Genomic DNA, 411,669 nt, shown 5'->3' on the forward strand with positions numbered 1-411,669 from the left:
TAGGAATATCATGAGCCATAGACATGGAGCAGGAGGAATTTGTGGAGGACTAGCCCCCTCAAGGATATTAGAGGCCCTTTTCTTTAATTTCCAACTTCATTAAATTAAAAAATTGTACACAAGGACAGAGGCTGGAAACATACAAGAAGAAATACTGTTCACTAAAAACTGGTGCTTCCTCCATTTGAAAGGCCAACCACTACTAATCCAGTTCAAAGATCATAGAATTGTTGGAAGGGATCCCAAGGGTCCTCAAGTCCAACCCCCTGCAATGCAGGAATCTCTTTTTTAAAAAAGCAATTTATTAGATTTTCCAATTAAAACACATTTAAAAACATTAAACAAACAAACATTACAAAAACAATCACACCCATACATCCATCTTTTTAACAATTCTCTCCCAAACTCTCGTAAACAATGCTTCACCGAGCTTGACTTCCCTCCCTCCCCTCATTTGGTTTTCTATTCAATTCTTATCTCGCAGTTCCTTTATACTTCCCATTTAATGTCAGTTCGTAGGATTTATTTCAGTCCTGCAAGTGTCTTTAAACTTCTACAGTTCTTTTCCATATAGTCCACAAATTTACTCCAGTCTCTTTGGAACCTTGCTTCCCCCTGGTTCCGAATCCTGCTTGTTAGTCTCGCTAATTCTGCATAGTCTATCATTTTTGTCTGCCACTCTTCAATTGTCCTGCAATGCAGGAATCTCGACTAAATAGAATCATAAGTAGGAAGAGTAGAAGCTGTCTCTAAGTCACCCATCAACAGTTAGCACCTGAGCAGCGGTTTACACAGTCGATCACTTGGTCTGAGTCTTCCTCACTACAGTACAATGAATTGTACCATTTTAAATTATAGTAATATCTAAATTCGCATCTGTCTGTATACATAAATGAGCATATGCAAATCTCTGTCATCTTCTTTAGCAACATGGAAAGTGCTCCCCCACACCTGTATTTTGGTTTTGGCTATTGTATGTTGATCTGTGATGCCTCATGACCCCTTCCAACTCAACAGTTCTATGATTCCATTATTCCAGCCTTGCTACCACACTTTCCATGTTAGGGTAGGGCTTCCCCTCACATTTCTGGGAGCAACGCGATAACGACAGCTAGTGGTTTCCAATTCTGAAACATCTCACTCCACAGACCTGATCTCTGCTACACAGCTTACCCAACCTGACAACTCATCTTACTTGATATCTAATGTAGGAGAGTATGGGTTCAGCACAATGCCAAGAAACAAAACCACCTGGTTGCCTGAAGACCCTATGTATCTGCTACAAGCATCTAGGTGGGTGACTATCAACAAGCCTGCTTTGCGGATTTAAGAGAAAAGTATGCAAGGTTTTTGTGTTTTGTTTTGTTTTAATGATATCCGAAATGCCAATAATGGCTGCTGCAGGCTATGAAAATGCAAACACGGCTGTAATTGACGAAGTTACCCACTGCTGTCAGTACTTATGCTGTTAAGTACTGAAGCATGTTGCACTGATAAAGTCAGACATGGGCTTTCCTGGACTCAAAAGAACATAATTGTTTGTTGATGTCAAACTGTCAAACTGCCTAGAACTCTCGCAATGAGCTGCATACACATCATTTTCAAACTTATAAAAGTGCAATGAATTACCCTAAGGGTAGTGCCGGTTTCTCACTGCACAGCAAGTCAAGCAGCTATGGTTACCAGAAAGGACAAGTAAGTAAACTGTTGTATGCATTTGGCTTGGAGGAAGGAAATGGGCGTTGGGTAGGTTCTAAGAAGCCTTTTTTTTTTTACTTTTACAGTATAAAAATGTACTTACTGTACTATAAAACAAAGCTTACATATCTTATCTAGTGCTTTTTCATTCCATGAATAAATATTGAAATTACAGTTTTCTAAAAAAATACCATCAGCAGGATCTTCATAATATAAGTTTTTCTTAAAGAGCAGAACACAAAGTGTCAAGCAGTGGCAGACCTACGTTTGGGGGGCCCTTGGCAACCACCAACGAGGTCTGGGTAACCATACAAAAAATGCTAAGAACACTTAATGTTCAGGCTCTCCCACTGGTCCCAGGGGCAATTTGCCACTACTACTGTCAGCAATACTACCAAGAAAGAGGGTGTGGAGCTAGCAGACCACTTGGGGCCAGTTCTGATGTATGAGCTTCTGTTCACCACTCTGTTTTAATTGTTCATTGCTCACCAAAACAACAACAATCCCCTCCCCCATCCCCTCACAGCTCATCCCCATTCCCACGCTCTCCTTGCCATTGCTGCTTCCTTCTCCCAGCGTCCTGAACCCCTGGCCTACCTGGTGGCAAAAGTCAGCATGTCAAGTCCCCAGTCCAGGGTCAAGCCACATGTCCAACATCCAAACCGTAGCACAGTCCCACAGAGATCTAGGGTCCATTAGCGTGGGCAGAGAGAGCACCTCAGCTCTACTGCCCTGTTGGACTTTGCATGCAGCAACTGGGCTTGATAAGGCATGTGACCCTCACCTGTTCCAAGCCTATTCCAGCTGAGGAATCACACACCTCCTCCCAGAGCTAGCGAGCCCCACCTGGCCAGCTAGGGAGCTGGAATACAGGCCCTTGCCTGCCTCAGCCCTGCCTGCTGCTCCCTATGCCCCAGAGCCCTCCATGTTAATGGAGACAGGGGCCCCTCTGGCTCTGGTGATGGGTCCTGCTGCTGTGGTTCCTGTGCACTGACCCACCCACCATCATCCTGTGAGTACTTCCTATACCAACCTCTCCTTCCCCATCCTCAGCTTGCCCCAGGGTGTCCCGGTCCCGCTGGGATCCTCTTTCTCCTCCCCATTGTTCTGCCAGGTGGGGCTAGCAGGGAGAAAATACCTGAGCCACTTCCCTCGCTGCTTTCTTCCTCTATCCACCTGCCTCCTTGCTTGCTCACTCCACCAACCTGCTTGCCCAGGGCTTCCCATGCTTCTCTCGCTACTTTAACTAGGCTGCACATGCACCCTTGGTTGCTGGTACGATGACAGAGAAGTGAAAACATAGTACAGAGCAGTGTTTCCCAACATTTGGTCTCCAGCTGTTTTCAGACTACAATTCCCATCATCCATGACCACTGGTCTTGCTAGCTAGGGATGATGGGAGTTGCAGTCCAAAAACAGCTGGAGACCCAAGGTTGGGAAACACTGGTATAGAGAGAGCGTCTATGCTACAATCCAGATAAATTAAGTAGCACTTAAAGCACATTTAATCAACGTGTGAAGGTAGTCACGATTAACTTGTCTGTGAGACTTAAGTGTACAGTGGAACCTCGGTTTATGAACACCTCGGTTTATGAATTTTCGGTTTACGAACGCCACAGACCCATCTGGAACGGATTAATTCATTTTCCGTTACTTTCAATGGGAAAGTTCGCTTCAGTTTATGAACGCTTCAGTTTATGAACAGACTTCCGGAACCAATTACACCCATGCTTCAGTTTATGAACGCTTCAGTTTAAGTACTCTGCGGACCCGTCTGGAACGGATTAATCCACTTTCCATTACTTTCAATGGGAAAGTTCGCTTCAGTTTATGAACGCTTCAGTTTATGAACAGACTTCCGGAACCAATTACACCCATGCTTCAGTTTATGAACGCTTCAGTTTAAGTACTCTGCGGACCCGTCTGGAACGGATTAATCCACTTTCCATTACTTTCAATGGGAAAGTTCGCTTCAGTTTATGAACGCTTCAGTTTATGAACAGACTTCCGGAACCAATTGTGTTCATAAACCGAGGTACCACTGTACTTGACTTTGCCCGAAAGTGGTTAAATGAGTAATATTGGAGCATGGCCGGATTTAGGTTTGACGATGCTCTAAGCTACTGAAGGTAATGGGGCCCTTTATATGTCCAGCTGTCCTTTGTCAACAACAAATTGTAGCTGTTTTTTTGTGTTAAATATATGCTAGATGGTAATTTATGGACCTAATAGGTATCTAAAGCCATTTGCACATAACAAATAGGAGCCTACACAACAAAAACACTGTTGCTGTATGTAAGTTTTATTTTATTTGTTTTTTATCTTAAATTTTGGAAATGTACATCCAGTTTTTTCCCCTTTAAATTTTCTAAGCTATAGTTTGTTTAGCTTATATGTAAATCCGGCAGTTTTGGATTATTCCCATCCTATACCTGGTTGCTTGGAAGTAAATTTCACTGAGTTTACGGAGGCGCACTTCCAAGTAAGTGCGCACAGGATGGCTATCTAAGGTGGGTAAATTTGCTTTATGGCTGAAGGATGGCAAAAATGCAGTACTCTCGCTGTGGCCGGCATCTGTTCTGGTACACATCTGTTTGCAATCCAGACAGAAACACTTTTATTTTTGGGCAATGAAGGAAGTTGTCCAGAAGTTTGAGAGGAAGTGAGGAAACAATAATTCTTTCAATGTGATGTTTCCAGTATTTTTACTGTGGCTCTAAGCTCTGCAAATAGCATGTTAGGGGAAGGCAAAATTATAAATGCTTATGAATTGTAGTATAAAAGGCGCATAACGAGGTGAAAATAGAGTTGTGGCCCCGTATTCTTGAAAAGTAATAACAAAATAAATGGAATACTAAGGTTCGCTGCGGTCCAGAGCCTAGTTCACCCAATATCACACGTTTAGTCCATGAGAGTTAGGCCACAATGAATCTGTCAGTCTCAAAGTGGTAACTGCTATTCTGAAAATGCAGATGTTATTCACTGCTGCTGTCAGAGTATAGTTTTCAATACATGAAAACGATTTGGAGACGAAAGATATTATAAGCTGTACTATTTCAGGCTCTCTTTCATAATGTGGTAAAACATAATAATGTGTGAAAACATCATGTAGGAATCTGGGAGAGATAAGACAAGACGCATCCAATATATGCTGGGAAAGGTAGCCATATTTGTTGTTGTTGTTTAGTCGTTTAGTTGTGTCTGACTCTTCGTGACCCCATGGACCATAGCACGCTAGGCACTCCTGTCTTCCACTGCCTCCCGCAGTTTGGTCAAACTCATGTTCGTAGCTTCGAGAACACTGTCTAACCATCTTGTCCTCTGTCGTCCCTTTTCCTAGTGCCCTCCATCTTTCCCAACATCAGGGTCTTTTCCAGGGAGTCTTCTCTTCTCATGAGGTGGCCAAAGTACTGGAGCCTCAGCTTCATGATCTGTCCTTCCAGTGAGCACTCAGGGCTGATTTCCTTCAGAATGGATAGGTTTGATCTTCTTGCAGTCCATGGGACTCTCAAGAGTCTCCTCCAGCACCAGAATTCAAAAGCATCAATTCTTCGGCGATCAGCCTTCTTGATGGTCCAGCTCTCGCTTCCATACATCACTACTGGGAAAACCATAGCTTTAACTATACGGACCTTTGTAGGCAAGGTGATGTCTCTGCTTTTTAAGATGCTGTCTAGGTTTGTCATTGCTTTTCTCCCAAGAAGCAGGCGTCTTTTAATTTCGTGACTGCTGTCACCATACTTTAATTTAAACCAGATTTGCACCGGGGGGGTGGGGCTTAGATAGACAACACCTTCAAAGTGAGGACTGCCTTCTGACTGCCCTTCAAAACAGGTTGGTGCTAAGGCTGAGCCTCATTGAATTATAGGGATGAAATGGCAGCAACTCATCTACCAAATTCCACTTCACGGTGTTGTGCCCTAGCAAACCAAGGCGGGCTGTGAATCAACATGCCAAAGGAAATGCCAAGAGGGATTTGTGTTCCTGAGAATGCTGAATGATGATCAAAAGACATCTCATTTTAATTCCATAGAAGAGTAACATTGAGTGATGTTATGAACCTTGTTTTTGGTTTTATTAGGCAAGGTTTGTAATACTAGATAAGGCTCAGGATCATCAGGAGTCGAACAGGGCATCTTATATAAAATAAAGAAAAATGCTTTTCCAAATGCAGAATTATCTAACGACAAGGAGCTAAACTACACTATTAAAATGCTTTATAATGCCTGGCTTCCCTCCACTGGAATTCTGGGGGGGTTTTGTTCTGTGAAATTGCAAAGTATTTGGCGTGATTGACTACTACAGAAGAACACACGGTGTGGCGGCCACTTCAAATAATCTACGACACACATACCATCCACCACCTTGGGGGCCTGCAGTGTAAGTAAGGCTGTCAACATGAGCATGAAAGTTTGGTGCATGTGAGTCTTCTGCTATTTTGTGAGGGAGGAGAGCATATTGCAAATGAATACTCCATGGGATTGGGCATTATTTTGTACAGAGGACCCGCTTACTCTGCATGCTATGTCTCCTGGAAGGAAGAGACTCCTATTCAGGGCATTTGAGGCGCAGGCTCTTGACACAAATTTGCTAAAGATAAGAAATGCAAATTTAAATCCATAGAAGCCTGCCTCTTGGAAATTAGGGTAGTGGGTGACTTGGATTTCACCAGCATTGAATTTTGCAGTTTGCCCAGCTGCCCTATCAGCAAAGGGATTTTGTAATAATACCTTTAATGTCATTGTACAACCTGTGTACAATGAAATTAAATGAGCCTCCCCCCCAAAAAAAACCCACTCAATCTCTTATCGAACAACACACCACTTCGCAAGTCAATTTTGCTATGTTGTTTTCCGTTCAACAGCCTAATAGCCCACGGATAGAAGCTATTTTTTAGCCTGTTGGTACGGCTGATTATACTTCTATATCTCCTGCCTGAGGGTAGAAGATTAAAGAGGTGATGGCCTTGAGTCATCCCTGAGAATTTTTCTCGCTCTCCTAAGGCAACGATCCCTTGCAATAGAGGATTCAAGGGACAGCCCATGACATCATGTGCTGTATTCACCACCCTCTGTAGAGACTTTCTGTCTGTGGCTGTCAGGCCAGCATAGCACATTGTGATACAATATGAAAGGAGTTCATCAGTTGTTGTTTAACATTATTCTTTCGCAAGACCCTGAGGAAATGGAGTCTCTGTTGGGCCTTTCTGACCACCTGAGTTATGTTGATTTTCCAAGTGAGGTCCTCACTAAGATAAACTTCCAGGAATTTAAAGGAGGGGACTCTCTCTCCACACACACACACACACACACACACACACACACAATGGGGCAGGTTCCAGTCTCTTCCTCCGGAAGTCCAACACCATCTCCTTTGTCTTACTAATATTTAGGTGCAAGTTATTCTCTAAGCACCATGTAGATACTTTTTGAACCTCCCCCCGTACAATGTTTTGGTTTGGTGTTTTTTTTTTTTAAAAAAATAACAAGGAGGAAGGAGCAAAAGACCCGAGGCTTGGGGCACCCCATGCCCAGCAGTGTACAGAGCCGCTCGGTCACCCGGGGCGGCAACCCGGTCCGTAGTGCAGCGTTGCTACGGAGCGTGCACATGCAACATCGCTACGTAATGACGCATGCATCACTCCGTAACAACGCTGCACATGCACACTACAGAACGAGTTGCTGGTGGCAGCACGATCCTTGAGGATCCTGACGCTAGAGTGGTGCCGCCAGCAAACCTCGAGCAAAGCCTTGCTCTGCAGCTTGCTAGGCGCACTCAAGTGGAGGCCCGCCCCTCACCTCCGCCTGAGCAGGAAGAAGCAAAGCGCGCTACGGAGCGGGTTGCCAGTGGCGTTGCTCCAGCGCCGGGATCCTCAAGGATCTCGACGCTAGAGCAGCACCGCCGGCAAACAGCGAGCAAGTTGCGGAACAAGGTTTTTTTTAAAAAAGCCTCACTCTGCAGCTTGATCGCTCAGCTGCTCGGCGCGAGCTTTGCTTCTTCCTGCTGGGGCGGAGGCCAGGGAGGGGTGTTGCGGGTGGCCGCTTATGCCCCTCTCTGGTCTACTCCTCGCCTCTGTCCCAGCAGGAAGAAGCAAAGCACGTCAGCGGAGCAAGTGAGCGAGCAGCCAGCCGCCGAGCGAGGCTTTTTACCGGGCGGCGGCTGGCTGCTCGCTCACGGGGGGGCATCAAGTGTCACCCCCCTCCAGGGTGGCACCCAGGGTGGCCCGCCTGCTACACCCCCCGCTACACCCCCCTTTGCTACGCCCCTGCCCATACCAATCCTTCACCCCACAACTTATCTGCTCACACTGCTCTTTCCCACTGCTGTTGTAGCCCTCGGTTCTAGTGGAGTGGAGCAGCGCATGTTTTTCCTGACCACCGTTTTCACCTTCTTGGCTCAGCTATCTCACACGTTGGGGTTTTTTTTCAGAACTATCCCTGCAAAAGAAAGTAAAGTAACAGATTTCTCACTCTGTTTGGAAATGGAGAGGAGCCCAGCCCATGGTAACATAAAGCAGGACAAAATGAATTGAGGCAAGACACACGCACACACAGTATCCTAGAAAGCCCTCTGCGAGCGCAAACCACAAGGAGGAAGCAGTCTGGCTTTCTGATATTTTTATCCTGAATTGTGGCTGCTCAACTCAACTAATCTGACCAGGACCAAATGTCAAATTCTAACGAATTGTCATGATTAAACTGTGGCGGAAGAACAGCAGGACAGCAAGGCCACTAAATTGCAACCATCTGCTTTCCCTTCATCCCTGTTTTTGCTTGACCTTGGCAGATCCTTCCTACGTGAAATGGTAAATTCAGCCCATGAAGCCGAATAAAAAATATTTTTAATATGTACCATACATAAGTTTCACTGCTGATTCTGATAAACTTACTTTATAGCTGTTGTTGTTGTTGGTAGTCCTTGTTAAACCTGCAATGTCTGTTTAACCACAGCAGGGCAGAAGAATGAGAGAGGATTTTATGATCAATGATGCCTAGCTATAAGAAGAGGTTCTGGAACATTCCTGCACATGGTTGTCATTCCCTGCAAATTACCTGTGGCTGTTATTTACCAGTTGAGGTTTACGTCCAGAGCACAGCTGGGTGTATGTGGGTGAGTGTGTAGCAGAGCAGGATTATAAACTGGTGTGCAAGTGTTAAGCACCCTCCCCAACTTGCTGATTTTCCCCATCAAATTATATTTCATCCACATCATGAGGGAACCTCAGTAATAGGAAGCACACTCTAAAATTCTAATCCAGTATTATTATTATTATTATTATTTCTTCTTCTTCTTCTTCTTCTTCTTCTTCTTCTTCTTCTTCTTCTTCTTCTTCTTCTTCTTCTTCTTCTTCTTCTTCTTTGACAAGGAATAAAAAATAATTGAGAATAAGAAATAGTTTGTCGTGGCAATTTATTCTTTGTATCTAATGTCAGCTGCTGAAATGAAAGTATGAAACCGTATTAGGTAAATCCAGGGCCAGATTTAGGTTTGGTGAGGCCCTAAGATACTGAAGGTAATGGGGGCCCTTTAAATGTCCAGCTGTCCTTTGTCAACAACAAATTGTTGCTGTTTTTTGTGTTGAATATATGCTAGGTGGTAATTTATGGACCTAATAGGTATCTAAAGCCATTTGCCACTGTTGCTGTATGTAGGTTTTATTTTATTTGTTTTTCAAACTTATATTTTGGAAATGTACATCCAGGTTTTTGGTTTTCTTTAAAAAAAATAATGGGGCCCCCAAGAGAGTGGGGCCCAAAGCTATAGCTTGTTTAGCTTATACGTAAATCGGGCACTGGGTAAATCCAAAGGACAGATTCTCGTGGAAGAATGCCATCTGCTGAGCTGCTCTGTGATGCTCTGTTTTTTGGTTTTTTGCTCAGTATTTCAGTCTCCAGTGACCTGTTCCTTATTGATTTCTTTGACAGAGTACATTCCTGCAGAACAGCCATTTCTTTATTTCTTTGTTTTCAGAGTTCGTCACCCTTCACAACTACTTTGGGGAATTAAGAAAGATAGTTTAGCAAACAAGATTTATCTGAAGCAAACGGAGCGCTTGGGTGGCGGTGTTGTGGAATTCATTGAGAGGCAGCTTACATTGTTACATACAACCAAGACAACCCTGTCTCACTAAAGCTTCTGCAGAAGGTCTGCGTTCGCCTCCGTTGCATCCTTATCTTGGACAAACTGTTTGCTTTAAGTTGATCCCAAGTCATCCGACTCAGAGCAATGCCAAATAGGGATCTTGTTTTTGACAACTGACAATTTTGGCAACGTGAATAGGCAGTTCATTTGGTCAGCTGGTGAACTGTGAGGGTGACTTGAGCAGATATGTGCAGAATTTATTGTGTGGCGCTATGTTGAGGTGCCACAATCCTGCTTTCAGTGGTAGCGCCTCCTTTTCGCAACTGTCTCTACTGTGCCTTTTGAGAGACCATCTTGCCCTGAGGGGAGAAGAGAGGAAAGAAACCGCTTGGACTTGGTGACCTGCTGCCACACAGCTCCCAGCAGTGGATAAATATTTCTATCCAAGCTTGAAATTGACCTGCATTTACTCTACCCCTGCAAAACGACAAAGACTTCATCAGTTGTTACCTTCTGGGTTCGATCATGAACCAAATTGTTCCATTGCTGTCCAACTCACAGAGAGCATCTGTGTGAACAGGAGAGCCTTCCATTTCTGTGTGTGCCTCCTGCATGTTTTAGAACTTTGTTTTCCAGGCTTTCAAATATAGATTGAGAGCCCCCACAGATGCAGCAGGCTGGTTGCTCCACACAGCTGGCCTTCAAATGGAGGGCAGCAGAAACAATTATGGAGTCTGGCAGAGCTGGTATAGAAATATAACATGCAGGGTTGCTACTCTGAAAATCAGAGTTGCTGTGTAGTGCAGTGTTTCCCAACCAGTATGCCTCCAGATGTTTTGGGACTACACCTCCCATCATTCCTGACCACTGGTCTTGCTAGCTAGGGATGATGGGAGTTGTAGTCCCAAAACATCTGGAGGCACACTGGTTGAGAAACACTGGTGTAGTGTAATAACAAAAATACATTAGCAATCTGTTTTTCCAAAAACAGGAATACATATCTGTAAGGGGGAGGGCTTACAGAGAACAGCCCCCCCTCATCCGAAGCAGCCCGTCTCCCAGCAGTCACGAGAGCGAAGGGTCTGATGGAGGGAGTCAGGAAATGGAAAGGGGGTGTCAGGCCTCTGGCAACATCCAAGAGCCCCTGCTCCATAGGCAGGGAGAGAGGGAGGGGGAAAGAGAGGACAGGAATCAGTCAGAACGGGGACCCTCCCCCCCCCTACGCCGGAATTGAGGAGGAGGAGGAAAGGGAGGCGCCTCACAGTTCCGAGGCTTTTATGTTGGTCTAAAACACGGAGGGGGCAGTGCAGGAATCTGACTCAAGCGAGTAGACATGGACTCACCAGTTCGTTACACTGTAAATAATGTGCACTAATAAAAGCTTCTGAAAGACAAGCATATGGAGGGTCGTTACTCAAGAGTAGTCACAACAACCCTGACAATATCTAAGATTAGTTCCCATAAGACCCTTGGTGTCCTAATTACTTTGCCTCACCCATGTGCTGAATGGCTGATCTGTCCATAATCTGCCAGGTCAAAAGGTTGGTAGGTGGTGTGTATGTGTGTTGCATATTTGAAATATACTTTAGAGAACCGTTTTGTTTTTGCTTAATTCCTTATGTTAGACTGAGGGCTGTGGAAAAACAGCTCGCTTGTGGTCATGAGAGGGAACTAGCTACGAGCAATTTCCTTAGCTGTGCTCCTTTAAAAGGTCAATAATAGATGACACATTTTCCAAGAAGGAAGTTGCAGACTCACTTGTTGGCAGTCTGGGCAAAGTGCAGGGGCTATTTGGAAGTGAGTCAGCACCCCAGGTATACACAGGGAGCCCACAATCAGGATACATTCCAGTCTTTTAAAAATTATTTAAATGTTCCCAGAATTAGCAGTAGCTGGTTGTGCTATGACACCTCTTGAAATAATCAGATCATTGCGATATTACAAATTGACCTGAAGCCCTTGTTCACGGTCGGAGTCGGACACTACGATTGTGACTGAAAAGGTGGCTTTGGGATTGTATGTTTAAAATGTTTATATCCTGCCTTTTGCCTTCAGTTGTCACTGATGGCTCCTAACAATAAAATCCACAATAGCAATTACATAGAATCTAAACCAGGCATCCCCAAACTGCGGCCTCCAGATGTTATATAGAATTGGAAGGGATCCCAATGGTCATCTAGTCCAACCCCCTGCGATACAAGGATCTCAACTAAATTAGCATGACTTGCTATCCAACAGCATACAGAGGGCACCATGTTGGGTAGGCCCAGAATATTATTACAGAAAAAGCACCTCATTAGAGTTTGCAGGAAAAGGGGTTACTCTAGAACCTTTGGTTAGAGCAGGCACCCCCAACCTGTGGCCCTCCAGATGTTTTGGCCTACAACTCCCATGATCCCTAGCTAACAGGACCAGTGGTCGGGGAAGATGGGAATTGTAGTCCAAAACATCTGGAGGGCTGAGGTTTGGGGATGCCTTATCTAAACAGCAGCACAAGAGGATATAACCCGATTCTAGCCATTGACTTTTATTTTTTTGTCTTGTTCAAGCCATGAATTTAGTCTTAATTTCATGCTGGAGGCAGTAGCTCAGATATTTTACAGTTGGTGCCACAGGAAAGTTGACTTAGTACTTAATTGGAAATGTTTTCAGGTAAAGCTTTATATACATGAAACGATAAACACTGCATGTGGCAGGAAGAAAACAGTTGTATTTCACACCATTTTCACAGTCCAAGATGATTCAGCGAGGAGCTTGACGTTATGGATAGATGACCTTTCTGCAAAATAAATTGCGCACCTTTATTTCCCCCAGCATTCTTACTCAGCAGTGCAGAAGTAAACCCCCTTGAAATGCAGGAGAGCAAACAAGCCAAAGAAATGCACTCAGGTGATTTAAGGCAGGGTTCTTCCTCTCCATATTAAAAAACTAATTGAAATTTCCCCCTAAAAGTTATTTTGCTACAAAACTGATTGATTATAAGAGAAAAGGTAAATTTGGAGCACTGTTAATATTTAAGGTAGGGTCTCATTTCCTATACAGGGGACCCAGGTGGCGCTGTGGTTAAACCACAGAGCCAAGGGCTTGCTGATCAGAAGGTCGGCGGTTCGAATCCCTGTGACGGGGTGAGCTCCCGTTGCTTGGTCCCAGCTCCTGCCAACCTAGCAGTTCGAAAGCACGTCAAAATGCGAGTAGATAAATAGGAACCGCTACAGCGGGAAGGTAAACGGCGTTTCCGTGCGCTGCTCTGGTTCTCCAGAAGCGGCTTTGTCATGCCGGCCACATGACCTGGAAGCTGTACGCCGGCTCCCTCGGCCAATAATGCGAGATGAGCGCGCAACCCCAGAGTCGGTCACGACTGGACCTATTGGTCAGGGGTCCCTTTACCTTTACCTCATTTCCTATAGTAGAAACTCGGTTTCCAAGCAGTATTTATTTTTAGCAGAGGAATGTTGCAGGCATTTGACAGACACAATTATTGGACTATATGTACAAGACTAGAGTTGTCTTTTAAAATGTCTGCACCGTGATCCCAGTCTTTCTCAGCCCTTGCTTTGCTCCCATTTCAACTGCATTTACACTATCACCCCAACCCTACTACAGACCTATGTAAGAACAAATGTTATTATGCGTTGACATCCCCAAGCCATCCTCAAATAAAACACAATGCACACAGATTTTTTTTTTGTTTAAGGTTTTTGGCATAATTTTTTGGCCACAACTTTATTGATTACAGAATGTGCGTGGTTGCTTAGCATTGCTTCCCGACTACCTGTTCCCACCTAGAGGTAGGAACAGGAACTGACACCCGCAAGCCTGCGAAAGTCAATAAGGGAAAACATTTTGGGGAGAGAATAGAGCTGGGTGCCAGGCCCTCACCTCTCCCCAAATGCTCCCAGGGGCTCTTGCGTGGCCCTAGCCCCTTGACAGGGGTTCGGACGGAATACCCTTGCAGCAGCAGCATTGGAGGGGCAGGCCCAGCTAACCATACCCCCCTCCACCAACCAAATTTAAGCAATGCCTAACCGCAACCTTACAAGTTATGATGATTTTGCTGCGCAGTAGGCAAAAAACCAAATGGCACCGGCCAATCAGCCGAATGGAAAAATTCCAACCAGGCCCCTGCCCCAAAGCAGACGACCCCATGATAGGCATAGCAAAGTCAACACGAACAGCCCTAAATATAGGGGGGCGGGTTGGGCAGGCGATCTGATGCGTGCAGCGAAAAGAGGCAGCTCAACACTGCGCTCAGGGAATAAGTAGCCCCTTGGCCGTCAATCATAAATTGCAACATCAAATTCTCCCCAATGACCAAGAGGTGCCCAGTAAGATTCGTGGCCATCCAAACCCACCCGCCCAGCAACAGAGGGATGTCTTGTTTGCCCCCACCGCAACACGTGCTCTCCATGAAGGAGAACACGCTTTGCTTAAAGCATAGCTTTCTGGAAAGTTTGGCAGTTAGGAAAGCAGCGAGGTAATGTACTGAAAAGTATGGGTTAGGCAAATGACTAACAGGAAGATGCAGTACTATTTTCCTAGAAAAAGAGGTGCCAGAACTCTCCATGGACACTTCCCTTGTTCTCTTATAATGGCGATGGTGCCCACCTGAGAGGTGCCAGAACTGAGTTCCGGAGAGTTCTGGCTGAAAAAAAGGCCTGGGAAGATGCATAAACACCTTGCAAGCAAATCAGGATAAATTCAAGGTGATTGCACATCGTTTTATAACCTTCCCATAAACCAAGCATGTCTAATGCTCAATACAGAACAGACATGGTCTAACCTCCATGTTTTAGGTCTGTGCAAGCAAATCAGGATAAATGATTACAAAGCAGGTCACATGGAGAAGCCCATAAGTGAATCTGGCTTGACCAGCCCATATTCTTTTTCCCTCCCACTTTGAAACCACCCTGCTTCCTTCAAAACCACCCACTTCTCTCCCCCCCGCCCCACCTCCCATTACAATAACACTGAGTAACAGCTTTATTTTGACATCATTACCAAAACATCCAACGTTTTGATGGGCTTCTTAGCCCATCAGGATTCCAGGGGATGCAGTGCACGACCCCTAAGGAGGCTGGACCACACATCACAACAGAGCTGAAGTACCTCACCAGAATACGGCCTTCCACCCTCCACGCACCATTTTGCCTTTCCCTATAAGAGAGAGCACTAAGCTAGATGTGACATACACAAATGCATTTCATGTATCTACCCTACGTTGCCCCCACCCAATAACAGCTGCTGGGGGGTGAGCTAATCGGGACTGGGGCTCTGGTGTGTGGAGTGGGGGTAAACCCCTTCCCCACCACTGTACAGTAATACTAATCAAAATTGCAGTTTCCCTGAAGCTGTCTTTTAGACCTGGGAGGGAAGAACAGTGTACTTCCATGGGATAATAGCTACTTCTCCAAACTCTCCAAGTGTCCCTATTTTCCAAGGACAGTCCCAGATTTACAGAAGCCATCCCGGTTTCTGATTTGATCCTGGAATGTCCCACTTTTCCTTAGGACGTCCATATTTGCTTCCCCATTAGCTATTCGGCTCCTTTGGCTCACGGCTCAGCTGTGTGAAGCTGGTTGCGCTAAGAGTCAGGAGCCTGGTTTGTCAGGATCAGCAAAGAATGTATCACCATTGTGCATTATGACATCGTAATTTCCACCTTATGGAAATGCAGGTGATTGGTCACTTGACCTCTGAGTACAATGAAGCAGTCATAAGAGTCATCCCTAGTCAATTCCACCACCCCTCCAATCTTTAACACTATTATATATGTGCCCTTGAAGAGTAGCAGACTTCAGCAAGCGCTCCCTTGATTATTATCTGTTTGTGCCTAACTTTGTCAATATCTATTATACTCCATCTTCTTTAGCATGAGATTTTAGCTGCCATTGCCGGCAGAAATGGTTAAGAATTCCAGCTGCCAATAAGAAATTTGTTTTCTTAAAAAGCTGCTGCTGTCCCTCCCTCCTGCTGTATTGGTGATGTGACTTCCTTGGCTAACCAAGGTGAAAGGAGCAGCCGACTCGTGTTTTCATAATGAATCTCGTTGTTTTCACAAAACCTACTCAAGGAAGTCGCCCACTTCAGCTAGTTGACTTAAAACGTCAAGTTTCTAAACCTCTGAGCTGTAGGAGGCAAAATTCTTACAGAAAATGCACTGTAATGGTTCTGAAGGGTGGGGGATGAATGGAAGAAATTTATATATTTTAAAATACAGCTTATAGACAGCTCTGTGCTACTGGAAATCATAGTAAGTTAAACATTGTGGTTTGTCAAAGGTAAGTCAGGATCAGAAGAGCATCTTGGTTTGTTTGTTTGTTTGTTTGTTTGTTTGTTTGTTTGTTTGTTTGTTACAGGTGACAAACAGTGTGAGTGTGTGTGTGGAGAGAGAGAGACAGAGAGACAGACAGAGAGACAGACAGACAGACAGACACAGAGAGAGAGTATTCACATGAGGCAATTTGTGGCAAGGTGAACAAAGGCTATATTTTGCCTTCCATAATCTGTAGCGTTAATAATCTCTTCTGAGTGCTTACATCTGAATTGACTTCTGTGGTATCTTTCTAGTTTATTTCTGTTTTGTCCGCATGCTATATTTTCTTCCAGTGCTATTTCTCCCAGATTGCACTGGTTTTCCTTTCTGAAATTAAACCATCAGATCTACACTGGAATCTGCTGCCCCTGTGGATCCTGCCGCTGGAGGCAGTTGCCTCAGCTTGTCTCATAGGTGGGCCGGCCCTGATTGCCAATTTCCCTCATACTATTTTCTGATCAATTTTAGCAGGGAAATTGAGGCTCTCATCCAACAAGTGACTGTCTACGTGTGTGTGTATCTTAAGAACTGAGGTTCTAATGAGACCAAAGCTGAGAAAGTAGTTTCCTTTTGCAAACTACTGGAACTTCTTGGTGCAAGTTTTAGTCCTGAGTGTTTGCCCCGAACCATCTTTCTCTTGTGTTAGACTAGAGGAAGTTCGGTGTAATCCAGTGAGTATGTTTCAGCATATCATAAAGAAATCACTGTAAACTCCATAAATAAAGGCACTCGTTATTTCATTCTCCATATACCAAATAGGACAAGCTGAATGTTTTCTTTTCCATACAGGAGATTCCAGTCCTACATCTTTTACCACTGCTACTTAAAAGGAAGTTCTGGTTGCACACAACATGAACTGCTATTCTCCTTGCCTGTTTCCTCTGACTTCCTTGCAGACTTTTGATCCGGTGAGGTTACTTTTACGTCAGCATCTGGATCCTTTTTATACCCCTTAAATAAAATCAGAACACTGTTTCTGATTCATTCGATAGTTGTTTTTCTCTACCAAAGATTTACTGAGCAGCCGTTTCCTTGGGGAAAGTTTCTCTGCCTACCTACATTTAATTTGTTGAATCCACTTTAAGGCATGGGGGTGGGGAAGGAGATGTCCTCAAAGAGGCAGCAGACCTTCTCAAGTTAAAACAAATGTGTACATAGCTAACAGAAGTGGAGAAGTGAAAAGCACATTCTGAATAGCTGGCTTCCTGAGATGTTGAAGAGTAAAGAAATGCCTGCCCTTCCGCCGGGTGCCACATGATTCCATCCCTGGGGGTTCTTTATAGCACCTAATTGGGAAGCTATGAAGTTTCTGCAGATGCTCTTCAAGTGAGATTCCATGTTTAAAAGTATGGCTTTCCCAACCTGTGTTTTCCTTCCTCACATAACAAATGTGGGTGGAGGTGGGCACTTGAAGAGAAGGCTCCCTGATTACTTCTTTCCCCACAAGCAGATTTTTCCTGCAAATGCTCGCCTAGCTAATTTTAATCATTTTTGTGGGGTTTGCAGCCCAATCACAGATGCATGCTTTGCTAGACAAGCACAGGGTTAGAAACTTCCTAGAAAGGACCCTCTGTGTGGTCACTACCCCTCCCCCCTCTGGGCAGGAATCCTGTAACAAAGGAGATGATCCCTTATACCAGTGGTTCCCAACAGGTGGTCCGGGGACCCCCAGGGGTCCGCGAGCTATGCCAGAGGGGTCCGCAAGATGCCATTAGAATAAAAAATATATTAAATATATTTCGTATGATAACAGATTTTTGTTTTGGCCGCTTCCTGCATGAGCAGAGTCTAGCGCAAAACTAGAATTAGATAGAGGCAGTAGTTCTGCTGTATGCCGTTAGGTGGTGCTTTACAAACACTACTGTTTTGCAAAGAGGCAGCGCATGCATTCTACTAACGCTCACCTCCCCAAGATGCTTTGCACGCGTCGGCTTCATTTGTGCGCTACTGCGCAGGTACCCCGTCTTCTCCATTCCCCTCCCTCCTCCCTGGCGCGCGCTGCCTCTTTGCAAAACAGTAGTGTTTGTAAACAAAGCAAGCATTTTCTTCCATGTGTTTCATGAAAAACAAATATAGGAATCGGCTCGACATGCGGTCGGATTTCAGAGTGAAAGTTTCAAGTTTGGAACCTAATATTTCAGAAATAATGGACTCAAAGGACAGATTTAACTCATCTCATTAAGAACTGAAAATTAAAACTAACTGTATACTGATGGAGTACTCTGTTGTAACTGTAAAAAACGTATAAATATAAAATATAAAAAGACTCTTACGGTAATTTGGTTCTCACTTTTTAATTTTAGGATTAGGAATTAATGGGGGTCCTTGTCACAATAGCGGCTCGATGAGGGGTCCTCAAGAAAATTTTGTTGGGAACCCCTGCCTTATACTTCCTTCGGCGTCTGAGGAGACTCTCTCTCAACCATGCTTTCAAACTGATCAGATGTGTGTCGTAGGGCTAAATGCTCAGTCTCCATTGATTCTAGAATAACACGTTTGTTTGCACACAGACTCTATGCATTGAGGTAAGGTTCGCCAGAGTTTTGCAGATTGGAAGGCATTGGACAGCCGTGTATCTATTGCCTGACAACTTTTATTATTAGATTTATATTCCACTTAATGCCCAGATGGCTTCTAAAGGTGATTTACAATGGGTTATTTAAATAAACGGCCCATTGTACAAATTTGCTCAAATGCACGATAATTTTAAAAATATGCAATAAAAATTCCCAGGCCAAAGATCAAGCTGAAGCGGCGCTGTGGGCTAAACCACTGAGCCTAGGGCTTGCCAATCGGAAGGTCGGTAGTTTGAATCCCCACAACAGGGTGAGCTCCTGTTCCTCAGCCCCAGCTCCTGCCAACCTAGCAGTTCGAAAGCACATTAAAGTGCAAGTAGATAAATAGGTACTGCTCTGGCGGGAAGGTAAATTGCGTTTCCGTGCACTGCTCTGACTTCGCCAGAAGTGGCTTAGTCATGCTGGCCACATGACCCAGAAAAACTGTCTGCGGACAAACGTCGGCTCCCTCGGCCAGTAAAGCGAGATGAGCTCTGCAACCCCAGAGTCGTTTGCGGCTGGATTTAATTGTCAGGGGTACTTTACCTGGGTCAGTGCTACCTGCAATGGTGCAGGGAGCTAGTCAAACCAGAGCCTATGCAACCACTCACCTGATGTAATCAATAAAGTTGTGGCCTAAACCTTATGTCTTCAAAAGCCAGTGGAATACCATTACAGTCAGGGCCTCTCATATTTCACTGCATTCCACAACACTGGTGCCACCAGTGAAAATGAAAATTGCTCCAATAGATTGTACCCTCCCTTAAAGAGGGCACGTGCTGCGGTGTGACCTGGCAACCAAACCCTGTGTTGTGGGTGAGTACGATTGGATAGCCACAATATTATATTCGTAGGTCCCTTGATGCTTGTTTTAATCAGGCCAATGGGACGCTAGCCAAACCGATCAATGGACCTATCTATGCCCATCCATGTGACCCAGAGCTTCCTCTTTTGGTCAGTGCATCGGAACACCCGCCCACTTCTCCCTATTTTTAGGGCTTGCACACATGACCTAACAACCGCCTAGCAACCGCCCATCACCTAGCAACCGACCTGTTGCCTAGCAACCGCCCCTTTGCCTAGCAACCGCCCTGTTGGCTAGCAACTGCCAGTCGCCAACAACCAACCTGTTGCCTAGCAACCGCCTGTTGCCCAGCAGCCGCCCGTTGCCTAGCGACCATCTGTTGCCTAGCAACCGCCTGTTTCCTAGCAACCATCCGTCGCCTAGCAACCAACCGTCGCCTAGCAACCGTCCTGTTGCATTCTGCTCAGTCCTACTAGAGACATGTTTTTGAGAGATTGAGAGGGAACTTCTTTAGATTTTGGAAGAATAACATTTCTCTGTATAAATAGTTACAGCTCTGATGAGTTGGCATAAAATATGTCATAGAATTGTAGAGTTGGAAAGGATCCCCTAAGGGTTATTCAGTCCAACCCCCTGCAATGCAGGGATCTCAACTACAGCATCAATGATAGATGGCCATCCAACCTCTATTTAAAAACCTCCTTTCTTGTAACTTGAAGCCATTGGATCAAGTCCTACCCTGCAGAGCAGGAGAAAACAAGCTTGTTCCCTCTTCCATGGGACGGTTATGGTTATCATATCTCCTCTCCAGGCCAACATACCCAACTCCCTCAAGTGTTCCACATAAGGCTTGGTTTCCAGACCATTGATCATATTGGTTGCCCTCCTCTGCACACTTTCCAGCTTGTCAACATGCTTCTTAAATTGTGGCATCCAGCACTGGAATGTAAATGGTCAAATAGTCTCATAAACCAAGATAGTCATGTTGAAGAGAACAACAAGGTTTGGTTTTTGACCTCCAGCTCGTTCTGTACCATCTAATTGACAGTGTCCAGGTTTTCAAGTTCATAACTAAGGTTTTCAAGTTCATAACTAAGGTTTTCAAGGGGTGTGTGTGAAATAACATACTGGGTTTCTGAAACATGACCAAGCCAAAGTGACTGAAAATAAGTATTTCCTGGGGACTGTAAAACACAAATTGAACACTGGTTCACTACTTGTCCTCAGGATGTGGTTGCACTTCTGGCAATACCGTCTCATTTTGGCAATGAGCCTGTGACAGAAGGGGAATAAAATCAGTAATTAAACAAAAGTCCTTTAAACCTTATTTTCCCTCCTCCCTTCTAGGGCTCAGATACCCTCGTTCACCTTGGGTTTCTTCCTCCCGTACTCTGTTATATACAAACACTTGTTTTTATCATGGAATTGAACCTGTGGCTAATTTATTTCACTTAAAGTGAGTTGGATCCAGACTTATTTTCAGCAGGGATGTTTGCATACTGGAGGAAGGGAGCAGCAGGGGCAGACTTTGGTAATATGGCGCCCTGAGCGAGGACAAAATTTGGTGCGCCCCCTCTTAAATATTTCTTATTTTGACAATAATCCCTTTTGGTACAGTTGCTTTTTAATGGCTCTTCTCAGCAGATAGCCATATAAATGTATGATGATGAAGATGCAACCCCCTCAGCTCAGCACCCTGTGTTGGGGAACCACCTGCACGGCCCTAAATCTGATGCTGGGAGCAGGGCAGTGATTTTTACCAATTACACGGTCCCCCTTCATTGCTGGTATGGAAGCCTCTGTGGATCCTGATTCCCTCAAGGGAACAGAAGGGGCATGCCTCTAGGTCCAACACATTAGATACACTTCTGAACTGCAGTATCCCAGCCCAACAACTAAAGCAAACTAATCTTGGAATATAACATATGAGATCAAACAAATTATTATTTTTAAAAATTACTAGGTTAGATTATAATTTAAAACTGGCAGTATTCCCCCCCCCAAACAACACAACTTTAGCAAGATTTAGCACATATACAAATGGAGGTGTTGCCCTTGTGACTATCCCACCGCTGCCACCAAAAATGTGAGGGATCCCCCCCTCACTGCTTTAACATCAGAGGCTCTCCCTGTGCTTCTCTACAAACAGGAGAAGAAAACCTCGAGTGTCCAAATTGGACTTGTCTCCAGAGTACCTCAGGCGCTGCGTTCGAAACCTATGGCCACCAGTGGGAAGTTCCTCCCATGGACCCCTACTGCTACAGTGTGCCTGTCCCTTAGGAACTATGTGGCTCCTTCAGCTTCGCTAACCAGCCCTTTGTATGACAGGAGAAAAAGCAAACAGTTTCCTCTTCCCCAGGAAAGCTTTGTTCTCCCCTCTTTGTCACACCTCTGAAGGTACTGAGACACTGCCGAGTCAGTGAACGTTTAAGCACATTTAACTTTATTATTTAACTTATAAACATGAATTTCTTTGGTTCTTAAAAGCACATATCTTCCTTTTATTTAACACAGACTTGTTACTACAGCTCCTGCATCCCTCTCTGACACTCTACTCTCCACAACTCCCAACTCCCAACTGCCAACTGCCCTTTAAACTGGGAACAGTCCCGCCCCCATCAGAATGTTATGTCAGTCAGGCTGGAGGTGGATTAACTCTTTTTCAGCCAGGTAGGAATAAATATTTCAAAACTGTGTCAATCCGTTACAGCCCTCATATGGAGAAAGGTTTAATTCTGTTCCTTAAAAATTGCCTGTCTCCCAGCCTCCATCATCATGCTGACGTTTTCCATAGTCTGGTTATTTTCAAAATCCTGGCACATCAGTGAAGAGTATCAGTAAATACAAACATACCTGAAAGTTCATTTGTCCATCCTTACACCATTAACTACATCCCTATCACAAGGCGCACCTGTAGATAAGTGTTGTCTACATTATAGACAATGGCCTCAGGAGATAAAAGAGTGGGCTGATATATCATAACATTATAGACTTGTAGAGTTGGAAGGAACCGTGAGGGTCCTCTAGTCCAGCCCCCTGCAATGCAGGAATCTTTTGCCCAGCGTGGGGCTCAAACCCACGTAGGTGGGTTCCCATGAGGCAGGACACAGTGATAACAGCAAGAACCTTTATTGAACCACAGAACTGGACAACAGGAGCAAAGCAACTGTTTATATACATATCTGAAGGCCTGGGCCACTCCCACTCCAAACGTGATTGGCTATCTAAACTTCCAAGCTGCGAATCATGACTCAGAGTTTAAGAGCCAATGGCAGACACCCAAATCCTGAAATGTTTTGTGATTGGATATCATGTATTGAATCAGAACACTGGGGCTCAGAATCCTTAGTCCAGACTCAAGCTCAGACCATGGAATACATAACACCCACAACTGAGATTAAGAGTCTGATGCTCTACCGACTGAGCTATCCCAGCAACATCTTGTTGGTGGCACAAATCTGCTTCGTTTTTATTTTGTTTTTTGTGTACCATCCAACTAACCACATCCTCTAGGCAGTTCACAAATTAAAATTCATAAAATACAAATGCCATAAACTTAAAACGGTTAAGTTCTGGGACTGGCGTTCCTACTGCAGGAACATGAAACCAGTGTGAATCAACATAAAGTCAATCTAAGCAGCATCAAAACCCGGCGAGGAGAGAAATCAAGTAGTTGTGTCCTTGTGCATGTGCCACAAAAACCCTGTGCTACAAAATCCAGAGGCTACGTAGCAGACATACAGGGATTCCTTTGCAAGTAAGTACAATGGTGCCTCACAAGACGAATTTAATTCGTTCTGCAAGTCAATTTGTTTTGCGAAAAATTTGTCTTGCGAATCGTGGTGAGTCGCCATTCATCTTGCAGGGCATTCGTCTTGCAAGGTACCACTGTATGGAAAAGGTTTTCTTTGTGCAGGAAGTTGGAAAACCACTGCCAGAGGTGACTTAGAGATGGTTCATATATTACCAGCAGGATACAGGGGGAGGTTTATAACAGGGCTGCTCCCACACTGCTCCCTGCTTGAAGGAAATAGATCACAGGGTGGGTAATGTGGTTTCTTCCCTTGCCAGTATTGCTATGTACAGTATTAGCTGTCCTTTAATGGAGTAACCTGAGAATAGGAGGCAAATTACTTTTCCCCGTCTTGAAAATAAAAGCTTAAAATGCATAGGTTTGGACTGTCTAGAGCATTTAATGCCATAGCCCTACATTCGCAAAAAGTTTAAGTTTCCACTGCCCCCAGTACAAAAATTAATTCTCTAATCATGGAATGATAGGTAGCAGCTAGAGTAAAATATATATGTGTGTGTGCGTGTGTTTCCAAATTCGAGGTTGGCAGAAAGAGAAGGTCAACACAGGTCTCTCTTTCTCTCTTGGTTTCTTTTTCATTCTAAAATCCTATTACGTCAGAACCAAACGGAAGAAAACAGTTAGCCAGAAACCACATGGAAATGGAAATGAAAACGTTTTCGAGTTTTGTCGCAGAGTGAGGTATACTTTGTCATTTGACGGTGATAGGGGAAAATGTAATGGGATTGTGGGTCTTCAGTACTATGTGCTTTTACTCTACCCACAAGCCCACACGCTTCCTCTCAGTTGTTGTTGTTGTTGCCGTTGTCGTACTTTTGGACTTTATTCTTCCTGACCTGGTCGGTGAGACAAAAGGATTCCAGGAAGTATAGGATTGTGGGACAGAAAGAGGCAAACGTATGTATCCACATTGGGTTTGACTCAGTTCACTGCGGCACTAATAATATATCTGGAATGGCGTACAGCCCACCCTACCATTTGCAAAGGTTTCTGAGTATTCACTGTCTAGAAGTACAATCACATTCTGATATGTGTGTGTGCCAGGTTCTCTGGTTCACTGTGAAAGAACCTCTGCTTTGCAGGGATCAAAAAACTGTGAACTAAATTTTGTGCACACATCTTCCTGCCTATAATTTAAATTAGGGAGCCAACATACATCCAGATAAAAAGGAAGCTGTTTTTCTACTCTTGCCCTGATTTCAAAGTACAAAACAACAGGAAGCAATGTGAGAAAGAACTCGGTGTAAAAACGCAAAGTAATAAAATGGTACGATAATTGCTATTGATCATGCCAGCGTTGTCCGCTCTAGAGAGCCACCAGCAATGGATCAAACATAATGTTAATAATTGATGTCCTGAATCTGAAAAATAACTGGAAAACAGGGGTGATTTATTAATCCTTAGATGTGCCAGTAACTTTGTGATAATGACATGTCTGATTTGAAGGACGGTCATCTGCCATTACGAAGATTTTGCAGGGTAAAAAATAAATAAAAATGTCCCCATGTCATTACACATGGCAGGAAAATAGGAATATGTAAGTATTTTTATTCGCAATATATAGTTAAGTTGAGGCAATAGGTTTATTAGAGTGGAAAACAAATTGGGAAAGGATGGGAAGTCAAGTATATGTATCAAATGTATAGTAGGAAAACCTATATTCTTTTGTTGGAGTGTGTTTTGGGGGGGAATTGTTTATGTAAAATAAGGAAGACATGTCTTTGATGTATGGATGCAAGTATGGAAAATAAAGCATATTTTTTAAAAAATCACACACGGCTGGAAGTACATCACACAGAAAACTGCTAATCACTTTAGGGGTGTTATAATGGATTTTGTTTTAATGGTTGCATAGTTTAATTTATTTGGCTAAATCGAGGTGCATGAAGAGGTATGCCAAATGTTTTTTGTGTGCTTGCCCTTAGATCCAATATCGTGTTAGGTCAAGCAATACTACGGTATGTCCCCTAGAATTCAATATGTGGCAAAGAGAACCAAGCCAGCCCCTATCCACATAGCTCAGACTCTCCAAGTGCCCCTATTTTCCAGGGATGTCCCTGATTTAGAGAAGGTTTCTGATTTGATCCGGGAATGTCCCTCATAGGATGTCCCTATTTTCATTGAAAAAATGTTGGAGAGTATGGAGTTGTCTGACCCCCAAGCCATCTGAAGGCAATCTTGTATAGGGAACGTTGGGGGTTTATATAATAAAATGTTTTATTAAATGTTTATTTCATTATGTTTTTTATATATGTTGGACAGATCGTGAAGCTGAGGCTCCAATACTTTGGCCACCTCATGAGAAGAGAAGAATCCCTGGAAAAGACCCTGATGTTAGGAAAGATTGAGGGCACTGGGAGAAGGGGACGACAGAGGATGAGATGGTTGGACAGTGTTCTCGAAGCTACGAACATGAGTTTGACCAAACTGCGGGAGGCAGTGCAAGACAGGAGTGCCTGGCGTGCTATGGTCCATGGGGTCACGAAGAGTCGGACACGACTAAATGACTAAACAACAACATATATGTTGGAAGCTGCCCAGAGTGGCTGGGGCAACCCTGTAAGATGGGTGGGGTATAAATAGTAAAATTATCATTGTGGAATTGGACATCCCTATTTTCATTGGAGAAATGTTGGAGGGTATGATCGCTCCTCCTTCAGTTCTAAATCTTGGTCGTTCACAAGCACTTTAAAGGGTTCTGCCTCCTCTGTTGCAGGTAGTGTGCTTCTGAATATCAGTTATTCAGTTGCCAAAAAACCAGAGGAGTATAGACAGTACTCTTGTGTTCAGTTTGCCATTGGCATACGCTCCAACATTTCTCTGATGAAAATAGGGAGGTGCCATTCAATAATAATAATAATACCCCACCCATCTGACTGGGTTGCCCCAGCCACTCTGGACACTCCCAACATATATAAAATATATAATAAAACATTAAACTTTTTAAAATAACTTCCCTATCAGGGCTGCCTTCAGATGTTCTCTAAAGGTTGTATAGTTACTTATCTCCTTGGCTCATGGGTTGCATAACACCCTTCACTGTTTGTCTGATGAAAATAGGGACGTCCTAAGGAAAAGCAGGACATTCTGGAATCAAGTCAGAAACCATGATGGCTTCTGTAAATCCTGGGAAACAAGGGCATTTGGAGGCTCTGCCTCTGTTTGGTCATTGTGAGAACAGGATGCTGGACTAGATGGGTCACTGGCCTGATCCAGCAGGCTCTTCTTATGCCCTTATGAGTGACAGTTGGGAATACAATCTTTCTCTTCCTCACTCTTCAGGCATGCATTTTTCTTTACATTCTGATACATGGTTTTAAATGCGGACCGGATAAGACCATGGAGGAAAAGTCTACCAATGGTTGTTTCTCATGGTGGTTATCTATTGCCTGCAGGATCAGAGGTGGGCAGTTTGTTCTCTATAATCAGGTCCATGCAGTGCTGGCCATTACTGGAGAACAACAGCAGGGATAGACCTTTGGCCTCCTTGTGGGATTCCTGGAGGAATTGTGTTGGCCACTGTAGGAAACAGGATTCTGGGCCTTTGGTGATGTCAGAGGTTCTTGCGACTACTCTAGAGTAACGACACTCCGCATGTTTGTCTTTAAACAGTTTTTATTAGTGCAGGCTATTTACAGTGAGCTGGATATGTACAACATGTCTGCTCAGTCCGATGCAGAATCCGGCACTGCCCCCCCCCCACGTGATCTTCTCCAACATAGTAGCCTCGGGACAGTGAATCTCCTCCCTCTCTTTCTCCTGCGTAATTCCGGAACCGGAGGAAGGGGTCTACGCTCCAGGCTTTCCTTTTCTCCCTTCTCCCCCTCCCTTTCCTCACTCCTGTGTGGCCGAGGCTCTCTCATGTTGCTGGAGCCCTGGCCCTCTCTCTCCATTCCCTCACTAGCCTCTTCAGAGCCCACGCTTCCATCGCTGCTTGGGGAGGAGCTACTTCTGGTGCAAGGGGGCGGTTCTCTGTACTCCCCCCCCCCTTACAGGTGAGATCCAGCAGGGTTCCTATTATGTTCATGTGTGTGCAAATCTGAGGAGGGAAGGGGTGGTCAGGAGTACACTCATACTGTAAGAAATTCAAGATGCGTCTGTGTGAAGGAGACTGATTTGAATGTCCGCTAGAGCGGCAACATGTGCTTAATTATAATGGTTGCAATGTGTTAAACAACAGATTGGTTCTGGGGGAACATGTTCCTCCTCCTCCTCAGCTCCTATCAGTATGTAGGTGCCTGTATGATTATTCACCCTCAGCGCAGCGGCCCTGGGAATATAGGGGTACTGTTCTGGTCAGGCAAGAAGACTGGAGACTATTCTCTTTCCTTGTGGAACAAAATGCAACTGATTCTGCTAAGTTTGGCAGTAGAGATCCTAGGCTGCAAATCCTATTGCCCAAAATTGCACATAACCAGCGCTTATCCTTCCCGGCTGAAATTGTTGCTAGAGTGGGAGGTCTGTGAGTTACACTCGCATCTGGGATCTTGCTTTGCACTTCCTGTCAAAAGGAACTACGATAGGCTTTTTACTGCCACCTGCTGCTTGGAGTACAAATTTGTGGTTCTCACCACCTGCCAAAACAGTTAATATTGCAACACCATCAAATGTTTGCAGCTTTGTGGAAAGATGCAAAGGACCCCAACTCACTGACCGTGCCCATGAATTAACCACGAGAAATGCCAAAGGGCATAGATAGACTTTCACTGGCATATCAAGACCGTGGAAGGAGGGAGCAGTTCTGAATCTGGAGATTTCATGTGGCTTTGTCCATTAATAATCTCTTGTTGATATTGTTGTATATATACACTGTTGCCTAGCAATATCTTAGGGTATGGGGTTGCTACGTAGATACCCACATTGGAGACCCACAGTTTCCTGAGAGTAAACTTGAAGTTACATATGTCTCTCTGCGTGTGTCTTGTGTGTGTGCAACACACACACTCACACACACAGCTTTTCCACATGGGTGTTCATGCAGACCTTTCAAAGAACTGCAAAACAAAGAAAGAATAATACAAGCAAGGATGTTTCTTCCTTTTTAGTGAGGTCTTTCTGTTTACGAAACCTCACCCCACCCAAAATATTGCTGCTTTTTATTAGGGGTAGGGTTGCCAGACTCAATAGTGGACAGGACTTCTGTGCCTTTAATTGCCCTGCTCTCTTTTGAGTCTGGAAACCTTAAAGAGAAACCAGCAGACCCTGTCCACTATTGAGTCTGGCAACCCTAATTAGGGGGCAGGGGCAGTGAATGATGTGAGAGCAATAGATGTGGTTGCAGCTGAGCAGACCTGATGTTTGCTTGGATGCAACCACATAAGCCTCTCTGAGCTATTAAAAGGTCTAACAAACACAATCACTTAATAGTAGTTTCTTTGAAATATTATTATTATTATCCAGACATGCGTAGAAGCGACTTCCGGTGCCATGCCGCTGCTGATCCCGCATTTTTCAGCGGGAGACTTGGCAGCTATGTACCAAGCATATCTGCTGCCAATCCTGCCAATGGTGGTTTATGGCAGCTGGCGGCTGTGGAAGCTCAAGCTCAGTGACCTGAGTCTTCACAAAGAGACAGCCAAAATGGCCTCTAGCCTCTTCAGCAGACTCAGCTTTTGTAGCTGGAGTCAGCCAGAGCCCCACCCCTCCAGGCCAGGTGGGGAAAGGCCTGCAAGGCAGGGAGCAGGTCTTCCAGGACTGACAAATATGTGTGCTTCTACCTCCTCAATAGTGGGATGCGGGTGGCGCTGTGGGTTAAACCACAGAGCCTAGGGCTTGCCGATCAGAAGGTCGGCGATTTGAATCCCCACGACGGGGTGAGCTCCTGTTGCTTAGTCCCTGCTCCTGCCAACCTAGCAGTTTGAAAGCACGTCAAAGTGCAAGTAGATAAATAGGTAAGGTAAAGGCAGCGGGAAGGTAAACGGCGTTTCCGTGTGCTGCTCTGGTTCGCCAGAAGCGGCTCTGCAGGCTCCCTTGCCCAATAACGCAAGATGAGCGCCACAACCCCAGAGTCGGTCGCGACTGGACCTAATGGTCAGGGGTCCCTTTACCTTTACCTCCTCAATACTGAAACTTTTGCAAAAAGTCATGGCAGATGTGCCTTCTCACCTGTATTGCAAGCTGGCTGTGAAGACACACCTTATCCACACTTTGAAACTCTGACAAGCATTCAACACACATCTCAAAGCCCTGCTTGTTGGGCAGTTGTGAAATTTGAACTGCTGCTAAGAAAACATTTGAAATATTTCATATATCTAGGTCAATAATTCCATCCAAGTTTGTTTTGCACTTGACCTTGGTTAATCCCACTGCAGTTAAAAAAACACCACACTGGGTGTAAACAAAGGCCAAGTTCCGTCCTCTTTTTTTTTTTCCTTAACCAACTGCGAGGAAGTTTGCATCCCTGAGAGGAAGGGAAGCAAGCTGAGGGTGGGTTTTAAAAATAGAACTGGACTCATTCAACTGGACTGAGAAAATGCACTGCATGACCCAGAGCAATCTGTGAGGATTATGGGTGAATAAATGAAGGCATATTTGAGCAACCTATAGTTTGAATGGTTAGTTTATACAGACCTACATAACCCACCAAACTAGAACCTAGTCAATAAAGCTCTGGGACTGGGTTGGGAGAGGGTCTAGAACCAGGGCTTCCAGTAGTCACACTCTTGATCTACACCACCAGCACTCAGTTACTACTGCAAACCTGCTGGGCTTCAAGGGCACCATCTAACAAATGGCCTCTAGCCAGTTGACTGCCATCATGATGGTCAACCCCAATGCATCAGGCCTCCACTAGTTCATTTCTGGCCTGTCCTTCAGATCTAGCTTGTCAGACTGAGCAACTCACCAGGAGTCTCTAGACCACCAGCTGGTCTAAAGACTCCAATGCCTTGCTTCCCTTGCCCCAAAATTTGCCTACAGTCGTGACCCTTGTCAGACATATTGGAAATAATATATATATGATAAGAATAATATAGGAGAAAACTGGGTATTGAAACTTGCTTAATCTAAATCATATATCCCAGTTTACAGCAGCCCTTTAAAGTACGCTTCACACAGAGTATACACAGTCAGAAGTTGACCTGGCTAAGAAAACACCACCAAGAGCGCAGGGAATTATCTCCCTTATATGAAACCCCTTACTAGCTGCACACTTGTAAAAGTATGCAGATGAAAATACAAACGGTTGGGTTTCTTTAACTGAAAAACAAACTGACTCTAAAGAGACTTTAAACTAAAGATAAATGCTTTCTCTCTTAGCAATGTTATCTACCCACTTTCCAAACCTCCCACAAAACTACCCAAGAATTAACAGCAAACTAGCATTATAACTAAGCAACTCTCATACTAAGATTCAACTAAGGAATCTCTTAAACTGAGAGTCTCTCTTACTAAGATTCAACTTGGAATCTCTTAAACTGAGAACAACTGAGAGAGTGATCTACTTAGATCTTTCAGTTTGATTCATCTCTAACTAAGAGATACAGAAGGCTTTCTGGCAGAGCCTTATATACAAAAAGCAGAGCCCACGCCTGTGAGCAATTAACAGAAACACCAGCACCTGTTTCTCTTAAACAGACAGTATTTACATTAGACCAGCTCTAAAGTAACTTGACTATTCAAAAAATCCAACATTCCTCTCATATCTGTTTTTGGCTCTCCTGGCCTTCAGGTTCCAGCCTTAGATTCCACACACAGCTTCTCAAGGCTTGATTTTGATGACATTTCTGTTTCTAAATACTTTTCTATCGCCCTTGAGTCCCTGATCTGAATTCTCTGGGACTTGACCTCTGATAAGTAATTTTCATTTTTGTTGCCTGTAGAACTTGGGAAGAGGGGGAAGAATCACAGAGGTTTGGCAGCACCTGTTAAATCACATTATATTTCTTATTTCTTCCAAATTACTGGGTTGAATCTGGAACTTCACAATTCTGGGAAGGTTCTATGGAAGATTTGAGGGCTTCACATCCTGGATCTGCCTCACGTGAGGCAGCTGAGAAAATGGAAGAGGAAGAAGTTTTAAATAGCCATCTTTTCTTTCTCTCTTCTCCAACAGTAGCAGGTGTTTGAGTAAAGTGTGAGTGGAGAGACACTGAGATGAAAACTGTGGTTTTCAACAATGTATGTATAAAAATGCTGTTGTTTAACATAGTCAATGTTTCAGAAGCTTTTAATATTTGATGTTGATGTTTCCTGGTATTTTTGTTGGAAGCTGCCAAGAGTGGCTGGGGCAAACCAGTCAGATGGGTTGTTGTTGTTGTTGTTGTTGTTGTTGTTGTTGTTGTTGTTGTTGTTGTTGCTAGTGCCAGATCCTCCTTCCTCTCCTCATATCCCCTCACTCCAGTTCCAGTTCTTTCTTGGTACAATAGATTGCTTTTGAATTAGCTTTATTTGCTGGAGTTAGGGGAACACATATGAATTTCTTAAACTGGAGTAAATTAAACCATATTTACAGAAAACGCTGTGGGAGTGAGTAGACTTACTAAGCCATCATCCTTCTGGGAAAATCAGTTACCTCAGAGTCTAGTAGGAACTAAAAAGAAGCCACATCTCCTGTCTGCCTATTTCCTGGAAAGAATGTTGTTTGCCTGCCATCTCACGTCTAGACAGCCACAATATCTTACCCTCCAGCCATATTGTGACTTAGAACCAGACTGGAAGGTGACTGCCAAGGAACAGTGGCCTGCTGAGCCATTTCCACCACTGACTCTTAAGTCAGACTTTATATTTCCCATCCACCCCTGTCTGTGCTAATTTGTAAGATCTGCATTGGCATTCAAGAAATGTTGCACTTCACACCTACAGATGATCTTGTGGCCGGACAACACATGTTACTAGAGATCCAAGATCAGATCTGCTGGTGCCAGTGCTGTTCTTCTAGAACAGGCATGTCCAACCAGTAGATCGTGATCTACCAGTAGATCCCCAGATGGTAGATTGTGGGACCCTTATCGATCGTGGGATTAAATAAAGTTTACCAAAAGTTAACAAATAAAAGCTGAAGAACTCTGGACAATCCTACCCCCAAAAAAGCTCAACAACTCTGGGCTCAACAACTCTGGGCAATCCACCCACCCCATGCACGCTCTTCCTCCCTCCAGTGACAATGGGTAGATCACTGCCAGTTTTTTTTATACTGGGAGTAGATCACAGTCTCTTGGGAGTTGGACGTGCCTGTTCTAGAAAAAGAGGTGCCAGAATTCACCATGAATGCCTCCCTTGTTCTCTTACAATGGCAATGGTGCCCACCTGGGGGGGGGGGGAAAGTCCTGCGTGATGCATAGGTTAAAACCCCTCCCCTCTGTGCACATTGCCCTTTTGCAGAGCTGCTACAGACACTCATTGTTGTGCCTGCATGCCTTGTCCCCTGCAGCTCCAATTCTCATCCAATTAAATTAAAAACAAAACAGGCTTCCAGCTGCATTCATATCAGGTTCTCTCCCACCCGCAGACAAGTCAACACCCAAGCCCAAAGGCATCAACTGTAGAAATTCAAAAGACTCCTGCATGTTCAATCAAGGATCGAATTCTTACAGATTCTAGACAATCTGAGGAAGCTCACCCATTTAGACCAGGACTAGCAAACTTGAGGTCCCTTCAGATGTTGAACTCCCAGTTCCCACCAGCTCTAGCCAACATGGCTATCGGTCAGGGATGATGGAAGTTATAATCCAAGCAACATTTGAAAGGAAACATGTTTGGAACTCCTGATTTACTTGGCAAGCGCAGTAAATGGATGAGAGAAATAGCCATTATTGATGATATAGTACCTTATTTATACCATTTTACTAACTGTAATTGGCGACATGGCCAAATACGTTTAGGCCCATAGGGGATTCCGACTAAACATATGGGAAAACTTTCTGGCAGTAAGAGCTGTTTGGCAGTGGAACAGACTCCCACAAGAGGTGGTGGACTCTCCTTCCTTGGAGTTTTTTAAGCAGAGGTTGGATGGCCATCTGTCGTGGATGCTTTAACTGAGATTCCTGCATTGCAGGGGGTTGGTCTAGTTGACCCTTGGGTCACTTCCAACTCTACGATTCTATTATTATAGGTCCTCCTGTTCAGTATTCCAGCCACTCATATACTCCTTCCTTAGGGGTACAAGCAGGCCAGTTCACTCCTTCCCCTCCTCCTTCCCCAGTTTTCCATTTTTATTTTCCAAATAAAAGTCACTGAGCATGCTCAGTCATCATTGGGCTGTGTTTTTTTAGTTTTTACGGTACCACCTTTTCAGGTTGATGATGATGGTGGTGGTGATTGAAATGATGGTGATGGTGATGACATACCTTGGGTTTTACCCAAACATACCGGTACACCTCCCTCTTTTTTTAAATCTCAGTGGTCCCATTTTATATCTAACTCTGTCAGCGCTCTAGGTCCTGTGTTTTCTCTTTGAAAAAAATGTTTAGAAGTTCTTGTTTTAAGTGGCTGGGGAGCAAATTCAACCTGCAACCTAATTGCTTCCTGAAGTAAACTGCTCTGTTATCTCTCATTAGGGAAACGGGAGGAATTTAATTCAATTCACATTTAAAGGCAAATGTACCACGCTCATACCTTCCAAAAGAATGTGAGAAACAAAATACTGGCATCTTTTGAAAGGAATCTGAATTTTGTGGTGTAGTTCTCCAACCAAACGTTTTCAAAAATGCATTATATTTGAGGAAAATTCTTTTTTTATAATAATAATATTTATTCATTTTACAAGCAAAAACAAACAAACACAAATATCACTTATAAATTCATAATTTTTCTTAAATAGTGGTGTGTGACTCCCCATGTGGGGGAAATTCTTGGCAAAAATAGGTGCATTTGTCAAAACGGCATCAAAAAATGTGCTTATTAGGAGATATTTGCACTAAGTTTTTTTTATGAATTTTCATGAGGATTCTTCCCCCCACCCCAAATTGCTGCAGAATTGTGGAGAACTGAATGTACAATGGGGGGAAATGGAGAAACTGACAGATCTGGTGTATTTGCTTACATTCCTACTTTTCTCGGGAGGTGAAGTTTCTGTTTTTATTGGGAATAATAGATTCCTCCTTGACCCAGTTTCTGCAACTGAACACATCTTGAAAAACCTGGCCACATCTTGAAAAACCTATGCTCACAGAAGATTTTGAGATACTCTTGTCTTGATTCTCAAATATTTTCAGAACAGAAATCGACATCGTTTAATAGAATATGAGGATTGCCAGTTTCACTGGGAACGTTTCCTGAAAAGGAGTGTGTTTGTTCTAATTAGTAATACAGTGGACGCTTGGGTTGCGAACGTGATCCGTGCTGGAGGCCTGTTCACAACCCACAGCATTCGCAGCCTGCAGCGGTGCATCTGCGCACACGCGGGTCGCGATTCGGTGCTTCTGCGCATGTGCAAAGCATAATTTAGTGTTTCTGTGCATGCGCGAGCGCCGAAACCCAGAAGCAACCCGTTCTGGGACTTCCGGGTTTGGCGTGGTGCGCACCCGAAAACTCACAACCTAAAGCGGCCGTAACCCGAAGTATGACTGTATAGGTCAACCTATATGAAAATAATGTTAGAAGACGGTATTGTGAAGCAATTAACAGTTCTCTCAAAATTAATCTGCATTTTTATCACTGGCTTTTACCAATAAAACCCAATCACATACCATGTTGGAAGTTGGGGTGGTTTGTTTGTTTTTTTAAAATGCAGTTTTACTCCATAGTTTTTCTCAGGTATGAATTAAGATTCCAGTATGCTTTGAGTTTTGTTTTTGTTTTGTTTTCTGCATATACATCATTTCCATTGCAGTCAAGGCTGGCCCAATAATTTTGGTGCCTGAGGCGAACCACAAAATGGCCCTCGCCTCCCCACCAAGGAAGAAGGGGTGAGTGAATATCTAAATCGGGAACAAGGGAGGTGGGATTATGGATCTATGTTGGGATCTGCTGCCTCTATGGATCTTGCCGCCAGAGGCAATTGCCACATGTTGCCTTATGCCTGAGCCGGCCCTGATTATAGCACTGGAGGAAGAAAATAGTCAACTGGCGAACCAGACAACCTATCTCTACTGATGATGTTAGAAGGGGAATTTTTGGACATTTACAAAATTTTGTCAATGTTCACTTGCTGATGTCAAGGTCTAGCAAAAGTACAAAGCAGGTGGATGAAAACAGTTGAGCCTAGCTCCCATTTGGGTACTGTGGTTCTCAAAACACCAATATGGGAAATAGGATTATGGTGGCAGCAAGGAAGCAACCTTTGCTGTGTGTTGATGGCTTATAGAGATTAGGATGCAAAATGAAGTCATCTTTCAGAACCGGGCATACCGGATTGCTTTGTGGTCTATGGAAATAGATGTTAAAGTACACTCTGACAAATTGCCCTGCTTATGAGTTAAAGTGCAATGCTTGCTGTTTACTTCAGGCAGCAGAGGGAAGTCCCTGATTTTGTTTTCCGCAACGTCCACCCAGCTCTCCAGCCTCGTACTGCTGACTGACAAGTGATTCCTCCTTGACCCAGTTTCTGCAATCTCAGGTAGACACCATTGAGTCATTGGGGGGGGGTGCCCTCCACTTTCCTATATTCTATGGTAAAGCTGTTTTCGTAGCTACAGTAGGACAGAATTTTCAGAGGACGTGGGACATTGTACTCCTTTTCAGTCCTCTTAGGAATCCACCCATTTTTATTTTATAAGTAGTTACTTTTTTTAGATGTTGTCCCTCTGCCACAAATGCTTTCTGCGTTTTTGGGAGGCTGTTCCCAAAGTTCCCATGATTAAAGAAGGATTGGCAGGAAATATGGTGGCCGGCCGTATTTCAGAAGGTGAGACGTACACAGAGGTTTCCGGACAACTTGTTGGAAATCCTCTATAGCTCACAAAGCTGGCCACCCAAACAGGTTTGGAGGATAGCTTGGCTGTAGAATAGAAGCATTTTAATTTAGCACCGAATTCCACCCTTGTTAATCTGAGGCTTTAAAAGAGCATAACAATATGAACATCCTTGTTTACAGGCCTGAGTTTCTGTGGTTGTTCGTAAACTGCAAAATTATCTTGAAGGAAAGCCTTGACTCAGACAACACAGTTCCATATACGTACAAGTACACATCCTTGTGGCACCAAGGACAGAACATGTTGTTTCTTCTTTTGACCTAGCAAGTCACTTATTTGGCAGCAGTGATTTCTCAAAGCCAGGGAAGATTGAAATATAGTTTATTCGCCATTTTGAAGTGCATCGTTTTTAAACGTAAGCCGACACAGCAATTATTTCTGCATATCAAGGGCTCTGCAAAACACACAATAAATTTTGTGAGCCCATTGAGACTTCCCAATTTCAACCAGGTATGTGTCCTCTCTGAGAGTTATTGATAAGGGGCTCGCGAGGGTTATTTGTCTTGTGACAAACAAGTTGAAGATATTTAACTGTACATAAGTATCCTTAATATTAATGAGCTCTCCAGTGCATTCCTATCCATGTTTATTAAAATGCAAGTCCCAAAGTGTTTGGTGAGATTTACTCAAATGTAAGTGTGCATACGATTGCACCTTTAAGCTATCTGCAACTAATGCGGTCCATTTATGTAAATGGGACTCATTCTCAATATATTTGTTACATTTGTAATTCACATTGACACAATTTTACCATTTAGAGTCAAACCAGATGGATATATAAAAAAAGCAAAAGATCTCTTTCATTAGGAAATCTCTATTTCAGTCTAGAAGGTTCCTGAGGTCTTTTTTTTTTAAAGTACTCCAAGATGTTCATTCCTTGGATAAGACTTTTCAGCTTCCAGTGTAGAGGGGGTTTACAATAGGACAACCTTATCTACATTATAACAAACAAGGTCTGGAACACTGACTAATGACAACACGCAAATGCAAATACCAGCTGTATTTGGTTTTGCAACTGTCCTTGTCTTTGAGCTCCATACAAATAAATTAAACATGTTATCCTCTTTTTACTGCGGAAAAAGAGGATCCTAATCTCCATGTACCATTAGCCATGCTGGCCATACCACAGCTACAGAATTCTGCCTGGTTTGTATTTTTAAAAAAGTAAAAGGACCCCTGGATGGTTAAATCCAGTCAAAGGTGACTCTGGGATGTGGCACTCATCTCGGTTTCAGGCTGAGGGAGCTGGCGTTTGTCCACAGACAGCTTTCCAGGTCATGTGGCCAGCACGACTTAGCCGCTTCTGGTGCAACAGAACACTGTGACGGAAACCAGAGAGCACGGAAACGCCATTTACCTTCCTGCCACAGTGGTACCTATTTATCTACCTGCACTGGCATGCTTTCGAACTGCTAGGTTGCCAGGAGCTGGGACAGAGCAATGGGAGCTCACTCCGTCGCGGGGATTTGAACCACCGATCTTCCGATTGGCAAGCCCCAAAGGCTCTGTTGTTTAGACCAAGTGCCACCAGGCCTTCTTGTAGTGCCACTGACCTTCCAAAATACCTTCCCTCATGTCACTCAGGAGGCATCCCTTGTGGCAGGTTTCAAACACCAGGCTTCCCCCGACTGGTGAAAAGATTTTCAGATTGTGCCACTGCATTGTGATTTATGGATGCACGCTACCCCATTCTCACGAGCAGTACAAGATTCTAGGGCAGGCACGTCCAACAGGTAGATTGTGATCTACCAGTAGATCACTGGACGTCTGCGGTAGATCACTGGTAGATCATTGGCTCCCCCCAAAGAAGATGAACAACTGTGGCTCCCCTTTAAAAAGCTCAACATTTTATCTCCTCCCTGAAAAAAACTCAACAACTTTGACCCCAACCCCCCCAAAATGGGCCTTCCTACTTTCTAAAAAAAGGGGGGTAGATCACTGACAGTTTTTAACTCTGTGAGTAGATCGCAGTCTCTTGGGAGTTGGCCACCTCTGTGAATCTAGGGGTTCTAGGAGCTTGAACCCAGGGTTCAATTTCCTTGGAATGAGGGACAGTGGAGACTGTGGTGTTTATGACATATAGTTTATTTACACATATATACAACCTGAGCCTATGATGGAGGGGTTCACAGCATCAACACCCCGGAAGGTATTACTTCTCCCGTAGTCCCAGCATGGTGCTTTCTGGCCCAGACACACAACTCTACTTTGGCTCCTGTGCTTCTCCCTACCAGACCGGTGTGGGAGGCAGGCACAGGGAATCTTCCTTTGGTATAGGACTGACTGTACTTAGCTGGTAATTTAGGTGGTAGCCCTTGCCTGGCTAATTCAATGACGGAATCCTCCTTTAGATTCTAATCCTTGCTGACGAACCAGCTCAAAACTCACAATATTATTTTGATACTATTTATTTCTTAGATTTAGCTGTGATTTTAGGATCATGCTCCCCCCCCCAAGAAACCACAGGTTTAGAATATTTAGTGTAAGCAAAAATTAATTGCCCAATTAGATGAATCAGGATGGGATTTTGACCCCCTTCATTCAGGGTCACAACATATTACATAAAGGTACACTGTTAATCAATTAGCTAATTAAATCTATATCAATCTGCAATGGAATAAAACCTGAAATGCCCCGCTTTTCCTTAGGACGTCCCTATTTTCATTGGAGAAATGTTGGAGGGTATGGAATGTGACCCCTGAGCTAAGGAGAGAAGTAACTACGCAACCTTTAGAAGGCAGCCCTGTATAGGGAGGTTTTTAAATGTTTCATGTTTTACTGTGTTTTTATATATGTTGGAAGCTGCCCAGAGTGGCTGGGACAACCCAGTCAGATCAGCGAGTTACTGTATTATTATCATTATTGCTATTTTTCTAGTGAAAGAAGTGCCAGAACTCCCCATGAACACCTCCCTCATTCTTTTATAATGGCAATGGCACCTACTTGAGAGGTGCCAGAACAGAATTCTGGCAAGTTCTGGCTGGAAAAAAGTGATGATGATGATTATAATATAGGACTTCCCTGTTTTCCTCTGAGAAATGTTGAAGGATATGTACTTGCTGCAGCTTTTGCCAGCTCGGCTAGTTTCCTCTGCCCACCCTCTTTCTCGTCTCTCTACAGAGGCCACTGGAACCAACGGCCCTGTGACAAAAAGAAGGCCATGATGCAATGTTACTTACTGGAGGCCATCCACAGCTTCTTTTTGAACTGCAAGCAGCCCATGATAGCGAGTATATTTGCCTTTGAGGCCAGAGGTGTCATCTTGTAACGAAGAACCAGTGCTACGTACTATTTACTTTCTCCCCTCCTGATTCCTTTTCCTTTTGTGTCGTATCTTTTAGATTGCAAGTCAAATTATTGCTCTTTGAAAGATGTCCTGGGGACCCTTTTCAGCTGAAGGGTGAGGTAAAAAATGCTTTAAATAAATAAATGGTGCATGCACGTACACACAGTCATGCATATAGCAAACTGCAGAGAAGGCATGCCTTTTCAACAAGGACAGTACATGTCCACATCGTGTGTTTTTTTAAAACAGGGATTCCTTTCCAAATGACGAAAAAGTTTTTTGGACTAGAAATCGCAATTCCAATATTTACCTACTTCTGCAACGAAAATTGCCCATTTAAAGATTTGTTCAGAGCTTAGGCTGCATACAGATGTACCTTCAAATCGTTTGTTCAGAGGTTAGATTACTTATTCCAACATACCTTTAAACAGAAGTCTAGCTTGTTCTCCCCCCCCCCGCCTTGAAGTGAGATCCACTTAGGCCTCTTGCTCAAAAACATCTTGCTGTGCGAGGTGAAGGACATTGTGATTCCCCACCCAGTACATTAAAAAAGGGTCATGGGCGTAGACAGGGTGGCAGGGGGGGCAGCTGCCCCCCCAGAAGCAAAAAATTAATGTATTTTACAGACCATAACCAGCACTTTCCCCCTCCAAAAACTGGAAAGGGCTTTGCTTTAGCGAGAGCAGCTCGGTCTCCGCTTGCTGGGGGGTGGGCGGGAACACAGCTGCAACAAAAACACTTCAAATAAATAAAGCAAAGTGGCTACCGGTAGTTAAGACAATGGAGCAGAATACCCTTTCAGGCAAGATTTATAGCTCACCACTTCACCCTATTGTTCTTCAGTGGGAGTTGTTAATGAGCATTCAGGGATTGCATTAAGAGTTCTATTGGCGATTTAATGAGGGTGCAGAGGATTCAATTTGAATAAGGTGGCTCTGCAAGGCTAAAAGGAAATGAATAAGAAAAAGGGGGGCTGTAGCTTTGATAGACACAGTGATGTTTATAAAAAGCAGTGGTGTTCCACTCTGCCCCTCCTCCTGCATCTGTATACTGTAAATCAGGGGTGGCCACCTCCCAAGAGACTCTGATCTACTCACAGAGTTAAAATCTGGGAGTGATTTTGGGGGGGGGGTTCAGGTCAAAGCTGTTGAGTTTTTTAAAGGAAGGGAAGCCCTGTTTTTTGGGTTTAGTTCAAACTTGTTGAGCTTCTTTTAGGAGGGAGGGAGGCCCATTTTTGTTTAGGGATTCAGGTCATAGTTCAGCTTTTTTTAGGGAGGAGGAAAATTTCGGATGAGCTTTTTTTAGGGGTGCCAGTGATCTAGCAGTGATCTACCACAGACATCCAGTGATCTACTGGTAGATCACAATCTACCTGTTGGACATGCCTGCTGTAAATCAAGCAGAGAGAAAGCTGCTTACAAGGCTCCTTCCTCTTGCTGCAGAGTTCCAGCATCACAGCGTCACACAGAGGCACCCACAAATATGAGTTATCCCTCTATTTCTTCCTTCCTTCCCTCCCTCTTCCATCCTTAATAAAATACGGGGGGGGGGAGCAGATAAGCCCCACATAGAAAGCCCATCAACATGGGGGGATGACTCTTTCAAATACGGTATTTACCAGTAATTGCGGGGGGGGGGAGGGGAGGCACCTAGGCCTCTAGGAGTTGGCTGCTATGCCTAGGAGTAGGACAATTCAAGAAAGCAGAATGATGCATATGCTATGGTAATATATCAATAGAATCATAGAATTGTAGTCGGAAGGGACCACAAGGGTCATCTAGTCCAATCCCCTGCAATGCAGGAATTTTTTTCCCTAAGGTGGGGCTTGAACCCACGACATGGTTGAAATATTATGCTGATATGCAGCAATGCCTCGGAGCCTTGCCTCGCCCGCCTTGCCACCCCCTCTCGCCTGCCCGACCCTCCCGTCCTCTCCAGCCAAGTAGGGTAGCTGCCGACGCTGCCAGCCCCAGAAGCACAAGGTGGCCGTCCCCTCCCGTGCCTTGGCCCCGCCCCTGAACGACCATGGGTTCCCCCCCCCCAGTTTTGATCCTGGCTACGCCCCTGAAAAGGGTAAAGGACCCCTGGGCGGTTAAGTCCAGTAAAGGCAACTATAGGGTTACGGCGCTCATCTCATTTTCAGGCTGAGGGAGCCGCCGTTTGTCCACAGACAGCTTTCTAGGTCATGTGGCCAGATTCTGATGCAACAGGACACTGTGACGAGTGCCACAGCGCACGGAAATGACGTTTACCTTCCCGCCGCAGGGGTACCTATTTATCTACTTGCACTGGTGTGCTTTCGAACTGCTGGGTTCGCAGGAGCTGGGACAGAGCAACGGGAGCTCACTCTGTCACGGGGATTTGAACCGCCAACCATGTTGGCATCTGGATCCCACTTCAAACACTGGGATTGATACAACCGCCAATCCTTTCAGTCTGCAGTAAAACCCACTGCATTCAATGGAACTTACTAAGTATGCACAGGATCGCACCCCTAGGCTGCAATATACGCTTACTTGGAGTGTCATAGAACTCAATGCAGTATTAGACAGATGTATAAGAATATACACTGCTAGATGCAGTTACTCACTGTATACATGCATCCCTGTTTAGGGAAGTTTTTAATGTGCGACATTTTAGTGTATTTTTAATCTTTGTTGGAAGCCGCTCAGAGTGGCTAGGGAAACCCAGCCAGATGGGCGGTACAAATAATAAATTACTATTATTATTACCCCCTACTTTAAGTACTTTTGAGCTGAGTTCTGGACCTGATGATACCTAGCTCAAATGTAGTTTTGCAGTACAGTATCCCCAGCATCTTAGACTAAGAAATATATTTTGGTGTGGTGGTGATTAAAAGGTTACAATATAGTAGATTAAAATGCATCCTTTATGGCTCAGCTCTGCCCACCAAATGCTCCCTGTGTGCATAGAATGTGTGTAATTCCGCTCCAGAAAATAGCCACAATGTTTTTCCAATGATTCCATTTTAAAACCTCTCTTACTCACTTTCTTTCCTCATTTAACAAAACTGAAGAGAAACTCCATGATAAATATATATATATATGGGAGAGATGGGTTATTGGTTTGTTTTGTTCTTATTCATGCTTTTATTATGAATTTTGTGCTTTTTTATCTTGTATTTTTATGTTGTGAACTAACTGCCCAGAGATCTATGGATGAAAGACGGTATACAAATTTAATAAATAATGATAATGAATATATTTAAACAAACCCTTAAGACTGGTCCTTTGGAAACACTGTGTACAGCTGGTATTACAAGTGTTTTTGGTTCGACATGGTGATTTTTCACAATAATTATAACAACACAATCCTGAGACATTATGTTCCTAAGGGAGTGGAGTCTTTCTCTACTGTAAGACATTGTGATGGCCACTAACTGTTATTTAAACAATAAACAAGATTAAACGAATTCCTGGTCCACCTAAGGACAGCTGGCTGAGATACCTCCATGGACAGAGGGACGGGACTGTAACTCTGAAGGCCAGGTCTTGGGAATAAAACCCAGAAGGAAGGGTTGGCTGCCTTCGGGCCCTCCTTATGACCTTCTATAAGATGCATTTGGCTTGCCTGCTTTTGGTGGCAATACAAACGCTGGTCCCGATCCTGCGAAGGCGCGGATCTCTTTAACCCTCTTTCGCGCTCCTGGAGCATTGTTGGGCCTACGCTCATCTCTGCAGCGCAGCGCACAAGGCTGCCTGCAGGCTGGAGGCTGCTGCTGTGCCCGGGCTCCGGCGATAGGAGGAGCAGCAGCTGCTAAATAAAGCCTCTCTTTCTCTTTACCTTTCCTCTTTAGGGGAAAAGAGGAGGGAGGGGAGAGAAAGAGAGAAAAGATAAGCAACGAGCCTGTGCCAAAGAAGGCCACGTGCTTATGGAGCACTGGCAAAGCAGCAACCCAAATAACGTTTTTTTAAATTTTATTTTAAAAGAGCAGGGCCTGCTTGTGTGCGTGTGTTGAACGGCCTCTCCTCTAGCCTGCTTTACGGTTCTCCCTCAGCCGCCGCCAGCAGCAGCAGCAAGCAAACTCTGCCGCTCCCCTCCCCACCGCTGACCCGGGGGAAAGAAGAGGCGGAGGAAGGAGACGAGGTCGTGGTGGTAGTGGAGGAGGAGGAGGACGACGACAGGCAGCCGGGCAGATCCTGTCTGATCTCTGCGCCGGTGATGGGTGGTGGTGGTGGTTTGTTTTCCTTGCCGCCCTCCCCGCGGCTCCCATCCTCTTCCTGCAGCCGGCTAGCCTAAACCAAGGCGAGGCGCAAAAGCGAAGCGCAATTACGCGCGCTTGTTTGTTTTTTTTTGCCCTCCGGGTTCTTGATAATGGAAAAAGTGCCCAGAGAAATTTCTGGCGGCGATGGTGCTGGTGCCGGCGGCGGCGTCCCTCCTCTTTTTTTTTCCACCAGCAGCGGATCACCATTGTGTGGGAGGAGGGCAGCGGCGGCAGCAGCGGCGGCGACAGGGATGGACTTGGTCTTTGGGATTTCTTGCTAAAGGGAGCAGCACAGACGCCCGGAGCACCAGACCAGCAGGGAGGCGGACGCGAGAGGAGCTGCTGCGCTCACTTGCTGCAGTTGCCTCCGCCTGGGCGCACCATCGCCTTCTCTGCCGGCAAAGCCACAAGGCTCTTTCGTAAAGAAGCGCCTCGCTTCTCCCTTCCTGCCTTCGTCTTCACCGCCTTCCCACCTTGCAGCCTCCCCGCTGCGGCAGATGTGTTTGGGGTCACCGCGCAGCTGGGACTATGGTGAAATTTCCGGCGCTCACTAACTACTGGCCCCTGATCCGCTTCTTGGTCCCTTTGGGCATCACCAACATAGCCATCGACTTCGGGGAGCAGGTAAGAGGCCACCCGCGGCCAGATAGCCGCCCATTCTTTTTTAGTTTATGGGTTTATTTATATTTTTATTTGCAACTCTTTCATGCGTACTCCCGGGGAAAGGAAGCCGTCGCTGGGCGATGCAAATCGCCTGCAAGGTTGCTACGGTGCTTTTGCCCGGTCTATTTTTAGGCTCCCTAATGCTGAGTGATGACAAAACGCGCAGCGCACTCCTTTTCCTCGGGAGCCCAGAAGCTCTGGCGGAGAGCAACAAAGCGCTGGCTGGATGTTTGAATGTCAGAAGCCAGCCGGCTTTCCTTTTCCAGAACATGCAAGGAACAGAGGACAGGCAGAGACCAGGTGGGGGGTGGGGATAGGGATGGATTGTAGGGATGGGCTGGAGGGGGTGTGCAATGCAAAAAAGCAACCAGAGGGAGGGGGAAATATAACACTGAGGAAGGCACAGCAGACCTGCTTTGGGGGCTGAGTCAGGCCACGATTGGAAATGCAAAACAGCCATTCATCTTTCTGCGTCTTGCAGGAAGGGGCTTTTGCTGTTATCCAATTTATGTGCTTTTCATTCTCCAGGCTCTTAGGCATCAATGTTACTGGGGATGCTCCAGGCATCAGTGTTACTTGGGATGCAGCAAAGGCCTGAAAAGCTGCTCACAGAAGAATTATGTAATTTGGAATGCCACTAAGTAATGGCTACAGTACATTTAATAGGACACCTCGGCTGAGTTTCTGCAGTCTGGGCGGATGTCAGGTCCATTGTTTATTAGTGCTAAATAATGCTCAGGCTGGAGGTGGTGATTATGGGTGTAGCACACACCTTGTTTTGCAGAAACATTTAGAAATTCATTTGCTCACAGCTCAAGCTTGGATCTGGTGACTTCTGTTTCAGTGTATCTGAAGAAGTGTGCATGCACACGAAAGCTCATACCAATGACAAACTTAGCTGGTCTCTAAGGTGCTACTGGAAGGAATTTTTTTAAAATTTTGTTTTGACTGCTCGGCTACCTACCGGTAACTAGCTCAAGCTTGTGTATGTTTACTCAGAAAAAAGACTCACAGTAATCCCAAATGAGCCTGCTCTTAATTGCTGATTTCCCCCTCCTGGGGAGTTGTGGTTGTGGGCGAGGACTGAAGGTGCTAAACTTTTTTTGCAGGGATCCATATTATTTTTCCCTACTCATGGTCCCTCCCTCCCTCCCTCCCTCCCTTCACAGAAAAGCAGGTGATGCTAACCCCTTCAGCCACCAATGAGCCAATTAAGCTGCCCTTGGATGACTGAAGATGCTGTGTAATAGCATTAGGAGAGAGTGAGTGCATTTGGGGGTGGGGAGGAGAGCTGGAAAGGGATCATGCTGGCAAACACTTCTGCTTAGAAGTGAGGCCTTGCTTGTTAGGACTTGTGTAAACGTTGTTTTCTACAGAGTAGACGTTGAAAGCCTATTGTTTTAATCCTGTAGTATTATCATTAGCTGGGCCTGTTATTCTTTAGTTGCAGGATAAGTTAGAGAAATGGTTTTCTGGTAGTTTTCTGCAGTAAACAGCTGTGTGCATTTCAGCTGTATATGTCTGCTTGCTTGGTTCCTGCGCTGGGTACCAACATGAACACACTCTTAGGTCAATGAAGTAATCCCAGTGGGAGAGCAGGGAGGCGCCTGTAATTTTCAGGTGTTTGCATCCACCAGAGATGGTTGACATACTATAGTGGGGTTTTTATTTTTTTAAAAAGTATACTACTATATATTTTTTAATGTACACCAAAAAATGTAAAGCATGAATGTGGTGAATAGGTGTTTAAAGAAATTCATATCCAGCATCTTCATTGGAGTGCTAGGACTGTCTGTGGCTTTTTGCTGCATGTATACGCTTTTGCAAACCCAGGTTGTTTGTTGTGCCATGTGTAAAATAGCCCTTTTTCCTTTGAGTGGCAGAGTGCTAACTTTGATCTCCTTGATAGTTGCATTATTTGATACTGCTGTGTTGATGAACGGCAGAGTGTTTTTCCTTTTGTGTTACTGCTCAGTTGACCAGGGCAGCATCACTCATTAGGCAGTGTTAAGTACTCTTTGGGCGGCACTAAACTCTGTGGAAGTGATTAGCACATGCTAGAGAACAAAGGTTGATGTACCTCCTAGGTAGCTCATGTTTTCAACTGCTGGTTCATTCAAAAAAGCGAATGGAAGAAGAATCCCCCAGAATGCATGTGTGTTAAAGGTGTGACTTGTACTTCCCCGCCCTTTCCTCCCTCTGAGCCACTGAGAAGGAGGGAGCCCTGCATCACATACTTAAGAGCACAATAAGTCTCAGAGTCACTGTTGCTCCTTATTAGTTCATCCAGGCCAGCTGCTGCCCTTCTGAGTTCATCATCTCACAGTGCAATCTTATATAGATATACAAGAAGCAAGCTCAATGGGGCTTACTCTCAGGAAAGCATTGTACTCAACAGTACGCAGTATGAATGAGAAACTGCTTCCCTTCCTTTTAAAGGATGCACTGAAAATGGAAAGCGTGGTTGCAAAATGGTAGTTACAGGGTGCTGCTGTGTAACTAATTTGTGCTAACTGATCTGGAGTTTTCTTGGAGGAGGGAGAAGATGCATCTTTGACTACAGGACACTCTTCATAGCATCATAGTGGGAGTTAACTGGAATTATGGGCTGGGATGGAAATAGCAATGTGATATGTATATGGTTTTTACATGTGGCTTCTTACACTGAAGACTTTCAGCCAGCTGTTTTTATACAGAACACACACAAACCTGTTTTTACTGTTTGTATACTTGAATAATTCTTTATCTCATTCTCCCCACCCCCCTTGAACATAATAAAGATGCTTGAAAGGGAAGCAAGGCATGCAAAGTTAGAGAAGTACATTTTTCTTCTCTAAATCTATTAGGTAGATAATGGCCTCATATAACAATTCCACTTCAACCATAGCATCTTACTGGGATACCTGGGAGACTGTTAAAGTGACTCAAGAATCCAAGATATACAATCCAAGCTTGTTTCTCCCCAAAGTACCATTGCCAGATCCAAGTGAGCAATTGGTTGCATTTTGTTAAGTGAATCTTGAGAGAAGGGTGGGGAAGCATTTGGCTTCTGTGCCTACGCTGTTCTTAATCCCTTTTTCCCATTCTGCTTGGCGAAATACAACATGCAATGCTTTACAACATACATACATACATACATACATACATACCGTGTTTCTCATATTATAAGACATGTCTTATATTTATTTTTTCCTCAAAAAAACACACTATGGCTTATTTTCAAGGGATGTCTTATTTTTTTCCTCCTCCTCCTGCTGCGGCCGGCATTGCTGCTGCGCCTATCACTATGTCTTATTTTCGGGGTATGGCTTATATTCCTTGAATGCTTAAAAATCCTGCTATGGCTTATTTTATGGGTATGTCTTAAAATATGAGAAACAGGGTACAGTACATTCTGCATACTCCCAACAGCAACATATGGGGATCCAGTAAAAATACCAGTATATTCCAACTGGGTTTATTCTATTAGAACAACAACAAAAACAACAAAAATCAAAATCTCCCAATCAAGAGAGAAAATGTCAGTGGGTTTTTAAACAAATTCACAACCTTTTAGTGCCTCTTGGTTTCTTGCAAATTTACTGACTGGGAAGCCTTAGCCAACCCCTTCTGCACTTCTGAAAGCATTGCAAATGAATTAGGCATAATTGGCTCAGAGTGTGACCACCCCACACTCCTGGGTTATCAGTCACTTCTTACAAGAATTGCTTTGCAAAGCAAGGTCCACCTAATTCAGTTTTATGTTGCCAGTGGTGGCAGCCAGATACTTGTAAGTGCTGAGTACTGGGTCATTGTTCTTTGTCCTCAGTACTGTATCTAGTATTTAAAGGTATACTCTGTTCTGTGTAGCTATGAGGGCGGGGCGGGGGGGGGGGCTGGTAGCCCTTTGTTTAAAAGCCACCTGAACTGGCAGCAATCACCAATAAATTTCATAGTTATGTGTTGAACTACAGTTCTTTTTTGGCTACAGGTAGCATATAAAAAACAAGTGTTAGAAACTCTGCTATATATTATAACCCCCAAATGGCACCTTAAACCTAGGTTACGGTCGCCACAATGGAATGTCTAGGTGCTGTTTTGTGTTTGCAATGGGGTTGATTATTATTATTATTATTATACTATTACTCACATCATTTATATACCGCTTTATATTTTAAAGAACAAATTTCAAAATGGTTTACAACCCATTAAACAGTTGTTGTAAGAATTTTAAGGTCATATATATATATATAATTACTGTTCATAATAGAAAAGGTCCTGAACAAATTGACCTCAAATATTTCTCTGCAAGGTCCAAGTGGGAAACCTCCCCATTGTCTCTTTCCTCACAAATCCTGTCTTAAGGGCACATTCAAGATATGAACAGGGGGTGAGCCTGTGACCTCTGACCTAGATTCAGGAATTAAGTAGTTATAAGAACAAAAGAGTGGCCAAAACCCAGATAATGCAATCGGGTAACTTGGCAGACAGGAGATAAACAACACACTCAGGATTCTTAGACCACCCCTTCTTTGATGTATGTACCGTGTTTCCCCCTTTTTAAGGCGTAGTCATAAAATAAGCCATAGCAGCATTTCTAAGCATTTGAGAAATATAAACCGTACCCCGAAAATAAGCCATAGTAATAGGCGCTGTGCGGAAGAGATCACTGAGCTCCCCGAGTCAGCAGCAGCAACGCCGGCCGCAGCAGTGTTTGCTGAGTCCTTTCTTGCTTTTGGGACTTGGTTACTGTGCTGGCTTGGGATGGTGTGTGTGCAATTGCTGTTGCTGCTTCGTGTTTTTCAGCTGGATTCTCTGGGTTCTAAGCACTTTTCCCCGTTTGTTTGTGAAGCAGCACTCGGCTGCAGCCCCTGCCTCTCCCGACGGCTGCATGAATGCGAGGCTGGAGTTGATCGCTATCTCCTTTTCCATTTCTTTTGTCTTTGAGCACCCGGCCCCGCCCCCTCTCCCCTTCGTGGAATGAAGAACGGAGTTTTAGCAGCATTTCCTCATTATAAAAAAAAGGTCAGGAACTTTTACTTTAACCTCAAAAATGGGATATTTCCTCTCTCTAAAAACAACTCTGACCTGAACACCAATAAAATGGGGGTAGATCACCTCCAGTTTATAAATCCGCAAGTAGATCGCAGTCTCCTGGAAGTTGGGCTCTATACTTTGGCTGATTGCAAGCCTTTGCATCTTTAAAAAAACAAAAACCATGCGCTTCTCAGTCTTAATTTTCCTTTAATTCATCCCCCTATACCCTCCTCCAACCATTGCCTCCTTCCATTCCTTACCCCCCTCCCTCTCTCCCCCTTCCCTCACTCCTGTGCGATCTCATTTAGTCATATACTTGCTTTTTCTGTTGTGTTGTCTATTTTATATTTAATATTATTACCCTTTATGATGTTATTTTTCCCCTTGCGATAATTATTTATTTTTTATCTTTAACTAACTTTCCTTTCCATATTTTTCCATATATAACTCAACACTTTCCCATTCCTTCTTAACTCTTTGGATAGAGTGCCCCCCCCATTATTGTTGTTAATTTTACAATTCCTGGATTTTTTATGGAACCGAACAGCTCGGGTGCTTCAGAATGTGCCTTCTGTTGCTACAGGGCTATGGGGCTTCACTATTTGACCCCCCCCCCAGGTTGGGATTTTTAAAGTAGTTCTGTGGGTCCCAGGGCACAGAATCACCCCCGATCCTTTCCTTTGTCTAAACAGACCTCTTCCCCCCTGACTTTGGAAGGCTGTGCTTCAAGGGTGATACCAGGGGTTTTTTAAGACCTGTGCCTCTTAAGGATTGTTACGGTCCATAACTTCCATTGCTTTCTACAGGGTTGGGGGTTTAAAGCACTGCCACCCCCACCCCACCCTGCAGGCGCTCGGAACTGGCAGCGCCAACAACGCGCCCAGCAATGTGCAGAAGAGAGCACCGAGCATCCTGAGCCAGTGGGTCCCAGTTGTACCAGCACTTTTTTTAAAAAAAAAAGACACCCCCTGAAAATAAGCCACTGTGTGTTTTTTTGAGGGAAAAAAGTTATAAGACGGTGTCTTAAAAAAGGGGAAACACGGTATGATGTATTGGGGTGTTGGTGGTCCTGGGCTACACCCCTGCTGTGATGTATGTATGATATTTCTGGGGGTGGTCTGGAGTTTGAAGGTGGACAATTTAAAAAAGTCTATATAAGGGCTTGCCTGCCCTGTGCTCGAGGTCTCCCCCCCTCCTGTGGGAGGAGCACCCTGTTGCTTTAATAAAGATCAGCCTTACTTTGCTTCTCAATATTCTCTGGTTGGCCTCTTGTTATTTTCTCCTACCGATAGAGAACCTAAAAAGAGGACTCTATATGGGCTCTTGGGTACCCCATAAGGGGAAAAGAGCAGGGGTTTTTTTTTCTTGAAACAGTAGTATTCTTACTAATGTTACCTTAGGCAGAATTACTCGTATGTTAGGAATTCCTTTGGTAGAATTTAAGTCTACTACACCATTGTAATGTGCCTCATTTAACAGAGTAAAATAAACAAGGCCATTGTATGATAGCTGGACAGCTGTATGAGCTAGCTGCTTTTCATAGAATCATAGAATTGTAGTAGTAGTTGTTGTTGTTATTAATAGAATTTATATACTACCCTATACCTGGGGGTTTCAGTTGGAAGGGACCCTGAGAATCCTTTAGTGCAACCTTGTACAGTGCAGGAATAGGCAGCTTCCCCATACAGGGATCAAACCTGCAACCTTGGCATTATCGGCACCACGCTCTAACCAACTGAGCTATCTTGTGCGCCCTTGTGGGGAATGCTCTTCTAAACAACCCCTGAAATAAAAACAAACTTGCGTATTCCCCACCCACCCCAGATTCTCAAGGCATATTTTTTCCCTCATCTGGGTGTCCGATATTGTAAATGCTCATTGTCACATAGCATTTCACTACCTACCATCACAGAAAGCACATACACACATTTTTATTTTTATTTTTTACTGTCATGAGCCAGGGACAACAACAACAAGAAGCCTGGTGATGCTGAGTTGTGAATCTAGTCTCACTGGTGGTTGCATGTTTAGAAATCTGAGGTCCGGTTATTCAGTTGACTTAAGAGTTTTAGCACTGACCAGTAAGGCCCCATCAGAATTACGAGGCCTAAGCAGCTGCCCCCAAATGCAAGGTACAGTGTTACCTCGACTCACGAACGACCCGACAACCGAATTTCCGACTTACGAATGGGGCAAATAGCTTACGAATTTCTCGACATCCGAACGGAAACCGCGGCGGTTTTAGCTAGGTTTTTTTTCCGACTTACGGATTTTTAGATGGGGTTGCTTCGACTTACGGATTTTTCCGTTTCCAATGCATTCCTATGGGAAATCGCGTTTCCAATGGCGCTTTTCGACTTACGAATTTTTCGACCTACGAAGGTGCCTTCGGAAGGAATTAAATTCGTAAGTCGAGGCACCACTGTATAGACCAGGTATGTCCAAAGTCTGTTTCGGGGGCCTAATCCGACCCGCCGGTCGGGTTTTTTTAAAAAAAGTTTTTATTAAACAAATTTAACAAAAGATACCATCAATCAATATAGCCAATTACACCCCCCTCTTTTATACCCTCCCCTCCCACCCTCCTGAGACTTCCCTCAGCCCCCCCCCTGGTTTGTGTACACATGTTATTCTCTGCATGTTATAAAATTGTACATATCCTTGCCTTATCTTTACTATGTTCTAATAAATTGTGGGTGTTTATTTAAAACCTGCCAAGGAGTCCAAGTCCCTTTGTTGTCTTTTAAATAGTTTATAAAAAATTCCCATTCTTCTTTGAAATCACGATTGTCTTTCTCTCGTAGTTTATATGTTAACTTTGCCAGTTCCGCATAGCTCATCAGTTTTTCTTGCCATTGTTCTTTCCTTGGGGTTTCCTCATTCTTCCATCCTTGTGCTAACAAGGCTCTTGCCGCTGTTGCAGCATACATGGATAAGTTCTTTGTTTTCCTTGGCAGGTCTTGTCCTAAAATCCCTAACAAAAATGCTTCTGGTTGTTTTTTTTTACAAATGTTCTTTTAAACATTTTTTTCCCCAATTCGTTATATATCGTATCCTAGAATTTTTTGTCTTCTCTACATTCCCACCACATATGATAAAAGGTACCTTCTTTTTCCTTACATTTCCAATCCGGCCCCTCACAAAACATCAACAACTGGGGCAAAACCTCAACAACTTCAATCCTAAAAGGAACTCAACAACTCCAACCCTAAAAGAAGCTCAACAACATCAATCCTAAAAAAAGAGAAAAGCTCAGCAACCTTTTTGGGGGTAAAATATTAAAAAAGCTCAAAAACTTTAATCCTAAAAAAAGGTCAATCACTTTGGTCGTCCCCCACAGCCCTTCACTTCATCATATCTGGCCCTCTTTGAAAAATGTTTGGACACTACTGCTATAGGTAGGCAAACTAAGGCCCAGGGGCCGGATCCGGCCCAATCGCCTTCTAAATCCGGCCCACGGATGGTCCAGGAATCAGCATGTTTTTACATGTGTAGAAGGTGTGCTTTTATTTAAATGCATCTCTGGGTTATTTGTGGGGCCTGCCTGGTGTTTTTACCTGAGTAGAATGTGTGTTTTTATTTAAAATGCACCTCTGGGTTATTTGTGGGGCATAGGAATTTGTTCATTTTTTCCCTTCAATATATATATATTTGTTCATTTTTTTCTTCAGAATTTTCTGAGGGACAGTGGACCAGGCCCCTGCTGAAGAAGTTTGCTGACCCCTGCTATAGACCTTGTAAATAAATGACACATTTGAGGAGGGATAGTGGGGTGCTGGTGGTAAATGTTTGGCGATAATAAGAGTACTGTATACAAAATGGCAAAAGGCCCAAGGAAGAAGTAGGTGAAGAGGCTCAAAATAATCCTCTGCTATTAGTTTTGGACATGACAGTGTGTGAATTATAGAACTGCAGCGTTAGAAGGGGCCACGGGGTTAATCTGTAATAATAATAATTTAATAATTATTATTTATACCCCGTCCATCTGGCTGGAATTTCCCAGCCACTCTGGGCGGCACCCAACAGAATATTAAAAACACGATAAAACATCAAACATTCAAAACGTCCATAGTCCAACCCCCTGCAATGCAAGCATCTTTTGACCAATGTGGGGCCCAAACCCATGACCCCCCCGAAGTCTCATGCTCTTCTACTGACTGAGCTATTTCAGATATTTTTTTTTATTAAAAAAAATAGCACATATAGTATTACATTTTGGTATGCCTACTTTAAAATGCTGGCTGATAACTTTTCAACTTCAACCGATTAAGGGCAGAGACTTAAGAATGGTTACTTTGGAAGCGAGGCCTGTTAACAGTTATTTGAGGCTAAATAAATGTGGTTAGAATTGGGCTACAAAAGTTTCTTACCTTAGCGTGGAACTGAATTCGGCTTTTTCATTTTGGGTGGTGGTGAAGGATTATCTGTTAACTTGAAAACTTCTGTATCCTTCCCCCCGCCAGATGTTTGGCAGATGTTTACCGTATTTAACAAAGAGAGCATTTCAACTGTACAGAAAGCACGCTTGGTGTTGTGTGTGTTTGTGAGAGGAGAGTGTGTCGCAAATTTCTATTGTGATGACATCAGCATATTGTGATGACACGGGTATATTGCAATGATGTAACAGTCAACATCCCAGAAGAAAAAAGTTGAAGCCTACAAACCCTTCAGTGTAGAAGGAAACATGGAAATAAATTTTTAAATAACTGTAAAATGGCCTTCTTCCACTTGCGTTGTGCCGGTTTGGAATAATTCTCAAGAAGGTGCCCTGGAATGAATCCAGCCCTAGCTGAAATATTAGTATTTGGCTCATACATAACTGAACGCCGAGAAATGTGAGCTTTTCGGAGAAATATTGCTGGTTTAGCTGCAGTGGAAGATAGTTGACTGTTTCATTAGGTCAGATTGCTTAGTTTTCCAGTTTTTCTGAATAAGGGGAGTGGAGAATGTGACAGAATGAGCAGATATTTTGAAAGGGACTTGAGAGATGGAGCAGCCACCAAGAAAATCTAACTGACTAGCTGACAGGGCAAAAGTAAGTGAAAATGTATCAAAGGATTGCATCTGGCCTGTTTGTTGCTTACGATTCTACATAGGGACGGTCGCTTTCAGATATACTCCAAATAGCCAGCCATGGGTAAAATGGCCACTTGTTTGATATTTTTAATATTTTGATGGAAGCCGCCCAGAGTGGCTGGGGAAATCCAGCCAGATGGGCAGAGTACAAATAATAAATTATTATTATATTATTATAATATTATTATATTATTAGGGACCCAGGTGGCGCTGTGGTTAAACCACTGAGCCTGGGGCTTGCTGATCAGAAGGTCGGCGGTTCGAATCCCTGTGACAGGGTGAGCTCCCGTTGCTTGGTCCCAGCTCCTGCCAACCTAGCAGTTCGAAAGCACGTCAAAATGCAAGTAGATAAATAGGAACCGCTACAGCGGGAAGGTAAACGGCGTTTCCATGTGCTGCTCTGGTTTGCCAGAAGCGGTTTGGTCATGCTGGCCACATGACCTGGAAGATATACGCCGGCTCCCTCGGCCAATAATGCGAGATGAGCACTGCAACCCCAGAGTCGGTCACGACTGGACCTAATGGTCAGGGGTCCCTTTACCTTTACCTATTATATTATTATAGTGAGGTATTCTTTGGCTGATTGAGGTTTCCTTCTGGCTTCTGTCTATATCTCTGTGCAGACCAGTTTTTCAGTTTAGAGCTGGTTTTCCTGTGGCTGTGGGACACATTCGGATCACAAGTGGCTGGTCATTCGTTCGATTCCTTCACAAAACGGATTTATGCCTCAAGGGTGCGGGCGGCAACCATTTTGCGCGGGGGCTTCTGTTCCTGGCCCCCTCATGCATCGGCAGAGAGCACTTCAGCCCTCCCTGTCCTGCTTTCTCCCGGGTCCAAATGGACCCTCACGTTGACGGTCACTCGCCAATTCTGAGGGGCACAAAATGGTCTCCCTCTTGTATAAAGTGTGGCAGGATGCCAAGTCCCACTGGGAGTTGCTCTCAGGCAAGTATATACAGTGGTACCTCTAGTTGCGGACACAATCTGTTCCGGGGTGCCGTTCCCACCCCGAAAAAAACCACAACTAGAGTGGCGCTTCTGCACAAGCGCGGAGTGCAATAGAGCGCTTCTGTGCATGTGCAAAGCGCACAGAATGCTTCTGTGCAAGTGCGCAGAACGCTTCTGCACGCACACACGGGGCGAAACCTGGAATTAATTATACACTTCTGGGTTTGCTGCGTTCGCAAGCCAAAAAGACGCAACATGAACCTAACGCAACACAAGGTATGACTGTACAGGATTGCAGGCTGTCATGGTTGTTATAAGAAAAATGGCTCCCTTTCCCTTATGGAGTATCCAAGAGCCCGTATAGAGTCCTTAAGTGGGTTCCCTATCAGTAGGAGAAAACAGGCCAACCAGAGTATATTGAGAAGCAAAGCGGCTAGTAAGCGTGACCTTTATCAACAGGGTCCCCACCATAGCTGCCAACTTTTCCCTTTTCTCACGAGGAAGCCTATTCAGCATAAGGGAAAATCCCTTAAAATAAGGGATAACTTGGCAGCTATGGTCCCCACTCTCCACACGCAGGAAGGAGGAGAACCCTGAACAATGGTGTGCATGCACTTGTATAGATTTTTTTCAAATTGCCCACCCTGTAGCCCAAGACTCCCCCCCAAAAAAACCCCAGTCATACATCACAGAAGTAAGTGGTCTAAGGCAGAAATCCTGTCTCCCAAGATACCTGATAATGGTCGCTGATTGCATTACCTGGAGAGACTGGTCATTCTTTTGTGATGGGTAATACTTTAGTTCCTGAGTCCAGGTCATAGGCTCACCCTATGCCCATAAGACAGGATTTGCAAGCAAAAAGACAATGGGAAGGCTTTCCCCCCCATTAGCCTCCCTTGCAGCAGAGGGATATTTGAGGTCATTGGGAGAGTCAGAATGGCTTCAGGATTGCTCTCCCATACTATTTCAGACGCATGGTTAATATATTTTGATATGTGTGCATCCATGAATATTTATTCTATATTTGAGACCTTAGAATTCTTATAACAGTCATGCGCACGATGCAGACACAGATTGGGTGTGACGTCAGACCCCCCCCCCATGTCGGGCGCAACTCTGCGTCTTTGTAAATGTGCGTGCTTGTTTGTTGCCGCATGTCCATGTGCGTTGACGGGTGTGTATATCTCAAAAGAAATTATTAGCGGCGTGGAATAGGTGGGATAGAAAACTTTTTATTGGAGTTATAAAGAACAGGGGGAAATCATAACATAAGGATCCCCAAAAAGTGGTGGATTTTTTTTAAAAAAAACTTTGTGTATGTAAAACTGAAAAATTCAAATATATACTGTATATATATATATATATTTTAAGAAAGAAAAACTTTTATTTGATGTGGTTTTCTGGCCAGTTTGATACCACTGATGATTTGGCTCAGAATAAGAGAAATCTCTTCCCTCAGTTATATAGTGAATTTGGTTAAGCGATGCCCCATAGCAGAAACACTCTCACAAACATTTGGACAAAAACAGCTTACAAGGATGTTGTTACTGTATTACAATTTTATTAATGCATAATTTTTTAAATGAACATTTCCTTTGCTGGTTCCTCCCCTCCCCTTCCCACATTTATGGGAGGAAACATTTTAGTGTCCCTTCTTCTCTCTGTAGATTTATAGGATGCAGGTGTAATTGGACGTGTTAATGTGCATTCTGTATAACCCAAAGTAGTAATTAGAATTGTAAAGTGTTCTTGTGGCAGAGCATTAACTTGAATTTTATACCATGACATTAGGAGTTGCTTAATAGTCATAATTTAATATCCCCTGCCAACCCCCCCCCCACCAGAGTTTTGTATGGTGCCTTACACATTCCTCTAATCCAGTAATTTCCAAATTTTGAACTGTTGTAAAAGCACTGTTCTTCCCTTGCAGTAATGTAAGGCTTGTGCACTGATAGTATCCTAACATTATTTGTTGCTCTGGCTCCTTACAAATGGTTGTGGTTGTTGTTATTTAAATTTCTATCCTGCCCTTCCTTCCAGGTGAGCCCAGAGTAGCAAAAACAACAACAACAAAGCAGTGAAAATACAATTAAAATAAAAACACACTTAAAAACAACCACATAATCTTCCGGCTAATTATTTAATGTTTTAAAATTCCTCCTGTATGTTGTTAATAAGGGAAACAAACGCATGCACGCCACCGGGGAGAGCATTCTGCAAACCTGGTATTGCCACTGAGGAGGGGTCCTGTCGGATTTCAGCGCCAGATTTCATCTTTCTATGCACAGACATGGAGGAGACTCTTGTATCTCTGTGTGAGTCAGTGTTCTGGGCTTGCCTCCTATCAATCAAGAGGCATGCCTAGATTAGTTACAGTGGAACCTCGGTTTATGAACACCTCGGTTTACGAATTTTCGGTTTACGAATGCCGCGGACCCATCTGGAATGGATTAATCCACTTTCCATTACTTTCAATGGGAAAGTTCGCTTCAGTTTATGAACGCTTCATATGAACAGACTTCTGGAACCAATTACACCCATGCTTCGGGTTAAGTACGCTTCAGGTTGAGTACTCCGCGGACCCGTCTGGAACCGATTAATCCACTTTCCATTACTTTCAATGGGAAAGTTTGCTTCAGTTTATGAACGCTTCAGTTTAAGTACTCCATGGACCGTCTGGAACAGATTAATCCACTTTCCATTACTTTCAATGGGAAAGTTCGCTTCAGTTTATGAACGCTTCAGTTTATGAACAGACTTCCGGAACCAATTGTGTTCATAAACCGAGGTACCACTGTACTCATTAGCGCCACAGGGGATTGATTCCTCTGAAGGTGGGCAGTTTTTTAACACTCATGTATTTCAGAAATTGAAATGTGTGTCCAGATTTCATGCAGTGTGCCTTACATTTTTGCAAATCGAAGTCAATGCCGGCAGCAATGATGTTTTGTTTTATTATAATTAAGGTCACTTGCGGAGCTTTATTGATATTTTTGTAACATTTCCTGTGGCTTCCTTAGAGCTATTTCTTTGTCTCTCGGAATAAGGTAACAAACTGCAGTTTCTCATTGCAATCCTCCGAGGAGCTACGTGTTCCTTGTCATCTTATCCTTTGAAATAGCGAAATGGGACTTTTTGTTAATGTGCAACTAGGTCACTAGATTGCGTTTCTTTCGGGCTGCTTGTAAAGTTACATTCTGTTGCTACGTCTTCTGATAACATGGATGGGCGGCAATCTAAATTAGGCCATGGATAGGGGGGGGGGGGAAGAGAGATTGTGTCATGTAAACTGAGCTGAACTACTGGGGACACCAGGAGTTCTTGTGGAGTTCATCTTTTCTTTTCTCTCATTTTCTCTAGATTAGGGGCTGCCTCCTCGTGATTTTTTTTTAGTTTAGCTGTGAGAGCACAACCCAACATGAATTTAACTGCATGGTAGTTCTCCCACTGAATGCAGGGTGTTCACCCCAAAAATGGCTGGGGTGTGGTCCTTGATCTGGACTATAGAATGGGCAGCAGTGGTAGGCTGCTGTAAGTTTAACCCTTTGTCCCCACTTCAGTCCTGATTCAGATCAGACCCGCCCCCCAACACCTGCAATTTGAATTGCAGTCTATCTACCTACCTACCTATCTCCCAGTGCATTGGGGTCTTCATCTGGATTACAACCACAGCACGGGGCAAAGGCTTAAAGCCCCCTATCTGCCATGCTTTGGCTCACCTGCGGTAGCTCAATTGGTAGAGCACGAGACTCTTAATCTCAGGGTTGTGGGATTGAGTCCCATGTTGGGCAAAAAATATTCCTGCATTGCAGAGGGTTGGACTAGATAACCCTTGTGGTCCCTCCCAACTCTACAGTTCTGTGATTCTGTGAAGATCACGGTCCCTGTCTGGCAATTTGTTGCGGGTAACCCCCACTGCATTTAAGGGCAGGACTTCACGGTTAAGGTTACGTATGTTAGTTTGGCCTCTAACCCAGGCACCCCCAACCTTCGGCCCTCCAGATGTTTTGAGACTACAACTCCCATCACCCCTGGCCACTGGTCCTGTTAGCTAGGGAATCATGGGAGTTGTAGGCCAAAACATCTGGAGGGCCACAAGTTGGGGGTGCCTGCTCTAACCAAAGGTTTTAGTAACCCCTTTTCCTGCAAACTCTAATGAGGTGATTTTTCTGTAATAATATTCTGGGCCTACCCAACATGGTGCCCTCTGTATGCTGTTGGATAGCAAGTCATGCTAATTTAGTTGAGATCCTTGTATCGCAGGGGGTTGGACTAGATGACCATTGGGATCCCTTCCAATTCTATAATTCAAAGTCCCATAGCCCCACCCAGCTTAGCTGATTGTAATGGGTGATGGGAGTTCTCTCTAAACACACGCCCTGGGCCAGATATCTGGGCCAGATAGCAATAAATTGGTGCCTTACTCATGAATATGGAGGTGGAAACTGTCATTAGGTGTGTGTGCGTGTGCTCACAGTTCATTTAGATGGCATTAAATAAAGGATTAGACCACTTTGGGGAGGGGTGGGTCTATCTATAGCCATTACCCATAATGGCTAAATGGAACTTAAGTGTTCTAGGGCAGTATTCCTTTGAATACCAGACCATGGAGGTGACTAGAAGTGGGTTGTTATATTCTTGTTCAATTTAAAAGCTTCCCAGAAGGATCTGGTTGGGCTAGAACAGGGGTCAGCAAGTTTATTTTGCCTGGGACCGATCGGTCCCGCAGAGATCCCTCCATGGGCTGGATCGCACACGTGCGTGCCCGTGATTTTCAGTGTCTGCACAGATGTAATATTTGGCATCTACACATGTGCAGATGCAATTTTTAGTGCCGCGGAAACAAGTCGCTGCGCCACTTTAGCGCAGCGCGTGACCGGGCAGCTCAGTTCAGGGGCGGCTCGTGGGCCGGTCATACGACCCCTGCAGGCTGCTTCCAGCCCATGGGCCTTAGGTTTCTGACCCCTGGCCTAGAATGACACCCAGTCTCACCCAGCAGCGCCATTTGTGCCTTATGAAACACAGCAAGCTCAGCTATTTATTCTATGGCTTGCCCATATTCATGTCAGCTGGCCCAGAACTGTGACTTCTTAAGTCCATTGGTCTGGCAATAGAAGGCCACTTTTAGTGCAGACCTGATTTAGGACATGGGAAACCGTGCTGGGCAGACCTTTGTATTCTGCACCATAGCTCATATGTAGAAAACCCTAATCCCGATGGCTTATCACCACAACTATTTTTGTTGTCTTGACTCACCAATTTAATTGGTATTTATGAAAACTGCTGACGTTCCATTGATAAAGGTTTGTGTGCGGAGTTGCCCTTCTATTGGTGGAAGTGCTGTTGATTCAACATGGAGGCCTCTGCTAAAAGAAGGGAGGAAGTCATTTTATCTGAACCCCCCCCCCCCAAAAAAAGAGTGTAAGGGGTAATGTTCAGAGGACAAATAGGACTACTTCCATTCTCTGAAGGGGGAACCATTGGGCACAGTCCAAGGTTTCAGGTATCCCAAAGGATTCGGGTGGAACGCCCTCCCATCAGATGTCAAAGAGAAAAACAGCTACCAGATTTTTAGAAGACATCTGAAGGCAGCTCTGTTTAGGGAGGCTTTTAATCTTTAATCGATTATTTTATTCTTCTGTTGGAAGCCACTCAGAGTGGGCGGGGTATAAATAAGAAATTATTATTATTATTATTATTATTATTAACATTATCATCAGCAGGGTGGATAAAAATCAATGATTTTTTTAAAAAAATCAAAAAAATCGGATTTTTTTGATTTAAATCGGATTTTTTTGATTTAAATCGATTTTTTTGATTTAAATTGGATTTTTTTAATAAAATGCTTTTTGAGGAAAACATATTACCATCCAAAGGTTATTCCATCATGAAATAAAGATTAGTTTTTTAATTTTGTAGTATAAGGTTGTATATGTTTAATTTTGGGGGTAAATAAATTCCATTAATCCATTCACAATGTCATGCTCTTCCAGAGGTTTTTGTAAGATTATTGGGCAGTTTCTCTGCCTACAAGATATTATCACAGGTGCTTGGTTTACTTTTGCAGTTCTCAAAACTGAATTTGACTCAACAGCGATCACATGCCTCTTCTTCACAGCAAAAATGTTATAACATGAACAGAGTTGAGAAAAAGACCTTAATCCTATTGTTCTACAAACCTATGAATACAGAAGCAACCCCTTCAGTGCTAAGTTTCAAGAAGTTCAGTGAATAGAATAGAAACAATATTTTTCTGATTGTTTGGAGTGGACAGTATTTAAGTTTTTCATGTGTAGGCTGGGCTGACAGTCTAAGTTTCTTAAAATATATATATTTTGTTTTTGTTTAGCCAAATTAGTTAACAAACATGGATGTTTGTTTAAGCAAATAACATTTGCTGAAATGTTATTGTTTCAGTTGAATAAATCTATTTAAATTGTTATTATTAAGGTAATGATTATTTTTCTCCTTCCTAAGTACAACAGTAAAGTTGTCCAAATATGAATGATTAACCTATTAAACTGGGGATAAAAAAAACTAATATGAAAAGTTGTTATTCTAAAAATCTTCATCTACTTGCATATTAAAGTTATACCAGCAAGAATTAGTCTTTATGATTTAAATCAACTATGATTTAAATCAAGCCTTACTGACTAGTGATTTAAATCGTGATTTAAATCATGATTTAAATCAGTTTGATTTAAATCAAATCCACCCTGATCATCAGCAAATGTATCATCACTTCTCCCCTGCAAGCGATATGCAGCACCTATAACACCCACATTCTGAGGGAAACACAGGGTTTGGGAGCCTTGTTTTCTCCTCTTGACCTCTAGTTCTGCCCTCAAGATGTCTACCAATATACAAGAGTTGCTATAAATAAAAGAAGTGTGTTTGCCAGCAGTTGCTAGTACAGTATGCTACCAGAAAGACAGGAAAACACTCCTAGCTTCCATCTCTCACAATGTCCTACAGAATTACACTACAGTACTGTACTTAATGGTGTACTTTGTAATTAAAGAGTTGTGTTTTCTTGTGGAATGTTTCTGCAGGACATCGGCACCACTGATCTTTGTTTAGCAGTGTTGGTTCACAGGGAGGCTTGCAGCACTAATAATTCCCCTTGCGCTCTGCAGATTTCCATTTGTTAGTGCCATTGTTTAGAGACTTTTGAAAGGGTTACAGCAGCCAGCACTCATGTATGTTCATAAACACACTGCTGAAAAGTTTAGGATCTTCTGCTGACGCTTGTTATGAACGTGTTAACCCGTAACCTTATGCCCACAAGGAGCTCTCTCACAGAGAGGAGCAAAGAAATCTTAGTTTATGGTATGAAATAAGAGTGTCAGAATACTGCATATGCAAATGCTGCTTCAATAATATGTATATAGATGCTGCTTGGGACAGCAAAGTTACAATTTGATGAGGTAGCAAATTCTACAATACATACACATCTTGATTAAATATTAAAAGATTCCCTAACTATTTTTAAAGGCCTGTAGAAATGTGGGCATGGGAATTTTGCTATAAACCGACACTAGAAGTGGGGAGAAAGGAGAAGGAAAGTGTAACTACCAGAAAGTATGGGGTTTACCATAAATAACATTCTTAGCTAATGCTTCCTAGTAGGGACGGGAGGGGTTTTGAGATGAGAAATTCCTCTCTTTATCCCAGAGTTACTGCCCATTTCTCACCTTGCCCACCCTAGTAAGAAAATGACTGAACACTGTGTGCATGCACACGAAAGCTCATACTAATGACAAACTTAGTTGGTCTCTATGGCGCTACTGGAAGGATTTTTTTGTTTGTTTTGAGTGGCCATCCTGTTTGTTTAACAAAAGGGTGAAAGACTTTGATACTAAGTCATTATCTGGCCATCTCTGTCTCCTATCTGCATTCAGATCACCTGGCCATTGTGCTGATGGCTCCCATTGAGAAGTTGAGTACACTGTATGTGTCAACTAAATTTGCATGTGTTAATCCAGCGTTTCTCAACCACTGTTCCAGGGCACACTAGTGTGCCGCGAGACGCTGGCTGGTGTGCCGCGACGTGCGGCGACGAGAAGGGCGATTTGCATTGTCACGTGCCTGGCGTGCCTGGCGGCCGCCAATACTGGTCACTGACCCGCCGGAAAGCAATATTTCTCCTCCTCTTTCCCAAAGCTCAGTGCAAACGAGCCTGGCGGCTGCCAATACACAACCCTGACCCGCCGGAAAGCAATATTTGGCAAGTGTTTCTTACAGTCATAATTATAATATAGGGCGGCACAGAGTTAATTTTTTTAACTTTTTTAATGGTGGAGTGCCTCGTGATTTTTTTCACGGAACAAGTGTGCCGTGGCCCAAAAAAGGTTGAGAAACACTGTGTTAATCTTCAGGTCAGATATGCCTTTTCAGGAGGAGGCTGGAATCAGGCTTGTTCCGGGGTCACCAAAGCTCATCATGGAGGGTCTTGTCTTGTATTGGAGTTATGCCAATCTTAATACTAATGCCATAATCTACATAGATAAACCATATCATAAGTTCAGATTCACACGTGCCACTTTACAGGAATATTAAGCGGTTTATAAATGCTAATGAATGAATGGTGTCACCATGGAAGATTGCGAATTACGTATTTTGATGGCTGTTGGGAGCCCACACCTGAAGGTTTCTTCCTTGAAAACAACTCCATTTTCCTTCTTCTTTTGACTCTTACTTTGATTGGATTAATTCAGGTGCTTGATGTGGACCATGTGTGCTTGCGCGCTTTGTGGTATGAACTCTGCTTCAGGATGAGAACAGAAATCGTGCTCCGGTGGCGGCAGCAGGAGGTCCCATTAGCTAAAGTGGTGCTTCAGGTTAAGCACAGTTTCAGGTTAAGAACGGACCTCCGGAACGAATTAAGTTCTTAACCAGAGGTACCACTGTATGGAGTTCCAGTGGTGTATGAAAGAGGATGGCTTGGATAACTGAAAGGGTTTGCCAAGCATTCCCCAACCAACCCTGGAATAGAGCAACTGGAGGGGCTCTGTAAGCATGTCGTCTAGCTATGGATCTGTTTGCACAGCCAGATTGTTGACTAAGAAGTACTCTGCTGGTCCATCCTGTTGTCCACTGAAGCGTTCCTTGGAAGAGCATACACAGTGGATGACAAAAGCCGTTGTCCTTTCCTGTCCTTTCCTGGTGGTTCTCCAGCAACTGCTATTCAGTACAGTGCTGTCTCTGAACCTGGAAGTTCTTTTTTTGAGCCACCTTCATGCCCAATAGCCATTGGTAGACCCGTTCTCCAAGAATTTGTCTAATCCCTTTCCTAAAGCCACGTGAGCTAGTGTTCATCAGCACATTTTAGGTCAGTAAATTGTATACGAAAATCATGTGTGTAGTGTGAATTACTTTTGCTTGTTTGCCAGTTTAATCTGCTCACATTGCTTGCTTGTTGGTTTTTTTTTAATTATAAAAAAGGCTTGTTCCACAGGTTAGAACTGCGTATTATTAGCTTCCCTAGAGGCTTTCCTTATCAACATGATGCTGGCAACAGCCAAAAGTAGGGAGCCGGCAAACCACTGAAGGGGATTGGTTTGTGGTAAGGAGGAGCCAGGCATAGATATCTAATACGTCTAATTGCAGACGTATGTAATCCTTGGATAGAACTGCATGTTACGCAGCTGGTTTTCCTTTTTAAACTCGCCGCCGCTTCTTCTCTGCAAAGCAGCACCAGGGATAGGAACTACCGGTATGTGGAAAAGGGAGCAAGATTAAGTATAATGGATTCTTTTCTGCCCGCAACTTGTCTCTCCCATTGTTCTCCCATGGCCCACCCAGCAAGGGATTCAGACCCTTGTTTCCCTGCAACCCCACCTAGGAGAAAAGCAGTAGGTCATCCTGCACGACAAGACACCTTCTGTCGCCTGCTTCTCTGTTGCAAATCTTGCCTTGTAATGCCAGCTTGCAGAGGAGAAGGGGCGGGCAAGGTCGAAAGAGCTGAAGCTGCCTGGGAAGCATTTGATTCCCTCCGTATGTGTCTGTGTTTCTGTGTACACATGCACTGCATTCCCTATCTCATTCACCTTGGTTATTTGCTTGTTCCATCATTCCAGCTGCTGCCAACATCTTATTGGTAAGGGAAGCCACTAGGGAAAAAACAACTGCTGTCTGTATAGTCACGGCTGGCTGGGCCTCTTCATACTTCTAACACACTTAGCCTCCTATCTAGATGATTTTTTTTAATCTCTAACATATTTAGCATAACAAGTTGTTTCAACAGTTTTTGGGAGCCTTTGATATTTAGCCTTCCTTTCAGAAGCCGGACGCATGGGGATTGATGCTAACCGACTGCGTTATTTATAGCTCTCTGAATCCCGGCCAACTAAAACGAGCGAAATTTCAGATATTATCTTGGGGTCTTGCAGAGCTGTCGGCCAAGGTTTCCCTATTAAGCTGACCTTTATTCTTTCAGTTATAATCCTGGAAGTCCCTATCTATGGGGCCTGGACAGCTAGTGACCCACTTATCTTAGGAAGAAGAAGAAGAGTTTGGATTTGATATCCTGCTTTATCACTACCCGAAGGAGTCTCAAAGCGGCTAACATTCTCCTTTCCCTTCCTCCCCCACAACAAACACTCTGTGAGGTGAGTGGGGCTGAGAGACTTCAAAGAAGTGTGACTAGCCCAAGGTCACCCAGCAGCTGCATGTGGAGGAGCAGGGACGCGAACCCGGTTCACCAGATTACTAGTCTACTGCTCTTAACCACTACACCATACTGGCTCTCATCCAGTGGAGTGCGTCTCTGGGGGCAAAGTCAAACTGCTGGAGAATCACAGCGCCTGCTGCGGCTGCAGTAACTGGTAAACTATAACTGCTGCCTCCTGCGTTGTTTTTGCTGTGTTAGCAGCACTGAAGTTACCTCTCCAGGGCACAAGCCTGGGCATTGTGTATGAGGTTTTTATCCTGCCCAGATGATAAGACCCCCCCCCTCTCAGCCTTGCTGATGTGGCCCAAGAAAACAAGCAATACATTTGGCACCAGCCTGGCTACAGGAGGTGCCATCCAACTGTCTTGGAGACTCCACTCTGGATTTGTGTAGCATTTACTCCTCAGCCTTTTCTTCACCCGAAGGTGTCCCACAAAGCAGCAGGGACACATTTTTCCTCGGGGTTTACTCCTGAAGCCTTTCTTACGAACGGGTTTAGCCGCAAGGCGCAGTGGAGGTTGGGGGTCAGAGTTTTCCTTCATCTAGATGGACCAGCTTCCCAGGTTGACAAGCCCCATTTGCCCCTAACATCCTTCAACCGCACGGGTAGAAACCGCCTTATTGACCATTGGACCCACTACAGTCATACCTCGGTTTAAGCACACCTCGGTTTGAGTTCTTTCAGTTTAAGTACTCCACGGATCCATCTGGAACGGATTAATCCACTTTCCATTACTTTCAATGGGAAAGTTCGCTTCAGGTTAAGTACGCTTCAGGTTAAGTACGGACTTCCAGAACCAATTACACTCATACTTCAGGTTAAGTACGCTTCAGGTTGAGTACTCCGTGGACCCGTCTGGAACGGATTAATCCACTTTCCATTACTTTCAATGGGAAAGTTCGCTTCAGGTTAAGTACAGACTTCCGGAACCAATTGTGTACTTAAACCGAGGTACCACTGTATTGGTCTTGTCTGCGCAATTTGCCAGAGCCTGTGTTTGCATGCAGGGGAAGTCCCTAATTCCTCGATTGTTTGAGACCTATTGGCTACCCTCACCTGGTTTAGCCGGTCAGTCAAAGCCGTTTCCTGGGGGTGTGGCCGCTTCCACATGCTGACAACTTCAAAGACCCACAGGTGAGAGCTGAGTACAGGGTGCAGATCAAAGGTGGACAAACTACCCCAGAAGCAGCATGAATCATGTCCACTACCAGAGGTACCCCATACCTAGTTGCCAGATTGGGACACATGTATCAGGAGAGTTGTCACATGGTTGGCTGCATTTGGGGCTACAAAATTATATCTTAATCAGTTTGTCAACAATTGGGGAAATTTTAGGGCAGCCGTGTTCACTGAGTTGCAGTTCTTCTCTTCCACTTTCCCAAAGCCTCGGCTGTCTTGTCCTGCATTCTAGTAATAGAGTGCTGCTTTTTAAAAAAAAATCCACAAAGTGAGATTTGCCATATTTAAACCTCTGGATTAGTGCTACTGAACTAGCATTATATAGTACAGGGAGCACCTAGCTTCCAGAGACATTTTAAACAAAAATTGACCAGAAGGAACAGATTCATATGGGGTCAGGGGGCACAGAATAGAGCGCTGTTTTCTACCTGCAGTAACAATAACCAATAGTCTCAACACAGCCCTGACCATTTTACAGAAGTGCCTCTCATTTTCTTATGGTGCAAAACTCATGTGCTTTGAGTGTTTGCAAAATGAATTATCTGCTAAGCCTTGAGAGATGAGAAACAAGTGTGCATTCATTATTTAATATACTGGTTGATCCCTACACTGGAATTTAGAAAATGGGTTGTAGAATATATTTAAGTGCTATCCCAGAATAAAATGTGATGCTTTTAGCAATTGCATACTTTCATTAGCCGGCTTTTAGGTGCTCAGTGAGTGCAATTAGATTACAAACATGGGAATTTCTCTTGCATAACCTGTTGTGTGGATACACTTCAGTTCTTCCCCACCGTGAAAAGGGTGACCTTAAATGAACAGATGATGAGAGTATAGTCTTTATAAGCAATGAGTTTGCAAGGTTTTTCTCCAGGCCTTTTCTTTCTAGCTACTAAAGCATGACGACTTTTCTATTTTTGCAGGGGTTTTTTTCTTTTTTCTCTCTCTCTCTCTAAAGAGGTTTGTGAGATATTGACAACGGTCTGTTGGTTAGGCTCAGTTCCAGCATTGTAACATGCTCTTTAAAAAGATCATTGAGGAAAGGTTGTGCAGACCTATGAAGATGTTTATTTTACAAACCAGCGCTCTCTCTAGACAGCAGTCCTTTGGTAGGACTTCTGCAGGCACTTAGTTGGCACTCACAACCTTATTTGTGCATTTTGAGACAAGGAATACAGTCATACCTTGGTTTAAGTACGCCTTGGTTTGAGTATTTTCAGTTTAAGTACTTCGCGGACCCATCTGGAACAGATTAATCCACTTTCCATTACTTTCAATGGGGAAGTTCGCTTCAGGTTAAGTACGCTTCAGGTTAAGTATGGACTTCTCGAACCAATTACACTCATACCTCGGGTTAAGTACGCTTCAGGTTGAGTACTCCGCGGACCCGTCTGGAACAGATTAATCCACTTTCCATTACTTTCAATGGGAAAGTTCACTTCAGGTTAAGTACGCTTCAGGTTAAGTACAGACTTCCGGAACCAATTGTGCTTGTAAACCGAGGCACCACTGTAAACGTATTTGTACATATGTGTGTATTCTAGAAAATAATCTAGAAAACACTCCCCACTGTTGGTTTTTTTGGGGGAGGGCTATAATGTTTGTGGAGAAGGCATGAGAATAGCATACTGTGTCAACTCAAGTAGGTTCTATGTGGGTTGTCTAAAGGATTTCACTAGATGAATCATGCAAATTGTAGAGTCCCTAGGGTAATCTGGTCCAATCCCCTGCTATGTAGGAATCTCAGCTGAAGCATCCATGACAGATCACCATTTGGCCTCTGCTTAAAAACCTTCAGGGAAGGAAAGTCCACCAGCTCTCATGAGAGTCTCTTCCACTGTCAAACAGCTTTCACTGTAAGAAAGTCCTTCCTGGTGTTTAGTCGGAATCTCCTTTCTTGTAACTCAAAGCCATTGGTTTGGGTCCTATCTTCCAGATAGCCCTTGAGATATCTGAAGGTGGCTATCATATCTCCTCTATATATTTTCTTATCCAGGAGAGACTTGCTGTCTCTCCATACCTGGTCCACTCTCATACCCCACCCCACCCCGCTCCGCTAATCTCTTCCTTTTTAATCAAATCAAGTAAGCAGTGGAAGCCTAAACGGCTTTGGCCCCCATACTTGAAGGAGCGTCTCCACCCCCATCATTCAGCCTGGACACTTGAGATCCAGCTCTGAGGGCCTTCTGGCAGTTCCCTCACTGTGAGAAGTAAGGTTACAGGGAACCAGGCAGAGGGCCTTCTCTGTAGTGGCACCCTCTCTGTGGATCATCCCATCAGATGTCAAGGAAATCAAGAACTATCTGACTCTTAGAAGTCAGCTGAAGTCAGCTCTGTATAGGAAAGTTTTTAATGTTTGATGTCTCACTGTGTTTTAATTTGTTGGAAGCAGCCCAGAGTGGCTGGGGTAACCCAGTCAGATGGACGGCATATTGTTGTTGTTGTTGTTGTTATTATTATTATTATATATTTATATATTTATTATTTCTAAAATCCATACCAAAATTGGAAAGCTGAACCAAGTGCAACTGACAACTTCAGACCCTTAAGAGATTTGGGGCTAAAACCATAGTATTTATATTTCAAAAGATAGCAATTATCATAGCAGAACAGCCTGGTTTAAATCCTATTTCCCATGAGTCCAAGGAGGCCTAGTTTTGATTTTCTTGAGTCCTCCCAACCCAGCCAACTGCTTTGAAACAGCACAGAGTATAGGTGACATTTTATTTATTGTATTTTTAATATTTTGTTGGAAGCCGCCCAGAGTGGCTGGGGTATAAATACTAAATAATAATAATAATAATAATAATAATAATAATAATAATAATAATAATATTGCACTTGGGTGAGATCTTTGCAGAAAATAAAGGTCAAATTCTACCGGGCTAGGACAAGCCCCTTGCATAAACGTAAAAGGCCTTTCGCGCTTGGCTCTAACCTTTTAGCACCTATCTATTAAAAGCCTTTTCTTTATATAGGTTAGCAATTTTGCTTCTAACTCATGACATTTTTGAGCTGGAAACTTTTATAAGAAAGCATGTAGCTGAACCCAGCTTCAGGATGTCTGTTCTAAACAATCCCTTGACAATAGTTTTTAATGACTTCTGAAAGCAACTTTGCCTCTTGACCTCTGTTCAGTATAAATGAAGGAAAATGTGGAATTAAAGACAATGTATATGCTAAATCGATCAAATGGTTGATGCTTTCTCCCAACTCTTGATATATTTGCTGCTTGTAAACAAACCAATAACATTCCAGATATTTGTGAATAGCAAGACAAGAGATCATAGCTAGAAATCTATAGTGCCTTCTCTTTTCTGGATGAGCCAGAGTCTGTTCCCCCCCCCCTGTGATTTATTTCATTTTGACCTTGCTTTACCTTTAAGGACCTCTCAGTGTTCATAATACTTAATGGATTATGTAAGAGAGTGGAAAGGAGGAATTAAAGGACTGGTTCACATGCAAACATGACAAAGCAGTAGGAGGAACTCTTGGACAACTGTGCTACAACATCTTACCACATGTGGGCTCTTTAAAGTACATTGGGGCTTATGTGTTTAAATGCCTGCATAACAAGGTGGGGGAAAGAAATCAATGATTTTAATAATAATAATAATAATAATCAGATTTTTTTTATTTAAATTGGATTTTTAAAATAAAATGCTTTTGGATGAAAAATCTTTCTAAAGATAGTTTTCTGTTTAATTTACATTCTAGTCCAAAGGCTATTCATCAGGAAATAAGGATTTTCATACACTCATATAAACTCCCTCACGTGTGAAACGCCCTCTCTCTCCTGGCTAGCCCAGCCTCTGCTTCTGAGGGTGAATACTCACTGCGCCTCCCTCTACCCATCTGTGAAATGGATTCTACACACATACCAACATACTCTTAAAGCAGGGGTGGCCAACTTCCAAGAGACAGTGATCTACTCAGAGTTAAAAACTGGCAGTGGGGTTCAGGTCAAAGTTGTTGAGCTTTTTTTTTTAAGAAGGAAAGCCCTGTTTTGGGGGGTTCACATAAAAGTTGTTGAGCTTCTTTAGGGAAGAAAGTGACGTTGAGCTGTTTTTTAAGGAAGGAAAGCCCTGTTTTTTGTGGTTCAGGTCATTTTAGGGGTGCAGGACAAAGATGTTGAGCTTTTTTTTAAGGCAGCCAAAGTTTTTTAGCTTCTTTGGGGGGAGCCACTGATCTACCGGTGATCTACCACAGACGTCCAGTGATCTACCGGTAGATCACGCTCTACCTGTTGGACATGCCTGTCTTAAAGAGTTCCTCTGCGCGAAGGGGAATGGGTTGGCTTGTGTAAATATCAGTAAACTGCAGAAAGTGAGCTTGCCCACCTCTGCTATCTCCAGCATTGTGGAGTCATAAGGGGGAGCGTTGGATATTTTGATGGTATGCTCACAGTTTCTGCAAGGCCTAAGAATGAGGCAGGTCACAAGCCTAGATCTATCCCATAATGTTCTGCAGCATACAGGAGTCCTCTGGCAAGGTGGCTTGGGGGGGGGAGAAATCCTTAAATAGCACAAGTTTTAAAGTTAACCATCTGTCTTAGGTTGTGGCTTGCCCTATTCTCTCATTTTACCATGTCATTTTTGCGAGACATCTGGGCTGGACAGCGCCACTAGGCTTCCTTCTAAAGCAAAAGTGTATTCTGTTTGCCAGTGTTGTGACCTCACAGAGCCAACCCCGTCAGTTTTGGCAGGAAAATGATTCTGTTTCCTTCATCCTTTTCAGTTGTTTTTGGAACAAGTTCAACACGTACATAGGGACATGCCTGCCAGGAGGTTGTATGTTTGTGGCGTATACGTCATTCCAAAGGAGGCCATCAGTGTGTGAACCAGAAATATGAGTTTTGGCTTCAATGGACCAGTTTTGCAGGCCCAAAGTACTGTAGTAGGAAATTCTGTACAGTGGTACCTCGGGTTGCGGACCCGATCCGTTCCAGGGTGCCTCGGAAAGTCCGCAACCCGAGCAGCGCTTTCGCGCATGTGCAAAAAGCACGATAGAGCGCTTCTGCGCATGCGCGAAGCACGCAGATCGCTTCTGTGCATGCGCAAAGTGCGCAGGCCGCTTCTGCGCATGCACGCGTGGCGAAACCCGGAAGTAAACACTTCTGGGTCCGCCGCGTTCGTATCGTGAAAAAACGCAACCCGCAGCGGACACAACATGAGGTATGACTGTATTTTGTTTTTGAAATCCCTCACAGTCCTGAAAGGCTTTATTAGTATTTGTTCATGTGGGAACCATATAAAAGCAACATTTATGTTATAGTGGAAAATGCCCCCCTCCCTCCTATAACTGGTCACAGCTGCGTATTGTTCTCTCACCCAGAGCTGGGGAAGGCCAGCTCATTCCTTGAGAAGGGCTGCCCTTGCCGCTGATGCTGCGCCTGATAAACAAATAGACTACTGTTGAGAGTTTATGGAAGGAATGAGTGGGAGCAGAAGGCAAGGGGGCTCCTGGAAGGCTGCAAGGGGGCTGATGAGAGCGGGCCGGAATTGATAGGGAAAGGATTTATTTTCTAAATGTTTGAAGAGCACAGTGCCACAGGGGAAAGACAAAGAACAGCGCCCTTGAATCACTTGTGTCACGTGCAGGCTTATCTATTCAGCTTCACGTGCTAGTTGTGTATCAGAGACAGGCTTCAGTGTTTGTTTTGCCATTGATCCTGGCCTAGAAAAGTCTTCTGCGCAAAGTACCTTTTACATTTTTCTTCACTTGCGCTGCTATCGGGATCACCGCTGGTTATTTTGGTTACCGGGAACGAGCAAACGATACTAGTGCTTTCCTGGAGAGAGCAGTACCCCAAATATTCAGTAGATCTAGTCTTTTTGGGTTTTAGCAGAGCTTTCCATGCAGTGCTGCATTAGAAATCATTCAAAGCATAAAAATAATGGGTATACATGGATACATTATGAGGTGGATGAGAGGCCACATAATGAGAATTAAGGGCTGTCCCAAAGGGGATGCAGGGCCTGGAGCAAATTTCACTGGGCTGGACCTCCACTTGCCTTTATCTCCCTCCTGCCTCTGCCATCCCTCCTCACAATTATGGCATTGGCCTTCTACCTCCTTCCCAGCTTTCTTTATGTATTATTACCACCTAAAAAGTATATATACAGTGGTACCTCGGTTTATGAACACAATTGGTTCTGGAAGTCTGTTTATAAACTGAAGCGTTCATAAACTGAAGCGAACTTTCCCATTGAAAGTAATGGAAAGTGGATTAATCTGTTCCAGACGGTCCGCAGAGTAGTTAAACTGAAGCGTTCATAAACTGAAGCAAACTCCCATTGAAAGTAATGGAAAGTGGGTCCGCGGAGTACTCAACCTGAAGCGTACTTAACCCGAAGCATGGGTGTAATTGGTTCCGGAAGTCTGTTCATAAACTGAAGCAAATTTTCCCATTGAAAGTAATGGAAAGTGAATTAATCCGTTCCAGATGGGTTCGCAGCATTCGTAAACCGAAAATTCGTAAACCGAGGTGTTCATAAACCGAGGTTTCACACACACAAATACACACACACACACACACACACACACACACACACACACACACACATATAATGTGTCAATCCACCTCACTAAACAGATGAGCCACAAATACATGCAATACTCTCCATATTAAGGCTTGAATGAATATAATATTTTCTGTTTGGTGTCTTATGACCTGGAGAATAAGAATGGTATAGAATTTGGTAGCGTAATTCAGAGCAGAAATCAAATTTCTGTCTGATCCAGGCAGCTGAGGACACACAGTGAGCAGTGTTAGAAACTCAAGATACACAGTTTGGGGGTGCCTGGTTTAGACAGAGAGCTTATATAGGCTCCCTCCCTTCTGGCTTCTCAGCCAGGCCCTGTCCGAAGCAGTTGCTTTCATGAGCTTCACCTTCCTCCTGAGGAGATGGCTGTCCAGGCACTTCACCAGCATCTTTGAAGCTCCTGCTTGAGTGCTCCTCTGCCCCCATGGGCGTGTGGGTGTCTGATAACTATCCAGGAACCCAGGCAATAGGCGTAGAGCCTTCACCTCCAAGAAGACTCCTCTTCTAACAACTTTTCAACCCCCAAGTACACTCGTGTTTGCAAACCTCCTTTGTAGAACTTGAATGGAAATATTATGGTGAGCTCGTCAAAGGAACAACAAATAGGTGGGTAGATGTATAGCGCAGAAATAGCAGCTGCACTTCATATAGGAGCTTTTGGTTCAGTTACTGCTGGTGGTCCAAGGCCCTGAATTTTATCGAAGTAACTCCAAAGGAAAAAGAAATAGGTCTGCATTCAGACAATGCATTGCATATCTTTCCAGTGGCAGAAAACCCATTCATTTAAGTCTTCATCTGACAAACGTTTGCTTGCCTTTGCTGAAGTGGCTCCAGATACCCAACAGGAACAGAACATGAGGTACTCCAATTACTCTCCTCAATAGTGTTTTTCCCCCTCCTCTTCAAGAGTTGCCTGGGTGAGATAAGAAGGAAAGGTGCAATGCCCACACCTAAACTGAAGAGGAAAGCTTTTCACTGAAAAAGAGGACGGGGAAATACAAAGAAGAGAAAAGGATATCTTGGAATTGGAAAGGAGTCACAAACTGGAGCGGCTCAAACTCTGCAGAGTTTTTTTCCTTTTTTTATAAAAAAAATCTAACAGTGTAGTCATATTTCCAGTATTTTCAGAACAAAGGGCTTATTATGTTGGGATGCAGAATACAGCAAAAGCACGTAGAATATGCCAGTCCGTGAGGCTGCTGATTGCGCAGAAGAAATATAGGACAGTTCAAGGCAGGAGCAGTTTCCACATAGTGTTTGCCTTCGGCCACCAGCCAGGTTGCCCGTCAGGAAAACATACAATTAAGCAGGCATAATGCTAAACCTCACACCCACAGCAACTCCCTGGCTTAAACGTGTCATTAAATGTTTTATGCATTTGAGAATTGCTTCTTTGAAAGGGTTTCTGAACCTGTGGAAGAAAGGCAGGCTAAGGGCTTGGTTCACACATGACCCCAGTGTGTAATGTTCAGTGGTGGCTGTGGTTCTGTGTAGTACATATTCTCAATGAAGCAATTCAACTCAGCACAGATAGTAATGAAATCGGTGTTTCTGCTTTCGTTTTTCAAAATTCACACCCCAGTGGCAAATAGTATAGGCTCAACCCTTTCCTCGGTCTCGGTCCAGTATACCTGAAGGAGCATCTCCACCTCCATCGCTCTGCCTGGACACTGAGGTCCAGTGCCGAGGGCCTTCTGGCGGTTCCCTCGCTGCAAGAAGTCAAGTTACACGGAACCAGGCAGAAGGCCTTCTCGGTAGTGGCACCCGCCCTGTGGAACGCCCTCCCACCAGATGTCAAAAAGAAAAACAACTACCAGACTTTTAGAGGACATCTGAAGGCAGCCCTGTTTAGGGAAGCTTTTAATCTTTAAGAAATTAGTGTATTTTAATGTTTCTGTTGGTAGCCGCCCAGAGTGGCTGGGGAAACCCAGCCAGATGGGCAGGGTATGAATAATAAATTATTATTATTATTAATTCCAACCATTGTTAAGCAATTAGGAATAGGCCACGGCTTTCAGGGAGCAGATGTGTAATACTGAACCATGGTTATGAGAAGCAAGGTTTTTGTGAACCTATTCTCCTGAAAGGGTTTAACCCACCCTCTTTTCTCAAGAACTGGTAGATTTGGATGGAAGGCTTCTCCACTGAGAGTTACCACAGTAACCCAACCCTGCATGTAAAGTTTGCCATAAATATTTGAAGACACAGTGTGTCTGAGGACTTCATCCCAGGGACACGTCTGCTTGCCTAGTACGTGTGCCAGAGACTGCACTCAGAGCCCTCTCTGTGGGCATGCGCGCAGTCTCCCCACCGTGCTGGAGGTGGGAGGAGGAGGAGGGCTCACGTGCGCGTCCAAAGCCTGCCCCCTGCTGCCGTAGCGTCCGTGCCGGGGGTAGGGGAGGAGTGAGAAGGAGAGGAGGGCTGGGAGAGGAGGGCTGAGTGAGGAGGAGAGGAGGAGCTGGGACCAAGCAACGGGAGCTCACCCCGTCACAGGGATTCGAACCGCCAACCTTCTGATCAGCAAGCCCTAGGCTCAGTGGTTTAACCCACAGCGCCACCTGTCGTTATTTGTTGGCAGGAGGAAGGACAACCCTTTTCGGGTCATGTGGTGTGTGTTTACCCTTTTATCTTGTGAATGTAGATGTTTACATGTGGAATAAGTATTGGAAGGGAGGAGGGTTATTGGTTTGTTCTTGCTTTCATAATGTATTTTGTGCTTTTATCTTGTATTTTTATATAGTGAACTGCCCTGAGACCTGCACATGAAGGGCGGTATGCAAATTCAATAAATGAATAAATAGATAGAAGGGTGTGTGTGTGTGTGTGGCTTAAGAGAGAAAGGAACTGAATGGAGAGAAAATGACACTGAGTTATACCATAAAATTATATATCAATGGAAAGATAATTTATTGAAGAATGTAATGCAATAACTTTCATGAAGGATTTATTACAACAGCAGTCATAAAGAAGAAACTTGAAACACACAGAAAAAAATGAGATATACGGGTGAAATTGCTGTGTTGGCATTTTGGGATAAATACAGTAAGTGGGTTTTGGGTTGCAGTTTCGGCACTCTGCCTCTAAAAGGTCGCCGCCACTGGCCTAGTATGTTCTCTGGCAATCCTGAGGCCAGTTAGCTAACTGGTGAATGAAGACTATCTAGCATGTGGTTGTCCTGTGCTCCAGAAAGAATAATCTGGGAGGACCGGCAAAGGTGTGTGATAGCTAGTATTTATGTAGAGCACTGACCAGCTCTCCAGCCAAAGTTCAACATGCTTTGAAGTCTGATTTCAGCAGAGAAGAGAGTTGAACTTACTGCAAAAAAGTGAGACTTAAGAAGCGCTTGTTTGTTTGAATTGTTTCCCATGTTTGTTTGAATTTATTCGCCATGTTTGATATTGCCAAATGGTATACAGTTAAGGACCACAACACAAAGAAACGAAGTCTAGCCAGAGTTATTAACTGGCAGTGAGCAAACGTAAAGCGGTTTGAAAACAAATCACTTCGTTTCATGAAAGTTTTCATAAGGGAAGGTTATACAACAGTTGGAGAGAATAGAGAAGATTAGGCTAAAATGATGTTTTTAGAGATTCTTGGTCAGGAAGGCGCAACAACAAAGCCCAAAGACTCAACTGACAGCGTAGCATTTCTTGTGAAGTGTGGGGAGGGGAACTTACAAAGTGTTGTGTGCACAAATGTTCACAGTTTGGGAATACCGGTGAACTTGAAGCCTGCGAGTTTGTTCTGCAGCAATTTTGATGCTTTGGTCTACCTAGTACCTGCCTTTTTGTCATGCTTGCATGATAGAAGTTTGACATGAGCAAACTGGGGAACAGAAATGTTTGGAGACCATAGAAGGTATCATTTAATTTATTTTTAAAAAATTGTTTGCACTCTCTTTTTAGAAAGAAAATGTAGTGCCCCGCAAGGCAGCTAACAACCCAGAAATGTGCAAACATTAAAACAACAGCTCATAATCAACTCAATTCAACCCACCATAAAACCAACAGCATGCACAAACATGGCAACATGATAAACACAACCCCAAGCTATAGCAGTATGAAATGTTTATTTTGTACCCCTTACAAGAGCTTTGTAGGATATGTCCACTTTGGATATTTCCAGGAATAGAGGTGAGAGTAGCAGGCAAATTCCACTAAGTTGGATTTCTATCCTAGGGACCACAGTAGAAAATAATATTTACCTGAGTAAAAAGGTATGCCTGTTGTCTTTGTCCATGGAGTTTTCTTGGCAGGGATACTGGAGTGGCTTGCCAGTTCCTTCTCCAGGTGGATCACGTTTAGTCAAAACTCTCCACTATGACCTGTCCATCTTGGGTGGCCCTGCATGGCATAGCTCGTAGCTTCTCTGAGTTATTCAAGCCCCTTCGCCACGACAAGGCATTGATCCATGAAGGGGCAAGATGAAGTGAGAGATGGAAGTGAGAGCTGGACCATAAAGAAGGCTGATCGCCGAAGAATTGATGCTTTTGAATTATGGTGCTGGAGGAGACTCTTGAGAGTCCCATGGACTGCTAGAAGATCAAACCTATCAATTCTTAAGGAAATCAGCCCTGAGTGCTCCCTGGAAGGACAGATCGTGAAGCTGAGGCTCCAATACTTTGGCCACCTTATGAGAAGAGAAGAATCCTTGGAAAAGACTCTGATGTTGGGAAAGATTGAGGGCACTAGGAGAAGGGGACGACAGAGGACAAGATGGTTGGACAGTGTTCTCGAAGCTACGAACATGAGTTTGACCAAACTACGGGAGGCAGTGCAAGACAGGAGTGCCTGGCGTGCTATGGTCCATGGGGTCACGAAGAGTCGGACACGACTAAACGACTAAACAACAACAAAAAAGGTATGCATCATAGAAATATAAAATTTTCAGGCATTGGAAACAGAAGCACTTTGATCACTAATATCCACCAATGCTTTCTGATGGAGTTTTATTGTGTTCACGTTTAGATTTTCTGTAAGATGTGGCCATTTTCTCCCACTGAAGTACAACGTGTTAATTCAGCCAAGTAAATATTCTTTTGTCGCTTCAGGTGGCATGTCACAACACATTTAACACTTGGGTGCACACATTGGCCGGGAGGGAATTGCAAAGTAGTGTTAATAACCTAAGAACTCAAAACCTCAAATCAACTCCATTGTCCTCGGAAAAAGAGAATCCTCAGGGAAAACTTTAAAAGAGTCTTGTACGGGGGAGAGGGGGATGCATTTTAAAATGCATTGGAATCGCCTCTAAAACCAAAGCAGCTTTCCATCCTTTTGCTTAGAATGTGGAAGATTAATATGTTAAAATCTGTGGAAGTTGTGTATTTGGGGAGAAGGCTGGGTTAGGGAGAGGAAGAAGGGAGTGCATATATTGGCTTAGATGCTAATACAAGTGTTATAAGAAAAAATCGTTCCTTTATCGCTTATGGGGTACCCAAGAGCCCATATAGAGTCCTCTTTTTAGGTTCTCTATCGGTAGGAGAAAATAACAGAGGCCAACCAGAGAATACTGAGAAGCAAAGCAGTTAGTAAGCCTGATCTTTATTAAACTGTTGCAACAGAGTGCTCCCTCCCCACCCCATGCAGGAGGGAGGAGGAACCTAGAACAGTGGTGTCCAAGCTCTTATACAGTGGACCCTTGGGTTACTGTACCTTTGGGTAACGTAACGTTCGGGTTGCGAACATGGCAAACCTGGACGTGTATACTTCCGGGTTTCGCCGCATGCACAGAAGTGCTCTATTGCGCCGTGCGCAGAAGCAGTGCCTCTAGATGTGGAGTTTTCGGGGTACGCCCGGACGCCCGGAACGAATTAAGTTCGTATCCTGAGGGTCCACTGTATAGACCAGGGGTAGGCAACCTAAGGCCTGTGGGCCAGACGCGGCCCAATCGCCTTCTCAATCCGCCCCACGGATGGTCTGGGAATCAGTGTGTTTTTACATGTGTCCTTTTATTTAAAATGCACCTCTGGGTTATTTGTGGGACATAGGAATTCGTTCATCCCCCCCCCCCAAATATAGTCTGGCCCACCACATGGTCTGAGGGCCGGTGGGCCGGTCCATGGCTGAAAAAGTTTGCTGACCCCTGGTATAGACATTTGAAATTGCCTCCCCTGTAGCTCAAGACCCCCCCCCCAAAGCAAAACATCATACATGCATCACAGAAAGAGGTGGTCCCCAGCAGAAATTTGAGTGTTTTGCTTCTCTCCTGTCTGCCAGGATACCTGATTACTGTATTCCTTATCTGGTTGTCTTTTCTGGGTAGCCTGGCCATTCCTTTGAGATGGTAAATACTTAGTTCCTGAATCTCTTATGAATATTGATAGTGTGTTCAGCTTAACAGATATTTGCCAGACTATTTTCAGGGAAGTGTAAGCCCCTACAGACCAAAGCATTTCCCATTTCCTTCCACCTTGCAAATAAATATTTAAGGTCAATTTGAGAGAGTCAAAATGGCTTCAGGATTGTTCTCCTGCACTATTTCAGACAGGTGGTTTATATACTTATGTATGCGTTTGCCTTAGGGACGCGGGTGGCGCTATGGTCTAAACCAGGCAGCCCCAAACTGCGGCCCTCCAGATGTTTTGGCCTACAACTCCCATGATCCCTAGCTAACAGGAGCCAGGGGTCAGGGAAGATGGGTATTGTAGTCCAAAACATCTGGAGGGCCGAAGTTTGGGGATGCCTGGTAAACCACTGAGCCCAGGGCTTGCCGATTGGAAGGTCAGCAGTTCAAATCCCCACGACGGGGTGAGCTCCCGTTGCTCAGTCCCAGTTCCTGCCAACCTAGCAGTTCAAAAGCACCTCAAAGTTCAAGTAGATAAATTCAAGTAGATAAATTCCCAGTGGGAAGGTAAATGACGTTTCCGTGCGCTGCTCTGGTTTCGCCAGAAGCGGCTTAGTCATGCTGGCCATATGACCCACAAAAACTGTCTGCGGACAAACGGTGGCTCGGTCAGTAAAAGCTAGATGAGTGCCGCAACTCCAGAGTTGTCCGCGAGTGGACCTAACTGTCAGGGGTCCTTTACCTTTATGTGTTTGCCTTGCACATTTATGAACATAGAAGACGTTGGAATTCATATAACACAAGGATGTTCATGGAAGTAAAGTTTATTTCCTTCCCTTCCCTGTGCAACCTCTTGCACCTCCCTCCCCTCCAAAAAAAAATCTCTGGAGGGTCAAAGGGCTCTCCTGAACAATGTGGGATGAAGTCAGGGAGGCAGCCAGGGGAGGAGAGATGTTTGCTCACGAGCCAAGCCGTTTTGAATTGCTTCAGATGCTGCACTTAGGGTTGCCAATGGTACCGTGTGATTTTGAGTAGCCAATCTCAGTTACAGGATGGCTTTGGAAGCAGCCTCGGTTGATGCGGAAGTGGGAAGTGTGTGTAGTAGGAAGTATTAAAACTGCCTGAAGAAACATGCCGTTTTGACACTGCAGCCTGCAAGGGGTACAGCTGGATTTTCTGATAAAAGCATTTCTTGGTGACGCTAGCGAAGCTGCTTCGTTAAGGTCTTTTCAATCTGAAGATTCCCTTCTTATTTTCCTGCTTACTGACCTCCCGTCTTAATTTCTCTTCGGAAGTTCTTTGCTGTCCAGTCTGAAGCAGGCTGCTGTTGAAAATAGGTGCTGCTGTTTTAAGTAGAAATAACATTAATGTGCCTTGACATTTTCTGTGCTGGCCGAGATAATTTCAAGCCCGGTATTCCAACAGAAGAGACACACCAGTGGGTGGAAAATCTGCTGATATTACTACTACTGTTAATTATTAAATTGCTTATATAACTTTAGTGCTTTATTGCCCATTCTGGGCGATTAAAGATGGGAGCAGATGCCTTTCTATGCTAGTAAACATACTGGAAATGAAGCGCTGACGTCAGAGACTAATGGCAAGAGAAAGCAAGCCTGTCTTAATTTTGCTACTCAAATCCAAGTACTGAACATACCAAACAATGGAAAAAATGTATATAAGGAACATTTCCAGGTAAAAGATGACTTGCCCTTTGTGACAAAGTGCTAATCCTGAGACTCCAAACAAAATAAAGCCATTGTATTACTTCTCAATTAAGTTCCAGTGACACACATTATTCCTAACAGATTTAAGAACTTTTTGGTTCCATCTCCAGAAATTACAACCCATTCAAACATTTGTGTGGTTGGAGTGTTGTGATTCTTGGAAGCGGCACGTGATGAATGTGTTTTGCTGGTGTATTTTGATAATGTGATACATTTATCCAAGATCATAAAAGTGGTGGCCATATATATACTGTAGTTTTGGAAATGTTTAAATAAAAAAGTCCAGATTCTAGATCTTAACAGGCAAAATAAGGCAAGTTTATTATTATTTTTTACTGGGCTGTGCTACCACAAGTTGAGAACTAGAAAGAAAACAGCATGCCTCAAAGTCATTAAAGTGATTTGACTTTTAGTCAGTTTTGAATTTCATTGGAACCACATTGTACTGTTGGTATGTTGATGTTCATGGTGGCTGAGGTGGGTTAGATGATGATATAGCCAAAAGCATTTTAATAAATTTGGTGAATTATGTAGAGTAGACAGTTCTATACCATAAATGTAGTGGTTAAAAGGTAAAGGAACGCCTGACCATTAGGTCCAGTCGTGACCGACTCTGGGCTTGCGGCACTCATCTTGCATTATTGGCCGAGGGAGCCGGCGTATAGCTTCCAGGTCATGTGGCCAGCATGACAAAGCCGCTTCTGGCGAACCAGAGCAGCGCACGGAAACGGCGTTTACCTTCCCACCGGAGCGGTACCTATTTATCTACTTGCACTTTGACGTGCTTTCGAACTGCTAGGTGGGCAGGAGCTGGGACCAAGCAACGGGAGCTCACCCCGTCGCAGGGATTCGAACCGCCGACCCTTCTGATCAGCAAGCCCTAGGCTCAGTGGTTTAACCCACAGCGCCACCTGCTATACTCAAAAGAAGACCGGGCTCCTGTAAAAGTTGTATAGACCTTTACAGCAGAGCTTTCCCAATAGTGTGTCACAACACGTTAGTGTGTCGGCTGCATTGTGTAGGTGTGTTGCACAAGCACTCCCCATGCTCCTCCCTGGGCTGGAAAGGGGTCAATTGAACATCTGGTTTGCTAGTAAAATTGAATCACTGTGTTGCGAAATGTCTAAAAAGTGTGTCACCAAACATGAAAAGTTTGGAAAGTTCTGCTGTACAGGGTGACATAATAAAAAGGGCCCTGATGTAAGGAGCTTAAAGGAAATATGTCAAGAGAGGCTTCATAAAATAAGTGAGTATTTTTTAAAAACTTTAGTTTTCAGTTTCTGAAGATTCCGCTAGGGTTACGTTCTGGGGATAGCTCCGGAAGCCAAAATTGCATATACAGTGGAACCTCTGTTTATGAACACCTCGGTTTATGAATTTTCGGTTTATGAATGCCATGGACCCATCTGGAATGGATTAATTCACTTTCCATTACTTTCAATGGGAAAGTTCGTTTCAGTTTATGAACGCTTCAGTTTATGAACAGACTTCCGGAACCAATTACACCCATGCTTCAGTTTATGAACGCTTCAGTTTAAGTACTCCGTGGACTGTCTGTAACGGATTAATTCATTTTCCATTATTTTCAATGGGAAAGCTCGCTTCAGTTTATGAACACTTCAGTTTAAGTACTCTGCGGACTGTCTGGAACGGATTAATTCATTTTCCATTATTTTCAATGGGAAAGCTCGCTTCAGTTTATGAACGCTTCAGTTTATGAACAGACTTCCGGAACCAATTGTGTTCATAAACCGAGGTACCACTGGAGTAAAAACACATTGGGTTCAATGGTGGGTGGGATGCCAAAGTCCCCGTACCCCCCAGTTGCCTGACAGCTTTCCACATCCTTTTCAATTAAAAAAATTGCCAAGCGCTTAAAGCTGAATGTGCACAAGTTGTGAGTTACCTGTACTGAATTAAAAATGTACCATACAGTTACAAAATTATATTTGGCTTTTGTGTGGCTTATTGCTCTTATTAGACTGTGGAACATAGCTCCTATGGAGAAATTTAACCCACCATGCCTCTAGAGTTAAGTTAGTAGCTGTTTTCCAGTATTGTGTTAATATATTTCTAGCTGCAGACATGAAAAAGATTAGTTGGTCCTTAAGCAGTAAATTATTACGGTCATATAAAAAACAGATTTAATAAAGCCTGCCTTGGATTAGGCCGTATCAGGTTGCAGTAGCTATTTTCCTTGTAAGCGAGCACAGTATTGAGGAAGGATTTTATTGCAGAAAGATAGCACTAGGTATTGGTTCATCAAAAGTCCTTTGCACAAGAGGCAACAAGGGATAATTAATTAATGCTTTATGGCAATAGCAGACTTGCTTGTGGCTGAGTGTGGTAGAATTGGTGGTGTGGTAGAATTGGTGGAGGAGAAGGGAGAGGCTGGAGTGAGGCCCACATGAAAAAAACCCATAGTTTCTAAAGGAATATAATAGAATCGTGAATCTGAAATAGGGAGCCCTAGTGAAAGTGCAGTTGCCCCCCAAATAACTGAGTGTTTCAGACATCTTATTTAGATGTACTGCTGAATCATGAGAATGAGCTGCAGTGAGCCTCAGACTTTCATCCAATCCCCACCCCACTTCTTGCTGCCACAAGGAGGAGTTTGGAAATTTCCCCCTCTTTTGGATAAACCAGTTTAAGCATACTAATCTTAACTGGAGTTTGTTGGAACAAACGTGCTTCAAACCATGGTTTACGAAGCTGATTTGTTACAGCACACCATGGTTAAGAATAGCCACAGTATGCTTCAGATGACTCCCTAAACCGAGGTTAATCTAAAACAGAACTGGAAGCTATAGTTCTCAGCTCCTTCTCATAGCCTCACCAGGGGAGGGGAGGCTAGAATGTGTGAACCTGGGAATCTTACATGTCCGAACGCAGCCACCATATGATTCCAAAGCAGGGCCAAGAGATCAGACGACGTCTTACGAAAAGGTGTTTGGCATCCATTTCAAGCAGATGTTTGCAAATCTTCTCCAATCCTGGAGCCACGGTTGTGATTCTCTAATGTCTTTCAGTCCGAAGTTGAGTATCGGCCCTCAGTATCGTTGATGTGCCATTAATCCTAACCAGATTTGTTGTTTTGCAAGGAAATACGAAGGCAAGTGACTCAGCACTGAAAAATACACTTTGTAGCGTGTCCCGGAAGGAAGATTAATATGAAGAAAGTAAACAGCGCACAAATGACCCTGCAGATACAATTTATGAATGGCAGTGAAGCTGGGAAATCTAATGGGGGCCCTTGCAGCTCTAAAGTAGTGATGCACAGCTAAGAAAAAGGAAGAATTCTGTACAAGGTTTCTGTCTGCATTCTGCAGGAATACACAGGGCTGGATTTAGGTCTGATGAGGCCCTAAGCTACTGAAGGTAATGGGGCCCTTTATATGCCCAGCTGTCCTTTGTTAACAACAAATTGTCGCTGTTTTTTGTGTTGAATATATGGTAATTTATGGACCTAATAGGTATCTAAAGCCATTTGCATATGTTGCCATGCAACCAGTCCATGCAGAATGTAGGCACCCTATATCTAGAAATGAGCAAACCGGTGATATTTTAGGGAGCAGGCTAGCAGATTACTTACATCATAGGAGCCTACACAACACAAAACACCGTTGCTGTATTAAGGTTTTGTTTTATTTGTTTTTTATCTTATATTTTGGAAATGTACATCCAGGTGTTTTTTCCCTTTAATTTTTTGGGGCCCCCAAGAGTGTGGGGCCCTAAGCTATAGCTTGTTTAGCTTATATGTTAAATCCGGCACTGGGAATACATATGCACAAACTGCATATACTGCCATAGGTATCTTAGTTTAACTGCATTGGAACGAGATATGAGAAGGGTGAAAATACAAGCTAGCAGAAATCTGGATCATATACAGTAGTTCCAGCATCCCTTGTTGAATTATTGCACCTCCACTCTGTGCACGTAACGAAATGTTCTCACACGGACTGTTTATTCCATGCACACCTCTCATATCACTGACTCTTGCTCACACAGCACAACAGGGGGACACAGGGTAAGGTTTCATCTCATTACAACCAGGTGTGCAGTGTGTTGTTTTCACACAGGGCCTTTTAATCGCTTAAAGGTTCCCAGTATTGTGTGGTACGTTCTTTAGAGATGACTGCACCCATGCTGATATTCTAAAAATGGAAAACAAACAGAAAAGCACAAACTGTGTGCACCTTACTGTAAGAAATGGAGAATTAATTCCTTCCATTCAAATTCTGTTCAATTACTTGCGGATTAGTCAAATAGGCAAAGTTGCCACACAAAAGCTAAGGGTGGATATAGTAGTTTTCAAGGTTTCTAAATGCTAGGAAAACTGGGTTATAGGTGTACCAGAGTGACTCAGAGGTTCGTTTTGTGCATGGAGCTGGCCTCTAACCTTGTACTGTTGGGAAAATTGTGTGCTCTGTACAAAATTCATGCCACTTAACTATGGACTGGAAACATTGGCTCTATAATGGATTTTCAGGTATATTGCATCTTGTGCCTGGTGTGTTATCTGTTTGTCCATATCTTCTGACAGGTTTGATTTATTTTAAGTGAGGAAGAATGAGCTATGTCAGGTATAATGCAGGGATTTCATCCTGAATTGCCTTTGTTGACAACCTTCCTGGATCTATATGCCTGAGGTAAAGGTTGGTGGAGCAATGCATATGACTTGTACCTTTGTACAGTACAGCTACATGAAAGCCAAAGGTTTGTGGACTCAGACTCTCTCTCTCTCTCTCTCTCTCTCTCTCTCTCTCTCTCTCACACACACACACACACACACACACACACACACACACCCTTCATCCATCCAGGCAAGCAAGAGTCATCATCACAAGGACACATTTCAACAAGGCAAAAATCAGCTGGAGAGAATGGAGCAGGTCCAGCAATGGGTGTGGCTTGGGGAGAGTTCAGAGGTCCGGATAGAGAGGACTGGGGGCCATATTTTGCCCCTCCCATTCTGAAGTTCCCCATTCCTTGGGTTTATTCGCTGTTGCTTTCAATCAAGCCAGTGTGGTGTAGTGGTTAAGAACGGTAGACTCGTAATCTGGGGAACCGGGTTCGCGTCTCCGCTCCTCCACATGCAGCTGCTGGGTGACCTTGGGCTAGTCACACTTCTCTGAAGTCTCTCAGCCTCACTCACCTCACAGAGTGTTTGTTGTGGGGGAGGAAGGGAAAGGAGAATGTTAGCCGCTTTGAGACTCCTTCGGGTAGTGATAAAGCGGGATATCAAATCCAAACTCTTCTTCTTCGTCTTCTTATAAATGGCCACCTATGGTGAGCTGGCAAGGACACCTTCCTAAATTAAGAAAATAGCTACTTCTCTCCCTTTTCCAGAACTTCTGTATGAATTTATTAATGCAAATGAGCTAGTAAAAATAATAATAAACCAATTACAAAATACAGTACTGTACAGTAATTATTCAGTCGAGTTACCAGTACAATTTTACTTCTACCAAGCCTCTCAATGTGCTTTGGATGCATTAATTTATGGCTATATACAGGGCTGTCTTAAGCATATGCAGCGCCGGGGTGCAAAAATCCACCTGGTGCGCCCCCCCCCCGTTGCCCAGCCCCAGGCGCGCAGGAAGGTGGAGCTGGCTAGCCGCCTCAGCGTCTCACTGGCTCGGTCGCCCCCGAACTCGCGGTGCAGAGCCACATGCAGCAGAAGAGCCTGCCACGGCGCTCCAACGACGGGCGGGCTCTTCCCTAGACTCAACGCGGAGGCCCTGGACTCTTGGCCTGGTGCCCCTGAGAGCCCGGCGCCCGGGTGCCCTGCACCCCTAGCGCCTATGGGAAAGATGGCCCTGGCTATATAGTTGTCATTCTAATACACTGAAGTTACTATGGGTAGGGAAAAACTATCACAGGGCTTATGCTTTTTTTAAATAAAAAAATGTAGATCTGTCTGTTTGTACTTCCGATATTAGTTGTTTTCATGAACATCATCTCATTGATGCTTTGCTGTCAACAGTTTGAACCGTTAACCTTTTCACCAGTGCAGCCGCTTTACTGAACAAGCAAAGCTCTTTTGTAACTCTCACGAGTAAAAACAAACAAATTTCTCAGCAAGTGATGCTGCATGTCACATATGCCATAGCTTTGGGGTTTAGTTTAAACACCTATCCCACCACCCCCGGTGTTACTGCTTCCCCAGCCTTTGACGTCAAATGCCTTGGAATAAAATTAAACATGCCTGCCGCAACCCTAAAGTAACATTTCTGCAAAACCACTTCCTTTCTTCCCCAGGAGTTGGTTGTATTTTGCTTGGCTGGTTCCTTCACTGAGGGATTCTATAGGAGAGAGGTCACTTTAGGTTTCTGCTGTGTTACTGATCACAACAGCTATCCTCTCAAGAACGCTTGTCTTCTATGACCTAAGAAATAGGTTTTTGTTATGTGGACAGTGATGAAGCAAGGTAACCACATAAAGGCCACCTTGTTGAATATTAAATATGTCTGCAATCCAGAGAGGGACACAATGAGAAGGGAAAGTGAAACCCTGGTGACAGGATCCTCTGTTCTCAGATGTTCAGTAGAGATGTATCCATTGCCATATTGGCAGGGTTCAAAATTAGCAGGGCGCCAGGCGCATTTTGCACCTAAAGATTCTCCATTTACGAGCACCTCCAAAAGTCTGGGTGCCATTTTTTGCGCTTGGTTGATACTCAAATGGATGTGCTTTGAAGCCTGGAAATATATGTTAAGGTGTTTAACAATAAAGAGTAGAGTGTTTTGAAAACATGCTTTAACAATTTCTGCTAAAAGTGTGATATTAACAATGTGTCACTTATGCGAATTGCGTATTCATAATGAATGAAAAGTGTTGCCGATCCCCCCCCTCCCCCGGTGGCGACTAGACACCCCTGCAACAGGGGTAGGAGGCAGAGCCCAGAAGAAGAAGAAAACATTGTAGGCTATGTACACTCCTGGGATGCCTGTTGAGTGAGTTAAATACCCATGAATTCTTGAAACATCTTCACAGCCCCAGTACTGATCTTTATTCAGAATGAAGAACTGGAAACCAATTAACAACACTCTGCTTACTGGCTCTCAAGATGAGCCATTACTGTGTATTTTCCATATATTGAGAATAAATAGCACCTGTTAAATCTGGAAATGAATTTAGAGAGAAAGCGATTTCACTAAATGGTTACATCATTCTTCTGAATGCTTCTTCCGCATATCTTTTAGTCAATCCCTCGTTTACGAAGAATAGAAAAGTACGTGCAGAATATTTTTCTTCGCCTTTACTAATTTTAAATGCAGATTATTGCAGCCATACCATCCTGCAGTCACAGGATATTTTGCCTTTTGTTTTTACACCCGACCATCGTTAGTCATCATCTGTGCTTCACCATATGGCTCATTTTTCTCTGCGTGGAAAGTGATGCATTTCAAGGGATGACATTAGATAAAGTAGTTACCATGAAATATTTTGTTCATTGGTTTAGACAAATGTTGTCTGTTTTTCTGTTTCAGGAAGAATCATACTCTTTCCCCACACCATAAATCAGGGGTGTCAAACTCAAATTCATTGGGGGCCACATCAGCAGTTTGGTCACCCTCAAAGGGCCGGTTGTGTCTGTAGGACTATGTGTCCACTCTTTACTATCATAAATTATTGTCACTGCATTCAATTATTACTGTTTTTTGTAATAATGTAAGCTCATTCCCGCCCCCACGCGGATCACATTCCTGCGTCGTGGCGCGTGTGTGGGAGGGGATGTAAACGAGGGAAATTTGAACAAAAGGTGGGGATCGACGGCTTCCGGGGGGGGGGCTCAACTAAACCTTCGGCAGGAAGGAGAAAGCCACTGCTGGGATTAAAAACCTGCAGATGGAAAGAGGGCTTCCCTCTCCCGCCCTGCGCACACCCAAACCCCGCTAGGCAGGATGCCACACGCTGCAACCCACCCCATGCTTTGGAGAGGGGCAGGAACATGCGGTGCAGCGCCAACTCCCTGCTTTGCTTTTGCATCCTCCCTCCTTAGCGCCAGAGTCCCTTCTCCTCGCGCTGAGGGAGGGCAGCGGATTTCCCGAGGAGGAAGGCGGCGGCAGCCCCAGCGGACGTGCATCTTCGCCTCAGAGCTGCTCTTCCCCCCACCCGCACTGTTGTCGTATTCACTTGAAAACCTCCCCCCCCAAAAAAAATTCCCCTCCCACCTACTCAAACCGCGAGGCGACTCCATCTGGAGCCCTACATCACGAGGGGCTGAGAGGAGGCGGCAGCAGAGCGGGAAGAGCAGGAACCCGTGCCGTCGCCGCCGCCTCCCTCCCGGCCGCCCCCCCGGGGAGCAGCTCCGCCGGAACTAAGAAGCCAAAGGGCGGCTCGGGGGTGGGGGGCAGAGCAAAAGCCAGGCACCCTCCCGAGTGTCTATGAGGAGAAAACAGGGGAAGAGGGAAGAGAAACCCGGCTCCATCAAGAGAGCGGCTGTTGCGCTTCGCCTACTTCCCCCTCAGGCTCACTCCGCGTCCCTTTCGCCCGCTCGCTCGCCCACCTCCCGGATGCAGCCGAGGAGAGGAAGGGAAGCGGCGGGCGGCGGCTCCCCAGTGCCGCCTCACTCGCTCTCGGAGACTACAGCAAAGCCCGCCAAAAAAAAATCCAGCGCTGCTCTGTCCCGGCACCAACTTTGCCGGCGGCGCCTGTAGGGCTTTCCTACCTCCTCGGCGGGCTTCCTCCTCCTCCTCCTCCTCCTGCATCTCACTTCCCCGTCTGGCTGCTGTGCCACCGCCTCCCTCAGCCTCATTCGAAATTGAAATTCCCTGGCCAAGGCCGTCAGCGCGGCTCCAGTGCCCCGGCCTCTGCCTGCAGCCCCGCCCCCGGTTTTGACCCTCGGCCAATCGCAGGCTCCAGAACTACTGTCAGCGGCTAGTGTCGGCGGCGGCTACGCGGGCCACATGACGAGGTCTGGCGGGCCGGATTAGGCCCCCGGGCCTTGTGTTTGACACCCGTGCCATAAATAAACCCTTTTGATCTGATAAATTGATTTAAATTAAGTACAGGTATGATTTTAGTGAAACTATTGCTCAGCACCTAGGCTGGGATGGGGGGGGGTGTTCTGTTGCATCCAGCAGAGTACTGTCTTGTCCCCCATGCTTTTAAACATTTATCTGAAAGCTCCACAAGTAGATTTGGAGTGAGAGGTCACCAATATGTGGATAACACCCAGCTCCAGCTCTCTGTTTCACCTAAATTAGGCAAGGTAGTCCAGGAATTAAATGGTGTTTGGAAGCAGTGATGGGCTGGATGCGGGCAAGCAAATGTTACATTATATTTTTATTTGTTTGTTTATAAAAGTATCAGTATATCAAAGCAGTTTACAGCAACCATTATTTTATACAATAAGACCACGTATAAAATAAAACCTGAGATCGATGACTTAATTGCCCACATAAGCTTGGCGGCATATAAGAGAGTCCAGGAAACAGTTGAAGGTAAAAACAGAATGCACCTGCTGAATTTCTGTTGGAAGAGCGTTCCATAGAATCACACAGTTGGAAGGGATCCCAATTAAAGCATCCATGACAGATGACCATCCAACCTTTGTCAAGAGTGTGTGGGAACCATGATTCCTTTACAATTCTCCATTGCATGTCCAGAGAAAGTCGCCAAGTGTTTGGTGGTGCAAGTCTCCTTGTGGAGTTTCTGAGCGCAACCAATAGCTGGTCTAGGTGCAGCAGAAATAATTGTTGCGGGACATATGTTCTCTATGAAACTTCTTTGGATGTCAGTTTTGAGCAATTTCCATTCATGTACAGTATTGGGGCATTTAAGTTAATGTCCACTTTTCTGTACATTGGTAGATACGAACATGCATGAATACAGTTTTATCCAGTTATGCCATATCTTTACGAAGACATATTTCAGTTCTTTAGCCTTCTTCAGTCCAGCATTTACTATTGAAAAGCAGCCAAACAAGCATGGGATACACAAGAGGAACATGAAGTTAATAGCCTTCACTTCTTTCTCCTCCTCATCCGGTATTCGGATGCCTCTAAACATGGATGTCGCATTTAGATAATTATTGTTGATGGGCATCCATTAACGTGTCTGATCTTTTTCTAGTTCTGTCTTGTGGCAGCAAATTCCATTAGTGAATTATGTGATGTGCAAAGAGGAAAAGGCTTCTTATTGTATCTTACATTTCATTTCCATAGAGTCCTTTAGAGAGGGAAGAAACCCCGTGGCTTTTTTTTTTTTAAAGTCAATAGACAGATGTCACTGCTAGTGTCCACCTGTGCATTTTAAAAGCACATTTTTTTTATCCGACATGTCCTCAGAGTGGCATTTGTAGCCCACTCTCCCTTTTATCTTCACAACCACCCTGTGAGGTAGGTTTTTGCTGTGACAGGTACTCCTACTTGAAGTAGACTCATTGAAATGAATGGACATGAGTCATGACTAACTTAGGTTCATATATTTCAGTGGGTCTACGGCGCTGTTTTCCTAGAAAAAGAGGGGCTGGAACTCACTATAAACGCCTCCCTTGTTCTCTTATAATGACAATGGCGCCCACCTGAGAGGTGCCGGAACTGAGTTCCAGCAAGTTCCAACTGGAAAAAAAGCCCTGATCTACTCTTGAGTAGAACGTAGCTGAAAACAAACCAGTGATTGACCCAAGGGTCTCCGAAGTCAAACTCTCAGGGTGGGTAGCCTATAGCCCTCTACATATTGCCGAGCTACAACTCCCAGTAGCCTTTGGTCATGATCGCTGAGGTTGATGGGAGCGATAATTCAGCCACCCCTGATCTAACTGCTGCACAACACTGCCTATTATTACTTTGCTTTCCAGTAACATCTTGACACCTTGGCCAGCGACACAGAGATCCGTAGAGTCAGTTCCCATTAGTGTTAGCTCTGTCGCTGGCAGAAAATGCTTAATCCGTTGCGCTGTTGTTAAGTTAATTTAATTTTGCCACCTGACATAATATTGTCAAGTGTAGAAGTAGTTCCCAGGATGCCTGTTAACAGTGTTTGATAAGGGCACCAGCTGCTTTGAGCGGGAGAGGACAACGAAAGGGGCATTACAGGAACATCCTGGAATCAAAATGTCAGTTTTAAAGCCGGTGCAATAATTTCTACCTTCTGATTGCTTCCCTTGGCTTGGTTGCTGATGGACTTTGCTGTATTCCATAGCCTCCCATAAGAATTCTTGAATCCTTCCTGCCATTCAAATCTGGGTTCCACATATTCAGATCACCACCCTCTGATCCCCTTGTAATTGCTCAGTGCCAACATACTCCTGGAAGATTGCCAGGTGGAGTCCTTCTTTGATATAGTACCACTTCAGATGGGCATCTGTTCTTACCACCGACCTGTCCTGTGGATTGCATTGTAAAGCAGAGTTGTGCATCACAAGCCATGAGATCTATTTATTTTTCCACCATGGTGGCCATAGCTGCCAAGTTATCCCTTTTTTAAGGGATTTTCCCTTATGCTGAATAGGCTTCCTCGTGAGAAAAGGGAAAACTTGGCAGCTATGATGGTGGCAAATATGAAAATTACTGTATTGCACAGAAACACACAACAAATGCAGAGCTGGAATGAATTACGATAAAGTGTGTAAGGGGCAGTGAATTAATGAGAAATTAGAGAGGATGGGTACTGCAAAGATCTTGACTCTAGCTTTCCCCATAATAAAAGCCCTTTCCAATTTGCTATTTTCGGGCCGGCTTCATTTGTATATGTCTCTGACGCTTAGTAGGCCAAGTGTGAGTTGCTTTATTCCTCCTTGACCCCCCCCCATTCCTGCTCTGACAACTGATCAGCTGATGCTCAGCTGTTATTGACCCTTTACTTTCTTCAGCCATGAGTGATTTTCAACTCCCACACATAATTCATGGTTCAGTGGATGAGTCTATATTAACCTCTGCACTGATACCAATATCTACCCTGCCTCTTTGCAGGGTAGAGTTCAGCTAGCAACACAGCTGTGCATATAGACCGATCGTTAATTCATGAATTAATTCTGTAATTGGCGCATTTACAGTCGATACATCTTTTGTGTAGATGGTGGGTTTGTTACAGGGGGAATCGGCATGATAATTCTGGCCAGAAGTTGGACGTTGGATGTGCACTAAATGATAAATTTTATACAGTCAGTAAATCTCTGGGAATGTGCTCTGAGGCAGCCCAAATTCAGTGCTCATAGTTTAAATTGCCCATTCTCTCTCTCTCTCTCTCTCTCTCTCTCTCTCTCTCTCTCTCTCTCTCTCTCTTTCTCTTTCTCTTTCTCTTTCTCTTTCTCCCCCTCTCTCAAATTCCCTAGAACAGTAAAGGTGCAAACCATTAAGCAGACGTACGCAACAGACCATCGGATATGTTTTCTTGATCAATGGGACCTCACTTCTGACAAGGAATGGAGACCCCCTTCCTACATGAGCCACCTTTTCTTATACCCTAAATTTGGTCAGCACCAGCTTCTTGGGGCCTACATAAGCCATGATGCTACCCTACATCATTTGGTTGGCTACGGACCCCAAATCCTCTCATTTTTGCAGAGACCCTTGAAACTGGTTGTTCCTCATTTTCTGTCCGCCTGAAAGGTTGACTCATCTCCTGACTTCTTCTGTCCTCTACTTCACCCAAGAAAACCAGCGACCTACTCTGAGTAATGCCCCCATGCGTTCACTTTCCCCCCATAAACTTGGAATTTCAGTTCCCCATTCTTGCGTGAATGTCCATGTTCTCATCACATGTACTCAAACGTGCAATAATATTCTTGCAATCTCCATTAGTAATGCTTTTTCCAGTCTTGCCCTCTCCCCACTCCCATCTCAAGCATAAGCAGTTTTCTAAAAATCAGATCAGCATATCAGTACAGCTTAATACAGGGGTCATTGAGGCTTTCCTCTAAAAGCTCGAGCTGCTGGGAAGGCTTCAAAACACCCACACCTACAAAACTGTTCTTGACTCCCCACCCCACCCCAAGATGCCATAACTATGTCTCAGTCTTTGTGCTTTCTCAGCGAGCAGCTTGTGTGGGAGAGGTGATTATTTTCTGTGATATAAAAAGTTATTTTCGTCACTGTGTAGGCTTGGCGCCATCCATCATGCCTCGTTTTTTTTGTTTTGCTTTGCTGCGTCACTCTGCTCCCCGGCCCTGACTTAACAGTTGCATGAAGTGGGCACTGTGCCCTTAGAATAGCGCATTAACCTTGGCCTGGAGCAACATTGTCGGACCTGAGTGGAGAAAACTGTCACAGGTCCCTGTGTGCGTTGAAGCTTTATGGTAGTAGAAAAGGCTGTTTCTGAATGCCTCCTCTTCGCAGCCACCCCACCTTAAAATAAATTATCTAGGAAAAGAAAATGCATCTAGAACATGTAATTGCTTACACATATGAGATTTGAAGAAAGGGGCAAATAGTTGCTTCTGCTGGGATGGGGTGATGGAGGGACAGTTTTTGCTGGGGGGAAAATGGTGCAATGGTTCAGATCTGAAATGAGGACCCAATTGTGTTAATAGGTTTTTGGGTTTTTTTAATGCAGGACAATCCTACCGGTATTCACGTATTTCTCAAGTCATGCCCTATTGGGCCCTAAAATATACCACAAGACCTCTGCCAGAGATGGGGACAGAGGCAATCATGCTGTTTAGTCCATATACGGAGCTGCCTTCAGATGTCTTCTAAAAGTCAGATAGTTGTTTATTTCGTTGACATCTGGTGGGATGTCACAGCGTCCGAAACTCCCATTGTTCAAGGCGTATTTTGCAACGGGGAATCTCATTAGCGTGAGCAGTTTCTGAGTTCTGGGCGCAGTACTGTGCCTAAGATTTCAGATTAAAGCTGCAGTGGAAGGAAAGGAGGTCCTTTTTCTGCCTCCCCACTTCCAGCTGCTCTCTGAAGACTGGAGAGGAGACCCTCTTAAGAATATTAGGGGGTTGGGCAGGGGAAGGACTGGGCCATGTGAAAAATGAACACAATATTTTAACTGCAGTTCGTTCGTTTTCAGCTTTGTATTCTTGTTATAAAAAAAGTGTGCCTTGACATTCCATTGTTGAGCCCATAACCTAGGGTTAAGGTGCCATTTTGCTTTCAGCTTTCATATCTCAGTTTCTAACACTGGCTCCACAGGGCGGGTGCCACTACCGAGAAGGCCTGCTGCCTAGTTCCCTGTAACCTCACTTGTTGCAGTGAGGGAACCACCGGAAGGCCCTTGGAGTTGGATCTCATTTCTCCATTCTGCTACAATTTAGATTGTCCCCACACACCCAAATGAAATGTGATTGCCTTGTTTTCCTTCTTGCGTTGGCTAAGCTGTTTGTGGACCTTGCTTAGTGTGGGGTTGGGGCATATGAAGGCATCGTTTCTAAGAAGTTAAATTTTCCTAAATTTAAAAATCTAGACTTGGCTGTCTCTTCTGTTTGTCTGTGGGTGCTTTCTTGATACTCAGGGCAGTTGGTGCCAAAAAAATTGTTTTCTAGATGAAGAGCAACATGTTTGGGGGATCAAAAATATCTGCGTGCTCTGAAAAGGAACAGGAGTATGTCATGTTTCAGATTTGGAATATCAGCCTGATAGGTCTTGTGCAGTTCTTCCTGAGCAAATTTCTTTGGAAGAGAAAAAAAGAGGAGTAGATAACTTACACAACAGCAACATATTCCCGTTTTTCTCCTCCAGACTTCCTGTTGCTATAGAGACACTAGAGAAGGGAGAAGTATCAGAGGGCAAATTAAGACTGTGGTTTAACGCAGCAGTATGGTACTTCAGACATGAAGCACAAGGCAGATTATATACTGAAAGCTTCAGGCGAAAAATATTCATTTCCTGACCTGCTAGGGCATTTGTGATAATTTTAAAATGTCTTCGAACACTTAAAACCATCAAGATTATAATGGAGAGTCTGTAAAAGTGGTCCATGGATTGCCTCTTGACTGTGGGTTTTATTTACTGTGTTGGTTGTCAGAAAATTGATATAGGATGGCTTTGTCGCTTTACATCTATGGGGAATGTTGCTGAGAATGTGGCAACGACAGAACAGAAGCTTAATAAGTCGTAAGACAAAAGTTTTTCTTTCTTTTTTTTAAAGAGGATTCAGACAGCCCAGGCCTTAAGCAAGGAGCAGTACCACTCTGTATCCCTCCAGATATTTGAGATTCTTCCCTCACTCCAGCGTCCGTTTCAGCTTCTATAGGAATGCTGTTGAAATGTCTATATTTCAGAATTCATCCATATTTCAAATGAAAAGTTTTATTTAAGAAAAAAAGTTGTTTCGAAAGGCTCCCATATTTTTTGCCCCATATTATATGCACGATTGTCTCATTGCTTCATAAACTACCATCAGTGATGATCTTGTTCTTATGATGGGGTAGGAAGCAAGGGACATTCCTTGCCTCTCCCCTGGGTGCAATAGGAATTCCACTGTGCTCTGTTCTAGCCACTAACTGCCACATAGCAAAGAGTGAGAGAATAGTTCACTCTCTCTCTCAGAGTTGTCCGGTGGTGCAGAGAGAAAGGTCCTGGGTTGCCTTCAGACTTCGCTGTTTTGCAAGTAGGATTCACACCCGTATCAGTAAATGTGCTTAGGCGCAACAAACCCACTTTTTTTTTAAAAAAAAGCAAAACAGACTTTTGCAGTAAGGAAAGTGATGGGGAGATGTGCTAGAAAGTGTGAGATCCCACAGATAAAGCCAGAAGCATTTTCGCTGTAGCTTTAGTAGTCCAGTAGTCTTCATAATATGTACATATAGAAGCAACACCAGAATTGATTGCTTTGATCCACAACTTCCTCCAAGTTTAAGGCCAACGAGAGACTCTTACAAGAAGACATCCTTTTCGTCTGGGTTGAGTTGGCATAAACAACAGAAAAGTACAACTGCCTGTGTCTAGAGGAACTGAAGCATTTTGCCCGGCAAAAAAAAAATGGTTTAAAATTAGAAGACACATTAATGTACCACAAAAGCCTCAGAACAAATTCTTATTTAACTCCACCTTCGTGTCGGTGGCAAAACATCCTGGCCACACAAACCAAGAGAGCATCCTTTGTGGAAAAGCTGGCTTCAGTGGAGATTACTCACAAGTCCAAACAAAATGATTGATTTTGTTTTTCAGTTTGATCCTCCACTCCTTCAGTCTTCAAAAGAGAGTGGCTTATTCAACTTCCATCGCTTGTTAAGTATATTGGATGGCTGGGGTTGCTGGGGTTGCTATCTTGCCAATTTATAACTGTTTGGACCATTTTTAAAGTTTATTTTAAATACCACCCTCCTAATCACCCACTTCTATTTTAATGTTTGGCAATGTGGATTTTGAAGACTGCCTATATTGAACTATGAAAGCAACCAGTGGTTGCCATATGCTATGGAACTGTGCGCACCTAAAACCTATCCAAAATAATGGGACCATTTGCACATAACAACTAATCAAGATTTTTGTTGTTGTTTAGTCGTTTAGTCGTGTCTGACTCTTCGTGACCCCATGGACCATAGCACGCCAGGCACTCCTGTCTTCCACTGCCTCCCGCAGTTTGGTCAAACTCATGTTCGTAGCTTCGAGAACACTGTCCAACCATCTCGTCCTCTGTCGTCCCCTTCTGCTAGTGCCCTCAATAAGCCCTTCATGGATCAATGCCTTGTCGTGGTGAAGGGGCTTGAATAACTTAGAGAAGCTATGAGCTATGCCATGCAGGGCCACCCAAGATGGACAGGTCATAGTGGAGAGTTTTGACTAAACGTGATCCACCTGGAGAAGGAACTGGCAAGCCACTCCAGTATCCCTGCCAAGAAAACTCCATGGACAAAGACAACAGGCATATAAATCAAGATTTTAGCTGGTGGAATTGGCAAGCGTATCTGAAAAACACTCTTCAGTGTGCTGCTTTCAACAGATATTTAAGTATGATGTGACTTTTATGGAAGGAACAGGATACTGTACTGAAAACTTAACGGAATGTGCAGTTTCTGAGTCATTTATTTAAAGGCATTCATGTTTACAGGAAGTTCTCGGGAGCGATAGACTCCAAATTTGACAAATTCTTAACTAACTACCCTGATTTAATTGCTCCAACCCTGGACTCATCAGACAATGCAGTAAGCCGAAAGCAAAGAACCCACAGATAATTGGGAGCTCTTATGCTTATCTTTTCCATTTTCAAATAAGTGACCTTGGATGGAAATTGTACCAAGTTTGCAGAAGGGGATGGAGTCTCAGATTTACTGCAAAGGCTCCTTGTATTAAGACGATCCTTTTCAAAATGCGTGCACCATCCCATGCCAGTCTGATTTCATTCCAACTTGCAACCTCATAAAATAAATGTGTCTCGCTGAAACGAGAGTAAAGCAACAGAATGCAGAAAGAAAACCAAGGCTCTGAGTAATAGCCTTATCCCACTGCCTAATAAAAAGCAAGGAAGTTGCCAGTTAGGTCTCCTTTAGCAGGCATCAAGAGCCAAAAATGCCATATGTTTGTCATGACCCACCTGATTATTTCCACCCATTGTTATGGAAGATCATGTAGCTGAATCACCCAAAGATTCTTGCATGGGGAAGACCTGATCTTTTCAGAAAGCAATCCCGAACAAGCCTTTGAACTGTACAATGACAACAGAAAGTGCAATACTAGACAGCAACTGTGGCTCTGTGGTCAATATCCTGTTTGACGGTGAGATGTATTATAGCTCTTATCCTTGCTGGCTTTGTTGCCATGGATACAAGAGTCTTTAAAAAGGGGTGATAACTGGGGGGCATGATGTTCTAGGAAACACAGATGGATTTAATTGAGTTAGTGTCTCTCAGCATCCAAAAGTAACCCAGGCTGATTTCGCAAACAAGTTTGCACCTGTTCTCTGGCTGCGTTTGATGACAAATAGCAGCCAGGACATCTTCCCACACCCGTATTCCTAGGAATGTATCTTAACTTTGGCTGCAGGATCAGCCACCACAGAAGGGCAGAAGCTACAGTAAGCTATCTCCACCACAGCAAATTTAAGTCAGTTGTGGAAAACAATGCACCTGTATGAAGACTTCAGTATTAATAAGTAATTATTATTATTATTTATCAAGTTGTGTACCACCCTTCATCCAGGGATCTCAGGGCAGTTCACAGCATGAAAATACAAGATAAAAATGTAAAATATATAATGAAAAACAAGAACAAAGCAAACCAATAAACCAGCTGTCCCAACGCTTTTAAAAAGGATATAGGACAGGCATCCCCAAACTTTGGCCCTCCAGATGATTTGGACTACAATTCCCATCATCCCTGACCACTGGTCCTGTTAGCTAGGGGTCATGGGAGTTGTAGGCCAAAACATCTGGAGGGCCGCAGTTTGGGGATGCCTGATATAGGATGTTGATCAGCCAAAGACCTGGTTGAAGAGTAGGGTTGCCAGACTCAATAGAGGACAGGACTCCTGTGCCTTTAATTGCCCTGCTCTCTTTTGAGTCTGGAAACCATGAAGAGAAACCAGCAGACCCTTTGTTTAATTTCCAAGCAAAGGGTCTGCTGGTTTCTTTTTAAGCCTGCAGTGGTGGTGGGGGTAAGATGAGAGTCAGTTTAGTATAGTGGCCAGAAGACCGAACTCTGAACTGGGAAGGCCCTGGAATAACCCCCCCCCCCCTCACCTGTTCCACAAACTTTCTAACTAGCCTTAAGTTAGCGTTTGTGTTCAGTCTCACATTTGCAGTATGGAGATAATAACATTCTCCCGCCTCACAGGGTGGCTGTGAGACCTCCCGACAAGATAACGTTTGCGAAGTGTTTCAAACAGTCAGGAAAGAATGCCATATGCTGTAAACACTTAAGAATTATTATTCTGCAGTGGTGCCAAGGATTTATTCTGTTCCAGCTGTAATTTCCAAACAAGCACTAGGTGATCTTTAAGCAACTCAGGGAAACGTTCCTCCTTCATTGGCAGAACACTGCATTTGTCTGGTTGATCCCAGATAAGGAGGTTTTGCAAACAGAATGTCTGGCAGTGCTTTGGAGTCAGAATTTAATTTCCTCCAAAGATATTGCCTGAAATCCCCTTTGAGAGTACTTCGGGGACCCAATGTTGTTTTCCTGATAGGTATATTGGGGTATCGCTCAGTAATTTTATATAGCCTCATACCTTGACGGCCAACTTAGCGATTTCTTCTATATGTGCCTTCAGTTACATTTAAAGTGGCTGTAAATAAATGCTGAGGAGTAATTGCTCTTATTATTTAGAAGCTTCAGGAGATCTCGGAGTGTATCCCTTTGCCCTGAAACCTTAGGAGTCAGTGCTATAATTGTAACAGGTGACTAACCAGAGGAGTTGAGGCACATGATGGAAAGAGTCGTCATGCGCACTGCAGAAGTGCGATTCCTCACTGTGTTGTTCCCTTCACCCCTGGTGTTTACTATATTTGATCCTGTCCTACTTCTCATCAAGGCAGAAGGTGTCTAATGCCAAAGGAATATGAATGGCACATCTTTTTTCTTTTTTTTTTAAAAAATCTCTTTTAAAGAAGTAATTTGAAGAGAAAAGATAACTTTGTAACTTCACACAAAGAGCAACCAGTGTGACAGTCTTGATACGTTGTAGGACTCTGCAACTCCCACCATTCATGATCACAGGCCATGCTGACTGCACTGACAAGAGTTGGGAGTCCCATCAACACCTGTCGATTACCCCTACTTTGCACCAACCTTCCCGACCTGTTAAAAACCTTTCTGTGGGAAATTCCAGTCAAACATAGAACTATGTGTGAGTTCTAGTTAGTGCATGAAGGGGTTAAGAACACAGAGTTAGATTCCTAGACTCATCTAGGTCACTCCCACTACTTCTTTGATGAGGGAGGTAACCCACCAGGGAGAATGTGTCTTTAACCAAGCTCAAAGCTCAGGACAAGAGTATTCTGCCTATGTCCTCCTTGCTGCTTGGATAAATGCATGAATCTGCCTTTGAATCATATGTGACAGAAGTAAGTAAAGCATTTTTAACTTACCTATCAGTATGTGGTCTATTCATTGCAAGATGGGTAGAAGGGAGGCGAGACCTGCTAAACTTTGATAAACTTACACTCTGCTACTGGGGGCTCTTTCCTGCTGGAGAGTAAGTTCAGCCCTGTGTTTTGAATCTATGCACCCAGTCAATCCTTTTACTATTCACCCCACACACAAGGGTCACAAGGATTCAAATTCTTCCTACACACACTTATATTGCCCACGTTGTTGCTGCTCCTTACTCCAAGGAGCTTACTTGTTATCCTTTATTAAGAGTTTTTTGACAGTGCAGCGGACTCCCTTGGAAGGTAGTGGACTTTCCTTCCTTGTAGGTTTCCAAGCAGCAGTTGGATGGTCATCTGTCACATATGATCTAGTTGAGATTCCTTCATTGCTGTGGGTTGGACTAGACGACCCTCGGGGATCTCTTCCAGCTCTACAATTCTATGATTCTGTTCTTGTTTCCAAGAAGAAGAAGAAAGATCTCATACGCATCTTTTGTAACACAGCCATGGACAGGTGGTACAATTGTGGTGCTTTACAGTAAACAGATTGGGATGCAATATCTTCTTCATGAGGATAAATGTGTCGTTAGGGTAAGCAATGATTACTTGACGTTAAAGTAATAGCATTATTCATACACAGGTTATTGGCACGATAAAGCAGAAAGAACTTTAATTATGCAGTAGAACGAGTTGTAAACAGCCATAGTTAGCATGCATAACAGAAGGGAAAGAGGGGAGGAGAGCACATGACAGTAGCTGGATGGTAGACACATGTCTCCTGTTCTGTCGGAAAGGAAGCCATGTACCATTAAGACCTTTCCCGTTCTGAATGGGCTTCGTCCAAAAGCCTGCCACGGTGCCAGCCAATGTGTGGGCGGTAAGGCCTTGCAAACCAAAAAAGGAAAGGAGGAAGGCCTAACCATAGTGCGGGTAAGGACAACGGATAAACATCTATAAAAAGAGAATTTGCAAAACCATGACTTTAAGGGAGATGGAGCTCTCAGGGCTGAAGCGTGTTGTACTCCTCGACCCTGCTGATTTATAGGAACAGATTAGTTCCCGAAAGAGAGAAACAGTGGGTTTATAGGGCAGTCGGTGGTTACCAGATAGTGCAGGGTGAAAAATCCCTCTGACTGGAACCTTGTACCTAAGAGGGGGCGGTGTGGGGACAGGCCAAAAAGGCAGGTATTAGAACAGTCTTCATTCTCTGTGAAAATTGTGCTTAAGAGAAACAATATGAATAAAATAAAGGAATAGCTAAGCGGTCTTCCTTCCTGGGGAGAAAGAAGCCTGTTTGCTTTAGATTAGAATGAATTTATCCCTCTTTGCTTTTCTGTGATTCTGAAGTTAGAAAATTTCCCAATACAGGCACCTTTGTTGTTGTTTGTTGTTGTTGTTGTTGTTGTTGTTGTTGTTGTTGTTGTTGTTGTTGTTGTTGTACCTTATTCCTCAGTTGCACAAGTTTAATGGCCTGCTCCTTATGTGGGTAAAGTATGTAATGTATCAGAATGCAGTTTTTAGTATTAATTCCAGGAACCCACCCACATGGTGTGGTTCAAAAAGATCCACAGAATACTGGGGCGGCTGTTAGCTGAAAGCAGCAGTCTTGCATCCCACTGACTTGGTGGAGTTCCACGATGCTTGGTAAGATTGACTTCCTTGCCTTGCTTGTTTTCTAGCCAAACAGAATAGAAGACTTGTGATACGCTGCTTAACAGCAATCTACAGGCTATAGAATCATTTCTTAGAGTTTGAAGCCATTGGTTCGAGTCCTGCCTTCTGGAGCGGGAGAAAACAAGCCTTCACTGTCTTCTATGTGAGATATTTGAGGATGGCTATCACATCTCCTCTCAGTCTCCTCTTTTCCAGTCTAAACATACCCAGCTCCTTCAACCGTTCCTCATAAGGCTTGGCCTCTAGACCCTTGATCATCTTAGTTGCCCTCGTCTGCACCAATTCCAGCTTTTCATCTTCCTTCTTAATTTGTGGTGCCCAGAACTGGACCTGGTATTCCAGGTGTGTTCTGACCAGGGCAGATCAGAGCGGTACTATTACTTCCCTTGATCTGAACACTATACTTCTGTTGATGTAGCCTAGAATAACATTTGCTTTTTTATTTTTATTTTGCTGCTGCAGCAGCATCACGCTGTTGACTCATGTTAAGCTTGTGGTCCTAGATTCTTTTCCACATGTACTACTAGGCTGTGGGCTTTTTTGCCCCTTGCTTCTGCTTTTCCTTCTTCAAGAATAGATCATTGGAAGAATAATGCCAGGATTTGAAATAGCAAAGATATGTGCCCAGGACTAAAACCCAAACAACTCTTACCTAGTCTGTGTTTAGGGATGCTTCAAATAACCATGATTTAATGCTTTGGTGAGAGAGGTGCACATTTCCTGTGGCTGAACAGGTGACTGCATGTATAAGATGTATAATGCAGAACAATGAATTGTCTGTATTATAGTGGCATGTCTGTGCTTTCCAAAGGGGAACGTGCTACTCCATGAAGCCGGTTGCAGATAGTATGCACACAGTGGCTAACAATTATGCGCAAGATGTGCAGTGAAGTCTGTGGTGTTCAGATATGATTCAGATCTCCATTGCATTGCCTAGAAAGAGAGGGCTGCTTTTGAATGGGAAGCATGACATGCAGTTAAGTCCAATGTATTCGCCAACATGTTTTGGAGATACATCGCAAAAACTATATCTGCGTTTGCGGGTGTGTCCCCAACATGAAATGCCACTTGTAATGTAGGGATATATGAAAAAAGGGACAGTTTCGCACATTCCTATTGTAGCATTTGCCAGTCAATACCTCTCATGTCTTTCAATGTGCTTTTTCTGCCCGTCACTTTTCTTCTTCTTCATCAACTCTGTGGAGTTGCATGTAAGGATTCTTTACCTGCAGATAGCTTGTCTTCATACTCCCTCTCCTTGAAAGCAGATTTTAGACTGTGTGCGCACAGAGGCGGGCTTTGGCTATCTTTAGTCATATGGTGCCCTGTGCGAAGCCAAAATTTGGCACTCCCAAATGGATCTTCTCAATTTTGCGCCCCCTTGGTTTGGCGCCCTGTGCGGGGGAACTGCCCACACCTCCCTAAATTCAGCATTAGAAACTGAGATATGAAAGCCAGGATCAAAATGACAGCTTAAATCTAGGCTATGGGCACCCCAACGGAATGACAAGGTGCACTTTTTAAATAACCAGAATACAAAGCTGAAAATGAATGAACTGCAGCTAAAATCTTATGTTCATTTTTCACATGGTCTTGTCATCATCTGAAGACTGCAAAAAAAAAAAAAACCAAAACCATGCTTCCCCCTGCCTGCCCCCTTAATATACTTAAGAGGCTCTCTTCTCCAGTCTTCAGAGAGTGGCTGGAAGTGGGGAGGCAGAAAAAGCCCCTCCTTTTCTTCCAAAGTCCAGTACAATACAAGCAGCACGCAGGGGCACAAGATTAAATCACGTTGATTTAATCTTGTGCCCCTGCGTGCTGCTTGTATTGAATTGGACTTTTGAAGAAATTGGCAGCAATAGCCCATCATTTTAGTGTTGGTATTGCCTCCTTTTCTTCAGCAGGGGCAGTTTTAATTCGAAATCTTAGGCTCAGTACTGCGCCCAGAGCTTAGAAACTGCTCGCGCTAATGAAATTCCCTGTTGCAAAACGTGCCTAGAACAATGGGAGTTTCGAACGCTTTCTATATTCCCATTTAACACCCCCATACCCTTAGGAAACAAATTGGTGGACTAACACCACTTCGCTTTCTACGGTCTTGAGTTGAGGACCTGTCTTTTGGTGCTGATGAATTGTGTGGTACAAGAAGACAACTCTGTGGTGACAAAGAAAGGAGTATCCAACACTAAAAGGGGTTTCCAAATCTCTTCATCAGTTCTCCTCACCACCAGAAAAGCCTTTTATCAGGAAAGCTTTGTGAGTACGTTTTTGTCCTTGATGCCAGCCAGTATCATTTTGACCCCCTTTCACTTAGAACACTTGAGTTATTTCCTCATTACATGTTGATGTGGCAGCAATTTCTGCCTTTCAGTTACTTTTTCTTCTTCACCACATAGTAGAGCAATTTTTAAGGGCCTCTATGACTTGTACCCATCCAAAACACGAGACTGGGATTTATCCTTCGTCCTCTCTAAGCTTACATACATACCTCTATGGCCTTCTGTCATCTGATCTGTGCCACCTCTTATTTCTGCACGGAAAGTGCAACAGCTCGGCAGGCCTGTTAACTGGGTGCTCTTCGTAACAACCCACATATTTATATGAATGGAGGCAAGGTCATAGCCTTGATTCTGCTTTTCTCTGGCAGGTGGGGTCTGGCTTTTATCTTTCACTGGGGTGGGTGGGTGGGTGTCCTCATCCCTTTCTTTCCTGATCTACCAAACAATAAAGGAAAAAACCTTGCAAACTCCAGATGTGCACTCAGACTTGCCTGCCCTTCTCTTTCCCAACCCTCTGCTATGGGACAGCTCAGTTGGTAGACTCTTAATCTCAATGTTATGGGTTCCAGCCCCACATTGGGCAAAAGATTCCTGCATTGCAGAGGGTTAGACTAGTTGACCCTTGTGGTCCCTTCTGACTCTACAAATCTACGAAGAAAAATTGTATGAGAACAATTAATTTGCCTGCTTCAAGAAGGATAACGAGGGGTTTTCTTCTCAAAATATTATTTTGGTGTCTTGCTGCTAAGCAGACCCGTTCCATCTGGAGCTGAGAATCATTCTATCGGGGGCTAGCGGTATCACCTGCTTTTTCTAGAGGCATAGCCATTATCTACAGGTGCAGAGTTGTACCTGGACAGGCCATGTATCCCCCTTCATAAATATTACACAAATATCAGCAAATGGGCAAGGGCTGGCATGCATTTGGCAAGGCTGATCTTCGCAATTTGTTTTCCAAGGGATACCTCCTCCTGGTACATACCCTGTTTCTCATATTTTAAGACATACCCATAAAATAAGCCATAGCAGGATTTTTAAGCATTCAAGGAATACAAGCCATACCCCGAAAATAAGACATAGTGATAGGCGTAGCAGCAATGCTGGCCATGGCAGGAGGAGGAGGAGGAAAAAAATAAGACATCCCTTGAAAATAAGCCATAGTGTGTTTTTTTGAGGAAAAAATAAATATAAGACATGTCTTATAATATGAGAAACACGGTATGCCAGCCATGTGTGATTCTGCAGAGAACACACACACACCAGGTGATGTCTCTGCTGTTTAAGATGTTGTCTAGGTTTGTCATTGCTTTTCTCCCAAGAAGCAGGCATCTTCCATAACCCTTGTGAAATAGGAAAGAAAAGAAGAGCAGAACAAATTATTACCTTGTTCCCATACATGCTTAAATTGCATAGTACATCATCCCGGATGACTTATTTTGTTATCCAGTACACTTGTGTTTCCAGGGACTAAAATGCTATCCAAGTTGATGACGTGGAAGTAATATTTAATACAGGTACAAACAGTGTTCCAGCTGACATTCCCCACAGTCTCATTTTAACTGGATTTATCTTCAATGTTCACAGCCCATTTATGTTTCCAGACGTGCCCCAGTGTGATCCTTTCTGTCCCACTGTGGCTGGTACATTGCAAATGACTAACCTGGAATTTATTAATTGTATTTGTAGTTGAGGTTCTTTAAATATTAATTGCTGGGGAGAGCGAGAGATCCTATTTCAAGACATTCTGCTGAGATGATGCCCTAACAACATAATTAAACCGTACCAGCTGCGTTGCCTCCATAAGCTATTATTTTTGGATTTCTGGTTCAGATGCGTCAGACGCTTGGGGAGGATTAAAATGACTTTTTTGCATTATGGTGGCTACCTACCGGTATAAATCTACTAAATTGTGACTGTGAAGTATTGGCCATGGGCAGCATGCAGTTCATGTGGCGATGCAACTTTTGCCATGCTACATTTCAGTCATAAAAGTGGGTTTGCATTTGATGGCACATATAGAACAACCTTATATGAAGGTGGGCCATCAATACACTTAGTGGGGTGTTAGGGGAAGAAGAAGAAGAAGAAGAAGAAGAAGAAGAAGAAGAAGAAGAAGAAGAAGAAGAAGAAGAAGAAGAAGAAGGAGGAGGAGGAGGAGGAGGAGGAGGAGGAGGAGGAGGAGGAGGAGGAGGAGGAGGAGGAGGAGGAGGAGTTTGGATTTGATATCCCTCTTTATCACTACCCGAAGGAGTCTCAAAGCGGCTAACATTCTCCTTTCCCTTCCTCCCCCACAACAAACACTCTGTGAGGTGAGTGGGGCTGAGAGACTTCAAAGAAGTGTGACTAGCCCAAGGTCACCCAGCAGCTGCATGTGGAGGAGTGGAGACGCCACTTTGAGACTCCTTCAGCTCGCAAAGACAGGCTCTGGCAGATTGAGAGGACAAGAGGGTCCAGCATTCAAGAAGACAAGTTTCTGCACGTGCTGTGGAGGGAAGTGAGGGGCAGATGGGGCTCATCAGCCTGGAGAGGAAGCCCGTATAGGAGAAGGAGAACTGTGGTGCTAAACCTCTGCTGCCTTGTGGGATATATTTGGGAGAAGAAAAGGCTAAGGAGCAAACCCTACACAAAACCGGAGTGGGGCCCCTAAGATGTTTGAATGAACCCTTGTACGTCACCTTCCAGCAACTCCTGTCACTCCTGCCAGCCTGGAAAGGTAGCCCGTCTAGGAGAAGGAAAACTTTGATCCTAAAACAGGTAGGTGTTGGTCTGCTGTAGTCAAAACAAAATCCTTCCAGTAGCACCTTAGAGACCAACTACCGGTAAGTTTGTTGTTGTTATGAGCTTTCGTGTGCATGCACCCTTCTTCAGATACTTCTTCATATCTGAAGAAGTGTGCATGCACAGGAAAGCTCATACCAATAACAAACTCAGTTGGTCTCTAAGGTGCTACTGGAAGGAATGTTTTTATTTTGTTTTGATCCTAAAACTCCGCTGCCTTGTGGGACATCTTTGAGAGAAGAAAAGGATGAGGAATGAATCTGGATTGGACACCCAAGTCTTGAAGACATTTGGGTGGTACCTCCTTATAGCAGCTCCTGCAGCCAGGCTGGTGCCAGACGTATTGCTCTGCTTTCCTTTGGACCACAACAGCAAGGCTTGGGAAGGGCGTCTTGTCTGGGCCGCCCAGAACCTCCATACACACTGCCTAGGTTTGACCACCCCTGGAAGTGCACTCCATTGTCTCTCCCTTTGTGTCTTCCAACTGCAATCAAGTTCCGACACGTAGATCAGGCCTGCATAACACTCAGCTGCTAGGTGGCTCTCCTATTTTTGTAGTCCCAGATAAGAAGACAGGTGGTTTATTGAGCCTGCCATACCTTGTCTGGGGGGACTGCATTCAAGGGGGAATGGGGATGGGGTGTCACAACTTTTGCAGGCCTGAAGCAGGCTAAGGTGTCACTTAGTCAATAACACCTCAGGTGCTGGTCTTACTCTAAAAGATAAATACAGTACGTGCAAACCCAACAATTTTGCAGGAAGTTTGAAGCAATGTCATTAAGAAAATCCTAGAGATTAAATAGAATTCACTTTAATAAATGTTTTGTAGAAGTGAACTACAGTGGTACCTTAATTAGTTTCAGAGGTCCGTTCTTAACCTGAAACTGTTCTTAACCTGAAGCACCACTTTAGCTAATGGGGCTTCCTGCTGCTGCCGGAGCACGATTTCTGTTCTCACCCTGAAGCAAAGTTCTTAACCTGAGGTACTATTTCTGGGTTGGCGGAGTCTGTAACCTGAAGCGTTTGTAACCTGAGGTACCACTGTATTATGGTCAGTCTTACCCCCCCACCCCAGCCAACTGATACCAGTGTCTGAAATCTGTATTGCTACTTAGCTGAAGAAACTCCCTTTTCTCTGACATTACGCCTTGCTTCTTTGCATCCTCTGAAGCTTCATGATGCTGGCTTATGCAAAACGTTATTCAGTTGTTCAAAATACATTAACATAGATGGGCACAGATATCAGCAGCTCCTTGTTTCAAAGCAGTCATTCAGAGCTTAGTAAGGAAATTTGATGGATGTTACTGGCCTGGCGCAGAGGCAAAGAGCAGGCCAGAGCTCCCCTAGGAAGGATGCAGAGACTGCAAGCGAAACTTCTAATTCAGGCATCCCCAAACTGCGGCCCTCTAGATGTTTTCGCCTACAACTCCCAAGATCCGTAGCTAATAATAATGATAATAATTTATTATTTATACCCAGCCACTCTGGGCAGCTTCCAACAGAAAAATAAAATACAGTAATCTATTAAACATTAAAAGCCTCCCTAAACAGGGCTGCCTTCAGATGTCTTCTAAAAGTCTGGTAGTTGTTGTTCTCTTTGACATCAGATGGGAGGGCGTTCCACAGGGCGGGTGCCACTACCGAGAAGGCCCTCTGCCTAGTTCCCTGCAACTTGGCTTCTAGCAATGAGGGAACCGCCAGAAGGCCCTCAGAGCTGGACTTCAGTGTCCAGGCTGAACGATGGGGATGGAGACGCTCCTTCAAGTATACTGGACCGAAGCCATTTAGGGCTTTAAAGGCCAGCACGAACACTTTGAATGGTGCTAACAGGACCAGTGGTCAGGGAAGATGGGAATTGTAGTCCAAAACATCTGGAGGGCCGAAGTTTGGGGATGCCTGTTCTAATTCCTTGCAGAATGTTGCAAGTTTGTTCCTGGGTCTCATTGCCAATGCTGCCTCAAATTGGAGTAGCAATATACCCAAAACAGCCTTCACAATGCAGCTGCCCTTGTTTATTTTAATGGAGGTAGTGGGTTGCAGATGCACTTTCAAGTTAAAGCTTAATCACGATGACACAAGGGGACAGGCACTAATGTCAGCACTTTGATAAAAGCACCCCGGCTATGTTTAAACTAGGGTTTTTTTTATATATCAGCCTATTGCAAACCCGCAGTTGGTGATCAAAGGGCCTTAGAGATAATACAATATCCTTTTTATTACACTAACTGTGAACCGTTTTGAATCCTGCTAATATTTAGAAGTCTGTTAGTAAAAGACAAACAAAGCCACGCTTTTTGGGCAACAGAGCTTATGGTGTGCAGTTTATGCAGGATGTTGACTTTAACTGTGTGTCAGCACCCTGAATAAACTGTGCGTGCTTCACATTGATGTATAAAGCACAAATGCAATTATTTTGTTTGGCATGCCATAGTATCAGATCCTGATGGAGGCTATTAAGTGCTTTCTTAAGTACTACAAGGGACGCAGGTGGCGTTGTGGTCTAAACCACAGAGCCTAGGGCTTGCCGATCAGAAGGTCGGCGGTTCGAATCCCTGCAACGGGGTGAGCTCCCGTTGTTTGGTCCCTGCTCTTGCCAGCCTAGCAGTTCAAAAGCACGTCAAAATGCAAGTACAGGTAGATAAATAGGTACCGCCCTGGCGGGAAGGTAAACGGCATTTCCATGCGCTGCTCTGGTTCACCAGAAGCAGCTTAGTCATGCTGGCCACATGACCCGGAAGCTGTCTGCGGACAAGCGCCGGCTCCCTTGGCCAGTAAAGCGGGATAAGCACCGCAACCCCAGAGTCGTCCGTGCCTGGACTTAATGGTCAGGGGTCTCTTTACCTTTAAGTACTACAAAGCCAATACTTCGTATTCCTTGGATTATCATTGAAACTAGGTTCGGCTTCCAACAGGTCCATCAGTGGAAAGTTGAGCACATGGTTAAGAAGGTGGTTATGGCACAAGAAGGAAGAGGTAGGGTTGTTTTTTCCAGCAGGAACTCACTGAAACTCAGTTCCGGCTCCTATCAGCCATTATAAAAGAACACGTTCGACGATTATGGTGAGTTCTGGCACCTCATTTCCCAGAAAAATAGCACTGGGAAGAGGTACTTATGGGACAAATCCATAATTTAAATGTTTTACTTAACCTGTGGCAGGCCTGTCGTTAATTACAGAGTTCCTTTTGAAAGCCTTTTCCGTTGTTGCCAAAGCAATTGCCATCTCTTCCCTTTGCGGGTCCTCTTCCCTTACTTTCTTCAAGTTGTCAAACTTGGGCACTTGCCCTGGGCACAAAATAGCAACTAAAGATGATGTTTAGGGAAGCTTTTAATGTTTAATAGATTATTGTATTTTCATACTCTGTTGGAAGCCGCCCAGAGTGGCTGGGGAAACCCAGCCAGATGGGTGGGGTATAAATAATAAAATTTTATTTATTTATTTATGATTGCTACACGTATTAGAATAATGCTACACCATGGAATATTTTATTTTCTGTATGGAATGGTTAATAAGGGTGTTGATAAAATGGCAGGTGAAAAGCCAAGTGGATGCCAGTTTGTTTTCTCAGAGGGGTAGTGAAGATAGCAAAGTTCCACATCAAATACAAAATTAAAAAATTCCTTCCAGCAGCACCTTAAAGACCAACTAAGTTTTTATTTTGGTATGAGCTTTCGTGTGCATGCACACTTCTTCAGATACCTGAATGCATTTTTCATGCCATAAACCACCACCATCACCACCACCACAACAACAATTTATTACTTATGCCCTGCCCATCTGACTGGGTTGCCCCAGCCACTCTGAGTAGCTTCCAACAGAATAGAACAAGGCAACAGCTGAAAACATGGAGCAGGCTATAGCAGTGCATCTGAACAGCGATAATTTAGTCTTCTTTGGCGATCACTCGTAGCCAAGTAAGGTTGTCTTCCATAAACACGGGTTTAACAATGAGTCCGTCCGTAAGTGACTGTGGAGGCCAATTCTGGATCCACACGTCCTTCCACAGTTTCGGGGCAGGAGTTGATCACGGTGTGGATTTGCCAAGTGTGCCTTCCTCTTAGCATATTTCTCCCTTGCGTCCTGAGTTCGAGTGTCTTCAAAGCCCATGACACCTTTAGTAAAGGCTGTTCTCCAACTGGAGCACTCGCAGGCCAGTGTTTCCCAATTGCCCCAGCCACTCTGGGTAGCTTCCAACAGAATAGAACAAGGCAACAGCTGAAAACATACAGCAGGCTATAGCAGTGTATCTGAACAGCGGGAGTTCAGTAGTAGTTCCAGGAAAGGTCTGAATTTAGTAGTAGTTCGTGGTGGTGTGTATGTGTATAGATTTGGAGGCCTGACCCAGAAAAAGGACATGAGTAATTGTATCCGTGCTCTCTATTAAGAGCACTATTAAGCTCTCTTTGTAGCCTTAGGCAAGTCATTATCTCTTGACCAAGTCTGTTTCACAGGGTTATCATGAGGATAACACATCATTCAGGCAACCCAGTACCATGCCTGTATTACGTAGCGATGGAAGGATCTGTCAATTTCAGTTATCTCAGTCTCTCATTTTTCCAGTGTTAAATTCAGTTTGCTGCCTTTCTGCAGCAATTTGCGATTTATTTATTTTTTAAAAAGATCCTCATGAAAATTCTCCAGCATTTGTTTGATTTTTCTCCTACTAAACACATTTTTTGTGTGCGGTTTTGACTAACGTGCACAATGTTTCATTAATTTTTTGCTGATGTAATGCATTTTGTATGTTACTTTCAGCGCACGTTTTCTCCTAAAATATGCATTTTTATAAACTGTTTGGTTGGAGAACTGGAGTGCAAAATTTGGATACGTGCAAATTTTGAACGATGGCTGTTTTTCAGTTCTCATGGTGTTTCAAAAAGTATTTGATAGATGGCGGCTTTAAATGCAACTTGGATTTAATTTCCCCTTCATCCCTCCTCTGAATTAAGTCCTACTATACTTTGTAGGGCCTTCTTTCAGGTAAATGTGGTGAAGATTGCAATCTGAGTTCATTACTAGAGGGACAGGATTTGAATGAAACTAATATTATTAGTTGTCATTTAATAGTGCTCTCTGCGCATTCTCTTGGCAGAAATAGAAACCATTATTCATAACTACAGTCTGCCTTCCATCAATGTGTTCTTAAAGGTAAAGGTAAAGGTACCCCTGACCATTAGGTCCAGTCGTGACCGACTCTGGGGTTGCGGCGCTCATCTCGCATTATTGGCCGAGGGAGCCGGCCTACAGCTTCCAGGTCATGTGGCCAGCATGACAAAGCCGCTTCTGGCAAACCAGAGCAGCACATGGAAACGCCGTTTACCTTCCCGCTGTAGCGGTTCCTATTTATCTACTTGCATTTTGACGTGCTTTCGAAATGCTAGGTTGGCAGGAGCTGGGACCAAGCGACGGGAGCTCACCCCGTCACAGGGATTCGAACCGCTGACCTTCTGATCAGCAAGCCCTAGGCTCAGTGGTTTAACCCACAGAGCCACCTGGGTCCCTTATCAATGTGTTCTTAATACTCCATAAATGCTTAGTTTAAGGCTTTCCTCTTAGTTTTGATTTACGGTCTAAAAGAAAATCTTGCAGGGCAATATCTCTGGATGTTTGAGAAGATTTGTTACAATACAGTTTTAATCATGCCTTTCTGCTAAAAGTGTGTGAGAGATTGAATGAAGAACTCACAGGGACTGTGTACTAAATTGGTGCGTAGAACATACAATTCAGAAGCTGAAAAGCTGACATTTCAGTGTCAGCTATCATCGGACGCAATTATTGTGCTACTTGCTAGACGTTGCTTTATAAACCAGTCATGCAACATCCTTTAGCAATGTGGAATAGATAGTTCAGGTCAACCTGTACCCCTCATGAATGAATGAAATATTTACACTGAGTGCGGCACAGAGAGGCTTAATTTCCTGTTTGATTTATGGAATTAGATTGCCGAGAGGGATTAGACAGGTAGACTGCAAACTCCGGTTTCATCATCCTAGCAAATATATACTGTCAGGAAAACTGTTTGCCTTGTGCTTAGATTTCCAAATGAGTTTGGCTTGTTTCCCTTTGCTTGTGTGCAGTCTTAGATTGTGCATTATGGTAAATGCAATTTTGGGATAGAAATTTGCAACAGAGAACACGCAAGCACACCTTTGGCTTTATCCAATAGTGTCTTTCCACTAGCAGGAAACACTTCCCGTTGCACAAGGCAAGACACCTATTTTTGTTGATTTGCACTGCCCAGCACAACTTATCTGAAAGCTGCTTCTGGTGTTTCGAGGACCCTCTAGAGCTGGCATATGGGGGGGGGCTGCATTAAATAGGGCATTGGCAAAATCGGGTGCCCCACCTTGTGTGATTGGAAGTAAATTCTTCAGCACAGAACCACATGGAATACAACTAATAATAATAATAATAATAATAATAATAATAATAATAATAATATTTATTTATACCCCGCCCTTCCCAGTCAAGACCGGGCTCAGGGCGGCTAACAACAAATAATAACACAAGTATAAAAGAAACAATTCAGTTAAAACGCAGATTAATACAATGTTAAAATTCAATTAAAAATCTACGAATAAGATAAAACCATTATGAAATAAAACCTTAGGGGAGGGTAACCGTGGGGTCAGGCTGTGTCAGTCCGAAGGCCAAACGGAACAGCTCTGTCTTGCAGGCGCCACGAAAAGATGACAAATCCTGCAGGGCCCTAGTCTCCTGGGACAGAGCGTTCCACCAGGTCGGGGCCAGTACTGAGAAGGCCCTGGCCCTGGTCGAGACGAGCCTAACCACCTTGTGACTCAGGATCTCCAATATGTTATTATTTGTGGACCTTAATGTCCTCTGTGGGTCATACCGGGAGAGGCGGTCCCGTACTGCCTACCCCCCCACCGCCCCGTCCTTCCATATACATATTCAAGACCACAACTTTGCAAGGAAACTACTCCTATGAATTATCTGCTGGGCAACAGTAATCACACCACCTATTGAAGGCTCTTCACACCATGGAGAGCGCACAGCTACGTACATAGAGCTATGCGAAGATAAATATTGTGTCTTAAGGGAAACCAGACGTAGCGCTTGTTACTCCCAGCACCTCTTAATGCTCTCTTCCTTTTCTCTCTCCCCCCTGGCCGTCTGCCTTAGCTCAAGAATGCAAGGCCTTTGCATGGACAGTTCCATAGATAAAATAAACACAGAAATTTATTGCTGTCGTTTTACCCATTCCCCTCACATTTCCTCAAAGAGCAGTTTTACGGCAGTTACCCAGCAATCAAGCAGTGCTTCTTTTTCACGGCACCTCGTTCTTAGTGCATCAACCGATGGAATAAAAACATTGGCATTTCACACGCTTGACGGCTGGAAAAGGGGGTGGTGTGGGGCGTGATGTGCACAATGACCTGGAACGCAACCCCCACAGAAATCGGGAGTTGTTTGTACCACACTGAAATGTTTAGATGTTTCTTTGATTGCCCTTGAATCTTCCTGCCCCACTTGCCGTCCTCTCCTGCAGCGTGGTGTGCTGCACTCTTGGAGGACTCTTGGAGGACCAGGCATGTCCAGCTCCCAATAAATTGTGATCTACTCCCAGTATAAAAAAAATCTGGCAGTGATCTACCCTTTGTCATTGGAGGGAGGAGGAGCGTGCGTGGGGTGGGTGGGTGGATTGCCCAGTTGTTGTTGTTGTTGTTGTTGTTGTTGTTTTTTAGGAGGGAAGTGCCCAGAGTTATTGAGCTTTTTTGGGGGGAGGATTGCACAGAGGTTTTTTTAGCCTTCTCCCCGTAATTTTTTGTACACGGTAAGGATCCCGCAATCTGCCAGGATCAGCCAGGGATCTACTCGTTGGACATCCCTGACCTAGGCCAATGACGCCTATACCAGCTTTTCCCAGCCTGGTGTCTTCTAGATGTTTTGGAGCACAACGCCAAACATTTCAGACTGTTGGCCCTATTGGCTCAGACTGTAAGGAATTGTTCTCCAGAATATTAGGAAGACAGCAGGTTGAAGAAGGCTGGTCTACACAGGCAGGAGACGATCTGGAGATGCCAGGAACTGAACATCAGACTTTTTGCAGGAAAACTCATACTTGGTCGGCAATTTGTGGCCTTTCCTCGATTCGCCTATAAATTGCCCATCCACAGACACATTTTGTGCAACCTCTTGCCCTCTTAAAAATCCCTGTGTTTTTCAACCTGATGTGATGACACACACACACACACACACACACACACACGGTGAAAGCTTAGAAGCAGAGGGGAAAGCACAACAGAAAAACTGAATGGTTAATTTATTATCTCTGTCTGTTTTGACGCAGTTGATGCTTTGAGCACTTGGAAACGATGAGCTGGGGAATATGTGACCTCTAATCCCTTGCTCACAAATATTAAGACATGAACTAATCTTGCGGCTCCACAGTCTCTCACTCTTAACAAAACTTCTTTGTACAACCAGTAGTGGATGAACTGCTGCTTTCCTGCTTTTTCCTACACTATCTAAACTAAAATCAAAGGCCACAGAAGTGTCTCAGGGAAAACACCAGAGCATTGCTGGTGAGTCAGAAGTGGAGGAAACTCAATCTCTAAGAGCATTTTTAATAATATTGTTAGATCAAGATATAGTGCCTAGCCAGTTAAGGAGACAAAAGTGGTAAGGACCTAACAGAAGCAGAAGACATCAAGAAGAGGTGGCAAGAATACACAGAGGAATTATACCAGAAAGATATGGAGGTCTCGTACACCCCAGGTAGTGTGGTTGCTGACCTTGAGCCAGACATCTTGGAGAGTGAAGTCAAATGGGCCTTAGAAAGCACTGCTAATAACAAGGCCAGTGGAAGTGATGATATTCCAGCTGAACTATTTAAAATTTTAAAAGATGATGCTGTTAAGGTGCTACACCCAATATGCCAGCAAGTTTGGAAAACTCAGCAATGGCCAGAGGATTGGAGAAGATCAGTCTACATCCCAATTCCAAAGAAGGGCAGTGCCAAAGAATGCTCCAACTACCGCACAATTGCGCTCATTTCACACGCTAGCAAGGTTATGCTTAAAATACTACAAGGCAGGCTTAAGCAGTATGTGGACCGAGAACTCCCAGAAGTGCAAGCTGGATTTCGAAAGGGAAGAGGAACCAGAGACCAAATAGCAAACATGCGCTGGATTATGGAGAAAGCTAGAGAGTTCCAGAAAAACTACTTCTGCTTCATTGACTATGCAAAAGCCTTTGACTGTGTCGACCACAGCAAACTATGGCAAGTTCTTAAAGAAATGGGAGTGCCTGATCACCTCATCTGTCTCCTGAGAAATCTCTATGTGGGACAAGAAGCTACAGTTAGAACTGGATATGGAACAACTGATTGGTTCAAAATTGGGAAAGGAGTACGACAAGGTTGTATATTGTCTCCCTGCTTATTTAACTTATATGCAGAATTCATCATGCGAAAGGCTGGACTAGATGAATCCCAAGCCGGAATTAAGATTGCCGGAAGAAATATCAACAACCTCAGATATGCAGATGACACAACCTTGATGGCAGAAAGCGAGGAGGAATTAAAGAACCTTTTAATGAGGGTGAAAGAGGAGAGCGCAAAATATGGTCTGAAGCTCAACATCAAAAAAACCAAGATCATGGCCACTGGTCCCATCACATCCTGGCAAATAGAAGGGGAAGAAATGGAGGCAGTGAGAGATTTCACCTTCTTGGGCTCCTTGATCACTGCAGATGGTGACAGCAGTCACGAAATTAAAAGACGCCTGCTTCTTGGGAGAAAAGCAATGACAAACCTAGACAGCATCTTAAAAAGCAGAGACATCACCTTGCCGACAAAGGTCCGTATAGTTAAAGCTATGGTTTTCCCAGTAGTGATGTATGGAAGTGAGAGCTGGACCATAAAGAAGGCTGATCGCCGAAGAATTGATGCTTTTGAATTATGGTGCTGGAGGAGACTCTTGAGAGTCCCATGGACTGCTAGAAGATCAAACCTATCCATTCTTAAGGAAATCAGCCCTGAGTGCTCCCTGGAAGGACAGATCGTGAAGCTGAGGCTCCAATACTTTGGCCACCTCATGAGAAGAGAAGAATCCTTGGAAAAGACCCTGATGTTGGGAAAGATTGAGGGCACTAGGAGAAGGGGACGTCAGAGGACAAGATGGTTGGACAGTGTTCTCGAAGCTACGAACATGAGTTTGACCAAACTGCGGGAGGCAGTGCAAGACAGGAGTGCCTGGCGTGCTATGGTCCATGGGGTCACGAAGAGTCGGACATGACTAAACGACTAAACAACAACAACAACAGTTAAGGAGATTGGCTAATTGCTCTTGCAGCCATGTCAGATGATTGCATCGGTGTATCTAGTTATAAAGATTTCGAACAAGGTTAGTTGAGAGTTGGAAGATAACAGTCTTCTGGTAACTGATTAGTCTGAATACCTTTTGTACATGCAGGCTCTGCCTCCCAATGCATTGCCTTTAATGGATCATTCCTATTTAAGGGACTATACCCACAGTGCTGTCTGTCCATATATTTTGTGAAGATAGAATTGTGTGTCTGAGCCAGCTTTTCACCAGTCCTGCCTTTTAGATTAAAGAAAGAAAAGAAAGTGTTTGCTTTGAAGGAGAGAAAACGGGAAGAGCTTCTTCTCAAGGAAGCAAAGATCAATATCAAGTTTGCTTTTGAAAACAGGAAACAGAACCTAATGAGGGAAATGTTCTGTGGAAAGATATTATGCGCAGTACCTACCAACCCTGTGGCCTGGAGTTTGGTGCTCCTATCGTTTTGGTAGTTCTAGATAGGGTTGCCATATTCTGAAGGGCAAAAAAGAGGACACATTGCCCAGAGTAGCTGAGGAAACCCAGCCAGATGGGCGGGGTATAAATAATGAATTATTATTATTATTATTATTATTATTTATTAACTTCTACTTTTAACTATGGATTGCTATGACAACTCTCATTTAAATACCCACGAAAAGAGGATGCGTCCTGGGAAAAGAGTTCATATGGCAAACCTAAGTAGGCATCAAAACAGTAGGTTTATCTAGTGCAGACATCCCCAAACTTCGGCCCTCCAGCTGTTTTGGACTACAATTCCCATCATCCCTGACCACTGGTCCTGCTAGCTAGGGATCATGGGAGTTGTAGGCCAAAACAGCTGGAGGGCCGCAGTTTGGGGGTGCCTGATCTAGTGGGTGTCATACACCAGTGCTTCTCAAAACTATCTGATGTGATGAACCAGCAATTTTTTTCCCCTCCCATGTGCAAGGGAACAGTACCATATTTGGTCCCTGAAGTGCACCACCCAAGTTATGTTGTGGTGGAGTTGCCACGGTCTGGTAGCCAACGGCTCGTGAACCGGCACCAGTCTGTAGCCCACCACTTTGAAAAACACTGCCGTACATCGCTGGTGGGCTCTGTTTAGCTTGGTGGGAGGTGAGTTGTGCAGGGCTGATCTGTTCCCAAGCACAATGACCCCTTTCCAGCAGCTTGCGCAATAAGAATCTTAGGCACAAGAGACATGCTCTGTATATATTCATTTTATTACTGATTATTCTATAACAGGCATGTCCAACAGGTAGATCGTGATCTACCAGTAGATCACTGGACATCTGCGGTAGATCACTGGCTCCCCCAAAAGTAGCTGAACAACTGTGGCTCCCCTAAAAAAAGCTCAACATTCTACCTCCTCCCTGAAAAAACTCAACAACTTTGACCCAAACCCCCCAAAATGGGGTAGATCACTGCCAGTAGATCGCAATCTCTTGGGAGTTGGCCACCCCAGTTCTATAAGGTGAACTATTGCATCTGATTTCCACAAATCATGGCATCTGTCCTGATCCGTCACTTGATTTCTCCTCTCTCCAGTTGTCCACAGAAGACATCTGGGCAACCTTGGTCTTGGGTGTTGGTGGAAGAGTTTACAATGGAGGAAGGAACATAAGACACCCACACAATGTAGTTTTGTCGTTCTACTCCCTGGGCTTCTGGTTGACTATCCTGGTTGTGTCACTAAGCTTCCAGTTCAGTTGTAAGGCACCTGTTGTCTGCATTTGAGACTTTATTTATAGTATTATTGCTCTTTCATAAAAACCACAGCCTAGTCCGTGGGTGTAGTGTATTCGGCTGGAAAAAGGTTTCTAAAGTTCAGCAATAGTCTGGAGGTTTAATAAACTTGAGACGTCTGCTAGAAAAAGTATACAGAAAAGTGATCGTGGGTGATTAAAAATAGTCTTAAAAAATACGAGGTGGCATCATGATAGACTAGCAAAGAATTTCAGAGCTTGTAAACATGTTCTAGGATTTTTTTAAAGTTAAATAACCATTAACACTGTGCATCCTCTTTTCACAAGGGCAATTCATTCTATGGGAATTGTTTTATTTCCTAATAATTTAGGACATTTGAGGGAGCTTATTTCCCAATAAGTTAGGACATGTGAGGGAGCTTATTTCGCCAGCTGTGGACTAGACGTACCTGGGACCATGAAGGAGGTTCAAGAGACCCTAGGAACAGTGAGAAGATTATCAATGATACCAAAAGAACTAGATGGGACTTTTGCCTGGTCCCACAGAATGATTCTTATATTCTTTCTTGGGAGTTCATTAATCAATTAGTGATGGTTCTGTTAGCTAGAACCATTATTTTTTTCCAATGATAATGAACCATAGTTTAACACCTACTGTACTTTAAGTTGCTATTGTATAAGGTAGCCCGTTAGCATCTTTAACAAAGTTAGTTCATAAACATTTCACATAGGATTGGAGTGTTTTGGTCAGACTGTGTCTCCTGAAAAGGCCACATTTGAGTGAAGTCAGGTAAAGGGTAAAGGATTAAAATTCTGGGCTGCATCAATAGGAGTATAGCATCTAGATCAAGGGAAGTAATAGTACCACTGTATTCTGCTCTGGTCAGACCTCACCTGGAGTACTGTGTCCAGTTCTGGGCACCACAGTTCAAGAAGGATACTGACAAGCTGGAACGTGTCCAGAAGAGGGCAACCAAAATGGTCAAAGGCCTGGAAACGATGCCTTATGAGGAACGGCTTAGGGAGCTGGGTATGTTTAGCCTGGAGAAGAGAAGGTTAAGGGGTGATATGATAGCCATGTTCAAATATATAAAAGGATGTCATATAGAGGAGGGAGAAAGGTTGTTTTCTGCTGCTCCAGAGAAGCGGACACGGAGCAATGGATTCAGACTACAAGAGAGAAGATTCCACCTAAACATTAGGAAGAACTTCCTGACAGTAAGAGCTGTTCGGCTGTGGAATTTGCTACCAAGGAGTGTGGTAGAGTCTCCTTCTTTGGAGGTCTTTAAGCAGAGGCTTGACAGGCATATGTCAAGAATGCTTTGATGGGGTTTCCTGCTTGGCAGGGGGTTGGACTGGATGGCCCTTGTGGTCTCTTCCAACTCTTATGATTCTATGACCCCTGGACGGTTAAGTCCAGTCAGAGGTGACTATGGGGTTGCAGTGCTCATTTCGCTTTCAGGCTGAGGGAGCAGGCGTTTGTCCCCAGACAGCTTTCCGGGTCATGTGGCCGGCAGGACTAAACCGCTTCTGGTGCAACGGGACACCGTGACGGAAACCAGAGTGCACGGAAACACCATTTACTTTCCTGTCGCAGTGGTACCTATTTATCGACTTGCACTGCGAGTTTTCAACCTGCAAGGTTGGCAGGAGCTGGGACAGAGAAACAGGAGCACACCCCGTCGTGGGGATTTGAACTACCGGCCTTCTGATCGGTAAGCCCAAGAGGCTGAGTGGTTTAGGCCAACGCACCACCCGCGTCCCAATAGTGGAGTCAACACACCAGTGCAGCTACCCAATTCCAATGCAGGTGCAGTAGCAGCTGTTAAAAACTTCTGCACCAATATCTGCCTTGTGATCCAGCTGTAACCAACGCTTACATCATGCAGGGATATCTTCTGTAGTGAAAGACCACAATTCAGTGCTTGTGCGTGCAGAAGGTCCCAGATTCAATCTCTGAAATCTCCAGTTAAAAAGGGTCAGGTAGCAGATGACACTGAAGGCCACTGGCTGAGACTATGGTGAGCCATTGCCAATCAGAGTACGCAACACTTGATAAATTATCTGACCTGAAGGTAGCTTCTTATACAAGCACCAGGGCAAGATTATGCCCCCAGAGCACGGAATCTTAAGGAAAATGTAGACAATTTTTCTGCAGCACCCTTCCCCAAACTTGGTACTACAGTGGTGCCTCGCTTAACGAATGCCCTGCTTAACGAAATTTCCACTTAACGAAAGGATTTTTCAAGCGGAGGTTGCCTCGCTAGACGAATTCATTTTATGAAAAATTCGTCGAGCGAATCGCGGTTTCCCATAGGAATGCATTGAAATTCAATTAATGCGTTCCTATGGGCAAAAAAAATTCAATGCATTCCTATGGGATTCGCTAGACGAATTTTTCGTTATAAGAAAAGACCCGTGGAACGAATTAAATTCGTCTAGTGAGGCACCACTGTATCTGGGTGCTGTTGGACTACAACTCCTATCATCTTTGCCCATGTTTTCTGGAGTTGATGGGGTCCAACAACCTCCAGAGGGTACCATATTGGGCATGATTGCTCTATAGCAGGGGTAGGCAACTTAAGGTCTGAGGGACGGTGGACCGGCCCCTTGCTGGAAAAGGTTGCTGACCCCTGCTCTACAGCATCTCCTTGGGTCTTCCTGGAAAGGGTAAACATTTCTAGTTCTCCATCAATGCTGGATTGAGGCTCTTCAACCTTTTTGCTACAGAAAACTTGACTTGTCATAAATAAGCTCTCTTCTGTTTTATTACGCTTTGGATCAAAGGATGTGCTTCAAACTTACTCATTGCATTGGGATAATATTTTATTTTGGGCAATGGCGGAGGAAGATGTTTGCCACATAACTTCTCCCTGGCACTCAAGTATTTTACCGGCTGGCTGCTTGGCTGGCTGGGCACTCTTCCCAGACAATAACTGTTTAGTTTCTTTAACCTGTGTCATTGAATTATTTTGCAAAACTCAATCTGGATACTGAGCCTTGTTTTTTGTGACTGTGTATAGAAAAACTAAGAAGCAAAAAGGAGGGGGGGAACCTAAGCATTGCTTTATTATTATTATTTTAATTTTATTTATTTTAATTAATAGATGAATAGATTTTAATCAGTGAGGTTGTGAATTATGGGCAAATTTGCTCCCAAGAGCTTGTGTGGTGTAGGGGTTGGAGTCTCAAATTAGATGACAATGTGCATGCAGTGTGCTCTCTCGCAGCCTAACCTGCCTCACAGGGCTGTTGGGAGGAGAAGATAGTTAAGAAAAGCAATTTGACCAGATCCTTCCATCATCTTGAGACATTTTGGAGATGGGTATCTGTATGTGTGTGCATGTCCACCCAAACACTTTCTAGGTTTTGCTTCTGCAATTGTCTCTCTGTCATTTCATCAGCCTATTTTCTTTTTTGGTGTATTTTTGGAGAAAACTTATATTTGCCAAAGGTGTTGAGAATGTATTGTTTGCTGTGCAGTCTTGGCGACAGCATAGAAGTCACTTTGACCCACAGTGATTGCTCAGGGCTGAATTTTCTTTTATTGCTGCCCTTCGTTTCATTCCATCCAGCTGCTCTATTACTTGCAGAATTTGGGGCAGGTTTTAACCAGCACCTAACTAGTCCTGCTTGCTCTGATCTGCACCCTGATTAAACCAGGGTCCTACCCTGAAAACTGACTGAATATAGAAAAGAGGAAGGTGGGTAGCCGGAAGCAACATTGAACCATATTCTGGAGCTACAAAGCACATTTTTTGTGTGAGGGTTCTGCTTGTATGTGTATTTTTGAGTGTACATGCGGCTTCTAAGAGTTACTTAGGGTGATACCTACTCAGGTATCAAAAATTTGGGGAGCACTGAATCAGTGTTCAAAATTAGCCAGGTGCCAGGCACATTTAGCACCTGGCTATCAGCCACTTCTGACACAATCAGAATGAATTTCAGGAACCAAAATGCTTTCTCCATGCAGCCCGAGGAGCAGTGAACAGTTGTGAAGGCTATCTCTACGTTATGAATGGTTCGTGTTACCATTAAGTCAATATACTGTATATATGGACTGTCCCAATATATATATGGACTTCTCAAAGCTTGTAACCTAGTTCAAGGTTGTCCTCTGAACTAGCCAGATTTTCAACCGAGAATCAATTAGTCAGTCCATCATTTGAAAAATAAAACTTAGTTTAGAGTCATCTTGCCACAATATAGCAACTAGACATTCGGTTTTGGAGACTGTAACCATGGTTTAAGGAGCCATTTGGCGCCTAGCTTACATATTTGAGTTTCTGATACTGGCACTGATTTTTATAGCCTGAAAGCATACCAGGGAACATTTGAACGCCCTTCTTCTTCTTTCGCTTTTAAAAAAAGGGAAAGGCTGAGCCAATTAGTCAAAACATTTGGTTTGTCTGGAGGGAGTTAATTAAGCTTGACAACCAACCTTCACAGAAGAGTTTTCTACCCCTTCCCTCCCTCCCCCCTTTTTTGCAGTGGTCATCCATGGGGATGCCACCCTTGGCATGATGTCATTGTTTTTACAGTACCAGCTCTCCAGTGATTCAAACCGTCAGCTATTCCTTCTTAGTGGACCAACTGGAGTGAGACGTTCTCTCACTATGAGTTCTTAGCAGACCAGACCAAGGATTCATCTAGAGCAGTGCATTGATTCCCTGCAGTCGCACAGATAATTCTGGGAAGCTTATAAGCAAGGCTTATATCAGGCATCCCCAAACTTCGGCCCTCCAGATGTTTTGGACTACAATTCCCATCATCCCTGACCACTGGTCCTGTTAGCTAGGGATCATGGGAGTTGTAGGCCAAAACATCTGGAGGGCCGCAGTTTGGAGATGCCTGGCTTATATGCTGCCTCTGAACAGGGTGGTTCTGTTTCGCCAACGTGGCTAGCAACCATTTTTAAATCCATTTATGCTAGTGGTCCGTTGACACCTGCTGTAGCAGTGAATTCTGTAAAGTTTGGGTTTTTTTTGCAGAGTGACTAAACTCTTATCACCTGTCCATGGACGCTCAAGGAATGACTTCAGTTGCAAATTGACTTGATACACCTCCCAGACTAAATATGCAAATCAGAACATAATTACCCTTCAGGGTTTGCCTTATCTCCAAATTTGGTAATACAGCTGTCAGCTCCAAAAAGTGTTAAAATGCATGTTTTAGGATGAAATGCTTTTTGAAATGCATACATGGAGATAAAATACGTATTTAAATAAGAATTTAGGTATGAATTCTTTTAGAGGGGGAAAAAATGCACATGGACTAATAACAGACACTTGGATAGAACACATTTATGAATAAAATGGACCCACACTCAAAATGGATAGATCTGTCTATAACTGGGCCAGTCTATTTAAACGTGTACCTCTCGAGGGAAGGGGGAGAGAAAAAATTGTACCCACCACCCGTAATTTTCTGGACCTCAATCATATCTCCCCATCCCTGTACCTTTTCTGTAAGTACTGTATTTTTCTGTGTGTAACACAGGGGGGACTCTAAATTTAGAAAATGGGGGGAGATTGCCAAGACTTGTTATGCTTTTTGGGGGGGCGGGGGGCGATTGCCCAGAGTTGTTGACCTACCGCACACAACCGTTTGTGTCAACAAGACCACCTATTGTCTGCTCGCCGCCAGCAGCTGCCAAACGCCCTCCCAATTGCCGCAGTGGCAGCCAATAGATGGCAGCCCTTGCCGCAGCCGCCAATCACCTGCCCAATCTCCCCTGACAAGCCACACCCGTGTATGAGACGCCCCAAAATTTATAACCTTGTTTTGGGGTCCAAAAACCTCGTCTTACACATGGAAAAATATGGTACTTTTTAATGTTTCCTAGTAGAAAAGATACTCTGACTTCCCCCTGCCTTCTTGGAAGTTGCTGCATGCTACAGCCTTGAGCTTGCAGGCTAATTTTTGGAAAGTCAGGGCAGCCAGAGGTGAAAGAAGCGCTGTCTCTTCTGGAGTGCTCCTTTGTACAGTCACCGCCAAATTGCGCTTGCTTCTTTTTTCCATTACATCATGGGTTTTCTCCTCCTCTGTACACTGCTCCTGTGGCTGTTGGCAAAGACATAATTATTAGATGGTAATTTTCCTGAGATCCTCTCCGCTGTAGACTTCTTAAATCATTCTTCTATTTAGGCATTCAGAGACTGGAAGGACTATCTCGGATGCTGTGTCACGCTGCCATCCTGTTGGTGATAAAATCCCTTTTCTCTGCATGTATGCTTTGACATGGAATCAAATTGCCGACAGGATGGGAATGCATGTCCCGGTAAAGTGAGCGTACAAAAGATACACAGCTCTGTTAGTAAATGTCAAGAGGAATGTTAGGACACAGAGCAGAAAAAAAGTGCTGTCGCGGCGCAACCCTATACATAGCGGCTCAGAAATAAGCCCCCTTGAGTTCAATGGGACTTGCAAGAAAGTGAAAATAGGTTTACAGCCCAAATACTTCTTTCTTGGAAACTATAAGCCACCAGGGATCCTCCTCCTCGACAGAAAATGTAAGGGAAGAAAAACTCATAGTATCCATTCATTAGTGGCCGGATGATTAAATGATCGTTTATTTTATATCCTCGCTTTAAGTTTACAAAATAGAATGAAACACGACTCGGGAGACAATGGAGGAGTGCGCCTTTGGGGGTGAAATCAAAGTTTAATGTATTTGAACAATTAAAGCAATTAGTGAAAATGTGGGGGGAGATTAGCACAAGATAGAAATCGATACACAGCACAGATGCCGTGTGCCTGCCTTATATCAATCCTCATCAATTTTGTTGAGCAGGAAAATGTTCAAAGCAGGGTTAAGGGGGACAAACAAATAAAAGGTTCTGGGCATTTGAGTTTTGCCACAGAGAAAGGTTGACTGCTTGATAAGATAGCATGAATCTGGGTGTTATTTAGTGCGTGCAAATGTTTGGGTCCTAAATTAGCTTTAGTCAAATCTTAGTATTGCCACATTGGAATGTACATCCCATCAAAAGTGCAATCTATATGTCAACAGCTGAAGCCCACTCTGTGTGGGGCTTCCCTTGAGGCTAACCCAGAAGCTGTAGCTAGCTGAAATTTTGGGAATCAAATGCTCACCAGAGCAGAATAGCACCACCAGTTACACCCCCACTGAAAGAATTGCACCGGCTGCCTATCAGTTACAGTGGGACCTCCGTTTGCGAGCGCAATCCGTTCCACGGAGGCGTTCGCTCGCCGAGGTATTCACTCGCCGAAGGCACACTTCTGCACATGCGCGAAGCGCCGATCGCGTCTGCGCATCCGACGCCGCGGAACCCGGATGTAAACACTTCCGGGTCCGCGGTGTTCGTAAACGGAGGTTTTCGTAAACGGAGGTAGTCGTAAACCGAGGTTCCACTGTACTAGGCTAGGTTGAAGGCGATGGAATTGGTGAACGAAGCCTTATACAGCTTGGGACCAGAATACCTTAAAATATCATCTCATCCCCTACATACTCAACCAATCACTGTGTTGCACAGGAGAGGGGATCTCACAGATACCATCCTGTCTGGAGATCTGTTTTGAACCATTTTGAAATCGGGCCTATAGTGTGGTGGCTCCCATCCTTTGGAACACCCTCCCACTTTTTCTGTCATCTTCTCGTTGGCTGCTGAAGACATCCCTCTTTCAGCAAACCCCCTTAACAGAGAGCTCTTTATCCCAGTTACTGTATTGGATCTGATTTGTTGCGGTCTGTTTGTGATTCTCTAGCAAGATAGAGAATAATTGGGCTATCGCTTTCTGTTGTCTGGAGTTGGCTTGGCGCATCTTAAACCTTTGTCTCTCGTTTGCTTTGCTTTCCCTTCAGGCTTTGAACAGAGGTATCGCAGCTGTTAAGGAAGATGCTGTGGAGATGCTGGCCAGCTATGGGTTGGCCTACTCCCTCATGAAGTTCTTCACGGGCCCAATGAGCGACTTCAAGAACGTGGGGCTGGTTTTTGTCAACAGCAAGAGAGACAGAACCAAAGCAGTGTTGTGTATGGTTGTAGCTGGTGCTGTGGCCGCTGTGTTTCACACCTTAATAGGTAAGCCTTCATTCCATTTGCTGAGGGAACAATGCTCTTTTTTTTTGCTTATACGACTGGTTAATCCATTTCTCCTCTACATCCTAAAACCCGGTCTGCTTTTGTGCATATTTCTTGAAGGAACTGGGGAGATGTTTTGTGGCTAGACTTCTCTGCCTCAACTGGGAGTGGGGAACCCCATGTTTCGGGATTGATTCCTGCCCTCCAGGCCCCTCTCTGTGGGTCTTCCTTAGGTCATGCGCTCCCCACCTATACCAGGCCACAGCGCCATAGCTGCCAAGTCTCCCGTTTTCCCCGGGAAATCCCCGTTTTTCCAGCTGTTCCTAGCTGAAAAAATGGATTTTTTTTGTTTTTTTCCCGTTTTTCCCCTGGCGTGGTGGCCATTTTGGAACTGGGCAAAGCAGCATCAAAAGTCACTTCTGAGCATGCTCCGCCCAGTTCCAAAATGGCAGCAGCGCTACTTCCGGTCTGCTATTTCCGTCCGGTCCCTTATTTCTCTGACAGCAACTTGGCAGGTATGCACAGCGCTCACCAAACCACATCCCCCAGAGTAGCCTTGCTATGCTACAGGGTCTTCTTGGTGTGTGTGTGTGTGTCGAAACCTCTGTTTTTTGTGGATCTGCAGTGTAGCCTCCTGTGCAACGCTCTTTCCACTTTTATATCTGCCCTGACCACATTTGCACCTGCTCCCACCCACCGCTGGCACGAAAGATTTCCATGGCACCTGGTTGGATGCTGTAAGAACAAGATGCTAGACTTGGAAGGGCCACTGGCCTGGTGCGGCAGCGCTGTTCTTAAGTGTATGATTCGTACAAATGTGCGGGAGCTCCTTCCCGGCCACTGCATCATTTTTACCCAGGTAAGGGTCCCCCACAAGTCTGAGGGTGAATGGCTTTAAGCAGGGAAAACTCCTCTACTTGTGAAGGCTCCCAGCTCAATTTACAACCCTGATTTTGAAGACCTGGCCTTTTTTTAAAAAAAGGTCTTTGCTTAGTTATGTCGTTTTCACTGGGTATGAAAACTATGCTGTGCTATTTTTGTGCTGCTGGCGTCTGTTGAAACAGGTTGAATATTGTTAGCCTGTTAATTTGAATATATATTGGGGGTTTTAAGGGATTATGTTCTGTTTTTGTTACTTCTCGTTAGCTGTCTTCAGAGAAAATAGGTGGGATGGAAATGTTTAAAACAAAATAAATTCACTGCAGGCTAGATGAAGTTGTGCACAATGGGATTCTCTGTCTTTATCCTCTTTTCAGAATGATGCAGCCACTTAACTTATGATTAAAATGAGTATACTGATACTTTCCCCCTCTCTGTAAGCCTTGCCTTTGCATAATGATAGTGTTCTCAAATGTAAGGCCCTGCATGGCACAGTAGAGTGTATTATTGGTGCTAAGTAACTCAGGGATGCGGGTGGCACTGTGGTCTAAACCACTGAGCCAAGGGCTTGCCGATCAGAAGGTCAGCGATTCGAATCCCGCTGGGGCGAGCTGCCATAGCTTGGTCCCAGCTCCTGCCAACCTAGCAATTCGAAAGCACGTCAAAGTGCAAGTAGATAAATAGGTACCGCTCCGGCGGGAAGGTAAGCGGCGTTTCTGTGCGCTCCTCTGGTTCGCCAGAAGCGATTTTGTCATGCTGGCCACATGACCTGGAAGCTGTACGCCGGCTCCCTCAGCCAATAAAGCGAGATGAGCATATAACCCCAGAGTCATCCGTGACTGGACCTAATGGTCAGGGGTACCTTAACCTTTTTAACTCAGGGAAAAGCAGTAGGTGCTTTTCACATCTCGGTACATTGCACTGTCTTGCATTAATGTACCTTACAGTGCAATCCTATAAAAACATTCCTTCCAGTAGCACCTTAGAGACCATGGAGAGACCTGATCTGAATAGACACATTGGATTCTTATCTCATTATAAATGATAAGGCTATTTTTAGCCATCTCACCCCTTGCTTTTCCCTGTAAGACCAATTGCAGTCATTAACATTCGTCAACAGGTTTACCACTCCTATCAGCCAATCACCCATTCCTACCACCCTTCTGAGTAATACCCCTCCCCACCACCTCACTATATATAAGGGTCTGATGACTTCTGTTTCAGTGTATCTGAAGAAGTGTGCATGCACACAAAAGCTCATACCAATAACATACTTAGTTGGTCTCTAAGGTGCTACTGGAAGGAATTTTTTTATTTTGTTTCGACTATGGCAGACCAACATGGCTACCTATCTGTAACTAGTGCAATCCCAGTACGTTTCCGAGTACAATTCAAAGTGTTGGTGCTCACCTTTAAAGCCCTAAACGGCCTTGGTCCAGTATACCTGAAGGAGCGTCTCCACCCCCAACGTTCTGCCCGGACACTGAGGTCCAGCGCCGAGGGCCTTCTGGCGGTTCCCTTATTGCAAGAAGCAAAGCTACAGGGAACCAGGCAGAGGGCCTTCTCGGTAGTGGCACCCGCCCTGTGGAACACCCTCCCATGAGAGGTCAGAGAGAACAACAACTACCAGACTTTTAGGAGACATCTGAAGGCAGCCTTGTTTAGGGAAGTTTTTAATCTGTGATATTTGATGTATTTTAGTGTTTGTTGGTAGTTGTCCAGAGTGGCAGGGGAAGCCCAGCCAGATGGGCGGGGTATAAATAATAAATTATTATTATATTATTATTATTATTAATCCTATATATGCCTGCTCAGAAGTAAATCCTACTGAGTTCAGTAGGATTTACTCCTAGGCATATTGCAGCCTTAAAGTTACAAGAGTTACAGTGAGTTTAATGAGGCACTAACATGCCTCTGGACACAATATATTTCCTCAAATTAGACGAGTTCAAGAACCATTAGCTATTGAAGCCCTGAGGCTGTGAGCAGCCCTGGTGTGCTAGCTTTCAATTTTTGACGTTTTCATCTGTTTATTTACAGCGTGGCTAGAAAATGCAGGCTGTCTCCAGAATCACTTGAGATCTGGCAGTATATTTGGCCAATGTTCAGTTACCTGATAACATCTTTGAAAGTAAATAATAATAGCCTATTCAAGGAAGACTTTCTTTTGATGATGTAATGGTATTAAATGTAATCCTCCAAGTCTTATTCTTCCAGCTTACGAACAAAATGAATCTTGACAAACTTTCCAAGACTTTTGCTTAGAGTTGATGATCAGCCGTTGAATGGGAAAAGGTTTATCTCTTTCCTATGCACAGCTCACCCCAATACAGTGGTACCTCGGTTTATGAACACAATTGGTTCCGGAAGTCTGTTCATAAACTGAAGCGTTCATAAACTGAAGTGAACTTTCCCATTGAAAGTAATGGAAAGTGAATTAATCCGTTCCAGATGGGTCCGCGGCGTTCGTAAACCGAAAATTCATAAACCGAGGTGTTCATAAACCGAGGTTCCACTGTAGTGTGATAATTAAGCAATGGTGAAAATACCAGCATAAGAATAGCAACACCCATAATGCTGTGGTAATGTGTGAATTGGACCAACCACTGAAACCATCTGAGACAGTTTTAGAATGAAGAATTTTGACCTGGTGTAACAAAGTAAACCCAGGTGTGTTGGTTATTCAGACTATGTAGATTTATTTACACTGTATTTTAACAGACGCATCCAGTCCATATTTTTTGTACTCATCCGATTTTGTCACTCCGAAATTGATCCTTTAGTGAGAGCCTCAGCTTTGCACTGTGGTATGAGATACTAAAAGGTAAAGAGGTTTTCGCAGGCAATCTCACAAACCATTTGTTGTTTGGATACCACATATAAGAACGTTCCTGCTCTCAAATGAAGTCTGCTCTCATAAAGCTGCTATTTTCAAATACTTCAGAGGGAGTATTCACAGCTAATAATTTTATATTGCAACGGTCAGGCATCCATAGATTTTAGTTGACTGTATTAGGCAATGATTATATTTGATTGTTCGCTCCCAAAAGTCTTCTGGCCTATATAGAGGATTTAGAGCAGCTGTCAGCCACTCATGTGCAGCAGGATTTGAAGGATCTCGGAAGCCGGGATAATCGCTTTTGCAACTTTGGAGGTCTTTTTAAAGTTGTGCACAACTTAAGCTATTCCTTCCCTCCCCTGAGTTCCAGAGGATTTGGGGAAGGACTGAGTGAGCTGTTTCTCATTTTTGCCGGGATGTGCAATTCATCTTGTCGCTTCCGTTGCACGAAATGAGTAATTTGCTCACTTTCACGTGCTGTGCTTGCAAATTCTGGCAAAAAAACGAGAGAAAGATCCTGCTACCTAACTTCCCCAAGTCCTCTAGGCGTGCCAGTGCATTCAAGAAGGGACAGCCTCTGTCTCCCTTGTGGCACAAAGTGAAAGAGCTGGCCCCAGGGTAATCCATGGAAAACATCAGAGGAGTAGGAGGGGGTCTGTGATGGAACTTGGCAAGCAGTCACCTAGAAGACATTCATGGGTGCTCGTAGGTAGCAACATAACAACCCCAGGTAATGGTTTCTGACTCACCGAATGAGTCACAATTTATCCTCCTTCATGGTGCTTGTCAGCAGTTGCTAGTGTTTCCTACAAAAAGGTTGTGTGTGTGTGTGTGTGTTTTAAGTTTTAAAAACGTGTACAGTATATTATGGTAACTTTCTACCTACATTATAGTGCAGGGCCATTTTGCTTATGTGAGTTTTGGTATCCATGAAATATGTCTAAAATTTCCCAGTGCATAGCAGCATATTGGAAAATACATTGACCTGCAAACTATTGCTTGTTAGGTATATTTTAATCCCAGTTTGGTGGTTTTAATTACCCTGGCGCTAGATGGGAGGCCAGATTTGGGAGCCAAGGTTGGAGAAAGAGTGATGTTTTTTGTACAGACCGAGGCAAGCAAGGTTTCTAAAGAGAGAGAGAGAGAGAGAGAGAGAGAGAGAGAGAGAGAGAGAGAGAGAGAGAGAGAGGCTGGAAGGGGTTGGGCAGTGTAAAGTACAACAAAAGCATTAATGCAACCTCATTTAATTTTGCTGGGTTATGATACAGAATCATAGAATTGTGGAGTTGGAAGGGACCCTGAGGGTCATCTAGTCCAACCCCCTGCACCGCGGGAATCCTGCTCACAGCTATCCCTGTATGGGCTCAAACCTGGTGAACAGCCAGACACAGGGACCCATTCTGCCACAGGAGGCTATCTTACTTCTGAGTAGATCTTGTAAGGATTGCACTGTAAAACCCTGTTGAATTTAATGGGAGTTACTCTTGGGTAAGTGGGGTTAGGAGTGCAGCCTTAGTCTAGAAGAAGCTGATGTGATTTAAAGCAAATGGATTTAAGTACACCCGCTAGAATCATTTTTTAAAAATAATAATAATAATAATACTTTTTATTGGTTTTTACTCATATTTTGAGATATAACATCCGACTTATATACCGTATAACATAATCCACATCTGGCTACCATAGCCTTAGACTTTCATTTTCCTTGACTAATGGTTTTCCAACTTACTCTCTAATATTGCGTTTGTTATGATAATTATTACTATTAAATCCATGTATTGAATAAACAAATTAAAAATTATTCTTAGCAATAATTTATATTATTGACCTACAAAGCTTCTTGTAACCCTACTGCTAGAATCATTGTTGAATTGGCTTACGACAGCAGCCCATTAAGATCCGTGGCCTCAGTTGCCCCTCCTCTCCCCTCTTTTCCTCCCTCTTTATCCTGAACCACCCAAAACAGACCTGGGTGCGTTAGGTATGTGATTTTTTTTTTAAAAAACCAAACAATTCTATTTATTTTTTGCAGCATACAGTGATTTGGGGTACTACATAATTAACAAGTTGCACCATGTGGATGAATCGGTGGGAAGTAAAACGCGCAAGGCCTTCCTGTATCTGGCAGCCTTCCCATTCATGGATGCCATGGTGAGTCTGCAACTTAGTTTACTATCCTTGGATGGCACAACAAGCCAGACTGTGGCTTGTTTAGTCTGTGGCATGGCAGTGGTAGAAGCAGGGGAAGGAACTTTTGAACAGCATGATCTGCACATTTTAAACTATGGTTTAGTGTGATATCTGAACTGCGCCTCTGACTATACAGTCCTCAATTTCATTTAGAAAAATAAATTTTCTGTCACTTCTTGGGCAAGTGGTTATTAGGTGTGAGCGGCAGCGTTTCTCAACCGCTGTTCCGTGGCACACTAGTGTGCCGCGAGACGCTGGCTGGTGTGCCGCGACGTGCGGCGACGAGAAGGGCGATTTGCATTTTCACGTGCCTGGCGGCCGCCAATAATCAGCCCTAACCCACAAGAAAGCAATATTTCTCCTCCTCTTTTCCAAAGCTCAGTGCAAACGAGCCTGGTGGCCTCCAATACACAACACTGACCCGCCGGAAAGCAATATTTGGCAAGTGTTTCTTACAGTCATAATTATAATATAGGGCGGCACAGAGTTAAATTTTTTAACTTTTTTAATGGTGGTGTGCCTCGTGATTTTTTTCACGGAACAAGTGTGCCGTGGCCCAAAAAGGGTTGAGAAACACTGACTTAATGTATCTCTTAAAAGATACATTCTATTTTTTTTTAAAAAAGAGATAGTTTATTCCTCGGGGGGGGGGGGGAGAGAGCAAATTCAAAACGTCCAAGTGCAAACGTCTGCTGAAATCTCAGCTGCTTCAGGTTTGGGATTAATGCAGTTAGTCAAAATACATCTATTTCTCCCTCCCAGACTTTTCACCTGACCTGATTTTGCTGTTTCCAGCTGCTATTTTTATAATCTTTACCGTAACTGTTTCAGATTTCCTCTTTGCATACACGCACTTTTTCATCTCAACCCCTTGTTTGCAATCCTTTGTCATCCTGTTCCCCCTTTGTGCAACGTCGTATATTTGTGATCTTTTAACTGCACCTGTGAGCATGAAGGGCTTTTGCCCACAAAGGAACACCATCTGGCTGCACATTAAGACATGGAAGTCCGAGCAGGGGAAACGTACGTGCTCCATAGGAGCCCAAACCCTGTGTGATCAGGGTTTCAGCTCCATTGAAGTCTATGCACATAGAGTTCACAACCGGCTTTGCCATGGCATGCCTCACTAAGCTAAGCCAAGGTTTAACTTAAGTCTGCTGTCCAAAATGGGGTTTGTGGTTAAGCGGTCTCCTCGCTCATAGCAAGCAAGCTGTAACCAAGGTTAGTGAGGAGAGATTTTAACCACAAGCCCTGGCCATCTCTCTCTCTCCTTCCTTCCTTCCTTCCTTCCTTCCTTCCTTCCTTCCTTCCTTCCTTCCTTCCTTCCTTCCTTCCTTCCTTCCTTCCTTCCTTCCTTCCTTCCTTCCTTCCTTCCTTCCTTCCTTCCTTCCTGGGTTGCCAGACTCAATAGTGGACAGGACTTCTGTGCCTTTAATTGCCCTGCTCTCTTTTGAGTCTGGAAACCTTAAAGAGAAACCAGCAGACCCTTTGTTTAATTTCCAAGCAAGGGGTCTGCTGGTTTCTCTTTAAGGTTTCCAGACTCAAAAGAGAGCAGGGCAATTAAGGGCACAGAAGTCCTGTCCTCTATTGAGTCTGGCAACCCACCTTCCTTCCTTCCTTCCTTCCTTCCTTCCTTCCTTCCTTCCTTCCTTCCTTCCTTCCTTCCTTCCTTCCTTCCAGTTTATACCACCCTTTAACTAAAGATCCCAGGGCAGTGTGCAACATTAAGAACCTAATTTCCACAGCATAATAGTAAAAACATAATACACAACACAACAACACACAGCATGATAATAAAATAAGCATAATAATAACCTCTGCCCAAATTTATCAAGCCATAGATTATTTAACGGTCAGAGGCTTGGGTAAAGAGGAATGTTTTTGCCTGATCCCTAAAGATATGTAATGATGGTACCAGGCAAGCGTCTCCGGGGACAGCATTTCACAGGAGGGGAGCCACCACGGAAAAGGCCCGTTCTCATGTTGTCACCCTCTGAACCTCTCAGGGAGTTGGGACAAAGAGAAGGGCCTTGGATGACAAGGTCAGTTTGAATGTGGAGAGGCGGTCCTTAAGGTATTGAGGTCCTGTGTAAGGCTTTATAGGTCAGCGCCACTTTGAATTGGGCCCAGAAACTAAGCCATAGTTTAGCTTGTCATGATGTCCAGACCAGGCAGATGTTTGCCTGCCTTGCCCAATGATATTTCCAGTTTCTCTTATTCTCCATACACTCAAAATACTGCTTCAGAGAGCCCCTCAACCTTCTGGAGCAGGTTTGGAGGGTGAGCCAGGAGTTGCAGGGGGAAGGAGAAGCAGGAGAAGACCCATTGGCTGAGCTTGTGCTAAACTGGACCTCACCCATTCTTCTGTCCTCTTTAGGCTTGGACCCACGCAGGTATTCTTCTGAAACACAAATACAGTTTTCTGGTTGGATGTGCCTCCATTTCAGACGTCATCGCTCAGGTAAGGATTTATTCATGTCACTGCTATTTCTACTGCAGAAAGAACCGCGGCAAATCTGTACGATAACCGTGCTTGGAACAGTCTGGGTTTGCAAGATTATCTATATATATATTGATATAGGACCCTTTTGAAATGGAGTGGAAATAGATCTGCTTGCTGACAAGGGGACTGAAGAGTTGACACTAAAGACATGTTGAATCTTATGGATCTCAATGACTGCGAGTTGGGTCGCATTTCTCGATAATATGGTAATAATTATTGTGTGGCTGAATAGCTGGATCTAGCAAAGCTACTTCCTGCTCATGTCATTATAGCCAGTATGAATTAATCTGCTGTGCATTAGGCAGCCGCGGAATAGATGTTATTAAATCCGCTTTTGACTGTCTTTGTGCTTTATGCTATACTTTGGCGTTCTTCCTTCCCCTCTGAGCCAGTTCACACAATTGCTTTTGGATAGAAAAGTCACAACAGATAAATTTTCTCTGTCAACTTTTGTGCGGTAAAGTAGATGTTGATCATAGTAAAGTAGATGTAGATCATAATGGTCCTTTTGTGGTAAAAGCGCAAGTTACTGCACTCGGAAATGGGGATTCCTTAAAAATGTTGGTGTCAGTTCTCTTTCTGAACATTTTAAAACTTCCCTTAAGAAGATGGTCAAGCTTCCTTTTTTGCGGTCCAAATCAAAATACTGCCCTTAGCATAATTCACAATGATACTTCATACCAGTTAATGCCAGCAGGTGCATTAAATATAGACACATGGAAAACTAAGTGACCAGAAAAATACATTTTCAGCGTTGTTGTTCACAAACCCAGGGCTGTCAGGGTTCCTTAAAGACATCTGAAAATTATGAAGGATAGCGTCAGGCCCATAAGTTAAAATTGCCGCAAAAGTGAGCTGTTTCATATTTCCTAGATGGAGTTTCAGAGTTTGTAAACTCGAAGGATAGTAAGTATGAACTGTTATTAATTCAAGGAATTGGAGGGAATGCAAAAGGGAAGAACTCTCTATTGGAAGGAATTCTTTAAATGCAAAAGAAAGGACCATTATGATTATGACTTGATTTCTCCAGCCTTTGAATTCAATTGTTAAAATTAATCTATGCCCCACTTTGACTAATTATCTCTCCATCTCTCTTGGCCTTTTACCTCAAAGAGCAAAAGGCAGAACACATGGTTTTTCCGCACCATGTTAAACCTCACGACAATTGTGTGGCGTTTGAGAGAGCAATTGGCTTCAGCTACCCAGTGAGCTTCATAGCTAAGTGAGGCTGCCTTCTAGCCATACCCATAATAGCCCTTGATGAATAAGCTCCTAACATCTAAAGAAAATGCTATCGTCTTCATTATCCTCTCAAATTAATGAAATCGTTGGCTTCTTCAGACAAGTTTATTGAGGTGGGGGGGAACTGACTCAGAAGTTTCTGCTAAATTTTTATAATAGAAAATCGAAATAAGTAGTTTCTTGAAATTAGAGGACCAGAGAATTCCCAGAATTGAACATGTATTTCCTGCCTGTCCATAACTATTTAACAGCAAAGACCTCTGAATAATAACTAAGAATTGCATTGTGTTCTGAACACTACAATTGTGTCCAAAAATATTTAGTTTTTCACATCAGAATTCAGAATTTTGTTTTCATAACCAGTCTTTCTTTCTTTCCCCCCTTTCTCTTGACAGGTTGTTTTCGTAGCCATTTTGCTCCACAGTCATTTGGAGTGCAGAGAGCCTCTCCTCATCCCTATCTTGTCGTTGTACATGGGAGCCCTTGTCCGATGTACCACATTATGCCTGGGCTACTACAGAAACATACATGATATCATTCCGGATAGTAGCGGGCCAGAGATGGGGGTATGTTTTGATACATTTGTCGATCTTGCTATATGATTACATTCTGTACACCAGGATTGCAAAATTTTGTTGTTGTTTAGTCGTTTTGTCGTGTCTGACTCTTCGTGACCCCATGGACCAGAGCATGCCAGGCACTCCTGTCTTGCACCGCCTCCCGCAGTTTGGTCAAACTCATGTTGGTAGCTTCGAGAACACTGTCCAACCATCTCGTCCTCTGACGTCCCCTTCTCCTAGTGCCCTCCATCTTTCCCAACATCAGGGTCTTTTCCAGGGAATCTTCTCTTCTCATGAGGTGGCCAAAGTATTGAAGCCTCAGCTTCACGAAGGAACTGGCAAGCCACTCCAGTATCCCTGCCAAGAAAACTCCATGGAAAAAGACAAAGATTGCAAAATAGAACCAAAAAAAATCACGGGCCCTATTTACTTTAAACTACTTGCTCATCTGCCCACATATACTTGTATCATGTGAAAGACCAGAACTGAAAAACAACTCTTTCCATTTGCTAGACAACTGGGGGAAGCTTTTGAAAGTGATTGTTACTGCAGGTTAATTGCTGCTTAACAGACTTACAATGCACCCCGCTAAGTGGTTGCTAAGGTTATAAACTTAGTTTATAAATTTTATACCCAAAAAAAACACTGCCTATTATTATTATTATTAGTGCTAAGGGTAGCCTCCACCACAATGCTATACTCATTACTTGGCAGCAATTAATGGTCAGTTTAACTTACTTCTCTTACATCCTTCGATGTATGGAAGCTATGACGATGCCCTGATATTTTATACAAAATTTTATACAAAATTGTTGCTGCCTTGTCTCTGCTGATTGCAATCCTCGTGCCATAGCCTCTCTCTTGCCATTTCTGTAACCACAGTATTTTCTTCAGTGTAGTGCAGCTCAGTACTGGGTTTTTAAAAACCCCACACATTTCGTTCTGTGCTGTTATTTTAAGATGCCAGCATGATTAGCATAGATCCAAGAAAATACACAGATCGTTGCAGGACCATTTGTGAGTTGCTCAATGCCAGGATTACCTTTAAGAAGGCTTTTCCTTGCAGGAGTGTATATCAGAAAGGCTTTGAAAAAATATTATGGCACTTCTTAAATCCATAGTTGCTGATAGTACCGTATTGGCCTGAATATAAGCAGCACCTGAATATAAGCCACACCTTTTAAAATTCAGGGGAAGGGGGAGACAATACCTGGGTATACCCCGCTCCCTTAAAATTCCGCAAGCACTCACACCCATTCCATTTTACCATATGTCTGTTTCAGCAGCGATAGTGTAAAAGCCCATTTTTGTAAGGTTGCAAATTTAAGCCGCACTTGTAACTTTTCACACTCAGAATTTGGAAGAAAAAAAGAGAGGCTTGTATGCAGGTCAATATGGTACTTTTGTTAGGTTTCATGAATTGAAAACCCAGTGCTGCAATAATCTAAATCATGCAATCTATATCTTCCTTTTAACTTACTGGCTGGTGGTCTATCCGTGCTTACGTGTTTCCTTGCTCTTTTTTCTCCTTACCCTACCTAACATTTGGAAAGGAGATTCTTTCGCTATTCCGTTGGCTGCGTTCAGGTGCTGTCATTCACAAGGACTGTATTTTCTCGTTTTACCCGCAGGGAGATGCTACAATAAAAAAGATGCTAAGTTTCTGGTGGCCTTTGGCATTAATTTTGGCTACTCAGAGAATCAGCCGGCCAATCGTCAACCTCTTTGTATCCCGAGACCTGGGTGGCAGCTCAGCAGCAACAGAGGTACGAGTCCTTGGTTTCCCTGTATTTATTCAGAAAAGTAGAGGGCCTGGTTCCCTCTCCAGCTGTCTCTGTTTTCCTGGTTCTTTAGGAATTCATCCTGCTGTTGTCAAATGTCAACTTCCCCAGGGTATTAAAGAAACCTGCAGGCTTTTACATCTTTCCTGAGCATCTTTCCTAACCGCATCTGAAACTCTAGCATTTTCTTTCACCGCTGTCACGACTTAAGGGACAAACTAGATGCTACATCGACTTCTATATTATTTTTCCTTAGCAGTTTTTTCTTTTATAAACATAAGCAGCCTCAGCCAACTGCCGTCCTGAGTGGAGGAAGTGAAAGTGGATCGAAGCTGCTCAACCTTTCCCCCTCCAAACATATTTCACCTAACAAAATACACAGACCCCATATCTCTTTCCCCATGGATAGAAAAAAACCGAAACCTCATTCTTCTGTCCTGCCCACTACTGCCATTTGAGCCTGATTTTGTATTATTATTTAAAAACAGGGACGTCCAATTCTCAATAGATTGTGATCTACTCACAGTATAAAAGGCTGGCAGTGATCTATCTATCCATTGTTGTTGGATGGGCCAAAGTTGTTGATCTTTTTTTAGGAAGCCTAAGTTGTTTGATGTTCTCCCCCTTCTTGGGGGGGGGAGGAGATCACAGAGGGGCTAAGGATCTACCAGGAACACCCCGTGATCTACCTGTAGATCACGATCTACCTGTTGTACATGCCTGTTTTCAAACATGAAGGAAGAGAGAAACAGAATTCTGTCCATATTTTCTTTGGCTATTAGCTGAGCATTACTGTTTTTTTCCGGTTTCTCAGATCTTGAGCAGAGTATTTGGTAACTCAGAAAGCAAAACAAAGACACTCATTTAGAGTCTGATTCTTCGCTGACTCACCTTTTGTGTGAGCAACGTTATTGGGCGAGATTCAAAGAACTGTGAATGGTGTTGCACTTACGGAACTGTCTTCTGCTTCCTGCCACACTGCCCAATGTCCTCTGCAATGTTGGTCCTGAGCAGGCATCCCCAAACTGCAGCCCTTCAGATGTTTTGGCCTACAACTCCCATGATCCCTAGCTAATGGGACCAGTGGTCGGGGAAGATGGGAATTGTAGTCCAAAACATCTGAAGGGCCGAAGTTTGGAGATTCCTGGTCCTGAGGGTCAAGTGACCTTTGGGAACGGCATGTTTCAAAATATGGCGGACTGTCAGTGGAGGGGAAAGGCATACTCTCCTCTAGTGCAAGTGCCTTTCAGCTTGTGCAAGGAACATTTAGATGTAATACCTGGCTAAAATTTTTTAAAAAAACCTCCTCCCCAAATTCTGAGACACCTCTGTATGCATACCCTAAATCACTGGAGCTGCCTCAATATGGCACAATCCCATGGGCATAAATGGAAATAGCACAACTACGTGGGCTGGGTTAATTGCATGGGACTCTTTTATGAAAATCGAAAGTCCCTGAAGGTATTAATTCTGCAGGCAAGTCAATATTATTGGTCCTTCCCATATTGCCAAGCTTTGAGCAAGGCGCCTGTATCGTGTTGACTCTTTTATACAGCATATAGTAATTTTAGGCACTTTACAGACAAACAAACTGAATATAATCGTACCATACTGCAGTGGCTCACAAATTGCAGAGTGTACATGCAGGGGAGGGGTAAGTTTTTACCAAATATTGCCCAGATGTTTGGAAACCTTATCATTGCAGCCCATATGAGTTGGAAAGATTGAAGCTCAGATTCTTAGTATATTTCCCCTCACTGCTAAATTCCACACACTTGCAGAATCACCGAAGATGCACAACCCTTATTATAGGATTATATTCCTGACAACTTAATAAACATATAGGTGACAAGTCTTTTTATGTAGATTTCTGCTTGTGATTTAAAGTAGAATAAGAGGAAGTATATAGAATTGTATCGTGTAGTTGAACTTCAGAGTTCAAGCACTTGGAAATACTTAATTGCACATTTTCCGGTTACTGTCCGAAATGTTTGTGCAATTAATATTTTAAGCATACCACTTTAACGTGGTTTCAGTTGCTAAGTGCAAAGAATGCATTCACTCAAAAGCAAATACCTCTCATATTATCTATCAGCTGATAGCTGACTTCATTAGGGCCTATTGTCCGTTTGTTCTTTTCGCTTCCGTTTCTGAAAGCATCACCACTGAAAGAGAAAGCGCTGGCAGAGCCAACAATCGGATAAGCCTGCCAGCACACAAGCTGAGTGTACTGCAAATTTCTGTACTTGGTGCTGCCAGTAGCCCTTGATTTTGGCAGGAGGAGAAAAGAAGGAACTCTATGAAAAACAACGAGTTTGCATGCTTTACTTTGTTCCTGGATTTTTTGGTCTGGTGGTGTACAGTGGTACCTCTACTTACGAATTTAATGCGTTCCGAACACACATTTGTAAGTCAAAAAAATTTGTAAGACAAATCCCATAGGAATGCATTGGGAGAAAAAAATTCGTAAGTCTAAGCAACCCTATCTAAAAATTCGTAAGTAGAAAAAATCCTATCTAAACTGCATCCAAGATGGCGGACGGAGCTCCATTCGTAAGTAGAAACATTTGTAAGTAGAGGTACCACTGTATTTGGCTTAGATTTGGCCAAGTGCAGATGTAATCTTCTATCCATGGTTAGGAAATTGGAAATGTGCCATGAGCTCATGCTCCCTGAGCATAATTCTGTGCAAATCCCCCTCACTTTTTGAAGCTAGCCATTGTTCAGTGTTCGCTCTGCAACTGTATTCGTGCTATGAACCATAATTCATAATTATGGTTTGTCTCCTAGTGCCAACACTGCTATCTTTTGAGCAGCAGGCAAAACTCTTTTCTATTTTCTCAACCTTTAAGGTTCTGGGCATTTAAAGATAATTCTTTATTTATTGAATTGTAAAACAAACAGGAGCATAACAACACCTACAATTAGGGAGAATTCATCAAAGAATCATTGGTTTCAGTGTCACATTACAAAGCCACTCATCTAGTATTAACAGTGCAACAACATCAATAGAGGAGTGCATTTTTTAAAGAAATCACAGTGATGAGGTCCTAGTTGCACACAACCTTTGCAAATCATTTGCAGTAGCAAATTTTGTTGGTTATCTCTGCTAAGCACAATTCAGGCGCTCTTTTTGCTTGTGTGTAAGCAGGCAGGTATGGGGCAGTGGGGCCATACCGCTAGGCTGTGCCCCTTCATGTTCAAGACCATTATCACTATTAGAGTTTGAGGACAGAGGTTTGAAGCGGAATTGCTTCATATTTGGGAATGCTTCCTATTCGCTTTACAGGCCTAACTGCATAGCACCCCATATTGGATGAGATTGCTTCTTCCTGCTTCAGAACTTCATCCTCAAATTTGTGGAGGACTTTAAACTCAGGGAAAGTGATGTGCCAGAGGGGGAGGCTCTCCCCCCCTTTCTCGCATATTTAACTCACCCGCAGACACACCCAGGGCTCTACTTGCTTTTGTTTTTAATTGCGCATTTTCATTTCTGTGACACAGTTGTGTAAACCACTTGGAACCAGCTTAGGTGAAGGGAAGTATAGAAGTGTTTTAAACAAACAAATAGCTTTAACCTGGGATTTGCAAGTCATTTAATGATGCTGGTTGCAAACTTTTGTTTGAAGCTAATCATGGTTAACCAAGTAATCTCGGTGAAGGCAGAGAGCTGAGCTAAAAATTGTCTTAAATTGTTTCCCTCCTTTTCTGGTTTTAGGATTAATATCTACATATAATACTGAGGAGAGCTCAGCCTATTCCTTTTAAAAAAAACAACCCTCTCTGTTAACATTTTCACATACAAAGGAAATGCTTTATATAAGATGGCATACCAATACCATTATTATTTTATCATGGAAAGGTAACAATAAACAAAGAAGAAATGAGAGAGAGAGATCATAAGCTAGTTTTTTTGTCTCTACTGTGCAAGAACCATTTGCTTGCTTGACCATCTAAAATGTTACTGGTATATCTCATAGGATTATAGTGGTGCCTCGCTAGACGAATTCGTTTTATGAAAAATTCGTCTAGCAAATCACGGTTTCCCATAGGAATACATTGAAATTCAATTAATGCGTTCCTATGGGCAAAAAAATATATCAATGCATTCCTATGGGATTCGCTAGACGAATTTTTCGTTATAAGAAAAGACCCGTGGAACAAATTAAATTCGTCTAGCGAGGCACCACTGTATGTGAATCTTGAGCGAGAGGCAACTCGTACAAGTATTTCCAAGGATTTGACCTGTAATGTGTTCTCTCTCCCCTCCTCTGCCATAGGCGGTGGCAATTCTGACAGCTACATATCCAGTGGGGCACATGCCATATGGCTGGTTGACAGAAATCCGAGCTGTTTATCCTGCTTTTGACAAGGTGAGCCTGTTTTCTTTGACGAGAGCAAACCCTTCGCTTCTCTTTCAGATGCATCCTTGCCAAGTGTCAGTTTTATAAGCGTGTGAAGTGTATAGAAAATGAGTCAGATTCCTAGATTCTAGGAAATTTCAAGGAGGTTTTGTTGTTGCTGCTGTGCTGGCCAACGCTACACTTCTTCGATTCTATAGAATACTGTTGATGAGTTCACTCATCTGTCTGTCTGTAAGTTCGGCATCTCCATCTCTCGGACCTGTTGGATTTCTGTAATGGCCAGGAGATGAGGTGCTCCAGCTGGCTTCTTTCTGCAGGGAGAATTTATCACAGGGAACTGCTTGCCATTGGGAGTTGGAAATCACAATTCAGGGAGCAGCCCCATGCTGGAAGTAGCGTGCAACTCCAAACCAATGCGACTTGCATGTGTCAGCGCAGGATGTAGGGCAGTGCAGGCGGTTCCCCTACACAGGGCACTGAGCCAAGGGGGCAGAAAATCCAGAAGATCCATAATTGAGAAGATCCATTTGGGGGGGGGCACCAAATTGTGGCCTTGTACGAGGCACCAAAAGATTACCTGGATGTGAAAGCCTGTGGATGTGTGCTTTGAAAGTGGGGACGTGGGTGGTGCTGTGGTCTAAACCACTGAGCCTCTTGGGCTTACCGATCAGAAGGTCGGCAGTTTGAATCCCTGCAACGGATTGCTCCCATTGCTCTGTCCCAGCTCCTGCCAACTTAGCAGTTCGAAAGCACACCAGTGCAAGTAGATGAATAGGTACCACTGCGACAGGAAAGTAAACGGTGTTTCCATGCACTCTCGTTTCCGTCCCGGTATTCTGTTGTGCCAGAAGTGGTTTGGTCATGCTGGCCACATGGCCCGGAAAGCTGTCTGTGGACAAACGCCAGCTCCCTCGGCCTGAAAGCGAGATGAGTGCTCAATCCCATAGTTGCCTTTGACTGGACTTAACTGTCCAGGGGTCCTTTACTTTTACCTTTACCTTGCTCTGAAAGTACAACTCGAGAAGCTTCTGATAATTGTGGGGCATTTCAGGACACACACCCAGTTTATGCCAGGAGCCCACCATCCCTCCAGAATCGAATTGTAGCATGGCCAGTTCCCTGTGCTAATTATGAATATGCCCCAGGATCTTCTTTGATGTCATCGGGAGCACCAGTGTCCCATTGTGCATGGGAAGCCCAAAAAACATCGAGCTAGTCTCAACCTGCCAGAAGTTTGGATGAAGAGCAGGTTGGAGGTGGTCCTTCAACTCCTTGCTCTCCATCTCCAAGCTGTTTCCTTTGTCCTTAATGTCCTGATTGGCATGCATCTCTCCCTGCCTCCCTACCCCCAGTATGTCCCTGAATGCTAACACCTCCACTTACATAAGCCAACCACAAGCGATTGAGATTCCCCTGTTGTGTTCCTTGGGCATCGGCAAGGAACATGCCCGTGGTTGCTTAAGGGTCAGAAAGCCAATTTCCAATAAGGAAGTTCCTCACAGGGCCCAGAGCATACATTTAAAGCAAAGGGTTCGCATATCCCTGCAAAGGATCCTGGGAGCTGTAGTTTAAGATTATTTGGGGAAAACAATGTGCTTTTCAACATATGCTGTGTATGCAGCCTTTATATTATTATTATTATTACTATCAAACCTTTATTAGGCATTTTACAAATAGAATCGCAAGAAAAAGAATCACATACAAAAGTATTTGAAATGCATACAAAGAGGCAACAGTAAACTGCAGCCTTTATATACCCACTGGTCCCTCTTTTTTCCTAATCTATGAGACTCATTGTTTGGACGAAAAGAACGAGGAAGTGGTGAGTAAGGAAGATTTCAGTAGCATACAGTACTTGGAAATTTCTTACTCCTCCTATGCCTTTTAGCCGTAGTTCTTCATTGACTGATCCTGTTGAAGATTCCACGACCTCAGCTACATTCTGCTTTCTGCTGTTTACAGAAACTACACCTGCACCTGTAGTTTGAGGGTGGGCTCTGGGGAGGGAGACGGGGGTTTGATGTTTGCATAGCGATACGTGGAATCTCCGGGCAGGACGGAAGAACGTTGAATCCCTTAACTTGTGTACAGATCATTAGAGTGAAAAGGAGCCAGGTGTTCGGGGGCTGTTTCTGTAGGTTGCTTCCTTGGCTAATTGGGGGTGTAATGACTCAGGAGCTGCCACAGTGATTTGGATCAGCTTGTACCAAGCTGTATTCCTGGAGCAATATATTTATTTAAACAGAAAAGAAAAAAACAAGCTTGCAGTGTGCCCAGCATCTGCAGTAGCATCTTCCTGCTTCAGACCACAAGGATTGCTTGTTTAAACTCCCGTTAAGAGCTAGGAAGTTCAAATTTTGGACAAACAGAGCAGGTTAATGAACTCTGAGCCAATCTGCACTGTGGTTGTTGACATGCTGCCGTCCCTTGTAAAAATCCTGTTTAGAAGCTGGGCCCATTTGACTACCACTAACCCAAATCACAAGTCTACTGGGTCTGTGTTATTGTTTATGGCACTGCAAAAACCCAAGCTTGCACTTCAATATCTAAAATGCAAACCTCATTTGCTTGTCGCTTGCCAAATGCCTGTGATGTGGCCCACGGCTAAGATCCAGAGACCTGCATGTGTGTAGGTTCCTTAGTGTGAACTATGGCGAATGCAAGCATATAAGATGCCTTTCATTTCCATTCCCAGTAATTGTAGAGCTCTGAAAGTGCCTACAGAGCAGCATCACTGGATTGTGGCCAGTATCTGCAATATTCAGAATTGCAGCCAGGTTTTTCCTCCACTCCTTCATGCTACAAAGACAGTAGCATTTGGGGGCCATGTTATTCATTCTGTAAGCAAAAGCCAGCTAATGAGATGCTCCTCGTTTATTGCCTAAGAAGGCTGATGCTCCAGGAAACCAGCTGTTTTCTACGATTCACACCACAACCCTCTGCATGCTTATACAGAAGAAAACCCCACTGAAATGAATGTAGCTTAGCCGCATGAAAGTGGGTTTCAGACTGCAGCCTCATTGCTGCTTTTTGCCGCTGGTCTAGAAGGCTAATGCCTGTTTTCCTCTCCCTCGTTACCCTAGAATAACCCCAGCAATAAATTGGTGAATACCAGCAGCACCGTCACAGCAACGCATATCAAGAAGTTCACCTTCGTCTGCATGGCCCTATCTTTAACGGTAAGGCATCAATAATCACATGACTGTCCCTTTTGATTTATGTATTAATGCTTTTTCTTTTCAAATAATTTTTATTCGTTTTCCAATATTGCCAAAAAGACAAAAAAAACCACATAAAAAAGAAAAACATCATTTGTTACATTTTTACTTAACATTGTTGACTTCCTCGATTCCCCTCTCACTGGGTCCATTTTAGAATTCCATTTAAGCAGTTTCCATCTTTTCAGTATTGGCCCCAACTTGGCGGAACACTCTTTTCACAGGAGACCAGGGCCCTGTGGGGTTTGTCATCTTTCCGCAGCGCCTGCAAGACAGAGCTGTTCCGCCTGGCCTTTGGGCTGGACTTAGTCTGAACCCTGTGTTTTCCTCCCTCATGGCTTGGATTTATGGACTACTTAAAATCAGGCTGCATTTTAAATTTAAATTTTAAATTCTAATACTGTATTTTAATCTGTATTTTAATCGATTGCTTTTTATGTTTTATTGTAATTTTATTGGTGTGAGCCGCCCTGAGCCCGGTTTTGACTGGGGGGGGGTATAAATAAAAATTTATTATTATTTATTATTATCTTATATCTTAATTCAATCTGATACCTTTTATCATTATCATTCACTTATTCTATTCTAGAAACGTCAACTATATTCCACCAATAATTAATCAATTAATCCCAACCAAAAATTTATTTCAGCTGGACATAGAAAGGGCCCGATTACCTTCAGTAGCTTAGGGCCTCATCAAACCTAATTCCGTCCCTGCATGCCACTACAAATCTTCACATTTAGCAGTCATGTGAAGAAAATTGCCATAGCACTCCTACTAGTGAATTCTGTTGGAGAGTGCTGACAGGATTGTAGCCAGTAAGAAAGAAGTGGAGGGTGGGGGGGGTGGTGGCAAGCATTGAGATGCTCAGGAGGACTCCCAAGGTTTGCAAAAAGCACATTAAAAACAACAACAACAACACCCCCCAAAGCAGAAACAGTCAAATGAGGCCTGGGCATGCTTAGTCTGTATGGAGAGATCTCTAGAATGCCCTTGTTGCGTTTCATTTAGCTTACAAAATATCCTGTTAGCGGGGGGCATAATTAATTGACTGGCTAATTTTAGAAGTTGCTTGCAAAGAGGAGTCCATCTCAAAACATGGACTTCACTCCCCAAAACAGCACAAGGAGGAAGCAGGAAACTTTCCAAACCCTCAGCTGATGACTCCAAAATACTGAAGAAAATCCTTGCCGATTACTCCCAATTGTGGGAGGGTAGTTTGACTGGGGACCAGGGCTATAGCGTTCAGCCCTGGCTTGGACTGAAACAAACAGTGCTGTGAAAAGCAGAGCTTGGGAAATGTAAGCACTGTGTTCAGTGCCATCAATTCATCAAGCTTCCCAGGAGAGGTATAAATGGGGTTCTTAGCACTTCTGCAGTACTGAAGCCGTAATTAGAGATATTGCTTCGCGCTAAGAAGTCAAGGCATTCACATATGTCTTATGGGAAGGGTTTCTTATGCAAGGAGTTTCATTTAAGGGCTGTAAAGACCTCAAGCAGATAAGGAACAGCTGCCGAGACTTAAGGATGAGTGAAGGGCTCGTCTAATTAATCAGATTAATGAGACTCTTGATTAAGAACAAGCACCAACTTACCCTGAACAAACTATTTTTTTAGAAGCCAAGCTCAGTATACAGCTGGACCATAGTTGTTCGAATCAAGGGAGAAGATTAATGGCGCCGAAAAGGGTTCAGACAATGTCTTTAAATAAGAGATTTGAGTTATACTGCCCACACTCTTAGAACAATTGCATCGTCTAAACAAGCAAGTATTTATAGTGTGGATTCACTACTTAAATCACTCCGAGAGCACTTTTTTTCATATTTATCTACTGTTGCAAGTCCCCCTTGGAAAAAGAAAAATCAGTAGGGATAGATTTAAAGACATGCTAAACTCTCAAAGCTGAAATTGCTGGAACTTAAAACTGCTTAACTCTGACTGGGTCGTATCCTGAGATTTGTTTTTCAGTGTGGTAGAGCACATGCATAAGACCTTGGGTTTATTTTCCAGCATCTTCAGGCAATACAAAGCTCAATGGATAAAATGGGGTGACTCTGCGGCATGCTAAGATGTGAAAACACAGGAATATATTCAGAGCCCTTGGGAAATTGAATGCTGAATGCTTGCAGGGAGGAAGCAGGAAGAGAGAGAATCTTCTGGTCTGTAAATAAGGATTAGCTAACCTTGATTCATTGTTACAAATGTTAGGTATACATGCAGTCTTTGCCACCTAAGTGTCCGCACACTCAAACACACATAAACATCCTGCTTCTGTTGCTTCTAACCACTGGAGGAGCAGATTTCTCTCACACTGACCAGACATTGTTAGTCACATAACTCATATATTTATTAAGAAATCAATATCTTCTAATATTTATGGGATGAAGACAGTGAAATTCTTGTATAATATATCCCCCACCAAACTTTTTAAACATTACAGTTCTTTTTTTAATATGATGATGATTTTTAAATATGATTTTTGATTAAATTTTCTGTTTCACAAATTCAGATAAGAATACTTAAGATACCAATGACTTCCCTTCTTCTCATTCCATGGCTCATTTTACATATCTTATATCCCTGCATATTTTACAAAAAGTATACCAATCGGTTTTCCATTATTACAGCCATCAAAACTTACTTACGCTGTTGAATTTATCTTAATGCTGCCAGCATTTTCAAAAACATTAGAGTTCATATGTCTGTTCTGATATTTTTATTGTAGTGTGGCCCACCCATTTGCAGGGTGTGGTAAGCCAGAGTATGGTTTATTGTGGCTGTGCAAATCTGCTGGCTCCTGGAGAAGAGCTCTCCTCCTCTCTGGGCTTTTTAGTTTAGTTTTTTTTTTTTGTTAGCATGGCAGCTAAGCCAAGGTTTGACTTAGCAGTATCCAAACCCAGGAAATCTGTAACCACAGGACAAACCTTGGCTGTAGAACATGGTTAAGGAGGAGAGACTTTGACCACCATCCCAGGTTCAAATGGTACATCTTGCCTTAGCTTACCATGTTGTGTTAACCTAATAAGCAAAGCAGCTGCACTTTCCTTGGGACCCTTGGCTTAGTGTGACATGGAAACATGTCCAACAGGTGCAATTCAAGCACATTCAACCCCATTTAGGAGATGGGAGGAAAGGCAGCTCACTTGACTGCAAACCAGCATTTTTCTTAAAGAGGGAAGTGGTGGTGCTGTGGTCGAAACCACTGAGCCTCTTGGACTTGCTGGTCAGAAGGTCGGTGGTTTGAATCCCCATGACAGGGTGAGCTCCCATTGCTCTGTTTCCAGCTCCTGCCAACCTAGCAGTTCGAAGGCATGCCAGGTACTTTCGAATAGGTACCGCTGCAGCGGGAAGGTAAACGGCGCTTCCATGTGCTCTGGTTTCCGTCATGGTGTCCTGTTGTGCCATAAGTGGTTTAGTCATGCTGGCCACATGACCCGGAAGGCTGTCTGTAGACAAACGCCGGCTCCCTCGGCCTGAAAGCGAGATGAGCATCGCAACCCCATAGTCGCCTTTGACTGGACTTAACCGTCATGGGGTCCTTTACCTTTTACCTTTTGTTAAAGGTACCCCAGAACAAGGACAGGGAAATAGGGATTGCCCCTGGTATATAGTGGCAGATATGGATGTCTCCTTCACTGTGACATCTCTGCTTTTCTGCTTTCTTCTGCTGCTTGGCTAATAGATAGGTGCACATTGCTTTTTGGTGGCAATGCAACCATCTTGGTGCTTTCTGTGAGCCCAGCTCTCAGTTTAGCACATTGCCACATAAAAGCTTTTTGGATAATTTCCAGACACTTGCTAAATGAAGAAAAGAGGGTTCAGGCGACCTACATTTTCCATCTGCAGTGGCAGATCCCTGCCGCAGGTCCACAGCAGGCATCCCCAAACTGCGGCCCTCCAGATGTTTTGGCCTACAACTCCCATGATCCCTAGCTAACAGGACCAGTGGTCAGGGGTGATGGAAATTGTAGTCCAAAACATCTGGAGGGCCAAAGTTTTGGGGTGCCTGGTCCACAGGAAAGCTTGCAGAGTAGTTAATTGGCATTGCTCTGCTCTTGTTCCGAATGTGTCTTGGAGCCCAGCTGATTTGCATTGCCACACGTTATTGGTTCAGTCCTATTAGTGACATGCTTCTCAACACATATTGCAGAGGTTTAACCAGTATTTACTTCACTGGGTTTGTCTGACTGACCATGTAGTTGTGCACCCTTTACCAGTTTAAACTACTGTACTGTTCTAATAGAATTTGCTTAAAGCTGCAGGGGGAAAGTGGCATTGTTACGCAGGTTAATTCGGTCTTAATTTGCATTTCTTCTGCCCTGCATTTTCTGCAGATGCAGCCTGGAGTGCAAGTTGCCCGTTTTTGTTGCTGAGCAAACTGAATGCAAAGAGTGGCCCATTAAGGGGCAAATGAAGCTCTGCATCATTATTAGAACGCTGGTGTTCTGTAAAAGACACACACACAGACCCATTCCCTCTGGCTTCTCATTCCTACTGACATCTAAACAAAGCGGGGAGGAAAGCAGTTGGGTAGTAAGGGGTTTCTCCCTCCCTCCTGGATGTAGGGTAAAGAGGAAAAGCGCAGATTTGTATTAGGATGTAGGAGGGAGACACTAGAAGGGGGTATGTGCAAATATACAAATAGTTGGATTTTTTCCTGGGAATTTCGACTACAGCAGCTGCCAAAGATGAGGAGTCAAGCTGTGGTTTTGCCTCAGCTCCTTCATCCACATGGATCATGGCTATTGAGAGCCTCACGCTGTGCTCTAGGAAGCTGGTGGGTTTAAAAAAAAGATAACTTAGGGCAGTGATGGTGAACCTATTAGAGACCGAGTGCCCAAACTGCAACTCAAAACCCACTTATTTATCGCAAAGTGCCAACACGGTAATTTCGCCTCCAAATCTCATTTTTTCTGTGAGTTTCATGTTTCTTCTTTATGACTGCTGTTGTAATAAATAATCCTTCATGGAAGTTATTGCATTACATCCTTCATTAAATTATCTTTCCCTTTATATATAATTTTATGGTATAACTCAGTGTTATTTTCTCTCCATTCAGTTCCTTTCTCTCTTAAGCCACACCCCCCCTTCTATTTATTCATTTATTGAATTTGCATACCGCCCTTCATGTGCCGGTCTCAGGGCAGTTCATAGCATAAAAATACAAGATAAAAAACACAAAAATACATAATGAAAACAAGAACAAACCCATAACCCTCCTCCTTTCCAATACTTACTCCGCATGCAAAGGCCTACATTCACAAGATAAAAGGGTAAACACAAACCACATGACCCGAAAAGGGTCACCCTTCCACCTGCCAACAATTAAGCACCTGTTTGTTGCAAAAGGCAACCTGCACAAGCGTGTTTACATGCACCCCTATCAGTCCCAAAGGAAGTCGGCTGGCTGATGTCCTGTTGACCCACCCCTCAGATACTCTTTATAATGGGAAACAACCCTCCAGAGAGGACGCCCATCCCTCATATCCCAGTGTCGCCCACCATGTTGCTCTTAATTCCCTGGCCTACACTTCACCCCCTTTGAGTCCCTGCCCGACTTCCCTCCTTATTCTGCACACTCTTACTCAGGAGTAAACCCCACCAACCTCGCCAATGCTTCCTTCCCAAGAAAGTATGGGAGGTTTCAAAGGCCCCCGCGTGCAAATTCCCACGCGAGATCACCTCCCGGCTTTGGAATTATTATTTTTTTGCCCTCAAGTCACCTCCCTTGTGTCAGGGGAGGCTGCCGCTTCAACAGTGATGACGCCCCCCCCCCCTCTTTACCATAGCTGCCAAGTTTTCCCTTTTCTCGCGAGGAAGCCTATTCAGCATAAGGAAAAATCCCTTAAAAAAAGGGATAACTTCGCAGCTATGCTTTACCCTAACCCTAACTGAGCCCTCCTCTCCTCCTCACTCCTCCCCTACCCCCGGCACGGAAGCTACGGCACCAGGACTGCAGGCTTTGGACGTGCGCGTGAGCCCTCCTTCTCCTGCCACCTTCAGCACGGTGGGACGACTGCACATGTGCCCACAGAGAGGGCTCTGAGTGCCGTCTCTGGCACGCGTGCCATAGGTTCGCCACCACTGACTTAGGGGGAAAGGTCTGTAGGTCAGTGGCAGATGTCTTGATCTGCATGCATATTGGAGCAGGTTCAACCCCCAGCATCTCTAGGTAGGGCTAGGTAGCCATTCTACCTAAAATCCTGAACATAATACTGAGCTCGATGAGCCAGTGGGCTGCCCCTGTAACAGATGGCTTCCTATGTTCCTTCCTCATTCTGATCCTGAAGAGCTATTATTAGAAAGAAACAGGACCGGGCAGTACAATAACTGCTAGAGATCTTTGTGACGCTCCATTTGATCTAGGTCTACACATTGGCACGGCATGTTTGTGTGCTGGACAGCTTGCCCCTGAGGTTCTGCACCTCTTAGCATCTCCAGGTGTTCCCGGTTCTGCATATTCCGTTCTTTGTTCATGAAAGTGCCAGGTGCCTTTTTATATCTGATCAGGTTCACCCTTTGGAGATGGAAGCAAGTTGATCAGCCCTGTCTTGTCCCCTGCCTTTTTGAAGCTGAACGAATTAATGAGTGCTTTATTGAAAAAGGCACGGTGGGAAAAGTTTAATCCCTCTCTTTGTACCGGATTCAATTCGGGGACCTGCGTGGCTATTATATTTCTGAACGTGGCTTTTAAGACAGCACAGATAACATTTTTGGCCCTCAGTCTCTGTGAACCAGAAGGGGAGGACATGTGTGAGGCAAACTACCTTTTAAGTCCTCTTCTGCCAGGCAATTGACCCATCTGGAAGACGTCCACAATCCCATTTGTGTCTGCCAACTCCCAGATATTCCTAAACTCTCTGCTTTACAGTTTTATGGCCAATTCTCCGGAGTTTGCTCACTGTAAAAGGAGCTGCAGTTAAACACTGCGAAATATTTCTTTTTAGGTATTCTAACATTGTTTTTTTTAAAATTATTGCCTGTGCTTAGAATAAACTTGCAAATACAGGAGAGAGTATATATTTTCCTTCATATTGCATGCATAATGCAATGAGGAGAGTTATCCATTGTGCTTATATAAGGAAGGAACGGGGGACCACTTTGGGAGCTGTGTTTGTACAGAAGAGAGTAGCTGACATTTTAATGTTGGCAGCTATTTAAATCTAATTTACCAAATGTTGAAATAATTTTGATATAAATCTTTGCTGGGCGTGTGAGCCCTTGAAACAAGTTTTGTCAGTCCCAAACACATTCAGATGGTAAATGAGAAGAATACAATACATTACAAAAAGAGGGGGAAATGTTCCCTTTAGGGATGCAAATGGATCTCTTTATGCATGCAGGGAATTGCGCCTTCATAAGAAAACCAACTTCTCTTGTCAGGGCAAGCAATCCTTTCTTAATTCTCGCAATAATATGCTAATCTTTAAATCCAAGTGTGACATTGCTTCCCCAGCACCCAAATCCAATCTTGTACGTAAATGTCTTCTCTTCAACCATGAAAGCAGATAAATCACTTCCAAGAATCAAGAGCAGTACAATAGAAAAAGAAAGGAGAGCTTTTTACAAAGCCTTGAACTTCCTTTAATCCTTCATAGCTGTGTACATTTTCACCGTAATAAAATTGTTGCCATTTTAAAAGAAGGTTTTAATTAGAAAACGATGTGCTCGGCTCGCACCATCCGCCTTGGTTCTCTGCAGCCTTGGTCTCCGCTTTCAAAAGCAAGGTCACCTTTAAAGTCTCGAGTTATCTGTCCCAGTAAGAAGGAAAAAAGTACACTAACTTCACTGGAATTGCGAGATAATGATGGCCTTGGCAGAGAAGGGAAACCCAGCCAGATGGGCGGGGTATAAATAAGAAATGATGGTAATGATTTATGGATATTCTTTCAGTGTGTAAAGTGGCTAAGAACAGGCAAATCTACCGTATTGGCCTGAATATAAACTGCACCCGGATATAAGCCTCACCTTTAAATTTGGTAGGGGGGGGGGAAATACCTGCTGCGCTGCTGGAGCTGTTTGCCCCGCGCTCCTGGCTGCATACCATAAGGTCGCGAATATAAGCCGCACTTTAACTTTTCACGGTCGGAATTTGGGGGGGGGGGGAAGTGAGGCTTATATTCAGGCCAATACGGTATATGGGCAGAACTGACTTCAGTGGTTGGGAAGAGCTGTAACCAATGGTAAGATCACCCGTTTTGCATGCAGAAGATCCCAGATCCAGTCCCTGGTGTCTTCAATTGGAGCTGGAATGGCCCTGTGCTTGAAACCATGGAGAGCAGCTTCCAGTCAGTGTAGCAGGCAGTAGTGAACTAGATATACCAATGGTCTGATTCGGCATAAGGCAGCTTCCTGGTGAATAGAATCTTTGATTCAAATCCCCACTTAGTCTTCAGGCTCACCTTGGACTGGCATCTCTCAGACTTAATTTACTTTAGAGGGCTGGTATAGTCTTCCCAAGAGTGGATAAAAATCAATGATTTTTTTTAAAAAAATAAAAAAATCGGGTTTTTTAAAAAATTAAATCGGATTTTTTTTTTTATTTAAATGGAATTTTTAAAATAAAATGCTTTTGGAGGAAAAATCTTTCTAGTTTTCTATTTAGGTTATGTTATAGTCCAAAGGCTATTCATCAGGAAATAAGGATTTAAGCTTTTCATGTGTGCTAAAACTCAAAGTGTTTTTTTTTAAAAAAAATTGTTTATCCCCATCAGTTAACAAACATGGATACATACAGTGGTGCCTCGCTAGACGAATTTAATTCGTTCCATGGGTCTTTTCTTATAACAAAAAATTCGTCTAGCGAATCCCATAGGAATGCATTGAAATTTTTTGCATTTTTTTTTGGCCATAGGAACGCATTAATTGAATTTCAATGCATTCCTATGGGAAACCGCGATTCGCTAGATGAATTTTTCATAAAACGAATTTGTCTAGCGAGGCAACCTCCGCTCGAAAAATCCTTTCGTTAAGCGGAAATTTTGTTAAGTAGGGCTTTCGTTAAGCGAGGCACCACTGTACCTTAAGAAATCTGAAAATGTTTTTTCTTTGAGTGTTTTTTCTTTGAGTGTTTAGTGAGAAGGCACTAAAATCATTCCTAATAGCCCACCCGAAAGTGCAATGAACATACAGTAAAAACCAAGGGGGGAATGAAGAACCATTTCCAACTGCGTTTAGAATTGAGAGTACTGTATGGGACGATGTCAAATGTTTAACCTTTTTTTTTCATTTTCTGATTCTCCTCCCCCAGCTCTGTTTTGTGATGTTCTGGACTCCGAACGTGTCTGAGAAGATTCTGGTTGATATCATTGGAGTGGATTTTGCCTTTGCAGAGCTCTGTGTCATTCCACTTCGTATCTTCTCCTTCTTCCCAGTTCCAGGTACGGGAAACGGGAAGGGAGGGAGAGAACCACCCATCAGATTATACATTAATCTCGTGCATTTCCATTTGCTTCTCCCTGAGCTGTGTGACCATCTAGCCTGGTTCAACTAAAGAGATTCTAGTGATGGCACCATTATTTATATCAGTGGAGGCTGGGTACTTTTAAAAATATACGTAGCGCAATGTCGCCAAGAGACAGCACTTGGGCCTGGTTAATGGAAACAGCAGAGAAAGTGGCAAACCTCTTTGTATTGTTCTGGCCCAGAGGTGTAGGCTGTGGGGTGCTGTGGGGGCCATGGCCCCAGGCGCAATTTTGAGAAGGGGCGCAACCAGGCGCCCTCACAGCTGGCTCCCTCATCAGAGCCTGGCTCCACACCAAAAGGAGTTGTGCCTTGGCTGCGGCGCTTGTGGCTGGTGCCATAGCTGCCGAGTACCCCGTTTTCTCCGGGAAAACCCCGATTTTACTTACCTTTTCCCGGTGGTCCCCCGTATCACTTCGTCTCCCGTTTTTCTCCATTATTTTCTTCTGCCGGTGGCCATTTTTCTTTCTTTCCGATTTGCCCTTCTATGGGCACCAAAAATGGCCGCCGCCGGCTTCAAAAGTCGCATCTACGCACGTCCGGAAGTGCATAGATGCGACTTCCGGTGTCGACGGCGGCCATTTTTGGTGCCCATAGATGGGCGGAGCGACACCGGAAGTTGCGTCGACACACTTCCGGACACGCGTACAAGCGACTTTTGAAGCCGGCGGCGGCCATTTTTGGTGCCCATAGAAGGGCAAAGCGACACCGGAAGTTACGTCGACGCAACTTCCTCCGGTGTCACACGGCTGCCGGTCCCGGATTCTGCAGTCCGGGACTTGGAAGGTAAGGCTGGTGTAGCTTCGGCCCCTGGGCCAGGCCTGACCTGGGGGAGGAGAGCAGGTGAGTGAGCGGCAACGCTGCCTCTTCGGCCGTGGTGAGGTGTCCCCGGCCGCAGCGTCTCCGTCGCCAGGTCAGGTCTGACCCAGTAGCTGAGAGCAGGGAAAGAGTGGGTGGCAGATTTCTCCCCCCTCTCCTACCCTGAACTGTGACGTGTGGGAGGGTGCCTTCTGCACCCCACACCTCCCGAGGGGAGTCCCTCACCCCAAACTGCATGGGCATATGCTCCGCCGTTGCTCTGGCCACAGGTGGGCAATTGCATCGTTGAATGCATTAAAGGGTTTCCCGCACGTCAAAATCTAGCACGTTCAAGAGATTTTCGGCTAGAACCTTTCTCACATTTTTGTTTTCTATGTGCGGATAAAGAAAACGAAGAGAAGTAAAAACAAAATCTTCAGGTTTTTTTATCGGCAAGTGAGAGTATTCTAATTGTTTTGTCCAGCAGGACTTTATACTTCTCACAGGCAGGGCTGTGACTATTAAGTGGCGTCTTTTAATTGCGTACCTGCTGTCCTCCTAGCTGAAACGCTGGTGGTTTAATTGCATGGAATATCTGCAGCTTTTAATAACAGCCCATGGTGAGCTTGAACTTCCGTCAGGCAAACTTACGGATATTGCCGTGAACTTGTAAGCAAACGATCCCTGAGGGCTGCAGGCAGTAGCATTGAGAGCTTGGGCCATACCTGCCAAGTTGCTGTCAGAGAAATAAGGGACCGGGCGGAAATAGCAGACCGGAAGTAGCGCTGCAGCCATTTTGGAACTGGGCGGAGCAGCATCAAAAGTCGCTTCTGAGCATGCTCCGCCCAGTTCCAAAATGGCCACTGTGCCAGAATAAACCGGGAAAAAACAAAAAAAATCCATTTTTTCAGCTTGGAACAGCTGGAAAAACGGGGATTTCCCGGGAAAAACGGGAGACTTGGCACCTATGGCTTGGGCCAGTGCAATGCATTGGATTGGCTTCGCAACCACAGACCACACTGTGCTTCACCCCTCCATATCAGTAAGGGCCAGCGACCTACTGTGTTGGGAAGCCAGGGGAGCAATGGCCACAGGAGACCAAATGGTTTATCCAGAGAGAGTCAGAATGCTCTCTGCTACGGGCAGGATGCGCAGCCAAGCTCTCTCTGCCGGTATCTGATTGTTCTTCCCACGTTCTTTTTACAGTCACAGTAAGAGCACATTTGACAGGATGGCTGATGACATTAAAGAAGACTTTTGTGCTGGCCCCCAGCTCGGTACTGCGGATCATTGTCCTCATCACCAGTCTCATTGTGTTGCCTTATATGGGGTAAGTTGTTTGGTTCATCCCCCCCCCCCAGCCCCTGGATAGCAGATCACCCAGAACATAAGAGGCACACAAAATATCCCATGCGTAAAATAAAACCACAGCATCATCCACCCACATGAAATTGCTGCGCTGGTAGGTAGAAGAATGGCAGGTGAAGTTGATGGATTATGGCAAAAATGACCGGGAGAATCGGAAATCAGGAAGGCCAAAATTTTAATAAGGGATGGGGGGAATTTATAATTTATCTTAAAAGCCATTGCAAACGGCTAAAATCATCAGTAGGATTGGAATAACACTTGTAGTGGAAGGTTGAATTTTGGATACAATGGCGATGGAAAAGATTTGGATTATTATAAAAGATGCAGGAGGAAATTGTTAACAAAAGGGAGGAGGGCAGTCCAGGAGATTCTTAGGAATCTTGTTTTTATGTTGGTTGTTGGGTAATTGACTGTAAAACTTTAAACTGAAAAACTAAATAATTATTTTTTAAAAAGAAATTGCTGCAATTCTGTTGCAATGCACACAGATGCCAATTTGTTCAGAATTTATTCATTAATGAGATATCTAACATGACAGTTGTCCCTTTATCTTTCTACACATCCTCATCAGTGTGGTGCAGCGTGCTATATTATTCTATTATACTATAACTACACCTAAACTTCTGCTCTCCATAAATCATAGCTGCCAAGTTATCCCTTATTTACAGGGATTTTCCCTTATGCTGAATAGGCTTCCTCGCGAGAAAAGGGAAAACTTGGCAGCTATGCCATAAATTTTGCTACACCACCGAAATGAACCACTGTTCAGCCACGTGCTTAAAAACTGGTAGCTGCAACCTTCCACCCAATCCAGTCCTTTGCAGTTGGTAGCATTAAGATAATAAAAGATTTTGTCTGTACACAATAACGCCCGCCAGGATAGTAATTGCAAAATATTGGAAAAGCAACATAATCCCAACAAAAGAAGAATCGCTATTAAAATTAAGCGAATACCTCGAACTGGTGAAGTTAACAGAAATAGTAAGAAACCAACCAAATGAAAAAAATCAGGAGAGAATGGGATGTCTTTACAAATTAGATGAAGAAAGTCGGTTCCCAAAATTATAATTGGCTTAGTCTAGACTAAAAATTCCACAGGTAAACAAATAGTCTATCCATTAATGTAAAATGATTACAGACAATACAGACAACTAAAGATGTGAGATCATATAAACGGTATAGTGGTCAAAGGAAATCAACTTTTTCTCTTTTCCTTTGGACTTTTTTATTTCATTTTTTTATTTCTCCTTTTTCCTTTTCAATATGTTGTATCATTTTCTCTTTTTTGTATTTTTTCTTATTATTAGTATATTTTTGGTATTTGGTAACTTGTATTATTTGTATAACGGTATATATATGCTACACCACCGAAATGCACCACTGTTCAGCCACGGGCCTAAAAACTGGTAGCTGCAGCCTTCCATCCAATCCAGTCCTTTGCAGTTGGCACCATTCCCAGTTGTTTCCACAAAGCTATCGGCTGATCAGTTCACCTGTGTCTGGTTTCCAGGGCCAGCTCTGCCTCGCCTGCCTTGCCCCTTCTTCTTTTAGCCTTTACCTCTCAGCTCTCATTCAAAGGCTCTCAACAGAAAACTGCCTCATACCAGGTCGGGCAGCTCTCTTTGTCCACCTAGCCTGGCATTATCTGTTCTGGCCGATAGTGATTTTTCCAAGGTCTCTCTTGGCGGAGAGTGGGGTTTCTCATCACCTGCAACTGATCCTTTGAACTGGAGATGCGTGGAAAATACGTTCTCTTCTATTGAGCTATATAGCCTGTCCTCGGTTTACCTGGACTTTCTTTTCTTCTTCTTCAAAGACTCTTTCCCTCTCATTCAAATATTTCATTTCATGGCCTGGACTTGGTGTATCATGGTGATTGTATCCATGCACAGAAATAATCAGCCCCAACCATTTTGCTTGTGCTGCATAGAAGGGGCACCATTAGTTGTTTTTGCTTGTACTCTCTTGACAGCAGGGAGAATGAATCTGGCATACAGCCCTGCAAGATTCTTGAGCTGACAACATGACAGTGCCCTGAAGTTTCTTCAGAGAATATGCATATCTTGCCCTGTGTCCATAATTTCCTTCTTCTATTCACCTGCATGCTATTTGTGCGGGCAACGGTATGTGGGTGGCACTGTGGTCTAAACCACTGGGTCTCTTTGCCTTGCCAATCAGAAGGCTGGTGGTTCGAATCCCTGTGACGGGCTGAGCTCCCGTTGTTCTGTCCCAGCTCCTGCCAACCTAGCAGTCCAAAACCATGCCAGTGCAAGTAGATAAATGGGTACCGCTGCAGTGGGAAGGTAAACGGCGTTTCCATGTGCTCTGGTTACCGTCACGGTGTTCTGTTGCGCCAGAAGCAGTTGAGTCATGCTGGCCACATGACCCGGAAAGCTGTCTGTGGACAAACGCCGGCTCCCTCGGTCTGAAAGTGAGATGAGCGCCGCAACCCCATAGTCGCCTTTGACTAGACTTAACTGTCCAGGGGTCCTTTACCTTTTTTTTTTTAAACCTATTTTTGCGGGATGAGGGAATCACCACTACAGAGGATGGCATTGTTAATGAGTTGGTTTTAATACCAGTGCTTTGCTCTGTTGTCTGTGATAAAAGTTTGCTGAAAGGTTCTGCTTTTCATATTCGAGAAAACATAGTTAACATTTGTGTTTTGTATAAGAGAAAACAGTTTCGTTTCCATTTTCTAACAATTTATTATTGTTCTTCTTTAAATTTGTATACCACCCTTCATCCGAAGATCCCAGGGTGATCCGCAAGAGAATTTAGAGTGCGTTCCGTAGAGGTAGTACGGTGGTTTGGGCTTTCTAGGAAACTCTTGACAGGATTACTTGAAACATCAGAAGAAGATTATTAACACCTACCTTGCACTTTAGCTAGAACACTGGCCTGTTTGAAGGCATGCTTTTGCTGCAAAATTGATTCTCTTTTTTGGTTACTAAATAATAAATATCATCATTCACCTAGCTGTAGCTGCCAAGGTATTGTACAATCATTTCAAAGCAATGCAACCGTGAAATTCAGCCTCGTCCCCTCTGCTTCTTTTTTCTTGATGTTCTGTTGCTTTAGCCCAAAGCCTGAGCCCCTTCTCCCCCATCTCTTTTCCTCCAGTAGCATGCAAATCCTCTTTGTGAGATGTGTATTACCCCTGCCTTGGTTCCTCTTCTCCGTGTCCCTCGTTTCTTCAAGTCCCTGCTCCTCTTTTGCTAGTCTGTCCCTTCAGCCACTCAGGTTCCCGAACTTACCCGTGCTGCTTGTCGCAGTTCAAGCTCCCTTCCCAGCTTAACTCTGAAGCCACGCGCACATCATTGGCACATAGTGTCCGTGTAAGTCTATTCTCTCAGCCATGCCCATGTTTCAGCTCTGTGTAGTAACTAGCGATGGTTAAAGTTGCATGTTGACAGCTACCAGTCAACATTCTGTGCCATCGGAGCCAATGACTAAGAGGAAGGAATTGTTACAGGCGACAAGGCAGCAATTGTTAGCCTGTTAGACTGCAAGAGGCAACTGTGTTTAAAACGTCCGTAATACCTATCCTTTTATCATTTTAATTCTACCCTTTCTTATAGTAGCACAGTGACCATGTATATATATATGTGTGAGAGATGGTAATGAAAGTTGGTGTATTTTTCTTCTTCTTGTGCATTAGGGTTCATGGAGCCACCTTGGGAGTAGGGTCACTTCTGGCGGGCTTTGTAGGAGAATCTACCATGGTTGCAATAGCAGCTTGTTACGTCTATCAGAAACAGGTAAGAAATTACTGTCGTAGGGAGACTGCTTCCGCAGAGCAGGAATAGGAAACCTGTGTCCTAGCTCTCACTGAGATGACCGTTTTTGAAATTAGCTTGAGATGGAGGGACCTGAAATGCCCTTGAAACACAGTTTGGGTGTTCTGTTCCCCTATTTGACCACTTAACTTATTTTTACTGCATTAGGTAGCCGTGGAACCTGGTTTTCCTCTTTCAACATTGTATAAACAGAGGAGATTCGAGTTCATCAGAACTTCCTGGAAAGCCCATGTGACTACTTGATTTCGCGTAGCCACGTGGGCATCCCAGGAAGTGCTGCCACGCTGTCAGCCAGTGTTCCTCAAACTTGGGTCTCCAGCTATTGTTGGACTTCAAATCCCATCATCCCTGCCCACTGGCCCTGCTCGCTACGGATGATGGGAGTTGTAGTCCAACAACAACTGGGAACCTAAATTTGAGGAACACTGTGTAAGCTTTGTGCTGCTATGAGTGCACACATATAAGCCAGGCATCCCCAAACTGTGGCCCTCCAGATGTTTTGGCCTACAACTCCCATCATCCCTAGCTAACAGGACCAGTGGTCAGGGATGATGGGAATTGTAGTCCAAAACATCTGGAGGGCTGAAGTTTGGGGATGCCTGATATAAGCCTTTCCAGGTATAGACTGCGGCTCAAACTATATGTGATGTTAATGGCACACTTCCACCACATTTTCTTTGTTACCTGAAGCAACTTCCCAACAGTAAGCTATGATGCCTTAGCGGAGGGAAATCTTGTTTTCAGTCTACATTTCCCTACTGAGCCCAAAGTCAGGCTCTTATTGGCGACTGCAGCCTAGGAGCCTGTTTTGTGGAGGATAGGAAAAGGGCATGACTGGAGGGGGAACTCCCACTTGATTAGCAATCATGAGTGACTTCTGTTTCAGTGTATCTGAAGAAGTGTGCATGCACACGAAAGCTCATACCAATGACAAACTTAGTTGGTCCCCAAGGTGCTACTGGAAGGAATTGTTTTTATTTTTTTGTTTCGACTACGTCAGACCAACACGGCTACCTACCTGTAATCATGAGTGGCTTCCAGTGAGAATTAGGCCTGAGCACTTGGGGATTTATTTGGTTCCCTTGATTTTAAAAGCCAAGCAGGCTTGCAAGGCCGTCTCCCACAACGCTCTTGTCTCTCCCCCCTAGAAAAAGAAGAGGAACGACAATGAAACGGCAACGGAAGGCGAGGACTCTGCAATGACTGACATGCCTCACACAGAGGAAATGACGGACATTGTAGAAATGAGAGAGAACGAATAGCAAATGACAGGTGACCGTTCTCTTCAGGGACAACTGGAAGCATAATTCTCTCTCTCTCTCCTTTCTGGCATACTTCATTGTTTCTTTGTAATAAAGAGGCCTTGATTCCAAAGGTTTCCGATAACGAATTCCCTAGCGTACCAAGTATGCAGGCACGGACGAGGGACTTAAAGGGACAGTCTCTCCCTTCCCTCCCCTCTCCCTTCGACTGAAATTCTTCTCTCGCTACATGCAAACTCAAGAGACGTGGCTGCTACACGGCAGTTGGGATATCCCTCCTTTCGTCAGTCTCCATTTGTCAACCAAAGTCGGCTTATTTGTGGATTCTGCTGCCGTCCTTTCTGCCTCTGCCAGTGCTTCCCACACACTTCCTTTTAAAAATAATAATAATGATAATAATGGAAGGTTTGAAATGCAACCTTTGGGATGGGGGAGACACACACATCATTAGCTTTATTTTATTTGCTTGGAAATGACTTTGATCTGTTGACCTGTACCAAGGTGGGTTCTTCACTGGTTTTCTCATTGTTCAGTGTAATCTGTTGTATACCGCTGCAAAGCAGGATTCTGATGCAGGGGTCAAGAAAATGATAGGTGGAATACATTAAATAGACCATGATAAACACAGGACAAGACTTTTGTTTAGAGTTTACGATAAGATGCAAAATAGTCTTTCTGTTCTCTGGTTTCTCAGTTATCTGTGCTACACTAACTTTATAACTGTTTTTTTTTAATATATAAAAAACCCAACTATGGACATTTAAATCAGATGCTTTATATAGAATATTAGTGTCCAGTCTAAAATCCTTTCTTCACAAGACTTTGGGTTCCATTTGGTGCGCAGGGTACCGTTGTTTAAGGTTTGAAGCAAGCAATTGTTTCCCGAAAGAGAGGTGACTCAAAAAGGCGAAGGGGGAAAACAACAACAGCCAATACTTAGAAACCAAAGTTGTAATCCAGTGTTTTGAAAATACGGCTGTCTGTACTGTCTATTCAAAAATATATACATGCTAACATACACAGAGAATATCATGGCATATCCCTTTAACGGAGGTAACTCCATATAGGGTTGTCGCTTCCAACGTTTTACCAGCACTGCGTGGAAAAAAGCCTACTGCGTTGAAAGGTGGTTGTTCAAAAGCAGGCATTTTGAAATGCTGTGTGTGGTGTCTCTGGCCAAAGGAATTAGTATTTCATCTGTCACCCATTAATCTGGTTGGGCTGGGAATGTCTACATGGGCTGCGCTCTGGTGATAGAATGAGCTTATGCTTCATTCGTCACAAACGCATGTTACAAATGACCAGGATTTCAGCCTTCATGTGGCAGGGCTGACTGTAGAACCAGCAAAGGATATCGGATTCATGCAACCAGCTTCCTGCTGTTGGTACGGAAATGTGGTGGGGAAACGTACCTGTTCTCCTTGGGACCTTCCTGCGTTTCTGTGTGTTGAATCGGAAACGCCAGCACTTTCCAAGCAGAGGTGCGCATGCGCAGAGAGGGGGCAAAGTGGGACTCCCAGTGCCCATCTAGGAACTAACTTTTGACCATGTGACATGATGTAATCATAATCCGAGAGGAAATGTCTTGAAATGTTCCATTTCGAGGTTTCTTTAGCCAAATTATATTTTTCTATAAGGTGTAGAGCAGTAAAATGACTTTATTTAATTGTGCTCAAAGCCATTTTCTAGATTTTGGGTGGTGGGGGGTGGTGGGGGCAGGTAGCTTAGAACAGATGAAATCCTATATCAATATATGTGTATATATACATATGAATGTGTATAAATATATATATTGTACATTATTGTGTAATTTATTTTAGGCTGCAACATGTTTCTTATTTTTCCAAAGCTCAGTAAAAAAAGAAAGAAAAAAAATTCTAATGCAAAACGAAGTTTGATTGTGTGCTGAAACTTAACCATTAAGAAGCGTCCTGTTTTGGTAAATGTTGAATCTCTGCAAAATGGATTTTGCACGTGCACACAAACACACGTGTGCAAATGCAATAAAGATGTCGGGGTCACTTTCACAACCAGCAAGAATTCTACAGACCAGTTTGGGAATGTGGATCAACAACTTGGAGACCCCAGAGATCACCAGCCAGCCTTCAGTTGCTGAACCAATGGCAAGAGAGGTGTGTGCAGGGAACGGTGGCTGCAGGATTAGTGGGTTTTCTCAGCACCCTCCTGTGTGAAATGGAAAGGAATCCTAGCCTGCCACTCTTCAGAGTGTCTCAACTGAAATAGTTTGCTGATGAATGATGACGGTGCTGTTCAACAGGTTCTTTTTGCTTGCCACGAAAATATACTAGATGAAAATCAATACTGCATAGTTTATATTCTGTCTTCACATACATGTGGCTCATGTAGGTATCATATGTCTGTGTGCGTGTCTGTAAGCACTCACACAAATGTTGGCAAATGTTACCGATTTTTCTCAGCCAGGACAATACTGATTTTCTCTAGCATGATCAGACTCTAAATTTGCATCTCTTTGGAAATAAAACGAGAAGAGTATATTTCTTGTGACAGTCCCTCTGATATCGTTAACAAATGTATGCTGTAATATTTATTTATTTGGGTCTAGAGCCGGATAAATATTAAAGATCTAATATTTCAGTGCTGAAATACTTATTTAGCTAGATGTTTGGCTAAATAGCAACTTTTTAATTATCTGTGCGGCTGGAATATTTAAGGTTTTTTTTTTGACCCGAGACTGTAACCTCAAATGCAGTCATCTTTAAGGAAAAGTTCCTTAATTCCAAGAAAGAAAGAAAATACTATTGACTATAACAAATACAGCTCAAAGTACCGGTACACGAGTTTGACAACTTGTTTATGAATATGGTTTTATATTGAGCAACGTGTGGCTTGCAAATCATGTGTTTGCAAATCTATTTTTCAGCAGGTTATTCGTGTTCTGGCCTGGTGTAGGTTCAACTAGGGGATGTGTACCTTTCTCTGAACTCAAAAGTCAAATGTTTGTGAAGTTATGAAATCCCTACAGTTCAACCCTGCAACTTCCACTCTGCAAACCATTATGTCTATGCTGTTGATTGACATGTAGGCATTTTCTAGCTCAAGGCCCTCATTTGTATTTTATTTCTACAAATCTACACATTGTATGATGTGGCCACGTCAAAGACACACATTGCTTTAAAAATTGCCCTTGATCCTTTTTGAAAAGGCCATTGTTTCTACTATTCTAGTTGGGCCTGACATCTTCCGTTCATGGCTGAACTTTATTGGTTCAAAATTTAATTCCAATCAATCTGTAACAGAAGTATCTTTCAAACATTACTAGCAGACATAGGTAGTACTATAAAGTTGTACCTTGGATCCCGAACGCCGCAAACCAGTTTGCAAATGTTATTTGGAACCCGAACGTGCGGAGCTTCTGATTGGCTGCAGCCAATCAGACGCCGCGCTTTGGTTTCCGAACATTTTGGAAGTCGAACAGACTTCCGGAATGGATTCCGTCCGACTTCCGAGGTACGATTGTACACAGATTGTTTCATTTTTGAAAATGTGCTGCAGTTGGATGGGGCAAGAGCCCAACTCAACGAAAGCTTGTTTGCATATCGCTCAGCGACTTAGTATATCTCAGCAGCAGAATACAGAGGAAGGAACTTAAGGATAAATTACTATTTGTGGCTTTGTAAGTTAATGAGCAGGTGAAGCTGGGAAGTCAGATCCCAAACAGATTGGTCATGCTCCCGCCTCCGTTTTCCGGCTGTTGCTCCTTGCACAGGATCTCCTCTTGGCCATCATGAAATGTTTTGGAGAAGCGTAAGAACCTGCTCTCACATGGGGAATCCTGAAAAGTCGCAATGCATTTGTCAAAGTCATCTCTCTGGTTGGTCTCAGTCCCTGCAGAGATGTGCTTGAGAACCTTTGGGTGTTCTGAACTCCCAAGATGGACATCCATCAATGTTCAGGGACATGCTTCTGCCCATCATGTGTGTATGTGAATACAAAGGTAAGGAAGGTATTTTGAGGGGGGGTTGTTTGTGGGCCAAGGCTCCCCTTTTGACACCCCCCCCAACATCTGCTGGTGCTTCCAGTTATGGAGCCCAGATTTGAAGGAAAACCCCACAATAAATTGGTGGCTGAGAATGGCATTTGCAGAGTAGAATGGAAAGGAGTGGGGCAGGATTGTTCCCTCATCTCTGGTCTTCTGAATACCCCTGCAAATGACCCCCATTTTAGTTGAGTACCCCATGTTTGCTTCGTGTTATGTAGCTCTGCCCTTAGACATGCAGTGCGGTTCCCATGAGGCTTATTACGGACAAGCAGAAAAATAATAGAAAATAATGACACACACCCCCGCCCCCGACACATGGCTTACATATTCATTCTCAGAAACTTACCAGCATCCACCATTTTCAGAAGTGAAGAAATAAACGCATAAGATATTGGAGGGAAAAGTCACATGCAGCTACTTCTACAGATATTCTAAACTCTCAAATAAATAGATATAAAAGACTGCTTCAGAACGATTTCTCCACCTTCATCATAGCAGCATATTTAAAGGGTGGTTTGTTTCATGTTACGGATGGGTTTATGTTTTGTCTTCCGTTACTTCACTTCACATACAGATTTTTTTTTTTGCATTTGATGGCTTTCCTCATGACAAAAATAAAAACGTAGTTCTTGACTAAACATCGACTCATGCAGTGATTTAAGAACTTTTAAGGATCTTTTCTCTGGGTAGGTTTTTTTGGTTTTTGAATCCTGATTCTATATTTGCCGCCTCAATGAGTTTTTCCTGCCTGCACTTGAATATCAAAGCTTACTTGCAGCCCTTCAGAAATAGGCCACAAGCAGTGAGGGGGAAAGAAACCCCCAAATTCTTATTGACTCGGGGCAGAAAACACGAAAAGCTTCTAAATAATAAATCTGGCATCTATGTGATCCGAGTATCCCATCAGCACAACCTTTTAGTTCAATAGTTGAGGACAGAAGATGCTTGTTTTTTAAAAGGCGACTGTCCCCCGGAGATCTTGACAATTGGACACATTTTCCCACCCCCCAAGCAAAGCCTTTATTTAGGAATTAGAAATAAGAAGCAATTAAGATTTCTGGAAGGGAAAATTGCAATGGTTGGTAAAAGAATGGTTGAGGTAAAATAACTCAAAAACACATTTGAAGCCGTAAAGCAATGAATTTTTCATTTCGTTGCAAGATGTATGGATGTATCGCCACCCGGTGAGGCAGGCTCTCTTACTCAAATTGGGAGGAAAAGGTTGCTTCAGATCTGATTTATTAAGTTTCAAGTTAATAGTGCCTCGAGTATGCAGTCCATTGTCCAGTGTTTGTATTTTTTATATCTAATTGAAAAAACACAACTTGGGAGATTAAGCAAGATGTTTTTTTAAAGCCCAGTCACTAATAAAGGGTCACAGCCGAGTTACAACTCATTTTATATTAATTCAACTGATGAGACTCAGTTGGAAGACAAGGTCTAATTTGGTTGTGCTCTCGAAGCCCTGTGATGGAGCGAAGGTTATTTGCGGAGTGTCAGTGTGTGACTTTTGTGAATTTTTTTTTTGCTGTCCTTAAAGTAATGAATGCTATTTTAGAATCATAGACTCATAGAGTTGGAAGAGACCACAAGGGTCATCCAGTCCAGCCCCCTGCCAAGCAGGAAACACCATCAAAGCATTCCTGACAGATGGCTGTGAAGCCTCTGCTTAAAGACCTCCAAAGAAGGAGACCCCACCACACTCCTTGGCAGCAAATTCCACTGCCAAACAGCTCTTACTGTCAGGAAATTCTCCCTAATGTTTAGGTGGAATCTTCTTTCTTGTAGTTTGAATCCATTGCTCCGTGTCCGCTTCTCTGGAGCAGCAGAAAACAACCTTTCACCCTCTTCTTTTTATATATATAAAATATATATATAAAAAGAATCTCTTTTCCAGGGCAGAAACGGCTAAAAGCCTCTAAATAATAAATTGGCCTCTACATAGGGGTCAGTATACGTTCAACGTGACATTTTAGTTCAGTGGTGACTGTCGCAATAAATATTTCAGGACCTACGCAGAGAAACGAAGGCGCGATCTGCCGAGATTTCATCGGGTCTTGAGGCAGAGGCTGCTATTCAGATGACTAGATGAAAGCACACACCGCTTTAACATTTGGCCTACCTAGCCAAAAAAGGGGCCCGGATGTCAAATTGTTAGTGGTTCATTGCTTTGAAGACCAGGCCACACACTGCTTGAAAGCTATGCCGATATACCAAGATGTCCTCTTGCATAAATTCAGGCAAAGCGGGGGGTTCTCAGTGGAGTCGCTGTGCCCCAGTTCAAAGGTGCCATTTGCCTGCTGCTTCAACGAAGCTGTGCTAGAAGTTGCAGAGCAATGTGGATTTATAAAGGCCTCTTTTATATTGGCAAATGCAAAGATCATGCCTTTGCCTTCTTTTAACGATTGGACCAGGGGTCAGCAAACTTTTTCAGCAGGGGGCCGGTCCACTGTCCCTCAGACCTCGTGGGGGGGCCGGACTATATTTTGAAAAAAAATATGAACGAATTCCTATGCCCCACAAATAACCTAGAGATGCATTTTAAATAAAAGGACACTTTCTAGTCATGTAAAAACATGCTGATTCCCGGACCATCCATGCGCCGGATTTAGAAGGTGATTGGGCCGCATCTGGCCCCCGGGCCTTAGTTTGGGGTCCCCTGGATTGGACTGTTTAGTTTGGGTCAGTTCAGTCAGTTTTTAAACACTTTGGTGGCTTAGCTCTTTGTCGATAAGCTATCTCAAGCCTTGGAGAGAGTTGGAAGAGAAAGGATGGGAGATAATACGTATTAAGTCATTTTAAATTAAGCTTCAAGTCTCATTCTGCCTAATTGTAAAGTGCTCTGTTTAAAATATTTAAATGTTTTTGGCCTACAACTCCCATCATCCGTAGCTAACAGGACCAGTGGTCAGGGATGATGGGAATTGTAGTCTCAAAACATCTGGAGGGCAGAGTTTGCCTATGCCTGCCCTTGAGGGAATTGTGATTGACGGCCTTCATCCTGCAAACATACAGACAATGGTGGGTTCAGGTAGGTAGCCGTGTTGGTCTGACACAGACGAAATAAATAAAAAAATTGTCCAGTAGCACTAATTGTCCAACTAAGGTAAGTTCTGGGTACCGTATAAGCTTTTGTGTGCATGCACACTTCTTCAGATACACTGAAACAGAAGTCACCAGACCCTTATATATAGTGGGAGGGTAGGGTGGGGTGAAACTAACTTAGTTGATCTCTAAGGTGCTACTGGACAATTTTAATTTTATTTATTTATTTAGACAATGGTGGTATTTGTTTTTAACATGCATGCATGAGGGGAAATATTGGTAGAACTGAGCATCAAATGCTATTGTTCCATCTCATGGTTAACTGGAATTACAATTCTTGTTCCTCTTTCAGCAACACTTTTCTGCGTCTAATTTTCCCCTATAAAGAAGGGGAACGACAGAGTACAATAAATTCCACGCTTCTGTCCTACAGCAATTAAACCAGAAACTCTCATCACTGCCAATCTCTCATGAACAAGCCAGCACTAATGGTAGAACTAAGATTGCTTTGATAATGGCCTTTTCGGGGGGGGGGGAAGAGATCTGCTTTCAATCTCGCCACGCTATTCAACAACTAAGGTCCACGACCAGCCACAGACTTGCGCTCTCTTGGCATGTGATATATGGAAGAAGGAAGCTCTAGCAACGGCTGCAGCATCTTAAATCAGTGGGATATGAATCAGGATTACTACTTTGTCACATTAAATAGCAAGGGTGACATGATGGAAGGCTTTGGCTTTACTTCAACCAGCCCCCCCAAATTCAGTAAAATTTACTGTTATGGAATGAGACACTTTCAGAGAGAAAGTGTTTCCATTAACACCGTCGCGATGACTACACCAAAAACTCCAGTAGCTGATAACTGAGTTACGCACACATCTGTTAGATGAGTCTATTGAATTATAAAGTGACAACTATGCCACCATTTATGAGAGAGAATTGTAGAGTTGGAAGGGACACCGAAGGTCATCTAGTCCAACCCTCTGTGATGCAGGCAACTAAACTAAATCATACATGTCAGATGACCACCCAACTTTTGTTTAAAAACCTTGAAGGAAGGAGAGTCCTCCTCAGATTCTGTGGAGACTCCTTGTAATCTTCTCTCCCTCTACTTCAGCGTAATGAAATGACAAAAGTCTACATCAAAATCCAGACATTTAAATTTTTGGATTATGCTATAGAAAATGGGTGTGTGTGTGTGTTGGCTTTTGCTGCCCAGCTCCCTAAGGGACTGAGTCCTCCAAATCCAGGCAGATTACAAAGCCCTTCTAAATCTCTTGTGTAACTGGTAGATAGGCAAAATATAGGCAAGGCCTTCGAAAAATGAAGAACCGGTTTAGTGATGGTTAGTTCTCCCCATCTGCCTGGGATTTGCACAACAGGCAATAGATAGATCCACCATCTAGTGCCTGCCAGACTTCAGAGGGTGTGAGAGACTGGATGGCAGCCAAATATGGAAAATATGTTTACAAATATTATACCATGCTGAATTCCTACACGGGAAACAGCAATTAGTAGTTGAAACAGGGAGATCAGGAAATGCATCTCCTTGATATTAAGGAAATGGTGGCTTCCACATACAGGAAGGGTCTGAGATTTGCATTTCAAAGGCACAAAGCCTACATTGTTCTTGCAGGGTGAGAACTTAAATTTGATTCCAAGTATTTAAAAACAGGGACTCGGGTGGCGCTGTGGGTTAAACCACAGAGCCTAGGGCTTGCCGATCAGAAGGTCGGTGGTTCGAATCCCTGCGACGGGGTGAGCTCCCGTTGCTCGGTCCTTGCTCCTGCCAACCTAGCAGTTTGAAAGCACGCAGTGCAAGTAGATAAATAGGTACCGCTCCAAGCGGGAAGGTAAAACGGCATTTCCATGCGCTGCTCTGGTTCACCAGAAGCGGCTTAGTCACGCTGGCCACATGACCCAGAAGCTGTCTGCGGACAAACGCCGGCTCCCTCGGCCAGTAAAGCGAGATGAGCGCCACAACCCCAGAGTCGTCCACGACTGGACCTAACAGTCAGGGGTACCTTTACCTTTAGTCTTTAAAAATCCATTCCATTTAATGGATTAGTCACACCAAGCTATTTGAGCCTATGTGAGCCAGAAGGTTGGTGGTTCGAGCCCACCCAGGGACAGCTGTGGGCAGGATACCTGCATTGCAAGGGTTGGACTAGTTGACTCTTGGGGTCCCTTCCAACTCTACAATTATATAATTCTACTTCTGGGAATATGGAGGAGCAATCTCAGACAACAGCAGTTTTGGGCACCCAGTGGTCTATAACTGAGATGCATTGATGTTGCTTTGCTTCTGCTTTTCAATTTATATTTTATTTTGCTGTCTTCAGTAAAAAAACACATGGCAGCTCTGGTCTCTCTCGTAGCCTTTCCGTGCCTGCAAATGTGGGGGTTAAAATAACCCTGAAGAGGATTAAGAGTAATCAGTGCTAAGCTTCCTGTTGCATTTCTCCTAGAAGCTCTTAAGGTCATCGCAGCAGCTGTGTCCTGTGGACGAAAAACATCCCAGTGTCTCAACCAACCTCTTAAGTTGCACATCATGGCTCCACTCCAGATACATGGTTACACGCAGCAACGTGTCTATTGCTTGGGGAAAGCGGCTTGGAGATGTGTATTCTCATCTGCATTGCAAATGCAAACTCGCAAGCCTACAGTGGCTTGGGCAACCCAGCCAGATGGGTGTGGTATAAATAATAAAATCATGATGATTATTATTAGTGCAAATGGGGGTGCTGTCTTGAGACCACGTGTGGGCAGAAACTGCTTCTGCACTTGGGTCTCCTGGGCTTGAACACAAATAAATATGGCAAAAGTGAGTTCAGAGCCGATTCTTTCAGTGCCTTGATTCATTCAGGCAAATCCTGTTTCGGAAATCGACAAGTCTTGCATTTGAAGTGGGCACCATTCCTTACCGTGGAAGAGAATGGCTGCATCTAGCTTAAAAATGAACCTTTTTAAAGAAATTTATCCAAAAGACAGGACAAACTACTTTTGCCTATTGGTGAAACAAAAATACGTGGAACTACATTGTATTAGGCTTTTAATTTCAGACGTTTGCACCAAAATGTTGAAAATTTAACTGCCTTTGCTGTGTGTGGGAAACAAATCGGAAACTAAGAAGATTTGCTTTTAAGTTGTTTATTCCATTTACGCACCTGTTTGTTTGTTTTCGTTTCTTTTACAAACTAGTCTCTTCGCACACTCGAGCAGGTATATTATAATGTCTGTCATCTTCAGTTATAAGGGTTACAATTGGCCAGGCCTCTTCTGGGTCGTTGGGGTAAAGAGTGATGAATTCATCTGTGTTGTACTTATAGAGTCGATAGACCTGGATGGTATGCTGCAGGGCGTAAGCCAGGAGAAACATCTCCACCTAGGTATCGAGGGGAGAAAGTGGAAAAAAAATTGCATGCATTATTTAAAAAGACAAATAACCGATTCGGCCAAATGTATTCTGGAAATAAGCCTAGACACCCACCCCAATCTGGGTGGGATACGATACAAGCAAAGAGGAACACAACTCCCAGCCTGGTCCAGAGGACCATGGTCTACATGGCCAAGTTAAAAGACAAAGAAATGGCCAAAATGACCGAAAGAATCAGAAATCAAGAAACCAAAACTTTAATAAAGAATGGGGCAAATTTATAATTTATATTAACAACCATTGTAAACAGTTAAAATTGTTAGTAGGGTTGAAATAACACTTGTAGTTTAATGGGGTTTTTAAAATTCTATTTATTTAATCATTTCTTCAACACAAACTACAACTGCAAAAAATACGTACAACAAATCCACCACAACAACACACTTTGACATTTCAGATTTAAACATGCTGATACCGGTATATACCTATGACCACACCCCCTTTAACAGTATTTTCCCACCTCTCTCTCCTTGTAGTTTAATGGTGAATTTTGGATCTAATGGAGATGTAAAAGATTTGGATTGTTATGAAAGATGCTGGAGGAAATGATTAACAAGAAGACCCACAAAGGGGAGGAGGGAAGTCCAGGAGATTCTACGGAATCTTGTCTTGATGTTGTATGTCGGATATGTGATTGTTAAGCCGTAATTTGAAAAACCAAATAATTTAAAAAAAAAAAGATGATGAAAAAGCTCGCTTTTAGTCACGGGAGGGCAGCTGCTCCCCCCCAGATCAAGTAAAACAACAGAAATACTTAACTAACTGACCAATCATGTCGGTTCTTCCCCGCCAAAAAAAGTCCTGGCTACGCCCATGCTTTCAGCCAATCAGCTGTGCAGGAGAAAACTGTGTGCAATTATGCATTTATTCAGTTTATGCTCCCCTTTCTTTGCCAAACAACTTATCAGCAGGATTCCAGCTTCTCTTGCACATACAAGGTGTGAGCAGGTTGGCTGCTGCACATATGCTCTGTTGGATCAGGGCCCCTGCTATTTCATGTAGCAGCTTGCTGAGTAGTTATATACGCAGGGGGGAAAGTCAGACGAAGCACTGGATTTGTTTTTTCAGAGATCCATGCAGTTGGAAAGGACCCAGGAGGTCTTCCGGTCTAATTCCCACTTCTCAGTGCAGGATGCAACCTTCAGCATCCCTGACCGATAGCCGGCCAACCTCTGCTCAATGAGAACACCCAAAGGAGAGAGGAAATTGCAAGGCCACAGATTTTGGTTAAGCATTAGGAGAAACATCATTATGGCAACAGTGGAGGAGGCTTCCTGGGGAGATGGGATTCCAAGTCTACAATTCTAAGCTAGGCCAGCAGGCCTTGAAATTCCCTGCTACTTTGCTTGACAGGTCCTGCTTGGGCCTATAAAGTTTCGAGTTCTGGACTGCACCAAATCAACATGTGCTTTCCCTGCTCCTAATGAATGTCAGGGAACGAATGCTAGATCCCGTTTTTGTTGAACGTGGGGAACTTACTTGTTCAAGGCCTCCCATGTGACCGAGTTGATTCAAGTGGTTTTCCATCAGCTGCGAAGGATTGCTGGACGTATCCCGGGCAAAGAGAAGCCAGGCAAACACGGGGACCTCCTTCCCCTTCTCGTTGTCTTCGTACAAATGGATTGCCGTATTGAGCATGAGAAATTTCACAGCTTCGTAGAGTTTGTATTCGTCCTCCTCGCTTCTGAAAAGCTCATCGCAGGCCACTTGCCTCTCGGCGAGGCCCTTCATTTCACTCATACGTTTCCACTGTAGAGGCAAACACATGAACGAATGGGATGCAAGAAAAACAGCAGGAAATAAAAGTCCAGTGTGAACAACGCTTAACAATGCGAACAGCTTCCCTTCTGGACAGCTTGGATTCAGATCTCTAAAACCAAGATATCTAAGTCAGCTAAAGCTTTTCTCCAGAAAGGGCTACATTAAATTGGTGAGGTTGCAGGCCAGGGGGTTTAATTTGGTTGTGGTGTATTAGTGTAGCAGGGAATGAAAGAGAAAATATAAATGATTACTGGGGGGCAGGGGGAGAATTAGAGTGGCTTCTATTCAACTGTAGGTTCTCAAACGTCCTTCAATCTTCTACTCAATATTTTGGAAAGTTGTTTTTTCGCTGCATTTGGACACCTCTTAAGATAGCGTTCCCAAATTTTGCATGGTAGTTCTGAAGATCAAGGAGCAGGTTCTTCTCTATACAGTGGTGCCTCGCTAGACGAAATTAATTCGTTCCACGGGTCTTTTCTTATAGCGAAAAATTCGTCTAGCGAATCCCATAGGAATGCATTGAAATTTTTTTGAATTTTTTTTTGCCCATAGGAACGCATTAATTGAATTTCAATGCATTCCTATGGGAAACCGCGATTTGCTAGACGAATTTTTCGTAAAACGCATTCATCTAGCAAGGCAACCTCCGCTCGAAAAATCCTTTCGTTAAGCGGAAATTTCGTTAAGCAGGGCATTCGTTAAGCGAGGCACCACTGTACTTGGAAGCAACTGAACACCATTTCTAATCAAGAGGGAAGACTGAACCTTTCAAAACTGCCAAGATTTGGGAGCTTCTTAGAATTCACAAGCAATGCCAAGTAGCAAGATGCTGCTAGGATCTCATAAGAGTATCTATACTGTGGTGTTGGTAATCTAAAAAACATTCAAAACTGAGATTATTCGATTGATTGGCGAGTTAAAAGACAAGGACTCAATCAATTTCAAAACCTTGATTTCATAATCGCACGTCACACTTCCACAAACAAGTCCGAGTGCCAAACCACGTACAATAATAGCTACATGAAATTAAATTTCAGCCGAAATAAGCTAAAGCACTAGACTGAGCAGATCAAATTCGTAAAGAAAATGTCACAATTAAATAATAACTAACATTGCACCAACATAGCATTAATGGCTACTGAGCAAAATATCTATTAAACAGCAACCAGTAACAAGAATTACAATAAATATTGTACCATCAACCCCGGAAAGGATCTAGAAGGGTAATTTGCACACAGAAATCTGTTTCAGTGTGTGGATTGATTCTTGCTGAAGTGGTGTGATTAAAACTGCCTGGTTCTAACCCAGGCTTCCTCAACCTCGGCCCTCCGGATGTTTTGAGACTACAATTCCCATCATCCCTGACCACTGGTCCGGTTAGCTAGGGATGATGGGAGTTGTAGTCCCAAAACATCTGGAGGGCCAAGTTTGGCCATGCCTGTCCTAGATGGAGAAGGTTGATGAGCCCCACCTGCCCCTCAACAGCACGTGCAGCAATTGCCACCTTGATCATTGGACTGCCATCTAGTCCCCAGCTAATTCCAATCTCCCAATTGCTTGTTTTAAATAGTTGGAAATGTGGAACTGACAGTAAGGTAAGTTAAGCATAATTTGTCAAACCTTGTTTTTTAGTAGCATTAAACAGTCTTTAATTTCATCCACCAAGTTTTCAACTTTGCTGGTCCATTTTTGCCTGAGCTGCCATTGCGTGATCCAGCCATATTTCTCCATCAGTTTCTCTGGGAGCTACAATTTTCAGAAGATAAAAGTTAATCTTTACCAGAAATTCGACAAGGCAACTCATTATGTAGGTATATGTTCTTTGACCAGAATGGGTACTTAGAATACTGCACAATGAGAAAGAAAACTCGTGCCGTGTGCCGTTTGCTTTTGTGCTTTCTTCTCTGAATGCACAGGTATTTGTTAAAAAATAATCTGTGGCGGTTGAACAAGCCTATACAAATACCTGCTAAGCAAAAGCTACCATCATTTTGTCCTGTTAAGAGATGTGCTGGAAGTTTGCGACCTACCGACGACATGTCCTCTCTCTTGAGCCAGTCAGGAAGCTGAACAGCTTGGCTAAGGGCTTGAAACAGCGTCGCTCTGACGGCGCAATAGTTATCCCCTCGCACTCTCCTTATCGAAATAAATTTCTGTGAAACTGCTTCGTAGCCCTGTGCGAAGAACAAAAAACTACTCTTAGGTGCACACATCCCAACAAACAAAAAAATCAGAAACTTCACGTGCAGGAGCCCAATATGAGGCCTGGTTTATAGAAGCATCACTCAAGAATTTGAAATCTCAATGGGGCTGCCGTCCCTCGGATGACCAAGCACACACTGTGACTCTTATCTGGAGAGGTCAGACCAGGCCGCAATAACCCATGCCCTCGTTGCATTTAGGCTTGATTACTACGATGTGTTCTACATGGGGCTGCCTTTAAAGATGGCCCAGAAACACACAATGGTTCAGAATGAGGTCACTTAAATATGGTGGCTTTCATCTTTCAAGCAGAGAGGGGGAGAGAATGCCAAATTCAAGAAATGCGTTCCCAGTTCTTCCTTTGGAATTTGGCGCCGAAGCTGAGCCTGTCCAACATTTTGAGATCACGGCCCTATGGTTCAAATGGGAAAGCCTGAAACAGTATGGGGTCAGAGTTATTTGAAGGGTCACCTGCACCCGTAAACAACCGGCCTGCTTCTTAATGGAGGCCCTTCTTGTTTGCAAAGCACCAGTATCAGTGGATTTTGTGGGCATGAGGGGGATGGCATTTGTCGCCACCTGACGGTGGAACTCACTTCTAGTTGGCTTCCGTGAAGTTAACACCCTTAAGATTTTCAGAAAAGCCTTGAAGAATGGCAGTTCCGTCACTGCGAGAAGTGAAGCTACGGGGAACCAGACAGAGGGCCTTCTCAGTAGCGGTGCCCACCCTGTGGAACACCCTCACACCAGATGCCAAGGAGATAAATAACTATACAACTTTTAGGAGACATCTGAAGGCAGCCCTGTTTAGGGAAGCTTGATGTTTTTATTATGCTTTTATATATGTTGGAAGCCGCCAGAGCGGTTGGGGCAACCCAGTCAGATGGGCGGGGTATGAATATTTCTATTACTATTATTATTATTATTAATGTTTACAGCGGCTTACTCCAAAGATTATATTTTGTCTCACTACTGTGTTGCTTTTGACCGGTGGTTTCATTTCGAGGCTCAATATGTACTATTATTATTTTTATTAATAACATGATTAAATGGGAAATTCAAGCGGTAGCAGCTATTATTTGAGTAAGCAGCCTTGAGAATTCTGCTCAGAAAGGCAACCTATAAATATTTTAAATAAATACAAATATACAGAATTAAACTATTCTAAACATCAGTGTCTAGGTATTGGATATTTAGGCGAAATACAACACCTAAAGGATAGATCCATTTCTTTACTTATTTTTAAAAGTTATGAGTTGTAGCCAACCAAACCATACTTTGAGTAGGTCGTCAAAATCAATAGGCTTTAGTTATAACTAATTTACATCTGCTGTAGTCAGTGAGTCTACTTCCAGGCAGGGTGGATAAAAAAATCAATGATTTTTAAAAAAACACAGATTTATTTATTTATTTAAATCAGATTTTTAAGATAAAATGCTTTGGGAGGAAAAATCTTTCTAAAGATAGTTTTCTATTTAACTTACATTATAGTCCAACGGCTATTCATCAGGAAATAAGGATTTGTTTTAAGTTTTTCATGTGTGCTAAAACTCAGTCTAAGTTTTTTTAAAAAAAAAATTAACTGCACCAGTTAACAAACATTGATACATATGCTACAATGTTATTGTTTTAGTTAAATAAGTTGTTTAAATTGTTATTTAGGAAATGATTGTTTTTCTCCCTCCAATAAAGTACAGCAGAAAAGTTTTCCAAATATAAACAGTTAACTTATTAAACCTCAGAATAATTTCACAATTATCTGTCTATGTATTTCTAATAGTATAACCAAATCAGTAATTTCTGATAGAACTGTAAAAAACTACTCTGAAAATTTATTATTCAAAAAATGAAACTTTCATCTGGTTGTAAACATTAAGGTTATGCCAGCAAGAACGAGTCTTTCTGTAAAAAAGATGATATAAACCAAGTCTCACTGACTAGTGATTTTAAATCAAATGCACTATCATATGCACTATTGTCAGAAAATGAGATCAGACCTTCCTTATACATTTGGCCTGCGAAGTGTTTCCTCTCCATTCTTTTTGACAGTAATCCATGATGCCAACCTCTGGTTCGACACTTAGCTTGTTTTCTGGAAAATCTGAATTGCATTTAGGAAAAGAGAATCCATTTTAGTGGGGGAAAGTCAAAAGAAGCACAGTTCTCTTCTGCATTACAAAAAAAAAAGCAAATCTGTATATACATTTATGGAAATTGCAGGCCTCTTTGGCTGCGAGACCCCTGAGCCTGGGTGAAGGGCACTCAGTAAGCTTATCAGCTTCGTTACAAACTACTTAAACTTCTTCAGTCTATTCCATTTTGACATTTAATCATGTCTTCCCTAAAGAGCTCACACTTATTTCTGACGAGCAAAAGGAGTGTCTCACATGTGGGTACAGGACTAGTGGGGTGTGGGGCAAGACTTGCAAGGAAATCTTCCTTGAAAATAAATGGAAAATAAAATAATATCCTTTTGGATATTCTGGTCTAATATTTGCTTCCTCCCACGTTGGGATTGCGTGGAAAGGCTAATTGCAGTCTTTCTGCAATACCTGGTTTTCAACATCGTGATGTATCACCAGCTAAACATTATCATAATAAATAACAAGATGAAAGATGAAAAAATCTTTTTTTAATAATTCCAGTGGCACCTTAAAGATCAACTAAATATAAATTTTCAAGGTATGAGCTTTCGTGTGTAATACACACTTCGTCAGATACTCTGAAGCAGAGGAGACAAAATGTGTATTACACACAAAAGCTCATACCTTGAAAGCTTATATTTAGTTGATCATTAAGATGCCACTGGAATTATAAAAAAAGATTTTTTCATCTTTCATCTTGTTATTTATTACGACTATGACAGATCAACATGGCTATCCACCTGAATCAGCAACTAAACATTACAATTTACAGGTGAAACTCGGAAAATTAGAATATCGTTGAAAAGTGCATTAATTTCAGTAACGCAACTTAAAAGGTGAAACAAATGTATGAGATAGATGCATGACACGCAAAGCAAGATATGTCAAGCCTTTATTTGTTGTAATTGTAATTATTTGTCGTTAGGTGGGTAAATTATAAATGGAATGTAATTAATGAAATGTAATAGCAACGTTTATTTTTGTATTATTGTAACTATTTGTTTTATTACTGTGGGATTTCTAAAAGAAAGCATTTCTAAAAATTAAAAGAAAAAGAAAAAAATAGTAAGTTGCATTACTGAAATAAAGGCACTTTTCGACAATATTTTAATTTTCCGAGTTTCACCTGTATATTGATATATCACAATGTTTGAAATAAGGATGGAGCTATGCAGGGGCACTGGCTGGCTTCACAGTTTTCCCCACATTGTGATTTTTGCACAGTGCGTGCGCACACACACATCATGATTTGTAATAGATTGCCAGGTCAAAAATCATGAAACCGTTATCATGATACGGACTTCACACTGGTTTTGGATGAAATATCGCCCAGCTCTAACGCACACCATGATTTGCGATATATTGCCAGGTCAAAAGCTTTGAAACCGATACAGTGGAACCTCCGTGGTCGAATGTAATCCGTTTCGGAAGACCGTTCAACTTCCGAAACGTTCGACAACCGAGGCACAACGGGCGGGCGGCAATTTCAATGGGGAAACGTGCCTCGGAAGCCCTTTGACTTCCGAGGCGTGTTTGAAAATGGAACCATTCACTTCTGGGTTTTCGGCGTTTGGGTTCCGAATCGTTCGGCTTCCGAGACGCTCAAAAACCGAGGTCCCACTGTATCACGATATGGACGTTCAAACCGGTATTGGGTGATCTATTGATAGATCACCCAATCCTACTCTAGAAGGCAGCAATAGATTACCGCTGGGAATGAGGGTGTGTTTGGGGTGAAAGTTTGCAACTGCAAGGTGTTAAGGTGGGGGCAAGTCAAGGCTCCGGTCCCACTGCCCCCCAAGTCCTGATGCTATAGGTTCTGTTGTTTCCTCTGGGGTTGGCAGCCAACGCTCCGAGGGCAACGCTCACTGAGAGGCTGCTAACCTCTACACAGAATTCAACTAATACATCATACTCTATATGTGTAGCGCTGAAATGTACCTGAGGAGCCTGTCCCACACACAAGCAATACTTTTTCTCTCTCTATTTCTTCCGCATCACGGTACATGTCCTCCTCGCTGCAACAACATCAATACACACTTCACATAATGGCAAAGGGCTGATCCGTAGACATTTCTTTTGAGTTAACTTCGGAGTGGGGAACCTTCAGCCCAGGGACGGGATGTGGCCTTTAAGACCTCACTAATTGGCCCTTGGGATCTTCCCCATTCTGGAATGGCGATCACGGCTCTCGGTTGCATAAATGAGGAGAGGCAAGTATAGAAAACCCTGGATTTTGTGTGGGTGGAATGCAGCCTTTTGGGTAAAGTGCGGAGTCGCACCTGTTGCTCCGCCCACTTTTGGTTCTGGCCCCGCCCACCGCTGTCATGCGCCCCCCCCCAGGAGACTCCCTAATAGCCAGCGTCGACCTTGGGCTGAAAAATGTTTCCCATTCCTGGAGCAAATAGCTAATAAGAAACAAGGTAGTTTTAGGCGATTGTGGGCTGTATCCAACAAAGTCGGCGTATGAGCAGGACAATATCTGCAAGCACAACATAACTCTGCCTCCCCTCTCATCCTCCCCTTGAGTGTCTTCCCGCAAAAAAAAAGAAGACAAACTCTGTTCCTTCAAGCCTCTGGAGCAGATTTGGGTGTGGAGGGTCAGGAGCAGAGAAAAAGTTTCCTTAATAATTTTGTTCGCCCCAGCCACCCTGCGCAGCTCCCCTATACAGTCATACCTTGGTTTCGAACTGAATCCGTTCTGGGAGTCTGTTCGGTTCCCGAAACTGTTTGAAAACCAAGGCACAGCTTCCAATTGGCTACAGGAGCTTCCTGCAGTCAAGCGGAAGCCGCGTCGGACACCCAGCTTCTGAAAAATGTTCACAAATTTACTTCCGGGTTTGTGGCGTTCGGGAGCCGATTTGTTCATCAAATAAGCGCCATTCGAGAACCAAGGTATGACTGTATAGGGCTGCCTTCAGATGTCTTCTAAAGTTTGCATAATTAATTATTTCCCTGACAATTGGCGGGAGGGCATTCCACAGGGTGGGAAATGTTCCCCATAACCTCGCTTCTCGCAGTGAGGGAACTGCCAGAAGGCCCTCGGAGCTGGACCTCAGTGCTCAAGGGATTCCACCTGCTCACACAATGACTTGGTTGGAGTCAACCATATGGGCGTCAACTGTACATTCATTTGAGCAACAGTAAAAAAGAAAAAAAACTTTAATAGTTGCAAATACTCAAAAAAAGAGTCAAAAGCAAGTAATAATGAAGACACACCTTTTCCCCCTCTGGACTCTTAAGATCTCTAAGAGTAACAGATTGTTGCCTCCCAGATTTAGAATGCATTTTGTTGGTGATGGAAAAACCTTTGGAATCATACAAGAAGGGAAATAAAAAAATCACATTATATTCAAAAAGCAGTCTAACAAAGCTTCTTCCACATTAAAATAAAAACAAACAAAACCCACACATGTAAAACTGCAATCCTGTGTTCAGATACTTGGGAGTAAAATCCCGCTAAATTCATATGGGACTTAATTTGAAGGCAATCAGCGTAAGGTTACATCACATCAAGGACACATTATGGCCCGCATCCCAAGAGACTCAGGTACCCGCCTAAAGTTGTTGAATGTACCCCAAGTGAGATGCGTCTTGTCTCCACCATTATTAACTTTCAGGAGGAATTCAAAAACACAGTCGTACCTCGGGTTACGAACACCTCGGTTTGCGAACAGTTCGGGTTACGAACTGCGCAACCCCGGAAGTGTTTTCGTTGCGCGTGCGTGCGCAGAAACAGCGCGCACGGTCTGCGCATGCGCAAAGCGTGAAAATCGCGCTTTGCGCTTTGCGCAGCGTTCGGTTTACGAACTATTCGGGTTACGAACTGCGATCTGGAACGGATCGCATTCGTAACCCGAGGTATTACTGCATTCCTGTTTATTCAGGAATATTCGGTGTTATGTTGGAGGGGATGCCAGGAAACCGGGAAATATGTTCACATGTGGTGGCGGTGTAAATATGTACAATTTTTCTGGCAAAGGGTGTTTAAGGAGATAACAGAAATCACATGGGTTAAAGCCAACCGACCGAGGTAGCGTTATTATCAATTTAGGATGGGGTGGAAAGTTCGTAGGCTATGAAGGTCTTGCTCACAAATTTATGGACAGCTGCACGAATCATGATAGATAGGAAGTGGAAGGGGCAAGCAGAATATAAAATGGAAGAATGGTATAATGAGGTGTAGGGTATAGCTATTAATGATAAATTAACATGAGCCATTAAGGTGAGATGGAGAATACGCAGGAGAAATGATTTTGAGGAGATGGGGGGGGGGTGTTTGTAGAATACAGTAAAAAGGTAAAGGTAAAGGGACCCCTGTTTGTTAGGTCTAGTCGCGAACAACTCTGGGGTTGCGGCGCTCATCTCGCTTTACTGGCCGAGGGAGCCAGCGTTTCGTCTGCAGACAGCTTCCGGGTCATGTGGTCAGCATGACTAAGCCGCTTCTGGCGAACCAGAGCAGCACACGGAAACGCCGTTTACCTTCCCGCTTGGAGCGGTACCTATTTATCTACTTGCACTTCGTGCTTTCGAACTGCTAGGTTGGCAGGAGCAGGGACCGAGCAACGGGAGCTCACCCCGTCGTGGGGATTCGAACCGCCGACCTTCTGATCGGCAAGCCCTAGGCTTTGTGGTTTAACCCACAGCACCACCCATGTCAGTGTAGAATACAGTGTACTGTTAAAATGGAAAGGGATCAAACCATCGCAAGATGTGTTGAAAGTCTGGGAGGTTGAAAAGTTGCAATGGAATCGAATAAAATAAATAAAAGTGGGATATAAATTAAGAAGAAATACTCTTGGGTTAATATCAGGCTTCCTCAACCTTGTCCCTCCAGATGTTTTTGGCCTACAAGGCCCATGATCCCTAGCTAGCAGGACCAGTGGTCAGGGATGATGGGAATTGTAGTCTCAAAACATCCGGAGGGCCGAGATTGAGGAAGCCTGGGTTAGAAGCAGAGCGGATCTTCCAGGAGCCCTTTTCTGTCAGCAGAAAGTGTTTTTTCCAACTTAACACAAGAAAAGAGAACTAGCAATGTGCATCCATTAGCTTCCACAATCTCTCGCACCTCAGGTCTATACTTGTGCTAAGCCCATCTGGTGTTTGTAGCTCTTCTCCTGTGGCTTGTGCAACACTCCAGAGAATCATGCCACCATGGGATTTTCTTTTGCTTCTGCGACTCTGGATCCAACCCGATAGTTTGGCTAATTCAGGTGGTGGCTGTTCTGAAGGAGAGTGTCCCAACACCAGAAAGAGGTTGCTACTGAATTAATCTAACCCAAAAATTAATCTCAGCAGTACTTACTGTGGCCGGGCGAACTAGCTGCAAGGAAGCTGGAACAGCAGGTACATCATCGCCATCAAAATGCATGCTAAGTCATCCTACTGGGCAGGAGAAGACAGCAATCCGTGACGGACAGAGACTTGAAAAACAAAGGTAGCTTTTAGGTCCTGGTATTTGGCTTATTTGTCGAACAGCCTCAGCCTCTAAAACGACACCTCTCCTTTCAACGAAAGAAGGCTTTTGCTGCCAGGCGGTTGGAAACACTGTATGCTTTTGTCAGAAGTTTGCTTACCTACTCTGGACACACTGCCAAGTACGGGAGCAATTTCCATGGGAGCTAGATCCGTTGGGATGAGTGGGGTTAGGATCCAGCAGATCTCCCATTTCCCATCCTCGGCTCAGCTATAACTCCACAGCATCTCCCCCATCCTTGCTGAGCCAAGCTCAGTGGATCTTAAGAGAGAAGGATCCCAAACCTGTTCAAACTCAGTCATATGTCCTGGCCACCTAGCATAAATTAAGCCAGCAACGCAGTACAGTGGTATCTTGGTTCTCAAACGCCTTAGTATTCAAACAACTTGGAACCCAAACACTGCAAAGCCAGAAGTAAATGTTCTGGTTTGCGAACTTTTTTCGAAAGCTGAATGTGGTCTGTTTTGAATGTTACGCTTCCAATTTGAGTGCCACACTTCTGTTTTGACTGTTACTCTCAGGTCTGTCTGCTTTTGCTATTTATTTTGTGTTTTTGTGGCTTTTTTGTTTTGTTTTGTGACTATGTGGAACCCAGTTCAGCTACTGATTGATTGTGTGACTGCAGTACACTGTTTATTGCTTTCCTTTTATGGATCAATGGTCTCGTTAGATAGTAAAATACATGTTAAATTGCTGTTTTAGGGTTTATTTTCAAAAGTCTGGAACGGATTAATCCATTTTGCATTACTTTCTATGGGAAAGCGCACCTTGGTTTTGGAACACTTTGGTTTTGGAGCGGACATCTGGAATGGATTAAGTTTGAGAAGCAAGGTACCACTGTATTTTAAAGGCTTGTTTCCCCCTCTGCCAGACGTAGGCAGACAAGCAGAAGCTTCGCTGCTCCACTGCTGAATGGAGCTAAAGTTGTGTAACTTTATGCTGGCTTTAACTTACACAAGCTTGCTTTTCGTCAGCTTCCTGCACATAGGGCTCGACCCCTTGGTCTTTCCACACTCTGGAAGCGAAATGGGTACAACATTGCTCTAAAAAGGTGCCAATTGTTCTGCCTGGCAAGATGGCAAGCCTGGGGTACTAGGTTGTGCCATTTTAGGGGGATGAAGCTTAATTTTTGTACATTTCATCAGTGAGGGGTATTAACAATCCATTTGGAGGTATGAGGAAATTTGCTATTGTTTTTGTGACTGGGCAACATTTAGCTTAGCTTGAACTGCTTTTGCTAAAATGGTTACTCTGCTTGCTATTCACATAAAGGTAGAGGACCCCTGAGAGTTAAGTCCAGTCGTGAACGACTCTGGGGTTGCGGTGCTTATCTCACTTTACTGGCCGAGGGAGCCGACGTTTGTCCGCAGACAGTTTTTCCGGGTCATGTGGCCAGCATGACTAAGCCGCTTCTGGCAAAACCAGAGCAGTACACAGAAACGCCATTTACTTTCCCGCCGGAAATGCCCGACTGGATTCTACATGGGCAGAAGTTTTCGTTACATCAGAATTCTAACCTCTGCAGTAATATTGGCCACCAAACAACTGAAAATACTTAAGCCCCCTTTTAGTTGTTTTACATTTTAATATACTGCTTTATCTTTTACTAGGAACATTTGAGAGGTTTTATACATAGACTTGTAAGATTTGGCCTAGAAAGAGAGGCTGGGTAATGAGAACGTCTTATCTCCCAAACAAAGGATCAAATCAGAATTTCAGGTTGGCGTCTTCATCCTGCAGTTACTTATTTTCTGCAGGCACCAGAACACTTACCATGGTGATTGAAAGGTGAATCAGCATCAACACAACGAACAGGCAGATTTGCTGAAAATAAATGGTTTTACCCATTGGTCCCCCAATACAAAGAAACACTTTGAAAGCCCAAATGAACTGAGGTTTAAATTGTGGTCAGGATTTGAAAGCAAAGCTTGAAATGGCCTAGCAATTCTAGATTAAAGCAGCAACCGGCTTAGCCTTAACCATGGTTAGTGCTGGTGCAGAAGTAAATATCAAAGGGTAGTTAAGGCAGACCATGCAAAAGAGAGGATTTGTGCGAGAGGGAAGGGAAAAGCCCATGTTTTTCCAAGCAAACTTTCTATTCGCAAAACAAAGTTCGCAAGGCCCACATTTTCCATTTGTCTGAAGAACGAACCCATCGCACGTGGAAACTTGCTCATTCTTCCAATAAAATAACTTCTTTTACCTATTTAGCATCTGGAAAAATATGGTAAAGTCAAGTCACAGGTCTGAAAAGGCTTCTTCAGCCAAACTTTAAGGACAAAAACTCACTAGTCTACTGACGATTCCATTGGGGAAGGGATGAGTGAGGCAGGCAGGTTTTCTTTACTTTTGTGAGAATTATCTTGGCGGGGTCGAGATACTTTTGAGACCTCTGCCTGGGTCCTCTTTGTACAATTGCCGCCATCTTCTTTGATGGTCAACGCAGGGCTCCCTTTGTAGCTTATGCTTGAACTCATGGAAGACATTTTGTCATGAGGAGGGCATTTTTCCTTTTTGTTTTTAGAAAGCTGTATACCAAAAATACTTTTTTTCCGCTTCTCTTCTGTGGTAACGGAAGGATCAGTTGCCTTCCTCGCCATTTGCTGTGACATCCCAGGGCTATGAGAAAAATATATGAAAAGCCTCTGTGAGGCAGCTTACTCACTCTTACACAGTTCAAATAGTCCAAATGAGACGTGAAAGCAACATGGGGTGGGGTGTCTGAATAATGGATCATAGCATCATTTCACATGATTTAACTGAACTTGCATGTGGTCTTAATTCCCAGGTTTCCGACTGGATGTAGACACTGCATTTTGTCTGCAATATTCTTATAATGAAATCAATACTCATTTGTATCAGCCCATTAAAGTCAAAAACCAGACAATGTAAACCGTAATTAATGTGGGCTTGTTTTTCGCATATACAGTGGTGCCTCTACTTACGAATTTAATGCGTTCCGAACGCACATTCGTAAGTAGAAAAAAAATTGTAAGTCGAATCCCATAGGAATGCATTGGGAGAAAAAATTCGTAAGTAGAAGCAACCCTATCTAAAAATTCGTAAGTAGAAAAAAATCCTATCTAAACCGCATCCAAGATGGCGGACGGAGCTCCATTCGTAAGTAGAAATATTCGTAAGTAGAGGTACTACTGTATTCCCTTTTCTCTTATCTTTTGGCATATTCAAAATTAACTCACTAACTACAAGTGGAGGAAGTTTGCTTCCTGAAGCAAAGAAAAGGGGCATCTTCAATATTCCAGGAAGAGCTGTTTCCTCACAAGTTACAGAGCAGCAAACCTAAGTTTATCATTGAGCATAAACCCAAAAGGGATCTGCAACCAGTCCTGTCTGCATGAGAATTGTCCTTGCACGATAAGCATGCTGATTACATTTTTACAGAACGCGCCCAACCAATAATCTCAGTATTTGAGAAACCAAACCTCCACTCACCCCGTATTTTTTAATTGATTGATCCTAGAGATTTTACCACCCTCCTCAAATGTTCACATTCTCTCTGGGCCTACAAAACATCTTTACATCACCTCTCCTTGAAAGTTAATCAACAGACTGAAAGCTGTTAGGAGATCCCTATTTACCTAACAGAGCTACAATTAGCACAGCCGTTTAGCAGTCAATCTCTCCTCCTACGAATGCTGACAATTGTAGCTCCTTCCCAATATTTTATATATGGTGAAGTAAGCACTCCTGTGTAGGAATTTGTGCTTCCCCAAACATGCATGTAATTGTATGCAATGAGGCTGACATATGTGCTAATTTAACTACAAAAGACCATCAGAACAATGTCTCACATCTTGCCTACCGTGTTTCTCCTAAAATAAGACACTTCTTATATTTATTTTTTCCTCAAAAAAACACACCATGGCTTATTTTCAAGGGATGTCTTATTCGGGGGCTGGATCATAACAGGGAAATGATTTTTGATATGAATTTTACAGATGCTGTACAATTGGCTGTGTTTATTTCTCTATTTAGAAATCACGTTTCTGTCTCTCAGGACTGATTAGCCAGATGCTGCCTGAGATCACAATTGGCTTTACCAAAAAGCTGTTAAGTACTTTCCTTTGATACCCACATCTCATGGCTACCATAAGGTTTCTACCTTTCAGGACAAAGGCAAGGTGATAATAGGAAGTTGTCTTTTTCCGGCTCTTGCTGTTGCCTCTTGCCGGCTCTTCCGAAGGCGCTTAAATGCCTTCCTTTCCTTGCCAGACCTGCTCCCCCCCGGCTTATTTTCGGGGTATGTCTTATATTTATTCTACTCATGAAAAGCCTGCCATGGCTTATTTTTGAGGCCCGTCTTATTTTAGGAGAAACACGGGTATGCACAGCAAAACAGATGGCATGCGCACAAATGATATTTTTATAGGAAACTACACAAAGCACCATTTACTCTTGCTGGGTGCAACGCAACCAGAAATCAAATTACTGTATCAAGATTATTTGCAGTTTAGCTATTTCTGAAGCGCACGTGTGTTTGTGGGAGCCAGTCAGACAAACAGGACTTTATTCTCTCCGCACCGGCATTTTACAGAGAGGAGGGGAAGGAATTCAACTACGAGGCTTGTATGTGAACTATTCAAAAAGTTCCTCTGTGTGTGTGTGTGTGTGTGTGTGTAGGGGCAGCTGGCAAAGGGAACAGATATCTTACCATCTTTTACTATGACAAATAATGCATAACGCAGCTTAGATGTTACCCAAAGCGTTAACACACGAATCGAATTAATCAAACAGAAACATAAGCAAATCCTCGGCTTTATTTTTAAACTCACATAAGGCACCGTCTGTTAATCTGCGGTTAACGGAAGCGCTTACCTTACTTGGGTGGCCTGGCTGCTACTTAGCTTAAATCGCTTAGTATTGTCTGTAAGAGTTGCAATGCCGGGGCTTGTGCAAACCTGCCTTTCCGGAACTGGTCTTGGCCCAGTCGGTTTGTTCTCATCTCCCTCAGCAGCACCGAGGACAGTCTTTCTCCCATCCGGAGGCCTGCAAAGCTGTCCGTCCTTATCTGTGCTCATCTCTGCAGGGCAGAAAAGCCTCTTTGAAGTTTCAAGCCACCGCTTTAGAGGAAGGGGAATCAGGAAAAGAGAGAGATCCATCACAGGAGGAAGGAATTTTGACAAATCCTAGGCAGTCCCTTTTGCAGTTTGCCTTTTTTAAAATGAGTGTAAACAAGGGCTAGGGAAGATAATAATAATAATAATAATAATAATAATAATAATAATAATAATAATAATAATAATAATAGCAATGCTGGGAGCAAGCAAGGATCAGCTTCCCAGGTAGATCAGTCTGTAGAGCATGATATCTCAGGGTCATGTGTTCGAGCCCCACTTTGGGCAAAAAGATTCCTGCATTGCCGGGGGTTGGACTAGATGACTTGGGGGGGTCCCCTTCCAACTTCCAACTCTAGAATTCTATGATCAAGCCTTGCATTTGCCACTGTCACAGAGGCTAGACTTGAGAGAGGGCAACACAATCCCATACCCTCCAACATTTCTCTGATGAAAATAGGGACGTCCCCTTCCATAAAAATTTGACTACAGTATTTATACCCCACACATCTTACTGGGTTGCCCCAGCCAACATATATGAAAACATAATGAAATATTAAACATTAAAAAAAAAAACTTCCCTATGTGAGATTGGCTTCACATGGCTTGGAGAGGGTCGGATAACTCCATACCCTCCAACATTTCTCCAAAGAAAATAAGGACATTCTAAGCGGGGCTTTTTTTCAGCTGGAACACTCTGGGACTTAGTTCCAGAACCTGTCCTGAAGGTTCCACCACCTCTCCTGAGCGTTCCGGCAGACCTTCTCTGTGCGGGCAGGCGGAGCGTTTTATGGGTGGGGGAATTTGGATGGACCAGGAGTTGGCATATCACACACTTTTTTCAGCACTTCACTTCTCTTCCGAAAGAAGCTCTATAAGGGAGGCGCGACAGACATGTGTTTTCAGCGGCTCCCTAAAAAAATAGCCCAACCACTTTGGTAGCTCCCAAAAAAGAAAAGAAAAGCCCAGTCACTTTAATGGCTCCCTAAAAGAAAGCAAAACCACTTTGATGACTCCCTAAGAAAAGCAAAACCGCTTGGGTGGCTCCCTAAAAAAACGCCCAACCACTTTGGTGGCTCCCTTAAAAAATAGCCCAACCACTTTGATGGCTCAACCACTTTGGCATCCTCTTGAAAGAAGCTCAACGACTTAGGGTTGTCTGTCCCCAAAACAGTGGGAGTTCCTGCACCTCTTTTTCTAGGGGGTGGTGGAAAAAGCACTGCTCTTAAGGAAAACTGGGATCAAATCAGAAACCGGGACGGCTTCTCTATATCAGGGACGTTCCTGGAAAATTAGGGAGTCGGGACACTTGGGAAGGGTCTGCAATCCTAACCGAACCCAGCGGGAGTTGCTTCCAGGAAAGCGAGTTCGGGGCTGGGGCGGGGGTGGTCCGTAATCCTGATCAGGCACGCTTCTCCTTTGTGGTTTTACTCGGGAGTAAGCCTCGGCGGAATCAAGCCGAGCACAGCAGCCGCGCGTCGGGAGAGGGAGCCAAGCGAGCCTGGCCGGGGTTCTATTGGGGCGGCGGCGGCGCTGCGCTTTCCGCCCAGCAGCCCTTTGGAAACCACCGGACAGATGCGCGCGGACAGGATAGGGCGCACGGCACCGGGCGGGGCAATGAATCTCTCGCCTTTGCAGCGGAAATAATAATGAGATTTGAAATTACCTCGGTCGCAGCAGTGGTTTCATCATTCACTGTCCGGCTCTACTTTAAATATATATCTATATCTATACAGTACACTGTTCCCTTTGCTTCCGCGTTTTCTCTATAGACTTACAAATCTTCAGACTCACACGTGCCGAGCTAACTTCCGGGTACACCTACGAAGCCAAGTTCCGGGTTGCATTGCATTGCATTGCATTGCATTAATAAACTATAAATCTCCAACGGGTTGACTTCACCCCCTTCATGGTTTTCTGAGACAGTCGGATGCAGACAACAAAGACATATGTATTATTATATCGTGTAGAATGCATGCATTATTTTATACCATATTGCACATCTATTAAAAAAACCCATATCATTGTATTACTATAGATCAACATGCTGTTTTCTATTATATAGAATTATATATATGATGATATATTTTATATCTTCTTCGGCGATCGCTCGTAGCCGAGTAAGACTGCCTTCCATGAATATGGTCTTAACATTACATTACATTACTGTACAGTCTATATAAATATATATACATAATATTTTATGTATGTATGTATGTGTGTATGTATATATATATATATATATATATATATATATATATATATATATATATATATATATATATATATATATATATATATATATATATTCCGCCAGGGAAAAATGCGGTATGAATAAATGTGTAAAAATAATAATAAAATTAAAACGAACAAAGAAGTTCCATCTCGGGGAGTACCAGTTGCTCTTCTCTGAGTTTCGTACCTCTATGATGCTTCTTCCCCCTACTTCTCCCGGCACCCGCCCCTTGGCCTTAAGTGCAAAAGCCGCAATTAATAACCCTCCCACAATGCTTTGCGAGAGGAAGGGAAGTGGGGTGGTGGCCTCTGCCCTTTCCCAAGATGGCCGCTCCCTGTATCTTTGGGGTCTGCTCTTCTCGTTACATTGGCAGAAGCGATTGAGGTGCTTAGTTAGCAGCATTATTTTATTTTATTATTATCTATTTTTATTTTATTTTATACCTGCATAGGGAGAGAGATGGCTACATCAGGGGCGCCGCGCCTGCTTGCAACGGCGTGTTTTGGCAAATATTTATTTTCTTTCCGAGCGGGCAGGACACCCGCCCTTCCATTGCAGGGATATGGCAGCGAGGCTGCAGTCCTATGCACGCTTCAGTTGGGACAAGGAACAAACAAGCGCAAAGGTGTCCCTTAAAAGAGTTTGACATTTCAGCGTGTTGCAAGTTTCCTTGTGCCTGGAGGGTCCTCTTTGCAAGCGGCAGAACTTGCTTCTGTAGGAAGCGGGTGCACCCTAAGCCGCCACCCGGCTTGCGCAAAAAGCCCAATAAAACCTGTGTCGCAAGGTCGGGCTGGTCGCTCGTGGCAGGGAGATCCCCATAATATCTGGGGCAGGGCACAGACCTTGGGAGGAAGGCTTGCAACTTGCAGGGGAGAAGTGTTCTCTCAGCCCACTCTACCCACAGTGGGGCTGTTAAGAGCCTTGTCTCAATGGATATTGTAGAGTTAGGAAAGGTTTGGAAAAGGGCAGCCAAACACACACCTCAATCTCAACGGGAAACTGTAAAAGCAGATAGATGCGAAGTGCACAACTCCCAGTCTAGTCCAGAAGTAAATGCATGTTGTTGTTGTTGTTGTTGTTGTTGTTGTTGTTGTCGTTAGAATTTACTCGGGGGTCTCAGGGCGGTTCACAGAATAAAATCAAGATATAAAACCACAAGAGACATAATAAAAACAACAACCCAATAACCCCCCCCCCTAATGTGGCCAAATTAAAAGTGGAGGAAGAAAAAGCTTGCATTTCTGCCCATCAGCTGTGCAGGAGAAAACTCCGCAATAAGCATTGATTCAGTCCCGCTCTCTGTGTTCCCCTTCCCCTGCCAAGCATCTGGATCACACAGGACTCCAGCTGCTTCTCTCTATGCACGATATGGAGAAAGTGGCTAGAGACAATTTTTCTCCCTCTCTCGTGACACTGACGCTGAATGTTGGAAGATTCAGGACAGACAGAAGATAGTGTGCAGTTAAACAATAGAATTAACTTCCCCAAGTGAGGGCCGCCAACTTAGATGGCTTTAGAAGAGGATTAGACAAATTGGTGGAGGATAAGGCTAAATTTTACATCCAGTATTGGAGACACTATCCCCTAGCTTGTGATGCCTAAGATATATAATTTTTAGGACCCACCCTCTTCTCTTGACTGTAACTTGTTTTAATTTGCTTTAACGTATTTTCAAATTGCTGTAACCTGGATGGGAAAGCTTATGGTGAAGGGTGGGTAACATAGTGAGATAATAATAATAATAATAATAATAATAATAATAATAATAATAATAATAATTCACCATTAATATTATATATTAATATGTGCAAGGATACCCCCATTGCACCACAGTTTCAGGATGCTGGGGGAGAAGGTGAAGAAAATGAGGTAATTGAATTAAAGGATAAACTGTGGCAAGATCAGCAACACTGTCATTGAGACAACAGATGGTTGTCAATCTTAGCATCAGCCAGACCTGGAGGAGAAGTAGAGCATGAGTCTGCAAGCACCTTTGCCCCAGGCATGTGCCTGGCCAGGGTTAGTGGCTACAACCTGCTTGAGAAAAAACCTACTCATGTGTAGGAAGGTGGCATGGTATAGGAAATGGGTGTGGTTTGAGCTGCCTATAAGAGGCAAGCAAAGATAAGTTTCTGTTGTCTCCCTCTCAGAGCAAGCATAGAGATGGGGAAGGGCAATTGGCTGGGAGTAGACTTCCAAAGCAAAGGAAGCTATGTTGTATAAATCTGTGACTTGCTTTAGTATTTGTGCAGCTGCAAGAGCTCTGTTTTGAACTTGGTGTTGGAATCACAAACAGATTTCTGGCCAGTATATACAATTCAGTACAGGCAACTTCCAATTTATGCTGGGGTTACGTTCCAAGGCACCAGACATTTAAGTGAAATCACGTACGGTGGTACCTTGGTTTACGAACTTAATCCGTTCCGGAAGTTCATTCTTAAACCAAAGCATTCTTAAACCAAGGCGTGCTTTCCCAAAGCAGTGGGGGGCTCAATTTACACTCAACCGGAAGCGGAACATGTTCTGCTTCCAAGGCAAAGTTCACAAAGCAAAACTCCTACTTCCGGGTTTGCAGCGTTCTTAATCCAAGTTGTTCATAAACTAAGATGTTCTTAAACCAAGGTACCACTGTATATTTGAAATGCCATTGAAAAAGCCTGCAAGCATCCCGTTCTGACTTGAGCCCACCCTGTTTTGCCCCTTTTGTGACATTTTAAAGGCCATATTTGTGATGATACTTGGTTTGTTTCTTTTTTGTGGGGGTATTGTTTTTTTATTATTTTCAAAGAAGCTTGTGTTAGTCAATCGCCCCCCTCTTGTGGCTACCCCTCGAGTTACAGTATTTAAACTGGTTAACTTTTGTCAAGAGATGAGACCAGCAAACCTCTCTGAGCCTTACGTTTGGGGGCTGGTACAAGCCCACCCCTAATAAGAGGCAACTTTTTCAAGCCCTTTGGTTATTGTTGTTGTTAACTTGGATTATAATACAAGCCACAGAGGAACTGATGGCTTCCTTTGGTTTACCACCACTCATCCACTCGCCCCCGAGTAATCTCTCTTACCTTTACTTATTGATCTGGTGATGTTGGGAATAGCAGTGGCACATGGGATGAAGAGCAGTCTCCCCCTTCTCTTTCTTCCCTGCCATTGCAGTAGTACTGAGGTTAACAAGAAGTCCACTTTTCAACTTGGGACACTAAGATTGAGGGTGACGGAGGTTTTGAATCAAATGTGCGCACTAGTCAATATGTGCCCTCCTCAGCTGACTTTCTTGAGAGTGCAAGGGGGGAAAGCGCATCTGTTGACAGAGTGGCAAAGATTATATCAAACCACCTCTACATTCCTAAAATTACTCTTGGCTTTATTTAGGAAGTCTATTTATGTTTATCTTGGATGTCAAAAACCCAGTGATTCAGGTATAAAACAGCTGAATGGAAACAAGGCCTTAGGAGGAAAGGTTGAAGGAGCTGGGTATGTTTAGCCTGGAAAAGAGGAAACATAGAGGAGATATGGTAGCCATCTTCAAATATTTCAAGGGCTGTCACATGGAAGATGGAGCAAGCTTGTTTTCTGCTGCTCTGGAGGGTAGGACTTGAACCAATGACTTCAGGTTACAAGAAAGGAGATTCCGACTAAACATCAGGAAGGGCTTTCTGACAGTAAGAGCAGTTCGACAGTGGAAAGGTCTCCCCTGGGAGGTTGTGGACTCTTTTTCCTTGGAGGTTTTTAAGCAGAGGATGGATGGCCATCTGTCATGGATGCTTTAGTGGAGATTCCTGCATTGCCTGGGGTTGGACTAGGTGACCCTTGGGGTCCCTTCCAATTTTACAGTTGTATGATTCTGTGATTCTATGAATGTACTATTGAAATGGAAAGTTGTTGGGATTCAGACCATCAATATGGAAACTCCAGATGCACACCCTAAATTTCATTGTCCTCTGCTATCAAACACAGGAAACAATACGGTTTCAGCCCCCTTTTTCCAATTAAAGTATAAACACTGGAAATGGTAACACAAGAGTTGTATTCTCCAGATGGTCTTTGTCCTCTATTTTTGACTATCAGATTTCAAAAATGGAGATCCTCACACAAAGCCCATGCTCTCCTCCAAGCCACATCTTTAATAAGAACTCAAAGTCAAACAGAGATTTCCTCTTCCAAGAAATTCAATTTAATTAAATTCCAGCTTGAGAGAACCCACCGGTATATGTCTAGACAACCGCTGTGATTCTTTCTAAATTACTTTCACATAATATCATGGGGAAAGCAAGACTGAGCAAACATGATTGTCTTATTATGTGTTTTAAAATAAGCTTTTCCCTGGAGGGAGTTTAATACTGCAGTATCCATTCATAATCCAAACTCATTGAATTGCCTGGTGTCTTCCTTCATAAATATCACCACAAGGTGACCTAGTAAGAACTTTCTGAGTCCACCCTTCTAATTTGCATCTAAGATTTTATTCCATTTCTCACTAGAAAGAATATTCCTGGCCAGCGTTGGGTTTCTATGTCTGCAGGCTTGTGGTGGAGAGGAATACAGTACGGCAAGTGCTTCTCCATCACTTCATGTGTAAGAGTCGTGGTGAGGTAGCTACCTAAAACTCAATCTCACAGCATCTGCAATGCTATTCACAGCTAGCTTAGAGTAAACCACATTGAACTCAAGGCAGAGGGCCTTCTTGGTGGTGGCGTTCACCCTGCGGAACGCCCTCCCTTCAGATGTCAAGGAAATAAACAACTCTCTGACTTTTAGAAGACATCTAAACATAGCTGCCAAGTTATCCCTTTTTTACAGGGATTTTCCCTTATGCTGAATAGGCTTCCTCGCGAGAAAAGGGAAAACTTGGCAGCTATGCATCTAAAGGCAACCCTGTATCAGGAGATTTTTAATGTCTAATGTTTTACAATTTTTAATGTGCTGTAAGCCGCCCAGAGTGACTGGGGAAACCTAGCCAGATGTGTGGGGTTAATAATAATAATAATAATAATAATAATAATAATAATAATAATAATAATAATGGTGTTACTTCTGGGTAGCTATGCATAGAATTGCACTGTAAGCCTTAGGCAAATGACTATCAGTCTAAGCTTCCATATGGGGATTATAATACCTGCTTTAGGTGTTGTATGCAAGGATTAGTGAGAAAATACAGTGGTACCTTGGAAGTAGAACGGAATCCATTCCGGAAGTCCGTTTGACTTCCGAAACGTTCGGAACCCAAGGCACAGCTTCTGATTGGCTGCAGGAAGCCGTGGAAGCCGTGTTGGATGTTTGGGTTCCAAAGAATGTTTGCAAACCGGAACACTCACTTCCGGGTTTGCGGCGTTCAGGAGCCAAAACGTTTTGAGTCACAAGGCGTTCATCAACCAAGGCATGACTGTATGTGCAAAGTGCTTTTATCACTTTAAAGCACTATTTATTGTAAATGTTAAGCATTGTTTTTACTTTGATCTGACACTTGGTTTATTCCCCTCTGTGGTCATTAAATTTGCGCTGCCTCCCCCTTCATTCACGATTGAATCAGGCCCAATAATGTGTGCCCAAGACATAAATTGGTCTGCCACCTGTAGTTCGAGTTTAAGTCTCATTGGAATGTGCTTGCTTCCATACAGTGTACTGTATTTGGAAACACGTAACACTGAAATACCTCTTTGCTGAAACCTTTGTGTAATTTTATCTATCTGCTTCATGAATCAGCATACCACACCTCAATAGGTTTTTCCACAGTGGTGCTGTATCCTTGCACATGGAACATCATATCAGATACATGGAACCAAATGACAGTATTCTGGGACAATTTCTTCTTTGGTGATCACTCGTAGCCACGTAAGATTGTCTTCCATAAACACGGTTTTAACAGTGAATCCATAAGTGACTGTGGAGGCCAATTCTGGATCCACACATCCTTCCAGGCGGGAGTTGATCACGGTGAGGGTTTGTCAAATGTACCTTCCTCTTAGCACGTTTCTCCCTTTCGTCCTGAGTTTGAGTGTCTTTAAAGCCCCTGACACCTTTGGTAAAGGCTGTTCTCCAACTGGAGCACTCACATACCAGTGTTTCCCAGTTGTCAGTGTTTATACTACATTTTTTCACAGAGTTTTATCATGTGTTTGTGTATAACTTTTACCTTAAGCTTTAAAGATGAGCTAAAAACCCACTGTTCCGCTGCTCTAAGAGAGGCGAGTGTGTTTTATTGCGTGGTTTTGCCACAAGATGTCACTGAATACTGGGTTTGTTTGTTTGTTATACGGTTGTAGCTGTCAATGAGTTGGATGGGCTTATAAAATGTAGGTAGGATATTTTGAGACTGAGAGATGGACGAGGAACTGGCAAGACTTTAGGAAGAGCATGCTGAATTATCCAACCATGTCACACCTGATTCACTCTGCATTGTGAGACCTAAGGCAAAATCAAAGCAAATGAGCCATCATTTAAAATTTCCCACCATACCCACAATGGGTATAGTGGGGGAAAGGGAACGGTGTCGCAGCCTCAGGGACTTTTAAAAAGCAAAGCTCACAAGGGGAAGTCTGACTAGCAAGAGTCACAACTGTTGCTGTATTCACTTTTGCTTTTGGCCATGGGGGGGTGTGGAAAGAGCCATCGGGCTGAAATTTTTTTCCCACCCCTTTACATCCACATACTTCTTTCTGTGGCACAGTGGTTAAAAGGTTAAGAGTAGGATCCGAGAGACCAGGGTTCAAATCCCTACTTGGCCATAAAGCTCACTGGGCGACCTTGGGCTAGTCACTGCTTGTCAGCCTAACCCAGTGTTTCTCAACCTTTTTTGGGCCAAGGCACACTTGTTCCATGAAAAAAATCACGAGGCACACCACCATTAATAAAGTTAAAAAATTTAACTCTGTACCACCCTATATTGACTATATAATTATGACTGTAAGAAACACTTGCCAATTGCTGTGTTGGTTGCAATCTCCTGTAATAAGGCTTCACAAGCCGCTGATTTCTCTGCCAGCACAATCCTTTGCTCAGCAAGTTTCAGGTTGAGCTCATCCAGCCAGCTTCTTTAAGTTTGTCTAAAACCACCCTCCCGTGGTGGTGGCTGTTGAGAGCTGTGCTCGCTCCGCGTCGTGACCCGGCCGGCTTCCTTCCCGGCGGGTCAGTGTTGCTTATTGGCGGCCGCCGGGCACGTGACAATGCAAATCGCCCTTCTCGTCGCCGCACGTCGCGGCACAGCAGCCAGCGTCTCGCGGCACACTAGTGTGCCGCGGAACAGCGGTTGAGAAACACTGGCCTAACCTACCTCACAGGGTTGTTGTGGGGAAGAACCATCTACGCCACCTTGGGGGGAAAAGGTGGGATATCAATGAAATAGAGAAATAAATACTCATCGCCACCCCAGATCCTGTGCATTTCGGCACTGGCGTTGCGTTTTAAAGAAGTCCTGTCCTTTTAAGCGTGGTTGCCGTTTGAAGAAGCATGCAAAAAACATTCGAAATTTATTACCTGCTCCCATTATGTTTTTGAAAGAGCTCACTCCAGGATGCTGATTGCTTTAAAGTAAAAAAACAAAACAAAAAAACTTCACTGCAGTGTCATTTTGCCAAAAGCTTGTGCAGGCTCGGTAAATTCCATCAGGGAATATTGGAAATAAAATTTTAGTAGGCTGTGCTGTTTCTTTTGGGAAAGTTCCAAACTAAAGTTCTTTTTTCTCCTTCTTCTTTTTTTGCTCAGTGGAAGCTGTTGCAGATCTGTCTGAAAGCCATTGCATGGATTATTCTGGAGCCTACCCGCAGTATCTGTGGGGAAGGGAGGGAGGGGGGCAAATATTGTCACATAAGACTTTGGGAAGGTTGTCTTGCTGCTGCCTAAATCCTTATTTTGACAAGTTCAGCTTCATGGGATTCTCGCCAGCTCTCTGGGGACCTTTTGAAAGCAGCAGAATCCAAATGTGAAGTCTGCGTATGTATGCATTTCTCCAGAATACTATTTAGGGAAATTGACAACTTCCTGATCTGTTCTCAGGTTCTCTTCACATACTGCACAAAGATTCTAAACGCACTAAGCTGAATGTGCTTAGAACATCCCTTGAGAACTTCTCGCTCAACTTGGGAGGTCCTGAAGTGGAGCAAGTATCCTCAAGGATGTTGGGGCCCTACTGTTAGGCAGAGTGAGGCAGCCACCTCAGGTGAAAGATTCTGAGTGGCAGGAAGTGGACAGAGAAGTGTTGGCCACACACCCTGTTGTACGCTCCCTAAGTTAGTCTACTTGCCCTCAAGGGCAATGGAGGATGCTGTCCAATCACTAGTGTTGAAGTAAGATTCGGCCAGCCTTGTTGACTTGTATACATGGAATGAAGGAGGCGCCATTTTGTCCTTCACTTCAGGCAGCAGAATGCTGTGGAGCCACGTCCCACCCCTTCCCACTTTTTGCCCTGAACACCCCCCAAAAAAGGTTACAGCAAAACACCACGGAGTCAGGAGTGGCGGCAGCTTCTTGTAGTGGAGTTACCTGATTTGTCTTGCGTTGTGCATGAGGCATGTCTCATAGCAAACACATATCATTCCACTAAGTAAGTTTCCATTAAAGAACTCGATTGAAGACTAACCATGAGAAATGCCTTTGTTCCCATATCTATCTTTGAGCCAATCTCTTTCTCTATGAATCCGAGCCAGTATATTATCTCTTATCTACAGAAAGCGTTAATAAGATCCATCTCTTACTTAGCATTTGTACAAAAAATTGATCACATCTATGGCGATGTTAGTTCTCCTACTAACCATAGTGAAATGCTATCACCACCAGTTAGAAAGCATTTTGAGTTGTTAATAACCCAATTCATGTTCATTATCTAGGTAGCTTTCAACTGCTAGCGGTGTGAGATGTTAGTTATTAGTATTTTGCTCAAACAACAGGTTGTGAGTGATAAAACACTGTTGTTTCTTTAAAAAGCAAAAGAAGCTTTTCATTGACTATCTCTGGTATAAGGGACTACAACTCACATCAGCCTCAGTCAGCATGGTGAATGGATGATGAGATTTGTAGTCCAGCATCTGGAGGAAACTCCATTGGCTACCACTAGGTCATCTAAGCCCTTTGGTCACCTGACCATGACCTAATGTGCTCTGCAGTAAGCCAATGCTTATCCTTGTTATTTTAAGATGTATCTAGAGTTAAAACTATTTAACTTTGTCCCTTTTTCATTGTCCAATATTTCCTGGACGCTCAGCAAACTTGCCTCACTTAGGTGGAAAATTGTTTTCCTTTTTACTCCTCTGAAGCCTATTTTTAGACTTGCCAGGAGCCTATTCCGCGTAGTCCTCGAGCTTTCAAAGTGCACATCGATCTTAATTTTTTAGCAATTTCCTCCAGCAAAAGCAAGTTATAATTAAGTCTCCTCAGGTTCATTGCCAAGAAATTCTGGCCACGCTCTTGCGTTTCCTCCTAAGTGCCGCCCTCCCCTCAAATAAATACATACTTCTGCACCTTGTTCACACATTATTTTGTTTCCTTAACATCTCACATTACTGCCTTTGAAGGGATGAATCCCCTAGAGAAGAGAGGGGAAACCCTTTTTCTATGAAGGGACAATTGGGGTCTGCAACCCGTGGTATTGGAGTCGGTCGCATTGTGGGATTGCTACCGCATCGCTCTTTTTGACACTCCATTTTGGGGGGTTACATGAAATTAGACACATGGGTGTAGCAGGCGGACCATAGCCCTGGGCACACAATTTTGAGGGTGCTGTGAATGCAGGGAACCCCGCTGAGGATCATTGGGCTGCAGAGCCCAGCTTGGCTTTGCCGCCTTGTCCCCAGCCCCCTCACTGAAAGGCTGCCTTGCCAACAGGGGGTGGGGGGGTGGGATTCACCACCAAGGGATGTGTCACCTGGCCAGGTTCCATGTGGTGAGCACTGGGGTGGTGAGGCAGTTCTGTTTACCCTCTTGGAAAGAAGATAAGATACCAGAGAAGAATGGCAGATTAAGTTGATGGATTGTGCCGAAATGGCTAAAATGACCGGAAGAATCAGAAATCAGGAAGACCAAAATTTTAATAAGGAATGGGGAAAATTTATTATTCGTCTTAAAAACCATTGTAAACAGCAAAAATCATTAGTAAAATTGGAATAACACCTGTACAGTGGAACCTTGGTTGTCGAACGCTTCGGAAGTCGAACGCTTCGGAAGTCGAACGCTGACAACCCGGAAGTGAAAGCTTCCGTTTTTGAACGCTCCTCAGTAGTTGAATAGTAGGGACCCAGGTGGCGCTGTGGTTAAACCACTGAGCCTAGGGCTTGCTGATCAGAAGGTCGGCGGTTCGAATCCCTGTGACGGGGTGAGCTCCCGTTGCTTGGTCCCAGCTCCTGCCAACCTAGCAGTTCGAAAGCACATCAAAATGCAAGTAGATAAATAGGAACCGCTACAGCGGGAAGGTAAACGGCGTTTCCATGTGCTGCTCTGGTTTGCCAGAAGCGGCTTTGTCATGCTGGCCACATGACCTGGAAGCTATACGCCGGCTCCCTCGACCAATAATGCGAGATGAGCGCGCAACCCCAGAGTCGGCCACAACTGGACCTAATGGTCAGGGGTACCTTTACCTTTACAGTAGTTGAATGGCTTCCGGGATGCATTTTTCCATTTTTCCAATGGATTTTGCCAACCGGCAATTGCACCTCAGTTGTCGAACGTTTTGGAAGTCAAGTGGTCTTCCAGAACAGATTACGTTCGACAACCGAGGTTCTACTGTAGTTTAATGATTACTTTGGGACACAATGGAGATGTAAAAGATTTGGATTATCATAAAAGATGCAGGAGGAAATGATTAATAATAAGACCTACAAAGGGGAGGAGGGAAGTCCAGGAGATTCTTTGGAATCTTGTTTTTATGTTGCATGTTGGATATCTGATTGTAACATTTTAATCTGAAAAAACAAATAAGTAATTTTTTAAATAAAAAAATTAAAAGTTCTGTTTACCCTCTGTACCTTGCTCCCACCCAGAGTGCGCCCTCAGTGCCAGCAAATGCTGCAACTCTGTTGCACATAGTTATAGGCTTCCCACATTGGTTGTAATCGGATTGGAGTGGGAGTAGGTTATTTTTAAGCTAATCTAGGACATTGTGTTGTTGGAAAAGGTTTGGAAAATGGCAACCAAAATGTTCAAATGCACAACTCCTCTGTGGGAAAAGCGTAAAGCATTTGGGGATTTTCAACTTAAAGAATTTAAAGGGCTTATCCACACTTATATTTTTTGCCACACTTTTTCCAGGCACAGGTCTGTGCTTAAAAGCTCCGTGTCCAAGCATTTATTTATATATTTTGCCTCAAAAACCCACTCTTTAGCACTCAACTGGAGCAAATGTCAGTTTGGATTTTAAGCGGGTCGCCATTGGCTCTGATTGAGCTTTAAAGAGCGGGTTTCGTGTGGAAAACTCAGGAGCAAAAAAAAAAGGGGTGCTTGGATACAGAGCTTTAAAGTGTGTGAACCATTCCTGGAAAGAGCAGAGGAAAGGTCAGACTGGATGAGCCCTAGGAGGCAGCATGATGGAAGTTTATGTTTTAAAAATGTCACAGTGTGGATAAATCAGATTGATAAACGTTCTCCTACCTCTCTCAAGCGCTAATACCTGTGGACGTCTTTTGAAGCTGAATGTTGAAAGATTCAGGACATATCAAAGAAAGTACTTCTTCACACGCTGCATAGCTGAACTTTGGAACTTGCTTCTATGGGAGGTAGTGATGACCACCAACATAGATGGATTAGACAAATTCATGGAGGATACGGCTGTCAGGGGCTTCTAGCCATCATGACTATGCTCTCACTTCATAGCCGGAGTCGGTAATGCTTCTGAATACCAGTTACTAGGAAGCTGACACGGGTGGCGCTGTGGTCTAAACCACTGGTCCTCTTGGGCTGGCCGATCAGAAGGTCAGTGGTTCAAATCCCCATGACAGTGAGCTCCTATTGCTCTGTCCCAGCTCCTGCCAACCTAGCTGTTCGAAAGCACGCTAGTGCAAGTAGATAAATAGGTACAGCTGTGGCGGAAAGGTAAACGGCGTTTCCGTGCAATCTGGTTTCTGTCACAATGTCCTGCTGCGCCAGAAGCGGTTGAGTCATGCTGGCACATGACCCGGAATACTGTCTGGGGGCAAATGCTGGCTCCCTCGGCCTGAAAAGTGAGATGAGCGCCGCAACGCCATAGTCACCTTTGACTGGACTTAACCGTCCAGGGGTCCTTTACCTTTGCCTTTTTACTAGGAAGCTGCAGGAGGGAGAGGGCTCTTGTCCTCAGCTCTTGCTTGTGGGTTTCCCACAGGCATCCGGTCGGCCACTGCGAGAACGGGATGCTGGACTAAATGGGCAATTGGCCTGATCCAGCTCTTCTTATGTTCATAATCCTGAAATAGCACTTTCCCTATGCTCAAAGCAGCCAAAATTATATTAGTAATGCTAATAAAAAACCCCAGCAATGTAGCCGGGATTATTACTTTGGGGAGCCGTGCCTGTGGAAACCCTTTGGAAGCTTCGACGGGTGATAGACTATGGTAAGCTAGCTGAAGCACATTGTGCCAGTTCTTGGTATCTGTGCCAATTCCCTGTGGTTTTACCTGGCACGATTCAAGAAAGTATTTATTGTAGGAATGGGAGAACAGCACAGAGTCCCATGAAGCATGCCCCACTAAATGCAAGAGGGAAACATTGATGTGACTCGTGTGTGCCGGCACTGATGTGCACAGGCTCTGAGGTAGTGTGACTTACTTGCCTAAGGCAGCAAGTCTGTTCATCACAGCTAAGCTGAGATTTGAAACCAAGACTTCCCAGCCCTGTTTAGGGAAGTTTTAATGTTTGATGCTGTACTGTTTTTAATATTCGGTTGGAAGCCTCCCAGAGTGGCTGGGGAAACCCAGTCAGATGGCCGGGGTATAAATAATAAAATATTATTATTATCAACTCTTAACCACTATGCTATGGAAAATCTTTGTTTGATAGGTGCCATTAACATTGTTTCTAAGAGTTCCATAGCAAATCACCAACTCCCTGCAGATAGTTCGAGGCAGTATTTATGTCTGATCAATACCTCATAGCTTGGGTATATTCATATATTTTCTACCTTGGTCAACTGCTTTTTCTTTTTTTAGCATTTGCTGCACTTTTGTCTGCTTTGGCACCGTAATTCCGGCTCTCTGAGCTCTCCCTCTTTTGTTTGCTTCACATGCTTTCCTTTTGCCCTTTTGTTTTTCCTGGATGTTCCTGCCATGTTAGTGAATGTAACTTTTCCATTTATAGAAATCCTGTTAGTTGTTGAGTCTAGGAGCCACTCACCATTCAGCTATTGCCATAAAAGTAGTCTCTCTCCCTCTTTCTTTTTCAGTAAAACCCAGACAGTTGGGTGCGGGCAGGGAGCGATCCACTTGGCAAAATATGCCAAATTGATTTTATGGATAGATTTACCATTTAAGTCACACCAGGGATGATAACATCTGTCCGAGGAAGAAGCCAACTTGCTTACTAAGGGAGCTCAGAAACAAAATATTGTTGCTCTTAACTTTTTGCTCCGAGTTGTGTAAGACAAACTGACGTTAACAACGGCTTACTGTAACAGCAACAACTGGCACTAAATTAGTGCGGTTCAAAATATACATCAAAAAGCTCCAGCGCCATAAACATTGGGGACTTATAATATTTGCCCTGTTTAGGGAGGCTTTTAATGTTTAATTGATTATTTTATTTCATTTTTCTGTTGGAAGCCGCCCAGAGTGGCTGGGGAAACCCAGCCAGATGGGCGGGGTATAAATAATAAATTGTTGTTGTTGTTCATTGTAGATCTGAAAGCTTAGGCAGGTAGCAGAATATTCTTTCCCCAAAATTCTTTGCAACAATCTCTGAAAGATGGGTTAGGCTGGAGTCAGAGATTAACTTGGAGGTAAAAGAGCATGCCATGTGCCCCTAATGCAAAGGTTGTGAACTCATGTCCCTATTATTAGAATTACCAGTGATCTAGACAGAAAGAATATAAAAGTACAGTTGGATTATGCAGAAGTCCCACAATGTCCAACAGGACACCCTCTTTGCTGTGCCTTTTCTGTCTAGCATTGCATGCCCTGCCTCTTACATCACAATGTGAGAGTTCTGGTCTCCATGAGGACGAGCAGCAAATACAGAAAGGAGGCAGCAGAGCCCTTTAGGCTCACTTTGAAAACAGGACTTGCTGAGTTAGGGCTGAATTCACAGAGGTCTGCCGCCATAATCTGTAACCGCAGCCATGGAGGAAACTGCTAGTCATAACGTCCACCACCAGGTAAGAGATGACCATTGGCCAGAGCCTAAGGGATAGGGATGGAATTGTTTATGACTTTAACATAACATGGAGCTTGGGGAGAAATGTAAATGTAGGAGGGCTTCTTGGAACTGATGATGCAGACAAGTACAGTGGTACCTCTAGTTACGAACTTATTTCATTCCGGAGGTCCGTTCTTAACCTGGAACTGTTCTTAACTAGAGGCGTGCTTTCGCTAATGGGGCCTCTTGCTGCCGCTGCGCCGCTGGTGCACGATTTTCGTTCTCATCCTGGGGCAAAGTTCTCAACTCGAGGTAACTCTTCCAGGTTAGCGGAGTTTGTAACCTGAGGCGCTTATAACTCGAGTTACCACTATATTGGCATGTAAAGGATCTTCATTTTTTCCTTTTTCTTTTTGATAATAATTTTTATTAGTTTCCAATTACAATCCAAAAATGGCCTCATTATAGCAATACCAATTTACAATACAAATAATACCAATTGTTCAAATACTGAATTATATAACTTAGATCAAGTGTCCCCCTCCCGTGTGCTAGAATTGATGGTTGATGATTTTCTTTGTTTCTGCATTCCAAAATCTTATTTATTTCAATTACATTCTGGTTATAATAATAATGCCATTATAAAACAACTGCAATGCAGTCATACCTCAGTTTAAGTATGCTTCGGTTTAAGTACTCCGCGGACCCGTCTGGAACGGATTAATCCACTTTCCATTACTTTCAATGGGAAAGTTCGCTTCAGGTTAAGTACACTTCAGTTTAAGTAATCTGTGGACCGTCTGGAACGGATTAATCCACTTTCCATTACTTTCACTGGGAAAGTTCACTTCAGGTTAAGTACGCTTCAGGTTAAGTACAGACTTCTGGAACCAATTGTGTACTTAAACCGAGGTACCACTGTATTAATAACTTCTATTTGTGTTGACACATTAAATGATTTATAAAACTACAAGTGAGGCACTCAAACTGTAACCTTGTCCTTCCTGTGTGTGGCAATTACTCTGTCTGTGGCTTTTCTCCTGTCCTTGTAAAGTATTATGTCTATCTTCCCCCTGGTTGTTGCTGTTACACCTTGGGTGGAGCTAATATCCCACTGTTGTTCCAGAAATTTCTCCCTCACTCTGTCCCATGAAGGGTCTTCATCGGGTCTGACTCCTGAGGCAAGAAATGGGAAATAAGAAGTCTATGGAAGCTTTAGGAAGGACTGAGGGCATCTCAAATCTTCCCAATTTGTTTATTTTATGAAATATACTCGGAGTCGAGAGTGAATTTCATGCTCTTTATTCAGCTCGTAGTCATCAAGGAGAAGAAGAGAAGAAGAATGCCCTTTCCTCAAAACCATCTGCTTAAATACATTATTTACACAATGGGTTTTGCGTGATTGGCTACTTCAGGGCTACACCTGTGGGCCAATCAGTTTGTGGATTGACTTCTGCCAGCAGCCTGATTGGCTGCTCCTGCAGGCCAATCAGGTTGCGGATTCACTTCCACCTGGAGTTGGATTGGGTGGCTCCTGCGGACCAATCAGACTGCTGATTCTGGATCCTATTGTTCTATGATTCAGCTCAGTACATAACATTTTATTTATTTGTTTGATTTCTATACCACCCTTTGTCATAAGATCTCAGAGCGGTTCACAGAATTAAATACAGAATAAAAGCAAGTAAATAGTTAAAAACAAAACAGAAAAACAATAACCCCCTCCTTCCTACAGACACATTTAAAAGGCTGTAGAATATTAATCGGCCAAAGGCCTGGTCGATGAGAAACGTTTTCACCTGTATGTTGTGACGCCAGGCTGTTTTGTGCGAAGCAACTCCTTTTTTGTTCTTGAATCTTGGGTGGCAGGTTGCTGGGTTTTTGTTTTGTTTTTTTGTCACCCATAACAATAACAAGTTGCTGGCACAGCCCTGCTTGCCTTACAAAAGTTTTTAATGGCTTTTCAGTTGGAACGATTTCCATCTGTGGAAGTGAACCGCTATTTTTAAGCGTTACCTTTTTACTTTCCCAACCCCTTGCCTGCCTGCTCCGCTCTGTCGTGAGCTGGGGGTCCCCCTTCATCGTAAACACCAGCACTGATTTGGCACTGGAGGAAATTGCCGATTAAAAGCCCATTTCCAAGGGTGCTCTGCTCAGTCAGTCTAGACTCCTAACTTGCCTCAATTAAAAGTTAATTTCTTCACAATGTTAATAGAAGGCCGTAATCCTGTCCACTTTACAACTTGACGTAAATCTGAACTGATTCCTCCAACCTCCCGAAGTCATAGCAAGGTCACAGAGATCATTATGCTGGCAGCTGACGTTGGCTAATCTGTTAGGCTTTAGTGGGTAATCAGTGGGTAGAATTAAATTTAACAAGGGGTTTCCCTCCCCCTTAACTTTTGCCACCATTATCCATAGCACAACCTTTTATATATTTACAGAAATATATTCTTTAAAATGAAAGACTTTCCCACAGGAATGAGAGAAGCCAACAGGGATCACAAGCACCTGTGTGGAAGCCCCATGAGGCTTGGGAACCCAATGCATGAAACCAGTCTGTTTATTTCTGGGTGGAAGGAGGCAAAGGTCCAAGGGTGAAAGATAAAGGACTCAGCTACATTAGTAAAGAAACAGCAATTTGTATGCGCTATAAACATGCAACACCAGATGGCGCCAGAGAGCAGGAAATTTTAAAATGCGGTTTTGCAGGGAGATTTTTTTTCTTTTGTTAAAATGATCTAATTTCTGATTTATTTATAGCGTAGTCCCGTCCCGTCCCCCGGTGTTTAGATCGACCCAAAGATTGCAACACATAAGGCTCTTGAAGCCTTAACTCCAGGTTTTGAAACTTTTGCTATTTATGTACAAAGCGGGACCTGTGGACCCACCGGCCAAATCCAAAACAGAAAATGTGGATTTTCGGGTGCAGTGCAGACGAGCCTGAAAAAAGAGGGGAGGCAAAATTATTAGGAACGCTAAATCAGAGGCTTGTTCCTGCCTCCTAGTGGTGCTAGAAAAAATTGTAGATAGTTGATTTATAAGGCGAGAAGTGTCATGAGATGTCTCCTCACTAAGTTCTAGTAACGTGGGACCTCAGGCTGGAATTTCCCACAACGGGTGGAAATGGAAACATATATCCTGTTCTGCCCCAAGAATACAAAACACAGATATGACATATTTGCCCGATTTGTCATTACTTGGTGTGATGGAAGGCACCAAAGTCTTTTCATTTTTCAAACTGCATCTGTTTAGCCACCTTAAAGCTTATTCATTCTTCGGCTTGCAATTTGAATTCCAGCCTTCTGTTATTCTCATTGCTAAAATTAGGCAGCTGTGGATTTAGTCCAGAATTACAATTGGACTTTTATTTCTCAATCTTGCTGTAGTGTGGACATATCTCTTGGGCAGGACTCTGCGCTTAAAGAGGTAACAAACTGTTTTGTTAGGAACCATAGACAATATGTCTGGCTTCTTACATGAATCAAGAAAGGGGAGATTTTAATTGCAGATGTCTTCCAGATGGTGCTAATTTAAACAAAACATGTGCATGGAACAAAAGGACTTAAAAAAAAATTAGAATGAGTGGTTGGTGGTAGAGGAGACAGATTTTATGCACTCCTTCAAACACATCAGCTTTGCTCTGTATATGTTATGCAGTACGTACTAAAACCGCCTCTTTTACTTTTCTTACCAAATCATCGTTATTTATATGCACATTCACTTCTGCAAGGTCTTCAATTCACTGATAACCTTTCCTCGGCTTATTACACATATGAATCTGTACTTCAAATTCTGCTTCCTGGAATGCAAAATGAGGCCCAATAAGCCTGTAGGCAGGTGAGCAGCCCAAGGAGCGAAAGGAAGGAGAGCCCTGTGTTTATCGAAGTTCATCAAAAAGCAGCAAGCAAGTTCAAAGTTAATCTAATCAGCATTTAATTGAATTAAAGGCTAAACGGGTATTTCGGGGCTTAGCTAGGCATGGCAGTAGCATGACCCGTGTCTTAAAATGTGGGTTGCACTGCTGTAAAGCCAGGGAAGGGGGCAATTTAAAATGGAGTGGTCATCTGCTAGACCAGTGATGGGCAACCTTTTGAGCTTGGTGTGTCAAAATTCGCCAAAAACCGAGCATAACTCAGGTTGTGTGTCACTTTGAGAAAAAAACCATAATTTTGCGATATTTATACAGTGGTACCTCGGTTTATGAACACAATTGGTTCCGGAAGTCTGTTCATAAACTGAAGCGTTCATAAACTGAAGCGAACTTTCCCATTGAAAGTAATGGAAAGTGGATTAATCTGTTTGCGGAGTACTTAAACTGAAGCGTTCATAAACTGAAGCAAACTTTTCTATTGAAAGTAATGGAAAGTGGATTAATCCGTTCCAGACGGGTCCGCGGAGTACTTAAACTGAAGCGTTCATAAACTGAAGCATGGGTGTAATTGGTTCCGGAAGTCTGTTCATAAACTGAAGCGTTCATAAACTGAAGCGAACTTTCCCATTGAAAGTAATGGAAAATGAATTAATCCATTCCAGGACTTCCGGTCCGTCGCGGCGGAGAGAAGGACGCAGGGACTTTGCGTGCCGAAGTCCCTGGCTTCGCGGAGGGGGGGGAAGTCCGCAGAGCGAGCGGGCTCCCCGTAAAAACACCGGGTAGAGAGTCCCGGTGACTCACGCGCCCAGTGGCTGCTCCGTTTTGCGGATCCCCCTCTGCCCGAGAGCTCAGTAGAGCGATCGAGAGCCGGCGGGGTGGAACCGCGGGAGCCATTTTGGGCTACATCTTACCTCCAAGAAGTGAAGCTCCGAGTCCTGACCCGGCAAGCGGCGGATTCTTCCAAACAAAATAAAAGATTTCCATAAAGTAAGTGGAATTTCTATTTGGACTTTAAAATCATCAATTGGAAAAATAGGAGAGATTTTAAAGAAACGGAAGTCGATCTCCTCCTAATGGCAAATCGGGAGGCGCTATAAATAAATCCAAGCCGAATGACGAAAAAGTTTCAGGGACGGTAGACCCGAGAGAAAGAAAGACTTTTCGGAACCTTCTCAGCTCCCGAGTCCGGCACCCCTTGAGGTACAGCATTGTTAAGGGGAAGAGTGTTTTGACAGCTGTCAAAAGCTGTCAAACTGTCAAAAGACCGGGTGGACTTATTGTATTGCTGCGAAAAGTAAAAATTGACTGAAAATGAGGTAGAACTATTTAAATTGGAACTAAGAATGGATTTGTGACTGAGTTAAAGACAAAGGAAAAGATCAACCAAGATGGAGTCGATCGTCTAAATAGGAAGGAATTTTCCAGCACCCTTTGCTCCCTATCTCCTGTTCGTTTGTGGTTAAGAGAACTATGAAAACAAAGCATTCTCGAGCCTTCCAGGAGGCTGTGCTGAACTACCTACAAATATGGGAGGACATTTACAAGGAACGGCAACATCCTAATTTATCATCAGTAGAGGCTGAAGTCCAAGTTCAGGATTTAGAGGACAATTTGGATATTGAGATCTTTGATTCTGAGACTGTGTGTGAGGAGAAACAACCTGAGGAGAACTCTGAAGGCGAATTGGACTACAAAAAATATATTTTGGATGAAGCAAAGCATGGATTTCAAAAGGAAGAAAAACAAGAAAAGCAAGAAAATGAGAAGCAAAGGGACATGAAGATTAATGGAATGGAAGATCCTGGAGGAGTTATTATGTGGAGTGGTGTTACTCAGGGATGGGAAGGACAGGGGCAGGGGGGAATAAAGGCCTGGAGATGGAATTGGGAAAGAACTGGTGTGGGGTGAAAATTTTAGTTAAAAGGTTGTTGTTGTTGTTGTTTTTGCTTTGAATGACGGTCTTCGAAATCTTGGCTTGTTAACGGAAATGCTGAACCAATTGGGGGAAAAGACATAGGGAGGGGGGAAGGAGAGTGTAATAAAGTATAGGGTTAAGATTTAGTGTAGAGTTTTGATGTTAAGGGGGGGGAACTGAGTTTTCTGGAGGGATTTAAAAGAATGGCTGAGGAAAGAATTTTATTTTATAGTTTAATATTAATTTCTGTGAGGATAGGTGTCTGGGCAGAGAGCTGCCTACCCTTCTCTCTTTACTTGGAGACACCCAGTGGCAGGGGGTGCTCGGAGGGGAGAGGAGGGGGTGGAAGGAAACCCAGACACAAAAAATGGAACCTTGGAAGTGCTGTGCCCTGCAGGTCCCTCTTGTGGCAGAAGGGGGCCTGTGGGAGGGCAGCATGGAAAAGGAGGAGGATTGAGTTAATATTATAAGAAAAAGATTTTGAATTGGAATAGAAAACCCGCCACAATTAGTTTGAGAAGTTAGGAAAACCAGGAGGAAGAGTATCGAGGAAATCACAATTACAATGTTAAGACAATAAGAACTTGGGAATTCATGTTTTCCCTACTGTTGTACGTGTTTGTTTAAATGTGTTTTTCTTTTTGAAAAAGCTGGGGGGGAAACCAACTCTCAGAGCTCCTCCATCCTTGTCCTTTCAGTGGCAGGGAGGGGATAGGGGGGAGGAGGGAGGGGGGAGGTCAAACCCAGCTTACAATGGACCCCCTTTGATTCTCAATGCCCACAGGTCCTACTGGTGGCAGAAGTGGACGGGTGGGTGGAGGGAAATTGAAGGGAAAGTGTTATATTATATGTTTTGTGTGTCTTGTTTGTATAAAACTAATAAAAATTATTATGAAAAAAATATATTAATCCGTTCCAGATGGTTCCGCGCCGTTCATAAACTGAAAATTCATAAACCGAGGTGTTCATAAACCGAGGTTCCACTGTAGTTTAAATAACAAAAATGTATAATTGTAATATATAACTGTATTTAATAAACCAAAAACTAATTATTTAATCAAACTAAAAAACCCTTATTTATCACAAAGTGCCCAGAGTTGTTGAGCTTTGGGGGGTGCAAAAGTTGCTTTGCTTTTTTTGGGGGGGTGCCCCAAAGCTGCTGCACTTTTTTGGGGGGAAGAGAACAGAAATAAATGATGAATAATACCTTCGCTGGAACTAACACGCAGCACCGATATAGTCTGCCAAAGCACCAAAAAACCCAGCACAGAACGGGTTAAAAAATGAACGCTGTTACACCCAATCATCGTCTGCCAAAGCGCCAGAAAAAACAGCACAGAAAGGGTTAAAAACCAATCTCTGGCTACCAGCAACAATAACAACAACAAAGGATCTGGGTTTTAACAGCGGAGACAAGCTGTAGCGTGAGGAGGAATGGGAGAACAAATGGGGGGGGGGAACAACAGCACGAATGGACCGATGGGGCATGTGCCAGCAGTGAGGGCTCTGCGTGTCACATCTGACACGCGTGTCATAGGTTCGCCATCAGTGTGCTAGACTCTGGCCTTTCTTCTGGTTGGGTTCAAAAAGAAAGTAGGCCACTGGAAAACGGTAGCATGGTGTATGCAAGCAGTTTCTTCTTCTTCTTCTTCTTCTTCTTCTTCTTCTTCTTCTTCTTCTTCTTCTTCTTCTTCTTCTTCTTCTTCTTCTTCTTCATTTATTATTCATACCCCACCCATCAGGCCAGGCCTCCTCAGCCACTCTTCTTCTTTGGCGATCACTCGTAGCCAAGTAAGATTGTCTTCCATAAACACGGTTTTAACAATGGGTCCTTAAGTGACTGGAGGCCAATTCTGGATCCACACGTCCTTCCACAGTGGGGACATTGGTTTCCAGGCGGGAGTTGATCACGGTGTGGATTTGCCAATTGTGCCTTCCTCTTAGCACGTTTCTCCCTTGCGCCCTGAGATCGAGTTTCTTCAAAGTCCATGACACCTCACAACTACTCAGCCACTCTGGGCAGCTCCAAGCAGAGTATTAAAAACATGATAAAACACCAAACATTAAAACGTCCCTAAACAGGGCTGCCTTCAGATGTCTTCTAAGAGTCACTTAGTTGTTTATTTCCTTGACAACTGATGGGAGGGCGTTCCACAGGGCGGCGCCACTACCAAGAAGGCCCTCGGAACTGGACCTCAGTGTCCAGGCTGAGCGATGTGGGTGGAGACGCTCCTTCAGGTATACAGGGCCGATGCCATTTAGGGCTTTAAAGGTCAGCACCAACATTTTGAATTGTGCTCGGAAATGTACTGGGAGCCAATGTAAGTCTTTCAGGACCAGTGTTATATGGTCTCGGTGGCCACTCCTAGTCAGCAGTCCAACTGCCGCATTCTGGTTAATTTGTAGTTTCCAGGTCACCTTCAAAGGTAGCCCCACGCTGAGTGCATTGCAGTAGTCCAAGCGGGAGATAACCAGAGCATGCACCACTGGTGAGTCTGTGGGCAGGTAGGGTCTCATCCTGTGTACCAGATGGAGTTGGTAGACAGCTGCCCCAGACACAGAATTGACCTGCACCTCCATGGACACCTGTGAACATACTTGTAATACCAACAAAATCAATTGCCTCACATCAGATTTCCAGAGAAGCACCCCAACCTGCAAATGTCTTTCACTTTCCAAAGTTCAAACCTTATCCTCTGCAGTTGTAGATGAAACAAGAAAGAGGCTGGTTGGTGCTGGAAGATAAACTTTTAAAAATATATCAGAAATGGCAAAAGGCAAACGGTTGCAGTGATTTTCTGGTGTAACGCAATACTTATATTTTCAGCTAGTGAAGTTGGTGCTAAAGCATTAGTCCTGAAAGAAGGGAAATGCTGGCAAAACCACCATCATATCAGGATGGAAAGAGCACAGCTTCTTTCTGCAGGCGGAGTTAATTTTATTATTGTGATTTTTCACTAACAGATTAGACATCTATCCCAAGCCAGATGCATACACTTAAATGTTTATTAAACTTCATCATACTGATGAATTTTCATGATGATTAAGAAAGAATAAAATTGCAGACTGCTGCAAAATGTGGAGAAAATTAGAGGCCAAAAGAGCAGTAATGGAGAGATTTTTACATCCCTATTAGGGCTGCTGTCTTTGAGAGAGGCTTCAAGATCTTCCCTGCCAGTCATAAAGTACTAGATTAAATAGATTTGACTGGTAAGAAATCTTCATGTGCAGTTCTGGAGTTTGAGTTCAAAAACAGTTTTATTCCAAAACACTCCAGGGCATCCCTGTGAGCGCTGTTATGGGAATTCAGAGCACATTCCTTATGCTTTGTGAATTCTACAATTCAAAAGTGTAATGAACAAATATATAATAATGGAGAGGGAGTTTTCTAGCAATCCCTAAGGGATTCCTAGTTAGGGAAGTTCTATAATTGTACAATAGCCCCATTTTTCAACACACCCTTTGTTTTTCAAACATGGAACTCAGTTGGGCTTTGAGGTATTTCAAAATTTGGTGGGAAGGTTTATAGGAGACAAGAGTGTCACATTTTGAAAAGCTCTTAGCCATGTGTTTGTGTTGGCTTAAAATGCAGAGTTACATTTTACAGTGGCAATATCTGCTCAGTTTTATGATACGTTATAAAGGCAGAGTTAACCACGATAAATCTCGATAAGGCTATAAAATTCAATGCGACTGTAACTTAAAGACATGAAATGGGAGGAAGCATAACATTTGACACATGGTCTCTTCCTAATGCACGTTTGCACTCGGAACTGAGTACGAACAGTTGGAGAATACTCTGCTCATGCAATGGTGATTCAGTCTAGTACCGACGTACTTCTGTGAAGTTGTTGCCAGTCAGACTAGCTTTGGATAGAACATCCCCATCTTGGCTGGGGGCGATGCACACTGCAGTTCAACTAAACAATGGTTTGCAGGTATAGAAATTGAGAAGCAGGGAAAGGAGCCAAACAAGCTATTGTTTACCGCAGCCTGCTTTGCTGTGTCCTGGGCATGTTCCTGGCTAAGATGGATCATCTGCCTGCAATGTTCCAGGTGGTCCTGCCAACTAGCAGACACCAGGAACAGAGACTAAATGATGATGATGATGATGTATTATTTATTCCCCAGCCACCCTGCCCGGCTCCCAACAGAATATTAAAAACATAATAAAACATCAAACAAAGGTGTCATGGGCTTTGAAGACACTCAAACTCAGGACAAAAGGGATAAACGTGCTAAGAGGAAAGCACATTTGGCAAACCCAAAAGACCCAAGAGGACTTAATCTCAAACCCCAGAAGCCCTGCTCCTCTGATTGTAGGCAAGATGGTGTTGGCTATGCCTATAGCTGAGGATCAAGGCACTCTCCATGGGCTCAACAGCAACGGAAGAGGATAATCCACAGAAGATAATCCACACGCACATTTTAACAGGGCTCAATTTATATGAAGTCATTAGAAAACTACTGAAGCAATCTGATTGCGGGCAACAGCTGTCAGATTTATGTAGACACAGCTGTACGTCTCTTCGAACTGAACGAGCACAAAATTGTTCTTGCAAGATAAACCAGATTATCTTTAAGTGAGGAGAAAGCTGTTAAGTGAAAGATATATAAATGAATGTGAATCACTTGGCAGCCGCCAAGATGAACACCTGACCTACTCTCTAGGCTATTGTGTAGCTAATGGGTAAATACGCTTCTGCTATGAACATCGATATCTAGGAGATGCTTCCTACCGCCTTCCCCTTGCCCCCTAGTTGATCCAAATAGCACTTGAAGCATGGATTTGTTATTCAGACACTATGTACACACCATACATTTAAAGCATACACTCCCACAAAGAATTCTGGGAACTGTAGTCTACTCCTAACGAAGCTACAATTCTTAGCACCCTGATCCCCTGGCCTACCTAGCAGACAGACAGTGTGCCCAGACAAAGTTCCAAGTCCGGAAGCCAATCCACACAAACCAAGTCCAAAAATCAGGAAACACAGTCCGGGGTCAGTCCAGGTAAGCCAAGAAAGGAGTTCAGCCGTCAGGGTACGCTCCAGAGTCAGTCTCGAAGTAGAAACCCATGAAGGTCCAAGGAGAATCCCAGGTAAGGTCCCTCAACATGGGCAGTTGGCCAGACACAGCACCTCAGTTCTGCTGCCTTCTTACACTAGGACTGCCATACGTCTGGGTTTTCCCTGTTAGCCTTTGTCGCCCGGGCCAGTTGTGAGACTGCACAGGGCAAGGACAAAGCCAGTGCACGCATGCCCGGCTACTATTGAGTCCGGTGGTGCAATCAAATCTCTGATTGTTCCCCTACGTGAAGAACAACACACACAAGCCATTGAATAAGGCTAAACTATTTTATTGTGGCAAAAATGCAGAGTCTGTCTCTGTTTGCCCAGCACAGACATTCAGAGCTGTTTAGCATGGCTGCCTCTGTCTAGCATAGCAGGCAGTGATGAGAGAATGAACAAAGGAACAACAGTTCCACTTCAGGAACACATAAGAAAAACATCCTGTCTACGTCACTTCCACTCTGTGGAATGAAAACACATACAGTACAGCCATATGATATACAATAAACCTATGACTGCACACGGGGAATGAATCTCCCAACATTCCCATCTGGGAGTCAGGCTGTCAAAATGGTGTCTGGGCAGATTTTTGCCAAATCGGCAAAATGTCTGGACTTGTGACAACTTGGCTGTTTTTTTTAAAAAAAAGAAAAATGCTATAAAAATCCAAAAGAAGCCCAAGGACTTATGTTTTTCGGGGGAGATGTTCAACAACTTTGACACCCCCCCCAAAAAAAGGGTCAACCAGAGAAAAATAGCAGATGAAGTTAATGGATTATGGTGAAATGGCTAAAATGACCGGAAGAGTCAAAAATCAGGAAGACCAAAATTTTAATAAGGAATGGGGGAAATGTATAACTTAAGACCATTGTAAACAGCTAAAATCATTAGTAGGATTGGAATATCACTTGTAGTTTAAGGTTGAATTCTGGGCATAATGGAAGAGGCAAACGATTTGGAGTATCATAAAAGATGCGGGAGGAAATAATTAATAAAAGGACCCACAAAGGGGGAGATTGGAAGTCCAGGAGATTCCTTGGAATCGTGTTTTTATTATTTATGTTTGATATATCAACTTGAGGCAAGTTGAAAAACCAAATAAATATGGTAGTTTTTTAAAAAAAAGAAAGGTCAACAACCTCATCTGGATTTTCAATTTTGGGAATATGGCAACCCTATACGGTGTCTGCTGATTCCAGCATCTGGGCTTGATGAGGCTTGGAACCCTCACCTGTTCCCAGCTTGCCCCAGCTGATGAATCACATGCCTCCTTGCTCACCTGGCCAGCTAGTGATCTAGGCTGCAGGCCCTCTGCTTCCTGGAGTGCCCCGCCCACTGTTTCCTACATCTTAGGACTGGCCTAAGCTTTGGCGAGGGGTCCCGCTGCTCGGCTTCCTGTGCCTTAGCCCCTGTCCCCTCATCATCCTCTGTCACCCCGCGAGTACTATCTCCACCAACCTCTCCTTCCCCCTCCCCAGATTGTTCCTGTGTGACCCGCTCTCAGCTACCCCCCTCGCCGGGATCCTCTTCCTCCTCCCTGAATTCATGACACTTAACAGACTACACTTTCCAAGATTCTTTTAGGACTGTGTGTGCTTCCTATGCACTTGAAATAATGGTTTGGACACGGCCGTATAATCATAGGAATGTGCAGCTCAGATTTTGAGAATATACACAATTTCATGTTTTGGACAGTACTGTTTCTTAAAGCATGCCAGGTAGCCACGGTTAGCTCATATTGAATGTATTAATCTAAGAGTTGTACATTGTTTCTAATTCCTACCTATTCTTTTCTGAGTAAAAGAAAGATTACTGGGACTCACTGTGTGGTGTAGGATGGTGACTCTGCCTGCTAGATAAAAGGCACCTACCATATTACTTCCCCCATTAATTTTCTTGCTGCCATTAAAAAGTTTACAGCTACCTACCCCATTGAATATTCATTTTGGTGGGGTTCTAAAAAAATATATTAAAAGATCTGTGGAGTCATTTGCCAGATCAAGAACTCAAATGCACTATTCTCTTACTTCCCAGGATCCTTAAAAAGGCAAAATGCCAGTTAAAAATGTTAATGAGACTCAGTTTAGACCTTTTTTCCACACCTTAAACCAGCCCAGTAAACACACGTCTTTGTGTAGATGTCAGCCAATATTGTTAAGTCCTGCATGTTTTAGTCTAAAGCTATTGTGTCTAAACACTAAAAGGATCCCTGGCAGGGGGTATATATTAGCAAAGGGTTTTGTTAATTTATGGTTTGAGACAGCTCTGCTTGGAAAGCAAGGTACTGGGGCTTGCTGCATTTTAAGAAGCAACCTTATTATTTGGTATTAGTGTTAAATTGCCCATTTTCATCTTGGCTTTGTTGTTGTTGTTTAGTCGTTTAGTCGTGTCCGACTCTTCGTGACCCCATGGACCATAGCACGCCAGGCACTCCTGTCTTCCACTGCCTCCTGCAGTTTGGTCAAACTCATGTTGGTAGCTTCGAGAACACTGTCCAACCATCTTGTCCTCTGACGTCCCCTTCTCCTAGTGCCCTCCATCTTTCCCAACATCAGGGTCTTTTCCAAGGATTCTTCTCTTCTCATGAGGTGGCCAAAGTATTGGAGCCTCAGCTTCACGATCTGTCCTTCCAGGGAGCACTCAGGGCTGATTTCTTTAAGAATGGATAGGTTTGATCTTCTAGCAGTCCATGGGACTCTCAAGAGTCTCCTCCAGCACCATAATTCAAAAGCATCAATTCTTCGGCGATCAGCCTTCTTTATGGTCCAGCTCTCACTTCCATACATCACTACTGGGAAAACCATAGCTTTAACTATACGGACCTTTGTCGGCAAGGTGATGTCTCTGCTTTTTATGATGCTGTCTAGGTTTGTCATTGCTTTTCTCCCAAGAAGCAGGCGTCTTTTAATTTTGTGACTGCTGTCACCATCTGCAGTGATCAAGGAGCCCAAGAAGGTAAAATCTCTCACTGCCTCCATTTCTTCCCCTTCTATTTGCCAGGAGGTGATGGGACCAGTGGCTATGATCTTGGTTTTTTTGATGTTGAGCTTCAGACCATAATTTGCGCTCTCCTCTTTCACCCTCATTAAAAGGTTCTTTAATTCCTCCTCGCTTTCTGCCATCAAGGTTGTGTCATCTGCATATCTGAGGTTGTTGATATTTCTTCCGGCAATCTTAATTCCGGCTTGGGATTCATCTAGTCCAGCCTTTCGCATGATGAATTCTGCATATAAGTTAAATAAGCAGGGAGACAATATACAACCTTGTCGTACTCCTTTCCCAATTTTGAACCACTCAGTTGTTCCATATCCAGTTCTAACTGTAGCTTCTTGTCCCACATAGAGATTTCTCAGGAGACAGATGAGGTGATTAGGCACTCCCATTTCTTTAAGAACTTGCCATAGTTTGCTGTGGTCGACACAGTCAAAGGCTTTTGCATAGTCAATGAAGCAGATTCATCTTGGCTAGCACTCCTCAATAGGCAGACATAATCTTAGGCTTCATGGTTCCCACATGCAATTCTAGTAGGATGGAAATTTTTAAAAATTAAAACAGGAGTATTCATTGTCTGTATGGGAATGAAATTCCAAACCTTAGGGATTGTGAGACTCTTCCCTCGGTTATTCCTTTTGCCTCATTCCTGCATTACTCCCATTCACAAGTGGTGGTACAAGCGGGGTTCAAACATGCTTTTTAGTGCGAATTTAAAGAGTAAGAATGTCAGGCGAACATTCACGAGGCTCTGCTTAAAGGTGTGTAAAGTTATCCCTGAGAGAGAGACCTGTTGTTGTTTTTTCAAATATATTTATTATTTTGTAACAAACAAAGACACAAAAGCAAAAATATACAAAATGCAAAATACAAACAATACAAAATACAAAAAAATAACATGAAAAAGAAAAAGAAAAATTCCAAAACTTCAACATATATCTATTCTAATATCAATGACTTCCTCATATCCCTTCCAACTGCGTTACATTGTAAATCCTCTTTAGTAATTTCTAAATCTTGTTCTTGTACCTTATTTACCCTATAACTATTCTTTTTCTAATCTTATCTTATATCATAACACAAAATCTCACACTTGCTGTTTATTTATAACTACACCTCAATATCAATATTTATCTAAACATTTTTTTATTTCTACAACCTCCCTGTACTTCCTAAACTTCTATTAATTCTTTCCAATACTGTAATATGTTTAATTCTTAAATTCACTTTGAATTTTTTCCCAATCTTCTTCCACCGCTTCTTCCCTCTGGTCTCGGAGTCTCCCGGTTAGCTCTGCCAATTCCATAAATTCTATCATCTTCTTCTGCCATTCATCTATCGTTGGTAATTCTTCATTTTTCCAATTCTTGGCTAATAATATTCTTGCTGCTGTTGTGGCATACAGAAAAAATGTAACATCTTTCTTGGGTAGAGAGAGACCTGTTGATATAGAATCCATAAAAAGACACCCGTAGAATAATTGTGGAATATTACTTTGTTTCTTACAATAATCTTTTTTAAAAATAACAATTTTTTAAAAAATTGCAGGGTCCCCAAATTTCAAGACCATTAGGATGCTGATCCACTGCTGCATGCTCTCAGCCAAACCTCATAGTGTTGAGAGGTTCATAAATGCAAGCGTTGCGCTCAAAAGTAGAAGCAGAGCCTGACTCTCTGTAGAAACGGAAAACCTCTGTCATTACATCCATTATAATATGCCCGCCTTTGTCTGAGTGGGACTGGACTCCAGCCCAGCTGTTTTGCATTGGCTGTAGAAGGAGAAACATAGAGTGCAAGATAGGACAATGGCTCAAAAGCAGGGGTAGTTTAAAGAGTATTTCCAAGGAGGTGATGAAGCGTTAGCTGCCTGAAGGCAAAACAGGAGAGATTCTGGCCAAAAATTTGGAGGTATTTTAATATGGCTGGGCAGTGTAAGTATGGGAACTGCACAGATTCTACCGTAATATAATTTGTGTGCATACTGTTCCTGATATTACCTGTTATTTAAGTGCTTAATAAGCACATATGCCTAACATGTCTAGTTCCCTCCTGCTTTTTCAGCTGCAGCTTTTCATTTGTGTCCAACTGCACACCCCAAAAAAATCCCTAAGTGGTGTGTTCAAGCATTCATAGCTGTGTTGCATTCTGGCCATAATATTCAAACATCACTATGCCACATCCCATCGTCGTCGTCATGGCTAATTAATAATAATAATAATTTAATAATAATTTATTATTTCTACCCCGCCCACCTGGCTGGGTCTCCCCAGCCACTCTGGGCGGCTTCCAACAGAAAAATAGAACACAGTAATCTATTAAACATTAAAAGCCTCCCTGAACAGGGCTGCCTTCAGATGTCTTCTAAAAGTCTGGTAGTTGTTTTCCTTTTTGACATCTGTTGGGAGGGCATTCCACAGGGCAGGCGCCACCACCGAGAAGGCCCTCTGCCTAGTTCCCTGCAACTTGGCTTCTCGCAATGAGGGAACTGCCAGAAGGCCCTCGGTGCTGGACCTCAGTGTCCGGGCAGAATGATGGAGGTGGAGACGCTCCTTCGGGTATACTGGACCGAGGCCGTTTAGGGCTTTAAAGGTTAGCACCCACACTTTGAATTGTGCTCAGAAACCGACTGGGAGCCAATGTAGATCTTTCAAGACTGGTGTTATGTGGTCTCGGCGGCCACTCCCAGTCACCAGTCTAGCTGCCGCATTCTGGATTAGTTGTAGTTTCCGGGTCACCTTCAAAGGTAGCCCCACCTAGAGCGCATTGCAGTAGTCTAAGCGGGAGATAACTAGAGCATGCACCACTCTGGCTAGACAGTCTGCAGGTAGGTAGGGTCTCAGCCTGCGTACCAGATGGAGCTGATAGACAGCTGCCCTGGACACAGAATTGAACTGCACCTCCATGGACAGCTGTGAGTCCAAAATGACTCCCAGGCTGCGCACCTGGTCCTTCAGGGGCACATTTACCCCATTCAGAACCAGGGAATCCTCCACACCTGCCCGCCTCCTGTCCCCCACAAACAGTACTTCTGTCTTGTCAGGATTCAACCTCAATCTGTTAGCCGCCATCCATCCTCCAACCGCCTCCAGGCACTCACACAGGACCTTCACTGCCTTCACTGGTTCTGATTTGAAAGAGAGGTAGAGCTGGGTATCATCCGCATACTGATGAACACCCAGCCCAAACCCCCTGATGGTCTCTCCCAGCGGCTGCATGTAGATGTTAAAAAGCATGGGGGAGAGGACAGAACCCTGAGGCACCCCACAAGTGAGAGCCCAGGGGTCTGAACACTCATCCCCCCACCACTTTCTGAACACGGCCCAGGAGGAAGGAGCGGAACCACTGTATTATCATTTTTAGACTGCTTTCAAGTGTTCAGGGAAGTTTTTAATGTTTAATGCTGTATTGTGTTTTCAATATTTGATTGGGAGCCGCCCAGAGTGGCTCGGGAGGCTCAGCCAGATGGGTGGGGTATAAATAATTTATTATTATTATTATTATTATTAAACCACTTCACATGCATTATCTAGTTGGAATGCCTACAATAACCCCAATAAGTGAGTCTTATTCAGCATTTTGCAGATGGGGGGACTGAGGCGGAAAGAAAGTTGCCACCTGCTGAGTTCACGGCAAAAGCAAGATTTGAATCAGGGACTTCTTGGTTAGTTCACTCCCTTAAGCTAAACTAAAAAGTGGGTATTTCTGCCCAGTGTGTTTTATATTCAAAATTATAGAATCATAGAATTGTACAGTTGGAAGGGACTGCAAGGGTCATCTAGTCCAACTCCCTGCAATGCAGGAATATTTTTGCCCAGCGTGGGGCTCGAACCCACAGCCCTGAGATTAAGAGTCTCCTGCTCTACTGACTGAAGCAATTCAGTGGTTTAAAATGGTAGATTCCTTTTCATGCATTAGAACATTCTTTGCATTTTTTGCAATGTATTAGCATGCTGAACAAATATGCACATTGTTTTGTAAACTATCACCAGATGTGCTTAATAATATCTACTTTTCAATAGGCATTGAGCCTGCATCTACACCGTTCTTGCTAAAGGCAGGAAGAGATGCAAATAGACAAGTCCTGGGAGAGCATGTGTTCTCTATAGGCATACACATCCCAAAATTCTTTGGAACAAACTATGGCAGCTTGAGAAAGTAGGGTAGGCAAGCCCTGCGTGCTTGACTGGCCTAGCTCAGGAACGACAAGATGCTAGTTTCGGAAGCAGATTCTGTGTATACGAAACTTTTATTAGACATAAATAGAAGCCCAATCCAAAAATTATCTGTTGTACTTAAATCCATTGAAATAAATGGGACAGGTTTAGCGTGGCTTAAATCGGCTCATTAATCTCAACAAGACTCCAGTGCAAATTTTTACTGAATTTACTAACTTTTACTGAATTTAGGTCAGTGTTTGCTCACCCAGGTTAACTTGTGAGAACAAAAAAAAAATCATCAAAATGGAAGCATCCTTTCCAAGGTCAATGAAGAAGACAGCAGCAGCAACAAAATACCAAGGCAGTAAACCTGTGCCAGGGATATACCATTTCTTACTCACATAATTGAATATTCCTCCATACAAAATAATTCCCACATGGAAAGGTTGTAGCCTAGCTTACTAGGGGCGCAATTTTTAATATTTTTATTTCAATGGAAGAGCATTTCACTATGGACTCAGCTATACAGCTGCAAATAAAAGCTGTGTTGTAAAGTGCAATATACAAATGTTGCACTAGATGGTGACAGTGAGCTATGCCCAATTCAATGCATTTTTCAAAACGTTTTCCCAGTGTTTTTTATATGGGTGTAGATTCCACCTATGTGAGTGCTCAATTGTTTACTGGAGTGGTAAAGGTTGTTTGACCCACCCGGTCAGCCATGTTGAGATGGTGTTGGCTGGAATATAGTTCTGTTAAAGCCTTAATCCAACTGCCTGGTTCTAGATTTAGATCTGTTGGGAGCTCCCCATAACACAAACAAAATTAATGCGAATATTATACATTATATTGACAATTATTTATTTATGTTTTTATTAAAATTATTCTGTGTATGTTTTTATGCTTTTATTAAGATTATATACATCCTTTCAAGCTGACTTAAAAGAAACATTAAACTGCATTTTGTAAGAAACCACAGCAAACAATATCAACATATAAAAAGGTGTCAAAAACAGGGCAGTTGTGGTCCAGGATGGGGAGTCCAACTGAAGCAGACTTTGTGGGTTTTGCCTATATTTCTCTCTCCTCTCGCCTATATTTCTCCCTCCTCTACAATACTTCCCAGAGGACTGCTGTTACAGGGAGGGGGTAGTCAAGCTGGAGCAGGCTCTGAGGTTGTCTTTGTCTGTATCCATTTCTCTTCTCGCAGGATAGTTGGAGGTAAAACGACCGTGTGGCAGATACGTTTGCTATATTGACATCATATCAAACTTGACTTTTCGGTGGCTTTGAAAGTACTCATGTGAAAATGCTCTATTGTATACCCAAGTCACAACTAGGGATGGAAGGGTCTGTCAGTTTTGTTCTCTCAATTTCTCATGTTTCCAGTCTTAAATTCTGCTCTCCACATTTCTGCATCAACTTGTGTTTTTATTATTTTTATTATTAAATCCTCATGAAAATTCTTCAGCATTTTTGTGTGAATTTCTCCTAATAAACACATTTTTGAATGCAGTTCTGGCTATGTACACATTGTTGCTAGCAATTTCTCCTAATATAATTCAGTTTGGGGTGTTATTTTCACTAATATAGTTTATTTTGAAGCACACTTGCCGCTAACATGTATTTTTGCAAACACTGGTTGAAGGACTACATCACAAAATTCAGATGAATGCAAATTTCAAAGGCTGGCTATGTTCCATGTGTCATATTTTTTTAACCAAGTGTGAAAGAATTGGCATTCAATTCTCCCCACACCTAGTCATGACTTGGCATGTTCTAATTCAACCCATTTTTTCCAAGCTGTTTTCAAGACACTGCGTGTTGCAACACTCGCTCAGCATCTCTGAACCTACTGAAAAATGTCATCTAAAGCAGACTTCAAAATAGGCTTTTGCATTACTGAATTGAGATGTAATTCTGTGCCCTTTATCTGTTCCGTTAGAAACACACGAATACACTTAGGCCAGTAACTGTACATCTGACTGGGAAGATCTCTTAGAAAATGCAGTTTTTCTTCTCAACATCTTATTCTTTCTCTTCCCCAGGTTTGCTGCGCCGGTATACCTGCTGAATAATGACGACCTGCAATCCTTGCAAGGTACAATTATTACAGCATCGACCCAGCCTAACATTTTCAGAATCTAATCTCCTTAGAGCCCAGCAGGCAGTTCCCTTTGTAGGCTGAGCTGTGGCAAGCTGCTGGGCAGCAAAGGTGATTTAAATCACACAATCAAAGGAAAGGATAATCCGCCCCATATGTCGGGGCTGCAATCCATGCAGACAGGAACGTGGGGAGAGAAGCCCTGAATCAGCAGTAGGGAAGACTGAAACCTATCCAAAACAGATTGTCTTAAGAACTGAGGAGAACGTCGAAGACTGCAGATGAAGGGAGACTGTGGAGAAAAGGGTGGGTGGGTGAAGGTGTAGAATTTCGTAGACTAGCGGCCGTACCGTGAGAAAGAGAGACACAATGAGATGGATGCAATCTGGAGCATTTTGCTTTCAATATGTTCTGACAGTTGTGAAGTTTCTCAGAAGGGAAGACAAGGGATTGGGCAGCCAATTTATTTTGAAGTTCCACCATGCGCTGGGGGTCCTGTGCTGTGAAAAATGTGACACCCCCTTTTCTCCTCTATACAGTTTGCCCCCCCAAAAAAAGAACAGATGTTTTGGTTCAATATTTCAGGCTTTTGGTTTGTGTGATCGCAGAGGGTGAACTGCAAGTACCCAACTAGGAAGGCACTAATGTGAGCAATTTTCTCGCAATTGTCTCATGAGGAGCTAATTTGTCGTGTCCCAGATCTTCCTTGCTCTTGCCTCTGTGTACCCAACAAACTAGTTTGGCGTGCCCACAATTCTAGACACAGCCACTCAAGAGTAAGCCTAATCAGAGGTGTAGAGAAAGAGTGGTTTGACCCAAACGTTATGAAATTGACCCACTAATGTGAGGAGATATGGCTTCAATCATTTGCCTCTTCCTTGTATGAGAATGGAGTGGTGATCTAAATACTATTATGTATATAGTACATTAACTGATTTACCCCATGAAAAATACACACACAGATAAAATGTTCCGCTGAATCATTTCACCAAGTTATCAGCATGTTTACTTGGAACAGAGGCAAATCCCATTGAACTCAGTGGGGATTAATTCTGATCTGACATGTATAGATTTGATTGGCAGCTTAGACCCCACACCTAACATTGTGAAATCAGGTGTAGGGTGGGTGGCTGTGGCTTCATGAAAGTGGCCTCAAGGACCAAATGTAGGAGACCGGTGGGTCAAGTCTGGCTTGCTGTCCAGAAGTTCCCCACCCCTGGCTTGGAGGCGATTCAAAAAGGTCCCCATCTTATTTATTCACAATAAATAATCACCATAATTTTATTATTCATATGACTGTGTTGCCCCAGCCACTCTGGGTGGCTCCCAACAAAATATTAAAAACATAATTAAACATAGTTAAACGATTAAAATTAGTTTTTTCCTTTTACTAATTTGGAGACGTGTCTAATAGTTTCTGCGTAAAATGGACACACAATCACCAAAGAACACCAGTTTCCCAGTTGGTAATATTATATGCTTTATCTTTTAATTTATACTTTCCTCTCTTTTTTTTACTATTTGATGTGTACTTGTCATCATTAATTTAATAAACCCTCTGTTTCCTGCAGAAACAATCTGCAGCATGGTATCTATTTTCCTTCCTGCAAAATTCTGAAATATTCCGATTCTGAAGTTGATGCTGACCAGTGACAAATTTTCATTTCAGTGGGTTACAAAGCTGCCTCATACCACGTCAGACCATTGGTCTATTTAGCACAGTATAGTCTATGCTGATTGACAACACTCTAAGGTCCCAGGCAGAAGTCTCCTTCCCAGGCTGTTTCCTGAGACCCGTTTAACTGGAGATGCTGAGAACCGAAATCGGGATATCCATCAGTCTATGGCATCCAGAGTGTTGAGCGGCTAAAGAAATAACTGATCCTATACACTAGTTGCTGTCAGATGGTGACAGCAGTCATGAAATTAAAAGACGCCTGCTTCTTGGGAGAAAAGCAATGACAAACCTAGACAGCATCTTAAAAAGCAGAGACATCACCTTGCTGACAAAGGTCTGTATAGTTAAAGCTATGGTTTTCCCAGTAGTGATGTATGGAAGTGAGAGCTGGACCATAAAGAAGGCTGACCGCCGAAGAATTGATGCTTTTGAATTATGGTGCGGGAGGAGACTCTTGAGAGTCCCATGGACTGCAAGAAGATCAAACCTATCCATTCTGAAGGAAATCAGCCCTGAGTGTTCACTGGAAGGACAGATCGTGAAGCTGAGGCTCCAATACTTTGGCCACCTCATGAGAAGAGAAGACTCCCTGGAAAAGACCCTGATGTTGGGAAAGATTGAGGGCACAAGGAGAAGGGGACGGTAGAGGACAAGATGGTTGGACAGTGTTCTCAAAGCTACGAACATGAGTTTGACCAAACTGCGGGAGGCAGTGGCAGACAGGAGTGCTTGGCATGCTCTGGTCCATGGGCTCACGAAGAGTTGAAGAGTCGGACACGACTAAATGACTAAACAACAACATACAATAGTTGGCATTTTCTGATACTTAAGACAATGCCCACTCGTAGTTAGCATTTCATTTTGAAGGTGTCCTGTTAACGGAGCAGGAGTGGAGTTTGTTTGTGTTTTTTTTAAAAAAAAAGTCTGTTAAACTGCCTGATCTTTGCATTTAAAATAACCAGCAGCTAAGAGAGCTGTAGTAGAATTGATCAAGGATGAATGATAACCCAAATTGGTCTCACGGATCTCGCATTGTTCGTGGATAATTCCATTGTATACATCTCACTCTAGATCTGAAGATTACAGATGTCGTTGGCTCCAATGACCTCCTTTTACCATAAATATTCTATAAACAGGTGTTCCTTTACATTGGAAACGGGAACCCTGTCCTGGCTCCCATCCTGCCTCAGCAAGATCATTGGAAGCAATGGAGACTGCTGTAATGAAACTAGCACGATAGTGTATTTGTGGTATAGACGGCACATCTGTTATCATTTTAAGAAGGATTTTCTGCTTGTCTTCTCAGTTACACCAGGATAGGGGTGGGAAGTAAACGTTGTCCTACTTAAACAAGAACCTGGATATAACTCACACGGTGGAACATTCCATTGCCAAATTGGTAAATCTTCAAGGTATACTTCATCTAAAGTTACTTTATCTTTGGTACCGTCCTTGAGAAGACATCCTAAAAGTAAGTTAATCTGATGTGGAGAATTTGGAGAATGAACCAGAAGAGTAGCGACGGAGCGAGCCACATTTTGCAGAAATGTGTAAAACATATTCTGGTTCCATGCTTTTTTCGGGGGAAGTTTTGTTCTTGCTGCAACCAAAGTGATGGAAAGAAGGGTTGAGGATGGGAGATACAGTAAGATGATCACAGGGAACAGTATATTATGTGGAGAGGGTAGTGAGAACAGCAGGGAGCAAATCGCCGTAGCCTTTACAGTGGTACCTTAGTTCTCAAACGCCTTGCTACTCAAACAACTTGGGACCCAAACACTGCAAATCTGGAAGTAAATGTTTGCAAACTTTTTTTGAAAGCTGAACATGCTGTGTTTTGAGTGTTACGGTTCTGATTTGGGTGCCACACTTCCGTTTTGAGTGTTACGCTGAGGTCTGTCTGTTTTTGCTATTTATTTTGCGTTTTTGTTTATGCGGCTCTTTTCGTTTCGTTTTTGTGACTGTGTGGAACCCAGTTCAGCTACTGATTGATTGATTGTGTGACTGCAGTACATTGTTTATTGATTTCATTTTATGGATCAATGGTAATGTTAGATAGTAAAATTCATGTTAAATTGCCGTTTTAGGGGTTGTTTTTAAAAGTCTGGAACGGATTAATCCATTTTGCATTACTTTCTATGGGAAAGTGCGCCTTAGATTTGGAATGCTTTGGTTTTGGAACAGACTACTGGAACAGTTTGAAAACCAAGGTACCACTGTAACTGCATTGGAGGGCCAACTCTCTGCCCATGTGCAGAGGGGTAAAGGAAATGTCAAATATATTGTCAGGAGTTTCTCCTCTACAGCTTCAAGAGATAGAAATTTGTTCTTCAAAAACACAGAAGGAATATTGATGTGCCAAGCCTGATTATGATGAAGCTATCGGAAAGTTGGACTCTCCACTATGCTAAACAGTCATGGCCATCAGCATTTGAAAAATCCCAGTTTTTAAAAGAGGAATATCAATTATTAAAATAAATTGAAGAAGTGTGTGTGTGTGTGTGTGTGTGTGTGTGTACACGCGCACACACAAAAGGAAAGGGAACTCTTGCAAAAGTTGCATTTTTCTTCTAACAATGAAATCCTGTACAGTGGTACCTCGGTTTACGAACTTAATCCGTTCAGGAAATCCGTTCTTAAACCAAAGCCGTTCTTAAACTGAGGCGTGCTTTTCCTAGTGAGGCCTCCTGCCACTGGTTCCCTCCCACCATTCGGCTTCTGTTCATAGACTGTGGTAGTAAAGTTCACTAACCAGGGCACTACTTTCGGTTTTGCGGAGTTCTTATACCGAATAGTTCGTAAACAGGGCTGTTCTTAAACCGAGGTACCACTGTATATAAAGTGCCCCAAACTCTGGGTGCTTCCAATTGTTGGGTGCTCTTTCCAGCTGCAACCCATTGAAATGAATGGGGTTTGGGCAGGAGCACAGAAAATGTTATTTTCCAGAGTGGGTTTCTCATCTTGTAAATTTGCTGGCTCCTGTTCCAAAGCTGCTTTGTTCGAGTTTGGAGCAGTTGATCTTTTGCCTCATGCACTTCATTTGGGAAAGCTTCAAAGCTTCAGAGTCAGGCGCTGATTTATATAGTTGGGCCTATTCTAGAATTATTTGTCAATAGCAGGAAAGACATCCTGCAACCATTTAGCCTCAGGGAGATGTTCTTTTATATCTGCTGATGGCTAATGCAAACGTAACGGCCTAGAGTTGCATGTGGACTACAGTACAATGTTTGGATATATTGTTGCTCTCTGGTTTTTATTAAGAATTTTCTAACAACTACTTATTTTGGGCTAATATCTTCTCTGAAAATCAGGAAAGATTACTTTTTGGAAAGAAGACAGTGGTTTGGCAAGGGAAGGTATACCTGATGCCAAAGGCTTGCCGAAACGCAATATTATTGCCAATTAGTGTAGTCTGAGTACCACAACTGTTTGTGTTTTATGAGAAAATGAACTGAGAACGAAACTGATTATGACTACAAACTCATGCATACTTACTCGTGAGCAAGCACCATTGGTTTGTTTCCCCTAAATTTTAGAACTGGACCCAACATGTGGAAATATGGGTTACCGAGAGGTTTCAACAAAGTTATTCATACAATGGATGCCTGCAAACCTCAGGAAGTTATTCTGAAAGAACTGGATGCATTAGTCAAACCTGAGTAATTCTGCCTTCTAAATAATTGCTCTCCATTTTGATTATACCCAGATTTAGTCTTTCACATTATCTGCTGAGCATTTTCCCAAGAGAGTTTTAACCTGGGACCTTCAACATGAAAAGCATGAGCTCTACCACAATTTCAACCTCAAATTGTATTATTGTCACAGGGGAGGGTTTTCCTCAACCTCTCTTTTCCAGCAGTTCAGAGTAGTTACATTCAATTTTCCTGAGCGAACGCTAAATCCCTCACAGAAAACCACTTTTGTCTGTTAAAGTATTCTATGCAGTAACCCAAAGAGCTACTTCTAACTTGTCTTACTAAGGTTACTAAAGATGGTCCCCAAACACATCAGCTTTACAGGTAGCCATGATAGGCGCTATCATGGCAACTGCACTCCCCTTCCACCTGGATCTGACAAGCATCTAGGGTAAGCGCAACCCTGTTTTCCTTCCCCCAATCTAGAACAATGCAATTCAGGAAGCATTTCCCTCACTCTGAATTGGCTACATTTGCCCTTGAAGACAGGCAAGCCAGAAAATCACATCTCATTGGCTTTTTGGAATTGTGATGTCATTACATTCACAGTGTGATCCCTGATTGGCTGGGGTCACATTGTGATAAGGAAGAAACTCCACTAGACAACAGAAAGTGGTGTCAAAGCAATTCCCAGAGAAGTGACAAACAGCAGATGAAGAAACATAAAAAGCTCCCCCCCCCAGGAGAGGTAGGTGAAATAATAGTTTGGTCCCTCCCAAAGCCCCCTTTTCATGTTCGGGAACACTGGGTGCAATAGTTCATAGAGAAAGAAAAGTACCTGCCCACTGAAATGGGAGTAGGGTTGCCAGACTCAATAGAGGACAGGACTTCTGTGCCTATAATTGCCCTGCTCTCTTTTGAGTCTGGAAACCTTAAAGAGAAACCAGCAGACCCTTTGTTTAATTTCCAAGCAAAGGGTCTGCTGGTTTCTCTTTAAGGTTTCCAGACTCAAAAGAGAGCAGGGCAATTAAGGGCACAGAAGTCCTGTCCTCTATTGAGCCTGGCAACCCTAAATGGGAGCCTCTGGTACTCCAGCACCATCTTCTGGCCATAGAGGAGGCAACAGATGTTTAAAGAAGGTTTGACCCAGAACCAGGAAGGAAGAGGAGAGGTTGACCACATCTCCTCCAATATGAAGATAAAATATATAGGCCTCCATTGATTTCCATGGCCACCACTTTCACGCGCTGCTTGTCAGCATGGAAGGCTTCTAATAACTGGATGCTTGACTAGACAGACCATTAGGCTCAAGTTACATCTTATACCAAGTACTCTGTGGTTTCCCCCCTGTACTTCTTCTTCTTTTAAATAAGCTTCAATCAGGCCTGGATTAGCTAGAAAATGGTTAGAAGAATGGTGGCTAGAGAAAGGCAGAATCTTTTTCCTCCAAGGTGTTTCCAACTCAAGATTACCCTGCCAAAGATGTTTTTTGGCCCACAGGGGAAAGTCAAGGGATCCTCGGATAGTTTATCAAACTCAGCTTAGCTACAGAACAACCAGGCGCTGCAGAATTAAGCAGCCCTTTAAAGAAATGCAAGGTGCAGACAATGTTTTTCTCCCTCTCTCATACTGAGCCTCTTGGGCTTGCCGATCGGAAGGTCGGCGGTTCAGATCCCCACAATGGGGTGAGCTCCTGTTGCTCTGTCCCAGCTCCTGCCAACCTAGCAGTTCGAAAGCACGCCAGTGCAAGTAGATAAAACGGTTATAGAAGTCCAAGAATAATATATGCAGCCAGCAGCTACTAAACCCACCCATTAATAAGCCTAAGAGAAGCAGGAGGTTTTTCTGGAGAGGGGCTAAGCCAAAAAGACTTTGGGTCTGTTCCCTTAAACCATTATTTATATTGCCCTTTGTAATCCCACTAAACTGGCCCTAGGGTGAACTTGGCTGGTTAGTTTTTGAGCAACACTGCCTGCAGCACCGAAATGCTTTGCCTTTCTTGAGAATCCCAAAACATTTCAAGGATTATATTCAAAATAATACTGGTTTCGCTTTATATTTTATTTAATTCTGAATTATAATAACAGTAGCTGTTGGCGGTATGTGGACATCTATGTTTGAATATCAGTTGCCCTTGTCCAGGTTTCTCTGCAAAAGTTGAGTTCTGATTTCAGTTACAAGGGCATAGTTAGTACCTTGGTGTTTTGATTTTTTCCCCTGGCACTGGTGTTTCAAATACAAATGGTAAGCTATTAGTCTGTCAGAGGAACATTCCTTTTAGTCAACCTCAGAGTCAAGAATGAACAGAAAAGTTCAGGTTATTAGCTTTTGCCAAATATGCTTGTACATGTGCTACATGAACTACAGGAACAACATAACTAGAGTGTTAGCTATATAGTCCAAAGCAAGCAGACTACATTCCTCCTGTTGTAGCTACATTAAATATAAAGCATGTGTACGATCCAGTGAAGTGGCAATACTTGCAACAGAAATCTGGTTTTCTAGGACTGTTGGGAAATCTCGTACCAGTGGATAGTTCCATTCACCTTAAGTTAGGAAGGGGAGAAATTGTGGCTCTTTCAGATAATGGATTCCTGATCCCACAACTATCAGCTGACCTCCATGATGGAAATTAATCCATTAACATTTGGGTGGCCATAAGTTCCCCATCTTTGACATAAGTGGACAATTCTTTGCTCTAGCTGAACGTTCATTGATCTGAATCAGAATCAGAAGAATCTTTATTTGCATCAGCCACTAACCATAGCAATGAAATAAAATAAAATGTACTGAAGATAGAGGTAAAAACTTAACTATAGAAAATACATTTGGGGGGTTTACATCAATAATCAAATAGTGGATCTTATTCTAACTGCCCCCACTAAAAACCTTGCAGTTTTTGCTGTCACCTGATCATCTTGATCTGCTAGAAGAAAGGACACAGTAGCAATGGTTGAGCGACCCGGCAGGGACAATAATAGAGGGGTCATAACCTAACTCCTCAAATCTTTATAAAGAGTGCAAGCCAGAAGCACATGAGCCACTCACTCAGCACTGCCATCTCTACATGGACATAACCGTTTCTCCAGTGGAATTTTCTGAAATCGACCCTCAAGCACAGCCGAAGACAGTATATTCCATCTTGCGAAAGTGAAGGCACATCTGTATTTTGGAATTGTTAAATTTTGCAAAGAGGGTGCCCAAGTGTTAAAATAACTAGGTGGGACATCACCATAGCATGGACAAAATTTCTTTATTGTGGCCAGATTAATCTGTCACTCGATATCATATAGGCACTGTCTAATTAAATTATTTGCTTTACTGAAGCCCAGTGTAAATAACTGTTGTGGTGATTAACCAGAAAAGTAAAGTAATTCTCTGTATTCTCAGCTTCTGTTCAGTGCAGCTACTTTTTTTGCTTTTTGCTTTTGTATCTCGTCTATCATCCAAGGAGCTTAAGGTGACCTACTCTACTAGGGCCAGGGCCTTTTCAGTATTGGCCCCAACTTGGTGGAACGCTCTTTCACAGGAGACCAGGGCTCTGCGGGATTTGTCATCTTTCTGCAGGGCCTGCAAGACAGAGCTGTTCCGCCTGGCCTTTGGGTTGGACTTAGTCTGACCCATGTATTTTTCTCCCTCATGGCTTGGATTTATGGACTACTTAAAATGAGGCTGCATTTTAAATTTTAATATTGTATTTTAATCTGTATTTTAATTGCTTTTTATGTTTTATTGTAATTTTATTGGTGTGAGCCGCCCTGAGCCCGGTTTTGACTGGGGAGGGCGGGGTATAAATAAAAATGTATTATTATTATTATTACATGGCTGTCCCCCTTCCCATATTATACTCACAAGGTTGGGATGAGAGATGGCAACTGGCCCAAGGTGAGCTTCATGGTCGAGTGGGGATTTGAACTTTGGCCTCTCCCAGATCACAGTCCAACTCCCTAACCACTGTACCACACTGGACTCTCACGCGGAAAACCCAGCAGCTAAGTAGCAGAGCTACTCTGTGTCCTAGAATTCCAATGGCAAGCTGTTCCCGCCCACACCAGCCCTGGTTAGACCACTATGAGCTACTGTAGGCGGCTCAAGTTAATTCCACCTGAGAGTGGCAATTTTCATTTTCTAGCCAAGGCCATTCGTGACATACAATACAGAGCAACCGGGGCCCACAACTGGGGTGGAAATGAGGGAGCAGCATCCAAAACTAACAAAGAATGTTGAGATCTGGGACCTCTGTGCTAGGTTGGTCAGTAATGGAAAAGGAAATTAAATTGCTTAACAACACGCTTTGAAAACATCGAGGCACCTTGCTTGGTCTCTCTCATGTTTTGTGCATCTGCAATGAAAGCTTGCAGAATATATACAGTACTGAGACCTGAAATCTTTTCCACAATCTGCATGCTTCGTAAGATCAGCTGATGTGAAAAGACTCTGAACAGGGCTCTGTTTTTGCATTGTTTTAAGTCTTACGTAAACCTAGAGGAGGCCCAGAAAGGGCAGACTCTGCTCAGTTTCAGGGCCTGTCCTTCATTTCTCCCACCCTGCTTGGGGTAATGTAGATGAGAAATCCATCTCTAATTAAAAGCAAACAAAAAAATTGTAGCTTTCCCCCCACTCACATTCCTTGCATACATTTTAAGCAGAGTTATGTTGTTTTCTTTGAACTCGACCAAACTTTATCCAGAGATATTCAGCTGAGGAGGAAACACTGAGACATTAATGAGTAGTAACGTTTAATTTTTCCTCTGCGAAAAGCAAAAATGTTGTGCTAAGTTTTAACGATTGGAGCGTGAGAAACAAAAAAGAGCAAAGCCTTGTGTTTTCCTGAGAACACAAAGTCCCTCCCAATAAGTTCTTTTAGCAGAAGTTCAGCTGGCTACGTTCTGATCCACTCTCAAGGTGGTCCCCTTGTTGGGCACACTGGGTGGGGTGTGTTACGTATGAGTGCATAATTGCTTATTTGTAGCATTGTTTTAGGGTGGGGTGGGAATCTTCCGATCCTGCAGTCCTGGGTGGGAGGAAGCGCATGTTAATAAGAAATACAGAGGAAATACTGTCAGGATATTTGAAGGGATGAGTGTCATGAGTCCCAAGGTGTCACCAGGCTCAGGACTGAAGTGGTAGGATGAGATGGAGGAAGAGGATATGGTGATGGGGGACTGAAATTTGGGGAAAGAGGCAGAAGGAAGTGGGTATTTTCACCTCCCAGGATGCAGCTGCCGTGGCTGGAGAAGCAGGCTTCCCATCTCTGCTCTTCCCTCCTAAATCTGCGGGGGGCATTACCCACAGTTGGTGGAGGAAGAACCAGAATCAGAAAGGGTAAAAACTGTGGTCTTGGTCTGAGTGGGGACCATGGCGATGAGATTGTAGAATGCAAGTGGGAGCGGCCACCGAGACCACATCACACCGGTCCTGAAACACCTACATTGGCTCCCAGTACGTTTCCAAGCACAATTCAAACTGTTGGTGCTGACCTTTAAAGCCCTAAACGGCCTCGGCCTAGTACACCTGAAGGAGCGTCTCCACCCCCATCATTCAGCCCAGACACTGAGGTCCAGTGCCGAGGGCCTTCTGGCGGTTCCCTCACTGCGAGAAGTGAGGTTACAGGGAAGCAGGCAGAGGGCCTTCTCGGTAATGGCGCCTGCCGAGGAAATATGGAACTATCTGACTTTTAGAAGACAGCTGAAGGCAGCCCTGTTTAGGGAAGTTTTTAATGTTTGAAGTTTTATCGTGTTTTTAATATTCTGTTGGGAGCTGTGCCGAGTGGCTGGGGAAACCCAGCCATATGGGTGGGGTATAAATAATAATAATAATAATAATAATAATAATAATAATAATAATAATAATGTTTAGGCTTTGACAAGTTCATTCCCATTTATGGTTGCCTCTGTCCATGGTAGTTCATGTGCCCTGTGCCAGAGTAACATCAAGCAATATCCCAATCTGGTGTTTTTATTCAACTTGCTTCTCTGGAACCCTTTCCACAGTGACGTGTGGGCCTCAAAACACCCATGTGCAGAACCTGCCATTGTTCCAGAAGATTCTCTGGCATGTTCTAGAGCAGGGTGTTGCACTACAATTCCAACAATTCTCCAGCTGTTTTTGGACTATAATTATTCCTGCATTTTTTACTGTAATCTATTATATATCCATCAGATCCAAAGTTCATGTTACTTTACAAGTGTCATTGTATTCCTGCCAATGATTTCAACTGTTTACAGTGGTCTCTCAGATATGTTAAAAAGTTATTCCAGTCTTTCACAAATACTTGGCCTTCCTGGTTTCTGATCTTTCCCATCAATCTTGCCCTTTTGGCATATTCCATCAGCTTGGTCTGCCACTCTTCTCTGGTTGGTACTTTTTCTTCTTTCCATCTCTGGGCTAAAAGCATTTAGCCACTGCTGTGGGGAGCTTACAACGTGACTGCTATTGTTGTGGACTCATCATTTTGTCACTGAAAAGCTTAAATGCTTGGTTTGGGCTTTGGCAGCCAAAAACCACGTGACCACATCTGACTCTGAGTAGATGTCAGGAGTATGGGCAGGAGTCAAGCTCTGGGGCCTGTAGTGCTTTGCAGGACTGGGGCCCGCCTCAGCTTGTGCTGGAGAAGCAAGGAGTAGCCACTCAGGTGAGGCCACTTGATAACTCACTGCACCTGGTGGCAAGAGCTGGGAGGGATAAAAGCTCAGCATTTCCCTTCAGCTCTTTGCCACAGCAACGCAATCTCTGCCTTGTTGGATCTGGCCTCCTGTTCCTTGGACCTTCGCCTTGCCGACGCCTTGCTCCTCGACTCCCAGACCTTCACCTCCATGACGCCCTGCTTCCCAACCTTTGGTTCCTTGACCCTGCAACTGCCTGCTGCTGGACCCTCAGCCCTGCACCATCCGGACCCTGTTCCTGCTTCCACACCACCATCTTGCCTCTGGTCCTGACGTCCTGAGTCGGGACTGCTACCTCCCGCCAACCAGACCGTGACAGTAAACACCCAAGGTATGTGGCATCCAGATTTCCACATCATCAGCCCCCTATTTGTAGTATAGAATCTATCAGTTCACTGTTTTAGAAGAGAAATCTTCTCCTTTGAGATAAGCTGTTAAGTGCACTCCAGTCTCTGAGTGGGGATGACCAAGGACCAGGTCATAGGAAATGTTTGTTATGGTTATCAGCTCAAATATTATTATTTTCTGCTTGGATTAAAGTAGCATTCACCCTTTTTTGTCAGGGGCAAGCCAGCAGGAAATCACACCGAGTATGTTGGAGTTAACTCTTTATTAGCTAAAACAGGATCTTCACAGGAGTATCAGGCCTAATGAGCATAGCTACTCTTCTCTGACAGAGAACTGCTCCCATGAAGCAGTTGCTGAGACTGAAAGTCCCCGCTTCCCCACAGCTGCTTAAGTTTTCCCCAAGCAATTTGAGACTGCACCTGCATGAAGCCAACTTCCTCCACCTTCTTCATGCCTCTCCTGGTTCTGGGAGACCAAGGGGGAGGGGAGCTCTTTGCAGCATGAGGGGGAGACCCCTTGTGCCTCTTCACCTCATCTCTGCCTCTTGGCCTACCTTCTCTCCTGCTTCAGCTTCTGCTTCTGAGTCTGTACTGCTCTCTGCCACAGACTCTCCCAGCTCACTAAAGCTTGTTACCTCTTCAGCTTCTGACACCTCCTCCTCCCAGTCTTCTCCCTTGGACCACTCATTTTCATGACTCTACCAATCCTCTGGCTCTGAGCCTTCTTCCCTTGGGGGTTCCCCAGCTGGTTCCTCCCACCATTCCTTTGCATCTGAAGTCTTAAATGCTACAAAAGGATGAATGCCTATGGGTTGTGATATATAGAGCCCATCTGCCGTGATGAGTAAAAGAGAGGCTTCTGAGATATGGAGATAGAGCTGGGAAGGTGACGAGACTAAGGCACTACTAGAGGAAATCGAATGGAATCCCTGTTAGCAGCTCTGTCTTTCTTCGGCATGATTGATTTCATCTGTAATATAAGTAAAGCTTACTTCACATTTTTCCTTGCCCCTTCCTTTTTGATTTATTTTCACCTCTGCCTCACAATAGGTGGAGCACTCCGTAGTGCAAGGGAGTAGCCTCGATTTCTCAGGAAGAGCATATTAGTTGCTCTGCTCTGCTGAATGTGTACCTTCTCATTTTCCCATGGCGTAGCTCACTTTAGAGCAGAGTGCTTCTTTTGCTCTCCTACTGTGAGAGCGGCATTGAACTTAGCCGCGATGAAAAGATGATTAATGAATCGCTAAAACAGCATGCAACACCCTATTTACTGGGGGGGAGGGGAGGGTGGAACCGCACAGGAAAATGTGACATTCAATAATTGTGGTCAAATGGTGTGTGAAATTGTTAACAAATTGCTTTCATTAAGCTTTCCAAATCGGGCGTTTTCTCCAGGATGTCAGCCCTATATCCGTACGTGTAGATTCCTGTTAGAAAGGGCTTCTGTGTGTGTGTGTGTGTGTGTGTTTTGGATCAGGTTAGCCAGATTGATTTGTATGCTGTCGGCGGATTCTTGTTGTCGTGTTGGGCTGTGTATGTGATAAAGGGGAATCATACTGGGATGAAAGCTGCTTCTATTTGTCCCCATGTCAGTTTCAGTTTATTGGTTAGTTTTTTGGGTTTTTTCTAATAAGGATGTTTCCCATACTATTCTGTCACTACAGGGACAGAAGGCAAAAGCTCCAGGCGCAGTCGGAGTGGCTCCTCTTTGCTTGAAATAATGTTCTGCACACTCCGATCCTCACACAGATATTTAACAGATATTTTGTATAAAGTACGTTTACATTGTAAAATTAGGCAAAGCAAATTCCAAGTATGTAAGTACTTGGTGAATAAATTACTATTCTATTCGTTTCCGAGCACAGTTCAAAGTGTTGGTGCTGACCTTTAAAGCCCTAAACGGCCTCGGTCCAGTATACCTGAAGGAGCGTCTCCACCCCCATCGTTCTGCCCGGACACTGAGGTCCAGCACCGAGGGCCTTCTGGCGGTTCTCTCACTACGAGAAGCCAGGTTACAGGGAACCAGGCAGAGGGCCTTCTTGGTAGTGGCACCCACCCTGTGGAATGCCCTCCCACCAGAGGTCAAAGAGAATAACAATTACCAGACCTTTAGAAGGCATCTTAAGGCAGCCCTGTTTAGGGAAGCTTTTAATGTTTGATGGATTTCTGTATTTTAATATTTTGTTGGAAGCCGCCTAGAGTGGCTGGGGGAACCCGGCCAGATGGGTGGGGTATAAATAATAAATAAAAAACTTATTATTATTAATTATTATTAATTATTATTATTATTATTATTCTATTATATTTGATACCATTGGTCCATGCTTATTCCTGACAGGTCACTCCAGTGTCTGGCTATGACGCTTCTGGCTGCTGAGAGTAGGTGGGCTATGAGCGCTTTATGATGTGAGTGGGAATTATTATCTTGGAAGATGCTTAGTAGGGCCAGTTCTGAAATCTCACTACACCAAAGACACCCAACCACACCCTAGGCCACCCCCAACCTCTCTCACCACAAGGGAAATACGACAAGTGAATAGTAAGAGAACCCACACAAGTGACGCTGACACAGAACCCCACACATACACTAAGTAGAAGAACAGAAGCATTGCCACCCAACCCCACCCCGCTCACCATTCCCCCCTGCTCCTCTTTTCTTCCTAATCTAACACTGTATGTAACATTAATGCCTCACAACAAATGAAACTGATCTGTAGAAAACGCAACTTGGGAAAAGAGAGACGATGCACGTATTTTTGTAAACTAAGAAATCTTTAATAAAAATATATTTAAAATAAAAATATATTTAAAAAAGAAGGGGCTTCTGTGAAAGATATTTGCCTCATAATGTAACTAACCACTGTGTAAAGCAAAAGCAAATGGGAGTTGTTTGTTTGTTTGTGAATTTATACAATGGTACCTCGGTTTTCAAACGTCTCCATTGACGAATGTTTCGGTCTTTGAACGCCGTAAACCCGGAAGTAAATGCTTTGGTTTTCAAACACGCCTTGGAAGTCGAACATGAAACGCGACTTCCGTATTGAGTTTTCCGTTTTGAGGCTTCCGTACTGAGTTTTTGGTTTTCGAATGTTTCGGAACTTGAACGGTCTTCAGGAATGGATTACGTTCGAAAACCGAGGTACCACTATACAGTGGTGCCTCACTAGACGAATTTAATGCGTTCCACGGGTCTATTCTTATAACGAAAAATTTGTCTAGCGAATCCCATAGGAATGCATTGAATTTTTTTTTTTTTAAAAAAATTTGCCCATAGGAACGCATTAATTGAATTTCAATGCATTCCTATGGGAAACCGCGATTCGCTAGACGAATTTTTCGTAAAACAAATTTGTCTAGCGAGGCAACCTCCGCTAGAAAAATCCTTTCTTTAAGCGAAAATTTTGTCTTACGGGGCGTTTGTTAAGCGAGGCACCACTGTATATGCATAGACACAGGCAGAACTCAATTTGACACAAGTCATCTAGATCGAAACAAAAACCTAGACATTGTATCTCTCCCATTTGACCAACCTGAATCAATGCAGAGTCTACATGCTGGCGATACTGAATGTACTAACCTCAGCAGTGCTACAGGGCAGATTCCGGAAAACACCACTCGTGGAGAGACTATATCCCTTTGGACAGAGACGAATAGAATCAGCCTCGTGTGTTCTTCTGTACTGCCCCTGGTATCAGACAGTTGAACCTAACCTTGATTGGTTTAAAAAGAAAATCCACATTGCCAAGACCTACCAAGCAAGAAAATCTTCAAGAGATATCTGAATTTGAAGGCTGGCTCCTATCGACCCCCAACTGGCAGGCAGTTCCACAGGGCAGGGCCTTCCACAATAAATGCTCAGTTCAGGACTGGCCCTAAGGCAAGGCTGGGTGGCGCAATGCGCCAGGCCACCAGGCCGCCGGGGGGGGGGTGCCGCACTGCTGCGCCCGCCAGACAGCCACGCTGGGAAACGGGGGGGGGGGCGCTGGAGGGATCTTCGCACCACGGCGCCAGATATGCTTAAGACGGCCCTGACTCAGTTCCTAGTGATGGCCAGCTGAACCTTAGGGGTGTGGAGAACCACTGGAAGTACCCCATCAGAAAATCTCAGTGAGCAAAGTGGAGCAATAAATAAGGAATTAGGTGGCCCTTAAGATACTTTGGGCCCACACTGTTTAGGGTTTTGTGAATTAAGACAAGTACCTGGAATCTAGTCCAGTAGCAAAATGAGCAACCAGTGTCAACAAAAGCATGAAGGACTGCAGTGTAACATTATTTCCTTTATAGATTTCCCTCCAATTCTCAACTTTAGAGGTTTCTTGAAGTTTGCAAAAACTACAAATGCACCTTCATTCTAAAATTTCAGCCAGGTCTGATTCATATAAGTCAAACTTGGGTCTCCAACTGTTTTTGAACTACAGTTTCTATCATCCCTGACCACAGGTCCTGCTAACAAGGGATGATGGGAGTTGTAGTCCAACAATAGTTGGAGACCCAAGTTTGGGAAACCCTGATTTAATTATTCTGTATGAACAGGGCTTCCCCAGCTGGAACTCGCCGGAACTCAGTTCCAGCACCTCTCAGGTGGGCACCATTGCTGTTATAAGAGGACATGGTGAGTGCTGTTATAAGAGGACATGGTGAATAGCATTGCATATGACTGCACCAGCAGCAGAAATTAAGAAAGGAAGCAAAAAGCAAAATTAGAAAATTATTCTCATTGTAGTTACATTTGAGTATACAACCACTTACGCTTCCATCCTAAACAGTGTAAGAAGTTGTTACACAGCAGATATTACATTTTGTCTATGTCATTGCCGGGGCATAGCGATGTTTGGAAACATTTAAGGAAGCTGGCAAACCTAGTAACATTTGTGAGGGAATTGAGATTAGCAGTGCCACCCTATGCATGTCTTCTCAGAAGTTAGTCCCGTTGGATTCAATGGCAGCTTACTCCCTCCTCGCAGGTAGGTGAGAATGAGATCTCAGCCTTGCAGTCTCCTTGGCGATAAATTCTACTGATTTCAGTGGGACTCTTCCAAGTATACAAGAACAAGATTGCAGTCTGCGGGAACTACACACCGAGCCAGTGAAAGGGACAACCATGCGTTTTACTCGGTCTTCCCCCACTGTGATATCCAGGATACTTTACTTGTGTTATGTACTGAGCTGAATCATAGAACAATAGGATCCAGAATCAGCAGTCTGATTGGTCCGCAGGAGCCACCCAATCCAACTCCAGGTGGAAGTGAATCCGCAACCTGATTGGCCTGCAGGAGCAGCCAATCAGGCGGCTGGCAGAAGTGAATCCGCAACCTGATTGGCCTGCAGGAGCAGCCAATCAGGCTGCTGGCAGAAGTCAATCCACAAACTGATTGGCCCACAGGTGTAGCCCTGAAGTAGCCAATCACGCAAAGCCCATTGTGTAAATAATGTATATAAGCAGATGGTTTTGGAAAAAGGGCATTCTTCTCTTCTCCTTGATGACTACGAGCTGAATAAAGAGCATGAAATTCACTCTCGACTCCAAGTATATTTCAACTTGACTTCCAATTCACATGGTGCAATATCAAGACATAGGTAAGTGGTCTTGAATGTTATGGGGTGGGGGAGAAACGAAATTGGTGGCTGCAATGTGTCATTTTGACCTTGAACTTCCTGATCCGAGCCCCATCCTTATTACTTCCTTTTGGCACTTAGTGTAAGAGGCCGCTTTTCCACCACTTGAAATCAGCTCAACCTCTCCCCTGTGCCTTGTATCTTTTCAGATACCATTCTCTGCCTGCTTCGTTTCAGCCTCCTGCTTACGTTTTATTAAATACAAAGGGAAAAGCTTGCTTTCCATTAGGGAAGCTTAATTGTCGCGAAACAGCAAACTGGTGAACTCCCATCTCTCCCCCACACAATTTATTAATTCCCCAATCAATTTAAGTCACAAACCCTAGAACGGATTTACAAAATAAGGGAGGGAGGGGGACATATGCAAGTGATTTTAACACATATTCTGGAGAAAGTTCGTGTGGATGCCAGAGATGAAGCAATGCTGCTATACTGTCCAGAAGCAACAGCCTGATTTTAATTAAGCCAGAAATTAGTCTTCTATTACAGCACTTGTAAACTATGGGAAACTGTTAAACACATACTAATTGGGCTGGCCTTACATCATGCCTCACGTGCAGAATGCCCTTCTGGCGAGTCCCAGAATGAATCACGGGGCATAGATGATGTCTCAGGCTTGTTGTGGAGGAGAAAACAAAAGGTCACTTTTCACTCTGTGCAGATCTGCTGCACTTACAATGTGAACTGATTGTATCAGACGCCAGGCCCGTCCTAGCCATAGAGGCTAGTGGCGCGGAGAACCACGGCGCCGGGCGCTGGAGGGCGCTGGAAGGGCACCAAGTGAGCGCAGGGTTCTGGCGATCTGGCCAGGACTGCGCTCCTTCTCCGAGGACTCCGCGCTGCGCCTCCTCGTTTCCCCAGCGCTGGGTTCCGCTCAGTCAAGCTTCGCCACCAGCACGCGCACAGCACCCAAGCAGCTCTTGCTGGTCCCGCGGTGCGTGCGCTGGGGAAACGAGAAGGAGGCGCAGCGCGGAGTCCTTGGAGGTGGCCTCCCGCTGCAGCCGCGGTCCGCTTGGCACTCCCGGGCCCTTGGAGAGGCTCTGGAGGGGGGCGCTGGAGGGACCTAGCGCCAGGGCGCTTGATGGGCTGCTCCATCTTGTATACAGAGCAACGGAGAGGTTGATGTGCTATTCTTATACTCCCAGTCGCATACTTGGGAGATTTGAGAATATCTGAGCACATTTCGTCAAACTGGGGCTTTGTCAGTGGCAGGGTGGGGGTGGGGAGTGGGCAAGGAAGCCCAGGTTAGGGGCTAAACCTCAGTCATGTTTTATTCCTGCCCCTCTTTCTTTAAAGGAGAAAATGGCCACTACTAGTCTGCTTGTAAGGGATGCGGGTGGCGCTGTGGTCTAAACCGCTGATCCTCTTGGGCTTGCTGATCAGAAGGTCGGCGGTTTGAATCCCTGCAACGGGGCCAGAAGTGGCTAGTCATGCTGGCCACATGTCCCGAAAACTGTCTGCGGACAAACGCCGGCTCCCTCGGCCCGTAAAACGAGATGAGTGCTGCAACCCCAGGAGTCAGTTTGACAGAAGCAGCAATTTTTTCCTGTACATGGACTGAGTTCTGGCGAGTTCTGGCTGAAAAGAAGCTGTGGCTTTACTACTTATCAATTTCAGTTCTCAAACCGTTATTGCAAACCTTCCAACATTTCTCTGACAAAAGCGGGGACATCCTAACTGGCATGCATACAAGATTCCAATAAGGTCCAGTACAATAAACTCACTCGGGAAAATCTGCATCTACCCTGAAGTTAATGTTCTGTAACATTCACGATTCTTGCCTATTTAGGAGTTCTGGAGAACTTAATGCTTGCCACTATTTCTGACATTTTTGATTGGCCTAATAAAGATATTGCCCAACTGTGAATTTTGGAGGGTTTACAGACAAATGTGACCACCTTTCCTTTTAATGGGTTTTGGGTTGTTGCTGTTGTTGTTGTTGTTCAGACAGAGTAGAGGGGGAAGGAAGCCCCACCTTGAGTGAGGCTGGAAAAGGAGGAGAATCTGTAACTGATTTGCCTGTTGTGGAATTCTCATCATTTCCCAGAATTATTCTTTGGACAGATGTACCGTTTCCAAACAAAGGCTTGTAAAATGCACAGTGTGGACAGAGTTCCTCCCCTTTATGCACATCAGACATAACCAGCTGTCTGAGAATATGCATCCCTATCTTATACGTATACCATTCCATGTGTGCGTGCTTGTATAGGAATTTCCGAGAGGCGAAAAGTGGCATATGTTTTCTTTTTGTTGCTTTCTGATTCCCCCCTCCCTCACGTAGGGTTGCCATGTTCCAAAAAGTAAAAACCAGGACACCCTGAAGACCCCAAAATTGTTGTTGTTGTTGTTGTTTAGTCGTTTAGTCGTGTCCGACTCTTCGTGACCCCATGGACCATAGCACGCCAGGCACTCCTGTCTCGCACTGCCTCCCGCAGTTTGGTCAAACTCATGTTCGTAGCTTCGAGGACACTGTCCAACCATCTTGTCCTCTGTCGTCCCCTTCTCCTAGTGCCCTCAATCTTTCCCAACATCAGGGTCTTTTCCAAGGATTCTTCTCTTCTCATGAGGTGGCCAAAGTATTGGAGCCTCAGCTTCACGATCTGCCCTTCCAGGGAGCACTCAGGGCTGATTTCCTTAAGAATGGATAGGTTTGATCTTCTTGCAGTCCATGGGACTCTCAAGAGTCTCCTCCAGCACCCCTTCATGGATCAATGCCTTGTCGTGGCGAAGGGGCTTGAATAACTCAGAGAAGCTATGAGCTATGCCATGCAGGGCCACCCAAGATGGACAGGTCATAGTGGAGAGTTTTGACTAAACGTGATCCACCTGGAGAAGGAACTGGCAAGCCACTCCAGTATCCCTGCCAAGAAAACTCCATGGACAAAGACAACAGGCATATAAAAGTTATGACGCTGGAAGATGAACCCCAAAATTATTGACCTGTTTTAAAGGAAACCACCAAGACTGCTGAGCTTTTTAAAGGAGATACCGAAAATTGTTGAGCTTTTCTTTGAAGAAAACACACACAAAATACCAAACCCACAACAAAACTGCGATGGCAGCCCAAGAATAGGGGTAAAACTCTCTCTCTCTCTCATGAGTTAGCATGCCCAAGCAGGGCTGGATGTAGGTTTGATGAGGCCCTAAGCTGCTCTGGTTCACCAGAAGCGGCTTAGTCATGCTGGCCGCATGACCCGGAAGCTGTACGCCGGCTCCCTCGGCCACTAAAGCAAGATGAGCGCCGCAACCCCAGAGTCGTCCGCGACTGGACCTAACGGCCAGGGGTCCCTGTCCCTTAAAGCTACTGAAGGTAATGGGGCCCTTTATATGTCCAGCTGTCCTTTGTCAACAACAAATTGTCGCTGTTTTTTTGTGTTGAATATATGCTAGATGGTAATCTATGGACCTAATAGGTATCTAAAGCCATTTGCACCTGTTGCCATGCAACCAGTCCATGCAGAATGTAGGCACCCTATATCTAGAAATGAGCAAACCAGTGATATTTTAGGGAGCAGGCTAGCAGACGGGGACCACTGCTTACACCATGGGAGCCTACACAACACAAAACACAGTTGCTGTATGTAGGATTTATTTTATTTGTTTTTTATCTTATATTTTGGAAATGTACATCCAGTATTTTTTCCCTTTACATTTTTTTTGGGGGGGGCCAAGAGAGTGGGGCCCTAAGCTATAACTTGTATAAACGGCCTGGGTCCAGTATACCTGAAGGAGCGTCTCCTCCCCCATCGTTCTGCCCGGACACTGAGGTCCAGCGCCGAGGGCCTTCTGGCAGTTCCCTCGTTACGAGAAGCCAAGTTACAGGGAACCAGGCAGAGGGCCTTCTCAGTAGTGGCACCCACCCTGTGGAATGCCCTCCCACCAGAGGTCAAAGAGAACAACAATTACCAGACCTTTAGAAGGCATCTTAAGGCAGCCCTGTTTAGGGAAGCTTTTAATGTTTGATGGATTTCTGTATTTTGGTGTTTTGTTGAAAGCCGCCCAGACTGGCTGGGGGAACCCGGCCAGATGGGCGGGGTATAAATAATAAATTATTATTATTGTTGTTTAGCTTATACGTAAATCCGGCACTGTGCCCAGGGAAGGAGAGAGATACTTATGGATTTTTTGCACAACCCCCAGGACCACCTTAAGCCATCCAAGCCTTGCTCTAGGCCCCTTTCTGTGCAAACACTTTTGCCCATGTGGACTAGGAGCGCCTTCCATGCCACCTTTCCCAAGCCTGCCTGGTTTTGAGAAGGCAGCGTAAGATCTCTTGCAGTGCTGACGCAGCCCTGGCACTGTATTCTCAGAGACGCTGGGCTTCCAGGCACAGGGGAGCTTGGTGCTATGGGCCTGGCTCTCAGCAGGAAAAGAAGCCAGGGCCGTCTTAAGGTCATCGGGCGCCCTGGTGCAGGGATCCCTCAGGCGCCCCCCTCTTTTTTTTAAAAAAGGAAAGCTCTTACCTGGCGTGCCGGGGGGCGGGAGGAGCCTCACGGCGGCCCCCGCGCCTCACAGCAGGGCCACGCTGTGCCAGAGGCCACCTGCCTGTCAGATGCCGGATTGAGTAGGGGAGGGGGCACCGCTGCTCCGCGCGGCCTTCCTCCCTTCTCCCAGCGGGGCAGGGTGCCTGGGCAGGCCGCGCCGCGCCTTCCCAGCCGTCTCTCGCGACTCCGGCACTTGCTGGGTCCACGGCCGTTTCCTTCCCGCCAACAGGGCACTGCGTTTCATTGGTAGAGGTGCTGCCATGTGGCGTCGCCTCTACCAATGAAACGCAGCGCCGGGGTGAGGGATGACCCTGGTGCTGCTCGCTTACCTCCCTGCTCTCCCGGCGCAGCTGGTGGAGGGAAAAGGGAGGCCGCCGCTCAGCTCCCCCACTTGCTGGGGCACCCCTAAGCGCCCCCTGAGCGCCCTGGCGCAACGCGCCACTAGAGTCAATGGGCGAGCCGGGCCTGAAGGAAGCGACCACTTGCTTCCGCTTCCAGGGCACAGCTTTTTGCACTCCCAAACCTCTGGACATTTTGGTGTTTTTTTTAAACCCCCCCCCATGCTATTTTTGTCGTTTGAATCCTAGACCTGTTTGGGAAAATTTGGACGTACAGGTATGGCAATCCTACCCTCACATGTCATTGCCCTTGGATTAAACAACCTAACTACGTAGATTCCCCATGAACTTCTTCCCGCCGATGGAAAATGTTTCTAAAACTCCAAATTATAAACAAATGGGGTTTTTCAACGTCAGTATGTACATTTAAAATGACAATTGAGAGAGGACGCGGAAGGGATGAACTATATGCTACAAGATCTGTCAATCATATTCATTTCATATACACAATGTGCTCATTATGGGATTTTTCAGGAAACTAGCTCAGGTCTAAATAATCAAAATTGCCTGGAGAATGTGCTTACTGTCCATACTCATGTCACTCATGCTGAGCAAATTTTTAATCAACCTGATTGGGTCGGAGAAAATTCCTCTCCTTTTTAAAGAATGATTTTACACACAGATAGGCATGTACACATATTTAAAAGTTTCTGAAGTATTTAACTTTTTTGAAGTGATTCCTGGTGGGATCAAAGCATAGGTCATTTGGGGAACCCTCACGCCAAGCTGGGTGAAGATCTCTCCCTAGGTATCTGAATCAGTGCAGTTGGCAACATTTTGGTCCAGCATCTTGATTCAGAAGAATGGCACCTGGCATCCAATCATAGACAAATTAAGCTGGAGTTGAAAAATTAGTTACAGTGGTACCTCTACTTACGAATTTAATGCGTTCCGAATGCACATTCGTAAGTCGAAAAAAATTGTAAGTTGAATCCCATAGTGATGCATTGGGAGAAAAAAATCGTAAGTAGAAGCAACCCTATCTAAAAATTCTAAACCGTATCCAAGATGGCGGACGGAGCTCCGTTCGTAAGTAGAAACATTCGTAAGTAGAGTTATTCGTAAGTAGAGGTACAACTGTATTTGTTTGCATGTCAAGACCCCAAGCCCTCCCCATTTGTAGAATAATGAAACACGCAGACACCAGTATTTTATGTTAATGGGATAATTAAGGCCACAACTTTATTGGTTGCAGAATGTGAGTGGTATTGGCTTAGGCATTGAACCCGAACCGACTATATCTGAATCCTGCCCGCCATGCAGGTAGTCTAGTAAGGGTCAACCACCAGTAGGGGGAGCCCTGTTGATGTACATCAACTGAGAGCTCCCCCAGGGTCCCTGATGGGGTCGTGGCATGGCCTTAGCCCATACCCGGGCTCCGGACAAGCTCCACACCCCTGGATCCCTTTAACGGAATACCCTTAAAGAGGAGGGGCAGATGAAGATCACAACCTCCCCTCCCATAAACCAGGTTTTACCAATGCCTAACCGCCAAACCTTACAAAGTTGTGATGATTGCTATGAGGCAGGCAAAAACCACATGGCTGGTACCAATTTGCCAAGTGAGAAAATTCCTACCTGGCCCCCTCAACAGCGACCAACCGTGGTCCATAGCAAGGCCAAGATGGCAAACGCATGAAAATAGGGCGGGAGGGTGGGAGGTCCGATGAAAGAGAAGGTAAGGAGATGGAGCCCCCTGGCCGCGCGGCAGCTTAAATAAGGCAAGCCATGCCCCCCAGTCAACCGGATTGGTCATCCGGGGGTGTGTGATGCTGCCGGGACTCCCTATGACGTGGGTGGCATTGCCACGCCCCCCCCCCCGCTGTACACGGGGAGAGTGCCTAGTCTGCCTGCAACACCGCCCCCCATGGAGAGGGAGTGGCTTTATGGGAATACTTTGCAAAACTGGTAAATAAATGTAAATACAACTGAAAGGAGAACAAATGTATCAACTAGCAGATTTAATTCATATGTAGATAAAGGCATCGCTGCATATATGTGTCCTTTAATGCATAAATGGTTTACTACTCTTTGTAGTGAGTGCCTAGCTGGATCCACTGCAGTCTGGACAATCCAGGTTCTGTAACCTCTGAAAGTCAGCATTTACTATTATGCCTAATTCCAGAGACAAAGGTCAACGGAGCAGCTATCAAACACATGCTTTAGAACTTTGCCATTTTCTTTTGGGTCCATTGAGGTATTACTGTGCCCAAAAGCAATCAACACACTCATTTGGAATTATGAAATATGAACAGCTATTTGGAAATGTAGTCATCTTGGTAGTGTCCAAAAGAAGAAGTAATCAGAATACTATATTTGGCTTGTAGATTGAAAGACGAGGAAAATGTAATGGATGGGTAAATCCTCACTGCTGTTCAAATATGAATGAGTGAACATTACACTGACATTACAGTAATTCATCATTCTTTAAGTATTAGAGCAAGATATTGGAATTATTATTAAAAATAATCTCATGGACCTTCTACCGTTAAGCTGCAACATACCAAAATGCATTCATATCAGGGAATTGTGCAATTGAGACAAGAAGTGATTATGCCATTCTTTCAAGATTTTCAGAATAGACCTTTTAAAGTAGCCAATTAAAACTTGAAGGAAGTTAAGCCAACTGACAGAATTTGAGGACATCTCTTTAAAATGGCTTGATGAAAATCAAACTTTTTTAAGAACTGGGAAACTGATCAGCCATTCAACAACCGCTAGGGGAATATTAAAGTTTTTTTTAAAAAAAAGTGAAATAGTGTTGATGGCAATGAGATGTTATTAGTGGCTCACTTGGGCCTAAACACATTTTTTAATATTAAAAACCAAGCACACCAGAAGAGTGAGATGCATACCTCATAAACTAATTATTCCCATGGAGCTCTTTCTCCTACTTTATTTTAAATTTTTATTGGAATCTGAATGGAGTGTATGTGTGTATATTAAACAGGCTGTGTGACCATATTTTTTCGGGTGGGGCACAGTGGGTGAGGGGTCATTTAAAGACCTCTTGCAGATTCCCACAACAAAATCACTATTTTGGTTAATGATCTTGTTCTAGTTGGTTTACATTACAAATGACTCTTTCCTGCATTCACAGAAGTTCATAGCTAGTTGGTGAACAATTCTCTTGTAAAATGATGCCTCATTTGCCCCTTGTTCTGTTATACAATTGACTAACAGTAGCAAAGGAGTTTACTGCAGTTCTGAAACTTCCCCCCACTGCCTGAGCCCTAGAGGCAAGGGCTTTCATTAAATAACTCACCACAACTCCATAAATCAACCAGAATCTCATAACTCTCTTCAGCAACCTTATTTTGTTGGCATCTGTCTTTCTCGGGAGACAATGGGGGAGTGCACCTTTGGTGGTGAAGTCAAACTGTTGAAAGGTTGCAGTGCCTGCTGCGGTTGTAGAGATTGATACGGGAGAGACATGTTTTGTTGCAGCTGGGGCAGGTGAAGGCGACCAGTTGTGCTGCTGCAGATGCACCATGGCATTTCTTCTCTTTGTGCTCCTCCCGGCAGTCATTCCTCCTCTGGTCACTGCTGTGGATACATGGCCTGACTGTCTGTCTCCAGGGCTCTGTGATCATCTGCAAGGGATTCCTACATGTTGATGTTGCCAGACTTCATGCCATGTTTGCAGACATCTTTGTAATGCAGAAACAGGCCTGGTGCCTGAAGCCAGCTTCCCGTAGAGCACGTTCTTGGGGATCTCGCCATCTTCCATTCTGTGGACGCGACCAAGCCAGCGTAGATGTCGCTGAAATGGAAGTGTGAACATGCTAGGAATGTGGGACTGGGAGAGCACATCTTTGTTTGAAACTCTGTCCCGCCATGTGATATGCTTGTGGAAGGTGTGGAAGCATCGTTCCTGAAGGTTGTCAGTTGCCCATAGCTCACTTCCCTAAAGCAGCATTCTCAACAAGCAAGCCTGGTGGACCTTCTTCATCTTGGTATTGAATATTAGCATTGCATTATCCTATACCGTTTTGGAGAAAGCTGCCTTGCCAGTATGCTTGTCCAGCTCTGCGTCAATGGAGAGGTCACCGGTTATGGTGGAACCTAGACAGACAAAATCGTTTACCAACTCAACCTTATCTACAACCTAGTTAAGTAAGCCATAGTTTGTGGATTCTTTCTTTCTTTCTTTCTTTCTTTCTTTCTTTCTTTCTTTCTTTCTTTCTTTCTTTCTTTCTTTCTGTTTATACATACATACATACATACATTTCACTAATTTTATACATTTCACTAATTTTACAACCATTTTGACATTTCAAAACTTGATTCCTTCCCCCTCTTTCTGCGGTTCCTTAAATTTGTTTTTAATATCTTCTGCATATCCAAATTAACTTAATTTGCTCATTTACTCATCTTCTTAAAATATATCTACCCGTCTATTCCGGCGTATAATACGACTGGGCGTATAAGACAACCCCCAACTTTTCCAGTTAAAATATAGAGTTTGGGATCTACTCGCCGTATTAATAAAACGACCCGGTGTATAAGACGACTCCCGACTTTTGAGAAGATTTTCCTGGGTTAAAAAGTAGTCTTATACACAGGAATATACTGTATATATAAAAAAATGTAAAATGTGCATGTTTGTGCGTCTCCACTTTTCTCCGAAACCGCTTGGTCAATTGCGTTGAAATTTGGGCACAACGTCACATGCGAATACGCGAGTGTTTGTATATAGTTAGATTGGACAGCTGTCACACCTGTGAGAAGTTAGAACATGTTTTCTAGAAAAACAGGTCAAAGCAGCCTCAGCTGCTGCCATTGGCTGCAGACTATCTGTGACATCACAATAGCATGGCATTGTAAAGCATAGCACAGCCAGGGGAGCAGGCTAGGCCCAAGATGCACATGGGGTGTACGGGTGGAAGAGAGAGAGGGGTTGGGTTGATGGGTGCCACCACATGGGAGGAAGATGACCAGAGAGAGCTGGAGGGAAGATGACCAGAGATGACCAGAGAGATGGGAGGGACCACAGAGAGGTGTCATGACGTCTGGGATGTGGTACGGGGCTGGGGTAAGGAACGGGCCGCTGAGTAGATGTGGGCCGACTGGGCCGTGCCTTTGGGGAGGAGGAATGTGTGGGTGCCCTCACACGAAAGGAAGATGATGTCATGTGGCGGGAGGACCAGAGACAGGGGTGTGCGGCTGGGGTGGGGAACGGGGATGCTGAGTGGACGAGGCCCATGCCTTACAGGAGAATTAATGGGTGGGGACGGGGTGGGGGGATTTGCCAGAACACGTGTGCGAGGGGGAGAGAGAGAGAGAGTGCTTGGGGTGCCGGGTGCTATCACGTGGGAGGAAGATGATGTCACGCGATGGGGAGACCAGAGACAGGGGTACCTCGACGTCATGCGGCTGGGCTGGGGTGGGGAACAGGGACACTGAGTGGAGGAGGCCCATGACTGAGCCACAACAATGGGTACAGCTAGTACTGCAGGTTATTACAATAATCCTGCCAATGTTTTCATCTGTTTATAATTTATCTGTAAATATTCAAAAAACCATTTCCATTCTTTTATATAAAAAAATTGTTATATTGATTTCTTATTCTTCCAGTAAGTTTTGTCATTTCTGCATATTTCATAAGTTTTTGTATCCATTCCCCCTTTGCTAGGACTTCTGTTTCTTTCCATTTGGGGCCAGGTAACATTCTTGCCGTAATAGTTTGTGGATTCAAGCCTGGTTTGTTCCCATTCACGTTGTGCTGGAATGCACAACCCCTGGTGGTGGGATACATCAGTTTTTCTCCAGCATGGCGTTGTCAGTTTGGTTCATACAGGCCATATACAGACTCATGTTTACTCTGCATGCAATGCATTTCTGCTGCTCTTTTGGGAATTAGTGTACATACTGTGTGTTAGTCACAAACCATGCTTATCCTGTTATGAAGTGCTGTATTTTGAGAGTCCCCCCCCAAAAAAAAATCATCTTCGATCTGAATTCAGGCAAAGAATGACCTCGCTGGCAATACGTCCACAGCCTCAGTTATAAGGTCCAAATTTTGAGGAGGCTCTATAGCACTGAGATTTGCAAAAGGGGGGAAATTAACCAATTGTGGCTTATCCTGAGTGTGATGGAGAAAGCCCTGCTGAAATTCTCCTCCTTACAGTAAGAACCTTGTAGACTGAACCAAGAATGCTCCCTCCCAATAAAATACTGTTGGTAAGTATGAACATAGGACTTGGAACCTTCAGTTAACCTTCATAAGAGCACATTGTGAACAAGTCATCTTATTCCCCCTTTGTGGGGCTGGGAAACTCAAAATTACAGGCGTGAACTTTAAAAGGCCTCTCTTTGGGGGAGATCAGCAAACCTGGGTCCTGTAAGATAAGAAAGACGTTTATTGTTTCACTGAATTTATTTGATTAAGTGACTGCAGACACGGGTACTAAGCAGGAATCGTGACTTCTGTAGCATCTTCCTTTTACGTTTAAAGAAGTGTCTTATTGCCAGGGCCTTGGGGAGAGGGACAAGGAGACTATGGAAGCAAGAACGGAACTCAAATATCTAAATTAAAAGCAGAAATTTGTACTGGACCACCAGCTTGGCTATCAAAGCAAATTTTTGTTTAAATTAGTGATTGGGAATTTTGCCCTAAATTGTTATAAACTTGGCTCCTAGGCACCCGCACATATTTCCTCCAGCTCTCTCCCAAAGAATTTGGCCATTTAATTTATCAAGGGGCTTATTAATGGAGGTTATTGTGTGCTTGCAATTCCGTAGACCCCTCCGAGGATGTTCAGTGCCCCCCTCCCTCCCAGGAAAAGATTCAACAAAAGCGGCTAGAAGAAGCTTTAATTAAATGTCTGGTTTCAATGGGATTACTGCCTGATTAATCCAGCCTCTGTCTGCCTGTCAATCATGCCTGTCATCATAATTGTCAACTATATAGCCGCTAACTATGTGAAAACTCAATCTGGCTGTTCTTTATTTAAATGTGTTGTTTTAGCTTTATTTATTTATTTTACATGCGCCTCAAAGAAGCGTACTTTCCAGCTCCCCGAGTTTGCCACTGCAACCTGTTTGTCAGGGAGAAGTAGACCTGATTCAGATCCACACTCCTTCACTGGAATGCAGACTGACTTTAGTCAGCAGTAGACAGTCCCACTAAGTTTTAATGGGTTTTGCTCCCAAGAAAATGTGCACAAAACCACACCCTTTCATTAGGCCATGGTTTTTTTTAAAAAAAGTTGCAAGTCCTCGGTCACTGTCTGATACTATTCAGCACAGCCAATGGCTGTCTATGAAGGATGCTTAGTAGTATTCCTTCTTCACTACCATGCAGAAAAGTTCCAAATTTAATTTTAAACCTCTAAACCCTCTCTCCTTCTGTCTGATCCCTCCTCCTCCCTCCCTCCCTCCCTTCTTTGGCAATCACTCATAGTCGAGTAAGATTGTCTTCCATAAACATGGTTTTAACAGTGAGTCCGTAAGTGACTGTGGAGGCCAATTGTGGATCCACATGTCCTTCCACAGTGGGGACATAGGTTTCCGGGCAGGAGTTGATCAAGGTGAGGGTTTGCCAAGCATGCTCTCTTCTTAGCACATTTCTCCCTTTCACCATGAGTTTGAGCGTCTTCAAAGCCCATGACACCTTTGGTAAAGGCTGTTCTCCAATTGTCGGTTGTTTATACTACTTTTTTTTTTTAGATTTGCCTTGAGAGAGTCTTTAAACCTCTTTTGTTGACCACCAGCATTACGCTTTCCAATTTTAAGTTCAGAATAGAGTAGTTGCTTTGGGAGACGATAATCAGGCATCCGTACAACATGACCAGTCCAAGGAAGTTGATGTTGGAGAATGCCTGATGGGTCGCCACCTCTTTCTTGGGTCATCAACCATCACGAGGATTTCCAGGTCGCAACCTTTACAACTTCTGTGATTAAATGAAAGTGGGAGATGAGACAGATTTTGGCACCTTTCCTACAAGCCCCGCATTCCTCATTGACCCTCTCATCTGCTCCCTTCCACTAGCTACAATAGGCAAGGCTCCAGCTGTGCTGGAGGCAGGGGGAGCCTGGGCAAAACCAGAGAGAGATGAAAGAGCGGCATCATAGAATCATCGAGTTGGAAGGGACCCAGAGGGTCATCTAGTCCAAACCCCCGGCAATGCAGGAATCTCAACTAAAGTATCCATGGCAGATGGCCACCCAACCTCTGCTTCGCGACCTCCAAGGAAGGAGAGTCCACCACCTTCCAAGGGAGTCTGTTCCACTGCAGAACAGCTCTTACTGTCAGAAAGTCCTCGGCCAGTAAAGCGAGATGAGCACCGCAACCCCAGGGTCGTCCGCGACTGGACTTAACTGCCAGGGGTCCTTTACCTTTACCTTTTAAAGGTCCCTTTGGCCCCCATAATTATATATTTGAGGCCCTCCCCCAGTTGATGAGTATTGCCATTCAGATAGGATGTATATGCCTTGTCTTGTGATTGATGATGTGGGGTGGGGCTTACCTGCCCTCCCAAATAATTCAGGTTGGTACCCCTGGCAGTGAGGCTGAGAGGGGAGTCTTGTCTGGGCAGCCCATGACCTCCATACAAATTGCCCAGGCTTGTGCCCCGGGGAGGTCAGTTCGCGGTTTGACTTCACCCCCTAGGCACACTCCATTGTCTGTTGAGACAGACGGCTGCCAACAATTCAAAACTCTATAACAAAAGAAGCCCCCTCCTTCGAAGAGGGAAGGGAGACATGATTGGAAACATCTTTCAATCTGGGCGCAACGCTGTTCCAGATGCAGTACTGCTGCGAAAGCCGAAAGGCCGGCCAGGAGGAGGGGTGCAGCGCGCTGCTGTGTCTTTAAACAGCACCGACCCTGGCTTGGTCTCTCTCCGGCTCGGGCGGTGATTGACACGGAGAGGAGGCGCCTGCTTGTAACAAAAGTCGGCGGCGTCCGAGCGCGCGGGTGCGCGCGTGTTTGGAGAAGCAATCTACAACAAGTGGCCGCGATTCACCGCCAGGGGGAAGAGGAGGAGGAGAGAAAAGACAAGAGCCGAGCCTGGGGGGGGGGGGGGAGATCCTGGCTGGAGCGCTTGCAAAGGGCTCTGCCACTCCCCGGCCAGCTCTGCAGGAAGGAGCGCGTCTCGGTCTCTCTCCTTGCTTTGGGCTTGACAATCTCACCTTCCCTGCGCTCTGATCGACTGGTGGATTACATCTGGAGCTACTGCCCCTTATTTCCTCGGTATCCCCTCCTCTTTCCTTGGGGAGGCTCAGTGTTTTTTTTAACCCCCTTCTCTCTCTTTTTGGAGGAGTCTAAGTTTGCTTCAATCGTCGCAAAAGGCTGAAGGGCGGCGGAGGGGAGAAACCAACTGGAGAGGAAAGGCTAGAAAAAGTCCCCTGCGCTCCGCTGCGCCTCTTCTCGCGGTGGCTTTTTTAAAAACAACCAGCGCCGCATCTTCTCTTTGTCTCCTTCCTCCCCAGCCCAAACATTTATCTGTGGTTCGACATGGTGGGTGTAGCGGGGAGGACGAGGACGAGGACGAGAGTATGAAGGCGGCAGGATGGGAGCGAACAATGGCAAGCAGTACGGCAGTGATGGTAAGTCCGCTTTGGCCAGGGCGGGCGCAACGGCGCGTCGCGTCCCGAGGTGCCTTGGAGAGAGGGGGCTGTAGGCGCGCACGCAGGGCGAGCGGCCAGGCGGGCGGGCATTGCTCTGCCAGCCTCTCCGAAGCGTCCGGAGAATTTGCAGACGTTCCCCGAGCAGCAGGAGTCTGCCCGCCTCTCCCCGCTCCCTCCCCACCGCTGCTAAGGCACTGCAAAGTTGCGATCCCTTTTCCGGGAAAATCTGGATGTCAGTTTGGGGGAAAGCTCAAGGCAGGCTTGGGAGTTCCTTCCTGGGTTTTCTCTCCCCGCACCCGCAACCCAATCCTCGTGCACCTTTACGTAGAAACTAATCCCACGGAGTTCAGAGTTAGTCCCAACTCCTAGGGGCTGAGGTGCTTTGCCCCTCCCCAATAAAACATTTGAGGGGGTTGCCCCCCAAAGTTGATGGGCATTGCCATTCAAATAATGTGCATGTGCCGCATCAGGTGGTCGATTATGCGGGGCGGGGCTTACCTTCCCCCCAATATTTTATTCAAGTTGGCACCCCGGTGGACCCGACTTCACTTTATGTGTGCACAGGAGGGACTAGGTCTTGACTTTGGGGTGGGGTACTTAGGATGGGAGGGGGAGTCCAGGGGATGCATATCTGGTTTGTTTGGAAAAGCAGGGAGATGCTTATGGCTGTGTATGAGAAAGTTCTTTGGTATAGGATTCTAAAACTGTGATCTGCCTCCTGTAGCAGGATTGCCTTGGTGGGTTGACAAAGGGACATTACTAATACAGGACTTTCTGCTGAACGCAGGAAGATTGCACCACCTTAAAAATGCACCCCAAGTCTGCATTCACACTCAAGGTCTCCAACAGCAGTAGTTCACTCTTGCAAGTAGCTACAGCAGCCGAGTATGCCCCTTTGCTTTTGTACTAGATTCGTGGAGAGTAAAGGGAGTTGGCAGGGTGGACAGCACAGAAGTGGCAAACGCTGTTGTTCAAGTTTACTGCTCTTGGAGAATGTGCCCACACCCAAACTTAGCAGCTCCCCTTTCCCCCTCCCATAATCCTTTCCTAAGATTCCTATTTAGACTAGCGCAGTTATTTTAGTGCAACCGAGCCATACTTTGCATATAATTGGTTGACGGTCCTTCCTGCCATTGTGTCTGTGTGTTTTGAGATATTCTGTCTGTAGGCTGTAACCCTTTCCCCGGTCTCCTGTCTGTTAGAAATTTCTCAGTGGTATGCAGGCAGAGACTCCACCTCAGTAGCTGCTTAGGGAAGGTTGCTTTTGCTGCCTGCTAGATCATTCAGAAGAGCCTGGAGATGTGGCAGTTCCTTTATTTATCTGAATGTTGAGGTACGAAAATATGCTCTCTCTCTTTTTTTTTAAAGAACCTCCATAGTACGTGGTCTCAAACACTACTGTCTGGTTATTTATCCTATGTGTATTTGCTTGTGAGTAAATTCAGTGGGTTCAGTCAAATGTCTTTCCACATAAGCAGGCAGAAGTGTGCAGCTCATGTTTCAGGCTGCCTTTGAAGGTGACCCGGAAACTACAACTAATCCAGAATGCAGCAGCTAGACTGGTGACTGGGAGCGGCCGCCAAGACCAGATAACACCAGTACATTGGCTCCCAGTACATTTCCGATCACAATTCAAAGTTTTGGTGCTAACTTTTAAAGCCCCAAATGGGCCCGGCCCAGTATACCTGAAGGAGCATCTCCACCCCCATCGTTTTGCCTGGACACTGAGGTCCAGCTCCAAGGGCCTTCTGGTGGTTCCCTCACAGCGAGAAGTGAAGCAACAGGGAACCAGGCAGAGGGCCTTCTTGGTAGTGGCGCCCGCCCTGTGGAACGCCCTCCCATCAGATGTCAAGGAAACAAACAACTCTCTGACTTTTAGAAGACATCTGAAGGCAGCTCTGTTTACGGAAGTTTTTAATGTTTGATGTTTTATCGTGTTTTTAATATTCTGCTGGGAGCTGCCCAGAGTTTGGAGAAACCCAGCCAGATAGGCAGGGTATAAATAAATTGTTATTTATTATCGGTTGTTTTGTTGCATATTTGTGTGTGTGCGCGCGCTTTTAAGGGCATCCTATGATAAACTGAAGACTTCTCTGTGTGATTTCTCTGTGTGAAACGGTAGCTGCTGACAAAACGTCTGCCTTCTGAATTCTAAAATAGTGGGTGGTTGCTCACCTAAGTTCCTTTTCTGAAATGTTTGCTAGCTTTCTAATTGGAGCAGTGATTCTCCACTGTTTTCTGTATGGATGCTATTAATTTTTTTGCCAGACATTCAGAAGTAATCTGAATGAGTCTAGAACAGTGGTTCCCAACTGGTGGTTCGTAAACCCCACGGGGTCTGCACAACACACCCAGGAGGTCCATGGCCATACCTGTCAACTGTCCAGGACATCCTGTTTTGGGGGACCATGCTCTCACCCCAGAGATATCAACATTTTCAAAAGTAGAGGGTTCATGTCTTGGCTTTTGAACTAAGTCCACAGTGCTTAGTCAATTGGGAACCATTGGTCTAGAATGTTTTTGGTACGGGTCCCTTCAATAGCTGTCCATGGAGGCGCAGGTCACTTCCGTGTCCAGGGCAGCTGTCTACCAGCTCCATCTGGTACGCAGGCTGAGACCCTACCTGCCCACAGACTGTCTTGCCAGATTGGTGCAGGCTCTAGTTATCTCCTGCTTGGACTACTGCAATGCGCTCTACGTGAGGCTACCTTTGCAGGTCACCCGGAAACTGCAATTAATCCAGAATGTGGCAGCTAGACTGGTGACTGGGAGTGGCCACCGAGACCACATCACACCGGTCCTGAAAGACCTACATTGGCTCCCAGTACATCTCCAAGCACAATTCAAAGTGCTGGTGTTGACCTTTAAAAAGCCCTAAATGGCCTTGGCCCTGTATACCTGAAGGACCATCTCCGCCCCCATCGTTCAGCCTAGACACTGAGGTCCAGCTCTGAGGGCCTTCTGGTGGTTCCCTCATTGCAAGAAGTGAGGTTACAGGGAAGCAGGCAGAGGGCCTTCTCGGTGGTGGTACCCACCCTGTGGAATACCCTCCCATCAGATGTCAAGGAAATAAACAACTACCCGACCTTTAAAAGATATCTGAAAGCAGCCCTGTTTAGGGAAGTTTTTAATGTTTGATGTTTTGTTCTATTTTTAATATTCTGTTGGGAACCAGCCAGATGGGTGGGGTATAAATAATAAATTATTGTTAAAGCTCTGGGTGGGATGTACCAATGTACGTGGAGGTGCTTCAAGCATTTACTAGGCCTTGTGAATGTGGGGGCAAGGTGGATCTCAGACGTACAGGAATTTCCCCACCAGTATCCAAGTAGCATCCCTGCATCCCAGACTCAATATTTCCTTCTTAAATAGCAGTGGCATTAATCACTTAGAAAATGTATTTAAAGTACACAATAGTTTTGGATTTAGATGGGGCTCTCACCTTTAGCTTTTCTATCTGCAGTTTGAATGTGGCCAGACAATGTGAATTTGGACCAGCCTGCCTTGTGTTTTCTCCCGCTCTGTCATAAACTCTTAATGCTCATTTAATATCGGCAAGAAATTATTCTGTTTAATATAGAAGAATTCCCAAACAAACTTATTCAGGACAAAGAAAGCTGTACATATACAAAAATGGGTGAAACTTCAAATACCTTTGACCTGATGGACCTTGAGTCATGGGGGATAATGTGAGGATTTTTTAAAACTTCAAATGCTCCAGGACTACCAGTAATTCAGAGTCTGGGTTGTTCCCTGCTGAAAATATGTCTTGCTTTCTGCCTCACACTTTGTGAAATAAACGTGCGTGTGCGTGTGCGCACGTGCCTTGTGAAATACTGTGCATTTAACGCAGCAGACACTATCTGTTCTTTTCTATGGGCTTTTGAGCAAGCACCGCATATATGTAAATATATTCTTTTATAACCCTTTGTAGTTGATTCTTGATATTTCAGGGATTCCTGCCTTGTGCAGTGTGGTGTGGGGCTCCTTCCTGGCTACATGGCAAGTTTTTCAACCCCAGGGACAAAGCAAGAGAGAGGCAGAGTTTAATGTGCTCCAGCTGTTCTATATAAATGCTACCTCTGCAATTTCGCTTTACCTACTAAAACCCTTTTTCTGAGTTTTGCATTTAGACGTAGGGAGCCTAGTCTAGCCCTTCTCAGATGCTGTTCTCCGCAGAACTGTTGAGATGGTTTAGTCCTTCTTTGTGCTTTCGTGTAAGTGATGTTTGAGAAGGTCAGATTAAATGAAACCTGCAGGAACCTTTTCAAAGTTGATACAAGGAAAAGCTCCCCCCCCCAAAAGCCCTTTATTTTTCACAATTTCCCTGCTTTTTATCTGTTTGGGTTGTACAGCTTAGCTGTACCCACTGAATTTACTGAACATAACTAAGTTAGGTCTTTCGGTAGCACCTTAAAGACCAACTAAGTTTTTATTTTGGTATGAGCTTTCGTGTGCATGCACACTTCGTCAGATACTCTTGAAACAGAAGAGCCAGACCCTTATGTATATACAGAGGGTGGGGGTGGGTGGGAATGGGTGATGGGCATGTAGGAATGGTAAACCTGTTGATGGCTGTTAACGACTGCTGATGACTGCAATTGGTCCTGCGGGGGAAAAGCAAGGGCTGAGGCGCTAAAGAAAGCTTGATCATGCATAATGAGATAAGAATCCAATGTCTTTGTTCATCCCAGGTGGTTCCATGGTTTTAAGCTTGGTAATGAGTTCCAATTCAGCAACTTCTCTTTCCAGTCTGCCTCTGAAATCTTTCTGCAATAAAAATATAAAATAAAAACTTAGTTGGTCTTTAAGGTGCTACTGAAGGAATTTTTTTTATTTTGCTTCGACTCAGACCAACACGGCCACCTACCTGTAAGTTAGGTCTGTTGATTTCAGTGGGGCTACTTTGAATCAAACCTAGTTGAATGCTATATTTTTTCACACTGCCAAGAAGAGCCGAACACCAATCTTCTTTGCCTTCCCTCAAGGAAAAAGGACATTCTTCACCCTTCCAGTTGGTCTCCCAGTGGGGCAGGAGGATGCATGTGACTGCTGGACCCCGGGAAGCAAGGAGGGGGACCAGACCTCCTGACACGTCTTGTCTAGTGGCTGGGAAGCAGAGTTCCTGCAGAATTCTCAGACGGCTCACCTCACTGTTTCAGTTACTTCCATTTTCTTTACATTCTCCGAAGGATTTCGGCTAGGGCTGAGACTCTTCATGGTTCCCAAAGGGCTTGCTTTTTGTTTTCTTCATCTAGACTGGGCCAGTTGATTCAGCAATTCAAACCCTTCATAGGAGCCTCTATGCAGGGACCCTGCTGGCTGCTGCTACGTGTTGGATGCGGGTGGCGCTGTGGTCTAAACCACCGAGCCTCTTGGGCTTGCCGATCAGAAGGTTGGCGGTTCGAATCCCAGCGACGGGGTGAACTCCCGTTGCTCTGTCCCAACTCCTGCCAACCTAACAGTTCGAAAGTATGCCAGTACAAGTAGATAAACAGGTACCTCTGTGGCAGGAAGGTAAATGGCATTTCTGTGCGCTATGGCTTCCATCACGATGTTCTGTTGCGCCAGAAGCGGTTTAGTCATGCTGGCCACATGACCCGGAAAGCTGTCTGTGGACAAATGCCGGCTCCCTCGGCCTGAAAGCAAGATGAGCGCCGCAACCCCAAAGTCTCCTTTGACTGGACCTAACCATGCAGGGGTCCTTTACCTTTTACATGTTGGGGACCTTTCAGAATAGCATGAAAGTTAGTGTAGGGAGCTGTGGGGTCAGCAGGAGCGAGAGGCAGAATTGATCGAAATGGCCTCCGGGCAGAAGCCACCACTGAATTAAAAAAAAAAGCTTTGCTGTCTCTTGAGGAGAACCCATTGGATGCAACATCTCATACGTTTTTGTCCATACATCCTTGGGGATCAAACTGGCTCTTTAGCTAACAAGAATATGAAGGTTCCATAGGCAAAGAAGAGGGGAATAACATAGATGGGGAGCAAAATAAAAAAATTCTTTCAGTAGCACCTTAAAGACCAACTAAGTTTTTATTTTGGTATGAGCTTTCGTGTGCATGCACACTTCTTCAGATACACATAGATGGGGAGAATATGAAGTGGAGGAGAACTTAAAACAGGTAATACACATCCTTCATGGAGCATACTCCATAAATCTTTAAAGCAACATGTGTCGTTTATACTTCATACGTGCATAGCATATTTAGAAGTGTAACTTGGAGAAGAGATGGCTTGAAGGAACGTTCTGTTTGCCATAGGGGGGGGGGACAGGCTCTGTAGGAATACACGTCCTTTATTATCTCAATTATGGCATATTTCACTTGGCTGAAGTGGCACAAAAATACCGGCAATATTATTTCAGCATAGAGGAATTAAGCCCACCCGCCTTTAGCTGAATTCTGGAGAAGAGCCATGTGCTTTTATCCTGCCACAGAAACATGTTCCCTTGTCTAGGTCATTCAGGGAGGGTGGAAATGTGGAGAAATGCATGGTTTCCTGGAAAGGAAACTTCAATCCTCCCCAGCATTTAATATCGGGACTATGTTGATACGTAGGCGAGCACAATAGAAATAAGCTTTGAAAAAGTTATTCTCTGCTTAATCAAAAGCAGGGATGGGGAACCTTTGTCCTTCCAACTGGTCCACAGCTCTCATCATACCTGACTTGGGACTGTTGGGAACTGGAGTCTGCAACAGCAGTTAGATAGTGGTCTAATGTTTGTCTTCTGAATAATCTCACTGGAAATAGTCTTGACATTTTGCCAGTTCAGGAAAAGACTAGAGGACAGTTGTTCTTAAAAAAAAAAAGGTGTGTCATCTGGGTCTTGTTTTTTTTTTCTTAATGGCCAACTTTATTTTATCTTTAAGATTTGTAAAGCCAGTGTGATACAATGGATGAAGCTCTCGACTGAAGGGAGACTTGAATTCAACTTCTGCCTTTGGCAGAGGCCGAATGCATTCACACAACTGTAGTTAATGGTGTACCACTAATGGTTTTTTCGCTCCCCTAGTGTGGATGGGAGCCACAAACCACAATCTCTATTTTAGTGTTATGTCCAAACTGGAGATTACGGTATGCTTCACTCAAGCTGTGATAAGGATAAACCTTAGCATACAGTCATATTTTGTTTGCCCCAGACAGATCACTATTTCCAATTCAGATGCAATGAAACCAGAGACTGTGACTTGTTGCTCCTGAGCACGCTACGAGTGGAAATGGCAGCAATCTCTGTGTTGATGGGTAAACCATTAAGTGGTTTATCAGGCTGTGTGAACTGGTTCTGCGTTACAGGAAACTCGATTGCTACTAACATCTCTATTGATTTCAATGGGATTTAAGAAGGACTGACTTGGTATTGAGTGAATAAAACTTTATTCTCTAAAGCCATAAGCCAGCACAATATAAATACAGCAAGCAAATCAATTTAAGGCATCTAACAAGCATATATACAAAAAGAAAAACACAATGCTCCCCTCTCTCCTTTCTGATATAAATCACTCATTGCCCCTGCACAGCAAGCTATATAGGTGTTAAAAACAGATTAGAACAAAATAACATCCCATCAGCCTTCTAAGAGCCTGGCTTGTATTTTTTTTAGCTGCCAGAGTAAATTTTCCTGCTAGGGTGATGGATACATATTTGCCTGTATGCAATGTCCATATCTGGTCCTAGAGGGGTGTGTTTGATGTGGACAGAAGAATGGAAGTACCGGTAAGAAGTTTGTGCCTTGGATGTTCATATAAAGGTCAACTTAGTAATACGGTAGTAATGGGAGATAGCCTTGGCCTCATGTGTCTCACAAACTCAAAGTCTTTGATAGGTTGTAATGTCATCAAAGCTCCCATCCAAGAAAGTGAAGGGTATGTCCTGGAGTCGTAAAAGGCTGTGAGTGATTTTCTTGAAGGAGCCACAGTAAGGGTCATAAAGTAATTCTCCAGGTCAAATGCCACGTTATATTATATAATGGATGCCAATAGGAATAAGGCATTTGTGTGATTGAGGAGAAATCCTACCACTTAGAATAGAGACGGATTCTTTCTCTCTAAACATCTGCTTAACTCACGGGTGTCAAACACAAGGCCCGGGGGCCAAATCCGGCCCGCCAGACCTTGTCATGTGGCCCGCCGAGCGCCCCAGCCAGCGGGACCCAGCAGCGGGACTTTGCTGCTGAAACGCCGCACCGACAAAGCGCCGACAAACAGCTGGGGCGGGGGGGGGGGTAGAAAGGCGGCCGGAGCAGTGCCGCACAGAGAGTCCTGAGCCTCTGGGATGCAGCAGTGCTCTGTAGCACTTTGAATCCTCCTCCTGCCATGGCTCGGCGCCTGGAAATGGCTGCTGCTGCTGCTGCTGAAGCACAGACAAAGCACCCAGCAGCGCTGCGTGGAGGAGGAGGAGGATTCAAATGCTTTTTGCCCCTGGGTCCCTTCACACTCTTTTCTGGCGCTGAATCAAGGCGGTGACCCCCCTTCCCTTTCTTTCTTCCTCTCTCTTGTTCTTATTCTTTCTTTCCCTCTCCTTCCTTCCTTCTTTATCTCTGTCTTCTCTCCCTCTTTCTTTTTCTTTCCTTCTTTATTCCTTCTTTCCTACTCTTCTTTCTCTCACCTCTTTCCTTCCTCTCTCCCTCCTGCTCCCTCTTTTCTTTCTTCCTTCCTTACTTCCTTCCTTTCTTCCTTCTGTCCTTCCCATCTTTCTTCCTCTCCCTCATTCTTATTCTTTCTTTCCCTCTACTTCCTTCCTTATTTCTCCCTTTCCGTCTTCTCTCCCTCTTTCTTTTTCTTTCCTTCTTTATTCCCTTCCTTATTTCCTACTCTTCTTTCTCTCCCCTCTTTCCTTCCTTCCTCTCTCCCTCCCACTCCCTCTTTTCTTCCTCCCTCCCTCCCTCCCCTCCCCTCCCTCTCCCTCTCCTCAGAAACATAGGATGCTGCTTTATACTTCTGGCCCTTAAACCCTGGAACCAGGAGAGCAGCTCCAGTGAATCAACCTCAGCCAGTCCCTTTGGTGAAGGGTGGTGGCTCACTGGCAGAACATCTGTCCTGCATGCAGAAGGACCCCAGCATCTCCAGGTACTAGTAGCTCTGCAAAGGTCCTGCATGAAACCCTAGCGAGCCACCACCACCCAGTGCAGTTACCAAAAATCATTTTTCAATAAATTGTACAATAATTGTACATTTGAATATCTACTCGCCATTATTCTGACTATGTTTCTGCTTTCAGAGCTAGTTATTACTTACATTATTACAAAAAACAGTAATAATTGAATGCAGTGACAATAATTTATGATAATAAAGAGTGGACACATAGTCCTACAACCGGCCCTTTGAGGGTGACCAAACTGCTGATGCGGCCCCCGATGAATTTGAGTTTGACACCCCTGGCTTAACTACTGGAAGGAAAAGTAGAATATAACAGCAGTATTAATCCCATAAGAATGTAGAATAGTTCTAACAGAATTTACTCGAGACTTTTGGGACAACATCTGCATTACAGTCGAACGGCTTAGTTGTTGAATGTTTCAGCTCCTGGACGATCAAAAAGTGAGTGTTCCGGTTTTCGAACAATTTTCAGAAGCCAAACGTCCAGCACAGCTTCTGTGGCTTCCGATTGGCTGCAGGAGCCGCGCTTTGGTTTCCGAATGTTTTGGAAGTCGAACAGACTTCCGAAACGGATTCCGTTCAACTTCCAAGGTACGACTGTATTTGAAAGCTTTTGGGGGGGGGAGGTGTACAGTGGCTATTGGGCAAAGGAATGGCTGGCACATCTAGTGTATCCTTCCAAGGCAAGAAAGAAACAGGAAGTCCTTGACCAGGCTTCAGCTTGAAACAGGAAATTCCTGTCTACTACCACATAAATGTACCCCGTTATTGTCGTCATTCAAGTGATTCTTGTTTCTCCGTGGTTTGTAAGACAAGAGGTTCACACTGGAAGTTAGCACACTAACAACTTCTTCCCTGCTTTCTGGCCTTTCGAATCAACCTTTTTCTGTCCTGGATAAAGAGTTTCCTTATCTTATGCTTTGATAGAGCACTGCATATGTTTTTCCTAATTTTGAGTGCAAGTGAGCTGCTTCTAATGCTACGAATGTCAACAAGGAGAGCAGGAAGAAGGATCCGTAATACTTGGTAATGTCTTGTGCAACTTGCAGATTGGCCTCAAGGAAACATCCTAGACTCCTTCTGTACTCCACCCCAGACTGGCTGTGTCCATGACGAATGAAGTGGCAACAAATTAAAAGGAGACGCTTAAGGAGCATGGGTTGCTGCTACGTATATCAGAATTGAGTATCCTATCCCAGATTACAGACTGGGTCCTCTCGCCTTTGGAAGAATGTGTTTCTGTGACATTTGAGCAGGGTCAAAAGTATTTGAGGGATATATTTTGACAACGTGAGCATTGGGAACAAAGTGCCTTTTCTGGAGTTAGCGTGGAACGCTTGTGACAGAATAGGTGGACTTTTCCTCATTCATTTTTTTTTTGGTAGGCTGCTTTTCCACAAAAATTCATGCTCAAAGTGGTTTGCAACGAGGAAAACAGGAATGCGTTTCAAGTAAACACAGCAGAAACAATTGCATGATAACATAGCAAAACAATTCCGTAACAACGCCATAACAACATAGCAAAACAATAGCAAATACAGTAATAACAGCAATTATAGTAACAATGCAGCACTTTTGTACTACACTGTCTTGGATGGGTCTGCATGCACAAGGTTCCAATTTCAACCTCTGCTATCTCCAGTTAGGACGGGCACTCCCAGCCTTCGGCCCTCCAGATGTTTTGGACTACAATTCCCACCATCCCTGACCACTGGTCCTGTTAGCTAGGGATCATGGAAGGTGTAGCCCAAAACATCTGGAGGGCCACAGTTTGGGGATGCCTGAGTTAGGACCTCTATTAGCAAGTGGGGGGGGAGCCTTCTCTGCCTGATCTCCTGTAGAGTCACTCCCAGTACAACTGGACCATACAAGTTTCATGGGCCTATGGCTTGAGAAGCTTCATGTGTGCATGAAAGTGATAAACAAGCCCTTCCAAGCACCTTTAATGTGCTTTGTTGGACTGGTCATGTTGTTCAGATGCCTGATTATCGCCTTCCAAAGCTACTATTCTGTTCCAAACTTAAAAATAAAAAACATAAAGCTGTTGGTCAACAAAAGAGATTTAAAGACTCTCTCAAGGCAAATCTAAAAAAAAATAGTAGTATAAACACCGACAACTGGGAAACACTGGCCTGCGAGTGCTCCAATTGGAGAACAGCCTTTATCAAAAGTGTCATGGACTTTAAAGACACTCAAACTCAGGGTGAAATGCGCTAAGAGGAAGGCACCCTTGGCAAACCCTCTCCATCATCAACTCCTGCCTGGAAACTTATGTCCCACTGTGGAAGGATGTGTGGATCCAGAATTGGCCTCCGCAGTCACTTACGGACTCACTTTTAAGACCGTGTTTATGGAAGACAATCTTACTTGGCTATGAGTGATAGCTTCTTTTTCCAAAGAAGAAAAAGAATGTGTTTTTCCCTCCTATTTAGTTGAGTAATTTTTTCTTCTGGGGCCCATCTTTGCAGCACCATCTTTGAAAGTTGTGCATGCTCCTCTCCTCTTTCCGTTTTTTAAAGAGGACTTGTCGAAGGCTACAACCAGGTGGTTGGCTTTTAATAGTCCCCTAGCTTAAGTAACGTTGTTATATGTTAATTGGTTTAAAGGGAACTGCTGTACCCGCAGTGTGTATAAAAAGCTGTGCACTTGAGCAAGGCAGGACTTGTGGGTGGGTGTGATAGAGCAACGAGCTGTTAGAAGTCCCAGTGTGATGCTAAAGTTACTGAGAGTTTTTACTCAAATGGGGAGGAGGAGGAGGCCACAAATTTATTTTTTTAATGTAACCATAAGGGGTAGTAGTTTTTCTTAAACCCCTTAACTTAAACTATATTCTGAGAGGTATAACCATCTAGGATGCTCAGCATGTCAAATCATAGGGCTATGTTCAGATGATCATATCTCGGCTGCATAAGCCATAATAGAAATGAGTTTTGTTCCGGTTACAAGAGCACCTTTTCTGCTCCCTCTGTGATACGTCTGAACGATGTGCAAAAGTCTTCTAGTAACTATAACTTCCCGTTTTTATCAGAAGCAGAAAGCTATGGTTACAAGCATTGACACAACACAGGTCGCACATCATGTGAATTTGCTGGCTGCGGGTGAGAGCAAGCCTTGGGCAACCACCCACCGAACCTTGTGTGCAGATTGTGATTAAGTAGGAAAGGCCTTAACCACGACCCTGGGTTCAAATGACATGTTAAGCCAGACTCTGGCTGAGCTGTTGTGCTCTGGACCTGAGAAGCCCAGCGAGGAGCAAAGCAGCTGCAGTTTCCTCCCTGGGAGCCATGGTTTGGTGCCAAAGTTTGAGACATCCAAATTTCATGCAGGCATGCCAAAAATGGAGAAGAGAAAGGACCACATGCGTGACAAAAGGCTTAGTCATATCTCTTCACATTAAGCCAAAACAGGTTTTTAAAATTCTGCTGATGTTGGCTGCTTGGGCTTACTGGATTTGTGGTTCTTTAGCTTGTAAAACTATGAATTAAATTCGTCGTCCCTGCAAGAGTACTTCCTGGGACTCTAAGCACCATCCCATGTCTGCCCTCCTGTAATGTGTATACAGTTTATGTGTGATGCCCTCTTAACACGGAAGGGAGAGGGACACTCCCTCTTCTTCTATGAGAAGGGACTTTTCACGGTAATTGATGTGGCCACTTTTATTGCAGCCCTAATACAAGAAATAAGGGACCCAGGTGGCGCTGTGGGTTAAACCACAGAGTCTAGGGCTTGCCGATCAGAAGGTCGGCGGTTCGAATCCCTGCGACGGGGTGAGCTCCCGTTGCTTGGTCCCAGCTCCTGCCCACCTAGCAGTTCGAAAGCACATCAAAGTGCAAGTAGATAGGCGTGAAGGTAAATGGCATTTCCGTGCGCTGCTCTGGTTCGCCAGAAGCAGCTTTGTCATGCTGGCCACATGACCCGGAAGCTGTCTGCAGACAAACGCCGGCTCCCTCTGACTATAGAGCGAGATGAGCGCCACAACCCCAGAGTCGGACATGACTGGACCTGATGGTCAGGGGCCCCTTTACCTTTACTTTTAATACAAGAAATGGAAGTGAGGGAAGATGGGGTTGTCAACCTGGGAAGGTAGCATATCTCGGAGAAGGAAAACCTCTGGCCCTAAACCTTTGCTGCCTTGCGGGATATCTTAGGGAGAAGAAAAAGGCTAAGGAGTGGAATCCTTAAGATGGTTGGATGGCGTTTTGTATGCCTCCTTCTGGCAACTCCTGCAGCCAAGCTGGTGCCAAACATGTTGCTCTGCTTTCCCTTGGACCACATCAGCGAGGCCCAGAGTGGGGTCTTGTCATCTGGGCAGCCCAGGACCACCATACACACTGCCCAGGTCTGCACTATAGGTAGGTCACTCCAATGCTGCTAACGCAGCGGTTTGACTTCACCCTTGGAAATGGACTCCATTGCCTCTCGAGACAGAAGGATGCCAACAATAATTTAAAAAATACAATAACACAGCGGGATCAATACAACAGCAATAAAGTATGAATGACCTTCAATAATGAATGAATCAGCACCGTATCTAGATCATTCGTGGTGGGTTTCACCTCCCCCTGTGTGATCCACACACCCTCTAAATCTGCTTTGGAGGGTTGGGGGAAACTCTAAAACACGGGGTGTAGAGGAAGTCCTGTTGTACGAGTGATCCTCATTCCATGCATGCATACTTAGTGCCGCATTGAATTCTTTATATCTGTATCTCTGTAATTTTTTATTAAATTTCTGTTTTACATTTTAGAAAATTCACTTAACCAACCTTACAATATCAGTGACTTCCCCTCCTCTCTTTCCATGGTTCATTTTGCACAACATAAATCCCTGCATATTTTACATAAACTAAACCATTCAGTATTCCATTATTGCATCCATCAAAACTTGTTTACACTGTTGGATTTATCTTAATGCTGCCCATGTTTTCAAATATACACAATTTTCCTCCATATATTAAATAAACACTTCCCAATCTTCTTTAAACGTATATTCTTCTTGTTCTCTTATTCTATATGTTAGATCCACAAGCTGCGCATATTCCATCAGTTTAAGTTGCCATTCTTCTTTAGTTGGGACCTTGCTCGTTTTCCATTTTGGGGCTAACGAAACACGAGCCGCAGTTGTGGCATACGGTACATAAATAACCTGCGTTGAATTCCACCTGATACCTTTGCAAGTTTGCTCTCAGATGACTTCCAATTTACTCCCCAAAAGTCAATATGGGGTCTCCCTGCACCTGATGGACCGTTAGACTAGACTACCTGCCTTGTAAGTTTGTGACTCATGCTCCAGTCTTGGATTTCTTGCAGGTGCAGGAGCTCTGATAATGCACATTGACGCCACAGGTTTTCAAGGGCATTTCCATTCAGTTAGAAGCTGCAGGCAGCTCTGTGAAGGAATTTTGTGTGCATTTGACTTCTCTGTTGGAGCGAAACAAATCTGGAGGGAGACATCGATGCCATTGAGTTATGCGGCCCTCGGCGTACAGAAAGTTCAATTAAAAGGAAGGAATTGTTTTGAAAGCTACTCCAAAAATTGCAAATGGCTCTGGAATGCAAACCATGATGCAGGCAGTTGAGAAAACAGATTTGGTGGAATCTAAAGGTAAAGGTATAGGGGCCCCTGACCATCAGGTCCAGTTGTGTCTGACTCTGGGGTGGCAGCGCTCATCTCGCTCTATAGGCCAAGGGAGCCGGTGTTTGTCCGCAGACAGCTTCCGGGTCATGTGGCCAGCATGACAAAGCTGCTTCTGGCGAACCAGAGCAGCGCACGGAAACGCCGTTTACCTTCCTGTCGGAGCGGTCCCTATTTATCTACTTGCACTTTGATGTGCTTTCGAACTGCTAGGTGGGCAGGAGCTGGGACCAAGCAACGGGAGCTCACCCTGTTGCAGGGATTCGAACCACCGACCTTCTGATCAGCAAGCCCTAGACTCTGTGGTTTAACCCACAGCGCCACCTGGGTCCCTTGGTGGAATCTAAACAGGTACAAATAGACTACAAGCTTCCAGTTCCTGGAAGGCAAGTCTTTTGTAACTCAGTCAGCACTCTAGCAGAAAGAATCCAGATTTGGCAAGTCGCAGAAGTCCACCTGGGCCTAAAGGGACCCATGATTCTTTTGGACCTCCATGTGTCTTGATGGTGAAACAGTTCATAGCTTAGATTTAAACAGTAGCATGCAAAAGACGGGGGGAGTTGAATCTGGGCATTCGGCCACAGTAAACGGGATGCAAGTTCCTTCATGTTTGAATCTGGGCTACAATAAAATAAATACTGTCACAAATGAGGCATAAAATGAAGCTTTCTGGTTATGTCTCAGTGAAAACTATGTATGCATGCTTTTCAATATAATAAATAAAATACCTTGGTTGTGGGCGAAAGCTTCAGCTATGCTCCTGTGTGGTATGGTGACATATATTTTAGAAATCTTAAGCCTGCACTTGACCTGGGTGTTTGCATTCAACATGTTTGTCTACTTGTTAAGTTACAAATGAGTATATTTTTGGGGTGTGTTTTTTTTTGAAAACCCACGAAGCACTTTACTGATTTAATAGTGGTGTCCATTCAGCACAAGACACCACTGAGTTTCACAACCAAGGCAGTAGGTGGAAACTAGCTGTTGAATCGCTATTTTTGTAGGTGCTGTCGGTGTGGGCTGCGCTTTTGCAGAGTTGTAAGCAAAACAAGGCATGTTGTGGCCCCAGGGAGCTTACAATCAGAAATAAATGTATGGTTTCAGTGACCTTCGGCACGGCATTTCAATGTACAACTCCCTAGGCACAAATGGAGGAATAGCGCCGTGACCCCACCACTAAGCTGCACTGACCTGTATGCAGTGAAAATATTCTATAGCGCAGAGGCAGGCAGGGACAGAAGTCGCTGCATCTTACACCTTCGATTCCTTTGTGGCACAATAAAATTATTATTATTATTATTATTATTATTATTATTATTATTATTATTTGAATAATTTGCACAAAACTTAATTAGTTTGTGTAATTTAGTGCTAGGAGACAATAGCAGTGACCTCTAGCTTAGGCACCTTTTAAAAGCGGACTACACAAGTTGGGGGAAACTGGTGGTGCTGTGGTCTAAACCACTGAGCCTCTTGGGCTTGCTGATCGGAAGGTTGGCAGTTTGAATCCCCACGGTGGAGCTCCCGTTGCTCTGTCCCAGCTCCTGCCAACCTAGCAGTTTGAAAGCACACCAGTGCAAGAAGATAAATAGGTACCACTGTGGTGGGAAGGTAAACGGCATTTCCATGCACTCTGGCTTCTGGCACAGTGTTCCGTTGCGCCAGAAGTGGTTTAGTCCTGCTGGCCACATGACCCAGAAAGCTGTCTGTGGACCAACACCAGCTCCCTTGGCCTGAAAGCAAGATGAGTGCCACAATCTCATAGTTGCCTTTGACTGGACTTAACCATCCAGGGGTCCTTTACCATTACATTTTTACCTTAGACAAATGAATGGAGGATGGATCTCTCAATTGTCAGTAGTCATGATGGCTGCCTGTTTGGCACTTGTCTTCAACTGGCGGGTCAGGACCTCATAGCATAGGGTTTCCCAAACTTGGGTCTCCAGCTGTTTTTGTACTACAATTTCCATCATCCATGACCACATGTCCTGCTAGCTAGGGATGATGGGAGTTGTAGTCCAAAAACAGCTGGAGACCCAAGTTTCAGAAAGCGTGCATTGGTGGATCCAAGGTGGGTCGTAACAGGAGCACTGCCAGAATGCAAACGTACAAGAGAAGATTAGGAAATGGGTCTTCAGATGTTCCCTGGGTCTGACAAGGTTGAAGATACATGCTGTAGTTTCAGAGGCCTGGCTGTTGGAAGCATCTCTTTTGCCGTTATGGGAAAGAGGACTTTGCAGCAGGGTCTAATGCAATAGGGCTCTTTCATTCTTTTATGCTTGTTACTTGTTTCTCTCCCATACACACACACAAATAGAAAGCAGAATTCAAGGCATTGCTGCCTGGCAGAGAAGCAACGATAGAACGCTCTTTCTTGCATACCAGATCTAAGCTCTTATGGCTTCCTAGAGGCTATCCTAACCCATAATAACCACGTTCTCCATCGACCCCCTCCTGCGAGCACGGATCTCGAAACATCCAAATTCAGCGATTCATGACAAGCAATAGAAATTCCTACTCCCACGATAAATACAGTGCAGCTGGAGCAATGATTTACAATGCCGTCCTAGACATGTCGACCCAGTTCAATGGGGCTTACCCCCAGATAGGTGCTTGTAAGATTGCAGCCTTAATTCATAAATATATTGGGAAAGATAAAGCCCAGTTGGGAGAGGGATCTGGAAATTCTATTCATGCTATGATTTTACAGATTTCCCCGTTGAATTTTTGACAGCCCAGTGACGCTTCCTTCCTCCTGACTGCTTTATATTCCGCATGAGCATCTTCATGTGTTTTCAATAAATAGCTCTAAATTAAGGCTGAGCTTTGTGAAACCCTTTTGCAGCAATAGTTTCTGTCTGCATGGTGTGTCAAGGTCATTTTACCCTGAAATAGCACATCTAAACGTTGCATGAGGACTGCAAGGCCATTGCTTATATGGTAAAACTGCGACGATTTCCTTCATCTGCATGATTATAGGTAAAAGTGAGGTTTTTGAGCTGGAGAAGGCAGAAAGTGAGGGAAAGAAGTGTCCTTTTTTATTATCAAAAAACAAAACTGCACAGCATTTGCCAAACAGCAGGATTTATCTGTTTTGCTTTCCTCAAGCAGGGAGGAAAGCCCACCAGGTTTCCATTTCAGCTTTCCTAAAACTTTACCTTCTGTTTATTTTATTTATGTACATCTGTAGTCAGCTGCCTTCGGACAGCGCAAGGAAGGTAACAGTATATTAATAGCAGACGGCTCAAGAACAATAACGAAATGCTAACATCCATGTCCGTAAAAGCTTAGACCTGGTGGCTATACCCCAGACTCCATTAAAGGGTGCTCCTATATGATAAATAGAGCTGTTTGACGGGGCCTTATCTGACATTTTGAATCCATGTTCAATTTGATTTTTTAAAGGTCTACACCTCACATTCTGTTTCGCCAGCTAGCTGAGGACTCTTGGCTATCGATTTAGCCACAGCCACATGGCTCGGTGCTTGTGTGCCATAAAGCTCTGTTACAATACTGCTACAGTTGTACCTTGGAAGTTGAACGGAATCTGTTCTGGAAGTCCGTTCGACTTTCAAAATGTTCGGAAACCAAGGCGCGGTTTCCGATTGGCTGCAGGAAGTTCCTGCAGCCAATCGGAAGCTGCGGAAGCCGTGTCGGACGTTCAGCATCCAAAGAATGTTTGCAAACCGGAACAGTCACTTCTGAGTTTGCGGCGTTTGGGAGCCAAAATGTTCGACTCGCAAGGCGTTCAACTTCCAAGGTTTGACTGTACTGTCATGGGTTTGTGCCTCTTCACCGGTGAAGCATGTACATTCATTTCTGAGCATGACTGCGTTACTTCAGACATTGTCAGTGGAACTTACTTTCAGGTGGCGTGGTTCAAAAACTTTTACATCCATTGCTGGAAGCAATTATTCAGTTTGCCATTTGCCATCAGCGCAGGTTGGATATGTTCTCTCTGGTTTGACTTGCACTGAGAAATCTTTATTTACAAAACTCGCTTAATGCATACAGATGGTAGCCGAGTTGACTGACAAAGCCAAGTCAAGTTGGATTTATGCTGTTACGGTAGGCAAATGGCCAGAACCTCTTTCCTCTCCGATGGAAGGCAATTAATTTATCCAGTCTGCAATATTCACATTGCTAAATGCTAGCATGAAAGAACAGGGAGTTGGATTCTGTTTCCCCTCACAACAAATTCTTCTGTTTGTTTCTTTCAGCACCTTTTTTTTTATATAGGTGGGCTCTATCTTGAAACAACTTGCCACTTAAGAATGATGACAAAAAATAAGCAGTAGGGCTCTCCAACTTTTTTTTTTAACCAGGCGCACATTTCAAATTTTGAGAGAGTGCTGGGGGCACCTGTCACAAAATGGCTGCCATGCGGTGCATGACATAAAACAAAATGAAGCCTGTCATAACATCACCGTCACTCTCATCTCACAGAAATTGCTTAGAAAGTACCTGCACATTTTGCCCCATAACTTTCTAGGAGGGTTAGAGACTATATATACACAGTATATTCCTGCGTATAAGACTACTTTTTAACCCAGGAAAATCTTCTCAAAAGTCAGGGGTCGTCTTATACGCCGGGTCATATTTCTTATACAGTGAGTATATCCCACTCTATATTTAACTGGAAAAGTTGGGGGTCGTCTTATATGCCCAGTCGTCTTATACGCCGGAATATACGGTATATATAAGCTCAGACACTGGGAACCTGCTCAGAGACACCAATGAAAGCCATTGCTAGGTTGCTGACCTTTGAAATGGTCACACACACACAAAAAGGGGAGATGAGGAATGAGCTGTTATGTAGGGTCTCTTATGGGGAGTTTTGTTCCAAAATTCAAATCTTCCAAAAGTGTGTAATTACAATCTAAGCCACTCTGCTATGTCTGCAGATTTTAAAAATAAAATAAAAAAAGTTAAACTCTGCACTGCACCTTAGTGTATCTATCCAGTTACACTATCTGTGTTTAAAAAAATGATTTAAGGCCATATATGACCTTATGTTCTTTGTGTGTTGATTCTGCAGTATGTCAGTTGGCAGGGTTGTTTAGAAAGATTGAGGGTGGCTGCTAAGGAAAAGCCTTTCCTGACAAGGAGATCATGCCCTTTATTAAAAATGGAGGTTTTAATTGTAAAATCACGTGTATGTGGCTTGCTTTTAATCTAACTTAAGTAGTCTCTCATAAGCATATTATGATTAGCAAGTTGCCCTTTTCTTCCAAAGCTGAGGAAATCCCTCTTCTCATATGTATGATCTTATTTATTTATGCTTCTAATGCCCTGTAGTTTCTATGTTATAATTAGTTTCTATGTTATACACAACCAGCTGTCTTTAAGCTTTTGCTTCTACAAACTATCAACGTTCTTAGTGCCTTTTGTTTTTTTAAAAAACATGGAGATTTCCTACTTTTTATAATATGTGAATACCAATATTGTATTCTCCAATAGTGCATAAAATGCTTCTGTTCAACTAGACGTTCGGCTGATTAACATTGTATGGCTTTTTGAATGTGTTAGTGGGTTATCATAGAATCATAGAAGGGTAGAGTGGAAAGGGCCTCAAAGGATCATCTAGACCAACCCCCTGCAATGCAGAAATATGCAGCTGTCTCATACAGGGATCGAACCTGCAACCATGGCATTATCGGCACCATGCTCTAACCAACTGAGCTATCCAAGAATTTCTCCTGTAAAGATTGCCTGATGGGCCCAATACTTGGTGATGGGCTGCTCACATGGAAGCGATTCATCACCAGAAATACTTGCAGCACCCTATTTTGGGCAGTGCAGCTGGTACCCACACACAAGGTGCCGGGTTGAGAGGGCGCATAATAATAATCACCACCACCACTACCTGTAAGGGTGTCTAAACCACAGAGCCTAGGGCTTGCTGATCGGAAGGTCAGTGGTTCGAATCCCCGCGACGGGGTGAGCTCCCGTTGCTCGGTCCCAGCTCCTGCCAACCTAGCAGTTCGAAAGCACGTCAAAGTGCAAGTAGATAAATAGGTACCGCTGTGGCGGGAAGGTAAACGGCATTTCCATGCGCTGTTCTGGTTCTTCAGAAGCGGCTTCGTTATGCTGGCCACATGACCCGGAAGCTGTCTACGGACAAACACCGGCTCCCTCAGCCTGTAAATCCCAGAGTCGTCCGCGACTGGACCTAATGGTCTGGGGTACCTTTACATTTACCTTTACCACCTGTATTTCAGACCCTCCAAGTGTCTCTATTTTCCACGGACAGTCCCAGATTTACAGAAGCTGTCTTGGTTTCTGATTTGATTGCGGAATGTCCTGCTTTTCCTTAGGACGTCCCTATTTTCATTGGAGAAATATTGGAGGGTATGGAGTTATGCAACACCTCCCTCCCCCCCCCCTGCCAAGTTAAGGAGACAAGTAACTATACAACTGTTAGAAGATGTCTGAAGGCTGCCCTGTATAGGGAAGTATTTTAAAAATGTTTAATGCTTTATGATTTTATATATATATATTTTGGAAGCTGCCCAGAGTGGCTGGGGCAGCCCACTCAGATGGGTGGGGCATAAAATGACAAAATTGCTATTATTATTATTATGGAATAGGCTATCTTTATTGTCATCTATATTTTAATTGAATTGTTTCTTTTATGCTTGTTTTGATATTTTTGTTGTTAGCGGCCCTGAGCCAGGTCTTGACTGGGAAGGGTGGGGTATAAATATTATTATTATTATTATTATTATTATTATTATTATTATTATTATTATCGGAGAAATGTTGGAGGGTATGGAATTTATACAAGTACCTACTGAAAAGATCCATAAAAAGCAGCTATACCAAAAGGAATTACAGTCGTACATTGGAAGCTGGACAGAATCCATTCCAGAAAGCCGTTCGACTTCCAAAATGTTTGAAAACCAAATCCCGGCTTCTGATTGGCTGCAGGAAGCTCCTGCAGCCAATCAGAAGCCACGGAAGCCCCGTCAGATGTTCAGGTTCGAAAAGAATGTTCACAAACCGAACAATCACTTCCGGGTTTGCGGTGTTCGGGAGCCAAAATGTCTGAATTCCAGGGCGTTCGGGATCCAAGGTACGACTGTATTGTGAAAATAACATCTATTGGTGGGAGGGACAATTTTTATCCTCACACACAGGACGCCATATTACCAAAGTCAGCCCCAGTACTTTTATAGTGATATGTATAAACCATATCTTAAGAAGTAAAAATTATATGCTTTGCTCAATGCCAAATTTAAATTCAGCAAATCCACATATATTTCCTTTGCATATTTTTTTTCTAACACTGTTAGTTGTGGGGAGGGTTTCATTAAACCGAAACCATAACCTTGATCATTGGATGTTTCTGCTTGAAACACACACTGGCTTCTGTGATCTCATATGTAATTTGCCTGCACCCTTTGGAGCACATTCCCATGGCTATAAGATGAGGAAACCTCTTTTTTAAAAAAATGCTGTTCAAATGTATCACCATTTTGAAATCTGTGGCTTTCTGTGATTGTGAGGAGTTGCCAAATACATAGAGGCTTGAGTGCGGTTAGTGATTTCTCAGATAATAAGAGCTCCGCAAATCCAGAACTGGAGAAATTGAAGTCTGCTAATCCTGGGCGTGCTCAGAGAGCTGTAGAGAAATCTACCAAGACAGCAGCAGCAAGCCATTTCTTTCCATGTCTTGTTGGATCCGGATCGAAGAAAGCAGTTTATCCAACCCCTCGTGACCTTGGAAAGGAAATCTCTTGCATTATCAGCCAGGCTCTTAAGAGTTCACTCCAGTTGCTTTTGGCTGCAAGCATGGCGACCATCACCTCAGGGACTGGAAGGCTGACTTGGAGAAAGGCTCTTGTTTTTCCAAGGCTTTTATAGAGTTGAAAGGCTGCCTGACAGTAGTCTTTTATGCACACGGCATTGGGAGAAAGTTATGTTGCATACTAGACAATATTTTCCACTCAGGGTGGGGTGCGGGTGCTAATGGAAGAGGCAGCTTCGTTGACTAATAATTGCATCCCTCCCCCCTTGCCCCAAACTGGCAGCAGAGAGCTGCACACAGGCCTAGCTAGCTCTTGGCTGGCTAGTCCTGGAAGCTTGAGCGATTGAAGAGAAACAAGCTATTTTCTTCCCTTCAGCCCATAAAACTCCCTTGTAATGACTTCAGGGCCGAGTGAAGGTTTCCTTGAAACCATTGTGGCATCTAGAACACCTTGGAATATCTCCTGAGTCCAAGAAAAGGCTCCATCATGGTTTGGGGACTAAAGGAGAACGATAGAAGTTTATCTTCCCCCCACTTCGGGGGGAATGCATCATATGGCTTTGTGGCAACTCTGAGAAGGCTTGGTGTTGTGTCCCAAGAGCTCTTAGGAAGTGGCAATGCTCTCCTCAGGACCCCAGACTTTATCCAATAGATGAGAACTCATGAGGTGAGGGAGAGCAGGAGGGCAAGGCAACGCAGAAAGGATTTCTGTGCTACTTATCTTCCATATTCCTGTCAGTAGCTAATGGATCCCCACTATTTCATATTTCATATTCATGGTTGCTACTGGTTTCCAGTGCTTTGAGTCTCCTGGAATAATGTTCATGCAGTATGGTATGGCTACTAACTGAGCTTAGAAACGATCGTGTGGCGAGGTATGAGATTAGCCATCTGAAAAATGGGGTGATTGAACCGCACTGTTGGAGCAAACAAAAGTAAACCCTGCTCCCGGAACAAAAATGTCCCTGATTTTCAAACACTGGCAGGATTTGAGCATGGGTGTCCCAAGCTGAGATGTAGTATACTATTAGACTTTTCATGGCTAGTGTTGTATTTTTTTAAAAAAACCCTACTGAATCCCTTCGCTGCTTGTTTATTTCAGTAATGAAAAAGGCAGAGCGTTCTCTGTCAGCCAAGGTATTTTACTGTTGTGGTTTTCATATAAGATAGGGGTGGTCAGGCAATGTTCCAGGGAATCCTCAGGTACCTTAGGTGCTTATTGGGCATTTGGTGAGAAGATCAGTAATGAAAAACACTTGGAGCCAGATTGCCCCTGTGTTGGTAATTTACCTAGTTTTCTCTCTCTCTCTTACCTTTCCTTCACTCATTCAGCCAGTGGGCCAAAAGACTGCTGCTGTGTTCTTGATCCAGCTAGAAAAAATGTGATAGTACGGACCAACAGGCTGAGAGAAGCAGCTGCTTGGGGTGGAAGGAGATCTAGATCAGTCCATTCTCTACCTTGTGCCCCTTCATGCCAAAAACAGCAGATCAGCTCAATTGTTTAATTGGACTGTGTATGCGTAGTATGGTCAACCTGTTGGATAGTATCTATTTGATGTATGTCATGCTGATCATGCTTTATCCCACCTCCCCTCAGATTTGTACAGCAAGCAGGTTGGACAATGCCATGCCAAACATACTTATACCAGGTGTGGGTGGTGCTGTGGTCTAAACCACTGAGCCTCTTGGGGTTGGCGATCAGAAGGTCGGCGGTTCGAATCCCTGTGATGGGTGAGCTCTGTCCCATTGCTCTGTCCCAGCTCCTGCCAACCTAGCAGTTTGAAAGCATGCCAGTGCAGGTAGATAAATAGGTGCCGCTGCGGCAAGAATGTAAATGGTGTTTCTGTGTGCTCTGGCTTCCAATTGCGGCAGAAGCAGTTTAGTCATGCTGGCCACATGACCAGGAAAGCTGTCTGTGGACAAACGCTGGCTCCCTTGGCCTGAAAGCGAGATGAGTGCCACAACCCCAAAGTCGCCTTTGACTGGACTTAACCATTCAGGGGTCCTATACCTTTTACTTTTTATATCTGTAAGCAATGAAGTTGTGGCCTAATTTGAACCCAGGATGCTTACTAGAGTCCTTATTTACCTGTCACTTGAGATAAGAGGGCAGCAGGTCATGTTGTGTGGGCACCCAATTTAGCTTCAAACTGATAAGTATTCAGACACCTCAACATGGTTCTAATGTTACCCTTAGAGTTTTGGTGCATGTTGACGCTTCAGGCATTCATTTTATCCTTATGCCACTTTTCCACACACAAACACAAAAATCATGCTCAAAGCAGCCTACAAGGAAAACAGGAAGGCATTTCAAACAAACACTACAAAAACAATTACATAATAACAGAGCAAAACAGTATCAGATATAATAGCATGCAAAAAGCCACATTTCAGCACTATAAAGGTAACAAGCTTACATAAACAGCAACCAAGAGCAAATATAACAAGGGAGCTTCATAGTTTCACCTTGGTCCTAGAAACATCCCTCCCACTGTGTTACAATTATGTTTTTGTGTGTGCCGCATTTGATCTTGACCTCAGCTATTTAATGTGCTCCTCCACCGGTTCAAAAGAAGCCCATGTGAGAGTCTATACAAGGGTTTTAACTATCATGTCCTTGCGCTGTTTTTCTAGTGGGAAGGGACTCCTTGTGTGGTCTTTCCTTCTGCCACAAATGCAAGTCAGTATCTCTCACAATTGCTCTTTGTGTAAACATGGAGTCCGACATGCGCATGCACATATGCATAAACCAGTTAAATATTTATGCCTGAGAGATGATCTCATAGATTGTCTCTGTATGGAGGAATCCTTCTTTCTGATTTGATATGTGGACAACATCACTCCTTCTGCGTTGTTTTAAGAACTGTTTTAAACCTATGATGTAGCTTTTAAAGTACTGTTCCAAAACTTCTTATTGTGTTACTTTGGGGCTTGTTTTGCTAAATTTATCTTGCAGTGTTGCAAATGCATTTTCACAAGTTACTCATCCCCAAAATGTTTTCCTAACCTGCCTGCCCATACATAGTTGTTTGTGGTATATTGACGGCTGGAAAAGGAGAAAATAGCAGCCCTCTTTCAAGTGACAAGGTTGTTGTCCTATTTAGCCACCCGGAGTTCCTTCTCACTTGTTCCAACTGTCTCGGGTAAACGGCTATTTGCAAATAGACTGTGAGATTGTCCACAAGTTGTCTTATTTTATTCTGACTCTCTACTCTGTCATGGCCAAATTCTGTGTTTGAGAAAGTAAAAGGGCTAATAAAATCTTTGTGAGAATTCAGCTCCCCTTCCCTGCTTTCTCTCTGATGATATAGGGTCTTGCGAAAGAACAAGGTTGGACAGCAATTGATGATTTCCTTCTATCGGTCCACGATAGAAAGTGTTCTCTCATACTGCATAACGGTGTGGTATGCTGGTTTGACAGCCATGGACAGAGAGTCCCTACGGAGGGTGGTGAAGATGGCACACAATGTCGTGGGCTGTCCCCTGAGTCTGCTAGATGTTATCACGGGAGACCAGAAGAGCGAGGAACATTCTTAGGGTCAGGGATGACTCACACCCTGGCCAGCACCTTTTTAATCTCCTGCCCTCGGGCAGGAGATATAGAAGCATGATAAGCCGCACCAACAGGTTAAAGAACGGTTTCCACCCATGGGCTGTGAGGCTGCTGAATGGAAGACAGCAACATTGCAGCTGACATTCGGGGTTGGTGGTCGTACGACAGCACACAGAGTGTAACAACGACTGAGAGATTGGGGGGGGGGGCTTGTTTAATCCCACTGTAAACAAGTGGTACAGTGACAATAAAGTATTTCTATTTCTACAGGCACGCTTTATGTGCAGCAAGATTGCTCTGTTTGATGTAATAACTAGTAATGGATCAACTTGATGAGAGATCACCAGCTCAACCATGTCTGAGGCTTGACAGAAAAGCCCGGAAACTACCTTGGCCCTATACTTGTTTTCATTTATATCTAAATGCATGTTTTTGTCTGTTGTTTTCATCATCACCATCACCATCACCATCATCACCATCGAACTGTAGATTTGGAAGAGCCCACAAGTCCAACCCCCTGCAATGCAGGAATCATTTGCCCAACGTAGGGCTTGAACCCATGACAGTGAGATTAAAAGCCATGCTCTTCCAACTGAGCTATCTCAGATGGGCATTTGGCCTGATCCAGCAGCCTCTTTTTATGTTCTTAGCTTTTTAAAAATTTCACAGGATATCTGGAGATGACAAGGGATGCTAGTGGATTTCATCTAACAGCTTTTTGTTCCTGCTTGTCTCGTTTTCTTCTCTTAATGGGTTTAGATATCTCTTAATATTGGCTTTAGAATACTTATTTAGAATAGCGAATTCCAATGGGATTATTATTATTATTACTACTACTACTACTACATTATTTGAAGTGTTGTTCTCTATCCTTATGCTGGCTATTTGCAGTAATAAACATGGACTGACTTGACTCTATCGTGCATCACAAAATGCTTCTGAATTCTGCTTTAAAGTGGCTTGACATGCATTGATTGCTATTCAAAGCAATTTGGGACACATGGGACAAGGTGTGTTTGAACGCTTGGGTCAAGGCCACTGGGGCGATTGTCTGCTTTTGTACATTTCCAGAATTTACCAAACCATTTAATTTAGGAAGCCCAACCTGGGCTGAAAACTATAACCACATACATAAGGTGTTGCTTGGGGGGGAAACTGTTTTCTAATGCTCCTGATTTTCCTTTGTAGGTAAAGGCAGCTCAAGCCTCTCATCCGACGTGAGTTCAAGTACAGATCACACTCCAACCAAAACTCAAAAGAATGCCGCCACCAGTGAAGGTATGCCAATGGTATTCCTTGTCTGTTTTACTGTCCAACTTTTTATGGTGTGTGTGTGTGTATATTTTTCCCTTTTGATCTTTAGCTATAAACAAAAGAGCAAAAACCAACAAACAACTGAAAAGCAGCATTAATTTTCAAGCCAATCTTTACTTTCATATTTTGTCTCTTTTGATGTGTGGGGGCTCGTGACAGTTGGGGGGGGGGAAACCATATCTTTAAGAGACATTGCAAAAAGAAGTATTTCCACACACTTTAGCATAGTGCAGTGGTGGCGAACCTATGGCGCGCGTGCCAGAGACGGCACTCAGAGCCCTCTCTGTGGGCATGCACGCAGTCGCCCCACCCTGCTGGAGGTGGGAGCAGGGCCGGTCCTACGGCCAGGCTGGGTGGTGCAGGGCGCCCGCCTGCCAGGGGGGTGCTGCACAGCTGCACCCGCCCACCCGCCGCGGAGCTGCACCCCTGGCAGCCGCGCTGGGAAACGGGGCGGGGGCGCCGGAGGGATCCATTGCACCACGGCGCCAGGGCACCAAATATACTTAAGACGGCCCTGGGTGGGAGGAGGAGGAGGGCTCACAAGTGCTTCCAAAGCCTGCAGCCCTGGTGCCGTAGCTAAAGGGAGGAGACTTGAGTGCAATTTTTTAAAAATAAAAATAAATCCAAGATGGAGGTGATCTCACGTGGGAATTTGCGTGCGGGGGCCTTTGAAACTTCCCACGCTTTCTTGGGAAGGAAGTGTTGGCGAGGCCGGCGGGGTTTACTCCTGAGTAAGGGTGTGCAGAATGAGGAGGAGGGAAGCTGGGCGGGGACTCAAAGGGGACGAGGTGTAGGCCAGGGAATTAAGAGCGACATGGTGGGCGACACTGGGATATGAGGGATGGGTTGTTTCCCATTATAAAGAATATCTGAGGGGTGGGTCAACAGGACTTCAGCCAGCCGACTTCCTTTGGGACTGATAGGGGTGCATGTAAACACGCTTGTGCAGGTTGCCTTTTGCAACAAACAGGTGCTTAATTGTTGGCAGGTGGAAGGGTGACCCTTTTCGGGTCATGTGGTTTGTGTTTACCCTTTTATCTTGTGAATGTAGGCCTTTGCATGCGGAGTAAGTATTGGAAAGGAGGAGGGTTATGGGTTTGTTCTTGTTTTCATTATGTTTTTTATCATGCATTTTTATGCTGTGAACTGCCCTGAGACCTGCACATGAAGGGTGGTATGCAAATTCAATAAATGAATAAATAGAAGGGGGTGTGTGTGGCTTAAGAGAGAAAGGAACTGAATGGAGGGGAAAAACACTGGGTTGTACCATAAAATTATATATCAATGGAAAGATAATTTAATGAAGAATGTAATGCAATAACTTTCATGAAGGATTATTTATTACAACAGCAGTCATAAAGAAGAAACAAGAAAGACACAGAAAAAATGAGATATACAGGTGAAATTGCCATGTTGGCATTTTGCAATAAATAAGTGGGTTTTGGGTTGTAGTTTGGGCACTCAGTCTCTAATAGGTTCACCATCACTGGCATAATGCATTGTCCTTGCTAGGTCTTCCATTTAATACAATGAGGGCTAGACTTTTATTTTCAAAGGTGGTAATGGAATTTATTTTCAAAGGTGGTAATGGAATTAATGGAAGTTGATCTGCTACACTTCAATGTTGTGTTTTCCTGGTGCTTAGAAGTCTGTGCCAAGCAAGCGATAAAGTACATAAAATGAGGCTTCTGGTTCTGTGGTGATTTGAAAGTTTGATGAATCTCACCCGGAGTTAGGAGGAAATGTGTCCTTTTTGGAATGTGGATGTTTTGGTGAAAACGTGTGGTAAATGTAAAGGTTGAGATCTGTCTTCAAGCACAATGGGAAATATAACCACTTTATGAAGATGCTTTTTACAGGAGCAGGGCAGAGCCTTGGAGCTGGTCTTGCCAGTTAACTGGGGCCGAGAGGCAGTGATGTTGGGCAGAATGGACTCACTGGCAGGAATGCCAAACTGGTGCGTTCTGGCCCCCTTGTCTTCACCATTATGCTACGCCATGCAAGCTCTTCTTGCTTATACGGGTATACATAGACATGCTATGGCCATAATGATTTAGTTCCAATCCAAAGCTCATGTGCTCTGACAATATGCATGAAGTGCTGGTTGTGAAGCTGGGCCATATTCCAGAGGGATGTTAAGCCTAGTTCCATAGGCCAGTGTTTCCCAAACTTGGATCTTCAGCTGTTTTTGGACTACAGCTCCCGTCACCCTTAGCTAGCAAGACCAGTGGTCAGGGATGATGGGAATTGTAGTCCACAAACAGCTGGAGATCCAAGTTTGGGAAACAGTGCCTTAGACTTTCAGCCAGCTTGGCTTCCCACATCTTCTACATAGAAATGTAGAAAGCCAATTTGATACTGAGTTAGAACTTTGGTTCATCACAGTTAGAACTGTCTTATACTGCATGGCCTCCTTCCTTACAACTGAAACAGAATTACCTTCCCTAACAAACCACAGCTCAGAGCTAGGCACAATTTTGCTGTGTAGTGTGTGTTGTTTGAGATTTTATAGTCGAGACTGCTTCATTGCTTTATTTTATTGGTCTTTGTTTTTTTGGCACTGTTGCTGGTATTATTGTATTAAGCTGTTCCTGAGCTGATTTGAGAGCCTTGGCCTCTGCTTAAGCAATTCAAGACCATATTAGGCTTTGGGGTTTTTTTGTGGTGATCTGGCAATGAAAAATGATTTTACTATTTGGTTGATTAAATTTTCGTAGATAATTCATACCCAGTGATTATAAACTCTATGTTAAAAGTATTATAGCAAGGACCACTCACTGTGTCAAAAGAATGTGTGGCGTTTTCGTGCAATTTAGTTGGCTGGGGTTGGTTTACTGTAAGAAACGACCAGAGTCTGGTCTCTCCGGCTGGGGTAAAAAGATGTATTTTGTCAATGAGTAATGTAGAGTAAGCTTCGCGCATTAGCCTGTTTTGAGACTTCCGCCCAGTACCCAAGTGGCTTATTTTCTCCAGACTTGTAAAAACAAATTCAAATTCAAACTTGCAAAATAAAAAAAGATTTTGGGAAGGCAAATTATGGGAACTCTTTGTACTTCGTTTCCTGCCCCAGGAACACAAATCGTGTGCCTCTTTTATAAGGCTTTTTATACTAGTATGTTTTGGTTTCATTTGATATTCCTGTTTTGTACCAACCACTTTGGGCTTGCTTTTAAAAATATAATTTGCCTATTAAACATAACACTCAAGAGATATTAAGCTGACTCCACTCCAAACCAATTCCTTTCCTGGAAAAGTGGGGGAGGCGGAGAGCAGGCAGGGTTCAGAGGTAAAAAATATCATTCTTCTTCTCATCCTCCACTGCGGAGGAGAGTTAACTCAATGGATCCTGCAATCTCACTGCAAGATTTTAAACAAAAATCTAATAATCTTTGCTCACCCTTGGTTTTCATGTACCTTCCGCTGCTTAAATTTACTCTGCAAGCTTCTTGGGACAAAATCTTGTCGTTAAGCCATGTTGTAAAGATCCATGGATGCTGATGTCACTATAAAACTAATAACCAAAGCAAGTTTTTTGTTGCATTTGGAGGAATTCGGGCACCATTAAGTTTATCTGGATAAGCCCATGGTGTTTATACCAGCACCCTGACTCTAGTGAAGTCTGCAAAAATGGAAATAAAGACACTATAGGAGCAGACTTTGCTTCCACTCAACCAGCACAAAAAACCCTAACAAGAAATACATAGATGCTCTTTTCTCTTTAATCAATCAGACTTTAAAAATAACTTTGCCTATGTTTCATCTCATCTATCATAACCTCAGTTTTCCCCCCTGTAATATTAACACAGATTTGCCAAAGAGTAATTAAACCTATAATGATTCTGATTATTTATCCAAACTACTTTGCAAAAAAAAAACACCCACAAAAAAACCATCTTTAATTTTTCTCTCTGGGTGCATAGGAATTCGACTGAAAACACTTAGAAACCTCCCTAAAGTGGGAACGCTGACTCATCAGTTTATGATTGTAGAGAGTTTTTTTTTGGTAAGGGTATTCAGTTGTGAACACTCCTAAAAATTCTCTCCTGAACTTTGTATTAATTACACAAAGAAAAGAGAGAGTAACCTAAAACATTGGAGGTGAGGGTCTGAAATCACAAGACCAAATTTGGATGCCTTTGGGCAGAGACACAGCTAATGTATTAATAATAATTTTGACATCTACCTTGAAAGCAGAATTTTTACACACCTGCATTTTGCACTCCTTTTCCGTGGCCTCCTCTTCACTTGTCTCCTCATGTTGCTTTTCAGCTTTTCTTGTTGCTGTTCTTTCCTCTTTCCATTGCTATCGTCACTCCCTTTGCTTGGGGCCATCTGTGATGATATTGTGGCTGATTGTTGCATTGTTGACAAAAGCACATGGGTGCTACAACCAAAAGTGGGGACATCTGAGGTCAGTGATAGAGTGAAGAAGATGCTGCCAAGCCCTACATAGAAATAATGTAAGTGTGTCTGCAACAATTGCTGAAGATCACCAAATGAAACAGGAGGAAGCAGTTTCAGATACACAGAAAAATAATGACACAAAGTAGTTAGCTTCAGCTCGGCTCCATGAATTATGTCCTATAAGTGATGTATGTCAAGTATGACATTTGGTTTGCCAGAACAGAATTCTTCTAACTCCAAAAGGCTGGGAAGTGATTAGTACAAGAACTATTCATCAGGAATCGATTCACTGATTAGTCTCCAAAGTCTTACAGTGACTCGTTGTATCTTTCCGAATAATACAATTTAACATTCTGATGTTAGTCCAAGAACTATTTGGGTTTCTAATTATTCATTTGAAGAGAGGTAATATCATGAGGAGCCATTCAGACACAGTGCCAAATCATAGTTGGCATTATGAAGAGGAGCAAGCACTAGTTTTGGGTTCATGTACACTCTCCTTCCCTTGTGTGTGGTAACTGATACTCTTTACTCCTGATTTGCAAACCAGGCTTGAGCCAGGACCTACATTAAACTCCACTGGCTGCTGTGAATTTTGTATATTTTCCCCCTTGCTCAACTTAGTGCAAGCACTGAGCTCACCTGAGGCAGCACATGTACCTTGGACAGCTCCATGCAGGGCTCAGGCCAAATACGGCATGAGAGCAGAGCTCAGATGTTGCTTCAGCAGCAGTTAGTCTCAAACAGAGCCTTTCGTAGGCACTGCAGCTGTGTCTCTGTAGCTCACTCTGCCTTCATTGACAGGTGCCTCTTCACTTAAGTGGCACAGTCATCTCCAGGCGTCAGAACAAAAGGGGGGCTGCAGTTGCACTGGGGTTTCTGAGATGGAGGCCTCTAAGTTAGGGAAGCCCAATGTTTTTGGACTATAGCTCCTATTATCACTGACCACTGGCTGTGCTGCCTGGGGTTGATGGAAATTAGAGTCCAAAATATCTGGAGTGCATCAGATTGGAGAAGGCTGCTGTGGGGTACCATGTTAACAGGTGGGTACAAGGAGGGATTTTGTGTGTGTGTGTGTGTGTGTGTTTTAATTAAGTTTATTTCAAAATTTCTTTAAAATCATACAAAGCATCCTCAAGTCAATCCAGGTACATTCATATACACTTTTTACATATTCCATTGTATAACTTTGGAAAATCATAAATCAGATTTACAAAACCTCAAAAAAAAGAAAAAAAAGGAAGAGGGGAAAAAGGAAGGTGAAAAGGAAAAGGGGGGAAGGTGTAGGGAATGATAAAGAGGACAAAAGCAAAAGAAAATAGAATAGATAAGAAAAGAGAAAGAGAAAGAAGGAAAAGAAAAAGGATTTCAAATAAAAATTAATTAAGGTCCATACAGAAAAAAGTTCATCTCAAAATATAAAACTTCCACCACTTTCAGTACAGTAATTCATAATACATCTTATCCTCCTGTCAGGTAGTAATTTAATATTGATCCAGCCTTTGAGTCTATCTAACAATCATGATCTTCATTAATTTCTCATCCTTGCAAGGTTATTCTAAGCATAGCCATGTTTTAGTCCCCTTATCTGTTTTCTTTAAATAGTCATTTAAGCATTCACATTGTTTTTTAATCCTGTCTTTTGGTTTTTGTCGTATTATGTCTGTAAGTTTCGCCAGTTCCAGGTTTTCGCATAATTTATTGATCCATTCTCCTTTTGTTGGTACAAGGAGGGATTTTGAAGGTGCACCTTATCATGCAAGAACGAGAGCCTGCCTACAGATTGTGCTCACGTGGTTCTTCCCATCTCAACTGCCTTATCCTGTGCTCGAGATTCTTATATTTTTCCAAATGGATTTTCTCTTCTTCTGTCAAACATGCTTTTTATGTGATATTATAAACTAGCTCATGCTCAGTTGGCTTTGCACGAGTGAAGGAGTTTCCCTGTTGGTCATGGTACACAAAACTCCTAACACGGGTGAGCTTCCTGCGGTTTCATGTTGAATTGTAAGCACTGGGATTTCTACATTGGGGTGTAAAGCTACAATTTGGAATGTGCCAAAGAGGAGAATTAAAGCTCACTTTAGATGGGAGGAAGGCCAAAAACTCTGAAACATTCAAGGTAAAGAATGTGTCCTATTGGTTAAGAGCTAGGGGGAGAGGATTTTCCTAGTTATTTAGTCCATGGGTTCTCACTCCCATGTGTTCTGCTTTATAGTTTCACTTGGAAATGTTCTAATATTGCTTTTGGGAGTGACACATGTTTGCCCTCGGTTTGCATCATAGCCTCATGTATTTACTTTTAAAAAAAACAACTACTACTACTTAAAAAAAAAAGTGACAGCAAAGCTAAATTAAGCATTTAACATAACATGTAGTTTGGCCTCTAGTGCTGTCACTTAAACAATGTGCCTATGTGTTAGAGGAGATTTACAGACCGAAAACTGCAGCAGACAATGCATTTGCAACTGTATGAATAACATTCAGAAATCAAAAGTGGAATAATGCCAGGCTTGTTGGTAAATTGGTGCCACTCTGAAAGCAAGATCAAAGAACTCAGAACCTCTAAATCTAGTGAGAATTTCATAGTTGAAACTAGGACTGTGTATATTATTGTTGTTGTTGTTGTTATTATTATTATTATTATTATTATTATTATTACCCCACCCATCTGACTGGGTTGCCCCAACCACTATGGGCAGCTTCCAAAACATATAAAAACACAATAGCATTCATTTAAAGCATGTCCCCTATAGAATCTAGAAACTGTAGGTGCTGGTGATTGGAGCTGTGTGAGGAATAAACTACAGTTCCCAAGATTCCTTTTGTGTTGGGGGGGGGAGTATGTGTGCCTTAAACCAAGACTACGCCATTTAATCCTCAAGTAAAATGAACATTTTAAAGAAAATAGCTCACCCTCTGAAGATGAATGCAATCTGGGAGAGAAGCATTTTCACACACACCCTCCAAATTCTACGCAATGTGACTTTGGTCCAGAATATCAAAAGCAGCCACATGTAAACCAGGCTCTGTGTGCTGAGAATAATCTTAGACTTTGTAGATACACATATGAGGACACAGGGGCTTCCAGCCACCTTTCCCTACCCCTCTTTTCTCTGCTTGTTTTAGTTCTCCTCGGGCAGCTACTTGTCCCAAGGAAACCAACCCTCTAGACCAGTGTTTTCCCAAACCTGGGTCTCCAGCTGTTTTCGGACTACACTTCCCACCAGCCCTGACCACTGGTCCTTCTAGCTAGGGATAATGGGAGTTGTAGTGCAAAAGCAGCTGGAGATCCAAATTTGGGAAACATTGCTCTAGTGGCTGTCCCTCAACCCTCTTGCCATTCGGAGGAGTGAGCAGCTTTGTGCTCACAAAAGATGGACTGAGCTCATATACAGTTCGTAAGATCTAAGAAGTGCGGCCAGCTAAAGTAGCAGTTTGCAGCTGCCTCGTCTCACAGTGTGATACATGATCTCTCGCTTTGCTGCCTATTGTGTGGTCAACGCTAGCTCTGCTTTTACTCTCATTTTGAAATCTATTAGTTGTGACATAAGTCTTGAACTTAATACCTGGTGGACCAAGGATACAGAACGGATCCCAAACCTCTTAAATATTCTTCATACATTTAAGCTGTGAAACTGGCTGATAGGAGAACCAGTTCTCTGTGCTGAGCCAGGATGGGCACGATGTCCAGACTTGCGGTCGCTTTTTCTGGAGATTTCTTTTTGCAAATAATTTTTGGAGGGCAAGTGAAGAAGAGCTTGTAATTGGTTTGTGGTGAAGATAGAGGCCAATGTTCTTTGGCAAAACAAGGCCTGGAATGTGTGGTTTTTGGAGTGTTAAAGAGATTATTATTTTTTCTGCACTTTCCATATAACGCCAAAACTATTAGCTCCGTATCGGAGTTTATGAAGCAAATACCAGCATTTGTGTAAACTCTAGGCTTCTTTCTCTGGAAAATTTACTGGAGCAAGTTAAAACCACAGAGCCAGTGTGACTCAAACTCTACATTTTATATCTTTATTTTTTTGCACAAAACAAAACTTTGCTTGTAGTTGACTGATCTTGCATATCTTATTTGTCTTGTGGGCCGATTCCCGAGGTGCTTGTTGGGGCAATGTCTGTTACCCTTCTCAGGCCCTGAGAAAAGGAACAGGTCTTTTGTTTGCTCATACGCTCCTTTCTTGTCCCCTACTTCTCACTATGTGACAGTAAGTGAACTGGGTAATATTAGATCCCACAGTAAAAGAAAACGGGAAAAATCTAAGTGATGACTCCCCATGGAATAGAGAGGAAGAATATGGATGAGTTTAAGAACTACTCTTATTGCCACAGGCAGTATTTCTGTTCTGAACATAGGAGCCAACTCCTAGGGGCCAAGGTCCTTTCCCCCCACAATAAATCACATCATGTGATCGATTACGTGGGGTGGAGCTTACCTGCCTCCCCAATATTTTATTCATGTTGGCACCCCTGGTTCTGAAAGTGGACAGGATTGTCTGCCAAGGCCTAAGGCCAATGTTCCCGCTCAGAAGACTTTGGGATCTTCATGGCCTCTGAACTGAATGCCTGGCACTTGTAACCTCGGACAGTTTTGTCAGATGTTAACCCTCACACATTGTTTTTCTGCATAAGTAAGAGGGAGTCACAAAACAAACGAGGGAGGCCTTCGTGACAGCAGCATAATTCTAAGAACACCCTCCCATCAAATGTCAAGGAGATAAGCAACTATCTGAGTTTTAGAAGACATCTGAAGGCAGTTTGTTTGATGTTTTATTGGAGAGCCAGTGTGGTGTAGTGGTTAAGAGCGGTAGACTTGTAATCTGGGGAACCGGGTTCGCGTCTCCGCTCCTCCACATGCAGCTGCTGGGTGACCTTGGGCTAGTCACACTTCTCTGAAGTCTCTCAGCCCCACTCACCTCACAGAGTGTTTGTTGTGGGGGAGGAGGGGACAGGAGATTGTTAGCCGCTTTGAGACTCCTTCAGGTAGTGATAAAGCGGGATATCAAATCCAAACTCTTCTCTTCTTCTTCTTCTTCTTTTTAATATTCTGTTGAGAGCTGCCCAGGGTGGCTGGGGAGCCCCAACAGATGGGTGGGGTATAAATAATATTATATTATTATTATTATTATTATTATTATTATTATTATTATTAGAACCCTGTGGAGTCCAGTTGACATGTTTCTCCAGAGGCAGATTTAGAAGAGCGCCACTGGTTCAGTTGCACTGGGCACTGGGAGGCCCTGCAACTATGATGTAGAATGGAAGGCGAGAGGTGGGCCTCCCCCTGCATTTTGGTGCTGCACAGGGCGCCACTGAAATGTGAAAGCCCAAAGTCTACCACTGTTGTCAGCTATCACATTGTACACAACTGAGCTCAGTTGCTAGCTGCTTTTGGTGAGCAAGAAAATGGCAGCAACACCACCACCAAAAACCCAAAATCAGGAAGGGGACGGGGCAAAGTTTGAGAATCTGAGTGGGATATCCAAATTATTAGAAAACCAAAACCGTGTGTGTGTGTTATGTAGAAATGGAACTGCATGGGATGGGGAAAGAATTCAATAACCTGACACCAGCATTAAGTGGAGGAGATGTCACAGCACTGAATATCAGTGGTTTGTGCAAAAAGGCCCTTTTTTTTGAAGCTCTTCTGAAAAAGGCTGTTTGTTCCTAATTCTGTTTACTGCTTAGTCTTCAGAACACGTTGCTGCCGTTCCTTGCAAAAGGGCCGAAGTGCCGCAAAAAAGTTGGCGAGCTTTGCAGTTGCAGCATGCAAGACATTTGTATAGTTTGCTTACAAGATTAGACACTACTGTGCTTCATACTTCTCAATGTGCCCATTGTAAAGCACATTGCTCCATGGGCTGGATCTTCCAAGAACAACATACTTAAACATTTCAATGGAGAGAAAAAGACAAATGAGCTGCAAAGAGGATCCAAATGTTAAAACTGCAAAGGCAATTGAGGCAGCTTGCTGCATTGCCAGCTGAATAACTTTTCGGTCTTCCAGCTACCAGGCAACTTGCTCTTGTGCTTCTGTTGTTAACAGAGGGGACCAGTATTCTGATGGTTTCAAGCTCCGTCCGCCATCTTGGATTCGGTTTAGATAGGATTTTTTCTACTTACGAATTTTTTCTCCCAATGCATTCCTATGGGATTCGACTTACAAACTTTTTCTACTTACAAATGTGCGTTTGGAACGCATTAAATTCGTAAGTAGAGGTACCACTGGATCAGGTACCTGAAATGTGTGCCACATCTTGGTACGTTACAGTGCTGACATGGGTCAAGCTTTGGGTGGCTGGGTGGTAAGAAGCTAATAATAATAATATTATTATTGGCAGCTTCCAACAGAATATTGGCAGCTTCCAACAGAATATTAAAAACACCAAACATTAAAATCTTCTCTAAACAGGGCTGCCTTCAGATGCTTTTTAAAAGTCAGGTAGTTGTTTATTTCCTTGATGGGAGGGCATTCCACAGGGCGGGCACCACCACCGAGAAGGCCCTCTGCCTGGTTCCCTGTAACCTCACTTCTTGCAGTGAGGGAACTGCCAGAAGGCCCTCGGCGCTGGACCTCGAATGATGGGGGTGGAGACGCTCCTTCAGCTATACTGGGTCGAGGCCGTTTAGGGCTTTAAAGGTCAGCACCAACACTTTGAATTGTGCTTGGAAACGTTCTGGGATCCAATGTTAAAGGTAAAGGGACCCCTGACCATTAGGGCCAGTCGCAGACGACTCTGGGGTTGCGGCGCTCATCTCGCTTTACTGGCCGAGGGGGCCGGCGTACAGCTTCCCGGTCATGTGGCCAGCATGACTAAGCCTTAGAACAGGCACCCCCAAACTCTGCCCTCCAGATGTTTTGGGACTACAATTCCCACTGGTACTGTTAGCTAGGGATGATGGGAGTTGTAGTCCCAAAACATCTGGAGGGCAGAGTTTGGGGATGCCTGCCTTAGAAGATACAGCACCTGGGCTTGGCAGTTCAGGGTGGGCAATTTGGGTTGCAAGCCTATTACTGCAAGGAAAAGAATGAAGCTGGATTGATAGCTCTTAGCCATGTTGAAGTAAAATTATTCCCCTGCATTTCTATTAGGGCAATTGTGGGGAATCTTTGCCCCCCCCAGGTGTTGCTGTGCTGCTTCTCCTCTGGCCAGTGACCCTGCTTGCTGGGAGATGTAGTTCAGGAACATCTGGAGGGCCCCGGGGTTCCCACACCTGCCCCAAGGAATCACAGATTATCTAGCAGCATCAGAAAAGAGGCTCATGAGAAGCCAACGGCAAGAGGGAGATGTTGAGGTTGAAAGAAGCAGCTGTCTAAGGAAATGATAGGAGAAGGAAAGGAAAAGAGGGGGGGGAATGAGGAGAGAAAAGAGCTGTGTGTTGCCAGGAGCTTTTAGATGTAAAGGGAGAAGTTGAACTGGAACTTGACTTGAAATAACCAGCCAAATCTCTGACTGCAGCCCTCCATTTGTAACTTAAGCTCCAAGATATTTCCAGTTTCCTCATTGTAAATATGCCTGCATGGAGACTGACAGAGGGGACAGAAAAGCCCCTAGGAAGCTTATCCCAAAATGTAGGCAACATTTTCCTTCCCCTGCTTTTCCCAAAGTCAACCTGCCTTTTGTTTAAGAAGGAAGGTTAGGCTTCATCCATGGAAACCGCAAATTGCAGTAAGCTAGGGTGATGGAGTTCTGTTAAGGGAGGTGAACAAATCTGTCTTAAAAATAAAAATGATGACATCCTGCTTTCTTCCCATGATCTGTAAATGAGGCTCATTCATCAAGATATTGCAGTATGTCACTTACCTGACAGCTGGAGTTTATCAGCTCTGGGCATGCTAAACTAGGATATTGCTGAAGTTGGATGTCTTGCCACTGTTCTAGACCACAGCTTTCTGCCTCCTCCTGAATATGGGATAAAGCTTTCTCCATGTCCTGGTTGTTTGCTCCTTGAAGCGCCGGCCAATTTGGCTGAGCGAGGCAGACGTGAATACATCATATTACAATTCACTTGCTGCCAAGTTCTAGGCAGCTTCAGCGATGTTGTGGAAAAGTCCAAAGCAAAGAAAGAGAGAGGAAGTCACAATTAATTTAATCTTCTCCAAGGCTATACTAAAACATGTCTGCAAGACTCAGAGATGCACAGCAGAAATGGAAAAGGCCTGTTCACTCACCGAACGCCACAATTATGCCTCAGGTTCAAATGCTGGTAAAAATGAGAGCAAGCAATAAGCAGTTTAAAATAAACATACGGTCGTACCTTGGTTGTTGAACACCTTAGTACACGTCTGTTTTGGCTCCCAAATGCCACAACACTGGAAGTGAGTGTTCCAGTTTGCGAACATTTTTTGGAAGCTGAACATCCAACACGATTTCTGCGGCTTCCGATTGACTGCAGGAAGCTCCTGCAGTCAATTGGAAGCCACGCCTTGGCTGTCAAATGTTTTCAAAAGTCGAACAGACTTCCGGAATGGATTCTGTTTGACAACCAAGGTACAGTGGTACCTCGGTTTATGAACCCAATTGGTTCCAGAAGTCTGTTCATAAACTGAAGCGTTCATAAACTGAAGTGAACTTTCCCATTGAAAGTAATGGAAAGTGGATTAATCCGTTCCAGACGGGTCCGCGGAGTACTCAACCTGAAGCGTAGTTAACCCGAAGCATGGGTGAAATTGGTTCCGGAAGTCTGTTCATAAACTGAAGCGCTCATAAACTGAAGCGAACTTTCCCATTGAAAGTAATGGAAAGTGAATTAATCCGTTCCAGATGGGTCTGCGGCGTTCGTACACCAAAAATTTGTAAACCAAGGTGTTCGTAAACCGAAGTTCCACTGTACGGCTGTACTTGAATAAACCAGGGAGAGCAATAGGGAAGTTTTTAACCTCTGACATTTTAATGTATTTTTAATCATTTGTTGGAAGCTGCCCAGAGTGGCTGGGGAAACCCTGCCAGATAGGTGGGGTAATAATAATAATAATAATAATAATAATAATAATAATAATAATAATAAATTACTATCATCATCATCATTTGTGGGCCACTCCATTTTCCTGACAGTGGTCTGGCTCCAGAAATATATTTTGCACCTGAAACTGATCAGGTTATTAAATGGTCAGGTTCTCTAATAAAATTGACACCCTTTGTAATTACAATTTGAGTATGTATGCTTGGGCAAACCAGGATCACTGTATATTAGATCCCTCTCTTCACACATCCAGCTCCCGGCATATCACTTAGCTCTTTTTTCTTACCAAAAATGATGTCACACTATCACAACTTCTTGATCACAAGTTTGATAGGGTCACCTGGGATATTTGGCAGAGCATAACTATGTTCCATGCAACCAGCCATTGTTTTGCAATGTAGGTGCTGTCAATAAATCGCTGCTGCCAGTAATCCTCCTTGAGTGCAAAGCTTTTTGATACAGTTGAGGAGGCCTGTGAATGGAGATGCTGGGATGGTGTAATCCAATAGGATCTGAAATATATTGGCCCTGATGTCTCCTGGTTATAGTGCTGTAGTGTGGGACTATGTTACCAGAAATTGGAAAACCATTCTCGGTTTGATGTAGAGTGTAGAAATAAACAGTCTCTAGGAAAAATAGTGAGATCTTTAAGGGGAAATAAATCAGATAAGCAAATTGAGAGTTTTTTGGCTCAGCGAAGCGAGTATAAGAACCTTTTAAGAAAGAAAGAAAGAGAATTAAGTTAATAAATTTTGGAAGCCTCTTGGGCAACCTGTAATTTAATAAAAATGAAAGATGCTTTTGGATCTCGTAAGCGCTTGGACCTAGGCAAATGAAACCAGTTATGGAGGGGTCAAATTCTTAACCGAAATTGCTGAAATTGGTCTCACATTTTGAAAACATGTTTAATGGAACTCGCCAAGAAGCCCAAGCAGTGCTTGTTGTGATGCACGAAGTAGTAAATTGGTCCTGATGTTCGCATACTGGCCAGCTGAAAATGAAATGGAAGTAAGATGTCTTGCTCCCAGAGGGGACATGTGGCCACCGCGTAGTGTTCAAATTGATCGAGTCACTTGGTTTACTACAATAATACAATAAACTCTTTTATGATTTCATTGTCTTTTTATGCCAATAAAGGCTGAATGGATGATGTTCTTAAATGGGGCTGCAGATTTCCACTAAAAGGCATAATCTCAGGGTTTTTTTTATGGCATTGATAGTTGAGGTGCCTCTAAAAAGTTATCATATTTTCCCAGTATAAGACGCCCCCATGTATTTTTGGAGCCCAAAATTAAGAAATAAAATTAGTTATATATTTAATTGCAACATTCCGTGTATAAGATGACCCCCAATTTTAAATGTAAAAAAAATTGGGGGGGGGGATATAATCTTATAAATGAAAAAATACAGTATGCTCCAAATTGACATATCATACTTGTTTAGCTTCTAAAATCACCTTTGGGTGCTTAGAGAACTATGTTTTCTGTCTAACTTTATGCCCACAGACAGCAGTTTTAGGAGTGAATGGCTAACAGTATCAAATTGCACTTTTTCCTACATGATTTTTTTTTCCTCCTCCTCCTCCTCCTCCTCCTCCTCCTCCTCCTCCTCCTCCTCCTCCTCCTCCTCCTCCTCCTCCTCTTCTTCTTCTTCTTCTTCTTATTATTGGTCAGCCTAATACTGTACATTGGCAGATTTCAACTCATGGACTTATTCCAAAACTTTAGCTAGAGAGCAAAGCTAGCACAACCCAGAGGACAGAAATCTTGCCAAAGCAACTCAGAATGGAATGGCACAACTTCAATAGCATTCTGACCTCTTCGGCCCTGGAGCGTTGCCATGTTCAGCCCTGTGTCCCTGTGACACTTGGATCATCACGAACTTTCATCTGTAAAAATATCCTTTTGTCTGATAAGGGGCAACACATTGGATAAAACAATTACGAGTGTACTGCATTGAACCAAAATGTGTGTGGTTTATATGGAAGCAGCTGAATAATTAGTTGAAAGGATGTGTAATCAGAAGTATCATTGTTAGATGGCGCAGGACAATAATGAGTGATAAGAGAGAGCAGTAGTTCAGTTCACCCACAACCAGCTACTGTAAGGTCAACAAGGCTTCAGTGGCCTGGTGAGTTCAGAAGGATGTGCATTCATTTAGCAGCTGTGGGTTAAACCACAGAGACTAGGGCTTGCCAATCAGAAGGTCGGCGGTTCGAATCCCCGCAACGGGGTGAGCTCCCGTTGCACGGTCCCAGCTCCTGCCAACCTAGCAGTTCGAAAGCACGTCAAAGTGCAAGTAGATAAATAGGTACCACTACAGCGGGAAGGTAAACGGTGTTTCCGTGTGCTGCTCTGGTTCGCCAGAAGCGGCTTTGTCATGCTGGCCACATGACCTGGAAGCTGTACGCCGGCTCCCTCAACCAATAACGTGAGATGAGCGCCGCAACCCCAGTCGGTCACGACTGGACCTAATGGTCAGGGGGTCCCTTTACCTTCTTTACCTTTGCTACCCACCACAGTCTCCTGCAATACGTTGCAGCTGAAGAGCCACTGAGTTTAAGAAGCAGCTTTCAATGTGTATATGAAGGCTGCAGTTTTTTACAACACGAAAGATAACAAACTTTTCTATTGATTGATTGAATTTATATACTGCCCTATACCCAGAGGTCTCAGGGCGGTTCACAGAACAAAATCAAAATATAAAACTGTAGCCTTATCAGCTACTAAGGGTCCTTTAAGTTGCGCCCAGGCAGGACAGAGATAGCCAATAATGACACCGGGGGCTGAATCCAGAGAAAGAGTTTAATTCTTAATTAATTAAGAGACTCTTGGTGGTCAGCCATGACAAGAGTAGAGAAACACAAATTGCAAAGCTTCTTATACACTTCTTTGGGCCCCTTTCCCCCTCCTCTGTAAATGTGCACACGCAAGGGGGTCACGCACACAAGGGGGTTATAAGTACATATAAGGATCTTCCTGTGTCCGGTTTTGTGCATAATAAACATGCTGACTCAACAAAGCCTTTAGCCTTCAGTTTACGCGTCAAGCTAGCAACTTCCAGCAGCTTTGAGTAAGACTACGCGTCAGGCATAGCAGCTGATAAGCCCTTCTGTGTTCCAGACAGGGCCAGCTCTTCCGGCCTTGATAGCTTAGCATTCTGTCTGGCTTCCCCTTTGGCACACAGAGGCATAGAGGCAAAGAGAAAAGCATTTTAGGGGAAAAAGCATCCCAGGAATATGGGGCTAAGCCACACAGTCAGAATTATACAATGCAGGCTATATGATCAGATTTATAGCTCAATAATGCAATTGGCAGTTCTCTCCCTACAAAACCACAAAATATATAATCAAAAGAAAAACAACAACCCAATACCACCCCCCAAAACCCCCCACATTTAAAAAGGCATAGGATGTCAATCAAATCAACCAAAGGCCTAGTTAAAAAGGAATATTTTTGTCTGGTGCCTAAAGGTGTATAATGAAGGTGCCAGGTAAACTTCCCTGCGGAGAGCATTCCACTGCAGAGAAGGCCCGTTCTTGTGTTGCCACCCACCGGACTTCTCGAGGAGGGGGCACACGAGGGAGGGCCTCAGAAGATGATCTCAGGGTCCCGGGTAGGTTCATATGGAAAGAGGCGGTTCTTGAGATACTGCAGTCCTGAGCCGTTTAAGGTTTTGTAGGTCAAAAACAGCACTTTGGATTGGGTCCGGAAACTTTCATGAAAGGCTGCTCACTGCTGCTGATACTTCCCTCTAATTTGCAGTCGCAGGAAAGGAGTGTTCCTAGACACATTTTTCAATTTGTGAGGCCATGCTCCACATGAACTGACCATGCGCCCTATTGCACATTCCAGAAACTTCTAGAGCACATTGGGAGGGCGGTATTCTGTGCCCAAATAATCAGTGTAGCAAGGGTTCCCAAAGTTTTAAAACGAAAACAAGCCATACTGATCCAGGAATAGCTGAGCGGATCAACTAGATCTTTGAGGAAAACCCCGAAACTCACTGGATCCTTTAGCATCGCTCTAGAGGTGGCTGTGCAATGGGCTCTTTGAAGGGTTGTTGTTGTTTAGTCATTTAGTCATGTCCGACTCTTCGTGACCCCATGGACCATAGCACGCCAGGCACTCCTGTCTTCCACTGCCTCCCGCAGTTTGGTCAAACTCATGTTTGTAGCTTCGAGAACACTGTCCAACACAACCAACACTGTGCCCTCCATCTTTCCCAACATCAAGGTCTTTTCCAGGGAGTCTTCTCTTCTCATGAGGTAGCCAAAGTATTGTAGTCTCAGCTTCAGGATCTGTCCTTCCAGTGAGCACTCGGGGCTGATTTCCTTCAGAATGGACTTTCAAGGGTCCTGGGGAAGCAGATCTAGGTACACGCTGGCTGCCCTTACTGATAGGAGACAACCTGTCTTCATTGAATTGACATATGAAGTATGAACTGTCCTCGGCTTTTCCACGTAGCCCTTCTAGACAGGAATAGTCTTTTCTGCGTTCTGCCCTTCACCTGGCAGATTTCTGACCCAGTATAAAGAGGGAGCCATTTTTTGGTGTGATTTCCATTTCAGAGTGGTTGAACATTTCCTGCAGGAATGTCAGATGACAAATGGGTGGTTAAACAAATTTCCAGAGGTGGAGCTTTCCTTATGTAGCCCATTTTCCCTCATCTTGGCAGGCAATTTTTTTGGGGGGTGGGGAGGATAATAAATTATTCAAAGCAGGCATTTTTTCTAACACAAAGGTCACAGCAGATTTCTTACTGGAACAGAATTTGGGTTACCTTGGTTGGAGAATCTCAATCTTCTCCCCCCAAACCGTTTTTAAGTGCAGGAGTACACACAGCCCCGACAAGTATTAAACAAAGGTAGGAGTTTACAAATGCTGCATGGTTCTTAGATTATGGAAACTCAATGTCATGTTCCAGAAATAACACAACCCCATTTGCTTACACTTTCTGCCGCCTCCTTAGCAAAACTGTTATTTTAGTGCTTGCAAAATGTGTCTGACAGGCCCTCTTACTGCTTGCCTTTTTTATTTATTCTCAGATTGTGCAACCACTATCGGCAGTTCACATGATGTTTTGTATTTAATTTCCTTCTGTCTCTCTCTCTCTTTTTATTTAATGTAATCAGCCAAAGAATAAAGCAGTTGGAATATATAAAAATGCATTCAAATAAGCAACTGAAATGTCTGTTTGATGCCTCCTATGCATTGCAAAATGAGGATATCCAGACATTCACATGTACAATGTTAAAGTTTCTTTGTGTTTTCAGCCAGGAGTGCCTCACTTTTTAGAACTTTTGTTAACACTGCCTTTGAAGAGGACCAGATCATGTGTGCACACCCATAATTTACATGCAAGAGTTTCTCCAGTTCAATCGCTTACATGTCCAGTTGAACAGATGCCAGAAGCAGCTTTGTCATGCTGGCCACATGACCCGGAAGCTGTCTGCGGACAAACGCCGGCTCCCTCGGCCTATAGAGCGAGATGAGCGCCGCAACCCCAGAGTCGGACATGACTGGACCTGATGGTCAGGGGCCCCTTTACCCTTTACCTTTATACTCAGCCCTAAAAGAAAGAAGTCTTTCAAGGCAACCCATATCAGGGGTTTTTTTCCAACTGGAACTCGCTGGAACTCAGTTCCGTCACCTCTTAATTGGGCACCATTGCCATTATAAAATAACAAGGGAGGCGTTCACCTCTTTTTCTAGAAAAATAGCAGTGACCCATATAATTTTGCACACTTTCTCTCTCTCCATGATTAGGAGAAGCAGGATAGACCACAACACAAGGCACTAAAGCCCACAGCCATTGGAATATCTTCTGCAGGCACTCCCAATGTGCATTTTGTCTTTCTCTAGCAGCTATTTTTTTTTTTTGAATGAAAGAGTTTCCCAGTAGAGTATGCTAAATTTTGCACCCATGCCCACATACAGAATCCTACAACTCACTGTCCAGAGTCAATGCGTCTAAAACAAAGTTAACTTGAAAACTCCCTCTGAAAAGTGGGAGATACTGTTTAATAGGGCTTTGCCTTAATGCGTCTGCCGCAGGGGAGTTTTTCATAAATGCTGAAGTCATAAAAGGACAGGAAATATAATGAGTAGAAGGGAATCCAAGATTAATTATGACGCTTGGTAACCAGATGCTTGCAAAAGAGGGGTCCGCTGGGAATTTTGCTGCAGAATACATCAGATGGATTCATTTCGCAACCGGAAGGAGAAAAGGTGATACGTTTTGCAAATGGGCATGACAAACACCCATCTCAGGTGACATTATATTAGGAGAAATGAGCAATGCCTGGAATGCAAAAAGGGAAGACACAAAAAACCCCAAATTGTAAATATACATTCAGTATATGCAGAAAATCCTTTCAGTCTGAAAGCATCATCTTCAAGTTTCCAAATTTTAAATCCAAAGTGATTTTGCAGGAGCTCTAAAAGACTGCTTTAATTTGTCACTTCATTTAAAGTAGTGTCAATTAATCCTCTGATTTTTTGGGGGGGGTGGTGGTTGGCAAAGGAGAGATTTTCCACATTCATCTTTTTGAAAAGGTATCATAGGTTTATATTTAATTTTCTGAGCCCTACATTTCCATGTTGTCTACCTCATTTCTGGGAGGGGTTTTTTGTTGCACCAAACCGTCTGGAGTTCTTAAGTACCATGGTATAAATCTGTGCATTTCTGTAGCCCTTTTTTTTGGATTTTGGTCATGATACTTCTCTGAGAGCAGACTTGGGGTTTTGTTTTTTGTTTTTTTTGTACCTTGAGACTGCTAGTATGGAAAATTGAGTTCTCAAAACCCTAGCAGGAAATTATGGTGGAACTTCTGAAATGCTGCTATTTTAAACCAAGCACAAGTGTTTTGTGTCCCTGGTCCTCCCATTTTAGCAGCCGTGTTCCCAGTAAACCATGTCAGAAAGTTCCTGTTCACTCTCATACCTTTGGGAACAAGAAAAACAGATCAACTGCAGTCTGCTTTGCTTCTGAACATACTCCAGCAAGTGACTAATGAGCCTAGCAGATGTTTCTACTTCCAAAGGCTTTTTGTTATGGAAGAAATGCTACTAACCAGCTTGTCCTTCTTCCTATCCCAGGAGGTGCCAGGACAACAGTGAACTGAGTTCTGAAAATTCATTAAATACAGAGCAATAGAAGAGCACTGATACTATGTCTTAAAGTTTAAATTGCATTGCACCTGAGTGGCCTATTGCATTTTACTGAAATGCAGAGATGGTCAGAACCAGTGGGTTATGTTCAGTAAATAGTTGAGTGCTGAAGAAGTGATCTATAGCCTTGCAAAAGTTCCAGAGTCAGACACAGAATCTACTATTACTTTTGAAGTTGGCACCCTGCTCTCACTGTTCATGTGCAGAGGTTTGTTGCATCTCATGTAGGTATCCACACAAAATACAGAGGATTACTGCATGTGCAGCAAGAATTAGCAGAGTATGGGGGCTTTTTGAAACTTGATGGAGACATTGCCAGATTCCAATAAGGTTTATTTACGGTAGTTCAGCAATTTGTATACCACTTAACACGATGGCTTCTAAACGGTGTCCAGTGATGTTACAGAAAATAAAATTCGTTTCACGTACCCATAAAATCAGAAAGCTTGCTCAAAATGGCTGTTGAGATTGATTTAACCGAATGCTTGAAGTTCAGGCCCTCAATACTGAGCTAGTGGATCTGGGTGGATGTGCGAAGTTATTCTCTTGTCAACTTTTGCCATGAAGCTGATTTAGGAATCTGGTGCTGAATTTTGGTTTTGGTGGGATTTGCTGGCATACCTATTTAAGAATGGCAAAAGGAAGCTACTTCGGCTAAAATTGTCATTACATCTTAGAAGTTGTGAAGCTGGTGAAAATGTATTAAACTGCAAACTTGGCAGTGTGCATGCACACGAAAGCTCATACCAAAATAAAAACGTAGTTGGTCTTTAAGGTGCTACTGAAGGAATTTTTTTTATTTTGTTTCGACTCAGACCAACATGGCTACCTACCTGTAACTGCAAACTTATTGTCAAGTTTTGTTTGTAGCTTTGCTTGTGTAAAGCTGCTGGCTTTGGTTGGTTTATATATAAGGGTCTGGTGACTTCTGTTTCAGTGTATCTGAAGAAGTGTGCATGCACACGAAAGCTTATACCAAGAACAAACTTAGTTGGTCTCTAAGGTGCTACTGCACATTTTTTTCATATATATTTCGACTGCATCAGACCAACACGGCTACCTACCTGAATCTAGGCTTTGGTTGGGTTATTCTAGGTTTACCGGTACTCGTGTGCCCTTGACATAGCTGCCAAGTATCCCGTATCCACCGGGAAAACCCCTTTTTTCTCACCGTTTCCCGGCGGTCTCCCGCTTGGCGAAAAATCCCGGCATTGTCCCTTAAATTCGCTTCTTCCCGGCGGCCATTTTTCTGGTGCTGCTTTGCCCTTCTATGGGCACCAGAAAATGGCGGTGCCGGTGCCGGAAGTCGCTTCCGCGCATGACCGGAAGTTGCGTGACGCGACTTCCGGTGGCGCTTCGCCCTTCTATGGGCATCAGAAAATGGCGGCGCCGGCGCCGGAAGTCGCTTTTGCGTGTTTCCGGTCATGCGCGGAAGCGACTTCCGGCGCCGGCACCGCCATTTTCTGGTGCCCATAGAAGGGCGAAGCGCCACCGGAAGTTGCGTCATGCAACTTCCGGTCATGCGCGCGCTGCCGATCCCGGATCTTTATGATCCGGACTTGGCAGCTATGGCCCTTGATGTTACTGACCTGAAGTCAATTCATGAACAAATGTTTGCACTTTTTTCTCCTCTGTTTTTTTTGGAAAGACTGGGGTTTATATACATTGGTACCTCAGGTTACAAACACTTCAGGTTACAAATGCTTCAGGTTACAGACTCTGCTAACCCAGAAATAGTACCTCGGGTTAAGAACTTTGCTTCAAAATGAGAACAGAAATCGTGCTCCGGCGGCACGGCAGCAGCAGGAGGTCCCATTAGCAAAAGTGGTGTCTCAGGTTAAGAACAGTTTCAGGTTAAGAACAGACCTCCGGAATGAATTAAGTTCTTAACCAGAGGTACCACTAGATTAAGGAGGGTACAGAAGAAGAATGCAGAATTGATACGTATGCAATGCATCTCTGTACCTTTCCCTTAGCAGTTCTTAGAAGTTTTAGCTCTCATCAACGACTAATTTGTTCCTTATTAAGAGAGGTACCATCAAACAGCTTTCTCAAAAATTCTGCTTTAGTGGGAAATTTCCTACTATAAGGGTCTCCCTAGCCACCAGTAGGTGATTCCATATTGCTGTTTTATGTAGCTTCTTCTTCTTCTTTGGCAATCACTCATAGCCGAGTAAGATTGTCTTCCACAAACACGGTTTTAACAGTGAGTCTGTAAGTGACTGTGGAGGCCAATTCTGGATCCACACATCCTTCCACAGTGGGGACATAGATTTTCCAGGTGGGAGTTGATCACAGTGAGGATTTGCCAAATGTACCTTCCTCTTAGCTCGTTTCTCTCTTTCGTCCTGAGTTTGAGCATCTTCAAAGCACTTGACACCTTTAGTAGATACTATTCTCCAACTGGAGCGTTCGCAGGCCAGTGTTTCCCAGTTGTCAGTGTTTATACTACTTTTTTTTTTTTGCCTTGAGGGCAACTTTAAACCTCTTTTGTTATCCACCGGCATTACGCGTTCCATTTTAAAGTTCGGAATAGGGTAGTTGCTTTGGAAGACGATAATCAGGCACCCGCACAACAAGACCAGTCCAACAAAGTTGATGTTGAAGAATCATCACTTTGACACTAGTGATCTTTGCTTCTTCCAGTACACTGACATTAGTTTGCCTGTCTTCCCAAGTGATGTGTCAAATGTTTCAGAGACACCGTAGATAGAATCGTTCGAGGAGTTGGAGATGGTGTTTATAAGTGGTCCATGTTTCACAAGCCTACATCACTTTCAGAAGTGACAGGCATGATGAATCAGTGCGTCTGATAATGCACAATCTTGAGTTGGGGTTCTGCATTCCCTCTGGTGATAATTGCTAATCCAGGTTGACTGTTGGGGTCAGTAGAGGTGGCACAAGGCGCAGCATCTAAACAGTGGTAGTTAGCACTAGGCCTCTTCAGTGAGGCACCTCCTTTCTATCTGAATGGAAGTATCCCAAGCCTTTCCCCTCCTATACAATGCAAAACGTAGCTGTGTGCAGTTTCTGACAAATAATGATAATAATAATTTATTATTTATACCCCGCCCATCTGGCTGGGTTTCCCCAGCCACTCTGGGTGGCTTCCAACCGAATATTAAAAACAGTACAGCATCAAACATTAAAAACTTCCCTAAACAGGGCTGCCTTCAGTTGTCTTCTAAAAGTAAAATAGTTACTTGTTGCCTTGACATCTGCTGGGAAGGCGTCCCACAGGGCGGGTGCCACTACCGAGAAGGCCCTCTGTCTGGTTCTCTGTAACCTCACTTCTCGCAATGAGGGAACCGCCAGAAGGCCCTCGGTGCTGGATCTCAGTGTCCGGGCTGAATAGTGGGGGTGGAGACGCTCCTTCAGGTATACAGGACCGAGGCCGTTTAGGGCAGATATCCCCAAACTTCGGCCCTCCAGATGTTTTGGACTACAATTCCCATCATCCCTGATCACTGGTCCTCTTAGCTAGGGGTCATGGGAGTTGTAGGCCAAAACATCTTGAGGGCCGCAGTTTGGGGATGCCTGGTTTAGGGCTTTAAAGGTCAGTACCTGTGTATCCTTTGCATGAAAGTACTCAATGAATTCATGTTTGGGAAGTGGCATCTAGAATGTGTGTCCTTTGCAGGTGGGGAGAATTTTGAAGGGTTGTCTCTTAAAGCATGTGGGATATGGGTAGAGGTGGTTGTTGCATCTTTACTGATGAATGAGAAACTTTCAGAGCTGAAGTGAGTTCAGGGTTATATAGGAAAGATGTAGAATCAGGATGCCTCTTATTACAGAGGCATATTAACACAGGAGGCCAGACTCTCACAAACAGCTGAGATAAGATAACCCTGTGGCTGGACTGTACCAGTTCAGACGGCAGGTATAGACTCTTATGGTGGACTATTTCGTAGAAAATGTACATGTGAGAAGAAGGTTGGACTGCAATCTTGGTACTTGGTTTTCTAAGTGTAAGAAGGGTATCCCATCACTGTCACAGTCCATCATAGTCCCACCTGATCTTTGCAAGACCTTAACCATGAATAGGGGATATTTTAGATTTTGGGATTCATCATTTAGGTCACACTCCTGTGTCCCAGATGCAGTAATATCTGAGTACCGTCCAGAGCCAAAACTGAGTGAGGCGAATGCACATCCACACAGTTCTATTGGGTATCACAATTAACCCTTTGCTGCTAATGTTGGGCTTATGTTTTATTAATTGGAGATTACTGTTATACAGTATACCATGTGTAACACGTTGCAGCTGTAGCAGTTTGTCAGGCTTATATAAGGACTACATTTCGTAATGTATTTAAGTGTTTTGGATGCTTTTTGCAGAGTTTTTGTGGGGGTGGGTGGGTTGTATTTTCTTTTTGTTTTAGATTGTAGAACAACATATATTTGAAATAAAAAAAGATATGTTGTTTTATCCAAATTCAATGGATCCATCAAAACTCGAATCCTTTTGAGTTCTGCCTCCTTACATATTGGATGAGCAAATATCATGAAGGGATTGATAACGACCTGAACTGTTAAGAATGAAACCCTCCCTATCAACAAGGTTTCAGCTAAAACCAATATATTATTTCTTCTATTGAGGCAGGAGAAAGAAAAAATGCTGGATAGGTTTTACAACCATAAATGGTAAAAACAACCCTGCTCTCCTGCCAGAAAGCCGACCGATAGCGTACGGTTTTGATTTACAGAAACAGCCCAGCAAGGGCCCTTGTAGAGAACTTTGTGCCTGTTATAAAAAAATGTGATTAGCTATAAAACAAAGAGTGATGTAGGGAGAGAATTGAAGTAACAGCTGATTGCGGATTCCTGCCTTTACTAATGCCGGGAATGAGTGCCGAAAAAAGGCCAAGTTAGGGAATTCACTAGGAGTGAATTAAAATATTTTTCTTTCTTTCCACAGAAATAAAACCTGGAATTCAGGGGGGTGGGGAAAGCTATTTCATACATTTTCTAATGCTTATTCCCTGCCATTCATCAAGAAATCTCTCCAGCTATTGGCATCTGCTGCTTAAAATGCCTTGGAACACACTGTCTTCTTTTTCAGGCCATCTGGCGGGAAGTTTTTGTGGCGCTTGTTCCTCTGTTACAAACCCAGAGCTGCTGGGTGTGTCTGTCTATTTTGACATGTTCTTTGAGTAAGAAGGAGCATTGAGTTTGGATCCTGCTTTCTCTTGGGCTCCTTTCACATATTATGTAGGTTTGCCATCAGGTGTATGCCCAAATGGGGAGCTGTCGGAGAACATGGCTCCCTGCTAAGTGTATCTGGATGGTATATTTATTATTTTTTATTAAATCTGTGTACCGCCCTTCATCCGTACATCGTAGAGAGCTTCACAACAGTAAAAAGTGTATCTGCCTGGTAAATGTCTGCCACTGTCACAATTTAAAACATTATGTATGCACTTGGGAAATAATAATGATATGTGAACTTACCCTGATTGTTTAGCCTCCCAAACGGCATCAAGGACTTTTATTAGCCTGTTGAAAAATCTTCACCAAATATTACCTTTTCCTCACCAAAATCCCTCCCAATCTCTTGATTTGAGTTACCCAAGCAACAGACTGTCACGATTTGCCTTTTGTTAAGTTCCTATTGCAGCTGTGTTCTCCATGTTTCCTTGTTTCGTATAATAATTTAATTTGCTGAAATTGTAAATGCTTGTATGCATGACTATGTGTTTACATTTGAGTGGTTGGTAACTGAATTCTAAAGAGTTTTCTAGTAGTTCTCATGTGATTTATGTGAAGCAAGAAGACTATGTTTGAGAATCCACTGTGAACACTGCTTAGTTGAATAGAGTGTTGGAGTGCTTCTTTTCTGCTTGAAAGAACGAGAGGGAAGCTACAGGGGAAGGTAAAAGCGGAAATCTTTCATAGGAGCTTCAAGGCATGGCCTAATTGAGATACAGAAGGCTGAGTGCTGAGCTCTGGAACGAACGGAAAATACAGTTGTTTGTAGGTTGGAAGAAGAGACTGTAATCCCATGCTTGGACAAGCATGTGACTGTAAATATTATGTTTTAATTCATCTATAAGATTCTGAAAGTAAAGTTTTTGAATGTTAAAGTCTGGGCATTGGTTTAATTTCCTTTTTTATAGATAATTTTTATTAATTTTCTTTTCTCGAAACAAATATCCAATATCATTGTGAAACATACAGTTTCCAATTTCCCCCCCTCCCTGTTGACTTCCCTCCATTACCATTTCTGGTTTATTACATCAGATGATACATTCTGCTGTTTATATACAATATTATGTTATCACATTGTTATACTTCTTGTTCTCTGTAAATGGAATTGTAAATGTTTATTTAAATCCTGCCAGCGAAACCATTTCTTTCTGTTGTTTCTGCAAATATATTGCAAAGAGTTCCCATTCTGTTTCAAAGTCACTATTGGTCCTTTTCATGCGGTTTGTCCATTAACTTTGCTAACTCTGCATAGTTCATCAACTTTTCTTGCCATTGTGCTTTTGATGGTATTTCTCCGGTCTTCCAATTTTGAGCTATTAAGATTCTTGTCGCTGTTGTAGCATACATGAATAACGTCCTTTTTTCTTTTGACAACTCTTGTCCTAAAATACCTAACAAAAACGCTTCTGGTTTTTTAAGCATTGGTTTAATTTCCAAAGAAGGGTGTCAGTTATATGTATGATTTGAGCTTAGCTGTGATTTCGCTACCCTTACATCAACATTCATAGTGTTCCCCATTTTACCACTAGCTTGCTTTTCCCACTGGTTCCGTTCTCCCTTGCTGCCTGTTATGCTTTCAGCTTTCTTTCAGAACAACGTGATCTCTCTTTTCTAGGGATTGAGGGGGTGGGATTTGATTCAGTTCTCATTAAACCTGGATTTATCAGATTCACACTTTCTGAAACAATATGAGAACCAAAACACAGACATCCTCTGAAATTTGCACTTATCCAGCCAACCATTATTTACAAAAACACATCTATTAGGGGAAAGTGTTGATAGAAGTGAACGTATTAGTGAAAATATCATACCTAAATGTGTTATATCAGGAGAAATTGTCTGCTGAAATGTGTATATTAGTCAAAGTTGCATACAAAAATGTATTTATTAGGAGCAATACACACTAAAATTGTGAAGAATTTTCATGGGGAGTTTTTTTTTTTGAAAGAAAGTTTACAAATTGCTGCGGAAAAGTGAACCAAGTTTAAGATTTATGTATGAACTACGTAGTTGAGATTCCTGCATTGCAGGGGGTTGGACTAGATGATCCTCGGGGTCCTTTCCAACTCTGCAATTCTATGATTCTACGATTTGAAAAACGAGGAACCAATGCCCTTGTTTAACTCCTCAGTTCTTCTCTCTAACCACAATGAAATTTTAAGTATATGCAGCACAATCTTCTTATGTTCATCACTCCTTATCCTTTCTTATCTTTCTCTCTGCTGTTTAAAGTTTTAAATTGAGGTGGGGAATTCCCCTCATCACATTTCTTTTTAACATTTTGTTAATTGGTGGCACTGTATACATAAATCTGTCATCCACTTCTCATTGTAAGTGCAACCTTTTCCCTGCTAACACCCCTTCCATCTCCTTGGCTTAGCAAGCAAAAGAGCTTATATATATATATATATATATATATATATATATATATATATATATATATGTAGCTCAGCATTATTAAAACCAGAGGGGGTTCCAAATCGGCTTCCTTGGAGGTTTTCGGTGTGGATGTGTGTGGGGGGGAGTGGACAGCTAGCTATCTGTTTGTTCAGCATAGGATATTGCTCCTCAGGGTTAGAAGTGGGTCTGGGATTCCTTCCAAATCTTAAAATTCTATACTTCTGAGTTAGGTGAGTTGATTTTGAAAAAAAAAAATCTGAGTGATTTGCCTTTTCCAGCATTCACTTCTCTCCGACTAACTGGTACAGCACAGGAGTATGGACATTGTGCTCCTACAGTACATGTATGTATTGCGGGGTTTGTAAATATCTACAGTTTATTACTTATTTATTTTTTCCCCCATCCAATTCTATGTTGCTTTCAATAAACACTCTCTCTTTTTTTCCTCCACTACATGGATAAAACAAAAAAGGTAGAGGATATTCTTGGACTTCCACTTAAAAATTTGATTTTGTGAACATTGTGCATTCCTCAGGCTCCCCTTGCATACACACTAGACCAGAGGGTGGATCTACTTTGAAACTAATGAAGCTTAAGCTTTAAGGCCTCTAATCTTGGAGGTGCCCCAGAAGTGACATTAGTCCACAGTGCATAAAAAGTTTGTGTCTAGTAGATTATTGTTGTTGTATGTTTTTCAAGTATCCCAGTGTTTGAGAGTGAGTAGCATAGATCTTGTAAACGTAGAGTGTCACAGCAAGTTGGCTATTCTGCTGAAGAGTAGTAATAATAATAATAATAATAATAATAATAATAATAATAATAATTTAGTATTTATACCCCGCCCATCTGGCTGGGTTTCCCCAGCCGCTCTGGGCAGCTTCCAACAGAAAAATAAAACACAGTAATCTATTAAACGTTAAAAGCCTCCCTAAACAGGGCTGCCTTCAGATGTCTTCTAAAAGTCTGGTAGTTGTTTTTCTCTTTGACATCTGATGGGAGGGTGTTCCATAGGGCGGGCACCACCACCAAGAAGGCCCTCTGCCTAGTTCCCTGCAACTTGGCTTCTCGCAACAAGGGAACCGCCAGAAGGCCCTCGGTGCTGGACCTCAGTGTCCGGGCAAAACGATGGAGGTGGAGACGCTCCTTCAGGTATACTGGACCGAGGCCATTTAGGGCTTAAATTCTTTAGGCATATCGTCTCGAAAAAATGACATGGCAAGGGAGCTTTCATGTGATGAAACTGAATAGGTTGCTAGAAAAACCAGAAAAATAATATTTTGTAAAATGTGTTTGATGTAATAGGAGATAATCCAGTACAGTAGAGGAATTTTAATCAAAATCTGAGGTGTAGTTGTTGTTGTTATTTTTATTGTGGTGATCAGTCATGGAATAACCCAATTGGAAGAAGATAACAGCGGTTATTCAGACCTCGTTGCTGGTTGCAAAGGTTCCCCCCATAAAAGTTCAAGTTTCAGGTCCCCAAAAATGTAGGTCCGCCATTGCACTTGACTCTTTAAGGAGGGACATGGGTGGCACTGTGGTCTAAACCAATGTTGGGCTTGCCGATCAGAAGGTCAGCAGTTCGAATCCCCATGACGGAGTGAGCTCCCATTGCTCGGTCCCAGCTCCTGCCCACCTAGCAGTTCAAAAGCACACCAGTGCATGTAGATAAATAGGTACCGCTGTGACAGGAAGCTAAATGGCATTTCTGTGCACTCTGGTTTCTGTCACAATGTCCTGTTGCGCCAGAAGCGGTTTAGTCATGCTGGCCACATGACCCGGAAAACTGTCTGTGGACAAACACCGGCTCCCTCGGCCTGTAAGCGAGATGAGTGCCACAACCCCAGAGTTGCCTTTGACTAGACTTAACTCTCCAGGGGTCCTTTACCTTCTTACCTTTTGTCTCGCTGCAGATCTACATATTGGAGTTAACACATGGGCCTTATGCAGGCATAGAATCATAGAACTGTAGAGTTGGAAGGGACCCTGAGGATCATCTAATCAAACCCCCTGTAATGCAGAAATATACAGCAGTCCCCCCTGTCTCAAGCAGGTCGGGCGCCCTGGTGCTGAGGCACGGAGATCGCTCCGGCGCCTCCGCAGCGCACAGCATAGCTTCTGCGTGGCAAAGCCGCGCAGCGCCCCTCCTGCTGGCAATGCGCCCCGGCGCCCCGTGCTGCCGGGACTACACCTAGAGCCTGGCCTGTACCACACTCTAACCAACATGTTTAACCATCGTTCATTTTCCTGAACAAGGTAATCTGTACACCTATGTAAATGAACCTTAAGGATTGGCTCAATCCATGTTGTGCATTAACCATGGTTAGTTCTGCACCAAACTGTGGTTTTTTGAAATACAAGTGCTCTTAAGGTTAAAATAACAAACCATGGTTAAACATTATGAAGGCAGTTAAAACCTCTCAGCATAGGGTCTGCGAAGGTGCTCTGGGGCTGTGGAGGGAAAGCATTCTTTCAGAGACTTGAAGGCAGTGTGATACAGCCATGGTTGCTGTCCTAGTTTGTAACACTACAAAAGCACAAGAAGTTAAAACAAACAAACCAAGTTCTACGAGAACAGACAAAATGTGCTTGACCAAAGACCAAGAGAAAAATCAAAAAATGGTTCTGTCATACTGCCTTTATATTTATGGGAAGCTGATGTCTGTACATACCGGTACATACACAGCTTGAAAGAAGAAAGCCATGATTTCCTAGTTTATAGAAGTCTTCAGTCAACAATCCTGTCAACAATGTTCGCGAAATGAATAACCGTCTCTTGACAGTTCAAGGAGACAAGCATGATGCTTGCTTGCTGAATGCAGATATTTCAATAAACCCTTTGCAGCTCATTTCCTTGTATTCATTTACATAATGGAAGGCCGGGTCAGTTTTTAGAGGGCGGCTCCTTTTTTGTGTTCTTTTGCAAGCTGTTTCCTTTGAGCAGTGAGCACAACCTGGCAGGAGCGTCTCCTGAGCAAGTCTGTTGAAATGAGAGGGAGTTGAACAAGATAGTCTCTGGGCCAGGGGGCCTAAAAATGGGGTACTCATTGACACCTGGAGTGAGTGAATAAATAAAGGAAGCCCTTTTTTTGCCCTCTTTGTAATAATAGTGTCCTTATGACGTTATTACAATTTTCATCCTAGTTGGTAACCCAGTGGCATAGTGTGAGTTGCAGGGCCCGGGGCTGCGTGGAAGGGAGACGAATGGAGTACGAATGTGCACTGAGGCAGCCCTGAAATTTTTCACCAACCATTTTGCCCCCAGGGCAACTGCCCTTGTGCCGTCCCCCAAATGCTGCGCCTCTGTGGTACTCTGAAAAGATACAGAACAGACTGCGTATTCAAAATCTATATACTGTAATACAAGGGTGGAAATCTTATGTTATGGATTTCACCTGTAATGAAATTGTTCATGGAACTGTCTGTCTTATGCATAATACACACACACACACACACACACACACACACACACACACACACCCTCTTTAGCCTGCTTTCTGGCACTTATCGGGGATGGATCATCTCTCTACTGAGGGAACATTCTTGGTGTAAAGCAATGCTACCCCCTGTCTCTCACTACAGCTCCTTCCAATTACAAAGGCCTTAACATGTGGTATTTGGTACCACCTTGAGGGATTAAACTAGATACTATTTTAATAGCCTGCAGCCCTAATATTTAGCCATGGCAGCTGTTAACAATGAGTGGCTTTCACTGAAAAGATACTGTAGTTGCTGGTGATTGTACAGTTAGCCAAAACGACAAAACAACTTGACAAATAAAACATGTTGTGTGTGAAATAAAAGTCAGAGAGGTGAGAACCTGATTCTATGGCAGGTTTTTAAAAAACTATGGTGAAATGTTGCTACCATACCATTATTCCCAAATCTATAAATACAGCAAAGTGGAGGTATAACATTTTCTCAAACCGTTTAACTAATCATAAACACAATGAGACCTTCTGACTACCTAGAATCCCTAACTAGTTAAAAATGAGAAAGGAGGCAATTTAATTCCCTCCTAATCACAATGTAATCACCTACTTGGAATTAAAAGGAGTACTTTCCATTGTGCCTTTGGGGGACTGAATATAAAAAGGATGAATTAGTGATTGAACTTATACCATTCAGAGGAACTTTCAAATTCCAAAATAATAGGGTCTGACACTTCTGTTTCTAGTGTATCTGAAGAAGTGTGCATGCACACGAAAGCTCATACCAAAATATAAACTTAGTTGGTCTTTAAGGTGCTACTGAAGGAATTTTTTTATTTTGCTTCGACTCAGACCAACACGGCTACCTACCTGTAATTTCAAATTCCAATTAGCCACAGAGACCTTTTTTACCCAGGCAGTAATCCAGTTTGGAAATTAGCATTATCTAAATCAGGCTGGCTCAACATGGTTGCCATCTAGTTATTTATTTAACCACTGAGTTTTGGTACAACATAGGACCTCGAATTTACACCCTGCACATGCAACTTGTAAAATAAAAATGAGCAGGAATAAATGGTGGTGTTTAAAGTCAGCCTCCTGTCTGTGATTGAAGGAAATCAGTCACTCATACAGGATTTCGTGTTCACCTGATCCTGATAGTTGAGTCCAGCTCTGTGCTTTAGAAGTCGATAAAAAACACCTGAGGTACATTCCATCATTGTGCCTGGGGTGAGATATTATTTTTCAAGCTTTCATTATTTGAAGCCTTGTAAGTATCTTCTGGGGGGGGGGGGGAGAGGAGAGATCAACTGGAGGTCGCCAACCCCAGTTTGCCCAAATTAAGCTGGTTCTTTCTTATTTCCCTTAGGTGGCTCAAATTTTATTTTAACAGATACATGGTAGGTAATGTGATGCCTTTTTCTTGGGCTGATTTCTGCAGGTTAGAGAATGAAAGCTGTTGCTAATCATTTGGATAGGGAAGACGGGCAGAACGCCGGCCTTGTGTCTTGTGCAGTTGGGTTGGCTGCACTCGGATGGAATCTGATATCTTATGCATATTCTGGTGCCCAGAAAATTTAAACATTCATTATGAACATAGGCTTTGAATGCTGTGGGGATTTGAATGCTGCATCCCAGATAATTTTTCTCTGGTGGAAGAACAGAAGGAAGAACGGTCCTCTCTCCGTTTCCACACAGAGGGTAGGAAATGGAGAAAAAAAATTTCCCCCATAATGTTTAAACGTTTCCCAGCGCGGTGGGCGGGCGCAGCGCGCAGCGCGGCTGCCACAGGCACTGCTGCGCGGCGCCGCGGCGGGCGGGCAGGCACAGCGCAATTGTCGAACCGGCGGACCGGGCGGGCGCAGCTCGCGGCGCCCTCCTGGTGGACCGGCACCGTGGTGCCCTGCGCCACTGGAGGTCTACCTAGAGCTGGCCCTGATCCAACCGTCTTAGGGACTCTGCTCCGGATTTGTGTAGGGTTTATTCCTAAGACTTTCCTTTGCCTGAAGATATTCTGGAAGGTAGTGGAGGTTTAGGACCAGTGTTTTCCTTCTTCTAGATGGTCCACGTTCCCAGGCTGGTGCGCCCCATCTGCCCCTCACTTCCCTCAACCGCACGTGCAGAAAATGTCGTCTTGACGGTTGGACCCACAATTGGTCTTGTGTGCTCAATTGGCCAGAACCTGCCTTTGCCTGCCGGGGAAGTCCCCAACTAGGCAAGGGTTTTAGTACCATTGGCTACCCTCACCTGGTTTAGCTGGTCAGTTGATGCAGTTGTGTGCTGACAGCTTCTGGGAGCCACAGGTGAGAGCTGAGTTCAGAGTGGCGACCGAAGGTGAACAAATTACTGTACCCCAGAAGAAGCACCCCCACCAGAGGTTCTTCCCTGAAAATGGCCCATAAATGGAAATAATAATAATAATAATAATAATAATAATAATAATAATAATAATGGTTGGGGTTGCGCGCTCATCTCGCATTGTTGGCCGAGGGAACCGGCCTCCAGCTTCCAGGTCATGTGGCCAGCATGACAAAGCTGCTTCTGGCGAACCAGAGCAGCACCTTCCTGCTGTAGCGGTCCCTATTTCTCTACTTGCATTTTGATGTGCTTTCAAACTGCTAGGTGGGCAGGAGCTGGGACCGAGCAACAGGAGCTCACCCCGTCGCAGGGATTCGAACCGCTGACCTTCTGATCAGCAAGCCCTAGGCTCTGTGGTTTAACCCACAGCGCCACCTGCGTCCCTAATAATAATAATAATAATAATAATAATAATAATAATAATATGCATCTAAATTACCAACAAGGATTCAGGCAAAGAATTTATGGCTTAAGAGCATCTAGTGAATTGAATGTTGTGACATTTGAACCAGGGACCTCCTATTAATTAGTATTGGTTAATACTGCTTTCCCAGTCCCCCCCCCATCATTCTGGGATCAAAATTTCTCGGTTGGTAACTCATCAGAAATTTTCTCATAGGGAAAGATGGAAATTGTTGCCTTGTTATGCGAACGCTCGCCTAACCATCAATTTCCTGAGAATGCATTGCGTTCAGATAGTATGATCCGAGTCTATGTATTTTAAAAACAGGACTATAGATTTACGATGCAGGCACACACACACACAAAGCTAAGAAGTTAACAAAACTATCTCAAATTCAATGAGCTGCACCAGAAATGTACATTTATGTTGCCATATTTTTTCTTCTGATGCAACAGCTCGTGAGATTACAATAAAAAAATCCTTACACTCAGCCGTTATGAAGTATGTACTCAACTGTTTGCAAGGATCTGTGTACATTCAACAAGTAGAGTAAGTTTAAAAAAGGTGCTTTAGATTTTAAAAGTTTGACAAATCCTGGAGTAAATGTGAGCCTGTATTTTTTACTCTCTCTTCTTCCATCACAGTAACATTTCTTTCCCCCATCTTGCCCCCCAAACTGAAACCCTTCAGATGAGATCCACTATATGTTTTGTACCATAACTAAATACAATTCATTGGTGGTCTTTTGGTGGTGATGGTAGGATTGGCTTCAGTGAGTGTGTGTGGCCCTTACCATTTCTGGCATTGTTTGTTCTAACAACAAACTGGACACATAAATCAGGTTCTGTCCATGCATGCCTTTATTGGTCTGACAGCAGTTAGAATTTGGGTTACTGGGTAAACATGTGTAATATATAGTGGTATGTTGTTTTCCCCGCCTGCCCATGTCCTCTGCATAATTGGTCACAAGTGGCGTGACAGAACTTCCTCAAATGCTGCTGCAATATCTTTGCAGCAATGACCTAGTGCAAGACTGGCAAATGTGACGCTTTTAAATGAATATGATCTTGATAGGCACTCTATGTTTATTACAGTTTTTTGTGGTTTTTTGGTTTGTTTTGTTATCCTGTCCTTTTAAAAAATAAATAAATCCCAAGGGCAGTTTCACAAACACAAACAAAGCGAAATCACTTTCTTATACAGTCGTACCTTGGTTCTCGAATGCCTTGCGACTTGAACGTTTTGGCTCCCGAACGCCGCAAACCCGGAAGTGAGTGTTCCGGTTTGCAAACGTTTTTTGGAAGCCGAACATCTGACGCAGCTTCTAATCGAGTGCAGGAAGCTCCTGAAGCTAATCGGAAGCCGTGCCTTGGTTTTCGAAAATTTTCGGAAGTCGAATGAACTTTCAGAACGGATTCTGTTTGAGAACCAAGATATGACTGTACAGTGGAACACAGTGTGAGGTCTTAATATCCGGCATAAAATGTGATGTCGATAAGCTCTGCTTTACTTTTAAAAACAAAGGGTGGCATGCATTGTTAGTCACACTTAACATGTAGGCATGTTGAGATTAATGGGCACGGTTAAATTAGTTCCATGAATTTCAAGGGGGTCTGCTCTGAGTAGCACTTGGTTGGATACAACCTTAATCAAAGTTATAACCTGTTGCTTCTTTATTTACTGCACCTATACCCCACATTTCTTCTTAGTGACGTATGTGGTGGGCTTCTTCGTGGTAGTTTACACCAGGGCTTTCTAATGGTTCCAGGATGGGACAGTCTTCGCTTCTGGGATGTTGGTGTGGGCTCATGGGCAGAAGACAGCTTCACCGAATTGGAGTTTGGCATGGAAGAACAACTCATTGGGTGAAGGCTTCCCCATTCCCAGGGCTCAGTTCCGGCACCCTTCAGGTGAGTGCCATTGCCATTCCGAGAGAACAAGGGAGGTGTTCATGGTGAGTTCTGGCCTGGGTGCTGTATATCAAGGGTGGCCAACTCCCAAGAGACTGCGATCTACTTACAGAATTAAAAATAAGCAGTGATCTACCCCCTTTTGGTCGGGTTCCAGGTCAAAGTTGTTGACCTTTTTTGGGAAGGAGGAAAGCCCCATTTTTAAGGGTTTCAGGGCAAAGTTTTGGGAGAGAAAGAGGAACAGCCACTCACCACAAATCGTTGGGTGAACTCCGTCTTCTGTTCTGCAGATCGGGCGGGCGGGCGGGTGTGGTGTGGGGGACTCCCTGGTCCTGAATGGGGTCACTGTGCTCCTGAAGGACCAGGTGTGCAGCCTGGGAGTCATTTTGGACTCACAGCTGTCCATGGAGCCACAGGTTAATTCTGTGTCCAGGGCGGCTGTTTATCAGCTCCATCTGGTACGCAGGCTGAGACCCTACCTGCCCGCGGACTGTCTCACCAGAGTGGTGCATGCTCTAGTTATCTCCCACTTGGACTACTGCAATGCGCTCTATGTGGGGCTACCTTTGAAGGTGACCCGGAAACTGCAATTAATCCAGAATGCAGCAGCTAGACTGGTGACTGGGAGCGGCCGCCGAGACCACATAACACCGGTCCTAAGAGACCTACATTGGCTCCCAGTACGTTTCCGAGCACAATTCAAAGTGTTGGTGCTGACCTTTAAAGCCCTAAATGGCCTCGGTCCTGTATACCTGAAGGAGCGTCTCCACCCCCATCGTTTAGCCCGGACACTGAGAACCAGCGCCAAGGGCCTTCTGGCGGTTCCCTCACTGCGAGAAGCAAAGCTACAGGGAAGCAGGCAGAGGGCCTTTTCGGTAGTGGCGCCCGCGCTGTGGAACGCCCTCCCATCGGAGGTCAAGGAGATAAACAACTACCTGACATTTAGAAAACAACTAAAGGCAGTCCTGTTTAGGAAAGTTTTTAATTTGTGATATTTTAATGTATTTTGGTATTTGCTGGAAGCCGCCCAGAGTGGCCAGGGAAACCCAGCCAGATGGGCGGGTACAAATAATAAATAATAATAATAATAATGGAGGGCGGGGCGAGGGGGGCGGGGCCGGATTCTATTTTACCAATGCTAAGGAAAGGGAGCCAGTGATCGACTGCGATCTACCAAAACCTCCTGGGGATCTACCAGTAGATCGCAATCGACCTGTTGGACACCCCTGCTGTATATAAAAAAATGGACAGGATGCAGTTCTAAGGGATTGTGTTCTGCGTTGAATATAGCCACATCTCATGGCTCCTCCTTAGCCCTGTTCATCATCCCCTACTGCTTCTCATTGTGGTTAGCTCATTCCTCTTATTTCTTTCTTTCTCCTGAAGCTACAGCATAGCTTGTCTAAACATTCTAAATTATACAATAATCCAGGCATTGGGTTCAGAATCAAGTATATAAACTAAACTAGTTTTACATACCAACAATGCATGTGTCCCTATTTGACTTGCCTCTTTTCCTCACTGTATAATTTATTTTATAGAGCTGCTCTGGCCCCATAACGAAATAACACAAAAGCCGGGGGGGGGGAGGAGAGAGAGATCCTTTCCCTAAACATCTTCCGAATTTAGATTTTGACAACATACGGAGCAAAGAGAGAAGGAAAGAATGAGAGAGGAGCAAATGCAATTGAACAAAAGCGAGCTTACTTAGAGCTGAATTTGATTAGCTAGGATAATGGGCTTTTCCACTGAAGTCCCCCCCTGCCCACTGTGTATTAAAAACTCTCTTTTTTCCTTCCAGATGGGATATGTTTTTCCCACCCCTTTTGGGGCATTTTCAGGTGCATGCAATAAAAGAAAAGAAAAGAAGGGCAGTAGTCACACAATATTTTAGGCATAAATATCTGAGTGACCCTTTGCAATATTAAGCCCCCATGTAGAAGCCCCCTTTGTTTCCCATCCTGTGGAGGTTGGTTCTGTACATTTTATTTATGGGCATGTGGGGGAAGGTAATGTATGTCATTCAACTAAGTTAAATAAACAGCACTGGTTTAAAAAGGAGTTCTAAGAGTTAGTGCTGCAGAGCAGTGCCTCCCCATGGCTCTTGCATCAGGGAAGAAATTCAAACCTCTTCATATACCAGGGGTCAGAAAACTTTTCAGCAAGGGGCCGCTCCACTGTCCCTCAGACTTTGTGGGGGGCCCGGACTATATTTTGGAGGGGGGGGGGAAGAATTCCTATGCCCCACAAATAACCTAGAAATGGATTTTAAAGAAAAGCACACATTCTACTCATGTAAAAACACCAGGCAGGCCCCACAAATAACCCAGAGATGCATTTTTAAATAAAAGGACACATTCTACTCATGTAAAAACACCAGGCCGGCCCCACAAAAAACCCAGAGATGCATTTTAAATAAAAGGACACATTCTACTCATGTAAAAACATGCTGATTCCCGGACCGTCCACAGGCCGGATTTAGAAGGTGATTGGGACAGATCTGGCCCCTGGGCCTTAGTTTGCCTACTCACTGCTCTCCTCTTCAAAAACAGCTTAGTGATAGCTCAGTTGGTTGGAGCATAGTGCTGATAACGCCAAGGTTACAGGTTCGATCCCCGTTTGGGACAGCTGCATATCCCTGCATTGTAGGGCATTGGACTAGATGGATTCAAGGTCCCTTCCAGCTCTACAATTCTATGATTCCAGAACCTTCAAGTGTCCCTATTTTCCAGGGACGTCCCTGATTTAGAGAAGCCATCCCAGTTTCTGATTTGATCCCAGAATGTCCCACTTTTCCTTAGGACATCCATGTTTTAGAAAAGCAGGTTTGGAACAGGTTTACACGAACAAGTTTGGAAGGATCCAAGTGCTACTCCCTGGCCCCCATATTTATTTTTTTAAGGCCATACTGAGCAATGTGGATTTGATTTAAATGAATTCGATCTAAATCACAATTTAAATCACGATTTAAATCCCTAGTCAGTAAGACTTGATTTAAATCTTTTTTTCTTTTCCTTTTTTACAGAAAGACTCATTCTTGCTGTTATAATCTTAATATGTACCACTAGGTGAAGGTTTCGTTTTTGGAATAATAAATTTTCAGAGTAGTGTTTACAGTTATATCAAAAATTACTGATTTGGTTATACAGATAATTATGAAATTATTGTGAGGCTTAATAAGTTAGCTGTTTATATTCGGACAACTTGTACTTTATTGGAAGGAGAAAAATAATCATTTCCTTAATAGCAATTGAAACAATTTATTTAACTAAAACAATAACATTGTAGCAAATGTATCCATGTTTGTTAACTGATGTGGTTAAACAATTTTTTTAAAAAAAAACTTAGACTGAGTTTTAGCACACAGGAAAAACTTAAAGCAAATCCTTATTTACTGTTGAATAGCCTTTGGACTATAATGTAACTTAAATAGAAAACTATCCTTAGAATGATTTTTCCTTCAAAAGCATTTTATTTTTAAAATCCAATTTAAATTTTAAAAAATCAGATTTAAAACAAAAAAATCAGATTTAAATCAAAAATTTCCATTTTTATTTTTCATAAATGAAATCATTGATTTTTTTATCCACCCTGATACTGAGGAACTAGGAGGCCTACTCTTGCTGCCTAAAGACCACGACTGCCTTCATATTTCCCCTCTCTTTTTTCCTCACCGCATCCTCAATTTCAAAGAGGCAGAGTCTGAGAGTCAAGTTTCTCGAGCTTTGAGCAACCGCAGTGCGATGGCTTGGTGTGTTCTGTCATCGTTGCTGCTTTAGCTTTTAGCTGGTCACTCGGAACCAGCTTTCAAATGATGGACAGAGAGGCATTTAAAAGAGGATTTCACGCTGCCCTGTTCCTTTCTTACAAGGCAGCCGGGGTGTGTGCTTCATAGTCCTGCCCTCCAAGTTATATAATACACCGTCATGCTGGGACAACATCCTCTCACAGTGAGGGATTCTCTTCTCTGCACGGCGACGGGGAAAACAATTCTGCTCTCCTTAATCCATACCCTGCTGCATATTGAAAAACGTTTGTCTGCTTAGCTTTTGCACTGTTCCGTTTGCTGCTTTTGTACACAACAGAAGGTGGCAGTACAACTTGCTCAGGGCCATCAGTGAAAATAGTGGGTGGCGCTGTGGTCTAAACAACTGAGCCTCTTCTGCTTACTAATCAGGTCGGTGGTTCGAATCCCCGCAACAGGGTGAGCTCCCACTACTAAGTCCCAACTCCTGCCAACCTAGTAGTTCGAAAGCATGCCAATGCAAGTAGATAAATAGCTACCACCTCGGTGGGAAAGCAAATGGTGTTTCCGGGCGCTCTGGTTTCTGTCACAGAAGCGGTTTAGTCCTGCTGGCTACAACACCTGGAAAGCTGTCTGTGGACTAACGCTGGCTCCCTTGGCCTGAAAGCGAGATGAGTGCCGAAACCTGGATGTCGCCTTTGACTGGACATAACTGTCCAGGGGTTCTTTACCTTTACCTCCACTCTCCCTCTGTAAAGCCCACATTGGCTTAAGGTCTGTGTAAGACTACAGTGTAAAGGCCAAAGTGATGCGTTTGAGCAAGAAAAACCAGATGTGCAGCAATGTTGAATGCAGATATAAAAGGGTTTTTTTGGGGGGGAATAAGAGTGTTACAATCAAATCTGTATAAGGTAAGGAAATGGACCAGGTTTTACCTGTTTTAACGAAAACAAGGGAGCAATTTTTGAAATATCAGGACCTAAGTCTTCTGAAACAATGGACTCAGCTAGATTGGTAAAATAAAAGCATTTTATGTGCATTGTATTTGCATTATAACACTGTGACACCAGGTGGTGCTGCGGAGCGCTGTTTTTGCCAACACGATTTCTCATACAAAGTTTACAACGCGTTTTCGCAAAATGCTTTTTTGATGTATCTAGATCCAGCCGATGTCTTCATCATGCATCCCTATCTTTTTAAAGTGATTGGCTGCTTTTAGAACTGAACGCTTAGATATCTGTGTTTATTAACAGGCTAGATTTCACTGCATTAGCGTTTAAAGAGCCACCACTTGTTTATGAAACCATTCATGAAATGCAGCCGCCCTTCCAAAAGCCACATGCAGCTGTGGCAGAAAGTCGTTGCTCAGCATTTTTGTTATTTAATTGATATGAACATAACTATGGGGAGGGCGGAAGCAAAAAGCTGCTCTGTCAGCACATCGGTGCAGGAGGAATTTAGTTAATTTAAATGACTTCTACATTTTTGAGGGGTCGGGGACATCAGCAAAGCTAATGAGGCAATTCTGGCAGAGCTGTGTTCTTTCATTTTTTTTTCACACTGGAAGTTGCCTCCCAGCCATTGGCTGAGCTCCTGAAAAAATAATGGAAGAGTCGCAGATATATTCCTTGCTGAATGGGACGCGTAATTCTCAGATTTTTGCAGTTCATGTTTGAACCTACCCTTTGGAACTCTGTTGTTGCAAATAGTCTTAAAATACTAGAATCGTAGAGTTGGAAGGGATGCCAAGAGTCACCTAGTCCCACCCACCCCTGCAGTGCAGGATTCTCAACTAAAGCATCCACGACAGATGGCCATCCAACCTCTGCATAGAAAGACTTAACAATGTTATTATAGCATAAGGCTTCCTGGGCTTTTGCCCAGTTTATCAGATGCATAAAATGTTATCCTGAGTTACAAGTACATATGCACACCCGGGAGGAGGGTTGGGATTTTAAAACAGAGAGGTCAAAATAGAATTGCTTAAGGATCGTTGCAGTGTGTTCAGGAAGGTCAGAAGTAGCAATAGTGAAAAGCCAGTGGGGGGACATTTCAGCCTCCAAAGACTCTCTGGGAGGTCAAAGAAAGGATACAACATGAAACAGCTGAACTACAATACATCAAGAGGTTCAGTTCTGTCACTGAAGTTGGCCTGTCTTTTGGCAAAAGGTTTGGGCACTGCTAGAGAGTAACTCAGTGGGGATTTAGTGAAACTCATGGGTTTTCCCATTTTCCTGGTAGAAAACAAAAGTCCTCAAAAGCTGACAGAGTAGAGACTGAAAAGACTCTGCTGTAAGGTGCAGGCCCAGCAGGATCTCACTATACAAATTTGCACATGACATCAAACCGTTGTTGTGTTGTTGTTGTTGTTGTTGTTGTTGTTGAGTCGTTTAGTCGTGTCCGACTCTTCGTGACCCCATGGACCATAGCACGCCAGGCACTCCTGTCTTGCACTGCCTCCCGCAGTTTGGCCAAACTCATGTTTGTAGCTTCGAGAACACTGTCCAACCATCTTGTCCTCTGTTGTCCCCTTCCCCTAGTGCCCTCAATCTTTCCCAACATCAGGGTCTTTTCCAGGGAGTCTTCTCTTCTCATAAGGTGGCCAAAGTATTGGAGCCTCAGCTTCAGGATCTGTCCTTCCAGTGAGCACTCAGGGCTGATTTCCTTCAGAATGGATAGGTTTGATCTTCTTGCAGTCCATGGGACTCTCAAGAGTCTCCTCCAGCACCATAATTCAAAAGCATCAATTTCTTCGGCGATCAGCCTTCTTTATGGTCCAGCTCTCACTTCCATACATCACTACTGGGAAAACCATAGCTTTAACTATACAGACCTTTGTCGGCAAGGTGATGTCTCTGCTTTTTAAGATGCTGTCTAGGTTTGTCATTGCTTTTCTCGCCAAGAAGCAGGCGTCTTTTAATTTCGTGACTGCTGTCACCATCTGCAGTGATCATGGAACCCAAGAAAGTAAAATCTCTCACTGCCTCCATTTCTTCCCCTTCTATTTGCCAGGAGGTGATGGGACCAGTGGCCATGATCTTGGTTTTTTTGATGCTGAGCTTCAGACCATATTTTGCACTCTCCTCTTTCACCCTCATTAAAAGGTTCTTTAATTCCTCCTTACTTTCTGCCATCAAGGTTGTGTCATCAGCATATCTGAGGTTGTTGATATTTCTTCTGGCGATCTTAATTCCGGCTTGGGAGTCATCCAGTCCAGCCTTCCACATGATGAATTCTGCATATAAGTTAAATAAGCAGGGAGACAATATACAGCCTTGTCGTACTCCTTTTGAACCAATCAGTTATTCCGTATCCAGTTCTAACTGTAGCTTCTTATCCCACATAGAGATTTCTCATGAGACAGATGAGGTGATCAGGCACTCCCATTTCTTTAAGAGCTTGCCATAGTTTGCTGTGGTCGACACAGTCAAATGCTTTTGCATAGTCAATGAAGCAGAAGTAGATGTTTTTCTGGAACTCTCTAGCTTTCTCCATAATCCAGCGCATGCTTGCAATTTGGTCTCTAGAACAAACAGTGGTTTCGCTGGTGCGTGGTGGTAAACAGTCTTTGCTCCACTCTTGCACCACTCATGCTGTCAGGAAACAAACCAGAATCTGGCTTGTTGTGAATTCCAAATCTGGGTTCATGGTTTGTTTCTCTCCAAACAAAGTATGAACGGTAACCAAGGTTTGGACATCACAACACAGCATACTCCTGACTTGCTTCCAGGCAGTGCAGCATAAGGTGGGGGAGGGGGAGCAAGGGAACGAGAACTATTCAGTAGCATGCTCCAGTGTGCTGATCATGTGTGTTAAACCTTTGTTGTTGACTGGCTTAATGTGATGTGTGTCCTGGCCCATTGAAGGGTACCAGGAGTCACAAACTAGAGAAGGTGCTTAAATTTACACGGCCCAACATATCGGATAAGAGCAATGCAGTGCATGGCTAGTGCTTGGAAAGGGGGCAAGCATTCTAGCAAATGTAAGTGGCGTATTTGGTTACCTATTTTAGCATTCTTTACAGATGACATTGACAATACATGATTTGCTTCCCCATGCAATGATGTGTATTGTGTTGCGCAACTATCTCCGGCACATCTGCATAAACAATGTGTGGAAGGAAGTTGGAGTTTGCATTTGAAGGTGACACAGCCCTGTAGCATCCTGGTTACAGTGTTTGATGCATGATGAAACAGACATTCGGAAAGCTATACGTTTTATGTTTGCAAAATTTAAATAGGACACGTATCCTTTAAAACTTAACAGTTGGAAGGGGGCATTTGAAAACGTCTCAGCTAAAAGGACTGTAGTAGCAGCTTGGCCGCTGAATGAACTTAGGGCAAAATATTTCCTCTTATGAAGCAAAATAAATTAGGGGTTGGGGAGGTAGTTTGCACATGCAGTCTGTTGGATTGAAGTTTTGCTAAATAGTGTGTTTGTCTTAAGTAAAGAAAAGAGCTGTCCTTATCCCGGGGTTCTCCCTGACCATTGGGCTATCCTGGCCCAGGGTTATGAGAATTTAAGTCTGAAATATCTGGAGGTCACCAAACAGGAAGGCAGATCTAAAATAGTAATATATAGGGAGGATGTACACAGTGGCACAGCATATGCCCATGCTGCCCAGGGCAGGCGTGCTCCTGGGGGGCGGCAGGGGGCACTCCCAAGGGGCGCAGGGCACAGAGGGTGCCCTCCCAAGGCGCAGAATAGCCGTTCAGGTGCTCGGAGCGGTGCGTGTGCCCTGCAGACAGGGCGGAGCGAGCCACCGATGATGGACATTTGGCGTGCCACCTGCCCACAACTTCCCCGCCTCCTCCGACTTGTCAAAACGAAGGGGGAAGGGGAGAATGCTGCTAACAAAACGGCACAGCTCCCCCCTTCCCCCGACAGCTCAGGGTAGGCTTGGGAATAACGGGTGGGCGGTGCACCGAATGTCACCCCCCCCTCAGGGATGACACCTGGAGCAGACTGCCCCCACTGCCCTCCTTTCCTCTTATACTGGATGTAGAGACCACAGTTCAACAGAGATGGAACACTTAAGAGTTTGATTGCTGTATAGATTGTCTCATTTGTAGAAAGGCCTGATACCTGCCTGAAGTTTTGCAAACAGCCCGTAGACTAGCGTGGTTACTCTTCTTTGTGGATTTAAATATATTTAATAGCAGGAAATTGTGAAACTGACCGATGCAAAGGCAGGTGACTGCATTTCTTCCAAGTGCCCTGATTTCTCAGGGACAGTCTCGGAATTACAAAAGCCATCCCGGCTTCCGATTTGACCCCGGAATGTCCCTATTTCCCCTGCTAGAGCTGCTTCCCCTGAACTCAGGGAGGAGGATGAGCCAACGCTTGTCCGGAGCGACTGTGGTGCTGCGAGGGAGCACCCCATTGCCTCTCCACGGCTGCCACCACTAGCCTTCTCCCTTGGGCAGCTCATAGCAGCTGCAGAAGAGGAGGCGAGGTTGCCTTTGCCAAGGCCCAGCTCTGCATGATGTGCCGGCTCCCTGGATGGGAAGAAAGGGGGAGCAGAGCTCCAAGAAGTCTTGGCTTTTTTATGCTTTGTGCATCCACATCTAATCTTGCCCCTTCCTAAAATTTGTTTATCGGAGTGTGTGTTTTCTTTTTGGAAATCTGCCAAAGAATAAAATAAAATAAAGTCGAGATTGAGATTGAGATGGAGGGGTTTTCTCAGGGCGGTGGAGGGCATGTGTGTTGTTGGTGAAGTGGTGGCGCCACTCCTCCTCCTTCTGATCCCGGTAGTAAATGCTCAGTGGGGTGGGGGCAGCAATGGGGGGGGGTCAAGGAGGGTCAGTTGAGGAGGGGAGTGAGAAACATTCCTATTTTCGTATGAGGAAGGTTGGAGGGCATGGGACTGGTCTGACTAACCGAGTGTCGCCTACTTCAGGGATAGCCACCATAGTTGTTGGACTACAACTCCCATCACCCCTGGCCAATGGCTATGCGGACTGGATCTGGAACATGTGGAAGGCACCATGTTGGCTACCCCTGGTGTAGTCTTGGCAGGCTGCACCTCTCTAGGATCTCAGACAGATGCCCCTCTCACCCAATTCAGTTCCCTGAGATTCTTTAACTCGGATTCAATTTGGGAACTTCTGTGTGCAGAGCATATACAGTGGTACCTTGCTTGTTGAAGAGCTTGGCTCCCGAACAAATCGGCTCCTGAACGCCGCAAACCTGGAAGTGAGTGTTCCGATTTGCGGACGTTTTTCGGAAGCTGAACGTCCGACGCGGCTTCTGCGGCTTCCAATTGAGTGCAGGAACCTCCTGCAGCCAATCGGACTCCTGGAATGGATTAAGTTTGACAACCAAGGTACCACTGTACCTTGTATTGACCTTCAGCCCTTATTCCCCTTTCCTTCCCAAAGACCACATGAAGAATCATAGAACTGTAGAGTTGGAAGGGACGGACCCTGAGGATCTTCTGGTCCCTGCAATGCAGGAATATGCAGCTGTTCATTACGGGGATCGATCCTGCAACCTGGGCGTTATCAGCACCATGCTCTAACCAACTGAGCTATGTTCAAGTAATGTATGGCTGTTTCTGAAAACAGCAGACCCACGGTATCGTTTTCTTTTCTCTTCCAGTAACATCTCATTATCAGTTCTCCACATTGTGCTGATAAGAGCCTAGGTGTGGCTTTTGTATACAAAGGCTTCAGTTTGCTTTTATTGTGCAGGTTTTGTTTTTCCTCTTTCCCTGCATTGCTGATAAAAGGAATCTACATTTTCTTTTCAGCTGAGAGCGTTGGAACAGAGACGACATGACAGAATAAGACAGAATTTTCCCTCCTTTGCTTTCCCTGATTCACCATACAGGGTTAATCCCTGATGGAAAACAGTTGAGTGATTATAGATGATGAAGCACAAAGACTAGTTTAACCAGCGGGATTTCGCAGCCATGAGAGAGTAATAAGAGAGTGTGCCGCATACTGCCGCCTATTGACATTCTGTGCCAGGAATAATAATTGTTTCAAATTGCACACTGTGGCTGACAAAACTTTATCTCTTTCCAGAAAGAAAACATATATATTAATGTTTTTGAAGTTGGGATGAATGCTTTAATTGAGTCATTTTAATTCCCGGAGGCCAATCTTTTGGAATCCTTTGTGTATGATGTACGTGCGCACATATTAAGAAAAATTGCAGGCTTTATCATTCAATATTTGAATTTGAAAGTTAGTTTTGGCAAACTTAGCTTCCTATATTAATTCCATGGATGTAAAATAATAAAAATAAAAATAATTTGTTTCATATGGTGGCTGCTGGTTCCGTCACCTAACCTCTCGGTACTGCCGTTCCCTCTCATGGCGTCACCTTAGATGAGAAAATCCTAACTAGCCTTTTTGAGGAGAATTTAGTGTATATTTCTTCTCTCATTCAAGAAAGTGTCTTGATCCCAGACTGATGTCAAGCTGCCTGGGATTCTAAACAATATGAGGCTTTGAGGTTGGACCCATAGCTGCCAAGTACCCCGTTTTCTCCGGGAAAACTCCGATTTTACTTACCTTTTCCCGGTGGTCCCCCATATCACTTCGTCTCCCGTTTTTCTCCGTTATTTTCTCCTGCCGACGGCCATTTTTTTCTTTCCGATTTGCCCTTCTATGGGCACCAAAAATGGCCGCCGCCGGCTTCAAAAGTCGCATCTACGCATGTCCGGAAGGGCATAGACGCGACTTCCGGTGTCGGTGGCGGCCATTTTTCGTGCCCATAGATGGGTGGAGCGACACCGAAAGTTGCGCCGACGCACTTCCTGACATGCGTACAAGCAACGTCAAAGCCAGCGGCGGCCATTTTTGGTGCCCATAAAAGGGCAAAGCGACACTGGAAGTTACGTCAACGCAACTTCCGGTGTCACACGGCTGCCGGTCCCGGATTCTGCAGTCCGGGACTTGGAAGGTAAGGTTGGACTTCTTGCTTCCCAACAGGTTGCAGAAGAAGGAGACAGAACAGGCCACCTTCAACTAAATGCAACTACTGTGGACATTTTGGGAACAACGCATCACTGTGTAAAACTAGGCCACATGTTTGTAGCTTCTGTGTCAGAAAGACACTGTCAAATGCTGCTGCCTCCCTTGTCAACAGTGGGATGTCCTGCATATCTATCCCGCTTGCATATTTATTCATCCCATTTGTATGCTGCTCTTCCTCAGAGGGGTACAAGATGGCATACATGAGAGATATCCCTCTTTTCCCATATGACATAGGTAAAGGACCCCTGGACGGTTAAATCCAGTCAAAGGCAATTATGGGTTTGCAGCACTCATCTCGATTTCAAACCGAGGGAACTGGCGTTTGTCCACAGACAGCTTTGCGGGTCATGTGGCCAGCATAACTAAACCGCTTCTGGTGCAACGGGACACCGTGACGGAAACCAGAGTGCACTGAAACGCTGTTTACCTTCCCACCGCAGTGGTATCTATTTATCTACTCGCACTGGTGTACTTTTGAACTGCTAGGTTGGCAGGAGCTGGGACAGAGCAACAGGAGCTCACCCTGCCACAGGGATACAAACCACCGACCTTCTGATTGACAAGCTCAAGAAGCTCAGTGGTTTAGCCTGCAGCACCACCCACATCCCAGGTGGAAAGGTAGGAACCAGGGCCGGCAGTTATCTGCCCAACACTCTTTCTTCATGCGATTTTAAACCAAATGGACTGAAGACTGATGACTGAAGCTGGGCTTATATGTTTTCCCCCAGTAAAAAAATAATATCCTTGTTCACTGTCGTGTGATAGTTCTCCACTTTGGGTTCAGGTTTGGTGACAGAGCTGGAAGCATTTTTGCGCTAACGTCTTTGGCAGTAGCAGTTTAAAATGTTATTAAGTTCTCCATTCCACTATTTTCTTTAGTCTTGTTCCACACAAGCATGTCCAGTGGCAGCGTCTGATGAGGTCAGACATTGACTCATGACTAGAAGCCTGCGAGGGTCCTGTTGAGCCAATAGCACCTGAGAACCCTGATGATGTCACAAGCATCTCTTTCTCAGGTGTGTAGAATAAAGTGAGAGGTGTCAGTCATCATCTCTGGACCCTTTGCCCACACCATGCTTTACATTGGGAAAAGTAAAGAAAGAAAACCACCTCTCTCTTTTTGGCCAGAGGATTATGGAAGCGAGCATAGAATAATTTCAATTTAAGGAACGCTGCACACTCTTTTGCTGTCCGTTTTAAACATAGCTGCCAAGTTTTCCCTTTTCTCGCGAGGAAGCCTATTCAGCATAAGGGAAAATCCCTTTAAAAAAGGGATAACTTGGCAGCTATGGTTTTAACACCTGCATTTGTATCTCATGAGAGCTTAGTGTAATCAGCTGGAACAAAGGGACGTTGTATTTTGGCTGGGAATTAAGTGTTCCAAAATGGGAAGAGGTTCTAGCCCAGCCAGGTGGAAGCTGTACTGGAAATTCACTTGGGATTTACACGATGTGTAAATGTGCTTCATTCCATAACCGAAACTGAAATATGTGCAAATTGAAGACGTAAGTGAACATCAACGAGACGTTCTATGGTTCGGAATGCCACTTCATGTGATTTTTTTTGGCTCGCCGGGGTGTGTATATGGGTGTGTGAATGCAGCTGTGGTTTATCGGAGGAAAATACGTCAGCCGCAAAAAGATGTAAACCTCACACACAAAATGAAGATGGAACCAAGAAGAGGCCATAAAACTGGTAGCAATGAACTATTTAGTAGCTGCAGCTTGGAACAGTGTTTTTAGCTGATGGAGGATCGAGTTACATTTCCCTTTCTATTTATTTGACACTCCAGCTGCTGAAATGAAACCATCTACCATGCATGCTTTAACTCCCAGGGCCCACCCCTTCCTGCTCCTTACTTATGCCATAAATATGTACATGTGTACGTTTTATGCAGCAGAAATAAAAGCAATGCACCCCAACTGTGACTTCTTCCAAGTCAAATAAAAAAATTCCTTCAGTAGCACCTTAAAGACCAACTAAGTTTTTATTTTGGTATGAGCTTTCGTGTGCATGCACACTTCTTCAGATACCTGAAGAAGAAGTACCCAGGTATCTGAAGAAGTGTGCATGCACACGAAAGCTCATACCAAAATAAAAACTTAGTTGGTCTTTAAGGTGCTACTGAAGGAATTCTTCCAAGTCAGTTTTCTTTAAATCTTGGAATCTGATGATCTCACTTGGCTTGTGATAACCAAGCTCTTTGTGGCAAACTACAGTTCTGTCAGCGGCTCGTTTTCCCTTGGAAGCAAGATCTCATTCTTGTATATTTAGCTCATTACGGTTCGATATAACATTAGTTGAAAGTTTGTATTGATTTTATATGGGAACCTAGACAGATGTGCAATACAAACTTTTTGGTGTCCAAGTATTGGGCCAATCTTTTTTTCTTTTAGCGGGGGATAAATTGGCACGCAAATTAGAAATATGTATGTCTTCTCCCAAGTGAGCTTTCTTAAGCAACAGTTAGTTCAGGATTTTAAACTGAGCACTAAATATGCTTCTGTATAGGGGAGCAAAGGGATATAGGGAGATCCCATTTGAAGAAAGCCTGAAATATTTAATAGCTTGATCAGGATAAATAAGCAACCCATCCATTTTATTCTTGTGAAAGGGCTGCACTGTCGTAAAAAGATTTGCATTTGTTTGAGTTAGAACATTTTGAGATTTTAAACAAAGCTTCATTCACTTACGTCTAAATTCATTTATTCTGCTCTATCCCAAAGCCTCATGGCAATGCGAAAGCGTGCGTTGCTCAAGAGAAATATGTGGTATTTATTAGGTATTACCCATTTTAAAAATACAATAATATGCCAAAAATAAAAGTAGCCATGTTGTCCAATGAAAAAAATTCCAAAATCCATATTAGGTTAGTGTCTTTATTAGGCCAGCCAAAATATCATAATAGTGCACAAGCTTTCGGTGCTCCAAAACTCACCATCAAATTAGTTTAGTGGTTTCCAAAGGGGGGGGGAGGTTTCTGAGAGGCAAGGAGATGGCAGAGGGGTGCTGGAGATGTACATGATTATAAGACTTTGAAAAGCTGGATCAAGGTCATCAGTTTTGTTGAATTGATTAAGCGAAATAGTTTTAACTGAATCTTGAATACATCTGCAAATAATTGTTTTGCAATTAATTTTGAATTTTATTGCAATGCTATTGTCCTCACTGGGTCATGCAAGCTGCTATACTGAACAATGCTTTTGATAGGGTAGGGTAGGGGGCTGCTGGGGGTGAGTTTATGGGACCTAGGGAGCAGTGGCCCAAAAGTGTTTAATTGGCAAACAAAGTGAAGAGGAGAGAAGGAAGAAAAACCTTGCCTAGTTGGAGTCAGGCATTATTAGATGCATCAACAAGCGATATCGGCATTTGGAAGTCCAGTGTGGTTAGAAAATCTACGCAGAACTGGAATCCTGAATAGTCATGAGATCTTGTTTTTAAGAAGATATTATTTCTCAAACTATTTTCCTAGCATGCTAACTTGAAAATCATTTTGGGGAAAGTACCAAAGCCTGGGAAAACGGCTGCCTTCATTAATATTTGCTGCAGTTTCAATTGTCTGGAAGGTTTAGCCTGTGTGGAAAATCTACTGAGCTCCTGTTTCAGAGAGACAGATGGCCATTTGGCTTGACAACATTCCTTCGGGATGCTAACAAGACTTCTAACTGTCTACTTAGTGAGTGCTATTGAATGTCCAGACTGATTATGCTGCAGATGAACAAGGTCAAATATTCTCAGCTTCTTTATCAACACTTTACATGCATTTTGTTAACTAAAAATAATTATATAGTCCTTATGGCAATTCCTTAAAACATTTTGCATTGGTTAGCCTATCCAGACACATAGATGCTGACATGCTTTAATCTCCGTTGCTGCTAATTGTGATTGTTTTTAAATGTTTTTAATTGTTTTGAACGGTTTTTAATATTTCTTGTAAACTGCCTAGAAATTTTGCTACAAGCAAACGGTGTATAAATTTTGTTAAATAATGAATAAATAAAATATACAGATCTGTATATAAATATATAAATATACAGATCTGTGGGATTAAATTGGCCTCATCACAGGAGTTAAGGGACACAAAGAAGAACATGCACAAGCAATCATATAACTTGGAATGATGGTCAAGGGTGCCATGGGCAACACTGGGCTCTGTCCCTCTTTCCTTCCCTCCCTCCTCTGATGCCCTCTTGCATTTCTGCCTCCCAAAGGCTTGCATGGCTGTTTGTTGCAGCAGCCTTGACTACAAGCTCCCCAGTGAATGGTGCCTCTGGGGCTGGCCAGCGGGTGCTTCCCAAGCCCCTGTGGAGCAGTGTAAGGGGGCATCTGTAATTGGGGCTGAAGCGGGCAACTCAGAGACTAGGGCAGCAGCTGTGGCTGCCCAGAGGACTCCCAAGGAGAGGGGAGAGGAGAGGAGGCTGAGGGAACACTCCACAAGGGAGGGCGTTTGAAAAACGGTGAGAGGCTGCCATTTTCCGCAGGCAAGGGATGACATAACCGGGCTCCTGAGCCCCACAGGGGTGCCTCAGAAAGAACGTTGTTGGTCAAGGAAGCCGTGGACCCAAAAAGGTTTCCATTTCCCAATTTCAAAAACATTCTGTAAAATTGGGGAGCTTTAAAGTGCATTGACTTTTAATGTCACAGATTTGGAAAAGCATGGTAAAGGATCAGGATAGTAATTGATCTGTTACATAGGAATGTGTTGGTAATGCCCCTCATTGAATCATTAGATGAGCTCACGGAGCAGGGGAAACTTCATTTCCACTTTATAAGTCTTCTTCTTCTTTGGCGATCACTCGTAGCCAAATAAGATTGTCTTCCATAAACACGATTTTACCTTGAGTCAGAATGACTGAATCTGTATCCACCGCCCATGTGCTGGTTCATGACTAGGGTCTTCCAGATTTCACAATCCTGCCCCTGTTATCATTTGCTGATCGCCATGGGACTTTTGGGGTTTGGGTTGGGTTTTTGGAAGACGTCTGTGAGTGAATTTGTTTTATGTGTGTAGATCAGTGAACGCTGACCAATGCACAGTCTTCGCAGTAGGGCTCAGTTCCGATGGCATGAAGTAGTCACGACAAACCGGTAGATTCCTATCTGCTGCAGCCTTCATCCGCCTTCGCAGCCGTTGTAACATACCGCTTGTTATCATCCGCCTGTTCTGCCGTTGAGGACTTCTTGGGTCATTCTTTGTCTAGCACCTCCCCTTTGACCTTACTGCCTTGGGTGACCCTGCTGGGAGTACGAGATTCCTGAGGGCTTCGCTCACAAGGGTCATAGAAACAAGGGTCATAGAAACACCATGACAAGGTGATGATCCAGCGAGTATAAGTGATAGGAAGCAAAGAAGAAGAAGAAGAGAGAGAACAGAAAATGGGTAAAGAAAGGTTTTCTAAGTCTGGCTAGTCAGGATAAAAAAAGCAGATTTGTGCATTTATATCAGTGGTTATCAAACTTTTTCTCTGGTCTCCAACAACAATAGCAATATACAGTAATCAGGGAAAAACAACAACTTGTCACTTAGCTGCATTGTGGTAAACTCAGCATGTTAGCAAGTAACTTCAGCTTCCCCTCAACTTTCTACGGAGTGCCTCTCCATGGGTCCAAAATAAATTGCTGCCTTCACCTGAGTTTTAGAAGAGGACATGGAAAAACAATATATAGGAGATACAGCATGCAGGTCTTCACTGGCTCTGTAAGGGATTTCATTGCAGGAACTGTTCGAGGGAAACATTTAGAAGCTTTGGAAAGACTTGAGAGGGAGACTGTCTCCTATTAATGCCTATTTTGCTTGTGATTATGGGCACAGATTAAGTCCTTAATTTTCCCAATTTTTTGTGCACAAAGGGAAGATTTAAAAGCTACAGAGACAGGAGACCTGGGAGAATGTAGTTTCTGATCATTCCTGGACACTGCTCAGCTTCCACTGACGTCTCTAATGGGGATCCACGCCCCGCCCCCCCCACATTGTTACTTGTTTGGAGTAGCCACGATGCAAGTGTGCACTGGGAGAACGGGATGTTATGAGAAGTAACATATTACGTTGATGTTGGAAGGGGCCTGCTTCTTCAATTTCCTTTCTGCTTCTATGGCGCGCTGCTGAGTAATCTGCAGCCTTAAATTTTTTAGCAGGTAATTTCCTTTTCTCTCTTTGAAAAATGCTTGTTTCTAACAGTCTGCGTTTGCCAAAAATATTACCGCTTCATGTCTAGGAGAGAGACGGGGAAATAACAGGGACACCGCAAGCATCCAGGATGGTGGCAAACGAGTGCAGTTCACATTTGTACAAATGTAGATGCCTGAGGAGAACTGGGGACTGAATTAAGAAAGGAAAACAAGAAATGTACCAAGCCTATGTAGTGGTGTTTTCTTACAGAGATGGTCAGCTTCGACACTAGTCAAAGTCGGTAGTTTCCCCTAGAGCCGGATCCTGGAAAATATTAGTGTGCTTTACAAACTGTCTAGAATATATTTTGAAATAACCTGCAAAGCGTGTTAATAGAAATCATAGAAAAATGAGCAAGCCTGTTGATTAGATGTGAAGGTGGAATGTGGGCAGACAACGTAAGTAGGCTTCTCGGATATAATTCAGCTCTGAGCACATTGTGACTGTGGCAAAGGCACTTTTGCTGCCTTGAAAGCAACCATATTGCTGAGCTGAGATCTTGAAACAAAAGAGCAGTTGTATAGGCTTTCAGTGGGCTGAGCTTGAATGGAGAAGACCTGTTCGTTGTGGGCACCTGCCTGTCTCGAGAGACAATGGAAGGTGCCTCCAGGGGTGAAGTCAAACTGTTGTGTTAGCAGCGCCAAAATGACATCCCCGGGGTGTAAACCTGGGCAGTGCGTATGGAGGTCCTTGGCTGCCCCCTCGGCCCTGCTGATGTGGTCCAGAGGAAAGCAAAGCAATACATTTGGCACCACCTTGGCTGCTGGAGTTCCCAGAAGGAGGCATACAAGCCACCATCCAACCGTCTTAGGGACTCCGCTCCGGATTTGTGTAAGGTTTATTCCTTAGCCTTTTCTTCGAATGTATTCTGCAAGGCAGCGGAGATTTAGGATCAGAGTTTTCCTTCTGCTAGATGTGCTACCTTCCTGGGTTGACAAACCCCCATCTGCTCCTAACAACCCTCAACCGCACATACAGAAACCACCTTCTTGGCCATAGGACCCACTGTTGGTCTTGTCTGCTCAATCCGCTGGAGCTTGTCTTACCATGGAAAGTCCCTAACTCACTGAGAGTTTGAAACTCATCAGCTACATTCACCTGGTTTAGGCGGGGTGTGGGAAATGGAGTGTACGGGTGTTAGGGGAGGGATAGAACCTCTGTTGCCAGACACATCATGCTCTTTCTGAGGTAGCCTGTTCACCTTTGGTCCCCACCCTACACTCACCTGTGGCACCTAGAAGCTGTCCATGTGACAACGACAACGACCTATCTGTAGGGAGCATCCATTGGCTGGTGTCTATGACATTCAGTACCCGGCCTTCCACTCCCTAATCCTTGCAACTCTTTTAAAAACATACACAGGGGTGGAGATAAAATGAGGTGAACAATGAGCATGAATTAACATATATGTGGCTATGTGAAGCTTGGGAGGGGGCTAATGGCTGAAGAAGCTTTCAGTCCGCTGATAGGTCCATCTGTTACGCAGATTGCAAAGGTTGGCGGTAGAGGCAGACTCAGAATGTGCACAGACATGTTTTGAGTTCTTTTTTAGAAATCTTTCTTTTACCTTGGCTGCCAAGCACAGATGGGAATCATCCTGCACATTTGCCCTCAATAACTGTGATCTGATCTTCTTGAGAGATAGCAGGACCACCATCTGAAATCTTCAAGAGGCCACCTTCCACTGTAAGTGATCAAGTCATGCTGGAAACATTTTCAAAATAACAGGTGGCAGCAAATGACCCAAGTCAGGCACAGGAAAGGGTTTAGACAAATTAAATAAAAATATACAAGTGGCATACTTACAGGAAATACATTCTCTTTATCCCATCAACTGGCTTTTTTTCTTCTTTCTTTTTTTGGGTAGATTCATAAAACTCCATCTGTGCTTTGTAGATTTCTATAAATAGAATTTCATAGCTTCGGATATCCTGTTCATATAGATATACAGAGAGGGAGGGAGGGAGGGAGGGAGGGAGGGAGGGAGCATAGTGATTCCTAGTTATACAAGAAAATATAATTTGGCAAACATCATGTTGGGGACACCTGTTCAGCAGCTTTCTCCATGCCTGGTTTGAGGTTAGAGTGTACAACCAAGGCTGGAATCTAGAAGGAGCCCTTTATATGTGTGTACGGAAAGTGTGCACAGCTGAACCTTTTGTAACTGAATCCCCTACCCACCCCCATAGGGTCTAGAAGCTACAGCAGTGGAAAATAGATGGACAAATATGGTTACACACGTAGAAAACCTCTTTCAGGCATCCCTTTTCAATGCAGTCAAGGAGGTGTTTCAAAAAATAAGCAAGGACCTTTTCCCTATGCTGCACCAACTGGTATCAGCCAGATGGATAATTTTATTCATTCATTCATTCCCCACCCATCTCAGGGCGGCTCCCAACAGAATATTAATAACACGATAAAACACCAAACTTTAAAAACTTCCCTAAACAGGGCTGTCTTCAGATGTCTTCTAAAAGTCAGAGAGTTTTTTTATCTCCTTGACATCTGATGGGAGGGCATTCCACAGGGTGGGCGATCTTCCTGGTTCCCTGTAACCTCGCAGTGAGGGAACCGCCAGAAGGCCCTCAGAGCTGGACCTCACTGTCTGAGCTGAATGATGGGGTTTGAGACACTCCTTTGGCTATAATGGGGAACAGTGCAGGCTTTAGCGACCTTGCCACAAAGAAAGCACATCTTTCAGCTGATCTAAAGTTACGGAAAAAGCTCTTGTTGTCAGTGCAGATCTCGTACCATATCCGAAGGCAGGTGGGGGTTACAATATTGAAATGTTCCTCCGTGCTAAAAAAAAAGAGCAACGAGAATCTTAACAAGCACATCAGGAAGACGGTCTGGTTGAAATGCTTTCCCCAATATCCTCTTCTGTCAAAGGCAGGATATTTTCACCTAGGTCACCATTTAGTTGTGCAGCCCTCCCCTGTTCTGAGGTGATAACCATCTCAGTAGGGACTAATCTCTGTGTGTTTGCTGAACATAGTGGTTCGCTCTCATTTCATTTATCCTATGTCACCGTAGGAAGTGAACCACATTTTTGTTTATGCACCCCTAAGCTTATTTTCTGGGCTCCTTGAAAGAGCATTTGTGAATCCCAGCGGGTATTCAGTATTGCCTAGACTGGCAGGTTCCCAGTTTCAGGAAAGGAGAGAACAAATGCAGAACTCGAGAACAGCTAAGAAAAAAGTTGGTCTATACATTTATAAGGAAAAGCTACTGAGTTGCAGTGACTACTGTAATAACATGGTGAGATTTTTATTCGCTTTAAATAAGGTCAGTCTTGTTTTGGCAGATCACTCTAGACTGAAATACTAATAAACAGTCCAAGCTCCTTCGTTACAATGCTGTGATAAATCTGACAGGCAGCAGTCAACACGCCATCCTAATGAAAGAAAAAAATATCTAAGGAGAAGTGCCTTCAGTGATTCAGGCATTTAAGGTGGGCTTGCTGCCTATGGTCTCACAAATCTCACCAAATATATTGGAAGCAGACATAACATTTGGAAATTGTTCATTAGCCAAAGAATGCTATCGTTTCACTGGTTTTTCTTTTTCTCGTTCCCTTCTCTTCGTCGTGACTTCCGGCAACCCAACACGATATAATTGCAACGTGAGACTCAACAGCCGCACATTAAGGTCATATCACCGTAAGAGATTATTTGACGTGTTACCAGAAGCTGAGCACACTTGGGGTCGGGGCGAACATTCTAAAGGATTGCGTCTAAAAATTGCAGCTGCAACTCAAGTGCCCCCCCTTCCATTCCTGGAACATCTCGCTCGATTTACTCTGTGTCCTGACATCATTTCAGGACAAGTGCTCTCCTTCCTATTACACACCATTGGTGGCTGCAGATGGAAGTGGGGACATTATGAGGACATCAGGCTATTTTGTAAGTTAAACTAGAAGCTACACTTAACATGGGGCTGCCATTTTGGCAGACAGCCCCTTGATGTATGTAACATGTAGTTGCACCCATAAATGATAGTGCAGGGGGTTTAAGTAGAGAGATCTTTTTGCAGCTCCCATCATTTGACAAGCAAAAATAGGTCCAGTAATTCTTCATTGCCATTTTGAGTCTAAATATGGCTATGTTTTTCAAAACTCAGTATGATGACCAAATAATTTAAAAGGTGACAATGTATTGATCACACACCTTTGAATGGTATGCTCCAGTATTGGGTACGGTTATTTAGTATTCATGCTCACTTTTCTTTTTTCAAAATGAAAAGCCAGAAGATTTCAGCCCCTGTTTTTCTGGCAATAGCAGACCCCTCAAAGCACTGGGCTGTGTGGTAGCTAAAACAAGATGTTCCAAGCATGATTTTTGGATTAAACGTTCCTCGTGATTCTTGCATAACTTTAGCTGGTGTTTGCTTTGTGGGCTTTGGCGCCTGGCGGTTCGTAGCTGCTGAAATTTGTGATGTACCCAGTCTGCTCGAGTGAAGGCTGGAAGAGGCAGTTTTGTAGTGTCAGTTGAGCAGCAGGAGTCCTAACTGAATGGCCAAGAAACCAGCCTCGGACTGCAGACAGACCATGGTGTTTCCTTCAAGAAAAGGCTGCTGTTTTACAGACAAGCAGTGTTTGGGTGTCTGCCTGCTTTGCTTAACTTGCATATCTGTAAATATGCCAAAAACATCATAAGATTCCGTTACACGCAAGGGAACTGACCCTTTGAGAAGCTACCCTGGGAATTCCTAGCACGTGGGGAAGCATGAAACATCGGCTGCAAAACACAAGTGCCATTGTGCAGCATCATTATGACACACAACTCCATGAGTTGCGGCAGTGCACACATTGTCAGAAGGGCCTAGTATCCAGGGATGTGGGGGGTGCTGTGGTCTAAACCACTGAGTCTCTCTTGGGCTTGCCAATCAGAAGGTCGGCAGTTCAGATCCTTGCGAAAGGGTGAGCTCCCATTGCTCTGCCCCAGCTCCTGCCAACCTAGCAGTTTGAAAGCACCCCAGTGCAAGTAGATAAATAGGTACCGCTACAGCGGGAAGGTAAACGGCATTTCCATGCATTCTGGTTTCTGTCATGGTGTTCCGTTGTGCCAGAAGTGGTTTAGTCATGCTAGCCACATAACCCGGAAAGCTGTCTGCAGACAAACACCAGCTCCCTCGATCTGAAAGTGAGATGAGTGCCGCTACCTCATAGTTGCCTTTGACTGGACTTAACCGTTCTGAGACCTGTCGGGCTTAGCAGCCACTGCACACTAACTTTCTCTGTCCAAAATTCTCTGTCCATTGAAAGCCAAAGATCAGGTCCCAGTCCAAGTCATTTTGCTGCCTGAGCCAAAAGTCAAGATTGTGCCTCCACCTTTCAGGAGCACAGCTGAATTTTACTTCAACACTGATGACAGGACAGCATCTTCCACTGTAGTTAGGGTGTTCAGAGCAGGCTGTGTGGCACCCACAGCTCTGTCTACTCTACACACCTCAGTATCTGGTGGCTGTCATGGCCACCTCACTTCCACCTAATGGCAGGGTTGTCCCTGGGGGAAATGGTCCTGGCCTAGAATTTTCCCTGACATGCTAGCATTCCGTGTGTAGGAGCTGGTTGTTTTTGTTACGAATTACTCAGCTGGCATGTGAAATGTGAGTGAGGAAGCATGAGGAAGGCAGGCAATGAAGACATCGGAGCCTGCTGAAGTTGGACTCTCTCTCCCACAGAGCCATTTACCACCATCTGCCCTGTGGGAAGGATTCAGTGAGAGCGAAGGAGACAAGTGCCACCTTGAATATCTCCTCCCCTCATTGTCCTTACCCCAAGCCCCGTCAACCACCAACTGCACTGTGCAAAGACTTCTGACACCTGTGTGTATGTGTTTGATCATATTTATTGTGATTTTGAATACAGATTTCAATGTTACTTGTAAGGTGCCTTGGAAGGATGTTTTATCCGGAGAAGCTGCATATCAATAACTTTAAGGACTAGTCTGGCTTTTGTTTTGTTTGTGAGTGAGCAGATAAGAACTGGATCCAAATAGTACTTCCTCTATGGCGGTTGGGCATTGGGGCAATCCATTGTTTCGGATGGAGGGGAGGTTGTAGTCTCCGCCTGCCCCTCCAAACACCGGGGTATCCCGTTAAAGGGATCCAGGGGGTGTGGTCATGTCCGTGTGCCCAGGCAGGGCCAGGGCTGAAGATACTCCCCCAGACGGTGGGGTCTGGGGGTCGCCCTATTTCATGTAAGTCTTAGGAACCCCGCATGGATTGACCTACACATCACTCCTGGCGGGTGGGCCAGAAGTATTTTGATTGCCCCATGCCCAAGCCTGCAAGAACTGGATCCAACGTGGTTCTTCCATTTCTGCCACCCCAGTATCCAGCCAGGTCCTTCTAGGGAGTGTAAAAGCAAAACGTCACTCCCCAAAAGTTGGTATTCATTGGCATGCTCTTTCTGAATTTGGAGAGTGCCTATGTAGCTTTCACGATTAGTATTCCTCGACAGACTTCTCCTCCCTTAATTTGTCTAATCTTTTATGTATCCAACTAAAGCAGCGGCCATCACCCACATCTTGTGAAAGTGAATTCCGTAAATGAGCTTGACGTAATGTCAGCTCCCACCTGCAGATTGAAGCAATAAAACCAAGGAAGAAACCTACCATGTTAGCGGGAACTTAAGCACTCTAGAATGTGCCTAATAATTTCCTGGCGGCTGCACATTTGTAGTCGGTAAGACCAGTAATCGTGAACGAGCTCTTCTGGTCAACATGCCCAATGCTACCACTATTCTGATTGATAAACATCTTGAGATGAAAATATGTAGCTTTCGCTGTCATGACATGGTGCTTGTGGAATCTATGATGTGTGCTTTGCTCCAACAATGTTATCATTTTGGCAGCGAGATTTACTTGCTTGCCCAGGCATTTTGCATGTCTTCATGAATTAATGTGTTGATGGTAGGTTAGGCTGCTCTGTGGTTTTAGCTGCTCTTACTATTTAAGCTGGTTTTTTACAGTTTATACATACAGGACCGGCCCACCCATGAGGCAAGGCAGGGCGACTACCTCAGCTGGCACAATCCACTGGGGCAGAAGATCCCAACGCTGATCTTTCTTCCTCCCTTGTTCCTGATGTAGATCTTTACCCGCTCCTTCTTCCCTGGAAGGGGGGGCAGTGCCATTTTGGGGTTCGCCTCAGGTGCCAAAATGTCGTGGGCCAGCTCTGGTTTCATGTACTTTTATGTAGCCTTTATTTTGTTTCATGCTCTGGGATCTACTGAGATGGAGGGAGGGCTAAGAATATTATTAATAAATGGATAAAATAAATAGGCATTGTGGTTGCTAGGAACACTGTTTGGGAGCCACTGCTTGTACCCCCCCCCAAAAAAAGAATCTGAATAAGGCACATGGACATGGGCGTACCCAGGATCAAAACTAGGGGGGGGCAAGGGGAGGGGCCAAGGCACGGAAGGGGAGGGGCCACAAAGTGGGCGGGAACGGCGAACTCGCGCTCCGCCGGGCTGTGCCCCTCCCTAGAAGCAGGGCTGGTGGGCGGAGGCGGAGCCCAGCCCAGCGGAGCGCGAGTTCAGCGTTCCCGCCCGCCGCGCCGCGCTCTCTGGTTCCCCGCCGCGCTTGGCCTTGCCAGAGGGCGCGACGGGGAGCTGGAGGGAGGGCGCAGCGCGGCGGGCGGGAACGGCGAACTCGCGCTCCGGCGGGCTGTGCTCCGCCTCTGCCCACCAGCCCTGCTTCTAGAGTAGGGCAGCTGCCCTAACTTGCCGCATGGTGGGTACGCCCTTGCACATGGAAGATGCCCAGTGCTATTCCTGCATTCAGTGTGATTTGCCATATCAGGTTGTTTGAAAGTACAATGAAACACACACACACACACACACACACACACAGAGGTAGTGGTTGTACTCTGTATACTACATCAGTAAAGAATGTGTGTAGTCTCCAGATTTGACAGAGCATGTGGAATTTGATATTAGCTCCCTTTTATTAGTTCTCTGGTGTCATAAAACCACATCTTGGCCTCTGTTTTCAGGCTGACGAAATTTGTTAGGAGGGTGTTGTTTTCTGAATTACCATCGTCGTCAACATCAAATGTGATTCCCTTTCTCGTCATTTAAACCTATGATTTAATTGGGGGGGGGGCGCAGCATGTCCTACGGTCAGTGTTTCCATGGCGGCACTCAATTAGAAGCCCAAACCAAAAAGGTGGACTGCACAGCTGCCAAAAACACCCTGAGAAAAAGACGACGGCATGTGCTGCAAAAGCTGTTGGGCTTGCAAAAGGCAGTCAGGAACATTGCTGGCGGGTGCCCTCTTGCCAACTCTTCTTGCCAGCTCTCCCCCACCCCCACCCCCTCCGAAAACACATCTTGCACCCATTTGGTAAAAGCGCCATCTGTAATGCATTCTGAAAGGATAATTGTATCTGGTGCACAACATATGTGATGTTAAAACCAAGCTTTTTTAATCCCCGAGTATTGCTTCACTCATGTGTTTTCCATAATGTTATGGCAGCGGTAAAGGAGAAATTAAATTTGGAAGAGGGGAAATCTTGCATTGTGTCCCACCCCTCTCCCATCTCAAAAACTTTAAAAGGGATCCGTGTCTTTCCGTGAATAGTTGAGCTGCAGTTACCTTTTGAGTATTGCTTTTCAAGCAGTTTTTGCTTCTGAGCTCTTTAAAACATGATATGTAATTTCCCCTCAAGGACAGAAAGTGTTGAGGGGTGGTGGTGTTGGGAAGGCACCTGGAAGGAAAGAGCTCTTCTGATAGGGCAAAAACTGTGCTAAGCTAGTAGAGTAGTTTAGGCTGAAGCTCTGTTCACACTTACCTGGGAATAAGCCATATTTGACTCAGTGGGGCAGGCTTCTGAGTAAATATGCATAAGATAGCATTGTCAATAACTGCCTTAGTCTTCAGGGTCTCCTCTGTTGCTACCTTTGACACAGATGGCACTGTGGTCTAAACCAATGAGCCTCTTGGGCTTGCTTCGATCAGAAGGTCAGTGGTTTGAATCCCCGTTGCTCTGTCCCAGCTCCTGCCAACCTACCAGTTCAAAAGCACACCAGCACAAGTAGATAAATAGGTACCGCTGCGGCGGAAAGATTTCCGTGCGCTCTGGTTTCCGTCACGGTGTTCTGTTGCGCCAGAAGCGGTTTAGTCATGCTGGCCACATGACCCAGAAAGCTGTCGGTTGGCAAATGCCAGCTCACTCACCTTTGACTGGAGTCCTTTACCCTTTTACCTTTTACCTTTGAAGGCATAGCTGCCAAGTTCTCCCTTTTTTTAAGGGAAATTCCCTTATTCTGAATAGGCTTTCTCGCGAGAAAAGGGAAAACTTGGCAGCTATGTTTGAAGGTGACCCAGAAACAACTAATCCAGAATGCGGCAGCTAGACTGGTGACTGGGAGTGATAAAATGGAGTCACAGCCTTTTCAAGTGAGGGTTCGGGGATCTTTTCCAATCTGAGGGCCACATCTGTTTTTCAGCAACTTCTCTGAGGTCCACATGGCAATGGTGGGCGGGGCCAGAGGCAAAAATGGGCAGAGCAGTGAATGTAAACTTTGCATTTGTATTTGGGGCTAGTTTTTACACACCTACCTCTGTATCCTCTATCGTCCAGACAAACGAGAAGCGGTATCAGAGTCCAAGGACACTTAAACACCCAATGAGGTTTTTTTGTCTCCTGAGCTGGAGGACCTAGTAGGGCTTATATATACAGTGGTACCTTGGTTTACGAACTTAATCCGTTCCGGAAATCCGTTCTTAAACCAAAGCGTACTTAAACCAAGGTATGCTTTCCCATAGAAAGTAATGGGAAAACGGATTAATCTGTTTCAGTCGATGAAAAGCAACCCCTAAAACAGCAATTTCACATGAATTTTACTATCTAACAAGGCCATTGATCCATAAAATGAAAGCAATAATCAATAAATAAAACAGTATTGTAGATGATAAAAATGAAAATTAAAAATTTTTCTTACCTGTACTGTAATGGGAAACAGTCAGTGCCAGATTTAGGTTTGATGAGGCCCTAAGCTACTGAAGGTAATGGGGCCCTTTATATGTCCAGCTGTCCTTTGTCAACAACATATTGTCATAATTTTTTGTGTTGAATATAAGCTATAGCTTGTTTAGCTTATTCGTAAATCTGGCACTGGAGACAGTACAGAGCTATATGGCCAATGGGCTGCCTTCATATAAGGGCAGTTTCCATACCGTCCAACTCTTTCAAGCCCAAAACCAGGACGTGCATTTTCTGGAATGCACTTCCAGGTGAGTCACATGATCTTTGCCTCACACTTGCCCTGAAAAAAGCACTTTTTCGGGAGGGGGGGGAGTGTGCGAGATTGTAGCACCCAAAATAGCTGCCATGATCTTGCATGGAAAAATGTAATGTCCCCCCCCCCCCGTCCCCGGGGCACTTGGAAGGTATGAGTTTCATATGTTCAGTATAAGGACTACTTCTACTGAAAAGCACTGTGTGTGAGTTAATTCTGAGCCCGTGGTATTTTGATCTGAAATGGCATTTTCATGCACGCATGTCAACACTTGGTTTTACAATCGTATGTGTGAATCAGTAATGCCTTTCTCTGCCATATCCCCCCCCCCCTCCCCGGTCTGTATCATACATAACCGCACAATCTCTCCAGTACAGTTGCCTGGAAAAACCTTAATCTTATTTATATGGAAATTTTAAAAAAATGAGATTCTCATTTTAATAACAAGAGTGGCCACAGATCTGGGAGGACTAGTCTCCATTTCACATTTTTGCTGAAACCATTAGGGAAAGGAAATAGCTAATGCTGTTGATTCAGGGGTAATTCTAGTAGAATGCTAGTGTGCGATCCAAATCCTCTTGGAAGCACAATTCATAGATTCTGGATGAGAAATGGAGTTCACTGTTCAGTGAGTAATATTTGATGCACACTGGTAAGAGAAGCACGTGGAGCAATGCAAGGCGAACATTCCCACTTGGCTGCCTTCGCTGGCAGCACGAATCCAAGGATATCCCAGCATCCATGTTTCAAACTCCTTGCTTGGTAACATGGGGAGGAACTTGGGGAGTTTAATGTGCGTTGGCTCCTGCTTACATAAACTGCAGTTCCCCAAGGCTCTATATTGTTCAGGCTTGTCTTCCACCGCTATACGTTTGGTATGTGCTCTAGCCTATAAAATGTGGCTGTTCTGCGCTCTGTGCTGTTTAGCCGGCTGTGGTGGTGAGCATTGCTGATGCTGATTTAGAATGATCAATGCTGGGACAAAAAAAAAAAGTTAAGTTGCGGCTTGACTGTGGCATGCTTGGCAGTTTTCCCTTAGGAAGCGTTCGCAACTGGAGGCTGCCTATGGAATGTTGAGAACATTGGAGATGGTGAAAAACTAGCGTGATTTTCCTAAAGGTGAGCTTGTTGGAACTGATATGGGGCAGGGTACATTTTCTGTAGAAACAGCTGAAAACTGATGTCGAGTTTCAGTTCTGAAAGCGTATCAGCTTGGGGGATGATCTTTTGAGCAAGATGTGACTAATACATTTCAGATGGTCTTGTGAAACCTCGAGTGGTTGGTTATCTTTTGGTTTGTATGAATTTTATCTTTGGATACCATCACGTGGTTCTTTGCTGCCCTGGCAGCAAAGCTAAAGTTATAGCTGCGACATTGCATTTGGGAGAACAGAGAATGCTAACAAAACAAAAGCTAGAACTTTGATATCCGTATGATTTGTCTTTTTACATTTCTCTTTAAAGGGATTCTGGTCATCCAAAGAGTTCCTGATTTACTTTCCCCGTAACTTTTATTCAGAATAGACCCATTGAAATCAATGACCATGACTAACTTAGGTCCATTAATTTAGATGAATTAGTAAAAGTTAGGTAAAGGTAAAGTAGTGAATAACATGTGTGACTGAATTGTAACAGTAAAAAAAAATACTATACATAAGGGTCTGGTGACTTCTGTTTCAGTGTATCTGAAGAAGTGTGCATGCACAAGAAAGCTCCTACCTATGACAAACTTAAAGGGCCCCTGACCATCAGGTCCAGTCGTGTCCGACTCTGGGGTTGCGGCGCTCATCTCGCTCTATAGGCCGAGGAAGCCGGCGTTTGTCTGCAGACAGCTTCCGGGTCATGTGGCCAGCATGACAAAGCTGCTTCTGGCGATCCAGAGCAGCACACGGAAACGCCGTTTACCTTCCCCCCCAGAGCGGTCCCTATTTATCTACTTGCACTTTTACGTGCTTTCAAACTGCTAGGTTGGCAGGAGCTGGGACTGAGCAACGGGAGCTCACCCCGTTGCAGGGATTCAAACCGCCGACCTTCTGATCAGCAAGCCCTAGACTCTGTGGTTTAACCCACAGCGCCACCTGGGTTGGTCTCTAAGGTGCTACTGGAAGGAATTTTTATTTTTATTTTGACTGCGTCAGACCAACACGGCTACCTACCTGTGAATTATAACAGGTTATGCATGTCAGATTCAATACAGATGACAGGTGGGATAAAATCTACACCCACAGCACTGGAATTCAGTAAATTCTACTCACAATGACATGTCACCTTGCCCAGGTAAGCAGCAACAACCTAGGTGTTGGAAGGCAAAAGTGTCCCATCATGTGGTGAAAAGGTATCCCACTATGCTTGCAAAATATATATCTGATTTTTATGAAAACATTTTTCTAGCTAAAACCTTCCTTTTGACCCAGGAAAATTTGTTTTCATTATCATACCTATCATTTTGTATAAATTATACTAATTTAGCTTTTGGGGTTTTTGTGACCCCAACTGCATCCACAAATATTTGCAAACAACCTGTATCTTCATCAGTTGGCAAAACTTTTTGGCAACTCACTTCATGAAACTTTAAATGCCCGTTTTGCTCTGCTTCTAGAAATATCTTTGCAAAATATATTGCTGTGGGATTAGCTAAGAAAAACTGATTGGCACATTCGGGGAAAAAAAATGTAAGAAATTCCCCCCGAGTTCCTTGGCCACAAATCCAGAAGTGTCAGCAGCAACATTTTTGGTTTTAAATATTTTTTTACACTTGTAAGTTTTGTGCCAAATAAAGGAAAGAATGATTCCCCTTTCTTCAGCGTAGTGATATCAGGCCAGAATTTCAAGGCTGAGATCATTCTTTATTATAATAAAACTAAAGATTGTGGAGACACCTGTGATGAGATGGTCTTCATACACACTTGGAAATGCACGATCAAACAGTGCTCAATTGTTTTGCTTTTTTAAAAAGCAGATTATATCATGCACTTTGCATGTTTAAATGCCTGTATTGTTTGACGGCTGAACAACTCACTATGGTTTGACTGTCATAAAACGTTGCTCTTTCCAGTAGACCCAGATCTTCAGTAGATCAAACCCTAGGTCCCAACATGGACTAGGACGTTGAGAGAGGCAGCCTCAGAACTGGTAGGGCCTGCTCCTGCTTACACCAAGTAAAGCAAAAGGTGGCCTCTCTATGGCAGATGCAATGACAAAATTGCATCAACTGTGTATTTCATGTAATCATGTTGGCTGTCCTACTCATCATGCAGTTATGAGATGTGGTGGTTGTGCATAGGATACACTGAGTAGTGTGTGTTATGGTTGCACGGGATGTGAGGTTAGTGGCTGTTATAGGTAATTCACAACTCATAGTTATTGCACTATTATAACGGTAATGGTGTGAAACGGGACGCAGGTGGCACTGAGGTCTAAACCACTGAGCCTCTTGGGCTTGTCGATCAGAAGGTTGGCGGTTCGAATCCCCATGGTGGAGTGAGCTCCTGTTGCTCTGTCCCAGCTCCTGCCAACCTAGCAGTTCGAAAGCATGCCATTGCAAGTAGATAGATAGGTATCGCTGTGGCGGGAAGGCAGACAGTGTTTCCATGCGCTCTGGCAGTGTCTCATTGCACCAGAAGCGGTTTAGTCATGCTGGCCACATGACTCAGAAAGCTGTCTGTGGACAAATGCCAGCTCCCTTGGCCTGAAAGTGAGATGAGCGCCGTAACCATAGCTGCCAAGTTCCAGCCTGAGAAATAAGGGACTGGACCGGAAGTAGCAGACCGGAAGTAGCGCTGCCGCCATTTTGGAACTGGGCGGAGCATGCTCAGAAGCTTGATGCTGCTCTGCCCTATTCCAAAATGGCCATCGCACCAGAAGTCGCGCTGCAGCCATTTTGGAACTGGGCAAAGCAGCATCAAAAGTCGCTTCTGAACATGCTCCGCCCAGTTCCAAAATGGCCGTCGCGCCAGAATAAACCGGGGGGAAACAAAAAAATCCGGTTTTTTGGCTGGGAACAGCTGGAAAAACGGGGGTTTCCCAGGGAATACGGGAGACTTGGCAGCTATGGCCGTAACCCCATAGTCGCCTTTGACTTTGACAGTTAAGTCCAGGGGTCCAATTGTGTGGATGTTGTAATTATGCTGTATGTATGCTATTGGCACAAAATGTTTATGAGTTTAACCTGTGGAGTCAGGTCATTGTGGGGTATTTTACATATAGTTGACTTAAGTACAACTATATGGTTTTACTGGAAAAGGACAATTCAGAGTGAAGGCTTGTTTTACAATTTTCAAATGGTGTCATACTTCATTTCCACCAAGTTTTTTAGCGGCGTGTCTTTCCTGAGGGGCATTTGACCATGATACCAGATTGATACAGTCAGTTTTTCTAACGGTGTGGGGTTACGCATACTTGAACTCTGTGGTCCTCAGTGTACTTTGCTCTGCGTTGAATTGTGCCTAATGCTTTTCAGTGCAGTTCATTGATTTGTCAAATATAAGTGTGCGAATCAGCCCTAAGAACGAACCTCTCAAACAATCTACCTTGTTTCTGGGGAACACCTTCTCTTTAGAAACCTCATCTGGCATCTGTGTTGAAATGGAAACACAAAACAGAGGGCTTTCCCAAAGGATGAAGATTTTCTTCCCTCTTCTTCGCTACAAAGCCAAAGGTTTATCATAGAGGAAAAGACCTTATGGTTCTGTCTCCTCCCTCCTTCTCAGAAACATTACTATTGTGTTGAGAACAATGACTACTTTGTTTTAGGTCAAGATCACAGGAGCTCTACTTCAGCATACAATGGTGTGATCATCACACTCACTTGTGTCCCAAAGCTTTTCCCCAAAGTGCTGCTTGCAAGCATAGATCCAGTCAGCTGACACTAGTCGAAAGAGACAAATTCAAGTGGTAGAAACAATGAGCAAAACGGCGACTTGGTAGGCACCATCATACAGACCTTTTATTCTTCCTGCAAGTTTGTAAAAAAGAAGAAGTGATGCATGTTTTCTCCTTCCTGCCTCCCCTCACCCTCTTTTACAATAGACAATGTGAATTGTAAGCTCACTGTGCTCAAATGATTTATTACTTGGAATGAAGACTCGTGGGAGAAATGAAAATACAGACCTGCAAAGCTCTGACAGGTCTAAAAAGAAACATCTGCTGGGCTTTATTTCTTTTTAATATCTTTAAAATAACTCCATGTCACTATACTTTTTAAACAATAAACGAAAGATCCCATGGAATGATTTGTAGAATCTTGTTTTATCAAGACCCAGTTTTGCCCCACACCCCACACCCAAAACACTGGCAATATATGTTTGGGACATCTACCCAGAAAAGTACATCTGGGTTCTGTTGCAACGCTTTGGGATAGCAGTTCCCCATCATTTTTTTGTGTATCACATACTCAGCAGCACATCATTCCCCACTCCAAACCATGGTTCTGTCTATTGTGCATCATTCTGCTCACTCCCCAATATTCCCAGTCTAAAAACCACAGGCCAGATTATTTTACTCTTTCCCTGCTACATCGTATTATTTCCTATTCAAAACCAGGCAATGCCTTTTATTTTTGATCCCCTGTTCAATTTGCCATTCAGAACATTTTCCCATAGTTCCCTTGTTGTTGTTTAGTCATTTAGTCGTGTCCGACTCTTCGTGACCCCATGGACCAGAGCACGCCAGGCACTCCTGTCTTCTACTGCCTCCCGCAGTTTGGTCAGACTCATGTTGGTAGCTTCGAGAACACTGTCCAACCATCTTGTCTTCTGTCGTCCCCTTCTCCTTGTGCCCTCAATCTTTCCCAACACCAGGGTCTTTTCCAGGGAGTCTTCTCTTCTCATGAGGTGCCCAAAGTATTGGACCCTCAGCTTCAGGATCTGTCCTTCCAGTGGGCACTCAGGGCTGATTTCCTTAAAAATGGATCGGTTTGATCTTCTTGCAGCCCATGGGACTCTCAAGAGTCTCCCTTAATAATGCAATAAACATGCATTGAGTCATGGTGCTATGTTTGTTTTCTACAGGTATGTTGCTTGTTCGAGGTATTCATTGTGAATAAGTAGTTTTCATTATGAAAGTGCAAAATCATAAACCGTTGGAGCACCTCTGGTCTGAATGTGCAACCCACTTCCCCTTATGCTCAGACAATTTCAGATCTGCAGTATTATTATTATTATTTTATATGAAAGGGCCATGCCGCAGTGAGCATTGGCCAAGCCTTCTGGGGACAGAGTTGACCTTATACACTTGATTAGATTGCCATTGATGTATACCAGATGAGGCGTCAATGTCATTGGTTCTTTTTCAGTCTGAACAATATTGAATAAAAAGCTGGAATTCCAAACAACTCTGATACACTGGTTAGTTGAACTATTGCCAGAAGTAAATGTCTAGCAGTAGTCAATTACAGGCTACAGGGGAAAGTTAATGGGAAGGAGCTGGGAATGCACAATCCTGTATCTTATTGCTGATTGTAAACCACCTTGGCAAATAGAAGGGGAAGAAATGGAGGCAGTGAGAGATTTTACTTTCTTGGGCTCCTTGATCACTGCAGATGGTGACAGCAGTCACGAAATTAAAAGACGCCTGCTTCTTGGGAGAAAAGCAATGACAAACCTAGACAGCATCTTAAAAAGCAGAGACATCACCTTGCCCACAAAGGTCCGTATAGTTAAAGCTATGGTTTTCCCAGTAGTGATGTATGGAAGTGAGAGCTGGACCATAAAGAAGGCTGATCGCAGAAGAATTGATGCTTTTGAATTGTGGTGCTGGAGGAGACTCTTGAGAGTCCCATGGACTGCAAGAAGATCAAACCTCTCAATTCTGAAGGAAATCAGCCCTGAGTGCTCACTGGAAGGACAGATCGTGAAGCTGAGGCTCCAATACTTTGGCCACCTCATGAGAAGAGAAGACTCCCTGGAAAAGACCCTGATGTTGGGAAAGATTGAGGGCACAAGGAGAAGGGGACGACGGAGGACAAGATGGTTGGACAGTGTTCTCGAAGCTACGAACATGAGTCTGACCAAACTGCGGGAGGCGGTGCAAGACAGGAGTGCCTGGCGTGCTCTGGTCCATGGGGTCATGAAGAGTCGGACACGACTAAACGACTAAACAACAACAAACCACCTTGGGAGTACTAATTTGTATTTTTAAAGCGGGGATATGAACCTTATAAACAATTAAACCCTCTGCAGAATAATTGTGGGAGGCATTTTCTCCTCCCCGAATGGATCTCTGCCCTTTTCTGGCTCTCTCTTATCGGAGTTTTTGACCAATAGCAGAGGCCGCTTTAGGGTAGCACAACCAGTGCGGTTGCATTGGGTGCTGTGCTGCAGAGGATGCCCAAACAATGTTGTAGAACGGAGCACGAAAGGGGGGGGTCCGAATTTTAGCACCGTGCAGGCGCTGCTGAAATATGAGAACCCCAAGTCCACCACTGCCAATAGGTCTCCACCGCAACTTTCTGTGCTTTTCAATTTGTGCTTTTGTGCTCCCAAAGAAGCGAGACTTGGAGGAGAGGTACGGTACTGCCTTTTTCACATGAGCTAAATGTGTGTCCCCTGCAGTCTGAAGAGAGAGGCCTTTAAGTTTTCCAGGCCTTCATGGGTCCAGACCCTGCTGAGGTGGTCGTGCTGCTGTGGCCCCCTCCCCACTGCCTCCCTCAACTGCACATTAACTGGAGCTGTGATCGCTGAGATTGCTCTGCATGTGTGGCACATTCATCTGGGAAGGATGGCAGGCATAGGGTGGCTGGGAAATAAATCTGGTTCCTCTGGGTTTTTTCAGGAGCAGATCTAGGTACTGTCCATTTTTAATGGCTTTAGACCAGTGATGGCGAACCTATGGCACGCGTGTCAGACGTGACACGCAGAGCCCTCACTGCTGGCACGCACCCCATCAGCCCATTCACGCTGTTGTTGTTTCCCCCCCATTTGTTCTCCCGCTCCTCCTCAAGCTACAGCTCGTCTCTGCTGTTAAAATCCGGATCTTTTGTTGTTGTTGCTGGTAGCCAAAGATTGGTTTTTTAACCCTTTCTGTGCTGTTTTTTCTGGCACTTTGGCAGACGATGATTGGGTGTAACAGCGTTCATTTTTTTACCCGTGCTGTGCTGGGTTTTTTTTTTTGCGCTTTGGCAGACTATGTTGGGCAATACCAGTGAAGGTATTATTCGTCATTTATTTCTGTTCTCTTCTCCCCCCCAAAAAAGCGCAGCAACTTTTGCACCCCCCAAAAAAAACCTCCAAAACTTTGGTCAGCAGCTCCCCACAAAAAGCTCAACAACTCTGGGAACTTTGTGATAAATAAGGGTTTTTTTGTTTGGTTTGGTTAAATAATTAGTTTTTGGTTTATTAAATATTGTACAGTTATATATTACAAGTATACATTTTTGTTATTTAAACTATAAATATTGCGAAATTATGGTTTTTTTCTCCAAGTGACACACCACCTGAGTTATGTTTGGGTTTTTGGCGAATTTTGACACACCAAGCTCAAAAGGTTGCCCATCACTGCTTTAGACTGAAGCCAGCTGGATGTGCAGTGGAACTTCTTGAGATGAAACTGTAATAAAGAAGCATGTTTGCATACACCATATGAAGTGATGCCTCTAGCCTGCCACTTTCAGCTCTCTGGGAAACTGTGGACTGTCTCCAGCTATCTTACTCATGGGGGGAGGTTCAAAAAGTATCTACATGGTGCTTAGAGAATAACTTGCACCTAAATATTAGGCGATGGTGTTGGACTTCTGGAGGAAGAGAGGGGAATCTGCCCCATTGTATATGGGGGGGGGGCTGTGTGGAGAGAGTCTCCTCCTTTAAATTCCTGGGAGTTTACCTTAGTGAGGACCTCACTTGGAGAATCAACATAACTCAGGTGGTCAGAAAGGCCCAACAGAGACTCCATTTCCTCAGGGTCTTGCGAAAGAATAATGTTAAACAACAACTGATGAACTCCTTTTACCGGTCCACAATAGAAAGTGTCCTTTCATATTGTATCACAGTGTGCTATGCTGGCCTGACAGCTATGGACAGAAAGTCTCTACAGAGGGTGGTGAATACAGCACATAATATCATGGGCTGTCCCTTGAATCCGCTAGATGACATCACAAGGGATCGTTGCCTTAGGAGAGCGAGAAAAATTCTCAGGGATGACTCAAGGCCATCACCTCTTTAATCTTCTACCCTCGGGCAGGAGATATAGAAGTATAATCAGCCATACCAACAGGCTAAAAAATAGCTTCTATCCATGGGCTGTTAGGCTGTTGAACAGAGAATAACATAGCGAAATTGACTTGCGAAGTGGTGTGTTGTTCTATAAGAGATTGAGTGTTTGGGGGGGAAGGCTCATTTAATTTCATTGTGCACAGGTTGTACAATGACAATAAAGGTATTATTATTATTATTATTATTATTATTATTATTATTATTATTAGGGCCCTTTATATAGCAGGCGGGGCCCATTACTTACATCATAGGAGCCTACAGAGCACAAAACACTGTTGCTGTTCGTAGGTTTTATTTTATTTGTTTTTAAACTTACATTTTGGAAATGTACATCCAGTGGTTTTTTTTCCCTTTTAAATTTTTTATGGCCCTAAGCTATAGCTTGTTTAGCTTATACGTAAACCCGTCACTGGGTGTACTGAACGTGGGAATGTCTTTCACAGTTAGGTGTAGCTAAGGTTGCCAAATTTCAAAAAGTGAAAATCCGGAAACAAAATTAAATGAGCAAATTAAATGAATTTGGGTGTGCAGAAGATATTTAAAAACACCATAATTTAAGGAACCGCATAAAGAGGGGGAAGGAAGTCAAGCATTGAAATGTTAAAATGGTTGTGAAATGTATAAATTTGAAAAGTATAAATAAAAACTTGAAAGGAAAAAAAGAAAGAAAACCCAGACACAAAAGTTGTTGAGATTTCTTTGGGGTGTGGGGCTACAAAGTTGCTGAGCTTCGTTTGCAAAATCTCCAGAACCTATTGGAAGTTTTTATGATATGGGCTGCCATACACCCGGGTCCTCCTGGACATTTAAGCTGCTATTCAATAATTCCGCCCGGATGCCATTTTTGACAGACATATCCAGGCTATATCCATGAAATTCCAGGCATATGGCAGCCCTGGTGTCGTTCAGCAGTGATGTAGCCTTAGTCTGTATGTGCTGAACAGTGTAGCTGTGGTTTGTCCTCTTCAACAGCTGGGGAAACCACATATTGCTTTGCTGCAGAGGCTACATTTGTATTTTCCTCTCCGCTGAACACATCAGGCATTCTTGCCGCATTCCATGGCTTACAGGAACATTCCAACAAAGACAGCAGCATGTTAAATTGAGTGTTGTGTCACCCATGAAAGGGGTTAATGATTACTCTGCAATCAGCGTGCAAGGAAGGCGTTGAAAAGCCATTCATAATGGGCAGCAGTAAAACTTTGGCTACTCCGCAGAATAAACTTTTTGGGAAGTTGCAAAATGAGCATTTTAAATTATAAAACAGAAGCTTTAACAAAAATCATATACAAAAATCGCAAGTTGCCTTTCCTAGGGTGTACACTTGAATAGCCTGCCTGGCAGCATTAAGATAAATTCAATAGTGTAAATAAGTTTTGACGGATGCAATAATGGAATACGGAATGCTGTAGTTTTTGTAAAATATGCAGGGATTGATGATATGTAAAGTGAACCATGGAAAGAGAAGAAGGGGAGTCGTTAATATCTTAAGGATGTAAAATGAGTATTTTAAATTGTAAAACAGAAAATTTAATTAAAATTATATACAAAAGAAAGGAAGCTGCCTTTACTAGGGTTGGGATATTCCCCAAGCTAACCCCCCCCCAATCTAAGTTTTTGGCCTTTTTATTATTTTAAAATTATTTTTAACTGTCATTTCCCCCCTCCCCCAGCATATATTTTCACAGCCATTTTGCCGATTTGCCGAAGATCCGCCCAAACGCAATTTTTCAGCCCAATTTCTTGACATATGGCAGCCCTAACTTTACAGCGCCAGCCTGTTTAGAGATCTAGGCTGCATCCGCATGGCAATTTATTCCGTTTTGACAACTTTACCCAGACTGTTCAGTTCGGCATTGCATTTGAGCTGTCACACGGCATTAAAAGCCACTTCTGGAACTATAGTATAGTGGATTACAGCTCAAATATGGCACTCGTTTCCATGCTTTGTGCTTCCCCCAAAAAATCCATTTGCAAATAAGATGGAAATAAGTACCACTATAGTTCTGGAAGTAGCTTCTGCATCATGCAAAAGCTCAAATAGAATGTGGAACTTCACAGTTAGGGAAACGTTGTGGAAATAGATCAAGCTGCCCTGATTAGAGAAAGTGCCATCCTAAAAGTTACTTCCTTGTTGTGTGGTGAAAACCTGAAGAAGAAAAGGCTACTTTTTAAGGAAATACCACCTTTCCTTCTTCCCTACCTGCATGCTTGGGTTGGTGTCCTGGAGGCAGGAAGAAGTAGACACCCCACAAGTAACTCAGCCTGTTAACAGGCCAGTGTCAACAGGTTTGCAGGACCAAGTGGAATCCTATTGGCCTCTCTTGTCCTCTGATACCAGCATCTATACATCTGCCATGTAGTATCAAGTTGCCATTGTGACCAGCAGCGCAGTAAATTTTGAAGTGCAGGACCTCTTTATGACAGCTCCCAAAGTCACACTTTCGGGGGAGTCTATAGCAGGGGTCCCCAAACTAAGGTCCGGGGGCCGGATGCGGCCCAATTGCCTTCTAAATCCGGCCCACGGGCAGTCTGGGAATCAGCATGTTTTTACATGAGTAGAATGTGTCCTTTTATTTAAAATGCATCTCTGGGTTATTTGTGGGGCCTGCCTGGTGTTTTTACATGAGTAGAATGTGTCCTTTTATTTAAAATGCATCTCTGGGTTATTTGTGGGGCATAGGAATTCGTTCATATATTTTTTTCAAAATATAGTCCGGCCCCCCACAAGGTCTGAGGGACAGTGGACCGGCCCCCTGCTGAAAAAGTTTGCTGACCCCTGGTCTATAGCAAGCCCCCAAGGAGAGTCCAAAAATACAGACCATTGTGTTAATTCCTAAGGGTGCATTCAGATGTGGGGATTATTGTGTTGGTTTTCCTGATTATAATGCCAGTGCTCCTATCCAGTGCTATTTTTCTAGAAAAAGAAATTCACCATGAACATCTCCCTTGTTCTCTTAGAGGTGCCGGAATTGAGTTCCGGCTGAAAAAATGCCCTGCTGCTATCCTATATTTAAAGGTTCCTTTTACATGGCATTATAGAACCATGCCTTTGATGTACCACCAAGTCATGCTGAATTTCAGATGATGAGAAAGAACTGTACGGCAGAATGCCACTCCAAATTTCATCATGTAACATTATAGCACAAAACTCCCACGATTTTCTGGGTCAATCGGCTTTTTATGTTGCATTAAAGCCAGCAAAAAATGTGAAAATTAACAGGTGAGAAAATATCAGGAAGATGGAATGAAGCACTTTCTGAATGCAGCCTGTATTTAAAGTGAATCGCCCCCCTAAAGAGCAGTAAACATAGCATAATATCCAATTTATTAGAATCTTCTGACAGTCACAAAATAGTTTGCTGGCAAGAGTGTAGCAGTTAGTACAGTGGATTGGACTGGGGAGGCCTGGGTCCCTATCCGTAGTGAGCCATGTGGCATAACTGCAACTTTAGTTTCTTAGAGGTAAGCCCAATTGAATGCATTTTACAAGGTTCAGCTTGTAAAACACACTGTGCTTTAACAAAAAGTTCTTCAGCCAGCTGAAACACAACTTTAGCTTTTAATTAGAAGTGTCAACAATCTTGCAGAGAAGTGTTACCACTTAAACTGCTAGTACAAAGTAGGAAAGGAAATAAGTATCTAGTTTCTGCTTGGTTATTTTCCTTGTTCTCTGACTTCCTCCAAGCTGATTTGTCACAAAGAGTAACACTCGAAAGCCTTGTTATCGCTTTATTCACTTGCCAGGGGAAAGAGAGTCTGTCGGTTAGCCCTGCAATGTGGCTGATGATGTCATTCTTCCTGCTCTACAAAAAACCTCTAGGAACTGTGCTTCTCACTTAAAATTCCTTCTCCATTACAGGTAGGTAGGCGTGTTGGTCTGACGTAGTCGAAACAAAATAAGAGAATTCCTTCCAGTAGCACCTTAGAGACCAACTAAGTTTGTCATTGGTATGAGCTTTCGTGTGCATGCACACTTATTCAGATACTTCTTCAGTGTGCATGCACACAAAAGCTCATACCAATGACAAACTTAGTTGGTCTCTAAGGTGCTACTGGAAGGAATTCTCTTATTTGATTCCTTCTCCACTGCGCCACTAAGAGTGAAAACAGAGGGTAAAGGGCCTGACTCTTCTTACTAGAATTCCCCGTTTGCAATCCTTGGCACCTTGCTTTGCATTTTCTTTCTGTCTGTCTTGTTTTTGACCTACCTTTCCCCTTCTCTTTACTAGACCTGATAGACCGGCAACAGAACGAATGTGTGGAAAGGTCTGGGAATGAAATGGTATTGTTATGAGTAGTGAATATTGAGGTTTATTTATTTCTCTTTCCCTGCAAATTATAAAATCAGTGTGCATTTATTTATAGTTTGGTGTCAAGTCACAAACCACTTTTAAAACGTAAGAAGTTCCATGACAAGGTTTTGTCCCAGAGAGAGCCAAAAACAAGATCTGGGTTGAAGTAAGCACTTTCAGCATGTTGTATGACTGGCTGGAAAACTCTTGTATTTTTATTTGGACCACTATTGTTCTCTGTTATTGGCAGGCCTCTTCCCATTTTATTTGGGATGGCAAAATACCAAATGCTGCTGCTGCTACACACACACACACACACACACACACACACACACACACACACAGGAATGAACTTGCCAAACTTCACACACAAACTTTGGTTGGAAATCTTTCTCTCTCCAGAGTATAAATCCAAGTACAGTTTGGAGAAGGAATAATTTAGCACACGAGTTTTTTCCACCCTGTATCATGCATGCTTTCCTTTATTAAGGGAAGTCCACCCCCCACCCCACCCCGGCTTATGCCTGTAGATAACAAAATACTGGTGTCTGCAGTTGCTCCACACTTAATGAGGTAAGGATGGGGCCTTTATATTTTGGGCCAGGTTTTTTTTTAATAAAAAAAAAAGTTTAAATATTTTACCAGTAACTTTGGTTCCCAGAATAAAATGTTTCAAGAGCTATTAATGACACGTGAAAGTAAGAATACTGCTAGTTTTTGCAAGCTCCAGATACACTCACTGAGCGATGGGCTGATGATCCTCAGTGCTTGATAGAGGTATAGTAAAAGCCAGTGACGTAGCGTGGGTTGCCAGTGCCCCAGGGAGGGGCAGGTGTTGCGCCTCCTGGTGGACTGGGAAGCTGGGTTGCACATAAAGCCTGTGGCAGAGGGTGAATGGAGCCCACCTCCAACAGGTTTCTTGCCCGCTGCCTGCATCCACCTGCCCACTAGACCAACCTGCCCGCTGCCTTGCCTCAGCTGCCGGGTCTCTGTGCCTTTGCAAGGTTCCATTGGGAAGGATGTCACCCCCAAATACCTTGCTCAGAACTTGCTGGGAACAAATGAATGGTCTACCCAGCAGAAAGTTCGCTGCCTACATTATTCTTTTTTAAAAGTTTTTTATTTACACTTTTCAAATTTAAACATTTCATTAGTTTTACAATCAATTTAACATCTCAAAATTTGACTTCCCCCTCTTTCTGCAGTTTCTTAAATTTGTTTTTGATATCTTCTGCATATCCAAATTCATTTAACTTGTTCATTTAATTATCTACTGTAAATATATACTCCTATGAAACTACAGGATTTCTATACAATTCGGGTAGTTCTGTCCCTATAATTCCCAAAAGAAAAGCTGCTGGTTTTTTTTTAAAAAAATAAAAGTTATTTTAAACATCCTTTTCAGTTCATTGTATATCATTTCCCAGTAAGCTTTAACCTTACTACAAGACCACCCAATATGATAAAAAGAACCTTCTTTGTTTTTACATTTCCAACACTTATTTGATTTAGATTTATACATCTTGGTGTTAGATACCAACAATATATCATTTTCATATAATTTTCTCTTAAACCATAACATGCTGTAAATTTTATATCCATATTCAGTGCCTACTTTCCGGCACAGATAGAGAAGCAGCTTTCACCTCTTTTGCCTTTTACTGCTACAAAAATATGCAGATTGAACTGCCGCAGATTGCTGTATTGGTGTTGAAGGAAACTGACCGGTGCAATTATATCTAATGGATTTGTGTAATTGTGAGGTTGTTTTCTTATTGGTAATGCTTTGTGGTTTTAACAAGAAAATATGAATGAAGGAATGCTCTGTAGATCACTAATATTATGCATTTAGTAGGAAGATGAAGGAGGATGAAATTCAGAAAGATTCATTCAGCCTAGAAGTAATCAAATTCAGCCCAAAGCCACAGAATCATGAATTCCAATCACGTGTAGAAAACTGGCAAGCCTTCACTCCCGGGAAAATTGTTCTTCATCAAACTATTATTTATCTACGGTACTCCCTTCACATTCTAAGGCAGCTCACACACATGCCCCCTCCTTGCTTGGCCTTGGCTTCAGCACGACTTTGCTCTGGAATAAACTGCATCCTTGTTTTCATTTTTGTTCATATAAATGTTCATTGTACTGCTCTCTCTTCCCCCACCTGACAAAATGCCCTTCCAAGTTAGCATTGTGTCTGATGTTGGGTTTTTAGGCACATGCATAACTGTAGATTTGGAAATTTGCATACCTGATTAATGTTTTCAAGAGATTTTAGAGCCATATATATTAAAAACTTCTACTTGTAACTGATAACACTCTTCAGCTTGTTCTGAATTCTCTCTCTCTCCCTCTCCCTCTCCCTCTCCCTCTCCCTCTCCCTCTCTCTCTCCAGACTCACACTTTTCCCCCTAGATCTCACAAACCTAATATCAGGTACAAATATATATGCAAATGTAGAGAATCATGTTTGCATGGAGCTTGTGGCCTTGCTTCTCCCTAGTGAAGCCCCATATTTTGGACCAAAAACATGCACCCTAAAACAAACTAATGATTTATTTGCTTTTTTTATTTCTATCCTGCATTTCTGTATTAAAATATACTCAGAGTAGCTTATAGCATTTTAAAACTCTTTACAATCATACCCATTCATAATCAAAAACAAAACTACCAAAGCACGTTTTAAAAAAATCTAGTTCTTTAAAAAGCCCAGTGGAATAAGAACGTTTCCAAAGCCTGTTTAAATGTAGGCAAGGAAGGAGGTAAGCATACTTGTCTAAGGGACGTTATTCCACATTGTATGCATCACAACCTCTCAAATCCGCTGGCCATATTTCCATTGATGGTGAGACAGAGAGAAGAGTTTCAGAAATAGACTCTTGGGCTGTTAGTTTGTTAGTTTGTTAGTTAAATTTCTGTACCCACCTTCATCTGAGGATCACAGGGCGGTTTACAATATAAAAACACAAAAATACATAACATACCTGTAGTAATAAACAAAAACAATACTCCATCACACACAGAGTTTAAAAGGCCATAGAGGTCTCCCAAAGACCTGGGAAAAGAGGAAGGTTTTTGGCTGGTGCCTAATGATATGTATTGACAGTGCCAGGCAAGTCTCCCTGGGGAGAGCATACCACAAGTGGGGAGTCACCACAGAATAGGCCCATTCTCATGTTGCCACTCCCTTGACCGCTTGAGGAGGAGGCACACGAAGAAGGGCCTCAGATGATGTCACAAGGTCTGGATAGGTTCATTTTGGGTGGGCGGTCCTTGAGGTTCACAGCAAAAAATATGGTACAGAGGAAGACATTAGTTCTAGGCCTTTTAGAGAGGGTTAAGGGTCAAAAACAACACCTTGAATTGAGCACACTTCCACACTTCTTGGGCAGGCGCAGACACAAAAAGCAACATGGGAAAGACCAAATTTACTCCTTGTAACAAATTCAATCATGTGTGGGTATGGACTTCTCTGGGACGCAGGTGGTGCTGTGGGTTAAACCACAGAGCCTAGGGCTTGCTTGATCAGAAGGTCGGTGGTTCGAATCCCCGCAACGGGGTGAACTCCCGTTGCTCGGTCCCTGCTCCTGCCAACCTAGCAGTTCGAAAGCATGTCAAAGTGCAAGTAGATAAATAGGTACCGCTCCGGCGGGAAGGTAAACGGCATTTCCGTGCACTGCTCTGGTTATCCAGAAGCGGCTTAATCATGCTGGCCACATGACCCAGAAGCTGTACGCCGGCACCCTTGGCCAGTAAAGCGAGATGAGCTCCGCAACCCTTGTTGTTCGTGACTGGACCTAATGGTCAGGGGTCCCTTTACCTTTACCTTTTATGAACTTATCTGGTCTAATTCGAATATGGCAGCGGAGGGCAGGCAGGGAGTGGATTAATGGCTAAATAATGCTCAAATGTAGACAGGCCCACAATGTACTCCTAGCCTAGGGAGCCAGTGGTGCTGTGGTCTAAACCACTGAGCCTCTAGGGCTTTCCAATCGGAAGGTCAGCGGTTTGAATCCCTGTGATGGAGTGAGCTCCAATTGCTCTGTCCCAGCGCCTGCCAACCTAGCGGTTCGAAAGCACACCAGTGCAAGTAGATAAATGGGTACCACTGCGGCGGGAATGTAAACGGCGTTTCTGTGCACTCTGGTTTCCGTCATGGTGTTCCGTTTCACCAGAAGCGGTTTAGTCATGCTGGCCACATGACCCGGAAAGCTGTCTGTGGACAAACGCCAGCTCCCTTGGCCTGAAAGTGAGATGAGCACTGCAACTTCATAGTCGCCTTTGACTGGACTTAACCGTCCAGGGGTCCTTTACCTTTTACCTTTTACCATAGCCTTTGAGGTGTGTTAAAAGATTTGGGTGTTCTCGGGTGAGTACAATGAGGATATAAATAGTTAATGGCAATATTTGTTGACTCAACTGGTATTAGTATTATTTCTCAACAATTCGGCCAGAGAAAACAGCCCCAAAGGCAGTTAGCCAGTTTTTGTTCCATTTCTTCTGAATCTTTCATACTGGCAGTATGAATAGCTATCAGTGCCAAACACAATTAAGCACTTTGATATGTGATGTATCCTCTGTAAGAAAATTTGCAACTTATGACTCAATTCAGTCCATTGCTAGAGAACATCCAGCTGCTAACAGTATAGACAATTACAACCTAAATGGGATTTTAACCTGTAGTTTAGTGGTTTAGACTTGGTAACCTGTCATTATTGTGGAAATGTAGCAGTTGAATTATAAATGATAAAAATTGAAATTCCTGGCTGTGTGCATGGTTTTCTACATCTGTCTATTAACATTGAGATATATAGATATATAATGGCTTCATTGGACCACATCCACAAAGGATAACGGCACACATGTATAAATTTTAACATAAAAAAGCATACAGATGTGGAAGTCTTCGACACAGGTTGGCTGTTAAATCAGAAAACTCTGTGATCCATAAAGAACATGCAAAGCAGAACAGAAAACTTCATTGCAATCAGGTTTAAGAACCACAGCTTTAATAAGGTGATAGCCGTGATTTCTGCCATGAATATAATGCTTTGATAAAGAATACTTCTTCCTCCTCCATGGAAACATAATTCCTTGTTAATATATTATATAAATATACTAAGCTCCTTTATCATCTTATATCCAGTGAGGTTCTTAGCATAATTACATGAGGCGATTGGGGGGAGTAAAAAAACACAGAGTCCTCAGATAGTTGCTGTCTCGCAGATTCAGAAATAAGAGGGCCCGTTAGCTGTTTCATGTTATGTCCAACTTCTTAGCGAGGCAGGAGACCTTCACTTTAATCTGTCTTTAATGAGAAGTACAATATAAATGAGAAACCTGTTTTGTTCCGTTAGTTAACACCAAGCTTGCTGCTTATTCTAATCTAAAGGAATGTCACTTCATGCAGCAGTCTCTTCTGAGCAAGAAACGACTGAAACAAAATTTCTTTTAGGGAAGAGAACATATGGAACATTCCTCTTGTTAATTCAGTTTCTGTTTGGGGCCTGTCCCTCTTCCTTCAAGGCCATAGGTTTTAAGGTCCATAATTGTAACTTGCACCCATTTCAGAGCTGCCCAGCATGGGGGCATTTTATATGGTCTTCTTTTCGGAGCATATAAATGCTTCAGATTAGCTACCCAGGGAGCTAACAGGGGAGAAGTAGTGGATGGCACGATGGGATGGATCTGGGTCTCCTTCTGATGTTTTTAGCCTGTGTCGTCCTGCTCACTGCATTGCTGAGAGGTCAGGAAAGTTTCTTCAGGTCAGGTAAGTACCCGAAGGAGCGTCTCCACCCCCATTGCTCAGCCCAGACACGGAGGTCCAGCTCCATGGGCCTTCTAGCGGTTCCCTCACTGCAAGAAGTGAGGTTACAGGGAACCAGGCAGAGGGCCTTTTCAGTGGTGGCGCCCGCCTTGTGGAATGCCCTCCCATCAGATGTCAAGGAAATAAACAACTACCCGACTTTTATAAGGCATCTGAAGGCAGCCCTGTTTAGGGAAGCTTTTAATGTTGGAGGTTTTATTCTGTTTTTAATATTTTGTTGGAAGCCGCCCAGAGTGGCTGGGGAAACCCAGCCAGATAGGCGGGGTATAAATAATAAATTGTTGTTGTTGTTGTTGTTGTTGTTGTTGTTTTTAATTGTCAGTGCAAATCTCCCCAGGGTTAGGATGGCAGGGAAACAGATGAAACATATTTACACACACACACACACACACACACACACACACACACTTTCCATCTGATCAGGAAAGTATTTATTGTCATGGTAATCACAGAAAAATTCTAGGAGCCCATACCAGATGCTTTTCTCTGTGCCAGAAACGTTACTGGAGTGAAATGAAGAAATGACCAAAAATTGTTAGCAATTGTTGCCTCTTCTCTATTTACTATGCTGTTCTCTTATCCTGAGGAGATTGTGTTCAATTGCTCAGCTTAGATTTTTGAGTAAGACGCTGCTTCAAAGTTCTGGTGAAGCGATAAGCTCCAGTTTTTCATATGTTTCTGAGGTATAAATCACCCTCGTTATTGAAATTCATGACTGAACTTTTATTTGCTCCTTTAGTAAGTTCTCAAAAAAACAAGACTTGGAGACAAAGCTTGAGGAATAGAATCTGCTATCTCAAAAGTCAAACCCAGACTTCTTCTTGAGTGACACAGAGTATTCTGCTTTACGTTCATCGTATTCTCCATCAGACAGCAATTAGTGTTATATAAATCAGCTGGCTGCAGGTCGGAAGAACCAAGCACCTCCTGCAGTTTCTTTTTTAAAAAAAAAATAGGTTTTTTAAATTGATTTTTACATTTTTATCTTCATCACAATTACATCATCTCAGATATAAAGACAAACCCACTCACCCCGCGACTTCCCTCAGCTTCCTCTTCTGGTTTGTGGCATAATAATTCCCCTGCTTTTTGGTTATACCTTAATACTGTATTCTCTAAATTAGGTCCTTTCTTTATTCCGTTTGGTAATTGCAAGTGTTTATTCAAATCCTGCCAGTGAGTTCATTTCTTTACAATATTTCTGTAAGTACATCGTAAATGGTTCCCACTCCTTTTTAAAGTCTCTACTTTCTTTGTCTCTTAATCTCTCAGTCAGTTTGGCTATTTCGGCGTAGTCCGGCATAGTGCCATTCTTCTTTAGTTGGTATCTCGTTGCTTTTCCACTTTTGGGCTAGGAGTATCCTAGCCGCCGTTGTAGCGTACATGAAGATTTTCTTCCTCTCTTTCAGCAAATCTTGACCTATAATGCCTAATAAAGAGGCTTCTGCACTTTTGACAAAGGTTATCTTAAACATATTTTTCATTTCATTATAGATCATTTCCCAATTGCTTTACTTTAATTGCTTTACAATTCCACCACATATGGAAGAACGTAGTCTCTTTTCCTTTATACTTCCAACATTTTTTAAGAGCCTGTTCTATACATTTTTGCCATTTTTGCAGGTGTAATATACCATCTATACATCATTTTCATAAAATTCTCCTTTAACACGTCCTGCAGTTTCAGCAGCACTCGCAACCTAGGAATAACGTAGTGTGGTGTTTGCTGATTGTGTCATTTCCAGAACACGCAGAGCCTCAGATAACTCAATCTATGTTCATTGTGTGCCGTTCTTCTCTTGCCTTTTTACTTTCCTCCACGTATAGTTAACGATGCTTTCAAACTACATTGTTTGCAAACTCACCCCACCCCACCGCAAATTGCAGAGCCCTGGGGCTGGAAATGAATGAGCACTTAATGGACGCATGCTTGAGTTATCACTGTTTAAATATGCCCCACGTGGCAGCTCAAACTACATGTGGAGCCAGTTATTTAGCAGTTCTGCACATGTGACAAGCAGAGCATTGCTATGCTCCTGTGGCCACATGCAGATGGAGAGCATGGGAAAGGTCACTGCTCTGTGAGGTTGCAACCAGGATAATCCCATTTTAAACCCATCTAAACTGGTGGCCTTCATTACATCTTTTGGCAGTGAATGCCATGCTCTAGAGACTATTGGTGAAAGCTGCCACATGGGAAATTTGTAGGTACTGACTGCAGCAAGTTTTCTTTTCTTTCCATCCACAGAAATCATAGATTGAACTCAAATCTGCCAGGAGAATGCACGTGTGTTGTCTAAAAGTGTGCTTTTAACCAGCCAGGTTTTGCCTGACTTACACCACATAACCTATTAGCAGTATAGCTTTGTTACTGTGGGCTCATTTACACTTGCCTGTGCATCACTTGATGATTGGCAGCTGTCTATGTGAATGAAGAAAGCATTATGTGTGGGAAATTGCAGTCAAATATAACTAGCAAGCTTAGGGCTTGTTAAAGCATGAAGGGGCTAAGATCACAGAGTTGTATTCCTAGACTCAATTAGGCCACACCCTCCCACCTCCACTGAAGAAGGAAGTGAAACTTATTTCTTCATTCTCTTCCACCATGTGAAGCTGACCAGGCTGTATTTTGTAAACCCAATACTTTCTGCATGTGTTCTTGCTGCTGCATGGAATGACACATGAATCTGACCTTTGGAGTTTGTAAGTAAAGCATTTAAACTTACTAAACAGTGTGGTCTGTTCATTGTAAGAGGAGTAGAAAATGGGAGAGGTAAGCGGACTAAACAGGATATTAAAAGGGTCAAACAGCCTATATTCCTTTTTAAAAGACATTTTATTAGTTTTACAGTACAAATAAAAAGTACAAACAAACATACATCAATAAAGTCATACTGTATGTGGAGATTCTCCGAATCACACAACTTTCCCCCATCACGTCCATGGAGTCTTATTTTAAACATCTACAACTGCATATTAGTCTGTACTCCAGTTTTTCTATCGAACCATATTAGCCATAATGTTTTTTACACTACAAGTGAGTCAAAATCCTGCTCTTGTTTCCATCTGCTTACAGTGGTCTTCTAGATAACTTATAAAAAATTTCTCATTCTTTTATAAAGTTTTTATCCTCTTGGATAAAAGTCAGCTTTGCCATCTTGGCATAGTCCATCAACGTGGTTTGCCATTTTTCTCTGGTAGGAACTTTGTCATCTTCCCAACTCTGGGCCAATAACATCCGCGCAGCTGTTGTTCCATACATAAAAAAAATCTTTTTCGCTCCTTCAGAATGTTGGTAACTGTAATTCCTAATTAAAAAGCTGCTGGTTTTGCAAACAAAAATAATTTTAAACATTTTCTTCATTTCATTATATATCATCTCCCAGAAATGTTTTATTACCTTACAAGTCCACCACATATTATAAAAGGTACTGTACCTTCTTTTTCTCTACATTTCCACCAGGTATTTGAACTTGTCTTGTACATTTTTTTCTAATTTTGTAGGAGTCAAATACCACCGGTACATCATTTTAATAAACAGCCTATACTGTATTCCTAATGTAACCCGAGGGTCTACTGTAAAAGTTACTTTGAACATCCTTTTCAATTCATTGTAGGTCTTGTAGTAAGGTTAAAGCTTACTGGGAAATGATATGCAACGAATAGAAAGGACGCAGCCTTAATCTGAGCATGATGAAGCACTAGCACATGGTCACATGGTGAACAATCTCTGTGTGAGAGGGTGTGTGTGCATGTTTGCATGTGCATATACCGTACGATCACATCCTACATGCATTTAAGCTACACAATTTCAACTATACGCAGTTGAAATTCTGCAAGTTAAATGCAAGCAAAGCAGAGGTCTTAAAATCTCTTTTTATGCCAGGCCCACTTGGATTACCCTGCATGAAAAGAGCTTTTAGGATCTCTGCCATGCTTGGGGGTGTCAAGGCTCAATCATCACACTGACTCCAGAGGGCTATGAATGCTCGCACAGCGGCAGTTCCAATGGGGCGATTTGAGTATATGAGTTTTTGTGTATATGTGGAACACTTGGAACCAAACCCCCATGTAAAAAAAAGAGAGAGGTAAAGTGCCCCTGGACGGTTAAGTCCAGTCAAAGGGGACTATGGGGTTGCGGCGCTCATTTCACTTTCAGGCCAAGGGAGCCGGCGTTTGTCTACAGACAGCTTTCCGGGTCATGTGGCCAGCATGACTAAATCTCTTCTGGTGCAACAGAACACCATGACAGAAACCAGAGTGCACTGAAACGCCGTTTACCTTCCCACCACAGTGGTACATATTTATCTACTTATACTGGCTTATTTCCGAACTGCTAGGTTGGCAGGAGCTGGGACAGAGCAACGGGAGCTCACCCCATCACGGGGATTCGAACTGCTGACCACAGCGTCACCCACATCCCCAATGTAAGCTGCGACCGTGCTGTATGCATCTTTGTCAACAGGTGTCATATTTTGTGGATTGCATACCTGTGACCTGCACTGCACATGCAATACTGTGTTTGCAACAATTAATGGCTTGATAGTCTCTAGGTTTTTTTTAGGCTGCTGCAAAGCCGCTTGAATCATAAAAGTGTGCTTTTGCTGCCGTGATCCGATCAACATTTCTTTACATTGGCTGCTTCTGATGTGTTGGACCGGGTTTTAAGATTTCTCTCTGGAGACACAAAACCTTTATTTGTTCAGGTTCTGACTAAATGGGAGACCACCTACTTAAACACAATGTGCATCTATTCTCAGATGTGTGACTATGGTCATGCCTCGGGTTGCGAACGTGATCTGAGCGGGAGGCGCGTTCGCAACCTGCAGCGTTGACAACCCGAGGTATGACTATATTAGCATGGATTACACTTTAAAGGCTATTATTGTATTTCACATCTTATGTTTTAGGTTTTTGGCTCACATATCGCCATTGTCCCCTGCTCTCTAGATTCTTGATGTTCCTTTGAGTTATTCTTCTGCTCCTTGTCCATAATACAACATATTTCTTTTTCTGAAGCCAGATAGTTTGCAAGTTTGTGGGTGCAATCCAATGCATGTTTCCCTGGAAATAAGCCTCATTGAACTCAGTGAGACATATTTCCACTGAGTTCAATGAGGCTTACTCCCTTGTAAGTGCTCTCAAAATTGCAGCCTAAGTCTACCTACCTTTGTCTGAGTGCTTTGCATATTATAAAATTCCACACTGAGACACAGCATACCCTGTTTCTCATATTTTAAGACATACCCATAAAATAAGCCATAGCAGGATTTCTAAGCATTCAAGGAATATAAGCCATACCCCGAAAATAAGACATAGTGATAGGCACAGCAGCAATGCCGGCCGCGGCAGGAGGAGGAGGAGGAAAAAAAATAAGACATCCCTCGAAAATAAGCCATAGTGTGTTTTTTTGAGGAAAAAATAAATATAAGACGTGTCTTATAATATGAGAAACACGGTATAGAAAGTAAGACGCCGCCATATCCATTGTGTAATTCCACCATTTATTCACTTTTTAATTAAAACAAGCAACTAACCACAGAATTAAATTGTGTATAGTGAGGGTTAAAATGGAGTTGGCATTTCAGAACAATATGATTCAGGTAAAATCAATGCAGAGAAAGGGATACCATTATGAACGTGGCCATACCAGACCAGAGGGGTGCCATCTTTGTGAAATAGAGAGTCAAAAGCCTTTCTCTCTCTCTCTCTCATATCTATATATTTGGAGGAGAGAAGCAGAATAAGTTTGTTAATTCTGTTGTGATTGTTGTACTGGTCATGTTGTGCGAATGCGTGATTATCGTCCCCCAAAGCACTACTCTATTCTGAACTTAAAAATGGAAAGTGTAATGCTGATGGTCAACAAAAGAGTGTACTGGAAGAAGCAAAGATCACCAGTGTTGAAGCAATGATTCTTCAACATCAACTTTGCTGTACTGGACATGTTGTGCAAATGCCTGATGATCGCCTTCCAAAGCAACTACTCTATTCCAAACTTAAAAATGGAAAGCTTAATGCTAGTGGTCAAAAAAGAGGTTTAAAGACTCTCTCAAGGCAAATCTAAAAAAAATGTAGTATAAACAGTGACAACTGGGAAACACTGGCCTGTAAGCGCTCCAATTGGAGAACAGCCTTTACCAAAGGTGTCATGGGCTTTGAAGATGCTCAGACTCAGGACGAAAGGGAGAAACGTCCTAAGAGGAAGGCATGCTTGACAAACTCTCACCGTGATCAACTCCCGCCTGGAGACCTATGTCCCTGCTGTGGAAGGACGTGTGGCTCCAGAATTGGCCTCCACAGTCACTTACGGACTCACTGTTAAAACCATGTTCATGGAAGACAATCTTATTCGGCTACGAGTGATCACCAACGAAGAAGAAGACAATACAGATCCACACTCAGAGAACGAGATATATGGCATCTACGTATTTATAAATTCCCTCTTCATTTCCACTATACTTAGCTTGACAGTAAAATAAAAAAAAAATTCCTTCAGTAGCACCTTAAAGACCAACTAAGTTTTTATTTTGGTATGAGCTTTCATGTGCATGCACACTTCTTCAGATACAGTGAAATGGAAGTTTCCAGGCACTTATGTAGAGAAGGGATGGGGAGGGGTGGGGAGGGGGAGGGGGCATCACTCAGAAGGGTGGTGGAAATGGGTGATTGACTGACTGATAGCTGTTGATGACTGCAAACGACTGCAAATGGTTTTGCATGAAAAAGCAAGGGTTGAGATGGCTGAAGATCGCTTATCATGTATAATGAGATAAGAATCCGATATCTCTGTTCAAACCAGGTCCCTCCATGGTTTTGAGCTTGGTGATAAGTTGCAATTCAGCAACTTCTCTTTCCAGTCTATTTCTGAAATTCTTTTGTAGTAAGACAGCTACTTTGAGATCTTGTATAGAATGTCCTGGGAGATTGAAGTGTTCTCCTACTGGTTTTTCTGTCTTCTGGTTCCTGATGTCAGATTTATGTCCATTTATCCTTTGGCGTAGGGTTTGGCCTGTTTGTCCAATATAGAGAGCTGAAGGGCACTGTTGGCATTTGATGGCATACACAATGTTAGAGGATGAGCAATTAAATAGTCCTGAGATGGTATGTTGGATGTTGTTGGGGCCAGTAATGGTGTTGTCTGGGTGTATGTGGCAGCAAAGTTGGCATCTGGGTTTATTGCAGGCTCTGGTACCAGTGTCCATGTTAAGTCTGGTGGTTGTATTATTGTGGGTGAGGAGTTGTTTAAGATTGGGTGGCTGTCTGTAGGCAATGAAAGGTCTTCCTTCCAGAGCTTGAGAAAGGGAGCTGTCATTGTCCAGGAGAGGCTGTAGATCTCTGATGATGCGTTGTACTGTTTTAGCTTGGGAGCTGTATGTGATGACTAGTGGTGTTCTGTTATTTTCTTTTTTGGGTCTGTCTTGCAGCAGGTTCTCTCTAGGTATCTGTCTGGCTCTGTTGATCTGTTGTTTAACTTCATCAGGTGGATATTTTAGTTCTAAAAAGGTTTGCTGTAGATCTCTTAGGTGAGTTGGTCTTTAAGGTGCTACTGAAGGAATTTTTTTTATTTTACTTCGATCCAGACCAACACGGCTACCTACCTGTAGCTTGACAGTGTTCGACAGTGGATTGCAACCTATAAAAATGATGCACTGGTTGTAAAGCCTCTTTATGGAGACAATATCCCAGTTAATGCTTCTGTATATACTTTTTGAATAGTACAAGCACGGTATAGCCTGCAACTTTGTGACTTTATGTGGACAGTTGCTCTTCACTTTCCCCAAATGATAAGCAGTTCTCAGTGGCTTCAAAGAGTATGAGCGATAAAATGAAATGGAACGCCCATTTCCACAAACTCGGCAGAGTACCACAGAACTTAAAACACTTAGAAATAAAATTAAAATCCCAGGAATCAGTGCTGGGCTTCTTCTCCCTCCTAAACAAGCCACATGGGGAAGTGTTCAAAACATGCTTGTGTTTTCTCAGTTGCTTTTCTCAGCAATGCTGTTAAAGTCTCCTTGTCAAGAATAGGCCTGACCTTTCTGCGCTGGTCAAAAAGGTCTCCCGTAAAGGTCAACACGAACAATTCACTGAATAGTCTACCTCAGAGCTTGCAGCACATAAATGGACTGCTCCTTTTCTGTTATGAAATAGTGTGTGGGCAGCTTCGCTATTCCTCAGCGGACTGTGCCGTAAGACAAAAGCGCTGTACCCAAGAAACAATTGTGCTCATAAGAAAATTGTAAGTTAGGTAGCTTATGTAGCTCTGTTTCAAACAGTGCTGCTTTAAACAGTTGTTATTAGCCAGTATAGTGAGATAAAGGCAACAGCAGAGAGCAACAGTACACCTCTGAATAGCAGGGGCTCGGGTAATCCCATTCCTTTTTCATAGAATCATAGAATCGTAGAGTTAGAAGGGATCCCAGTGGTCATCTAGTCCAACCCCCTGCAATGCAGGAATCTCAGCTAAAGCGTCCATGACAGATGGCCATCCAACCTCTGCTTAAAGACTTCCAAGGAAGGAGAGTGCACAACCTCTCTTGGCAGTCTGTTCCACTGCTGAACAGCTCTTACTGTCAGAAAGTTTTTCTGAATGTTTAGTCGGAATCTCCTTTCTTGCAACTTGAAGCCATTGGTTTGATTCCTACCCTCCAGAGCAGGAGAAAACAAATTTGCTCCATCTTCCATGTGACAGCCCTTGAGATATTTGAAGATGGCTATCATATCTCCTCTCAGTCTCCCCTTTTCCGGGCTAAACATACCCAGCTCCTTCAACCATTCCTCATAAGGCTTGATTTCCAGACCCTTGATCATCCTGGTTGCCCTCCTCTGCACATGTTCCAGCTTGTCAGCATCTTTCTTAAATTTTCATTTTCATTTCATTTCACTTTTAATTTGTATACCATCTTTCTATATTACTATGCACAAGGTGGTTTGCAAGCTGAAGAAATAGACAAAATAGATAGTTTAGATCACACACCTAATAACAACTTGATTCAATACAAAAAAAGACAACTTGAAAAAACCAACTTATATCAGATACAGCAATATTCAACAACCCCTTTGAATATAATAATAAACCATAAAATTAAAGATCATTGAATAATAATTAAACAATTACAATAAAGAATTACTAAATGATAATCAATAAAAATAACAGCAAGCCACAATATATTAAATACCACAAAACATACGAAACCATGTAAAAGAGTCAAAGTGAGAAACAAGGACACACAACTAATTTCCTTGCTGGAAGGAAAACTGCTCCCTGCTGCAAGGCCTATTTCCACCTGGCATAGATGGCAAAGCCCAGACTCACCTTGAACAGATAAAAGAAGCTCCTGGGAAGCCAGAGGGACATTGCTGGAACAACTCTTGTGTTGGGGCAACTGGCTAAAATGTTTTAAAATGTTTCAAACTGTTCTAATTTTGTTTCCTCTGTTTCGTTTTTTCGGGTTGGTGTTGGTTAAATATTTAGTTGGGGTTGGCGGCTATTTTAATTTGGGTATAACTGTAAACTATTGTCACTATTATTGTTATTGATTTATTGGTTTGTTTGTTGTTTCCATAGGATATTTTGTTTTTTTAATGTTTGATGTTTTGTTGTGTTTTTATATATGTTGTAAGCTGCCCAGAGTCGCCGGGGAAACCCAGCCAGATAGGCAGGATATAAATTATTATTATTATCATTATCATTAATCATTATCATCATCATCCCTGATCTCCTCTCTTCCCAGCTGACTCTGCTGTTCTCTTTTTTGTCAGGGCCATAGGTGTCGGCTCCCTGGGACCCCCGATCCCCAAGCACCCACAAAATTTCCTATGAAGGGGCTAGGCACCCACAAATTCCAGCACCAGGGCCATGCACACTGCATGGAACCCACGGCCCTGGGCACTCCTGGTCAGGACCATTTTGGGGTTCCTATGTTTATGCAACTGTGCCCTGTTCATCCTTCCTCCCCCCTAACTCAGCTCTCTTGAGACTTCATGCATCAGATGTTTGTGGCTTCCCCACATCTCTCTGCATAATGTCCCAAGACTTGGATGAGAAGCAGAGAATCCCTTTTAATATTTGTGACTCTTTCTTTGGTTTAAGAATAAAAAGCAAAAGCATTTCACCTTGGAACATGGACCTTTCTGCATGACAGTCAAAGCTCACCAGTTTGGTGCAGTCCTGAGGGCGACCTAGAATCATAGAATCATAGAATCAAAGAATCATAGAGTTGGAAGAGACCACAAGGGCCATCTAGTCCAACCCCCTGCCAAGCAGGAAACACCATCAAAGCATTCTTGACATATGGCTGTCAAGCCTCTGCTTAAAGACCTCCAAAGAAGGAGACTCCACCACACTTCTTGGCAGCAAATTCCACTGTCGAACAGCTCTTACTGTCAGGAAGTTCTTCCTAATGTTTAGGTGGAATCTTCTTTCTTGTAGTTTGAATCCATTGCTCCGTGTCCGCTTCTCTGGAGCAGCAGAAAACAACCTTTCACCCTCCTCTATATGGCATCCTTTAATATATTTGAACATGGCTTTCATATCACCCCTTAACCTTTTCTTCTCCAGGCTAAACATACCCAGCTTCCTAAGCCATTCCTCATAAGGCATTGTTTCCAGGCCTTTGACCATTTTGGTTCCCCTCCTCTGGACACGTTCCAGCTTGTCAGTATCCTTCTTGAACTGTGGTGCCCAGAACTGGACACAGTACTCCAGGTGAGGTCTGACCAGCGCAGAATACAGTGGTACTGTTACTTCCCTAGATCTAGACGCTATACTATTGTTTATTCAGGAGCTGACATTTGTGTCAGTGCGCTTTCTGGGTCAGAGTGCTTATCTCTCAGGCCAAGTTCCTAAACCAAACATCCTTATCCCCTTCTTCCAGTGAAGCTGCAAACGAAAACCCTTGCAAACGCCTGAGTCAGAAACATATGTTCTCTTATAGTCTCTCCTCATAAAGCTGGCATTCCAGGTCTCATGAAAATTCAATATCTCCACTTCGTTTTGTATGTGGAAGGAGATTTCCTTACATGAAACAAACATTGGTTGTGGCCAGCTCTCAATTAAAAATCCAAACAGTGAATTGTTTGCTTTAGGCAAAGAAAAGGGGGTGGGAAACACTAAAAAATATAGGAGACAGACAAATAGGCCTTTCTAAACAAAGACTAATTGCTCTCGTAAATGTAGGGTCCTCGTTATTTAAGACTGAGAGTTTAGATACGCTTATGAGAAAAGGGTGGGCAACTGAGAGTTACATCCCATAAAAAAGCCTGACTCCATGAGAGTCTTGGTTGTTTTGTTGTCGTTTGGATGCCCCGCCAAGTTTACATTCTCCGTGATTTCACTCTTATGTATTTATAATAGCACAAAGGGAACGGCTCCAGAAACTTCAAGGGGAAGTTGGCGTGGTTGCTAGTGTAACTAAGGGTATGTACGTATTAGGGGCTTAAAACACAGCAAGGTCGTTCCCCACACACATTGTGCTTCAAGTCACATTTGCATGCTGCTGCGCACACCAGGCACAAAGCAAGGACAGCTACACCCAATGCACGTTGCCTCTTCAGCTTCCCTGGGCCTCCAAGCACCGCCGTCACCTCCCCACACTCCTGAGCGGCTAGACTAGTGACTGGGAGTGGCTGCTGAGACCATATAACACCATATACAGTATCTTGAAAGACCTTCACTGGCTCCCAGCACATTTTTGAGCACAATTCAAACTGTTGGTGCTGACCTTTAAAGTCCTATAGCAGGCATCCCCAGACTTTGGCCCTCCAGATGTTTTGGCCTACAATTCTCATCTTTCCCCGACCACTGGTCCTGTTAGCTAGGGATCATGGGAGTTGTAGGCCAAAACATCTGGAGGGCAGCAGTTTGGGGATGCCTGCCCTATATGGCCTCGTCCCAGTATACCTGAAGGAGCGTCTCCATCCCCATCGTTCAGCCTGGACACTGAGGTCCAGCTCCGAGGGCCTTCTGGCGGTTCCCTCACTGCGAGAAGTGAGGTGACAGGGAACCAGGCAGAGGGCCTTCTCGGTAGTGGCGCCCGCCCTGTGGAACGCCCTCCCATCAGATGTTAAGGAAAGAAACAACTATGTCACTTTTAGAAGACATCTGAAGGCAGCCCTGTTTAGGGAAGTTTTTTAATGTTTGAAGTTTTATCGTGTTTTTATTATTCTGTTGGGAGCCGCCCAGAGTGGCTGGGGAAACCCAGCCAGATGGCCAGGGTATACGGTAAATAAGAAATGATGATAAGGAAGAGCTGAAGCTGTCATCTGGACATCTTCAATGGCTATCTCAAATGTACACACCTCTGCTTAAATGTTAAGTGAATGTGGCTTGCATTTGCAAGCTGGATGAAAGCTGGCTTGAGGGAAAACACATCAAACCGGAGTAAGATACCACGGGATAGATTTGGTTTGAGGCTAACATCATGTGCACATGGCTTCAAATGCCAATGGCGGGAGTCTACTGGAGCCAGAGTAAAATGGTAATGTGTACCAGCCTAGGAGCAAAGCAAACCCCCCATCCCAAGTAAATAGCCATTTGTAAATGTAAACTGAATTGAATCTGGGTTCGTTTATACCATTTTCCTTGTGTGCCTCAGTTTAAGTACGCCTCGGTTTGAGTACTTTCAGTTTAAGTACCCTGCAGACCCATCTGGAACAGATTAATCCACTTTCCATTACTTTCAATGGGAAAGTTCGCTTCAGGTTAAGTACAGACTTCCAGAACCAATTACACTCATACTTCGGGTTAAGTACGCTTCAGGTTGAGTACTCCGCAGACCCATCTGGAACGGATTAATTTACTTTCAATGGGAAAGTTTGCTTCAGGTTAAGTACACTTCAGGTTGAGTTCTCCGTGGATCGTCTGGAACGGATTAATCCACTTTCCATTACTTTCAATGGGAAAGTTCACTTCAATTTATGAATGCTTCAGGTTAAGTACAGACTTCCAGAACCAATTGTGTCCTTAAACCGAGGTACCACTGTAGTTGATAGGTTAAAGCAGTGTTTCCCAAACTTGGGTCTCCAGCTGTTTTTGGACTACAACTCCCATCACCCCTAGCTAGCAAGACCAGTGATCAGGGATGATGAGAATTGTAGTCCCAAAACAGCTGGAGGCCCAAATTTGGGAAACACTGTGCTAAAGAACCAACAGCAAGAGGTCACATCATGATCCAAGTCAAACATTGCCCCTTGTCCACCGAGGAGCTCCTTCCATTAACTGTGCAGAATTAGTATTCCTCATGAGTGAACCAGAAATATAACAGGCATTTTACTTTTATATTTCTACGTATGTTGCGATTGCACTTGGAATACCGTGTACAGCTTTGGTTGCTGCATCTCAAAATGGATATTGCAGAGCTGGGGAAAGTGCAGAAGGAGGCAACCAAATTGTTCAGGAGGCTTCGGAACTTTGGTATTGCAATGTTTCCATATTTGGGGCCGGACAGGCAGATCCCTGTACAAAACGGCTGCACACTGCAAGGTTATAGTGCTGGTCTTACTAGTGTGTTTCTGGTCAGGAACCATCCTCAGGGATCAAGGATTCTTAGCAGGACAATGCTTAGCTGTCTGGCAAAAGATAAACCTTACTTAGACAAACCTTAATTAGCATTTTGTTTTGCTTATGTAATTCCTGCAATAATTGCAGCAATTAAGAAAACAACTTAGTCTGGTCTTTTTGCAAGATTCGCTTTCACCATGTGTATTTATTTTATGTCACACACACTGCATGTATAAACATAACTGTTCCCCTTGATATGTCTGTATCCAAGTGACTTTGCGGCAATGACAAACCCTTTACAGAGTTGCTGCGCTGGCACCGTTGAAGATGCTGATGCAAAACCAAAAATGTCTTGGCAGACTTAGCATATGCAGATTGCTGCTTTTTGTTTGCTAAACAAAGGCAACTGTGGTATTTTTAGTTCTATTCAAAATACGGGAAGCAAAAATCATTCTTGCCAAGTGGCAAGGGACAGAACTGGTGGAGGGAGAAATTGTTTCCAGATTTCCACAAAAGAACTCCAAACCTTGCTCACGTTTTGTGCTCTGGTCTGACCTGTCAGTCCACCGTATCATAGATATTAAGTGCAATACAGTTCTTCTGTCTCACGGTCACATGGTTGAACTTTCAGAGTGTGTGTCCCCAGGCACTGGGATGTTCAACACAGCCAGAGGGTGGAGGAATCTCAGTTCTGCTACTAACGATTGTGTGAGGGGGGAAGGTGATCCGCGGATCCAGTCACTCAACTTGCCACCACAACTACTTGGTCAAAGAGTTATGGGTCAGGAGACCCATTTCCTCCACTCTTCAGTTCATCGGTTGCTGCAATGGAAGTGAGTGGCCCAATGTCAGGCTTCAGGGAATCGGCTTCTTCCCGCCGTGGCAGTAGATAAGAGATCAAACAAAAGGAATGTCTTACCAGTTAGAATCTTTAATACCGGTAATCACAGCGAGAAAACAAAGAGCACATCTCCTAGAAATGGTGGTCCTCTCAATTAAGGGTCACTCCGCCCTCCGTCCCTATTAATCTATGTCACTCCTACGTTTTGTAACCTGAGTTTATACCCTCTGCGCTTTCTGTTCCGACACTTTCTGAGCTCTATGTGTCTTTGGAGAAGGGGTGGTGGTGAATGCTGTCCAGAGTCTGTGGATTTGTTAACTCTCTCTATTCCAGTGTTTCTGTGGTGTAGTGGTTAAGAGCGGTAGACTCGTAATCTGGTGAATCGGGTCCATGTCTCCGCTCCTCCACATGCAGCTGCTGGGTGACCTTGGGCTAGTCACACTTCTCTGAAGTCTCTCAGCCTCACTTCAGAGTGTTTGTTGTGGGGGAGGAAGGGAAGGAGAATGTTAGCCGCTTTGAGACTCCTTCGGGTAGTGATAAAGCGGGATACCAAATCCAAACTCCTCCACCTCCTCCTCCTCCTCCTCCTCCTCCTCTTCTTCTTCTTCTTCTTCTTCTTCTTCTTCTTCTTCTTCTTCTTCTTCTTCTTCTTCTTCTTCTTCTGGCAGTTCCCCATCTAGTATTTCCCAGCTTCTGCCTTCTGAACTATGCCCCTCTGCAAACCACTGTTCCAAATCTATGCTGTCCTCCTGTTCCTGGGAAGATTCAGGATCAGGGGGAGGGGGTGGCTCCCACCATTCCTCCTCAGTTCAGCCGTCCTCAGCATGGTCCCTGACACCCAAGCAAGATATGTGAAAGAAAACACTGTTTTCAGCCTTACATGCAAGCCTGAGATAGCTCAGTTGGGAGAGAGTGAGACTCTTACCGGTAATCTCAGGGTTGTGGGTTTGAGCCCTATGTTGAGTGAACAATTCATGCTTTGCAGGGACCCTTGTGGTCCCTTGCAGCTCTACAATTCTATGATTCTATCTCCAAGTCTATTATTTATCACTTCTGCTTCTCTCTCTTTCACAACATTTATGGTCTCTTTCACAGCATTTTCACAGCATTTATTTTCATTCAGTTCATTGCTGGGTTCAGCCCACAGGCAACCCGGTCAGGTTTCCCAGTTCCTCCTCCAGTTTAAAGAGCCTAAAAAACAAAGCACTGTTTTTTTTTTCAGTGAGCAAATAGTACCCAACCATCAGCCACACATTGGTGTCAATATGAACCAACTTGTCTCCACCACCATAAGTGCCATACGATCTCACAGGTGCCCATTAAGAATCTGGAAGTACAGGCAAGGAGTAAATCCTGCCAACCCTTTTGATGCAATTGTCCACTGATACCAACCCAGAGCCTCAGGAGATCCTTAGTAAGTAAATGCATTTGAATGAGACCACACAAGGCAGCTCAGCTCTCCTCTCCCCATTGAGCTGAATGAATGAAAAGTATCAAGACAGAATTTTGTCACTGCATCTCAGTTGCTCATCAGTGGGAGGCGAAGAGTGATAGTGGCTTTGCATCAACTGCCGTTTTTTTCCTGCTCTTGCTTTCTGGGGTACTTGTTTTGTGCTTTTTATAATATTATTAAAGGTATTTTGTAACTGTCGCAAGTCACCATGGGCAGGTGGTTTCAGAAAGCTGGGCTAAAAATTAAAATAATATACAATATGCACACATGCTGCACTTCTGACCTCAATATTTGACTCCGCAGTGCATGTTTATACACAATCTCGTCTCATTATGGCACTAAATCTTCACATCTGGTATAGAGAACAAGGGCTTACCCCACTGCATAGCTGCAATTTCTTCATCAAACAACCACTCCTCCTCCTTATATCAGGGTCAACAAACAATCCTGAGAATTGGAGGGAAACTACAATTATAATCATCGTGCAAAATAGCTCCGATAATCACACAGGGGAAAGTAATGGCCTGCCTTTTCATTGTTGAGTTCAGCATAATATAAATACACACATCCCAGGATTTTAAACAAGTGTTGCAATTAAGTGCCTTGATAAAACAAGTCAGTTATCTTGTTTGGTGGGAAATGATGTTTAAAGCACACAGGACAATTTAAAATTGCCCTCCCGCTATACTTTACCAATACCACGCTGTCATTAAAGCTGTTGTTCTTTGTATGACTGTAAACTAGCAGAGACAGTGATAGGGCATGAATGCTTGGTAAATATATAGAAAGGTCTGGAGAAGGACTGGTGCTTTCTCTGTTCACTTCACACCATGGTCAGAGTCAGGATGCTCCTGAATCATCTTCTTTTTTGGCAATCACTTGTAGCCGAGTAAGATTGCCTTCCATAAACACAGTCTTAACAGTGAGTCCGTAAGTGACTGTGGATGCCAATTCTGGATCCACACATCCCTCCACAGTGGGGACATTGGTTTCTGGGCGGGAGTTGATCATGGTGAGGGTTTGCCAATGTGCCTTCCTCTTTGTGTTTCTCCCTTTCGTCCTGAGCGTCTTTAAAGCCCACGACGCCTTTGGTAAAGGTTGTTCTCCAATTGGAGCGCTCGCAGGCCAGTGTTTCCCAGTTGTCAGTGTTTTTACTACATTTTTAAAGATTTCCCTTGAGAGAGTCTTTAAACCTCTTTTGTTGACCACTAGCATTAAGCTTTCCATTTTTAAGTTTGGAATAGAGTAGTTGCTTTGGAAGGCGATCATCAGGCATCTGCACAACATGTCCAGTACAACAAAGTTGATGTTGAAGAATCATTGCTTCAACACTGGTGATCTTTGCTTCTTCCAGTACACTGGCATTAGTTCTCCTATCTTCCCAAGTGATGTGCAAAAAAATTTGGAGACACTGTTGATGGAATCTTTCAAGGAGTTGCAGATGGCGTTTATAAGTGGTCCATGTTTCACAAGCATATAGTAAAGTTTGTAGTACAATAGCTTTGTAAACAAGCATTCTGGTTTCCCTGTGAATGTCCCGGGTTTCCCTGTGAATGTCCCGGTACTCAAACACTCTGTGCTTCAATCAGGAGAAAGCTGCACTCACAGAGCTCAGGCAATGCTGGATTTTGGCATCAATGTTGGCCCTTGTGGAAAAATAATACTGAGTAGCTGGAAACCCCAAGACTGCTGTTGTGCTTAGGTTCTGCTTGTAGCCCACCTATGGGCAACTCGTTGGCCACTGTGAGAACAGAATGCTAGAACAGGTGGACTGCTGGCCTGACCCTACAAGCATATTCTTATGTTCTTATGATGAGGAACTCTCCTAGGAGTTGCCTTGCCTGCTCTGCATTGTACCAGCAACCATGTAGACGTCTTGGAGCAGCTGACAGTATTATAACCTGAAAACTGCATTGTTTTATAGTTATGGTGCCCAAAGGGTATAGTTGTGCATTTGAGAGCCTTATGCTGATCCCCGCACTAACACAAGAAACATTGTCCGGTGCTGACATGAGAAGCTACCTTGTTATCTGATCTGGGTTAGGAAAAAGAGTCTTAGTCATGACAAGGTCAACCTTTCCTCAAATCTGCAAGGGTCTGACACGATTGAGCGTCTCTGCCAAGAGCTGATTAAGAGGTTTTGGAGGAAGCCTTGCCCAATTGTCAACTTTTCATTTCTCTGCTCGCTTAAAGCAATGCCAGATGCTGGCGGGGGCTGGGGGATTTGTGGGTAGAGATTGAGCATGACCTTTTATTTGGCCTCTTTATTAAACCTCGCAATAATTTCTTATTCTTTTAACACATTAAATCTCACAATCATTTCATAATTATCTGCCTATGTATTTCTAATAGTATAACCAAATCAATAATTTTTGATATAACTGTAAAAACTACTCTTAAAGTTTATTCTTCCAAAAATAAAACCTTCCTCTGTTTGTAAATATTAAGATGATATCAGCAAGAATGAGTTGTCTGTAAAAAAAATAAATAAAAAATAAATCAAGTCTTACTGACTAGTGATTTAAATCACTATCTAGTGATTTAAATCACTATCACTAGTGATTTAAATCACTATCACAATTTAAATTGATTTTATTTAAATCAAATCCACCCTGCTTACAACTGTGTCAAGTATCAATGCCAGTAAGACTATCTGGAAGCAAGGCACTACCTTCAGTTATAAAAAAAAAATCCCCTGTTGAATGGCTTCGATGAGGGGTAAGCAACATTTCAGAGCTGAGGGCCACATTCCCTTGGGGAAAAGTGATCAGGGGCTGCGTACCAGTGGGTCTAGGGGGAGAAATGGGCAGGATCAACTCAAAAGTGGGTGGGTGTCCCTTCTCAGTACACCTTGCAGTGTACCTGACAATAGTTTCCTGGGAAAGCCCTCTAAATACATGTTTAGGAAAAACAAGACACTTCCCCATCACTGAATTTTTGTACCTGTTTCCTTATATCTAAGGACTTGATGAAGAGTTGGCAGTACATATCTGTGTTTACAGTATAGAAATCTGTTAATAAAATGCATGTTCTGTTAGTCATTCCTGTGACTCTGACAGCTAACAGCTATGTTCATACTTTGCCATATATCATAGTGTCAACAGAGCATGCATGAGCTGCAATGTGTTCCTCTCCTATGCAGTCCAGAGGAGGAGTTTGGAAGCTTCCACTTTTACTTAACTGCAGTTTCCTGTGTCATCTGAACTGAGAACTATGGTTAATACTAACCATGGTTAATTTCAGAAAGTCAGATTCATAGCCCATGTTTTGCCTTACAAGTTGGTGAAGTTGATGTGTTTAGTTTGAGAAAAAGTATTGTCAATATTTACTAAAGGCTGGAAACCCCTTAGCGACTTTTTACATGAAAAAGAAAATGGACTTGTGATATCTGGTTTTGAGAATGGAAGAAAATATTGGTTTCTAGAAAGTGGAATTGTTGGGTGTTATCTTGGAGTGGGTGTTTTGAATAAATTTTCTACATATTTAGCTGACAGACAAAGAATTGGAAGTTCTCCTTTTTTTCTTTCTCTCTTTGTTTTCCTTTTCTTTGTTTTTATTTAGATTAGTTTCTTTTATCTTTGATATAAAAAGATACTGGAAATTTTGATATTAACTTTTGTATATCTTTTTTCAAACTTTATTGGGGGGAACTGTTGGCTTGTAAGACATTAATCATAGTTAGGGGTAACCACAGTTTATGACTCCAGGTGACACAACAAACTGAAAGAAAGAAAGAAAGAAAGAAAGAAAGAAAGAAAGAAAGAAAGAAAGAAAGAAAGAGGAAGAACTTCCAGAATCCTGGTCCCAACAGAACAGAGGACAGCATACAAGCCCAAGGCTTGCTCTGGTTCATTCCTGACATAAATCATGGCCAAATCGGGTCAATATCTGATCTTGATTAGCACCGTCAATCAGTTTTTGGGGCCTCTTCTATTGCTAAGAATCCAAATCCTTGTGATGACTTCATGATATTTTAAAACATGGGCTCCTCCAAAACATGGGTCATTCTCATCGCTATGTGTTTTGGTTTCTTTCAGATTCGGACCTCAGCATGCGGACTCTCAGCACGCCCAGCCCAGCGCTAATATGTCCGCCAAATTCGCACATTTTGCAGAATGGCCGGGGATCTTCCACATCATCCTCTTCAATTACCGGGGAGACCATTGCAATGGTTCACTCGCCTCCTCCAACCCGCCTCACCCATCCTCTCATCCGGTCCGCCTCCCGACTTCAGAAGGAACGGGCTAACATCGACCGGCTGCCGGACCATTCAGTGATCCAGATTTTCTCTTTCCTGCCTACCAACCAGCTGTGCCGCTGCGCCCGTGTGTGTCGCCGCTGGTATAATCTTGCTTGGGACCCCCATCTCTGGAGGACTATTCGCTTGACGGGCGAGACAATCAACGTGGACAGAGCCCTGAAGGTGCTGACTCGGCGACTTTGCCAGGACACGCCCAACGTCTGTCTCATGTTGGAGACGGTAATTGTTAGTGGCTGCAGGCGGCTCACAGACAGAGGACTCTATACTATTGCTCAATGCTGCCCTGAACTGAGGCAGTTAGAGGTGTCGGGTTGCTACAATATTTCCAACGAGGCTGTCTTCGATGTGGTGTCACTGTGTCCCAACCTGGAGCACTTGGATGTGTCAGGTAATAGAAATATATATCTGTGCTTAAATTTGGGTGGAGAACTTTGCTTAAGGCAGGGATGAGGAGCTTTCAACTAAGAGGCTCTGTGTCCAGGGCAGCTGTTTATCAGCTCCACCTGGTACGCAGGCTAAGACTCTACTTGCCCACAGACTGTCTTACCAGAGTGGTGCATGCTCTAGTTATCTCCCGCTTGAACTACTGCAACACGCTCTACGTGGGGCTACCTTTGAAGGTGACCCAGAAACTACAACTAAGCCAGAATGCGGCAGCTAGACTGGTGACTGGGAGTGGCCACTGAGACCACATAACACCGAAGACCTACATTGGTTCCCAGTACATTTCTGAGCGCAATTCAAAGTGTTGGTGCTGACCTTTAAAACCCTAAATGGCCTCGGCCCAGTATACCTGAAGGAGCGTCTCCACCCCCATCGTCCACCCCCATCACTCAGCCCAGACACTGAGGTCTAGCTCTGAGGGCCTTCTGACGGTTTCCTCACTTTGAGAAGTGGGGTTACAGGGAACCAGGCAGAGGGCCTTCTTGGTGGTGGCGCCCGCCCTGGGGAACACCCTCCCATCAGATGTTAAGGAAATCAACAACTATCTGACTTTTAGAAGACATCTGAAGGCAGCCCTGTTTAGGGAAGTTTTTATGGCCCCCAGGGGCTCTCTTCTTCACACACACTCCGTCCTCCTCAACCTCCATGCTGGCTCCTGGGAATAGGAAGTTTAACCCAACAGCTTTTGTTCTTTTTGCTTGCTATTTGGCAATGCACATTGCAGGCATAGGTCTCCAGATCAGGACCACAGCATGGGGCAAAGGCCTAAAGCCCTCTTGTCGCAGATGCCAGGGTTCAGATTTTATCTGCTCAGCGGTACTTGAGATTTGCAATGGAATGCCGATTCTAGTCTCTGTGTGTAGGAAAATGAAAAAATGATGGGTGAATGGGTGTGCTTGTGTGTGAATGGAATGCTTAAAAGCTAAATCCCAATATTAACTCCTTTGTGTTCTAGTTGATGCATTTTTTCTTTTCTATTTTCTGATCTTTTAAAAAAAAAACCCTTCAAGGCTGATGCTCATCTCTCCAAAGTGACCTTATGCTTAAATTAAATTAAATTAAATTAAATAATTAGACCAACAAAGAGTCCAGTGGCACCTTAAGGACTACCTATTGTAATACAACCAGGAGTGTGGGATAAATTCAGTTCAGGTTGCATTTAAAGGCAGGCCTACCAGCCTTGCACTTTCCAAAACAATACATGAACCAAAACAAAGTCATCCTTTGAAATTCGCTTTCCCCAAATATTGCGATGCAGTTACTCAGACAAGTAATGTGCACAAAAATGCATAAACTAGTGTAGATGTACACATATTAGTGAAAATAACATACAAAAAATGCATTATAATTGAGAAATTGGTTTGCAAAAATGCATAGATTAGGGGGAAATTGCACACAAAAAATGTGCAGATCAGGAGAAAAATTCATGGTTGATTTTCATGAGGTCTTCTTCAAAACCGTAACTTCCCTCACTTAAAACTTCCCTAACTTCGAAATATAGAAGCTGAGAGAAACGGAAATGGTCGCTTTTGCCCGTCCAAATCTTTAGCTTCTACAGGGTTCTCTTCATTGCAGTTGCTACAACAGAATGAGATTGAATTAATTCTCAAATATTCAAAATGTTCTGCTAAATGGTGTGTGCAATACTGCCCTCTGCTGGAGAGGTTGCGCCCCGAGGCCCCCAAGCCCTTCCCCAGTAAATAAATTCAAACAGACACATCATTTTAGTTTAAGTTTTTGGGCAAAATTTTGGCCACAACTTTATTGATTACAAAACAAATTGAGCGGTATTGGCCTAGGCATTGGTCAGAGACTGTAACTGACTCCAGCCTCTCTGGCTGGAAGTCTGAAAGGGTAAACACCAAACGAGGGAGCAACATCGGTGAAGATTGATTGGAGCTCACCCCCCGGGGTTCTTGTGGTCCTGGCATGGCTGTAGCCCCTCAAACGGACTTCGGACGAGATCTAGGACCCTCAGATTCCTTTACTGGAATACCCTAATTCTGGAGGGTCAGGTCATGGCCACACCTCCCCTCCCACACATTTCTATAAGCCAATGCCTAACCCCCAAACCTTACAAAGTTGTGACGGGGGTACACAACTTCGCCTAAGGGGGTAGGCGAAAACCAAGTGGCCAAAGTCAGCCCCTGCTCCAAAGCAGGCGACCCAATCCAAAGCGAGGCCAAACATCAGCACCACCAAATTGGGGGGACGACGGGTGTTCTGCAGCGTGAAGCAAGTGCCCCACCCACATCGCGTTGGCACATTGATAGGACCCTTGGATCACGCCACCTGCCCCAATTGGCCCAAACAGCCAGGCACGATCCCAGGGCCCAACTGACAAGGCTTGGGCCATGCCTGGTCACAACTCACCCCATGGAGGTGGCTTAAGGGGCCTGAGCGCAAACAGGACCCTCAATTTAGAAGGATCCCATTTGTCTAAGCCAGGGGTCAGCAACCTTTTTCAGCCGTGGGCCAGTCCACCATCCTTCAGAGCATGTGGTGGGCCGGAATATATTGGGGGGGGGGAATGAACGAATTCCTATACCTCACACATAACTAGAGATGCATTTTAAATAAACCCTTTAAAGCCCTAAACGGCCTCGGTCCGGTATACCTGAAGAAGCGTCTCCACCCCCATCGTTCTGCCCGGACACTGAGGTCCAGCTCCGAGGGCCTTCTGGTGGTTCCCTCGCTACGAGAAGCCAAGTTACAGGGAACCAGGCAGAGGGCCTTCTCGGTAGTGGCACCCACCCTGTGGAATGCCCTCCCACTAGAGGTCAAAGAGAACAACAATTACCAGACCTTTAGAAGGCATCTAAAGGCAGCCCTGTTTAGGGAAGCTTTTAATGTTTGATGGATTTCTGTATTTTAGTGTTTTGTTGGAAGCCGCCCAGAGTGGCTGGGGGAACCCGGCCAGATGGGCGGGGTATAAATAATAATATTATTATTATTATTATTATTATTATTATTATTATTATTATTATTATTATTATTAAAAGCACACAGTCTGCTAATGTAAAAACACCAGGCAGGCCCCACAAATAACCCAGAGATGCATTTTAACTAAAAGGACATTCTATTCATGTAAAAACACACTGATTCCCGGACCATCTGCAGGCCGCATTGAGAAGGCAATTGGGCCGCATCCGGCCCACGGGCCTTAGGTTGCCTACCCCTGGTCTAAGCTAAGGAATGTGCACATCTTTCCGTTTGCTCTTAATGTAACTTGGCGGACCAAGTCTCAGTGCCTGCTCCGAGCCCAATTTATTGCCATATTAAAAGGAAAGGAAGAAAACAGTGATGCATATCAGCATCTGTAGCCTATTGAACCACACACCAGAAGTACCCAGTGAGTGTTACAGGCAAATATCAATGGGACTTAAAAGTAGCTGGGGTTTTTTATTTTTAAAAAAATATTTCTGCTTTTCAGGTTTATACATTTCACTAATTTTACAATCATTTTAACATTTCAAAACTTGACTTCCTTTCCCTCTTTCAGCAGTTCCTTAAATTTATTTGTAATATCGTCTGCATATCCAAATTAACTTAATTTGCTCATTTATTCACCTACTTTAAATATATACTTTTATAAAACTGCAAGTTATTACAATAACCCTCCCAATGTTCTTATCTGTTTGCAGTTTGTTTGTAAATAGTCCATAAACTATTCCCATTCTTTTATAAAAAGTTTATCCTGATTTCTTATTCTTCCAGTACGTTTCGCCATTTCTGCATATTCCATAAGTTTTTATATCCATTCTTCCTTTTCTGGGACTTCTGCTTCTTTCCATTTTGGGGCGGGTAACATTCTCGTAGCTGTCCTTAGCAGCTTCTGACTTGGAAACTGTTCTCAGAGGAAGAAAAATAAATCTCACATGTCTTAGAGTGAGCAAGAACTTCACCTTCTCACCTTGCATGTCCTTGTCTCAGAGATGCTGCATAAATTATGTTTTCCCTTATTAATGTGTACACCAGTGCAGGAAAATCACACATATGATGCCAGTATGCACCACTAGGTGAGAAGATCACTTTAAGGAGTTGGTTTGGCAAGTGTACATATCAGATATTTCAGCATATTCCCAACAATCAGATATAATATTCACATGTCAGGCTGATGGAAACACAAACACCCATCCGTCCATCTCAATGCATTGTATACCGTTATTTTCCTTTAAAATTTGCAGTGATTTCTCTTCCTCTTGTCCCATCCTCCCCTGGTGAGATCCACCAGGATCTTTTGAAGGGTTGAAAGCATGTAGGATGACTTTCAAAGTCTGCTGATCTCATATCATTCAGGGATGTTAGAGTTTAAAGAGATCTCGTTACAGTGAGAAGCACATAGCAGTCAGAGAAAGTAGCTGCGGAAGAAGAAGAACAATGAATACAAACACTTATGGAATATGCAGAAATGGTGAACTTACCGGAAAAATCAGAAATCAAGATAAACTTTTTATAAAAGAATGGAAGTGGTTTATGGAATATTGAGAAACAAAATGTAAACAGATAAGAACATTGGCAGGATTATTGTGATAACCTGCAGTTTTAAAAGAGTATAGATTTATAGCAGATGAATAAATGAGCAAATTAAGTTAATTTGGACATGCAGAAAATATTAAAAAAATAAATTTAAGGAACCGCAGAAAGAGGGGGAAGGAAGTCAAGTTTTGAAATGTTAAAATGGTGGTAAAATTATTGAAATGTATAAAACTGAAAATCATAAATAAGATAAAGGAAAGAAAAGTAGTTGCATAAATTCACGGCGAATAGCCAAAGAGATGAAAATGGTGTGTTTGTGTGTATGGATGATTTAACCACTTTGGCTCGCTTCCACACATATGTGACAGGAAGCAGATAGAATTATCCAGGAGATTTGCACGTGAGAGAATGAGATATGTCACGATCCACATCCTTTTCTACATGTTCTTGAGCAGAGTCATCCATTGCATCGCTGTTGGTGTGAGAACTCTGCTGAATGAGCAGGTGCACAGAATCTATAGCTTTTATGCGAGCAAGCATTAAGGTAGAAAGAGGGAGCGGATGAGCGAGTTTGGTGTCCGTAATCACGTGGAGCTGACTCAACATGCCAGGGCAGGAGGTGCGCATCCAGCTCAGCACATGTATGGAGTACACCGGCATGTTTCCAAATGGGTGCATGTTGCTAAAGGTGCATTTTTTTCTGGGAATCTATTTGTAACCATGCAGCGAGACCTGTCCTTAACATGCATCCTGTCTCCCCCTGGTGCCTTCATTATACACATTTAGGTACCAGGCAAAAACGTTCCTCCAATGCCATTTTAAAATGTGTTGGGTTGTTTTTCTTTTGATTATATTGTAATTTTATCCTCCAAACTGTCCTGAGACCTGCAGGTATAGGGCAGTATACAAATTTATTTATAATAGTAATAATAGTTATTCTATCAATATTACTGTGACCATTTGAAATCTTGAAAGTTTCCCAAGGCCTTGTTTGAATCATTCAGGTTCTGTTCAATCTGGTATCCTTGAAATAATATTTTCATGTCAAAACCACACAGAAGTTAGCATTCAGTTTTTTCCACTTTTTTTTTTTTTAAGAGAGAGATCCGTTTTGGGCAGGCTTCCTATACATGTGAGCTTGACTGCAAACCATTATCTCAAAGGCTGGCCAAAGTTCTTTCAGCTCTCTTGAAACTTTCTCCTTCCATTTCAAATCCTTTACATTTCCGCTGTGGAAAACTGCTATGAGCCTGCACGTTTTTACATCTTTATTGTTTGGGACAGGAAAAAGTGGTTTCAGCCACAGGAAAATGTCATTATATGTAAACCACAGGCAGAAAGACCTTCTATGACAAGGTGTTGGGTGAATTACCTACCTTTCTTGTAGGTGGTGCAGAGTCCCCAAATAGATGATACTCATCTGAGAAATCTTCCTGACATCTACAGGCTACATTGGCCATGCTCAGAGGTCATGCTGTGTCCTGGAAGATGCAACACACATGATGCAAAGTTGCTTGCAGCTCTCACAGCATGGATTAAATCTTCCTTTTAACGCTCTGCCATTGCATCATAATTCCTTAGGAGAAGCAACTTGGATCGTACAGACCAGAGTGTAGGCAAAAGCCTTTTGGTACTGGCATGAATCAGTTACATCACCTGGGCCCCTCTAAAGACCAGTGTTGATGTTGGCATCTGTCTGTCGCGAGAGACAATGGAGTCTTCTTCTTCTTTGGCGATCACTTGTAGCCAAGTAAGATTGTCTTCCACAAACACAGTCTTAACAGTGAGTCCTTAAGTGACTATGGAGGCCAATTCTGGATCCACACATCCTTCCACAGTGGGGACATAGGTTTCTGGGCGGGAGTTGATCATGGTGAGGGTCTGCCAAGCATGCCTTCCTCTTAGCATGTTTCCCCCTTTCGTCCTGAGTTTAAGCGTCTTCAAAGCACCTTTGGTAAAGGCTGTTCTCCAATTGGAGCGCTTGCAGGCCAGTGTTTCCCAGTTGTCACTGTTTATACTACATTTTTTAAGATTTGCCTTGAGAGAGTCTTTAAACCTCTTTCTCTGCATTGATTTTACCTGAATCATATTGTTCTGAAATGTCAATCCAAATTAAGCCAACCCCATTTTAACCCTCACTATACACAATTTAATTCTGCCAAGCATGCCTTCCTCTTAGCATGTTTCCCCCTTTTGTCCTGAGTTTGAGTGTCTTCAAAGCCCGTGACACCTTTGGTAAAGGCTGTTCTCCAATTGGAGCACTTGCAGGCCAGTGTTTCCCAGTTGTCAGTGTTTATACTACTTTTTTTTTTTTTAGATTTGCCTTGAGAGAGTCTTTAAACCTGTTTTGTTGACCACCAGCATTACACTTTTCATTTTAAAGTTCGGAATAAAGTAGTTGCTTTGGGAGATGATGATCAGGCATCTGCACAACATGACCAGTCCAACAAAGTTGATGTTGAAGAAAAATTGCTTCAACACTGGAGTACACCTCCAGAGGCAAAGTCAAACCACTGTGTTAGCAACACTGAAGTGACCCTCCCTTCTTTAGTTGGGACCTCACTCGTTTTCCATGCTTGGGCTAACAAAACATGGGCTGCAGTAGTAGCATACATAAATAATCTTTATTTTGACACCTGGGAATTTCCATCTGGATTATCCCCAACAAAAAGGACTCTGGCTTTTTTGGAAAAGTACTTTTTTCCAATTCAGTGTGGATTTCCCCCCAAAACTCTTTTACCCTTTTACAGGTCCTGAAGCTTCAATTTCCTAGCATAGAAGATCCCTCAAAATAAGGTTGTTTTATTTTCTTAAAGGAGAAGTGGTCATCGATGCAGAGCCGCAAATAACCACCTTCTGTTTTCCTCCCCGGATTTAGGTTGTTCCAAAGTTACGTGCATCAGTCTAACCCGTGAAGCTTCCATCAAGTTGTCCCCTTTACATGGAAAACAGATCTCTATCCGCTACCTAGACATGACAGACTGCTTTGTCCTCGAAGATGAAGGACTTCACACCATTGCTGCCCACTGCACTCAGTTGACACACCTCTACCTGCGACGCTGCATCCGCATCACCGACGAAGGCCTCCGTTACCTGATGATTTACTGCACGTCCATCAGGGAGCTGAGCGTGAGCGACTGCCGCTTTGTCAGCGATTTCGGCATGCGCGAGATCGCCAAGCTGGAGCTGCGCCTGCGGTACCTCAGCATCGCCCACTGCGCCCGCATCACCGACGTCGGCATCCGCTACATCGCCAAGTACTGCAGCAAGTTGCGATACCTCAACGCACGGGGCTGTGAGGGCATCACGGACCACGGAGTGGAGTACCTTGCCAAAAATTGCACAAAACTCAAGTCGCTAGACATTGGGAAATGCCCTCTGGTCTCCGACGCTGGCTTGGAGTTCCTGGCTCTGAACTGCTTCAATCTGAAGAGGCTGAGCCTGAAGTCATGCGAGAGCATCACCGGACAAGGCCTGCAGATTGTGGCGGCCAACTGCTTTGATTTGCAGATGATGAACGTGCAGGATTGCGAGATCTCGGTGGATGCTTTGCGGTTTGTCAAACGCCATTGCAAGCGCTGCATTATAGAGCACACCAACCCTGCCTTTTTCTGAAGCGACAGGTCTCACTTGTTGAGGAAAGCAAAGTATTAAAAATGTCTGTATGTACACTTGCACAGAATGTCTGTATACAGCAACTGTACTTTCTGTGTGCCATAAGCAGAAAACATAGAGGCTTAGCATCATCCACATTGGGTCCCTAAGACACCTTTTAGTGGCCTTGTTCAAATCTTTAAAATGCCAGCATTTAGTGTTTTAAAAACATAATTCTCTAGCCTTTACGGTTACTGAGCTACAAGGTAGTTTTGTGTGCGCGTGTGTGTACAGTTCGGAAAGAGAGTAACAGAAGTCCCAGTTTGTTTTTGGTTTCAAATGCCCAAGTGAGTTGTGACTAAGGCTGCAGGCCTATAGACACACTTACCTGGGCATAAATTCCATTGGAAACAATGAGCCTTTCTTTCAAGTAGACATGCATAGGATTGTACTGGAAAATCCTACTGAAACAAATGGAAGAAGCCATGACAAGTCTCATTGCTTTCAACAAAACTTCACCACGGATACCTTTGAGCTGAATTAGAGCCATAATATCTAGACTTAGCCCATGTTGTCATTTGAGAGGTTGTCAGGTTTGTCTGTTTTAGTTTTAGGGTGTGTGAACTTTTTTACATTTTCAGTGCTGGAATTGCAGTTTAATGAACAATGGTGTCAAAGCAGAAGTGCAATACATCCACCGACTCTGGTCATTACGAGTCATTGTAATTATGGAACCGGCAGCAAACTAGCTTTGGCGCATGTGTGTTTTGAATGTGATGCTCAGCACTGAACAAATTGCCTGCTCCCTGCTCTTTGTGTCTGTCATGAGTCCTGTTGAGAGCTTTTCTTTGAAGAGTGTCATAAGCCACCTTCCTTTAACTCAGATTGCATCAAAGTTTCCTGTCCCCTGGAAGCAGCATCTGTGTACATGATGTAGCTCTTGCAACGCTCTTTCCTCTTTTCCTCCCTGCCATCACAATTTGCATGGCCTTGCTGACTGAGTGAGTCCAACAAAATCTGGAAAGCCCTGATCTTGGATGTGGGTTTTCTCAGACTCAGCGCTTTCTGCTAGACTCCAAAGAAACCCTTGAACATTTCAGATCGTCACTATAGTAAATCCTTTATAGTTAGAATTCATAATCACCAACCTGCAATCTGAGCCTGTCTTCTCCTCATCCCCTCAGGATCTGCTAGCCTTTGTCTCTTTTCATTTAGCAAATGGGTGGCCAGCCTAAGACACAAAGGCGACAATCGGAGAACCCATAAAGCTTGTCATGGCACAGTCAGTCCTTCTACTCCCATCTGAATCTTATATTGCTGCCTGCTCTTTAATGCAGTACACTAGAAGCAGGTGGCGCTGTGGTCTAAACCACTGAGCTTCTTGGGCTTGCTGATCAGAAGGTCGGCGGTTCGAATCCCTGCAACAGGGTGAGCTGCCGTTGCTCTGTCCCAACTCCTGCCAACCTAGCATTTTGAAAGCACGCCAGTGTGAGTACATAAATAGGTACCGCTGCTGCGGGAAGGTAAATGGCATTTCCGTGCGCTCTGGCTTCCGTCACGGTGTCCCATTGCACCAGAAGCAATTTAGTGCTGCTGGCCACATGACCCGGAAAGCTGTCAGTGGACAAACACCGGCTCCCTTGGCCTGAAAGCAAGATGAGCACCGCAACCCCATAGTCACCTTTGACTGGACTTAACCATCCAGGGGTCCTTTACCTTTTTACCTTTACTAGAAGCAAAGCTACACCCTGGTTCAACGGGCTGCATATTGTCTAAAATATCATTTGTTGGCATCCATCTGTCTTGGGAGACAATGGAGAAGATGTCCTTGGGGATTCCATTCTGTTGAACTTAATACCATTTTCTGTGGACCAGGCAATGTACAGAAAATTTGAGATTGGGCTCTCAGTAGTAATTCGGGAATGGCTGGCCCAAAACAACACAGTAGGATCCTTGCTAGGTCTACACTTTCAATACGCGCATGACACTTTCCATTAATATTGAGCTCAAGAACATGAAATGAGACCATTGGGAATAAGGTCAAGAGTATACATGCCCATCATGTTTTTGTTAGTCTGAAAAGATGGTACGAAGTGTTAACTTTTTGAGGTTTAAAGGCAGTTCCTTCAGAATGCATGAATAAGAAGTGTTGTGACATTTGTGAAAGGCCTTATGACCAAAATTCCTTAACTTTCATTCAGCAAAGCCAGAGCTCATCCATCCCAATTTCATTCCCATTTCTTTTTTCCGCTCCTTCTCACTCCTCCTTCTGTTGCCCTCTGTGTAGGACTTGCCTTTCAAACGCTTCACTTTCTACCCATGCAGGCACTTTCTAGTTTATTCATAAATCTATAAATATCCCCATAGATGGGAAGGGGAAATGGAGGACAGGACAGGCTCTGCTTACAGAGTCAAGTCACGAGCACCCACACCAAGGATTTCTGTCCTCACAAATTTCCTTTAAGCAGCTCACGTTTTCCCTCTTTAAACTGGTACAGTTTTCAGAGTGCAGCTATATTTCCCCTAAGTGTTTATAATGCAAACAACGGCTATTAAATGTAGGCTATATTTCTGATGCCCTGCAAACACCAGGGATTTGTAATAAGTCTGAGTGGAGCTCTTAGCTACACTTAAGGAGGCTCAGCCGATGGTTTCTTAATTGAAAATATTTAGAAAACTGTCTTTTCCTTGTTTTCTAAAACCTGGAAGCCTTACTGTATTGCAGATGCTTTTCCATAACCTGAAGCAAAGTTGAAACCAATTTGTTTCGATAAACCAGGGAAGACCTTCAATATGAAGGACACCAGAACTTTTGAAAAAATATGGCCTGCTCTTTCATTGAGACAGGAAAACAGCAAATCCAACATACACAGTGAGTCTGGATAGTTGCAGTTTGGAGAAGAGAAACCCACTTTTATTATAACTAAAGGTTTTTAAGGCAATGGCTTTTTTTGTAATTTTCAGTGGCAAAATCCTCCTCGTAGCATCTGATAGGAGTCACAGGCCCCCCATATTTGTTTCTTGGTGGCATAGGTGCCTTGTGCTGTCAAAATTACTTTCGCTCGCATTTTCTATTTCTTTGTCTGGGGCAGAGAGATATTTCCCAGACAGTAAAGCAATTAGCCTGTAAGGTCATAGCCTTGGGGAACAGTGGTTTTCGATGCTGTACACTCTAGTTGGAGAAAACCCACAAATGTCAGACCAGTTGTTATCATTTCTCCACCATTACAGACTTAAAGGGCAATGTCCTATATGGACACTCAGTTGGAATCTCATGTGGGCATGGCAGCTCAAGTGGGTGTCTTGTCAAAGGACTGCCAGCGATGCTCAGTCAGTGCGTTTGAAATCATGACTGAAGGACAGCAGCTGTTTGGGGAAATCAGGGCACTGTCAGCCTCAGAAATCACCACTCGGAGCCTAAAAAGCAGCCAGGGAATTGCTGCCTTTACATAATTGACATAGATTTTGGAGTTTTCTTTTCTCAAAATCAGTAGTTTTCAGACTGTCTAGCTTTAGGGAATCCTGAGGAACCTCAGCACAACTGCCGCCACAGAACGTCAATATGTTGCAGAGAATCCTGAGGGTTTCTGTTTCAGGGCATTGTCTAGCTATGTTTGGGCTCACCCATTGCCTCCTATGCTTTGTGTATGGGACCTAAAGTCTTCTCCTGTGGCTACATGTTGCAAGGGTAGGATCCTGGATGTAAGAGAAACTGCCACCGTCGTTCTAGATTACCAAATTCTTCCCCAAACACAGATGCTCAGATTACCAGCAAGAAGTTGCCTTTTGAAAGCTCAGTAAATTCCCTCTCCTTCCTCCTTTCTTTATCGAAGATCATTTCACAGATACTTTGTATTTTGGGAAATCCTATTCCAATTTGTGTTTGGCAAAGCGTTTATTTTGTTTGTTTTTTTGTTTGTCCTTCGACATGAAAACCAGCCCTGGGTGATTTTATCTTAAGGCAGAATCCCCCGTGGTCAGGTGACAACTGGTTTCTGAGTTGCAGTTCAGATGCTTATAGGGAGATGTGGGAAGGAAAACACTCTGTCTGTTTTTCCAGTTTGTAAAAAATAGCTGCACTCGAGACAGATGATGTAATTAATCAGTGGCCCTGGAATGGAGGAAAAATCTGTATGTCGAGGAAGAAAAGAAAACAATTCTTGTAGTATCGCTCCCTATGATCCTGCAAAGTGAAGCTCTTTAAAGTCCCAGTGATTGCAATGATTGTGTTGAAGGATGTGCTTAAATCTCTGCTACTAAAATCAATGGGGCAAGTGGAATAGTTTGTGGGGTGATTAGTTGTAAGTGAAATGGATTACCTTTGTGAGGCTTCCATATGTACATACATGCATATACACATGTCCATTCTTTCAGTACAATGCTGCCTTTCCATGGGCCGACTCATAATGTCTTGCAGTTTCCTTCTACAAACTGATCATATCTATCCAACCGCACTAAAGGCCATGTGCTGATGGCAGCGGCAGAACAAGCCGATCGGGCGCCTGGGACAGCGCACGTGCTCTGCGCCCAGGGGCGGGGCCAGCCGGGACAGGACGCTCCGCGGAGCCTCCAAGGAGTCTGCCTGCCTCCTCCCACTTAGCCACCCTACAGCTGAGGGGGAAGCGGCAGGCGGACTGTGTGGGCAGGGCGGATCCTGCGGGCGCCCCAGACACTGCGTCACTCCCAGGAGAGACACGTGGCTTGGGTGCGTTGCAGGCCTCGCAGTGAGTGCTGGCCGCCATTTTGTCACCCACCTCAGTGGTGACACCCAGGGCGGACCGCCCCCACCGCACCCCCCTTCCTCCGCCCCTGGCTGATGGGGTCATCTCAAATCAAGCTGTTCTGGGGAACGCTGTGATATGCCAGCTAACATCCATTTGATTTCTTTCCTCTTTCTATTTAGAAGGTGACTGCGTAGTAGGATGTTCTCTTAGCTCTTGCCAGCTACTCTCTTCACCACCCTTGGCTCACAGTAAATCTGTCCTGAAGGGAAAGTGATTAAGAGCTGGGCCTTATAAGGTCTCTTATGCAAGATTTGAGGGTGCTTTCTTTTTTAAAAAAAAAGAAAAAAGAAAGTTGGTATCTTGCTGGCTGCACTAAACGGAAAAGGACAACACTACTTGGTTCCAAATGGGCTTTAATGTTTAGATTGGCATGTACTCTGTGACTCACTATAAAGCCTTAATTTACTACTACCAAGAAATAAAGCAATATATTGGTATAACGGCTTGATTTAATCAATGTGTATACAATTGCATGGTGAAATGCATGCATGCACACTTCAGAATTACAACGCCATGTGAAGTTCTTTCTTGTGTAGAAGAACGAGGAGATGGGAGGGAGCATGTTCCAAGTATCTGTGAATGGGGCTGCTAGGTTCACCAGGCTTACATGGAAACCATACGTGACCATACTGGCAGTGTGCGGAAACGAAAGGTAGGGGCACAACGGAACACTATCCATTTGCAAGACCCACCCAATACAGAGGTAAGCTACAGAGCCAAGGTCCTGCCTTCTCTCCCAGATTCTGTCCTGCTTTTCACTTGTTCTTTCAGTAGACCCATCTCATCCCAGGGATCTTGATATTACAAACATTTCGCAAGGTCACCAGATGTATGATACACTATAGGTCTTGCTGTGCTACAAAATGTCACTCAAGCCAATGTCCAGAAGGCTGATGGATCCGTCGTTTAAGTTGGCTCGATTTCCAGAGGCCCCTGAGGTCTCCCCAAAATGGTTTTATCTTGGGGGAGGGGGGAATATGCAGTGCAATTTTCTTGTGTACTTCCTAAGGAGTTAAATCTCATTGGACTTATTTCAGATTACTTTCAAGTAAACATGTATGGGATTGTGCTATAAAATACTGTAGTAATAGAACAGATGTTTTAAAGCAGATCATGTTTATTTCCCATATAAAGCTTTCTATCTTTATTGTTTATTTGACTGACGTTTCCAAAAATCTTTGATTTTCTAAACACATTGAAAAATAATTAGCCTTTTTTTTTTTGCAAGTAGATTCTTCTTAATGGCAAAGCAGTTTGCATACCAACCTAGCAGTTCGAAAGCACGTCAAAGTGCAAGTAGATAAATAGGTACCGCTACAGCGGGAAGGTAAACGGTGTTTCCTTGTACTGCTCTGGTTTGCCAGAAGCGGCTTTGTCATGCTGGCCACATGACCTGGAAGCTATACGCCGGCTCCCTCAGCCAATAATATGAGATGAGCGACGCAACCCCAGAGTCGGTCACAACTGGACCTAATGGTCAGGGGTCCCTTTACCTTTACAGTTTTGAAGCACCACCAGCAATTCCAGCATAACAGGGGTTTTTCTCCCCCAAATCCCCAGAACTTACTGTAAATGTGAATATGTAAAACGAAGCAGGTTGACAATGAATGGGATCTTCTGGAGCAAGAATTTTTTTATAGACTTTGCATATTGATGGTGATACTGCTTCATTTCCTTACCTCATTAATTTTTTTAAAAGAATCCTTAAAACTTCATCTCATTCTTATATTTTCTAATTCAATTTTTTCTTCTTCTCTCCACTTGCATCTCCTCCATTTTAAAATTTCCCTCATCCTCCCTTACGGTCTTGTCTACTGCAGACTGTGCCCATAAAGGCAGGAACTGTGGTCATGTTATCATTTTTATGTACAGCTCTTAGCTTTTATAAATTGTTTTAACTGAAATATTTGTACTCCACCATACTTAAAGCCAAGGTAAATTCCATCATTCTTCAAAAACATATAAGCCCACTTCCTCACCCCTCAAAAAAAGTGAATGCAGAAGTATAACTAGATATTATAAGATAGCATGGCAGAAATAATTACTGACTACATGAGCCATTCCAGTTTGAAAGGAGCCCAAAGGCTTGTCTAAATAAAGAATATTCTAAGTATAGTCAAAGCTTGCAATCCTATGCACCTAGAAGTAAGGACCTATAGAATTTACCTCTGAGTAAACATCTGGGATTTTGCTGAAATACTAAATCTTTCAAGCGCTGGCTTATCTGATTTTCATTAAGTCATAAACTTTGTGATGTCACTGGTGGTGTTCCCCTACCACACAATCATGACTCACAGATACACTTCCAGAGGAATAAACTGGGAAATGTAACTCTACATAGCATATTAATAAGGCTGCCATCACTAGTATGGCAGCAAAGAGAACTGGAGACCGTGATCATTGGCATGGTTCCTTGAACAGCAGTAATGTCAACAGCACCATATTGCAAGCACTAATGGGTTGTCTCTTCCATAGTACACAGATGTCTTTCACATCAAAACTGGTCGTTTCGTGCTTTCTTGAACAAGAGCTCCCTCTAAAGGAATAAAGAAAGTTCTGAAATCCCGTACACCGGGCATCTTACTTGAATTGAGAAGTGGGGTGTTCGGGTTCTTTGTCACAATTATTCCTTCATGGGATTCTGAGAGCCACCAAAGTGACAACCAATCAGAAAGACGAGTCCAGGCCAGAATTGGGAACCAGCTGTTATAGGACTACAACCCCGATCTGCCCTAGCCAGCATGACCAATGGGCAGGGTTGATGGAGCAGGAATCCGACATTTGGAGGATTACAAGTGCCCCCATCTTGGGTCAAGACAATGGCAAAAGGATGCTCATTCTTGCTTCCAGGTGTGTGTTCCTGTATATAACCGACCCAAGGCCATTGTCACATGTCCTTGGATATAGCGCAAGCCTTCCTTGCCCTCTATTCTGCCTTAATCCTAGGTTGATAGCTCAGTTGGTAGCACGTGAGGCTCTTAATCTCAGGGCCATGGGTTTGAGCCTCACGTAGGGCAAAAGATTCCTACATTGCAGGGGGTTGGACTAGAGGACCTTCATGGTCCCTTCCAACTCTTAGGATTCTATGACCCACTCTTCTTCAACTGCTGCAAGAGTTATGCAGCACAGGGGTTATGGACGGCTGCAATGTTGCAGGTCTCAAGACTGGTGCAAAGACCTAGCTGTAAAAGTGCACGATCTTCAGAGAAATGGCTCATAAAATCATGGAGCATATACTTTCATTCATAGATAACCTCCATTACTGGAAAGTTACTGTTGGGAATTAGGTTTTTTTTTTATTCTGCCAGGGAATAATTCAGGGTAATTTAAGCTTGCAAATTCCTCCATCAACAGAAGCTGTTTTAAGTGGGGTTTGGGGTGTTCTCCAGTAGTCTGAAAAGTCACTTCTGAGCAGTTTCTCAATGGGAGTGTGAAACCGTGACCCAAGCAATTTAATATTTTTGCATCTCCCAATCAAGTGCAATAATTGTTAGCAGGTTAATTCGCACTGCATTACATGATACTGTACAGTTCCCACTGGTGTAATCAAAGCGGGGAATGAATCAATAACTGGAATTCAAACTGTCCTTGGGGGGAAAGAACTAATGTAGAAAATTCTCCTTTCAGTCGAATCAGTTAATGGTAATGGCACTGGTGTTCTGATTAATCGCTCTTCATTTTACCATCAATCAAAACTGGAATCAATGCCACTGGGGCCAACTAGCAGTGACACCCAGCCCAAAGAGATGTTTTAACAAGTAGTGTGTTTGTGGTTTGCATTCATACAGGTGTGGGTCTGCCTCTGGATACACATCCTTATGGTTGCAATGCTCACCTGGGACCATCCAGGCAAGACCAAGAGCCATCTAGAATGCATCCTTTTAGATATAGCTGCAGAATGTGCATCAGGTTCTGAGACCATGGCCAATTCTGTATATCTAGAGCCAAATAGGTATGTTTCTCTGGGTATGAGTTTCATGTGTTTCTACTGACCAAACACACCATTGGATCCCTAGTTAATCTCAGCTTCTCTCTCCTCCTCTTGCATATTAAGCAATTGAAACCAGTGCTTGACCATTCAGCACAAAAATACTACAAAAACACCAACAGTGATCACCAAAGTGATCTACTTTGGAGTACAAACTGCAATGAAGCAGTCAGCATATATTCCCTTTTGTGAAGACCAACCTAAAATGAAAGCATTGTTGCCATCAGCAGGCTCAATTGCAAAGCAAAAATGAGCTCATTGTGTTTGCCAGTTGGAGGGCCATTTTCATCTCCTACTTAAGCTCTGCAGCAGCTCCCACACCAAATAAAGGGAACATAAAAAGGACCCCCTTTTTAATCCTCCCAACATACTTCGCTTCCCTATCAAAAACACATAATAACAACATTTCATAAGTCATAGGCCTGAGCTCAAGGTCAGCCTGACAATAGTAACTCTAATCTGAGCTGTATCAGCAACTAGAATCCCATAAATTATATCCCCTGCTTTGGACTAATTGACTATACAGCCCGAGACCAGTTAATTCCCATCCAGCCTCCAGGTGTATCTTCACACATTACAGAAATAATGGATACCCTCCTGCACGTGATGCCCTTTAAAATGATAATATTCCCAATATCCCCCATAAACTGAGAGCCACCCACCTCTTTTGAAATTTCTTACAAATGTTTCAGGGAGCCAGCAATGGCTTTGATTTCTTATTGTGTATTTATATAGTAAAAGAAAAAGGAAACAACCCCTAAAAAGTACAGGAAACATTAAAGGTAACACTATATTGTATACCGGTTAATAATTGCTTCCATGAAATTGATAAAGCAGTTGTAGCATTAGTTCATTGCATGAAATTCCAGGGACTCTGGCTTTGTGAGAGTTCTAACCGAATCCTTGTGGTTCAAGAACCTCCCAAACTATTATTCCCACACTTCCTTTGGGAAAGCCATAATTGTATTATCACATTTGTTTTTTAGTGTAGAAGTGGCCTGGTTTTCTTTAAAAGTTCCATAGGGTGGCTTTATAAGGGATCTGCATGCCCCCCTTAAAGCAAGTAGCTGTTACATATAGTTCTTACTAATATGGTATCTTTAAGAGGATTAAAATTCTCAAACTTCCATGCATCAAACATACACTGCCCTTTAATACCAAATTCTAGGTTGACACAATGTTAAGTTTCTAAAAAGAAATTCTCTAGGAATTGATGTTGGAAACAGCTGAGCTTTTTTACACTGTAAAACTTATGCTAACTTCCCAAACTTTTGTTGTTTTTAATGTATAATATGATAAATTCCTCTGCAGATTTATTGGGTGAAGCAAAAATGCCCTGAGCAGAGGAGGTCTGAATGAGAACATGCATCTGAATGAGGATGTTGCATACCCTCCAACATTTCTCTGATGAAAGTAAGGACATCGTATTACTTTCAGGATGTGTTTCCCCATCCACAGTCTGATGCAATCCATAGAACTACATGCAGATCGAGCTGGGTTGAAGAGGCATTATCTGTGCCACCATAGTACACAAAACCAGCTTGACTCGCAGATACTGCCTTTGGTGTTGCTGTGGATTTCATTGTGGTTCACATAAACTTAGAAGATGCATGAATACCAGCTATTTGCTTTGCTGAGTTCAAGCAAGTCTTAGCCAACCATACCGTGCATTAGTGAGCTCTTATGTGACTGAGTCAGTGAAACACAACACTGTACCATGATGAACAGCGACATGCCTCTACAGAAACAATTATCAGATATAAATGTTCTGATCCCTCTTATCTCCACAGTAAAACAAAGCCTTCTCTTCCTTTTTTCCACCACTGCTGCCCAATATACATTATAATGTTTCACAGTTCTCAGATAAATAAATTTAAAGCTCCAAAACAAGAGTTGCCTAACGTTAGCAATGTTATTATACCAGTTTAAAGTTGCAATCCTGTCTGTATTTACTTGGCAATAACAGAGAAATCCTAACTATAGAAGCCAATTTAACATACGCTGGCATAACTTATGCCACAATGTCTATTTCAAACTCTGTTTGGGCTACTGCAGGCTAAGCGTGCAAGTAAGTGTGGGCCCAAGTTTTAGAGATTTGGGCTCTGGGCACATTACCAAGCAAGCAGAATTTGGAATAGGTGTCTCTCCTTGCCTTGCCCCTGTAATGCCCCCTTTTGGGGACTTGTGCCTGCTGAGCCAGGGTCAAGGACTTACACTGATGCAGCTCTAACTCAGCTCAGATAAAGGACTGTTGTGACAATCTCCACGAGGTGGGCAAACACCTGCAAGCCATAGCTGCCAAGTTATCCCTTATTTTAAGGGATTTTCCCTTATGCTGAATAGGCTTCCTCGCGAGAAAAGGGAAAACTTGGCAGCT

The 411,669-nt window shown here is 43.7% G+C and overlaps 3 protein-coding genes and 1 long non-coding RNA gene across 19 annotated transcripts; 3 read left to right on the forward strand and 1 right to left on the reverse strand.

Moving 5' to 3' along the window:
- The first annotated feature begins 35,078 nt into the window (after positions 1–35,078).
- On the forward strand, positions 35,079–40,921 carry LOC148684735 (uncharacterized). The gene is made up of 3 exons (XR_015951328.1): positions 35,079–35,760; positions 36,238–36,565; positions 39,236–40,921. It is a non-coding gene; the product is annotated as an uncharacterized LOC148684735 (long non-coding RNA).
- Positions 40,922–43,935: 3,014 nt separating this feature from the next.
- Positions 43,936–165,501, forward strand: ANKH (ANKH inorganic pyrophosphate transport regulator). Of its 4 annotated transcripts, none has more exons than XM_060278036.2 (13): positions 43,936–44,250; positions 128,234–128,450; positions 134,201–134,319; positions 136,736–136,819; positions 138,499–138,669; positions 140,295–140,429; positions 144,725–144,817; positions 146,598–146,630; positions 147,892–147,987; positions 157,278–157,407; positions 159,494–159,617; positions 163,317–163,416; positions 164,604–165,501. In XM_060278036.2, the coding sequence occupies exons 1-13, from the start codon at positions 44,155–44,157 to the stop codon at positions 164,715–164,717; spliced, it is 1,512 nt and encodes a 503-aa protein (XP_060134019.1). In that variant the 5' UTR covers positions 43,936–44,154; the 3' UTR covers positions 164,718–165,501. The 4 variants fall into 4 exon arrangements, with proteins under 4 accessions (XP_060134019.1, XP_088531216.1, XP_088531218.1 ...); XM_088675091.1 differs by lacking the exon at positions 43,936–44,250 and adding an exon at positions 124,411–124,429; XM_088675090.1 differs by lacking the exon at positions 146,598–146,630.
- A 9,416-nt stretch (positions 165,502–174,917) lies between these two features.
- On the reverse strand, positions 174,918–193,647 carry OTULIN (OTU deubiquitinase with linear linkage specificity). 7 transcript variants are annotated; one of them, XM_088675096.1, is made up of 11 exons: positions 193,544–193,647; positions 191,639–191,843; positions 189,092–189,421; positions 186,632–186,749; positions 184,546–184,634; positions 183,268–183,344; positions 181,180–181,283; positions 179,011–179,154; positions 178,601–178,726; positions 176,699–176,968; positions 174,918–175,168 (listed from the first exon to the last, which is right to left on the reverse strand). In XM_088675096.1, the coding sequence occupies exons 4-11, from the start codon at positions 186,695–186,697 to the stop codon at positions 174,974–174,976; spliced, it is 1,071 nt and encodes a 356-aa protein (XP_088531222.1). In that variant the 5' UTR covers positions 186,698–186,749; positions 189,092–189,421; positions 191,639–191,843; positions 193,544–193,647; the 3' UTR covers positions 174,918–174,973. The 7 variants fall into 7 exon arrangements, with proteins under 7 accessions (XP_088531222.1, XP_088531220.1, XP_060134020.2 ...); XM_088675094.1 differs by having other exon boundaries at positions 191,639–191,883; XM_060278037.2 differs by lacking the exons at positions 184,546–184,634; positions 186,632–186,749.
- Positions 193,648–208,146: 14,499 nt separating this feature from the next.
- Positions 208,147–405,744, forward strand: FBXL7 (F-box and leucine rich repeat protein 7). Of its 7 annotated transcripts, XM_088675098.1 has the most exons (6): positions 208,147–208,376; positions 228,415–228,467; positions 288,090–288,179; positions 324,327–324,468; positions 391,780–392,391; positions 399,805–405,744. In XM_088675098.1, the coding sequence occupies exons 3-6, from the start codon at positions 288,162–288,164 to the stop codon at positions 400,539–400,541; spliced, it is 1,509 nt and encodes a 502-aa protein (XP_088531224.1). In that variant the 5' UTR covers positions 208,147–208,376; positions 228,415–228,467; positions 288,090–288,161; the 3' UTR covers positions 400,542–405,744. The 7 variants fall into 7 exon arrangements, with proteins under 7 accessions (XP_088531224.1, XP_060134018.2, XP_088531228.1 ...); XM_060278035.2 differs by lacking the exon at positions 324,327–324,468 and having other exon boundaries at positions 208,148–208,376; XM_088675097.1 differs by lacking the exons at positions 208,147–208,376; positions 228,415–228,467 and adding an exon at positions 260,090–260,845.
- The last annotated feature ends 5,925 nt before the right edge of the window (positions 405,745–411,669 follow it).

This window comes from Zootoca vivipara, chromosome 8 (genome assembly GCF_965207765.1).
Source record: "Zootoca vivipara chromosome 8, rZooViv2.hap1.1, whole genome shotgun sequence".
NCBI lineage: Eukaryota > Metazoa > Chordata > Lepidosauria > Squamata > Lacertidae > Zootoca > Zootoca vivipara.

What these genes read in the sequence shown, in the direction of transcription:
- OTULIN (XM_060278037.2), bottom strand. Translation starts at nt 191,841, where the DNA reads ATGAGCACAGATAAGGACGGACAGCTTTGCAGGCCTCCGGATGGGAGA. An exon ending in GTGTGGGACAGGCTCCTCAG is followed by an intron (nt 181,284 to 183,267) that starts GTACATTTCAGC and finishes AATGCAATTCAG; the next exon opens with ATTTTCCAGAAAACAAGCTA. An exon ending in AGGCCAAATGTATAAGGAAG is followed by an intron (nt 179,155 to 181,179) that starts GTCTGATCTCAT and finishes TTCTTCGCACAG; the next exon opens with GGCTACGAAGCAGTTTCACA.
- FBXL7 (XM_088675098.1), top strand. An exon ending in TCAGTTCCGGCACCCTTCAG is followed by an intron (nt 324,469 to 391,779) that starts GTGAGTGCCATT and finishes GGTTTCTTTCAG; the next exon opens with ATTCGGACCTCAGCATGCGG. An exon ending in GGAGCACTTGGATGTGTCAG is followed by an intron (nt 392,392 to 399,804) that starts GTAATAGAAATA and finishes CCCCGGATTTAG; the next exon opens with GTTGTTCCAAAGTTACGTGC.
- ANKH (XM_060278036.2), top strand. Translation starts at nt 44,155, where the DNA reads ATGGTGAAATTTCCGGCGCTCACTAACTACTGGCCCCTGATCCGCTTC. An exon ending in GCATGGCCCTATCTTTAACG is followed by an intron (nt 147,988 to 157,277) that starts GTAAGGCATCAA and finishes CTCCTCCCCCAG; the next exon opens with CTCTGTTTTGTGATGTTCTG. An exon ending in CTCCTTCTTCCCAGTTCCAG is followed by an intron (nt 157,408 to 159,493) that starts GTACGGGAAACG and finishes TTCTTTTTACAG; the next exon opens with TCACAGTAAGAGCACATTTG.